This window comes from Neofelis nebulosa, chromosome 5 (genome assembly GCF_028018385.1).
Source record: "Neofelis nebulosa isolate mNeoNeb1 chromosome 5, mNeoNeb1.pri, whole genome shotgun sequence".
Lineage (NCBI taxonomy): Eukaryota > Metazoa > Chordata > Mammalia > Carnivora > Felidae > Neofelis > Neofelis nebulosa.
Window position 1 is genome coordinate 118,465,045 of NC_080786.1, and position 561,618 is coordinate 119,026,662.

Sequence of the window (561,618 nt, forward strand, 5' to 3'; positions counted from 1 at the left end):
CAGTCAGGTACCCCCAGTTGTGTCCAGTATTACTTTGGTTCCTGTTATTTGCAATATTCAGGTAGATTTTGTCAACTACCTCAAAATTATCATTTTTACACATTAAATCTATAAATGAATGATGTGAAGAGATTAAACAATCCATAGAGAAAAAACCTTGTATTTTCTTGTACAGGTCTTTAATACATGAAACAAATTATCATATTTTGGAAAATATTATGCATTATAACATATTATGCAAAATATATTATGCAATATTTCTAAATATTTCTAAACATATTTTATGCAAAAATATTAGCCAATATTTCTAAATATTTCTAAAAGTTCAGTGGAAGCATTTGGTTCTTACCATTCCTGTTTGGTCAAATATTATAGCTTTTGAATAGAAAAACTTAAGAGAAAAAAAAAAATGAATACATATTAAGCCAGTGCCTTTGCTAGATATGAAATCTGAAGTTTTGGGAATCTCCCCAGACTAAAACCTAGTAACAACTTATATTAAATTACCACAAAATAAATAATAGAAAATCACAGCATATTATAGGATAAGAACAGTTATATTGAAAAGGATCAGATGAAAATATAATTATCTCCCAGTGAACACACACATACACAAAAGAAATATAAGTCCATATCACCTGCCAGATCATTTTTCCTTTTTATGAAACAGGAAATTTAAAACACACAATTTATTCTACCTGTGGAAGTAATGTAAATGAAGGTGGGTTTAGCCCTATGATAACTGCATTCCTCTTTAGATGTACCCAGTGGAAGGTAGGCAACTATTGGGTTTATACTATCAAATAAAGTTGACATTCAATCAAAATCTTGTAAAATATCATGTGTCATAGGAAGAAAAACATAATGCAACAACTGTAACAGCTAAATAATGAATTATGAGAGTTGGAATGTTTTAGCTTTCCTGAAGTAGGAAGGAAATATATATGTAGTTTCAGTATTTGTGGCAAGGTATATGACTTAATCACTCTAAGAGTTAGTTTCTATATCTGTAAGATGGATTTATTAATATCATCTACATCGTAGGACTATTGTAAAGAAACAAAATAAAACTTATAAAAAACTTGGCTTAGTTACTAGAACTTAATATACATTTGCAAATGTTAATTGCTATTGTTTGATAAATTAGTTTGCTCAGGAACAAAGCCTGTTCTTTCTGCCCCACATCCAAGATCTTTTGTGGCTGCTATTGGTCAGGATAAAAATATATTAAAGATATATCTGATTCTGTTTTCTTTAAAATAAGTTAATAAAAAAGTAAGCCTGAGTCTAATTGGGGTATTTCCATTATCAGATCCATCTGGAATCAAAATAATCTGTCTTCTTCATTAATCCACACATTTTTTTTGTTATATTCACTCCCTATGCACTCTCCACTTATTGAAATATATAGAAGAGATTTAGAGTTAATAATCCAGTAGGACCTTGTCCTGTCTGAAGCAAATTTTAACAGGTATATTTGTCAGTTTAGTCCAAACAGCACTATTGAAAACCTACTGTCCACAAGCACTCTGTGAGGCATCACATGGCAACATTCCAAAGATCTGATAACACAGTCTGTTGGTGAGTGTGTGGGAAATAGGCCACCCTTATTCATTACTAAGGATAAATCTACATAAGCCCATGGAGGCCAATTTGACCAGATTCATGGAAAATTTAAATGAAAATACCCTTTGAAAGAAAAATCAGGATTTTTTTAATGCTATAGATACTGCAGGATTGTGACATTATTTGTACTAGCAGACATGGAACATACTAAACATATATCAGTAAGGAAGAAGATATCTAAATTATATTACAGCCGTGTAATTGAATATAATGCAGCTATAAAAAAAAGAAAGGTACACTGTAAGTAGTAATAGGAAAATCTCTCTAAGGAACAGACTCGTCACTAACTATTGTGAAAATAAATAAATAAAAACATATAAAAAGTCCACATTTGCATTTTCCAATAAATTCAAAAACTAAATTTTGAATAATATGCAAGATGTAAGAAGGAGGATATCAAATGAGAAGGGGAGTAGGAACTAGATTAATGAAAGATAGGCTTCTCACTGTAACTGGAATAGGGTCAATATTTTACCTTTTCAAAATAAATCTAAACAGCAACTGCTCAGGCTGCTTCTGGCTGCTGCTGGAGCATAAACTGTGAGAGAATAAAGCAGGAAGCACAGAGAGCAATTAGGATACTATTGCAATAGTCCAGATAACAGATGGTAGGGTTGATTCTGAATATATTGCAAAGAAAAAGCAGAAAGTGTTTGGTGATTACTGGATGTGAGTTTAAAAAGAGAAGAGTTAAGTAAGACATAATGGATGAGGGGCGCCTGGGTGGCTCAGTTAGTTAAGCATCCGACTCTCGATTTCAGCTCAGGTCATGATCTCATTCCCATGAGTTTGAGCCCCTCATTGGGCTCTGTGCTGACAGCCCAGAACCTGCTTGGGATTCTTTCTCACCCTTTCTCTCTATCCCTCCCCCACTTGCTCTCTCGCTCTCAAAATAAATAAATAAAACCTAAAAAAAATAGACATAATTGATGATATCACTGAAGACCACTGGAGAAACAAAATTGTAAGAAAAATTCCAAGACGTTTGTATTTTGTACATGTGATGCTAAGAATTAAAAAAAAAAAAAAATGAATTGAAGATAACACCAGTGTGTAGAAAGAATTATTTCAGAGACTAAACATAGAACAATTGAAGATTATTTTATTCAATTATTTATAATTATTGTACCCTTAATTAGACTGGCAGAAGTTGCAATGGAAAGGAAATAATTAAATGAAAGGAAAATACATTTCAAGATATTATAGAATTAACTGCTTAACTATCCATTTATATATTTATTTATTGTAATTTTTTGCTTACTTGTTGTCACATACTTTGAGGAAAGTATTAAATGCTTCCACAGTTTGAATTTGTCTCAGGGATGTTGTTTGTTGGCTGATTTGGAGTTTTAATATAGTAGAATAATTTGTAATAATTTTGATTCCCTTTGGGTAGGGAAGCACCCTTGAGTCCCCGGGGCCTTCCTTTTTTCATTTTCTTAGACAGCTTATGTTTGTACACAGATGTCCTCTCCATCTGTGAGGAATTTGCACTCTGCCTTTCCCCAAGGATTAGGAGATAGATATAGATATAGATATAGATATAGATATAGATATAGATATAGATATATAGATATATATAGAGAGAGATTTTTTGAGAAAGAGAGCGAAAGAGAGAGAGAGAGAGCATGAGTGGAGGAGAGGGGCAGAGGGACAGAGACATTGAGAGGGAGAAAGAGAGGGAGAATCCCAAGCAGGCTCCATGCAGAGCCAGACATGGGGCTAGATCCCACAACCCTGGGATCATGACCTGAGCTGAAAACAACAGTCTTACACTCAACTGTCTGAACCACCCAGGTGCCCCAAGGATTAGGACATCTTAGAAAGATAATACATACATACATACATACATACATACATACATACATACATTCTGTAATTTTAAAAAGATTAAGGAAAGTTAAAAGGGAAGAGTGGACATTTCTATGAGGTTTCATTCTGAGAATACATTCCATATGGCAGAATACAAATTTGGCTTTGAGCTTGCCAGTTACCAGTGTAGGAAAGAAATACATGATTCACAGTGCCCAGAGGATAAAACATTGCTATGGAAAAATTAATTAAGAAAAATAACCCAAGATATAAGGAAAGCAGCAGAAAAAAAAAAAAACAGTTTTTCTGAAAATAAGATAAATACCTAAATAGGTATTTCTCCAATGAGTCTTTATAAATATCATCAATAACATCTCTTCCATGAATGCAATAAAACATTTGGATGAGCATAGTTCTTAAGATATCTTTTAATATAGAGATGCTAAAATTCAATTTTCCAAATGAAATTATGTAAAGGCTCAGAATAATAGGTCATAATAAGCAGGTTTTGGTGTTTTAAATAAAACTGTGGACTAGAAAGTCTTCAGATATTCATCAATAGAAATTATTTATTAAAATTGCACTTCTATAAAGTTTTAGAATGCGAAATCTTTGAAAGGTGTCTGAAAATATTTATCTTCAGATTAAGGGCAGATTTAAGTTGATAGATTCCATGATAGATGAAAATTAAGTGCTGGAGATAAGAGAGAAACCTGTTCATAAAAGTACCAAAGTCCATGTCACCTCTGCAGGAAATGACTGGGGAAAATAATTAGAGTTTGCTTCAATTTACTGAAAAATCTAATGGGTAATTAAGGTTCCCAAACTCCAACTAATATAGCTGCATTACTCAAAATGTTGGCATGATATGATGCATTCCTATTAATTTTAAGGTATAATATAAGTAATTTGTTAAAATATAAAGTGCAAAAGCTTGTGAATACTTGATGAAAAGAGTGAATTTTTACATAATTTATGGATAAATTTAAGCTAACACTTCAGTAGAGTTTCCTAGCTCAAGTTTTCAAATGGCATATTTCCAATTCCCCATTCTACCCACAAATCCTATTGTTTCACTTGAAGCCAAGTCACTTGCCTTTTATTATAGTGGTTTAATTATTTTTTCTCTTAAAACAAGGAACTCTTGAGGTGCCTGGGTGGCTCAGCCAGTTAAGGGTTCAACTCCTTTTATAAAAATTTTTTTTGTTTAATGTTTATTTATTTTTGAGAGAGAGACAGAGACAGAGAGACAGAGTGTGAGTGGGGAGTGGGGGAAGAGCAGAGAGAGGGGGAAACAGAATTCAAAGCAGGCTCCAGGCTCTGGGTTCAGCACAGAGCCTGACACAGGGCCTGAACTCATAAGCTATGTACTGAAGGATCTTCACTCATTTGTATTGCCTACTTGGTTCCTACCAGCAACCGGTTACCCCCTTCCAGATAAGGGATAGAAGCAGCCAGAAAGAATGCCATGTGGCTAGACATTAAAGGTTAAGGGTGAGAGGTATCGAGAAGGCAAAAGGAAATGTAATCTCTGGCTTTTGAACCATAGTATTTGTTTACCAAAATATGCAACACAAATTAACTGTGACTGAAGATTACACAGGACTTCCAAAAAGGACTTCAGAAAGAAGGTACCCTGGATACTCCTTATAGAGCCTAAAGCTTTTGGTACATCCAGAATCAAAATGACCTCCAGGTGCTGAAGATTGGAGTAGCCAGTTAGCAGCTTGTATTAGTCACGGTCCTCTGGAGAAACAGAACCAATGGGATGCATAGTTATATACAGAAAAATATGTGTTTTAAGGCATTGACTCATTGGGTTATGGAGGCTGGCAAGTCCAAACTCTGCAGGGTGAGCCAACAAGCTGGAAACCTAGGATGAGCTGATGTTGCAATTGAAATCTGAAGCCTGGCTGCCAGGAGAATTTCCTTTTGCTTAGGGCAGGTCAGTCTGTTCTAGTTAGGCCTTCAATTGACTGGATGACACCTACCCACATTATGAAGCACAATCTGCTTTAAATGTCCAAAGTCCACTGATTTAAATGTTAATCTCATTCAAAAACATCTTCACAAAAAAATCCAGAATAATGTTTGACCACATATCTGGGCACCATAGTCCAGCCAAGTTGGCATATAAATTTAGGCATCACATCTTAGTGAATTCTCTATCAGCCAATAGTTATACTCTAATAAAAATTCCCACATTTTCTTTATGTAGAGTTCAGTTAATTTTTTTTTCTTTTATTCTGTGTTTTTTTTTTCTTCAGGAAATGTGAACAAAAACATTCAGCATAGAAAATTGTCAACCATCCAGAAATAGTTCATTTGGACCTCCCCTGAAAACTTGAAGAAATATAGACATTTGTTAATTTATTTAGCTGTTTCTGATTTGCAACGTTAAGAGCTTAGTGAACTTCAAAATAACAGTAACTTATGAATTTATTATTGCCAGTAATATTTACCTTTGTGAGAATGTCCAAGAGAATTAGTTATAAATTGTATCTGCATATCTAATTATAACAATAGTTATAGTATGTTTTCCTGGTCCCGCTACTAACGTGAAAGATTTTCCAGTGGTTTGAAATCAGCATCTATACAAACCAAATCAATTTTAATGTGTGTTTTTGTTTTGGAGATGTTAGCATTTCCATCAGTAGCAATTGTGTTTTAAAGCTTAATCATGCTTACAAATATCTACCTTATACAGTGTGGCAATCATTAGTTGTGATAACTTTAGACTATGTCACTTGAGCAAAACGGTTACTCTTTTATGTAGATCCAATTTTATTTGGATCTAGTGGACGACTTGCCTCCAATTTTCAGAAGTTTGGGATGTGCTGGCAAGAGTGAGTTTGTCTAGTTACTTTGGTATATAGTATGAAATGCTTCAAAACAACAATATTATTTAGAATGGCAATATTACTAAAAAGAATATCATTCTTTTCATTTTTAGAGATGACTGAGACTTCTTAAAGAATATTATATGTTAGATCTTATGGCAGATTCAGTTAATTTTGTATATAGAAAAAACACATTTTAAAAAATATTCAGTGAAGAAAGGATATATATTTTTTTTTTAATTTTTTTTTTTTTTTTTTTTTTTTTTTTTTTTTTTTTTTTTTTGGTACAGAGAGAGACAGAGCATGAACGGGGGAGGGGCAGAGAGAGAGGGAGACACAGAATCGGAAACAGGCTCCAGGCTCCGAGCCATCAGCCCAGAGCCTGACGCGGGGCTCGAACTCACGGACCGCGAGATCGTGACCTGGCTGAAGTCGGACGCTTAACCGACTGCGCCACCCAGGCGCCCCAAGAAAGGATATTAAGTGAGTAAATTTTACAACACACTAGTATAAAGGGGCTCTCCAAAAGTACTTTAAAGGGTTATTTAATATGCCCACCAGGATGTATAATTATTAGTAGTAGTTTCTACAAAGAGAAAGAGAGAGAGAGAGAAAGGGAAACTGCTATTGCCAATTGCTATTTTTGTATGGATGTATTCACATAAAAGGATTTTAAGACAGTAAATCACTTAACTATTTTCTAATATATTTTTCCATATGTTTGCCTCCTTTTAAGGTTGTCCTGCTATGAGCAATTTAATAGGATATTATGGATTTATGAGCATCACATAAAAATCTTTGGGAGCATGCTAATACAAGGTTTGAGTCTCCTGTGTATAACCTTTCTCACAAAGAGCTGCTGTCTTTAATATAATAATAAACTTTTCCCTCTAGTTTTTTATTTTAAAAATTAGATTTCTAATTAAATTAAAACAGTCCCTCTTTTATCTATTTAGCCCCCCATGTTAGAATACTTATGGAAATATTTTTATTAGCCAAGTTATCAATTCAGATTTTCATAATTATATAAATATTATGTGGTCTGAGCAAATACAGGAAGAAGTTAGAAGTATGTACTTATCCAATTTAGTTGGCTCTATTATATCCAAAAGGAATAAAAATGATACTTCACTAGAGAAATCTTATTTCTCTTGCTGGTGTGTGATTGATGTTTCATCCTATTATTCCTTTCAATCAATCAGTCATTCATAATTCAAACAATCACCATCCAAAGGCTGAATATCCAAAAATAAGACAAGAGGTTGGCTAGGTAAAAATGTCCTAAATATTTTCAAAGCTGAAGAAAAAATAATTGCTGTCTGTGAAAGTAATATTAAAACTCAACATATTGCAAAACAGGAATACTAACCAAATACTAACCAAGTGAACTTCAAATAAAAGTCATTTTCATATTTCATTGCTCAGCCCAGTGGGTATTTTAAACTGATTTTCAAAGTGCGTATGTATTTGCCTATTTGTCTCTTAGTATTAGACTTCTTTTCAGGTAAATTTTTCTTTGACTTAATTATTTAGCGCATAATTAAATTTTTGCATGTAACTATTTAAAGCAGTGATTTGATTAACATATTTGGATAGCTTTAATACCTGTCATCTTTTGTATCAATGAGCAGCCCAGTTTGTTCAGATTAATTAGTATGTAATTTTTCTCATAAAAACTGTATATAATAATTTTGTTTTTTAAGTTTACCAAGAATTTACTAGAAGCTTGCATTACAGAGATTCCAAATTTCTTTTAAAAAGTGACACTCCTGATGTCAAAATGCTCATTGCTTATAATACCTGAGCTCTGTCTAATTAAAGATTCCCCATGTGAATCATTCATGTTGTTGGTCTGATGAAGCCAGTGAGAACCAAATAATGACATGGAGATTAACAGTCTAGTGTATTTTGTCAGATGCACATTTTTAATTGAATGTTCAAGGTCATATGAATTACCAATTTGACTAATTTCTTTTATACAAGTATGGGGAAAATTAAATATGCATCAAATGTATATGGATGAAGTAACAATGCTCATTATAAAGCATGTTAAAATTCTTAAGTCATGACTTTTCCCATGAAAATGTACTTCCAAACATATGGAGAAGCCATTAGAAAATAGGAGTCAATATCGCAAACATTTTAAAGTATCTTTCATACGAAGTATCTTTATATGAAGCAAAACATAAAAATGTATTTATAGTGAAAAACATAATTTCACTTGATTCAAATTACATTTGATGTTTTCAAAAACCAAAAAATATGTTAATTAAAGAAAATAATAAAAGGTATGTGTGTGGGGGGACGGTGCATGATGAGCAAGTAAACAAGTAAAAAGATACATGGAGCAATATATGTTTCAGAAATATAATAAAAATACTCTAAAGATTGAAATTGAGATAAAGATGAATATTTCTGTATATTGACACAACTAAAACATTAACATTTAAAGACTGAAATGCTAAATAATACTTCATCATACCACCTCCTGACAAACAAAATAATAACAACACAATTTTATCAGAAAGTTTTACCAAACTTTAAATCAACAAATAATTCTTACTTTTATAATATTTTCACAGACAATAGCATTCATTGATGACAGGCTATTACAGACTTGGTACTGAAGTTTGATAAAGAAATTAAATAAATGAAAAATAATTTCATTTATAAACAAGGTTGCAAAATTTAAATATAGTCAACCAAATATTTTAATGTATTAAACTATAATTAATCTTGTCAAATAGAATTTATGTCAGAAATGAAAGAATGGTTTAAGATAATCAAAATAAATTAAAAATATTTATCTTATTTTGGGAAAAAAAAGAAAATTTGTATATAGAAATTAAATATGGAGACATTAGCTTTTTTGACTGTCTATACCTATGGATGATAAAATATTATAAAACATCAAAATGATACAGAACTCTCTTAGCCTGTAAATTCAATTTCATAAAAATGTACAGCAAATATACACTTAATATAATTCTTAATTTTAAAAGCATTTCTTTAATATTGGGACTATAACAAAAATATCTACCATATGTATGAGTATTTAACTTAGAACTAAAGGGCTGGCCAAGGTAATAACACATTAAGAAACAGGTAACAAAAATACTGGAAGAGAGAAGCAAAATCTTCATTATCATCTGATATACAATACTTTACAAGAATACACAAAGAAATGGTCAACTAGAAATAGTCAATTAGAAAATATAATAGAAAAGAAGATATCATTGGGTACAATTTATAATCACCACAGAAAATAAAATATACATAGGATCGACATAACCACACAAGCATGAAACTTATGTAGAACACTTTAAAATATTTTTATAAGGCACAAAAAAGATTTGCATAAATGACATATAACATTATTGGTTGATTGAAAACTGGAAGATTATAAATATATAATTAGGAAATCAATTAATAAATTTTATTTATTCTAATAAAAAGTTCCACACTATTTTTGTGTATTTGGATGGCATAGTTATAAAATATATACGAAAATCCTTAATAGCTAAGATCATTTTTGAAATATTAAAAAAATGTTGATTTGTGTGTCACTTTATCAATTTGAAAAGAAAATCAGCTTGATAGCAATAGATATAAGCAGAAAAACAGATAAACAGAGTCTTCAAACAGGCAATAGAACCTGTGATAATAGGATATGTGTGGATGGTATATGAAAGAAATAGTATCAAAAATCAGAATGAAATTTACTAAATGGGAGAAGCTATTTGCAAATGACATATCCAAAATATATAAAGACCTTATACAACTCAACACCCCAAAATGAATAATCCAATTAAAAAATAGGCAGAAAACATGAACAGACATTTCTCTAAAGAAGACATTCAGATGGACAACAGACACATGAAAAGAAGCTCACCATCACTCATCATCAAAGAAATGCATATCAAAACCAAAATAAGATTTCACCTCACACCTGTCAGAATGGCTAAAATCCAAAACACGACAAACAAGTATTGGCTAGGATGTGGAGAAAAAGGTAAACTTGTGCACTGTTGGTGGGAATGCAACTGGTAAAGCCACTGTACAAAACAGTTTTTCTGATTTGTAAGTTCCTTAAAAACTTAAAAATTGAACTACCTTATGATCCAGTAACCACACTACTGGGTATTTACCCTCAAAATACAGAAACACTGATTCAAAAGGATACATGCAGCCCTATGTTTATTGCAGCATTTTTTTACAAAATACTGTAATTTACATTATTTATAATAATAAAATTATTATATTTACACAATACATTATTAACAATAAGAAAATTATCATTTACAAAATACTATAAAATACATTATTTACAATAGCCAAAGTGTCCATCAATAGATGAAAGGATAAAGAAGATATGGTATGTGTGTGTGTGTGTGTGTAATGGAATATTATTTATCCATAAAGAAGAATGAAATCTTGCCATTTGCAACAACATGGATAGAGCTAGAGAATAAAATGCTAAGCAAAGTAAGTTAATCAAAGAAAACAAACACCAAATGAGTTCACTCATATGTAGAATTTAAGAAAGAAAACAAATGAACAAAGGAGAAAAAAGAGAGGCAGACCAAAAAACAGACTCTTAACTATAGAGAACGAATCGATGGTTACCAGAGGGGAGGTGAGTGTCTAAATTGGTTAAATAGGTGATAGAGATTAAAGAGTACACTTATTATAACGAGCACTGAGTAGTGTGTAGAATTTTTGAATCACTATATTGTATACCTGAAATTAATGTAATGGTATGTTAACTATACTAGAATTAAAATATAAACTTAAAAAAATCAGAATAGAAACAATAAATCATCTAATATAAAGTTGTAGAAAACTGGCTTGTTTTATGGGGAAAAAATAAAAGTATACCTAACATACAAAAAAAACTCTAGGTGGCTTAAACATCTACTTATAAAAGGCTATTTTTAAAAATTATTTGAGAAAATATGTGAACAAGTATTTATGGCATTTGTATAAAAACATTGTTTTTTAAAAAGAAGAAAAAATGAAATGGTAGGAAGAGACAGAGGGAGGGAGAGAAAAGAAGGGACAGAAGAAGAAGAAGAAGAAGAAGAAGAAGAAGAGGAAGATGGAGAAGGAGAAGGAGATGAAGGAGAAGAAAAGAAGGAGAGGGAGGAGGAGGAAAGAGGGGGAGAGAAGGAAGTAGTAAACAGAAGAGGAGGAGAAAAGATGGGAAGGAAGGAAGGAAGGAAGGAAGGAAGGAAGGAAGGAAGGAAGGAAGGAAGGAAGGATGAGCTAAGCCCAAAGTTAGTAGAAGGAAAAAAATAACAAAGATCAGAGTAGAAATATATGAAATAGAAAATAGAAAAATAGTAGAAAGGAACAACAAAACTAAGAGCTGACTTTTTTGAGATTAACAAAATTGACAAAGCTTTAACTAGACTAAGAAAAAAAAAACTCAAGTAAAATCAGAAATGAACTAGAAGATATTACAACTGATACCACAGAAAAACAAAGAATCATATGAGAATACTATGAACAATTATATACCAAAAAATGTGGTAACCTAGAAGAAATAAAGAAATTCCTAGAAACATATAACCCACAAAACTGAATCATGGAGAACTAGAAAATCTGAACAGACAAATAACTAGTAAGGAGAATGAATTAGTAATGAAAAATCTCTCAACAAGGAAAAGTCCAGGACCAGATGGCTCCACTGGTGAAGTCACCCAAACATTTAAAGAATTAATACCAATCCTTCTCAAATGCTTCCAAAACAAACTGAGGAGGAAGAAACACTTCCAATCTAATTTTATGAGGCCTGCATTATTCTGATACCAAAGCCAGACACAGAAACTACAAGAAAAGAAAATCACAGGCCAATATCCTTGATGAACAGAGATCCAAAAATATTTAACAAAATAGCAAATTAAATTCAAATGCACATTAGAAAAAATCACATGCCATTATTAAGTAGGATTTATCACTGGAATGCAAGGATAGTTGAACATATGCAAATCAATAAACAGGATTCATTCACCATATTAACAAAATGAAGGATAAAATCATTATCACATCAATAGATGCAGAAAAATCATTTGACAAAATTGACAATTTTTTCATGATAAAAACTCAACAAACTGGGTATAAAGGGAACATAACTTTACTTAAAAAGGCCATATGTGACCAACCCACAGCTGACAGCATATTCAATGATTAAAAGCTGAAAGCTTTTCCTCTAAGATCAAAAACAAAACAAGGATGTCCATTCACCATTTTTATCCAACATAGCACTGGAAGTCCTAAGCAGAAAACAGTTAATCAAGAAAAATAAAATAAAAGGCATTCCAACTGAAAAGGAAGAAGTAGAATCATTTCTGTTTGCTAATGACATGATCTTGTATATAGAAAATCCTAAGGACTCCACCAAAAACTATCAGACCTAATAAACAAATTAAAGAAAGTTTCCAGTTACAAAACCAATATACAAATATGGGTTGCATTTCTATACCCTAACAATGAATTACTGGAAAGAGAAATTAAGAGAAAAACAATCCCATTTACAATAGCATCAAAAAGAATAAAATACCAAGGAATAAATTTAACCATGGAGATAAAATACATGTATACTGAAAACCATAGACATTGATTAAGGAAACTGAAGAAAACACAAATGAATTAAAAAATATTCTGTTCACACATTGAGAAGAATTCCTGTTGTTAAAATGTTCATACTACCCAAAATAATCTACAGATTCACTGTAAAATAAACACTACAGCCCACTGATTCTGCTCCCACATTATACTTTAACATTTTTTTGTCTGCCTTGTTGAGTAGACAGAGAAAGAATGAGCTTTGCTGCATTATTTGAGTAGTGAAGAGCTGGGATTAGAACAGAGAAGTGTTTATATAAATGTGGGACTTGCATATATAAAAACTTGTAAGACAATAAAATAAGAATATATAAGAATAACTATTCATCAGTCTGGAGGAATTTGAAAAACCTAATAATGAAGGAAGAAGATACAGAATATTTAGAATTTATGTAAATTTTATTAGGGAGAGAGAAAAATGAGTCCAAAAGTAAAACAAAATAAAAACACAAAGGAGTAATGTATAGTTAACAGTGTTTCATATGCTAACAATCCTTCTAGAAATATATTGCTCATTAATCCTTCTAGAAATATATGGCTCAATATATCATCAGATGATATTTCATGTAATGTTTTGTGACCTTTTTTTTTGAGACATCTTATGGATAGCTTCCTCTAACTGAACATAGAGTACCATAGCATTTTTGGTGGGGAGGTATATTGTAATCAATTATATAGATGAATCAAAACTTATTTAATAAATCACCATAATGGTAGAAATTTAAATTATTTCAAATTTGTTCCTATTTAAAATAATTGTACTATGACTATTTTATATTTTTGCAAAATTATGAAACATAGTTATAATTTCCCTACTTATATAATTTTAACTGTAGAATCAATGCCTAAACACTGAATTACTGAGTTGAGGATTATGTGAATTTTAATTTTGGAAGACATTACCAAATTCTTCCTTTGGTTTTACATTAAACTCAGAAAGACCTTTCCATTTCAAATTTTTAAACAAAACACTCTATTTTTAACACATTTATAGTTTCTTTTTTATATTTAAATCTCTAAACCATCTGGAATTTATCCTAGCATAAAAAGAAAAGTAGCGATATAGTTTTACTCGGTTAACCAGTGGCTCCAATCCTAGGTACTAAAAGAAAAAAAAAAATCAACATTTTCCCACATTTACTATTAGCCATATCTTTCTTTTTTTAAGTTTATTTATTCATTTTGAGAGGGAGAGGCAGGGAGTCACGAGTGGGGGAGGGGCAGAGAAACAGGGGGAGGGAGAAAATCCCAAGCAGTGGGCTCTGCACTGAGCCCCATGCAGGGCTCAATCCCATGAATATGAGATCATGACCTAAGCCGAAATCAAGAGTTGGACGCTCAACTGACTGAGCCACCCAGGTGCACCCCACATCTTTCTCTGGATTTAAGTCTCTCATTGAACATCCTTTCTTTTCCCCTGACAACACAAAATTTACTACAGCTTTAAGCTGTGTTTTTAAATGTGATTGTTCTACTTCCCTCTCAAATATTATTTTGAGTAGTTTACCTTGATATTTTCTTATAGTGGTTTTTCTAGATGAATATAATGTAATTTTATCACATTTGAAAAAAAAATGTGTTATATGTTTCTGTGGATTACGTTCCACTAATCCATTACTATATGAAAAACTGAAACTCTAAAAATACTGAGTATTTTTGTATAAGAACAATACATATCCTAAATATAATAAGTCTTCTTTTACATCCAGGAACAGTTATAAAATTTCTTCATATAAATGTTTTAAATTTCTCATCAAGTTTATTATTATATCTTTTATCTATAAACTCCTTCAGTATATGACATTGTTCTAAAATATTACTGATTTTTTTTCATTGCAAAGCATAACCTCTTTGACATCAGCTGTAGCAACTTCTTCCTAGATTTGTCTCCTGAGGGAAGAGACACAAAAGCAAAAATAAACTACTGGGACTTCATCAAAATTAAAAGCTTCTGCACAGCAAAGGAAACTATCATCAAAACTAACAGGCAACCAATGGAATGGGAGAAGATATTTGCAAATGACATATCCAAAAAGGGGTTAGTATCCAAAATATATAAAGGACTTATAACACTCAACACCCAAAACACAAATAATCCAGTTAAGAAATGAGCAGAAGACATGAATAGGCATTTTTCCAAAAAAGACATACAGATGGCTAGTAGACACATGAAAAGATGCTCAACATCACTCATCATCAGGGAAATACAAATCAAAAGTCAAACGAGATATCACCTCACACCAGTCAGAATGGCTAAAATCAACATGGCAGGAAACAGCAGGTGTTGTTGAGGATGCAGAAAAAGAAGAACTCTCTTAAACTGTTGATGGGAATGCAAACTGGTGAAGCCACTCTGGAAAACAGTATGGAGGTTCCTCAAAAAGTTAAAAATCCAGTTACTGGATCATACCCTATGATCCAGTAATTGCACTACTAGGTATTTACCCAAAATATACAAAAAATATTAATCTGAAGGGATACATGCACCCCAATGTTTATAGAAGCATTATCAATAATAGCCAAATTATGAAAAGAGCCCAAATGCCCATTGATTGATGAATGGATAAAGAAGTGGTATATAGAAGATGGCGGCTTAGGAGGAAGCTGGGCTCACTGCATCCTGCTGATTGCTTAGATTCCACCCACATCTGCCTAAATAACCCAGAAAACTGCCAGAAGACTAGCAGAATGGACTCTCCAGAGCCAAGTGTAGACAAGACGTCCAGGGAAGAAGGTAGAAAGGGCAGAGAGGCAGTGTGCACTACATGGACTGGAGGAAGAGAGCCGGGGAGGTGGAGAAGAAGCACGTCAGGCAAGGCAGAACCCCCGAATCTGGCTTGCAAAAGTGGAGGGGCCAGACTGCATGAGTTCTGCCAGCCAGCAGGACTTACATCTGGAATCTTAAAAGTCAACAGCTTTGCTCTCGGAGAATGGGGAGGGCGAGAGGACACAGGGAGGGAGAGTTGTTGAGCCCCGGGAGACAGAGCTCAGCTTGGCAGGGGAACAAAGGCACTGGCAAGCGCCATCTCCCTCTCCCATCCCCCAGCTGAAATTCCAAAGAGAACCAGTTCCCCTCACCGAACGTGCTTGCACCACGCAAACACCCAACACGGTGCTTCTGTGGATCCATCCCTCTGATGTGTCTGCCTCCCTCCCAGTGCTGCAGGGCCCCTCATACAGGGGACCACTGCCGCCAAAGCGAGCTGAGCCTGCCCCTCCCCCTTTCCCCCCACCCCCCACCCCGTGCACCTTGTGGATCCACCCTGGCTAATAGGCCAGATCCCATTGAAGCAGCACCACAAGCCTAGCAGTGTGCAAATAGCCCAGACAGGGGCGACACCACTCCACAGTGTGTCCTGCCCCAGGGAGAGGGGAAGATAAGGTACACAACAGTCTGACTGTGGCCCCAGCAGCGGTGAGCTGGGGCAGACATCTGGTCTGACTGCAGCCCCACCCACCAACACAACTTACTCCTGACAGTACAGGGGAAGTGTCCTGCAGTTTGGAGCCACCCCAGGGAATACCCAAAATGACAAAATGGAAGAATTCTCTTCAAAAGAAACTCCAGGAAGTAGCAACAGCTAACGAATTGATCTAAAACGATTTAAGTAATATAATGGAACAAGAATTTAGAATAATATTCATGAAATTAATCACTGGGCTTGAAAAAAGTATAGAGGACAGCAGAGAATCTATTGCTACAGAGATCAAGGGACTAAAAAATAGTCATGAGGAGCTAAAAATGCTATAAATGAGGTGCAAAATAAAATGGAGTCAACCACAGCATGGATTGAAGATGCAGAGGAGAGAATAGGTGAGTTAGAAGATAAAATTTTGAAAAAGAAGAAGCTGAGAAAAAGATAAAAAAATTCAGGAGTATGAAGGGAGAATTAGAGAACTAAGTGATGCAACCAAACGGAACAATATCCGTATAATAGGAATTCCAGGAAAGGAAGACAGAGAGAAAGGGGCTGAAGGTGTCTTGAACAAATCATAGCTGAGAACTTCCCCAATCTGGGGAAGGAAACAGGCATTGAAATCCAAGAGGCACAGAGAACTCCCTTCATGCATGACATATCATAGTGAAACTGGCAAAATACAAGATAAAGAGAAAATTCTGAAAGCAGCGAGGGATAAACAGGTTCTAACTTACAAAGGGAGCCCATTAGACTAGTGGCAGACCTATCTACTGAAACTTGGCAGGCCAGAAAGGGATGGCAGGAAATCTTCAATGTGATGAACAGGAAAAATATGCAGCTGAGAATCCTTTATCCAGCAAGTCTGTCATTCAGAATAGAAGGAGAAATAAAGGTCTTCCCAAACAAACAAAAACTGAAGGAATTCATCACCACTAAACCAGCCCTACAAGAGATCGTAAAGGGGGTTCTGTGAGTGAAATGTTGCAAGGACCACAAAGTACCAGAGACATCACTATAAGCATGAAACCTACAGACATCACAATGACTCTAAACCCATACCTTTCAATAATAACACTAAATGTAAATGGACTCAGTGCTCCAACCAAAAGACATAGGGTATCAGAATGTATAAAAAAAACAAGACCCATCTATTTGCTGTCTACAAGAGACTCATTTTAGACCATAGGACACCTTCAGATTGAAAGTGAGGGGATGGTGAAATGTCTATCATGCTACTGGAAGTCAAAAGAAAGCTGGAGTAGCCATACTTATATCAAACAAATTAGACTTTAAATTAAAGGTTGTAACAAGAGATGAAGAAGGGCATTATATAATAATGACAGGGACTATCCATCAGGAAGAGCTAACAATTATAAATGTCTATGCGCCGAATACAGGAGCCCCCAAATATATGAAACAATTAATCACAAAAATAAGCAACCTTATTGATAAGAATGTGGTAATTGCAGGCGGCTTTAATACCCCACTTACAACAATAGATAGATCATCTAGACACAGGATCAATAAAGAAACAAAGGCCCCGAATGATACATTGGATCAGATGGACTTGACAGACATATTTAGAACTCTGCATCCCAAAGCAACAGAATATACTTTCTTCTCGAGTGCACATGGAACATTCTCCAAGATAGATCATATACTGGGTCACAAAACAGCCCTTCATAAGTTCACAAGAATTGAAATTATATCATGCATACTTTCAGACCACAATGCTATGAAGCTTGAAATCAACCACAGGAAAAAGTCTGGAACACCTCCAAAAGCATGGAGGTTAAAGAACACCCGACTAAAGAATGAATGGGTCAATCAGGCAATTAGAGAAGAAATTTGAAAATATACGGAAACAAATGAAGATGAAAATACAACAATCCAAATGCTTTGGGATGCAGTGAAGGCAGTCCTGAGAGGAAAATACATTGCAATCCAGGCCTATCTCAAGAAACAAGAAAGATCCCAAATACAAAATCTAACAGCACACCTAAAGGAAATAGAAGCAGAAAAGCAAAGACACCCCAAACCCATCAAAAGAGAAATAATAAAGATCAGAGCAGAAATAAACAATATAGAGTCTAAAAAAACTGTAGAGCAGATCAATGAAACCAAGAGTTGTTTTTTTTGAAAAAAATAAACAAAATTGATAAACCTCTAGCCAGGCTTCTCAAAAAGAAAAGGGAGATGACCCAAACAGATAAAATCATGATTGAAAATGGAATTATTACAACCAATCCCTCATAAATATAAACAATTATCATGAAATACTATAAAAAATTATATGCCAATAAACTGGACAACCTGGAAGGAATGGACAAATTCCTAAGCACCCATATACTTCCAAAACTCAAACAGGAAGAAATAGAAAACTTGAACAGACCCATATCCCGAGAGAAATTGAATCAGTTATCAAAAATCTCCCAACAAATAAGAGTCCAGGACCAGATGGCTTCCCTGGGGAATTCTACCAGACATTTAAAGCAGAGATAATACCTATCCTTCTCAAGCTGTTCCAAAAAATAGAAAGGGAAGTAAAACTTCCAGACTCATTCTATGAAGACAGCATTACTTTGATTCCTAAACCAGACAGAGACCCAGCAAAAAAAAGAGAACTACAGGTCAATATCCCTGATGAATATGGATGCAAAAATTCTCAACAAGATACTAGCAAATCGAATTCAACAGCATATAAAAAGAATTATTCACCATGATCAGGTGGGATTCATTCCTGGGCTGCAGGGTTGGTTCAATATTGACAAATGAATCAATGTGATACATCACATTAATAAAAGAAAAGATAAGAACCATATGATCCTGTCAATTGATGCAGAAAAAGCATTTGACAAAATTCAGCATCCTTTCTTAATAAAAATCCTCAAGAAGGTCGGGATAGAAGGAACATACTTAAACATCATAAAAGCCATTTATGAAAAGCCCATAGCTAATATCATCCTGAATGGGGAAACTGAAAGCTTTCCCCCTGAGATTAGGAACACAACAGGGATGTCCACTCTCACTGCTGTTGTTTAACATAGTGTTGGAAGTTCTAGCATCAGCAATCAGACAACAAAAGGAAATCAAAGGCATCAAAATTGGCAAAGATGAAGTCAAGCTTTCACTTTTTGCTGATGACATGGTATTATTCATGGAGAACCCAATAGACTCCACCAAGAGTCTACTAGAACTGATATGTGAATTCAGCAAAGTCGCTGGATACAAAATCAATGTACAGAAATCAGTTGCATTCTTATACACTAATAATGAATCAACAGAAAGACAAATAAAGAAACTGATCCCATTCACAATTGCACCAAGAAGCATAAAATACCTAGGAATAAACCTAACCAAAGATGTAAAAGATCTGTATGGTGAAAACTATAGAAAGCATATGAAGGAAATTGAAGAAGACACAAAGCAATGGAAAAGCATTCCATGCTCATGGATTGGAAGAATAAATATTGTTAAAATGTCAATACTACCCAATGCTATCTACACATTCAATGCAATCCCAATCAAAATTGCACCAGCATTCTTCTCGAAGCTAGAACAAGCAATGCCAGAATTTGTATGGAACCACAAAAGACTCTGAATAGCCAAAGCAATATTGAAGAAGACCAAAGTGGCAGGCATCACAATCCCAGACTTCAGCCTCTATTACAAAGCTGTCAGGGGCGCCTGGGTGGCGCAGTCGGTTAAGCGTCCGACTTCAGCCAGGTCACGATCTCACGGTCCGTGAGTTCGAGCCCCGCGTCGGGCTCTGGGCTGATGGCTCAGAGCCTGGAGCCTGTTTCCGCTTCTGTGTCTCCCTCTCTCCCTGCCCCTCCCCCGTTCATGCTCTGTCTCTCTCTGTCCCAAAAATAAATAAAAAACGTTGAAAAAAAAAAAATTCAAAGCTGTCATCATCAAGACAGCATGGTATTGGCACAAAAACAGACACATAGACCAATGGAATAGAGTAGAGACTCCAGAACTGGACCCACAAAAGTATGGTCAACTAGTCTTAGACAAAGCAGGAAAGAATATCCAATGGAAAAAAAGACAGTCTCTTTAACAAATGGTGCCGGGAGAACTGGACAGCAACATGAAGAAGAATGAAACTAGACCACTTTTTCACACCATTTACAAAAATAAACTCAAAATGGATAAAGGACCTGAATGTGAGACAGGAAACCATCAAAACCCTAGAGGAGAAAGCAGGAAAAGACCTCTCTGACCTCAGCTGCAGCAATTTCTTACTTGACACATCTCCAAAGCCAAGGGAATTAAAAGCAAAAATGAACTATTGGGACCTCATGAAGATAAAAAGCTTCTGCACTGAAAAGGAAATAATCAACAAAACTAAAAGGCAACCAACGGAATGGAAAAGATATTTGCAAATGACATATTGGACAAAGGGCTAATATCCAAAATCTATAAAGCACTCGCCAAACTCCACACCCAAAAAACAAATAATCCAGTGAGGAAATGGGCAGAAAACATGAATAGACACTTCTCTAAAGAAGACATCTGGATGGCCAACAGGCACATGAAAATATGCTCAACGTCGCTCCTTATCAGGAAAATACAAATCAAAACCACATTCAGATACCACCTCATGCCTGTCAGAGTGGCCAAAATGAACAAATCAGGAGACTATAGATGCTGGAGAGGATGTGGAGAAATGGGAACCCTCTTGCACTGTTGGTGGGAATGCAAACTGGTGCAGCCGCTCTGGAAAACAGTGTGGAGGTTCCTCAAAAAATTAAAAATAGACCTACCCTATGACCCAGCAGCAGCACTGCTAGGAATTGACCCAAGGGATACAGGAGTACTGATGCATAGGGGCACTTGTACCCCCAATGTTTATAGCAGCACTCTCAACAATAGCCAAATTATGGAAAGAGCCTAAATGTCCATCAACTGATGAATGGATAAAGAAATTGTGGTTTATATACACAATGGAATACCAGGTGGCAATGAGAAAGAATGAAACATGGCCTTTTGTAGCAACATGGATGGAACTGGAGAGTGTTATGCTAAGTGAAATAAGTCATACAGAGAAAGACAGACACCATATGGTTTCACTCTTATGTGGACCTGAGAAACTTAACAGAAGACCATGGGGGAGGGGAAGGAAAAAAAAAAGTTAGAGAGTGAGGGAGCCAAACCATAAAAGACTCTTAAAAACAGAACAATCTGAGGGTTGGTGGGGGGGGTGGGAGAGAGGGGAGGGTGAGTGATGGGTATTGAGGAGGGCACCTTTTGGGATGAGCACTGGGTGTTATATGGAAATCAATTTGACAATAAATTTCTTAAAAATAAATAAATAAAATATAAAACCTAAAAAAAAAAAAAGTGTGGTGTGGTACACACACACAATGGAATATTACTTAGCCATAAAAAATGAAATCTTGCCATTTGCAATGACGTAGGTCTACAGAGTATTATGCTAAGTAAAATAAGTCAGTCAAAGAAAGAGAAATACCATATGATTTCACTCATATGTGGAATTTAAGAAACAAAGCAAATGAACATGAGAGGGGGGGAAAAAGGAAGGCAAATCAAGAAACAGACTCTTAACCAAAGAGAACAATCTGAGGGTTACTGGAGGGGAGATGCGAGGGGGAGATGGGTTCAGTGGGTGATGGATATTAAGGAGGGCACTTGCTGTGATAGTACCAGGTGTTGTGTGTAACTGATGAATCACTAAATCTACACCTGAAACTAATATCACACTGTATTTTAAGTATCTCCAATTTAAATAAAAACTTAGAGAAGAAAAATGAAATAAAGCTAACACAAAGCTAACAAATTTTGTATATTAATTTTGAGAACAAGTAGCTTAGCACATACTTATCATTTCTCTTGAATTTCCCAATCACAAATTATACCATATTTAATAAGAATGATAATTGTGCATGCCCCTTCCCATTCTAATATGTATTCTTTCTGTTGACAATTTTTATTGGCAAGAATTTTTAAAACAATATTAAGTAATAATGCTGACCTGACGGTATTCCAGTTATTTGTTGCTATGTAACAGACCACCCCACACTTTAGTGACTTAAAAAAAAACACCATTTATTTTCTCTTACAGTTCTTCAGGTTTTCTGAACTTCCCTGGGAAGTTCTTCTGCTGGTCTTATTTGATGTTTCTCAGGCAGTAGCCCTCAGACACCAGCTGGAGTAAGAGTCATCTGTAAACCTGATTGGGACACTGTAACAGTGTGGCTTGTCTTGTTTTCATGTATTCTCAGATCTTCCAACATATTCTCTTCTGCATTATAATTATGCTTCTTAAATGCAAGTTCAGAGCTCCCCAAAAGTGCAGAAGTGAAAGAAATAAAGATCTGCTTAAGTCTTAAACCTGCAACTAGCTCAGAATTACTTGCCACCTGCTATTGCTTAAGCAGTCACAGAGACAACCCAGATTCAAGGGATAATGAAAATACTTCACTTCTCAATGGAGAAGTGAAGAATATGCTGTCATCATTAATTTCTCACAGCCTTCCTTTGGCCCTCAAACTATTTATACTCCTCTTCCATTTAAAGTACCCTAACACCCTTCCAGGACTCAAACAAATTTCATCCTAAGTTTTAAATTCAAGGAATCATCTAAATCAGGTCCAAATGTGGTTCAATTTTCTTAGGAGTAATACTTTTTAACTAAAAATCTTAGAATTAAGAAACAAGTTTTACTTGCACATACTCAGCATACAATGATAAGATAAAGTAACCTAAACCTATGCTTTCATTCATAAGATTGGGCAAAACAAAAGGCACATAACAGTCACTGATCCATAGTAATTCTGAAATGTAAGTAGGTGCATGTAACCAATCCCTTGATTACAGCCTAATCTTACTCCTTAGGTAGAAGTGGTTCTCTGTTACTAATAGTTCTAATATCAGGACTCTTGGCTTTATTCTAGAGTTTTCCTTTATTTTTACAAGAAATGGCCCAGGGTGTCAGTGGCTCAGTTGGTTAAGCATCTGACTTTGGCCCAGGTCATAATCTCATAGTTCGAGTTTGAATCCCACATCAGGGCTGTGCCTCTGACAGGACAGAGCCAGCTTGGGATTCTCTCCCTCTCTCTGCCACTCCTCTGTGCTTTCTCTTTCAAAATAAATAAGTAATCACAAAAAAAGAAAGAAAGAAAGAAAGAAAGAAAGAAAGAAAGAAAGAAAGAAAGAAAGAAAGAAAGAAAGAAAGAAAGGAAGGAAGAAAGAAAGAAAGAAGTGGCTCATGTAAGCAACTGGCTAGCTTAGTTTTTCAGTCTGCTTCCTGGTTGTAAGAAATTTTTGGTCCAAATGCCTCTTTTGTTTTTGTCCCCTTCAGAGCATACAATTAAAATTCCCTTAAAAACTATGCAGGTTTCCTGTGTATCAGTTAAAATCTACTCCAATAGATTAAAGTGACACCCACATATCTTTTCAATTCAGGCCCCTCTCTAGCCTTGGACTGAGAACCAAAGGACTATGCAACAATACATTTAAGAACCTTAGAATCCTATAGTCTAGCAAAGAGGGTCTAGGAGGCAACATCTTAAATCCATCTGACATCTTAACAGAGAATCTTATAGCTGTAAGTTTCGATATCTTGATCCTGAAGTCATATATACATGTTTTGCAGCATTGTGGATTCAATCTTTATCCTGAGACTATTCCTTACATCAAGAATCTTTTTGTGCCTAGAGAATCTGGGAATAAGAAACAATATTATTTTCCAAAAAGCAAACCCTAGGTTTAAAATATTTCTTTTAGGTCTGCCTAAAAACTATTTTTCTTTATTATACCTAGGTAAATGAATTAGTCACTACTGACATTCTATCTGGAAATCTCCTTATTCCAGCCCACAGATAGGTATGTACATATAAATCAATTTTCATTATTTGCAGTACTTATGTTCAATAAAGTGCCCATGAATACTGAATTAGCAAATACTGAATCATTGCCTCTAAAGGAAATACACGGTAGATTCCTATGAGCCTCTGGTCACATTTCCATCAGCAGATCAGTCCATAATTTTGATGTATGTATGTTTCTATTTAAGTACAATTTACTATACATTATAATGCATTAACGTTGAACTTGCAGCCAACAGTCCTATAACTCATGTCTGAACTAAGTTTATCTAATATACATTTTCCCCATAAAGCATACTGCACGCTGCTTCCACTTAAGGACACTAGGCAACGTGGGAATATAATGCTTCTGACCATTTTAAAATGGTAAAATCACCAACAAACAAGCAAAAAAATGTGAAAATAGTGGTACTAAATAGATGGCAAAAAGGACACCTGTTTACAATACGAGAGCTGAAACAAAAAGGCAGAATGTTGCTGTGTTCTAACTTCAGTTGGGACCATGTCTGTCCTGGGTGATTCAAAATTTGCACTACTCCGGGTAGGTTCACAAATGATTGCAAAACTGTCATGCTATTTTATATGTAATATATTAAAATACATGCCTAATTTTTCACATTACATTGGGAGATCCCAATGCCAAACTTTCCAGAACTCATATCACAGGTTGCCTTTTTCCCAGTTTCCAATGACAATTGTTTCTTTGTCCTTTCCAGCCTTTACTAACAGTCTCCTTGAGACCCTTCTGATTTCTGCTCATGACCAGGGCCCAAAGCCAATGCAACATGTGTTTTTTGTTACAAGAGCAACTTCTAAGTACCAATTGTTTGTCAGCTGTTTTTTGCTGAAAACAGTAGAAGCAGATTCTAACAATCTACTTCAAATCACAAAGGCTTAAAACAAAGACCATCTTCTATATCTTACGTATCTGTCAGTTGCCATGGATCAACTCAGCAGTTCATCTACTAGTTTTGCCAAGGGTCTCTCCTGTAATTGCAGTTAAGGTGGCAACAGTGGAGACTGTAGTCATTTGGAGTCTTACCTGGGATGCTGGGATAGTGCCTCCATGCAGTCTCAAAGACTTTCCTCCAAGTTTCTCCACTTAATCTCTTTATGTGATTTCTTCAGCAGGTTAGTCATATTCTCACAGGACTGCACTTCGCAGCCCAAAAAAGTACAAAACAGAAATTGCCAGACCTTTTTGAAGCCTTATAGTGGAACTAGCATACTGTCACCTCACAGTCTTCTATTAACTAAACAGTCACAGAGCTGGTCCAGAAAAAAAAGAAATAAGCTTTACCTCTTAATGGTGGAGTGAAGAAGAAAAAAAATGCAACAATCTTTAATCCAACAAAGAGCATATCCCTGCTTTATTTCTCACTTCAGTAGAAATCTGTTTTTTCAGTATTAAGCAGAATGTTTTCTTTGTTTTGAGTTAAAGAGGTTTTTTTTTTCTTTTAATCGTGTTAAGAATTATCCAAAGGGAATTATCACATTTAAAAAATAATATATATTTAAATAATATCTTTTCTCTTCTGATGTATTAGAATGGTAAATTTATAAATGGATGCCCTTAATCTGAACCATCCTTGCATTTCTAGAGTAAAACTCTTATGATTAATAAATAAAATTATTTGGGGTATTATGGATTTTAAAATTGCTTACTTAAGATTTCTAATCAATAATGAACATGAGGTCACTCTGTAGGTGTGCTGTGGACATGAGTGATCTTTCTCAAGTTTTGGTAGAACTGTTATTCTAGCTTTGTGCAAAGTATTTTGGAAAACTTCCTTATTTTTTCCCTCTGATCTCAAAGAATTTAAATTACATTCTGATTATTCCTTGGAATTGTGAAAGAGATCGTCTGTGAACCCATCTGGTCCTGCCTAGTATTTTTTACATACTTAACTGTCAAAAATTTCTCGTTTCATCCCATAGTTCTCTCTCTGACTGGTTTTTTTAATTTGCACTGGATCGATTTGCTCATTTTTATGAAAATATACATATAAACATTAAAAAGTTTATTAAAATGTTTATAGGACGGAGCAAAATTCTTCTAATCTCTCTGCCTTAATAAATTTACCCATTCTAAACTATAATTTTGTGTATTTTGGCAGTCTCCCAATTTTTATTAGATTAGGAAACAATTTATAGGAGAATCTCATCATTTGTGATTTTATAAGGTAAAAATCTGGAATAGGAAATTTTACCCTGGAAAAAGCTTTTGGGAATGTTTCACTGGAAGCCCAATATATCATTTCCCAATAAATACAAGAGATCAAATTTTCCTCAAGCATTGGAAGAAATTTCTTTTCTTTTTCTTTTTTTTTTTTTTTAGTACAAGATGAAATATTGGCTTATATTTAGAGGTCACGCAGTATGGAAAGTGCGTATGTTTAAATCCTAGAATCATAATTACATGTAGTGGACCAAGATGCTCACATTATAAAAGGTAGAAGAGAGGTGTGATTAAGTGAACAAAATTCTTCTAACCCATCCCATGCTCACATCAAGGCATATTCGTGGGCCAGAGTGGAGAAATGGAAACTGTAAACCTTCAAGGTTTTGGACTTACAAAAAAGTTTTAGCCTAAGATCCAACAGAAGACTGTTTATTCTGGATATTTTTTCTCATTTTGGCTCAAATTTCATGTACTTGGCACATACCCTTCATAGTTTAGGATCAGAGGTTATAGATACTTCTTTGTTTCATTGAAGACTACTCTGTTACTTTTATTTGTTTTCTACTGTTTTTTATGAGTTTTAGAAGACAAAAAATCAATTTAAAATGCTTTATTCCTTCACATTCAGTCAAGTTTATCATTCAATTTTATTTTTGTTTTAAGATTATCTAACATCTTATTTTATCATAAAGTATATTGTATTAGTAAATTCAACCTATTGAGTTATAACTCTAGCTCCCTACTGTTCTAATATTAATTTTCCAACTGTTCTTTTACATTTGAGTTTTAAAGTTTAATTTATATCAACTTTAGAATATCTGCAATTTAATGAAATTTTGGCTTTTAAAATGTTGGTATATCAAAATAATGAACAAAGTAAATTTCAACTTTACTGTTTTATTTCAAAAATATTAACAATATTTAAAGCATTTAATGCAATACTTGCTAAAACAAGCATGATGATTTAACTACATTAATTAAATTAGAAAAATATGAGAAACCCAGAGTTCAAATACATACATCTGTTCTCAAGTCTATAATCATGCCAAAATCTATTGCTGGTTTTATTTAAATTACTATGGTAGAAACTCTTCCTTCTGTCATATGCAGTCACCCTAACTTAGTTTTCCAATTAATTTCTACATTTACTCATGTTTGTAATGAGGACAAGGATTTGAATATAAAAGAGGAGGACTTATAAAAATACTTCCTTAAAGGTATGTTTATTTGTCATTTAACATTTTCCCTTAGTTTCTTAGAATACTTTTCATTTCTTTATTCATTCAGCTCTTTATGTGTAAATGAGAACTTAGCTTGCGCTAAAATCTGTGCTCATTTGCTGTAAATACAATGTAGAGCAAAATGAATACAGTCTGTCCCTGTGAGGAAATTAAAATATAGTAAGAAAGTTATAATAAGCTAAACTTAAAATTATAATGTAGTTTGATAAAGGGTGTAATACAGGAAGTACAGTTTCTAAGACATATAGAAAGAGCCTCTACCCAGAGTTGGGGAGTCAGAGACAATAAAAAATAAGGAATAGTTTATGAACAAATTATTTTTGCATAAGGAATTATTTTAGGTTTTTCTTTTCCATATAGTTCTAAGAATTTAGTGCAATTTCTGTCCTGCCTGCGCAAAGCTTATGCTTTAATTGTGAACCCTGATGAATTGCGAATTTACTGAGTAGTAAACTATTACTTTTATTCCCATTATTTTTGTACGTTAAAACAATTGTTTCCTCATAAAACAAAGTTAATGTAAGATATAAAGCATTAGAATCAGCCAAAGTTGAATGAAGAAACCACAACATTATTAAATATGAAATCACTGTTTCTCCAAATGGGATCCCAGTTTTAAGGTCCATGTCTGTACTCATGGGAATCCACTAGTTTTTTATTTTTTTAATATTGAAAAAAAAACCAATGCATGTTTTATTAATAAGACTTTATAGACTAACTCCAACATCAAATTTCTGGCTTTCCATTTCTGGACCTTTTGCAAAATTAGTGCTGGTGTTTTGTTTAATGGAAAAGGAGAACAGTAATTCAATTTAAAAAATCTAGGGAGAGGTAGTTTCAAAACACAAGGTTCTATGGTAAATAATAAATGGAATAATAAATAATAAAATAATAACTCTTAATTCATATTCTAATTCAGTTTAACAATCAGATTAATATTCTTAGACTTGCCTAAATTTGAAAAACAATAATCTCTATAGACATAGATATTAGAAATAAATGTAACATATTATTTTCTTTAAATCATACATTCTTTGTAAAAACAACTGTTTTCTAGTTCTCCATGAAGATGAACTTTTTTTTTTTTTTTGAGAGACAGAGAGGAGCAGAGGGAGAGAGAGAAATAATCTTTTTTTTTAAATTTTTTTAACATTTATTTATTTTTGAGAGACAGAGACAGAGCATGAACGGGGAGGGGCAGAGAGAGAAAGAGAGAAGGAGACACAAAATCTGAAGCAGGCTGCAGGCTCTGAGCAAGATGTCAGCACAGAGCCTGATACGGGGCTTGAACCCATAAACTGTGAGATCATGACCTGAGCCAAAGTCAGATGCTCAACCGACTGAGCCACTCAGGCACCTCATGGAGAGTGAGAGAATCTTAAGCAGGCTCCATGCTCAGCACGTTGCCCAATGTGGGGCACGATTCCACGACCCTGGAATCATGACCTGAGCCAAAATCAAGAGGTAGGCACTCAGCCAACTGAGCTACCCACGCATCCTGAGGATGAACAATTTAAAGTCAAGTTGCTTATCTCATATATGTGCAATAGGCTAGTTCAATTATTTGTGTCTTTTACATTTTCTAGATAACGTTTCTAGGTAAATAGTTTGTGCTACTAACATAATGTTGCTACTAAGTAAACAATTATGATTCTAAATGTCAGAAATCAAGTAGAATAGCATATATTCACCAACATGCTCACCATATCTCAAATATATCTCAAAAGGCTATGATAACAGTCTATGATAAAAACATGTTTTCTCGGGAAGAATTTGACATTTCACAACAGCATCACCAGCACAAAACTCTACTTAGTGCAGATAACTGGCCCAAAGACATCAAAACTAACCTTATTTTTTATTCTATATACCAACCTACTTTACTAGATTGTTTTGAAGATCAAATGAGAAGACATGTGTAACAGTATTTTTCAAAGCAAAAGTACATGGCAAGATAACTGGTTTATTAAAAAGTTTAAACTCATAATAATATACTAAATATTTTTCTAATTATTGATTTTCTTTTTTTAGCAGAGATACTCTCTTTTGTTTTTTGGGGTTTTTTTGTTTGTTTGTGTTGTTTTGTTTCAGGAGTAGAATTTAGTGATTCATCACTTACATATAACACCCAAGGCTTATCACAAGTGCCCTCCTTAAAGCCTTAGAGCCATCACCCATAGAACCTATGTCCCTACACCCCTCTCCTCCAGCAACCCTCACTTTGTTCTCCATAGTTAGGAGTCTTAAGGTTTGCCTCCCTCTCTGTTTTTGTTTTATTTTTCCTTCCCTTCCCCTATGTTCATCTGTTTTGTTTCTTAAATTCCACACATGAGTGAAATCATATGGTATTTATCTTTCTCTGACTTATTTTGCTTAGCATAATACAGTCTAGTTCCATCCATGTCATTACAAATGGCAAGATTTCATTCTTTTTTGTGGCTGAGTCATATTATATTCTCTCTCTCTCCTCTCTCTTTCTCTCTCTCTCTCTCCATATATATATATATATATATATATATATATATATATATATATATACCACCACTTCTTTATCTATTCTTCAGTTGATGAACATTTGGGCTCTTTCCATAATTTAGCTATTGTTGATAGCATTATCAACAAACATTGGGGTGCATGTGCCCCTTCGAGTCAGTATTTGTATATCCTTTAGATAAATGCCCACTAGTGTAATGGCTGGGTTGGTTGTAGGGTACTCCTATTTTTAACTTTCTGAGGAAACTTCACATTGTTTTCTAGAGTGGCTTCACAAGTTTGCATTCCCACCAACAGTGTAAGAGGGTTCACCTTTTTTCTGCATCCTCACCAACATTTGTTGTTTCCTGCATTGTTAACTTAAGCCATTCTGACAAGTGTGAGGTGGTATCTTGTTATGGTTTTGATTTGTATTTCCCTGATGATGAAGGATGTTGAGCATGTTTTCATGTGTCTGCTAGCCATTTGGAGGTCTTCTTTGGAGTAATGGATTATTTATTTTTTGGTTGTTGAGTCTCATAAGTTCTTTACAGATTTTGAATACTAGTCTTTTATCCAATGTGTCATTTGCAAATAAAAACTTCTCCCTTTCCATAGGTTGCCTTTAGGTTTTGTTGATTGTTTCTTTCACTGTGCAGAAGCTGTTTATCTTGATGAAGTCCCAATAGTTCACTTTTGCTTTTGTTTACCTTACCTCTGGAGAAGTGTCTAGTAAGAAGTTGCTACAGCTGAGGTCAAAGAGATTGCTGACTGTGTTCTCCTCTAGAATTTTAATGGTTTCCTCTTCACATTTAGGTCTTTCGTTCATTTTGAATTTATTTCTTGTATGATGTAAGAAAGTGGCTCAGTTTCTTTTTTCTGCATGACACTGTCCAGTTTTCCTAACACCATTTGTTGAAGACTATCTTTTTTCCATTGGATATTCTTTTCTGCTTTGTCAAAGATTAGTTGACCATATAGTTGTGAGTCCATTTTTGGGTTCTCTATCCTGTTCTATGGATCTATGTGTCTGTTTTTGTGCCAGTACCATACTGTCTTGATGATTACAACATTCTAATACAGCTTGAAGTCTGGCATTGTGATGCCTCCAGCTTTGGCTTTCTTTTTCAACATTACTTTGGGTATTTGAGGCCTTTTCTAGTTTCATACACATTTTAGAATCATTTGTTCTAGCTCTGTGGAGAATGTTGGTGTTATTTTGATAGAGATTGCTATGAATATGTAGATTGATTTGGGTAGTAGTGACATTTTAACAATATTTGCTCTTCCAATCCATGAGCATGGAATGTTTTTCCAATTCTTTGTATATTCTTCAATTTCATTCATAAGTGTTTTATAGTTTTCAGAGTATAGATCTTTTACCTCTTTGACTAGGTTTAGTCCTAGTTATCTCATCGTTTTTGGTGTAATGGTAAATGGAATTGATTCCTTAATTTCTCTTTCAGCTGCTTCATTATTGATGTATAGAAATGCCATAGATTTCTTTACATTGATTTCATATCTGTGACTTTGCTGTATTCATGAATCAGTTCTAGCAGTTTTTTGGTGGACTCTTTTAGGTTTTCCACATACAGTATCGTATCGTCTGTGAAGAGTGAAAGTTTGATCTCTTTCTTGCCAATTTGTATGCTTTTATTTCTTTTTGTTGTCTGATTGCTGAGGCTAGGACTTCCAGTATTATGTTGAACAACAGTTGTGACAGTGGACATCCTTGTCTTGTTCCTGACCTTAGGGGAAAACTCCAAGACTTTTCCCATTGAGGATGATATTTGCTGTGGGTCTTTCATATATGTCCATTATGATGTTGAGTCATGTTCCTTCTGTCCCTACTTTCTTGAGGGTTTTTTTTTCATCAAGAAAAGATGCTATATTTTGTCAAATTCTTCTCTGCATTTATTGAGAGGATCATATGGCTCTTACCCTTTCTTTTATTAATGCAGTGTATCACGTTGGTTGATTTGCAGATACTGAACTACCCCTGCATCCCAAGAATAAATCCCACTTGATCGTGGTGAATAATTCTTTTAATGTACTGTTGGATTCAGTTTGCTAGTATGTTGTTGAGAATTTGTGTATCCATGTTCATTAGGGATGTTACTCTGTAATTCTCCTTTTTAGTGGGATCTTTGGAATCTTTAGTGGGACCTTGGAATCAAGGTCATGCTGGCCTCATAGAATGGGTTTGGAAGTTTTCTTTACATTTCCATTTCCTCTGGAGCACGATTGGGATAAAAAACTCCAAATCTTAAAGGATCCAGCTAGGCACGGACCCACTCCTCTCCTCCAGAGGAGAGCCTTGCAGCACTGAGCCTGGCTCTATTCTGTCCCAGAAAAGGGATGGTCATGCAGGTGCCTAGAGTTTATGGTGAAGCATAGCGAAAAGCTCCACCCAAGTTATCCACCCTCTGCATACACCTCTGTCCCCTGCTGTTGAGAGGCTGCTCAGAGGCACCAGCCAGGTCTTTTGTCCTTGGATAAGCAATATACCCTCTTCCAAATGCACTCCAGGAAGGGGAATGTTCTTTCCCAGTGCAACCCAGGGGATCCCCAAATCACACTCTCCACGGTGTGCTCCCAGGGTCTCAGCCTCCTTCTCCCCAGGAACATCACTGCCTGTCTGGATTGACTCCTGCAAATGGCACTAACTTCCAAAACTTCAGAATTTGAGCTCCACTGTTTGCAAAAACTTGCAGTAGTCCATTCCTCCCAATTCCTCAGTCAGTGGTTTTGGGGGAATGCTTTTTGTGCAAACCTGACACAATACTCTCTCTCTTCATCTCTCCTCCTCTCCATGAAAGGGCTTTCTACCCTCCATAGCACTGCAGCTTTTCTGTCTCCCAATTCTCATCCCTGCATCTATCTGATATCTGCCAGATTCTCTCTCTCAAATTATGCAGGTTGCTCTCTTAATCCTCAGATTGATTTCCTAGGTGTTCAAAATGCTTTGATGTTGATCTAGCTGTATTCAAGAGATGAGACAAGCCCAGGGTCCCCTTACTACTCTGCCATCTTAATTCCTCCTTCCAATTATTGATTTTCAACTATGATTGACATTTTTTTCCTCATTTTTGTCATCTTGAAAATTGTCTACAATACTTTGAGTTCTTAAAGTTATTTAAATTTTAGTCCAGTTTAAAATTTCAATTTCAAACTCAGCTTAAGGCTTGCAATGACTCATAACTGCTTTGATATGGATAGAGTTATCATGATATCACTTGATTCTACCTTCTCCCTTTAAGACTATACTTCCCATAATAACAGGATTATTTTTACCTTCTGTGCTGGTCATTGCTGCTTCTTGAACTCTGACCTGCCCTCTAATACCCTTTGTGGATGTCAGACAACCAAAACAAGGTGGTTGTCCCATTTGTGAGTTATCTGTGAGCAACCCGAATGAGACTCAACCTCTTTGACTCCACTCAGTTGTATATTATCTGCTGGGTTCCCTTTACCCAAGAAGTAGTACTATATTGTGGGGTATAGTTATGGGGAGTCAAGTTGGATATCTTGGTTGTTGTTCCTTGATCCTGAGGGAAGTCTCACATGCTGGCCTCAACAAATGGTGAGGATGTGGGCTGCTCACATGTTTGTCTCTCAGCCCTGCCACCCTTCTCTAATTCTTTTCTCTCCTACTCACATAGCATAATATGATCTTCAGGCCTTTGCCTAAGCAGACATCCAACTGGAGCATGGATGCAAGTCTATAGTTTTGAAAGACATCCTCACCGCTTCTAGTAATTCTCTTGGAGTTTTCCTTTCATTTGGCAAGAGGAAGATTCTGAGTAGATGGGGAACAAATATGGATCTGATCATTGAAGCTACAGACATGGATTGCATTTCTCAAAGACAGCTAATTGATTTTTCATTTACCGAGTAACTCATCAAGGGTCAACTCTGGGTCAATAAAAATACCAGGATCTAAGGGTAAAATAAGTAAAATTAGACATGGTTGCTATCATAAACTCAATAGTATATGGGTGAGTGGATTGCAGATATTGACCAAATCATACAATAAAAGCAAAATTACACCTAGGTCATTTTATTTCTTCTAATGGTGAATTGAATGGCATCATTAAATAAAATAATTTTGTTATATCAACAAAAAGGATAAATGTAATAAACATAATTTTGAGAAAAAATAAAGCCAGACAGAAAAAAATATGAACATAGGGAAAACTACCTAAAGCATGAGAAGTAAGATGGTAATTTCCTTTGGGAGGAGAATAGATGGATTGAGAAGAAGCTAAGGGGGCATCTGAGATTCAGGGTAATGTTCTAATTTTCGGCAGGCTTTTGGTTTTCTGGATATACTTCTTTTATCATAGCATGTCAAATTGCCCTCTGCTTCATGCATTATTTAATATGTATGTTTGCATATGGAGAAGTGCTATGGACTAAACTCTGTCCCCTCCCCCCCAAATTCACATATTAAAACTCTAACTCCAATGGGACTATATTTGGAGGTAGGGCCTATAAGGAGGTAATTAAGGTTAAATGAGGCCATAAGGGTAGGGTCCTAACCTAATAGGATTAGTGGTATTATAAAAAGAGGAATAGGGAAAAAATTCTCTTTCTATGAGCACACAGTGAGATGGCAACCACCTATAAGGCAAAAAGAAAAGACCTCAGCATGAAATTTACCTTGATGGCACCTTGATCTTGGGCTTTCCAGCCTATAAAACTGTGAAAAATAAATTTCTGTTGTTTAAGCCACCCGATCTCTAGTATTTCAGTATAGCAAACAAAGCTGACTAAGATAGATGGTGATCATGAGTTTGGTTTTGCACATATTAAGTTTAGGCTGGCTTTAAACTAAGAAAAGTTGTCTAGTAGGAAGCTGAAGGTAGAACTCAGAGATGTTGATGTCTACAAATCTATTTAAAAATATATGTTTTTGAGTTAACTTTGACAAGGGAAGTAGTAGAAAGTGAGAAATTTACTAAGAAACAAGCCTCCTCAAGAAATGATAACATTTAAAGTTGCATAGAGGCTGAGACTAGAAAAGAGATGAAGAAGCACTTGCCAGAAAGTTCAGTAGACCAAGAAGCGCTAGTTATGTCAAGAAAGAGAAGATACATATGACCTAGTCAAAAGCCAATTTTTGTGCAGAGCAATAGCAAGGTGTCAGATTAGAATGGGCCAAGAAGTGGCTTGGAAGCAAGGAAATGGAGACACCACATAGAGACAAATATTTCTAGAAAAAAAATGTAATATTTAGGAGATTAGCAAGAAAGAGCTGAAGGGAAGAGCCCAATGTATTCTATACAATAAAAAGTGTAATCTTTTGGGGCGCCTGGGTGGCGCAGTCGGTTAAGCGTCTGACTTCAGCCAGGTCACGATCTTGCGGTCCGTGAGTTCGAGCCCCGCGTCGGGCTCTGGGCTGATGGCTCGGAGCCTGGAGCCTGTTTCCGATTCTGTGTCTCCCTCTCTCTCTGCCCCTCCCCCGTTCATGCTCTGTCTCTCTCTGTCCCAAAAATAAAAAAAATAAAAAACGTTAAAAAAAAAAAAAGAATTAAAAAGTGTAATCTTTTGTGTGAATTTCCTGCCTCAAAGTTAAGATGCCAAACACCAGTGGAAGCATCACTCTTAGATAAAAGGGGGACATTGCCTTGTCAGTAGCAGGAGGAAGCATAGGATACGGACAGACAAAAGTCATTTTCTAATGTTTATTATCATGACCTCTTTACAAATTCTCTTTTTTGCTGACTCATAAGGGAATCATAACCACTGGGCAGGGAAGATGGAAGGTCAGAAATTTGGGTAGAGTGGAAATGGTTTGAAAAGGGCATTGCTTAAATAGACAAATGTATGTTTTTCAAAGACATACAGCAAGATTTCTGAGCAGTGTTGAAGGACCCGCTAAAGGGCAGTGCCCATGAATTTACAGTGAAACCAGAAGACCCATTTGGATTAATTTCTTGCCATAGTGCATGACTAGCTGGCTTTAGGTGCAGAGATATTAGGTGTTTGGTTTCTTCCAGAACTGGGATTTTGCCAAATGAATGCAAGTAAAACAGAATCAAGAAAGTTGATGGTTCTGGAAAAATTATTTTTTGAATAATAACTAATTAATCTAAGCTAAATCACAATAAAATGAAAAAAGAGAAGGCCAATGTATTAGGGTAAAGAAGAAAAGTCAATGAACTAGCGTTTGACTGCAATAAAAGTTAATTAAATAATTTATTAAATAAATATTTAGATAAACTAAGTATGAGAGAACTTTGTGACCAGAGTGAAATGCTGAAGAAACTTGGAGAGGTAGATGGAGTAGGAGGTTGTAAGGGAATAAATGTGGATGACTCTGGAGATAAGAATGTCAAGAACTACGTATGATGATGGATAAATCACTTGAGTGCTGAAGTGACCTAGAAAGATGACAACTTCTGTTCTTTAGGAGGTCTGTTACATATATGTCAAATTCTTTGAAAGATCAGAAATAATGGTCTGGAAGCCATCAAATGACAACAGGAAGGGATTAAGTGATTTATACGAAAGACTTAAACAATTTTTTATATTTAGTTTTACAAAAAAGTTAATGATTATCTGGGTGGATGGAACAACAAGGAGTAGGAGTAACTCCAATCTTACCTAATGTACGTGACATTTGAAAAAGTTGTTACTTCTTGAAAATATCCTTCTAGACAAATGTTTTCATGAGAGAGGGAGCTTCACTTAAAACAAGGAAATTAAGAAAACACTCATAGAAGGGTTTGCAAAGTGAAGGGAGTTTACTAATTATGAAGCTTGATTCTAGTGGGTACAATAAAAGGATTTGAAGAGAGGGGCAGTAGGTTGGGTGTGGAGCTGTGTCAGATATGATAAAGATTTTAGGTTATGGTTTTTAAAGAATCTATGATGGAAGGATTAAATGTTTTTGCTGACTGATGAAGACAGAGATAGAGAAAATATATGAATTTAGTCTGGAAAGTTGCTTGACGGAGAGTGGACACTGAACCTAGAAGCTGGTGAACATGTCATCTGAAATGATTAGGAACACAGGAGCCACATTCCTGCCACCAGCACCCTTGCTGTTAGACCCAGAATTCAGATTCACATTCTAAGTGGACTGGATTGTCAATGGTGAATTCAAACACTATCAATGGCATCAGTATCCATAATATAACAATCATAAAAAAAGAATGAGATCTTGCTATTAGCAACAGCATGTATGGATCTAGAGGGTATTAGGCTAAGTGAAATAAATCAGACTGAGAAAGACAAATACCATATTGATACATGTGGAATCTAAAAAATATGGGGCACCTGGATGGCTCAGGCCGTTAAGCATAAGAATTCACCACAGGTCATGATCCTTCATGAGCCTGAATGTGCGAGACTTGAACCCACAAACCTGGAAGAGTATTTTTGTCCTCCCATCTGGCTCTTGCTACCAGCCTTCAATGCAGCCTAATGGCTAGAACTCTAGTGGCCACTTTAGATCAGAAGGTGGTCTTGAGGAACAACATGGAAAAATAGGATTCTAGATCCTCAATGGTATCCTGGAACTGCCATTATTTTAGTATTTTTCTATTAAATGCAGTTGATCATCACTTAAAGCCAAGAAAGCACGCTGTCCAGGGGCGCCTGGGTGGCTCAGTTGGTTAAGCATCCGACTTCCACTCAGGTCATGATCTCACGGGTTCGTGAGTTTGGGCTCCGCATCGGGCTCTGCATTGGGCTCCGTGCTGACAGCTCAGAGCCTGGAGCCTGCTTCCAATTCTGTGTCTCCCTCTCTCTCTGCCCCTCCCCCACACATGCTCTGTCTTTCTCTGCCTCTCAAAAATAAAGAAAACTAATAAAAAAAATTTAAGAAAGCATGCTGTCCAGAACCCAGTGAAAGAAACTATTTCACAAGTGAGGGAAATGTTAAGTACTTTCTTAGAGATGAAGTCAGTTGATAACTGAAATGTGTTTATTGCTTAAGCAAAGCAGGCCATTGATGAACTTAACAAAAGAAATTTCATGACCAATGGCACCTAAAGTAAAGATAATAGAAAATTGAAAAGAAATAGAAAATGAGAAAATGCAGACAATCTGAGTATATAATGTAGTAGAAGCGTGTCTCTGGAGAGGAGTATAACGTTAAGAACAACAAGTGGAGGGAGCATAGCACTCAAATGTGTCGATGTTTTTTGGTTTGTTGGTTTTGTTTTGTTGTAAGAGGGAAATAATTAGAAATGCTTAATTTACTTTATTCATTAAAATCTTGTGTATTTTCCAGAGAACAAACTGAGGGTTGCTGGAGGGGTGTTGCAGGGGGAAACAGGCTAAGTGGGTGATGGGTATTAGCAGGGCGCTTGTTGGGATGAGCACTGGTTGTTCTGTGTAAGTGATCAAACACTGAATCCTACTCTTGAAACCATTATTACACTATGTGTTAACTACCTTGGATTTAAATAAAGTTTTAAAACAAGAGATGAAAAAAAAATCTTAGTATTTTCTTTTGGCATGGGGGAATTTTTATCTGTCTGTCGATATCTATCTATCTATCTATCTATCATCTATCCATCCAGAGATAGAAGCATTTTTTTAAATGGTGTGAATTTTTACTTATGTGTGATGCCATAAGTGAAATTTCTAAATAAAGTAAATCAATTTAAGGCAGTTATAAAATAAATAGTCATGGGGATTTAATGTACAGCATGGGGAATATAATTAATAATATTGTAATAACATTGTGTGGTGACAGCTGGTAACTAGACTTACCGTGGGGATCATCTTGTAATGTATAAAAATATCAAATCACTATGATGTACACCTGAAACTAATAGGAAATTTTATGTCATTATCCTTCAATAAAACATTTAAGGATCTCTCAAATGAAATAAATAAACATAACAATTAAACAGAGACAAGTGCCACACTTTATGGCACAGAATATAAAATAAATTTACACCTGTATAGCCTTACTTTATAAACTATCGATAGTTATTGCTAATTGTATCAGAATATTTTTAACAATAAATATATTTAGCCTTATGATCAGACTCACTTTAAAGTTTCACTTGGAGTCCAGCTTTGAAATGAGAGTTATCCTAAGAGAATATTTTAGTAGTGAAATATCTGAAATTAAAACCGAGACCTTCATGGTGAATTTGAGAAGGAAGATTTCAGGAAGACTTCTATGGCAAATTGTTTATATGCCAATAAATTCTATAATAGACATTTTCACCAGTCTGCTAAAATTTCATCCAAGAAAAATAGTATAAGGAATGAATTTATCTCATGTTCTGTTCCCTCTCAAAACAGTAATTATATATATATATATATATATATATATATATATATATATATATATATTTAAAAACCTACAATTTATACCATATGCTTCCCAGAACATCTTTATACCTAAGACTCTGGATAAGTATAAAACCTTCATTGAGGAGAGACAAACAATCTACACATTAAGGTCTCTGCAGAATTAAATGTATGTATTTGTATTTTGAAATCATGTGAAAAATACATAAACCATTATATATTTACGCCCTAATGGGTATATCCAGAGGATGATAATAACCAGAAACATGATTTTCTATACTTGAAGATTATGACTAAAATGCTTTAAAGTATGAAATAGTTTGGGAGGAAACAAATCACTCTTCCTTATCACTGATTCTATCAACTTGCAAACAACAAAACCCTTCAAAAAAATTGCTGGAGGCCCCTCTAACACTGTAGTATTGTGCATGCGCATGAAGAGAGAATGTGAGACATCAGGCCTATTCTCTGTTATGGCCTTGTTAATGCTCATCCATCTATCCCATTAAATTCACTAAATAAAATAAAAATGGACGAAGAATACACCACAAACAGTGATTTCCAAATTTAGATACAATTTCAATTTTTCTGATATCCACATACATTTCCACTTTCAAAAAAGATTACTCCAAAAATAATGTTTCAGTATAAAGAAACATTTTATGTGAAATTTTGTGTCATGGATTTTTCCAAAAGGCATTTTCACCCACTCTAAAACTGTTCCATGAACGCAGATACTTCTCTTTTTTGTACATTATTAAAATTGTTAATATCTTAAAATTACACCCAATTATCACCAACACATAAGAGCTGAAGTCACATTAGATTTCTAACTAGATATGTATTTATATATTTATTTCAATAGATAATATATGTAATATGATTTCAAGGTAATAGAAATGTTGCAAATGAGACTGTAAGGAAAAGTCTATTTCTCATACCCCAGTCCTTGATTTTCTGAGAGACAATCACTGTTACTCGTTGGTTATCTTTCTATAGGTAATTTGTGAAAATATATATTAATCAAGATGGATATAGAACCTGATTTTTAATAAATGCAAGTAGCATATTTCTATGCAAGTTTCTAAAGATATAAATCTAAGACATATATTCTAGAATATCTTCTAGAATATTTAATTTAATATTTAAGTCTAAATATTAAGTTTAAATACTCTAGAATATTTAGAATATATAGTCATCTTACTGTGCTTAATCCAAATGTTATTCCAAAACTTTAGATAAAACATTTATGCCCACCCCACCTCCCCACTGTACCCTTCCACTCCCTGTCCCCTATCAAAGCAGCACCCATACCCATTTCTGGTCACTCTTTACTGAATTTTTCTGTTCTATCTTTTCTATAGAAATTCTCATTATTTGAGATTATCTTCTAAATTAATTGATTTATTTACATTTTTGTTGCTTATCTTCCACTATTAGAATGAAAGCTACTTGAAGGCAGGAACTCTTGCTTTTCAATATTTAAAATCCCTAGTACTGGGAACAGTGCACACCAGATAATAAGGCCTAATGCTTTTCTACCTTGTGCCCCTCACTAAACAATATCTCAAACATCATTCAGTCCCATAAAAAATACTTTTACTTTTACCACATGACATGTCATTGCACATATATACCACAGTTTACTTGACTAGCTACCTAATAATGGACACCTAGGTTGCTCACATTATTTTGATAAGACAAACAATTCTGCAGTGAATATACTGACTATATGTATATATTCATTTTTTTGTTCACATATGCAAGTATAACTGTTGGATCAATTTCTAGAGTAGATTTGCTAAATTGAAGGGCACACATATTTTTACATTGATGCATTTTGCCAAATTATACTCTCAAGAGATTGTTCCAATTTAAATTCTCTACAACAATGTATGAGAATGAGCACTTTCAAAAATTCTCATCAATACGGTGTGGTGTTATTTTAATTTTTTTTTTCTTATTATGACTGCGTTTGAGCATATTTTTGAGTATATTTTTACATATATAAAAATCAATGTATTTTCTATTGCTAAATTGTCCTCTACACATAATTTTTTCAGGAGTTTGTTGATTTATGGACTTTCATTAATATAAAAGTGAATAAAATAGCTCATGTTTTTTATTTGGACAGGATTTTAGTCTTTTTCTATACATCCACAATTTTAATTTTTGCACACTCCCATCAGTCACTTTTTTCTTTTGACTGTTAAGTTTACTTCTGTGTTTAGAGAACCACTTTAAGACCATAAAAAGTATCATATGTTTTCCATTATGTATTTTGTGGCTTCATATTTTTTTTACTATAATTGTGGGTCATCTGAAATTTATCTCCCTGTAAGAGAAGATGTTAGAATTCAAGTTTTTTTCCCTTACAGGTAGCCCATTATCCCAGTTCTATTTATTACATGATACTTCTTTTCCAATCAATGTGGAATGCCATTTTAATTCTGAACTGAACAATTAAGTTCAATACCTAAATTCTCTATTTTGTTCTATTTTTTTGTGTGTCTACATATGATAAGATGACCATGGTTACATAATATTTTTCAGTGTCTCATAAAGTTGATCCCCTCTATACTTTTTTAATATTTTCCTAATGATTTTTGTGATTTTGAAAGTAAGAAACAACTTGTCTGTATCCAAGAATATCTTATTGCTATTTAATTTGGATATATTTAAATATACAGATTAATTTCCATAATAAAGCAAATATTACAATAAAGCAAATGTCACAATAAGGGGAGTCAAATGAATTTCTTGGTTTCCCAGTGTATATAAAAGTTTTGTATATACTATACTGTAGTATATTAAGTGTGCAATATTATGTCTAAAAAAACAATGTAGATAATTTAATGTAAAAATACGTTATTGCTAAAAAATGCTAACCATCATCTGAGCTTTCAGTAAGTAAATCTTTTTGCTGGAGGAGGGTCTTGTGTCTGTGTTGATGGCTACTAACTGATCAGAGTGGTGGTTGCTGAAGGCCGCAGTGGCTGTGGCAATTTTTTAAGACAACAACGAAGTTTGCTGCATTGATTGATTTCCTTTCACCAACGATTTCTCTGTAGCCTGCCATGCAGTTTGACAGCACTTTACTTACAGTAGAACTTCTTGCATAATCGGAGTCAATCCTCTCAAACTCTGCCACTGCTTTATCAACTAAGTTTACATAATATTTTAAGTCCCCTGTTGTTATTTCAACAATCTTCGCAGCATCTTCACCAGGAGTAGATTCCATCTTAAGAAACCACTTTTCTTTGCTCATCCAAAAGAAGCAACTCCTCATCTGTTCCAGTTTATTGCAGAAATTCAGTCACCTCTTCAGGCTCCTCTTCTAATTCTCGTTCTCTTGTTGTTTCCACCACATCTGCAGTTACTTCTTCCACTAAAGCTGAAATCCTTCAAAGTCATCCATGAGGATTAGAATCAACTGTTTCCAACTGCTATTAAATTAGATGTTTTTACATCTTCCCATGAATTATGAATGTTCTTTCTGGCATCTAGGATGATGAACCATTTAAGGAGGGTGTTCAATTGACTTTGCCCAGATATCTGGGAGGAATCGCTATCTATGGTAGCCAAAGCCTTACAAAACATATTTCTTAACACAATAAAACTTGAAAGTCAAAATTACCCCTTGATCTATGGGCTGTGGAATGTATGTTGTGTCAATAAGCATGAAAACAACATTCATCTTGTATATTTCCATCAGAGCTCTTGGGTAACTGGGTGCATTGTCATTAAGCAGTAATATTTTGAAAGGAATCTTTTTTTTCTGAGCAGTAGGTCTCAAGAGTGGGCTTAAAATATTCAGTAAACCATGTTGCAAACAGATGCACTGTCATCTAGGATTGTAGAGCACAGAGTAGATTTAGCATAATTCTTAAAGACCCTAGGATTTTTTAAATGGTAAATGAACATTGGCTTCAAATGAAAGTCACCGACAGCATTAATCCTAAGAAGAAAGTGAACTTGTCCTTTGAATATTTGAAGCCAGCCATTGACTTCTCCCCACTAGCTATGAAAGTCCTAGCTAGTACCTCCTTCCAATATAAGGCTATTTTGTGTACACTTGAAATCTGTTTTTTAGCATAGCTGCCTTCATTAATGGTCTTAACTACATATTCTGGATAACCTGCTGCAGCTTCTACATAAGCATTTGCTGCCTCACTTTGCACTTTTACGTTATAGAGAAGGCTTCTTTCCTCAAACTTTAAGAGTCAACCTCTCCTAGCTTCAAACTTTTTTCCTGCAGCTTTTTCACTTCTCTCACCTTTCATAGCCTTAAAGAGAGTTAGGGCCTTGCTCTAAACTAGGCTTTAGTTTAAGAGAATGTTGTGGTTGGTCTGATCTTCTATCCAGACTATTTAACTTTTCTCCATCTCAGCAATAAGACTGTTTCACTTTCTTATTTTTTTTAAATGTTTATTTATTTTTGAGAGACAGAGAGACACAGAGTGTGAGCAGGGGAGGGGCAGAGAGAGAGTGAGACACAGAATCCGAAACAGGCTCCAGGTCCTGAGCTGTCAGCACAGAGCCCAACATGGGGCTTGAACCCACGAGCTGTGAGATCATGACCTGAGCCGAAGTCGGACACCCAACCGACTAAGCCACCCAGGCGCCCTGAGACTGCTTCACATTCTTATCATTTATGTGTTCACTGGAGTACCACTTCTAATTTCCTTCAACAACTTTTCCTTTGTATTCATAAGTTAGTTTAACTGTTTGACACAAAAAGCATAGCTTTCAGCCTATCTCAGATTTCAACATGCCTTCCTCCCTTAGGTTTACTCATTTCTAGCCTTTGATTTCAAGTGAGAGACATGAAACTTTTCGAGTTTCATTTGAACGCTTCGATGCCATTGTAGTGTTATTAACTGGCCTAATTTCAATATTACTGTTAAGTTCACTGTCTTATTCGGGTGCAGTTCATTGTGCCCCAAAACAATTACAATAGTAACATCAAAAAGCACCGATCACAGATCATCATAACAAATATAACAGTGATGAAAAAGTTTCAGACATTGTGAGAATTACCAAAATGTGACACAGAGACATTAAATGAGCAAATGTGTGGTTGGAAAAATGGCATCAATTGACTTGCTTGATGCAGGATTGCCATAAACTTTTCAATTTGTAAAAAAAAAAAAAAAATCTGCAAAGCACAAAAAAAGAGGTATGTTTGTATTTAACCAAATCCCTATTGAACACCGCTAGAGTTAATGGATTAATTCAATTAATACTTGACTCAATGTATGAATGCAGAAATTTTTATCTACTATTCTCCTGTTGTATATTTAGCTTTTTCTAATATTTTTCTGTTGCTTAAAAAATGTGTTAAATTCTATTAACAACTAGAATGGATTTTCAAAAATTAGATATGCCCCCATATTTTACTTTCTGTTTTCTTAAATTTTTCTTATATTCTTCACCTGTAATATCTGCAAAGCACAAGAAAGAACAGTAAAGAAAAAAAAAGGTATGCCTGTACATAACCAAAGATACAATATATGTTTATGATTATCATGATTCCATCCTAGTCCAGTATCCACTTGGACAGCCATTTTGGTAGAGTAAGGTAGACAAGAACTGCCTAAATATTTGCATTTATTAACCAAATATATATGCATTTTTGTGATTTTGATCTTATTATCTCTGCCTGGGGTTTGATCTGTAGCAGTTGAATACAAACTTTTATCAATTCCTTTTACCAAAGCTATATTTTTGCTCTCTGCTCAACCAATGACCTATGATATTGACACACGGTTTTGTTTTGGAAACTTGTTCAGGAAACACTTCATTATTCTGAACCTATAAAAATATTAGGTGGTATTTTCTTTAAAATTCAATGCTAATATCTTGCTTTTTATATTTTAGTATTTAATGACACTAGAATTATTTTGCATATTTATGACATAAGGCAGGAATCTAATTTTATTTTATTTTTCCCATCTGGAGAGCCAACTACATAGCAACATCTATTAACATGTTCATTACTTAAAAACTAATCTGTTTTGGCATCTCTATCATTTGCTAAGTTTTCATAAATATATGTATCTGTTCTTGTCTATAACCCTGCAACGATACTAAACAACATTACTAAATTAATAAACAGTAAATTAAACACAAATACTAAACCCAGCTAAGGTACTGTTCTTTAGAATTAACTTTAAATAAATATTGATACTTCATAAGTGATGCTGCTACAATTTCTTATTTTTCTTCAAAATTTTCATTTATTGTTGACCCTAATTCTTTGATATAAATTTATTAAGTTGATTGCTCCTATAAGTCCTCAAATTAAATTGAATTTCTAGATCCATGTCCTCAAAACTAATATCTGTATGAAGTGCTTCATTTTGTATGATGTTTTCTTAGATATCTTTTATGATATTAATGTCCCTTTAATTCTAGTTTGCTAAGGATACATATAAATTTCTGCATGATTTAAAAATTTTTTTTCATTAACCCTATTGGTTCTTATTTTAGTTCTGTATTTATTTATTCATTTATTTATTTATTAAATTCAAGTTAGTTAACATACAGTGTAGTATTGGTTTCAGGAGTAGAACCCAGTGATTTATCACTCACATCTAACACCCAGTGCTCATCCCAACAACTGCCCTCTTTAATGCCAATCACCCATTTAGCCCATCCCCCCCTCACCTCTCCTCCAGCAACCCTGTTTGTTCTCTTTATTTAAAAGTCTCTACGGTTTTGTATCCTATTTTTCCTTCCCTTATGTTCATCTGTTTTGTTTCTTAAATTTCACATATGAGTGAAATCATATGATATTTGTCTCTGATGGACTTATTTCACTTAGCATAATACTCTCTAGTTCCATCCATAATTCTGTATCTTTTCTTTCATGAATTCTTGTTCTATTTCATGGATGTTATTCCTTCAGTCACCACTTCAAACTCTAAACATTCTTATTCTAAAGATATTTTCAAGTTGCTCATTTTTTTAATCCTTTCTAGAGTGAAGTCATATTTTTATGATATGTTTTTACTCATTTTTAAATGATTCATTCTATTCCCATGCTTTAAAATTATATTGGCATACTCATCTTGAATAGCATAATTTTAGCTTTTCTCTGACATGGTTAAAATTGCATTTTGCTGTGAGGGACACCTGGGTGGCTCAGTCAGTTGAGTGTCTAACTCTTAATTTCAGCTCAGGTCACCATCTCAGTGTCATAGGATCAAACCCCACATCAGGCTCCGGGAATGAAACCTGCTTAAGATTCTCCCTCTCTCTCTCTCTCTCTCTCTCTCTCTCTCTCCCCCCACACCTTGCTCCCACCCCTGCTCACTCTTTTTCTCTCTAAAAAAGAAAAAAAGTAAAATAAATTGCATTTTGCTGTGAATGAAGAAGAAAACAACTGAAGGGGTTGTTTTTCTCACATAACAAGATGTATGGAGGCAACCACCTCTGGTTTTTAAACCACCACTGGTATAAAGCGCACGATGTCATCTAGAAAGCTGGTTCTATCCATCTTCATGCTCTGTCATCCATGATGTGTGGTTTCATCCTTATGGTTCCTAGACAACAACTGCACCTCCAGATAGCATGTTACTTTTTCAGGGAGAAATAATAGAATTGTCCCAATGATTTTCCTTTAACAAGATTGTTTGGGCCAAAAAGCATTCAGCCATAACTAACACTTCCACATCAATGACTAGAAAGGCATCATAATCTAGCTTTAAAGGAGTATGAAAATTCAAATATTCTTATATAAAATTATATAACTAGTAGAAAAGAAAGTTAAGGAGAAAAGGTTTAGAGTGGCTGTTAAAGAATTCAGCCTAGGGACGCCTGGATGGCACAGTTATTTAAGGATCTGACTCTTGATTTCAGCTCATTATCTCATGGTTCATGAGATCAAGCACAACATGGGGCTCCATGCTGACAGCATGGAGCCTGCTTGGAATTCAATCTCTCTCACTTTCTCTCTCTCTCTCTCTCTAATAAGTAAAATTTTTAAAAATAATCTTTTTATCTCTTTTCTCTGCTTCCTTATTTCACTGACTGGATTCATTGCCTTACTCATATGAAGCATTACTCTTTCCCATGACCCTGTGTTAGCCACCTAGACCTATTTCTAGACTCAGAGCTCAGTAGGCCTGTGGTTCAGCCCTCTTAACCACTTCTCTTTTCTAGCTTTGATCCAGGAGGAGATTTTTATATTTTGGGAGGTTGATGTTACAATTTGTGTAATTTTTATATTTTACCTCTCATTTCAATAGGCTTAGAGTGATGAGAACGGTTGTTGAATGTTCTTATTGTACCAGCTTAACTAGAAGCACACTGTGTTTTTTTGAGATAATTTAGTCATATATAATACATCCAAAAACAGTATGCCTTTTATCCAGCTTTTCCTTATGTTAATATTGTACAGGATCATAATTATCATCAATAATAAATTAGCCTTGAAGAAACACCATTAAACCATAGAATTTCTTTGAATTTCATCTTTTCCTCACTAATGTCCCTCTTCTGTTCCAAGATTCAAGATTTCACATTGCCTTCTTGTATCTCTTCAGTCTCTTTAAACTTTAACAGTTCTTCAGTCTTTCCCTGTCTTTGACAAGGATATTTGTCAGTTATTTTGTAGAATGGCTCTCAAATTGGGCTTGTCTGGTGTTTTCTTATTTTTAGACTGAAGTCATGTATTATCAGGAAAAATACCACAGAGGTGACGTGCTGTCTTCGGTGCACGATTTCTAGACATACAATGTCCATGGGCATTAGTGGTATTAGTGGTCATGTTAACCTTAATCACATGGTTAAAGTGGTATCTGCCAGAATTATTCCCTGTAAAGTAACTATTTTACCCGTACTGATTACTGAAGATTTAGGGAGAACTACTTCTAGACTATACAAATATCCTTTTTCTGTTTAACTCCTGCCCCCTAATTTTAACATCGGTCAATGGATCTCGTCTGCAGCTACTATGGTGTCTTAGTGGTGATTTTCTATTTCCCTCATTCTATCAACATTTTTGAATTGAAGTTCTCTATCAGGAAGAGCTATCTCTACTCCCCACTTGTTTATTCAGTTATTTATAAGTGTATTGATTCTTCTTCTTCTTTTTTTTTTTAATTTGAGGTTTAATTCAGGACAATAGTTATTCTGTTGCTCAAGTTGTTTCAGTTTTGGCCATTAAGAGCTCTTCCATATGGGATCCTGAACTCCCTTCTCTCTCTCTCTCTCTCTCTCTCTCTCTCTCTCTCTCTCTCACACACACACACACACACACACACACACACACACTGTCTCTCTCTGCCCCCCACCCCCCAGCACTTCTTTATTTTCTGGAGCCACGAAAAGCTCCAGTTACATCTTGCACTTTTCCTGTCTCAGTCCTGGGGTCCTTCTAGATCTCTAAGAAGCCTTGTGTACTTGCACTGGAGAAAGGTATTCAGAAACCAGGTTCTAGGTGCTAGAAATGCTAATCATTACTTGGGTGTCACTGCTTCTACTTCTTGTTAGTGGATAGAGCTAGAAAATATGTTTCTGTAGATTAATCCATCCACATGCTCACTCACACACACATGCACACATCTGCAGTTATCTCTGTATCTATTTGTATCTATAATTTTTAAAACAGTCTGTATTAATAGCTCTGACTCTAATCCAGCGCCATAGAGTTTTTAAATAGCCTTTCCCCTTATTTGAAATTTCTTTCTCAGACCATGAAAAACCTGGCTCTCATTATCTATTTGTTGGTTTAACCTTAGGATACAGTCAAAGCAGTTTCAGATTTGCCAACACATATCCCTGTGAGAAACAAATTTACCAATTAGAGTACATTATTTATGTATAATGTCCAGTAGCCTTAGAGAATTCACTGAAAACAATTACAAAGTCACTTAAGTCAGCTTCTTTCTTTCCCATTCCTTTCAGCGTGATTATGTAGTTCATTTCTAATACAGTTAGGTTCATTTGGGGCAGTTAGTATTTTACCACTCCTGTATCATCCTAGTTTGTCTCTTTTGAAATTTATTCAGCACAATCCACTCTTTATGATGTGAAGTTCTATAGAGTTTTGACAAATGCATAGAATTAAATATCTAAAACCACAGTTTCATACAGAACATTTCCAAACCTCCCCCAAACTCTTTTCCTTCATAGGAAATCACTGCCCCAACCCTCATCCCCTGGCAACCTTTTTCCTGTTTTCCAAGTCTACATTTCTGCCTCTTCCAGAGTGTCAGCTAAATGAAATCATAAAATATGTAGCCTGTGGGTTTGGCAAAATGCATTTAAGATTTATTCCCATTGTCGTATAAATCAGTGTTTTATTTCTTTATACTCTGAGTAGTATTCCATTCTATAGATGGAGCACAATTTCTTTACCCATACATCGATTGAATGACATCTGGATTATACCCAATTTGGGGAGTATGTAAGTAAAGGTATTATATTCATACATAGACTTCTGTGTGAACATAGCTTCTTATGTATCTTATGTATATATCCAGAAGTGGGATGGCTAGATATATGATAGATGTAGGTTTATATAAGAAACTGCCAAGCTATTTTTGCAAATAGCTATACCATTAGCTTCCCCTCCAACATAGCAGAGCGTTTTAGATTCTCCGTGTCTATCTTCTCCATATCTTAGCCAGTAATGAGTATTAAAAATAATTAATTAATTTATTTTCATTTAAATTAATTTAGTTTTCATTTTTGTTGTTTTTAGTTTTAGCGATGTCAAAAAATGTGCAGTCATATATGTATACCATGAGCTTGGACTTTGGTCTACTATTCCCTGGTGTTATGACCTTGAGCAGTTCATGTAGTCTATTTCAGTATCCTGACTGTCAAGAAGGATTAATAATAGCTCGTCCCTCATAGATTTTTGCAAATTAAACGAGATAATGAACATAAAGTCCTTAATATTGTCTGATACCTATGCCACAAAAAATTAATTCTTCCCCTTCCTTTCTCTTCTTAATGTCTTTACATTTACTCTCTAAGTCATCAAGTTTGCCAAACATTTAACATTGGACAAAAATAGCACTTTCAAGTAAATGAAATGATTTTTGTCTGTACTCATAGGTTTTTTAGGCTTTGTACACTTGAAATTGTTGGTTCCTTCTTGCTTACCATCACTATATTTGATATCACTAGATTTGATAGAATCTCTTGTCTTTTTCTAAAATATCTTTTTTTTTTTTTTTTTGCCTTTCACTCTAATTATAAGTTCCAAGTCCAACTCTACCTCTCCTATTCTGATATATTCCAAGCTTAGATTGTGCCTTTCTCTAAAATATTCTTATTTAGGATCAAAATTGATGGAAATCCTTTCAGAATCATCTTGAGAACCTTTTCAAAATAGATATGCTTACTCCTGATTTCTATTGTAGCCTCTGGTGATCAGTATAGAGATTTTTTTTCAATTAATTAATTTTTTTAATGTTTATTTATCTATTTTTGAAGGGGGGTGGGAAGAGAGAGAGAAAGACAGAGAATCCCAAGCAGGTTCAGAGCCCAGAATCTAACACGGGGCTTGAACTCCTGAACCACAAGATCATGACCTGAGCCAAAATCAAGAATCAGATGCTTAACCTACTGAGCCACACAGGCACTCCAAGATTTTTTTTTTAATTTTTGTTTTTGAGAGAGAAAGAGAGTGAGAGAAGGGGAGGGGCAGAGAGGGTGAGAGAGAATCCCAAGCAGGCTCCATGTTGTCAGCATAGAACCCAATGCAAGACTCAATTTCATAAACCACAAGATCATGACCTGAGCTGAAATCAAGAGTCAGACACTTAACCAACCAAGCCACCCAGACACCCCTAGAGATTTGTTTTTAAAATAACCAATTGACACAATGTCCCTTCCCTTACTTCCCTTTCAACCAACTCACAAACCATGATTTAGGATGTGAATGTCTTAATAAACACTATTGCATTCTAGTTCTTTTCATATCTAAACATAAAATGCAGTGACCTTTTTTCCTCAAGACTATTTTATGCTAGCTTTAGCAATTCTGGAAGATATATTTTCAAGCTGCTTTTTAAAATTCCTAAATGATCTGGAAATTATGACTTTCCATGTGAGTTTGAAATGTATTACTAGAGAGTTTGAAATATATTTCTGGTAGTCTCTAATTTATCTGACCCTGATAAAATTAAGGGGAAGGAAATGTTTACTATCCTATGTAATCTCTTGGAGCAACCCACAAAGCAACAAGATAATTTAAATTTTTTACTTTTTCTTTAAGAAAGATGTATTTAAGGACAAACAGGAGAGTAGGTCCCTTGATTGGACAGTTTTTCTAAGAAACTTGATTCACATAATTAAATCAACAGAAGTGCTTCTAAATTGTCAGCATGGGGCAACTGGGTGGCTCAGTCAGCTAAGCAGTTAAGCGTCTTAACTTCAGCTCAGATCATGATCTCGTGGTTCATGAGTTTGAACCCCTTGTCGGGCTCTGTGCTGACATGACAGCTCAGAGCCTGGAGCCTGCTTCTAATTCTGTGTCTCCCTCTCTCTCTCTGCCCCTCCCCCATTCATGCTCTGTCTCACTCTCTCTCTCTCTCTCTCTGTCTGTCTCAAAAATAAATAAAATAAACATTAAAAAATTAAAATAAATAGTCGACAAACAAAATTAGTCTTGACTAAAATTGTTTAAATAATCTTAAGAATAACCTTACACATCATGATTTGAATATAAAATTGGGAAGTTGCTAGCACTCCACAAATAATCTGGAAGAAGAGAGTTGCTCTTTACTGATATGGGGAAGATTTCTGAAGGAACAAGTTTGGGATTACAGCAGAGATGTAAGAACAGAGATAAGGAGTTTGGTTTGCAATCCATTAAGTTTTAAATGACTATTACCATTGAGTAAGTAGTTTGGAATTATGATATCTGGAATGGAGTTTCAAGTTCAGAATTATCACCTAATATGTAGTAATGAAAGCCTCTCTGTGAAAATGAGTGGAGAAAGAAAACAGATCCAAGGACTGAATTTGGGGGCACTATAGTATTTAGATCTAGGGTACTGATGTGGAAAGTAACAACTGCAATGAGAAGGAAAGGAAGAAAACCAGGAGCATTTGGTACTGTGAATTCAAATAAGAACATGTTTTAGGAGAGGCACCTGGGTGGTTCAGTCAGTTAAGTGTCCAACTCTTGATCTCAGCTTAGATCTTGCTCTCAGGGTCATGAGTTCAAGCCCCATGTTGGGTGTGAAGCCTACTTTAAAAAACGAGTTTGAGGGAATATAGGTTAATAAATTTATTAATGAAGTGCTATGGAAAATTCCACTTAAATGAAGATCAGGAATTCTATTTAGCAATATAAAGGGTTATAATTACCTAGACAGTAGTGATTCTCATATAGCAGGGTAAGTGAAACCATTAGAGTTGGTAAATTTAAAAAAAAAAAAAAAAAACTTAAAAGAAGTATTTAGAGCAATCATAACTTAAAAATTTTTTTTTAAATTTATTTATTTTTGAGACAGAGAGAGAGCATGAACAGGGGAGAGTCAGAGAAAGAGGGAGACACAGAATCTGAAACAGGCTCCAGGCTCTGAGCTGTCAGCACAGAGCCTGTTGCGGGGCTCGAACCCACGGACCACGAGATTATGACCTGAGCCGAAGTCGGACGCTTAACCCTCTGAGCCACCCAGGCACCCCAATCATAACTTTTTTTAAATGTGTGAATGGGTAAGTAAAATGGGCTGGAAATGGAGAAAAAAATTGTTTCCTTTTTTATGATAATAGAAAATACATTAGTTTGTTTGCTAATAGGACAAAAATTGAAAGTGGGAAGAATTGGTCATAGAAGGGACAATTGGTAGATAATTATCCCTTTGCAGCTAAAAGAAGGTAAAATTAAATGTATAAAGGGAAGAGGCCTTAGATCATGACACAGAAACCTGAGACAGAATGCAGTGCATTTGTTGAGAGTGAGAATGTCCAAGGAGAAGAAAAGGTATCAGTTATCCAGGAGAGGAGAAAAAATGATGGACTTTGGACAGCATTAAAGGCTCCTGTGGTGTTTAAAGTGAGACATATCAGCACATTCTCTAACCACATTCACCTGCAGAGATGCAAGTTTAGAGTAGGTAGAAAATTTAATTTAACAAGGATTGGAGTTTTGTCGGATAATTACAAGAAAATGAAGATGTGGCGAGAGATGAGGGTATATGTAATGATTTTTATAATGATAGATTATGAAATTTAAGCCAGCTTAGGAAGGCATCAAGGACAAAAAGACAATGAAATGTGTTTAAGAACATTTGATTGTGGTCCCAAAATACAGTTGGAGTGAAAGCACTAAATAATTAGTGGGGTGCTGGAACCTGAAGATTTTATGGAATGTAGTAACAGAAAGATCTAGATCCTGGACGTGCTTTTGAGAGGAAAAGGAGCAGGCACTATGGAGAAATCACAGAGATGAGAACCTCAGGATATTACAAGAGTTGTAACAGGAGTATTGAAGAAGATAAAAGTAAGCCAGAATCCAAAAGACACTGATGCCACATTCAGAAAATGACTAGAAAAAAAAAATGAGATATTGAGGATACAGCCATATGACATGGCATTTACACCTGGGATGAGGGGATGGGAATTAAAGAGAGAAAATGGTTGGAAATACCAATGGATATCAAAAGTGAAATTCCCCTATTTCAAAAGGAGTGATATAAAACATATTAAAGAACTTAATCAAGGGATGCAGCATCCTCAGAGGAACCTAGATTTCAACCATTTAGATTACTCGGAAGGAACTGATCAGACAAGAGCTAAATGTGGGTCTAGGAAATTGTTCTGAAGACTGACCATACTGTGGGGCTCAGAGGAAGGATTTTGATATTTGGGTAGGGGTGAGAAAGAGGGCTAAAACAGGAGGAGAGTGTTGGCCAAGGGTGATTATGACCAAAGTTATGGATTTTTCTCAATGACTGACTGAAAAAGCAATTGAGATGAATCCTTACAGCATCAAGGCAATAGCAGTGAGGTAATATGCCCATTATATGTACAATATAATCCCAAATATTTTTAAAACAAATACAACATGTCTGCATTTGCAAAGGCAAAATATGGAACAATATATTATAATCTTCTGTGAATTGTTTTTAAGAGGGAAACATAATGTTGGATTTCTACAGTATATGTTTGGTTATTTTCTAAATTTTTATAAGCATTCAAAACTATAATAGGAGCACATAACATCAAAGTATGTATATAGTGATGCCAGTTATGTTTTTAAAAATGTGGCAGAATTGGGGCACTTGGGTGGCTCAGTCGGTTAAGCATCTGTCACTTGATTTCTGCTCAGGTCGTGATCTCACAGTTGGTGGGTCTGAGACCCACGTTGGGCTCTGTGCTGACAGCTCAGAGTCTGGAGCCTGCTTCGGATTCTCAACCTCTCTGACTTATTTATATTCTAGACTATCACTGTCCAATAGAGATAAAAGTGAACCACATAGGTAATTTTAAATTTTCTAGTAGTAGTACTAAAAAGAGACTAGTAAAATTAGTATTAATAATGTTTTTATTATTTTAATAATATTTTTAACATCATCGATCCAAAATATTATAGTTTCAACATGTCATCAATATAGATACTATTGGAGTGCCTGGGTGGCTCAGTTGATTAACCATCCGACTCTTGATTTCAGTTCAGATCATAATCTCATGATTAGTGAGGTCAACCCTGCCTCGAGCTCTATGATGACAGTGTGGATGTCAATTTTAAAAAAAATCCTACCCATACTGCTTTAAATTTGACAAATTTTCTGTACTCTCAATTTATCTTTTTAATTATTTGAAAGAAATATCCTCAGTTCTATCCTTATTGTAGTTGTCCATAAAACTTTAATGTCATATATCTCCAAGGATATATCACAACATCTTTACTTTCCTTCTAAAAATTACAAAAATGTTAAAATACTTAAAGGGTATTAATTCCACTTTCCAGTCTTGATATTAATGGCCAATATTTTAAATTCACCTTACGTTAGTGCCTCCCAAGGTAGTCATCAGGATGTTTTTATTTGTTTTTTTTAATAAATTCTACACTGCTTTAGAAAGCAACTATTAAAAATAGTTTTTAAATGTTTCTTAGACATTCAACTCCACGTTCTGACAACTAATAGTGTTGACACTTTTTTGACTGTTGATAGAAAATGTACTTGCTGAAAACGTTTTCTAAAATTGTCCATTATATTCTATATTATTTTTAACACAATTAACAAATAAATTGTTGTGCTGCTCTCATGAAGCATACCGCAATTGCTGTTCATCATAAATTTTTGACAAGCCTGCAACTCTTTTTCCCATTATTTTAGACATAGTGCAAACTTCCACAACTCCATTTCATTCTGGACAGTAGTACGTTTTCATTTTAAATTTAAAATAGACCCATACTTATTTGTAAACTAAAAATGTTTTTTTTTAGTTTTTTTAATGTTTTATTTTTGAGAGAGAGAGAGAGAGAGAGAAACAGAGTGTGAGTGGGGGTGGTACATACAGAGAGAGAGAGACTGAGAGAGAGACACAGAATCTGAAGCCAGCTCCAGGCTCCGAGCTGTCAGCACTGAGCCCGATGCTGGGCTCGTACTCACAGACCATGAGATCATGACCTTAGCCCAAGTTGGACACTTAGCCGACTGAGCCACCCAGGTGCCCCTGTAAACTAAAAATGTTTTAATTGTACTGTAATCAAAACTTTCACAAGAATTCAATTATAAGTTACATACGCATTACTGTACCTCATGCTGCCCATATAAAATATTCAAGTAAACTCATTACAATATTACACCAGTATAAAGGAAATGTAGTCTTACCAAAACTATAACATTGTGTGTATTTTTAAAAACATTTTATACTGCTTCAGTGTCTAAATTTTAAAGTATGGTACAAACCTCATTTCAAGTGTTCATAGCTACATGTGGCTTAATGGGCACTAAGAGTGCATGCAGTTCTAGGCAGATGAAAAAACATTTCCTTGACCATTGTGTAAACTTTATTATTAAACTAAGCCCTTCTCTGGATTCCATTTCTCTTTCAGTACATTTGGGGTCATAATATGCTTCAAATTTCACAAGAATATTACAGAGCTCTAGGGAAGATGGCACATTGGGAGTGCTAATCAATAATAATGTTAGTTATCTTTTTAAATCTCCAAAGAACTAGAAATTCTTTAGATGATTTTTCATGTCCATGATAGTGATATGATCTACTCAGAATTATAAAATTTATAGTAAATATATCTAAGTATTTTACATGGGATCAATTTGAAAATACAAAATATAATCCCTCAAACAAGTAGGTTCTATTATTATAATTATTAATATTATTGAAAAGTTAAATACAATATTTTTTTCTCTAATGGACATTCAAAGAAATTGCAACTGCTAAGAGAGATGAAGGCTGATTTAAATTTTAGTAATTAATAAGAACATCAAGTACCATATACTATGATTCCACTTATATTACAGATTTCAATAGCCTTCTTTCTATTATGAATAATATGGTATGGTCTCAATCTTTAAAAAATCATTTCCAATGTATTACATATATCTATTACATGTTATACTTTTTGTTTGACTAAGGAGTAGTTATACTTTAATTCATTTTCATACTCTAAAGTACTGCAATTAACACTTCTTTACTGAAAGATTCTAACACTTCTGTGTTACCTTTTCAAACACTTCTCACTTTGTAGTGCAAGCCTGGCACAAATCCCAGAATGGGATTCTGACACACCATTTCCTCACCGTGGGAACAAGCTTTAGGCAACTCATTTTCTATAAGCCGCAAAAATAGCTCTATGCCCATCCCTCTATACCTCCTATCTAGAACCAAATAGTTATTCAAATATTTATTATCAAGGCATTTACTAGGGGCAAGATACTACACAATGTAAAGAAAAGAATGAAGAAAATATGCTGAAAGGGTTTAGACTTTCAGGCATTTGGCATCTCAAGGATGAATTGGAAATTGGAAATAAACTGAAAGGATCTATGTATCAATGTAATCAAAGAACATATGCCAGAGGCATAGGAAAGCAAAGAAAGAAAAAGTGGTTCACAGAGCAAGCAGGGGTGTTGATATATCGTTAACAGAGATGAGCTTACCTAGTGGATAGGATATTAAAATAGATGAGTGTGGATTTTGGATGTTCTAAATGACCCAAGGAGCATTGAGCAAGGTCTAAGAGACAGAACATATTGGGTATATTTGAGAAATTGTAAGAGAAAAAGATTACATGGAGTTGAAATGCATTATGGTTGTAATATGTTGTGAAAATAGTAGGTGATGAAAAAGAGATTCATACAGACAAAATAGTGGAAGGCTGAAGAGTGACAGGCTGAAGAGTTTGGATTTTGCTCAAGGAACAACAAGCAGCCTTGACCTGAGTGGAAATGGTTATAATGAAATACAGATTTAATTGACAAAAAAAAGGAACTGTTAAGGAGTACTGTAACTGATATTTTGAATATGGTTCTCAGGCCATTATTATCCTAAAGCATCAAAAATGCTTAAGTTCTGTTACCAACTATAATTATTAAAGTACAAAGTGGATGCATAAATGTGAAGGAGAAGGAGGAGGAGGAAAAGGAACAGAAGGAGGAGGAGGAGGAGGAGGGGGGAAGGGGAAGAGGAGGAAGGAGAAGAGAAGGAAAAGAAGAAGGAAGAGGAGGAAGAGGAAGGGGAGGAGGAGAAAGGAGGAGGAGGAGGGGGAAGAGGGGGAGGAAGAAAGGAAGAAAGAGAAGAAGAAAGAGGAGGAGAATTATTTCAAGATAATAAGAATAAAAGTAGGAATGATACTGTTCATTCAGGGTTACTGTGTGCCAGATGCTCACCATATATCGTCCCTCTTTGGTGACGGAACGTTTTCACAGTGATTGACTAACTTGCCAAAGCTGTGCAGTTAGTGACAGAGCCTGGATCTGGAAATGTCTGGGACCAAGAGTGTGGAATACATGATCTTTATCCCTGAGTGTTAAAGTGCTATTTTAGTTTTTCAACGTGGAGAGAAACACATACTTAGACCAGAGACATAATACAGTTCTATTTCTTTTTCTGGAAAGAATTTACAGCACAGAGAGTTTAGATGATGTTCCAGACGTTGTCATTTCCTTAGGAAATGACTTCTATAAAATGGACACTCGATGTTGTGCAAATGAATGGAAGAATGAGCCTAGTTCCACCTTCATTCTAATTTTTTCAGCATCTCACATTTCATGATTTTAAATAATATAAAAAAATAAATGGTGGCTTACATGGCTCTTGTTATACATACATAGGATCAATTAATGTGATGTGACAATCAATTAATTACATATTAATGTAACTATATAATTATTACAGGTGTTTGGAATCCTGTGAACAAAAACGAGATGAAAGGAAGTCTGGTACTAAGTGATTAAGTGAAGAACAGTTTAGATTAGATTTACCTATAATTTTGTATTGAAGAACATTATATGCAAGAATTTGGAAGAATTCTAGGAAACAGAAACTTTAACTCTTTTGCTTTATAGATGTATGAGAGGGGATTAATAGAGGCTAAATTACTTGCTGATGATCCTATAGTATGTTAATGTGAGAACCACATCCAGTCTCTTGCACAAGAAATTCAACAATTCACTAGTTCTTTCTGTGGCGTTGGAGGATAGGCAGAGGAAGAGGCAGTGGTAGGTGGGAAGGGACTGGAGAAGTCAATGCAATTTGACATTAAACTATAACAGAAAACAGATTGAGGAAAACAGAAGAAGACAATGAAAGAGCTTTAAAGAACTTTGTTTTTTCGTTTCCTTTTTTTTTTTTTTTTTTTAACGTTTATCTATTTTTGAGACAGAGAGAGACAGAGCATGAACGGGGGAGGGTCAGAGACAGAGGGAGACACAGAATCTGAAACAGGCTCCAGGCTCTGAGCAGTCAGCACAGAGCCCGACGCGGGGCTCGAACTCACGGACCGCGAGATCATGACCTGAGCCAAAGTCAGACGCTTAACCGACCCAGGCACCCCCCCTTTTTTTTTTTTAACTCTATTTGACAAAATATTTACATGGTTTGTTTCAGATTAGGAGAAAAAGAATGAGGGAGAGGAAAAGGAAGAGAGAGGATGTAAGAGGAGAAGGTGAAGGGGAGGATACTAAAAAGAAAACAGGAAAGAGAAAAACAGGAAAGAGAAAAAAATAATTTTATTATTTCAATAAAATTCAGTAACTTGAATATTGATTTTTGAAGAAGGATCGTCAACCCAGCTGGCATAGACTCAAAACTTAGCAGGCAGCACACGAAGGAGGAAAAGACAGGGAAAGGGAGAATCTGGTCCCAGCTCCATTCCACTCTCATGAAATGTTCTCCCTTCTTCCTTTCTTGAACCCCCCAGGCACCCAACTCTCCATCTTTTCCCTTAGTGATTAATTTTCTTCATCCATGTTAAGCTAAAAATAGGCAAAATGTCATTTTAAAAGTTAATAAAATGAATTTTATAACCATTTATAAATTAAAGAGTAGCATAGTTAAGAAAAAAATTCCTTCTTTAACCTACTGGTTTATCCTTTCAAATCTTCTTTAAAGCGACTGAAGATCAAAAGCACTCAAAACTAAGGCTGAACAACTATTACTACTGCACATATTGTAAATGGACGGGGAAAATCTATCAACGGTTTTCTTTACGATGTATCCTGTCTTTACTTAAGAGACAAATGTCTCTTGTCAGAAAAGCTTTCTCAAACCACCCTATCAAGAACAGGAGTCAGCAAACGATGCACCAGGGGCCAAATCTGATCTGCTACACGTTTTAATAAAGTTTTATTGGAACACAGATGAACCCATTTATTTACATATTGTCTATGGCTACTTTCATGCTACTGTGCATTGGAGGGCTATAGGGAAAAATGGTTATTAAGGTTTTAACATTATTGTGAAATTAATCTCAAGATATGTCATACCACTTTACATCAACTGATTTGCTGCATCAGCTCCTTTACCAGCCCCAACTCAGAGCTTAGTAATAAGCATCTGAGCTCACACAAAGGACAGATTGTTAGGTCAGCTTCAAATTATCAGAGACCTTGCCTAGTACCAAAGTTTACCCAAATATTTACAAACTACACTTTGTCAAGGGCATAAACAAAGTAGAAAGAAAATTTGGACATTCTAGAATGTACCTACGCTCTTCTTTTCTGCACCCCAATATATTATCTCTGTTATAGAATAACCTAGGAGGTTTGCAAGAGACATTTTTTAAGGTACCATATCTACATGTCAGACTTGTAGGAAGTCAAACCACTGTCTCTAGCAACAATCCGTACACAGTGAGGAGAATTTTAAGTTACAAAATATCACTGTCTTATATCCGGGAAATTGTATAGCTTATTTGGCATTCTCTAGTGAGTCTTGCATTATAATTTCATAGATTATTTACAGTAAGTAGTGATTAAACACAGATAGTTTTGCTAAAGGCATTCCACAAATGAGGACTATTCTTCATATCAAATGCCATTTATCTACTTAAAGGAAATTCCATTACATAAGGAGATAGGATTGAGTCACCTGACTTACTTTCTCCCCAGGCTTGGAAGGAGGTCTTCCCCAAGAAGGATAAATGGATCACAAATCTCAGGCAAGCTACTTTACATTCTTTTCCCCAGGCACTTAAAAGGAATACTTGGTGAATGAATGTATAAAAGGATGATAAGCAGAGTCTTTATAAATCCCCTCTAAGTTTGTCCCAGTTCTGAGACCCAAAGTATATATCAACTAGAAAAACAAACAGATGTTGCACTAATGTATTTTGATATAATTTTATATGGCTAGAGCATATCTACTACCACATATATACCTACAGAAAGCTACCATTGGAGGAGGAATGATAAGAACGGAAGCATGCAAGAAGAAAGCTTCTCTTATTAAAGAAAAATAGAAAAATAAAAAGTGTGGAGTCAGAAATGGGCCGGATCCTGGGCAGCTAGGTTCTCCAACACAGTGTGCAGAGAAAGGAAGAGATGTTCTAGAAATGCCTGTAATAGTGGTTTTCATGTATTTCAATTTTGAGACATGTCAAATAACTATAAATCTTGATATAAATATTTCATGTTCAAAAGTCTTAAAAAAGATTTCTAAATGGTTCTGTAAATACCCTGTAAAACATATGAAAGAAAAAAACATCAATCTAAAAACTGAGTGCCACTGAGAAATATATCTTGGTGATACTGATTTTTTTTCTTTTAATTAATGGGAGGAAACTAAAAAAATACAAAAGTAGAATTAAAATTCCAGAGGGAGCAGTCAGGAACACAAATGATAAGAGAGAATAACAGATGTGAAAAACTACTCAAAATAATATCCCAGAACTCAGAGAAGAAAAAAATAATGGTGCAATGAAATAAAAGATACTAAAAACAGAGAATAAAAATCCAACATATAATTAATGAGTGGTCACACACACACACACAAAAGATAACACAACAGATTACATAAAGCAATTTTCAAAGTTAGAGAAGACAGATTTAAAGAGTTTATGTGTACATATTGAAAAAGCATATCTAAAAGCACTTGCTGGCAACATTTTAAAATTAAAATGACGAACAAAAATTCCTTAAGAATCCAAGCAGAGAAAAACTGATCCAAAAAATGTCAAATATCAGTAATCTATTTTTTTAATTTTTTTAACATTTATTTATTTTAGAGAGAGACAGAGTGTGAGTGGGGGGAGCAGCAGAGAGAGAGGGAGACAGAGATCTGAAGCAGGCTCCAAGCTCTGAGCTGTCAGCACAGAGCCCAACATGAGGTTTGAACTCATGAGCCCTGAGATCATGACATGAGCTGAAGTCGAAGGTTTAACCAGCTGAGCCATCCAGGTGCCCCTAAATATCAGAGTAATCTAAATTACCAATTACCGAGAAATGTATCCAGAAATTTCTAAGAGTAGTGGAAGGACCAAACAAAAAATTATTGCCTTAAAAATATGGGATACATGGGGCGCCTGGGTGGCTCAGTTGGTTAAGTGGCCGACTTCGACTCAGGCCATGATCTCGTGGTCCGTGAGTTCGAGCCCCGCATCGGGCTCTGTGCTGACAGCTCGGAGCCTGGAGCCTGTTTCGGATTCTGTGTCTCCCTCTCTCTGACCCTCCCCCATTCATGCTCTGTCTCTGTGTCAAAAATAAATGAACGTTAAAAAAAAAATTAAAAAAAAATATGGGATACAAATTGTTTAAAACAGTGAAACTATAGGAAAATCTATTCAATTAATTTATAATTCTATAAAAAAACTATCAAGACTGTATAAGAAAAGGTTAGACAGATCACGCTGATAGACTGAATATACAATGATCATGTATAAACATGAACTCTAACCTATAACCTGCAACTAGCAGCCCAAGAAATCAACTCATGATCTGTAGTAACCATCCAAGGAAGCACACCTTCTATTACTATGTTAGGTTTGTAGAAAGTCAGACCATCATCTCTAGTAATGGTGCAGGAAGTCAAACAATAATACCTGAAACCATTCACCCAAAATGGCCAGGACATGATGAAATAAGTAACAGCTTCACTAAATTTTGTCCCTGCTTCCACTTCCAACTTAGAACCTCTCAGAGAAAGCCAAATGTGCACTATACCAACCAAGTAGGATGACCCTCTTCTAGTAAGTTTGCCCACAGCTTTGCTATGCCAACTGTTTCCATTTAGGGCATACCTGAATCCTCTTGTTTTCTCCTATAAAACTTTCCTATTATCCTGCCTGCTTTTAAATTTCTGCCAAATACAAGTAATGGTGGCTGACGCCCTCGCTATAACAAGCTTTGAATAAATAGCCTTTACTTGTTCTCATTTGGTTGGTCCTCATTTATTTCTACTTTTGAATATAGATGTATAATGATAGTCAGTTTTAGAAAACTGAATGTGGTAGGGTATAATCACAACATATGATGACCAAGTAGCATTTATTGATAGCACAAGGGTCATTTAGTATCAAGCTAAACCAAAGAGCATATGTGTGGAATACACATATACAGAATTGCTACAAAGGGGCGCCTGGGTGGCATCATCAGTTAAGCATCCAACTTTGGCTCAGGTCATAATCTCACAGTTTGTGAGTTCGAGCCCCACATCTGACAGTGCAGAGCCTGCCTAGGATTCTCTCTCTCGCTCTTTTTGCCCTCCCTCACTCTCTCTCAAATTAAATAAATAAACTTAAAAAAAAAAAAGATGTGTTCTCATGTCTATCCCTCTCAATTTAAGGAGAAAAGCATTAATGAGAGCAAACTTTTTCTATTACTTTTCAGATGATCTTTTCTTTTTAATGTGGTGATTTTTGAGTCCTTCTGGCTTTTGAAAATCTGGTCTCATCTATATAATATTTGGCAAAAATTTTTTGGCCCTTCTGGAATGACACATGTTTTTCCTCATTTTAAAATTCTATTGGTATCTCAATACAATCTGGGAGAGAGATACGGTTGGATAACCATTGCTTATGCATTTTCCCCATAAGTTTGATGCAATTTTATTTTCAAAGTACAAAACACTGGCTAAAGACTTCTTTTGAAAAAATTTTGAAAGTAGGCACTGTCATAATTAAGAAAATATAAATAACTGCCAATACACTGAAAAGTTAAGAACAACTAAATCAAAGTCCAAAAAAAAAAAAAAAAAGGAAAGAGTGAAAAGAAACTACAATGAGGTATAAAGTTTAGAAAACAAGCTAAGAGACAGAAAATTAAACATGTAAATTCTATCAATAAATAAAAATCAGTTGAGCTCCTTAGTTTGACTTAATTCCATAAATATTTATTGAGTATTTAATACGTGCCAGGTACCACTAAGCCCTGAAGAGTTAGTGGTAAACAAGATTAACGCGGGACCTCTACTCCTGAAGTTTAGTATACTGGAGAGAGTATTAAACAAGAAATGACAAAAGTGATGTGTGTCATCAAAAGAGAAGTTCAGGATGAATAAAACACCTGTCAAGTGTTTTCTAAAGTACTATCATGGTGAAGGCCATGAACACATTATCACATACATTAACTTTTTCTTCATCATCACTGATAAGCTATACATCAGCCAGCATCACATTTCATACTGAAATACTAGAAAGAAGCACTGTTAACATAAGAAATAAGACAAGGATGACTGCTGTCATCAATAACAGTTTTATACATGTTCTCACCAAGATAAAAGGTACAAAGAACAATTCAAACTTATGGGAAAGAAGCAAACTGATGAAATGTTACTTATTTCAAAGAACTAAAAGAAGATGAAGACTTTCAAAAGCATTAATTCAATATCAACACTATTTTAGGGCATGCACTCTATGCCAAGGACTAGGTTAAAAAAATAATAGCACAAGAAGTTTTCAGTATAGTAAGTGAAAACAGATAAGAAACAATTACTTTACGATGTGGTTAAGAGCAGTACAAAGAACTAACACAGTTTTATGATAATAGGGAAGCCAACTAACCCTTATGTAAGTGCATCAGGAAAAGGCTTTCCAGAAGACGTCAAGACAAAACAGAGCCCTGTAGGATAAAACTGCATGTATGGGAAGATCTTTCTGAACAGCAGAATTTTCTCTTTAAAAGTGTAGGATGTGAGGCCAGGGAAATAAAAGCAAAATAAACTGTTGGGACTATATCAAAATAAAAAGTTTATGCACAGCAAAAAAACAATCAACAAAACTAAAAGGCAACCTCCTGAATGGGAAAAGATATTTGCAAATGACATTTCTGATAAAGGGTTGATATCCACAATACATAAAGAACTGATACAACTCAAAACCCAAAAAGCAAATAATTCAATTGAAAACTCAGCAGAAAACACGAATAGAAATTTCTCCAAAGAAGGCATGTAAATGGCCAACAGACACATGAAAATGTTACTCATCAGCAGAGAATTTCAAATCAAAACTACCATGAGATATCACCTTACATGTCAGAATGACTAAAATAGAAAACACAAGAAACAACAATTGTTGGCAAGGATGTGGAGAAAAAGGAATCCTCCTGCACTGTTGGTAGGAATGTAAACTGGCACAACCATTGTAGAAAACAGTATGTACATTTCTCAAAAAATTAAAAATAGAACTACCCTGTGATCTAGTAATCTCACTACTGGGTATATACCCAAAAAATACAAAAACACTGATTCAAAGGAATATATGCACATCTGTGTTTATTAGAGCATTATTTGCAATAGCAAAATTATGGAAGCAGTCAAGGTGTCCATCAATGGATGAATGAATAAAGAAGAGTTGATATATATAATGAAATATTATTCAGCTATGAAAAGAAAGATTGAAATCTTGCCATTTGCAACAACATGTATGGAGCTAGACAGTATAATGTTAAGCAAAATAAGTTAGAGAAAGTCAAATATCATATGATCTCACTCATATGTGGAATTTAAGAGACAAAAAAAAAAAAAAGAACAAAAGAAAAAAAAAAAGAGACAGAGACAAACCAAGAAAAAGACTCTTAAATATAGAGAACAAACTGATGGTTACCAGAGGGGAGGGGAGTGGGGCAATGAAGGAAATAGGGGATGAAGAACTTAACATAATGAAAAATAAATTAAATGATTAAAAAAAAATCAGTTTAAAAACAGAGGCCTTGGTACATTCTGTGCATTTTAAAGCAATTAGTATGGCTGAATCATACTAGTTCAATCATAAAAGAAATTTAGACTTTCCCCAGAAAATACTGGCCAATGATGAAAGGACCCTAAGCAGTGGAGTGGCATTATCACATCTGTGTCTTACAACTGTGTTCAAAAGTTAGAAGTGCATATTTAGGAGTTATTGCAGTAATCCTGGTGACAAATGGCTGTGACCACCACTAGGATAGTGGCAATGCTGGAATGTAGGAATAATAAGGCCATAGAACTTATAGACGTAGAGAGGAGCAGGCAATGAGAAAAAGAGTTAAACATAATTCTGCGATGAATGGTGGTTTATCCCATTGAAATAGGAACACTGGGGGCAAAGGATTATAAATGTAATGACCCGAACTGTAAATGTAAAGATAATAAATTCTGGTGGGTCATGTTGAGTTTGGGATACCTGTGCAAAGTTCCAACTGGTAATTTCCAGTATACAGTCAGAAAGATGTTTGTGGATCAGCATTGTGAGTCATTAGTGCATGCAAATGATACTAAATTTAGCCCTGGGGATTGAGATGATCACTTAAGGTGAGTAGGTTAAGACACCTCCCTTTTCTCCCCACTACCAGTAGACCCAGTGGCACAAAACCATTTTTAAAACATTTTTATTAACCCATTTTGGATGTATAGATAGAAGTGATGAACGGGCTTTAGAACCTATAATTTAAATATTGGCCCAGACAATAGGTAAAGTTGTTTGTACCAGTTAGTTATTCTCTCCTGAGATTTGTTAACTAAGGTTGAACAGATCGCTGGATTTCAGAGTGTAGGATCTTAGCATAGAAGAATTTTCCCTAGGAACACATAACTAGAAAGAGATTATCATAACTAGAGAAAACATTCCTCTCCATATACATTCTTATCTATTGAACATGATCTGAATTTTCTTTAGAGATAGGGAAACAGATTAGCATGAATTGGCTCACGGATACTGTCATTAGCATATTCTATGAGGAAGGAGAATAACAATGAGCTAGATACTGTTCAGGGCAAGACAAATGAGGTCTTTCTGGTTTATGGCCAATTATGATTAATTCGTGTAACAATGATTATACAGTGGCTACTATAAGCCGGGCATTTGGTTAAAAACCTGGGATTCAGTTTTGTCTCCTAGGAGATCACAGTCTATTATTTAACTAGAAAATAGACTTAAGAGTATTAGTTCCCCTTAACTAGGTGCTTCGTCAGCTAAAATATACATCACACTTAATTATTACTAAGAATTTTAATAAGCATGATAAGAAATCAATCTCTAGTTTCAAAGAACTAAGAGGTCAATTGCTTTCAAAGAAACAAAAGTTAATTTAATCAATATTTCTCTCATTTTGAAACTTTGTCTGAAAAAATTTGAACAGCATCTTTGGTCCCTTTGGCCCTTTTACTGTGGTGCTATTCCACATAGGCCTTGTTCTGGGAGATGGTGATTGGCTTTGCCGTGGTTTCCCAGTAAGTGGCTGATGATTTTTACTACATATAAACTCAAGCCAGGAGACCCCTGGAGGCAATCGGTGGTAACTAAGCACCTTAGTGAACACACAACCTGAGAGAGTAGATGTGGTAGACTCTTTGGAAGGAGGGGGTAAAGAGGGCACAGTTGAAGAGGAAGAGGAGGAGGAAGATGATGAAGAGGAGGAGGAGGATGTAGAGGATGAAGAGGATGTAGGCAGGGACTGCGGCTCAAAATTATTACTTTTCTTCACATAAAGTAGCCAGTCAATAGCCTGGGGCTGTTGGCTTACAACTCTGTCTTCAGAGGCTGCTGTCAGCCCTTTGTTCTTCCTATTTAGCTCCTGGGTGATATCAGGTTCAGATGTAGAGAGAATTTGTATCTTTTCCATTCCTTCAGATTTGTCTTCAGGGATTTCATCAGGCTGATTTTCTTTCACCGAGGATGGAAGACCAGATGAGGGAGAAGTCTCTGGTATGGAGAGGAGAAAAACTAATTTCACTTCTATTCCCCTCTCAGAACTGAGCTCAGGTGTTGGGATGACAAATAGCGTTGCCCCATGAGGATCTTTCCTTCCCGTAAGATGGTTACATTGAGATTTTATGCAGGAAGCACAAGCTAAACATACCATATAATTTGATGAAAGTCGGGGACCAGGATGAGGATTTGGCCTTCCCCTCATTCTTCGAAAGAGAATATGCCTACAGAGATCCCTCTGGATTCTGGTCTTGGAGAGAGAATTGACAATTTTATTTACAACATCATCAGGGACACTTCCACCTTTAACAATGCAGGGATGAATATAATCTAAACTCCATGAAATTTCTTTATTTGATGCTGTCTTTGCACAAAGATCAAAGCTGCCTTTATTCTGGAATCGGGAGCCCAATGTTGAAGGAGCTATGCTCCTGATAAAGTGTTTAGAGCTTGATAATGATTGACCTGAGACATTTGGTTTATACTGGGGTGAAGATAAATCTGTGGCCCTGTATTTGTCATTTGGTGAAGAGGTATTCTGAAACTTGGAGTGACAAACCGGTGAGCTGAGGGTCCTGAAGTCCCGATTAAGTGTAAGCACTGTCTGAGATTTAGGTGGGAACAATGGCAAACTCTTAGTCTGGTGGACAGAATGTGCTAAAGGTGATTTCCTTGGTTTTGAATGGGACAATGGTAAGCTCAGAACAATGGAATTAGAGCTCAATGCAGCTGTTGTCTGAGGTCTGGAGTCAGATAATGGTGAGCTCAGAGCCATTTGATTGGATTCCAATGAACATGATGACTGAAGCAAGTCATGTATTTGAGATGTAGAGTTGAGTGATGGTGAGCTCAAAGATCTTCGATTGTGCTCTAATAAAGATGTCCAAAGGCCATCCAATGAAGATGTTTTCTGAGGCTTGGACTGTGGTAATGCTGCGCCAAGCACTCTTTGATTAGGTCCCAAAGAAGATGATTTCCAGAAGACATCTAGGGAAGGTGTTTCTTGATGTTTGGGGGGAAATAATGATGAACTTGAGACTCTTTGATTAGACTTCTGTGAAGGTGATGTCCAGCAAAAGTCTCGGGAAGATGTAGTCTGAGGTTTGGGGAGGGGTAATCGTGAGCTCAAGTTTGTTTGACTGGACTCCAGTGATGAAGATGTCTTATTAAGATCAAGTGAAGGTGTTGCCTGGGATTTATGGTGGATCAAAGGTGAGCTCAAGGCTCTCTGATTAGGCCACAGTGAAGTTCTCTGGTGGGGGTCTAGTGCAGGTGTGTCCTGATGTTTGGATTGGGATAATGGTGCTTTTGGAGCCTTGTTATAGAAACCCTGTGAAATTGTGTCCTGAGACTTGGCAGAGGGCAATACTGAGCAGCTCTGCACCAACTTCTTAGAGTTAACTGGAGGTGCTGCAAGGTGATTACTATGGGATTGCACTCTGACTACAGGCAGCTTATTGGGTTGATTTCGTTTTTCACCTGTGTATTGATGTGTCAATGAATTGGTTGTGGCTGGTTGGTAAGAGTATTCTAATGGCACAAATTGTTGATCATAATATGCCAAAGGCTCCATCTTGTGCTAGTGGTAGAGGTCTTTTTGAAAGCAGCTGGCTTGTGGGATATTTTAGTAACTGAGTCTTTTAGCTGGATTCCATGGACAAAGAATATTTTTAAACAAATAGTCTTTGGTAGTTTCCTACTTCTATCTTGTTTCCTCTCTGTTAATTCTCAAATATTACAGAGTGTCTCAAAATTGAGGTATAGATGAGGTTGAAAAAATTATCACCATTTGAGATTCTCCTCTATCTTCTCTTTCATTCCCTAGAGCTTTCTCTCTCTCTCTCTCTCTCTCTTTTGAGGAAATAATGCCTGTTAATAAAATAGTGAAGAGAGTTAAGAAGAGATCCTGATAGGGATATTAGTTTTCTCAAACAATTTGTTGTAGTGACTAGAGCTTGGGCTTTATGTTAAATCCAAGTCAGCTACTCTATGTGTAACTTTTGAATTAAACTTTCTAAACCCCATTCGTATATCCATAAAATAAATGGATATTTAATTTACTGAGCTAAAGACTAAATAAGATACAAAATGAATAGCATTGTCCAGGATATAATAGATGCTCAAATAAAAGGTAATAGCCATTTCTGGTACTCTTTTATTGATGGCTTAAGTAAAAAAAAAAAAATCCATGATAAGTTTGTTGCATGAAATAAGAAAATCTTAGAGAAAAGTGAAATCGAAGTGCTGAAATGTTGGTTTTCAATTTAGATTCAATTACCTGTTGTTATCACCTTTTAGCTTATTTCCAAAAGTCCATAATTCTAGTTGAAAGTTTACCTTTCATACTGTTCTTATTTTTCACCAATGTATCTTTTGAAACCATTGACTACTACCTTTTAAAACGAATGTCTTTGTTCATGTTTATTATTTTTTTTACTCTGGTGATCTCCATTCATTCTCTCATTTCTCTCCAGGCCTTCACTAAATTATTTTCTTTTCCTCTCACCTCAATATAGTGCTCAGTGTTTCATCACCAGGTCTCTTCCCTTTTTGTTTTATTCCTATGCAATCACACTAGTTGTTTTTATTTAAAAATGAACTATAGAAACTTCACAAAAAAACAGAAATATATAGCTAGCCGAAAGTGACGCAAGCTCAGAAAAGATAGATGTGTTGCTTTTTAAAAGATGACACATAATAGAACATGACACTATTTTAGTGCATTTTCATGGCCAAGGGTTTGTTCTTCAGGTTTTAAGGCTAAGACACATGATATGACAAAAAACTGATAGTGATTGTAACAGATCTTAGGATCATCCAATAAAGTCATTAGCCCTAAGGCCGTTGAAGATGGGAACTGTTCAACTTTGGTTTCATGATCCTTTCTTATGCTTCCATGACTTACCAACCCAATTTCTGATGGACAAATTTGTTCTTCATATATGCCACCTTATCCAATTAATTAACTATCAATTCTATTACTGCTAGAAGGTTTTCCCCTACATCAAGGTGTCTTTTCACTTAATTTTATGTACATCTATTTTAATATACTCTTATCTTATGTACTCTAATCTTATGTACATCTATTTTAAAATATGTCTTGTTGATATCATAATTCACTTGTTTTCAAGTCATGAGTCATTCCTTGTGGAATTCTCCAAGTACCAACAATGTTATTTACATGCCATTGACTTCCTAATCTTTTGTCTCTAGTGCTGGTTTCCTCTTTAGCTTCAAAACTATATTTTCAACTAATAATCAGACTTCTCTACCCCAAATTCCCAAAGACAGTTCAAACACAAAACACATAAAACTCAATAAAGTTACTTCTTCTTCTGGAGAAATCTTTTTCTATGTCTTCTATCTCAGTGTCTAAAGACTAGTTTTCTAATTCAGAATCCTTGAAATTATCCTGGACAGCTTCACATTCCAGAACAATTTACATACTAATATTGGCTGATCTTACCTCTTCCACATCTTAATTTACCTTTTCCTATCCAAAGCCACTATTTCAGTTTATACAATAGGCATATCTTGTGTAGACAAATTTATTACTAAATTAACTTCTATATATCTTTCCTCCATGACCTCACTCACTCTCTTCCATCTCTTCTTCCGGACACTCAAGAGGAAGTTTTTGGTATTGAAATACAGATCTTGCTCATCTGAGGATTTCCTTTGCTTTGCTTATATCTGTAGGAGTAATAAGCATTGAATTGAAGTTATTTGTGGTTGCTGGATTTTGTGTGGTGTGATTTGACACCCAGTTTTTTAAAGACAGCGAAAATGGTACATTCCACTGTGTGCTGTTTGGCACCCTAACATGCTTCTAATTGTTAATACAGAACAACTTCATGACCTTGAGGTATGCAAAGATTTCTTAAACAGAACACAAAAAGCAGTAACTATTAAAAATTGATAAATTAAAACTAAGAGCTCCCAATTATCAAAATACACCATATTTAGAAAGAGTAAACGCAAATCAAAGAATGTGAAAAATATTTATGATACATAATATCTGAAAAATAGGATATGGATATTATCATAGAATATTACATACACGATAACCTCTGCATGTTGCTAAGAAAAAAATACAGTTTGAATCATGTCAAAAACATGGCCAACCACTTCACAAATGAGGATATCCAAACACTAGTGCTAAAGCTCAGCCTCACTGGAGACCAGTGAAGTGCATACTTAAAACACAGAGAGGTACTACAACACATTATCAGACTAGGACTAAAGTAAAATAAAATGAAATAAAAACAGACAAAGTCAAGAATTTGTAACTATGTAGATTAATTAGTATTTATACACACACACACACACACACACACACAATTACATTTCATACCTAGGTATAATCCAATAAGCATATCATGAGTGAATATTTGCACCAAAATACATGCCATAGGATGTTCAGTGAACATTATTCAGAGTAGCTCAAAACTAGAATTAACTGTCAATCAGTAGCAGAATATATAAATAAGATATGATATATTCATTCAATGAAATACCAAACAACAATGAAAATTAGCAGAAAGTCTAGCACCATGCAACTACATGGATGAATTTCACTTACAAAATGTTGAATGAAAAGAATAATATGCACAAAAAATACCTTAAAATTTTACATATGAAAGTAAAAAATAAGGTCATACTAACTATGATCTTAAAAGCCAAGCTAATACATTTGGAGAGGTACAGATTAGGAGAGAACAAAACTTCTAGAGTGGTGGTAATATTCTGTTTCTTGACCTGGATGATGGTTGTATGGGTGAACTCATTTTGTGATAATTGAGCTCTAACACTTACACTATGTGTATTTTTGTATGTTTCTTAACTTCAATAAAAAGTTAAAAAATACATAAGTTGATGCTAATTTGAAAAGACACATCTGAAACAAAATTGCACTGAAAGGTGAAACATTAAAGGATGAACCAAGATCTGGCACCCAGATGTAATGAGAACTTGAAAAAAAAAAAGAAGTAGAAGAATGTGATGTGGAAATCCTGCTATCATATGTAGAGGAATAAAGAAATTCAAAACAAATGGAACTAACAAAAATCTATTTGAGACAAAAACCAGAGAAAAATAGCATTTCTGAATGTTTTCCACTTCACAGCACTAACACAGCAAATGGCACTCTCATTTTAAAGAATGTGTTTTTCTGTAACTATGGAAGAAAATGAATACCACTTAAGAAAAAATTAACCCACAAATAGTCTTTGTGCCCAAATTGTCTTTACAGTTGGGTTCTTTCAAACTTTCAGTGAAATGATTCACATAGTGTTATATAACCCTTTTCAGAATATAATAAATACTGAAATAGTCTAAGTTTGTTCTGTGAAATTGCTGTACATAATTCTAATATTAAACTGTGACAAAAAAATTCAAAGAGAAAAATAAAATGTCACTAATTTCATATGCAAAATTCCTAAATAGAATAAAAAATTTAATTTAACATTACAATAAAGTAACAATAAACTATCACCAACTGGATCTTATTCATACAGTGTAATGATTTATTAGTAAACATTATAATTCATCATGTTCATAATTCAAAATAAATACTAATAGATGCTCAAAAAGTCACTTTATAAAATCCAACCTCCCCTCCTCATAAAACCTAGTAAAGCTATTAAGAAAAAACTAGTTATTTAATGAAGACAAACTTCAATCTGAAAGCACAATTAAATCATTCAGTTGATATTGAACTATGAGCTAGTCCCACTATAGGCTGATAATAGACAAGCATATTAATCATGAAGTCACTATTACACTTTAACATTATTTGGGAAGATCTAGCCAATGTAATAAAGAAAAAAAAATAGGAAAAAATCTAACTATTGAAAAGGTGAAAATTATATTATCTATGTATATTATATGATTAAAAATTCTATTTAGAATAAAGAAAACCTGACTGAATCGATAATATATTAAAATTCAGAAAGTTCAATGAAATCAGTTTACTAAATCTGTATATATGAATCAAGAATTTTTCTAAATGTCAACACTTAACAGGATATATGATGACCATAGACACTTTATATATAATTTGTTCTAATAATTCAATAAAAATACAAATATCCTATTGCAAAAATGAGCAATTACTTGAAAATTTTATAGAGAAGAAATACAAATGCCTAGTAATCAAACAAAGCCAACAGTTTACTGCATCTGCTTCTTTTGTATCTTTCAATTCTTTTTCCAATGCACAGATGCTCCGTGCTCCTTCATTCTACTTCCTTTTTCAAAACATGTTTCGAATAAATAGAAAAATTACCATTGGAAATTTCAGTAACCTTTTCATTAATGGATAGAAACAAGCAGAAAATCAGTAAGATTTTGTATTTCAAGATTTGAAAAGACACTATCAATTAACTAGACCTAATTGATATTCATAGAACATTTCACTCCAAACATTCTTCTCAAGTGCACATGGAATATGCACCAAAACTTTGTAGACCATACAACAAATTTCAATAAATTCAAATGGGTTTAATCATACATAATATGTTCTTGAATTTGGCAATGAACGTAATTATAATCAATAACAAAGAATATATGAAAAAATAACCAGACATTTAGTATAAAAGAATATATTTCTAAATAACCCATGGGATAAAGAATTCAAAAAGGAAGTTAAGAATTATTTTGCAATAAATTAAAATAAAAATAGGCTATATAAAAATGTGTAGGATGCTGCTAAAGCAGAACTTATGAGGGGGATATATCTGTAGCATTAAATAACCATATTAGAAAAGAAGAAAGTTTTCAAACCAAGGACATTAGCTTGCTTGTTAAGCAAAGAGAAAAAAAGAATATTAAGCCAAAATTAAGTAGAAAAAAAATATTAGAAGATAAATTAATAATATAGAAACCAGGGGCGCCTGGGTGGCTCAGTCGGTTAAGCGGCCGACTTCAGCTCAGGTCACGATCTCACGGTCTGTGAGTCCATGAGTTCGAGCCCCGCGTCGGGCTCTGGGCTGATGGCTCAGACCCTGGAGCCTGCTTCCGATTCTGTGTCTCCCTCTCTCTCTGCCCCTCCCCCGTTCGTGCTCTGTCTCTCTCTCTCTCTGTCTCAAAAATAAATAAACGTTAAAAAAAAAAAATTAAAAAAAAATAATAATATAGAAACCAGAAAATCAAGGGTACCAAAAGCTGGTTGATTTCAATAAAACTGAAAACATTTAGTCAGACATGTCAGGAAGGAAAAAGGAGAGAGAAATAAGTTACAAATACCAGGAATGAGAGGTGATATTACTACCAACTGTACAATATTGAAAAGAATAATAATGTAATACTATGAATATTATGCCAATATATTAGACAAGTCAGATGAAAGAAACATACTCTTGAAAGACACAAACTGCCAACACTCACTCAAAAATAAATTCTAAAACTAAGGATCCCTATATTTATTAAAGACATTGAATTTCAGTTTAAAACCTTCCCACAAAGAAAACTTCAGACTCTGATGGCTTCATTGGTGCACTATAACAAACATTTAAGGAAGAAATAATTCCAATTCTGTACATACTCTTCTAGAAAATTAAAATGGAAAATTTTCTTCATAACTCATCCTATGAGTCAAGTACTACCCTGACACCAAAACCAAACAAAAGCATTACTAGACTAAAAAAAAAAACAAAAACAAAAAAACACTGTATACATATGTTATTGAGATAAATGCATAAATCCCAAACTTTTACCAAGTCAAATCCAACAACATAAAAAAGATAATCCACTTTCCCCAAATCCATGGTCCCAATCTTATCACAAGAAAACATCAAACAAGCCCAAATTAAGAAAAATTCTATAAGATATTTCACCAATACTCCTTAAAACTGTCAAAGTCATGAAAAAAAAGGGGGGTAAGATAGAGAAATTATTACATACTAAAAAAAAATCTAAACATAATAACTAAATGCAATGTGGTATCTTGGATTGGATCCTGGATCAGTAAAAAGACATTAATGGAAAAAATGGTGAAATTCTATTAAAATCTATAGTTCAATTAATAATATTGTACAAATGTTAATGTCTTTGTTTTGATAAATGTGCAATGGTGATGTAAGATGTTAACATTAGGAAAATCTGAGTGAAGAGTTAGAATGCAAAACAGCTAGAATAGACAAAACAGCTTTGAAAAAGAAGAAAATTGGAAGGCCAACATTACCTGACTTCAAAACTTATTCAAAAGCAACAACAGTTGGGGCGCCTGGGTGGCTCAGTCAGTGGGGTATCTGGCTTCCACTCAGGTCATGATCTCACGGTTTGTGGGTTTGAGCCCCACATCGGGCTCTGTGCTGACAGCTCAGAGCCTGGACCCTGCTTCGGATTCTGTGTCCCCTTCACTGTCTGCCCCTCCCCCACTCACACTCTGTTTCTCTCTCTCTCTCTCCCTCTTCCTCAAAAATAAATTTAAAATTTTTTTTTAAAAAAGCAACAACAGTCAAAATGGTCTCTATGGGCATAAAGGTAGACCAGATCAATGGAACATGAATAGGAAGTTCAGAAATACACCCACATATATATGGATAGATGATTTTTTTTAGAAGGTGTAAAAGCAATTCAGTGGAAAAGTATCCTTCCAAATGATGCTGTAATCATTGGATTTATATCTGCAAAATGTGTGTATGTGTGTGTGTATATATATACATATATACACACACACATACACACACACACACATATATATATATGAAATTCGACCCATACCTCAAATTATACATGAAAATCAATTCATAATGGGATTACAGATCTAACATAAAACCTCAATTTACAAACATTCTAGAAGAAAAGATAGGAGAAAACCTTTGTGACTTTGAATTGGGTACAGATTTTTAGATGTGACACCAAAAACAATGAATAAAAGAACAAATGAATAAATTGAACTCCACCAAAAATTAAAAACTTCTGCTCTTCATAAGGCCCCTTTGGGAAAATGAACAGGTAAGCTAAAAATGCAGGGAAACATGTGCAAAAATATCTGACAAAGCACATGTTATCAAGAGTATACAGAGAAATCTCAAAACACAAAAAGAAAGCAAGTGATCCAATTAAAAAAAAAATGGGCAAGATATTTGGACAGCTCTCCAAAGATGATATGTGAATGGGAAATAAACACATGAAAAGATACTCAACATCATTAGTCATTAGGAAATGCAAATTTAAACCACATGAGATACAACTAAATACCTATTAGAGCTGCTAATTTTTTTTAAGTTCACCTACTAAGTGTTGACAAGAATATGGAAGAAATGGAACTCTGATACACTGCTGGTGGGAATTTAAAATAGCCCAAGAGGTACCTGGGTGACTCAGTTGGTTAAGTGTTTGACTTCAGCTCAGGTCATGATCTCACCATTCATGGGTTCGAGCCCTGCATCAGGCTCTGTGCTGACATCCTAGATTCTCTGTCTCCCCCTCTCTCTGCCCCTCTCCAGCTTGTGTCCACTCTCTCAAAAATAAATAAACATTAAATAAATAAATAAGTAAATACATACATACACACATACATACATATATACATAAAACAGCCCAAGAAGTTTAGAAAATAGTTTAACCATTTCTTAGAAAGCTAAGTATTGCATGTATCATACCATCCAGCCATTCCACTCCTAGTATTTATCCAAGAGAAAAGAAAGTACACATCCATAAAAAGACCTGTAGAAATATGTTCGCTGAGCTTTAGTTTAAAAGTCCAAAACTGAAAATTATCCAATGTCTTTCAGCAGGTGAATTAATCAACAATTTACAGTAGCCTCATATAATGGAATACCACTACTTCTAATCTCAGGAATCCCATCTTCAGCTGAGAATTTAGGAGCAAAATTATTGCAAATTGATAGGCAAAAAAAAGTATATGAAACAAAAAGAGTACGACAAACCAACCTCATTTAATATCTCAAATGTAAGACCTCTGAACAAAGACAATTCAATGAGGTAAATGCTTTGTGTTCTCAATAAACCATCAAAATAGAAATATGTGTATGCTCCAAGTTTAAAAAAAATCAAAAAGGACTCCAGAAAACCCATACAATAAAAATATAAATGCATAGATTCCTTAAAAATTGGTAAAGATTGGTTTGGCATTTATAAATAGTATTCTTGGTGTACATATAGATTACTATTCCAGCAATTTCAAATTGAGTTAATAAAGCATGCAATAATTGTTTATTTTTTTAAAATTTTACTCTAGAGTAACCTAGCATTATTTGTTTTCATCTGTTTAATTGTTTGGTGTCTCCTGTCTGCCAAACTCTCAACATCTAAAATATCCTTAGGCCTATATCATTTTTATAACTCAGAAGATTTGAATTTAGAGAATTTCTTGGAAGTCAAGTCTTCAGCACTAGAGTCAAAGATTGATCGCTCAAAGAGGATAATCCTCTTTTGGGAGCCCACTGCATAAGATGCACTGGTTCAGGTATACAGAAGACTTCAGAAGAAATCTCTGTAATCCAAGGCTTATCTCTAGCCTGACATGTGTATTTGACATTAGTACCTGACATTTCTACTTTGAGCTCAGACATTCTGTTCTCATCTTTTTCCAAATATAAACCCACAAGAAATCTCTCAGATTCATACTCCAGGGCTATGTTCTCTGAACTCTGTTATACCTGCATATACATGCACAGTCATCTAGACATATTCCTGATTGTAAACAAGTCTCTCCCCCAAGAGAAGTTTCATGAAAACTAAAAATACAACTGTTTTAATGATTCTTAGAAAAGAAACTTGAGCTACTTTCATGCTAGACAATCTTGTAGGCTCTATACTATTTACATTCCCTGTGAGGAGAAGTAATACTGAAAGACTATGTTCTAATGCACAGAAAAATAAATATAATTCCTGGGCTACCATTTCCACAAAGAGCTCTACAACTCTCTATTCAAAGTAAGAGCTTTGAGAAAATTCTGCCATGTTTTACCTGAAATCAAGGTACTTTTTAGGATGAGCATTATACATAAGTGATGAATCACTGGGTTCTACTCCTGAAACCAATACTACGCTGTATGTTAACTGACTTGAATTTAAATAAATACATTTTTTTAAAAAGCTGTCACCCAAATACATGGAACTGTTAGTGGAGTGGACAGTAAGCCACTCTACCATGAGTTCTACAGAAATCTATCCATCACCATGCAGCTGTATTCAACATTGTCTATCCTCTCTGTCGTCATGTTCTGGAAAACTTCAAGAATTATGGGCTTGGTATGCAGAGTTGAGTCAGCCCAGTCTAGATATGTTTTAGATACTATGCTTTGTAAAAATCCATTAATTCTTATGCTTGTGATTTTTTTTTTGGTTTCAATTTCAGGAAAACTATTTAAATATTCTGAGGATAAAGGTAATACATATTTATTATAGAAAACTTAGAAAAGAATATGATCAAGAAAATAAAAATCATCCATAATCCCACCATCCAGAGTTATATCATTCCAATGTTTCTATGTATCTTCATTTTTACACAAATATAAGGTATTTATTTTCTTTTTTGTTTGGTTAGTGAAATACCACAGATATTTGTATATATTTAACTATTCTTCTCAAATATAATTTTAACTGATGTCCAAAAGTGCATCATTGTATTTCTACTATTTAAAAGCAAGGCTTTGAAGATCATTATTCCAGCCAATATTTTTGTACATCTCTGCTTCTTTTAGATTACTTTTTTAATGATAAAATTTTATATGTTAAGACTTTAAAATATTTTGATAAATTTTCCTCCAGTGAATTTGTAAAAAGTAAAAACAAAAATACATTCCCATCAGTAAGAGATAAGTGACATTTACTTACTTTGCAAATTCTGGATCTAGAATATTTCAGACATTTTTCTCTTTGCTGGCCTCTACCCCATGACCACTTATTTAAATATCCATATTTTAAATATCAGCTAAATTTTGACTACCTATATTTCTCTATTTGTTAAGTCCTTGGTCCTTTTATTTACCCATGGTTCAATAAGTGTGTTCATATGTTTGTTATTGAATGTAAGGGTTGTTTATATATTATGTCTACCTTTTGTCACAAATATTGCAAATACTTCCCCTACATAGTTTGCCTTAAAAAATTAATCATACCTGGGAGATAGGCTCTGATCCACCCAATATGATCATTTCATTCAAGATTTATATTTTTAGGAGTCTTTACTTGTGACGTATGTAAGAATTTAAACAAGAGCTCCAACAAGTTAGTATGTACAACAAATCCACAAGATGCCAAAGAAAGTGATGTCTTATAATGTCAAATTGATTAATTATAATAATCATCAAGCTGTTCAACATAAAGGCACAATTTAAAAGTTTTGAGGTTCTTTCCATGTTACCTTCAAGTAACAAAAGCCTGTGTGTGTGCGTATGTGGATGTGTGTATTGTCAAATCAAGAATGTTTTACACTTTCATAGTCATGGTTTTATGAAATGTGTGAACTTCTCTGTCCAGATGAGAAGTCCAGTAAAGCTTCAAAGAAGAAGAGAGAAATGAACTGGATTTTTGAATAATCATTTCACCATTGAAAATCAGGGGAAAAGCATCTTAAGAGAAGGCACAAAAGTATGAAAGAAACTAAAACATTCAGGGACAATGAGAAATTCACTATGGCAGTAACACGGGTTAGTGGAAGAGGGCAAGTGATGAATCTTGGAAAGAAGAGGATGGAAGCAGACGAAGAAGGGCTCTGTATGTAGTCCTAAAAACTACAGATCTTATCCTGGAGGTAACTGTTGAGTAGAGGAAACAATCAACTAGAGAGTGAGACCATTAAGATGAACGTGAATAATCAGACTGTAGACCCCCTAGGTAGGAACCAAGTAGCACAGTGTCTTGCTAATTGGCTTCTTGTTGCTAATACAAAGTTTATTGACGTCAGCGCGTTTTATCAGAAGTGTATATACTTTAAAAGTCAGTTGTGTAATTTGGTATCAAGGTCACAACATTATTGGCCTATCAGTTTTATTTTAAAATCAACATAGCCTTTGAGATTGAGGTTTAAGATATCTCTTCAAAGCCAATAAATCATCTGTAAGTCAATTGCCCTGTAACAATATTTCTAACAAATGATTGAATGGAAGTAGATGCTGGACTATGCTATGCTATACTCTCTGGGCTAAATTTACATAAACATCTCTTCTTTTTTAATGAAGTCACACTTTAACAGTATATTGGACAATCCAAATATCTTGACTACAGAAAAATTAAAACTATCAATGATAACGAAACAATGGATCGAGTTTTCATAAGATCAAACATTTGTACCAGCAACTTTCTTCTTGGAAATAGTCACTAGGTTTAAAATAGCAGTGACAATAATATAAGGGAAATGTGATATACAGGTCTCTAGAAAGCAGCTGTGCAAACAAAGAGAAGGACCTTATGGAAAACCATGACACATTAAGAGACCTGTTGATTACACTGCATGTCTAATTCAAGATATTTTGCTTATACAAAACCAAGAACATAGCCTCCAATGGATAATTTGGTAGATTACACATTGCCTTCATATTGCTTGATTTGTGTTTTTCACTTTACAGAACACCCCTTGCTGTCTGAATCTAAAATGATTAGATTTCAGTAATGCAGATTTTGTTCCAAATGCATTAAACTAGTTAATGCATATACATAACATTTCTATATGTTCATGTATTTGACAATAGCCTACTGCTAACCATTTTAAGATAAGAATGAAATAGGATATTTTAAAATATCATATTTGTCAAATAGCTAGCAATATTAATCTTTTCCAAGTTCAAGAGATTAGTTTTCTCATCATGACAACAAACCAAAATATTGTCATGATGGCAGGTAACATTTCTGAAATTTACTGCATATAAGCACTGCATAACCTTTTCCTTATTTTCATAAGCATAGAGGACTTTTGAAATAAGCTGCTATTAATGTCTTCACCTAAATTTTCACTAGTTTAGATCATTTTTTAAAAAGGCTTCCATGTAAAAGATGAATCTAATTCTTCTATGCCCTTGATTTTATGATGAAAAGATTTTCATCTGAGCTCCAGTGCTACTCTTTGTTCAGAATTTCTTCAGATAAGCTTATTATAAACAAATATAAATCAACTTTTGGTTTGTTCATTTACTTAGTTAATATCTTGTTTTAAGATGTACAAATTTTAAAATTCTTCCTATGAGTCTATCCTGCAATATTGTCTCTTGGAAGCATTATCTATAATATACTACAAAAGGAATTTTGTGTTATATATATATATATATATTAAACAGAACATCAAAAGTATGAACAAAAAAATGAAAATTTCTATTTAGACCTTTGATATCACAAATAAATCAAGATGGTTCCATTACTCCGTTACTATTTTTTTTTTTAATTTTTTTTTCAACGTTTTTTATTTATTTTTGGGACAGAGAGAGACAGAGCATGAACAGGGGAGGGGCAGAGAGAGAGGGAGACACAGAATCGGAAACAGGCTCCAGGCTCCGAGCCATCAGCCCAGAGCCTGACGCGGGGCTCGAACTCACAGACCGCGAGATCGTGACCTGGCTGAAGTCGGACGCTTAACCGACTGCGCCACCCAGGCGCCCCCTCCGTTACTATTTTCTATCCCTCTACTTCCCAAATATTTCTATTCATCGAAAACTGGAGAGTGGCAAATGAAGTCATATAGAAACTATTGTGGTGAAATTAATAATAGACAGCATTTCCCCATTTCTTGCTGTATGCATGAACTCTTTTACTCCTCTATAACAACCCTTTTCAGTAGGTATTGATAGTAACTCCTTTTTTATGAAGAACAGTGGCCTGGCCCTGTGGGCCACACACACTAGGTTTGACTTCATGATTTTTCTCTTCAAAGGTGGATAAGAAACATTCTTTCAGGTTCTCTCTGGATATAGAAGGACATTTGATTTCTGTTTCTCTATCTTTAAAAGATAAATAACCTTCAGAATCATGATCTCCTCTCTGCCTCTCCCTCGACTGCTGCCAGCATCTGTTTTTAGTCATGCTCTACATACCTTCCAAGGCTTTTCTCTTCATCTTCCTGACCTTTTCTCTCTGACCCGCATCTATGCACCTCTTTTCTCAATTTGCACAATTCCTACTCCTAAACCCTTCTTCTATTTCCTATCAAGCTCATTGTTTTTATATGCTTCCTCACTTATAATACTATCAAAAATTGCTATGTCAACAATTTTAAACATTTGAGGTAAAATCCAGATTTTATATTGAACAGCAGTGCCAAACACCAGAGATTTAACATAAACAATATGTTTACAAACCCACTTGTACTGAATAGAATATTTTTTAACTTATACAGCTAGCCAGAGTATTGAATGTGTATGAGACAACAATCATTAAAATCATTAAATCTGAAAAATAATGCGCTATATTATTTTCACAACTTCTTTAGGATGGATTTACCTGAGTCTGGAATTTGTATATTAGAATTATTTTTTGAAAAAGCAAACATATATATGTAGTTCTCATTTTACGCAACGTGAAAGATGTATTATGAAAGCAATTAGGTAGAAAAAAGTTTGTTTATAGTATAAAAAATTACAGTGAAAACATCTCAATTTTTAATTAATTAATCATAACATATGATTACTGATTGAATCCAGGTTTCAGTGTATTAAGAAATATAACAAGACTTTTTAAGAACTCATTGTAATCAGGAAAAAATATGCAACAGGGTTAAATAATTTTCATATTTTTCCTTTTTTAATGTTTGTTTATTTTGAGAGAGAGTGCATGCACCTGTGTGCTCACGCCATGAGCGGTTGGAGGGGCAGAGAGAAAGGGAGAGAGAATCCCAAGCAAAAGTTGCTAGGTCAACAATGTTAAGCATTTGAGGCAAAATCCAGACGTTTATATTGCACAGTAGTGCCAAACACCCGACATTTAACATAAACAGTATGTTTACAAACCCTGTGCTGATGGCACAATACAGGGCTTGAACTCACAAATCATGAGACCATGAGCTGAGCCAAAATCAAGAGCTGGACGCTTAACCGACTAAGCCACCCAGGTGCTCCAATAATTTTCATATTTGTGATAAGACAGTTTAAAGAAAATCTTGGTCACTTAGCATAATCTAGGTCCATCCATGTTGTCACAGACAAATACTATATGATTTCACTGATACGTGGAATCTAAAAACAAAACAAAAACCAAACACTCTTAAATCCAGAGAACAAACTGGTGGTTGCCAGAGGGGAGGTGGCCAGAGAAATAGGCAGAATAGGTGAAGGGGTTAAGAGGTACTAACTTTCAATTATAAAATAAATAAGTCACAGAGATGAAAAGTACAACATAGGGAATAAGGTCAATAATATTGTAATAACATATGGTGATAGATGGTGACTACACCTACCATGGTGAAGACTGAATAATGTATAGAATTGTTGTATAAATATGATGTAACCTAAAAACTAATATAATATTGTGTGTCAGTTATACTTCAATAAAATTGTTTTTAAGTCTAGGTCAAGTATATCAAAATTATAGCTCCAACTATGTTGTTTTATAGTTCTATGATCTTGGATAAATTATCTAAATTCTAGAAACCTTAGTTTTCTCATCTGTAAAATAAAAATAGTAGTGGTTATTTCATATTTGCTGTGAGGAATAAATGAGAAGATGTAGTTAAAATATCTGGTAGAATGTCTAGGAAAGCATATATGATTAATAAATTGTCATTTTATTATTACAAAATAATTACCACTGTCTCATTATATGGTGCAAACTTAAATTATGTAGATACCTCTCCCATACCCATTACAGTTGATTTGTATTTGAGTGTTCTTGCCTATGGGAACCCATGATGTTTCCATTAGCTCTGTAATTATAAGGAAATGAAATGCAGTGTTTTGAGATATATGTACGAATACCCAATAAAGATCTCAGAGGCCAAATGCAAATTAACAGGACCTGATTTGTGTGTATGGGTGTGTGCAATGTGTGTATCCTATATAGAGGAAATTTGTATATCCGAATATAGCATGCCAAGTGTACAAGAGATATATGGGTTTCAGCCGTCCAATTCTGGTGTTAGCTTTACTGTCTAGCTATTTTATTTTTAAATCTTCCCAAGAACTATGGAATTTTTTAAAAACTCACAAACTATTTAAAAAAAAAAGGTTTGCCTAACCCTTGTTTTCGGCTTTTAAGTAAGATGGTCTTTTTAAAACTGAGCTCACTACATTTTATAAAGATGATAAACAAGTAGCTAAACTCGGGTTGTAGAAAACTCGTGTAAAAACATAGCTACATCCCAGCATTTCACTCTGATCAGTGTACTTGAAGCATGCATTTGGATAAAAATATAAAGTCCACTTATACACAATCAGTTCACAATAAATGAGAAAGGAGGAAGTTATAACAAAATCAAAACTATTTTATGTAGATGTAGCATGAAAACTTCACACTAAGGATAAGACCATTCTTCTTAACTAAAGAGAAAAACTGTGTTCTCCATCTAAAGATTGCCTTCCAATTTATATCAGACTTTTAAAATGTATAGCAATGTTCAGCAAAATATCACACTATTGAAACTGAAGAATTTGACAAGAAACACTTCTACTGTTTAAGGATTTGACCCAGCTGATAATTAATCATGGAAATACACCATATAACTTTTTTACTGCTTTTTTTCTTCCTGGTACAACAGCTGAAGGAAGAAATAACCTCAAAATCAGTTAATGTAGGAAACCAAGAAACATATTCCATTTAATCCGTAAGTTTCTTTATATTTCTTCCCACAGTAATAAAATATCCCACTCTGCAGAAGTTAAATTATTTAAGTGGAAATGTGGACTAGGCAAGTTTCAGACACACCTAAGTCTTCCAAACCCAAACCATGAATAACAACAAACTTTAATCAGTTTCTTGGCAATAGATAAAAAATTAAGCAGGGATACTTTAAAAAAGAAAAATGGGTTTACATCTTTCTGATGCTGTGTGATTAGTTAATACATGTTATTTTTGCTAATAGAATGTACTGTTCTTTCCCTGAAGGGCTCATAAACTTCTCCAGGCAACACCTAGTTAAATTGGACATTTATTAAATTGTACTATCCTCTTAATTCACCTTTGAACTCTTGGAACAAGTTATTAAATGAAGCAGCCAAAGTTCCCTTTTGCACCTGCAAATAACAACTGAATCTACAATTAAGGATCATTTCCTCTTTTTTGAAATTCAAATAGTGGCATTAAAACAGAATGTAATATTTTTATCTGCATCTGGTCAGGCTATTTCCTGGCATTTGCGATGAGGTAACAGGATGACTATATAAAAATGCTACATAAAGATACGGAGATAATCTCTAGGTGACTTCAGAAAAGCAGGCAACTTCTAGACGTTAGAGTTTACAATATAAAAACAGACCACACACCTCTAAGGTCACTTTCGACATGAAAGACATAGTCTCTACGTGAAAACAAAACAAAAATAAAAATTAAATCAATACTAATATTTAAATTGGATCAAACACATTTTAAAAATATATTTTACTAGAACCCTTGGAATTGCTTACCTGGAAATATCTAAAATATTTATTTTTTACTTTATTTATTTTGAGAGTGTGTGTGTGTGCGCACGCGCACACACACACACTCACACACACACACACACACACAAGCAGGGGAGGGGCAAAGCGAGGGGTAGAGAGAGAGTCCCAGGCAGGCTCCATGCAGTCAGCGCAGAGGCATGGTTTGGTTTCACCCAACGAAGCATGAGATCATGACCTGAGCCAAAATCAGGAGTCTGATGCTTACCGGACTGAGCCACCCAGGTGTCCCAAAGATCTAAAATATTTAATGGAAACAGACGTATACCCTTTTGTCATGCCCACGGCCTACACACATATTTCTGTAGCAGTTCCTATGTCTTATCTACCAGAGTTATAGACATTTCAAAATCTTCTCCCATACAACTCCTCTTTGAAACCTGAAGATTATGCTTAATATCTGTATTAACTCTTTTTGAGTTAATCTGAAAAGCATATCATCCTTAACTCTAGCTAATCATTTTCTAAATTTGACCTTTTTATCAGAAGGGTTCTTTCCCTATCATTTCCTGTATTCACATTTTGCTGAGTTTCAAATCCAAAATGCAAAACACATGGTAAAGTATTAATAATATAACAGATTTGCAATACTGCTATAGATTCTATAGCATAATACACATTTTACAGCTTTCATAAATTTTAGAGATAAAAGAAATCTCAAATGTTTAGTTCAAACTTGTCATCCACAGATGAGGAAACTGAATCCAAATATATTAAGTGGCTTTCCTAAGATCATCTAGCTACTTAATGAAACCAGGATTTCCCAAGACTGTCCTAAATAATAGTTATCTCATTATCTCCCCAAACTGTCCCAGTTTGGAAGACAAATCATAAGGCCACGTTAGCAAATGTAAACTGGAGGTCAGCTTTTGGTTTAGAACTTTTTCTCCCCATCCCAAAGCAAAAAATTTTTAAAGCACTGAATCCTGGTGCACATGCAGTTATTGGTAGTGCCTAATTCTGATTTGTAAAAGCAACTAAACTAAAATGAAATTGACCTGTTACAATATAAAAACTATTACAGAGCAATGTGTATATCAAATTATTTTTTTTTATTTAACTCTAACTTTATACTGTAGGCCTCAAAAAAAAGTTCTATAAAAAATAAATCAGCATAGAAACATATGGAGCACTGTTCCGAAGTGTCTGCATTCAACTTATTGATAAGACATTATTCAACAGGTATACAGTAACAGTGGTTTCAAAGGGCAGTGGATAGAAAGTCAAAGACAACTGGGACATGTAAGATACTTAGGGACTGGAGGAGGTTGAAAGATAGAATGGATGGCTATTAGAAAAGATTTCACGGAGAGGACCCTGGGTGGCTCAGTCAGTTAAGCATTCAATTCTTGATCTCAGCTCAGGTCACCATCTTGCAGTTGCGAGATCAAGCCCCTCCTCTGGCTCTGCACAGACAGTGCAGTATGGAGCCTGTTTGGAATTCTCTCCCTCCCTCTCTCTCTCTGCCCCTCCCCTTCTCATGCACACACATGCACACAATCTCTCATCTCTCTCTCTGTCTCTCAAAACTAAATAAATAAACTAAAAAAAATTTTTTTTCATGGGATGATGCCATATTTGTACAAGGCCCTTAAGGGAACACAATTTCAATGACCAGAATGCTGGAGAGGGAGGCAGAGCATGGGAAAAGCATGAATATGCTTAGGGAATGTGAAGTAATTGAGGCAGATGGAGGAAGATATCAGGGGTATGGGCATGGTAAGACGGAAGTTTGGGGGCAATAAAAAGGAATGTGGATGTACAAACAATCATTTTATGTAAACCAGTAGCTAGCCAGAAGCTGGTAAAAGTTTCAGAGAAGTTGATGATAAATACATCTTTGTGATCATCTGATAGCAGTTTAAAGATTTAGAGTAGAAATTAGAAAGTTGTTGCTGAACGATCTAGCTGTGAAGTAGAGAGAGAAATGCTATGCCGGAATCAGTAAGAACATGAATTTGGAAATTGGGTCTGGGTTTGAAATAGTTTCTGCCATTCATTGAGTGTTTTGAATAATTTTCTTAGCCTTTATAAGTTTCTTTCCAGAAACCACCTTTGTAATCTAATAAAGATTAACAGGGAAGTTGCTTTTATTACAATGATAAATAAAATGTAACATATTTAGTTCAGGACATAGAAAATAATAAGAACTTAATAACTTCTCAATGTTATTAAAATTGATATTAAAGAAGCAAATAATGATGGTACCCCATTTTTAACACTGGTCTGAGATACATGAGTAATAAGTCAAACCTTTATAACAGTAATTGAACTTGATTTTGTTTTTATGTTAAGATTCTTAAAACATTGTAGCATTTCTGATATTGGCAATTTTTTTGACTTAGAAAAAATCACAAACTTATCATGTTTTCTAATACAATATATAGCCTATATACAATACGAAATAAGATTGATGGTGTTTAAGAAAAATTTTATAATAATATTATGATTGAAGAACTCCTTCTTGGCCCATAATGAAGGTATTGCACAATTTTCTAGTTCCTGGTAAACTCCAGTTGAACTTGAAATATAGTAGCTTCCATTTAACTGAGGGCAGAATGCCATGAATTCTGAAACATCTGCCACTAATTGAGCAAGACCATTAATGGGATTTGAATTTGTTCTGTTAATGGCCCTCCAATAAGATAAATTCTCAGGTACCCTCAAAGCAGGCTGTGATCTTAGAAGCGATAGACAGATAGCAGGCAGAGACTGGTACCATTAGCATTATATTACTTAGACACCATATAGAAAAATGGAAAATTAAACTAGTATGAAAAAACTAAACTTGGCCTTTACTTACAATTTTGAAAGAGAATAGTTATAGCTTGATGATATAAAGGCACCAATCATTTTTGGATCTAATTAATAGTACATTTATTGAATCAAGCGGCAAATTTCAAATAAATAAAGACTACTTAGTTTTACTTTCAAGCATATTGGACTTCATTCCAACCTGAAGTAAATTCTTCCTGATCATAAACAGTAAGAACTTTGCCTGGGAGACAGTGTTGCTCATGCTTTTCTATCAAAAATTCTGCACACACACACACAATTACAAACAGATTTGCTCCCAGATTTTAAATACTGACCATTTTATGAAGTCAAGATATTCCGTATAACAGCAGAATACCATGAACTCTAGTTTGTTTGTTTTCTTGCTGCTGCAATGTAGTATGTAACTACCCGGCAAACTGACACATCAAAATCCCATGTGCTGTCACCACCATAGAGGATTTTCCTTCTTCCTGAATGATCAGATAGCATTTGCAGTAGATATAGTTCATCAGCTTCAAACAGCCCAATGTTGCTTTAATTATTTTAATTGTGAACTTATGTAGTATTTCTTTCCTTGAAAAGTTTGTACATTTTTGTATTTTATAATTAAATTTAGATTTTGTTTAAATTTCATGAAAGGATTATGTTTAATGAAAAAGCCATCCTGTTACCATGATATAACTCAACCATCAGTTCGACAATGAAATGTGGCCAGAATTGCCTTTTAGAATCAAAGGAGGTTTTTTAAGGGGGGTGGGGGGGGTGGGCTCATTTATAACCTTTTTCCAGTCATATCAGCCTCTCTGAATCCTTAAGTGATCCTGGTGGTATGTCACTCGCCCTCTCTATTTTGTAATCTCCCTTAATGATCTTGACTTTTTAAATTCCATTTAATCTAGTATTTCAGTGCAGAATAACCGATTAACCTTTCATTCTCGCAAATGTTACCACTTAAAATTCACAAGATATTTGGCATCTGGTAATGCATATTATATAAAGTGATAAAGTGTTTACAAGGTTTAAATATAACATGTTCCACCTTGCTCTTTTTGGGTAAAGTGATTCAGATTTTAAGGAACATTGTGCTGTAAACATGATTGTCTTTCTTCTTTTCTCTTTAATTTCCTTCTTTTGATTCTCCCTCCTTCTCTCTTTCTCTTCACCCTTTCCTTGAGGTATACATAATATGGATACTAAAAATTTATCTTAAAAAATCTTCCATATTATAAGTTTGAAGATGTTCTCCTGATTTTGACCTACAATCTTTACGAACCAGATTTTTTTCATTTAGCAATTTGGGCAAGAGAATATCCACAATAAATTACTTTGAACCTTTGCCATATGACAATGAAATCTGAGCCATGTCTATATAATACTGTATGTGTTTGAGAATGCTCAGTTAGGATATTTCTTAAAGCTACAAGCAACAGAAAATCCCACTTGCCTCATTAACAAATGATGGAATATTTCACAGAGCATTAAATCCAGAGGGGTAATGGATTCTGAGTGAGGATAGCATCCATTTCTCCGTAAACCTATGAACTGGCTCTGCTTTTTCGCTGTTTTTGGCTTATTCTCAGTTTAGTGGCCGGATGATTTTATAGTAGATATTCTTAGCATCTCATCTTGGCACACATGAAAACAGTCAGAGACGGTCAAGAGAGTTTTTCTCCTCTGTCGCTTTCTTAGGAAACTTTAAGTCCCTCCAAAAGCACACCAGTGAACTTCGCATCTCATCTCACCAGCCAGAATCAAATCACTTGTCCATTCCTAAGTGAATTTCTGGCAAGAAAACTGGGGATTATCAAAGTAGAATTACATATTCAACTTCTAGCTCCTGAAGTTGAGAAAAAAGGTTGTAGCACTCGGCTGGAAAGAACAGGGATGGATACCTCACAATATTGGGAATGTTCAACAATATTCATTAAGAAGTAGGAAGTGAAGCAGAATGGATGCTACAGGCAAACAAAAGAACCTGCTTAGAATTCTGCTTTCTGAACCCTCCTCCCCATTAACCTCTATGGGCCCTGATCTCTGCTACGGCCACATCTAAGATGAGACTCAAGAGCTCTAACAGCCCTTTTCCTCCTAGGTGGAATTTGTTAACATAGAATTTGCCTTGAGGATTGAACTTTTGAGACTACCATCAGCCTTGGAGTTTCTTTGGCGATACAGAAATCCATAAATATCTTAGCAGTTTTTGGTCTTCCCCTAATTTCACGACCTGGTATCCGTGTTCAAAGTGATTGTTATCTAAATTTCTGTGCGTTGCCAGACCCGACTTTGCACAAGGGCCCCTCTCCCTGAATCTCTGCTTTGTAGGAATTGTAAAAATAACTCTGGGGAGAGATCCATCACCTGCCACCTGCTTTTACCTTACAACTGTTGTTTTGTTTTGTTTTTTCACAACAACCCTGACTGCTCTTTTGTCAAGAAAGAGAATGATTAAGAGAAGATGCTTGATAGAAATTTGAGAATTTAGGATTGTTTTTCCTTCAGCTAATGCTATCTCCTTGTCTTTACCTGCCCTAACTTTAGCTTGGAGAATTCAGCTTTCCTTCTGATAGATTAAGCTGTACTACAAAGAAAAAATTAAATTTAATTAAAAATTAAATCATAATTACTTTTATTAGTAAGATTTCAAGATAGTTTGTTTTACTTTACTGGTTATTGACCCAAATGAGTTTGTAGGTATTGTGAAAATTTTTATTCAGTTCTTTATCTATTAAATTTCAGAGAGATGATAGATAGGTTTCATATTTTCTATTTCCTCCTATATGTATTCTATATGTAATTTAATTAATTTGAGTTAAACAGAAATCAACTGACATATGAAATTAGATAAATTACTAAACCTTAGGTAAATATTTTTCTTGGTAATAAAAATCCTTTCCTAAAGCCTTCTTCTAAATTTGAAAATTGAAAAAATATTAAGTGGTTGGGGTCACTAGTGTGTAATTTCTTTAAGGCATATGCTTTGTAAATGAACATAGTTTTGTTTTTTGGCAAAAATAAGATAAAGTATATCATTAAAAATTAGAAGGCATCTCAATTGTGTAAAAGCATAATCTATTTTTAATAAAATACAAAAATTTTAGAGAAACTGTAAGATAAATGTTATAATTAAAATATCCTATAAAATAGCACGTTTTTAGAGGAAAATACAACACCACATCATGGAGAACAAATTAGAACCTTTATCTATTAAAACTATAAAGATATGTTACATGAATTATAGCATGTATTGTCTCTCCTGAATCATCTAATCAATACATAATTGCTTTATTTTTCTAAAAGCATGCCACATACTTGTTTGTTTCGCTTTGGGAATGTTTTCTAGAGCTTTTTATTTCCCAGAATGCCAATTAATTTTCATTTTTCTTATTAGAAGACACACACCTACAATCCATCAAGAATTTCTGGAATATATCTTGAAAATTGGTTTAAAGTGTCCTAACTTTACTCAAAAACTTCTAACTTCATATTATGAGTTGGACCAATTCATTATACATTTGCTGAATTTGCTGTTATCTTGGAATGTTATGAATCATATTCCTGAATAACTTCCACTAATTCCTTAAGCCCAATCATTTATTTTTCTCAACATTTTTTGGTAGAGTGCATCTCCAAATAATTTTTCTAAAATTTTGGAATCTTAGCTTTATTATCTCTTATTCAATATTGCTGAAATGAGGTCTAAACAGACTTCTAAATAAAGTCACTCCTCTATTTAGAAATAAAGATATTTTTTTCTGAGATCATTTAAACTTCCAAAAGTTTAAATGCTTTCTTGAATTTCTTGGAAGTCTGAATGTCACTGTTATATAGGTAAGGTGTGTGTATCGGGGGTAGGAGTATGATGTGTATGTGGGTGAGGTTTTTTTCCCACGTACTTTCGAATCATTGCTATTTAATTTGATCCTTTCCATTAGATTGGCTCTTCTAAAACTTGGAATATTTCTCTTATAATCAGTTTCCTCAATGGCTTTATTCTCTCCTTCTGAAATTCTTACTAGCCAGTATTGGGTCCTAATACTGGAGGCTCTGTATTTGTGTCTCTTGCCTATTCTCATTTTCTATATCTTTGTCTCTCCTCTGTATGCTGGTATATTTTCTCAAATTTATTAAGTTCTCTTCCTGATAACTAATAGATTTTTTTTGGCTTTCTACTGAATGTGACTCTTCAGGAATTTCCTTTTTTTTTTTTTTTTTTTTTTTTTACTTAATTTTTAGGAGCACACTCTTGTTATATGAGAGATTTTTTGTATACATGTATATGGCAGCCCTCTCTTGTTTGTAGATGCAATATCCTCTCAAATTTCTCTTACAGGAAGAGTTAACACTAGTTAGAGCATTCCTTGCTGAGCAATAAAGAGTCCCCCTAATCCTTCATTGCAAAATTAGCCTGGCATGTAAAATAGAATATCAAGATGTCAAACTGCCACCTGAAAATTTTTAGAAAATGCACCTACAAAGGCAAGAGTTTAGAGGATTAATTAAAAGATTGTCAAGTTCTATAGAATTTGGTGAATTGAAAAACCTTCAGTAAAGACCTACTAGAAAACGATAAGCTTTAGCCCAGCTATTCCATCCGAAACCAAAAGGGAAAGACAGAATCGTCTTGTTCAGAGAGCCAGATATTCAGCTAGACTGAATATCAGATAATTTGGAGGTTTGCAAATGATGAATTATCCGCCCTAGATTAAAGTTAGTATAAGCCAAGTCATAGTAATAAAAAGCACAGCAGGAAATAAGATTAGGAAAGGGAAAAGTCAGTAAAGTAGAGAAAGGAACCCTCACCTGGCATTTCCCAGCTACTTCCTATTGGATTCCTCAAACATGTCCTGGAGGGCACTGCCTGCCTAAGAAAGTAAATAACATCAATATGAAGACTCCCCTTCAAGGGCAGAGCTGAGAGGTATATCTCCCTGTCTCATTGTCCAGGCTCACTGTATAAAAAGGCCAAAGCTAAGAGACATGACAATAAGCAAAGTCAGCTCTGGTATTGGTTTTTAACCATCGGCCCATGGAAACAAAGAATGCAAATAAAGCATGAGCCTCCTGAGATTGTTAAAAGAAATGTGTAACGAATGGAACTCTAAATCTAAAATTCAGGGCCAGTATCTGCAAACCCTTAACAGGGGTACTGACCTAAGGGGAAGTAAGCTGTCCCACAGTTCCGACTTCAGAAGAGCTAATTATTTTATAAATTGCTTAGATACACACAAATATTACAGCAGTCCTCCCATTTTCTTATTTGTAGTTTTGCTTTCCACAATTTCAGTTACCTTCGGTCAACCATCATCTAGAAGCAAATGATCCTCTTCTGTCATATCCTTAGAAGGTCAACAGTAGCCTAATGTTATGTCACAACATCGGTGTTAATATCATTCACCTCACTCCATTTCATTGAGTAGGCATTTTATCGTCTCATATCACCACAAAAAGGAGAGTAAGTACAACACAATAAGACATTTTGAGGGAGAGACGACATTTATATAACTTTTATTACAGTATATTATTATAATTATTCTATTGTATTATTAGCTATTATTTTTAAACTCTTATTGTGACTACGTTATAAATTAAGCTTTATCATAGGTATGTATATATAGGAAAAATCATAGTATGTATGTATGTATGTGTATGTATATATATATGTATATATGTATGTGTGTGTATATGTGTGTGTATATATTATATATATATTATATATATAATATATATATAATATATATAGTATGTATAATATATATATTATATATACACACACATACATATATACATATACGTGTGTATGTGTGTAGATAAATATATATATACATATATATACACACATATATATATACATATATATATATATATATATATATATATACAGGAAGAGTTAACACTAGTTAGAGTTATATATATATATATATATATATGTATGTATATATATATGTGTGTATATATATGTATATATATAGGGTTTGGTACACATATATATGTGTGGTATACATATATATACACACATATATATATACATATATATATATATATATATATATATATATATATACAGGAAGAGTTAACACTAGAGTTATATATATATTATATATATATATATGTATATATATATGTGTGTATATATATGTATATATATAGGGTTTGGTACTATCTGTGGTTTCAGGCATCCAGTGGGGGTCTTGAAAGGTATTCCCCACAGATAAGGGGGAGTACTATATGCTTCTCTGAAGATGTTGTTAGTCAGTTATTATGTACCAATTAACTTAGAAAAATAAATGCAGATAGAGAAATGTAAATAAGCTAGGAACATCTAGTCTAATCATCTTGTCTTAGAGGTGAGGTTGCTAAGTCTCATCTAATTGCATTCTTTGCTATACATCACATAGCATTTTACTTGCATATGCAGCCTTCAAAACCTGCCTTTTAAAATTTTCAGTGTGGTTTTATACCATGCTATTTCCAATAAATCCTTGATCCTCCTTACCTATATGGACTAGTATATAGTGAACATAATAATGACATTGGGGTCTCACTACAATACAAATTCTGACTCACTAAGTCTGGAGTAGGGTCTGAGAATCTGCATTTTTATGTAGCCCTCATTTACTGTTGATGCTGTTGTCCATGGACCACTAATTAAGTAGCAAGACTATGGAGTATTCATTCTTCCTAGTACTTACACAGACACTTGACATATACACCTAGAAAGTTATTTTAACTCTGCTCACTAGGGCAACATTTAGTACATTTATGATATCTAACAAATATATGGTGATCTTAATTCAAACAAGGCATAAGCAAGTTTTTAAATATTCATTATTTTCTTAGTTCTGTAAAATATCAAGAAACATCTTAGAAATCATTTTGTGTTTTGTTTGTTTTTTAGGAAAGGACTACTTTCCCTTCAAAATAGGTGTCTGTTATGTGAAAATATTTTAGAATGTCTGTTTTGAAACGTCAGTTCATATATTCCTGGTCCCTTTGCAACTAGCAAGTTGCCCGCACAGTATTTGTGCAGAATAAATGAATATTTAATGAATGCATCACTTACTTCTCAAGATTTCAGCTTCTTTATGGGGTAAAATCAAGACTGTTAAACTTGCCTACTACCCTATTACACGTAGCGTAACAAGGGGAATGCAAGTCTCAAAGTTGGAAACTTTGGCTGGAGTTCTACCAAGTAATCTTGGTGGAAAAGCAAACTCTTTGCATCTCTAAACAATCCTCTGTCAAATGAAACTAATAATAATGATTTGAATATTAAATTTCCAAAAGAATATGTCAATGTATTATACAACTGAGAGTGTTATACAAATGCTTATTACATTACATTACTACTACTGCTTTTACTGTTAGTACTATTATCGGTACTAGTATTACCAGCATTTTGTTGCAATGAAGTAACTTTATGTCTGTCACCTAGAACACTCAACATAGGTAGCATTATTGTGGGAAGAATATATTTTCCACCGTCAAATTTGTATATTACTATACAAAGAATGAGAAAACTGAGTCCATGGAATACAGTCAGTTTCAGTTATTTAGGATATGATTAGCAGTGATATAAATGGACAAATCTAACTCCAAAAATAAAAATTTAAAAGTTCGAAGTATAACACATGAATTATATCTGTTTATGTTTATTGCTTATTTAGATTTGGTACCATCTTAACATTTGGAAAGAAAGAAGAGCGTTTCTTGGTTTACCTTTAATCCATCTTGATGCAAAAAAAAGAGAGAGAAGCAGAGATTAGTTGGAATATTAAATGCCACAGAGAGCTACTTACATTTGATTTAAATGGCATTTGCAGAGTATTTTTAAAAGTAAATCAGCATTATCACATATGTTTTTTTAAGTTTTATTTATTTATTTTGACAGAGACAGAGATAGTGTTAGTGGGGGAGGGGCAGAGAGCTAGGGAGACAGAGACACCCCTGTCATGTATGTTTTAATACAGTTATGGCTAGTCTCCAGAAAATGTGACTTTTTTATTATGTTTATGTAGTATCTAATTTTTGTCAGTTAATTACATACTACTTAAAACTATTCAGGTGAATGATTCTGTTACTAGAGTAACATCTCTGAAGTGAAATGTTAATGATGTGTCTCTGTGTATACAGATCTTCATAAAAAGTTTCTGCTGTAGTTTTAGATTGATTCTAAAAAGAAATTAAAACTATAACATGCATTTGAAACTCAACCACCTTCATTTATGTCTGCCTCTTTAGGTTCATTCCTTAAGCTCGAAACATTTTCAATTCTCCATCTCTTATATAAGAGCATATAAGAAACTTACATAAACTGTTCCATAAAAGTTACACAGTTACACGTCTTTAGGTTTATGTTATAGGATTTTCACATGCAGAAAAAAAAAGTTTTGTTAAAGATTGTGGCTGGAAATAAGTAATTCATGAAGGTATCACTTCTTGATACGCTAAATCCAGGAAGACCTGGTCCAATAATTGCATGTTCCTTAACTAATAAGAGTTAAAATATAGATATCAACACTTGATGAGTGACTTTTAAAGATGTAGGCATCTACCCATGTAAAAGCCAATGACAGAAATTTGCATACTTTGGGACAATGATATGAAATAAATAATAAAGTTCTTCCACAGATGGTCTAATACAACATTATATTTTTATTCTTTAAAACACTTATCACTAGTTAAAGTTGAAAGTTTTAGTCCTTTTTTAAAACTGTGTCCCTCAAGTACAATGCCCCTTTTGAGTTGCCCTCAGACACCTTTAGGAGGAGTAAAATAGTAACTTTGTATGAGATCATACTATACCACACAGTGAAGACACCTCCAGTACAGCAGCTTTTGACTCAGGTTCATCAACACTCTACAGAAAGCTCACCAAGTCTATTCCTATGGAATTTGCCACATGAACTCAGTCCAAAATGTTATGGCAATTTAAGATAGAAGAAAAAAATATTTCAGAGTACAACCTTCTTTCAAGAATTATGAACTCAGCAAACAGACATTCATTTAACTAAATATAATAGCCATTCCATAGGAAAAGTTAGGCCTGGAACGAGGTTTGAAAGTAGGGATAAGTAAGAGCTGAAATTCTCTGCATAACAGACGAGTAAGAATTTAAAGGAAGAGTTAAGTGAATACAACAGAGTTGAAATGAGAGAGGGACCATCACAGTGGTGACAGTAGCCAGGCCCATGTATCTTAACAAAGGCAATAAGAAGTCCCCTATATTAAATAGTCAAAAGGATGTCAACAACAAACATTCTAGTATATGATTTTAAGTTTCCTTATTTGTTTTTCACTTGAGAATTATGTGCATCATAATTTTCCCTGAGAAAGAATAAAATTTTTTACAATAAATAAAGTTCTATTACATGCGAAGATTCATTTTATAGTTAATTTGACCAAAGGAACAGTGGATAGACAGAATATAAACCATAAAGTAAAAATTCCAAGATAGTAGAAAAAACAAGAATTTAGTGGGGGTGGAAAATAAAAACCAATGACAAAGAGAACCCTTAAAAAGATCATGGGATGTTCCGCAGGGAATTGAAAATTCCTGGTAAGTTTATGTGTAACATAAGTGGTTTGCTTACCTAACTGAATTTTGAGTCCAACCCCCACTTCAAATTTTGACAAATAGCAAGTCCCTCCCAGAATTAATTTAATACTTTATTATGACAGAAAAAGTAAGAATCCACAAAAATAAATCGTCTCCAACACTGTCCATGTTGTAAATAAACAAAGAACTAAATAGCATCCATATTGCAAGGGAAAAGGAAAAACTGTCTTTATTCACCAAAGGTATAATCCTGTATATAGAAATCCCAAGGTGGCTCAGTATGTTAAACGTCTGACTTCAGCTCCGGTCATGATCTCAGGGTTCGTGAGTTCAAGGCCCTCATCAGGCTCTGTGCTGACAGCTCAGAGCCTGGAGCTTGCTTTGGATTCTGTGTCTCCCTCTCTCTCTCTGCTCCTTCCCTGATTGCACTCCATGTCTCTCTCTCTCTCAAAAAAAATATAAATATTAAAAACTAACTAAATAAATAAGAAATCCCAAGGGATTAACAACAAACTACCAGAACTACTAAGTTTAGTGAGTGCACAGGAAAAAAGATCAACATAAAAATCAAATGTGTTTCTATATTCTAGCAATGAACATCAGAAAATGAAATTAAGAAACAATCCCATTGGCAATAGCATCAAAAAAAATAAAACATGTAGAGATCAACAGGAAATGGTTAAGAATTGTACACTGAGAAGTACAAAACGTTGGAAAATTAAAGACCAAAATAAATCAAGACACGTTTTATGTTCATGGATTGAAAGATTCCATATCTGTTATTTTTAATTGGCAATTCCCTCCAATTGATCTATCAGTTCAGTGCAGTCCCTATAAAAAACAAAAAAACAAAAAACAAAAACAAAACAAAACAAAACAAAAGAAAACCCTCTTCCTTATTTCCCACACTGAAAATTAACATCAACACCTATAGAGTTTTTCTCCCCCATGTTTTTTTCTTCCCAGTTCTAGAGTCTCTCTCAATGGTGAAATCTGGGCTCCTCCTTTTGCGGCCTCCTCTCCTCAAAGGTAGATTATTCCAACAAAATTTTCTCATTTAACATGTCCAGAATATAAGGGGTCAAGTGGAAATATAAAAGTATTTTATTACTAGCTTCAAGAGCAGTTTCTCACAAAACTGAGAAAATATAAATACTCTAGAATAACACACCTCTCCTACGCGTGCTTAGGCACCCCTTTTGCACTATGATTTCTGAAGACAAGACAGCCTTCCCAGCACTGTTACCTATTACAATCTACAAGTATATCACCACGACTAGTCAGATAATAGAGCAGTTTAAAGTTCTCCAAGAGGAAGAGTGAGGGACAAAGATAGGAAGGAAGCAAGATTAACAGGAAAAAAAAAAAAGGAGAGAAAATTGTAAAACAATCTACTACAGTTTTACCAAGATGCTGGTAAGGTTAAAACTCACTTGAGAGAAATATCCCAGTAACAGGTTAATAGTGACACTACCTTTCTACATTCTGGGGAAAACATTCACCCTCTATGCAAGTAAACTGCCTCTTTTCTAAGAGTGACATGTAAAATATAATGTCTTTAGGGGACAGCCAACAAAGAGTAGCAGGTACAGGAAAGCACAGATACTGGCCAGGTTTTCTTCATAGCGTAGGTGCCTCAGAGCCTTACCTATAAAATGAGATTCTCCTGTGCTGTAAGGGCCCATTCTGCTGCTGAGGCGCATTTCATCTACTCTTTGCTGCTGAACATAGTTTCCTGATCTGCCACATAACTTCTAGTCCGTGCCATGAGATGAAAGAATCTTCTAATTTCCTGAAACCTAAATATTCCTGTGTTACAACTTGTAAGAGGCCAAAACAACAGGGAGTAGACAAAAGGGTACCTGTCAGTCTCTGTTTCTCCTGATCCTTAACATAGAGAGGCACTTTCTATATCCTGCCCATACAAATATCAATCGTTGTTTTTATGCTTATATTTTCTGTGAACATTACAGTATGTACTGCATAGGGACAATGAACGAAAAAAATAAATAAATGAAGGTGTTCATCAATCTATTAATCCATCAACTGTTTTGTTAAGATTGTTCAGCTTGTGGCACAAAAGCAGAAATCTAAACAGAACACATTAAAAAAAAAAAAAAAAAAACACTAATCGCTGGGATTTTTAAAACCTGTGAGTTGAAACCCCTACATGTATTCAATGTTAGAGAAGATCCCAGACACTCATCGAGACTCTTGACATGTTGGAAGAATGAGAAGTTAAATAGATTAGTTCACAATAAATATTTTCTTGTTTAATGGCTATTTTTTCAGAAAAGTAAAATGTTAGGGTGAAATCTCATCCTAATTTCTAGCACAAAAGAAATCAAGAGGGAAAATTTGATCTTAAAAGGAAAATATAAGAAATTAATCAATGTTTTTTAAAGGCAATAAAATTTATTTCTATAAAGGAGAAACTAAAGGAGGTGAGACAAGGAACCGCCACTCACCAGGGCTTCTTGTAATTTGATAAAGCATTTTGTTTTCCATATTATCTGAGACTTTTTCAAATTAATCAGACTATTCTGTCAGTAAAAGTGAGAACATAATTATATGTGCCTCCTCTTATCCCATATCATTTGTAATAAACTATATAAGACCCCACAATAGAAAACTAAGATCTTACCCACAATTATTTTAGACCACAAGGATTAGACTTGAGGTTAATTATCCAATTTCTAAGACTCTTCTGTGGTTGAGATCTTGATGATTAAACAGAAAATTGCTTTTTAAATGTTTGAATTTGTCCAACCACTAATTACTAAGTATCTACTTGAGTATAAGGCAATAAGTGCTAGACACAAATAGTAAGCGGTAAACCAGACAGACAAGGTCCCCTGCCCTCGTGGAGTTTACTGTCTAAACTGATTATCTGGTTCTACTATTCATAACTAAATCCAAAAATGTACATTTCTGTCCAAGTGGTTCAAAGATAGACGAAACTCGAGTTATATTGTTTTTTATTGTTTTGCTGTTTTCGAATTTACTTTCAAATGGCTATGTCATTATAAATGCTACTTATAAACAAAAAGGCCTAATAAAAGTTGTTTGTCAAAGCTTGCACAGATTGTCCGTGGCTTAAAATGGTTCAACTTACAACTTTGGACTTTGCAATGGTGCAAAATTGATATGCATACAATAGAATACTGAAAATACTTCAGATTTTGGTTTTTTTTTTTTAAATTTTTTTTCAACATTTTTTATTTTATTTTTGGGACAGAGAGAGACAGAGCATGAACGGGGGAGGGGCAGAGAGAGAGGGAGACACAGAATCGGAAACAGGCTCCAGGCTCCGAGCCATCAGCCCAGAGCCTGACGCGGGGCTCGAACTCACGGACCGCGAGATCGTGACCTGGCTGAAGTCGGACGCTTAACCGACTGCGCCACCCAGGCGCCCCAATACTTCAGATTTTGAATTTCGGTGTTTTCCCAGGCTAGTGATACACAGTAAGATACTCCCCACCATGATCTGGGTGCCCCACAGCTCCCAGTCAGCCACTCCATCGCAAGGGAGAACAACTGATACACTTAAAACCACGCTGCACCCAGACAACCATTCTGTTTTTCACTCTCTGGACAGTATTCAATAAGTTACATGAGATATTCAACATTTTATTATAAAATAGGCTTTGTGTTAATGGTTTTGCCCAAGTGAAGGCTAATATAATTGTTCTGAGCACCTTCAAAGCAGGCTAGACTAAGATGTTCAATAGGTTAGGTTTATTAAATACATTTTCAACTTACAATATTTTCACCGTACAATGGGTTTATTGGGACATAATGCCATCATAAGTCGGGGAAGATCTTGAATTTGAAAGGAACATAGGTCAGAAATGCTAACTTTTCTAATGTGTGTCTTATAAGACCGTCCAGGGGCTGCTAGCCTGCCAAGATGCCTTTCTTGCCTGCATTCATTCAACAACCATGGGAGAAGAAGAAAATAAAGGAGCAACAGTAGACCAAATATTTGTTGTGTCTTAGATATGTAAAAAAAAATTAATCTAAAATTTTTCCACATCAGAGTAACAATTGCTTTTTCTGGAAAGATACTTACTTTGTTCTTACTGATATAGTTGTTAAGCTAATACTATTTTTAGATGTTTCATTCCAGGGCTGTATTCATGTTTTGGTTTTGGTTTGATTTGTTTTATTTTGTTTTGTTTTTGTAGGATGGCTATTAGGTCATGGATGTGGAAAAATCTTTATTTTTCTCTCTCAGTAAAAAACAAAATAACAACAACAACAAAAACACCTCATTAAAGCCATAAAAGAAAAAGGCAACTAACTAAATTGACATTGTGTTGTAGGAGAGGAACAGAGAACTGGCTCTGTTTGTTTGTTTGCTTGTTTGTTTGTTTGTAGATAGATATAACCACCCAAAACACTCACATTTAGGTCTAAGAACAAAAATTTAAAGCTATTCAATTAGACAAATAAAGACACACAATAAGTAAAAAAGGAGGGGGAAAAGAATGAAATGAGGAAAGTGAAATAAAGGAAAAGTTAAACAGATGAACATACAGGAGGATAAAGAGAAAAACGAGTGCTCTGCCCATTGTAGACTACCCAGGTAGTCAAATGTGCAGACACACATAGATGACATAAAGTTCCTTATAAATATTTCACAAGCTCACCCAGGGAGAGCCATGTAGAAACAAAATAAACAGACATACAAAGACACGTACTCAAACATACAGAGAAATATTAACAAAAAACTCTAAGAAATACTAACAGACACACATATTGTCAGATACAGCAAAAGACAGACCAATTTTCTAATTAGGGAATTAAATAGCTCATGAATTCTTGCTACTGCTATGCTATTACATCTATGCTTTAAATTTTGTTGAAATAATTATTAAATTTTTTTCTAAGAAAAATATACAGATCCTTGGAGTAAATTTGTTTCTAAGATAGTTTCTTTTTTTATTTTTTTTATTTTTTTTAACATTTATTTTTGAGACAGAGAGAGACAGAGCATGAACAGGGGAGGGGCAGAGAGAGAGGGAGACACAGAATCTGAAACAGGCTCCAGGCTCTAAGCTGTCAGCACAGAGCCTGACGCAGGGCTCGAACTCACAGACCGTAAGATCGTGACCTGAGCCGAAGTCGGACGCTTAACCAACCAAGCCACCCAGGCGCCCCTAAGATAGTTTCTATTAAAAGTTGTCCTCATAAGCAAGCTCACAACATTGATAGGGGCAAATCCAGATGGCTTTTGGGGGTCATATATGCTGTTGGAGTTGTTTCTCAACAGGAGGAAAAGTGCTGTGTTTCTGTAAAATAAAAATAATTTTAAAGTACTGAAAATATAAAATAAAGTCACATTAATTCAAGAGAAGCTTTAAATGTAGCAAGACAGCTGTTGCTATATATGGAGGCCGTGCTGCCTTGTGGGCTGATAATATTAGACAAACTTACAGTGAGGCTCCCTACATACATGGTATCTTCAAGGTTGAAAGAAGAAACCAGGATATGGACACAATGACTTTGAGTACAATCATAAAAAGGGGGTTTTCTCACTTATTAAGGATATAAGTTATGGAGAAGTAAAGTATACAAACCAGGTGGATCCAATCCTCAGAAAGAAATTTAAAAAGGAGCTAAAACATCTCTCTTCCAAGATAAGAGGAGTAAAAAAGGATATGATGAATAAGTTCTACATGTACCCTGCACAAATTTCCCCTACATATATTCTCTTTAAATATATTCCCTAATGTTTAAATTTTAGTTTTAATAACAATTAAAAAAATTTTTTTAGTGTTTATTTATTTTTGAGACAGAGCACAAGCGGGGAAGGGGCAGAGAGAGAGAGGGAGACACAGAATCCGAAGCAGGCTCCAGGCTCTAAGCTGTCAGCACAGAGCCCCACACGGGGCTCGAACTCACAAACCCGTGAGATCAAGACCTGAGCTGAAGTTGGACACTTAACTGACTGAGCCACCCAGACGCCCAATAACAATTTTTATTTAAAATATTTTAACTTAGTGTCAGATGTTTTGCTTATGACTTTAGTCCTTTCCCCAGTTCCTATTATTATAAGATGGATCCTATACAAATAAACAAGAGACCATTTCAGATTGGACCAAACAAACATTTGTTTCACTGACGCCTACCAAGTCATTTTGTATTCTTGTTAACTCACCCTTTCCTATCTGTCATCAACATGTCATAACCCAAGTATATACATTTCCATACATAGCCCTTAGTCGGGCACCAAATGCAACTTAAATATCCAATCTTGTTTCTCCAGAATTTTGCACTTGACTCTCCCTCTAAATTCCCTTATGTCACCCTCATGAAAGAATCTACTCATGATTAAACATTTTTTACTGTAGAATTTTTTTAATGTTTATTTATTTATTTTTGAGAGAAAGAGCACAAGCAGGGGAGGGACAGAGAAGGAGATGAAGACACAGAATCTGAAGCAGGCTCCAGGCTCTGAGCTGTCAGCACAGAGCCCAATGCAGGGCTCGAACCCACAATCTGTGAGATCATGACCTGAGTGGAAGTTTGACGCTCAGTCGACTGAGCTACGCTTGGCTGTAGAATTTTATGACTGTTTATCCCCATTTGTTCATAATAAATAACAAAAATATAGCTTATTATTATACATACTGCAATCAGTGAACACTTAACTTTTATAAATCTCATTTCAAATATCTTCCCAAAGAAATGCCTGGTGCTCTAACTTTAGTGCAGAAGTGGTATATAGATAATACTACATAACAACTTTGACTTATCAGTCATGGCTGCCTTAAATGCAACATGGAGAAAGATTATGATGCTTTATGTAGGCTAAAGGGCAAGTGAGGACAATTAAAAATGCCCACCTTCGATGCAGGAATGGCAGAGTTGTAGCATAGGAAAGGCAGATTAGCCATTCAGTCTTACTCATAAGTGATAGCCAGACATAAGATAAATGGGTACAGTATTAAGTTAGTCATTTATTAACCAACAACCATATTTCTTGGATATAAATAAAGCATCACAACTAGTTAGAGACAGTGAGATGTATCTTCATGAAAGTGCCTAATTCAAGTGTGAACTCTGCAGGTAAAAATTTTTATGTTTATGATGTTCTAAAATAGACTAGTTGTTCCATTCCCTAGCTACACATTAGCATCACCTAGGGAGATATTAAAAAATACCAGTGCCCAAGCCCCATCTCAGACTAAAATAGAAATTTTCTGAGAGGGTCCTGGGCATGATCAGTACTTTTCAATATCTTCCCAAGTGATTCTGGTGAGGTGTGAGTGTAAGAGATAATGCATGATTTTTCTCCTTTGCCTTCATTCTGCATACTGCCTATAGAGCCTTCTGGACCTCAGAACATCCTTTCAACTGCTCTAAAAGGAACATCAAAGACTTAGCACTTAAAGCAAAAAACTTTTTGTTGGTGTTTGTTTTATTAAAGAGATTTATAAAAGTTCTCTTTGCCATTAAGTCTTCTTCATATTCAAGGGAAGAAATTTTAAAGCACAAAGAAACCATAATAATGAACCAAATGCCTAATTTCAAATAACACTAATCTTAGAATTCTCCTTTCCTTTCCCCTCACTTTCCCCTCGTTGACTATAGCTGGGTGTAACTAGTGAAATATGATTTTATGCCATACTAAATGTTGCTAAAAACTACAGGATAAAGATACACAAACGGGTACATGCACACACACACACACACACACACACACACACACACATGCACACACACACACAGACCTTTAGCTCCCTGTAGACATTTGGAAGTTGTCAGCAGTAGCATAATGACAATCCTAATTATTAAAATTACTCTTGTGTGGAGAGTGGTTTAGAATAAGACACCGACAGGCATGCAATATGTTAACTGCATCATGGTCTTTTTCCTTTCTTTTAAAAGGAAATTCTTAGGAATATTCCACTGGCTTTCATCAAAGCACCTCTCATCATCCCAGTGACATGCACCCTCTCACACATTCCAAAGGAATCACCGATGAATTCTAATTTCATAAGAATTCTAATGCTCTAAAAAATATATGCTTTATTATTCAGTTTGGTCAAGAGATTTCCTCACAAATGCATCTACAAAACCTACTATAGTCTCAATTTCTCACATTTTAAAAATATATAATCATATTTTTACTGATTCTCAAATTCTTTATGGTACCACAAAGATGCTGTGATAAAATATTGTAAATTTGAAAACTTTGCATGTATTTTCTTTCAGATCTCAAATAGAGCTAGTCCTTAACCTTTAAGAAAGAATTTCCTATCTTCTATTGTAATGCAAATGGGTAAATACATGATTGTTTTATTCAGTACAAGTCAAAATGTCACAGGGTCTAACATGGACCTTTGTGGATCATAGAAAGTGTCTAGTAGACAAGAGCTAGAGTATAGAAAATAACAAGGGCTCTTGTATGTTGCTTCAGGAAGAACCAGGACCAATGTGTAGCAGTTACATGGAAGCAAATTTGAGATCAATATAAAATGGAATGAACAATCAGATCTAACTGAAAAATGTGCCCCCTTGCCTATTGTAGTTGGTTCTTGGTATGTCCAATGTGGGAATTTCTCCATTAAAAAAAAGTTTTATTTATTTTTGAGAGAGAGAGAGAGAGAGAGAGAGAGAGAGAGAGAGAGATATCATGAAGGGGGAGGGGGGTGGGCAGAGAGGGAGAGGGAGAGAGAATCCTAAGCAAGCTTTGCAGTGTCAGCACAGAGCCTGATGTGGGACTTGATCTCACCAACCATGAGATCATGACCTGAGCCAAAATCAAGAGTCAGACACTTAACTGACTGAACCACCCAGGGACCCCAGGAATTGCCCATTTTTTAAAATAATAGGGCTACAATGGCTACAAATGGGAGGCAATGCAAAGCTGATAAGTTCTCGACTTTTTCTCTATCCCATAGAGGGAATGTCAAACATTCATTCTCAGACACAACCAAGCACCAGCCCAAGCAAAAGCACTCTTATTTCTCTGCACAACAGATTGTATTCTGAACAGGCCAGGAGAGGTAATTAAATATTTGGGTTTTTAAATGCCCACCCTTCCAGCTCCCAGGCAACCTTCTGTTGGGGCCAGATAACCAAGAATAAAGTACATGCTCAAATCTTTATCTCAGAGCACAGAGACAGTAAGAAAACAAACATTAAATACCAACAAATGCAGCTATTTATTGTGTAAATAAACTAAATTGCATCCCTATTTTTCTGTCATCCCATTTTCCCTGTGCTTCAATCAGTGAAGTATGTAAATTAAGGGCAGGTCTTTGTTAGTTTAAAAAACAAACAAAAAAGGTATTGTATAATCTGTGTCTAGTAATCTTAAATAATACCACTCAGTTTTGATCCAATTTGCAAGAAAAAAAAAATATTTGTTTGATATAAAGGACATTGAATAATTTATGTAATATTTAATAATGTAGTAAACTAGGGAGAATTCAGAAAGACACTCGTGGTGCTCTACATTATTTTCATGCCATACTGTTTCATATGAGCCCATACACTAAAGACTATTAGCATGGGCAATTAAAAAGGAGAAATCTTACCTAATTTGGTAATTAAGCCAACAAAAAAAATCTGCTTTTATTTTGAATGATAATATAACAGCTTTTTAATCAAGCAATTTGAATTGCCAAGAACTTCTCTTGAAAATAAATAAATTAATGCGTTAGGATTTACAGTTATGTTGTCTTAAGCTGACCATCGTTCCTTCTATACCCAGAAGCTGCCTATGAGAAGTAAATGTGTTAAGGGTGATAAATGTCTATGATTCAGTGATATGGAATAGTAAGAGTCTGGAGCTGCAAAGAAGGATAATAATTTCCATCCACCCTCGAAGCTGTAACAGTGTATTACTGATCTCTCTCTGTCTTAATTGTAAAGCTATCTTGATCTATTTATCTGAGGTTTCAGAATGCTACTGGGTTTTCTTATCTCAGCTATGCACTGAACTTAAGCCTGTGAATCTATAGGGAACAATCTGATTCACTAGAAAGATGCAAAACCTGTAAACAAAGTGCAAATGCAAGTGGCATTTTCTTGAATGCCTGAGTTCCAATCCTCTGTGGCTGGCTCAAGCCTCTGTTACCCTATTTCATCCAAGCCTCTGAAGAGCAACAAGGCTAAACTTGGCTTCTGTATTTCTGAATTTTGGCATAGATTCACATTAAGGCATCTCAATGAAACTTAAGGTCTAATGGGAAAATGTTACACTCCGAGGTCATCACACCTGCCAAGGCGGTTCACTTCAGGCTATAAGATAAAAGAAACATTATTCATCCAGGATCTGGAGTTAGGGCTTGTAAAGCAAGCTGTATACATTAGTGTGTCTCTTGAAGTCAGATGAATTTTGCAAGGAACTATGTCCAGAGCACCTCACTGGTTTGTGAAGATTAAGTGAGATTACGCATGTCAAGTGAATAGCTTAAAGTCTGGAATAGTTGACATTGGATACATGTTGGTTTCTTGCTACCCTTTCCTTTCCTTCCCCACTTTAATTATTTCCTTTAAAGATCATACTACTCTTATTTAGGGAATATTGCTCTCAGTTTACAAATGGAAAAATGGAAATTCAGAGGCGTTAAAATTTTCCCAAACTATACCATGAATGATGGACATCAGAATCAGTTTTTACCCAAGTCCATCTGATTCCACCACACCACTATTTTTCTAAGAAAATATAACACCATCCTAATTGTTTACTCTGTAGAATACCTCAAAAGAATAGGAAGATACCTCCCGTGATGCTAAACTCCTACTTTGTTGGTATCTTGAGCTAATCTTTCTTATTAGTTTTATCTTTTGAATCTAGACTAGGAAATAGAAATCATATTCCATTTTCAGAGATGAATGTTGTAATGCTGTTGCTGGGTTTGTCTACATCAGTAAATGAAATGATTGTGAAAAATTTAGAAAAAAAAAACACCACTGTTCATAATGCTATGAATAACAGCATTAAATAACTACTGTTAGTAATATTTTGTTATATATACTGCCTTTTATGCTTTTACATAGGTATAAATTCAAGGATTTATATACTTTTTAATAAAATTAAGATCATACTAAATACTTTTTTGGAGGCTACATGCTTTTTCTTTTGAAAACTCAACTAAAAATCTTTGAACACAATCTTAATAAATCCATTGTTTCCAGTTGTATAGAAATTACATAATTTATTTTCATAATCCCCTAATTGGGTATGTATTAGTTATTTCTATTTGAATACTGTACTAAGTACCATTTACTATGCATTTATCATCTTGTTTAATCCTCTTAATTTTACAGTTATAACTTCACCAAGAGGTAGGCATTTTAAATATTTCCCATTATAAAAATGAGGAAATAAAACACAGAATCTTTAATACTCTGCCTTTAAAAAATCCTGCTTTTAGGGGCATCTGGATAGCTCAATTGGTTAAGTGTCTGACTTTGGCTCACGTTATGATCTCACGGTTTGTGAGTTCAGGCCACATGTCGGGCTCTGTGCTGACAGCTCAGAGTCTGGAGCCTGCTTCAGATTTTGTGTCTACCTCTCTCTCTGCCCCTCCCCTGCTCACAGTCTGTCTCTCCATCTCTCAAAAATAAACAAACATTTAAAAAATCCTGCTTTTAAAAATCTTTGTAGATATTTTATGGATATTTCTGATTTTCTTAGGCTATGTTACTCAAATTTACAAATAGTTTTCTCAATATATTGTACCTTTTTTTTTAAGTTTATTTTGAGAGGGACAGAGACAATATGAGTGGGGTATGGGCAGAGAGAGGAGGAAAGAGAGAATCCCAAACACGCTCCATGCTGTCAGAACTGAGTCTGACATGGGGCTTGAACCCACGAAACTATGAAATCATGACCTGAGCTAAAACCAAGAGTCGGATGCTTAAGCAACTGAGCCACCCAGGTGTCCCAATATATTTTACTTTTACCAGCAGTTGAGAGTACCTGTTGCCTTGGACTATCTCATTATTTATAATCTTAAAATATTTTGTTAAATGAGAGACAAAATTTCTACTTCGGTATTATATTTAAGTTCCTGACTTTGATTATTAGTGATAAATATTTCATAAGGTACTGGCCATTTGTCTTTATTCCTCTGTTGATAACCTATTTATGCTAACCATTTTTCTATTAAAGAGGCTATCTTTTCATATTGATCATAAAATTTTCTTACAAATTAGTTCTATTAACCATTTGTCATATATTTGCAAATATTTGTCACTCCTGTGTGGGGAAGGGGGTTAGGATTATCAATTAATCACATTTATTACCCTCTATGCCACATCCATATAAAAATCTTATGTATCAATTTTTATTTTGAAAAATGTTATATCCACTGAAAGTATGTTTAAAAAGTTTGAAAATATAGTACCACCTGTTAACATTCTGCTAGACCTGTTTTATTTCGATCTATCTACATACACGAACACACACAGACACACACACACACACACACACACACACACACACACACTTGCAAACCTTCCAAAACAGGTTGCAGATATCATTTAAGTTTCAGCACTAAATACCTCACCATGCATCTTCCAAAGAGTGGAATACTATTTCCTATGAAACCACATGATTGCCACACCAAAAAAGTCAACAATAGTGTTATCCAATATCCATATACAAATAAATAGTCTCCATTTCCTTAGATATCTTTTCAAAACCCAGTGGTTCATAGCATTCGACTATTATGTCTCCTTAGTTCCCTCAATCCAGTAGAGACAAATGCTCCTTCCTTGGTCATTTGTGATATTAACTACTTGAATAGTCCAGGTCAGGCAACTTATAGAACATCCCACTTTCTAGATGTAGCTGTTTTCTCATCATTAAGTTTAGGTCAAACATATCTGACAAGAGCATGTATAGGAGTTTATTTTCCAGTGCATTATATCATTAGTTACTGCTTGCTAAATCAAAGTAAATTAAAGTCACACAGGCAAATTGGGATTAATGCACTAGCAGCTTTATTACTCAAAGGATTCCCCAGGAGAACTAGATTAAGAAATATATACCTGAAAGTTTTTAAGAGACTAGATCTTGAAGGTTCTCATCACAAAAAGGAAGTGGTAACTATTCAACATGTTGGAGGTGTTAGCTAACACTACAACGGTATTCATATTGTAATATAGAAGTGTATCAAATCAGTATGCTACATCTTAAACTTACACAATCATATGTTAATTATATTACAATAAGAAATAAATTTTAAAAATTTAAATTTTATTTTTTAAAAAGTATAGCTTGGAATTATGGTGGGGCCTCTCTGCAAGACTAGATATCAGGATCCCTAATCCTTCACCATCCGAACCGAGAGGGAATCAAATGGCAGGCAAAAAAGCTGAGAAGCCAGATGCTAAGGAGAAGAAACCTGAAGCCAAGAAGGCTGATGCTGGTGGCAAGGTTAAGAAGGGTAACCTCAAGGCTAAAACACCAAAGAAGGGGAAGCCCCACTGCAGCCGAAACCCTGTCCTAGTCAGAGGAATTGGCAGATATTCCCGATCGGCTATGTATTCGAGAAAGGCCATGCACAAGAGGAAGTATTCAGCAGCCAAATCCAGGATTGAAAAGAAAAAGAAGGAGAAGGTTCTTGCTATTGTCACAAAACCAGTTGGTGGCGACAATAATGGTGGTACCCGAGTGGTTAAACTTCGCAAAATGCTTAGGAAGGTGTTTGAAGATGAACCTCGGAAGCTGTTTGAGCCACGGCAAAAAAACCTTTCAGTCAGCATGTGAGGAAACTGCGAGCTAGCATCACTCCTGGGACCATTTTGGTCATCCTCACTGGGAGCCACAGAGGCAAGGGAGTGGTTTTCCTGAAGCAACTAAGCAGTGGCTTACTACTTGTGACTGGACCTCTGTCCCTTAAAATCGAGTTCCTCTGTGTAGAACACACCAGAAATTTGTCATTGCCACCTCCACCAAAATTGCTATCAGCAGTGTGAAAATCCCCAAACACCTCATTGATGCTTACTTTAAGAAGAAAAAGCTGCGTAAACCCAGACACCAGGAAGGTGAGATCTTCGACACGGAGAAAGAGAAATACGAGATTACAGAGCAGCGCAAGGTCGATCAGAAAGCTGTGGACTCGCAAATTCTGCCAAAAATCAAAGCCGTTCCTCAGCTTCAGGGCTACCTCCGCTCTGTGTTTGCTCTCACGAATGGAGTTTACCCTCACAAATTGGTGTTCTAAATTTCTTATAAAGAACCTAATTAAATAACGGATCCATCAAAAAAAAAAAAAAAAGTATAGCTTGAACCAAAAGTCAAAATAGGGATATCTACTTCTACCCATTGAAAATTACCAGTTTACTTCATCCATCTTACCATGGGTGGCTGACAAATGAAAAACCATGTATTCCCATCCCTGCTCTCAGCCATATAAATTTCATAAATTTACAATTGAAAAAGCAGATTTGCATGATGAAACTGTACTAAGCATACTTAAATAAAGCTTACCACAAAACAGAAATAAAGACAATATGCTCCTCCAAGTAGAGAAAGATAAAGACCGTGTCATAAAATGAGCAAACATTCTTCCTCCAATATTCAAATATTCTTCCTCCAATCATAAACATAAGGTGAGTCATTCCTCTAGGAGAAAAATAACCGTCCAGAAGGATAATCCAAATGCCATCCAATTCTAGGGAATGAGCAGGAAGCTTTCCCCCCTAAGGAAGGTAAAAACTGAGGTGCCTGGGTGGCTCAGTCGGTTAAGCATCCAACTTCGGCTCAGGTCACGATCTCATGGTCCCTGAGTTCGAGCCCCGCGTCGGGCTCTGTGCTGACAGCTCAGAGCCTGGAGCCTGCTTCGGATTCTGTGTCTCCCTCTCTCTCTCTCTCTCTCTACTCTTCCCCCGTTCATGCTCTGTCTCTCTCTGTCTCAAAAATAAATAAACATTAAAAAAAAAAGAAGGTAAAAACTGATTCCTCTAGTGAACTTTTTAATTTCATTCACAATGGATTCTTAAAATAGACACACACAGAAATCCAGACTATTTATTCTATATAGTCAAAATGATCAATACATTATTTATGATTTCTTCATTTTTCTTAATTCTGATAAAACCATTACTTATCCAAAAATAAAATGAGTATTTACCTAATTGTTTATGACTAATTTCTTTTTCATACCAAACTTTTTACTTCAAGTTTATTTTTTATATACAGAACACATTATGCTACTCTTTCTCTAGGGGTATTCTTCTAACAGTGTTGTCAAATAGAAATCTGTGCAAGCCATACATGTAAGTTCAAATTTTATAATCACCACATTAAAAAGCTTAACAGAAACATGTAAAAATGAGTTTAAAATTTTATTAAACCCAATCTTTCTAAAATATTGTCATTTCAACATTTAACCAATATGAAATTAATATTTAACAAAATATTTCATTCTTTTTTCACACTGTTGAAGTGTCCAGACTAGGTCTAAGATGGAGGTACTCATGCCAAGCTGCACATCAGCAAACTAAAACTAAATGTCTGTGATCAGCTCTCTCATGAAAGGATGGCCTACGTCTACCGATCAGCACTGGCTCGCTCAGCACAAATCACCTGACCAGCTTCAAAATTCCCTTTGCTCTATATAAGCACATGCCCAGTGTAACTTTCTTGTTTCTGCTCACTTTGCTCTATAAAACCCTCTCAGTTTGTACAACTCTCTGAAGCTCCTCTCTGTTTTCTAGACTGCCTGCTTCCCAATTCATGCATCACTAAATAAAAGTCAGCTAGATCTGAAATTTTCTTTTAACAATACCCAGTCTTTGAAATCTGGAATGTATTATATACTCACAAAACATCTCATTACAGACTCTATAGATTCATCTGCAATACTTAGCATGTAGTTAATTTTTTTTTAATGTTTAATTTTTTTAAAACAGAGTGCAAGATGCAGAGGGGCAGAGGGAGAGGGATACACAAAATCTGAAGCAGGCTCCAGGCTCTGAGCTGGATGAGGGACTCAAATCCACGAACTGTGAGATTATGACCTGAGCCAAAGTCGGACACTTAACTGACTGAGCCACCCTGGCTCCCCACTAGCATGTATTTAGATTTAATAAACCTACAATAAAAAAAGGACATTCATATACCTAAGTTTTCCAAAAAAACAAAAAATATTTCAATAAGTGCATCAAGTATCAGTTTTGAAATTAAAATTAAATTAAAATTAAAATAAATTAAAAATTCAGTTCTTTATTCATACAATACACATTCCAAGTTCTTAATAGTTACAAGGGGTGGGGCACCTGGGTGGCTCAGTTGGTTGAGCGACGGACTTCAGCTCAGGTCATGATCTCACCACTCGTGAGTTCAAGCCCCACATCGGGCTCTGCGCTGACAGCTTGGAGCCTGGAGCCTGCTTCGGATCCTGTGTCTCCCTCTCTCTCTGTCCCTAACCCACCCGCATTCTGTCTCTGTCTCTCTCAAAAATAAATAAACATTAAAAAAATCTTTTTTAAATAAAAAAAATAGTTACATGGGGTTAGTTGCTGTAGTATCAAACAAGGACGTCTAGAGAATCCATATCGACTTAGTGTCTGAGTAGAGATTCAGTGCTCACAATATACTTAGCTTTTTTTTTTTTTTTTTAGATTTTTTTTTTCAACGTTTATTTATTTTTGGGACAGAAAGAGACAGAGCATGAACGCGGGAAGGGGCAGAGAGAGAGGGAGACACAGAATCGGAAACAGGTTCCAGGCTCTGAGCCATCAGCCCAGAGCCTGACGTGGGGCTCGAACTCACGGACCGTGAGATCGTGACCTGGCTGAAGTCGGACGCTTAACCGACTGCGCCACCCAGGTGCCCCAATATACTTAGCTTAAGAAAACTCATAGTTGAGGCTGGTAAGAATTTGATTATTTAGGAGAGACAAAGTATAAGTGATGTTGATACATGATTAATAGATGATAGATAGATAGATAGATAGATAGATGATAGATAGAGTAAAATGTACAGTACATTTCATGTCACTTAAAACATCTGGAATTAGAGAAAGCATGATGGCTTGCTTTTGCTTCAGAACTAGGACTGTTTTGAGATTTGTTCTGAGCACCCCCCGCACACAAAAAGTTAACATTGAAAATTAAAACACATTTAATTAACGTTAAAACACATTTTTAATATGACTTCATTCTCTGTTTTCCTCATTGGTTTGAATAAAGAGAAAATTTTCATTCTTCTCATTCATTTAAAAATGAGTGATAATTTTAAATATAAAATATAAATATATTCAATTGCATCACATAATACACAAAATCTGAAGCAGGCTCCAGGCTCTGAGCTGGATGAGGGACTCAAATCCACGAACTGTGAAATTATGCCATAGATAATTTAAGGTAACAAAAACCTGTTTTCCAATACTATACCACAAACACTTCTGGGTTTTTTTATTTGTTGTTTTGTTTTGTTTTTTCCCTCCCCTCTACCACAAACATTTGTAATTTTGTAACATTAAATATGTCTTGCTTCATCAGCAGTGAAAATGGGAAATAGCTTCATTTTTGAAGACAACATGAACATTTTATTCCATTGCTATTTGTTTTGCTCCATCTCTCTGAACACAACAAAAGTATTTTATAGATGAGTAATCTTAGGCACCAAAGTCAAGCGTTTATCGCCACAGTTCATACAACAAGCCACCACTGTGCTAACAACTCATTGTGAAGTTGACTTCTTGTCCATAAAGCCAGGAAATAATCAACGGCAGCATTTGCCAATAATTAAATTCATACTTAGGTTTCACATGTTTCAATAATGAGATGGGAGACTAGGCATAACAATAAAATGAGTAAACTTATAGGAAACAATTTATATTGAACCTGAAAAGACAAGTTTAGAGGTAGTAAACAATATCTATAATCTCATGAACAGTCTTTCTGAAGATTTATTGAACAGGTTTTTTTTTCTTTCTGAGAATTTATTGTCAATCAGATAGCCACAAAAGACAAGTTCTTTAAAGGGCTTCAGTGGCAGGAGAGTTTCATGAATGGACCAATGGTTCATACTGCAACAAATCAAAGGGAAGGCCTGGGCTTCTGTAACTAGAGATCTTTATAAATGTCAGACTCCTGGTGATCGCAAGTATGGGTCTGATTTTCACACACCTCCATTGATTTCTACATGTGCTACAAAGGAACAGACCCTTTTCATTTATAGGAATAATTTGCTATATAAAAGAAAACCCTCCCAATTTTAGAAATATGCAGGGGTGGGTCATCTTCAGGATATTCTAAACATTGAAATTTGATTAAAGTTACTGCCCAAATGCAGTTTTCATGATTTCCATTTACAGAGCTTATTTTTTTTTAGATCAGTGAACCACATTTTCCCATGAAATAAAATGAACACCCATATGTTTTTAGTCATTTTGTGACAAAATTTGGATTCTTTCTCTTAAAGACTTTGGAGTTTGATTTATTGACCTAGGCTAGATAGGATTTCTTAACTACTGTTGGGTAAAAGGCTTCTTGTGACACACAATGGTCCTAATTCAGGCTCAGATAATGGCCCTAGGACAGCTAAAAATACATCACCCTGATGCATTTGTTACGGAAGTTGGATATTATCAATGCTTGTATAACTGTTCCTGTAGTAAAGGAAGATTTAAATTTTTATTGTTTCATGTTATAAGTGACCAATAAAATGAATAACATACATCCCATTATACAATTGGAGACAAGACCACTGACTTTTCTAGAAAATAGAACAAAAATAGAAATATGAAAAAAGAACCTAAAGGAAACAAAACAAAATGATCTTGTAACCAAGTAACTGCTCCTTCAATTATATTCAACTTCTGTGTAGCTTTGCACATGTGTGCTACAATTTGCCCTAGGAATAATTTTTATCACTCACATTCTGCTAAATAAGCTAGTTTTTTTTTTGTTTTTTGGGGGTTTTTTGGTTGTCGTTTTTTCTATTTGCCTCACTGTAGTGTAAATGCCTAACAATTAGTTTTGATTGTAATGTAAGGACATTAAACTGTTGATGCCCAGGCATTGACTTCAAAGCCATCCATCTCAAATAAACATATTGTCAGCTACTATGCAGTGAGAAAAAGAGGCAGGCAGTCCCACTTAGGAGGTTCCCCTTTTAGAAAGTTTTGGGTGACCTAGATAACTGACTGCCAGAGTGACCCTGCTTCTCCCTTCCCATGCTTTAATTCTTGCTCTTATGTTTTAAATTCACCAACAGCAAACCCAAAAAACCCCTAGGAATCCTGCCTTTGATCCCAATAAAGGCAGAATTCTAGATCCTTGAATGAGCACCCTGTCTCTACCTGAGGCCTTGCTGTGTGGCCATGAGCACATGGTGTACCCTGCAGGATTTTTGAGTAATAAGCCTCGTTTCATCAAAGTTCTCTGCCGATGGCTGCTGAGCTGCGTCTCGCAGTTAGGAGAATCACAAGAGCCAGTCCAGCCACAGCACTGGCGCCGGTCAGAGAAACATCTGTGGGGCTCACCACAAACTGTACGGGCCAAATGAGTGCTCCAGGCATTGCTAGCCAATAGCATCACTATTGATAGACTGAGACCGACACAAAACACTCACTTTTCTGTAATTTGGTGTTGAGAGCACTTAGAAAATACATTTTAATGTTTAGAGCAAAGTTTTCATTTGTACCTGGCTACCTAGACATTTTTTTGCCCCAATTCCTGAAATGACAGAAAGAAATCATTTTCACATGTAACAGAGAACCTACTTAGCAGAGAACAACATGCTGTTGCCTTAGCCAATCCTCATTCTGGGCAACTAATTTGAATAGCTAGTTAATTTCTGTAAGCAGCATCTTCTATTTTCTCAGAAAATGAGGGGAAGCCTGGGTTGGAAGAGGAGGAACGGGAGGGAAAGACAGGCAAATACAGAAATAGAGTGGATAACTGCTGAGGCATGGCTAATCAGAAAGGACACTCCATGCATATTATGGACCCATTGTGATAATAAAATTGGAATAAAATTGCCTACCCAAACCACTTGAGACACTCTGCATCTTTAATTTTTAAAGTTATGAAGACACTTGACACAGAAGGGGATCAATTATCATGAGTTTGCGTGCAAATACTTACTTAAGCAAGGCAGTAGGTCAGAGTCAGTAGGAAAATTGCAGGCTTGCAGCCACGTAATGGCAACTAATTACACTATTCCAGGGCCCCTTTCCAATGGTCTCAGTTGGCATTAATGGTTATGGCTGATTTATTCGGAATCACTTTCAGGGGTCTGAAGTTATGATAAATTTATGTATTTGCTAAAGAAAACTGCTTCTGATAATGAATCCACCAAAACAATAAAACAAAAAGGAGTCCTCCAGTTAACTTGTTAGGTGCTCAAATCTTTGAGATGAATAGTTTGGCACATTTTAATCATGGAACGGGGCGTCTGGCTTAGTATATAGGCAGCTCCCAGATCACAATAACCCCTCTTACAATGGGCAAACTTGAACATACACATTTTGGGAAATAAAAATTTAGACTGTCTCCCTGTATGGAACATTAATAGAGTGCTTTATTTCACGTAAAATAAAGTAAATAAGGAGCTTCTCTTTGTGGTAATAGTTTTAAGGGTCCGTTCAGACACTGACTTGGTTTCAGATTATCAAGATAAATTCAATTTTTTGTTGTTGTTATACTATGAGATTAATCAGCTGATTTAATAGAAAAGTCTTTACACTTCTTCTTTGTTCCATTGCCACAAAATCTGGAGAGATTACCATTTCTGTAAGGTCAAGTCTGAGAAAAAAAACAACAACAAATTGGTCTGGTAGACAAGAAAACTGAATTTCATTCCCAAGTCCATTAAATGAGCAGTCAGACATGCAGTGAACAGTAAAAATAAGCAATCTCCATTTACTGTCTTTATTCCTTTAAGGAAAAACTCACATCCCTCTAACCCTGTTGCCTATGCAAAAACTACCTAGCTAGATGCAACGTATTTTTCTCTTTCGGTCTGTTAGTAATATGCCCATTAAGAAGTGAATTTAGTACTGGTAAATAAATTGCTTTTTCTTTCTGTTCTATTGAATGTAATGTTTTAATGTGTATTTAAAATTAATCATTACATATAAAAGTAATTCCATTCCACGGTATTTCCCTGAATCTCTTCCAAAGTATATCACCTTTACAGTAAATAAGCTTTGCTTGTGGGGAAAAAAATCCTCTTAACCATTAAAAAGAAAAAAGTATATGTTCTCAGCCTACATGGCCACCTGTGTCACCACCTACACTGTGGGTGGACATGATATGCTGACCTCAATCAGATGCAGTAACCATGTCACCAAAAACAAGAAGAGATTACAGTGAATACTACACATGCCACCAAGAAGCTAATCAAATTTTAATGTCAGCTCCTCATTTTGCTAGCTTGAATCCTTAAAAACATAAAATATATATATTCCCATGTTTAGCATAATTAACTTTACATGAAATGCATAAATGTACATTCAGAGCCTCCCTTCCTTTTCCTACCTTTGCTGAAATGTCCACTTTATTTCTTCCTGAAATTTACAATCTATTTGAATTAGAAGAAGAGTGTTGGCACAATGCTGGGTAATACCTGGCTCGATGTTGAGTAAATGGGTCCACACTGGCATCCTTGAATGCACACACTTTGAAGAGGCAGGACTGAAAAACTACCCCCCTCTATTGATACGTGGATCAATATGGTTAGTAGATGTAGTAGTTTTTCCTTCTTCCATCCTCTTTGTGGTCTACTTGGGGGTGGGAGGCTATTAGCAGTGGAGTAGGAACTAACAGCATTACATGCTACAAAGAGCAATTGCCTGAGCAATTTTCCTAAGCCAGAGCCAAAGCAAAGCAATGTAATGCTCCCCCTCGCCTCTCTGTCAGCCACATGAGAGTGGAGCTGCACGGTGATCTCCACAGGGCAAATTCCGTGACAGAAACTGACTTCTGTGGCCAATTGCATGGCGGCATGGGTCTGTCTCAAGTAGGAATTTAAATATTGAATACTATGTACAGTTTTTTCTTTTCTTTTCTGGGGCTATCAAAAATAAAAACTTTAATAACACAGGTGTGTTTCCTTGACTTCTTTGGAAGAAAATACCTTCTAGCTAAAAAAAGATGCACAGTGTTATTTGAAAATATTAGTATTATCATTATCATTTGGTATTTTAATATCAAGTCCAGTGAGACAATGGCCAAAAGTTCCATTTTAAGATTGTTCAAACTTATATCTTTCAGCTAATATATGTACAAAATATTCCTTGAGATCTGACCATTCAATGTAGAGTGTCTCTTTCCCCCTTTTAGAATGTCACATATTTCAAAACACTGTCTCTTCACATCTAAAGAGATAAGAGGCAAATAAAATGGAAAAGTTCAACTGCCAGATAAACCTTCTGTAGGCAACATTTAAAGAATCTGTTCTTCCCATATCCCAGGCCTGAAAATATAAGTAGATAGTATTCATTCAATCTAAAGGTTCAAAGCGCATGTAATCAACGTTCATTAAACAAGTAACTACCTGTACTTAACTTTCTTCTTCCAGTTCTAGCTTTGGATAGAATTTTACTGTTTCAATTTCAAATTCAAAGCTATGCAATTGTGATAGCCATTTATTTTGTACTTTTATATTGGTATTTTAATACCTTATTTAGGCTTATTTTCTTCTATTTAAATTTTTACATGTAATATAAAAAGTGATGATTTTTTCAAAAAGAAACAGTCTTCAAATAAAGTCACAATAAGGCAAAGGCTACAGTTGAGCAATCAATGAGATTGAAACACTATTTATTGCTCATTTTATGAAATCATAGAATCATCAATTCAGGAGATAATCTTAGAGATCATCTAATATAGCTCTCCTCATTTTCTAGAAGAAAAAGAAAAAATAATAAAAAAGTAAGGTTCAGAGGAAATAGGTGATTTGCTTATGACCGCATGACTAGTAGATGGCCAAGATGACACCAGACTGCTTCATTCCTGAAATATTGTTACTCTACAAGCTCCCTGAGAGAATAAAGATTGAAATAGAGTAGTAATTACAAGATAAATAGATAAATAGGTATCTAGGACCAATTAAATCAGGAAGGTGTCAAATAAAGGAAAAGTGCCTGAAAATGGTTAGTTTGGTAAGAATCCCAACAGGAAACAGATGACACACTCAAATTGGGATAATTGGATAATAAATGAAGTATTTACCAAGCTGTGGGCCAGATACAAAAAAGTCATAAAAGCTAGGCCAGAGTCCAGGCTAGAAAATCTGAGCTATTCCTATTCCTAGACCAAAACTGAGGAAGAAAGTGTGGCTCCAGGAAGCCAAAGCAAGGGTCCTCTAAGGAGGGCTACCAGGACAGGAGCTCTGACCTGTGGTCAAAGGACAGAGCTAAGGAGAAGTGATCCTGCAGGGAGGGAAGCAGGGGATTGAACTCACTGATGTCTCTCCCCACCGTCTGATCTCTTGCAGCAGACTACTTGCAGTAAGTTACCAGAGGGGAAGAGGACCTCTTGATATATGGTCTATGTAGATCAGTCTCCCCGGACAGAGAGAAGAGTAGGAAGGGCAAAGTGAGGATCCAAAAAGGTACATTAAGGCATGCAGGTAAAATGTGAACAAAGAAAGAAATGACAGATAAAGAGCTTAAAAAAATCAATTGTAAAATTAAGAGCAAAAAAGTATTTACTCAAGCAAGGGGAGAATAGTGTAGAATGAGAAAGTTGTATGGGAGAATTAATAGACAGTAAGTTCAGGTTTTGGGAAAGAGGAAAAGAAGAGTTAATGGAGAGGAAGAGGGAAAGTTGAGGGCAAGAGAGAGAAGGTTGATGGTGCGATGGGTATAAACATATTAAAGTGTAAAGAAAAAAATCATTTTTTCGTGTAAACCTGTTCTAGCCTGGGCTAGAGAGAAGTTTCTTTTTTTAAGTTTATTTATTTATTTTGAGAGAGAGACAGCAAGCAGAGGAGGACAGAGAGAGAGGGAGAAAGAGAATCCCATGTAGGCTCTATGCTGTCAGCAGGGAGCCCGACACAGGACTTGATCCCATCAACTGTGAGATCATGACCGAAGTCAAAACCAAGAGTCGGACACTTAACCGACTGAGCAAACTGGGTGCCCCAGAGAGAAGTTTCTATCAGACTGTTCTGCTCTAACAATTATACAGTATTAAATATACAGGCTTTATGTGAATATTGAGAATTTCCAAATGACCTTAGCTGATGAAATATGTTCACTCCACCTAAAATCCTTTTCCTTTCCTTGCTTGGCATAAAAGACTCTTGCAGCATGTTGTTTGGTGTTAACTTTGCTCCCTTTCTAAGCATTCTCATTTGCCTGTGCTGCTTCTACCTACTACCAGCCCCCCATCCTTCCTGAACAGTCATCTCTGTGCATCTTCATCAAGACTGTCCCTTACAGATGCCGTCAATGTACTAAACCTATCCCTGGTCTACCATTTTCCTTCTGATACTGCTCTGTCTTGCTTCTGGTTATTTAGGATTTGATTTCTTCCACAGGAACCCTCAAGCTATACAGAAAACAAGAAAAATACACCAAGTATATGTGACTTATCTCCCAATATAATCAGGAAATAAAAGAATTTGCTTCCCGGGGCGCCTGGGTGGCGCAGTCAGTTAAGCCTCCAACTTCAGCCAGGTCACGATCTCGCGGTCCGTGAGTTCGAGCCCCGCGTCAGGCTCTGGGCTGATGGCTCGGAGCCTGGAGCCTGATCCCGATTCTGTGTCTCCCTCTCTCTCTGCCCCTCCCCCGTTCATGCTCTGTCTCTCTCTGTCCCAAAAATAAATAAAAAACGTTGAAAAAAAAAATTAAAAAAAAAAAAAAGAATTTGCTTCCCTTTGCTGGGAGTGTCCTTATGTTTCTTGGCCCCTACCACATATCCATAGCTTTTCTTTTTCTTTCACCCACAAGCATTATTTCCAACTTTTCTCCAGAATTCTTTGCCAATCAAAAGATAGACTTTCTTTGCTAAGACGTTTACCAACTTGGAATGAAATATTTTGTGCTTATAATTTAATTTAGGATTATGCTATCATTGACCTAGAGTTTTTATTTTCTTTTGAGATTTCATTGGCCTCTGGAAGTCTCAATCCCTGCATCTATAAAAGATAAATAATAATAGCTTCTTCCTCATAAGTTGTTAAAATGATATGAGATAATCCATGTAAAGTGCTGATTACAGCACAGCAAATAATAAAAGCTCTTTAAATGTTAACTGTTATTATTATTACTCCATAAATGGCTGTCCATGACGGGCAAATGATTTACTGCAAAGAATGGTAATGTAGCAGCTAAGGGGTCAAAACTCCTCTCCCAAGGATAAAGATGAAAGAAAAATGCCACCCCCATTAGAATCCCTTGGTATCAATGATTAAGATCACCTCTAATGACAAGCTAGTCTTTTTCTCAGAAATGGCACATATTTATCCCCATCAATCAGATTAGCCAGTCTAGAATAAAGTTACATTTTTTTCATGGTGACCTTATTTTTCCACAGCTTGTGTTTAATGAATCATATTTGGGGCATTCAACTTAATCTTGAAAAAACTAATAGAAATATTGCAGAGCATAGTTGTATAGACATTTTGAAAATCTTTGATAAATAGCTTTGTAAATGGATCCTCACATGCATGATAGTACTAGAAAGACCTCTGTGCTAGAAGAACACAATCTAAGGAAGAATATAGGCCAGCTGACTGAAATGAAAAATATGATCTGAGGCTGAAATAGAATTAATGGAACCATACAAAACCACCCAAATTAAAACCACCACCAGATTATTCCTGAGATGGTTAGTATATATGGTGAAATAATTAAATATGATCCTTTAGTTTTTAATTGGTTTATAATTGAAAAAAAGAAAAGTAACCTAACAAATACCTTGTACCCACTCTCAGATTTAATAAACATGTTTTCACATTTTCTTTAGGTAATTGTGGAAAGACATAAAACAGTAAAGGTTTGATCCAAGTTCTTCTTGTGTGTGCAGCCTAATTCATTCTATTCCATGCCATCCCCATTACATTCTAGACAAACTGAAATGTATACTTTCCAACCATGTTTTTACACTTTTTACACACAAACGTATAATATGTTGTGCGTGTCTATGTACAACATATATTATTCTTAATATTCAAATTTTTGAATAACAGGCCTTGTATTGTATGAGTTCTTAAGAGTTTGTCTTTTTCTCTCAACATTTTCCTGCTTATTTTCTTTATTCATTGTGACTGCTGAATATAAAATTATCCACTTCTAATAATGGATACTTTTTTAAATTTTTTTATATAAACAATGTCGCGTTGAATGCCCTTGTACATATTTTCTTGTGCACATATGCAACAGTTTTTCTGAAGTAAATACAGCACTTAGAAGTGGAACGCTGGATCCTGATCAACTTAACCAGATATTGCCAAATCATTCTGAAAACTTGCTGTATCAATTTATACAACCACTACCGAAATACAAGGGTCCCCTTTATTCCATATCCTCACCAGCGCATGGTATGGCCAAAATTTCTTAAATGTTTATTGTTCTGGTGAATGCAAAATCAATTTTTTGTTTAGATTTTATATAAAAGCCAAAATTAAAACAAATTTTAAAGTGAATGCCTTTTAAGCAGTAAATTCCAGGATTATGAATTTGAAGTATCTTACTAAATTTCCATGTAACCCATTTCGTATCTGTGTAGACTGTTACCATGTGTGACATCCACAGTGAATTGCGCAAAGAGTAAGTGAAACGGCAGATTCCCTTTCTTTCCAAAGCAAAGAACAAGGTTTGTTCCATCTCATTTTCCTCAGACTCAAAATTACCTAAACCCTTGAAAAAAAAAACTCACTCAACTATAAATGAGCCTTGAAAGTTAATTTACACTTTCTAGATAGGAACATTCTTAGAAATCCTGTTTTCTTCTCCTTCTTCTCCCCTTCTGTCCCACACCTTCTTCTTTTCCTTTTCCTCCTGTTTGACACTTTTTTCTTCCCTTAAGAAAAGCCTATTTAAATACACTCAGTTGTAAAGTTGGACTGGTTAGCCACTTCTTAAACGTGGCAAAGATTACAACTTCCCACAGAGGTTTTGCATTTGAGTATTTTCATTAATACAGCCAGCAGGATTTGAGGATTTCATTAACTCTTCATTAGGAGTTAGACAATTCTAATAAACCTATCTTTCTTCTATAAGGCTAACTTACCCAGTTGTTTTATTTCCATTACAGTAATGTTAAAATCTGTTCTCAATAAAATTTTCTGCAAAAAGTACCTTTGTTCCTAAAGTTAGTCTCTAGAAGATATTTATTTTTTTCTTAATGAAATGAAACTTTCTGCAAGATCCCACATACCAGCAAGAACTGTATAAACTAAGGGTTATTAACTAAGGGGTTACTACTTCATTGTTATTATTGATATTCAAGTATGTATATGGTCATATTTTTATTTAAATAATGACAGTTTGCTGGAGTCAGTCTTATTTTCAAAATTATAAAAAGAATTTAAGCTCTTGTGAAATAATCAAAATATAGCTTTTTAAATATACAGTCTATGTTACTTTATAAGACTCTATATCTGACTTTTATGACTGATATTTTAATGATTTGTTAAAAAGCAAATAGTATACTTGCGCCTGGGTGGCTCAGTCGGTTAAGCGTCCAACTTCAGCTCAGGTCATGATCTCGTGGTCTATGAGTTTGAGCCCCGCGTCAGGGTCTGTGCTGACAGCTCAGAGCCTGGAGCCTGCTTCAGATTCTGTGTCTCCTTTCTTTCTGCCCCTCCCCAACTCGTGTGTGTGTGTGTGTGTGTGTGTGTGTGTGTCTGTCTGTCTCTTTCTCTCAAAGATAAACATTAAAAAAAAACCTAAATAAATAAATAAAACTGTTTTGCCTAAATTTCAAGGCCATCAATAATTTAACCCAACCCATTTGTACTGATTGATCTTGTTATTTCTCTATCCACACTCTACACCTCCACCAAATTTCTTATCAATTTCTTATCTTTGTTCATCAAAAACATTTGATATGTTTTCCCTCTGCATCATGGACCTACTATAACTTTTACATGAACACTTTTACATTCATTTCCTATTGCTGATACAACAAAGTGCCACAAATTTAGCGTCTCAGAACAATACAAATGTCTTATCTCACAGTGTCATAGGTTAGAAGTCCAATGCAGGTCTCACGGGGCTAAAATCAAGGTGTCATGGGGCCTGTGTTCATTTTCCAGGTTTTAGAGGTCACCCTTATTCGCTGGCTTATGGCCTGCTTCTGTCATCTTCAAAGCCAGCAATGTTACATTTTTCTCACCATTCTTCCATAGTCCTATCTGCCCATCTCCTACCAGTGCTATGGTGGCATCTCCAATTTTAATGACTCATGTAATCAGTTTGACTTTACCCAGGGCAATCACCTCATCTCAAGGTCCTTAACTTATGCACAACTGCAAAGTCCCTTTTGCCATGTACGATGATACATTCATTGGTTCCGGGGATTAGCACACAGAAATCTTTGGGAACCATCATTCTGCCTGCCATAATTTTCATCTTTTCCTGCCACCTAACAAAGTTTACTTCTTTCCACAGAGAATAAGAGCATGCACTGAGTTGTTCAGACTGAAAAATTTCACTCAATTCAACTTCCTATTTTACAAGTGAGTCCAAGAGTCTCATTGCTGCCAAATGACAGATTATTAGCAAATATTTGTTAAATGCTAAATGAAGTAGGGGTGCCTGGGTGGCTTAGTGGGTTAAGCATCCAATTTCAGCTCAAGTCATGATTTCACGGTTTGTGGGTTCGAACCCTGCGTCACAGGGCAGAGCCTGGAGACTGCTTCAGATTCTGTGCCTCCCTCTCTCTCTCTGCTCCTCCCCCACTTTTGCTCTGTCTGTCTCTCAAAAATAAATAAACATAAAAAAAAAATTTTAGGGGCACCTGGGTGGCTCAGTCAAGCCTCCGACTACTGCGCTCAGGTCATGATCTCATGGTCAGTGAGTTCGAGTATCATGTTGGGCTCTGTGCTGACGATCAGGGCCTAGAGCCTGCTTTGGATTCTGTGTCTCCCTCTCTCTCTTCCCATCCCCCGCTCACACCCTGTCTGTCTGTCTGTCTCTCAAAAATAAATAAACATTAAAAAAAATTTTTTTAATGTTTAAGGCTAAATGAAGTTACTTGCCTTTCTAGGCCCAGTTCAAATAATAACACTGTTATGAAGCATCACGTAATTATGTCAGCTTAAATTAATTTCTCAACCAAACTTTCTCTAGCATTTATTATCTGACTACTAATTTGTATTCTATCATTTATTTTATACAAGGACAAAAAACAAATGTTACTTTTCTACTCTTAGAACTATATTTATGTTTCATTTTTAATTTCTATTATATGATCATGTTTTAGACTTTTCCCTTTATTTCATTTTTCAATTATTCATTCCACTGTGCATTCTCCATATTTTATGTGCCACATTTCATTAGCCTGGGTCAGTTCTGTGCCTAAAGGCAAGATCTGTTCCTTAGTTTATTTTCCTTCTCAACTCACCTTGGTAATTCTCCTTGCCAAAAAACGCACTAAGGCAGGGGGAAAGCATAGAGACAGATTTTCCATGCTTTCTCTACTTTTCCAGCATTTCTGACTGTAGCTGGTGTGGCAACTCAGCTTGGATTAGCACCCTGGGCCTAACTGTCTTGAATTTATGAAGAAGTATGAAGCCCCACATAAGTCTCAGGACTATGTGTCAGTTACTTTATTTTTTCTACCAGGAAGAATAAGTTTCACTCTTCACTGCCAGGCCAGTGTCCATAGCATTCCCTGCATATAGTAAGCACTTCATAAACATTTATCAAATGAATAATTGAAAGGATGAATGAAAGATTGACATAAAAATTAGACTCTGAGTTAGTGTGTCTAATTTTTCAATGCAGGAGCAGAGTAGGTAGGTAAATTTGGTTACCCTATTTTTTTCAACCCACTTTGGATACTTATTCCTGGAAATCCCATGCATGAGGGATAATATATTTTTTTAGGGTATACATGTGATTTTTTCAAATGTCAAAAGCCAATACATTGTCTTCTAAAAATGTTAAGGAAAAACCCAAGACAACCATTTTGGCTCAAGAATTAAGTAGTAAAGTCTTGTGTAACAGAATTCAAAGTAACAGAATTATTCCAGAAGTATTTCAAAAATGCTTTTAGTCCTTACGCTATTTTTAAAGAATGCCTCCTTCTAAAACGACTTTATTGAAAAACACCACATCTTATGAAGTTAGTATTTCATTACACTTTTTTGTATGTCTTTCTTCTCTCACAGATCTTGAACTCCTTGGTGTGTTTGACACATCTTTGTATCCTTAGAACCTAGGACAGTTTCTATTTCTTTTTTAAAAATGTAAATAAATGGATGAGTATGCATCCTACTTGGTATCCTTTTTTCCTCAGATATCTGTCAAACATTAATGTGTGCAGGAGGAGGAGCCAAGATGGTGGAACAGCATGGAAGTTTCTTTTGTGTCTCGTGTGCATGAAATACAGCCAGAACAACACTAAACCATCCTGCACACCTAGAAAACTGATCTGAGGATTAACACAACAATCTGCACAACCTGAACCACAGAACTCAGCAGGTACACAGCGCTAGAGGTGAACTTGGGGAGCGAGTAGCTGCAGAGGGCAGGGAGGGCAGAGAGAGGATGGAGATGGGGAGTGTGGGATACAGGAAAAGCATCCCCCCGAAAGCAGCTGGAGAGAAAGTGGAAAAGTGTAAACAGTCGCAGGGACTGAACTAAAAGGGGAGAAAGGAGAAAAGAGAAAAGAGAGGGTTTAAATTCCATTAAGACTGTAAACAAGGGCAGCGCAAAGGCTGTAACTCCGTAGCTTGATACCTGGTGGTGCTCTGGTGGGAAGGACAAATCCCCAGAAGCAGAGTAAAGTCCGGAGGTCTTTGGGCCACACAGGGAGAGCCAGTTCCCCTGCTGGGAGGACACCTGGTAGACGCTGTGTGACTCCCCCAAAGGCAAAGGCGCCAGTGGACCCGGGAGAACAACCACATTCACTGGTGCTAGAACAAGGTCGCTGGGGGTGAAGCCTGGTGCCAGATGCATGTTGAGATTTACCATAATCCCTGAAATGCTTTTTCTGGGACGGGCTGGCATCCAGCCACAGTCTCCCAGCGTTGGAAGCAGCACGGTCCAGCAAACATTCCTGGGTGTGGCCGGCACCCGGCCATTGTTCAGTGAGACCCTCCCGCAGAGGGGCAGAATGGGTCAAAGCCACAGTCCCTCAGAAATAAAGGGTCAGGAAAAACAGCCGCATGTGAGATAAAACTCAGGAGGGTGGTTCTGCCTAGAGCTTGGTCACAGTGTAAAAGCAGTGAGTGGACGGAAGCCGAAGACAAAGTGAGGGTGCACGATTGCTGATCGGAGAGAGCAGAGTTCTGATACTAGAGACTGGTAGCTGGGTGACGCCATTTTTACCGCTCCTGCGTGTGTGTGCACACACCTACAAGCACCAGAACAATCCACCCCAGTAGGCTAGAAGCGCCATCTAGTGGAGAAAGGAGCTGTTACGCTAAGCCCCGCCCAACTGAGCCAACCTCAGTCTTCAAGAACACAGGTCTCTCTGCCTGCTTAGTTTATGGACTATAAAGCACTTCATAGTTTGACTTCTAGGGGAAAACGAAGTGGTATCAGTCATACTTCAGTCTGTTCACTAGTCCATCTATTCAATTTCCTTTCTTTTTTTTTTTTCTTTTTTCTCTTTTCTTTTCTTTTTCTTGAATACAGAAAGAGAAAAAAAATTCATTTTTATTTTCAACTTTTAATAAAAATATTTTTCTTTAATTTTTTTCTACTATATTTTTTACTTTGGTGTAAATTATTTTACTTCCATCATTTCACTTTATTCTACTTCAGTGTTCTCATTTTTTCAAACTTTCAAACAATTTCCCTTTTTTTATCTTTCCCCCTTTTTCTCTAATCTATCAAGCCCCTTTCAACACCCAGACCAAAACACACCTAGGATTTAGCATCATTTGATTTTGTGTGTGTTTGTGTTTTTAATTTTTTAATTTTAATATTTTTCAATTTTAATTTTTTTACCTCATTAATTCCTTTTCTCCCTTCAAAATGATGAAATGAAGGAATTCACCCCAAAAGAAAGAGCAGAAAGATATGACAGCCAGGGACTTAACCAACACAGATACAAGCAAGATGTCTGAACCAGAATTTAGAATCACGATAATAAGAATACTAGCTGGAGTCAAAAACAGATTAGAATCCCTGTCTGCAGAGATAAAAGATGTAAAAGCTAGTCAGGTTGAAATACCAAATGCTATAACTGAGCTGCAATCTCAAATGAATGACATGGCAGCAAGGATGAGGCAGAACAGAGAATCAGTGAAATAGAGGACAGACTTATGGAGAATAATGAAGCAGAAAAAAAGAGGGAGATTAAGGCAAAAGAGCATGATTTAAGAATTAGAGAGATCAGTGACTCATTAAAAAGGAACAACATCAGAATCATAGGGGTCCCAGAGGAGGAAGAGAGAGAAATAGGGGTAGAAGGGTTATATGAGCAACTCATAGCATAAAACTTTTCTAACCTGGGAAAAGACACAGACATCAAAATCCAGGAAGCACAGAGGACTCCCATAAGATTCAACAAAAACCAACCATCAACAAGGCATGTCACAGTCAAATTCACAAAATACTCAAGCAAGGAATGAATCATGAAAGCAGCAAGGGAAAAAAAGTTCTTAACCTACAAGGGAAGGCAGATTAGGTTTGCAGTAGACCTATCCACAGAAACTTGGCAGGCCAGAAAGGAGTGGCAGGATGTATTCAGTGTGCTGAATCAGAAAAATATGCGGCCAAGAATTCTTTATCCTGCAAGGCTGTCATTCAAAATGGAAGGAGAGATCAAAAGTTTCCCAGACAAACAAAAATTAAAGGAGTTTGTGACCACTAAACCAGCCCTGCAGGAAATTTTAAGGGCGAAAGATGAAAAAGCAAACAAACAAATAAATAAATAAATTAATTAATTAATTAATACCAAAAGCAACAAAGACTAGAAAGGACCAGAGAACACCACCAGAAACTCCAACTCTACAAGCAACATAATGGCAATAAATTCATATCTTTTAGTACTCACCCTAAACGTCAATGCACTAAATGCTTCAATCAAAAGACACAGGGTAACAGAATGGATAAGAAAACAAGATCCATCTATATACTGTTTACAAGAGACCCACTTTAGACCTAAAGACACCTTCAGATTGAAAGTAAGGGGATGGAGAACCATCTATCATGCTAATGGTCAACAAAAGAAAGCCAGAGTAGCCATACTTATATCAGACAATCTAGACTTTAAAATAAAGACTGTATGAAGAAATGAAGAAGGACATTATATTATAATTAAGGAGTCTATCCACCACGAAGACCTAACAATTGTAAACATTTATGTGCCAAATGTGAGAGCACCTAAATATATAAATCAATTAATCACAAGCATAAAGAAACTGATTGATAATAATACCATAATAGTAGGGGACTTCAACCCCCACTTACAACAATGGATAGATCATCTAATCAAAAAATCAACAAGGAAACAATGGCTTTGAATGACACACTAGACCAGACGGACTTAACAGATATATTCAGAACATTTCATCCTAAAGTAGCAAAATATACATTCTTCTCCAGTGCACATGGAACATTCTCCAGAATACTGGGACACATACTAGGACACAAATCAGCCCTCAACAAGTACAAAAAGATTGAGATCATACCATGCATATTTTCAGACCACAACACTATGAAACTCGAAATTAACCACAAGAAAAAATGTGGAAAGGTAACAAATACTTGGAGACTAAAGAACATCCTACTAAAGAATGAGTGGGCTAACCAAGAGTTTAAAGAGGAAATTAAAAAGTCCATGGGAGCTGGGGTGCCTGGGTGGCTCAGTCAGTAAAGCGTCTGACTTTGGCTCAGGTCATGATCTTGCGGTATGTGAGTTCAAGTCCCGCGTCGGGCTCTGTGCTGACAGCTCAGCCTGGAGCCTGCTTCAGATTCTGTGTCCCACCCCCTCTCTGCCCCTCCCATGCTCATGCTCTATCTGTCTCTGTCTATCAATAATAAATAGATGTTGAAAAAAATTTTATAAAAAAAATAAAAAATAAAATAAAATAAAAAAGTTCATGGAAGCCAATGAATATGATAACACCACAACCCGAAACCTCTGGGACACAGGAAAGGCAGTCATAAGAGGAGAGTATATAGCAATCCAGGCCTTTCTAAAGAAGGAAGAAAGATCTCAGACTCACAACCTAAACTTACACCTTAAAGAGCTGGAAAAAGAACAGCAAATAAAACCCAAAACCAGAAGAAGGCAGGAAATAATAAAGATTAGAGCAGAAATTAATGCTATTGAAACCAAGAAAACAGTAGAACAGACCAATGAAACCAGAAGCTGGTTCTTTGAAAGAATTAACAAAATTGATAAACCACTAGCCAGTTTGATCAAAAAGAAAAAGGAAAGGACCCAAATAAATAAAATCAAGAATGAAAGAGGAGAGATCACAACCAACAGAGCAGAAATAAAAACAATAATAAGAGAATATTATGAACAATTATATGCCAATAAAATGGGCAATCTGGAAGAAATGGACAAATTCCTAGAAACATATACACTACCAAAACTGAAACAGGAAGAAATACAACATTTGAACAGACCCATAACTAGTAAAGAAATCAAATTAGTAATCAAAAATCTCCCAAAAAACAAGAGTCCAGGGCCAGATGGTTTTCCAGGGAAATTCTACCAAACATTTAAGAAAGAGTTAACACCTATGCTCTTGAAGCTGTTCCAAAAAATAGAAATGGAAGGAAAACTTCCAAACTCTTTCCATGAAGTCAGCATTACCCTGATTCCAAAACCTGACAGAGACCCCACTAAAAAGGAGAAATATAAACCAATTTCCCTGATGAACACGGATGCAAAAATCCTCAACAAGATATTAGCCAACCAGATCCAACAATACATTAAAAAAATTACTCACCACGACCAAGTGGGATTTATACCTGGGATGCAGGGCTGGTTCAATATCTGCAAAAAAAAAAAAAATGATGTGATTCATCACATCAATAAAAGAAAGGACAAGAACCATATGATCCTCTCAATAGATGCAGGGAAAGCATTTGACAAAATACAGCATCCTTCCTTGATAAAAACCCTCAAGAAAGTAGGGATAGAAGGGTCATACCTCAAGATCATAAAAGGCATATACAAAAGACCCAACTCTAATATCATCCTCAATGGGGAAAAACTGAGAGCTTCCCCACAAAGGTCAGGAACACAACAGGGATGTCCACTCTTGCCACTGTTATTCAACATAAGTATTGGAAGTCTTAGCCTCAGCAATCAGACAACACAAAGAAATAAAAGGCATCCAAATCAGCCAGGAGGAGGTCAAACTTTCACTCTTTGCAGATGACATGATACTCTGTATGAAAAGCCCAAAAGATTCCACCAAAAAACTGCTAGAACGGATTCATGAATTCAGCAAAGTTGCAGGATATAAAATCAATGCACAGAAATTGTTTGCATTCCTATACACTAACAATGAAGCAACAGAAAGAGAAATCAAGGAATCAATCCCATTTACAATTGCACCAAAACCCATAAAATACCTAGGAATAAATCTAACCAAAGAGCTGAAAAATCTATACACTGAAAACTATAGAAAGCTTATGAAAGAAGTTGAAGAAGACACAAAAAAATGGAAAAAGATTCAATGCTCCTGAATAGGAAGAACATATATTGTTAAAATGTCAATACCACCCAAAGCAATCTACATATTCAATGCAATTCCTATCAAAGTAACACCAGCATTCTTCACAGAGCTAGAACAAACAATCCTAAAATTTGTATGGAACCAGAAAAGACCCCAAATAGTCAAAGCAATCTTGAAAAAGAAAATCAAAGCAGGAGACATCACAATCCCGAACTTCAAGCTATACTACAAAGCTGTAATCATCAAGACAGTATGGTACTGGTACAAGAACAGATACTCAGATCAATGGAACAGAATAGAGAACCCAGAAATGGACCCACAAATGTATGGCCAACTAATCTTTGACAAAACAGGAAAGAATATCCAATGGAATAAAGGCAGTCTCTTCAGCAAGTGGTGCTGGGAAAACTGGACAATGACATTCAGAAGAATGAACCTGGACCACTTTCTTATACCATACACAAAAATAAACTCAAAATGGATGAAAGACCTAAATATAAGGAAGCCATCAAAATCCTCCAGGAGAAAGCAGGCAAAAACCTCTTTGATCTTGGCTGCAGCAACTTCTTACTCAACACCTCTCCAGAGGCAAGGGAAACAAACACAAAAATGAACTACTGAGACCTCATCAAAATAAAAAGCTTCTGCACAGTGAAGGAAACAATCAGCAAAACTAAAAGGCAACTGATGGAATGGGAGAAGATATTTGCAAATGACATATCAGATAAAGGGTTTGTATCCAAAATCTACAAAGAACTTATCAAACTCAACACCCAAAAAAACAAATAATCCAGTGAAGAAATGGGCAAAAGACATGAACAGACACTTCTCCAAAGAAGACATCCAGATGGCCAACCGGCACATGAAAAAATGCTCAACATCACTCATCATCAGGGAAATACAAATCAAAATTACAATGAGTTACCACCTCACACCTGTCAGAATGACTAACATTAACAACTCAGGCAACAACAGATGTTGGCGAGGATGCGGAGAAAGAGGTTCTCTTTTGCACTGCTGGTGAGAATGCAAACTGGTGCAGCCACTCTGGAAACAGTATGGAGGTTCCTCAAAAAATTAAAAATAGAACTACCCTACGACCCAGCAATTGCATTACTAGTTATTTATCCAAGGGATAGAGGTATGCTGTTTGAAGGGACACATGGACCCCAATGTTCATAGCAGCACTATCAACAATAGCCAAAGTATGGAAAGAGCCCAAATGTCCACTGATGGATGAATGAATAAAGAAGATGTGGTACATATACATACAATGGAATATTAGTCCGCAATCAAAAAGAATGAAATCTTGCTATTTGCAACTACATGGATGGAACTAGGGGGTATTATGCTAAGCGAAATTAGTCAGAGAAAGACAAGTATCATATGACTTCACTCATATGAGGACTTGAACACACAGAACAGATGAACATAAGGGAAGGGAAGCAAAAATAATAGAAAAACAGGGAGGGGGACGAAACATAAGAGACTCTTAAATATGGAGAACAAACAGGATGTTACTGGAGAGGTTGTGGGAGGGGAGATGGGCTAAATGGTTAAGAGGCATTAAGGAATCTACTCCTGAAATCATTGTTGCACTATATGCTAACTAATTTGGATGTAAATAAAAAATAAAATTTAAAATCAAACAAACAAAAAAACATTAATATGTGCAAAGGACTGAGAAAATGCATGTTTCCTGCCATCATGGAATAATAATGATAGCTCCAAATAAAGAATTATCTGTCTCCATATATAAGGCTCTTAGTTATAGACAAATCAAGATGTCCTTCCTAGTATCTCAAGACCTCATAATCAGATTAGCTTTCAATTTGCAATAATTAAATAAAGCCTCCTAGCCCTTGGATATGTTATCTATGGTTTCTCTTCATATTCAAAATGCTGCATTCCTCTATTCTTAACAGTAAGCCTAGCTAGGTGGAAAGTGTTGCATAAGGAAAAAAGAAACATATATTTTGGCACATATAGCATTTAAAAATGTTTATTCCCGTATACACCTAGTTTATTTTGGAAAAAATTATCTAATTGATGCTTGGATTTAAATAATTTTTTATGTCATTATATTTTTGCATTTATATCGGTAGGGTACACTAGCATTATTATTCTTTACAACTTTAAGAGTTCAAGAACAGAGAAAAAGTATACTTTTCATCCTAGTTCACTGATGATGAAACAGGAGCATGAGCCATTTAAGTACCTTATTCTAAGTCATATAATTAGTCCCGATTAAAATCACTGTTGGAAATCAAAGCTGTTTGTTCAATGGGTTCAACAATGAGCCATTCATTTTCCTTGGACTTTTGCATAAGTAATAGCAACTCAAGTTTAAGAACAATCCCAGTGGCCATAATATCTATATTCACTCCACATTAGAGGATTTAATTTTCTGTTTATGAATTCAGCATATTTCTCTGAATTGGATGAAGTTCAGTGTTTTATTATAGGAAATTGTATTTTTTCCTGTACGTTGTCAGGAAACAGTTACCCAATTTTACTAAGTTATAACAATGGTTCTTATCCAAAAAACTGTTAGAAGTCATGAAAATGAAATCAATTTACTGGCTCCACTCCCAGATTAAGGATTGCTTTATGAATAAATAATAGATGGCATCTAAAAGGGGAATGGAAAGTTTATATATTATCATACTACTTCTTACTTTTCATATTTAGTAATGAAATGGTTATTATTTGGAATTGAGATGCCTCAAGTTGTGGTGATACTTTACTAACAACAACAACGACGACGACAAAAACCTAGGTATCATCACCATCATTTTAAATAATTAGAAAGCTAATTTTGTAAAATATAGATCTTCCTCAACCTATGATGAGGTTATAGCCCAATAAACCCTTCATAAATTAAAAATATCAGAAGTTGAAAATGCATTTAACACACTGAACCTATCAAACATCATAGTTTAGCCTAGCTACCTTAAAGGGGGCTCAGAACACTTACATTAGCCTACTGTTGGCCAAAATTAACTAACACAAAGACTATTTTATCATAAAGTGTTGACTACCTCATGGAATTGACTGAATACTGTGCTGAGAGTGAAAACAAAATGGCGCTCTGGGTACAGAACTGTTCTAAATATATTGGTTGTTTACCCTCATGATCCCATGGCTGAGAAAGCTGCAGCTCGCTGCCTCATCCAGCATCACCAGAGAGCAGGGTACCCATATCACCAGCCCGGGAAAAAGTCCAAATGCAAAATTCAAAGTGTGGTTTCTACTAAATGTGTGTCACTTTCATACCAGCAGAAATTCCAAAAATCACAAGTCAAACACTGTCATAAGAAGGAAACATCTGTACTCATATCCACTGGCAATTTCAATATTTCATGAATATAGATACTATGACACATGTCTTTTACTTCATTCTCAATTTTTCTTCCCCAGCCTATTCACATTTTATCTTTCTATTGATCACCTACAAAGTAAATATGCCCACTCAGAGGTTTGCTCGACAAACCCCCATCATATGTGAATTTTGTAGCATTGCATGAGGAATTAGCATTTTGGCCAAGTATTTTCTATCCTTATTCTTATTATTCTGTAGAACTGGATAAAATTAACAAAAGATTAATAATGGTACAAATATAACGTCATAAGTAGACTGTTACAAATGCAAGACAAAACATAAGAAATCAAAGGAGAAAAACTGACAAAATTAGAGATTTTGATTGAAAAAAAGGAACAAAATGAACAGGATTATCTTGACACACTTATAGCTAAAACATATTGCATTAGAAAGAAGAACAGGAACTGAGTGTAGCCCTCCTCTCTTTTCATCCCATAATCCTTAGCTAAATAATTTTATCTTCACGTGAGACTTCAATTCAAAACTATACTCCTTTAGGCAATGAATATTTCTCTACTACAAAGACCTCTTTTCTAGTTCCAAACACACTTATCAATGATCTATTTCATGCCTCCTCTTGCTTGTCTTAAAAATGTCACTGCTATGCATTTGATACATTGATAACATCCCTAACCCTTCCCTCTCCTTTACCTGCCACATCCAATCCATCACTAATTTATTACTTGTTTTCTCTGAATTATTTCCTAAATTTATTCATTTATCTCCATTTACAATTCACCACCCTATTCCAAGCCACCATCTCTGACAATATCCACCTAACTTTTCTAATTCTACTATTTCTCTCCTTTAACCCATTATCCACATGGCAGCCACACTGACCTTTTAAAGTGTAATAATAATAATAATAATAATAATAATAATAATAATGTTATGTTCCTGCCTAAAATCTTTCAGGAAAAAGACAAACATGATTTCCAGATCATGATCAAGCCACTAAGATAGTTCTCAAACCAAATCTAACATCATGCTTCTCCTTGCTCTCTCCTATCATAATCATCTCTCAGTACACATCCTCACTTATACTTCTTCCCACCACAGAATCTCTTTGTTCATGCTCTTTCTTCTAGTTAGACTGTTCTTCACTCCCTTCTTCACCTCATCAGTTCTTGTTCATCCTTCAGAACTCAACCCTCTGCACTTTTATAGGTCAAATTACCCTCTTGGCAAGGTCAAATTGTCTGATCATATGTCCTAAAGATCTAGGCATGTCTCTTTTATTACACTTATTGTGTCACTGTTTTACCAATGTCTGTCTCCTTCAGTAGGCTGTGAACTTGAAAAGAACAAGAGGGCCTATGATTTTACTCATCATGATAATCCCAAGGTAAAGCGAGTGAATGCATATAGTAGATGTTCAAAAAATATTAGTTTAATATGACCACCAATTAAAAGTAATTAACTGCAATAAACAATTACAAAGGAAATTTTAAAGATAACACTACCTAAACAAAAACATGAAACACTTAGGGGTAAATTTAGCAAAGTAAGTGAAGAACCTATATACTAAAAACTAAAAAAAAAAAAAAAAAATTATGAGGCAAAGTAAAAATGAAAAAAAAGAAATGGAGACATGCCATTTTAATGGATTGGAAGATTCAGTATTGTTGAGGTGTTAATTCTCAAATTTATTTGTAGATTCAACTCAATCCCAATCAAAATTCCAATATACTTTTTTTTTAAAGAAATTGGCGAGCTGATTTTAACAGTATAGAAATGTAAAAGATTTAGAATAGCTAAAACAATTTTGAAAGAGAAAAAGTTGGGGGGTGGCTGGGTGGCTCAGTCAGTTAAGCGGCCAACTTCAGCTTAGGTCATGATCTTGGGGCTCATTAGTTCAAGCCCCGCATTGGACTCTCTACTGTCAATGCAGAGCCTACTTCATATCCTCTGTCTCCTCTCTGCTACTCCCCGGCTTGTGCTCTCTCTCAAAAATAAACAATAAAAAAATAAGAAAAAAAGAAAAAGTTGGAAGACTTACATTACCTATAAGTGTATCTAGACTAATGGAAAAGAAGAGATAAATTTTTACAAAGATGCCAAAGTATTAAATGAGGAAAGATAGTATTTTTCAACAAATGTTGTTAAACAACTAGAAATCCATGGTGGAAAGGGAAGGAGGGTGGACTTTGACATTTCACATACTTCTCAAAAATCAACTTAAAATAGATAATAGACTTAAATATAAATGCTAATATTATAAACTTTTAAAAGAAAAATAGAAGAAATTTTTCATTATATTAGGATAAGCAAAGATGTCTTAGATATGAAACAAAAGGCAAACCATAAAAAGCTGATAAATTAGAATTTACAAAAATTTAAAACCTACTCTGCAGAAGATACCATTAAGAAAATGAAAAGACAACTAAGAGAAAATTGTGTGTGTGTGTGTGTGTGTGTGTGTGTGTGTGTGTGTGTTTTAGTATGTGCATGTGTGAGCATAAGCATGTATGGCAAAGGACTCTTGTATCCATAACACATAAAGAACCATTACAACTCAATAATAAAAAAAAAAAATGGGGGGCACCTGGATGGCTCAATCGGTTAAGTGCCCAACTTCACTCAGGTCATGATCTCCCAGTTCATGTGTTTGAACCCCATGTCAGGCTTTGTGTTGAAAGCTCAGAGCCTGGAGCCTGCTTCAGATTCTGTGTCTCCCTCTCTTTGCCCTTACTCACTCATGGTCTGTCTCTCTCTCTCAAAAATAAACATTAAAAAAAATTATTTTTAAATTTTAATCACTATATTGTACATGTGAAACTAACATAACACTGTATTGTTAACTAACTGGAATTAAAATAAAAAGTTTTAAAAACCTTTTTTTAATTTTAAAAAATTTAAAAAATAAAAACTAAACAATAAAAAACTGGGCAAAAGACTTAAACAGAGCTTTCATAAAAGAAGGTATATGAATAGCCGGTAAATACGTAAGAAGATACTCAATATCATTAGCCAACACCACCAGCTACTAGTATGGCTAAAAGTTTCAAAATACTAAATATTATTGAGGATATGGATAAAATTAAACTTTTATAAATTTTTGGTAGTAATGTAAAATGGTACGTCCACTTTGGAACATAGTTTGGCGGTGTTTCTTATAAAGTAAACATACATATAAAGATAAACATACAATACCCAAGATAAATAAATGCCCGCACAAGTACTTACACTCAAATGTGCTACAGCACCTTTATTCATGGTAGCTCCAAATTGAACAAAACCGAAACTTACATCATGAGTGAATAGGTAAACAGATTTTGGTATATCCATACAAAAGAGTACTACTAATCTATAAAAAGGAATGAACTACCAATACATTAAAGGACGTGGATAAATCTCAAATGTTATATTGAATAAAAGAATTCGAATACAAACAGAGCACATATTCCAGGATTTCTTTTTTAGGAAGTTCTAAAAAAGGCAAAAGTCATGTATAGTGACAAATCTAGATTAGTTGTTGACTAGGGGAGTGAGTGGGTACATTGATAGCAAAGGGACACAGAACTTGTCTGGGTGAAGGACATATTCAATAACTTGAGTGTAGTGGTGGTAACATGGATGGGTACGTTTTTCAAACTCATCAAATTATACTTGACGAGGGTGAATTTCATGGATATGTAAATTATACTTCAACAAAATTAGTTGAAAAACTAAGTACTATGGGCTAAAAAATAAGTAAAAGATTACAAAGAAAAAATAATGCCTTAGCCAACACAACTGATACCACGTCTTATTTCAAAGTGAGTGAGAGTCCCACCTTCCTCAAGGAAATGAGAGGATTAGCAGTAATCATCTTATGTCCCTATTTTCTTTGGTAAACACCAAAAAAGAAGCCCCCCACAGTGTTTTATTCTCTCTCATATTTTTTTCCTTGATGATATTCTGTACTTCTTCCCCACCTAAAAATATTTGACCATTATTCCATGCAAAAACTTCAAGAGTAGTTCAGCTCACACATTCCTTGATTACCAATCTCCTATATATTGTTAAATTTTTCACTGAGTGTCCTCTACATCTCCTGACCTGACATGTCAGGACAATAACAGTAACTTTGTTATTCTCTGAGAACACCATATCCCTCATAATTTTGTCAAGTAAAGACCATACATTATCCCACACACCATATGCAATTAGACAGAGTTGTGTCAATGTGTCAGTGTCTTCCCTCCCCGTTCCCTCATACTACTTTCAGACTATTACCCTTGCTCGTTTGTGGCTTACATCATTTCAGTTCTTCAATCCTCAACCCTCTGTAGTAGCTAGCAATTTCTTGGTCATTTTTACTTCTGTTTTAAAAACTTTGGCACCCGGCTCAACATTGTTACTCTCTGGCCAAACTGTACTACTATTTTTGAATTCCACATTTTCAATATTACATCTGAAATTCTATTACATCTGAAATTACATCTGAATATTACTTCTGAAATAGCATTTTCCTCCATTTCATGTCAACCACACATTTCTATTACCACGGAATAAACCAAACAATCACATTAAACTACTTCAGAAATCTGTCTGACCACAATCTGCTAAAATTCTGTATATGTCACTGTGCTATTATAATTACACTTAAAAAAAAATATTGCTGAGTCTCAAACCACTGTCTTTTCTATTATTGTATCTACCTATCCTGTCTATCTATGTCTATCAAAATATTTATACTCCTCTCATCTATTTTGATTTTATCCTTGTTACCCACTATAGTCTTACCTAAAATGTCTTTATCCATACATAAATGCCAAATACCTAACTCCAGATGAATCCACTATGCACGTTCTCCATGCTATAATCTAGGTGGAAAAACATCCATTACACAGGTTGATAGAAAAAAATTTAATATTCCTCAGTTGGGCTTTCAAAATTTCCCATGACTGTTAGTAATAGTGTTTACTTAAATTTCTTTCTTCCCCATGTCCCTTAATGACTTTAAACCTTCTCCAGTATGCTTGAAGATAAAACCCTTTATCTTTTCTCATATCCTCTACAGATATGTGAGAGATTTCTTCCAACTTCTACCACCAAAGATGTAATCCAATGTACAACAGACACATACTCCCCTTCTCCTAATTCAAAGGAAAAAAGGCCCTTCATCCTTTTCAAGGCCAATCCTCTTATTTATTCTCTAGATTCCAGTTTGTTCTTCTTTCTCTGAACCTTGTATGGTTAATCTGTCTCTCCACTCTCATTTGTTTTTAACCTCCATCTCATCTGCTTTTAAGAATGCTCATATTGCCCCATCTTGAAAAATGTATAAGATAAAACAAAAGCATCTTTCCTTTGACCCACTAATCCAGCTAATATTCTATCTGCATTCCATCCAAACTGATAGGTATTGCCTGCACTTTTCTCCATTTTCACATTCCATTTTTAGCTTCTGGTCCATTCTAATCTGGTTTCAACATCCACAAATCCACTGAAACTGCTTTCATAAAAGTCACTGATGTCTTCTTTGCTCCAAAATTCAATCTATGGTGTTTGTTCTAACCTTGCTTAACTTTTTGGAAGAATTTGAACTGTTGGTTGATTCTTCTTTTTTGAACTCTCTCTCCTGAATTTTTCTGTCCCTGTAAGTCTCCTATTCTTTTTCTACTATTTCTCTGACTATTCCTCATTTTCCATTGTTTATTGTTCCTTTTCTGCCATTAAATTCCTCAAGATTTATCCTAAGCCTTCTCACTCAATACTCTAGCCCTGGGGCTATCTTATTCCTTCCATTGGGCTTTAATAACTATTTTGGGGTATAGCAACAGCTATCTTCAGTCCAAAATTCTCTCCTGAATTCTGAACCACATATCCATCTGCCTACTTGACATTAACACATTCACAATTCACGATGGGAAGCAACATCTTCTACTGTTCCAGGCTGCCCTGCACCACCTTCTCCTTTCCTAGTGTTTTAAATGGCACCCCAATCTTCTCAGGCAATCCACCCAGCAATCTGGAACTTGTTCTTGGCTATTCTTTCTCTGTCACTTCTTCCCATATCCAAATAATTACAAATTCCTTTGATCACACATATTAAAACATTTTTCGGTTTTATTCATTTTTCTCCTTTTAAACTATCATGAAGCCACCATCATCTCTTGAATGAACTGCTACAATGGTCTCCTTGTTGATCCCACTGTAACCACCCTCAGTTCCCTTCCTCACCCTCACTACGTGATTCTAGAGTAACCTTTTTTAAAATGTATATATGATCATGTTACTCTTGTTGTAAATCATCACAGTGTCTTCTCCTGGCTCTTATGGTACAACAGTAGGTCTCTAGCATGGCTTACAGAACTATACACAATTTCATCTTTTCGACTTCTACAACCTGATCTATGGAAGTCCCCCCTTACTGTTTATGCTCCAATGATGACGGATTTATTAGTTTCTTGAAAAACATCTTGCCTCTGACTCTTGGCCCCTGTTATTCTCTGTGCCTAGGATACTCTTCTTCCCCATTCTTCACCTGGATATCTCCCACATAACCATATGGTCTTGTCAAATATAATTTTAATAACAACAACAACAAAACTATTCTAGCTTACATTTGACCTGCTATATAAACCTTTATTTTTTAATGTTTATCTATTTTATTATTTATGTTATTTATTATTATCATTTTATTTATTTATTTAATGTTCATTTATTGAGCAGGGAGGATCACAGAGAGGGAAAGAGAGAATCCCAAGCAGGCTCCACGCTGTCAGCCCAGAGCCCAATGCTTGGCTTGATCCCACAAACTGTGAGATCATGACCTAACCAGCTCATGATCTAGTCCCCCGTGATCTGGCATGTCCCTCCCTCCACCCTCATCTTTCCCTTCTCTGCTCCACCCATGCCAGCTTTCAAGCTGCTCCTCTAGACAGCCTGACAAGTTCCAGTCTTAAGGCCTTCACACTGCTGTTCCCACACCTTCCTCCCAATAAGCACTGCCCTCATTTTCTCATGTACATGCAGTTTTTAATCAAATGTTCCCTTTTTAGTACCAGAGGCCTTTCCTGAGCACCGTGTTTGAAATGGTGTCTTTACCCTGGTACTGCCAATTGCCACTTGTTCTTTTCCTTCTTTTTTTTTCCCGCCTCTGTGGAACACAAGTTACCAACTAATATGCTCATATGATGTTTTTATTATATAACTCCCCACTAGAATGTAAGATGATGAGGGTGGAGTGTTTCAGTTTGTTTTTTTATTTGTTTCACTGATGTATGCTCAGCTCCTAGAACACCATAAGGGACACTAGAGATAATTAATAAATATCTGTTAAATGAATGAATCCTTCAATACTATTATTTGGTATTGAATTGGGCAGAAGGGAAAATAATTTTATATATACCCTGCATGGAAGACTCCTTCCATCACTAAACAAAACAACCTTAATTTGTCAGATATTCAGCTAACCAAAAATTAATAATGAAGACAACTTGACCAAATAGAAAATGTGTTTTGTCTCTATGAGGACATAAAGGTTTTCCAGAACAATAAAGGGCAATAAATAAGATAGCAACAAACTGAACAGCAAATCTTATATCTGGTTACTATTAATAAACCAACTTTTTCCACTTCCTGATTTGGATGCATTTATATTCTCTATCGTAGTACTGAATTACAGACTTGCATTTATTAGATAATAAATTCTGTACATTTACACTTCCTGTAAAATAAAGGACCATTATTTTGACCTTTTTAATTGACTTAATCTGCCAAGATTCTGACCAAAGCCTGTAACATTTTGACACTACTTTTTGCAAAAAGCTTTTATATATTGAAGCTTGATCAAATTGAATAATATATGTGCAGAGACTGGAAATATGTACTTTGCTCAATATACTCTAATTAACATAATTGGCCTAGCACCAAAATGACTAGAAGAGTTACATTTTTAAAAACAGATATTAAACAGACCACTCTTTCATGTAAGATACTAATAGTATGTGTGAGTTTGTGTGTGTGTGTGATTTAATCAGGAATTTGTATGGGGAAAAAAAGTAATCAGCAGAGAAATAATGGGAATTGTTGGAGCCTAAAATAGGAATGGCAAAAGAGGAAGTCTAATAATACAACTGCCTTCAGGGGAGAAAAAAGGATAAGTACTGTACTGAAATAAATAGGAAAGAGTTAATTAACCCAATCTTGAAAGGAGGATTTTAATAAGGCTTCTAGATTATCTCAAGGCTGTGCTATAGGTGGGAGAAAATGAAAAGAAATAAAATTTACATAGCAATATCATCCTATAGATGAAGTGTAGCAACAATGAGTTACACACAAAACTTCAATGAGCTCTCATGAAAAATAAAAATGGTTTAAGAGATAATGGGAGTCAAGGGGGCTACCGCCAGTACTTACAGTGGGATGCAAACAGGTTAGCCTATAAATAGAAGTTTAGTAAAAAGCATGTGTCTTCAGCCAATTATATTTAAAGGACAATAGTTGTTACAATGCTGACTTTTTTAAAAAAAAATTATGAAATTACTAGATTAAGAATAGAGTTTCCAATTTTCTTGCTCATTTTCATCTCCAAGTGACTTCTCACCTCTATTTATTGGTAGACAATTTTAGCCTCTGTTTCACTGTATTTCCATCCCAGATGTTCCATCCATCTCAGTGCTTGGCTTTATTATTGGTGATGTCATTATCCATGTGGATGACCAACCTAAGAACTGATGTCTATTCCTCATGTTTGACCCTTTTCTTTCCCCCCATATCAGCCACAGAGTCACACAGCCAAACCCTGGACTTCATCATCACCAAAAACTACACCACATTAAACATCTTGTTCGCTGACTCCATTCCATTTACAATTGTACCCGCACTGCAACATCCAATAACTGACTATGCTCAAGCCAGCTTGAGCTACAGATTCCAACTACTCTTATTTTCTCAAGGATTTTACTCTATTAGTTGTATTCCCTTGTCTGCCGTACAAATTACTCTCCCTTTTTAACTATTCTCAGTCAACCCACCAATATGTTCTAGTAGCATACATATTTTAAAAACCAACTTTCTTGATCCCACATTCCCTTCCAGGTACCATATCATTTTCAACCATTTAAATAAGAAAATAATGAAATTTTAACAGCTTATTTAATGTGTTGTTCACTACTGCTATCTCCAGTTTCTTGTATTCTAATTACCCCTCAACCTCCTTCAATACTATTTCTAACTGTCCAACATGATACATAGTCTTCCTCTTAAGTCACGAAAGACCTGTACATACCCAAAATCAGTGCAATCTCTCTATTATATTCTAATTATGGCTCACAACACTGAATATAGTTTCTCACTGCCTCTTTCTTAAACACCCCTCTCGTCTTGGCTTCTGTATCACTACACATTCTGGGTTTTCCTTCAGCCTCACCAGTGCTGCTTTTTTCCTTTGATAACTATTCCTCCTGTGTCCAGCATGAAATTATTGGATTGCCTTGGGATACCACCTCGAATCACCTTTTCTCTTTCTCTTTTACTTTCTCCCAAGATAATGTTATAGCATGAAATAACCTTATGCTATTTCCAAATATGCATTTCCATCTAACACTCTCTCCAGTTCCAAACCCCTGTTGCTAACTGCCTAAATTCTAAATTCTTATATGTAACTGTCCATTTTGTATCTCCAACTCAGATGGCTTATGCTAGGCTTCTCCAATTTATCTCATCTCAAAAAAAAGAAGTTTTACTTTTTCTCAAAAACTCTTCCCCAATCTTTCGCATCTCAGAAATCAACATAGCATCTTATTTCCTTAGAAGTCTGGCTCCATTCTTTCATTTTCCCCACTGCCTTCATCCAATCTACCACCATGTCACTTTGATTCTACCTAATTCATATATCTCAATCTGTCCGTTTCTCTCCACTTCTATTGTCTCCATCCTAGTTAAGTCGTCAGTATCTCCTCCACCTGAACAATTACTGTCTCACTATGATCTCCCTGCTTCCATTCTTATCCCACTATAGGCTGCAAAATGATTTACTTTTAAAATGTAAATTGGATCATCTCATTTCCTTGTATGAAATGGTTCCAGGAGTTCCTATTGCTCTTTGAGGGGGAAAAATGACTCTTGTCATATTAGCTTTATCTCATAATATATCACCCTATCCCTCTATGACATCTCAGTATGCAATAGCCACACAGGCTTTCTCTGCTTTCCTCATTCTTGCCAAGTTATTTCCAGCCTCTGAGTGTTTTACTTGCTAATCCCATGGCTTGCAATTCTCTTCCCCTGGCTCTTGACCTAGCTATTCTTTTTTTAAACTTCAGGTCTCAGTGAAAGATTGAGAGAGAAAGAGAGAGAGAGAGAGAGGCAGAAAGAAGAAAGAAAGATAGAAAGATAGAAAGAAAGAAAGACAGAAAGAAAGAAAGAAAGGGAGGGAGGAGGAAGGGAATGAAAAAGAAAAAAATTCTCTCAACACCCAATCAAAAATGGACCCTATTTCCAGTGATTTTAATTAAATATACTATTTCCATCTTACTATTTTTTTTCACAATCTGTAATTACTTATTCTATGTATTTGTTTCCTGTTTTGTTGTCCATCTCAGGTTACTAGAATGTAATTTTTGTAAGGAAGGGATTTTAACTATCTTACCCATTGTAGTATTCCCAGTCTGGAAAAGAGCACAAAATACCTCTTTGGTAAGTATTTCTGAACAAAATCAAGTAATGAATGAATATGAGCTATTACATAAAGGCTAATTTGGGAACGTTTTTTTTCTATTTCTGCACCAATACCTACAGTGTAAAAAACAAAGCTGTAGCATGAAAAGAAACATGTTTCCATGGTCTGTTCAAAATGATGAATAACTCCCAGGATAAAGCCTATGGCTAAGAAAGCACAAGAAATACCAGTTAGGCCATATGCTGGTGAGTAAACAGTAAAGTGGCTCCCTGAATGTCCATCTGGAAAGGGAGCAAACAATAATGGAGAATTAACTGTGTACCAAACATTGTGCTGAGTAGCTTTTCTGTATCACCCCCTTTAGTACAACACTCTGAAGTTTACACTGTCATCACCACTTTACAGATAAAAATTCTGACCTCAGAAAGATAAGAATTTATCTAACATTTCATAAATAGTGAATGATGGAATGATGGATCTCAGATTAGAGATTATGTCTGCCCAGTTCCAAAGCCTATATTCCTTCTACAATAACACATAACCTCTTTTGCTCTCTATTTCAATAAATTTAGAAGTTAGTATCCTCTGGGGGTACTGGAGTGGCTCAGTCAGTTAGGCATCCAACTCTTGATTTCAGCTCAGGTCATGGTCTAACAGTCTTGAGATCCAACCCCATGTCAGTCTCCATGCTGGGCATAGAGTCTGCTTAAGATTTTCTCTTTCCCTCTGCCCCTCCCCCACCTGTCTATGCATGTGCTGTCACCCTTTCACGCGCGCTTTCTCTCAAATAAATAGATAAACAAACAAACAAATAAATAAATAAACAAGTGTCCTCTGAATCTAAGAATAAAGGTATAGGCCCAAAAGAGACTTATAGGAGCCCTCTTTTTAATCTCCTGAGAGGAGCAAAGGGGGGAGAAGAAACACTTGAGACTAATTTTTGGTCCACAAAGGTAAGCTGTCTTGCAGTGGCACTAAGTTATTTAATGGGAAGTGTCAGAGTCGAAACTGGCTTCTAGACCTAATCCGGTGCTCTCAGGCAAATAACTCAGTAATATAAACTAGAAATATATAGCTAAATAATAATGTAAAAATACAAGATTAGGTTTTATTGGGCACAAGTGAACCAAATCAGCAATAGAATCTATTAGTGAAAAATAAATAAATAACTGATATCAGACCTCTTGGATATGAGCCTTCAAAAGCCAGAATTGCTTTAATCTTGGGGACAAAGATGCTCAGAGCATTGATGAATCCATGATCTGTTTCTCCCGAGTCTTCCATCTCTGGATCTTCACAGCTGAGCCCAATACCTCTCCTAACCAACTATGCATTCAGACTCATTCAGGAGTATTTTATCCATGAACAGCCTAAGAAGTTTCTAAAGGTTTCTGCAAGATAGAAGTCACAATGGCAGAAAGTGCAGTAAAAATAAATAAATAAATTTTCAAAAAGAATCTTGATAGGAAATATGAGAACTGTTTTAGACATATATTTTTGTAAATGTATTTTTCAGAGTAACATATTTTTTTACTGTTTTTAAATGTTTATTTAGTTTTGAAAGAGAACGAGAGAACAGAAGCATGGGAGGAGCAGAGAGAGGGAGATCCAGAATCCGAAGCCGGCTCCAGGCTCTGAGCTGTCACCACAGAGGCCAACGCGGGGCTCAAACTCACAAACCGTGAGAACATGACCTGAGCTGAAGTCAGACGCTTAACTGACTGAGCCACCCAGGCGCCCCAGAGTGATATGTTTTGATTACACATTCAGAAGTGCCATAATATTCTCAGTGCTCAGGGTCTCTAGGAGACTTATTGAAGCCCAATATATTGGCAGCTTCTGACTAGCCATCCCCAATCTGGTAGGGCTATAATAGTATCATCCTTCTGTATTTCTCTATTGCGAATTCATGGGAATCAAGTTACCCTTCAATTTTCCCTGACTACAAAGGATTGTACCAAGGATCAATTCCAATCTCAAAGGCAACCATCTTTCATGTAAGAAGCTAACTCTGATACTGCTTAGCACAAGAACCATATTCAGTAGAAATGTGTAATACTGAATAGTTACTGACTAAACAATTTAGATCGTCTCTCCTGAATGTTTGAATGAAAGGGATACAAACCGAGCCCCCATTTGGTAGGAAAACTGGGGGAAGAAGCAGATGGAAGGAAAAACAAAGAGGACAAGAATAAAGGACCTGTGACCACTTTTCTCAGAATGGGTGGAACAGGCATTCACAGTTCATCCTTGGCTAGTACATGTTATCTTTTTATTTCTAATTAATTGAATAATATTACTTCTATCATTATATCTGAGCTGTTATAGAGTACCATGTATAATTGAATCTCCTTTTACTTTTATAACTCGTTTGAGTCCCTATATACCTTATCAGAAGGAAGTCTGATTTCTTCCAACTATGACCCACTCTTGCCCAGGAACGCTAAGGGCTAAACCCAAAGAATGAAAGTCAGCCCTCCACTGCAGTCAGGTTTATAGGGAGATCACATTTGATCCTTCCATTACTGCCATGGCCACTCATTTTTTAAATTGTGCTACTGCTCAAGTTTTCTTTTTCATCTTATGGATGCTTATTCTCTGCCAATACAGCCACAGAGGGTCTCTGTGCCAGAGTCTGCCAGAGTCTGCCAGACTCTGAAGATACACCTCTCTTAAGAACAACTCACATATTCTAGCAATTGTTCCACACAGCCTAGGCTGAGCTTGTGAGACACTTCCTGCTCCAGCTCCATGTTGTATCCTAACCAGGGAAACCTCACCTCTCCGAAAACAACAAAAATGTTAGTTCATCGTATACCATCTAAAGAACCAGCTCATACTACTCTTTTCCTATAGGAAATTTTATTTCAGGGATCCCCTTGTCCCCCCCCCCTTCCCCCCACCACTAGATCTTGGCCAGGGCCATTCTGATCCATTCAATGTGGTGTCCTATACTAGGAGTTCCAAATAAGATTATTTAGAATATTAGTCAACTTCTTCCTTACCAGAAGGCCTGACGTCTTCATTTACAAACAGGTATGCCTTTCCTTCAAGGAACATCCTTCCTGACCAAGGAAATTTGAGAGTGGTAGCCTTGATAAACAACATTTCTGCCACACCCTAACTTGGTAGTGGCTGGATCCTAGCCTTACCTTGGCACACTTGCAGCACCACTGAGGTGTCTTTCTGTTTTTAAGGCTTTTTGTCTCCACCTGAACAAGCAAGAGCCTGTCATTTTAAGTATCTTCTTCCATGGGGAACCTATTTAATCTCTACTTTGACTGACACCCTGTTTACACATCTATAAAGGAGATACTTTAAGCCCAAACTTTCTAATATCTAAGCTCCTTGGCAGGAATAAATTAAACACTACCAGGAAGACATTAATTCTTAATAGCTCAACATGTGAGAGGAATAAAAATAAATCCGTGAATTCTTTGCCTTCTAAAAACTTTAGATAGTGAGTCTATACCATTCATTTTCTTTTCGTAGCATAGCTCTTATTTATTTTTCTTCTATTTCTTATAGTTATTATGCTCCTTTCTTGCCTTAATTCTGAATCTATTTTAGAAGTATTAACCTCTTCGCTCCCTTTTACATGAGCATTGCGTCAACAAAAATATAACTTGATAGCCTTATTTTTTAAGCAATGCTATTAAGAAATAGTCAATATTCTTCTAAAGTGGGTTTAGAATTTTTACTAGTGCTATTTAGTTTTCTAAATAGTGCTATTGTCCCTAATGATCTTAATAAGTGATATACAAATCAAATGCAATACTTAAGAAAGACTTAACATGTAGTTTGATGCCCTTGCTACCAGACTCTGTTTGTAAGCTACTAGTATCACTGACATAATAGAATATTCTTTTTGGCTAATTCTTTTGTCTCTTACAACATTGCAAACATTTTCTTTTTAGCATTACTAATTTAGTTGCCTTAACCTACTGTTTAATCTAAATACAATTGTTTACATTTTTTAAGTTGAAAATTATTTTTGCTTTCCTTTTTAAATACATTTTTCTAATCTCCCATTTATTTGCACTGTTTTCTCCCAATAAATATTAACATCACCTATAACATTTTTAATAATTTCAGTAGCAGTTTCAAAAGCACATATGTTTTTAAAATCCCTTTCACAAATTTATATCCTAAAAATATACTAATACATTTTAGTTTCATTTAAATGCTTTATAGACTAAAAGGAAATACTACAAATTTAATGTCTAAATAGTAGCTATAATAGATGAGTACCTAACATTAGGTTGGATAGTAAGAATCACTACTGAATATTAGATACCTACATGAGATAACCTTGGCATGCTAAAATAAAAAATAAAAATTAATAAGCCTCCCTAGAAAATAAAAAATCATAGTCTACATTTCTATCAATAACAACAAATACAACTAGATGCTGAGGAACTTTTTAATATGTACACACACACACACACACACACACACACACTTTCAAATGTTATTACTGTCAGCCTAACAATGCCAGGGACTGCCCTCATAAATTTAGGGACAATAATGAAGGTAATCTCAAATCTAACCCTTTTTCCCTATTCTCTTTGAACTGAGTTTACACACTATCATTTGTATGTTTCAATCACTATTAATTTACAGGACTGAAGGGGTGGGGGAAGACCTGACGGTGAACTTGAAGATGATCCAAATAATGCAAACACTACAAAGAAAAGTTTATCTGTCAATTTGAAAGAACTTTAAAGACATTGCGATATGAAGTCGAATTATCACTACTATTAATTGCACAGGCATATTAAAAGGACCCCAGCAAGTGACCTCCTCTAAAGCAGAGAATGTATGTAGAAAATATGTCTTAATCTTCTATTCTACACTTAGATAAATGTCAAGTATATCTACCACCTCAATTAACCATCAGAAAAGAGCTGTCAAAATCTAATTCTTTTTTTGACAAGGCGTTTATTCTGAAACCAGCAGAGGGAGAAGCAGGCACTTGCATTAGAAAGAGATGAGTGTCACAGGGGTCTGAGCCACATGGGGAGCTTTCCATGTGCAAAAGGCTGATTAGAACCATGGTGAATCTAGGCGGACATGTTCCAGGGTTTGTTGACTGAGCTATAGTAAATCTGGGGCTTTGCAGTCTGGTTGACCTTGAAATTGAGCTTGTTAACAAAATAGATGTTTTCATTTCTAGCAATGTCAGGCAAAAATAAGGATGAACTGATTAAATGAAAGCACTTTACATTAAAGAATCAAATAAGCAGTTGCAAAGATGAAGGCCAGTTGTTTATTATAAGCATTTATTTTACCTCTGTTATCTTGAAAAACTTAAATTATGAAACAGCTTTTGATAATCACTAATACTAACACAATTAAACAAAGTTAACAGATGGTCATCCATTCATTTAGTGACATAACAGCTATTTATTGTGTTCTTTTACATACAAAGAAATGTGCTAGATGCATTAGAATACACACACAAAAATAAAATGCAGATTCTTCCTTCCAGGAAACTATAAACAATAAGATAATACAGTTACATGCTACAGTAACATAAATTTTTTAAATATGTTGGTCATTCAGCAATACCAATGTATTGAATTGGCAGTTTAGAGCTGTACTATCTACTACAGAAGCCATTAGCCATCTGTGGCTTTTTAAATTTAAATTTAAATTACTTAAAATTAAATAAAACTAAAAACTTAATTCCTCAGTCTCACTAGCCATATTTCAAGTGCTCAATAACCATATGTGGTTATGGTTACTGTACTGAAAGTATATTTCCATCATTGTGAAGAGGCTGATTGGAGAGCACTGGTTTAGAATACAGAAATATCCTATCCAGCTTCAGGAATCTATTTAAACCACTTGAGTCTTCACAAGTGGAAAGAATGGACAAAATTTTGACATTCAGGGGAGGCTGCTTGACAGAAGAACATGCAACTCTTGATCTTGAGGTCTTGAGTTTGAGTCCCATATTAGATGTAGAGATTACTAAAAAAATATTAATAAGCTTTAAAAAACATTCAAAATTTCACTTAATAGAGAATTAAAGATAAGGAAATAGCATGAACACAAGTCAAGAAACCAGAAGTAGTGGATATATATAGGGAGGAAGAATTGCATTTATTCATGTACTTATTTTTACCTGTGGAAGAATAAAGGGTAGAAATGGGAAATAAAATTATATGCTTAAAGTAGAATTGTCATCATTAAGTAATCTGAGTGGCAGGGGTGCCTGGATGGCTCAGTCCAGTTGAGCGTCTGACTTCAGCTCAGATCAAGATCTCACAGTTCACGTGTTCGAGCCCCATGTCAGGCCCTGCCTGCTTCAGATTCTGTGTGTGTCTCTCTCTCTCTCTGCCCTTCCCCACTCACACTCTGTCTCTATCTCTCAAAAATAAAATAAAAACATAAAAAAATATTTTTTTAATCTGAGTGGCAAAAAATTTGCATAATAGGATAATGATTTCAACTTTGCTTTACAGATAGATATGTTCTAAAGTATGGCATGCAATATGATTTTAAGTGGTACCATTGATGGCATTTTTTATTTTAACAACTTTATATGTATTTTATGAGTATGTGAAAAAATTTATTAGCACATTAAATATGTTATATCACTCATAATATTAAGACAAGAGTGAATTCTTTTCAATTAAAATACTAAATTGAATCAAATTCACAGATGGTCACTGTGTAGATAATGAAGAATCTTCAAGGTTTATTGCATACTGTGCTAGCTAAAACCATCGGATTCTGCTTTAACACTCTGTGACCATGGGCATATTACTTTTTCCTGTGCTTCATGAAGTCTCCTCTTCTGAAGAAAGATATTATTAAGAGTGGAGATATTAAGAGTATCTGTGTTACAATATTTGTGTAAGGGCTAACTGAAAAGCATTTAAAGGAGTGCCTAGAAAGTAGTAAGCACTTAATAAGTGTTTGCTAATATTACTATTAATAGTGAAATTTCAACATTATTAGATCTGTGTTTTAAGAAAGTTAATCCATCAGCAAACTACAACATGGATGAGAGGAGACAATTTGGAGATAACAAAATACAGATTCGATCATTCAAAGGTCAAAGGAAGTGCTGTGCCTGAACAGAGTAGCAGCAATGAAAAGGTACAGGAGAGAAATTTATAGATATAACAGAGCTAGAATAAACAGGACTTGATAAGTAATTTAATAGGAAGATGAAGGAAAGAGAGAGGTCAAAGGAAATGCCAAAATTCCAAAGTCTAGGTAAAGGGGCACCAGTATATAGTGAGAAGCAGATGTTTGGGAAGAATGATGATAGGTTTCATTTCAGAAATATTGACTTTGAGGTTATGGCAAGAACTTCAGGTTGAAGTATCCAAAAAATCAGTGCAAATAAGGATCTGGATCTCCACAAAAACTCAAACTGCAGGTTTATAACCATCAGCACACTGTTAATTATTAAAACCATGACACAAAATGAGGTTGCCAGTGGAAAGAGGGTGGAGGAAAGGATCTCTAAAGAACATCTTTTCTTTTCAGGTTAAATGAGGAAACTAAGACAATGACTGAGATGGAGATAGAGAATTCAGAGATGTGGATGAAAACCAAAGTACAAAGAGTTACATAAAGGAAAGGAGAAATAAAAGTATTAAGTGCTGTAGACTGGTTGAGGATGGGGAATTGAGAGAGCTTATTGACTAGGAATTATTGATAAACTTAGAATAAAAACCTTGGTATAGGTCAGAATCAGTACTTGACCTTGATGTTAGGGTCAAATATTTGATAGTCTTTCAATAAGTTTAGCCACAAAAGCAATAAGGGAAAGTATGTTAGCTTGAGAAAATGTAAGAACAAGGTAAAGTCCTTGCTTTTGTTTTGAGTGTATCAGTATGCTGAAAAAAGTCATGAACATAAAGGGTGACTGAAAATGAAAACAGAGAATGCAATTCAAAGAGCTAGCACCTGGAGATAGTGAGATAGTGGATCAAGAAAACATCAAAAAAGCTCAGTCTTGGAGAAGGTGAAGAAACTTCTCATTGGGAAAAACAAAATAGATGAAGATAGGTAAGAATCTATGCAAAGTCAAACTGAAATTAGTCATTTTATGTAACTAAGATCAAAAGTCCTCAATATTCACTCACGTATTCAAAAACATGTGTACTGAGCACCTATCATGTGCCAGATAGATGCTGTTCTTGAAACTGGTGATACAGAAATCAACAACACAGGTAGTAACCTAAACTTATTGAATTAATATATTCTAGAGTGAGAAGAAATACAATGTAAAATAAAAGAAGGCTGAAGTCACATCCTGGAGAACACAAATATTTAGAAATGGAGGAAAATAAGAAAAAAAAGGAAATAAAATGCCAATCAATAATAAAAAAATTTTAAATAGTGAAATAGTTGTGAAGAAAATTAAATGAGACAATGGGATATAAAGTAATAGAGTAGCTTTTTGGTCAGCAAGGGAAGACAGGGAGGCCTCTCTGAGGATAACATGGCTAAATTCTGAATGCGATCAAACCTACTACATGAGGAGACCAGTAGAAGGAATGCTCCAGGAAGAGGAAATAGCTAATATAAAGACCCACAATGGGAATGATTTTAGCCTAGAGAGACAGGAAGAGCAAAGGGTGGCCATTGCATAGTCAAAGTGAAGAAAAAGGCATGGTGTCTTGAGTGAATATGGCTGTCAAGAGTAATTTTTGAGTGTGAAATAGAATTTGGGAAGAAATATAAATAAATGAAGAACACTGGATAGAGTCACACTATTTGTTGTCTTCTTTTGCTCACATCTGCTTCTAAAAGACTAGTGAACCTTAGCAATCTGTTCATAAGAATCTCTACACTTCCATCTACACTCATTGTCTAGATGATCTCATCCAGTTCCTTAACGAAATTTTCTAAATGCTGATGATTCCCAAATCTATGCCTTCATCCAGGATCTCTCCACTGAACACAAGATGGTTCTATCAATTGTTCACTTGAGAACTCAGAAGCATCTCTAACGCAACACATACAAACAAGAATTCTTTGTTATACCCTCACCCTCAAATACACTTCTTTCGCCTATCCCCTATTATAGTTAATAGCTCTCTCGTCCACTTAATTGCTTGGGACAAAGACTAAGAGGGCACATTGATTGTTCTTTCATATCCCACATCTGTCAAAACTCAGTAAGTTCTACCTTGTACCTCTCTGTTACAAAATATAAACCACTCTCACCAAGGCTACTGCTACAAGTCAAACTTAATTCATCATCAATTGTGCAATATTTAAACAAACTCTTACCAGTCTCCCTGTTTTAACTCTTGCTCCTCATTCTCCAGCAAGCAACGTATAAGGTAGTAATTTTCTAAAAGAATCTGTATAAGACTGGTATTATGTATGTCTCTAAATACTTGATAGAATTTGCCAGAGAAGCCATAAGGGCCTAAAATTCCTTAATGGAAAGATTTTAAATCACAAATTTCAGTGATCTATATTTATTGATATGAGGCTATTCAGGTTTCCTATTTTATCTTGAATCTTTTTTGGAATTTTTGGAATTTTTGTCTTTCAAGAATTTGTCCATTTCATTACATTTGTGAAATTCATTTGCATTAAGTTGTTTATAATAGTCTCATCTTTTTTTTTTTAAGTATGCTTCACACCCAGTGCAGAGCCCAACACAGAGCTTGAACTCATGACTCTGAGATCAAGACCTAAGCTGAGATCAAGAGTCAAATGCCAAACTGACTGAGACACCCAGGCACCCTCATTTTTTATTCTTGATATCAGCAATCTGTGTTTTCTAATTTTTGCTTGATTAGCTGAACTAGATATCAAATTTTCTCTCGTTTCAAAAATTTAACTTTTGGATTCATCACATTTCTCTATTTCATTCATTTTATCTCTATTTCACTCATTTTATTTCTATTTTCTATTTCCATTTTACTTTTTATTTTGATTTCTAAGTGTAATTTCCACTCTTACATTTACTACTTCCTTCGTTTTACTTACATTAGATGTAATTTCCTCTTCTGTTTTTGAGCCTCTTAAGGTGGAAACTCAATTAACTCTCATCCTGTCTTCTTTTGTAAGAAAAACATTTACTATTACATTTCCCTTCAAGCACCACTTTAGCTGCATCCCACAAATTCTGATATGTTGTATTTTAAATTTTATGCAGTTCAAGATATTTTCTCATTTCCTTTTATTTCTTTTTTAACTCATGGGTTCTTTAGAGATATATTATTTAATTTCCAAATATACGAGGATTTTCCAGACACCTTTAATATTGATTTCTAATTTAGTTATATTATGGTCAAAGGATGTACTTCCTGTGACTTTTAAATGTCCTTTGAAATGTATTGATACTGTATTTTATTGCCCAGAATATGGTCTACATGCTAAATGTTCCATTTAATTTCGAAAAGAAATATTCTTCTGTTGTTGGGTAGACTATTGTATAAATATCAATCAGGTCAAATTAAATGAGGGTATTTTTTAATTCTTTCACACCCATTCTGAATTCCTGTCAACTTATTCTATCAATTACTGAGTGGTAGTATAATCTTCAACTGTAATTGTTAATTTGCCTATTATTCTTCGCAGTTCTATAAAGTTTTTTTTTTTTTTTGGAATTCTGTTATTAAATGTATTCACGTTTATAATTCTTATATCTTCCGATTTTACTGACCCTTTTATCATTATGAAATCGCTACCTCTGTCTTTAATAATAATTTTTGTGTTAAGTTTATTTCATCTTCTATTAACATAGCCACTTCAGCTTTCATATGTTTACTCTTTGCATGTTACATTTTTTCTATTATTTTATTTTCAAACACACTTATATAAAAATATGAGGGTTCCTTCATTTTTTTTTCAATATATGAAATTTATTGTCAAATTGGTTTCCATACAACACCCAGTGCTCATCCCAAAAGGTGCCCTCCTCAATACCCATCACCCACTCTCCCCTCCCTCCCACCCCCCATCAACCCTCAGTTTGTTCTCAGTTTTTAAGTCTCTTATGAGGGTTCCTTCTTTATTTGGTGTGATAATATTTATTGATCAAAGTCCACTTACATTGAATGTAATTATCAATATGGTTGTATCTATTTCTGACATTTTGCTATTCTTCTTTTGTTTATCTCATTTCCTCAGTTCCTCCCTCCCACTTTCTTTTCTTCATTTTAATGTTTTTTCCTTAATTTAAATTTACTTTTATCTCTTTAGCTATAATTCTTTATATTTTTAAATGGATGCTATAGGAGTTAAAACATTAAACTTTAAATTATTTCAAACTACTTAAATATTGATGTTCTTTGATGATATATGGGAAATTTGCAACAGTGCAGTTTTCATTTAACACCCCTCAATCCTTTGTGCTATCATTGTTATGCAAAATACATCATCTAGGTTACAAGCCAAATAATACAGTGTTAAAAATTTCCTTTACATAGTCATAGGTATCTTAGAGAAATTAGGATATAAAACTATAAATATATATTTACATTATTTCTAATAAGAAGCCAGCTGGTAATTGTAAGATAACTGTGGATAATGAGCCATTTCTCTCTTGATGCCTTCAAGATTTTCTCTTTTATCTTTGATTTTCAACATCTTAAACATGACGTGTGTAGGTAGAGGTTTTCTTTTCCAGTTTAGGGTACTCAAATTTCAGATTCATTCTACTCATTTCTAAAAATATTTGTCCCTTTCTCTTTCTTTTTGACTGTTGATTCCAATTACACATATGTTGGACCACATGACACTCTCCACTGTTCTCTGCAGAAGCTTTGTTCATTTCTCTCTGATCTATTTTTATTTCTGCCCTTTGTAACGTGTAGTTTCTAGTGAACTATATTCAAGTTAACTGAGTCTTTCTTATGTATTTTGGTCTGCTTTTGAGCTCACCGAGGGAATTTTAATTTTTAGTTATTGTAATTTTCAGCTTCAGATTTTCCATTGGCTTCTTTTATAGTTTCCATTTGTCTGTTAAAAAACAATAATTCAATGTGTAATAACACCTTTTCTTATCTTACAACATATTTTTCTCTAATTCAAGAATAGAACAATTACTTTGAAGTTTGTGCTAATTTAACATCCTGACCCACTGACAATCAGTTTGTATTGATGGATTTTTTTCCCTGCATTTGAGTTATACGTTCTAATTTATTTCCATGGCTAGCATTTTTTTCTTTTTTTGCAAACTTGTAATGATAGATAATGCCATAACAAACTGCCATAACAAAATACTATAACTGGGTGCCTTAAACAACAGAAAATTATTTTCCAGTTCTCATAGGTCTGGAGGCTAGAAGTCCAAGATCAAGGTTCAGCTGATGAGGTTTCTCTTCCTGGCTTGCAGACAGCCATCTTCTCACTATGTCATCATATGGTCTTTCCTCAGTGTGTATGTCGAGAGAGAGAGAGAGACAGGCAGACAGAAAAAGAGAGAGTGTGTGCTGGTTCTCTAGTCTCTCTTATAAGAGCACCAAGCCTTTTGGATCAGTTCCCCACCCTTAAGACCACATTTAACCTTAATTACATCCTCAGAGACCCTATCTCCAAATACAGCTACACTGGCAGATGAGGTGTTAACATATGAATTTGGGAAAGAACATTCAGTCCATAACAGATAATATTTTGTAGAGACTCTGAAATCTCTTTTCTTCTTAGGATTATTGGCTTTTGGTTCCAGTAAACCACTAGCTTGCCTGGATCCAAACTAAAATTTGTCTTCCCCATGGTGTGGAGAAGATGATATGGCTGGCCAAGTTTTCTTGGCTTCCAGCTGCTGCTTTTTAGCCTAGCCTCCATGTTGCTCTCCTCTGTTCCTATTTAGTTTAGATGTCTGCCAAGAAATTTAGCTGAGTCAATTCTTAGATTTTGGGGGTTCACTCTTTTGGTGGTTTCTTGCCTCCAGGCCCCTCTAGTAAATTTCCAGTTGCTTTTCCATCCCAGAATTCTGTCTTCTGACATATCAATCATACGATTTCTTTTCTCTGCCACCCAAGCTCTCCGTGGACTAGGAAATATACTCAAAAAAAGGCCTAACAAACTACAATATTTCACCAGAGGCAAATTTGTCATTCAAGAGCAAACCCATATCTCTTTTCTCCCTGCTTTTTCACCAGCCTGTCTGGGGTCATATTTTATTGATCATCCAGGAATTTTCAAAATATTCTACTCAGACTTTTGGATTTCAGACCTTTTCTGGTGCTTCTGCTTCTAGAATTTTCCCTTAAATATCCAGTGATTTGGCTGTCTTGCAACTGAGTCATTTAGGCTGAGGTTTTCTTAAAAAGCCACAACACTGTACTTTCTATAAGACGCAGTACCAGTCTTTCAGTAGTAAACTCTTCTCAAGTTTCTACTTGCCTCTGGTCATTTTCCAGTATCTTCAAATTATTGTTTTTTTTTTTTATTATTTTCCAGTTACTGTAATTGTTTTCTGTGGGAAGAATTGCCTGAACTTGTCACACTCCCTATTATCAATGATCATTTTAATATACAAATCAGATCATATATATCACACACACACACACACACACACACACACACACACACACACACACACACGTTTAAAAATCTAGGAATTGTCCTTCCCATTAACTGGAATAGAATACAAACTCAATATCCTGTAAGTCTCTGCAGTATCTAACCTCTGCTTAAATTCCTGGCCTCATTCTTTTCCATCCTCCTTGCTCACTATAGCCATAATACCTGTATCAGATAATCTACAGTTTACCTAACCAACAGTTTGGCCCATCCATCCTCCTGGATTTTTTTTTTCATATTCTTCTTTCTTCTATGTAAGCTACCTATCTCGGAAATGTAAAGAGTACAGTGTTTCCCAGATTCCCAGACATATGCAGAGCTGGGTCTGATTTACCTAAGGGCAATTCTATTCCCCTCGCCAATGATTAATTCAGGATTGATCACTTGGAAGATTTGGGTAGCATTTGAGAAGAGGTTGACAGAGATTCTGAGAAAGTTTCTCTCCTCTCTTCTAAGAAATTTTCTTGTTCCCTGAACTTGAATGAGGAAGCTCTGATAGCTACTGACATCCATCCTCTAGTCACAAAGTGAACTGGCCTTCAAGGGGTACAGATCGAAGGTTAATGCAAACATATTGGGGAGGAAAACAAATTAAGGAAAAAACTAGGTTCTTGATGATGGGATCTATTGGGAAAAGCAGTCTCAATGCTTGCAGTCTTTCCACCACATCAGCTGCTTAAGGATGGGCCTTGGGCCTGAAATACTTCTCCACCAAGAGATCGAGTCCTCAGATCGAGTCTCTGCTGGGCTTATTTATTACCTTGTGTGGGAGTATCTTTCCCTGTCCTGCTTATCATAAAGCACCTGCATCATATGCATCATATGCATCATAGAGCACCTGAACAAACCCAGTGTTGTATCTGCCTCTTGCAGACTGCAGCACGAGAGGGTGTATGCACTCTCTGTCAGCTGCCAAAAGGGACCAATGAGGACCAATGTCACTAGAGAAACTGTCTTGCACTGTCTCTTCTCTAATAGTTAGTCCAGTACTTGACTGCATGATTTTCCCTGATGACTCCAATACCAAGATACGGTGCACGGAAATGTTTGAACTTCCATTCCTGATAAAATAGGCAACAGATGCTATATGGTTGACAGGATCAAACAATCTTGAAAACCACCTGACCTTTGCACTTCTGGTTATTTGAGACAAAAAGTGTCCTAATCATTTTTAACCATTGGATTTTTTTTCTCTTTCTTGTTAAAGCATACTGGCCTTTTTTCCACTCCACAAAAATGCCAAGCATGTTCCTCGCTTCACGTTACTTTAATTATTATTATTTCTTTTTAAGACCTTCCCCTAGATCTTAATTTACATGTATCCTTTTCATCATTCAGATTCCAATTCAAGTTCAAACTTTTCAGATAGTCTTTCTCCAACCAGTCTAGCTAAAGTAGCCTCTCAACTTTGCCAATGTCCCTATTTAATTTCTCCTTTAAACTTATCATGATTTGATATCATACCATTCATACTTTTCTTTTCATTACCTATTTTTTCTCAGTAAGTATATCAGTCTAGAAAAGCAAACATTTTCTTGTTCACTACTGCCTGTTTGGTGCCTAGAAGAGGATTTGGCAGCTATTGGACCCTCAACAAATGGTTATTAACCAAAAAAAAAAAAAAAAAAAAAAAAAAAAAAATAGCAGAAATGAGTGAATTTAGTTGGAAATAGTTTTAACAATGAAACTCATTCATTAGAATAGAAATCTTTCAAATGTATATTGTAAAATTGGTTTACTCATAAGAGAAAAATGTCAGTAATATCAGCTTAAGTCCATATGGTTTATCTCATAATTTTTTGCTTCCCATAATTCCTTAGAGATTTGTATTCTCCAAAATATTTGTATACTAATTTTCACAATGGAACAGTCTCTTCCACTTGAAAAATAGGCTTAAAGGTCATTTTTCCATTATTCAAATTCCTGGAAACAAATCTGTTTACTTGGGAGAAGAATCAAATACTATAATCTTACCATTAGTCAAAAGACTTGCATTGTTTTTATTAAATGTTATCCAAATGAGTTTTTTTTCAACCAGCCTTTGCAAATTAGCATTAGTTCACATGCCCAGAGATCAAAACAAATAATGTAGCTAACACTGAAATTCATTACTTTAATATTCAACAGCATCAAAAGAACTATGCATGGGTGTTAGAAAGGAAAGTGTGCATTTTGTTGGTGTGAAGGGTTTGCATTGACCTTTCCAGACTTAGGGATCTGTTCTCCAAAGCACTTATATGCAACAAAGTTAAGGTTTTAAAAACACAGAATATAACTGATAAGGAAATGTAAGTATTAAATGTGGAGTTCTCTTTGGAATTTTTTTTATCTTTATTAAAAATACTACGGGGTAACAATACATGAAAAATAAAGCTTAGCATGTCCTAAGCCATTGTGCTCAAACACTACCTTTAATGTATCCTTTCCTTACTACCTGTCTCTGTCCCTACCTGGCATTTTCTCTGCCTCAGTCTTAAATATCTAGTGTCCCATCACCGATTAAGACTAAACTCTGAGCACCACTTTCATAAATGAAGCCTCAGTGTACTCAGCAACTGTTTGGTTCTTATTTTTTCACTTTGGTTTCCTTTTTTATTCCCTCCCGTGAATTAGAAAGCTCCTCTTGAGGATAGCAAGAGGTCAGGCTGAGACACAAACTGTTTTTTGTTTTGTTTTGTTTGTTAAAGAACACTTTAACTTACAGTATTAATTGTGCCTGTTTAAGAAACATTCCCTTGTTCCTTGCATTGGCTCCAATTACACATTTCACTCTGACTTAGCCCCTCATGTTCCCTCTTCAATATAGCTACTACCTATTTCTCTTTTTTAATCCTAGAAAATAATGATCACTTTAACACTCTAATTAAAATTATCCTGTATGTGCCCATTCTCTATTAAAATATAAACGTGTTGCGGGACATAGAATTATTGCTTGAGGAAATCAAGTATTTTGTTTTCAACTTCCAGACTCATTTATAAACCAAACTTTAAGACTCGCTGACATGAAAACTTCAAATCTCTTTTAGCAAAACACATTTCTCTTTCCTAATTTGCCTTATAGTTTCATTTTATGTCTTCCCCGCCTCATTTGGTTTTTGGTCAACTCACTCTAGAACATGATGACAATGTGATACCCACATACATCTGTGGTTTAACCATTACACAAACTGCCTGCACTAGAATGCCAAAACTGCCTTGTCGCTGAGATGCTTTGAAGCATTTTCATCATCAAACTGGCCACAAATGGAAACCCATGACCCAGAACAGGTCTGTGGGTCCGTGGGACCTCAAAGTGCTAGAGTTTAAAATCCTCCACTGAGGACCAAATGCTGCATAGCAGGAAACCCACACTAAACAAAATCAGAAGAAGGAAAGTATTGCCAAAACGCAGTTACTTTTGGACTAATTTTCACATTATAGTCCTGTTAAGTACAGTATAGAATCCATGATGGTCTCCTTTCATAGGCCGAAATTGGCACCACCTTTTCCTTCAATCCCCACACAGAATTTATAGAAACAATAAGTCTCATAAAACAGTCTGTTGTAAAAATAACAGCAAAAATAATGTTATCTTAAAATAATACCATGAGTTAAGATGACATTGGAGAGCTGATATTCCATGAGATTACCTGACAAATATTAAATAAGCAGCCGCGAAAGTTAGAGATTCTTTAAGTTTTGGCCCTTTAATATATACTTATTCTGGTGAATTCCCCTATTACAGCTGGAAACTTCAGATGACCTTACTCCTAGTATGTGTTAGAATTCCTCTTTGGCAGTGATGAAGTACCTGACCAAGGAGCCCAAAAGGACCACAGCATAGAGATTAAGTCCCAAACAATGACATTAAGGCCCTTCCTTGGCAAAGGGCCACATGACTGAGACCCAGATAACTTCAGAAGTCATGATAAGTAGTGGACACCAAAAAAACCAAATATTCCTATTTATTAGATTGTCTGCTGGCAGGTTGAGGACCTGGGAACCTTTCCTGATTGATTAAATAAGGTCTGATGCTAGGGTTTCTCAACTTCCTGAATTTTTCCTAAAGGCCTAGAGAAAGCCAGTCAGTATGACAAAATAGGAAAATAAAATTTCATTAGTCTTACTTTCTACCTAAATTCAGCCAGTATCAAGGGTGATTTTAATATCCATGAACATGAATTCCCAAAACCCTGCCTAAACATTCTTAAATTACCTTAACTCTAATTACATTAACTTCAACTCTACTCCAGCCACCCACCTTAGATCCAACACCATCCAAAGTAACTCTGTGTTTGACATCTTTAATGTTAATATCCTGCTTTCTTACCACAACTCTCAATCCTTCCAGCTCTCCTGTGTATTTTAATCCATTTCCATTTTAACCTCATTGGCAATATAGTCAGTGGTTAAGTGTGTGGGCTCTTAAATCAGTCTACTTGGATCCACATCCTGGATCAGTTGCTTCCTAGTTATGCACACTTAGACAGGCTTCAATTTCCTCATCTAAAGAAAATGGAATTATGTTTAATCTAGCAGATACTCATGCCCATCTAATATAGTTTTTATGAAGATAAAATGAGAAAATCTGGAACATTAGCATAATGTAGGTAAGGAACATAGCAGATGATAAATAAATACTAGTTTCTTTTTAACCCATTTATTCCTAAGATCGTTAATTTTCATCTAATTTTTTCATATACAGCCAAAAATCTGTGCTTCATCATTTTCTTTTCCCCAAATAAGGAACAGGAAAATTTAGTCTACCAGATGTTCTACTCTACACCACGACTGCTAAAACTTGATGGGAAGATACATAACTTGGATTGAACCATCAAAACTGTAAGACCTCCAAAAGGAATCAGGCTATTGCTATGGTTCAGTAAGCCTTTTACATGTCAACAAACAACAATATTTCTAAATACTGACAGCATGTTTTAAAAAACACAGTCTTCAAATATCCTAGATTATTTATTTTCTACAAAAATTTTAGGAATATGGGAGCCTGTATGGATCAGTCGGTTGAGTGGCGGACTTCGGCACAGGTCATGATTCTGCAGTTCATGAGTCTGAGCCCCACGCTGGGCTCTGTACTGACAGCTCAGAGCCTGGAGCCTGCTTCAGATTCTGTGTCTCCCTCTCTCTGCCCTTCCGCTGTTCACACTCTGTCTCTCTCTCTCTCAAAAATAAATAAACATTAAAATTTTTTTTTTTAATTAAACAAAAAAATTTTAGGAATAGGAGTGCCTGGGTGTCTCAGTTGGTTAAGTGCCTGATGCTGGATCTCGGCTCAGGTCATGATCTCACAGTTCATGGAATCGAGCCCTATGTCAGGCTCTGCACTAACAGCATGGAGCTGGCTTGGGATTCTCTCTCCATCACTATATGCCCCTCCCCCTTCTCAAAATAAATAAACATTAAAAAAATATTTTAGGAATAATTCCTTTCCTTTTCAGACCTTGTTATTACATCAATTATCTCTCTTTTTTTTCTGTTTTAATATTTTAATTCCTCTTTTTTCCATTTTTTTTTTTCTATTTTAATTCCTTTCTTTTTCCCAGATCCACCATTATATTTGCTGAGGCCAGGGCAACAGTACAATTGGAGGCCCACATACAATATTTTTAAATATTTCAAAATTATGAATCAAGCTAAAAGAACCTTCTACTTCTACCCAAGATGAAGTAACAGCAACCAGATTTACTACCCCACCTAAAACAATCTCCCCTACAACAACCAAAAAAAACAGACAAAATATATAAAATGGTTTTTTAATCTACAAAACAGTTTTTTAAGACTTTGGACACCAGTCAAAAAATTATAGTGATCATGAAGAGACAGGGAACAAATCAGGTGAGCCCTACAATTTTTTTTTTTTTTAGTTTACTGTCTTGAGAGAGTTCTCAAGCCACAATATGGGGAGGGAGAAGCCAGCAGGACCCAAATGGACCCCTTGAATTGAGGAGACAGACAGGTGAGTACAGAAATAATAATGCTCTTATAGTTCACTGGACAGAGTACCAGAGAGGACAGAATTTTCACTGAGACAGAACCCTGGATGGCTATAGAGGATCCCCTCAACTATTCAGCAGAGAAATTATCAATGCATGCACATGAGGAAATTACTCAAAACTAGGGAGAAAAAAATATCAAAAACAATGCTTGGAACTAACACAGGGTCAGAAAGAGTCCTTTTCACATCACTGAGACTAAGAAACCTCATCATTTAGAGATAATGAGGTGGACCACTCAGGAAGGTCTTGCCTCAATGATAAGGAAAAATAATAACCCTAAATTAGCTCTAGCAAACAAATATAAAAAGGAAAACCAGAAAGCATCAAACTGTTCCAAAGTAACTTAACTGTATCCTGGAATGAAATTCAAGAATATTTACAGAAATACAAAAGATATCCAGCACTCAGAAAGTAACATTCACAATGTATGACCTTCAGTCAAAGATTACCAAGCTTGCAAACAAGCAGGAAGGCAGGACCCATAATGAGAAGTAGAATCAATAAAATGAATTGACCCAGAACTAATCCAGGTGTTAGAATTAGTAGAGAAGGATGATAAAATGGCTTTAATAACTATGTTCAATATGTAAAAACTAAATAGAAACATGAAAGATCTAAAAAGATCCATATCTACTTTCTAGAGATAAAAACTACAGCAAAAGTAGTTTGCTGAGATGAAAAATATACAGGATAGAATTAAGTAGAATAGGCAATAAAAAAAACAGACTAGTAAACTAGAGGGCATAATAGAACTATTGAAAACAAAACAGAGGAAAAAATAACATTAAAAAAATAAAGAGAATCAATTAACTGTGGAACAAGTTCAAGCAACCTAATATACAAACTTAAAAGATACAAACACTCCATTTAACATCAAAATCCAAATTCTTTTCAAGATCAAACAGACCATTTGCCAATAAAGACCATAGTTTAAGTCATAAAACAAGTCTCAATAAATTCAAAAGCATTCAATCCATAAAAATCTTCTCTGACCACAGTGGAATTAAAATCTGGAGTGCCTGGGTGGCTCAGTTGGTTAAGTGTCTGACTTTGGCTCAGGTCATGATCTCATGGTCTGTGAGTTCCAGCCCTGTGTTGGGCTCATTGCTGACAACTCAGAGCCTGGAGCCTGCTTCAGATCCTGTGTCTCCCTCTCTCTGTCTGCCCCTCCCCCACTCATGCTCTGTCTCTCTCTCTCAAAAATAAATAAACATTAAAATAAATTTGTAAAGTAATCAATAATAGAACAATCTCTAGAAATCATCACATATTTAAAAAATAAAAATACACTTCCAAATAACCCATGCATCAAAGAAGAAACTTGAAGAAAAATTAGAAAGTATTTTAAATTAATTTTTTGAAAAAATACCAGAAAGCAATACTAATGGGGAAATTTATAGCACTAAATGCTTATATTAGAAGTCATATCAATGACCTCAGTTTCCACCTTTAGAAACTAGAAAAAGAAAAGCAAATAAAGCCCAAAGCAAGTGGAAGGAATAATAAAGACCAATATTCCTCATTATAGGTACAAAAATTGTAAACAAAGTTTTAGAAAATAGAATCTTACATATGGATACAGATATATAGATATATGTAAAGATTCATGTATCTGACCAAATAGGGATTAATCCTAAAAAGGCAGATTGTTATAACATTTGAAAATCAATGTAATTCACCATATTAACAGAATTAAAAAAAATTATAATGTCAGTAGTAAAAACTTTTGACAAAATCCAATATTCATCTTATTCCTGATTTTTAAAAAATACAGCTAATATAAATCCTGCACAAAAACTAAATACTTTCTTTTTAAGTTCAGTAACAAAACAAGCATATTCACTCTTGCCACATCTATTCAACATTGTACTGACATTTCTTTTTTTTTTTTTTTTTTTTTTAATTTTTTTTTTTTTCAACGTTTTTTATTTATTTTTGGGACAGAGAGAGAGACAGAGCATGAACGGGGGAGGGGCAGAGAGAGAGGGAGACACAGAATCGGAAACAGGCTCCAGGCTCCGAGCCATCAGCCCAGAGCCTGACGCGGGGCTCGAACTCACGGACCGCGAGATCGTGACCTGGCTGAAGTCGGACGCTTAACCGACTGCGCCACCCAGGCGCCCCTGTACTGACATTTCTAGCTACTGTAATTATTCACCTGAGAAAGGCATTTTTATGTAAATAAAGAAATAAACCTGTCTATTTGCAGTTGATATTGTTGTCTGGAAGAGATTCTGATGGAATTTACCAAGAGCTGCTAGTCATGATAAATTACTTCTCAAAATTGCCAGATACAAGATCAATCTATAAAAATCAATTGTATTCCTAATTAGTAGTAATGGATAATAGAAAACTAATTTAAAAAAACTATTTACAATATTATCAAATGAAATTCTTAGGTATAAATTTGACAAAAGATGTGAAATGTACAATGAAAAAGCAAAATGATGGGGTGCCTGGGGGGCTCAGTCAGTTAAGCCTCTGACTTTGGCGGTTTGTGGTTCAAGCCCAGCGTCAGGCTTTGTGCTGACAGCTCAGAGCCTGGAGCCTGCTTCAGATTCTGCGTCTCCCTCTCTCTCTCTGCCCCTCCCTCACTCACGCTATGTCTCTCTCTCTCTGTCAAAAATGAATAAACGTTAAAGAAAAAATTTTTAAATAAAAAAAAGAAAACGAAAAATGTTGCTGAGTAAATTATTAAAAGATCTAAAGAAATGTAAAGATAAAAGTTGTTCATGGATCAGAAGATTGAATATTGTTAAGATACTAATTCTCCCCAAATTGATTTATAGATTCAACACAATCACAATCAAAATTCCATCAGGCATTTTAATAGAAATTAAAAGGCCAATTCTAAAATCTATATACAAATACAAAGGACCTAGAACATCCAAAACAATTTTGAAATGTAAAAATTAATTTGGAGAGCTAACACCACATGATCTCAAGACTTACAAAGATACAGTGTTCAAGATAAGGTAGTGCTGGCTTTAAGATAGCCTCACAGAACAATGAAATAGAATAGATCTCTACCAAAAAATAAAAGCAAACAAGCAAACAAACAAACAAACAAAAACACCTGATCTTCTTTGAGAAAAGTATAATAGCAATTCAATGGAAAAGGGCTGTCTTTTCAAGCAGAGACCAAAAATTTGATCCATTCCTTATACTGTATACATATTTATATTCATGTTTATATATAAACAAAACCTGAAAATGGGTCATAAACCTAAATGTGAAACATAAAACTATAAAATTTCTAAAAGTTTCTATAAAATGTATGACTTTGGGTTAGGTCAACATTTCTTAGACAAGGACATCGAAATCACCATTTCTAAAAGAAAAAATTAGGTTGAACTTTACTGAAATTAAAAAAACAAAAACAAAGACAAAACCCTTCTGCTCTTCAAATGACTGTTAGGAAGGTGAAAAGACATGCCACAGACTAGGACATGGGGCTCAAATTCACAAACTGAGAAATCATGCATGACCTGAGCCAAAATCAAGAGAGTTGGATGCTCAACCGACTGAGCCACCCAGGCACTCCTTTCCCCATTATTTACAGCCAAGCCTCTTGAATTATGGTCTACACTCACCCACTCTACTTTTATACCACCATCACCCAGCACTGTTGGATCAGTATCACCCATTCTATACCAAATACAGACTTAGAAAATGATGATAATATTAATTAATGATTATAGGAGCTACCTTTTACTGAGTTTTATACAAAAGTCTACATTTCAATACGGTATTGACTAAAAAGCAATACACTGTCTGAAGACCTGCCTAATTTTTAAAAAAAATTTTTTAAATGTTTATTTATTTTTGAGAGAGAGATAGAGTGCAAGCGGGGGAGGGGCAGAGAGAGAGAGGGAGACACAATCTGAAGTGGGTTCCAGTCTCTGAGTTGTTAACACAGAGCCCAATGCAGGGCTCAAACCCACAAACCCTGAGATCATGACCTGAGCCAAAGTCAGACACTGAACTGACTGAGCCATCCAGGAGCCCCCAAGACCTGCCTAATTTAAAGGCTCCCTGTAAATGACTATGGAACTTGAAAGGTCATGTATCCTCTTAGTCCTATTTCTTTATTTACTAAATAGAAGTATTAAGTCAGATAATCTATAAAATCACCTTCAGTCAATGTCTTTAAAAAAAAAAAAGTTTTGATTGTCTACTTGTAGAGCATAAGTTTTTATCAAGTGTTAAACACAAAAACCCTCAAACACATATTTTCTATATTTTCCCCTACCATCCCCTTTCCCATAACCTACATGCTCAAATATAAGGTAAATTTCTTTTCCTCAAAATGATCCCTCAAAAAAAAAAAATGAGTTAGCTTAAAATCAATATTTCCAAATGGTGCTTTCTTAATTTCTTTGTCTTGAATGGCATTTCAGGGCCCAGGAGAAGATATGAGCCCAAAATTGCCTTCATCAGTGTTAGTTTTACATGTGTATATATTTAGATAGATGATGATAGATGGACAGATGCATAGATAGATAGATAGATAGATATAAATAGAGAGATAGATATAGACAGGTAGTTAATAAGACTGAAATTTAAAATAATGGAATTGTAGAAAATTAACATATTATCGGATTCTGACCACACAATTCCAAGTGTTGGTATTGTGGTAAACAAGATCACTTTTAAAAGCGAAATGATAAATGATTATATTGTGGAGATTAACAAAAATACTATAAATCTTAATGTTATGTAAATGAATACTTATATCATGAGATAAAATTTCCAGTAAACATCATAAACAGATACCAAGTATAGATGATGGGCTCTAAAAAGCTGGTGACTCAAAAGAAAGTCTCCAATGATGAAAAATTAATGGCATTTCATGAAATATGAAATTTTTAAAAATTAGCAGTTTAAAATTAACTTAGTGTTTGCTAAAATATATGATTTTCAATGTCTTTGTAACTAAATAAATTGACCTTCTAATAAGGCAAATGGGAGCTACCTTACATTCAATGTTGCTTTAAATTAGGCATAAAAGCTCTAGTATAATATTATTCTGACATGAAAAAAGACTATATATTGTTAAGTATAAAGTTTTTTTAAACAGCATAAATGAGGTATCATTTTGTAATAAAAAAATGTCTATCTATACAAAACTACCTCTTGGTAAGATGTTATCGCTTGGTGGTAGATGAGTAAAGGTAAGCTTTTTATCTTCTGTTTTTCTCTCTGTACAAATTTTCTATAAGCATTGTAATCATTTTGATATTAGAAAAATGAAAGACAAGACATCAACATCTTTGAAGCCCTGTCCGCTTTGCCCCATTTATTTCATGCCATAAGCTGTTATTCATTTGTAGCATCTCACTTTGGTATATTACTTTTAATTTACTCCATACTTTTTAATATAACGGATACCCATGTTGCTTTAAATTGGTAATTGAAGGATAAGAAAAATCCTATACTGTATTATGTTCAAGTCATAAAAATACTCTTAGTGAACCAGAAGAAGCCAATGATCAACATTTCTTTGATTTCTAATATTAGATCATTAACTGAGTTTTAGTTCTTGTCTTATTTTTAATTCAACAGAGTTAAAGAGGTTCTGGGTCAATGTTCTGGGTGAATCAGAGAATCAAGCTTTGTTCCCTTCCTTGGATCCTGAAAATGTGAGTGTGCACATCTATTGCAGGAAGGGAGGGGAAAGCGAAGGGCAGAGACCAGCAGATCCCTATGGAGGCAGAAGGCCATAGAGCAGTAGCCTTGGATAATGAAGGGACAAACTGAGTGGCTCCCTGGGTGGGTCTTCTGTTTTGAAATCTATAGCTCTGCATTCTCACTTAATGTCCTCTATGGTTTCTTAATGTTTACTCTGGTTCTCTGTTGTAATTTGTCTCCTAGAGATGAAAGTTGAAGATGGCTAGTCTGGTGAGATCCTCTTTCAACATCTGGTGTTTACTACAGCTCTGTGAAGTTTACTTTTTTCCCCTCATCATTGCACTTAGTGTATGTGTTTCCTTAAGTCCAACAATTTTACAGACATTGTAAAAAATAAAATATTAGTGTCCCCAATTTTTTCTCTTACCCATCTCCTGTTTTTGCCCTCTGCCCACCCCAGTAAACACAAAGACAGTCTTAGCAATGAATCCCTCAAAGAAGGCATGTCAATTGATCAACCAATGTATACTTTTCACTGAGTCACTCTGTGAATTAGACCTTGGTTCACAAGACTAAGATATTTATGAAAACTCAAAGCTAGTTCAGAAAACAACTAAAGTATGAATCAAAACTGAACTGACAACTCAGGGACAGGGAAAAGTGCAAAAAAGAAAAAAACACATCATGATGAATCTGACCTTTCAAGAAAGGGAAAGTTTAATGAGGAAGCCAGCAGGGCATCGTAGGTTGGAGAAAGAGCGCAGAGGTGAAGTAAAGGTGTATACTTTGGTATGCAGTGAACAACCGTGCCTGGAATAGGCTGGGTTTTGTTACTGAAAGATGTGATGAAAGGAAGATTGTATCACCAGCTTTATTGAGGAGTAGTGAGAAGAAGGTGATTAGAGATTATGTATGATCCGGAAGACTAGACTTAAAAGTATGGCCTTGTACAATAGACAATTTATATCTACCACAATATTTTAGAAAACAATGCATCATAATAAAATTATTATTTTATACTAGATTGGCAATGAATTGAAGAAGAGAATGAAAAGGGGAGAGAAGGGTCAAGAAAATGTGTTAGAAAACTTTTGGAATAATTGGCATATGAGGTAATGGAACCTGGATTCCAGTGGTGGTTGATAATGAAGCAGAGGGAGTATGTAAAGAAAGAAAATAAAAAATAAAATTAATAATTGGTGACAGATTGGGTTATGGGAATGGAAAAAGTATAAGGGGTTGGAGATGTCCTGAAGCATTAAAGGATTATGGTACTAAAGACAGAAATGGAAACCTTGGAATGGGACTCATGTCACAGGAATTGTGCTATCCATATTCTTCTTGCTAATTTTTGGTTAAGTAGCTGCCAGCTAGTTCTAAAAAGGACTTCATGGTACTGACTTAGAAGTGATCCCCCCTCCAAAAAAAAAAAAAAGTCCTGGACACACATTTATAAGAGAGTATCTGCACAAAAGAATACAAAAGAGTTTTCAGAAAGCCTAAAAATTGCATTTTCCAATACAGAGTTGAATATTCCCATTATCTTTTAGATATACCTGTCATGCCAAATGTTACCTTGTTTGTCTTACTTACATGACATTAAAATTCATATGTTCCTAACAATTGTTTTCACTTAACTTGAAATAAAAAAAAAAATTAATGCACATTTTCTATAGTTTCTTCCGGTTCTACATGCAGAGCCTCTGAATTTTAACAGTCCTTTTGAAGTCTAACTGAAATAGGCAATACACTGTGTTCACCGATATCATTTTGAAACTGTCTGACCCATTATTACATAAAGATGAGCGTTTCGCTTAATAAAGCCTTAGAGTAACACAATTTGTTACACCATAATTAAAGATGGACACATCTGTTCCATTTTAATTCAAACCCCTTTGAACATAATTACATAAAGCTGCAAGAAGAGAAATTCTCAGTCTTAGAAATTTACTATCAAAAAAAATCATTCCTTCTACAGAAACTACATGGTCAAAGGACAATTTGTAAAATGAAGTCAAATAGATGTCTCTCACTCTGTATCAAAGCATGAAATAAAGCTAAGACCCCAGATTAAAGTACTGTCCCCATATGAAAGCCATAATTAGTTAAGGAAACCCAGGTGAAGGACAATCTTTATAGTAAGTCCTAGCATTCCATCCCCGTGGAGGGGTACTATCTTTTATTTTCTGAGCCCACAGATACATAACAAAGGAAGAAACAAATATGAAGGATAGTTAAAGGGGGGAAAACAGGAGATATTGAACATTTATGTGTCATCTTTAAGCCGCCTACTAAATTCTAAATTTTTAGTCATATTAGTCTCATAGACCTTTCTTAAAAAATAGTACATCCTTTTGATAAAGTCCTAGTCATTATATCCAAAATAGTTCTTAGGTTAATAATAATCAGATGTATAAATAAAGAAAGCAGAGGTAAAGGAAACCCTGTAATTTCAGAATGAATTCTGAGAATTTAATAACATGAGTTAAATGGTAAGCCATGCACACAAATATCCCTGAAATGTGGGCTGTTAGTCTGTTTTATTTATGTTTCTATATCCTGAAGATGGCTTAATGAGGAGATGCAATCAGGATTAGCTAAGCAGTGAGAACTTGGAGGGAACAGGGTGGCAGTAAGATTTATATAAATATTTGCAGAGACGAGCAGATGCTCACATAATCCAGACAATGTGTGTGCACTTCATTTTAAAATAAAATAAAACAGTTGAAAGCCAAAATATAATTAATCAGAGGAAATGCTTTAATCAACATCTTCCAATCCTTAAGCACTGCTAAAAAGATTAAAGAAACATAGAAGAAATTAAAATATGATATTCAAAAGGAAACCAGAATTAATCTATTCCTGACATTCTCCTTTTCTTTCAGATGTGGGATGGAGAATGCAATTAATATGCATTTTCAATTGCTGCCAACTAGGGAAATTTCCTAGGTGTTTAAGCTACTAAATAAATCACCTAAGACTTACTGTATAATTTACAATGTAGTAATGATAGCTCTCTCTTCATTATTAATTTATTAGGAGTAATGTGTATGCTTGCCCTTATATCCTGTAGTTCTAAACAGGGATCTTTCCAGTGGAATACAAGAGAGCAAATTTAAATGGGTGTCAGTTTGATATTCATAGGTAACCTACAAAGATAAAAAGAAGTTGCATATCAAGAAAGGAATTAGTATATCAAATCCATGTAGATACCCAAATTTGACATTTATCTAACTTTAAACTCAGTTTGGGGCTCAGTTCTTCCAAACTCAGAATCTCTCTTGCAAGTATTTCTGTTGTTTTCTGCCCAAGATTTGACAAGCTGCTCAATATGAACCTATGATTATTACTAAAGTTTGGAGAACATCTTTAAACAGAGAATTTTCAAACAATGTCTCAAGGAAATAAAAAGCACATGCCTTCATGGCAAGTTAAATATATATAAACATTTTAAGCTCAGAGCCTTTGCCCTTTCCACAAACAAAATTTTATTGGTGAGAGTAAATTATTTCATATGGACCTCCAGAATATTATAAACAGTTTTGAACACAAGATGGACCCCTACAGACAGTCATCAGTTTACTACTGTTAATTTCAAGAATATCTTTTCAATAGAACTTGAGCCTAGTTCCAGTTTCTAGCAGAAATATTATTAATATCTACTAAAATTCTACCAAAAAGTCTCTAGCATTTGGGCCTGCAAGTCATGAAATCTTAAAAATGTAATCCTGCGAAACACTGCCAAAATTATTCTTATTAAAATGTCAGAGATTGGAATTTCGTATTATGCGTCCTCCTATAAATAAATCTTAAAAATAATAGAGAAGAATGATTGACCTGAGAGATCCATTGTGAAATCTAGACTGGGAAAATGAAAACAACTATGTGACAATTTCTTCTGTGTTCCATCACAGTTAAGGTAACTTTAAAGTTCACACTGTAGTTATTTGCTTCTTAGATGCTAGCTGTTTGATATTCTATTCTAGCAAACGAACAACATACCAAACAGCTAGTATATAACTGAAAAGAAGAAAAAGATTCTTGTCTCTGTCTCTAGATGGCTTTGGACATTTATTTAGTAATTTATGTGCAATGGCCTTTTGACCCCCAAATTACTGACCCTGTGTACTTCATTGTAACATGAATTTGCTATTATTAAAATAGTCTATATTTTATTATCAGAAAATTCTGAAAAGTTGCCCTCTTTGATTTATATATCGATGTCATTCTTTATCAAATAGCATTATGTTATACTCAAATTAATGACTTTCACATAATGAATTCAACTAATGATTTGTAACCAAGTCCAGGGATAATGCTTATTAGGAATATGGCCATTTCTGTCAACGGACTCACTGGAAAGATAAGAAGCAGAGTCTAGTTATACAAATGTCCCCTTTATTCTGGCTCCTTTTTCTCATTTCTTATCAGTGCACCACAGGAAGGGAAATAGAGTTTAATTATTGTGGTTGTTGAAAATCATTATCATCATCTACCAAGTTTATCAATTGTCATAAGGAAGTCAGAAATTAAGTTCTGTTGGGGATTCTGAGACTGGGACACAATATCTGGAGATCTGAGTCTCATCTCTGCCATTATTTGCTTTGTAATCTTCTGCATGGGCCATGTCTTTAAGATGACAAGATTGGTTTAAGGGTAAGCCACCCCAAGGCACTTGTACTCTGGGCATTGTCAGCAGCAAGCCATGGCATAAACATAACCATATATGAAAATTCCTCATGAATCTGGAATTGTGCTGTCTGATAAGGCATCCCCTAGCCACATGTGGCTGTTTAAATGTACATATAAATAAACTAATACTAAATAAAATTTATAATTCTATTTCTCAGTCACACAAGCCAAACTTCAAATGTTCATAGTCCCATGTGGCTAACGGCTAACAGTAGAAAAGAAAATTTCACATAAATGGCTATCCCATATCCATCAATTCCTGAAACTGGGAATAATACACACCAAAATTATCAACCTGCAAAATTACCAACCTGTATCCAAGAATTAATGGATGTAACAGAGTCATTTATATACAGTTTTGTTTTGTTTTGTTTTAATCATAACTTACTCTTTTTTTTCTAATAATGGGGAAAGATGTATGCAAATGACTCAATTTCCTTTTTAATAAAATAAATTCTGAATATAATATAGTTTCTCCATACTAAAGGATTTCTTAGTAATCATGCAAAACCCTGAAATCATATATCTATAGAACACTGAAGCAAAGATTTATCCCAAAGATTTTTTACTATGGTATATTAGTTGCTGATGATCCCACAAAAAGACACACACATAAACACACACACACCCCACGTCTTTTTAAATAAAAACTATCAAACAAAACCAACACCAAAAATAACACATCTATGATAATACATAAGCAAACAATCTGAGAGTAATCTAAGTTTGGTGATTTAGATTTAATAGTACCTATTTAATGACTTATATGATTTTATATAACCTATATATTAAGGGGCAGAATAGAGTGAATAAAAATATGCAATATATAACTAATTATAGAACACCACCATTGTTTTCAAACATACAAAAATGTATACATTCAAATAAGTAGTATTCGCCTCAAGTAGTTACTTTTCAGAAAAATGAATTGCCTTTAGATTTTCTGAAACATTCTTATAAATAACATAAATGGTATCATATCTTAATACTTTGGGGACTTACTTTGTTTTTGAAAATAATTTAAGGTCATCTTAAGCCAAATCTGGATCATAACTTCTTGTTATAATCAAGGTGAAATTAAAAAGTAATAAGGCATTTCTTATGATAATGACAATAACAGTAAGAAGGATAATGATAAGGTAGCATTTATTGACTGTCCATAAATATCAAGAGGTGTTGAGTATTGGTAGTCTGCATAATTTTTTTTCCCCATCTTACAGATGAACAAACAGCTGTTCATAAAATGTCAAAGTTTGCCAAGTGTCACATGTCAGTCACAGCTAAGGTTAATTCTTAATGAGAAATTCCAAAAAATGTTTGTTTTTTTTTGTAATTCCTTTTTTCATTCCACATTTATGTTATAAAAATTTACATTATATCCCGATTCTGGTCAATATATACTGTACACTTTATGATATGATTTTCTTAAAGGAAAACAAGATATGAACCCAGTTATTCCTTGATATACATCTTGATGATTTTTAATGTAGAAAATCAATAAAACCCTTCAATGAAAATTAAAAGTCTTCAAATTATTGTTCATTATAATTAGATATTAGATCATTTGGTGTGGTTTTCGTAAATTTAACATGGTTATTTTTTATCTTAACTGAAATGTAAATATGCGACCAGAAAAATTTGCAATGTGAAAAAAAATAGGAAAAATCATTTGGGTGTATAAGTCTTAGTATATTTACAAAAGACTGACAAAATTTGATATGAACTACTAAATTTGCTGATCTAGCATACAAACTTTGATTCCAGTGTATTAATTTGTGAAGTTGGTGCATAGCTTTAAAATATAACTTAGAATGATTATCTCACGTACAATTCAATAAGACAAGGGCTCATATAAATATCATGTACCATTGAACACTATCAATTAAGTATATAAACCTAGGATAAAGCTGTTCATGTGGCATACTAGACAAAGTGGAATTATTACAGACAGTTTGTATCAATTAAGAAAGTTCAAGCAGTTATTTAAATACTTGAGGCTATCCATTAGCCTTCAAAGCTCAAAGAAATCACTAAAACGTAATTATATCCAGCCTGGTGATTTGGCACTTAAGTTTATAAGAGGTTATGAAAGCCTCACAGGTCATGATTGAACAAATAGCTCCTGATCACCGCACTAGTGATATCTTAGAAGAACAAGATTATAGAGAAGACATCCTGGCATTTAAAAATGTCTGTGCTGTTTTTCAAAAGGAAGATTTGAAACGGCAACCATTATGCTAGAAACAATGCCAATGAACCAGCATAAAATATATCATTTGTAAACAATTCAGTTTCTAACAATGTGTGCATAAACCATATGTAACTTTTCTTTTTTAAACGGGGGTATGCTATAAATCTCAAATTCAATCTCAGAAGCAGCATTAACCAGTACCTCCTCTCTTAGAAGTTTCCTTTCTAGATGTGTCTTAACCCATTTAATCATGCTCCTAAATACTACCTCCTGACAGGCAATTAAGACTCTGTAAGTATTCAGAATATACATCTGTGTACCCATTTCTTTTGAACCAAGAAAAGAAAATTACTTAGCTATAATTAGTCGTAATTACCATGACTTGAAACCTTTTGAGCTCAAGTGCTCTAGTGCATTTGAGATATATATATATAGATAGATAGATAGATAGATAGATAGATAGATATAGATATAGATATACACACTCCATCCAGCAAATTTCAAGTTATTTGGTGTCCTCACAAATAGGCAAATGCACCTCCAATTCTTAAAGTCCAAAGTATATCTAAAATTATCAGCTTTACATTTCAAGATAGGCATAAAACAGCTAATGGAGACAGTTATAATGATGACCCAGAGAAGATCAAGAAGAAAAGTGAAAAAACAGAAACAAAAACAAAATCAAAACAAACAAAAAAACCTTCAATAGTTCTCAAATAAAGTGTCTCTCCACTTAAGGACACAACCTTAAGTTTTCACCCCCATAATTGGGAACTGTTCTGAATAACAGTTCTTTTACCCAAGAATTATATGGTTTGTCAATGTTCAAAGATTTACAAAGAGTACTGAATCTATGCTGAAAATAATTTAACTGTGGGTGATTCAGAATTCCTTCAGGATTTTTTCTCTGCCTTTAGCATCATCATTGAACACATACATCATAATCATTGCACAATCTTGTAGGTGCAGAATACATAGGAAATGCAGTTTTCCCGTACATACATACATACATACATACATACATACATACTTTTCTGTACATATATGGGAATAAATCTGCTTTTAATTTACTTACTGAACATTTATCTCTTAATCATAAAATCAAAGATTGGTACAAAAGTTTATTCATTGGCACGTTTTACATGTTGGGTTTTCAGGTCAACAGGACTTCAGTATACACAGAAATAACAACACATGCATGTGTGCATACACACACACACACACACACACAAAGACTTTAACACACCCTTATATGTATATCATATAAACAGCCATGTAACCAAGAACTCACCAACACACTCTAGCTGCTGAAACTTCCTTCTCATCACTAATGTTGTAGTAACTCCTGAGTCTTCATTAATTTTCACTGGTGGGAAAATAAATGTCCAGGATCTCCATTACCCCATTGCTTCAATCCTTGGTGCCATGAGAACTTTGATGGCCTACCCTCATTGCTGGAAGATGAGGGTGGGGAGTATGACCAGGAGGCTGTGTTTCCACTCCCACCTGTAAGCCCACTTCACAATGGAAGATGTGTTCCAGAATCTTGGGTTAGAAATTAGAATAAATTTTTCCATAGAAATAAAAGTCTGAATAGCTGAGACTTCTCAGATAATGAGTGTTACAATTCAGTTACTTTACAGGATTTTGTGGACTGGTCAGGATAAACTACCTCATACAATATCAACGTTATTAGAAAAATGCTTTTGGACTGTTGACATCACTTAAAAAGCAATTTTTAAAACATGTATTGTTCATAATTTGGGACTGTCCATAACTGAAAACACAAAGAAATCAAAGTTACTATTCTATAAAATCATAGAATTTTATGGGGCGCCTGGGTGGCGCAGTCGGTTAAGCGTCCGACTTCAGCCAGGTCACGATCTCGCGGTCCGTGAGTTCGAGCCCCGCGTCAGGCTCTGGGCTGATGGCTCGGCTCGGAGCCTGGAGCCTGTTTCCGATTCTGTGTCTCCCTCTCTCTCTGCCCCTCCCCCGTTCATGCTCTGTCTCTCTCTGTCCCAAAAATAAATTAAAAAAAAAAAAAAAAGTTGAAAAAAAAATAATCATGTAGCGAAACAAGGGAAGATGAGAAAAATGCAATTAATCTTTCTCACAAGGTAGATTTCCACAGTAATGCTGAACTTACCCAGTGTTTTCATGAAACTAAGGATCATATATTAGCTCTGAGGTTTGATGAATTTAGAAAAAATTCAAATTGGATAAGAGTGTGAATGCTTGTCTGCCTGAGCCTAAATACGTTTAGAGATTCAGGACTCATAAGTAAAGAAAGAAAAAGAATGATCCTCCTTTGACATCAAGTATTGAGAAACAACCCGACAAAACATATTAGCATCAAATAAAGCCAAATCTAAATGAAGAAATTCTTAGCCTTAATGAAGGTCATATGTAAACATACAGAGAATTCCACACTAGCTTTAAAAGGAAACTTGGGAAATTAACTTCCACACCTGATTAACTTTGAGGTTTTTAGAGTAAAGTAACTGCCTATATCCCAAGTAATATTATTTAAAATTTAGTTTCTTTTATAATTAATGAAGCAATTGAAAGTGATTACCTTTTTCTTGAGAGGGAATAAAAATTTTTTTTAAGTTAAGTTCTCAGGATATTTGTACAGTCTTTTCCCCTCGCCAGGCACAACCTTCCCAGCCCAGTCTTTGCCTCAGCCAAAATAGCACTTCTACAGAGACCTTCCTGGATGTCCCATTTAACAAGGTCAATTCCTCTCATCTCTATTATTCACTAATTCTATAGTCTGTTCATATAATTTTGTAATTATATGCTTGTTTATGTATTTACTCCTTTATCACCTGCATTCTACGTCAGATTATAAATGCCACAAAACAATCTGTGTCTTAATTCCTGAAAGTATATCACTTAGCATACACTTAGTACAAAGCAGGTAATCAATTAAATATTTGCTAAATGCATAAAAGAAAAAAAAGCAACAAAGTTTGCAGTTAGCTAAGGATTTTTTTAAGTGATTCATAATTTTCTGGATGACAAATATGCTCTATGTCATTCAGTACTTATTAAAGGTAACGATCTTTCTGTTTTTATCTTCCCCCAAAACTCCATTGCTTCCCAAACTGTTACACAGTGCTGTTCTGGGAAATCCTTAACAACCTGCTCTCTGCATGAAAAGTAAGGCATATGTTTATACACATAACTGTATTTTAAACTTTACTAACATAAAAGATACATAGGATACAATTTACAAATAATAATAAAACACATAATATTCTTCATTGAAAATTCCATTTAGCCAATTGATTCTCATGGAAGGATCTTGTTGATATTTGCCAAACTCTAGTATCCACAGGCAATCTATATTTGAGATGGACAAATGAGTGCAATCCCAATGTGGATGTTGGTTGACATTTTGGTTAATGTTATTGACCACAACAAAAATGAAAAAACAGAGACATGTCCAAGCTTCACACATTTGTCAATGGTGTAAGCACCATTGCTGACTCAGACAACCATTTTCAAATACTAGAAGGATATCTTCTCAAATTCTTGTGGTCTTCATAATGTAACACCTGTACACACAACACAATTTTAAACGTAATCTGCATTATACAGATATTCTCCATCACTTTCTCATGAGTAGACCAGGAATAGAAAACATTCTCTGTAAGGGTCAGATACTAACTATTTTAGACTATTTGGGCTTTATATTCTCTATGATAATTACTCCTATTTGCTATTGGAACGCAGTCATAGACACTATGTAAACAAAAGGGTATGCCTGTATTCCAATAAAACTTAGACTATGTATACTAGTCCAACTATATACAAATAGTCTAGCTATGTATAAAAACCAGCAAAGGGCTGAATATGGCTTAAGGCACTTAAGTTGCCAATCCTTTGCCTACAGAATCAACAGACTATAAACTGGGCCTAAATTTTAGCACTTGCCATTTTCATGGTTAACATACTCCCTCATTGCTGATTTCAAGCTACTAGGTATCAATGCATGCTGAGTTGGGAACAGTTGAACAATAGAATATAACACAATTACACAGTATTTCCACCATGCAACTACATATTATATAGAGAGATAACCTAAGAAGGAGAAAGTGATAAATTGCATTTCTTAACTTTGCTCTTAACATATTTTGTTTAAATTGAGCTTATGTAATTTAATTTTTTTAATGTCTGTGTTTAAAAGTTATCCCATAAAATTCCCCTCCAAATTTCACAATCTATTCTCCTGCACTGATAGGAATAGGCTTTTGCACACCACACCTCTATCTCCTTCCTTGAAATTCTCTTTACTCTCTACATCTCCTACTTTAAGCTCGTTCTTGTTTTCTTCTTCGACTCTCTCTATTTATTCTCAGGTAGCTCCTTCTCCTAATCTCATTTCTAATTTATAGGGTTCAATATGACTCTGTTCCTCCATCTCAGCATGCTATCTTACCATAACTTCAACTACTCCTTCACTGCTGACTATGCTCAAAAGTATATTTTTTTGTTCTGCATTGTCATTCACATTTCTAAATAGACTGCTAAGTATTAAATATATTTAGATTTAATATAGATATTAAATTATATATATAATTCTATATGATATAGAATATAGATATATTATTATATAGAATTATATATGATATATGATAGGTATTATATATATGTGTATATGTGCATACACATATATATATGTGTATATGTGTATAAATGCATATATATATATATATATATATATATATATAGAGAGAGAGAGAGAGAGAGAGAGAGAGAGAGAGATTGATTTCCATGTGGGTGTTTTGGTTCCCTACAGTCACTTCAAATTTAATGAGCCTAAAACCAGTCATCAAATTTTCCAGTCCCTTCCCCCTCATGCCTTAGGTGTTCAATGTATTTTTGTCATACCAGCTTGAAATTTCTAATTCAACTTCTCCTTGGCCTATATCCTTTCTTATCAATATTTCCTGCTAGATATATTCTAGCACATCTCTCTCAATTCACATTTCCACCACACAGCTCACACAAGAATTATATTCTCTCAACTGACATCCCTGTCTTCAACCTTATCGTCCTTTTAGGGTTTCTTATAGTGCAATGAGGCTCATTTATTCTAAATCCTGAGTTTATCACACTTAAACCCTTGATTAAGACCTAAAATGTATTCAACTGCCTACCTCAATGATTTAAGCTTAAATTTCATACTTCTCAATGTCAAGGGCTTCATTATCTTCAAGCAAATTTATCTTTACTAAGCAATGCCATTATTCAGTATCTCCCCAAATAGACAAAATTCTTAGATACTGTAACTTGTATTTCATTTTCATGTGGGTAGGCAATAAACAACTTGTTGATTTATTTGTTATCTGTTAATGCAATTTGAAATGAGTGGAGTTGTATTAGGAAACTCAAAAGATATGCTTCATTGGAACAATAAAAACAATATATTAAAGATATAGATATTCTAAAGATATTTCATAAAGAAAAACTTACCATTCATATATATTCAACAGACTAAATAAATAGGCCAAGTCCTATGAACTGTGCTAAGTGCTAAGGACACTAGGATAAATAAGACACATTTTCTGACTTCAAAAAGCTACAATCTATTCAAATAACATTGTAATCACCATACTCTTAAAACATTGCCTCAGGAAGTTTGCAAGTTTGGTGAAAAGCTAAAAATCCATGTGTCATTTCAAGGACTAATTAAAGGGCTTATTGAAGAATATTCCTTTATTAGGTAAATGAGATAAACATTGAACAAGACATTTTTAAATTAATTTTTAAAATATATATATTGAATTCCAGGCAATATTAAATACTATGTGGATATTTGAAAATACTTCATCTCATTTTACATTTTAATAGAGATTTTATGGCCCAAACATTTAATTCATACTTTTATGAGAATTTTTACATTTTTGTAAATTTTTTGCTGCTTTGGAGAGCATGAGCAATTTTTGGTTATAATGTGTTCTACCTAGCAAATTAATAATGCTCTGTCCACAATAACATAGATGCTTATATGTGGCAAAAAAGAATCTTTTGTTAATGACCACATACTCCAGAGAAGGAAACTGAACATGTTTAAAAGCACTTCTTGGGGCACCTGGTTGGTTCAGACAGTAGAGCGGGCAACTCTTGATTTCAGCTCAGTCATGATTCCAGGGTCCTGAGATCGAGCCCCACATTGGACTCCTCACTGAGTGTAGAGATTGCTTGGGATTCTCTTTCTCTTTCTCTCTCTCTCTCTCTCTCTCTCTCTCTCTCTCTCTCCCCCCCCCCACTTGTTCTCTCTCTTTGACAAAAAAACAAAAAACAAAAACAAAAAACAAATAAAGAAAAAAAAATTTTAAAGCACTTAAGTTTCTTTTTAAAAATATTGATTTTAAACCATCTGTAATCTCTTTTTTTTAAAGTTTATTTATTTTGAGAGAGAGAGAGAGAGAGAGAGAGTGTGTGTGAGAGAGCAGAAGCAGGGAAGGAGCAGAGAGAGAGAGGGAGAGAGAAAATCTCAAGCAGGCTCCATGCTGTCAGCACAGAACCTGACTTGGGACTCGACCCCACAAACTGAGGCCATGACCTGAGCCAAAATCAAAAGTCAGAGGGACATGTAACCAACTGAGCCACCAAGGCACCCCTCCATCTGTCATCTCTTGAGCAATTATTAATATTACTTGGAATACTACAGATATAAAAAATATTATAACATTTAAAAATTATTATTTAGTTAGCATCTCAATAAAAGTACATGCTACTTGCTTCCTCATTAATAAAATAAGACAACTGTACAGTATAGAGGTTTTTTCCTAATGTAAATTCAGTAAAGAGTTCTTAGTCATAAGAAAATTAGAATTCCATTATAAACAACTTTCAAAATTTTAGAAGTGACTGTCCATTATAAAGATATGAAACAATACAAACATATTTAAGTCCGCTATCAAGAAGCATAAAACATGCAATATTTCTGCATCATAAAAATAATAATAATGAATAATGATTAAAATCCAGAGTATTTAAATCCTTGCTTATATTTTAAAGTGAAATTAAAACACACTAAAGAAAAGGTATAAATTTTTAAAGACATAATATAGATATTGTTTGTCCATCTGGATTTCATGAAATTCTTAATCTTCATTGTTATATGAAGCTTATAAATTAGCTTTCCTTGGTTCAGGGGGATTAAGTAGAAATCTGTCTTCACTGTTCCATTAGCTCTAGTGGTGGACATTAAATCTCCTTCTTGGAATTAAATGTCTTAAGAATGTGTAAAGAGGGAAAATGAATCTTTGTGGTGAACATTTGCTTGAATAACTTTGTGTTCCTAATGTGATAATCTGTATGTTATCTTTAAACCACACTTAAACCACTTTAAAAGTAACTTTGACCTGAGTAAGGAAGTTGGACAAAGATCTGTTTCAGCTATGATCTCACACTATAAGCCTTTTTTTAATTGCCTCAAGAGCTTATAACATTTTTTTCTGAAGTCAATGTAGATGTCATATCTTTTTATACATTAAGAATTTTTTAAATTACCCACTGGGGATCCAGTAGCAAGTGTCATGATAATTGTCAGTGACCAATCCAGTGTCCCATGTTAGACATGAATGATATGACAAGACATGAAATAAACCTCTTTTTCTCACATGGCACACGAACTGATTTTGAAAGAAAATGCCAAAAGGTGCTCTGAGTCTGTTTTTTGTAAAAAGTAATACTATTGGAATATCTGCACAAAGCTACTACTTTAGAAACAAAAGATACTAGTTTAAATCTGTAAATCACGTAAATCTGTCAAAAATCAATACCCCCTACTGGGGAAAGAAGGTAGAAAGAGAAGGATACAGGGAAAGAGAAAAGAGAGAAACCTGCATTCAAAAAGCAACTCTGGAACCCAATTGCCTTACCTTCAAAAATTATATACCTTTAAAAAAAATTACTCGCCTTTCAAGCATCATTGTTCTCCTCTGATTGCAATAAGAATGAGAAAGGACATGTAAAACAGTTATTGTATACTGAGTTCTTTTACCTTGAAACCAAAATGAAAGGTAATTTTCTATCAGTCCCCCTTTTTAATTGAAGTTTACTATATCCAGGTACCCTAAGTTTTTAAATTCTTTATAAGGAAGCTATACGACTCACTTGTTCAGAAGCAGGAACCCAGAAATGTGGTCATATACCCAGAGTGCAGGATACTTTCTGTGCTAGTTAATCACAAATCTATATTAAAGTGAGCCCAAAGGGGGGGAAAAAAAACTTCAGTATGAATACACTGGTTAAAAAGATACACAAAGTTTTTAGAAAAGCAGCAACTCTACAGCTTTGATTCTCTGCTTCTTGCTGTCTATGTCTCCCTGTGGGGCTTGCCCTTCCTGTCCTTCAAAATTCACCAAAGTGAGAATAAATGCCCCTTCTGGAGCAGTAAGATCACAGCACACAGAATTCTTCTAGTGACTTTGAAATAGATCAGTACTGAGGCATCTCAGGCCACACGGGCAACTGATCTGGTTTTCAGTCACCACAAATTTCTGCTAAGCTATCCACTGCTCCTGCTGTATGGCCCAGCCAGATCTGATGCCCCTGCTGCTTCTAAGCCATGCTTAGGGGCCACAGGAAACTTTGTTGAAGCTGTCCATGCCCATGATCCCTCCTGCCAAGACACCAACAAGTGAGATTATACCCTAGATCTCACAGTCTTACCAGCAATGCTGTTGGATATAAGGAGTGGCTGTTACTAATCTTAGGACCCAGACCTTGCCTTCTCAGCTTCTTCCCTAAACTCATAAAGCATGGAGAAATCTTGCTAGTCTAGAGAGGAAATATCACTCTCCAATACAATATGTTAGACAAAACATTTGTCTATGCCCATGGTAACTCTTCCTTTTAACTCCCCCATTATCCCTCCAAATTTTTCTAAGGACTACAGTTTTCAGAAAACTAAACCCAGACAGACTTGTAATCTCCTTTCCATTCTACCCATACCTGCTTTGATGACCATGATAGAGAAATAATAATACCTCCTTAATGGACAAAAGAGGGAAAAAACAGAATGAAGAAAAAATATACAGATTAACATCCCAAAATTTTATCAGTCTACAAGGGTATTACTTCACTTTTTTCAGTCTACAAGGGTATTACTTCACTTTTTTTCATTGAAATAATTTGAAGTATATATTGAAGGCTCTTAGGAAAACTCTATTGTCTTATCCAGATTTATTGCTTTTAAGGTTTTTTTTGTAAGTAATTCATTTAGAACTAACCATGGTATCTTTTATGGGGCAATGAAAGGGAGGCAGAGTCTGATAAAAATGGTCCTTTTTTCAGTTATTTTTATTTCCCCACCTTTCACATTATAGAAATCTTGGAAGAGAAGCAAGGAAGGTGGTAGATAAGGCCTACCACCTGCCTCAACTAGTCTTACCTGAAAACTGAATCCCAAAAGATGCTCAGACTATTCCCTACCTCAGAAATGGTACATCATCCTTACCCTTACTAGCCCATGGGTTTCATTGTTCATTTCCACACATCAGTGTGTCATTGGGTATTGTGACTGTCCAGTATCTTCAACCTCTCCCTGTCATCTAATTCCCTCTGGTTAGCATTTGAACAAGCTTAACTCTTTCAATCTTGAATATATAAGGCTTCCCTCCATTGATAAGCTCTCAATGAACTACCACCCCCAAATCCTTCTTCAACCATCAGAGCCAAATTTGATTACAATTATCTATAGTCAGTCTCCAACATCTCTCTGTCTATCTTTCCTCAAACCACACAATGACTAACATTTTATTGAAGCAGCTTTCAGCAAGGCTTTCTCCTCATTGCTATATCCAATAAGAACTTCTCAGTTTTTATTTCATTTCTGGTTTACTGTTTTCTGGTCTGTGTCCCCCATTCAACTGTCATCTCTATGAGGGTACCTATGTATAATGACTCGCACATAGTACCCACCCAAAAATCCATTGTCTAATGAACGAATAACAGAAAAGTACAGAAAGAGGCAGTTCTACCTAACTTATAATTTCCAGCAAGGAAAATATGTTCTCTTGAAGAATAAAGATTTAGGGGCACCTGGATGGTTCAGTCGGCTAAGAGTCCATCTCTTGATTTCAGCTCAGGTCATGATCTCGAGTTCATGAGAATGAGCCCCACATCCGATTCTGAACTGACAGCACAGAACCTACTTGGGATTCTCTCTCTCTCCCCCTCTCTCTCCTCAGCTCATGCTCTCTCAATAAACAAACAAACAAACTTTAAAAAAAAGAAAAAGAAAAAGAAAGATTTAGACTTCAGTCTGAAATAAATTCATATATGCCTTGGAATTTAGTTTTGTGTTGTCTTTGTTGCTCTGCTATTGCTATTGCTACTTGATTTTGCACTGGATCTTAGGGAGGATAATTTTTTAAAAGGTTCATTTATCTTTGAGAGAGAGAGAGAGAGAGACCACGAGTGGGAGAGGAGTGGGGATGGGGGGAGGACAGAGGATCTGAAACAGGCTCTGTGCTGACAGCAGACAGCCTGATTTGGGACTCGAACCCACAACCACAAGACCATGACCTGAGCCAAAGTCAGACACTCAACTGACTGAGCTACCCAGGCACCCCAGGATATTTTTTTTAATATTCTCTTCAAACTGATTTTCCATCCACAATATTCTTAGGACTCAGTTCTAAACTAAGAACAGAAGACCCTATCAAATACTTTAAAATATTTAGTTCTAATTAGTCTCTCGCAAGCCCATCATAAAACAAGTCTTCATATTATAAGATTTCAAGCTATTTTTACTTTGGTGATTATATTACTTTTACATTTACAGTACAGAATTTTCATGGTAAGGAAATTGTTGTATCTTATGTTACATTTTATAATACAAGTGTCTTATTTTTCCAATAATTCAATAGATACTATACAATTAATGGAACCAAACTAGCCTGTTTAAAGATAAACTTAAGAAAGTAATCTAAGAAGACAAAAATTAATTTTTTCTATTATCTATAAAATATTCCTCATGTATTTCTTTTGTGGTTGCCCTTTCCATAAATTAAACTTTTACCGTAGCATCATTAATTTGATAGCATTTCAAAAATCACTGAAAATAAAAATAATAGTGCATAGAATATTCAGAAAGAAGGAAGATAGTAAGTGGGGGAATTTAAAATTCTGAAGAAAATAATGCATTTTTACTTTCTTCTGGTTTGGTTTACTTCTGGTTTACTTTCTTTCTATCTTCCTAGATAGAAAGGTCTCCAAAAATGTATTTTAAAAAATAACATAGTAATATTAAACAAACTTTTACAAACAAATCCACTGCTCGGTTTTACTTTTCTAACTCCCATTAAACCACAATCACCTATTATCTCACAGGTGAGGGATAGAGTGGACAGGGAGTGAAAAGGTGTGGGAATTATCTACATCTGAATAATCACAACAGACCTTACAAAACGTGTTGGTAGAAAAAGAAAAAAAGTGGAGGAAGAAGGTCTGCCTAATTCATGAAACTGATACCATTTAAAATTGTACTTGAGGGGCGCCTGGGTGGCTCAGTTGGTTGAGCGCCGACTTCGGCTCAGGTCACGATCTCGCGGTCCGTGAGTTCGAGCCCCGCATCAGGCCCCTGTGCTGACAGCTCAGAGCCTGGAGCCTGTTTCGGATTCTGTGTCTCCCTCTCTCTGACCCTCCCCCATTCATGCTCTGTCTCTCTCTGTCTCAAAAATTAATAAACGTTAAAAAAAAAATTTAAAAAAAATTGTACTTGAACAATTCCTTTTGACAGTTTTCATCTACAAAAAAAAAATACAATTTTGATCATCCTACTTCTATCAAGAATATCTCCAACGTCTGTAAGAATATCACTAACGTCTCCATTGTCTTTTGGGACACTCAGCAGAGAGCACACAGCACAACGGGGTCTGGCTTCTAACTGCCTCTCCTGACATATCTCAGACTCTTTCACCATCCATATCCACTACAATAGCAGTAGTAAAACATTTGCCTACTTGCTTCGTGCTCTTTCACATTCCCCTGCTTTTCCAGGAGCTAGAAGCTATTCACGACCATTTAACATGCTAACATGGCCAGATTAGAGCCAAAATGGAGTCACTCATGCTCAGCCCTTACATCAGCAAATCAAAATTTAACCGCTGGGCTCTCCCAGAAAAGGAAGGCCTAGGTCAACCACTTGCCCACTGAGAACAAGTTACCTGACCAGCTCCAAGACAGTCCTTTGCTCCATAAATGGAAAGTAACCCTGCTTTACCCAATCAGCAAACGTCCAGTAGAACTTCCTTGTGCCTGCTCACTTCATTCTGTAAAAATCTGTCTCCTTGGACAACTCCTTGGAGCACCATTCTATGTACTAGATTGGATATTGCTTGACTTGCAAATTGCTGAATAAAGCCCATAGGACCTTAAAATTTACACAGGTGAATTTTTCTCTAATGAATGTTCACCTGTCCTAGGACGGCTTCTCTTGCCCCCACAAGCACTCCTTCTCTGCACCCTTTCCATACCTTTATTATCCTACTATCATGTCAGAAGGCAAATGTCTATTTCCTTCCCTTTTATTTCAGACTTCAGGAAAGTTTATTTTAATCATCTGTGTTTCCTTGTGATCAACTGCAGCATCCTATATATACCTCATAATATAAAGGGATGAATATAGCAAATTTATGATCCACCTCACTTCACAATTATACTGATATGATCTAAACATTTATTAATAATTGAACTGTCAGTATTTGATGACATAAATAACACCCAAATGTGAAGTGCAAATTATTAAAGGAGGCAGGTCAATGGTTGGGAGGGAAGTATGTTTCTCCTGACCTTGAGTCCTCTATCCACTGTGCTCTCCCATTTTTTTGTCTTCTCAGTTACCTCCCAGAACACTGGCAAACTATTTTCAAAAGTCCCTGAGCCCCCACTGGGCTGTCACTGGGCACTCTGTTAGAAGACTCTTCTTACACTGTCATTGCACTGCTCTGAATTCAACAGAGAAACAAAACCCTTGGCACCAAAGACATGAGAAATAAGCCAAAATACAACCTTTTGGCTGTATTCTGATATTGAAGAAACCAAAAAACCTAGAGTCTAGGAAAGTGGACCCAGGACTTGGAGACTTTCATCTCTAGACTTAGAGAAAACTATACTATCCCTGAGCTTGCATAGTATAGAATCTGATGAGCAGACTCATAATCTGGTTTTCCGTGCAGTAGAAGGACACAGCAGGGAGCCTCTATCTGGGAGCTTGATACCCTTTGGTTAACTCTGTCCTTTAAATCTTAACTGTAGGTGTAAAGCCAAAGGCCTTATATTGTACTCAGATACATATGTATCTACATGTTCTCTGACTGAATAAATTCTCTCAGTCTGGCCCCAAATACCCACCTCTCATTCTACCTACTCTTTACTATGTGATAGAAAAGATACAGCTTTACATGAAGTGCCGTGACAGCCTAGCCCTGAAAACCCCATGCACATATGCTTCTCTGAGAGTGTGGTCAAAGAGAATTTTAAAAGTTTGAATATCTCTGGGCTTCCACACCCCCCACGCATCAGTGACCAATCAAGGCCCTGCCATGTATATTCTAGACAACACACTCTGTAGCTCTCTCTTACCTTCTCTCATATGATCTCCGTAAAGTCTACACTGTCTTGGACTGTCATCTTTTCCTTTCTGTGTCTTCGCTGTCTTTTTCTACTGCATTTGGTTTTATCATTTCCATGTGCATTTAAGCAACTCCCAGGCTTCTCAATTCTCTGGAGGTGGAGGAGCATGGCCAATGTCTTCCATCACCACCAAAAGCATTCACATCACACCTTAAGGACTTAAAACACACCCCATTTACTCAATCACCCTCAATTGTCTGAGCTTAAGAAAAGTATAGGAGTGAAGGGAGGGTTTTCCTTTACATAGTTCTTTCTTTGTCCATTGTTTTCTGTTTGTTCTTATTTTATTTTATTTTTCTACTGTGGTAAATGTACATAACATAAAATTTACCATTTTAATTATTTTAAGTGTACAGTTCAGTGACATTAAGTACATTCACATTGTCATGCAATCATCACTATCACCCATTTCTAGAATTCTTAGCATCTTCCCCAACTAAAACTCCATAACTATGAAACAGTAATTCCCCATTCCCCTTCTTCCCAGCCCCTGACAGCCATCATTATACTTTATGTCTCTATGAATTTGACTACTCTAGGTACAACATGTAAATGGAGTCATACAGTATTTGTGTGATTATTTCACTTAGTCCAATATCTTCCAGTTTTATCAATGTTGTAGCATATGTCAGAATTTTCTTCCTTTTTAAGGCTGAATAATATTCCTTTGTGTGTGTGTGTATGTGTGTATACACCACATTTTTTTATCCATTCATCTGTCAATGGGCATATGGGTTATTTCTACCTTTTGACTATTGTGAATATGCTTCTATGAGTGACAAATATCTGTTTGAGCCCCTGTTTTCAATTCTTTTGAGGATATACCCAAAAGTGGAATTGTTGAGTCTTGCGGTGATTCTGTGTTTAATTTTTCGAGGACTCCCATAGTGTTCACATTAGTTCTTATATCCACCATACCCTAAAATGTTTTCTCCTTAGGTCAGATATATACATTTGAATGTAAACAATGAAGGAAGATGCATTAGTTATCCATTGCTGTTTATCTATTTACCCCTAAAACTTAGCAACACAAAACACCATATTTATTATCTTACCATTTCTGTAGGTCAGAAATCTGGGCACAGCTTAGCTGGATACCTTTGATTCAAGGTATCCTACAAGGCTACAACCAAGGTATTGGCAGGGACTGCAGTCAACTCGAGGCTCAACTGGAGAAGAATCTATTTCCAAGCTCAGTCTATTTGGGAAGTCTCAAAAATGCACTTCCAGCTTCACTCAGATGGCTGCTGTCATACCCCAGGTCCTCACTGGCTATCAGACAGAATTATCAGTTCCTTGTCACATGGGTCTCTCCATAGTGTAACTCACAATCTGGAAGACTGTTTTTCCTAGATGAGGTCCTGGAGAGAAAGACACAGAGAACACGAGAGTTTGAGCAAGACAGAGATCATAGCCTTTTGTAACCTAATCCTGGGAATGACATCCCATTACTTTTGCCGTATTTTGTTCACTACAAATGAATCATTAAATCTAGCAAACACTCAAGGAGGGAGTTATACAAGACTGTGAATACCAAGAGACTGAGATCATTGGGGGCCATTTAGAGGCTGCTTACCAACAGAGATTTGGTGTGGTTTGGTTTTCATTGCTATCACACAGAACAACTAGCATCAAGAAGATACTCAAAACATTTGTTCAATGAATGAGTGGATATTAGTGGAAATGGAACATCTGCCTTTTCACATGTTTATATGGTATTTGAAATCTGAGAAAATTTAACATAGTCTACCCTAAATTATGATTATTTTAACAATTAAAATATATTTTTCCTTCTATTTTATCATGTTACACTAAAAAATCAGAATCAAATTTAGCATCTCTCTCAAAGGCATCAGGAAAATGATACCACTTACTGACTCCTTTTGTATATTTCCTGGTATTCTGGTAGAAACTTAGTCATTTTATGACATATGGAAATAGATAATATGGTTCAAGATACATAATGTAGTCTATTTTAAGAATTTAACATCAGCTACTGAAAGGCTTTTATGCTTCAAGTTAAGGAAAGCAAATAATATTAAAATGAAGATACGCATGCTATTTATTCTTGGATTGTTTTTTTAATAGCATATTGATCTTCTAGAGGACTCTTGTTTAAATTACAACAGTAATAATAAGGAATATATATATATATATATATATATATATATATATATATATATATATATCTTTATTAATAATGGACCGGCTGCTACACTGGATACTAAAGATATATCTAAACATGCCCTCATCTTTTAATATCTTTAAATAAAGTTAATTGGTGTTACTTCTAGAAGTAGGTAAAGTATACTCAGAATTTCAGGATTGTTGATAATTTTTAGGCTTCCTGAAAATTATTAGATATACCACCTTCAAAGGTAAAAGATAAATTCTTGGATTTATTCAAAAGACATAGGCCAATTTAAGGAGAAAGCTGGAATATCTGGCACCAATATACTGGGCAATCCCAAAGAAAAAGTTATACAATAAATACATTGATAAATCTTTCCAACAACAACAAGAAGACATAACTCTTAGCCAGACAAGATCATAAGCTATCTGGAGGCAGTTGTACTATAGGGATAAAATGGTAAGTAATTTTCACCTATTAGCCAACTAAGATAAATAGGAAGTGACTATTTAATGAATGTGTTGTAAAGTATTTTGAGGCCTCTCTCAGGTTTTAATAGATGTATGCAGTTTTCAGTTAGTAATGACTGCCAGTGGTGAGGGAGAAGAGAGCAGTAGCAAAGTATTTATGTATCATGTTCTTTGTTGTGATTATAACAAAATGGTGTCATGTATTTCTTTTTTACTACATGGTGCCTAGCACAGGTATAATGAAAAGTATTTTTGAATTTTTTATGTCAATATTGAGAACTCTTAAACATTTGTTTATTGCACATAGTGGCCACCTACACTAATGTTATTTTAAGTATGTAGAAACATTTCTTTCATTTTGAACAATACAATGAGCTTATTGTATTTATTTTATAAATTCAAATTCTGAATTTGAATTTATTGAATCTTTGCTGCTTATGTTTCAAAATGATTTTGTAAACATATAAATGTTGTTTATCTTCTTACAAATTCCAAACTCAATAGGACTTTTTAAAAATCGATTAATTTTTTACACCATTCACTCTTCCAAATTAGAATTCCAAGTACATTATATTACAAAACTATGTTAATTGTTACTAGAATGTCTTTAGAACTTCCAGACTTTGTCATAAAAATGCATAAGTACACCTAGAAGAATCTAAATTCAGTTTGTTCTGTTCATAGCAAGTAAATTTTACCCCTGTTGTCTTAGAGGGTTAACAGCCAATATTTCAGTTGAAATGTTTCAATTTTTGCTTTAAATTTAGGATCATTAATTTAAAAGTGGAATTTTTTTTTTCACTTATAAGTGATTGAAGCTTAAAGGCTTCAAATAAAAACAGAAGTTTGTTAGAAATAGAATATTATAAAAGGAATAGAAAAGATACGGAGATATATATCTATATCTATATCTATATCTATCTATCTCTCTATATATATATATCTCCAAGTAAAAGCCACACTCTTCATTATTGTTTAAAATTTAAAATGATAAGCAGACTCATAGAGCAATGGATAGACCTTGTTATAATTCTTTAAAAAAAAAATTTTTTTTAATGTTTATTCATTTTTGAGAGACAGAGCATGAGCAGGGGAGGGGCAGTGAGAGAGAGAGAGAGAGGGAGACACAGAATCTAAAGCAGGCTCCAGGCTCTGAGCTGTCAGCACAGAGCCTGACGCGGGGCTCGAACCCACAAACTGCAAGATCATGACCCGAGCTGAAGTCGGACACTCAACCGACTGAGCCACCCAGGCACCCCACCTTGTTATAATTTCAAGGTCAAGAACTTCTTATTCTCACGCAGGGATTTTTCACATTCAACAAATTGTATGATAACACTGCAATTTCTAATTGTATAATGAAAATTCACTTGATCACTATTGGTTAACTTGCCAAAGAATAAGATTCCCCGTGAGTCTTCAAGACAAAAAAAAAAAAAAAAAAAAAAAAAAAAAATCCAAGTTTCTATCTCTCTTGCTTGTATACATGATAGGTGGCATTCTTTTAATACTGCAATTTTAAGTTAATGTTTAAAGCTCAATGAGGCACAGAAACCCTGGTTTTGGTCATGTTATGAATATCTACTAAGTTCTCTAGAATCTGGTAAGGTAGACCTGAAGTCCTTTTTCTGATCCTTAAGCTCCTTCATGACACATTTTCCATGTAAGACTTTCTTATTACCAATACTTGAAGAGAAAATAAGAAGTCCAAATTAAGATATTATTTTTCTATTCATTGAAAGAAACAACTATTAAAGTATCATCTATTTGTTGGAAAATGAATCATATTTTATTTTGTATCATTTTACAATAAAAGCTATCATTATAAAGCATAATGTGATTATAAACCTGGAAGAGGCATTATATTGGGGTTCTACACCTAATGTCCATGAAGTGTCTAAGCTTCAGCGCATCTGTGAAACTCCTGAAACTATGACACATTTTACGTTGATGAACACATTTTGCACTAGATGATCCAGGCAGAGAGAGATGGGAAGACAAGAGCGAAGGATGACTCAAAAGTCTGAGGCCCAAGAAACAGAAGGAATGGAACCATGTCATCAACCAGGAAAGGATGATTTCAAATGGACCTGGGAATTTCAAGCGGAGCTGAGACTGTGGGGGTCAAGTTTTCAGTTCTGTATGGGTTAACTCTGGGATGTCTATTAGGTATATATATTAAGCCAACCTGAACTAACTGGACACAGGATGGTAAGAAAAGTAAAACAAGCAAACAGAAAATGCAGCATTTAGGTAAGTAACACTGCTATAAGGATACACTACAAAAATCCTAGGACACATTTCTTTCTCCTGAGGGGCCATTTCCAGTTTTATGCACAAATCTAGTTTTCTTCCCAAGTGCATTTGAAGGCAAAGATATTAGTTTTGCCTTTAAGAAAGAAACCATTTTCTTCCCATATGTATTTTTTGTTGTTGTACCGTGATATATAGCTATTAAGTATGGTTATAAATATTCAAACTATTAATGGTTGTGTTACACATTATAAATAGCTTTATGAGCTCACCAAGCACTGTAAGTGATATACTCTAGTTCCCCAAGGAACCGTGGATAAAGTCACTGTCACGCTGGGGGACATAATATGCATTTACCAGTGACAAATGGGAGCCATGTCAGTAACAGATACTACACTGAATTTATTTTAGTCAGTAAAATTGGTGGCAAAGAAAGGATATTATGTAAACTGACCTCATCTAACTGATAGTACACTAAAACTGAAAGAAAAGTTCAAATTCTAATGGAATTAACTTTACACCAGAGTAACAAAATACCAGAGTTTTTCAAATCCTATAATTAATGTAAAGAATACATCAATGGCATTGGTTATTCAAGAACCCTACATACTGCATTTTGAATTTTTCTACTCTTATCTATTCCTTTCTCTTTTTTCTGCCCTCATTTTCCCATTCTCTTCTCTCTAGGGGCATTTCTCCTGCTTATATTTAGAATCATTGCTACAGGGTAAAATTAATGAGTCATCTAGGTAGACAGCTATAGCATAAGGTACAGAAGGGCAGATGGGCCAACTTGACAGAGGTCCAGCTCCCTGGGCACAAGCTGTGTGGCCTTTCCTGGGTTGATTGCTTAATTTCTAGGAGTCTTGATTGTGTTACACATATCCATTACTCTCTCTAAGCCTTAGCTTTCTCATATGTAAAACAGAAATAAAACACAACCTATCAGTTGTGGTGAAATTCAGTAAATAACTAGAGAGTTGCTGTGTGTAAGATGCTACATTAATATAATTATCGTAATAACTGAGATTTTCTAATGGACTATAAGCCAATTATATTATTTGACCCACAATTGCTGAGCTCCTGACTATAGGTCAGCGTCCTCACTGGGTACTTATGATGCATTATCTGTAATCTTACAGCAACCCTGAAAAGCAGCATCATTTCTCCATTTTATAAGGAACCGAAACTGATACTCAGAGAAGTGATGTGCTCAAAGTCACACGCATGGAAAGTGACAAAGCCACATGTTGGTCCCAGGCCTACTCTGCCTAATTCCAAAACCTGTACCCATTCCCTCACCCACAAAGACAGTGGAGAGGTGATCAGGCTGAGGGCACATGCAAATCCAGGGAATGTGTTTAAGCTCAGTGTTCTCATCCATAAAATGACCCCCCACACAAAAATAATAATTTCCCAGAAGGAGTCAAGATTCTGGGATCTGTATGTTTTTTAAAGTGTGGTTTGTTTTTGCAAAGTCAGCTACCTAATTAAACCTTTTGCTGTTCTCAGATTATTCTCACGCAAGTACTGACGTCAACACAGAAAAAGAATTTCCTTAGGTCTACAAAGGCAAGAGAAAGCTGTCTAAGAAACACAAACTCTGGGTTTGCGCTTTCATTTTGTTCACTGCGTGCCTTAAACCTCCACCCAAAAGAGTGAAATTATATACTTCAACAAAGAGTGCAATAGATTTTCAGGTACTTATATTATCTATTTCAGGTATTTTCGAAGAATAGTTCATTAACTATTTTGAATAACAAGAAATTATTTTCAACTGATCATTTGCTTATTTCTATATTCAATGTGGATAAATACACTTAGTTTAACTCCTCATTCCTGCACAAAGAACATGAATGTCCTCTGGGATTTAAGGAAATTGAAAAAAAAAATTACGTTTCTTACCTCTTTAATTATTCTGTATATCTGAGCTTGGGTCAATATATCTGGACGGAGTCAATATATCTGGACTATATCAAGCCTCTTTCAGCCAGTCTTAGACTATCCCTATTAGATAAAAAAGTTGTCTTATATTACTTCAAAGCCATATTACAAAATTATTGCCATCTTTTTAAATGCAAAGCCACTTATTTGATTTTATGAAGAAATAAGGATAAATTCATTAAAACTCCAGTTCTCAGATATTCTTAAAAAGAGATCAATAATACTTTTGGAAATGAAATACTGTATTCAGAATTGAGGATGGCTAACAAGACTCCAGCATAGATTATTTTATGAGTATTTTTAATATATAAAATTAAAATGGAAAGTTGAGATGAAAAATTTTAATTCTTTTTGATTAAAAATGAAAATTAATAATGGATACAAATTAAAACACTAAATAAATACAGCAATAAAATTCTCTGATCCCTGCTGTATCTTTATAATTTATAAAATTTCTGCCAATTTTTTGATATAGTTCTAATTTCATAAGAACTCTCACATTAACTAAATTAGTATTTGAAGTAACACATGAGATTCTGTACAATAAAACATTATACTGATTGATTGTGATACTTAACAGGGCTTAACACTTATTTAGCACTTTACATCCTCAAAGCACTTTACAAACATTAACTAATTAATCATCATGTCACTGTGATGTCAGGAAGGTGGTAGAATTCCCATTTCTGAGATGAAGAAATTAAACAAAGTGGCTTATGGCAATGAAAGACTTTAGAAAGTCTAAATATCAATACCTCAGGAAGGTTTCAACTAAATGACTAGAGCAGTGAATTGACTATGTGCATATGATATAAAGAAAGCTATGCAAGTTAATTTCATGTTACAATCCTAGCCACTTTGCAACTATGGGGCTTAGAAGACTAGATAGCCTTTGCCAACAATTTGTATTTCCTTACTAACATGTGATATCCCCAAAGAGCTATTATGTAATGAATTCTGCCTAGCATTTTACAATTTGAAAATATATTTTTTCATAATTAAAAATCCCTGTGAGCTAAATAAATAAATAAATAAATAAATAAATAAATAAATGTTTGGGGCGCCTGGGTGGCTCAGTCGGTTGAGTGTCTGACTTCGGCTCAGGTCATGATCTCGCTGGGTTTGTGAGTTCGAGCCCCGTGTCGGGCTCTGTGCTAACAGCTCAGAGTCTGGAGCCTCCTTCAGATTCTGTGTCTCCTCCTCTCTCTGCCCCTCCTATGCTCATGATCTGTCTCTCTTTAACGTCTATAAATAAACGTTAAAAGAAATTTTTTTTAAATGTTCAAGATTTTCAGTTTTTCATCATTATTCTTCTTTGAGAAAAAACATCAACTACTGGAATTTTTTTTTTTAATCACTTAAAGTCAACAATATTAACTAAGAAGTGTAAGTTATCCCCAAATTAGAATGATTCTTTTTTAAAATACTGATTTTCAAAAATACTATCAATAAAGGTTTTGCAGATTCTTGGAGAAATGTTATTCAGAAAGTGTCACTATTTCAAAACTTTACTGAAGATTTTTGTCACATGACACAGTACTATTGATCCTACTTTTACATTAAAATTCATGCCATGCAGACTTCAAAAGTATACAGATGTTTGGTTGAAGTATACCATAAATACAGAAAGGAATACAACTCATACAGTTCAACAAATTTTTACAAAGCGGCAACAACGGGGTAACCAACATGACTACCAAAGAACAGAGCTCCAGACATCCCTCCGTGTCCCCGCCCCAGTCACTGCCTTCCAAAAGTAATTTCTACCATGACTCCTATCACCATCAATATTTTGACTGCTTTTAATGTGTTAAATGCAATTATGCAGTATGTGCTATTTTTTACTATCTTGTACTGTTTTTTTTCCCCAATATTTTTGCAAGAATCATCCATGGCAGCAGGATTAATTCATTTTCATTGCCTTATAGTATTACATGAATGTGTATGCATGCGTGTCTGTATGTCTATACACACACCACAATTTATTGATTGATTCTGCAATACACATACCACACACAATTTACTGATTGCTAAATTTTGTTCCAGTTTACAGCTATTACATATAGTGCTACTACAAACATTTTTGTATGTGTGTTTTGGTGCATATATTCATAAATTTCTACTTAAATCTAGGAGCAGAATTTTTGGATTATAGACAATGCCAAATAAATTTTCAAAATTCTCATTCCATTTTATACTCCCACCAGTAGTATATGAGAATTCCCTTTCTCCACAGTCTCTCCAAACTTTTATGAATAAAACTTTATTAGAACATAAGCATAGACATTAGTTTACTATTATCTATGGCTGATTGCTGCAAAAACAGAGTTAAATAGTTATGACAGAGATCATATGGCCCATTTCGTGGCTGCCGTGACAAACTACCACAAACTGAATCACTTGAAAGAGCATAAATTTATTCTGCCATAGTTCTGGAAGCCAGAAGTCTGAAATCAAAATGTTGACAGAGCTGTACTCCCTCTGGAGGCTCTAGGGGAGAATTTTTGGCATTCCTTAACTTCCTTGGCTTGTGGGTACACATTTCAATCTCTGTGTCCTTCTCCTTTGTATGTGCATTCTCTGCTATGTTTCTCTTATAATACTTACTGTATTTAGATCACCTGGAGAATGCAGAGTGATCTCATTTTAAGATCCTTAATTATATCTGAAAAACATTATTTTTTGAGTGAGGTAATATTCACAAGTTTCAGAAATTTTATATGGCTACCTTTTGAGGGCACATTTTTCTGTTACCACAGCCCATAATATTTACTATCTGGCCTTTTACAGCAGAAATTTATGAATCCCTGTATTAATGTATCTTTTTTAATGTTTATTGGCCATTTGGATGGTCTGTTTTGTGAAGGTCCTGTTCAAGTCTTTTGCACATTTTTCTACACACACACACACACACACACACACACACACACACCCCGCAAAATTTTCTCTCATTTTGTGCCCAAGGCTTGCCTTTTTAATCTCTAATTCATGTATTTGGATAAACAGAAGTTATTTATTTTAATGTAGTCCAATTTATTGTCATTTATTTTATGGTTAGCATTTTTTATGTTTTGTCTAAGAAATATTTATCTACCTTGAAGTCAAGAAAGTGCTATTTTAGGGGTGCTGGGTGGTTCAGCCAATTAAGTGGCTGACTCTTGACTTTGGTTCAGATCATGACCTCACGGTTCCTGAGATGCAGCTCTGTGTCTGGCTCTGTGCTGTGAGGAGCCTGCTTGAGATTCTCTCCACCCTCTCTCTCTGCCCCTCCCTAGCTCTCTCTCTCTCTTTCCCTCTCTCTCTCCCTCAAAATAAATAAATAAACTTTTTTTGAGTGTTATTTTATGTGTTGTGGTTTTTTTTTCCAGAAAGCTTATTGGCTTACTTTTCATATTTAAAGTCAAAAAATATTTTTTGCGTGTGATGTGACTTAAGAATCATGTTCAATTTTTCATATATATATTCAATTAACCTAGCACTATTTATTTAAAAGAACACCTTTTCTCATACCACTGGAATAAACTTCATCAAATCAAGTGACCATGTGGTAAATGTTTGTTATGGACTCTGTTCTCTGCATCATTTATGTATTTGTCTTTGTGCAAGGTCAGACTTCCAAAATTACTGAAGCTCTGTAATGTATAATATATAATATACAACATACAATATGATTCTGGCAGTGAGTACAAATCTCCCAGGTTTATTCTTTTTTTTTTAATTTTTTTTTAACGTTTATTTATTTTTGAGACAGAGAAAGACAGAGCATGAACGGGGGAGGGTCAGAGAGAGGGAGACACAGAATCTGAAACAGGCTCCCGGCTCTGAGCTGTCAGCGCAGAGCCCGACGCGGGGCTCGAACTCACGGACCGTGAGATCATGACCTGAGCCGAAGTCGGCTGCTTAACCAACTGAGCCACCCAGGTGCCCCATAATTCAAGATTGCTTTGGTAATTCTTGGCACTTTGAATTTTCCATGAAACTTTTAGAATTAGTATGTCAATTTACACATACATGTACACATATGCACACAAACTTCTAGCTATTTTTAAATTAAAATTGTGTTGAACATATACATCAGCTTAAGAGTTGAAATTTTTGTTGTATAAAGTTTTTCAATTCATGACTATATCTCCATTTTGTATACTTATGTAGGTATTCTTTAATTTCTCCCAATAATATTTATAGTTTTCTATGTAAAGTTCTTGCCCATTTCTTGTTAGATTTATTCCCAGAATTTTTTTTTGTTTTGGTGTTTTGAAAATGATGTATTTATACTTCATTTTCTAATTGTTGCCAGTCTATAAAAATAAAATTTACTTTTGCATATTGACCTTGAAATCTGTCAACGTGCTTAAACAGATTCTCTCCTGAAATTACCACACATTTTGGGGGAAAAAAATCTACCTATAAATAGAGATATATACACATGCATCAATATACACACGTACATGCATATATACTGGTCCCCATCTAGATAACTACAATCCAAATGAGAACATTTCCGGGGCGCCTGGGTGGCTCAGTCGGTTAAGCGGCCGACTTTGGCTCAGGTCACGATCTCACAGTCCGTGAGTTTGAGCCCCGCGTCGGGCTCTGTGCTGACCGCTCGGAGCCTGGAGCCTGTTTCGGATTCTGTGTCTCCCTCTCTCTCTGACCCTCCCCTGTTCATGCTCTGTCGCTCTCTGTCTCAAAAATAAATACACGTTAAAAAAAATTTAAAAAAAAAAAAAAAAAAAAAAAGAACATTTCCAAGGGTAAGTTAAGATTTGAGTGACTGCTTTCTTGTGCAAACATTAAATAGTCCTAGTTTCTGGTCTTTCAATGAACTGTTAACTCAAGGTATCAGCTGGATGAACCCTAAGAGAGGTATTTAACCACCAGTACCACTGCATATTATATGTTGTCATCAACTCAGATGCAAGATTTTCTCAAATACCTTCTTATGTAGATTCATGGGTCAGATTACTAGTCAGCAGAACAAGAAGATAAAAGCAGTGTTAACAGAATTTGATTATTTTATGATACAACTAGAGAAACTGTCTGGACTCAAACATTCTAAATTGGGGAGGGGGTTCATAGTGACTACAAATTGGTTGCTTTTTTTAGGCTTGTATATGTTTGACACCTTAAGAAATAGGGAATTCAAGGAAGAGGAAATGCAAATGGAGCACATGCAAACATTTCAGAGTTGTTCTACCTTATTAGTATTTAAGGAAATTAAAAAATCACATTATCATAAGATTGACAGAAATTAAGAACGAGAATCAGGGATGATGAGAAAGTGGTCCCTATCACAAACTCTTTATGGAACTGAAAGAAGTCCAACAATTTTGGAAGTGATATAAACAAATAAGCAAACAAAAACAAAAAAGCAACAACCAGCACAGAAGCATCTGTCCTAGGATTCTCACTGAAGCATTGTGATGGGAAAAACAAAAAACAAACAAAAGCCTCTGATTTATATATCAATAAGGGAATAGTTGAATAAATTATGGTACCTTATTTTCTGATATGACTCCATTTTTTTAAACTGTATGTATACTTGTATATATGTATGTGTGTGAAGAAAAAAATTTTAAATAGGCACCAAAATAATATTAACTGTAGTTACCTCTAGGGATTAGGATTTTAAGAATAATAGTGAATAGATGAGGCTATTCTCTTACTATTTTATTTAGTTTTCAGTTTTAGAATTTATGGATAATTTTTATTTTTTTATTAAGTAATATTTTTTTATAAAGGAAAACATTTTAGGATAATCAGACATATTCCTCTATTCTACACCATTATCTTTGTAAGCTTGTTATTTGGTTAAAAAATTTCTAAATAATCAAACTGATTAATATTATCTTTTATAAATGATAAAGAAAAAACAATCTGATGGTTAACCAAAAATGTATAATTTGGGGAGCACCTGTGTCGCTCAATGAGTTAAGCATCCAACGTCAGCTTAGGTCATGATCTCGAGGTCTGTGAGTTCAAGCCCCACATCGGGCTCTGTGCAGAGGCTGGAGTCTGCTTTGGATTCTGTGTCTCCCTCTCTCTCTGCCCCTTCTCTGCTTGCATTCTCTCTCTCTCTCCTTCTCTCTCTCTCCCTCTCTCTCTCTCTCAAAAATAAATAAACATTAAAAAAAAATTTTAAGTATAATTTGGGAACCTAGAAGCTATCAGATACTTAGAAGCACCTAAAACTAAAATTTGTAGTGGGATGGGAAAACAGACCACTAGTCTACTCTTCTTACTATCGTATTTCCCACATAAACCACATTTTATTTTATTTTTTTTTTTAATTTTTTTTTTTCAATGTTTTTTATTTATTTTTGGGACAGAGAGACACAGAGCATGAACGGGGGAGGGGCAGAGAGAGAGGGAGACACAGAATTGGAAACAGGCTCCAGGCTCCGAGCTGTCAGCACAGAGCCCGACGCGGGGCTCGAACTCACAGACGTGAGATCGTGACCTGGCTGAAGTCGGCCGCTTAACCGACTGCGCCACCCAGGCGCCCCATAAACCACATTTTAAAGACCCATCCTGGTTTTATCTTAATTCCTAGCTTCCCACAATAATTTTTAATTGAATTTTAAGAGTATATCAATATGATGGTAAAGTGACAGGTTGCCATGGAGCAAATATAAGCCAGAAGACTAACTCTGAAAGGCAGAAAATGTTGACATAGCCTTGTGTCTGTGAATATATGTCTGTGTCAGCCCTAAATTTTGCACCATTAAGCTACAAAAGTCCTGTAAAAGCACTTTTTAAAAATCATTCATTTATTTAGTAGTTACATTAAAATTTGCCCCTTTGATTTTCCAAATACCAAATACCTTTTTCAGTACCAAGAATTTTGAGTGATTTTTGAAACTTTAATATTTGTTTTACGTTTTTAACTTTTTAAAAGTTTATTTATTTATTTAAAGTAATCTCTACATCCCAACATAGGGCGTGAACTCACAGCCCCAAGATCAAGAATTGCATGCTCTTCCAGCTGAGCCAGCCAGTCCCCCATCTCTTATTTGTTTTAAATGTAAATATGTTAAACATATATACTTGGGCATATTTCTTAACTGGGGAGGGGGGAAAATGGGGAGGGAGGGAGGAAGGGAGAGAAAATAGATAAATTCACTGGAGCATAGCTTATCTGAAAATTTTCAGCTTCTTTCTTTGTTTTCCTCCATCTTCAGATATAAAAGTGAGTTCTGAGATTTGAAATTTTTTTAATAAAAAAATAATTAATCTTTTCAAACCAGTGTTATGTTTTCTTTGCACCCCTAAAGAAAACATGTTTATTGTAGCAGTGTTTACAATAGCCAAGATATAGAAACAACCCAAGTGTTCATCAATAGGAAAATGGATATGGACACCTGCCTGGCTCTGTTGGTTGGGTGTCTGATTTCAGATCAGGTCATGATCTCTCAGTTTCTGAGTTTAAGCTCCACATCAGGCTTGCTGCTGTCAGCACAGAGCCCGCTTCAGACCTCTGTCCCCCTCTCTCTGCCCCTCCTCCGCGTGCACTCTCTCAAAAAATAAATAAAACATTTAAAAAATAGGAAAATGGGTAAAGAATATGTGATATGGATATATAGAGAGATATAGATGCAATGGAATATTACTAGCTATAAAAAAGAATGAGATCTTCTCATTTGCAACACTATAGATGGACCTAGAAAGTATTATGTTTGTTAAGTAAAATAAGTTAGAGAAAGACAAAAACCGTATGATTTTATTTATACACAGAATCTAAAAAAATAAATAGTAATAATAAACAAACAAACAAAAAGCAGAAAAAGACCCATAAATATAGAGAACAAACTGATGGTGGCAAGAGGGGAGTGGGGTAAGGGGGATGGGCAAAATGTGTGAAGGAGAGTAGGAGATAGAGGCTGCCAGTTATGGAATGAATAAGTCACGAAGATAAAAAAAAAATGCAGCTAGGGAATATAGTCAATAGCATTATAATAAAGTTCTTTGGTGACAGATAGTAGCTACATTTGTGGTGGGCAGAGCATAATGTATAGACCTTGTCAAATCACTATGCTGCTGTACACCTAAAACTAATATAACGTTGTGCATCTACTATAATTAATATAATAACTAATGTATACTCTAAATTCTGCTCAATAGCTATTCTTTATTATTAAAATTTAAGAGAAATTCTGAAAAAATTCTTATAAATGTGTTGGTATGAACAAAGTCCATAACTATAGAAAAATCAATAGATATTTTGAAGAAGAAAAATGGAAAGAGAAAGATTTTTTTTTTATGAAATGTCAGGAGGTTGTGTTTGTGTTAATGAGAAACATTATCTTACCAAAGAATCCCCGTATCCTCATTTCCATTTATATAGGAAATTGATTAATACTTAACTAATTGGCACATGCAAATGGGGATTAACTGAATTCACTTTTCTTCACAACTCAACGACTGTAATTTAGATCCTTACTTAGATTTAAATCTTTTATTATTTTTGAAGGTAATCATCTTCTTGTTGTTAGAAATAAAATATCAAAGCACCATGCTAATTATAGCTTATTTGTGTCTCACAAATTAGCTAATTAACATTACTGGAAAGTAAATGTACAGTGAGCAAAGTTGAAATTCCTGAATTGGAGTCAAGCCTTTTATACACTATAGTGATGAGATATATGCTATTGAATGCCATTGGGTCAGATATACTTTGGAACTAATAACTATAGCTATTCAGTTTTACTTCAAAAGAATAGCTTATTCTGATGTTTCAATGCAATTACATCTGTGAACTTTTTGCAATTAGCTCTCTGAGATAGATAAGAGATGTGAGGAGGTGGGAAACAGAAAGATGTGCATGGCTAGGAAAGCAATTTTTTAAGTAAAATCTCAGAAGGTTTATGGCGTGCATGATTTGCTTGGGGGAAATGCTATAAAATCAGTTTTGGCTTAACTGACTAGTCCATTTTGAAACCTAAGTTTTCTGACAATGATAATTTCTTAGGTTCAGGGCAAAAATTTAGTTTCACAGTTTATCTAGACAGAAATGGCTAAAAACCTATTACTTTCTGAAAGGCCTAACCCCAATTCATTCAGAAGCAAATTTAATGTAAGGTCCCTAAAACCAGAGGCATGTTTTGAGTTACAACCCTTAGTCAGCAGTGATATAAGCCTTATCAGAAGTATTAGGAACAGGACTTGCCCTTGGCTGCTTGCATATCAAATATTTGTTGAGAAGTTACTCTGTGTCAGGAACTGTCCTACAATCTCAATACAGACTAGTGAAAAAGAATGGCAAGACTATCATCTCAAAAAGAGCATACAGGTACAGGGGACAGAACAAATATATAAACAGAAGAAGAAGTTAATTGCATGTTGTGACAAGTACCATAAACAAACAAACAAAAACCCTGAGAGCTGGGATAGCACTAAAGTCAAAAGCTTGATAAGTAAAAAGATCTGGGCATGGAAGAAATATTGAAAAGGTCATTTCTGGCACATGTCCCAAGATGCAGAAGAGCCTCATGTGACCAAGGAGCTGAAAGAAGATGGCTATATCTGGAGCATAGTGAATAGTGAGCATGAGAGAGAATGTTAAAACGAAGTTCTGGAAACAGAGGCTGGACCAGGTTACACCAGGCCTTGTAGAACTGGGTAAGAGGCTGGTTTTGTTTTATTGTATTGTATTGTATTGTATTGTATTGTATTGTATTGTATTGTATTGTATTGTTTTGTTTTGTTTTAAAGCTGATTTTATTTTAGGGGCACCTGGGTGGCTCAGTCAGTTAAGCGTCCAACTTCGACTCAGGTCATGATCTCATGGTTTGTGAATTGAGCCCCACATCGGGCTCTTGGCTGTCAGCACAGAGCTCGCTTCAGATCCTCTATCTCCCTCTCTCTTTTTGCTCCTCCTCCACTTGTTCTCTCTCTCCCTCTCTCTATCTCTTTCTCTCTCTCAAAAATAAAAACATTTTTAAAAAGCTGATTTAATGTTCAACTCAACAGGAAGACATTAAAAACCTTTAATCTAAGGAATGATATGAACCTCAATCATTTTTAGGAAGGCCATTCTTGACTAGGTGAGAAATAAATTGTGGAAAAGTAAGAGTGGAAGTTGGCAGACATACAGAGTATTCTACAATGTAGGTAAAAGATGTCAATGTCCTGATCTCATGGCCATTGTGAAGACAGAGGAAAGAATGGATTCAAGAGGTAGAGGCAGTAGAAATCCCTAATGGAGTGGAAATACGGATGAGCTATAGGAAGTCTCATACATAAGTAGCATGAAAGCCTGGGTAAATCAGAGTGCTACCTGATAAGAAAGGAAAATCTGGGTCCTAGTCAGGGACACCAAAAAGCCTTCAGAGTGAAAGATCAAGGTAGTCTTGGCTAACCCATGAATATTACTTAATCCTAATTCCCATAGGCAGAAAGCTCAAGCTAATGTGGGGGGTACCAGAATACACCACACGATAATATGCCTCTTTGGCATATGGGTTATTTTAAGCTAAAGGGCAATGAGAACCAGCAGAGGCTGGAAAAACTCTAAAAATAGGGCACACGTTCTCCCTAGGTAAAGGAGATTTCCTTTTGTAAAGGTATCTCTCTCCAGCACCTGAAAGAGATAGACTTTTTTTCATGCTATTTAATTAGGTTCATATCATTTTTTAAAATTATTATTTAAATCCAAGTTAGTTAACATATAGTGTAATAATGGCTTCAGGAGTAGAATTTAGTGATTCTTCACTTACACGTTAACACCCAGTGTTTATCCCAACAAGTGCCCTCCTTGATGTCCATCACCCATTTAGCCCATCTTCCCACCCAACACCCAACCAGCAATCCTCAATTTCTTTTCTGTCTTTAAGAGTCTCTTATGGTTTGTCTCCCTCTCTGTTTTTATCTTATTTTTCCTTCCCTTGCCCTGTGTTCATCTGTTGTGTTTCTTAAATTCCTCATATGAGTGAAATCATATAATATTTGTCTTTCTCTGACTGACCTAATGCAGTTTAGTTCCATCCACGCTGTTGCAAATGGCAAGATTTCATTCTTTTTGATCGCTGAATAATATTCCATTATGTATCTCTACCACATCTTCTTTATCCATTTGTCAGTCGATGGACATTTGGGCTCTATCCATAATTTGACTATTGTTGATAGTGCTGCTATAAACATTGGGGTGCATGTGCCCCTTGGAATCAGCAATTTTGTATCCTTTGGGTGAAAACCTAGTAGTGCAATTGCTGGGTGGTAGGGCAGCTCTGTTTTCAATTTTTTGAGAAACCTTCCTACTGTTTTCCAGAGTGGCTGCACCAGTTTGCATTCCTACCAGCAGTGCAAAAATGCTCCCCTTTCTCTTCATCCTCACCAACATCTGTTGTTTCCTGAGTTATTAATTTTAGCCATTCTGACAGGTGTGAGGTGGTATCTCATTGTGGTTTTGATTTCTATTTCAAGAGGTAGACTTTTAATAACTCATATCAACGAAGAAGGCACTGACTTAAATCTACATACCGAACCTTGTTTTAAAAATCCTTGTTTACTATACTTTCCCTGGATATGTTCTCAAAACTTGTCTCCCTATGCCAGAAGCCCCAAACCCCTTTTCTTTTAGCCTAAAATGATATATAGGACTAAATCTAACCACCCCTTTGAGTTACTCATCGCTAGGTACTCCCAAGTGTATGAACATACACATGTTAACAAACTTGTGTTTATTTTTCTCTTGTTAATCTGTCTTTGGCCAGTCTAAATTTTTTTAATGTTTATTTATTTTTGAAAGAGAGAGAGACAGAGACAGAGACAGAGACAGAGAAAGAGAGAGAGATGAGCAGGGGAGGGGCAGAGCAAGAGGGAGACACAGAATCTGAAGGAGGCTCCAGGCTCTGAGCTGTCAGCACAGAGCCTGATGCAGGGCTTAAACCCAGGAACCACAAGATCATGACCTGAGCTGAAGTCGGACGCACAACTGACTGAGCCACCCAGGCGCCCCTTCCTTTGGCCAGTCTAATTTACAAGGACCCCACTGGAGAACCTAAGACTGGTGGAGGAAGAGATTTTTCCCTCCAGTTACTTTGCTCAGAAATAGAAGGAGGTAGAGCAAGAAATGAGGGCAGAGGTAAGGAGAGGTGGGGGACCTTCATGGAGGCACATGTGACAAGTGTTTGGAAAGGGGGAAAGCCGGCCATGCAAGGCAAAGGGCATATGCAACCATAAGTTCAGGACTATCCCCTAGCTCTACCATACTCCATCAGGAAGACAAAAGTCTGATATCTATCTTAGTGTACCATAGTCCAGGCTGTACCTAAAGGGTTCACACTTCGAAGATCCAGTCCTCCTGAAATTCTAAAGGGTGTTCTAGATTTCCTTTCGTGGGAATATGAAGGTCTTGAACTATTTAGGTTACGCCAACCTTGCGTGATGTAGCCCTATGCCACATCTGAACCCTCGGAATCCCTGAAGTAGCTCTCTCATAGGCCAGATGTCTTGACAGGTCAGACACAGCCTCGCTGTATGCGCCCCAGACAGGGTCTCGATCTAATCAGAGAACAGCACAGACAAAGTGGTCATGTGCGCAGTCTGTTTGGGGAGACCTCGTCTTTCACATCTGTCTTTCCTCACTCTCACAGGGCATGCACCTCGCTGCCTCCAGGAAATATCGTCTCCCTATTTTTTTATCATCCAACTGGATAATGCACCAAACTCTTCATTTAGCTTTGCTCTTTCCCCTATAAAAATGTACGCATCCTCCGTCCATCCCTTCATGGCCTTTCTAGATATAATAATCTGTGTATAAGCTCATCACGGCTTAAATCAGAGACCACGGTAGTCACAACATTCTACACAAGCCTGGTCTATCCAAAATGTTCAAAGCTAATGCCGGGAACAACAGCTCCTTGTAGTGGAAAGCAAGCCCTCTACAGCCTTAAAATTAGATCAAATAGAGGATTGCCTCACCCTGCTCTACAATGAAATTCAGGCCTTAGAAGTTGGCTTTCCAAATTATGGCATGCTTATTCTAAGAAAAAAGAATTGCCTCAAATAAAGAGAAGTATGTTAAATCATCATGTGAATAAGGAGGGGAAAAAATTGTTACTGGAAAGGGAGCAAAACCTTTCGTCTTTGACCCAGTGTCCCACAGAGTGGAAAACATTTACTTTGAGATTCCATACACAGGTCAATGTACCACAGAAGCCAAGAGTGGTTTTTAAAAACAATAACACTAACCATAAGCCACCCAAGAATCAGAGACACTTTTATATAGACCAGTTTCTTCCTTCACATACTCATTTTCAAGGCCACATGGGTTGAGGAAAAATTGTGCATCCTGCTTAAGTGGTTTTCAGTGTGTATGTGAATGTGTTTTAGTCCTGACATATTTTCCTATCAGCAAGGGTAAAAAAAAAAAAAGAAAAAAGAAAAAAGAAAAAAAAAAAGAAAAAAAGAATGTTAAGGAAAAGAAAAGGTTTATCTACTGCAATTTAAATGTATAAAGAAAAATTTCCACCACCTTCAAAACTTTAGATAGAATGCTTACAGAAAAGTTTTATTTTATTTGGGCTATTTGCACTTTAAATCCTACTAACTAACTGAAGGGTATATTGTTCAAAAACAAACAAACAAACAAACAAACAAACAAACAAACATAAAAGCAGTCTTTCCATAAAACATCCCAACATAAAAGATTAATTATGTACCCTACCTTTAATACTTGACTGCTTCTTGGCCAATGCATGCATTCATTTTTCTCGGACTTTTGACTCAAGTAAGACTTCCCTCAACCACCATAAGTCATTTGCTCTTGTTGCATTGCTCCAATTCTGCAGTCTTATTTTCTAGGTGTTTGATTCTTTAAAAAAAAAAAAATTATGTTTACTTATTTTTGAGAGAGAGAGAGAGAGACAGACAGAGAGAGAGAGAGAGAGAGAGAGCGCGCGTGCGCGCGCATGAGTGGGGGAGGGGCAGAAAGAGAGGGAGACACAGAACTTGAAGCAGGCTCCAGGCTCTGAGCTGTCAGCACAGAGTCCAATGCAGGGCTCAGACTCACAAACCATGAGGTCATGACCCGAGCTGAAGTCAGATGCTTAACTGCCTGAGCCACCCAGACACCTCTCTAGTAGTTTGATTCTTTACATGCCCCACATTAACCTCTCATTCAATCTTTTACTTCTTTTACATATTTTAATATGTAACATGAAAAAACCTAATGAATGAATGAGCACATGTATGAGTAAAAAATAGAATGAATAAGTAAATAAGTAAATGAACCAAGTCTGTTTACTTCCATAGATTCAGATAAATAGTTGTTTAGATAAATGTTATCCTTTGATTTAAGAACCATCTCAGTATGAAGATAGAAATAAAAAATCATAAGAAGAGTTAAGTGACAAAGTCAGTTTTTGATGGGATCATTAGTCAAATAACTCTCTTCTAGGTACATATTAAACCATTTGGAAAGGTTCTGGAGAGCAGTAAGGTACCATTTGGTACAATGACCTAGTTATTTACTAAATAATACCCTGTATGTGTGAAAAAGTAATGTAATTTGACTCTTTTATGATCAGAAGGCAATTAAGGCTTTGGAGAGTAAAAACTGCCTTTGAAAACTATGGTAATCAGCAAAGAGCTTCTTTTCCAATTTGCAGATTTGTGAAAGGATTGTCTTTTGTGAAAATACCAATAATGCCAAATGAACCTGTGTGGTTGGTACATTCAAGGAAGCCTCCTTATTCATTTTCATTTTAATAAAATGCTATCTTTGAAGGAGATTGTATCAACAATTCTATAATATTTTAAGTGATAGAAACTGAACTTAATAAATTCTATGCTGTCTCTCCCTCTCCCTCAAAAATAAATAAACATTAAAAAAACCTTTTTTTTAAAAGAGGTGCCTGGGTAGCTCAGTCAATTGAACATCTGACTTCGACTCAGGTCATGATCTCACGGCTCGTGAGTTTGAGCCCCGCACCAGGCTCTGTGCTGACAGCTCAGAGCCTGGAGCCTGCTTCGGATTGTGTCTCCCTCTTTCTCTGCCCTTCCCCTGCACACACTCTGTCTCTCTCTCTCTCCCTCAAAAATAAATAAATGTTAAAAATTTTTTAATAAATAAAAATAAGAAATGAATTCCAGAATATTATTAGTATCATTCTCTTCAAAAAAGCATTATCTAATTTAATTCCCACATAAACCTAATATGAAGGTATTATAATTATCCTTAACTTACACATGGGGAAAGTGAAGCATAGAGAGGAATAGTAACTTACCCAACATAAGTGAGGTTAGAGCTGAAATGTGAGCCCAATTCTGCCCTACTTTTGAACTCAAGCTTTTAGTCATTACAATATGTTCTTCTTCCTCATGTATAACCAAAGAATGTAAGCTCCAACAGGGCAGGTTTACTTATCTGTTTGGTGCACTGATATATCATAAGTGTTTAGTTCAATGCCTATCTCACAGAGCAGGATGAGACAATGGATGATTGATGATATAAATGATACATAGATAGATACACAGATAGATAACAGATTGATAATCACACACACACATAGATAAATAGATCTATAATATATAGATATATATAAATATCACAAATATATATAATTTAAATATATACATATATATTTATACATGTATGTATATATACACAATATATATGTATATATTTATATTATATATATAATATATATATAATATATATATATAATATATATATAATTAAAAACATTTAAAGTAAGAGAGGTACAAAAGATCCTTCTTGACCAGTTCAGCTATGACAGGAGGTCTGTTTTCACAAGCCTTGAAGAATGTGCTAGGTTTGAATGGACAGAAAACAGAAGAGAATTTTTATACAGGAGGAAAATTATTTTAAAATTTCAGAAGAAGAAAACAGATGAAATTGAGTAAGTACTGCTAAGAATATCGATAACTAATAGCAGGAGAAAAATAATATTAGGGTCATAAGGTACTGCTGATGAAAGAACCCCAAGGCCAAAGAGATGACTTAGCACTCTTTGAAATAAGCTTTAAGACACGTTAGGTGCTTAATTATGGGAACAGCAGGGTGAAAGGGATATTCATTTGTCAGCAGTATTCACTTCCATCTTTCCTCTCCATCTAATTTGTACCTTCTTTTCAAGGCAAAAACAAGACTACTTAGAGGTTATTTGCAAGAGTCCTTTTGAAGACAAAAATTTCCAAGAAACCAACTCCAGCCAATAAAAATCTGAATTTAATTATATGAGGAAAAATCAAAACTTGTGTAAAACAAAAATAAATGTTACAACTGGCACACAGTAATATAGAAAAACTCACTAATAAAAAAAGCACATTTTTTTGAGGCAATAAAACTTAGCCAATACTTATGTGGTGGAAAATCCCAACCTACATCCACTTTGCCAGTATTATTGGATAGTTTTAATTATCAAGACTCCAGAGACTTCCCTCATGTAAGGAAAATATTACTTAGAGATATAGGATATCAACTTTCACCTTATATATTATAATATATAGATGTTATTTTCATGGGTTTTCACCATGGGAGAAAATCCTTTCAAACAAATTACTTTCCAGTTTAGAATATTTTCCTGTACATCGGGGGCCAACTCAATAATTCTGAATGCTTTGAGAAGTAAAGCACAGGAAATTCTTTCATCTTTGAGTTGGCATGCTTCCTCTTCTACACCATAATATTGCACTTAGTATTGGTTGGATAAGCGCAAGCTGGCTGTCCCTCTGCCCTCCACAAACCACAACCATGATCATATTTATCTTATTTGAAGGGCCAAGTTCAAGTAAAAGGTTCTCAGATCAGGGTTAAAGGCACTAGCAGTTTGGCAAGATTGATTATGGTAAAACAGAAATGCCCTTTGTAAAATAACAAAGAAGCAAAAATGTCCATGTACTTTGTGTTTTGGTTTAAAAATAATTTCCTATGGTATACCAGTTCCTTATTAAATACCAATAGCACATTGTCACTAAATTCACCAAATCAAACATAATTTGAATCCCTTAACTGTTTTCCATATTTTATTTCATCACCAACTCAATAACCATTGCTTTATTGCATAGTCTCAGAATTTGAAAATCATATATTCTAAAAGTCTTTATGGACCTGAAGATGATTTTTGTCATAACTAATATTGAGCTGGGGTTATCCCTAGATGAAACATTTTTGTTCTACTGATTAGTAAAATATTAAAATCGACTTAGAGTTGCATGAGAGTACATAGCAGCTTGTACAAAAGCTTAGTAATTAAAGTACCAGAATGATACCATTAAAAAGCAAAAAGTTTTATATTACATCATAGAGAACTGTGCCTTCCTTCGTAGGATATAATTATTTATATATTTTTATATATATTATTTATTTTCAGGAATACTTATCTTTATTTCAGAAACATGAATAGAAATAGAAATTTCACTGTCCATGTTAAATGGATCAGTTATAAGTTCAGGATATATTAGAAACAAAAACATACAGACAAGTAAACAAGTTTGACCTATAATCTGTTGAACATTTTGGATTTTTTCTTACTCTAATGGAAATTTATAGTTAACAATCAAAGATTATTATAGAATGTCTTCTAAAAATAGACTTCCCAACTCAAAAATAATAATCCAGAAACACAAGTCCTCCTCACTTTGACAAAAGTGATTACATACATAACCCCATTTCACGTCCAAGTTAGCTACATATTTTATAGAAAGATTAACAAGTCTCCCTAGTATTTTGTGGGAGAATCATTAATAAATAAATCTCAGGCGCAGTTGCTAAATCACCCTGGCTACATTGGAGTTGCCCATTTGAAAAGCAGTTCATTTGCAAATTATTATCTGCAAATCAGGGCATCTGATTTTTTTCATTTTTCATTTAAGGCTCTGTTTATGCTGTGTCCATCATACCTCAACATAAGCCAGTCCCTTAAGATTTTTTGTAGTACTTCAGTTTTAGCTGCCTTTATAGATTATAAGTAACATACAAACTTCACAGACATATGCACATGAATCTTCTATTATGTGCCCTTGAAGAAATCCTGAGAAAATTGTAGTGAAAACTACTGGTTTAGCATCTTCAGTCATAACCATTTGAACTAACAGTACATTGAAAGCTGTGAAAGAATATTATTTCTACAAAAAGACCTCTAAACAGTGTAATATTGGCAAAGGAAATAGAAACATAATTTGTAGTTATTAAGAAACATCTAATACATTTAAAAATAAATAGGAGGACAAGGTTTTCCAGAGGATGGGGGTCTATAAAATTTTTCAACTGACAAGAATGGTTGAGTTAGATAAAGACATTTGGCGGGGGGGGGGGGGGTGTTAAATTTGCCACTGGGGACAGCATTAATGACTTGAAAGAAAAACATTAGCAAAGATTTTTAAAAGATAAAAATCATCAGATCTTTCCTCCTGTATATACACCAGCTACCAGTGAATCTATCTGCTAAGGAACCATTAGAAATTTGTAAGACAATATGAGTAAAAAATGTTTGGTGATAGAATCAATAGATCATCCCCTTACATTCCTTCTGAAACCATTAGATACCCAGTTATTGAAGCCAGATCCCCAGAATACATCCTAGAATCTTTCTCTCTCTCATCCTGTATATTTAAAAAATCATCATTTTTTTTTCTAAATCTCTTGCATCTATCTCATATCCCATACTCTCAAAGAATTCTCTGTTGCCAATTGCCTATATCACTAGTATTTCTCATTACCCCTTCTCCTTTTTCTCAATACATCTCATTTTTTCTCTAGAATTTAATATTTTTTAAATTTCATATAAGATCCTGTCTCTCAGAAATCCATATCCTGAGGTGCCTGGCTGGCTCTGTTGGAAGAACATGCAACTCTTGATCTTGGGGTCATGAGTTTGAGCCCCAATTTGGGTGCAGAGATTACTTAAATGAATAAACAAAAACTTTAAACAAAAAGAAATCCATATCCTATAGGATAAAGTCTTATCTCTTTACATTGGTGCCCTATGTAGTCTGTCCCTTTGCGTAAATCAATTTCACCCTCCATATCTCTGCTAAACACATTAAGCCTGCAGTGGACTCTCAAAGACAATATTCTTTTGTGACTTTGAAAAAAAAAACAAACTAAAAAAAGTTTTTTCTTCTTTCTTTTCTAATTGTCTAGTAAGTCCCTCCTAGTAAGTATGTAGCTCAATTGTCACCTCCTTTTTGAAGCCTTCTGACCGCACCTCACACCAGACTTCTTGCTCTTTCCTCTATCATAGCACATATCACGTTGTAATGGCCTGTCATGTGTTCTTGCTCACCAGAACCTGAATGCCGCAAGAGCAGAAATTATTTCTTACTCGGTTTTGTACATGAATCCACAATATCTGCAATAAGCATTCTAGAATTGAAGGAGTGAAATTAATGTTGTCCTAGATCCAGTTGCCTCAAGGCAGAGCCTGGAATTGGTTTCCATGCAAGGGATTCACTGGGGCAGTGCTCTTGGAGAAACCTGGTGGACACTGAAGAAACAGGCCAAGAAAGAAGCTGAGCAAAGGTGTGATTTTAACGGAGCCTGAGCCTCAGCCTGATCCCAGCAGGAGCTCTGGAGCACTGGCGGCATATCAGAGTTGTATCCCTTTGAGACAAGGGGGCAAAACTTTGGGACTTCTGTGTTAGCAATCGGTTGCACTCTGCCAAAGATTGGAGGGCAGTGATGGTGGGCATTATAAACTCCCTCTCCATCTCCAGGCAGCAACTAATGGCAGCCCAGGAGGTAAAAGGAAATAATGGTGAGCCTCTAGCAGCCAACACTTACTGCCTCTGAACCATGGGTACTTACACCTGGGAGGAATCTGGGTAAAACACCACCAGCTTCTACTACAAACATACCACAACTACACACATCAACACTATCACCTTTTCAGAAATTAGCTATCTAGAGATTTCCTTTTTATTTCATACCTGATTGCTCTCCTATTCCAGTGAATTCATAGCTCCACATCCTGAGGAAGTGGCTTCTTAACCAGACATATTGGGTTGCCTTCCATTACCTGAAATATACATAACTTTTAACTGTGCAAACACACCAAGGACATTAGTGAGCTATAGTGCAGTTATATAGTAGCAGTGGTGTGGTAGTTCTTCCAAAGGAGATTTCTAAGCAAATCAAATAGGAGAAAGCTGTGTTTCAACATCTAGGGCTAACTACAGATTAATATAATTAAAAAGGACACCAGATCCCCAGCAAACACTAAGAATATTTCTTTAGAAAATTTACTCTTTCCACTTACCATAGTTACCCTCTCTTTTATTCCCTTTTATTGGCGTGTGGAAATCTATGTGTTATATCTGAGATTTTTTTTCTCAATAACTTCACCATACATTAGAGTAAATAAATGATTGGCCATAGTACATGCTGAAGCCCTTCTTATAGGGCTGAGTCTGTGTGAGGCTTTATAATCTTTCCTAGACACTGGAAACTAAATAAATGGTATATCACTCATCATATGCTGAGCATGTATCTCAGGATAGAAGCATTTTAAAGGTTTGTAGCCCACAAAAACATTAATGTGAATAGACATTTATTAATATTCATGCAACATTTATACACACCAGCCCACACAAAGAAAAAAATGGAAATGATCTTTCCACTACATTTTAATATCTTTTCAGAATCACTGTATTATAGTAAACAACTATTCCAAATATTTTCTAAAATCAATGGTGTGGGGTATCAAAGAGCACTGGAGATAAAAGTAAGTCCCCAAAGGAAGTATTTCTTCTAGATTATAAATAAACAGAGGAATTAAAAATGAGACAGAAAATTCCTGCTAATACACATGCCAGTTTTAATCACGAGGAATGCAAAGATGCGTGTAGCAGTAAGAAGCTGCTGACCTTTTAAATGTTGATTTTGCGAATTTTTTGTTTACTGTACTGGATTCTGACCACACATTCCTATTAAGACCATCACATATTGATGAAAGAGAATTCTACTCACTTAAAGCTAATTTGAAGAAATATCTGTAAAAGTACAAGGGCATCTTGTGGCACATTAGCAATGGGTACAAAAGGTACCCGGCAAATGTCAATGGCAGTCATGTGTAACTGAGGGCAGAGAAGAGTGTGTGTTAATTCAGGAAAATCTGGCCCACTCCAAGGATTTTTACAATCCCTAGACTATTTTTAAGAAATTCTCAAAATTGAATCACACATTTAAAATGGAAAAAACAACTAACTGCATCCAATTCAGGTATGAAACTAAAGATAAGGAAATTCAGGCAGCCCTTGGCAGTGTGGTTGCAGCAGATAAAAATGGAAAATGTCCAAACCCTCTGACTGTAGAAAAGTCTCAACATTTGCATTTTGTTTCATTTTATTCTTCAGGCAGTATATTAACGCACAGGGATTACTATTATAATTCCCTCTGACGCTGAATGCTCCAGATTCCAGTTGAACACACAATGTATTATTGAAACCTTGATTTCTAATTTTTAACAATTGAGAAAGCAAGTGATTATATCCTTCTCCAGAACAATTTTTTAAATGACCTTCTATTAAACCAGCTAGACAGAAAAGAAGTACTTTAGTAATAAGAACCAAAATCAGGGTGTTTCTACCCAGACGAAATAAAATTAGTTGGCTAATTCAGACAAATAAATTTTGATATGAAGACAAATACAGTAGTGAGGTGGATAGAGCTTAGAAAAGCATTATTTGAATAAATTAAGTTTCAGACAAGTGAAGCTTTGATACTTTAAGTTCCGGAACTTTCACTTTAACCAGCTCATAAAAATAGTTCTAAACTATATTACATTATTCCTCATTATTGTATTTAAAGAAATCGAGTGTACTGATCTTTCCTAAGTAGGTTAGGATTATTTTACAGATGCCAAATATTTTCATGAATTAAGGGAATTTCTAAATTTGTCTCTAGACTGATCAAATACTGCTGTAGCATTTAAAAGTGGCAAAGAGGGGCGCCTGGGTGGCGCAGTCGGTTAAGCGTCCGACTTCAGCCAGGTCACGATCTCGCGGTCTGTGAGTTCGAGCCCCGCGTCAGGCTCTGGGCTGATGGCTCGGAGCCTGGAGTTTCCGATTCTGTGTCTCCCTCTCTCTCTGCCCCTCCCCCGTTCATGCTCTGTCTCTCTCTGTCCCAAAAATAAATAAAAAACGTTAAAAAAAAAAAATAAAAAAAAAAAAATAAAAGTGGCAAAGAGGGGCGCCTGGGTGGCGCAGTCGGTTAAGCGTCCGACTTCAGCCAGGTCACGATCTCGCGGTCCGTGAGTTCGAGCCCCGCGTCAGGCTCTGGGCTGATGGCTCGGAGCCTGGAGCCTGTTTCCGATTCTGTGTCTCCCTCTCTCTCTCTGCCCCTCCCCCGTTCATGCTCTGTCTCTCTCTGTCCCAAAAATAAATAAAAAACGTTGAAAAAAAAAAATTTAAAAAAATAAAAAATAAAAAATAAAAGTGGCAAAGAAACGTGCTCAAAATTACTGAAGTTAAGTATGAGATTTCTCTTTGGTGACACGTTCCCAGACCTTGAATTTTTTCTGGTTGATGTTCTTTCCTCCTTCAGACATGGGCCACTTTTGCATTCTTTGATACTTTTCACAGTGGCTCTCCTTGCTTCTTATCTCAGCTGCCATTCCTCTTGTCTGTCAGTTTCTTCCCTACTTTTACCCACATTTTTTTCTTTCTTATTTTCCTTTGTATTTCTTCAAAGTTCTCAGGTCTTCACTTTTGTCTCATAAAACTGATTTTGAAAACCAGCACCATACATGTGGATGCTGGTTATTTTTTCTCCTGTAGTTTTTGCATTGGTAACTTTTTTGGCAACTTTTGTTGATGTTACACGCAGTAGCCTTACTTTCAAATTATTTCTGAGTTTTGATTAAAACAGTTAAGAATGCCAAGCACCAGAGGGGCTCTGTCTGCAATGACTGATTCCCTACCTTTTATAATACCGTTAATATGTGCTTCCCTCCAAGGGCTTTAAAGGATTCCCAGCTTTTCCCCTAGATATTTAAGTTCCCTTTTTTTTTTTTTTTTATAAATGTTTCCATGACACTGATGTTCTGTATCAAAATATAAAAATACTTATAGAAAATTCCTTTCCCTTAATTATATTGCTTGTGGTAGGAGAAAGTTATTCTTTTTTTTTTTTTTTAATTTTTTTTTTTCAACGTTTTTTATTTATTTTTGGGACAGAGAGAGACAGAGCATGAACGGGGGAGGGGCAGAGAGAGAGGGAGACACAGAATCGGAAACAGGCTCCAGGCTCTGAGCCATCGGCCCAGAGCCTGACGCGGGGCTCGAACTCACGGACCGCGAGATCGTGACCTGGCTGAAGTCAGACGCTTAACCGACTGCGCCACCCAGGCGCCCCGAGAAAGTTATTCTTAAAAGACTTTTGCGGGGGTGTGAATAGATCAGAAATATCATTTAAATTAACAGGAATTTATTACACATCAGTCACATCCTCAGAACTAAACTGAATGTTGTTTAAAAGCAGGGAAACAAGAGCACCTCGGTGGCTCAATCAGTTAAGCGTCCGACTTCGGCTCAGATCACGAGCTCACAGTTCGTGAGTTGGAGCCCCATGTCAGGCTCTGGGCTGACAGCTCAGAGCAAGGAGCCTGCTTCGGATTCTGTGTCTCCCTCTCTTACTTGGTCCCTCCCCTGTTTATGCTCTTTTTCTCTCTCTCAAGAATAAATAAAACATTAAGAAAATTAAAAAACAAAAACAAAAACAAACACAAGGAAACGATCTAGAGCCATGTTAAAGATATTAAAAAATACCAAAATAAGATAATTTTCTTAGAAGCAGTTTTTTGCTCTAAAACAGTTATATTCCGGGGCACCTGGGTGGCTCATCAGTTGAGCATTCAACTCTTGATTTTGGTTCAGGTCAGTCTCATCGGTTCGTGGGATGGAGCCCTGAGTCGGGCTCTGTGCTGAGAGCGCAAAGCCTGCTTGGGATTCTCTCTTCCTCTCTCTACCCCTCCCCTACTCATGCTGTCTCTGTCTCTCTCAAAACTAAATAAAATTTACAAAAATAAATAAATAAAAATGAAAATTAAAAAGTTATATTCCATTGATTGATTTGGCTGATTAACTTATTGATTGAACTTCCAAAATGTTGTTAAAGACAGTCATTTCCCCTTAAAAGAAAATATAGCACTATACTCATATCATTGAGGCTAAAATAATTTAGAACCTATTTAGGAAGTATGAAAAGATGAACTGAGGCATATTAAAAATTGTAAGAGTTTATTTGAGCAAAAATTCATGGACATCGGGCAGCACCAAACCAGAAGTGGTTAGGAACATTCTGCCAACAGGCTCCAGGGAAAAGACTTACACAGAGAGAAGAGTAGAAGCAAAGAAAAAAAAAGAAAAAAAAATTGGACTGGCTACAGCTTAAAGTCTGGCTGGCTGTTTGTGACTGGTAGTCCTTGGTGTTTTGATTTTGTAACCTTGAGGCATTTACAGGCTTTGATTTTGGTTTGCTTATTTAGGCCAACACAGCACTACGGCCACCTCAGTCTACTGGCCTCCCTGTTCAATTAATGTAACAACACTTAAATATGTTGGTGGATTGTTTCATTTCAGCGGTTCATGCCGTAAAATCCAACCCTATTAACTAATTTAAAAGGCCCTTTGCAGCTGGTTTCTGCTTACCTGTCCTGGCTGACCTCTATCCCTATGCCCAGGATCGCTGTCAGTTACCTCACTCTGACATACTTATTATCACTTGATTTCTCTCTACGATCTTTTCCTTTATTTATGACCATTCTCCCACCTCCCACTCTCTTCTGCTAACTTTGGCTCTTTGGGTCAATTTAGATGTTAATTCTCCAAGAAACCTTCCAGAGGCCCTCCTCCCTGCAAGCCCAGGCCAGAGTATGCAGCATAGCCAGCTTTAGGACGGCATTATCTTGACTTTCTGTACAGTTTCTGCATTTCATAGCCTGCAAAACCAACCAAAATTGAGACCTTTCCTGAAAGGCACACTAATGACAATTCATTTAGGATGAGATTTGGTTTCCTTAAAGAAAAAGCCAGACTAATATTTATATAAACTTCTATTTTACTGTAAACATTAATGAAAAAAATAGATATGATTTTGAGCACAGGGCAGAAGCTAACATTTTTCAGTGAGGATCTTGCATGAATAGGTAATCAGCAAAAAAGAGAGTAGGGATGTTAAATGGGGAGGGGCAAGAGAGATACGAGGGAAATATTACTAACAAGGTGGCTTTTGCCACATTCTGACTAAATGTAGTGGGAATACATTTCATTTTCAACTGGATCATTTATATGTTAATAAGGTATCTAGAGCAGTGATGTGGCTACCAATGGAATTAATCACATGTTTTCTATTTAATCCAAAGACACTATGGGATATGCAAATATTCAAATGTAATATTAATTGAAGCAAAATAATATGACCTTGGAAAAGTGGTCGACCAGAAATTAATGTTTATATATCCTAAAACTCCATTGTTTGGAAAGAATATAGCAATGAGGGGAAAGGCAGAGACTTGATTCTATGACGCATTTGTGGATTACAATCTGAGATCTTCTGAAGAAATACCCTGAAAAATACAATAGTGTCAAAAATAAATGAAAAGTTGGAGCCTATAAAAGAGAAAAGTAAATATGGACTATGATTTCCTACTAATGACTTGTGAAATACGTAAATGAGGCTGACATGTATAGTGCATTCCACGGAAATAAATTACATGAATAAAGAATGAAATCTTCAGGGAGAAGGAGTTGTCACTTGTGTCTAGTGGACACCAATCTGAAAAATGAAAATTAATAGATAGATTTCTTTTAGAAATATCCTAGGATATTTTTATTTTTTTTATTTTTTATTTATTTTTTTTTAACGTTTATTTATTTTTCAGACAGAGAGAGACACAGCATGAACGGGGGAGGGGCAGAGAGAGAGGGAAACACAGAATCGGAAGCAGGCTCCAGGCTCTGAGCCATCAGCCCAGAGCCCGACGCGGGGCTCGAACCCGCGGACCGCGAGATCGTGACCTGAGCCGAAGTCGGAGGCTTAACCGACTGAGCCACCCAGGCGCCCCGGATATTTTTATTTTTATCTTAAAGTTTATTTTTCTATTTGAGAGAGAGAGACAGAGCAAGCAGGGGAGGAACAGAGAGAGGGAGACAGAATCCTAAGCAGGCTCCGTGCTGCCAGCACAGAGCCCAATGTAGGGCTCAAACTCACAAATTGTGAGATCATGACCTGAGCTGAAGTCAAGAATCGGATGTTTAACTGACTGAGCCCCACCCAGGAGCCCCTAGGATATTTTTAAACTTTGGATTAGGATCAGTGTGGCTATTTAATGGGGTGCATATATGTGTATTTGCCTATGTGTGAGTGTAGATAGATTGATAAAGACGGATAGATAGATGAATACATAGATATTTTCATACATGGCATGCCTCTTATACTTCCACAGATAACTTTTATTAGATATGGAGCAAACATCTCAAATCTCAACGAGATAGCAAATCTACTTCATGAGTACTCATGAAGTACTCATAAATTAACGTCTGTTCTGTGAACTCTTCATCCCAGTCATCTGTCTCGTTTGACTTCCAGAACTCACTAGTAGCCAGCAGTGTATCTCAGATTCTTTGCTCTATACCCCTCTTGTCAATGAACTAAACTAATAGGAAGCGCTCTTAGCCACAGTTCGGTTTTTTTAACCTCAATCTTTCTTCTAAACTGTTTCTAACATCTGTCACTATTAGTCCTTTGAAGGTAAAGTAATGGCTGAGAATATACTGCATGCCTGCCAATCTAAGGACAGTTTTGAAACGATAACAAGTGATTTATAACTACTTACTGACAGATGCAGTTTGGAATTCTTCCTTAAGAATCCAGTCCCAACAAATAAAAATGATGATGATAAAATTCAGCTATGACTTTTGATTTAATGATAAAACTCATAATCTCTAGCCTTAATATTTTCAGAATTTTATGTTAAATGTGAAGCCAATAAAACCTACGCAGCACGCAGGAGTACTGGGGGTTGGAGGAAAAGGAAGACAAGGCAGTGTGGGGAGGGGGGGAGGGGAGGAGGAAACTGCATAATAATGCATTTTGGGGAGTCTAAATTGAACTGTATCTTTGTGACAGTTATTTAGGAAGTTCCAAGTTTTTCATGGTTTCCTTAAGTATGGGGTCTGGCAATAAAAAAATAATCTGGCATTTATCTTGTGGAATTCAGGCAGCCACAGAAGTCCAAATAAATCTAATTTCCATGATTCCCGTGATTTTAATAGCCATTTGCAGCATGGAAACTGTGTGTTTGCTATTAAATTAAAACTATAAATATCAAACAATCTGTACACCATAAATATGTAATAATTCTGGAATGATCATGTGACTTCAATTGTTCCAAATATAATCAAGGCTATGCATTCTCACTAGATGGAGGAATCTAATTTCAGAGGCTTAAGGTCAAACGGGGCAAAAGGTAGTGATTTCCTTACAACCTTCTCTCAGCCCTCATCCACATGCTCTTTCAAGTCAGGTTAAAAAACATAAGAATGTAACAAAATGTCACTTTCGTTAACAACTTTAGGTTATGTTTCTATCTACATCTAATTTTTTAAAAGTTAGTGGACAGAAAGTCTTCCTGAGGTGGAAACATAGAGCACAAATCCTGAGATTCCCTCCACATGTAAAGCTCTAGAACTAACTTGTTACTCAGTATCATTTAAAACTTGCCTCCCAAATTCCTTACACATAAACCAAACACTGAATTCCTATGTCAGCAGGCATCATGTCCAGAGAAGAATCAGTACTTTCTATAGCAGTGCTGACAATATCCCTGAAGGGAAGAGAGAGGATGAGAAACCCTGCCCTGACTCACAAATTTTGGGATGCATACAGAGCTCTGTGCTGACAGGAGAAAACACAGGGATAGAAACAAGAGTCATCGATGTTTAGCATCATCAAGCAAAGAGAACTTCAACTTTCCTTATAAAAGGAACTATGTACCCTGTCCCCCTTACTTTATGTTCGATTCTAGCTCAGAAATTTATACATTGTTTTGAATCTTAATATTGAATTTTAATGTTTTAATGCTAGAAGAGATCTTGGGCATTGACTAGCCTAGAGCAACAGATTGTGAGTACATAGGTTTCCATCCTTTACACTGACTCCAAGCTCCTTTCTCTTCCCAGAATGCTACCTGCCACTTTAGTGTGATAAGACTCTGAGGAAGAGAAATGATATCACAGAAGGACCTTCATTCTTTCACTGATAGAAGTTCAGGAGGATTAACAAACGGCATTACCCAGAGGCCACAAAGTCAAATGTGAGTTAGGGAGGTTAAAAAAAAAGAGAGGGAGGGGGTGACTGACTGGCTCAGTTGGTGGAGTGTGCAATTCTTGATCTCCAGGTTGTGAGCTCGAGTCCTAAGTTGGGTGTAGAGATTACTTAAAAATAAAAAATCTAGGAGCTCCTGGTTGGCTCAGGGCTCTTGATTAAGCACCCAACTCCTGATTTTGGTTCAGGTCATGATCTCACAATTCATGAGTCCAAGCATCAGGCTTCGGCTGACAGTACAGAGTATACTTGGGATTCTCTGTCTCTCTTTCTCTCTCTCTCTGCTCCTCCACTCATGCTCTCTCTCTCTCTCTCTCTCAAAAATAAATAAATATTAAAAAATAAATAAATAATAATGGGGCGCCTGGGTGGCTCAGTGGGTTGAGTGTCCAACTTCGGCTCAGCCATAATCTCAGTTTGTGAGTTCGAGCCCCCCATCAGGCTCTGTGCTGGCAGTTCAGAGCCTGGAGCCTGCTTTGGATTCTGTGTCTCCTTCTCTCTCTGCCCTTCCCTTGCTCGTGCTCTGTCTCTCTCTCTCTCTCAAAAATAAAATGAAAACATTAAAAACATTTTAAATAAATAATAATAAATTAAAAAATCTATTTAAAAAAACGTTCTTAATACTCCTAAAACACTTCTGCTATGGTTTGAATGTTTGTGTCTTCCCCAAACTCTTTGTTAAATCCTAATGCTAGAGACCTTGACATAGATGTAAGGATTAGAGTTGTACACTACAAGTTGCATTAAACTATAAAATGAAGTTAATAACAGTTCTTTGTTCACCATCTTCAAAATCAAAATAGCATTTAGAGTTGTTTTTTTTTTTTTTTTTTTAAACAGGCCACAAGATTTTAGAGGGGAAAAGAAAAGTAGATCCTACACAGAGAAATATCAGAAAGTCCTGACATAACCTAACTCTCCAAATGAGGAAATACAGAAAGAGATTAAGTATTTTGCCCAAGGTCACAGTGTTAGTTAGTAACAGAGCAAGACCTAGAAGCCAGTCTTTCAGAAGTGAAAGCCTCATTTCCTAATCAAGTCTTCTAAATCTTATTTTATCTATAGTTCAGTGATCAATTTCCCAGTTGAAGTCCTACAGAAATAAATAAATAAATAAATAAATAAATACACACACACACACACACACACACACACACACACACACATATGTATGTGTGTATATGTGTGTGTGTGTGTGTATATATATATATAAATATTAATGATGCAACTTAATCAGATGATTTTCTTACCTTGACCACTGCACATAAAGCTATGAAAGGCAAGGTCAGAGTTGTCCTGGCTATAGGCTAAAGCGTAGTAATTTGCTGCCTGCTAATATTTATCTCCTATCTGACAACTCATATAAGGAGATATTAAAGCGATGATTCATACAGGTTTTCAGATTTCCTAAAAATCAGTTTCTGTAGAACATTCCATGTATCTTCATTGAATCCACCATCTACCTACTTTACAGTGGTAACTTTGAAAGTAACTTGCCTGCCTTCCTCCTTCCCACGGCCATGCCTGAGGATCTGAAATGTGCAAAGCGACCTCAGAGGACTGCTTCTAGCACACGCTGTTTTGTGAGCCCAGTGTAGAAACAAATACGTCTAGATAAGGCAGCTCATCCCTAAGCACATTTCTCTGGAGTTCTTGCCCAGATTTCAAGATCTAATTCACATGAAAACTATTTCATGAAATCTTTCCCAGCAAGCCTGACCACAGCGATTTTTCCCTACCAGGATGTTCTACAGGGTTCAGCTTAAGAACTACATGTTCAGCATTTTGTGTGCCCTGTCTTTAGTACAGAAACACCTCAAGAGTGTTCAGAGCCCCACCACTTCTTCCTACCACTGGTCTGCTGGGCAACTGGGACCCAAATTTAAGCAGGGAGAAGAGGGAGAAATCTTTTTATCCCATAATTCAGTTGGTATAATACTGAAACTTTCAAAATTCCAAAAGGGGCTCTCACAAAATGCCAGAGAAAAAACAAAATTGGAATAACAACAATATAGTAACAAAATTGAAGAAACAGTCCTTTTCATGGTGCACATTCTGTAACCATCAAACAAATTTAGTCCAACCACAGGCTGGCTTGGCTGGTTTAATTTCTGGGCATTTAGGCCCTAGGTTCTTGTCCTCACAACTCTGTCCACCCTAGATGCCATAAACTTAATTTGAGCAGTATTCACACTAGAGCCCTTGTGCTGGTCACCTCTCTGGGTAATGGGCCGCCAGTAAGCTCCCTTTGAGTTCAGACTGCCCTTTCATCTGGGCAACTACTCCCTCATAAAAACCCAAGTTCTGACTTTCTGTGCCTTGAGAAAAACCCTTTTACAAACTTTCGCCAAGGTATCATGACTCTGACAACTTCCTATCAACTTCCATCCCCGAAGTCAAACATACTCACTTACCAGATTCTAAGAGAAACCGAACACCTACACAGAGAATATTGCAAGCTCTATCCAGGCACTCACAGACCCTTGAAGGTCATGTTGAGAACCTATATTTTAGAGTCTAGTGATTTCATGGCCTCAGACAGGGACCACCGTTCCCCAGAAGTCTCTTTCCTTATGTGATTCCCCTGCCTCCCCTGTTCTGCACCCAACACCAACAGCAGCAGATTTCTTAAACTACCCACCCTCATCTGGCACTCTCACCGACTTCCCCTGTGGAAAGAATACTTTTAATTTTCTGTTAATTTGTAAAGCAGAGAAGATGGACACTCTCTAGCCCTTCTTTGATGAGGTTGACACTTTTTCCCCCTTCTCAGATCCTCCAAAAGGCCTCCTCCAGGGGCCTTACAAAAATCTACACTTTACAATTAGACAGTGTTAAAATGCACTTACAAACACACACACACACGCGCGCGCACACACACACACACACAAAGAGAAAGAAAAGGTCATTCTCTTATGCTTTCCATTGTTTTTTAGTTATTAACCAGATAAAGTTACTTAATATATTGACTTTTTTTCCTCAATATATTTCTCCTCTCTCTTCCCTCCATTTAAAGACAATGCAACCTCTGTGACTTGTTGCTTCAGGGGAGGCAGACTAAGAAGTATTTTGAATGTCTTCCTTACTTTGGAATTTCAGACCAAAACCCAATGGACAACTTAGAGAATTCAAGAACATAAACAGAATAGCTTTGAAGAAGCATGAAGGAAAAATGATTCACCCCAGACTGAGGATATATCCTGGATAAGGAGATCAAGGCAACATCCACAATTCTTCAGAGTACAGAGGTCCCTCAAGGCACCTGGCAAAAACTCTAGAACCTAGATAGTGTTTCCCATGTGGTAGAGGTCACAGATGGGCACGCAGCCTTGAAGAAGTTCCTCATGTCCCAAACATGACAAGGAAGCAGTGGACTGGCACAGGATGTGAGGAAGCCATGCAGGGTGGAACCCTGAATTTCCTGACATTAACGTATGACCTGATAACTGAATACCAGAGTCCACCCCAGATGAATATATACAGGCCCCCACAACTATATGTGGCACAACTCTGGAGAAGGATAGGAAAACTCTAAAGTAACTGAGATAAAATTTTTCATATTAAATTGCTTTTTAGAAAACAAGTCCTTATTTTTTGTACAGTTGAGTTGGTGGCATGGGATTTATACTTTTTACTTTACTCCTATACCTTGTTTTTCCAATTACTTTTATGGTACTTGAAGACAAAGATCCGTCTTAAACTCCGGTATCACTAGAATTTGTCAAGCGCCTTGAATTTGATTAGCACTCACTGTTAATAAATTCTGTTTGATTAACATTATCAAATCATAAAATCTTTTAACTGGATGCATTAGAAAATCTTTTATTCCAATCTCTTTATTTCACTGATAAGGAAACTAACCCCGAGGATTAAATTTTCCAGGTCATAAAGCTTCATGTTTGTTTTCCTTCTAGAATAACTTTTATCTTCTAAAGTTTGAGGGCTGTATTGTTGGCTATATTCTCGAAGACTGGGCCTCATTAACTGATACCGCAATAAAGCTAATGGATAGTGCACATTTGTCTACTCAAACCCTACCCTAGTGTTCAAACTCCTTTTAGAAATACGAAGGACATTGGTCCAGGCTCTCTTCTACACTTCCTATTGCTGTAAGAATGTCTTCTTTCTTGGAATGCTGGCTGATGAGCCACTGTGTGTGACTGCCTCTCCAAGCCTCCCCTCTATCTTCAGAAAAACATCAGGAGCCTCATTTTTGTCAGGGTGTATTCCACTCAGAGATGTCCTTAGGGGACAGTAAAACTAGAAGAAGATTGAGAAAGGTCCCAGGCCTTGAGGGAGAAGATGTAGCTTTGCCAGATGGTGCTAAATAAAAGCCTGAATTGTTATACAACCCCTTTGACAGAGATCAAGTGCATAGACTCATTCCATTTTTAACCAACATCACTTTGTCTTCTGAATGCTTGCTGTTTTTTCACATTTTCTTTTCTCAAGGCTGTGTCTGGCTTCATTTTAATTTCATTTAACCTATATGAAATATCTGCAGAGGTGAAAAACTAAAATGCCATAAACTGGGGACTCTATTCTCTCACCTTTTCCCTTCTCCCCTTTCCTCTTGGGCTTATTCCTACTATAAAAGCAAGTTTCCCCAAATCTTCGGTCTTCAACTATCTCCTTCTCCCTCTCCCTCTCCCTCTCCCTCTCCCTCTCCCTCTCCCTCTCCCTCTCCCCCTCCCCCTCCCCCTCCCCCTCCCCCTCCCCCTCCCCCTCCCCCTCCCCCTCCCCCTCCCTCTCCCTCTCCTTCTTCTTCTTCTTCTTCTTCTTCTTCTTCTTCTTCTTCTTCTTCTTCTTCTTCTTCCTCTTCTTTTTAATATCTGTATGAACTACCAAGAGCCCAGCACAGGGAGAAGGGGAAGAATGGATAGGTTGAGCACAGAGGACTTTCAGGACAGTGCATGTCCCTGTAGGATATTATAATGATGGATACATGCCATTATAATTTTGTCCAAACCCACCGAATGTACAACACTAAGAGTGAACCCTAAGATACACTGTGGACTTTGGGTGACTGTGATCTGTCGGCATAGGTTCATCCTTGGTAACAAATGCTCCACTGTGGTGGGGAATGCTGATCATGGGGAAGGGCCAGGCATGTACATAGGGTAGAGGGTGTATGAGAAATCTCTGTACCTGTCTCTCAATTTTGTTACAAACCTGAAACTGCTATCAAAAAAGTCTTTAAAAATATTAAAAATTACAATTGTAAGACCCTGAGCCCCATGAACCTACTACAGTAGAATACTCAGCATCTCTACAATATTCCTTAGACTACTGACTCCAGCTTCAAATTTTTAGGCCAGATTTAGGTCTTACCTCCTACCCCATTGTCGTGCACACTGTAGCTGCTGTCCTTGGTTCACGGCCCAAACAAAGATAGAGCTTCTGTTCATGCATTTCCATGAGCACTGTTAAGTCAAAGTTATTGTATCCACTTGACTAAAGGTATGGGAATAACTGAGGGAGATTATGGCCCAGGACCAAATAAGGAATTAAGAAGAATATTTAGACAGCATTTTTCTTTCAAAATTCCTTAATTTTCATCACCATGGGGAATTTCTCCAGTCACTTGTGTTTTCACCTTTGTCCAGCAAAATTTGCTGGGTCCCATTCCTATCTTCTATCCCAAAACCCGTCTCCTCTCTGCTATCTGCTTCTAGACCCCTTCAATCTATCAACCCTTCCAGAGACCATATTAGAATCCCCATCTTCCTCTTACTTAATCATGCAGCACAATTTATCTCACATTTGTTTTATTCTCTACTCCAGGCCAAGTTTAAGCCTACTTTCACATAACAAAAAGTCCTTGTCATGAAATTTCCTAAAGAAAAAAGCCACATAACCTGCTCCCAGGTTAATTATCATATCCCATTGTGATGGAGAAGCAGCAGCACCCATTTCTAACAGCAACTGCTGTTTCCAAATGTGAACACTTTGAGCCTCTGTGTGTCTGAGAAACAGTCATTCTAGGAGGATTTGCAAGTGGAAGTACCTTCCTCTGAGCCTTATATTTCTGCTTAGGAATGATCAAACCATTCTGAAGCATCTCCACTGTGGTCTACTTACAACTGTGCCTCCTACATCAAGTCTCGCATGGTAGGCATAGTTCAAAACAGATGCCTCAGATAACTTTAAAAGCCTTTAGTTTGAGGGGCGCCTGGGTGGCTCAGTCAGCTTAAGTGTCTGATTCTTGATTTCGACTCAGATCATAATCTCACAGTTCCAAAAATCAAGCCCCACATCAAGAGGGTTAGACTCTGCACTGACAGCACAGAGCCTGCTTGGGATACTCTCTCTCCCTCTCTCTCTCTGCCCCTCCCCTGCTTGCTTAGGCATTCTCTCTCTCTCTCTCTCTCTCTCTCTCTCTCTCAAAATAAATAAACATTTAAAAAATAAGTAAAAGCCATTATTTTGCATTAAAATTCTTTTCTATCTTAGAAGTTCTCAGATAAGTCTGAGGCAGCTTATCAAAACTCTACAAGATAACCTTTAAAAAAGGTGGCGTCATGCCAAAGTCTACAGTGGCAGGACAGTAGGCAGTGATTAGCATGAGCCAGGCAACACCAGCTGCCCCTGGGTAGCAAGCTCCTGACCTTACTGCATGGGAGGCAGGAAGAAGTTGCCCTAAAAAGTGGTTTTGTGTGATCAAAGGTGATGGTATCATTATACCCAAGGGCAGCCCCAGGCCTCACTAGTTCCCTGCAGCAATAATCCAAGGAAATCTTTGCATCAATGACACACAGCCAACTCCCAGGCAATTTTAACACTGTTCTGAGTGATCACAGACACGTGCATTCCAAGTCTGTTCTCACTTCCAGTACTTCTTGTTGCAAAGGAAATTATTTTCCCATTAAGTTCACCTCTTTTATGAAGTACCTTAGAGCACCGTATGCACCTGGAAACCAAATAAGAGAGAGTGGGATCGTCAAATGAGCTAGATCTAAGGGTGATGCTTCAATGCACATAGGCACTGACACTTGTGTCTCCTCCCTTATCTTTCCTCGGGTAGTTGGTGAAAGATTCTCTTCTTATTCCCTGGCACAATGTCTATCGCAGAGGAAGACTGGGTTTTCATCAACAGAATGACCTACTGGATTGGATTTTCTTACCAGTAGAACAATCACCAGGCAGCAGTTGTACTTGAGCTAGTTTACAGACCAAGTACCAGGTTAGTTATATAAAAGTTACATAACTTTTCTATGAAGAAAAGTTCTTTTGTAGTTTATTTAACTGTCTAAAAGGTGTATCCATCATGAAAGAAAATTTCAATTCAAAAGACTTATTATTTTCAATTTTCTTCTGTGATTTAAACTTACATCTCAATCAGAAAGGGGAACCCTTTTTGTTGATTGTTGTTGGGAATGCAAACTGGTGTAGCTACTCTGGAAAACAGTATAGAGTTTCCTCAAAAAGTTAAAAATAGAACTACCCTATGACCCAGCAATTATACTACCAGGTATTTACCCAAAAGATACAAAAATACTGATTTGAAGGGGCACATGCACCCCAATGTTTATAGCAGCACTATCAACAATAGCTAAAGTATGGAAAGAGCCCAAATATCCGTTGACTGATGAATGGATAAAGAAGATGTGGTGTGTATATATATATATATATATATATATATATATATATATATATACACACACACACACACTAGAATATTGCTTAGCCATCAAAAAGAATGAAATCTTGCCATTTGCAACAATATGGATGGAGCTAGAGTATATTATGCTAAGTGAAATAAGTCAGAGAAAGACAAATACTATATCATTTCATTCATATGTGGAATTTAAGAAACAAAACAGATGAACATAGGGGAAAGAAAAAAAAAGAGAGGGAGGCAAACCATAAAAGATACTCTTAACTACAGAGAACAAACTGAGGGCTGCTGGAAGGGTGTTGGGTGGGGGGACGGGCTAAATGTGTAATGGGCATTAGGGAGGGCATTTGTTGTGATGAGCCCTAAGTGATGAATCCATGAGTTCTATTCCTGAAACTAATATTACACTATATGTTAACTAACTAGAATCTAAATAAAAATGCAAAACATTTATTTTATTTTTTAATGCTTATTTATTTTTGAGAGAAAGGGAGACAGAGTGCAAGTGGGGGAGGGACCAAGAGACGGGGAGATACAGAATCTGAAGCAGGCTCCAGGCTCTGAGCTGTCAGCACAGAGCCCAATGTGGGGCTTGTACTCACGAGCTGTGAGATCATGACCTGAGACGCAGTTGGATGCCTAACCTACTGAACCACCCATGCGCCCCAAAACTTGAAACATTAAAAAAAATAAACATATCTAAATCAGTCATGAGTATCACCAAAACAGTGTTTGAAAGCAGATGATTTTTCTAAATCATAATTTACTAGAAGTTCCTTTATAATAGAAAGAAGGTGAAGAAGAAGAAAGAGGAGGAGGAGGAGAAGGAGGAGTTTTTCTTTTGATGTTAAAAAATCCTAACAGCTAACGGGTAACAAAGGCAGAAATCAATTCCAGGATCTCTGCTATGGTCTGTTGGGTACCTTTCATCCATTCATCTGTTCCTTCACACCTTTGATACTTACTGAGGTCCTGCTACAAACAGTGTATATAACAAAGTGATTATGACAACTGAGTAGAACAACGTACTTCTTCAGGGATTGGTCATAAGACTGCTCCTTCCAGGCTCCAAAAAAACAATTTTCTTTCCCAAATCTAAGTTTGAATGCATTAATTACACTGATGTAACTAGGGTCAGTTATTGAATCAGAGCAGCGGGAAACCAAAGAGAGAAGGGGAAAAATTTGTTGCTTGTACTGACCTTATTGATACAAAGTTAATAATGAAACTTATGAACATTGAGAGATTTCCTAATATTTTCATCTCACCTCCCAGTGAAAGCCTGAGGGACAATCTTTTTACTAGTTGTTTATTTTTTGCCTAAGCAAGTGGAAACCAACGTGGTGGCAAACTTACAAAACAATGTATCTTAGTTCACTGATTTACAGAAACCAGAGTTTAGAGAACATTATTCTAGAAGGGACACAGGGACTCGGGACAGAAAGGACCCAACATTAAAGTGATAAAAGCTAAAGCTTTCAAAGGAGAGTTTTCGCTGCTTCCGTTTGTGAGATAAAATCGCAATTTTTTTGAACACACTGGATATAAACACATGAGCAAAATTGCATAGTGAAGAAAGCTCACATCACTTACAAACCAGAACCGACTGTTTATACATTTGTGTGAAAACATGATTTGGCACTACTACCACTGAATGGCTTTACCCTAATCTGTAATTGAATTTAGACTGGGACATGTGGTATAAGCATCATGGTTAAATCAAGTTCTGCTTGAATTAATACTCAATACCTCAAGCCTGGATTGTCATAACCACCTGATCAACTTTCAGCCTCTCCACGACAATAGATGCTCAGACCACTGCCAGACCCATCTAACAAAAACAATGCTTACTCCAAAGTATGCCCAATGAATGGCTCCCCATTGTCTAATAAATAAAACAGGAAGTTTTCATCCTGGCATTTGAGGTTCTCCACAAAATGACACCGATCTAACTGCTTATCTGATATGTGAGCCTCCTGCTCCAGCTGCACTGGGTTTTTCACTGTTCCCCAAATAAACAATGCTGATTCCCTTCTCCATGACCTTGTTCTGCTGTGTTTCTCCAGATGTGACCACGTCAGGAGTTCATGGAAGAGCGCAGTTCCTTGATGAAACTTTTCTATCTTTCCTTCTCACAGTGGTTTTCCCTCTGAATTTCTAGAACCGCTTCTCAACCTCAACACTACTAATATTTTGGTCCATGTAAGTTTCGTGTGGGAGGCTGTCTTGTGCACAGCAGGTGGTATAGCAGAATTCTTGGCCTCCACTCTATTATTGGTGACTCTATCAATAGGAGGCACCACCCACCCGACCCCCCCCCCCGTAGGGATAAGTAAAATCGTCTCCAGACATGTCAAATGTCCCCGAGAGACAAAAGAGAGACAAAATCATTCCCAATTGTTCCAGATATTGTCCAGATATCATTCATATTGGCATATTTAAATATTTCATATGTTTCTTGCCTTCTAAACTAGATTATTTTTGTATAAGGATTGTGTCTTACCTTATTTAGAATTCCTAATAGAGCACTGTAGTGAATACTCAATAGATATTTAAAATTTGAATGTAGTACCTAAAAGTTAGAAGCAATATGAAAGATCATTTGACCTAACTATGGGTTTTTAAATGAGGAAAATGAAAACCAGAAAATAAATTTATTTTCTCAAAACGAATGTGTGTTGGTAGAACAGTGCTCCTCTTCCCATCAGTAGTACTAACACTATAGTATATCTTTTTTCTTTGAATCTGTAATGAAAGACTTAGGTAATTTCCTATCAGCATGAGCAAACTATTAGCTTTATTGAGGGTTCTTTATTTGACTCAGCTTTAATAATGTGTGTATGTTGTATTGATACCTTAATACTTTTGTATTTAATGAAAAAATTTCTGAGGTGTTAATGCTGTAAGAAGAGACCATAAATTGTGGCTGAAAGATTAGAGTTTAGCCTTTGCAGGTGTGTGATCTTCAGTGGAGTTTAGCCTCTGCAGGTGTGTGATCTTCAGTGAACCACTTAACTTCATTTTGTCTGCACATCTCATACTTTTTTTAAATGTTTATTCATTTTTGAGAGACAGAGACAGAGTATGAGCTGTGGGAGGGGCAGAGAGAGAGGGAGACACAGAATCCGAAGCAGGCTGCAGGCTCCATGCTCTGAACTGTCAGCACAGAGCCCGACAACGGGTCTCAAACCTGAGCTGACCTGAGCTGAGATCATGACCTGAGCTGATGTCGGATGCTCAACTGAGCCACTCAGGCACCTCTCCGCATCTCATCTTTAAAATTCTTACTCCACTAAAAATAAAACAAAATAAACTCTTTGACAGTGGGATTATTGTTTCTTTGTTAGCATATCCCCAGTACCCGGCATAAATTATAGCATTCACCAAATATTTGCTAAATGACTAACTGCTCAACTGGGGATATATTAAAGGTTTGTTTCAACTTAACCTGAGAATAAAATGAGGCAAAAAAAAAATTTTTTTTAATCATAAAAAATGTAAAGTGTTAAACAAATTCATTATATTACAGATTATGTGTCTCCCTTTCTCTCTGTACCTCCCCCATTCTCTCTCTCTCTCTCTCTCTCTCTCAAAAATAAATAAACATTAAAAAAAATTTTTTTAAAGAAATCCCTCAAAAAATGTAGGGGGTGTGAAAATGATGGAAATTAGGAAAAAGAGATACAAATAATAGAACAGGAATATGGGGATTCAACAAAGAGTAAAGGTTACAGAAAAAAGAAAAAAAAAAAAAACCTGATGAAATGAGATTTAAAAAAATGATTCAGCAAATTTCCCAAACTGGCAGATGTGAGGTAGAAATTGAAAGGGCTACCTAGTGATCAAACCAATGGGTGAAATAAAAGGCCAACACTTACAATTGTGGACTTTCATAATAGAAGGAGACAGTAATGGAAAGAATACATTTAACGTACTCGACCAAGTATTTATAACACAAGGTATCACACTAGGTACTTTCAGACATGCAAAAGCAAGCTAAAGGTCATTCCTATCTCCAAAGGTCAAAAAGAATTTGAATAATACAGGTGGGTGAAAATCTCATTATAATCATAGGACATCAACCACTACATTTTCCTCTTAATTTGGTTCCTATCTTCAGATTTTTTTTTTTTTGTTTTTAAACAAGAGCCACTTTGTTTCTTGGCTACATATTCAGCATGTGCACTGGGTGAGGAAAGCCAGCCCTTTTTTCTTCTGAGTCGTCTTCACTGGTACATACACACTTACACACAGACTCATGTACACGCATACCTGCTCACACTCATACACGCACATGCATACAGAGACATAGCACACATACTTCCACACCCTCATACTTTTGTGTACACACACACACACACACACACACACACACACACGGATGGCTTGGGTCCTGGCAAACAACGCCTTCAGGCAGTCAGAGACAAGGACATAGTTCACTGGCTTTCAGAGTAGAAGATGATCTGGCCACCTGAGATTAGAAATGAGGTATGCAATTCATACTCTTACTTCCTATCTCCTCCTATATTTTGCTAGAATTTCAAACGTTCACTGGATATTCTAATTGTTTTCACAAGCCGCCTCTTTGACAGTTTGCATCTTTTCCCCAGGGCTCCCACTGGTAGCTTTTCAGAAACCAGCCTGTCAGTGTTTATTGAGAAGGCAGCTGGGCTTTGTAGACAGAGGCCCCGATTTGGGTGTAAACAAGACTGGGTTCCAGGCCTGTCTTAGCTACTCGGCTGCTGATTATAAGCCTCAGTTTCCCCAGATGCATTTCCCTATCAACAAGAAACTGTATTATTCACTGACCTCTAAGATTCTGTCCCATCATGAAATTCAATAATTCTATACTCTGAACATAATATATATGTTATGACACCTCATATGTCTGACACCTCAGCCACCAAGAACAAGAATAAATATTGTATATTAAATGTCCACACAACATATCCACATATATAATTTCAAAAAAATGCAAATAATTTCAGCCAGTTAAATTTAGAAAGCTTCTATTAAAACCAATTCAACAATACGCTCTGGCATTATTCCCAGAACATTTTCATTTGATTGGGAATTGTTTAAATTTTAATCTGTTTTAAACCCTTCTCTCTCCCAATTGTGCTCCTCTTAGAATGTCACATTTGAGATACTGACTGCAATTGCACCAACTCTCTTATTAAATCATGTATCTCCGCAGTGTTAGTGCTACCCATTTGGATGTTTTTCAGGCCACATGAAGAACGGGTGGCCGGGTGGTGAGGATGCACTTATGTGATTATGTGTATGTTTCTGTGGATGTCCTTTTCCTTCCAAGAGCACCTGCCAGAGGCCCCGTTCCCTCCCGTATCAGTAATGATACCATCTACTACTGTGCTCTTATTTCTCTCGTCTTTCCCCTTTCCTTGTAAAACATTTAAGATCACAGCAAAACTGTTCTCTTACAACACTTCTGCCAGCACAAACTCTAGAAAAACAGACCCAGAGCCAAATCAAATTGTGAAGAGTCCCTAGTCAAACAAGTTCATCTCCCATGAATTCATAACTGCACTGCTTTTCCTCTCCTCACTAGTGCTTCACTGCTATCTCCAAATTTTATTCAGGCTGAACTGAAATCCTCATTGGCCTTTGGGAGAGAAAATGGAAATGAGGCAGTAGAGGGTAAGAGAAGGGGTTCGGGCAGGACCCTCGATGGATGACCAAGCCTCATCTTGAGTACAGAACCCTCCCGGGTCTTTACGTGGGGCTTTTACACTCTATACAACTCATCCTCTCCTTCCACCGAAACCAACCACTGCTGGAGACTGAGCCCCACCCTTTCATAAGAAGAGCTATCCTACTTCAAGAAACAACTAGGTATTAGGCACAGAGTTCCCATTTCATATAAATAGTATCACTTAATCCTTATACAATCTTACAAATCAGGAATTAGCTTGTTTTAAAAACTAAGGAATCAGAGGCTCAGAGAGGTTAAATAACTTGCACAGTATCCATAGACAGTAAGGAGGTGAACCTAGATATGTACCCAGCTCTGCCTCACTGCTTAAAATAGGTATTTGTTTAAAAAGAATCATAACCAGAAGGTAGTGTTGGATGAGCACAAACGTGATAAAGCTTATACAGGTATCCCCACTTTTCTGAAGTTGGCATTAGACCACTTTGCTTAATAGACCTACTAGTGTCTATTTTTGCTAACCACTAATTGGAAGAAATCTAGAGAAGATTTTCACTTTTATGAAAAAAGGCAAAAGCGTTTGTTTTGCAGCAAGCAGCCAGAGCGGCCCCACCAGGCTCCTTCCTTGGGAACCACACTCAGCATCTCAGCTGCCATAGCTTTGAACTGTGTCTGTGAACATCTGTGCTTTATCTCAGTTTATTTTGTGTACCCTCTAGCAAGACGTTCCTAAGGTATTTATTTTGGGTCTGGGAATGCTCAAAAATGTTCTATAAACATAAATTAATGGTAGTTGCTTCTTTGCTTCATGCCATTTTTGTCTTACAAAAGGTTTCACAGGTTTTGCTCTATTTTCAGAAACTAGAGGAAACCTGTACTGTGGTTTGATCAAAACTATAACATCTGTAAATGTGTAGGAAAGAATCAACCAATGACTTCCACGATCCCTTTATTCAGTGATTGGTAATGGCATTTAGTAGCATTAAGAAAAGCTTTTAGCCATAAGTAACAGTCAGCCCAACTTCTACTGGCCTAAACATCATTTTCTCACACACAAAAAAGTCTAGAGCAGTGCTGTCCAATAGAAATATAATGCAAAAGGGGGTGGCTCAGTCAGTTAGGCGTCCAAGTTCGGCTCAGGTCATGATCTCATGGTTCGTGGGTTTGAGCCCCGCGTCGGGCTCTGGGCTGACAGCTCAGAGCCTGGAGCCTGCTTTGGATTCTGTGTGTCCCTCTCTCTCTGTCTCTCCCCACTCGCACTCTATCTCTCTCAAAAATAAACATTAATTTTTTTTTTTTTTTTAAAAAGGACTATAATGCAAGAAACAAATTCAGGCCACATATGTAATAGCACAAGTTCTAGTAGCCACATTAAAAAAGTAAAAAGAAACAGGTAAGGTTCACTTTAATAACATGTTTTTTTTTTTAACCCAATATATTCAACACATCTCATCATGCAATAAATATTAAAAATATTAACTTAATTTTCTGGGGCACCTGCTGGCTCAATTGGTGTAGCATGAGATTTTTGATCTCAGGGCTGTAAGCTCTAGCCTCACAATGAGTGCACAGATTACTTAAAAATAAAATCTTCAGCAAAAAAATATATATACATATACATTGACTTAATTTCCTTTTTTCTTAATACTGTCTTTGAAATCCAATGTGCATTTTACACTAATAGTATATCTCAGTTTAGACTAGCCACATTTCAAGTGCTCATTACCCAGACACAGCTACTGTTAAACCACACAGGTAAGAAGAGTGGCTGCTGGGATTAGATTCCTAGTTCACAGGGCTTTTCTCTCGTATTTAACACCAGACATTATATCAGTACTGACAGCAAGAACAGGAAAAAGGCACCATCAGTAAAATCTTTCTCGGAATACCTCTACTTACATCTGTGAATTGAGTCCCAAAATGACCCTTTGTCACAAGAGGGGCTGGGAAAGAGAGAAATTAGGTTCTGATTTCCAGGGGAAATATAAGGAGGGGATTGGATATAGAAATCTATTTGCTGACTGGCTAGGTCAGCCACAGGTATTGATTTAAAAAAAAAAAAAACAGGAAAAACAAATTTAATTCAAAACTCAGGAAAGAATATATTATAAACCAATGAAAATTCCAGGAATCACAGGCACATGCCTTACTTAATTTTATAATATTTATATAATTTTAACTAAATGATAAATAGATTTTTCTTTCAGAATATTTATTTAGCTCACTCATGTCATTTGCCAGAAAACATATTTGGAAGGACAGAGGGCAACAGAACATCAGGAATGAAGATTCTGAGGAGAAACGTGGTCCTAAGACAAGGATCTCAACCTCACTTTCTCCCCAGATCTTTCCATGGTGAGCTCTCCATGATTATGTGAGTAAAATATACTGAAAACCAAAGATAACACTATTTTCTCAAATTCCTATTAAGCTAATATCAATGTTCATTTTTAATATATCACAAGGTCCATATATGCTTTATTTTGACCGTTTATAATTCTTCCTATCTCTTCCCAAAACTAAATTATAGCAATAAATAGATCTAAAATAATGCAACCTTATCAACAAAATTCTGTAGTTACCTTAATGGAAAGGGAAAACATTTTTAGCTTCAGATAAATGAGTAATAGGTAACTTTGACATAATAAACATTGAAATTCAATTAGCAAAATGGAAATAAATTATCTAATAATTTATACTGTAGATAGTTTGAATCCCTCTGTATGTACCCACACTAAATGTTATGGTGAACTTAAGTGTTATATTCTCAGGTATTTTTGTATCCTATCTTTGCTCACAAAAATCCTAAAACTATTTTCAATTATCTTAAACTATGATATAACATGGCATATTTTATTTAATAGCAGAAAATTAATCTATAATGCAGTCATTCTGTACAATGTAAAGTAAAGCTGGCATTTTGTTAACTCAGTTTTAAATAAGTGTACATACATGTATAGGCAGGCATTCATTTTTTTTTCTTTAATCTTTATTTTTGAGAGATTGAGAGACAGACTGTGAGCAGGGGAGGAACAGAGAGAGGGAGACACAGAATCTGAAGCAGGCTCCAGGCTCTGAGTTGCCAGAACAGGGCCCGACGCGGGGCTGGAACTCACCAACTGTGAGATCATAACCGGAGTCGAAGCCGGACGCTTAACCAACTAAGCCACCCAGGCGCCCCTTGGCAGACATTCATATAACTCATGCTGTAATTATTCAAACTGTCCCACAGGTCATTTACTGGGATTGTGTGAAGCAAAGTTGCCATGAACTAGAATACAGGGCACAGTGCATGAACTACAACTACAAGCATAAAATTTGTCAGATGAAAACATGAATGAATTTAAACTATCAGAGAAATTAGGTCAATAACAAAGTCTTTAACTATAATCTCCTGTGATTTGCATTTTGAAAAGGAGTAAAAATCCTTAGATTCTGCATGAGAAAGAGTAATCCCATTATAACTTCACTACACTGTAGTGATTGAGATGAACTTTGTACCACGTTCTATGAAGGCTACTTGTTGACCTCACCACAACTAAGCCCCAGTTTCAAGAGATTTTTTGATTGTTGCTTAATACATTAAAAACCAAATAAAAGAAGAGTGTGTGTGACTAATACTACCACTAATGCTGTTAATATAATTTGAAATTCTCTTTTCTTTTTAAATGCTTGATGGCATGTCAAATGGCCACATAGTCCCTATACGAATACGGATGCCTAACTTCTATATTCTATGACACAGAATAGGAATAGTGCACGCTATAAATCAGTTGATGACTCATTAGTGACATAAACTCAGTGCATGAATTGCCAATGGATCATACTTTCCTGTCAGTATAGCACAAGGTAAATATGCACTCAGGGCTGTTAATACCACTCTGGGCTCTGACACACACACCAACCACCAGGCGGGGTGCTAATGACCAGCTACATGAACACTATGTACAGATCTGCTATACTGCCACTGCCATGCATTTCTTAGAGACCTTAAAATGAGCTTGGGTCACTTGAAAATGACATAAGATCACAGTGTTCTGTTTGGGAATACTGTCAAACTGATGATTACTTCAAAACTTAAGAGGTAAAAAATGAGAATACTTTAACTTGAATTAATTAAAAAGAATGAGGGAACCAAATTAAATTCAAACAATAACTATGATTTCACCTCCAGCACCTCTCCTTGATTTATACACACAAGCAAAAGATCATGGGTGCTTCAGACTTTGACAAAAGCTTGGAGGAGAGCGAGAAGTTATACTCTGAGGCATCAAAAATTTTAAATTTGATATTAGATCTTTATTACTCAGTGCCCTTCATGTATCCCATCATGTGACTCAAACATATTCTCTATTGTCTGTTCTTTCCCCTTACCCTCTCTGCTCTTCCCTTCGCCCACCCTTTCAGAAGAATTCTATCTTCTTACAGAGTAATTCAGCCATTACCAACCCTGGATCCAAACTCAACAAAGCAATAACTTTTGCATATCCAAAGTCATATAAATGAGCTATGCTCACTTTCACTTTGTATGAATATTTGTTGTAATAAAAGTATAGTGATTTTATATCCTCACTGATACGATTTACAACATCATCTCTTGGAAAGCAGATGTTGATGGGGATTTTTTGTTTCAATGTATTTTTCTATTATAAATGGATCGAATTGTTAAACAATCTAAAATATGACTTTTTGTAATTTAGAGTTGTGTTCATTAAAGTATATACTGGTTTAAGTGTAAATCAAATATTGTGTCACTTAAAAACAAATCTAGGGGCTCCTGGGTGGCTCAGTCGGGTAAGCGTCCAACTTCGGCTCAGGCAGGTCATGATCTCAATCAAGGTTTGTGGGTTTGAGCCCCGCATGGGGCTTGGTGCTGACAGCTCAGAGCCTGGAGCCTGCTTCAGATTCTGTGTCTCCCTCTCTCTCTGCCACTCCCCCGCTGACACTGTCTCTGTTTCTCAAAATAAACGTTAATTTCTTTTTTAAATCTAAATGAGTATGAAGAATAAATATAAAGTCTATAATTTGAGATATTTTTACAAGTCAGAATTATTAGAGGAAAGCAACTGATTTCTATACATCAATCTTCAGAAAACAATTTACTCAGTTCTTCTCCCACAATTGGGATGTCAAACAGGAATAATACTTAGGAAACTATGAGGATCCTGGAGATCTATGGAAACTTCAAAACCTAAACTATGTAGAAGTAGATAATTTTATAACTAGCCCCACAGTCCAGACTACGAGAGAATTTAAAAGTTATTAGCCAAATGAATGCTTCAACACACATGTATTCCTATTGACTTCTAGCTTCTGTCTGTAAATGCCTTGTACTTTTGGATCCAAGAAATGTCCACAGGTTTAATATTTGCTTTATGAGAGAAATAAAAATAAATCACGTAATAGAATTTCACTTCCTCGGATTCCTAAAGTACTCAGAACTAAATTAATCACATGAGAAATAAGTCATTTTGGGGTAGGTGGTACTTACAGCAACCATTTGTGAATTAGTCAGTTTTCTGTAAAGATCTAGAAGGTATAAATAATATTATTTCATTTAAAATACACATTTATGTGACAAACAGAAGGAAATGTTGAAATCAAAAGAAGATGCAATATGGGTAAATTTGATAATCTGCAACAGATAAAATCCATTTACAAACAAAAAACTTCTATTCATAAAAGTGGCTAAATCTTATTGTTAAAAATTATGAGTAAACATTATACGCATCAGGAAACAATAAGTTATCTTGGGATTCAGAAATTATTGGGTCATTATCAATTAATACTTCAAACCGAGTTTAGCAAGCTACCTAAAATGGAGATTATTCTAGCAATCTAATAATGATATTGATTTCTTTTCAGAGTTTTAGAAACGTCAAATCACATAATTGCATCAAATTCTAATGTGTTCTACATAGTTTTAAAGACATAACTAGCAACCCGTAAAGACAATTATGCATATGTTACAAGCAATTGAACAATCCTATGAATCGAATTTTTCAGATACTTTTACATTGGAGTGCCTATTTTGAAAGTGGAAAGAATTTTACATTTACTTTTGTGACTTAAATGAAGGTAGGTTAAAATACATCTACCAACTAATGAAACTACAACAACAAAGTCAAGCATTAAAAGAGAGCCATTGAGGATAAATTCATAAATAGTGAAGTAAAAGTGTGTTCTTTATATATTACTAATTTTAGTTAAGAAATTTAGCAACTACTCTGTTATAGGCAACTACATATCATTTTATTTAATTATTAACATAGCCCCATATGTTAATTATCCTTATCTCCATGAGGTTACTGAAATTCAGAAAGTTTAGGCAAGTTTCCCACATTCATGTAGCAAGCCACAGTGGGAAGTCAGGAGATTGATTCCAATACTGATGTTCTTAGTCACCCTTCTAGAATCCTTCCCATAAGATTTTCAGAAATAGAATCTTAAAATAGTTGCTCTAAAGTAACAATTTCTGAATATATATATGCCACAATAGCAGTCCACACTCCCAGCAACTTCCTGTCACCCAAAGAAATGCATGCTATAATTTATGAATTGATAAACTAGATCAATCCGATATCTTTCACTCTACAACATAGGCTTTTAAGTTCCAGCATTTCCTGAATTTTCTCTTGTGATCAAAGTCAAAGAAAACCCAATTTCTAGGCAGAGTGTTTCACGAGTTTTTGAGAACTTATCCAGTAAAAGAGGCATCTATGCATCTGATTATTGTCTTGATGGCACAACTTGTGGTTCCATTTTAACTAAAATTTGCATTACTAATTCTGAGGTCCAATATCCCAAGAATATTTCATTTACATTAAAATGCAGCATTGAAATAAGAATTATCTCAGGTTCCTCACCTGTAAAAAGGTTTTAAGGCAGTTTTAATCAGATTGCTGTAAAGATTAAGTGTGAAGTCTCAGACAGGTGCTGAGCCTGTAATAGGCCCAATAAATGTTTGCCATCAACAACGTTAATTATGAAGAAGAAGAGGAGGATGCCGAAGAGCATGGAAAACAGCTGCAGGATGTAAACTTATGACAGAAGAGAAAGTATATTTCAACAGAGAAATAACCTATTTAATTTCTTGCATGACAATAACCGAGAGTTTTACAGGGCCTAGAAATGGGTGCTATTTCCACAGAAATAAAGTTGTTTCATACTGTCATTGCAACCTATCCAAAGATGTCACTTCAAACACATGTAGTTTAAAGTACAACTCACATCTTCTCCCCCTGAAGATCTCCCACTTGTTCCCTTTTTCTCAAAGAGCATGGTACCTACACATTCCCTGTGCTGTTACCACTCACAGTATACATCCACCTGAGAGTGTGACCTTATTGGAAAGAGAGACTTTGCAGATGTAACAAGTTAAGATGAGGCCATACTGGATTTGCAGGGGCCCTAAATCCAGTGAATGGTGCCTTTACAAGAGGAAAGGACACACAGAGGGACAGCAAAGAAGGTCATGTGAAGATGGACACAGAGGTTTGAGAGATGCAGCTACAAGCCAAGGAACACCAAAAAATGCCCGGAAAAGGCCACCAGAAGCTAGCAAAAGGCAAGGAAGGATTTCCCTACAGGCTTCAGAGGGAACATGACCCTGCCCACACCTTGATTTCAGACATTCGGCCTCCTTCACTGTGAAAGAATAAATTTCTGTTATTTTAAGCCACCAAGTCTGTGGCATTTTGTTATAGCATCGCTAGAAAACTAATATACCACCGCTGCATATTCACTCTCATTAGTAAGCTGCCTGAATATTCACTCTCTTTTGTCCCAGCTGATCTATCCAATTCCTCTTGGAATCACAGTGCAGACTTCACTGACTCCCCCCTGATCTCATCAGTCCTCTCTCTTCTCAGCAGTTCAAAATCTATGAATCCACACCTCACAGCTTAGCAACAAGCCATCAGATCTTTAAAGGTAGAACCATGGCTTTCATTTGTTTAGCCCCAGAGTGTCCAGCACTTAGTGAGATGCTCAACAGAAGTGCCTAAGTGACTAAGCCCAGGACACAGGCTCTCAATAATCTCTGGAACCAGTGAGAGTTCCGATCTCAGCTTTGCTGATTACAAGTCTAGAATGTTGAGCTACATTGTAGAGGCCCCTTTAAGAAAATAGGCTTGAGGGATCGAATATGGAAAGGGCCCAAAGCGACCACCTGGGTGAATACATGCAGGTCCATCAGGCAACCCACCTCAAAATACCCATAGGCCCTAACTAACCAATGGGCTACTTACAACCAGGTACAGTTACCAAAAAAGGGGAATTTCATATGTCGTCATACCTCCTCACCTTCCTTTTTTTTTTTTAAATTTTTTTTTTCAACGTTTTTTTATTTATTTTTGGACAGAGAGAGACAGAGCATGAACGGGGGAGGGGCAGAGAGAGAGGGAGACACAGAATCGGAAACAGGCTCCAGGCTCCGAGCCATCAGCCCAGAGCCTGACGCGGGGCTCGAACTCACGGACCGCGAGATCGTGACCTGGCTGAAGTCGGACGCTTAACCGACTGCGCCACCCAGGCGCCCCGTCACCTTCCTTTTAAAAACAGCCCCCACCCACTGCCTGGTGGCAGACAGCCTCTCCTCTACTGTCTTGCCCAGCACTCCCTAGCAGTGTATGCAATAAACTTCTGTCTTCTTTGTTCTGCTTCAGGTGAATCCTTTCACTGCCCCACATTTGGGGGCCCCCATCCCATCAGACAGACACCCCATTTAGACACCGCAAACATTCATGTATCTCTCTGTATAAAATGTACTTAGGTTGTAAGTTTGTTCTAAGAGAGTAAGTTAACAACTATAAAACATTTAGAACAGCTCCCAGCACCTAATGAGTTCTTGAAGCTGTTGTCACTTTTATTTTAATTATTACTATATCCAGAGAAAATACATATTAAAATACATCTGTTTAAGACTGAATACGGACAGATGGCTAGAAAGGAGCCCAAAATGAATAAAGAATTAGTCAAGTGTTTTCCTCTCCCAAACTCCCAATTATTTCCTGTGTAATAATCAGAAAAGGCATTGTTTTTGGAAGAATCAACTAAATATTTCTTTATTTAGCAGTTTGATGGTTAAATGCGGGTGTCAACTTGACAAGGTTAATTGGTTGCCCACATATCTGGTAAAACATTATTTTGGGGTGTGGCTGTAAGGGTGTTTTTGGAAAAGATTCGCATTTGAATTGGTAGACTGAGTAAAGATCTGCTCACTAATGAGGCTAAGTTTCATCCAGTTGAACAGCATTTGCTCTCTTCCCTTGAGGCAGGAGATCTGTCTTCCTCTGCCCACATCGGCGCTCCTGCTTCTTGGGCCTTGAGTTTGGGACCAGGATTTACGCCACGGGCACCCTGGTTCTTAGGGCTTTCAACTCAAACTGAATTACACCACCAGTGTTTCTGGTTTGTCAGCTTGCATACAGCAGATGGTGGTACTTCTCAGCCTCCATAATCACATGAAATAATCCCTAGAATAAATGTTCTGAAAGATAGATATATGGATAGATAATATGTAGATAGATAGATAGATAGATAGACAGACAGACAGACAGATAGATGCATGCTATTTGTTCTGTTCCTCTGGAGAACCCTGATTAATGTAAGGAATAAGCTTGCCTTTCTCAGAAGATAGCAGCCAAAATTCCAACTACCCTCAGATGGTTTATTAATCCCAAGGCCCCTTGTCTCCATCCAGAAATTTCCCTTTTCTACAGTATCTTCTCTTTTCCCCAGTGCAAATCCTACTCATTCTTTTCATCCCAAACTACCACCTGGGGCATGCTTACTGTGTCAGTTACTGAAGCCCATCCTAATCCTTTCTTCCTGCAAAGACCTTAATGCATCATAACACATAATTCAGCACACAAAGACTGATAACCTATTATTGTTCATACATTATCTTCCCACTAGACTGTAACTTTAACAGGAAAATCAGCAATTTTAGCAACATATTGATTCCAAAGTCCATTCTCTTGATTATACTAATATGTTTAAATCTGTATTTCTTACATAATTGTAAACGCTTTAACACAGTCAGAACATCCTAGATATTTTAATACCCCTCTTAGGCCATTTAAGTAAAACTTAACCAAAAAAAAAAAAAAAAAAAAAAAAAAAAGTGGAGGTATAATTTATCTGCTGTTTTGGGCCCAAATAAAATTGTTTTATAATTACACAGGGTGATATTTTGCTATTAGATTGTTACGTTTATAGAAAAGCAATGAGAGAGAGAAAATTGAGAGGAAAAGCCCAAAAGGAAAGTTTCAGAGAAATAAAATTAAATTATTTAGACTAAAAAAAGGAAGTCAGATGGATGAAATAAATGTTACAGTTGATGAAAACTTGAGCTTAGATTTCTGCAGAAAAGAGCCAGACGATACATAAGAAAAACATTTTACAAAGGTGTAAATTTTAAAACATAAAACCAACAGCAAAAGAAGCAAAGATTTTAAAACTGCTAAAGAGAATAACTATCTATCTGAACAAGATTGTTTCCTGTTCTGCCTAAAAGCCTGGCGATGGGTAAGAAGGTCTATTTCATAAATCATGAATCTGCTTAAAAGAAATATATATTAAACATGTTGGGTTTAAAAAAAAAAAAGGCTATCATCTGTAATTTTATTCCTGCTGCTTTTCCTCAGAGAGTGATGATTACAATCAGTTCTCTAGCCTTTTTAATTATAGGAAAATGGGCAGCTTACTTACACATCATGGGGTAAGTATAGTGGGAAAGCCGCTGCAGTGGTTGGAATTCAAGTAAAAGAGCAATAAAGACATTGTAAAAAACCAATATTCATCAAACCAAATAAATAAGCCAAAAGACATCAGACAAGTGGAAAAGGATAATATCATCTGTATTTGTCTAATTTGATACATTTTTTTTTAACGTTTATTTATTTTTGAGACAGAGAGAGGACAGAGTATGAACGGGGGAGGGTCAGAGAGAGGGAGACACAGAATCGGAAGTAGGCTCCAGGCTCTGAGCTGTCAGCACAGAGCCCGACGCGGGGCTCGAACTCACGGACCGTGAGATCATGACCTGAGCCGAAGTCGGCCGCTTAACCGACTGAGCCACCCAGGCACCCCTCTAATTTGATATTTTAATCAATTAACAAACTTAGGGACAGACTCAACATAATCTCAAAACCTGTCAACTAAATTTTGAATAGAATAATGCTTCATTTCACTAGAATACAAACTTTGGGACAGCAGAGATATTGCCAGGTTACCTGTTCTATCTTCATCCCTGGCACAGCCCTTGGAACTTTTGTTAAAACTAGAGTTGAGAAGAAAAGCCAATGAAAACAAGATAAAAGGGGCCAGCCAGATGTCTGAGGTTGGACACTCCCCTTGCATGCTTTTGGCTTCTGTGATCTTGCTTACCTCCTGTCCACCAACTGCCCACATTGCACCACTGATAAGTGCTCCCTCCCCTCTTTTCTTTTGTCTCTTAACCCCCTACCATCCCAGCCATAAAAGGAGGCTGAGGCCAAGGTTCAGGGCTCAGCCTGTAGAGGTGACTCTGCTGGGCAAGCACCAATGCGCAATAAACAGCCTTTTCCTGATTTCCGGAGTGCGTGTGGCTTGTGTCTTCCTGGGCTCTGAGTATTTGCTGTAATAAAGTGAATTCACATATATGGCAGCCACATCTAGCCTGAACCCAGAGAAGATGCATGGAAGCCTCAGTGCAGTGATATAGAGGTCAAGGAAACCACACTCTCAAATTCAGCCTTTTACTCATGGGACAGCTCTTAAGTCCATATCAACCAAGGAAAGAGTGGCATTCATTTATAACTGTTTATTGCAAACCCGTTATACACCAAGCACAGCACTAAGTACTAGGGATACACGGTGCACAAGGGGAAGAGCTGGCCTTAAGTAGGAGCACAAAGCATTCATCCATATTAACACCAGGGACAGCAGAGTTTATGGGCACAGACGTAAGAGGGCTGGTTGATTCGGTGGTGTAGAGATGAGGAATATCTCTTTAACTTGCCTCTATTTTCCCAGTGAAAGAGAAGGCAGACTCATCAGCTGGGAGAACGAGAGACACAATGTATGGAAAGTTTGAGGAAAGAGGAGAAAGGGTGAAATAGGCATCTCAGAGTGGGAGAGTCAATGCCAAGGGAAGGAAGTCTAGCTGCAGGCAGAGCGGAAGGCCTGCGTGGTTGGGAATTAATGAGAAATCACTGAGCATGGTACTTTCCTCCAGACACATTCAGTTGTTCAGGGCAGGCACAGAGAGCCAAACAGTCAGATTTCACCAGAATTTTGGTTTTACCAGGCAAGTACCACAGTTGGAGAGATGAGTAAGCAGTCTGTATAACAAAAGTGCCCCTGACATAGAAAGGGATAACTCTCAATTGTGTAAATCCGCTCAACAAATATTTAAAAATCAATTTATTTCTACTTTTATTTATTTTTTTTGGCTTATATTAATTTAGTATTATATATAGTTGGCAGTTGCCACCTGCTAGCATAGGAGGGAACTGTCTATACAAAAAGGGGGAAAAAGCCATTTGAGGAGGAAGGCAAGAACAGAAGAAATAAAGTACTCAGCTTGAAAATCAAATAGGAATTTGGAGACAAAGAAAAGAGCAGGGCTGAACTGAATGGCCGGAGGTTAAAGAAGCTACTGTTTCACAGAGATATTAAGAAAAATTTAGGCCCTGTGTGATCAAGGGGCACACATGTGGGAGGGCAAGTTGACCTCTCCTCAAAGTTAGCACAGGCAGGAAGTCAGGGCCAGAAGTGAATACGATAATTTACACAAACCTTGGGCTCACCAATGGTCTTTCTACAAAGAGTCAAATAGCAGTTTATGTTAATCTTATAGAAATCCTAACACCCGAGATGATATTCTTTTTCCCTGGAGTTACATGCTGAGCATTTATGAAACTGTTGTTTTTTTTTTTTTTTTGTTACCGCAAAATGGTTATTAAATGAGATATCTAGGTCCACATTCAGTTCTAACATTCTGTGAAACTAAGGTTATCCAGGAAAAAGCACATAAATTAACCCTTGCCCCCTTACCCTCAATGTAAAAGCAACAAACTGAATATAACCCAACTTGAGTTTATTGCTACATCCTTAACTGCTCCCTGTTCCCACTGGGATATAGGTCCTAATGGAGAAAGGGCAAGCCCCCATCTGTCCTCATAAGCTTGTTTAAAGTGATTATCACTGAGTGAAAGGGGCATCAGGAGGCAATTGCATGGATGGTGGCTCTCCAAATGACAGGGCTCACTACATAGTCACATGCCCATGTGAACACTACTCCCTGCTGGCCCTAACCAGTTATTTCTGCCTTATAAATATAATTTTCATGACTTGAGTAATTAAATGAATATGAACACTACATTCTAAAAGGTTAATTATATGGTACAGGAGTAAACATTATATCCCTGGGTCTTTGTTTATCTTGGAATTTTAACACCATTTCTTAAAAATGTAACGCTACATATTTTCCATTACTAATTAACAAAGAAGTTGATTAAGAGTTATGCTTTTCATCTACTAGATGCAGCATCTGGGTGAAGGATTTAAGAATTAAAATAGTTTCCAGGTGAAATAAAACAGATTCTTTAAGGGAAGGAATCTTATACAGCTACAATATTTACAACACTTTTATCAAGACATTAAAACAGAAGCAGATGCTTCTCTATAATTCTAAAATATTAGTTACACATGGGATAATGCATTGCAGAAAACATAATAATAATGGATGATAGAAGGACAGAGCAGTTTTCTTTTGGAGTTGGATACAGAACAGATCCCAAATATTTTTGAAGTTAAACTTAATACAGATGGGACAGTCCTAAATGTATTGCAAAGTAAATATCACACTAGAGAGATAAGAGAAAGTATCAATTCTTTTATAAATATCAATATTGAGGGTGATGGTATAACACATATTACTCATTCTTAATAAGTATGAATTATTTAAAGCATCAATCACATAACTCTGCTTAAAATATTCTTGGTGATATAATTATCGTGCTTACGCTTAGAAGCCTATCCTAAATCTGTTTTGTGGGTTCATGTAATGGAATAGCTTTATAGCTATGATCGGATTGAGTAAGAGTGAGCTCCATCATATTCTAAGCACTTGCCCCCAGTGCTTATTATCTGTGCAACACAAATTGAAAAGCTATTCTGTGCTGGGCACTGTGCTAAGTAAAAGGAATACAAACACACAATAAACTTTTGTCCTATACCTCTGGGTAACTCGGGAGAGAACATATGAGAGGGCAAGGTGATCTCTCATCAAGCTGAGAAATTGGGGCCAGAAATGAACTTGAGAATTTATAGAAATCTTGGCCACACCAACAGTCTTTCCACGAAAAATGAAATGGCAATTTGTGATATTAATTGTCTAGTGGAGAAAATAGCTGCAGATAAGAATAAGCACACAGTAATGTGATAAGGACCTTGTTTTAGGTAAGTGTAAGGCAGTGTGGGGGCAGAGACAAAGCAATTAAGTGCTACGGGAGCTAGATACAGCTTTACCAGGAAGGGAGTGACATTCAAAGTGTATCTGGAAGGTTGTAGAAGGACATCCTAGAAAAAGGGGACGGCATCATAAGTGAAAGCACAGACTAAAAGAGTAGGACATCATCTACGTCATAATACCTTCCAAAGCTATAACTACCCATCTAAAGCAAAGCAGCAAGAGAAAAAGGAAAAAACAGGCTTGGCATGCACATAGCATTTATAATACATATCAAATATCATGCAGAATTAACAAGAATATGTAAGATCGTTTCTTGATATTGCTATATCCTTGGAAAAAATCTGCCAATCTCAGCTTCTGCATGATTAAGTTTTATTCTAGAAAATGTAAATATCTTTGTTTTCTGACTCAGAAGACAAGAAACGGGGCTCCTGGGTGGCTCAGTTGGTTAAGCATCCGACTTTGGCTCAGGTCATGATCTCGCAGTGGTTCCTGGGATCGAGCTTTGTGTTGGGCCCTGAGCTGAAGCGTGGAGTTGCTTTGGATTCTCTGTCTCCTTCTCTGTCTGCCCCTCCCCTGCTTGCATGCGTGCATGCCCTCCCTCTCTCAAAAGTAAATAAATAAACATTAAAAAAAACCGAGAAACATTTTTGTAAAAAATATTCACGAGACACAGGAAAATATAAAGAAAATTAAATCTGACCTCCCAGAAACAAACACTATTTACATATTGGTATATAATGTTTTAATATTCTTGAGCATATGTGTGAATACATGAGCATGCTTGAGTATAGCCTCAAACTTGCACACAAAAATACTATTTAATCTATATTTGGGAAAAGGCAATCTCTTGAGTATAGTCTTGGACCCCACTGGTCCTCGTTAAGAATGGACGTTGGGCCTGGAACGCTTCCTTGCCAAGAAAGAGATAAAGAGCCCTCACAGCCTGTGCTGTGCTGATCACCTTGTGTGGACATAGCCTTCCCTACTGTGAGCTGGATGGATATATGCCCCTTTGTTCTGCTTCAGTGTCACATCATATTGCACGTGGCTAACCCCACTGGGAGGAGACAGGTCAAGAAGGGTGCGTGTAGGTAAACTGCCCACATCAGCTGCCTGGAGAGACCCATTGGCCTTGGGGGACTGATGTTCACCACTGAAGCTGATCTTGCTTCCTCTCTTCTCTCTGTAATTAAAGCGTTGTTCTAGCCAGTGCTCCACAGCATTGTATTTTCCATCAACTCCAATAGCAAGACGTAATGGGCAAAAGTGTTTGAACTTCTATTCCTGGTGGCTGGCACAGCGATTATCTTTGCTATCTTCTCTGTAGTTAGGAGTCCGCCCCTGGCAATGAAAACTGGTGCAGACAGCATTGTATGCTCAACACTATATACCACAGGTAGTGGTAGCTAATGCTTCCTTGCCCCCATAAGATCTAAACAACATTGCCTCAAACCTTAAATCCACACCCTGTAGATGAGCCTTTTACAGAACCCTCCCTGGAGTTCCCAGTTGTTCTCCTGAGTCCCTCTGCCTCCAGCCCCCAGCATTTATACATTCTTTTCCAGGACTCGTATTAAACTCAGACCATTCTTTGATTTCCACAAAATCAAAGGCCCACTTTACACAAGCATCTGGGAGTAGAGTAGACATTACTGAAGATTTAGCAAAAAGGCAAAAAAGAAAAAAAAAAGTTTACATCATAGTAATACCAACATTTAAATCACACATCAGACATCTAAGTTCCCAAATGGACCTTTGGTAAACCCGCTGCTGGGGAATTTGCACCAGCCCTAAATTGTGAGCAATCCCTTTCCCGCAACTCTCTGGACCCTGCGTCTTCCTCACTCCCTTCACTTTATCTACTCCTATGATGCCATGCAGGGGACATGAAATAGGTCTTGATTCCTCAGTTCTCTGCATTCATACCACCAGTTCTCATTTTCTAACCTAAATGTTCTCACACTTTCCAAACACGACAACTGATACGAATTATGAGTACATGTTAATTTCATATATAGGTTAGATTAATATCCCATCATGTCATAATTAGAGACCCACATATCATTTTCAATGACTGTAGTATTCCACAATTATTTATTTAACCAGTCACTTATAATAGCTGTATAATTTGTTTTCATAAATCCGTCCCTACTTCAATGAATGCCTTTGCAAAAATACTGCATGTATTCTCTTAGGTTATTTGGAAAGTAGATGAAAATTCTTACTTGGTAAATCCTTGTCCTAAAATAGAGTAGACAGAAGTTTATTCCTCGAAGTAAAATTATCCAGTCACTTCTGCACACTGATTTTAAAATGAACACCTTCCTCCTCCCTCTCCCCAATTTAAGTCTGTTTATTGAATCCCAAGGTCAGACCAACCAGCTGTGAAGTTATGACCAGACATCAAGTTTTTACCTGATGTAACAATACTACCTAAGACTACCAATATTTTCCTTGAAACATTGGTGATACATATTTCTACAACTCTTCAATTTATTTTTTTCTTTGAAAATGTGAAACTTTAATAATACAAACATTTAAATATCAACCATTAAATTTGTTCAAATGACATGGAACTGCTTCTACTCAGAATGACAATTAATCTTTAAATTCCAACTATTGTCAATCACTGTGTAATCTAGGCTTGGGTTTTCCAAGGTCTAAGCTGTAAACTTGTCTTTACCCTTTTTCAAAAACAGAACTTTCAGGGCCAAGCTTAGCATTTTTATTAAATAACCTGAATTAGTCAGAGTTCTCCAGAAAAGCGGAACCAATAGGAAATGGATGGATAGAAAGAAAGACAGAAAGAAAGAAAGAAAGAAAGAAAGAAAGAAAGAAAGAAAGAACATAGATAGATAGATAGATAGATAGATAGATAGATAGATAGATAAAATATATACAGGACCCTATGTGTATATGATAGATAGATAGATAGATAGATAAATACATAGATACATAGAATATATTAGTATATATATAGGACCCTATGTGTATATGATCTTAACTTCTTCAGAACTTGTTATAGATCCCATGTCCACTTCTCCATATCCATTTTTGTTATTTGATACGAGTGTTCACTTTTCACATTCCTCTTTAAATACAGAGTACAAATTTAAATTTAGTGAAAACTCATTATGGTTAATAAATACTGATTGTATGTCTCTTTAATTTCAATACAAAAACTTTAGAGAAAGCTAAAGTTTAGCAGGTTTAACAAAAGTTTGTTCCTTTCTTCTTCTACATTTTAGGTATCAGTTGAGTTTGACATTAATATTATCCCAGCCAGCCACCCAATTCTTTCTGATTTTGAAACATGCCAATTTCACAAAGATGCTTTGCAGGAAAGCATTGAATCTGTTTTAAATCTTTGCAATATTTGTAAACCAAATGTCTCAAAGAAGTTTGCTCAAAACTGTTTATGTAAATATGATTTTCCGAGTTACCACACCCCAAAAGTCAAAAGAAGCATCCTTTTGCCAATTACTCATAATTAGTTCCAGGATCCACAATAATCTCAAACCTAACATTGCTGAAATTGAATCAATCTCTCCCCTCCTCATCCCATGTTCCTTTGTCTATGAAATTTACCAGTACTTATGTTTGACCAAGACAGAAAACTAGAAATTTCCCTGGATTCCGCCTCTTCCTTATCACCATATTCAATCACACACCAATAAAATACTGATTATAAAAAGCTGGGGTCTGCATTATCTTTTGCCTGTTTTTTAACACTAGCCTCCATGCCTTTAATACTGAAGCACTTTACCCATCCCATTTCTTAACCAATCTCCACCCAGTAGCAAGGGGTATTTTTCAAATAAAAAAAAAAAAAAAATCAGAAAAAAAGAACAAATGATGCAGTCAGATCATGCAATTTTATTTAAAATTCTTGAATTGTTCTCCATTTTCCACAGAATCAAATCCAAGTTCCTCAGTAAGGTAACTCCCTTATAACGTAGCCACTATGACATCTTCAGTCACAACATTATAGGGAAATCTGTAATCAAAGATCAGAAATGACTCCTTTATCCTTTCAGACTCTAATATAGTCAACTGAGGGGCACCTAGGTGGGTCGATTAAGCAGCCAACTTCAGCTCAGGTCATGAGTTCCAGCCCAGCATCTGCTGTCAGGGCAGAGCCTACTTCAAATCCCTTCTCTCTCTCTCTGTCCCTCCCCCGCTCTCAAAAATAAAGAAACTTTTAGGGGCGTCTGGGTGGCTCAGTCAGTTAAACTTCCGATTCTTGGTTCAGCTCGGTCATGATCTTGTGAGTTGGAGTCTCACATCAGGCCCTGTGCTGACAGTGTGGAGCCTACATGGATTCTCCCTCTCCCACTCTCTCTCTGCCCCTCCCCTGCTCATGCTCTCTCCCTCTCCCTCTCTCTCAAAATAAATAAATAAACTTTAAAAATAAGCAAATAAACATTTAAGAAAAATAAGTCAATTGATCCCATTTATTTATAAAACCTTTAAATGTGTGTATCAGTATAACAATTTGCCAAGCAAGCCCCTTTTATTTTACATGCAAGATAGCCTTAAGCCATGGGTTTCATGTTACCGCTTTCTCAGCCTATTTACTCAGTAATGTTTCTTCCCTTAAATTATTTCAAAAATCAAAAGTGAAATTATTATCCCCTCTTGCATCATCTTCAAAGAGATGGACCAAGAATGTAGGTTCACAACTGCCGAGTTTCCCCGTGTGGGATCTGAAACTGGCCCTGCACAGAGAGGGCAAAGAGAGAATGAGGAAAGAGACAGGCTACTCCACTCTGGGAGGGGGTAGTTTAGCAAGCAAGGAAACTTACTTTCTAGGCTTCTCTTCAACAGCTACAGGACAAGTAGATATTCACACCTGCCCACCAGAATCTTAAAAGTTAACACACAGGCCTTAACTGGATTCAGTCCTGTCTACACGATGCAGATGTTCTCAACAGCATATGGCTCTCTGAAGCCTGAGTCCTTGCAAAGGGCACACACTACTGAAGTGGTAGGCAGACACAGAGTCCACGGACAGGGAGTGGGGAGCAGCCTCAGGTTGTCTGGATCCAGCTCCAATGGCTGCACTAATGCTTCCCTGAAACTCGATTTTAAACTAAGTAACCTTTTTCCTTGCCGCTTCTGCAAGCTCCCCTCCTTTCTTAGCCTTTTGTTTCAGGAACCTGTACCACCCTGAAGACACGACAAAGGAGGCTGGCAGCGTGTCCACAATTCCTGTCAAAACCAGCTAGGTCCTGTATTTCCCTATAACCCCCCCCACCCCCACCCCTTCCTCCAGGTGGGCTTGCAGTTTTGAAGGCCATAGCCTGCTGGGAGCTCCTCTGCCCAGCAAAGCAGTCAAGCTATTAATCTTCATTTTCCCAAGCTCTGTCTTTGTGTTATGTTTTGGCTCCGAAGCATGGAGGTCAGTTTTCAACAACAATTCTTCACCTGGGTATTGCCCTCCAAAACGTCTTAAATGATCTTCTCCCTGTGATTTTCCAATTCTCTTCAGCAGGTAGGTCTCCAATGAGAGAGTGTTGTGTGAATGGAGGTCTCTGTCCATGGATTCCCGAGAGATTTATGTGGGGATCCACACTCAGAATAAAGACACCCAGAAGGAAAGTAGCAAGCACAACACAGTTTATTAAAGCCAAAATACATTCTCCAGGTGGGAGAGCTGGCAGGTTCCCCCAGGGAACCAGCCCCTAGGTTGTTTTGCGGATTGGATATGATTGGGTCTCTCCAGGCTGGGAGGAGCAGTGACATACAGTGGCGTGGTCTCCAGTGGAGGCTGCTTTCAGTCACTTGGGTGACTCCCCCCTCACTTTGGGAGGGACACTTTTTGACTCTACAAGATTTACACCTACCCTTCAGGCAGGCTTTCTCTATGGCGGGGCTATCCCTACAATGCAAATGTATTCTAATGAGTCTAGGGGTTACCATGGAGGGAAGAGGTGGAGGAGGGAAGGGAGCCCAAGCTTCCCTCTTGTGGCTCTTGGTCTGTCAGCCCCAGAGTCTTGGAAGGCACAAGGTCAGGATGTTGAACTCCTGACCAGGAATAGGTTGGTCAGAAGACTTAAAATGTAGCTTTTTTTTTTTTTTTTTTTATTACCTTCTCACCTCCAGCTCAGGTTTTTATCATTCCCCGGCTCTGCCTCAGGGCGTTCCTTCCACTGCTTTGGTCTAGCTTCTACCTACCAGGCATGTGGCCCCAGAACTTGGGTGTAAAAAAACAATTTCTTTGAGGTTCTCTCAGGGAAGAATTATTAAATTAGAATTATTAAATCCTGTTTATAAAAACATTGAATTTACACTTGAGAATTAGAGAGAGAGAGAGAGAGAGAGAGAGAAATTGTTGATAATTGAGAAACTTTTATAGCAAGTTGATAGAGTATTTTATGCCTGTTGAACAAAATTTTTTAAGTGGAGGACTATATTTAAATTTTCTTCTAATTAATTTATATTGTATTTTACAAAAGTATCAGCCCATGACATTTTTTTTTAAAGGCCGGGGGAGTGTGTGGAGGGATGGGGGTAAAAGATCTGGACTTCACCAAAGACAGTTTGAGAAGCTCAGTTCTAGCATACACCAAACACCTAGTCTGGCTTTATGTCTACCCAATTGTCATTAGCATTTGTTTCAATCTACTGATAAACTTCTGCAGGTGAATGCAATCCCATTATACATCTTAGTAGGTGCTATGAATTGTAAATGGAATCCAATCCTGATCTCCAGGTATACAGCCCATCTCACAAGGGCTAATCAGTGTTGTTCAAGTTGTAACTCTAGCCCTGAGAAGCAATAGTCATCACAAATAACGGGATTAGGGGATCTATTCTTGAAAAGAAAAAAAAAAAAAAAAGTTAAAGTTCTTTTCATTCTAAATGACTGCTGAGCGATGTCAATCTCACCCACTCAACTATTTTTCCATGCTGCTACCGCCTTTTGTCTCTACTGCTCCCTTTTCTGGCTTTATTCTCAGGTAGCTAAACCTCTCAATTAGGGTAAAGACAATTTTTATTCTTACTAAATCTTTCAGGGGAGGCTTCCAAGATGGCAACATAGGAGGCCTCTGAATGTCCCTCCTTTCAGGGATACACCAGATACATTGCTACACAGGGATCAATTCCCTCCAGAGAAATCCAGAAACTAGTTGAGGGCTCGTACACATCAGGGACTGGGAAAATACATCAAAATCGGTAGGAAAGACTGAAATCCACGTTCACCACAAGCCCCTGACACAGTGCCTTACAGTCAGAAGAGAACCCCAACTCCCAGCTTGTCCCTAAGGAGCAAAGGGTTTGCACTCCACATACAGTGCCCTCAACTTTTAAGGTTATCTCTAAGACACAGGCTCCAAATCTTCTAACTCTGACAGTATTCGCAAGTTTCACGGGACCGGGACCGTAGTAACAAAGTAGCATTTGTGAAACAGGCCTGTGAGCAGTCACCCTGCTATCCCCCCAGACACAGGGAGGAGGGAGCAGACAAAACCTTCCTCTGCCACTTGTTCCCTGAAGGGATTTTGACCGAAGCATACCGAAGCAGCAGCTGCTGCAGGGCTGACTGCTGATTAGCCTGCACCTACGTGTGGACTAGGGGTCCTCTCTGAGGCCCAGAAGAGCAGGTGAGCACTTCCCCCATTTTCTTTCTGGCTCACTCCAAGGATAAAACCAAGTCACCAGCTTCATCCTAGAAGGAAAGAGCTTGCCCACACATCGAGAGCCCCAGCTTTGATAGCTGCCACCCTAGGGACGGGCCCCAACTGTGACAGCCAACAGGGCTTGCATTCATGAGTCCCACAGGACTACAGGACACAAAGAAGCAGTTGTTAGATATATGAGCATTCCTCCCAGCTACCTCTTCCAGCACAAAGAGAGCGGGCAAAAACACCCATCTCCCAGTTTTTCCCTGGAAAGGGTTTGACTACATATTCTCCCAGCGGCTGCTGGAGGGCCAGTGGGCACTAAGCTGCTTCCCTCTGCTCACTCCAACAGTAAAACCCAGTCTCCTGCTTCTCCCTGGAAGAAGATGGATGGAACGAACATTTATAAATGGAAAGAATTGGCGTGCCTGGGTGGCTCAGTTGGTCAAACATCTGACTTCAGCTCAGGTAATGATCTCCTGGTTCGTGAGTTTGAGTCCAACATGGGGTGAGCACCAGCCCTGCTTTGGGTGAGCACAAGCCCCACTTCAGGTAAAAACACTTCTCTCTCTCTGTCTGTCTCTCTCTGGCTCTCACTCTCGCTCTTGCTCTCGCTCTCTCTCTGCCCCTTGCTCACTTGCGCCCTCTCTCTCAAAAAAATTAAAAAAAATAAATGAAAATCATTACAAAATACATATTGGCTATACAACGTAACAGAATAATGAAATAATGTAGTTATAACAAATACATTGCTTTTGACTAAAAAAATAAAACTGTCTTTTTAAATGAATAGTATCAACATCTTGAAGTTCTATAGCGATCTGTTCCATGCCTTAATTTTAATTAAAAAAATGAATAGAATAATCGAAACAAAGAATCAACATTAATCTTTAAATCAAAAGGATTTACAATGAGATTATAATTAATTACATGCCAAAAAATATCTTATTGAATAGGGTGGTGACCTCAGTTACTTTGTTTAATCACTAGAACAATTCAATCTCCAAATAAGAATTTGGATTGATTCCAAATATATCCAATTAAGATTATCAATTCACTAAGAACAGTGACAATAAACCTCAAAAATAAACTCTTTAAAAACTTTTCTTTTTGATTAATGTATCTGCTCCAATTTTTATTAGTACTTAGGTCCTTGAGGAAAACCATCTTGGCAAGAGGACTCTGCTGTCCCCAGAATGCCTGGGGGCAAACATTTACATAAATAATTGTGTTGATTTTCTATTCTATTACTGAGTACATCAGTCGTCACCCATTAGACCCATTTACAACAGACCAAAGTAAAAAAATGCTGTTCTTGTTATATTGAATACATTCTGGAAAGTGACAGATTTTAACAGATTTTTCTCCTATGGATTTAGAAAAAGGATTTAGAACTTTTATATTTACCAACATGCATGGTTACATGTTTCTAATTCAGACAGTGTTTATCTCTCAGGTTCCACAACAAAACCATGAGTGGTCTAGACAATACTTGTATTGCCAACTGATTATAATTCCTTTCTCTGAATACCTACAGGACAATTACATAGAGATGATTCAGAACGTGAAATCGTTCCTGGTATCTTATATATGAAAATGTGTTTTCATTTACCACATTTAGCAACTTTCCACTTAACATTTTAGTGACCTTGAAACTATGCAAAGACATTTTATTTTCTCAAATGTCTATCTTTTTTCACATGAAATGACAAGTGCTTCCTTAGTATTCTAATTGCTACAAAATGCTGAATCCACTAAGAAGGTTTCCAAGGAACTCCTTTCAATGAACTTCAGGAGGAAAACTAAAACAAGCCTTCTCTAAACAAGACTGGGGGGAAGGAAGCCAGTTTATTCTCCTTATCTTTTGTGGATACATATTGTATACCTTTGGATATGCACCTGCTTTTTGTAAATCATAATGTCCATAACTAGTCAGAAAGTGAATATTTCTTGAGATCACCCCAATGCACAGCACCGTCTCAAGATGCACTGACATTCAGCTTCTCCCCAGAATTCTGCCAAAATCTTCTCTTTGACTTTAGCTTCAGCCTTGATCTTTGGACCATCATAGAGCTAAAGAACTACTGGCCTTCCTGAAGTTGTGCATAATCAATGACAGGTACTTGATAAGTTACCAACATATCTAATCAGTATAACGATGTCAGTAATATAAATAAGACGTGCCATTCAGATTTATCGTCATGCTCTGAAAATTTACATTCAAATATAGATAAAAGCATATTAGGTATAACCTGAACAAAAAAATTTTATGTGCCCTATGTGTTGAAATTCTGCCACTCAGCTGAACTACAATCCATTATTATTACCAAAATTAATTGCAGAAATAATAAGCAGTGTTAACAGATGATAAATTTGTTTTAAAGGGGTTAAGAAATATCCGATGGTTGAATAAAAATAAACTGAGAGGTACATCAGTATTAGGAGAGAGTCCCTTAATGAGATAAATTTAGGAAAAAGGCATTCTTTTAGAGACAAGATATGCTTATAATATATAAATAATAATAATACAAAGATCATTAGTAAAGATTAGAATAACATGGCGTTAGTCTGACTGATCATATAAAGGGAGTCACTATAAGAATATGAAAATAACGAGTGTGATACAGGAGCGATGGCTTATCTGAATCAAGTAGGAGCTGGGAAATAAAGGTCTACCAACATGAAGCCAAGAGATCAACAGCAGTTACTAACGAGGTCAGCCTGGAGCACGGGTGTATGGAGAAGCTGCAGCTTGCAGGGAATTTTGAGAAACCACTGTCACTGGGACCACAAGTGATAGCTCCTAACTCAGTCTACAAAGTCACCATGGCTTAACACCACGATTTCTCAAGAACGGGCTCCCCCTCACCTTCATCTTCCACACAAATTACTCTCAACAGGAAACTCTAACCAGAACCTTACAACAAAGAAGATTCGGAAAAGTTTGGTTCTCAGACTAAGGCGGGAGGGTCTTGGTTCCAGGGGAAGAACAGACAACCCACCACTATCACACTCCAATCACAGTAGAATCGGTTACAGTGTAAGCAGTTAAAACATGAAAGAAAATAACCTATAAGTTATATTTAGTTACCAGTTACCTAATCCCATAGAAGTTGTAAAACTTTCAAGACAAAGATTCTGCCAAGGAATTTTCATAGTTTATGAGGATAAATTAAAATCAGAATATCAATTTTGCCACACAGACATTTTACAAAGAGGAAAGTATCCCAAATCCTACATAACAACTCTCAGAATACATCATCTACCAGCTAGACATAATGAAGAATATAAGCATAAACAAAAGGAGAAAGGGTTAAAGAAAAATAGTTTTCCCAGGGCACATAGGTGGCTCAGTCAGTTGAGTGTCTGACTTTTGATTTCGGCTCAGGTCATGATCTCATGGGTTCATGAGATGGAGCCCTGCATCATGGAGCCTGCTTGGGATTCTCTCTCTCTGTCTCTTTCTGCCCCACCCTTGCTGGCTTTCTCTCTCTCTCTCAAAAATAAATAAATAAACATTAAAAAAAGAAAAATAGGTTTCCCAAATTACATTTTGTTCTCACTAATCAAAACTCAAAATCATAATTTTATAAGAATACTTTAAGATTTGTCTATGAGGTTAAAAATTAACCTAAAACTAATTCCAATGATTGTTATACACTTACTGAAGGAAAAGGCTATTTTAAGATTTGTCCCAAGTTCATTTTAAAAAATGTAACTAAAAACATTTTCCTGAGTTATATTCTGCTGAATATAAAATTACTAATGATATTACTAAATATGTCAGTTGAAAGCAACTATGCATTAAGCACCTCAAACATGTGGCCAGAGTGACTAAATGGGCATCCAGTAGCTGAGGAGTTGGAGAAATTACCATTCCAGATCCACAGTGTCAAACTCTTTTTTTTTTTTTTTTTCAAGATTCTATTCTTTAAGTAATCTCTACACCCAATGTGGGGCTTCAACTTAACAACTCTGAGATCAAAACTCTCATGCTCTACCCACTAAGTCAGCCAGGGACCCCCCACAATGTCAAATGTTTAATATTTGACTCCACAAAATTCTAATAATCATGATATAAAATAATTTTTAGATAAAATTTTAGATCTAGTCTTATATTTCATAAGTTCATTCTATTGTGGTGATATTTGCATTTGGCCTTGGCTTTGGGTAATTATTGATGTAATCACTCCATCATTGAGCATGTGACAAAAAAAAATTGCCTTTTACATTATATCTCTAAAATCATATCAACACAGCTCAATTAGATTTTTTTGGTGTTTTATGTAGATATAAATGTCCTACACTCTTTTTGAAACAGAATTATTTCTTTAAGGCCACTACCTTCATAACACCTTGCCCTTGATCACACAGCCAGAACTTCCTACTTTCTGAATTCTCTTTTGTTGTAATTATTTATGCCTATCATCTCATCTCTCCTACTAATCTGATGGTGATTCAATGGCAAGAACTTCTGCTTTTTTTCTTTTTTTCATCCCCAACAGGAGTCATGAATCAGCAACTTCCATGGCAAATTCACTCTGCAAATACATTTGGTGTGGTTGACACATTGCATTTGCGTGCATGCACACATATGTGTATGTGTGTTCGTGTTCCCCAAAGAGTTGTTCTTTATGTATATTCAAGGAATTGTGTAACCATCATCATGATCTAATTTTAGAAAATTTTCATCACACCAAAAAACAAAAAACCAAAACCCCACAAAAAACAAAAACAAAAAACTGCACCCATCAACAGATACTCTCCACCCCTGCTGTTTGCCGTAGGCAAACATCAATCTGTTTTCAATCTCTGTAGATTTGACTATGCTGGCTATTTCATAAAATGGAATTCTACCATACGGGTTTATCTGTTACTGACTTCTTTCATTGAGCATAATGTTTTCAAGATCCACCCATGTTGTATCATACTTCAGTACTTTACTATTTTATATTGCAAAATAATATTCTGCGTATTGATAGACCACATTTTATTTATATATTCATCAGTTAATGGACTTTTGGGCTATTTCCACCTTTTGGCTATTATCAATAATGTTGCTATGAACATCTGTATACAAATTCTTGTCTGGACGTAAGTTTTCATTTCTCTTGGATATGTACCTAAGAGTGAAACAGCTGAGTCATATGGTAAGTCTATCTTAACCTTTCGAGAAACTGCCAGACTGTTTTACAAAGTGATTGCACCATTTTACATTCCCACTACCAGTGTATGAGGGGTCCAATTTCTCCAAGTCTTCACCAACTTTTGCTATGTCTGACTTTTTTTTTTTTTTTGATTCTAGCTATCCTAGTAAGTGTGAAATGGTATCTCACTGTAATTTTGATTTTCGTCTCTCTAGTGATTAATAATGTTAAGCATGTTTGTGCTTATTAGCCATTTATGTATTTTCTTTGGAAAAAATGTCTATTCCAGTTCTTTGTCTGATTTTTAATTGGATTTTCTTTTTTTTTTTTTTTATTAACGTTTATTTATTTTTGAGACAGAGAGAGAGCATGAACAGGGGAGGGGCAGAGAGAGAGGGAGACACAGAATCGGAAGCAGGCTCGAGGCTCTGAGCCATCAGCCCAGAGCCCGACGCGGGGCTCGAACTCACAGACCGCGAGATCGTGACCTGAGCTGAAGTCGGATGCTTAACGGAGCCACCCAGGCGCCCCGGATTTTCTATCTTTTTTAATGCTAAGTTGTAACAATTCTGCATATATTTTGGATACCTGGTCCTTACTAGATACATGATTTGAAACTATTTTCTCCTATTCTGTGGGTTGTCCTTTAATTTTCTTGGTATTGTTGGCAACACATTTTTTTTTTTTTAATTTTGATGAGGTTCAATGTATCTAAGTTTTTCTTTTGTCATTTATGCTTTTGGTGTCATGCCTAAGAAAATATTGCCTAACCCAAGGCCACAAAGATTTACTCCCATATTTCCTCCTAAGGGTTTTAAAAGTTTTAACTCTTTCATTTAGGTCTATGATCCATTTAGAGTTAATTTTTGTGTATTATGTGAGACAGGAGTTTAATGTCCTTCTTTTGCATGTAAATATCCAGTTAGTTGTCCCCAGCTTCATTTGTTGAAAGATTACTCTTTCCCTATTGAATCGTCTTGGCACCTTTGTCAAAAATCAATTGACCAAAACGTGAGGGTTTATTTCTGTACTTATGCCAGAACGACACTGTCCTGAGTACATACCTTTGTAGTAGGTTTTGAAATCAGAAATGGGTGTCCTCAAACTTTGTCATACTTTTTCAAGATTGTTTGGGTTATTCTGGATACTTTGTATTAACACAGGAATTTTAAGATTAACTTGTCATATCTGCAGAGAAGTCAGCTGGAATCTGGGGAAGATTACCGTCTTAGAATATTAAATCTTCCAGTACATTAGCATGTGGTATCTTTGCATTCTTTAGGACTTCTTTTCTTCCTTTCAATGATGTTTTTTAGTTCTCCTGTGTAAGTCTTGAATTTCTTTTGTTAAATTTATTTATACACATTTATTCTTTCAGATGGTATTGTAAACAGAATCATTTTCTTAATTTCATTTTCAGATTGTCCATTACGAATGTATATAAATACAATTGATTTTTGTATATTGATTTGGCATTCTGTAACTTTTCTGGAGACTCATTTATTAGTCTTAATAGTTTTATTTTTAGTAGATTCCCTAGGACTTTCGATATAAAAGATTAGGGTAACATTTGCAAACAGAGATAGCTTTACTTCTTTCCAATCTGGCTGAGTTTTATTTCTTTTCCTTGCCTACTTACCCTGGCTCAAACCACCAATATAATGTTACCCCTCCCCAGTGCTCTTGTGTGCTTACACACACACACACTCTCTCTCTCTCTCTCTCTCTCTCTCTCTCTCAAAATAAGTAACAGTTGTACCTGTTAGAATAGTGCATTACCTCAAACGAGTGAAGAAAATGCCCAATAAGTGAAACGTATTTACAGGAGGGAAAAAAGAGAAATTTTCAGAAAGTAAAACAAGGGGTCCCTGGGTAGCTCAACTTGATTTTGGCTCAGGTCATGATCTCACAGTTCATGAGTTTAAGCCCCACATCCGGCTCTGCGTTGCTGGTGCAAAGCCTACTTGGGATTCTCTCTCCTTCTCTCTCTGTCCCTCCCTCATGCACTTGCTCTTTCTCTCTCTCTCTCAAAAATAAATAAACTTAAAAAAAAAAAGTAAAACAATCTAGCAGTCACTGAAAATTTTCTCCCTTCTTTAAAAAAAAGGAAAAATCCAAAACTTTGAAGGTAATTTTTCCCCCCTTTGGAAAAAGAAATCAGTTCCTAGCCCCTACCCCCCGCCTAAGGAAGTGAAGCTGCCACTACCTAACATTTCTATTGTTTCACTAAAAGGTAGATAAAAGTGTAATAAGGCTTCTATAAGAAGGTGGATTAGAGGTTGGAGAGAGACAGAGCTCACCCAGCTAATTCCCTAAGGACAAACATGGCCTGAGGGAGTCCAGAGGACCTGGCCCTTAGACTCTCAGGCAGAGTCCTGCTCCATCTCTTCTATATAGCCACTGTCCCCTTGAAAACTGACAAGGGGATACAGTGGAGGTGGGACATTTCAAAGATGGTCTTAGCTCTGCCCCCACCCCCACCCACCCCCACCCCGGGCTACCTGACTTTGTAGTTGAGTAGTGAGTTCTAGGCCAAACTCCAGATTTCACCTCCAGCCAACACCCTCTGGTAAAAGAAAAGAGGAAATTCCTTTCCTCACCCTTTGGTCCAACAAAGCCATAGTAGAAGAGAGAGGGCCAAGCCAGCTCGAAAGAAGGAAAGCGTGGAACCCTAGGGCAAGGAAGCCAGAAAGGGAGGACCTGAGGCACACCCAGCCCAACTAATATGAGTGGGGGATCCTGTCAGGACTGCCTAATCCCTACAGACAAACTTTTAGTGGCACAAGCCTTAATCATGTCTCCTCCAGGCTGGAATTCACACCTCCATGCAGGAGTTCCTGCCCTTGGTTCTAATCTTATTGTGAGGATTGAGGGAGTTAATCCATTTACACCAGGACCATCCATCCCCTGTGGTGATTCAAAACACAAGGCCCTGAAGGAGCTTCTAGCTATTTCATTAAAGGAGAGGAAAAAAAAAAATCTTTCTTTTCTTTTTTCCTGTGAGTCCAGATTCAACCGTATTAGGGTGCCAGAAATGGCTCCATCACCCTGTGCACCAAGTAGGTACAGAAGCTCAAGGACAACTGGGGCATTTGCCCTCAGTCTCTAAGTCTGTATTTAGCCATTACCCACTCCCTCTCCTGCACCTGGTCAGAGAAGCCTTATGCAACCAGAGGAAAGAAACTGAAGTCTTCAACTGATGTTCCTCTAAGTCTAAATATAAGAGGAATCTTTTGTATCTAAACCATCAAGATATTTGAAAGGGAAATTGCTTTTATGTCCCCTGGCATTGGTACAGATTTTATTTTTTTTTTTCAATCCTCCTATAATTACTGTGTCAGGCTGTGCTGTTTTCCTTCTACTAGTTTTCAACAAATAGGCAAACAGTTGCATAGTTTCAATGTCAAAGCTACTAGGATTTCCTCATAAACACTTCAGGGGAAAGAAGTGTTTCTTCAGGGGAAAGGAGATCCCCCACCCCTAGATGAGAGGTGGGAGGAGGAGACAGTTGACTCCAGGCCCCAGCTTCTTTTGTCAATCAGGAGGCTCAAGCTGTCCCTTTGGCGCTCTGTGAGGTGGTCAGAGAGCACTGCAGGATCCTACTTTTGGCAGGGGGTAATCTGGGGTGGGAGGAAGGGAAGGCACCCTTGAGAAGTATCCGATGCCTCTCCTCACCATTTTACCATTTGAGTAGACCCTTGCTGGTAAGATTTCAAGTGAATACAGTTTTCTTAAACAAGCTACTAGGACAATTCTCATATTGCCTTTACTGTTCAGTTTCCCAAACATGTGTTTGAAATTATCGTTTCATTCCTCAGGGACAGGACAAGTTGTTCACTGTAGATTAGATACTTGAAACACATTTGTTTTACCTGAGTCACATCTTTATGGAAATTTTCCCAGGACTGAATTTGCAAGAAACCATGACTGGCATTTATCATAGTTATTAAGCATAATGAAACCCAAACCGATATGAATTCATCTCCTACAACAGCCTCTGAAGGTCCAGGTTGTGAATACTGCTTAGAGCTGCAACCCAATTACTATCCAAGATTCCAGTTGAGGGAAGTGAGTTAAGTTTATCTCAAAGTCTTATAAGTTCAATTGGTCAGTTTCTGCTTCATTTAAGATATCTCCAAAACCATTTAATTTTAAGTCTTTAAAGATTTTACTTTCAAGAAAAGAAAATGATCAGTGCTATATTTAATGAAAAATATTGTCATTCCAAAACATGTTACAGAATTATATTTCAGATGGAGAACTGGATGAAAACGGTCAAAAGGTACAAACTTCCAGTTTTGTTTTTTTTTTAATGTGTATTTATTTTTGAGAGACAGAGAGACAGAGCGTGAGTTGGGAAGGGGCAGAGAGAGGGAGACACAGAATCCGAAGCAGGCTCCAGGCTCTGAGCTGTCAGCACAGAACCCAACGTGGGGCTCAAACTCACAAACCGCAAGATCATGACCTGAGCTGAAGTCAGACACTTAACTGAGCCACCCAGACGCCCCCAAACTTCCAGTTGTAAGACAAAGTACTAGATGTAATGTACGTGACGACTAGAATTACCACTACTTTATGATATATTTAAAAGTTGTTAGGAAGAGTACATCCTAAGAGTTCTCATCACAAGAGAAAAACCTCTTCTGTTTTGTAACTATAATGAAACAATGGATATTAACTGAACTTATTGTGGTAACCATTTCATAACATATGTAAGTGAAATCATTATGCTGTATACCTTAAACATATACAGTTCTGTATATCAAGTATATGTCAATAAAAATGGGGGATGTGGGGGAAGAATTATATTTCACTATTTAAGCAAAACCCTATAAAGGAATGGAAACCCCAAATTCTGACCCTAGCCAAAACTAGATACACTCTAAAGCAGGGTTTCTTCTTGACATTGCATTATTGACATTTGGGGCCAAATGATTCTGTGTTGTGAGGGGCTGCCTGTGCACCATAGATGGTTAGCAGCATCATGGCCTCTACCTAGGGATGCTAATTACATCCCCTGTCCAGTGTGACAATAAGAAATACCTCCAAACATTGGCAAATGCCCATGAAGGGTCAGAATCACCCACAATGGAGACCTCTGTCTAAAGAAAGAATAATACCAAGATTATCTCCAGGTAGAAGTCAGATCATATGTATGAATGATATTCCAGTTAAAAGGCCTAACCTGCAATAAATCCTACAGCAGGCACATCCAACAGAGATGGGTCATTTGTCGAGTCTGGACTGTCCCTCCCAAGTCTAACTTCATCTTCCATGAACTACCCCCAGGGTGGTACAAACTTAGGAAGAGGATGTCATTCCAGATCCTCTCCTCCAAGGGAATCAACAGACCTCAGGAAAGGTAGGGAATATTGACCAAGATAAGTACACTTGTTTCATCTGATGGATAAAAGCTCTTCTCCAGACCAGAGGTTGTTCTCACCCTTAGCGTTCGTGGGCAAAAAAAGTGCATATTCATTATGTGACCTAAAACTGGATACCCACACTTTGAATCTTTTTCATTCATCCTACAGATATAGTTATTCACAGTGGGGTTTTTTTTGTTTGTTTTTGTTTTGTTTTTTTTTAGGTATCCTACACTGTACAATGTGCTCACAGCCACAAGGTAAAACATCAAAAAATTGTCACTACCTGGAAGGAGCTAATGATCAACAGATGAACTAGTCTGGTTTCCTTTCAGCACCACAGAAGCTAACTTCCATCTTCCACGGCCCTTCTGTGGCAGATCCTGGCCTCACCCAGGGGAGCATATATATTCCCATGGCAGTTGTCTGTTTACTTGGAAAGGCGAAGTTTGTTTTTCCAACATCTAAGTCTTGCTTGAATTGACCCCACAGGTCCCTTAATCCCACTAAGCTATTCTGATCATGTGCTTATTTCAACTCTTGTCACTGCTAACGAGTGATTCCCTCCCTTCGCACCAATTTTTTGGTTCATGTTCTTGTGTAACAGTGAGCGTAGAGAGCTTAAGAAAAGTTATAAAAGGAAATGTTCATAATATTCAGAATTGAGTCTTAGATTGCAAATTCCCATTTTGAACAGTTAAATATTAGAAGTACTGTGTTGAAAAGGATTCTCTGATGGAATGAAACACGGGTTAGGTTTCTGACATGTACAGAACGCTATGGGAGCTCAGATGAAGGAGTTCTTATCTCTGCAGAAGACGTAAGGGACGGTCTTCTAAAAATACAACATTTCATAAAGTTCCAGTTCCCTATTTGTGACCGGAGAACATTCCAGGCAGGAGGAAATGCATTTGCAAAAAGTTCCAGCAAGTTCCAGCAGTAATTCAAGGCATGTGGGTTGGGTTTAGGGGCAGGCTGAAAATATTGTGGAAAATAGGGCTGGAAAGTTAGAAGTTAAAACAGAGATAATCCAGACTTTTTGTATGTGTCACTCTGGCAGCAAGCAGTGTCAAGAATAAACTGGAGAGATTTTTTTGTTTGTTTGTTTGTTTGTTTGTTTTCTTGTAATGACCATGTCACTCACCTTAAAGAGAGTAATGCCTTGGGAGAACATTGCAACAGACTCAGAAGCTAATCAGATTTCAACCCCATCTAAATTGATATAATTTCTCATTTACATAGAAAAGAGATAACTAAACAAAACCAGCTCTAATGGCAAGAACTGAGTGTGAGGGTGGTGCTAATTACGAACATGATGGAGATCACGGGTAAGATCTATTAGGACTCTCACTAGATGCCATCACTGACTCTCAGCACCTGACCTGGGCACTAGTGTCATCTCATCCTTGTGTGGCATACTGCAAAAAGACCACAAATTCCACCCATCCTTGAACTGTGTTCCTCTGTGATATGAATTTCCGCTCTTCCTATCAAGGGGTGGAGCCTATATCTCTACCCCTTCAATCTGGGCTTGACCGTGTGATTTGCTTTGGTCCAGAGCATTAGCAAACATGATGTGAGCGCAGCCTTGAAAACAGACCTGCTCTTTTTTGCTGCCCTGACAGCACCACGTGAGGAAGCACGAGTTAGCCTGTTGGACGGTGAGCCACACATTGCCCATCTGGCAGATGGTATCCACCCATCTGGCCAACCTGAGGTGAGGCCTCCCCAGACCAACTAGCCTGCCAACCACTGACGTGTAAATAAAACCACCCTAAACAACCCTTCGCTAGCCAGTCTCTCCAGATCAGAAAGATCTCTGAAGCCAATCCACAGGGTTATAGAAATAATAACTGTTTATTGTATTGAGTCACTATGTTTGGGTGGTTTGTTACATACCAAAAGCTTACTAACAGACCTCAGTGCGATCTTAGGAGATGGATACTAATATTATTTCCAAAATGGGGGGGGGGGGGGGAATGAGACATTTAAGACTTGTCCATAGTTACAGAGCTAATTGATAAAGATCAGGATTTGAACCCAGCTTCTAGATTGGTGCTTCTTTTTGGAGGGGCCGGGGTGTGTTTTGGTGTTTTGTCTGCTTAGCTAGAAGAATCTGCATAGTGTTTTTTTGATTAAGGAAACTAAGATTTTGCTAATACTTTAAAAGAAAATGAGGGTGGGGAAGACTTATGAGAACAAGAAATCCTGGGGAAAAAATAGTTTACCAGGTTTGTCATCAACGAATACACAGGTTAAAGAGAAGAATGATAATTGTATTTTGCAGTGATTGTCAAAAACAGTAACTCACAGCCTATCAGTCAGCTGGGAGACCAGTAGTCCACAGGGGTTTGTAGGTGGTCTACCTGCTGGCCCATAGACCTACTAACATGTATGATATTACAATCAGACATGGATGTACTTATTATATACCTCCATGAAATGTTATCAAAATGCCTCATGGTTTTTATTTCATTCATTCTTTCTTATTTGGTCGTGGCAGGTGAGAGGGATTTATTACCATGCTGCGGTCCCTAGACCCAAAATGTTTGAGACCCACTGCAATCAAGCACATGAAAAGCTCCCCCCAAAAAATCCCAACCTGGTGGAACAAGAAGGTAGAAGTTCGATGATAATTAAAAAGATAGCAGCAGGAATACTGTAACACATAGGCACCACATAGAATGCAGAGTTATACTGTAAAGGTAAAAGGGAGCAAATTTTGATTTATTGAGCTGTAATTCCATTGAGGGTTTCTGGTGACTCCGGCTTCACACTTGTGGTTGTAATATTCCCAGAACCCCTCAATGGAGTGATTTCCTGAAATGCACAGCTGCCTCTTATTTATTTTATTAACTTTACATAAAAACCATGGGAGCACAGCTTTTACGGTATTTGACTATGATTGGCCTTGTCTTTTCAAGTTTGGGATGGAAGGGGGAAAAACATAAAATGAAATGAGAACACCATTTAAAAACTAAAACTTTCAAAGGAGTGATAACTAGAAAGACTTTTTGCTTGGGGTTATAATTTAACAATGAAATTTCCTCAGACTAATATATGATAATTGATTATATTTCAAAACATCAAAATCCAGATTTGATACCATGAAGGATGGTTGTGTAATATGCAAACGCCAGTCCAAAAGACAGGAAAATTGCTAAACTTCTTGGTTATAACTTTTTTATTAATAAGATGTAAGGCAATGTAATTTGTTGTAGGATCCATTATGATCCATTCTTAAGTTTCTTCAAGTGTCTAGATCTAAAAAGTGTCTAGATCGAAAAAGATCCTTTGAAGGAATCACCGTTATTCAAAACTGTCCTTGCAAAAACTATTATCTTTAAAACATTAGCTATTAGAGTCTGATCCAAGACTCTAGAGCTAAAATAAGACATGAGAATGGAAAAATCAGTTCACTGAGAAAAAAATGTTTGTTTTTTTTTAATGTAAAAATATATAAGTTCACTAAACTAATGACACTTTTTTTTTTATGATTTGGGGATAGATTTTTTTTTTTTTCAACGTTTTTTATTTATTTTTGGGACAGAGAGAGACAGAGCATGAACGGGGGAGGGGCAGAGAGAGAGGGAGACGCAGAATCGGAAACAGGCTCCAGGCTCCGAGCCATCAGCCCAGAGCCTGACGCGGGGCTCGAACTCACGGACCGCGAGATCGTGACCTGGCTGAAGTCGGACGCTTAACCGACTGCGCCACCCAGGCGCCCCAGATTTTTTATTTTTTTAATACATTTCTAACAAAACTTTTTTGGATGAGTTATTTAGCCATCCAATATAACTTTAAAATATTAAGTGCAAATAAAGCACGACATAGTGTTAATGCCAAAGCATTTTCTTACTTAACTGAACAAGGGGATGATCAGAAATTCTTCAGAAAGTCCAACATATGGAGCTTATAGCTCTTCAATTATGTCAACATTTATTAGTTAAATAGAAATCACGAATCTTCTTTAAGGAAGTGAGCCCATATGCCTGCAATTAATATTTTTCAGCCCCATAAAAGATACCATAACTTAATTCCCAGTGTCTTTACTTTCAAGGGCTAAAGGCTCACAAATTATGTCACAAGAAACAGCAATGGCTAACCAGAGTTTTGTTGTAATGTATTTTTGTTAGCTGAAGCTAATTGGAGCCAAATGAGTAGAGCAATGTTGTAAAAGCATGTAGAGAAATCCTGAGTCTTTAGGAACTGAAATAAATGAGGATAATCACCAGTGTATGCAGAATACACTGCGTTCAATTAATATAAATAGGATAGCAGTCAGCTGGGAAGTGCCACAGATCATGATGGGTTCTGGTGGGCAGCATATGTCTTATTACACTGTATAAACACAAGCAACATGCCAGACTGAACCAGATCAAATAACAGGGAATCAGGGAACCAGGGAGCCAATTGGAGACCTTCGCAAATTTCTGTGGTGCAATTTTCTGGAGCACGGTCTGGTCTAGATTGTCAATTTGTGTGTGTTGGGTGGAAGGATGTAGGTATGATGCAGAGAAGTTCTCTTTGCAAAGACAAAAAATGTAGTTCAAGCAAGATAAAGCTACTACTGTATTTCAGCCAGAGCAACAATTATTTTTACCCACACTTTGGTTATAATAACCATAAAAATTATTTTACGTTTGTATCCGATTTTTATAATAAATTTTGATCTAAAATGTAACAATTGCTAAGAAGAATCTCTTGAAATATTGACATTCCATTCTTACAGGATAAAGGTTACAGCTTGAGTGGTGTTAGCATAGTACCTTCTGTCGGATTCTCTTTTCATAATAGACAGTTTTGATAAATTCCCCTTTCAAAATGAAATAACATTAAACTCACAATCTGAAGCTATTTTGAGTATAGCATGTTTCAATTTGTCACACATATCAGAATTATGACTTTTTCTTTCATTTTAAATATTCTAATTTAGAGATGGTAACTCTGTCATCATACTTATGCATGTGTGTTTTAGGTATGGATGTTTTCCAACAGCCACTAAAGTAAAACAAACAAATTTCAAACAAATTCATTTTGTCATCATAAAAGCCATTGTACAGTGAGAATCTTGGATTTACCACCAATTCTGTTACTTATTTTTTTTTAAACTTTTTTTCATGTTTATTTTTGAGAGAGAGAGAGCAAGAATGGGGAAGGCGCAGAGAGAGAGGGAGACAAAGAATCCGAAGCAGGCTTCACGCTGTCAGAGCAGAGCCCGATGTGGGGCTTGACCTCACAAACCGCGAGATCATGACCTGAGCCAAAATCAAGAGTCTGAGACTTAACAGACTGAGCTACCCAGGTGCCCTTGTGACTTCTTACGTTGCCTTGATTGTCAGCCTCTCTGGGTTTCAGTTTACTCCCCTTAAGATGAGGGACTGGTTTAGATACCGTTTTCTCTGGCTCTAAGAGCCTGTGTAAACTGAGAACCAGTCAAACTGTATGAAACCACTAATAATCCATACAGACTGACCTTTTGTATTATAATATTTACAGCTAAGAACATTTCTGAGGCTTTTGAAGTTCTAATCATGAGTCATTACGGGAAATTGTGTAGGAATAATAGAACAAGCCAAATTACATACAAATATAGAAAAAATACAAAATACAGGGAAGAAGAAAGAAGAAAATATAAACCAGCCATAATCATAACTCCAAGATAGTAACATCATTAAGATTTTAATGACTAGCAGAGGGAGGAAGTTAAAAGAGGGGTGCAGGCAATAGTGGGGGGAAGAAGAGGCAGAGGGTGAGGATGATAAAGGTCGTAAACGATGTAGCCGATATAGATCTGGATATATCTGGCACACGTAGACACAAATGACATAAGATGATACACATATAGCATAGCACTCTCATTTAGAACTTGACTGGACACTAAAGATATTTTTTTAAATGATCAAATATTTTTCAAAAGCAAAATGATTAAGGACCGGTAAATATATGTATGCTATATATAGTTTTATATACATACTTTTTTAAAGTTTATTTTTGAGAGAGAGAGAGAGAGAGTGCGAGCATGGGAGGGGCAGAGACAGAGGGAGAGAGGGAATCCCAAGCAGGCTCCACTCAGTCAGCGAATCATGAAATCGTGACCTGAACTGAAACCAAGAGTCAGAAGCTCAACTGACTGACCCATCCAGGCACCCCTCGACTTGTAATTTTATAATATATACCCTATAGGTAAAATTTTATATACATCCATAATCCTTAGGCTACATTCCTAGACATAAAAAAAATAGCATGGGAACACTATGCAAAAAATGTTAAGACTTGACAACAGTAAGTCAAGCATTAATTAATTAATACTTTATTAAGAACCTAAGGCACAATTAGGATACGGGTATGCTGTCCCTAGCACAAAGGGAAGTGGGAAGTGAGGAAGCCTCTATGTTCTTGTTCTGTCTTGACCTTGATTTTAAGACCAGAGGTCTGTCTGCTAAAAAGAGATTCGGGATTGGCCATGCTGACCTGCGAGAAGCGAAGATCTGTCATGTGTCCTGATGCCGGGCAACAGGAGCTGTCATTTAATTCATCACCATTCAGTTACAGATACAAGTGAGACAGGTCAAGTAGAACAGGGCCAGAGACCAATCGTCAATGTTATTTTAGGTGTCTTCGTTTCCCTCGAAAAAGGGAGCAACAAAGATAACCGAATCAAGGACTCTATAGGAAGGTAGACCAGCTTTCAATAAATGCACAAAAGGAAGCCACACTCTTCATTTTTAATTTTCAGGTCCCTCGCCCCCATTGTAAAATTAGTAGCTTCTCAAATCCAGCTCTTGAGTTTTGTGTTTCAGCTTTGGAAGTTTCTATGACTTTTCAAAAACAGACATTCACATGTATTTTTTCTGATTTTTTTAAAAATAAAATAGAATATCAAGACATTTTCTGATCAGAAGGTCATCAGTTATGATAATATTGCATCGCAGGGTCAAGAATGGAAATGTCAAGGACACCATTCACGTGCGGGTGGCTTGTTGAGGGTTCTGCTTTCTGGGGTTCACAACCTTATGCTGAGGGGCTCCCCCACTCACAACCCACCTTCATTTTCTCAGACTAACAGATATCCTTGAGGATTGCAAAGGAATGGCATTGAAGGTGAGTAGTAAGAGGAAGTCCAGTTGTTTCCTCCTACTCTTCTTCTGCCCCCAAACCTTATCTCAGTCCTGAATCCTATTTCTTTTGGAATGAACACCAGCGGTTAATTTCAGTCTGAGCCTTCCTTTCTTGTGATTAAGGCAGTGATGAACTTTAATAGTAGCCAGAGTGCCTAGGTAACTCCATGAGAAAGCATGTATGTTATTACTCACTAGGAGAGGTGTGCAAGTTGGAAGTATGTTCGTGAGGGCCACCAGGTCTGTCTGGAAAGGATTCACGAGTGCTGGGTCTCCCAAAGCCTAGAATAGAAGCAGCACTGTAAAGAAATGCCGGTGCACCACTTTGTGAAGAAAAGGAAGAGAGGAGCACTTGGGTGGCTCATTTGGTTAAACATCTGACTCTGGATTTCAGCTCAGGTCATTATCTCCCAGCTCGTGAGTTCGAGCCCCATGCTGGACTCGGCACTGACACACAGAGCCTGCTTGGGGTTCTCTCTCTCCTTCTGTGTCTCTGCCCCTCCCCTGCTCATGTGCTCTCTCTCTCTCTCTCTCTCTCTCAAAATAAATAAATAAATTAAAAAAAAAAAAAAAGGCAAAAAAGAAAAGGAAGAGAAAAAAAAGAACCAGCTCCTGGAGAAGATCTTGACATGAAAAGACAGCAGAGAAGCAATCCGATGCATTGTTGTATGCATAGGAGGGCGGGTGAGGAAGCAGACAGGTAGGGCGGGATGTGTGAATTATTTCAAGACCCTTTTACTTCCACAGAAAGAATTATAATCACTGGCTCCAACTGGGGGTGGGGGGAACTCGTGATACCTGGAGTGCTGGACATATTTCTGGCAGAAACCTCTGAGAAGTCACAGTAGGCAAAGGAAACTCCAGTAGCCACACGTTGAAAAAAAAAAAAAAAAAAGAGTAAAGTGGTAATACAAGGACTGGGTGATAAGCAAAGCACACTTACAGAGAGCCATGTGGTCAATTTCTTCCCTGAAGCCCACCCCACACTGAAAAGATTTCCTTTTTAAATGTTTATTTATTTTTTAAAAAGAGAATGAGTGGCAGAGGAGCAGACAGAGAGGGGACAGAGGATTGGAAGCAGGCTCTGCACTGACAGCAGAGAGCCTGATGCAGGGACAGGAACTCAGGAACTCATGACCTGAGCCAAAGTTGGACACTTAGCCGACTGAGCCACCCAGGGGCCCCTTCTAATCAAGGATGAAATTTGTATTACTCGCTGTGAGACCCAGGCAGTGTGAAAAGGAAGACTTCAGGGCTCTATTTTTTTCTTCTTCTACATGATTATTATCATTTCCAAATATAGGCTTATGTCAAAGCATTGCACCCAGTTGCATGTCTGTGGAGAAATTGGAAATCTGCTGAAGAGTCTCTTCTCCAGGAAAAGACCATTCTGGGTTTCTGACATTTAGGAGATGTTTCAGCCTCCAATAAAATAACACACAGGGACTCCACGCCAATGGCCTTTTTTTGCCATAAAAACTGATGGAAATTTAATGTAATCAGAAAGGAAAACTAAATTTTTCTAAATGCTGATATAATTTAATGTTATAAGGGACCTGACTATGTGTAGCAATGAAAAGGAAATCGCGGATGCTATGGATTATAACAGCGAGTTTGTTCCGCGAGACGGGTGACCCAGCCTCATGACCCAAGCAGCCCGTGTCAACCACCTAGGATTACTAAGAGACAGTGTGACTGCTTTAAAACACACACACAACACAAATCTTTAGAATAATGATGACTTTAAACTTTATACGTCTTTGTGCTGCAAATAATTGAAATCTCAACCAAAAGTAGCTTAAATGTGAGGGCATTTTTTTCTTTAACTTCACTTTATATAAGTCAGCAAGTCAGACCATACGAGGGTGCGTTAGCTCAACAGCACAGCTGATTTCATCAAAAATTCAGGATCTTGCCATTTGTCACTTTCCATTGGCCAAAAATGACCACTGAAGTTCCAGAGGTTACATGTATCAACATTCTGGGACAGAAAAATGCAGTGTAAACTCATTCATTGATTTTTATGATTTTTCTATCCCGGAATCCCCCCTCTAGCAGTCCGGATCTGATCAGGAAATAGAAATCCCACAGTAGTTTAAACAAGGGAGCGTCAATCAAAGAATTATTAGCCACAATAAAAAGAATTATTAGCTATAAGATATAAGGAAACTCTGCTATGCTAGGGCTAATGGAGAGCATATAAGGAAAGACAAACTTGGAAGCATTTCAGGCCTTGGAGAAGATGTGGTTCAGCCACCTGATAGCAAGGGGGTTGGCTTATTTAGCCAGAACTGTGGGGAGTCTGTAGTTGCTGGGCAAACCATAGGCAGCCCCCTACCCAGGGGAGGTGGGGGAACCGAGGGTCAGCTACCTTGGCGTGGGCGTCCAGTGGGAGTCTAGGCTCACTTTGGGATACGAGGCGGCAGTTGGGGGTGTGAGGGGTGTGGGGGCTGTGTGGCGGGTGGGGCTTCCGACCGGGAAGGTTGGCAGGGAGTGGCTTGGAGAAGGAGCTCTCTCTCCCTGCAGATCTCCCCCTCCCATGCCCTCACCCTTTTGGGTCTCAGCTGCATGCAGGCGGCCCAGGTTATCTCTAGGCTGAGGCTACAAGGTTACAAAGAGATCGCTTTCCGGGCCCGGCCCGAGGCAAGTTCCACCTGGTGTCCCCACACCCACAGCTCAGGCTGCAAATTGCCGGAAGCCTCTCCCTCTTGCAGTGTCTCTCTAGCGCCCTCTACTGAAAATCTTAACATCATACGTACTTACTTTAAAGGGAAATGGTTAAAGAAATTCCGTTGTTAGATACATCAGAGAGCATATGTGGAAAGGTGTGTTCAGAGCTCAGAGGTAATAAATTAAGAACTGACACAGCCCCGGATGACTTTCCTTCATCTCTCCTTGACCAGAAGTGCGTGACATCCACACGCCTAAATCAATAACTAGATGGAATTAATCACCATATTTGGTTTAAACTAATCAAGATTTACCCCAGGGCTGAAATGGAGCTCTTTCCAGGAGACACAGCCCACAAGGCTAACCAGGACTCTGCCATCAGGCAGAAGCCTGCGAACTAAGTGTGTGCTGTCCCATGTCTTCTGTTTCAATGATATGGGATATCCCATAGTCAAAAAAGTAATGGCAAACACGTACAGGCCGTTTTCTCCTAAAAAAAAAAAAATAATAATGGTTTCTGAAACAATCACTGCAGCAAAAGCATCTGAAAGCAGATAATACCAGAGACTAATTTACAGAAGACTGTAAATTTTTAATGCTATGAAACTTACTGTCTAGAAACTGCAGGCTTCTTTTAAGAAGTGAAAAGTTTAGGGGCGCCTGGGTGGCTCAGTCGGTTAAGCGGCCGACTTCGGCTCAGGTCATGATCTCACGGTCCGTGGGTTCCAGCCCCGCGTCGGGCCCTGTGCTGACAGCTCAGAGCCTGGAGCCTGTTTCAGATTCTGTGTCTCCCTCTCTCTGACCCTCCCCCGTTCATGCTCTGTCTCTCTCTGTCTCAAAAATAAATAAATGTTAAAAAAAAAAAAAAAAAAAAAAAAAAGAAGTGAAAAGTTTAATCTTTGCTTAGTATGAAAAGAGAGTGGGAGAAAACTTTAAATAACCACCAATAAAAATTTCTCTAATACTTAAAGAAGTTTCCAGATATGATTTCCTTACCTAACCACCCTCATCCTAGCTCTCTGATAGAACCTGGCTTTTCCTCTTACAACTTGCTCAGTTCCCTGCTCTGTTGCACTCTTGCCTACATGTCCATATTGGGTGGCCTCATCTTCCTCTCCATTGCCGTGCTCCCTCTCCATATGATAAACTCACATTTGCCACCATATACTTTTATAGCAATACTTTCTGTCCCCACAGAGAGTTACAAGACAGGTATACTTGATGATGAAGGGCTGTTGATCACAAACATTATTAAAGAAATTACATGTTTAATCTGAAATATTATTTGGTGAAGGAGTGCCCTCACCTGCAAAAATAAATAAATGTACGAAAGAACAGACATTATATCCTGCATACAATTTCATTTTTAAAAAGATATTTTAATTTCATATACTATCACTTTCAGTGGGATAAAGTCAACCTAAAATTAAAAATTGCAAGTTGCTTTTCCTGCTAAAGAATTATCACCTGCCAACTCAATCAGTAGTCACCTCTAACACACACTGCTTCTCCTGATGGGAATAATCCATTTAAAGAAAGTCACAAGAATTCACCACTGAGAGTCATATTTCTGGGTAACACATAACAAAGCTTTGGTAACACTCCAGTGTCATTTCCTTGAAGGTTGATGTCGGATATTGTTGCTGAGGAAGGTCAAAAGCTGCTAAGACCTTCCTAAAGAACATGATAGCACCTGTATGTCAGTGATTATGCCTACTTTGAAAGAAAAGGGGTTGCAATTATTAATTTGACTGTGAATACTGAGTATATGCAACGCTGCAAAACTTAACAATTAATTTCTATTTGGCTGTGTGATTTAACATTTAGACTTCATATAGCATAGCTAAAATGTATAGGAAACTAAGTGAAATTGGTCTCAGAGATTTTATATTGGAGCAGATGTGATATCTTATATTCGAACTGACTCAGGCTAAGAACATCAATCTTCCAGGGAACAGGATGAGGTGGGGTTGGACTAGGCTAAGATATAAAAGGGGAAGTTTCCTCGGTGGTTCATCCATCTGAGCAACAATGTCCTTCCCCTTAGGAGCTCATTATCATAACAGGTCTGGGAAGGGCTCCTAATTCTAGAATTTTCCTTCACTTTCTCCCATCTTGACATTCACACATTCCATTCAAGGTATTCTTTCTCAACCAGATGTCCAGAGGAAAGGACCCAAACAAAATGTGTTGGGTGGAGGAAGGGGAAGAGAGCAGGACTATAACCACCTTAAGGTCATCAGACAGCCTTTGTCATATAGCTAAGTAGTTTAAAATACAAGCTCTGGAACCTGTGACTGCCTGGACCCCAATCTGTGTTTGGTCAGGAATTAGCTGTACAACCTTGACAATATTACTGAACTTCTTTGTGCTTCAGATCACTCTTCTGTAAAATACAAATAAACATCATAAAAAATCATGGTTCTTAGGCTAAGTGGTTGGATACACAGAAAGCACTTAGAATAATGCCTGGGAGTGAGTGTGTATCAAGTCAATGCAGAACCTTTCTCAAAATTTGGGAATAAAAAAAACTCCTTGAAATATGCATGAAGTTTAGATAATTTGAGTATAAATCATTTATGAATATAAAAGTTTTCCCAAATGTTGACTAGTAGGGTGAATGCTCAATTAAATGACTGAAATGCCAAATTGTATATTGTATTAAGAAATTTTTAATTTGCACACAATTTTAATTAAACATGTCCTTCTGTAACTTTTTTAATACATTGAATTTCTGTGAATTGTACTATTAAATTAAATGAATATTTACTGAAGAGATGACTATGTGTTAGGTTATTCCAGTTATCTATTATGGTAGAAAAAGGGGAAAAAAAGCCTCCCCAACACTTAGTGACATAAAACAGTAGATATTTTATTATGCTCATTATATTGTGGATCAGGAATTTGGACAGGGCACAGTGGTAATGGCTGCCTCTGCTCCATAGTAACTGAGGTCTCAGCTGGGTTGAAATGGTTTGAGACAGCTTAACTGAGGCCATCTGCCTGGAGCCCCATTTAAGGATGTTGGAGGGGCTTCTTGATTCTTCTCTCCATTCCATCTTCTGGGGTGGCAATGTTCAAGATGGCTTCTTCACTCATGGCCTGTCGCCTGCAACGGGTGGCTGGAACAGATGGGGCCATCCAAGTAACTCTCTCTTCATGTACTCTCTCCGTGTGACTAGCTTAGGCTTCTTTAAAGCATGGCCTTCCCAGTTCTCAGACTTTTCATATGATGGCGCATGACTCCAAGAGCAAGTATCCCAAGAAACCCACTAGAAGGTGCAAAGTCTTTAGTAACTTATCCTCAGAAGCCCCAGAACATCACTTTTGCCATGTTCCATTGGTCAGAGGATCATTAACGTCAGCCCAAAATCAAGGGAAGGAAAATCAGAAACCAATTCTCAACTGGAGAAGAGGCAAATAATTTGTGTCCTTCCATCTACTTTTTAAGTCCGTTAAGTCATTGGCTTTATATCCCTTTCTAGCTACTGCCCTGGACAGTCAACCTTCTCAAAAGAATGGCCCACTCAGGCTGTGTTCACTGACTGCCTAACTGTCTCTCTAATCTGGCATTAGCTCTCCTTACTCCACTAAACTCCTCTTGCAAAAGCCATTAATGACTTCCACCTTGGCAAATATAATGGACAATTATTTATTTCTAAGTGATTTTTGACACCATTGAAAATTGTCCTTAAACACTCTCTCTCCCAGGCTTTTTGACACCGCACTCTAGTTTTTTCTTCTCTCTGCTTTTTTCTTCTTGGTCTTCTTTACTTCCTCCCATTTTCCCACCCATGTTCCTCTTCCTCATCGCCACCGCCATCCTCACACACCCGTATCAGTTGCCACCTCTGTTTGAACTAGTACTCGGTTTCATTCCCTTATCTTTATTTCTACTACTACTAACCTAGTCAAAGTCAAAACTCTCTCGTACCAGATTTCCCTCAGTAGCATCCTGATTGGTCTCCCTGCAAAGCCCTCTTTCCCCTTCTAATCTGTTTTTCAAATTATGCCCTGAAAATGATTTAAAGATTGAAAATCCTTGAATTCTCTTCCAATGAATCTCAAGTAAAACTTAAAATCTTACAAAGTCCTGCCTTACCCTATTTCATGCCAGACTTTCTTTCAGTTCCTCAATGTACCATGTTCCTTCCACCCGAAGACCTTTCTCCATAGTCATCTCTCCAGATGGAAAGTGCCGTCCCTCCTTTCTTTCCATTTGTGTCCTACTTAACTCCCACTCACCCAAGTCAAAGTCTCAGCTCAAATGCCATTGTCTCAGAGACAACCTCTCTCACCTCTCTACCTAAATTAGGCCTTCCCATAATTTTTTTTTAATCTATTTATTTTGAGAGAGAGAAACAGCATATGAGTGGGGTAGGGGCAGAGAGAGAAGAAGAAGAAGAGAGAGAAAATGCCAAGCAGACTTCACGCTGTCAGCATAGAGCCCTATGTGGGGCTTGAACTCACCAATCATGAGACCCTGACCCAAGTGGAAGTCAGACACTTAACCAACTGAGCCACACAGGTGCCCCACTCCCATAATTCTTTATATCATTTTTCTTCATAAAATATATATTACTAATTTTAATTGTATGTTTCCTTGTTATTTATTTAATGTCATCTCTAGTAAGTAAGATGTACCTGTATTGAGGGTAGGGATATAATTTTTTGTTTCACTGTTGTTAGTATATGGGTGATAATTTTTCCCTCTGGGGTCAAACTACCTGATGCATATTTTAGATCTAGAACTAGCTGTGAATTTGAACAAGTTATTTAACCACATATGCTTTAGTCCTCTTATCACAAATATGTAGGTAATAATAGTACCTATCTAATAGGGTTGTGGGAAGGACTTCATGTAATAATGCATATTAAGAGCTCAGCAAATGGCCCGGCAAACAGCAGCTACTCAATAAGAATTTTCTTTTCTTTTCTTTTCTTTTGTTAATGTTTACTTATTTTGAGAGAGAGAAACAACGCAAGTAGGGGAGGGGCAAAGAGAGAGAGGGAGAAAGAGAATCCCAAGCAGGTTCTGCAATGTCAGCACAGAGCCTGACAAAGGGCTCCATCTCACAAACACAAGATCATGACCTGAGCAGAAATCAAAAGTTAGACACTCAACCGACTGAGCCACCCAGGCACCCTTCAATAAGTATATTCTATTGGTATTTCTATTATTATTACCTCCTACACAGTGCCTGGAATATAGTTGGTGCTCAATAAATATTTCATATAGGATGAATGAATGATGAAAGTTAAACACTGCTTTAGCAAAAGGTTCTATATACCTATGTGCTGTTTTTTTTAATACATTTTATACATTTAATTTTTTTAATGTTTATTTATTTATTTTGAGAGAGAGAGAGAGAGCACAAGCAGGGGAGGGGCAGAGAGAGAGAGAGAGAGAGAGAGAGAGAGAGAGAAAGAATCCCAAGCAGGCTCCATGATGTCAGCGCAGAGCCCAATGTGGGGCTCAATCCTATGAACCATGATATCATGACCTAAGTCGAAATCAAGAGTCAGACGCTTAACTGACTGAGCCACTCAGGGGCCCCTACATTTTGTATATTTTAAAAGATATATTTTGAAAGATAAGATACATTATATGAAAAAAACTAAGGAAAAATTCTTTTTATATCAGGCTAAACATTTCCCTTGCTTCAATGCTTGTTCCATATAAAAATAAAATATGTCTTAATTACCTCTTTACAGATCATACAAAGGTTAATTCCAATTAGTCCAAGTTGAATATTTACACATTTTGAGTTAATGACATTCTGATTAATGAGTTTTTCTGTACTTAAGATTTTTTCTAAACTAGAAGTAAATTCTACATGCTGATAAATCATTAAATTTGATTCATAGAAGCATTTCTTAAATGAGGTAATTGAATAAAATTTCTCATGAATAAGAACATATTCATGGTATTATATACTATGATAAGAAAAAAATGTGAAATTAAAAGAAAAAAGTTATCTAAGAATGAAAAGGAGAAAGAAGGAAAAGGATTCTATTTCTCCCTGGCCTCATTAATGTTACCAATTTATAACATAATCTGGCTCTGGCTTTACTATTCTAGGAAAAGATTAATAGATAGTAAATTAGAATTGTTCAGACCAATATAATAACAATATTAAATTTCAAAAAATAGAAAGCACTAATCCTTTTATAATACTCCTTAAAATTAACAAATTGAATCTCATTAAACTTAACTTATTTTATATTACGGTCACATGTAATATCATTCAGATCATGATCTGAGCCGAAATCAAGAGTTGGTCACTTAACCAAATCACTCAGGTGCCCCCTGCCCCGCAACTATGAGTTTTAATAGCACTCATGAGAACACAAAGTATGGTGATGAGGAGGCAGTAATGTGTGTATATGTTGCTAAGAAAATCTTAGAAAAAACCCCACTAATTTTATTCCGAGAAAGAGAGATACCATATGTTTTCACTCATATGTGGATCCTGAGAAACTTAACAGAAGACCAGGGGAGAGTGGAAGGGGGGAAAAGAAAAGTTACAGAGATGGAGGGAGGCAAACCATAAGAGACTCTTAAATACTGAGAACAAACTAAGGGTTGATGGGGGGGGGGGGGGCGGTGAGAGGGGAGAGTGGGTGATGGGCATTGAGGAGGGCCCCTGTTGGGATGAGCACTGAGTGTTGTATGGAAACCACTTTGACAATAAATCATAAAGAAGTGTTTTCTTAACAAAGCAATATTTTCTAGCTCACAATTTCTTTTAACCCACAAAATATTATGGCAATCCAGGATTTCATTCTTATGCTTCTCCTTGAAAGTAGCTAAGAACAGTAAATTATTTTATCTCACTATAGTTCTTTGGCCATTATGTATACAATTTATTAGCATCCATGAGAATAGTTGCATAAAATGTTGGTGACTTCACTGTCTTCAAATTTGCCAAAAATGTGTCCATATTCACTTTGTTAAATGTCATCCTATATGAATTTTACATTAGTTCTTTGAAAATTATTAATTCCTATATTAACAACTCTCATTTAATCAGGGAATTCTGGTCTTAGAGTTTATTTTGCTTTTCTGCCGCAATTTGTTTTTTACTTAAATCAATGTAAAATTAAAAAAAAAAAATTTAATGTTTATTTGAGAGAGACAGAGCGCGCATGGGCGAGGCACAGAGAGAGAGGGAGACACAGAATCTGAAGCAGGCTCCAGGCTCTGAGCTGTCAGCCCAGATACTGATGTGGGGCTCAAATTCACAAACTATGAGATCATGACCTGAGCCAAAGTTAGATGCTGAACCGACTGAGCCACCCAGGTTTAAATCAATTTAAAACAAAACAAGGGTGCCTGGCTTGCTCAGTTGGAAGAACATGCAACACTTGATCTTGGGGTCATGAGTTCAAGCCCCACATTGGGTGTAGAGATTACTTAAATAAAAAAATAAAACAAAATGAGACAAGAGAGAATATACAGACCCGATAGGAAGAACAATTCCATCATTCTGTCTGCTGTTCTTACTGGACAGCACTGTGACCCACACCCTCACTATTCCATTGCTGACATCACTCAGGTATGAAAGGCAATTTCTAAAATCCACCCCCCTGCATAAAGAAGTCTTCCTCAACCACCAGAGTCTGTGAGTATCATCTCTGCGATTATGTTATGCTCTGTGGCATGGTGGACTTCAAGATGGGGGAGATTTTCCAGGTGGGCTTGGTTCTGATCACATGAGCCTTTAAAAGCAGAGACCTTTCTCCAGCTGATGACAGAAGAGGGAGTCAGAGCAACCTGAAGCATGAGAAGGACTCACTGCTAGGAGCATGGAAGGAGCCACTTAGGGTGGAACGCAGATGGGAAGACCAGCCGCCTACTGATGCCAGTAAGGAAATGGGGACCTCTCTACTACAACTGCAAAGAACTGAATTTTGCCAATAATAGGAATGATGAGGATTCCTGTTCTCATCTTGGCATCCAGGTAACAAAGCCAGCCAATACCCTGCATGCAGCCTTGTGAGACCCTGAGCAGAGAACCCAGCCATGTCATCCCAGACTTCTAATTTATGGAACTAATGAGTAATAAATGGGATTTTTAAAGCTGCTAAGTTTGTGACAGTTTGTTATACAGCAATGAAAACAAACACAATGGGATGATCCTAGTATCCTCTGAGCAACTCGCTGAACTTACATTATGGTGTAGATTTCACACAAAGTACTTAAATTTGTCCTAAGTTGATAACCAAGCCACTGAGCCACCATGCGTATTAATACAACTATAGATTGCAATAGTCTCTTAAGCTTCCTTTTCAGTAACAATAAAAACTTTACCATTACTTGAAAAAAAATTGAACAAATCCCCAACATTATATCCCCAAACTAAACAACTTACTAACAATACGTCTAAAGGTTACCAAAACATTGACTGAAGCTACTTTCTCAATTCATTTCCACCCCAGATAGATACATCTTTGGCATCATTTTTTACAGCTTGATAATTCTGCTTGTCATCAGCAGTATACATTCTTGTTCTAAAATGCACCCCTATCATCCAAAATATTATTCATGATCACCCACATATGCCTGCAACACATCTGTTTTTAGCTTTTCTATCCCTACTCCTGGATCTCACTCTAGTTTTCCAATGCATTGATTTCTTAAAATTTCATCAACCACAAATTAACTTCTCTGTCACCTCCACCTCCCGTTTCCAAATGATTATCCACACCTGAAGACTTTACAACTTCACAATATTCCTCCGCTTGCCTGGCATTTTTTAAAGACTATGTTCAATAATCCCAACATCTTAAAACAATTTTTAAAATGGATATGAATGTGAATGACCTACTAGCAGGAGAGTTGAAAGAAATTAACAGTTGATTTAATAAAGAAGATGAATAGCGGGGAAATTTTTTAAAAAACACCAAAATGTCAAGATTAGATGACTTGAGGAATATCAAGCCAGTAACAATAACAAAAAGAGAAATAAGGAGAAGGAAATCAGGATAGAAACGATGAGCTGATTTTAGACATATTGGGATATTCAAATACCAAAAAGAGAGATTTGTACCACAACATTCAAAACATAATCTTATTTTACAGCTTTATAGGAAATCCTAATCTCCTCTCCTGAATTTTGGACTCTTCAACGCTTCATTATTAAATAAATCTGTATTTTTTCTTTACACCTTGGAACTTATTTTCATTTGTACATAATAAACCATTCTTAAATTATTTTAATGTGAGTGTAAGTCCCTACTCTCATTTCTAAAAATCTTCTATTATTTTTCTCTTTGTAATTCCGGGAGTAACAATCTTCTTCAGAAGATATTCTTCCAAACTTTATAGCTAGTTTGCTATTGTAACCAAGCAAGGAAATTTCACTTCCAAAGGTAACCACAAACCCAGCTACTTTCCTCTGTAAACTATTGTTCCAACATACTTCAGCCTGAAATTTTCCAGCTGTGCCCAAGGGCTTCTTGCAACCACATGGAAACTATTTCTTGGGGCTTATTTTTAATTATAGCCTTTACTCTCCTTTGGTTCTTCAGATATTTCTGCTCCCAAGGTTACATGATGCTCCAGAGACATAACATGTGTGACACCACCACTGTATGATATCCTACAATAATGAATATCATAGGACAGATGGAAGCATTACCACAGAATTTGGATTTGTTTTTGTAGTTTACTCAGAAAGATGTCCATACTACCATTAATGTGTGTGCTTTGAACTCATCAGATGTTATTCATCCAGTTAGATGCCTATAAATATACCACACAACTAGGATCCCACAAGATGTCATGCTAAGCAAGATCCATACCCTTAATGACAGAAGTGGTAACATACATTACACATCCTTCCAGCAGGAAAATGCAGTAAAGAACGTTGTGTAACACGTCTATCTTGAGAAACAACCTCCTAATGACTGATGCATCTTACTGGCAAAAGCTTTCAAGCAAACTCTTTTTTTTTTTTTTTTTTTCTCAATGTTTTTTATTTATTTTTGGGACAGAGAGAGACAGAGCATGAACGGGGGAGGGGCAGAGAGTGAGGGAGACACAGAATCGGAAACAGGCTCCAGGCTCCGAGCCATCAGCCCAGAGCCTGACGCGGGGCTCGAACTCACGGACCACGAGATCGTGACCTGGCTGAAGTCAGACGCTTAACCGACTGCACTACCCAGGCGCCCCTCAAGCAAACTCTTAAGTGAAGTCATGTTCATTTCTCATAAATGATCAGAAGAAAACCAGATAGTCCAATAAGGTAGATCTAAATGTTTTCAGTTTAGTCTGAAATAATCATGATGGATATATTCATAATTCTGCATCAGAGTATTAAAATCTCAAAATGCTGGTTAATTCTAAAGTAAATCCAGATTTCATGTCTTCTAAGAAGGGGTTAAAGAGGTACAAGATGTAATCTATATGACCAGAACTCAAGGCCTACTGTACTTTTTAGGGACTATTCCAAAATTGACCAAGAAGATTAAAAAGATTATTATGCTTCAGTTTTCCTGATAAAGAGTCCTCCATGGACTATTGCCTTAATTGTTGAAAGTCATTTTAGAGTCCATACGCTATTGTCTTGTTTCCCGTGAAGTGTGTATGGGGAAAGAAGTGGAGTAAAAGTGGTGTTTATTATAGAAAATTAATTAACTGAAGTGTGTTACTTATGTAAAGCAGCTAATCATATATTATAATTCCCTTTCTACAGATGATGAATCAGAGATTCAGAGATACAAAATGGCTTTGTAGTAAGGGTCAGGCAAGAGCTGAACCAATGTTTTTTTTTGTTTGTTTGTTTGTTTTTGTTTTGTTTCATTTTTTTAATGTTTATTTTTGAGACACAGAGAAACAGAGACAGACAGTGAGCAGGGGAGGGGCAGAGAGAGAGGGAGACACAGAATGTGGAGCAGGTGTCAGGCTCTGAGCTGTCAGCACAGAGCCCGACGTGAGGCTAGAACCCACAAACCGTGAGATCATGACCTGAGCCGAAGTTGGACGCTTAACCGACTGAGCCAACCAGGTGCCTCTGTTTTGTTTTCATGTTAATTCCAGTTCCCACACTTCCTTCACTACACCACATGGTCATCTCAATTGTATTTGAGATATATATTTATCATATTATATATAAATGAAAGTAGTTGCTTTAAAAATTACTACTGCCATAGTTAAATGACGCAACTATGTCATAGACAGTGATTCTCAAGGCATGGTTCAGGGACTAACAGCAACTGTGTCAGCTGGGAAAGTGTAGGAAATGCACATCCTTAGGTCCTTGGCAGGCCTACCGAATCAAAGTCCCAGGGAGGGAGCTTTGACCATCTGTTTCAGCAGGGCCACCAGTCAATTCTGCCGCACGCTCACGTTTGAGCTCTAGAATAGCCGTTCCCGACACGTTGTGTGCATCATTGTCACCTGCACAACTTTGTGAACTCAGGGGTACTCCCTACACTTACATCTGTGTGACTTGCACTTGGCCAAAAAGTTGAATGACAACTGCTAAAAAATGTTCACAAGATCACTGGCATTTCAACTGCTGAAGAACTTCATTATTTTTACATATTTGGTCAGTCTAAGGGTGTATTATAGCAGTGGTTCTCAACTGGGGGCAAACTGTCTACAATATATGTCACAATATTTTCAGTGTGTGAGACTGAATTTTATTTGATAAGGATTTCATGTAGGATTCTAACTGAATATAATTTGCAGGTTTTGGGAGGCTGTGATTGGAATCACAGTATGACCTAATATATCTAGATTGACAAGGTAGGTAATATTCTACCTTCCAGATATATCTAGACTTCCTTCCTTCCTTCCTTCCTTCCTTCCTTCCTTCCTTCCTTCCTTCCTTCCTTCCTTCCTTCCTTCCTTCCTTCCTCTTTCTATCTTTCTTCCTTTCTATCATCTATCTATCCATCATCCTCCTATCTATCTTCTAGATAGATCTAGAAAGTAAGTCTGTTAATATTATAAATCATTTGTGAAAAAACTTACTCAAAAGTCTTTAATTTTATAAATGTCAATTAGAAGGACTTTCTGCTTCAGCTCACGAAGGAACAGCTTCTGTGAGATGTGACCTCCTGCCAGAAACAGGGAGAAAATTGTAAAAATATATAACTCTTTCCAGACATTGAACAATCGGCAGAAGAGAATTGTAAATCCTGAGAGAAGGGGAGCCAATGTGAGTCCTAGATCTCCATGAGCTTTCTGCCTTCAGGCAATCTCCAGGTGCAGCACACGGACGGGAAGCACGTAAGGTGTTAGTCTCACTGAGGTGAGAAAATACAGACTAGAGTTCAAATAAAATAAGAAAGCTAGAATTTATAGGGAAGAGGATGAAACAGAAGAAGGAGCTCCAGAAATCTGCACAGGGGTTTCCTAAGGTCTTTGAATAAAGAGCAATACGACCATTGCAAGGTGAAACCCCACAAAGCTACCCCCCTGGAAAAAAAAAACTGAAGGAAAAAAATAATTACGGGGTATTCATAAGACAAAGACGTTTTGACAGCTCATACAAGGCTAAGTATTATTCATTCAAGTTCCCACCAGACAGAGTAGAGAAACCTTATTGAAGAGGCTGGGCATTATGGACTGGATTGTTTCCCCCTAACGTTAATATGTTCGAGCCCTAAACCACAGTGTGACTGCATGTAGAGATATGACATTTAAGGAGGTAATTAAGATTAAATAAGACCATAATGGCGGGGCTCTAATCCAATAGGCCTGGTGTCTTCCATATAAGAAGAGGAAGAGACACCAGCGACTTAATGTCTCTCAGCTCAACTATAGAGAAAAGGCCACATGAGGACACAGTGAAGAGTGTTCATCTGTAAACCAAGAAGAGAGGTCTCTCCAGAAACCAACTCTGCCAGCACCTTGATCTTAAACTTCTAAGCTCTAGAACTGTGAGAAAATAAATCTCTGGTATTTAAGCCACCTAGTTTGTGGTATTCTGTTATGACAGCCCAGCAGGTTAATATACTTGGTGTCTGCAGAGTCCCCAGAAAAGACTACCCTATACAGGATGAACTAGTCTTAGAGAATGGGTACACTTACCCACCCAAAAATGGCTTAAAAGCAAGCCTTGAATGGACCACCCTTATTTGCAAGTAATGTAAATGCCTTCTAGACAAACTGTAGAACGTATTAAAGGAATGCAACAAAATCCAGACCCAACAATGAGAAATTTACAATGTCTGGCACCCAATCCAAACTTACCAGATGTGCCAAGAAGCAGGAAAATATAAACCTTAACATGGAAAAATATCAATTAATATAAACGGACCAAGGAATGACAGAGATAATGGAATTAGTGAACAAAGACTATAAAATAGCTACAATAAATATTGAAAATATGCTCAGATTTTAAAGGAAATGATAACTATAATGAAGATATAAAACAGGGTGCCTGGGTGGCTCAGTCAGCTAAGCGTCCTGCTTCAACTCAGGTCATGATCTCAAGGTTCATGAGTTCAAACCCTGCATCGGGCTCTCTGCTGTCAGCACAGAGCCTGTTTCAGGTCCTCTGTCCCCCTTCTCTGTCCCTCCACCGCTTGCTCTCACTCTCTCAAAAATAAATGAACATTTAAATAAATAAATAATAATCCAATGAAAGTTCCACAAATGAAAAAAATCATTACCTGTTGTGAAAATTTCACTGGGTGTGGTTGGTAGCAAATTAAACACTTGAGAAGTGAGAAAAGATATAAACTGGAAGACACAAAAATAGAAACTGTAAACTGTCCAATATCATAGAAAAATTAAATTAAACTAAATTAACAGAGCCTCATTGTCCTGTAGGACAATATCAAGCAGCCTAACATATATGTCTTGTGGAGTCTTGAGTAGGAAAAAAAAGGTGGGAGGGAAAGGTAGAATAGAAAAAAAATCTTTGAAGAAATGACAAGAGAAATTTTTCGGATTTGATAAAAAATATAAACTCACAGACTCCAAAACCTTAACAAGTCCTAAGCAAGATAAAAAGAAAATTTTAAAAAAGCTACCCTGAGAATGTCATAATTAAATTTCTGCAAACAAGTGATAAAGAGGAAGTTTTAAAAACGGCCAGAGAGGGGAGAAGGGGTAAAGATACATTCTGTATGGAGGGCAAAGATAAGAATGACTTCAGGCTTCTCATTGTCAGAAATAAGGGAACAGGACCATATCTTTAAAATGCAGACAGAAAACAAAAGGTCAGCCTAGAATTCTGTACCCAGAAGAATTCTAGGTTGAAGAAATTCTCAAAAAAAGCTGAGAAAATTCATAGCAGACCTGGACTAGGAAAAAAAAAAAAAAGATAAAGGAAGTTCTACAGGCCAAAGAAAAATGACACCAGATGAAACCTTGAATCTACACAAGAGAAAGAACATCAACAATGGTATGTGGGCAAATATAAAAGAACTTCATTCCCAGTTTAAGTTCTTTGAAATGTCACTTTAAAAAGCATTAAGGAGATGAATTCCACCAAACCTGTGTATTCTTCACACATGTATCTATTTCTGTAAATATTCCTTCTATCCTGAGTGTGGATTACAAGTGGATTTCAACTTGAGCAAACACTGTATCTTAATTTCATCCTTATAATTAATATTCACTCCTTATCATTCTATTGCTTTTTCCATTATGTTGCAGCTTTGCAGCTGGTGGGTGTGGACAATATTTAACTTATTAAAGAACTTTTTGGGGTGCCTGGGTAGCTCAGCCGATTAAATGTCTGACTCTTGGTTTCTGTTCAGGTCATGATGTCACAGTTCATGAGATGGAGCCCCAAGTTGTGCTCTGTGCAGACAGGGCAGAGCCTGCTTGGGAATCTCTCTCCCTCTTTCTCTGCCTCTCCCTTGCTCAGGCTGTCTTTCTCAAAATAAATAAATAAACTTAAAAAAAAAAAAACTCGTAGCCAATTCTGATACACCTTCAGTCACTTCAGCATGTACAATCACTCTCCGAGACACACTGTGTGGAAATTCTCAGAGAGTGCAAAAGAATGCTTAATAGTTTGCACAGAGTGACAAAGCAAATTCATTTAACAGAGACGAACATGGCTTCCTTACTGCCTGCCAAAAGATACTCAGCTCAACTTAAAGGATCTACATTCCTTCAAATTATGTATTGTACTCAATCTTTGGAATTCTTCTTCTACTTCTTCCTTTTTTTTTTTTTTCCCTTTGGCTCTTTTTTCCCGTGAATAATAAATACATTGCTAAAATATAGTTTAGTAATTTAATGACCCAGTTTTTTTCAAGGTAAACTCCTTTACTCCTTTCAGCTATCAAATTACCCAAACCCATTGCAGACTGGAGAATTATGTTGCAATGGAAAAGTAGGATATTGTCAGCAAAATCAAAAGATATTTTCAAAGGAATATATATATTTTTTTATGCAAAAAACTTAGATTTTAAACTTCAAGCATCTCCTGTCTAAAGTATTTTCTGCAAAAAGAAATATAAAATTGAAGAAAAAAGAAAGCTAGTAAAATATCCTTAAAATTCTTAACATTTAGTGTTGGAATTTACATAGCATGGCAGGAAGCAAAAAGCAAAATTTTATTACTCTCTTACAATTCCTCCAAAGACTTCCCACAGAGCTTGAAATAAAATGTAACAGTCCTTGTCATTTCACTCACCTTAATGTTCTGGCCCCTGACTTGGCAGGTCACCTCCTGCCATTCTAGTCCCACCGTCTTCAACAAGCTCAAGCCCTAGTAACCTGGTAACATTCTTCTAGTTTGTTAACCTTGCCAAACTACACCCCCCCCCAACCATGACCTCACCAAACGCTGTTCCCTCTTCCTGGGAACACTTTCACCTGCCTACCCATCACCTCCCTCCTTCCTTTCTTCCATCTGAATTAGCTTATAATACTTCATTATATTCTTTATTTTCCCTTCAGTACATTTATCTTGCACGATAATATGTACTTGCATATCCTTTTAATGTCACTCTATTCCAGTAAGTGGGTATCAAGTCATTTTGTCTCTCTCCCCTTATCCAGGAAAGGTGCCTGGTACAGAGTGGGCACTCCGTGTTTATGGAATGAAGGAATAGCTAGATTCGCACATGAATCCATGAATGCTTTTTACAACAAATTCCATTCTTAGATGAAACCTACAAACTGTGGTGGTATTTGCTATTATTTCACATGCGCTAGTGGGTTTTTCAAGAGCACTACATACATTGAAATTGGTTCGCTTAGCATTATGTGGATTCCTAAGTGGTAGTATGGGGGACCAGTTAAAAGCATCTTATTGCATGTGAACACTTAAGGGTACCAGATGCTCAGAAATTCTAATGTTCCCTCCAAAAAAGTGTGCCACACATACTTACGAACTTATACTGGAAAATGGAAGCACTTGTATAAGATGTTACAAAATGAAAAGGAAAATTCATTCAGGCAGTGGAAATCCAAGTTCCAATACGAGAACTCAGCATTCCTCTGTAATGGCAAGGTGATTCTGTGTTGCAACATCTCCACACCGTGGCCAGATCTAGAATAGCTTACTACTCTGTGGGAATGCATACTTTTCAGGTCTTAAGTAAGGGTAATGTACCCAAGCATGTATTCAACGCTAAATGGAACTAATTTGAATAGTTTCCTGAAAATTAATCTTAGTCCAAAATTTTATTAGTATCCCTTAGTCATTATGGCTTAATGTCACGTTGGCACAGTTTACTGTGGTTACTTTTCTAATGGTTCACTCTTCCCTTTCCTGCTACACATGTCTCAAATCAATTAAAAAAAAAAAACTCAAATATATGATTTAGAAGGAAAAACTAGAGAGAAGTACACTATAAATTTCTCTATTTTAGCAGTAAATTCTTTTATTAACCATTACCTCCTTCCCCAAAATGTATCTAATCTATGACAACCTGAAGTGCTAACCTGAGTTAAGCTTAAATTTTATAATTTTTTCAAAAGTTTGTACCACTGGATTATTTAAGATCTACTGTTTTCATATCTACTCTTCAAAGGGCCTTGGTGCACCACCCCCTTTCTAGTATTGAATGAGAAGTACAAATACTTCCTAAATGAAGGAAAAAGGGAGAAAAATCTAGCTAAATTTCCCAATCCTCCTTGGTCAAGCCTTTTTGACAACAATTTTTTTTTTTTTTTTGGTTGAGTGAACCCTCAAAGCATCTGGTCCATGATAATGGGTCTGACAGCTTTGTTAAAAAAATATTAATCTAGGGCCACCTGGGTAGCTCAGTCGGTTAAGTGTTCGACTTTAGCTCAGGTCATGATCTCACGGTTTGTGGGTTCAAGCCCCGTGTCCATCTCTGTGCTGACAGCTCAGAGCCTAGAGCCTGTTTCGGATTCTGCGTCTCCCTCTCTCTCTGCCCCTCCCCCACTCGCTTTCACTCTCTCTCTCAAAAATAAACATTAAAATTTTTTTTTAATATAGTAAAAAATATTAATCTATAAAATGCCTTGATTGGCTTGACAGTAATTTTACCATGGAATGGAGAAAAGGCATTTTGTTAACTAAAATCATTCATTTGTTTTTCCTTCATCCAACACTGACAACTTTCGTTATTAAATCTGCAGATCACACAGCAAAGATTTTTACCAAGTATGTACCTCCTAGAAGAAAGGAACAATGTTACCACCTCCTTTTGTTTTCTCATCAGCTCTTAATACAGTTTGACGTCCATGGGGGATGGCTAGTAATATTTAGAATGTCCAACATATGCAAGTCATTTTTTAATCATTTTATTATATGCTGGTCCTTGTAACTATGTAATTCTGAATCGCATATGATGTGTTAACACACCATGTGACTTTTATGTTGTCCTCTAATCTTTCTGGGCTCTTCATTCCTCAAGTGTCAAATGATGCAGGTTAATTTTCTATAAGGCCTCTTCCAGATTTAAGAATCTATGATCATTTTGCATTTGGAAATAATAGTTGAACAAATACAAATTTTTTAAACCATATGCCAAATACTTAGGATTTATAATGACTTTTTTTTTTAGAGAAATACCTTAAGGAGAAAACAATTGTTGCATCTGTAAAGATATGAATTAGATCATACAAATATTCTAGATAACAGACAAGTACATGGAATGTCAAAATTACATTGTCATATCTAAGGTTACGGGGTATGTCATGTACTGCCAGATTGATGACCACAGTTAAAAAGAAAAACTAATTCCATTGATTCAATGGATGTAGCTAAAATAGGTGAACATAAGAGCATTATTGCTAAAATCACTACAGCGAGGTCATTTTTAAAACTTCAGGGCTTTGGAAGGTGCCTCCGTCAATGGGAAAAATGAACTGAGACTGTTTCACTACACTTCATTTGTCCTGTAACTATTTCTGGAAACTATTGTTTTGGTAAATGCTCTGAAGATGAGAAAATCCCTGTAAGAGTGATAAATAGGAAGGGAAGTAAGAAATCATCGGTCAAATAATTGGAACCAAATGTCAAAATCAATTAAAATAGCATTAGAAATATTATGTGCTTAAAAACTGAGTTACAATGAGAACTTTATTAAAGTTTTCTTCAGTACATAAATTTCCTTTTGTATTGAAGTACAGTTGACATACCAGGTTGTATTAGTTCCAAGTGTACAACATAGTGATTTTGACATTTGACATTATACAATGCTCACCATGATAAGTGTAGTTACCATCTGTCACCATACAAAGTTATTACAATATTACTGACTACATTCCTTATGCTGTACTTGTAATCCCTGTGACTTGTTCATTTTATAACTGGAAATTTGTACCTCTTAATCTTCTTCACCTATTTTAGGTATCCCCCACCACTCCTCCCCTCTGGCAACTACTGGTTTGTTCTCTATATTTATGAGTATGTTTCTGTTTTTGTTTGGTTTCTTTTAGATTCCACATGTAAGTGAAATCATATGGTATATCTGTGACTTATTTCACTTAGCATAATATCTTATATGTCCAACCATGGTGTTGTTAATGGCAAGATTTCATTGCTTTTTAATGGCTAGGTAATATTCCATTATATATATATATGGCATATGCATGTATGTATGTATATGTATGTGTGTGTGTATATATATATATTTTTTCCCCATATATATATCTTCTTTATTCATTCATTTATCATTGGACACTTAGGTTGCCTCAATATCTTGGCTATTGTAAATAATGCTGCAACAAACACAGGGCTGCCTGTATCTTTTTGAATTAATGTTTTCATTTTCTTTGGGTAAATAGTCAGCAGTGGATTTACTGGATCATATAGTATTTCTATTTTTAATTTTTTGAGGAAATTCCATACTGCTTTGGCTACACCAATTTGCATTCCTACCAAAAGTTCACGAGGTTTCCCTTTTCTTTGCATCCTCACCAATACTTGTTATTTCTTGTCTTTTTGATACAAGCCATTCTGACAGGTGTGAGGTGATATCTCATTGCAGTTTTGATTTGCACTGACGATTAGTCATGTTGAATACCTTTTCATGTGTCTATCGGCCATCTTCATGTCTTCTTCAGACAAATGGCTATTCAGTTCCTCTGCCTATTTTTAATCAGATTATTTGGGGATTTTATCATGTGGAGTTGCATGAGGTCTTTACATATTTTGGATGTTAACTGCTTATCACATATATCATTCACAATATCATCTCCCATTCAGTAGGTTGCCTTTTCACTTTGTTGATGGTTTCCTTCACTGTGCAAAAGCTTTATAGTTTGATGTGGTCCTAACAGTTTATTTTTTCTTTTGTGTTTCCCTTGTCTGAGTAAACATATGTAGAAAAAAAGGTCAACTTCCAAGAGATCACTGCCTATATTTTCTTTTAGGAGCTTTATGTTTTCAGATCTTATATTTAGATCTTTAAGCCATTTTATTTTTGTATGTGCTCTAAGAAAATAGTCCAGTTTAATTTCATTTGCACATAGCTGTCCAGTATTCCCAACATCATTTATGAAAGAAAACTGTCTTTCCTCCATTGTATATTCTTACCTCCTTTGTCATAGATTAATTGGTCATATAAGCACGGGTTTATCTGGACTCTCGATTCTGTTTCATTGATCTATGTGTCTATTTTTGTGCCAGTACTGTACTGTTTTGATTATTATAGCTTTGTAGCATAGCTTGAAATCTGGGATTGTGAGACCTCCAGCTTTGTTATTCTTTTCTCAAGACTGCTTTAGCCATTTGGTGTCTTTTGTGGTTCTATACAAATTTTAGGACTATTTGTTTTAGTTCTGTTAAAAATACTATTGGTATTTTGATAGAATTTGAACTGAATATGTAGATTTCTTTGGGTGGTATGAACACTTTAACAACATTAATTCTTCCTATCCATGAACATGGTATATCTATTTCTTTTTGTTTTCAATTTCTTCAATGTCTTACAGGTTTTAGAGTACATATCTTTCACCTTGGTTAAACTTCTTTTTGAGTATTTTATTATTTTTCTTTTTGGTACTTTCTTTTTAATGGAATTATAGATGGGATTGCTTTCTTAATTTCTCCTTCTGCTACTTTGTCATTAGTGTATAAAAACAGGACAGATTACTATATATTAATTTTGTATCCTGTAACCTCACTGAGTTCATTTGTTAGTTCTTTTTTGGTGGAATCCTTAGGGTTTTCTATATAAGTTATCATTTCATCTGCAAATAATGACAGTTTTACCTCTTCCTTACCAATTTGGATGCTTTTTATTTTATTTTTCTTGTCTGACTGCTGTGATAAGGACTGCCAGTACTATACTGAATAAAGGTGGTGAGAGTGGACATCATTGTCTTGTTCCTGATCTTAGAGGAAAAGCTTTCAGGTTTTCACCATTTATTTCTAAGCAATGTTTAAGCAAATTGTTTTTAAACAATACACAACATTTTTAGTCATTATTTTTAAGGTATTTTCTCAATAGACACAGGCAACCTATGAATCATCTAATTCAGTTCTAGTTCTCTCCCCTTAGTTCAGCATGATGCTATGACAATGGACTTAGTTCCTTTTTAGCTACTGATTACACAACTCTTTCTGGTTCTCTCCTAGCATCCTAAAAATAGTCATTCCAGAACTCATTCCAGAATATTGTTTCTACCAATATTTTCTTTGTTGTCTTTGGGTGGAATCATAATTACCTGTCTTCTAATATCACCATGGAACAGATACAAGGTACTTAGCTGCCTTCTCAGTATCTCTATAAAGAATATGTAAAATTCAATGTATTTAAAACTGAACTTTATTTTCAAAACCAGTACATTCTACTATATTTCTATTTCTATTAATGGCATAACAATAATTTCACCTAGCCTCAAAAGGTTGCAGTTATCTGTGAATCATCCATGTCATCCCCACACCCAATGCTCCATCAGACTCTGAATCTTTTAATTCTCATCTCTGTGTTCTTTATCCTGCCCATGTTTTCTTTCCCACTTCAAGTGCCACTGTCATAGCTACAGGTACTTCATCATCTCTTGCCTGGAATATTGCAGTGGTCTCTCAAGTATGCTTCACATATCAGATTCATCATTTTTACATTCTCAGTCTTGATTTATTCTGTGCCATTTTAGTCTTTCTAAAGCACACACAAAATCTTATAATTCTTTGTTAAAAATCCCTAAATATCTTCTCATTGTATATGAAAAAAACAGAAACCCTAATAAACAAAGATTTTTCGTGAAGCATTCTATATTATATTTCCTTCTGGTCTCTATCTCCATGTTCAACTGGAACCAAGCCATCCTTAGTTCTCTGAGTTTGCTCCCAGTTTCAGGGCAGTAGCTCTTGGTGTTATCCCTCCTTGTGGTGCCCTCTTCACTTCATCTCTACCTTTCATCCCTTTGCTTCTTTGGCTAGTTTGTTACTTCCCTTGATTGCTTCCGAAATTGATCTCTCTACTTTCTCCCAATTCTTAGTCCTTTAAAAACCACGTATTTTTAAAATATTTCAAATACAAAAGAAGGTATAGACAGGAATGTAAGTAACAAATAAAAAATTAAAAACATAGTTGAAGATCTCGGTTTACCCTTCCCCAAGGGAGTTTTCCCTCTTTCATAGAGGTAATCATGACCATAATTTTGGTATTTTTCACTCACACGCAATCTTTATAATTTTGCTATATGTGTATGTAAAAAAATTTTTTTAACATTCATTTTTGAGATACAGAGAGAGACAGAATGTAAGTGGGGGAGGGGCAGAGAGAGAGAGGGAGACACAGGATCCAAAGTAGGCTCCAGGCTCTGAGATGTCAGCACAGAGCCCAACATGGGGCTTGAACCCACCAACTGCGAGATCATGACCTGAGCTGAAGTCAGACGCTTAACTGACTGAGCTACCCAGGCACCCCTGTAAGTATGTATTTATAAATAATATATAGTTTTCATTTTACAAAATGTACTAAAATAATGTCATGCTGTATATCTTATCCTATGACTTAGAAGATTTTGGATGGGGCATTTATAATAACGTAGATGGAGCTAAAGAGTATAATGCCAAGTGAAATAAGTCATAGAAAGACAAATACCATAGGAGTTCACTCAAATGTGGAATTTAAGAAACAAAACAAACAAGCAAAAGGAAAAAGAGAGAGAGAGAGAGAGAGAGAGAGAGAGAGAGAGATCAAGAAACAGACTCTTAATTATATAGAGAACTGATAGTTACCAGAGGGGAGGGGAATGAGATATGGGCTAAATAGGTGATGAGGATTAAAGAGTACACTTGTATAAGTATAGAGTGATGTATGGAATTGATGAATCACTATAATGGACACCTGAAACTAGTATAACACTTGGAATTAAAATAAAAACTTTTTAAAAAAATAGAGTATTTGGATGAGGGTGCTCAATATTTAGCTTTGCTGATACATGTAATCCAAATTTATGTCTACTCATTAGAATATTCCATTATAATATACAATTTTTAATCTAATCTCTATGTTGACAGACATTTAAATTGCTTCTCCTTCTTTATACTATTACAAATAATGTTGCTAAAACCACTTCCTTACCCATATATTCCAGAGTTTTTTCTGAGTTTATATATCTAGAAGTTAAATTACCAAGTTGTAGAATCTGTTCCAATATTTACTTTCAGCACTGTTCTCATTGCTCCACATTCTCACTGAAATTTGGTATTTTCAGGGCTTTTTCATTTTTGGTTAATGTGAGAGATATGACTTGTTTCGCATTGTAGTTTTAATTTATACTCTCCAGATTATATATGAACTTAAACAAGCTTATTAGTCACTTATCTTTCTTCTCCTAAAAATTTCCTATTCATCTATTTTACCAACTTTTCAATTAAGTTGTCTTTTTCTCACATATATATTAGTACTTTTTAAAAATTCTATATGCTAGGGACGCCTGGGTGGCTCAATCAGTTAAGCATCCGACCTCGTCTCAGGTCATGATCTCGTGGCTCATGAGTTTGAGCCCTGCATCAGGCTCTATGCTGACAGCTCAGAGCCTGGAACCTGCTTCACATTCTGTGTCTCCCTCTCTCTCTGCCCCTCCCCCACTCATGCTCTGTCTCTCTGTTTCTCTCTCTCTCTCTCAAAAACAAATAAACATTAAAAATTCTGTATGCCAAAAACATTCCGTGCTCATGGATTGGAAGAATAAATATTGTTAAAATGTCAATACTACCCGAAGCAATCTACACATTCAATGCAATCCCAATCAAAATTGCACTGGCATTCTTCTCAAAGCTAGAACAAACAATCCTAAAATTTGTATGGAACCACAAAAGACCCAGATTAGCCAAAGTAATATTGAAGAAGAAAACCAAAGTGGGAGGCATTACAATCCCAGAGTTTAGTCTCTACTACAAAGCTGTAATCATCAAGACAGTATGGTATTGGCACAAAAACAGACACATAGACCAATGGAATAGACTAGAGAACCCAAATGTATGTCCAACTAATCTTTGACAAAGCAGGAAAGAGCATCCAATGGAAAAAAGACAGTCTCTTTAGCAAATGGTGCTAGGAGAACTGGACAGCAACATGCAGAAGAATGAAACTAGACCACTTTATTACACCATACACAAAAATAAACTCAAAATGGCTGAAAGACCTAAATGTGAAACATGAAACCATCAAAACCCTAGAAAAGAAAGCAGGCAACAACCTCTTTGACCTCAGCCTCAGCAATTTCTTGCTCAACACAAGAAATCAACAAAACTAACAATCAACAAAACTAAAAGGCAACCGATGGAAGGGAAAAGATATTTGCAAATGACATATCAGATAAAGGGTTAGTATCCAAAATCTATAAAGAATTTACCAAACTCAACACCTGAAAAAAAAATAATCCAGTGAAGAAATTGGCAGAAGACATGAATAGCTACTTTTCAAAAGAAGACATCCAGATGGGCAACAGACACATGAAAAGATGTTCAAGATCACTCATCATCAGGGAAATACAAATCAAAACCACACTGAGATACCACCTCACATTGGTCAGAGTGGCTAAAATGAACATATCAGGAAACTACAGATGCTGGCAAGGATGTGGAGAAACAGGAACCCTCTTGCACTGTTGGTGGGAATGTAAACTGGTACAGCCGCTCTGGAAAACAGGGTGGAAGTTCCTCAAAAAATTGAAAATAGAACTACCCTACGACCCAGCAATAGCACTACTGGGAATTTATCCAAGGGATACAGGAGTGCTGATTCATAGGGGCACATGTACCCCAATGTTTATAGCAGCACTTTCAACAATAGTCAAATTATGGAAAGAGCCTAAATGTCCATCAACTGATGAATGGATAAAGAAGATGTGGTTTATATATACAATGGAATACTACTTGGCAATGAGAAAGAATGAAATCATGCCATTTGCAGCAACATGGATGGAACTGGAAGGTATTAGGCTGAGTGAAATAAGTCAGTCAGAGAAGGACAGATATATGTTTTCAATCATATGTGGATCTTGAGAAACTTAACAGAAGATGATAGGGGAAGAGAATGGGAAAAAATAGTTACAGAGAGGGAGTGAGGCAAACCATAAGAGACCCTTAAATACAGAGAACTGAGGGTTGATGGGGGTGTGGGAGAGAGGGGAAAATGGGTGATGGGCATTGAGGAAGGCACTTGTTGGGATGAGCACTGGGTGTTGTATGTAAGCGATGAACCACAGGATTCTACCTCATAAACCAAGAGCACACTTTATACACTGTATGTTAGCCAATTTGACAATAAATTATATTTTTAAAAATTCTGTATGCTATATTGTATCACTCATATTTTCAAATATCTTTGCTCAATTTTGGCTTATCTTTCAAGTTTTTTTTTATGTTTTAATTAGATAAATAGAATTTTAAAAATAATGCTACTATAGCTTACAATGAGTGTCCAATAATGCTTCACACAAATGAAATAATTTTATGCATATGAAGTCGACTTAACCATCTTCCTCACATATTTTGTACTATGATGCCTCATCTAAGAAATATTTCTTTATCTTTCAGTCATTACATGTTCTCCTTTATTTTTTTCTGAGACTGAAAATTTTGCTTCTCTCATTTTGTATATTAAACCATATTAAAGTGACTTCTGCAGGAGGTAGAATGATGATTTGTTTCCATATGGATCATTAGTAGTACTAAGAATTAAAAAAATTTTATCAAGTTTCACCATCTTTTTCTTTTAACTGGCAATTTAATCCATTTACATTTATTATGGCTACTAATATATTTGAACTTATTCCTAACATTTTAATTTTCTAATTGTCCTACTTTTAAAATGAATTTTAACTTCATTTTCTGTTAACTTCATGTTTCCCCTTCATTTTACTTCCTAAAAATTGTTAACACTGATTTTAGTGGTCACCTTTAAACTTCTAACATATATGATTCCATAAATTCTAAAGTTAATGTTTCTACCATCCTCCTAAATAATTATTATTTTTTTAGTGTTTGTTTATTTTTGAGAGACAGCGAGCAAACAGAGGAGAGGCAGAGAGAGAGGGAGACAGAATCCCAACCAGGCTCCATGCTGTCAGCACAGAGCCCAATGTGGGGCTCAAACTCACAGAACTGTGAGATCATGACCTGGTTGAAATCAAGAGTCAGACGCTTAACCAACAGAGCTACCCAGGTGCCCCACTAAATAATTATTTTAAATGTCTTGTTGTCCATATTTCCAGAAAAGACTCTCCAAATAGTACTTACTACTTCTTTTATAGCTTGTACCTTAACCTTCTTAATAGTATATTAATCTGATTATATTGTACCCAGTAGATTGTAAATTCCTTCAGAATATACATACATCTTCCTCATTTTCCCCCCACAGTGCCTTTGAAGAATGCTTGCATAAAGAAAACGTCCATAATACACTGCTATTGAAGATTTATGGCTGACTGGCCTAACTTCTCCTGGAGGACACCAAATCTGTGAAGCTCCAAGCTTTGGGCAATATGAAATAAAAAGGGATTAAACACATTAGGTTTCTGTCACTTACTTACTTTAGTTACCTAGAGTAAAAGAAGCAGAAAACTAGGATGTCATGGATTTCAAGGGAATAAAAAGTTTCAAGGAAATGTACCAACTCTATTAAGTTAGCAAAAAGATCTAGTAAAAACCTCTAAACTTTTTTTTTAATCTCCAGTTAAAATGGTCACTGATGACCTTGTGAGAGGAATTTTTGGTGGAAGAGTTGAGCAGAAGACAATTTGCAGTAGGTTGTGAAGTAGAAAAGAAGAGGAGAAAAGGGAGAAAAGGAAACAGATACAGAGTAGTTTCTAGAAGCTTAGAAATAGGAGGTAGAATTGACAATATCAAATAGCTTTATTTTCAGATGTTGAACACATTAAGTAATCAGCATATTTTGTAGAATTCTCTGATCACAAGATAATTTGAAGTTAATTATATATGTATTATATCTGGCTTACTGTTACCATGAAAGCAAGATTCATGTCTTTTCATCTTTGTGGACTCCATAGATCTAACATCCATAATACTCAGTATGTATTTGATGAGGTAACTTATCTAGAAAGACAGTGACCTCCCTCTTACCAAACATATTTTGAGAAATTTGAGTAACTACCTGTAATGAAATACTGTAGAAGTTAATTTCTGCATTACTTTTTAGGGTGGAATAGATAATTTCTAAGGTCTCTCTAAACTCTAAACCATGTAATTATATGATGAAAGGCATTATTTATATTCAATGGAATTTTAATTAAAGATATTTTAGTTACCAAGATAAATTTCTCACTGAAATCACAAGTAATAGAAAAATATAAACAAATATGTATTCATATGTAAATGCTAGACATAAAATAATGTCATTAACTAAAGTCTATTTATAAATTAGTATATTAGAAATAGTTTTCAAATTATTAAACCAAATCTTATATATAATCACTATTATCACCACAAAGAATTTACTGCACAAATAATCATCTCTCAATATCAAAAGCATTATATAAATATACCTGCATTACAAACTATTGAAAAATATATCCCACATTCATGGAACACAATAAAATTCATAGTCAAAACGTAAAATAAATGTTACTGAATAAATCGGCAATATTTACAAATGTCCACAAATGTGATTCTCTTTAAAGAACATAACAAGGATACTGTATTTCCTATGAAACACAGAAAACATCTAGACCTGAGATGATGGTTGGATTTTACCTGTTTTTCTTATGCCAATTGATTAGGAATGGTGCCTGGAAAAATGTATTCAAGAATGTGTGACCTCCTTTGAGCTCAGTGGGAAAGAATGAGAAGATTGATTACTGGTGTCTGCTATGGTTTGGTGGGTGAAGGACGGAGGAGGAGCTTGGAACCAAGCATTTGCCAATCCTTTTTAGACCATTAAACATTTACATTCTGCAAACTTTCTCCCTCCACTTCCACCACCTTGACAAGCTATAAAAATCTCTCCTCATTCATATTTAAATTGTTAGCCATTCTTCCAGAATACACCCTCTTCCAGCAAAGTAATGCTTATTTTTGGTGAACAAAATCACTTTTGTTTAGATTTGCGAAAGACAGAGTGGCATTCCAGAATTTCCTTTCACAGATAGCCATTATCCATCATCAGTATAATATTAATGAAGAGGGAATGCAAGGTCAACCCAGAAGACATTAATTTGGAAATGAGAAACCAGAATGACGTGGGTAACAACAGTACCAAAAGAGAGAGAAAGAGTGAGAAAGAAAGAAAGAAAGAAAGAAAGAAAGAAAGAAAGAAAGAAAGAAAGAAAAAGGGAAGGGAAGGGAAGGGAAGGGAAGGGAAGGGAAGGGAAGGGAAGGGAAGGAAAGGAAAGGAAAGGAAAGGAAAGGAAAGGAAAGGAAAGGAAAGGAAAGGAAAGGAAAGGAAAGGAAAAAAGAAAAAAGAAATGCTGATTCAGTATCCGTTCCCTGTCTCGGTCCAATGCTGCCCTCCTGAGTAGTGGTTAAAATTCTCCTTGCTGCAGCCATCAGCACAGCTGCTAACTACCACTGTTGGCACCTGCCCCCATACCCACTAGTCCTTGAACACCCTCCCCCCCCACTGCTGGCATAGATGATCTCCTCATCACGATCATAGTTGTTCCTTGTGGCGGTTCTATCAGTCAAAAGAGAACATGAGAAATCTGATTCAGAAAGACATGGTACTTTATGGAAAGATTTACCACTGTGCTTCTTTAAATAAATAGATTCCTCTAGTGCACTAGACATCTTATTTACTAGTTATACACAATTACCAGGAACTCACATTGATAAATGAGAAATCAGACTATAAGGCGATTCTTATATAATTGTAAAAGCAAGGCCAAAGCTCTCCCAAATTAAGGTGACTGATCCCTCAAGGCCAGTGAAGCTTTTTGCACTTAGGTAAACAGAATATCTTTTTCTGTAAATGTCTCATTGGGTCTCTGCTATGAATGTTCTATCCTAACCTTCTTGTTCATTGTCTAACTTGAGGATTTTGCTTTCTCTGCAGCTTCCTCAAATAGAAGCTACTTCTTCTCACACTTCTCTTATCAGTGGACATGAAGGTGATCATCTTCCTCACTCCTTCCTAAAAACACTCAGCTCTGAATTTCATGTCATCAGACTATACCAAACAACACCTTCCTTGTTGCAATTATCGACAGATCCTAGGTCACCCCCTTTCGTTAAGGATTTTAAATCCTAGGTCACAGTTACTTTCACTAACACCGCTCCTATGATTTCATAGATGATCACTCCAATAACCAATAGCCACTCAGTTCCTTTTTCTCCTCTACTCCGATGATTGGATCCCACTCTCTGTCTTCATCTTCTATGGGCTGAAGTGTGTCCCCCCACAAATTTATATGCTGAAGCACTACTCCCAATGTGATGATACTTGGAGATGAGGCCTTTAGGTTATAAGGTTGAGATGAGGTCATGAGGGTACAGACCTCATGATGGGATTAGTACTTTTATAAGAAGACACCAGAAATCTTGCTTCCTCTCTTTCTCCACCCACATGCACCAAGAAAAGGCCGTGTGAGGACACATGAAGAAGGTTACCATCTTCCCTGCCTCTGCTAGTGCTTGGGTCTTGGATGTCCAGTTTCCAGAACTATGAGAAATAAACTCCTGTAGTTGAAGCCCCCCCCGCCCCCCAGTCTGTAGTATTTTGTTAAGGCAGCCCAAGCTAAGACTTCATCCACTCCCATTGGCATACCTTACACCTTATTACCTAGGACTACATCCCCTGCTTGATAACTATTTCAGTATTGCATTTTCCAACTACTGTCTCTTATATTTCCAACTCACTCCCTTCAATGCTGTGATTCCAGAAATCCTTAGGCCTACAGTTATTAATCCTATGATCTTTTCACTGTCAAGTTTGGTTTTTAGTCCCTTCTTTAGTTTAGTTTTTATCTCCTTCTTTGCAACCAGCAAAGGTCCATTGTCAATTGCTATATAATCACTCTCTTGAGTACATCCATCAAGTCTCTTACCTTTCCTTAATTTTACTCTTCTGGCAAAACCCCAACCCCAGTTAAATTCAACTTTATGCACACTCCTCATCTGGACTCAAGAAGAAGAACATAGAAGGAGTAAAGTTTAACCATCTCTCACTTTGAATTTATCTTCACAAAACTTCAAGTGGGCATAAAATGTTACCAAAAAATTCTACTACATTTTCCTAACCCAGGTACATTTCTGCTCTCCCACACAACTATTTCACACCTCTCCTTCCCTCTTTTCAACGTTTTTTTTTTTTTTTTTTTGGGACAGAGAGAGACAGAGCATGAACGGGGGAGGGGCAGAGAAAGAGGGAGACACAGAATCCAAAACAGGCTCCAGGCTCCGAGCCATCAGCCCAGAGCCTGACGCGGGGCTCGAACTCACGGACCGCGAGATCGTGACCTGGCTGAAGTCGGACGCTTAACCGACTGCGCCACCCAGGCGCCCCCCCTTCCCTCTTTTCAAAGATCTAACACTTATTTCTCTCCTCGGTCCCAACAAATGACCTATTTTGCTTCCTATTTTAGTAAAAGATAAGTAAATGAATAAAAGCAATCAGAAGAGAGTACCTTCATTCTCCCACCACATCCCCCTTGCTGTCTGCACCTACACACCTGTACCTTTCTTCCTCTTGCTATGATAACAATAACCGGCATCTACAGAGCCCTGACTGTTCACTAGAAATCATTCTAAGCACTTTTCATAAGCCAGCTAACTTAATCTCCATGACAGCCCTATAAGCCAGGGACCATTTTTACTGTCGTTTCACAAATGAGACCAGAGGCATAGAGAGGTAAAGTAACTTGGCTCCTGGACACACAACTGTGTCGGAGAAAGCTTGTTCACTATGTTGACTCCTGCTGTGCTGCATTTATATGAATGAACTGTCTGTGCGCCTAAGACCAATCCTGCTACTGTGCCTTAGATACCATCCACACCTGCCTATTCTGGGATATCACACCAGTAGTTAACCCCAATCTCCTGATCTCTCCTGGGTCATTACCATAAGGATAGCATTTTCTCTCATCCTTGAAAACCCTCCCATGACTTCATTTCTCTGCTCCCTTTTAGATCATAACTCTTGTAAAAGAGTGCTCATTACCCCAGTATCTTCCATTCTGTCTTGAACTCCTATAATTCAGTCTCCTATCCTCTGTCACTTAAGTGGCCCTTGTCAATGACTTACCATTTAAACATTTGCTCACTTCTTCCTCCTGGAAATATTTTCTCAAGGGGCTTTTAGAACACCACCCTCCTTTGGTTTTCCTTGGCTTTAACTAGCCACTGTTCATCTATTTCTCTTACCAACTCCTCATTTCCCTGACGTCTTAACTTTGGAGGCATCCAGAAGTCAATCCTCAGACTTCCTCAGTACCTAAATTCATACCTTGCTGGTCTCAGCCATTATCATGGTACTAGATAACATCTTTATGCTAATGATTTCCAAATTTATACCTTTGGTTGGAGTCTGCTCTCCAAACACACACTTTAGGCCTTCTTGACAGGTTTCAGACACTGCTTGAGAAAATCAAGGGGTATCATTATTTCACTGTCAACTGCAAACTTGATCATCTCCACTTAGCCGTGTAGTAAACGTCTCAAATTAGCACAAACAAAAACAAACTCCTAGTCTTTCTCCACATCTCTCCTACCCCAGCTGGTCTCTCCTGCAGATGCTTGCATCTTCATTCATTGCAACTGCATCCTTCCAGGTGCTCAGGCCAGAAACTCTGGAGGCCTCATTCCCTCTTCTCTTTGTCTTGCCAGCAGGAGATTCTGTCAGCTCTCCCAACAATATCTTGAGTCTGACTAATTCTCACAACCTTCACTGCCACTGCCATGGTCTAAGCTATCCATCTCTCACCTGATTTACTGCAAATAGTTTCTTAATTGGCCTCACTGCTTCCATCCAGCCTTGTGTCCTCACTTTCTTATTTCAAGGATCCTTTCAAAAAATCAGATCATACTACTCTGTTCAGAATCATCCAGTGGCTTCACATTGTGATTAGGGTGTGAACCACAATTCTCATCATAAACTTTAGGCGCTGGCTTTGTGCCCCCTCGGTACCTCTAATTTCCCACTACTCTGCCTCTTGCTCGCTGATTCACTCTAGCTATACTGGTCTTCCTGATGTTCCTCAAATCTGCTCAAGAGTTTCCTACTTGCTGTTCTACTTGGATAGCCACATCGGTCGCTCCTGTACCACTTTGTACTCTGCTTAAATGTTGCCTTCTTAGAGAAGTTTTCCCCACCATTCCATATAAAAAATAACTTACTTTTTAATAAGCTCTCCCCTTTATAACTTAACTCTCTTGCCTATTTTCTACCAGTAGGACATGTCACCATCTAACCTTGTTATATTTTACATGTTTCTTTACTTTCCTACTAGAATGTAAGCTCCATGAGGACTGAAATGTTTTTCTCTTTTGTTCACTGTTCTTTCATTCACCAAGAACAGTGCTTAGAGGGGTGCCTGGGTGGCTCAGTTAGTTAAGCGTCTGACTCATGGTTTCGGCTCAGGTCATGATGTCATGGTTTCGTGAGTTCGAGCCCCTTATTGGGCTCTGTGAAGCTGGCAGCTCAGAGCCTGCTTGGGATTCTTTCTCTCTCCCTCTTTCTCTGCCCTGCTACTCATGCTGTCTCTGTCTCTCTCAAAATAAATAAACTTTAAAAAAAATTAGTGCTTAGAAAATAGTAGGCACAGGATAAATTTTTAATGAATAAATGACTTAATAGAGGAGTGAGTTAACATCGCATTCAAGAGGGGATTTTGTGATTGGTTGCTATTAGGCACAAGGTTCTGTATAACATTTTCAGGTCAAATCATGTTTACTAATCCTGGAATAAAGCTCAGATTAAGAGATCTTTTTAAAGTCCTATTGGTATTAATTATTATTAAATATTAGAGTTGGTGTTTTTTCTTTTCATTCCTAAATCATTGCTGAACTAGATGCATGTTGCGTCGTATATTTACCATTGCTATCATCTTCTAACTTGCTTCTCTACCTGAGTTATGCATATTGTATTCTAATCTATTTTACTAATGGCTCCCAAATTAACCTTTCTAGAGAGCACTCTAACAATTACTCCCTGGCTCAGAAGACGGCTGTGGCATCTCAGTGTCTAATGTAAAATCTCTCAAACTGGCCCTATCCCACCTCTCCTTACTTTTCTACTACTTCTACTTCATCACCCTGCACTCCCACCACTGAGCCTTTGTGGACATCAGCAGTCCTGCCTGTAAAGCTGCTCCTTTAGCTCAGAGACAGGCACACATTTTGTGTTAAAGATCGGGTCACAAATATTTTAGGCTTTGCAAGTATAGAGGAGGAAAACTCTTCCCTTCTTTCATTCTGGGAACTTTTGGCTGGTCTATTAATCAAATGAAATAGATAAACAGGAGAAAAGCAAACTGGATTATGTATATATGAGAGCGCCATAAGAGTAGGAGGCCCACGGGCAGTCAGCCAATTGAGGCTTATATGCCATCCCGAGCTTAGGAGCAGTAGGTAGATGTCCCTAAAACTTCAAAGGGGAAGAGCAAATGTTTGTTAACCGTCTTCCCTGCTAGACAGAGACAATGGGACACAGAGAGGAAGCTGATCGCCAGACCCTGCAGAGCTTCCCCCCCGCCCCTCCCCCGCACCCCCAGCTTACCACACCTAGCCCAGATTCTTTGTAGTTATCTCTAGTGATAGTTCTCTTCCAGGACCAGGACTCATGAGGTAGGGAGGGCTTCTGAGATTTGAAGGACTCCATACAAATCTGTTTTTTGCTCCTTTTCCTGCTTCTTTTCTCCTTGGACCTGCACTCCCATCTTACACACGCCTTGTAGTTATGTCTTACTTGTGAGAGTCAAGGGGTTCATGATTTCTTTAGAGGTTTCCAGCATACTAGATAACATCTAAGGAAGAACCGGGCAAGAACGACCAGAGGAGGCCACCCTGTGGGTATGCCAGACCAGCAGTGCTAGACATCTCAACACCAAGACCCCTGGCTCCAAGGAACTGGTGACTTACGAAGGACACGTGGACACTTGTCCTTGTTCTGCCTGATTTCTGGATACCTGACAGGACATGCACACCAGACCATTATCCTCAGTGAAAAACCCAGGCTCCAAGCAAAGACAAGACTCTCTCTCCTTTCCTTTCTGATTCTCCCAGACACTCTATCTGTATCTGCACTCTCTCTATACCTTAAATAAACTCTGGTCTCACTTCCTGCTAGCTTGCATTTGATTTCTATCTTGCATATAGCCCAGGGCTCTCTTGGCTGGTCTCGTGGGGCCCCCTTTAGGTCCCCAGACCTGGCATGCCTACATCACTTCTAAGTTCCTTCAGGTGTTAAGAGGAACTTAAAATCTCTTCCTGAGTCTTTTGGGCCTTGGTTCACTTCAGCTCAATGGAATCTACATGCTAACGTGGCACATTCCAGGGTGGCTTGTTCTGAACCCCTTCACAAACCATATGGTCTCTGTCACAACTACTCAACTCTGCCTTATAGAGCAAAACCAGCTCTCTGTTTTACATGGGTCTAAGTCCTGCTCTTCGTTTACAGTTCAATCTGTTCTGTGATCCATGAATGTTTCCATATTGTTAGAATAAACTGTGCTGTCTTCTCTTAAATTTTCTTCACATAAAAAAAAAAAAAATTGGCCATATTCTATACTTCTGTGTAACCTCAGTGCCCAGCATGACATCATGCCAATAATACTCAGCAATTGTTGTGTGCTTTCACTAATCATATTAACATTGACGAAGGTTATTCACATCACGTTAAACATTGCCACATAAAAATAAAACATTTAAACCTGCTATTTGACAACCTGTTGTGTGTATGCAGCTTATTTCTTTAATCTTGAAACACTTCCTCTTCCTCTTCCGCCACCCACCCACCCACCCACACACACACACACACACACTCTTATTTTAACATTTCTGACATTGGTTTTCTTACCTCTCTACATCCATTGAAAGTGATGCTAATTTTTAGCACCAAAAAGGTAATTGAATAAATGGTGCAGCCTACAACCAATGGAATCTTACAATGAGATAAACACAGAACATTTCAATTCTAATCAGAAAAAGAAAAAAATTTCTCCTAGGAGTTTTGTTTTGATTTTTTGTATATGGTTTTGCTTTGAAATACCTTTTTTTTTTTTTAATGTTTATTTATTGAGAGACAGAGAGACAGAGAGAGAAAGAATGCGTGCAGGCAAGTAAGTATAGGAGGGGCAGAGAGGGAGGGAGAGAGGGAGAATCCCAAGCAAGCTCCTTGTTGACATCAGGGCTCGATCCCACAAACTGTGAGATCATGACCTGAGCCAAAATCAAGAGTCGACGCTTAACCAACTGAGCCACCCAGGGACCCCTTGATTTTAAATACTCTATACAGTACTCAGACTTTGTCCTAATATTTATTGTAGAAAATGTTAGCACATATCTAAAGCACAAATAAAAAGTGATTTTCCTCCCAAACATCTATCTGGGTCATGGAACTGAAGGCCAAGTTAGATGATATAAAGTCCTGCTTTTTAAATGTATTTGCTTGCATATTCCCTAAAAGAATGTTCACAAACATTAACCCTTCACAAATGCTGAGTCAACAACTGAAATATTTTACTATGTTATTAAATAGTTGAAATGAAGCAATCGCCATTATTTAAAATAAAATGTTAAATAATTCTTTAAAATGTATCCAACTTCATAGAATTCTATACCCACCAATATCTATTTACATATTTACAAACAAGCTCCTGTTTATAGTTAGAGGTTTTACTTGTACTCCTCTAGTTTGTACTTTTTTAGTTTGTACTTTTATTCCAGTTGTCTCACAAAAATTTATCCCAATGGGATGTACTGCTTAAAAGACTTTTTGATCACTGTACACTTCTAGGCAACAAAAATATGATCATAAATGTTTTAAAATTTCCCTACGATGTTTTAAGTGCTAACATTTCTATTAGATTGAATTGTCACAATTTTTAGTATTATGAAATTGATCAAACAACACAACTAGTTCACACATTTTACTGGAGACACATAACTTAATGAGATAGGTTTACTGCTTGTAGAAGTCAGCGTCTGCGCTCAATTCTATTTTTTTATTTTTTATTTTTGCATATAAGCATGAGAAATCATGAATATATTAAGTAGTGAGAAATGAAATTATATCAGCCAATATTTTGAACATATTCCTACGTAAGATTTGTACATTTTAATGTATGTAAATTTTACATCAGAAGGAAAAAAAATCAGATAGTGATTTATTGCCAACATGATTTTTACTGAATGACCAGATAAAAACTTAATTCAGTTTTTCTTTAATTTTATTGAAACCAAATAATTTTAAAGAAAGCTTATCAGGGGCACTTGCGTGGTTCCATCGGTTGTGTTGGACCCTTGATTTCAGCTCAGGTAACGATCTCACAGTTGTGAGATGGAGCCCCATGTCGGGCTCTATGCTGACAGCACAGAGCCTGCTTGGGATTCTCTCTCTCCCTCTCTCTCTCTGCCCCTCCCCTGCTTGCGCTCTGTCTCTCTCTCTCTCTCTCTCAAAATAAACAAACATAAAAAAAAGTTTTAGTGAAAAAAAGAAAATGAAACTGTAATTCATAGAATGTGAACAAAAGAAAGTTTCAAGTTTTTTCACTCCAGTACCAAAAAAGTTTCAAACTCAGTCTTATTTGGGTAGAAGGTAAAAGGAAATAATGAAATGATCTCTAACAAATTACCAGAATACAGGGACTACGAAAGGACAGAAAATAAGGGCATTGAATGGTTGATAAAAAAAAAGTAAGGTGGGGCGCCTGGGTGGCGCAGTCGGTTAAGCGTCCGACTTCAGCCAGGTCACGATCTCATGGTCCGTGAGTTCGAGCCCCGCGTCAGGCTCTGGGCTGATGGCTCGGAGCCTGGAGCCTGTTTCCGATTCTGTGTCTCCCTCTCTCTCTGCCCCTCCCCCGTTCATGCTCTGTCTCTCTCTGTCCCAAAAATAAAAAAAATAAAAAAATAAAAAAAACGTTGAAAAAAGTAAGGTGATGATTTCAGTTAAATTGCTGGGTGAAAAGGTGATTACTGCTTTACAAAAGAAACAAAAAACAAAAAACAAAAAACAAAAATCAACCACTGAGGAGCCTGGGTGGCTCAGTCAGTTAAGCATGGGACTCTAAGGTCATGATCTCATGATTTGTGAGTTGAAGCCCCACATCCAGCTCTGTGCTGACAGTGCACAGGCTGCTTGAGGCTCTCACTCTCCTTTCTCTCTGCCCCTACCCCACTTGCATGCTCACTCTCTCTCAAATTTAAAGATAAATAAATAATTAAAAAAAAAAAACAGAATAAAGTCCAATCAGCACAAACTTTTAGTGTACAAATTGTTAAACCTCTGTTAAGAATGATCTATATTCTAGCAGTTTTATTTTTTTCCCACAATTCTGTTCTACATTCTTATGGTCACAGAGAAAGAGGAAGCTTGTCACTATTTTAGTATTCTAAAAATAGGTATGTAATTTACAAAACTTCTGGTTTTTCTTCTTGATCCACACATAAATTTTTTTTTTAGTCATATACTTTCTATCACAATAATCTTCTTACCTAGAGTCACCAGAAGAAAAATCTACCTCAGACAATGTTAAAGGGGTTTCCAACCTGTGCTTTGCATTCAGCTCCAGAAAGTATCCTTTCATGTTATGTTGCAGTATTTGGATGTGGTTTTAAGTATGCCTCCAAACATATTATGTTTCTGTAGTAAACCAAGAAAATAATATTGGGGTGGGGATGGAGATTAAGCTCCGAAGAACTGAGCCATTTGCACAAGTTGTGCAATCCTAACACAACCTGATCTTGCCATTACAATTCATATTATTAATCTACAGAGATGTCTCTTCAAGACAATGGATAGACTGGCTGATATGCCACTTAAGCAAGGTACCTAAAGTCTAAGAAATGCCCTTTATGACGTTAACAATGTCTCAGAGAAAGGTTTTTAGGTTTTTTTTAAATATTTTTAAAAAAATGTTTGTTTATTTTTGAGAAAGACAGAGGGAGACCCAGAATTGGAAGCAGGCTCCAGGCTCACAGCTGTCAGCACAGAGCTGAGAAGGGGCTTAAACTCACCAACTGTGAGATCATGACCTGAGCAGAAGTTGGACACTTAAGGGACTGAGCCAGCCAGGCACCCCTAGTTTCTCTTCTTATCTCAAAACCTCAGAATACCTTTCCTCCAAGTAGGAAGTATCAGAGGAAAAAAGTTTTGCAACTTTCTACTCAGTTTTTCATACAGCATTATCAAAACCAGTATAGTCTCGTGATAAAATCTGACTGTATTTTATACTCCCTTCAACACTTAACTAACATATTGATGGTTTATTATTGATAACTGCTCTGTTAAGAAAGGGATGAGCTAATTGGCTTTTTAAATAACCCTTTTATTTACCTAACAACCACCTTCCCTGCTGTCCAAATAGCTGGTATACACTCCGTCGTTAAAGATTGTGAGGCATCCTTGTCTAGTCCTCACCAAAACATTTCCCAGTGTAATCTTGTTTTCTATATTCATGGGTTTTCAGGGATGAATAGAACAACCAGTTGCTAGGGACTTCTCACTCATATAATACACATAATGCCAAATGATTCAGACACTGCACATCAGTGGTTCTGTCTGCAAAATATCCTCTGGAATACATGACAGTAATTGTTCTTCCATGTCGTTGGTCACTGAATGCTAGTTTTCTTTCTAACAGAACTTTTCCACTAGCTTGTTTTGTAATCTCTGATGATATCTATTAAATGTTGAGGCTGTTTTTACGGGCTACTCAGCAATGATGCCTGTTTTTAAATTATTACTTTCTGTTACAGATTTGATATTTGAACTGAGTCTTTTAAGTTTAGACCCACATGTAAGGTTTGCTTTATGGTTTTCAGAGGGTAGTGTGCATTATTCCTGAGGATAATATCCGACAACATGATTCAGAAAACAAATTTAAAAACGGACATAATCATTAAGGCAAGAGATGTTAGGGGTGCCTGAGTGGCTCAGTCGGTTAAGCCTCTGACTTCAGCTCAGGTCATGATCTCGCAATCTGTGAGTTCCAGCCCCGCACAGGGCTCCGTGCTGACAGCTCAGAGCCTGGAGCCTGTTTCAGATTCTGTGTCTCCCTCTCTCTCTGCCCCTCCCCTGCTCGTGCTCAATTTCTCTCTCTCTCTCAAAACAAACAAACAAACAAACAAACAAACAAAAAGATGAGATGTTAAAACATGGTTTAGTGTCTAAGTGACAGATCTAAGGCAAGGCCCTACTAAGGGAGGAACTCTGGTGACAACCCAAAGTGAGGTGGCTTCCTGCCATCAAGCACTGAGTGGGCTGTGCCAGGTGTCTGAGAAAGACACTTGGTTTCATTTCAAGAGATGCAACTCTGAATGATACTTCTGTAATTCTGAATTCTTCATCTTGCATGATAAATTTTAAACTGGGATGTATTATTTTACACTTGTTCAGGAAAAACAGAATTACCCAAATTCATTTACCAGAGAAACCAATGTGCTTCAAAAATGAGGTGCAGCCGTTGATGGCGACATGTGAATATCTGACAGGCCATGTGCTCTTAACCAGTGGTGAATGGACTACCGGTCAAAAGTTCAGATATTCATCACCATCCTTCCTTATATGATTCAGCTGAAGTTTTAAAAACATCATACTCACAGAATCTCTTGCACAACACATAGATTCTAATTCTGCATTCACATGATGACATGATAGTATTTGTTATGATTTTGATCACTTTTCAATGAGTCATTTTGTGAACTGGGGATAAGAGTATAAACCATAAAATGCAAATTTAGCCAGCATTAAAATTAATAGGGAAGTACATCAGGGAAAATAAACACGGTTGACTTCATGCTGGTTGTGATAAACTGACCAACACAGTTCTTGTCATCACATAGACATCTAATGATTGCACACTAACATAACACTATTAAAACTAAGATTTTAATTTACCTAGAAAACTTGGTAAATATGTGAGTTATGTGCATAAAATTTCCAAAATCGGTGTTATATGGAAAAAAAAAAGTCTCAGTGCTTTTTTGTCTCTCTGAAACTGCCAACTAGTCACTGAGGATCACCATCGTTTTAGCGGCATTGCTCTAATCCAAAGGTCAGGGCTTCAAAAGATGACAATGGTTACAGTAATAAGAAGGGATCAATGAGAGAGCAGAGAAAGCAATTTTCAGTAAAATAAATTATTTTATTAAACACTAAACGTTACTCAATGTGAGTTAAACAAAGTAATAAAAGTGTAAGAAACTAGAACAAATACTTAAGTACCAAGTGTCTTCTGTTAAGATACCTGGTACGTAGTAAGTGCTTGATAAATGGTTTACCAAATTGAAAGAAGACTGTTTAAGAGAAAAAAAAAAAAAAAAACACTGATACATTATTTAAAATCAACTTTTTTCTTAGTCCTAAACTCTTGCTCTAGCTGAAGGCTGCTTGTAGAATTCAAATTATGACTTACTCTGCAATTCTCTTAGTTCCTATGAGTTCAATTTTATGATTGTTCTACTACGAGTTCCAGAATTAAAGTTCCTGACATGCTTACCTTTTCTATTGCTATCTTGTTTCTGTACTCTAAGCTCATTCTATTGTAACCCTATACTAACTACTCCAATCAGCACAGTCCATACAGTAAAACCTCCTGTCTTTGCTCAACAATATTTTCCATTAAACTTCCTAGAATAACTTTTAATAACATTCTGAGCAGCACCCCTCCAGGGCCATGCTTCCTACAGAAAAATCCTATCCCAAATCTGCCACTCCTCTCCAGTGTCACTCTTACATGTTTGCCAATTCCTATTACTCAGTCTCTTTGAAGGAATCATCTATATAGTATTTGATTATTTTATCAACATCCACATTTCTACTAGAGGTTATTGGGAGTCTATAATTTGGTCTTCTGTCAACCACTTTGCACTTTTCAACTAAAACATGGAAATATATTTTGAACATATGTAACAGCAAAAAAGATTCGCACAACAGTAGTTCAAACAACCTCAGCATTTCTAGTGATTAGAAAATAGGAAACTATTTTAAAGGCTTCATACTTTTTTCCTTTTCTATTCTAGATATGATGTGTAATACTTTCATCCTTTTGTTTTTCCCTCTGTAAATAGAAATACACCCACAATACACATATACTTACAAATGTGTATTTGTTAGGAAAAAATAGAAAGTGTTTTCTCAGTAAGATTTATGAGCAAGAAAAATAAAGAATTTCTCCAACTTCAATGAACTACAAATTCCTTTAAAAGCAATATTATTTAGTTGCTAGGAAGGCATACATTCACAAAACCATGTAACTTCAAAATAGCAGTTTAGATACATCTAATCTAACTGTTCATTTTTACATGTGAAGAAATTGAGATTGAGTTTAAATTCTTTCAAAATAAGGTAGTAGCAATAGTCAGACTAGAAATAAAGTGCAAGAAAAAGCACAGACTTTTTAGTTTAAAAATTAAACATACACACACACACACACACACACACACACACACCGGGGGGGGGGGAACCCACAACAGAACTATGGACATTACTTAACTTATGGGGACTCCGTTTCATCTTTTACAAAAGCACATAGAACTTTAATAATCCTATCTAACAGAGTATTATTGATTGTATTAGAGTTCACATATCATTATTCAGAAAGATAACCTAGTAAACAAATATTTACTGAGCATCTAATACATATGTTAGGCATTGTCGTCAGCAGACAGGCAAAGGACCAGGAATACATGAGGCTCTGAGAAAGTATCACTTTTTCCTTTATATCTTTAATAAATATCAATTGAATACCCCATCTCTGTGCAAAGCAATGGAAATAAAATGAAAGTCAAACAGCTACAGTCCCTGCTCTCAGTTTAAAACCCAGCTGGGGAGATTAACAAGTTAGTAAATTAATATTTAAAGTGCTAAGACTGAAATAAACAAGGTGCTCCGATAAATATTAACAACAGGGCCCACTTAGAAGAAAACATTTAAGACAAATCCTCAAAGATAAAAATTAAGCAATCATGCAAAAAGCTAGAGAAAAATTGTTCTAGATAATGTATACAAAACACCTAAAGAGAAAAAATGCTTAAGAAATTTCCAGTTTTTAAATTATTCCAATCATAGCCCTTTTAATTCTATATTATCAGACTGCAACAACAAAAAAATTAAACTCCCAAGTATTTTGTATACAGACCTACCTCGACTTACGATGAGGTTATGGCCCAAGAAACATAAGTTGAATATACCATTAAGTTCAAATGTATTTAATAGGTTAGGAACTACTAAACATCTTATCTTTGCCTAGCCTAACTTAAACGGGCTCAGAATGCTTATATTAGCCTACAGTAGGGCAAAATCATCTAACACAAAGCCTATTTTATGATAAGGTGTTGAATATCTCATGTAATTTATTGGATACTCTATGAACATAAAAAACAATGACCATATGGATACAGAATGATTTGAAGTATATTGGTTGCTTACCCTTGTGATTGCATGGCTAACTGGAGGTGCAGTTCCCTGCTGCCACCCAGCACCTATTGTCCCCCATATCTCCAGCCTGTGAGAAGAACAAAATTCAAACTTCAAAGTACGGTTTCTACTGGGGTGCTTGGCTGGCTCAATCAAAGGAGCATGCGACTCTTGATCTTTGGATTGTGAGTTCAAGCCCCACATGGGATGAAGAGATTAAATAAAACTTAAAAAAAACGTATCATTTTTACTGAATACATTTTAATTTCATGCCTTCGTGCAGATGAAAAATCCTCCATCAAACTACTGTAAGTACTGTCTACTTGCCAATAAAAGCAAAGGGCTAAGTAAATACAGGACAAATACTAAGACTACTTAATAGCATCTGTTGGCTGGACCAAACAATCCATGAAAAATGAGTGAAACCAAACGTAGATGGTGATAAGAACCAAATTATAAAATCTGGATTTTATTTTGAAGGTAATGCAACACTACTGAAAATCTGAGCATTGAAGAGAGGACAAAAGCTGCACTTTAAGGAAATTTTAATGTTATAAATATGTAAAAAATATTAAAGCAAAGAAATAAATTAAGTCAATATCTATGTAAAGAAACTCTACAGCAGCAGCTGAAATGGATCATTTCATGACTAACATGACTCAGGAGTTTATGGTATAGTGTTTGGGGGTACATTGTATCTCACAGTAAATATAATACTTCATTTTATTAACTTTACTTTTGAAAGCGAGTGGGATAGGGGCAGAGAGGGAGAGAGAGAATCCCAAACAAGTTCCACGCCATCAGCGGAGAGCCTGACACGGGGCTTGATTTCATGAACTGTGAGATGATGATGTGAGCTGAGATCAAGAGTCGGACACTCAACAGACTGAGCCACCCAGGTGCCTCTAATACTCCATTTTAATATTGTTTTACTAAAGGACTACTGGAAAGGTTCAAACTAGAAAAAAATAAAGCTAAAAAGATTCAGTGCATTTTAAATATTTTTCTTCCAACCCTAAGTGGTCTGTCAAAATATCCTATATTCTGCGTTGATATAATCAATATGATATAGCTAGGACCATAGAGCTATCTAAAATTTAAGCTGAGTGTTTTTTCCTGAACCATACAAGAGGATATAACCACACCCTTCTGAAAAGGGCCTCAAGTAGTTCTCACCTTAAGATATTTAAACCCAGAGGGGCGCATGGGTGGCTCAATGGGTTAAGCGTCCAACTCTTGGTTTCAGTTTAGGTCATGATCTCACCGTTTGTGAGTTTGAGCCCCATGCCAGGCTCTGCACTGGCAGCACAGAGCCTGCTTGGGATTCTCTCCCTCTCTCTCTGCCCCTCCCCTGTTCACACACTCTGTCTCTCTCAAAATAAATAAACTTAAAAAATGGGGGAAAAAACGATATTTAAACCAAGAAACTGAAATTTAACGTGCAAAGTTTAAATAAATAATCTATTATTATTTTATCTTCTGCTTGATTCAGGGATTTATAAATTGTAGATGCTCCATAAATATATGCCAAATAAACTTGAAGAGAACCCAAATGCAGAAAGTCTTATTTCCCAGCACTTGCAGTTGTGCTATCTGCATTCAAAGTGAGTATATACGAAGATTATAAATAGGGTGGGGTGAGGGGAGGTGAGAGGGAATGGTGTAAGGTGAGACCACATATACAAGCCCTTTGGAGGAAATGATCCTATTTTTTAAATCCTTCATCAAAATTGGCAGTATACAATCATTACTAAATAAACATCTTAGGACAACTTTTTATAAAGATCTAGAGAATTTTTTTAATACTTTTCACATTTTTCTCTCACAATTTCTCTGATGTTCATTAAATTTATCTTGCCAAAATAAAATGAATTTTGAATATTTTTGTTTCAATTGACAGTAATTCAGTGGGTTTTGTCTTAATATCTGACATTTTTTGAAAAACAAAATCCACAAATTAACAATTATCATATACTATCAGATTTCCTAGAGATTATCCTTTCATTCAAAAAGAAGATTTAGTCCTCCAGCTTAGGGACTCTGGCAAAGGGCACAAAATTTTCTAAAAATAATTTTAGTATCCAAGAATAACCTGAGAGAATATAACTATTATTAGCAGGATTTCAACTTGAAGTTATAAGGATCCCTATAGGATTCACAGATGTGCTTTGGGGAAACCCAAAAACTCACTGAAATAATGCAAAAATTGTGATATATATGCAAACACATCTTTTTCTGGGGAGAAAGAACATACAGTTCTCATTTTTCAAAACTTGATGGCCACTAGCCACAGCCCAAATTAAGAACTAGTGAAGAAAATGGCACCTAAATTTGTGAATACAGATGCTAATAAAAATGTTATAGTTTTCATTCACTTTTATCATCTAGCCATAAAAGCTGTTTTGTTAAAACACAATATTGCTGATTATGTTTTTAATTAAGCCATTTCTTTAAAAACTTTTAAATGTTTCTTTGAGAAAGAGAGAGCAAGAGCAAACAGAGAGGGGCAGAGAAAGAGGGAGACAGAGAATCTGAAGCAGACTCTGAGGCACAGAGCAGGCACAGAGCCCTATGTGGGGCTCAAACCTATGAATTGTGATATCATGACCTAAGCCAAAGTCAGATGCTTAACTGAGCCACCCAGGCACCCCCAAGCCACTATTCTTTAAATCTTTTTCTGGTGTATTACAATTTCTTACAGGCACTGGGTAACTAGCCTTTCTTTAGCATAAGAATACTACCTTTCCGAAAATATAGGAACATTTCTTATGTTGGCCATTTGAAGTTAATTTCATAAAACAGAGATGGCTTAAATTATTTGGTATTTTAGTTAATAAGACTCATGTAATTTTTTTTTTTTTTTGGCATTCTAGATAGTAATAAAAAATCCCAACGTAAATTACTTTAAGCTATATTAACAAGAACAGGTACTTGATGTATGCCCTATTATTAGGCTATGGCAAATCAGTCTACAGTAAATAAAGCCCAGTGGCCCCCCTGGCTTGACTATTCAATTACTATGAAATATGTGTAGAGTGTTGTATTCTTTACTACTTCACTCCAACAACTTTCACACTCCAGCTGAGGGTGAAATGAAGCAAAAAAGACCAAAAGCTGGGGTCTCTGCCATTCCCTAACATAAACAAAACAAATGGATGGTAGCAAAAATAGAGTTCAATCTGCACTGTGCTTTGGGACTTTCTCCAAGACCTGACCAAACTTTAAACTTCATGAATAAATTTCAAGAATCTCCAGGTCTTCTTTCTCTGAACAGAAAAGTATACACTTCACCTATAATGGTTAGGGCCTTTCAGTTTATCCCATTCTGACCCCTGGGCTTTTAAATTGAGTAAATTTTAAAAGGTTAAAATTTCCCCCAAATCTGAGTTAGCTTGGATCCTCAAAGTTTCAGTGTATCCATGTATGAAATTCAAACAGATGAAATGATCAAAACACCACCAGTGATAAGAACCAAAGACAAAATCTAGATGCAGAAAAGTCTTCTACACAGTATGTAAGCTTGGCTTGCTCATTCCTTTACCCATTCAGTTAAACATTAGGTCCTACTGTGTTGCCCAGCTGTGGGGATTCACAGAAAATAAATCATAATTCCAATCCTCAAGTGAGAGAGTCTGTCAGGAAGATTTCAAATTTCCAAGATTGATTAAAAGAACATACAGGAAAAAAAAAAAAAAAAAAAAAAAAAGGACATACAGAGACTGCAACCTTACTTGAGCATTACACGAATTCAAAAAAGTAAATACTGAAGGTAGCTAGAGGCAACTTCGGCCCATCCTGAGCATCTATAGTAGTATTTCTGCAGTACTCGACATTACGCCACAAAGAAAACAGATGGGAATATTTTTTAATTTTATCCTTTACTTAGGAAATTTATTGAGTACATGTTATAACGATACTCTATACTTAAAGGAGAAAACCATAACCTGTCTTTAAACAATACACTATTCTTAGAGCAGACCAGGGATTTGCCTCCTTTATTAAGTTCTTATTTTAAGACATATCAATTTGTACTCCTCATAAAGGCATGGCATTAAAAAAAAAAAAAAAAAAAAAAAAAAAGATGAGTTTGTTCCTCTTGCTTCCAAAATTTCTTATTACCCTAGGTGATCATCAGAAGAGTTAAAGGTAAAAATTTACCATGTACAGCACATCATCACAAAAATGCCCAGCTCAATTTTTTCCATATGGAAATTTTGTAAATTAAAATTACTAACTAAATCCAAGATCAGCAAATAGTTGCCAGGTGATGAAGAATTTAAGCCCTAAAGCAACTAAGTAATTAATCTGGCAACTTAATCTTGTAATTCAAACCTTGTATTAACAATTTGTGGGTGAAAAATCCTAATAATTTTAATTTATGATGTGGGAGTCTATATATGTATATAATAGATATCCCACATTATAAATTTATGTATGTGTGTTTTGTGTTTTATGTTTTTGTCACCTCTTCCAAGATCAAGCAAGAGGAAAACAGTAAAGGAATTGGGCACACCTCTTTAAAAATCTCAACAGTATGTTTCCTCTATACGGTACTACAATAAATGCTGTATAAAACTGTTAGCTGAAGGCTTAGATCAGCTTGGACTACTATAGGTAACTTTTGAAAAATGTTCCTCAAATTTTAAAAAGGGAAAGTAATTTTTTATCTACCTGCTAAATTATTGGACTTTTTCTGAGAATGTTATTCAAGTTTCCTAAAATGATAACTTTTGAGTTTACATTAAATCTCTCTCATATGAAAAGTACAGATATTAGAATACTCACTAAGTAAAATGAAAGTATTACCTGGTTTCTAAGGCACACCGTTAGTTATACCATCTAAAGTGGGATTTATTTGATGAACTGCATTAAGCTTTCAGAACATTGGCTGCAACTCAGGTAGAAAGAGGCAAGTATTCACATAATATATTAGTCTGTAGTCAAGAAAGATATTTCAACTAAAATATGTCAATCCTCCCATCTGAAATCACTTAAACATTACTGATGTGATATTTGGAAGAGTTTCTGTATTTTTTAGACTGACATACAGTCCTCAGTTGGGTAAACTCAGTTCTCTTTTGTTCAACAATGCCTCATCTCCACTGCATAAAGCTTGGTCTCCAGTTCCACTATCCAATGCCTGCCTTACATCAACTTGTATTTCGTTGGTACCACATGAAGTAATTACGTTATAAAAGCTCTCTAGATCACCAGGTTCGAATGTAATAGCTGGTTTCATTAATGTTCCAGGAGCAAGAGAACCCTCTCCAATAATTCTCAGGTTGATAAATTTGATTTTCCAAGTATTTTCCACAAAAGGGCAGCGTATGAGTCCAAATATTTGTTCAAAAATGCCCAAACAAGTGTTCCCTCGGTGGACAGTCCCAGCAACTCCAACCATAACTAGACCATGGGGAGAAGAAGCACATTTCAGTCCACTGGCATCTAGATTGGGACTGAGAAAAAGATACTCTTCTTTCACTAGTGACAGCAGACGAAGGCTTACAATTTCTGCTCCACAGTAGTCTATCACATTTTGTTCAGAGGTGTTGTAATAAAACCTAAGCTTGACATCGTGCCAGAAGTGCTGTGGCCCCCATTCATCTTGAGGCGGTCCCAGGAAAGGATTCTGAGAATTAAGAAGTTCAAAGAACCAGTGACAGAATTCTTCTCCTAATCGACGAAAATCAACTTTTTCAGCTTTCTTATCTTCTTTTTCCGGCTGATTAAGATAAATAAAATATAAAATAAAACAAAGGTTAGTTCTCGTATTTTTTTCTATCTGGCCCATTTTAGAGGTAAGTTTGAGTATACGGAGTACAGCAGAAGCTAAAGGAACTACAGGTGAACCCAACTGAAACCATCACACAAAAAGTCAAGTGTTTTTCCAAAAAGGGGAAAAATCATTTTACAATTTCCCAGCTTAAACATATGAAAATTCAGCTAAGAAATTAAGGTTAATAAACACTCTCAAAATATCAGCATGAACAGTCAATAATGATTTATGTAAGCATTTTCTCTTATATGTGGCAGCGGTTTCACAAATGTCTGTCAAAACCTTCGAACTGTATGCTTTAAATGCATACACTGTTGCATTTAAACTGTACTACAATATCGTAGATAATAAATGAGCATTTTCACTATCTTTAAACAGACAAATCTAATATGATTGAAATACATTACTTTTTAGGATCGGGATTAATTTTATATTTTTATTTCTCTTTTTTTCAAAGAAAATGTTATTGCAAAAAACATACCTGAGAGACTAGATTTTATTCATCTATGTGTTCCAGAGTATAGTAACTCATTTTGATGGTAAGAGATCTTGTATTGACAGAGCATCTTTGATTGAATATATTAGGCTCTGTGCTTGGCACTTATATTCTATTTCCTTCTATCTTCATGAACCTTGTGACATAGAAACTATCATATGTGGGCTTTATAGATAAAGTAAACAGGGCTCAGAAAGGTCAAGTTACTTGCTGAAGTTCACACCTAGCATATGGCACACCCTATTTTTTAGTCACATCCGTACGATTTCAGAGTTGGCATCCTTTCTAAGCACATTAAAAAAGCTTAGATTCTTTCCTAATATGAAAGCAAATACCTCTCACTGTAAAACTTCACTGATTCAAAGTTTGTAGTTTAAACTTTATAAATTACCTAGCATTCATACAATCAGCATTTAAATATTCACACAGTATCTAAAACACACAGTGGAGATACAAAGAAATACAAACAGCCAATGTGAGCTGAAGGAAATTATTACAAGAGGATTTTTCCTAGCTAAAAAAAAAAAAAAAAAAATCAAATTTAAAAAATATTTAAGTTTTTCTCATGGAATTTACAATCTAATATCAATTTAATATCAAAGAAAGTCTTCAAAATGAGAAAGGGCTATAATAGCATTCTTTTAAAGCGAACAAAAACATTAGAGAATCAGAAGCTAAATTAAAATTAAATGGAAACTGCAGTTTATCCACTCTCTTTACAAATCCAATAGTCTTCATTTGATAAAGTGATAAAAGCATTTTCCCTCATAAATCAATACAATCTTTTATGTATATTACTAAATGTCAAAAATATTTCCTTTTTTAGGTGCTTTACTTATCTTCCTCTAGGATGCAAAGGATATGGAGTAAAGCTAAAATTATAAAAAACAAAATAGTATTAGCCATGTTCCCAGTGATCTAGGATTATCTACAGAGTTTAGACAGAACTATGACTTAGGGTATAACTGTAAGATCTATTTTACCTGTTGAAAGAGTCTCATGTCCTCTGTCTTAACTGGCTCTGGTGTTTCCTTCAATTTTGGCTGTAACTGCCTTTTCCAGTAATCCTTTGCATGCTGAATAAGATTGTGTTTTTCAGTAGCTGGAGGTATAATAACCCCCTGTGTTGCCAAGTACTTAAATATGACTTCCCGGTGGACTTTCTTACGCCTCAAAAGCTCTTCTACACTTTGACTGTACACTAATATTGCACGAATGGCATCTGGAAGGAAATAATAAAAATTAGTAGAAAACCCTAAGTCATGTAAATCGGTCCAAGGTCAGCAGACACCCTATCAAATAATATTTATAAATTCTTGTCATGGCATTGCTTTGGCATGAGATGGTTATTTTAACAAAACCAAGAAGTGGGGGCGCCTGGGTCAGTCAGTTAAGCATCTAACTCTTGGGTTTCAGCTCAGGTCATGATCTCAAGGTTCATGGGTTCAAGACCCATGTCTGGCTCTAAGCTGACAGCGCAGAGCCTGTTGGATTCTCTCCTCTCTCCCTGCCCCTCCTCTGCTCACACTCTCTTTCTCTCTCAAAATAAATAAATCAACTTAAAAAAAAAAAACAGGAAGTGGGTTATCAAGTTTGGGGTTTTAAAAATAATTTTCTTGGGGCGCCTGGGTGGCTCAGTCAGTTAAGCGTCTGACTTCAGCTCAGGTCATGATCTCGTGGTTCGTGGGTTTGAGCCCCACCTTGGGCTCTGTGCTGACAGCTCAGAGCCTGAAGCCTGCTTCAGATTCTGTGTCTCCCTCTCTTTCTTCCCTTCCCCTGCTGGTTCTGTCTCTCAACAATAAATAAATGTTGAAAATAAATAAATTTAAAAAATTTCTTTATGCTTTAAACTTCCCTACCTTATTTACCTCTTCCTTTCACTTCTCGTAAGATAGTAAAATTTTTGCATCTTCTTTTAAGTGACATGGTTTAAGAAAAAAATGGAGCCAGAGAAAATGTTTTTTTTTCTAAGAAGGCCAATGGACCTAAATTCATTTATAATCTCTAATATAGGTAAAATTACAGTATTTTAGATATGCAATGACTTTTAATCTCCTCACTCTACAAATAATGAAAGCTGAGGATATATGAGGTATCAACAATCATGCTTCCAAGAAGTGGCAGAACTAAGACTTGGGGCAAGCAGCATGAGCATCATCTGGGAGCTTGTCAGAAATGCTGAATTTCTGGGGCCATCCCGAAACTACTGAATCAGAGTTTGCATTTTCACAAGATCCCTGAGGGACTGAGTCACAGGCACAGTAGTTTGAGAAGCTCAGGTGCAGAATATGAGCCCAGAATTAAGCAAATCTTCCATTTTTGGAGATACTGTTAAACCTGTTTTCCAAACTTCTATTTTCTTCCTCTCTAACAAGTATCGTTTCAAATCATTTAACATCTCTTTTCCTTATTTACTTTTAGACCCACCATCAATTAAATCCAGCATTTTTATCTATCAATTTTAAATTCACACTCACCCTGTTTAGGTGTGAGTAGCATGTGAAATATTTAAATGCTGAAGAACTACATATAAGTCTAAAACTATGTGCAGTCTAAAGTCTTAGGAATTTCTTCTTTTAATGTTCATGGTTCGAAGTTTCAAGTGAATGATTTCTTTAAACGGAAATGTAAATCCGACTTAAAAGCAGAGCAACACAGTTTTAAAAAGCATAACCTTTTGTAAATATTGAAGTCATACTAACATAGCAGTCTGGAATTTTCACATTTTAAAGTAAAATTCAGCAAATTTAAAATAAAGCTCTCCAGTTGATATACCAAGCGAAATAAACACTTAAGCTTCTTGATTACATTTTTATGTGGAGTAGTTACAAATCAGGCTTAATATTAATAACGCTTAAATCTACCGAAATGTTTGTTTGGCTCTGAAAATAATGTATTCCTATTGCTCAAAATCATCTCAGAAAAAAAAAAAAAAAAAAAAACTAGATCCAAAAAGAGACACGGATTCAAACGATCTGCTCTTTTATTACAGCAGCTGTTTTACCTAGGAAACTGAAAGTGTTTAAGATCTCCTCCCGCAAGCTCGGAGAGACAAACACGAGCAGCAGCTGACTCCTTGGCTCACCAGCTAACACTCCCCAGCTGAATCGAGACGCAAAATGGAAAACACGCTGGCTCCCCGGAAATTTTGAAAAAAAAAAAACGACTATTCACGTACACTTCAATTCTCGAAAAAAATAAACATATGCCCCTAACACCCAACACATAAAACCTGAAAGCTGCGCCGTTTCCAGTGCCATCACCTCCCCCAGGGAGCTGGCGGGTCAGTGCCACCTGAAGGTGCGCGGAGGTTCCCCGGCCGCGGAGCAGCGGCGGTGGCTGAGACTCTCGAGAGTTCCGCCTCAGCCCGGTCCGGGCCCCGTCGCGGGGCAAGGTCTCGCACCTTCTCTATTCTCAGGCTCCCGCCACCTGGGGTCTGGACGAGGCCTCGGGAGGGGCGTCCGCTCTCGCGGAGAAGTCAGCACTTACCTTGGCGGTCCTCAGGCTGCACCAGGCGGTTGGTGATGGTGTCGCACAGGGCCATGATATCATCGTTGTCTAGTAGGCCGAGCAGGTTACGACAGCCCTCCATCTCTGGGTGGCTGAGCCCCGACATCTCGGCCCCCAAAAATGGGGGGGGGGGGGTAGGGGACGACCCAGCAACGTCGTCCCTTCAGGCCCAGCAGGCCGGCGCCTAGGCAACAACACCGGAAGTGCCTTGCCTGTTGTTCGCCGCCAAAGGGCCTCGGGTGTTCCAAACGCCTGGGCGGAAGTGATTGCCAACAAGGTCAGTTCAGGAAATGTGGTGTTCCGACTTGTCGTTCCGGGCTGGACAGGACGGAGGGGACTTCAACGGATCTCACTTTAGGGAAGTACTGCGTTTGCACGGAGAACAGCGATCTTCCCTGAGGGATCTGGTTGCACAAAGAGAAGCCCTGAGCTCTTCAGGAGTCCATCCTCCAAAAAAGCGGCTGGGAGGGCTGCGCAGGTGCAGGTGCGTGGAAAGCGGGTGGCGGTCCCCGCGCACGGTGAGCTCCCGTGATGCCGCGGGGCCGGCCAATGGAGGAGCCTGCTGCCCGCCCCTGGGTCTGACCCCCGGGAGCGCTTGAACGTCTTCTGCGGCCAATTCTGAGTTGGGTGCACCTGTAGTTGATATTCTTAACTTACATAGTACAGTGTTAAAATAATTCGCTTTTGTTTCGCATTATACTGTGAATAGTTAAAATCACCTATCCTATGTCAAGCCCTCTTGATTTCCTAACAATCTGCGATCGGCTCTTGCTTCCATTCCGGTCCTCGCCGGCTTGGTTTTAGGCGATGCTGTATCGCGAGCAGTTTTAAGGTTGAGGATTCTGGAAGTCAGGTTACCAGGGTTTTACTCCGCCATTCACTAACTGTGACCTCGGACGCGCTTCTTGGCTTCTTCGTCCCTCAGTTTCCTATCTCGAAACGGACCTAGTAGAGTTAGCTACCTCGAAGGTTTGGGGGAGGGGGGAGGGGTGAAGGACGGTGCCTGGCACCTAGAAAGAACTCAGTATATAATAGCTGTTTATTACTGTTTGGCAGCAACTCGCATTCACTCGAGGAAAACATGTTCTGCTAGACCGAGCCCGATGAGGAATCAGACTTAACACCTTGGCTCTATCTCCTTCCATATTTTAGGCATATTTTAGATTTGTTAATATTTTATTAGAGTATTGCCATTTAGTAGGTGAAATACACATATCTTCAGATACACGTGAGCAAATTTAACCTTTTAAAAAATATCAGTTATATATCACTTGTAAAATATACCATAAATGTAGTGTAGGCATTCAGAGCATGGCTAATTTGCTAGTGGGTGTTATTTGGGGTATCATTTACTCAACAGATAAAAATTCTTCATTTTTCATTAAGTATTAAAGAGTGCCTACTATGCTACTATTTGAAGATTCAGAGAAATGTCAGAGTCCCTTCTTTTAAGGAGGTTTTGGGAGTGTTGCAAGTAGATGACATTCTAGCTGGAGGAAGTAGACAGTAAACATGTAAGAAACTATATTCTGTGCCAGGACCTGCTATGAAGAAAAATATATCTAAAGGAGGGGGATGGAGAGAATGTTGCTATTTTATACAGGCTGTCAAGAAAGGCTTCTCTAAGTAGTATTGAAAGAAAGATCTGAGGAACTTGAGTGGACCACAGAAGAGTGTCGTAGGAAGAAACAACATTAGAGGTTCCAAGGAAGAAGCAGAATGCTTGGCGTGTAGGAAGGAGGCCAGAGCAGCTTATACAAGGAGGAGGTGGTGAGGTTAGAGTTGCAGACGAGATTGATCTAGAGCAAGGTTTCTCAATCAAGGCACTAGTACCATTTTGGGCAGGATAATTCTTTGTTGTGGGGGCTGTTCTATGCATTGTAGAACGCTTAACAGTGTCCCTTGCCTCCACCCACTAGATGCCAGTGGCATCTCCTCCCCTCAGCTGTGGCTACCAAAAATATCTCCAATTTGCCAAATGTACCCTGGAGGACAAATCACCACCCCCAGTTGAGAACCACTGATAGAGACCACCTGTCCAAAAATACTTTGAGATAATGATGAGATAACATCCAGAATGAGATGTTCTGGATCTGTGTTGTTCAGTACACTACCCATCAGCCACGTGTGGCTGTTGAGTGGTTGTAATGTGGCTGGTACAACCGAGGCACTGAATTTTCAGTTTTATTTGAATTTTGATAGCCACATGTGGCTAGTGGATACTGTATTGGGATACTGCAGATCGAGAGCCTTGCAGGCCAATGTGAAGACTTTGGCTCTTATCTTTTACCTCTGTCTTCATTTTCTGTTATTCTCTCAATCTCTCACTCCACACTAGTCACAGTGGTCCCCTTGCTGTTTGTTCCTTAAACTTGCCTTATAGGGACTTGCCTCAGAGCCTTTGCTCTTGCTGTTCTTCCTGGCAGATTTTTCCCTGAGATACCTGAATGGCTTTCTTTCTCTTAACTTCATTCAGGTCCCTGCTCCAAAGTTGCCTTATCAAAATAAGATAAAAACAGAGAGGGAGGCAAACCATAAGAGACTCTTATATACAGAGAACAAGCTGAGGGTTGCTGGAAGGGTGTTTGGTGGGGCGATGGGCATAAAGATGGCACTTGCTGGGATGAGCACTGGGTGTTCTATGTAAGTGATCAATCACTAAATAATACTCCTAAAATCATTACTACACTATATGTTAACTAACTTGGATTTAGATAAAATTTAAACGTTAAAAAAATTTAATAAAAAAATAAAATAAAAATTAAAAATAGCAATAAGAAAATCAGCTTATTAAATAAGCCTTCCTTTATCATCCTGTTTAAAATCATCATCAACAATGTCATGCTTACTTCTATTTTCCCTATCCACTTAAGTTTTCTCCATAGCGCTTATAACACACTATATGTTGCCCTCCAGTAGAATGTGAGTTCTGTGAGCCAGGGATTTTTATTTATTTATTTTTTTATTGCCTATTACAGAACCTGGCACATAGTAGGTATGCAATAAATATTTGTTGAATAAATGAATGAGTTGTAAAGGCTTTGGAGAATTTTAAACTGACGAATGGCATCATCTGACTTGCTTTGACAGGATCTTTTTGGCTACTGGTGTGAAGAACAGACTGAAGAAAGGCAAAGGTAGAGGCAGGGAGCCCAATTAGGAGACGGTAGTCCAGGTGAGAGATGCTGGTGGCTGGAGGTAGAGTGGAAAACTTGATAATGGGTTCGGGATAACTGCAAGATTTGGTTTGGGTAATGAGCTGCCATTTGCTGAGAGGAGGAAGTCTGGGAGAAGGAGGTTTTAATTGGGAAATGAGTTACCAAGAGAGATCCGGCTTTCTGGAGAAAGTGGTGATGCCTAAGAAGATAAGGCAAAGAATGAGGGGTGGGACAGAAAGAGGGTGAAGGATTACAGGTGAGGGGAGCAGTAGTGAAAAATGCACGGATAAAACAGCACGGCTATTTTTGTCTAGAGCCGAAGCCAGTACAAGAACCATGACCTGAAGAGAAATTTAGTAAAACTGTTAACAGTTAAGGGCTCAGCACTGGGCCCTTCACCTACTTAATTCTTACAACCTTGCAAGAATAGCTCTCCTCTTTTGACATATGTGGGAGTCTGAGCTCAGTGGGATGCACTTAATTGCTTAAGGCTCCACAACCAGAAACTATCATGCTGGAATTTGAATACAGTTGGTCCCCACATCTCTTTGAGCTGCTTCCAATAAATCACATTCTGGTAGTTTTCACTTACTGAATACTTTTTGAGAAAAAAAATAAGAAGGTTTTCTAGATTAGAGTGGCTTGGGGGGGGGGGTGAGATCTTAGTATTACAATATCTATTTCACCCAACAGTAGTTATTTAAGTACCTATTAATAGGGGAACTTCTTTAAATGTCCTGGACATCAAGAGTTTCTAAGAATGCTCTATGAATTTAAGGGGGAATAGTTTACCTTCTGGGGAAATATGAAGCAGCTTGATGCCTTAGATCTGTGGTTTTTAAACCTTAGCATCATTAGAGTCACCCAGAGGACTTGTTAAACGACAGACTGGTCCCTCAACTGACCAAAATTTAGCATTTGTAACAAGTTCTTAGATGATGCTGATTTTGGTGCTCCCAGGACCAAACTGTAAGAATAAGAATCACTGCTAGTAGAAGAAAATGAAACCTCGGCCACCTGCCCCTACCAGATTTCATCCTTTGTCTCTGAAATCACTGATCCTGAGGAAAGTCTAATCCTCTCTTTGGATATATTAGATCCACCCATATTTGTGGAGAAAACTGCATGGCATTATGGTTTTAGGAGGACACCTCTGATTTTTCAATCCCACCTGTCCTGTGGCTTCAGTCAAGTTAGTTAATATATCTGAGGTTTGGTTTCTAAAATGCAGAGTTCATATCTAGGAGTTGTTTTAACAATTAGAGATAACATATAAAATAGCTAGTATAATTTGGTAACACAGAAGACATTTCTTCTTCTTTGTGTAGCACTCATAAATTAAGGCATGGACCTCCCTCTCATTTTTAGTTTTTACTCCATGTAATATTGGATTGCCTCCATTTGACGTCTTGATATGTAGCCCAAACTTCTGACTCTTTTATCAGTTCGCTCTTGAAATTGGTATGGAATTTATATTATGCACTGAAAGGCAACCTCATTTGTTTATCGTGGAAGCACACTTAGTAATATTTGACTGCTTCCCAAAATTCCTCAAGTCTCAAAAAAGAAAAATTAGATAACCCCAATATTTTTTATCTAAATACTTCCTCAATGCATTTAGTAGTCTAAAATCATGATCGGAAAGCATAGGCTGAGAATTCTAGATCTCAGGTCTAGAGTGCTTCCATAGCTTTGTCAGTGTTTTTCCAAGCATGTTTGTAATATGTACAAACCACTGTATTTGACACTGTCCTTTCATTTGCATTGGTATCTCATCGCATCAAACAGGTGCTTTTTCTACTTCAGCTCTCATTCTTTTCCTGTTGCAAGTTATAGCTGAGTGTAGGGGGTTTTGCTTTGTTAGTCAACCAGAAAAGTAGGAGCCCTCACACTCACGGACCTCACTTTTAGATACAGATTAATTGGTTTACACATTGTCCCACTGAAATGCTTTTTAGGAAGTAATTTTCATCATATTTACATCTTATTTCAAAGTGACTTCCCAGTGTTTGGTTTTTTGTTTGGAATCCCACCAGAGGCTCTTCGTCTTTGAAGATTTACCAACATAGATAAATCCATCCACTGTCTTTCATTTGAAGAGTTCTGATAATTTGTCCACCTACTAAGTTTGCAAAGGGTACCTGAAATAACTTGAGGAACCAGCATTCTATCAACTTGTAATTCCTGCATGTAGACATTAGTTAAAATAATGTCTAAAAAGGTTTTATGTAAACTTTTAGACTTCTATTTTAATTTTTTTTTAATTAATCATCTGAATACGGTAATATTAACTAAGTTACTCTCTTAGGAGACCTAATAGAAATTTCTTACTGAATATATACCTTAAGCCTAATTCCTTTTGAAGCAATGTGCTACATAAAACTGAACACTTCATTACCAACAAGGACAATGTTTTATTGAACAAGTCTATGTACAGTACAAAAAATTTCTTGAAATGAGACGCTATTGTTGAATTATTGCAGTTCAATGGCTCAGTTTTAATTTGTACTCTTATAAAATGCAAAGTAAAATAATTTAATGTTCAACAAGGAAGCACAAATTTCCTTTCTTGCTGAATCTGTAATATCTTTCACATATTAACAATTCCAAAATGCATATGCAGCATTTAGGCATTCTGAAAAGGTGTTTTACAGTACCAAATAAATTAAAAGATAAACACTATCATCCCTTTTAGGTTTTTCATCCATACAACAGTTTAAACCAAACATGAAAGGAGTACGGCTGAACCTTCAAGTGTGATTTGAAAAGAATCACAAGTTCAGTGTTATAAGTTATCTACTCATATAATCGGTGGTTTAAAAAAATGGATATGGCTAGAGCCCAAAGTACCAGTGTCCTTGTCCACGGAGATCCCTCTTTTCTGTAATATCTGAGCAGCAAAAATTCAGATTTGCTATTTTCTTGACCTTACTGAAACAGCAGAAAGTTAATGTTTAATGTTTTGAAGGAAATTTTTATTAAAAAAAAAAAAAGATTGAAACTTGGTCCATGTAAGATAAACACATCCTCAAAATAGAAGAAGTAGAAAAGTAAAAGAGAAGAACTGAGGAATAAGAAAGCTTCCTTTTCTTCCAAATCCCCAATGAGAACTGTTGGAAGTTTATGCACCCCACAAAAGCAAAATGATGTAAGTTTATGCTTTATAAGACATACATGATGAAATGTACACATTCTTTCAATAGCAATTATTTGAGGATTATATAAAGAGGTTTAGAACAGCATAGCCAAATAGATTTTTATAAAACATTCCTTGATTTAATTATTTATAGGCCAATTTGATCTCAATGTTTCAGAAATAGTTTTCCCTTAGCAACACAAAAGTAGAAATAAAACCTCAAATTAAAGATAAAATTAACAAGTGGAATATGTTTAAAACCTCTTGATATGAACTGCATAATGAATAAAAATAACAATTTTCAGACATGGATTTATGTCAATAGTCACAACTTATAAAAAGTGAAAGTTAAAAGATGTGATAAAATGCTAAATTGTAATTTTAAACTTCTGGAAAATATACAAAGCAGAAATTATATTTAAAAAAAAAAACCTCACTGTCCAAATAGTGTCCAAACAGACTTTTTATTACATGATGTACTTTATATTGAACTGAAATAGAACTCAAGTATATTTTTAGCTTCAGGAAATATGGAAAACATTTTTTTTTTTAGTTGACCTTAACGGATTTAAAAATCTGATTGAGTTGCATTTACTTATGTGTCATTTAAATGTAAATCCCACAGCCTAATGTAGGCTACACAACAAAACAAAAACTTAAATTTGATTGGAATGGATTTGTGACTATCACTTGCATAGTAGTGAATGAATAAATAATAAAATTGGGAATTTTTTTAAATCCTCATGGCCTGGAAATCCCAACTTGATAAAGTCTAGATGCTACCTTGAAGAAATGCCCCTTCCTTAGTGACTTCATTAAAGAAGCTATAATATTAAGGTCTGACAAGATTATCTGCTTTGAACAAAAATGTGTCTGTTTGAATAACTGGAATATTTGTTGACGATGGCACATTAGTAGCTCCATTTTTTAAGAATTTGCCTTTGTATTTTTGTTTATTTTATCCCTGCTATAGATTAACACACTACTAGGTAAAAGATCACTAAATTTCCTCTTTTAGAGAATGTACAAGTGGAACATATCTGAGAGGGTATTTTAAAAAGCATTTTGTGTTTGAACAATTCATTGACTAGTAAGTTAAAATCTTCCTTAGGAAAATTACTGGTCATCAAGGAAAATAAAAGCATCAATATATCTTAACTGTGTTCTTGCTGTGCAAATTTTTGTGTACATATTTCCTTTTATATATAAAAATTACTATTCAGACCAAATTCATCACTAATAAATAAGAAAGCATGAGTAGTATGGCTTATTTTAGAATTAATTCTCCTAACTGAATAAAACCAATGAATTCTTGACCTGATTTTAGCTGACATTTTTTTTACAGCCAGTTATTTTTATAGGACTGTACTTAGATAACTCACATTAATGTCTAAAAGGACCTTACTATGAATCATCAAGCAATGTCCTAACACTACTCTATATACAAATAGAAATATCCCAGTGTGCTTATACCATTATTCACATTGAGTTATTTGCAATTCAGTGTTTTCCTTCAATTAGATAGCCTTTAATGGTCTTAGATTCCTCCCATCTCTCCTCAAAGTTACTGATGGTTCTTTTTCTATTTAAGATTGACACTGCTGCCTTTAAATACAACTCATTGGTATTACCAAAATGGAAAGTGGAGCTTATTAGCAAAGTGTTTTGTTTTCTTTTGTTTAATTTTCAGTGCTGGCATGCCATTCATTGAACTCTATCCTGTCTAATCAATCATCTGGAAACAAGTTACAATCTTTTATGGATAGCATAGTGATAAATCAAATTTTATTTTCATGTATCAGTTTTTAAATTATAATAAACCAAATACCAATAGTTCTTTAAACCGTGTTTGACGAGAAGGGGAGGACATAATCTGATTATGCATGACAAGAAAACAAATTTCTTTTGTAGAATACTTTAAGCTGTTTATTGTAAACCACCCCCACTTCCCCCCCCCTTTTTTTTAATAACTGGTTAACTTTTCCCTTTCTGTAAGGCCATAGCTGGTTTTCCTTTCTGACTAGTTGCCCAAACATGTTTCTCACATAGGTAAAACTGAACATGCTGCATTAATAGTCATCAACTTTTTAAAAAATGTGGTTTTCTGGATAACTGGTACTTTGGGAGTTTTTTAATAACCCTTTTGGAGTCTAAACCAGCACATCTCCTCTCTGAGTTCATTCTAGAAAATGTGCTTTGTCTTTATCTTTAGTAAATCCAAGACCGCTTGAAAATTAAGGCCATCAGGAAAATAGCAAACTGATGATGCAATTTCTTGCAGTGCTTTTTTCACACTACTGCTTGATCGACAGATCATTCTGAAACATTTTTATCAGGCACCTGTAAAACAGAACATGTCTGTTAATTCAAATTTTATAGTTCAACTGGAATTCTAAGTTAGATTCCTATTTTACCCCTTACTCATTCAAAAAATATTGTTATTAGTAGAAAAGCAAGCTTTTCTTTTGCTCAATTTTTTTCAGTTATTTTCTGGTTCTTTTTCACTTCTGTTTCTATAATAGAAGCTCAGCTTCACTTGGTTTATATTCTGGCATGCAGATGAAAAACATTTCCATCATAATTACTTCATTTCTAAAATTTTTATTACATGAAATCTGCAATGAAGAAAATGTCTTGGACACACAGTGAAGAGTATGATCAAAGAACATGAAAAACCATGTACAAGTTCTGGCTTCCACAAGTTCATAGGCTGTACCTATGCAAATTACTCACTTGTGAGCTTCAGTTGCTTGATCTATGAAACAGGAATAGTAATATCACCTTCATAGTAGTGGAATGGATTGAAAGAAATAACATATGGGGTGGTGCTTTATAATCTGCACTATGCAAATGTTAACTTTCTTAACCTCATAAAGATCTATGGCATTTTCTGTTTCTACAGATAACACCTACTAAGAAGATAGAAGACTTACTTTCATCATCTGAATCAAATCCAAAGAGTGTCTGACATTTCTTTTGTGCAAGGTGAGCCTCAAGTGCTTCTGCATTACAGTAGGTGGTCAGGCATTTGCCACATCTTAATCTTTTCACGGATTTTTTACAAACGTTATCTTGATCAGAACAGGCATCTACTCTATCAGTCAGAAATTTTCTGCGTTTTGGCATACTAAGGTACCGTTCATCAAGGTAACTGGGAGGCAGTGGTCTGACATACGGCTTTGTTAAAATTAAGCCATATGAAGTATGTTCACTCGTCAGATTTGGTTTGGAAGGTGCCTGAGATACTGGCAGGGTATTATGTTCTTGTGGTACAACACTGGGTAAAATGGAACCATTTTCTGTCCTGATTCTGTTTGTATCAGTTTTCAAAGCAGGCTCTGACGAAACTAAAGGTGTCTGCTCTGTTCCACTGTGTCCATTGACTAAATCACTAATACTATAATTACTTTCAGAATTTGGCTCTATGTCAGGCATCTTTTGGTCTATCAAGCTTATATCAGAAACAGTGTCGTCAGAATGTTCATTTCCATTCTGAACTAAACCATCTGTTTTCTTCTCCATACTTTCTGTACACGTCTTTGGTTCTGTGGAATCTTTCCTTGATTTGCTAGTAGAAACTGGCAGAGTGAGAGTTTGTTTCTCATTACTAGATGAGTCTTTTTCCTGATGATTAGGATTTGAGTCTGTAAGAACATCCCAAAGAATTGTTTCACTTGGTTGTGCGGAGGATTCTGGTGTTTTACTCAAATAGTGCTGAGCTTCATGTTCATAGAGCAGAGGAAGATCTTCAAAAAGCTCGTGACATTCTGGAAAACTACACTGAGCTTGAAATATCCTGTGACTTTTTGTGTGCTGAGCAAGCTGGAATGGCAACTTAAATGACTCGTTGCAATTAAAATGCAAACAGAAGTACACATTTGGGTAGCTGTGTCTATTAAGGTGATCTATAAAATGTTGAGAATCTTCAAATTGTCTTTGACAGAATTTGCATTTTCCTTTGCTCCACTTCATTACCGTTTGCCGCACATTTAAATCAGTTGGATGTACAGTCCTTGCATGTTTATTTAGAAATCCGATTCTTTTAAATATCCTGACACAACCAAGAGCAGGGCACTTAAAGTTCCCTTCTTGATCTGTAGCATATATCTCTTTTGGATGGCACACAGTTCCATTGATTTTATGAAGTACGGAAGTTTCTTGATTCAGGTCATAATCGTCTTCTTCATAATCACCTTCTTCATCCTCTTCCTCCTCATAGTCATCCTCACATACAGGCAAAGGTTCTGAGACATTATTTAAAGAAGTATCAGGATTCCCATTTTCAATCATGTTCTCAATTACATCTTCGGATACACTTATGGGAATTTCAATGAATTCAGCCACATGTGCAGGGATGACCTCTTTGTTTCCATCACTGGAAGCAGTAATTGTGTCTGCTTCCAAATCCTTACTATCAGAATTCCCATTCTCAAATGAAATGAAAGCATCGGAACAATTTATTTCTTCCACAGTGGGGATTTCTTGATCCTCCTGTTGAGCTGCAGCAATTTGCTGTCTTTGTATTTTCTTAACATGATTCTTTAAATGCTTCTGCATAAGTCCTTTGTTTCTAAATTTCCTACCACATATCACACATGAAAAACTGCCCTTTTTCTGATGAGCCTGGGCATGCCTTACAATGTGACCGCCTAGAAATTCCTTGTTACATAACATACACCGATGCCTTGGGACATTGTGATCTACTTTGGAAACATTAAGAGCCATAAGATTTTTCTTTGTATTAATGTGACCCTTAGGTTGCACTCTAGACAAATCATCAGGATCAGGCTCTCCAGTGCTCTGATCGGTAAGAGAGTCAAGCCCTTCATCTAAACCTTGCTGTTCCACTGCCTTTTTCAGATTACCTGTAGAATTTTCCAGTGTACTTTCATTTAGAAATCTAACTGCTGATTTATCACTCAATAATGCTACACAGTTTTTCTTAATCATTACGAAGTTCCAGAATTCAGGATCAAAAAACAATCCCTTTTTCAAAATCGGAAGTAATTCAAAACGAACTCGATTTTGAACACTACTTGTGCCTTCGTTATATTCCTCATCTGGACGTTTGTAAAGCTCTTCAACAGTATGGTAAGCTTCCAGGGAGCGCTCAAGAAAAAATATTGAGAGTGCACAAATCCTGAGGATCTCCAAATCATTTGGCAAAAAATGTGCAATTGTTTTATATATTAAACATTTAGTTTTGGGATCATCATGAAGATCTAGTTGTAGGGCACAACCACATATTTCGACACAGATTTGTAAGCCATCTTCTTCAACCTGTAAGAGGAAAAATATTACTAAATACCTTTGTAAAAAACATTTTTACATTGTTTTATTTTTTTAAATATAACTCTGAAATGAGAGCTAAATAAACACATTATGCTACATGTGCAGTTTCCCTCATCAGGTAGCCTTATTTTAATTCTTCTTTAATATAGAAGTAAATCTTTCTTCTTTAACTTGACAATAATCTGGAGGAGATAGCATTTTAGCTTCCAATATAATTAGTTTTTAAGTTTGACAAACCCTACTAATCGATAAAAAATGCTTCATAACCTTATGGTGATTAAGGTTTCTTACAAATCTAGCCCCCCATTTATTTTAGGTACCAATCTTACATTCTAAGGTAGAAGGGTTAAATTGAATAATGCTTAAATTAAATAAATGTTTAAAGCATTTATCAATTTTGATGTTTAAAAAGAGCTAGATTAAAAAAAAAAAAAGCTGCTTACAGACATTCATAAACCTGCACTAAAAACATTACTTATCTTATTAAATAATATTATTTATCCAAGTAAGAGGAAAAGTGGGGCCCACATGAACAGGGCAATTACAGTCTTTCCAAATCTAATAAAAATCAAAATAATGAACCTACTTGGAAGTTATCTGAAAATTATCAAGCTTTGAAACTTTTACTGATGACTCAAAGGTAACTGAACTTGGGAATTTGTTATGTGTCCACCTTAACTCAAATTATAAATGATGCCTCTAGTGATCAGAAATGATCTAAATGCTTGTTTGAATAGAAAAAAGATACAATGATAATATGTCTTTAAGATTGTGCGTGTGTGTGTGTGTGTGTGTGTGTGCGTGTGTGCTCACATGCACATGCGCTGCCTGCATATGTAGATGACAGGGAGGAACACTACCTTGCCAGCCTCATGTCTTCTTAGTCCTTTATGTGCTTTGTAGTCCTGCTTGACTACTTACTTACATTTCCACAGGCAGACCTTAACTTTGCATGTTATAATCCCATGTTATCTAGGTAGTAAATTTCTACCCGTTTCCTGTTCATTTTTTGAGAGTCAGTTTTACTCTGGAAGTTTTTCTCCCCATTCATATTCTGGCTCCAGCCCTGGAGTAGAGTTAAACATCCCTCTTCTTCTTTCCACTGAGAATAGTTTATACTGATTTATAAAAAGTACATATATATTGTTTTGTAACTGTATATGCCCCTACACCCTGACTTTGGATTCTTAAATCACAGGGACAGTATCTCATTTTTTATATCCTCCTGTTGTTAACATAGAAGTTGGCATAATACATTGACCTTTAAATAAATGTTTGCAAATATGAATGGGATTGGATCTATTCTACTGACGTTAGCTTTCTCCTATGTAAATCCATCATTTCAGCTTGGAATCTTTTTCTGAACTCAATTTTTTTATTTCTTCGTATCTATCACAATTAGATATTTCCACCTAGATTTTCCAGATATAGTAAATTAAAAATTCACTGCTTCAAAACAGAATTCCTTCTCTCTCTCCTAAGTTCTATCTAAATCCTCTGTCTTAACTCATGAAATTATCATGTATCCAGGTGCCCAATTCTAAAATTTTTAAGATCATAGGGCACCTGAGTGGCTTAGTTGAGTATCCAACTTCAGCTCAGGTAATGATCTCATGTTCATAAGTTCGAGTCCCATATCAGGCTTGCTGCTGTCAGCGCAGAACCCTCTTCGGATCCTCTGTCCCCCTTTCTTTGTCCCTCCCCAGTTTGTGCTCACTCACTCTCTTAAAAATAAACATTTAAAAAAATTAAAAAGAATAAAACTTTAAAAAAAAAATTCAAAATCATCACAAAATGCAACAGGATACTTCCTTACCTGAAATCCTTCAACAATCGCAATATATTTATGGACTGAGTTCCAACTTTCAGTGCGGCATGCAAGTCCCTTAAGTATTTCCAACAACCACCACCCACCTGCCCTACAACTTCAGGCAGTCTCTGACTAGTTTCATCTCCCACACACTTCCTCACGTTTTTCTCCTACCACATTAATGCTAATGGACACTTGTGAGAAAAACAATTGATGTAGTGAGGCAAAAGTGCTCTGTAAACTGCAAAATCCTTTACATGTTAGTATTCTCCTCCTCTGTCATTTTAAAACCCAGCTTAAAGCATCTTCCTCTGTGAGCCTTTTCAGATAAGCCATTTGTAAGGTCTCATTCTTCTGAATTCACATGGCATTCTTTTTGCTTCTTCTCAGAGCGCTAAAGCACGTATGTGATTTATTCCATCATTAAAGATGTTTTTAGTAGAGTATACACAGTTAAGCACATTTTCAATATGTATTTCATCTTTGAATTTTTCCTCTTATATTCTCATGTTGAGTAGACATGTGAAAATAAGAAAGCTTTATGACAACTGGCTGAACATCACCTATATTGTAAACTTTGCATAACAAAACTCAACTTTTGGTGCAAATAAGAATCCTATGTATATATATGGATACATTTTTATTTTTTAAAAAGTTTTACTGGGGCGCCTGGGTGGCTCAGTCGGTTGAGCATCCAACTTTGGCTCAGGTCATGATCTCACGGTTTGTGAGTTCGAGCCCCGCGTCAGGCTCTGTGCTGACAGCTCAGAGCCTGGAGCCTGCTTCGGATTCTGTGTCTCCCTCTCTCTCTGCCCCTAACCCACTCACATTCTGTCTCTCTCTCAAAAATAAATAAACATTAAAAAAAAAATTAACAAAAAAAGTTTTACTGGTGATTCTGGTGCAATTTAAATATTGAGAAGGAGGGTGCCTGGGTGGCTCAGTCAGTTAAGTGTCCAACTTCAGCTCAGGTCATGATCTCACAGTTCGTGGGTCAAGGCCCGCATTGAGCTCTGTGCTGACAGCTCAGAGCCTGGAGCCTGCTTCAGACTCTGTTGTCTACCTCTCTCTCTGCCCCTCCTGTGTTCACACTCTGTCTCTCTCTCTCAAAAAAAATTTTTTTAAATAAATAAAAATAAAAATAAAAAAATATTGGAAGGATTCTAAAACATAGCTTGTTTGGTTTTCTTTCCCTTTTTGATGGGGGTAGAGATTAACTTTGACAATGCATTTTTTTTTAAATGTTTATTTTTGAGAGAGGTGGAGAGAGAGGGCGAGTGGGGGAGGGGCAGAGAGAGAGGGTGACGCAGAATCTGAAGCAGGCTCCAGGCTCTGAGCTCTGAACTGTCAGCACAGAACCTGATATGGGGCTTAAACTCATGAACAGCGAAATCAGGACCTGAGCCAAAGCTGGATGCCTAACAGACTGAGCCACCCAGGTGCCCCAACAATGCATTTGAATGACATTTCACTGTTTAATAATGAAGCTATGAATGCAGTTAGTAAAATAAAATCGGAAATTTACAAAGCTCTCTGAATATAATGCTGCTAACTTTATATCATGGGAATATAATCACTACACGGTCATACATCTAATGAATGACATGATAATTAGTGTGAAAAATGGATAAATTTATAAGAAATATTAAAATACATTATTTATTGGAGGTTCCTTATATATTTAAAAATAACCCACATATAGATTCAGCCAAATGGAGCTACCTAAAATGTAGGGTAGCTTTATCTTTCCTATCTTGGTATTCAAGGTTCTGTTAATATTTGAGGGGAAAAAGTTAAAGCGTTTGCAGGATCCAGTTTCATGCCTATGTAAGAGTCTTACACAGAACTGTATTCACTTTTAAGTGACCATGAAAAACTTACTTCAGAACTATTTTTAAAAACAGGTAATGAATTTTACTGTTACTTCAAATAAATACTTTAAAAATTTGTCAGATTTCAAAAATGCTTCAGAATTCATTGTTCCTTTTCACCTTAACACCAGACTTAAAATTATGAACTATATTTTTCTGTGAAAGTGACCTATGTATATACAAAGTTCATTTGCAAATAAGTTAAGATTCTACAAACAGGATTTAGGATAATGTTAAAAGTGACACTTTTAAAGAAAAGAGATAATTACTTCTTATCGAAGCAGTTGTTCCCATATTAAATTTTAAGTAACAGTAAATTGGCAGTTTTTCGGTCTTTTTTCAGTTATTTTCACTTATGTAAATGCTTAGTACCAAGTTGGGAGATTGCAGTTGGTGAAAGGGAAGGATATGATATGTGGCCTTTGAATCCTCCTTCTTTTCAGAAACATTTTATCATAAAAGATTCAAGTTTCGGTGAACTGTCATTTACATTTCATTTAAAATTAAGGGATAAATATATCCTATTTACCTCATCTTTAATGATTTTCATGAAAGGAAATATGACTCTCACATTAGTTGCTGTTCTTAAAAGCTGGTAGCATTGATCTACAAAAACTTGCTTTGAAGGGTTAGACTTAAGCTGAAGTTTACTCCATATGAAAATCAACTCCCTGTAAATGAGAAAAAAGAAGAGAAATATTAAAAATAGAGTTTATTCAAATACAGGCATTAGCTATCTTTTGCTGATTCTATAGTACCCTGGCTGCGATGGATACAAAATGGGCATAAATGGATGTTATGTTAACCTCCAGCTACTTCTGCTACCTGTATGGGACAAAAAGATCAGAAATTGTAATCTTCAGTGATAAGGAATGAATTCCAATCATATGCTGACAAACCCAAGGCACCTCTAGTACATGATAACAAATTCTAATCCCGGTGTACCTATATCAATGATATTACTTTAAAAAGATAAACTTTGACCTTTAATTAATACTTTACTTGTAAATTTAGAAATCAATTTTGTATACTTCCTATAAAGATATGTCCATGTTTTTCATTTTCAATCTATTAAGATACCTGTTGTGGTATAGGTTTAAAGTGTAAGACACTGTAGTACTGATTCTGAAATTTTATGTTTAAGATCATCTATTCTTCCTTAAGATGTAGTATTTTTAAACAGAAAAGTTATGGGCCATTTAAAGCATTTCACAGGTAGATTGGTTTCTAAGATGTGACCAAGGTTATTAGATGGACAAAGGAGGAGCAGTGGGTCTTGAGGCAAAGGAAATCAACACATAATTGATATGTTTAGGTATCCCATTCTAGTAAATTAGAATTCTTTAAAGTGTGTCAAGTTACATAAAGCATCATAATCTAAAAAGTATTAAGATAATTGATGAAAATGGTTTTGTTTGTTTGTTTGTTTTTTAAGTGATTTACTGAGCATGTACTTTGAGCCCAGCACATGCAGCTATTAAGTCTAAGGATAGCTTGACTACTATCGTGAAGGTGTACATAGTCTACTTAGAGAGACAATACAGAAAGCACAAAACAGAAAATAATGGCAAGCAACACAGAAGTAGTAAAACCAAAATTCTGATTCCATCTTCTTCTAGCTGTATGGGTGTTAATAAGTTTCAGTTCACAACCCCACTTTTTTTGCATATAAAAGCTCACCAGGTTTCACACTTTGCTCCCAAATCTGTAGCTCTGACTTCTTTCCCAATTTCCATTTCTGGATATTTCAATTTAGATTGCTTTCTATCACCATAACCCACTTAGAATGAATAATACTCCTACAAAATTGATTATCTTTTGCTAGGTCAGTCAATGACACTAAACATTCCTCGAACCTGTTTGGTTCTCATCTGTTTATTTTCCACAGCCTTTGTATTCTAATTATATTTTTGCCCATAGCCATACCATTCTTTCTCAGTGCTACCACCTTAGGCCCTCTAATTTTACATATGCACTTCTACAGCTGCTAAACTGCTCTGTTTCCAGACTTTCAAATAATTTCATCCAGTGCTTATTCCGTATGTCACATAGTATTAACAGCAACAGAAACGTGGGTTTTGGAGTCGGGATAGGATTATAGTCCTGGGCACTCTTCAAGGTTAGTTAATGTGCTTTGTTTATTCTCATTTTTTTTTTATGCTAATTGCTGTACTCAGAAAGTACCTCATTTCTAAGATGAGCTTATCTTTCAGAGTCCATTATCAAATACCCCTTCTTCGTGAATGCCTTCACAAATACCCCAATCTAAAGTGATAACTACCTCGGAATAGATCTATCCCTCTTGTTGGTTTCATGCCTTTCATGTATTTCCTTGTTGACATTTTATGGGGCCTGTTCCCCCAACTGTTGTTAATCCCCGTTGTTAATCTCAGTGACACATTGTATAGTGGAGGTAGTGGCAAAAACATGAGACTGGGAATAAGAGATTTCTCATTAGGGCATTCTATACTAAACGGTATGATATTACCCAGTTCACAGTGAGCCATCTTTTTCTGGAAATAACCTACTACACAAGGTTGGAACCCCAGTAACCATTTGAACTATGTGACCGTCCTCACCCTCCTTACGATATTAATTATAGTAAACTGACCCCAGTCAGGCCGGTCAGAGTCCCTGGAATGTTCTCAACTCTAAACTATGAAGGCTGGAGACTGTTGACATTCCTTCCGGTCTGCAACAGGAGAGAATGAAGTCAACTGGCAGAAAAATCAGTGTCCCTGGAAGCAGTTATCTTTGGGGACCTATTCTATCCTTCCCCTTTTTTTGTCATGACCCAGTATTTTTTCCATGTGCACTAACTTTTTCCTAAACTAATTAGACATAGGATGCTATCACTTGCAAATTGACTAGTATAAATTCTAACTCCATTTTATTACCAGCTAGGTGGCTTTTATCTCTTTTATCCAGTTTTCTTAGACATAAAAATAATGGACAGTTAAGTGAAAACACCTAGGTGAAATGTCTGGTATGTATTGATGTTTCATAAATCACTAACTTCCTTTATTCTTTCCTTATCTTTATAATCTTAATAGTACCAACCAGTGAGATTTATCAGCAAATATTTGCTAGTAATAAAGTGGTAAAAAAAAAAAAATGTCTTCCTAAATGTTAAGAGCATTTAGAGGGAGCCTCTTGAGGAAATCTATTAAGGAAAATTGCAGACCCAGAATGATGTATAAGATGATGGTGGACATTCTAAATAGGGGTATTTTATAAACAAAGGGATGAGATAAAAGGCAAGCAGATTACTGTGTTTAAGAAGACCTGGCAGATCTCTGCAACAGATTTAAAGACAAAAAATAAAAAATGATAGTTGGAAATTAGGGGAGAGTATTCATTGCACTCATTATTACACAGATCAATGTTTAACATATTAGAAATGTATATATTCTCCAACTTGCTCCAAAAAATAAATTGAGACTCCTAATAGACATCCTTAGGGTACACTATTATTATTTTTCTTTTTTGAAGAGAGACATCTCATTTCCCTTTGTTTCTGTTAATTCAGGATGAAACTTGAACAAAATGTAATCCCAAGATTCTAATAAATTTGCCAGGAAAGGGCTGCCAGAATGGATTTTAGCTTTCTAAAAGTAGGCAAAGCAGAAATCTCAGGATATGATTATGAAGCTCCATTTTGACTGAATTTATAAAAGGGGTATCAGGTTTTACTTGTACTTTAGATTTTAAAGGAAAACAAAATGCTCTGAAAACCCACAATAGTCTTCTTTGCTCATGAGCAAACAGTGTTGATGAAGCTTACATTTTCTTCTCAAATAGAAGTCCTTTAGAAAACATAGCTCCTATATGGTACACAAACACATTTCCTGGGTAGCTAGCTACTAATAAAATCATCAAGTAACAGGCTGCAGAGAATGTAGGCTATAACAGGGTCTACAGCCCCCTTTACAACATACATTTTTTTTATGTTTGATCTATTTATAGTAAGTAATATTTAATAGAGGCTGTGAGTCAGGCTGCCTGGGTTTGAATCTTAGCTTCATTATTTACTTCATTACTTCATTATTTACATGGCATTATTTACATGGGAATGTATATATGAAATACAGACTATAGGAAGCACTCAGAAGATATTAGTAGCTGCTGTTATTATTACTACTACTTGTTATTGTTAGCAATGGCAGAGAAATGGGGTTGGTTGCTTGCTCTACTGGCTTCAGATAGACCAAAACTGGACTATGGATCAGGTTCTGTCCGCAGAGACGGGGGAGATGAGTGAGGTAAGCTGGTTCATAGGGAAAGCCAAAATGAAACAGACAACACAGACCTTGGAGGCATGAAAGAATCCTGCTCTTCAAGTTATGGTGAAAATCAACTTTTAGAAGTAAGAGAAAAGGACCCCAGCATTCAGAAATATTGAGGAGAGGTAGAAGAAATAAGAGAGCAGGTAATCAGTACCCCGCCCACTCAGAAGGACGGACAAAGGAACAGGCTGAAGATTCCTTTCCAGTTAGGCAGCTGGGAGTCACACACCCAACTTCTATTCTTAGAAGGTGCCAGTGGGTGGGGGCAGGAAAGATAGGCACTCTTCTATTTTTAAGATCCCTCCCTAAATAGTAAAATGGTTAGCCAAAAGAAGAAAGCATTTTTTTGTTTGTTTGTTTGTTTGTTTGTTTGTACTTGGGATTTCAGTTTACTTATGAGTATATTAAAATGAAGAGGCTAAAGATATTCTGTTGGTTTAATATAGTCAAAGTCAGAACATTCCTTTACGCATAGGAAAAGATCTACTTTAACAGTCATGATTATATTTCAGAATAACTACATATCAAGAAATGATAACTCTTTAAAAACTATTTAAAATTGTCTTACCACTGCCTCCTGATCCCCTCCTCTCTTTGAAATTCCAATTTACATGGTAAACTTTTTAATACAAATTTGCATCATCTAAATAAAAATATACTTCCCTGGAAGATAAGTCCACTAATTTCTAGACCCAGCTCTGCTACTAATTAGCTATTTGACTCTGTCTCTGAGTCTGAAGATTTTAATCTATAAAATAATAATATTAAATGAGTTTATCATTAAATTCATCTTCTAGGTATTCTTTTAAATATTTTTAAGAATTTAGGTCCAAGATGGCGACGTAGGCAGACCCTGAACTCACCTCCTCCAGGGACACAACAAATCTGTACCTACACAGACAGCAATTCCTCCTGAAGAACTGAGGACTGACTGAACAGCTGAACAACAAAAGTAAGAGCGACCACATAGAGAATGGCAAGAAAGACGGAGACATGGTAATAGGGAATCCCCACTCTCACCCCTGTAAACTGCAGTGGGGAGGGGCAGTAATAAGGGACTATGAGCAGATTCATCTGCTCTGAGGTACAGAAAAAAAAGTTGCAGTTTAAAAGGGCAACTAGAATATAAAGGATCTAGCCCTAGAACTCTGCCAAATGGCAGGGAGACTGCTGGAACTTTCTCTAGGTCAGTGGGGCTGTCAAGCACCACAGTTTACACATTCCCCATCCACCTTGACAGCATGGACAGGAGCATGGTCCAGACACCCTACCACCTCAATGAGCCCTGGTCCTCTACCCATACCAGCCCCAACTGTCTCACTAAGGAGGCCCAGTACAGTGCATACCGGGTCACCCTTGTCAGTGTACACTGTAGCTCAAGACTACTTGACAAGGTAACACAGGCACAAAGCACCCTGGAACGCTCCAGACCCACACCACTTCAGCTCCAGACAACTTGCCAGGACACTGTGGTCCACACCTGCTTCTGCTCCAGCTGCCCGAAAAGGGCACCCCACACAGAATGCCCCAGGATGCCTCAGCCTGCACCCACTTTAGCTTCTGCTATCACCCACAACACAAGAGAGCCCTGAGACCACCCTGTACCCACTTCAGCTTCAGCTGTCCTGCCGGTGTGCCCTCTGTACAGAAAACCCCAGGAGCAGCCCAGCCTACACCTAGTTCAGCTCTGGCCGTCCCACCAGCATGGCCCCAGCACAGGGAGTCCCAGGACATTCAGCCTATGACAGCTACAGCTCTAGCCAGCTAGCCAAAGTCATCAGGCACACACAATCCACACAGGGGATAACCATTCACAGGATCATTCCTTCAAGTTTAGGAGAAGTAGCTGTTCCACCTAATTCACAGAAATAAACACAGAAAGTCAAGCAAATGGGGACAGAGGAATATGCTCCAAATGAAAGAACAAGACAAAGCCTCAGAAAAAGAACTAAATAGAACAGGGATAAGCGATCTACCTGATAAAGAGTTCAAAGTAACGGTCATAAACTCAGGACTTCAACAAAGAAAGAGAAAAAATAAAAATTAATTAATTAATTAATTAAAATTTTTTTAAAAATGAGTATGGCTTAAGGGCTATCTTGGATAACACTGAGTAAACAAACATTTACATTACAGGGGTCCCAAAAGAATGAAGAAATAATACCTTAAAACTTTCCCAACCTGGGGAAGGAAAGAGACATCCAGGCTCAGGAGCAAAGAGAATTTGGATCAAGATGAACCCAAGGAGATCCATACCACTACACATAATAATTAAAATGTCAAAGAGGAAAGATTTTAAAAAGTATAGTTCCTTACCCAGCACTATGAAATTAAAAGCTCTGAGAATAGGCATGAAAACCTGCATTAAATAACAAGCTTTCTGTGTGACCTTATGCTTACTAAAGTTTTTAAAGAATTACTTGATATCAGAATGACAGATTTTAAATTCCTTAAGATTGCTTAATGTGTGTACCAGTTTATAATTATGTGTGTATATGGTGGGGTTAGGGGGTGATGCATGGGACAGAAGAGTGCTAAAGTTTGACAGACCTGATAGTCTGGGAACTGGTTATGAAAATGACAGTTTTCTTGAGAGTGGAGAGTGTGGCAATCGGGACAACAGAGAGAAAGTACATGAATAAACACTGATGACTGAAATGTCTTACGTTTATGGTGCCTGATAGCTGTGGTCCGTGCTGTAAATCGCTCTGTGAAATCGTGTTATGGTGATAGTTTTCAAAAACTATTATGAGAAATAAACTAGATAGACGGAAACATATCATGTAAAACATGTATTTAAATTTGACCGATTCCAGGGAGTGTGGGTGTGACTCAGTCAGTTAAGCATCTGACTCTTGTTTTCGGCTCAGGTCATGATCCTGCAGTTTGTGAGATTGAGCCCCATGTCAGGCTCTGCACTGACAGCTCAGAGCCTGCTTGGGATTCTCTCCTCCCCTGCCCCACCCTCCCCTGCTGTGTGGGTGCACACACGCACACTTTCTCTCTCAAAATAAACATAAGATTTTTTTTCACTGATTCCTAAGAGATAAATATTGGTGTTCTTAGGAATGTGGTATCCTTTGAAAGCCCAAATATCTCATGACTCACTATTTTGGATAATTTTTCTCACTACCACTCTCAAACCAATATATAACTTTAATTTAACATGCTGTAACCACCAGGATGAACAATTCAAATAACCTAGCAGTTTATCTTATTTCTTAACTTTCTTATCTTCAGTGACATCAGTCCTGGAACTTCTTTCTTAAGAAAAATAAACAAACTTTAAATAGAGACAATATATACTGAAGGCTTTCTACTCTATTAAAATTTGCCACTAATGTTAAGCTGATCTATTAAAGAGAATGTTTGTGAAAAATAAATATGTATTTGAGAATTTAAAATTCAAAAGTATTGGTTTAAAAATGCCTTATATAAGCCCATATCATTTTAGATTATTATGTTGGGCAAATGAAACCTAGTTATCCTTTAAGAATTAGTGAATGTTGGGGTGCCTGGGTGGCTCAGTTGGTTAAGTGTCCAATTCTTGATTTCTTGAGATCATCTGTCACATGATCTCATGGTTCATGAGATTAATCCCCACATCTGGCTCTGCACTGATAGGGCAGAGCCTGCTTGGGATTCTCTCTCTCCCTCTCTCTGCCCTTCCCTCCCTCACATGTGTGCACATGCTCTAAGTAAATAAATAAACTTAAAAAAAAAAAAATTAGTAAAATGTCCAAGTGGTAGGATGTGTGTGTCTGTGTGTGTGTGTGTGTGTGTGTGTGTGTGTGTGTGTGCACGCACGCATGAGAACTGGGAAAAGGAAGGCAGAAGTTATTAGAATCTTTTAGAATTATTCATGATTTCACCTAAAAGGATTTGAAGATATGTACTAAAAACATTCTAATACCGCATTCTGAATTACATTATTTCTTGGTAAACCTGATGTTTCATATATCCTACTAATCATTTTTAAGTAGCTTTAAAAATGTTTTCACAAACTGGGGCGCCTGGGCGGCTCAGTCAGTTAAGCATCTGACTTCAGCTCAGGTCATGATCTCTCGGTTCATGAGTTCAAGCCCCACGTCGGGCTCTGTGCTGACACCCGAATCCTGGAGCCTGCTTTAGATTCTGTGTCTCCCCCTCTCTCTGCTCCTCTCATGCTCTGCCTCTCAATAATAAATAAACATTAACATTTTTTTTAAATGTTTTCACAAACTAATATACAATACCATTTATATTAGCATCCCAAGAATGAAATACTTAGGCATAAATCTAACCAAATAATTATAAGGTCTACATGAGGAAAATTATAAAACTAATGAATGAATCAAAAAACTAAAATGGGAGAGATATTCCATATTCATGAATAGGAAAACTCAATATTGTCATGATGTCAATATCTTGATCTACAAATTGAATTAAATCCCAATCAAAACCCAGCAGGTTATTTTATGGGTATCAACAAATTGATACTAAAGTTTATATGCAGAGGAAAAGACCCAGAATAGCCAATACAATATTGAAGAAAAAAGGTGGAAGACTAACGCTAATGAGGACATTGTTGTATTGGTGAAAGAAAAGACAAATACATCAAGAGAACAGAACAGAAAAGAGCCCAGAAACAGACCCCCATAAATATAGTCAACTGGTCTTTGACAAAGGAGCAAAGGCAATAATACAGTCGAGTGGAGATAGTCTCATCAACAAATGGTGCTGGAATAACTGGACATCCACATGCAAAAAAAAAAAAAAAAAAAATCTAGACACATGCTTTATACCTTTCACAAAGATTAACTCAAAGTGGATCACAGACATAAACAGAAAATGCAGAACTATAAAACTCCTAGTAAATAAGCTTCTGGGTATGGTGATGCCTTTTTACAATACTATAGTCAGAGCCATGAAAGAAATAATTGATAAGCTCGTCTTTGTTAAAATTAAAAACTGTGCTCTGTGAAAGACAATATCAAGAAAATTAAAAGATAAGCCACAGATTGGAAGAAAATATTTGTAAAAGACACATCTGATAAAGGACTATTACCCAAAATCTACAAAGACCTTTTAAAATTCAACAAAAAGAAAACTAATAATCTAATTTAAAAATGGGCCAAAAATCTTAACAGACACCTCACCAAAGAAGATATGCAGATAAAAAAACAAGCATATGAAAAGATGGTCCCCACCATACGTCATCAGGGAAATACAAATTAAAACAAGATACCACTATACTCCTATTAGAATGGCCCAATTTTGTAACACTGACAACAGCAAATGCTGGTGAGGATAAGCAACAGGAACTCTTATACATTGCTGGTGGGGATACAAAACAGTACACCCACTTTGGAAGACAGTTGGGTAGTTTCCTTCAAAACTAAACACTCTTATCATACATTTCAGCAGGTGTGCTCCTCAGTATTTACCCAAAGGAGTTGAAATTTATGTCCACACGGAAACCTGCACACGGATATTTACAGCAGCTTTATTCATGATTGCCAAAACTTGAAACCAACCAAGATGTCCTTCATTAGGTGAATGGATAAATAAACTGGTAATCCAGGCAATGGAATATTATTCAGCACTAAAACGAAATGAGCTATAAAGCTATGAAAAGACATGGTGGAACCTTAAATGTACATTACTGAGTGAAAAAAGCCAATCTGAAAAGGCCACACACTGTATAATTCCAACTATACAATATGGTGGAGAAGGTAAAACTATGACAATAGTAAAAACATCAGTGGTTTCCAGAGGTGAGGGTTGGGAGACGGAGAGAAGAAATGAACAAGTGGGGAGCACAGAGGACTTTTAGGGCAGTGAAAATACCCTGTGTGATACTATATTTATCCAAACCCATAGATTATATATAACACCAGTAGTGAACCCTAAGAGAAACTGGACTTTGGGTGGTTATGATGTGCCACTATGGGTTCATCCTTGGTTAAAAAAAAAAAAAGTACTCTTCTGGTGAGTAATTTTTTTTTGTTTTTTTTTTGTTTTTTTTTTTTCTGAGAATGTTGATAATGGAGAAGGTTATGTATATATGGGGATCGGGATATAATGGGAAATGTCTGTACCTCCCTCTCAATTTTACTGTAAACCTAAAACTGCTCTAAAAAATAAAGTCTTAAAAAACTAAGTTCCACATTTAATTTAAAATATAATTGTTTCATTATAATACATACTTTAAACATTTATACTGTCAGTTACTGGCACATGGTCATTGTCTTTTAATTTTTAGATCTTACAACTTACTGTTGTTTCTTGCACAGTAAATTTTTTAAATGTGGCTTAACATTTTCACAGAACTTTTTTTAAAACATAAAGTCCAGATTCTGCCAACCAGTTCTCCTTTTGTTCCCCATCTTACCATTTCAATTTCCATATTAGGAACACTTACCAGATACAGTACATATCCCCATTCTGGAGCTGTGGAATAAGAAAGGATTCACAGAGTTGCAAAGCTAACATAGTCTTGCCTTCTTTTTCAGTGTTACAGATGATATCAATTCCACTCTTACAATCAGTTTTCAATAAATGCTATAAGAGGAAAAGAAAAATCAGTTCATATCATTAAAAATACCTAAAAAGCTAGTTGCATTAAATGTCTAGATTAAACATTCAGGAAAAAATTTAAATTTCTGGTTTTCTTCTACAAAAACAATGATGAATTATACAGAAATATTCATGGTTTCATAGTTTTACTATCTAGCACCTGCAATTTATAACTACTTTTAATCTCATTAATGTCCACAACTTGTAAGTGAATAGGTTCTATGTTAGGAAAAGATTCTTTCATCTTAAAAAAAAAACAAACAAAAAAACGAAAACAACAAACATGAGCATTTAACTTCTTAGTATTTTATTAAAAGGCAAAATACTTTATAAAAGTATTTACAAAACAAGTGCTGAATAATTAATTTAAATTTTTATTTAAAATGCTTCCTATTTTTATTTAACCTCTTCTGTCACACAATAAGCTCAACATGTATAATGCTTATTGATGAATGCTTTGTTAATTTCATCAGTTGTCAATCTCAGATTGTCTAATTCAATGCGAGCTTAAAGAATAGTGTCAAAGAGAACACATCTAAATAATGTAATCCTAAAAGCTTTGGTGTTACTGTAAAAGGAATTTTACAAGAATGGGCTACTTTTTTTTTATTTTTGATAAGGTTAAAATAGTAAAAGGCAAACATAATCTCAAACAATACCTCCCGGAATAGTTGATCTTCTACAGGTGACATAAACAGACATGTGAAGAGTGCTTGATGGAAGTACAAGTCTTTGCTGATTTCTGGGTGATTTATACAAGATTTGATAAGAGCCATTGCTTCAGGTATGCGTTCACAAGCAATTAGGTATCTGGCACGTAGTTCAAAGAACAGTGGATTTTCAGAACTTAAATATTTGTTCACTATATTAAAAAGAAAACAAACTCTTATTACTCTCAAGAAAAGATTCTCAAACTTTGTTGTTTGAAACTCTACCACTAACATGTGGCATCTGGTTAGATTAAGTGGTTATTTAACTAAATAGCATATTCCTTAGTAGGAGTTTATTTATGAAAATAATATTCAGTCATATGATTGGAAAAATGGAAATAAGAGTAACACCAAAACTGCTCAAGAAGTATCTTTTGATTTCTTTTCAGTCTAAAAATTGAAAAAAATTTAACAAAAAATGAAATACTCTTTTCAGTTCACTAATATGTTAAAATATGTTTCAGATAACATGGGGTCTGGAATTTCTAGTCTATTTATGTACTTTATATTTTGTTGCCTAATATTATCATTCACATAAGGTTAAAAGGCTGAATCCTATTTTGTCATTAAAACCACATTGATTTAGGGGCGCCTGGGTGGCACAGTCGGTTAAGCGTCCGACTTCAGCCAGGTCACGATCTCGCGGTCTGTGAGTTCGAGCCCCGCGTCAGGCTCTGGGCTGATGGCTCGGAGCCTGGAGCCTGTTTCCGATTCTGTGTCTCCCTCTCTCTCTGCCCCTCCCCCGTTCATGCTCTGTCTCTCTCTGTCCCAAAAATAAATAAAAAACGTTGAAAAAAAAATTAAAAAAAAAAACCACATTGATTTAGATTTATAGAAAAAAGTAACATGAATTAATGAAAATGTTTTATTACTTCTTATCAAAAATTAAGCCAAAAGTAGTACCAAAGAATAATTACTAATTAATATACTTTACACAACTTAAAAACATATAAACACCTTTATCTACCTAAGTTTATTTAGACCTAACAACAACCTATGACAGGTATCATAATACTTCTTTCACAGATCACAAAACTGAGACTCAGAGAGGTCAAATGACTTGCCCAAGGACAAAGAATAAGTGGCAGAGCAGGAACAGGGATCCACATTTCATGATTTCAGATCAAAATGTTTTCATTACTTGTGTATGTTTAATCAGTAGCTTCTAAAATGCCTATGAGTGATGTTTTATTTGGGCTTCAACATGTGCCTTGCAATTCCGTTTACAGCATATGATAAGCAGACAATGATTTATAGAGTTAATGCAAAGATAAACTTCAGACTGGTCTTTATCTTAATGGTCACCAACTAGAGGAGAGTCATCCATATTAATGAGGCTCTAGAGCAGCTTTTCCCAAAGTGAGGTATGCTAGTGGAAGTATGAAAGGAATATATACGTAAGGAGGAGAGAGAGGGAGAGTGAGAGAGAGAGAGAGACATACCGTCAGCCCTTACACCAACCAACAGATTTGTTCTAGCTCCTAGTCAGAGAAGACTAAAAGCCCCCGAAAAGCCCAAGTTTTCTTCTCTATTCTCACTCCTTTTGAAGCTCCTCATCTAGCTTCTGTGCCATCTGACCACATTCCCCAGGCTCCTCATAGTTTTCTTCAGTCTGTCACCCTTGCCTTCCCTATATTGACTCTATATACTTTTCCTCGATGGTACAACTCTTCCTCCTCAGTTCCAACTGCCTCCCTCTTCACTTTTTTACTCCTTTCTGAAACCCTCACATCAAGTTCCAGTCTCCTTTGTATGCCCTGGGTATTTACCACTCTAACACTATGATATATATTGTAGCTCTTTCCTCTAGTCTTATTCTACCTCCTATCTCAGCCCACCACTTTTAACTACTTCTCCTGATCTTCTCTCTTTCGTCATCTTCTCTCCTATCTCTGTCACAGTCCTCCACACTTGTATCTGGAGTTGACTTGCTCTTAAGCTGGAGAAGCATAGCCCCTTCTCCACTCAACTCTACTCAAAACCTACCCCCAACCCTTATGAACCTGAGGCAAATGGAAAGATCCTAACCTGCTCAGCACAATATGTGGTGTGAAGTATCCTCACCAGAACAAGGGTGGGAAGTCTTGTCTTTTCTTTCTGGCCATCTTATAATTGCACTCCATGGGCTCTCTCCATGCTTTCAAATGTTTTCCATGCTTTTTCTGCTTACACTACTGCTGAGTTTACATTCTAAGTTCTGATGATCCAAAATGTTCTGGGGCTCAGGAACAATATGGCAAACAGTTTTTAAAAAGAATTACCTAGAAGTAATTGACAGAGCCTCTTGCCTCAAAAGGAAATTTTGGCCCACAGGAAACACAGTGGATCTATGCTGGAAAGGAGGTGATATCAAAGCATGCAGGTCGTTCAGGGATGAGATAAAACTCAACTTCTACTAATGGATGAAGTTTGGGAAATACTGCTCCAGAGTACTTGGAATTCATTCAACTCGTCACTGATTCACTTACACATTCCTCAGATGGTCACTTGGTTCAGTTAACAAATACTTATATTGAGTACCTACTCTGTACCAGGCACTGGGCTGGGTATAGGATATGCAGTAGTGGTGACAAAAACTGACAAAGAGTTCCAACCCTCAGAGTTTCCTGTATAAGGGAGATTCCATGTGCTTAAGCAGGGTGTTGTTGTTGTTGTTGTTTTTAAGGGTGTTTGTTCCTACTTAACTAGATTTTTAAAATATAACAAATGATGAAAACAAACTCTCTATAAGTAACATCTGGACAGTAAGTGTATTACACTGAATTCCCATTAGAATAAATGGAAAATTACTATACATAAAGGTACCTAGTCTGGTGTCAAAAATCATTCTTGGGCCAGGTTAGTATAACAATTTAAACACACTTCATGTGAAAATACATTACTCTTATTCAGTATTAGAAGATAAAGAAAAATCACTATTACTGCTCTAGTTAGAAATGAAAATTGCGCTTGCTTCTCACAAATGTTGGTTTTGATTTTGAGTCTCCTGAAGTACCTATCTCCTGAGATGCTGGCTGGGCTTTAAGAACAGCTTGCAACACTGGATCTTCCCATGGGCCACCATCTCTAATGATTCGAGTCACCAGTTCCAGATTCACATTTCCATATCTGCGGAGGTGATTCTGGCATTCCTAGGAGAGAAAAATCATTTTGGCTTTGTGAATTTAAAGGGGTTAAAAACTAAACTTGATCATCCTTGTCAATAAAATGACTGATGGTCAATGAGTCAGCTATTAAATTATAAAAGAGAAAGGGTTGCTATAGTAACCTAAGTAGGGTGTCAAAACCCCATCAGTACACAAATAGGCTTTAATGCCAAAGGTTACAGAGTTTCTACATAATTGGACTTAGAAAATCCAATTATAATAGGGATTAAGTGTAACCCAAGGGAAAAACTTAAGGGATGCATCATTTCTAGGAAAAGAACCAGGTTTTAAAACCTAAGGGAAAAACTTACAGGATGCATCATTTCTAGGAAAAGAACCAGGTTGCAAAAATGTAAAACTTAAATGTTCAGTTTATGTGAGGGCTCATAAAGCTTCTGTTAACAATGGCAAGCAAGAACCTGACTATAAGAAAGAGGTAGAAGGGTCCCTGTCCAATGCAGACTGTGGTTGGCAGACACACAGGTCCCCTGCCCTGATCCCAAATGTATATGCCTAGTTGTGATGGAAGGCTAGAAGATGGAAATTCTATTGCATTATTATTCTATTAGCAGATTTGTAGTCTTGGGATAAAGAAATGGCAGGCTGAAGGAATGAATCCAACCTATAATACGAAGACTTTACATTAGTTTTAAGATAAAGATGTACTGATAGGTTGGGCATTAACTGATAATTTGTCTATGTATTTTCTGGGATTTTTTTTAAAGATGTTTGAAATATTTTTAGAGAATCTTTTATCTTAGACTTGTGATTATAATATGAATTATGTAACAAGTTTGTAAACAAAGCTTAATATTTAGGAGAACTTGGTTGACTGAATTTATAAATTTGATTTCTTAGATTTAGGTTTACGAGATTTAATTATTTGATTATGCTTTTTTGATTCATTACATACCTTGGTATTGTTTCTAAAATGTTTCAGGGAATTTAATTTGATAATTAAAAGATTAACTGAAGGCCTAGTGAGGGTATAAATAGATACATTATTTTTTAATGCATACATCGAGCTTACAGCCTTAAGGAAAAAACTAGGCATTGAAATTGGCAATGTTAAAAATTTGAATAAATGGCACATCAATTAAAACACAATAATTGCCAAAATTTATTTCTGTGCTCAAAATATCCTTCAGACATTAAAAACTTAGTAAGTTATAAGCAAAGCTTAAACAATACACCATTACAAATTTTACTTATGATATAAATCATCAGGCTACATGTTCAAAGTGGCAGTAAACACTTTGCTTTTATTTGTCATGTTCTTTCATCATTTGAATGTTCCAAAGTAGTATCTATATGCCACTTTTTATTCCTTGTTAAGATACACAAAAAGAGGTTTTATTTGTTTCATGAAAGAACAAGGCAGTAGAAGAATCAAGTTTCAAGATAATCATTTAGTCAAAGAAGTCAACAGATAATTAAGTCATAACATGAAAATAGGTGTCTTCTAGAAGTTATTTAGAATATTCCCAAATTAAAATGAGCAAGCAAGCAAGCAAGCAAACAAAACTGTATAAATAATGGGCAAGTTACTTAACCTCTCTGTGCTCCTTCAGTTAACTCATCTGCAGAATGGTTACTAAAAACACCTACTTCATAGGATTGTTGTGAGGTTTAAATATACAGTATTGAAAGTGCTTACTTAGTACAGTGCCTGGCACATAGTAAGCACTTAATAAATGTTAGCTATTATATCTTCTAGTATTTTTTAACATTTTGGATAACTATTTTATCTTTGCACACCCAAATGCCTTAGCAGAAAATTAATTTCTACATTTCCATGTGTCAGCATGTTTATATAGCATTCATAAAAACAAGATATAAAGTTTTTTGATCAGCCATGATTTGTTTTAAACACATGGAACATAGTAAAAATCTGTGATAACAGCTTTAAAACAATCATTGACTTCAAACCTAAAGGTGAATTAACTCCTATATTAATCTAGACACACATACTGCTACCCCTAAAATTCAACTACTGTAAGCTGGCTTTGGTTCAATAAAAGTACAAGACATAAGGTGAGCTGGATGCTAGTCCCTGAACCACTGATGAGCTTTAGCTCTGCTGCTGAGCTCTTGGACCACCCATCTTTCTAGCTGTCTCACAATAGGTGAGGTACCAATCACACAGCCCTTAGCATTGTGAGACCCAGAATTGGACTTCGTGAAATCGGTCTATTGCTAATCTCCTAAACATGGCTGAAAAATAAATACTTGGAGGTCTTGTTAAAAAACAGATTCCCAAGCACCAGTTCAAATATACTAAATCAAAATTTCTAGAGGAAAGCGCTGATAAACTGTATATTTAACAACCCCCACCCCAGAGTCAACTCTGACATACTTTCTGATTATACTTTCTACATTGAGTGTGTACTTTTAAATGTTTATGCTAGAAAGTATATACTTGTACTCCTATCAATCCTTCTATTAAAAATTAGTCAATTAGCTTAAGTTCATTTTTCTAAGATAAAAATTGTATGGGAGAGTTTTGTTTTGTGTGTGTGTGTGTGTGTGCACTTATTGAGGCAAATGCACCTTATTTTAGAGACCATTTTCTATGGGAAATGGCTCTGGACAGGAAATAGAGATGTAATGAAGATTTCATTTGGTTTATTTAAAAAGACATGGGATGGAAAAAAAAAAGACATGGGATGAGAGAACAAGTGAGTTTGTAAGTATATTTTGGCTCCTCCTTCCTTAGATAGTATGGTGGCTTTTGTGGATGATACGCAATTCAAAAGCCTCCAAAGCGAAAAAGGAAGCACTTAAGTCACTATAGAATTCACAACTATCTTTCCTATATATGCATATTATATATATTTTTACAATGTTTACTTAATTAAAAATTTGGACCTGTACATTAACCTAATCCTTTATTAAGTCATCTGTCTACTATCATTGATACCCATCACACTGTGCTAAATGTTCCCTCAGAAACTTCCATTCAACCTTGTGTTTTTGCCAAAGGTAGAAAACAAAACCCTCTCCCTCACTTTTCTTTCAGAATCTATTGTGGTGCAAACTTAATGTTTTGTTCCAGAAGAATTTTCTTCCCTGAACTTGTTACCTCATTAGAATTGCCCCCCCCCCAACATGTCTGCAAAGCTGTATATTCAGTGTTCTTGATCTGAACTCCTTAGCAGCTCATCATGAAATGAAATTCTTTTTTTTTTTCCAGAGGATGAAATTCTTAATGACTGAACTTCATATTTAAGGATCTCTGCACTTACCTACCTAACTCATTCAGCTATTCAACATCATGAATCCTCCAGCCTGGTCTCCTCCATGTCTCAAATTCATCATGTACTTTCTTGCTTATGCTTTTCTCATATCACTCACTCTTTTTCTCCTACAACTTCCTACAAACCTATTGAAACCTTCCAGTAAACCAATCTAAATACTTTCCTATCTTTCCATAATCCTGCTTTTCCCTGAGAAGCCTGTACTAGCTACCTCAATCCATAATAAAGTTAATTCCTTCTCCTGCAGTACTGAAAATCAGTACCAGTCAACTCTTCTGATATTTATCATGTAAGAGGGAGCCTTGTGTTATTAAGGGTTGACATCTTACTTCTTAGGTAGTTAAAAGCATGTTCAAACAGAGCCAAGAAAGGAAAGGTATACCAGAAAAGATAAATTCTCAATAATAACTTTTTAATCAGAATTGAGTTTTATGGAAATCCATGTAATCAGAAACATTATGCAGTATTTGTCTTATTTTGAATGCAGCTTCCAGAGCAAAACTGTAGAATACCATATCAAATTCACTCATAAAGCAAGCTATTGTAGCAAATCAAAGCAAAAAATTTTTAAAAGGTCTTCAATGTGGTTAATGTTATAAAAACAGAGCCTTTAAAATACAGTAAAATCTTTACAATACTTTATAGTAAGAGAATGATCATAACTTTTATTATTACACTTCCATTGGTTATCTCATGGCAAAGCATTTCAAAAAGTTGTAAAATTTAAAGTTGTTACGTAGTTTTCTTTTTCAAAAAGATAACATTACACATTTCCTGTTCTTTTCTGTGGTAAGTTCCTAAGGAATATTTACCTAATGTTTTTAAAAAATAAACATTCTGAGTTTGCCCATATAAAGAGGACAGTATAACAATGAAAAAGTTACTGCTTTTCAAAAGAAAGTTATGGAGAAAATCATTTAAAATGAATATTTGGAAGTGTTTACATTCTTGCAGGTTTGCTGTTGCCAAAATCAGTATGTCACTTACAATGTTTGTATTAAAAAACTTAAACTAGAATTTTTTTGTTGAAAAACCTTTCAACTGGAGCATTTTAATGGGCTTTCAGAGTCATATGTTAAAAATGGTTAGTATCAAAACATTGATGTCAGTAACAATAGAAATTTAGTAGTCAAGTTTCAACAACTCTTTGTAATTTGGGTGGAAGGAATTTAAACTCAGTATCACAGTTGAGAAAATTTTTCACCTATGACAACTATTAAAACCAAGTATCAAAGTAAACACCTTAAAATCAGACTATATGACCAAGTGTTAGAATTTTTCAAAAATAAAGCATATTAACTCATACTGCTATCATTAGTTTTTACACTGTTAAAACATTGTTTTACTTTCATTTTTTTAAATGTTTTTTATGTTTCATAATGTATATAGTATTAGCACATATCCATAAATAATACATATATATGTACTGAGAATATTCTTTTTTTAAAAAAAACCTAGATGGTTGTGCTATCAGAAGTCTGGACATTCCTGATTTTAGGTATTATTTGTTTTTACATTTGTGTTTGGAATCAAATATAAAACTGTCTCCTTTTTTTTTTTTTTTTTAACTCACTGGCTTCTACTGATCCTAATATCATGTCAGTTTTCTTTCTTATGTGATGTGTTTCTGCCTGTTATTTTTACTGTTTACACTCTAGTCTAGGCCTTCATCTGCTATCACTTAGATAACCACATTAGTTTCTTCTTTCTGTCTCTGCTATGCAAGTCTTTAGGAGGTCTCAGAATGTTAGATAACAAAGCATTTAGATAGTAGTGTAAGGGCTCCTAGTTGGCTCAGTTGGTGGAGCTGCAGCTCTTGTATCTCAGGGTTGTGAGTTTGAGCCCCATGTTGGGTGTAAAGATTACTTAAAAATAAAATGTTTAAAAAAAAAACAAAACAGAAAGTTTATACATAAACATTTCTTTAGGGGCTCCTGGCTCTCAGTTGGTGGACCATATAACTCTGGATCTTGGGGTCGTGAGGTCAGGACCCACATTGGGTAGAAAGATTACTTTAATAAATAAAACCTAAAAAAAAAAAAAAATTTAGGGGCACCTGGGTGGCTCAGTCAGTTAAGCAGCCGACTTCAGCTCAGGTCATATCTCACGGCTGGTGAGTTTGAGCTCCACATCAGGCTCTGTGCTGACGGCTCAGGGCCTGGTGCCTGGTTCTGATTCTGTGTCTCCCTCTCTCTGCCCCTCCCCCATTCTCTCTCTCTCTCTCTCTCTCTCTCTCTCTCTCTCTCTCTGTCTCTCTCTCTCTCTCCTTCAAAAATAAATAAACATTAAAAAAAAATATTAGGGGTGCCTGGGTGGCTGAATTGGTTAAGCGTCTGACTTCAGCTCAGGTCATGATCTCACCATTTGTTGAGTTCGAGCCCCATCAGGCTCTGTGCTATCAGTACAGAGCCCACTTCAGATCCCCTGCGCCCATTCTCTACTTCTTCTCCACTCACATTCTATCTCTTGAAAATAAACATTAAAATTTTTTTTTAACTTCAGACTATTGTTTTGACATATACATTACTGCAAACACATGATTATATCTATTCATACTGGTTGAGAGTAATACTTAGGCCCTTGTTCTACTTCTATAAACCTCGACTCCACAGGAGCTTAATTTTCTGACCTGTAAAATAAGGGATTATTGGATCAACAATTTCCAGGGTGGCTCCCAATCTCAAAATTATAAAAATGCATTAATGCCTATAAATTACATATATTTGATTTTTAAAAATAACTACAATCATGTACTTAGTGAACTATTTAAGATATCCCATTTGGGACTTTGGAAAAAAAATGAATATTTAAGTGTAAGTAATTGTTCCCTGTTTAACAGACATGATTACATTTTTATACATTTAAAAAATCTTAAGTAATGAATATAAATGTGACTTAAATTAGCAATCAAAGTTTTAGCCGAAGTGGAAGCCAATCATAAGTACAGAAAACCATCAACTGCGGCATAACCAAATTTCAGAATTGGTAATTGCCAAGTTAATGAAAGCATGACCCTATTATTAACATTTTTAAATCATAAATGAAATAATATGGCCAACAGAGAAGTACTATTGTTACTGTTTTACCCTGTAAGACAGAGACCCTGAAGCAGAATTAAGGTGTATGCAAGGTTTACTGGAGTATAGGTTCCCACATAAAGAAATAAATATAAAATCTGATATAGCAGAGAGAACAAAGAGTTAGTCAAGAGAACAGGTCACAGTACCAGCAATACTACAAATTGAGCGAGTTAATCTCCAATAAATATTATTGAATAGATGAATGAATGTATCTCTCTGGTCCTCTCTGGTCCTTAATGACCTTCATAGTTTTTCTTTACAACTAAATTTTCTATGATCTAATATTTTATCTGGGAAAACAAACTACTTCAAGCATTAAGATGCTGATAATTCTAGTTATTATGTATTAAGACACTACAGAATCATCTTTCAGTGATAAGTGAATGCCTCAATGACCCTGATGTGCTTTTAGAGATACTTTCAAAGTGTTAATCTTACTGATTTTGAAGGCACTTACATGCCTGGTCCTGAAAACACAAAATTGCAAAGATGCTCGAATATAAGATCTTTGTTAGAGCTGGATACTATGGTGTGAACAACTATCACTGAACAATGTTTAGTACCCACTTTTTGAGATGACTGTTGGTTCAGTGTGTCAGGGTAAACTGGCCTTTCCTGACATATGATGCTGACAGCCCTATCTTTTGGAGGCTTGCTTTTGGTCCCCTGAGCTTAACTGTCTCATTTATTTATTATATATTTTATGCCTGAAATAACTCTGGGTCTTGTATCTATGCAAAGTGATTATAGAACTTCAATAGTTGAGGTAAAGTGTTTCCTTCTCAGATTATTAAAAACAAAAAATACACAGAGAAAGTGAAATATTTCTGAGGTGGTAATATACAAGATTTATTAATCTTAGTAGTAACAGTTTCAAAAATATAATGAAAAACTATCAAAGCTTTACCCATTTAAACACAAGGTTAATCTAAGGAATATAATTTTTAAAAATTATTTCAAAATCTGAAACTTTAATTTTAATATCAATCTCTTTCATTCCAGTGCTAAGTATGTGGCATACTTGTCAAGTATGTTTCTTTCATAGACAGTGAAATCTTTCCCCCATCCCTTTCAATTCTCTTTTTTCTACACATTGTCAAAATAGAATCAACAAGTAAATATTTGATGGTTTCATCCCATGAATGCATTTGTTGATCTGTTCCCCATATCACTGTATATTAGTAACCAATGGACCAGGAGGTAAATTTCAGAAAATACACTTCATTGTTCCTTGTTTTTAGAGCTCAGCAATGATGATACATCTCTAATAGGGATTCTTTTTTTTTTTTTTTTTTTTTTTTTTTTTTTTTTAACGTTTATTTTTGAGACAAAGAGAGACAGAGCATGAACGGGGGAGGGTCAGAGAGAGGGAGACACAGAACCTGAAACAGGCTCCAGGCTCTGAGCTGTCAGCACAGCTGACAGCTCGAACTCATGGACTGTGAGATCATGACCTGAGCCGAAGTCGGCTGCTTAACTGACTGAGCCACCCAGGCGCCCCTCTAAGAGGGATTCTTTAAAAAAAAAAAAAGGAAAAAAGAAAAAAAAATTGTCTATGGACTTATTTAGCCTTCATTTGTGTTGGCACACATATCAGTACTAGGGTCTAGTAACTACTAAGTGTTGGAGACACAAGACTGAAAGTAGTCTCTGCCTACGAGATCTAACAGCCTAGCTGGAGAGGCAGATAGAATTCAGAGGTACTGGTGTTTCGGTACACAGTGAAAAAGCTGGTGGGGGGTGGGAGGTGGGCAGGGAGTCCTATGTAGTCAAAATGTAGTTGAACAGAGACAGGAGAGGAATTCTATTAGAAAAGAAAAAAATAAGGACACACAATTTTGAAACTGCCCCTCAAAATGTCTTGCTCTTAAGTTGACATGATCATAGTCTTTAAAGCCTCTTAACCAGCACTACAAAGGTGGTTTTGAATACTAAGATTAGTACTTTGCCAAATTAAGTCTTTGGGCAACTTATTCCAAGTAGTCTAGGAAGGGAATATAGTCCAAAAGGTTTTAGGACAAAGTCAGTGGTTGGTTCTAAACTTCATAGTAGCTAAAAATAAAACCTGGGAGCTATGCTGGTTTATAATGCCAACGAATATACATACTCTGACTTCTTAGGAGAGATCAACACTTGCCCCAATGAAACAGGATAGACATAACTCCTCTCTAGTGGCTGGTGCTTTTACTTTTGATTCTTATTGTTCTTCTCTTTCAACACTATTGCAGTAAGATAGCTTTGGGCCTCTTCTTGTTTGGGAGGTTGTATCCCCTACCTCCTCCCATCTGCTTCCCCTAGTTACCCAAAGAAGGACAAGTAAATTAAAAATGGGTAGAGTCTCAGGAAAGAAAGCTTAACTAAGGCTCACTTCTATTCTGAACAAAAAAAGATCTTTATGACTTATACATTGACCCCAAGGGATGAGGATAGTTTTCACTGAGGTCAGGTCAGCCTTACTAAAACACATGCCGAGCTCTAGAAGTAGGGCTTTTATTGGTCGGCATTTGCTGATTACTCCAGGGTCTTTTTTTTTTTTTTTTTTTCCCCTAAATTGGGGCGGGGGGAGCTTTATAACATCTATTTTTCTCTTGATTTATAAAAGTAATACATACTTTTTAAAATATTTTTTTAAGTTTATTTTTATTTGAGAGAGAGATAGAGAACAAGCAGGGGTGGGGCAGAGAGACAGAATCCCAAGCAGGCTCTGCACTGCCAGCACAGAGCCTGATGTGGGGCTCGAACCAACAAACAAACTGCAAGATCGTAACATGAGCAGAAGTCAACTGTCAGATGCTTAATGTAGTGAGCCACCCAGGCACCCCAAAGTAATACATATTCTTGGTTAAAAAAAATATATGTAGACCCACCAATCTAACCATCATTGGGCATTAGTACTTGGATATTCCAAAGATATTTGAAACTCTGTCTAGAATGGAACTTATCTTCTTTCTATATCCTGTTCTTCTGCCTATAACCACTGCCCACTTAGTGAATGGCACTACTCTATGTGGTTAGTTCAGCTTAGATGCCCAAGAATATACCTGATTCTTCTCTAGCTTCTTTACCTCCATCCAATCAATACCATAATCCGAGATTTTTGTTCCAGATCATTGTATCTGTGCTTTTATTTTCTTTTTCCAGAATCATTTCTAACATTAATAGAATTTTCATTATAGCCACATTAGCAAGTCTACTAATTTTTACTTGTTTCCTCACGTCAGTCCTATTTTTCAATTTTATAACAACTCTATTTGTAAGTTCTTTATTTTGACCATTTCTAAATCAGTGGCATACTTTTTTTTTTTTTTTTTTTTTTTTTAAGACTTGTATTTGTTTTGTTCTGCAAGCATTTGGACTATTTCTTTCTGTTGCTCTCTCTCATAAACTATAGAGCTTGGCAGGTGTATTATTAAATAGTATTTTTTACCTTGAAAAACTCCAGAGACATTATTTATTCTGGTATTTGTTACAGTGGAGAAATTCATTGCTGGCCTGTTTTTTGGGTTTTTTTTTTTTTCCTTTGTGGGAATCCTGTTTTACATGAGTCCTGCATTTGTAGGAACTTCCCTTTATCCTAAAAATTGAAGACTATAATAAGATATGGCTGCATGTAACTATGAATTGGAAATACATTTTTAGAGATCTGTTTCTTTCACTGATTTGTTTTTTTTCTGGGGCTAATCTGTTGCTGATCACCTTCACTATACTTTTAATTTAGTAGTTTCATCTCCATACAATATCTTACCTCCATACATTCTCTAGGATGGTCCCTTCTTTACAATTTCACTTCCAGTTTCATGGATGATACCCTGAACTTAACCAAAGAAAGAACAAAACTGATCTCTTCTTTTTTTTAAACTGTCTTATCTTAACCATGTAATTGACGGTAACTGGTATTAACCTTTTTATTCATCTTTACCTAGAATATCTAGAACAAAGAGCTGTTTTACTAATGGGTAAATAGGTCTCTGTTGAATCCTTCAAGTTCAACCAAGAGAGAAGTTTAATTTGTTAGATCAATGACCCATGAAGCAGTAAAGAGAAGCTACAGGTACCACACCCCTTTTCAAAAATTTCTAACTTCTGGATATTGGGGCAGGTTCCATTTAGTTTGGGTCGTCTCTTCATTTTTTCAGTGGAAGGAATGCTTTCATGAAGAGCCATACATCCCATTTTTAATATTGGTAGCATAGTCACATCAGTATTCCTGTTTTGTGGGCTCTGCTGCACATGTGGTACACTTTCCAGAAGCACCATCAAAAATGAGATCGGCCCCACACCTAAGCCCCACCATCTGGTATTTCTTACAGTCCTCACTGTTATAAGCTGATGGAGGCAGGGGACAGATAACATTTGGAAGGTCTCCCCCTTTCCAGGTCTCTCTCCCCTATTTAATCACATTCAGGTAACCAGGCATTGTTTGGTTCATTGCTCCAGATGGATTCATCCCTGAGTACTTGATATAGAGCCTCATCCTAGTTTCCAACATTCACAAGGAATTTTGTTCTCATATTATTTTTGTCATTTCACTGGGAATCTAATTTTAATTACATTAATGGGTTTTGGAGATCTAGTAGATGAATTCAATTACTAGGCTATGGAAAGCTCATCAGCGAACAGATTCAAAATAATAATGATGAAGTAGGAGCATCATATAAGAAATGTGTCACCTTTTTGTTTTGAGGTAAAGAAGAATTATTGGAAGCCAAAAGTTAAGAAAGAAAACTTTTAGAAAAAGGCAAATGGAACATCTGGCTCTAAGAATGAATTTCCTCTTGGAATAAGGTAGAAAGAAAATTATAGTCAGTCGATAAGAAGATTTACAATTTCTACTTGAGCAGCTCAGGTTTTACGAGATCAGAAATTCATGGAAGAACAGAATAAATTTAAGAGCCAGGTTTTGGTCTTACTGTGAGAACAGAAATCCAGGTAGTATGACTTCAGAGCCCACACCCTGACAGAAAGGATAATTAACTCAAATCCAGCAAAGAATGTTAATCTCTTGCTAATTCAGAGTGTGGTCCAGGGACCAGCTCCTTGGCATCACTTCTGAGCTTGACAGAAATACAGACTCTCAGGCCCCACCCCAGAACTACTGAATCAATATCTGCATTTTAACAAGATTCTCAGGTATCTTAAAGTATGAGCAGCATTATGTTTGCCATACTTATGGTAGAGGAGAATGAACAAGAACTTAAGCTGGTATGAATCTTTATGAAAGGTGGACAGTAATGAACCACTTGGGGAAATAGAGTTTGCATTAGCAGAAAATCTAAAAACATTTCAAAAGCTGACACTGGGATTATCACTAGACTGTGAGATATGTCGAAGCCTGGGAAATTTACAAAGTTTAGCAAACACAAGGGTTTTGGGGAGTACACATGATGGACATGTCACAAGGGTGGACATGATGTCGGCCCTTCTTGGGTCCTAAGGGCACAAGGGCACAGGCATGGAAGCACCAAACAGCAGCAGCTCAGTTCAGAAAATGGAGGACAAAATGGGAACAAAAGGTGAAATCTCCTGGGAGGCAGGAGTTACAGGCTCAAGAAAATTCAGAGTAGGAAGGAAGAAAGAAGTAGGAAGAAGCAACAGCAACAGAAGTAGCAGAACGGGCCTAGAGGTTTTAAAAACAAAAGGGAACAAAAGGAGGGGTAGCCTTTAGAATTTAAGCAGGAGCTAGAAAAGGATATAAAACCAAGAACTCTTGGAAACCCTGCTCAAAAGAAAAAAAAAAAATTATCCCTTCAGAGATGTTATGATTTCACACATTTAAAGCATAATTCAAACACTGTGACTCATTTACTCTATAAACACTTCAGCAGTTTCCATTATCAGTGCTCATTTAATACCTCCTTGAGGCATTTCCTAACTACCTGATTTACAACTGAAATCTTCTTCCCCAATAACACCATGCCAGCACTCCATCTCCCTGGTCTGTTTCATTTTTCTTTTAGTCATTTGTTGCTTTCTAAAATAATCTGAAATGGGGACGCCTGGGTGGCTCATTCCGTTAAGCATCTGACTTCGGCCATCGGGTCATGATCTCATGGTTCGTGAGTCTGAGCCCCGCATCGGGCTCTGTGTTACAAATTCTGTGTCTCCTTCTCTCTCTGCCCCTCCCCTGCTCACGTTCTATCCCACCCCCACCTCTCTCTCTCTCTCTCAAAAATAGACAAACATTAAAAAAATTTTTTAATAAAATAAAATACTCTGAAATTTACAAAGATTTGATTTATTGTCTTTCTGTCTCTATACCAAAATTAAACTTCACAATAGGACAGTTTTTCTGGTTTTGCTTACTGCTGTTTTTCCCAGAGCCTAGTGCCTAACATATACAGAAGACTCAATACATATCTGCGTAGTAAAAAATTCAAAAATGGATTGCCAAAAACACAGGTATCAAAGGAAAAATGGACTAGAAAATTACAAAGTTTTAAATACTGAATACAAACTTTAATTAGAGTGTAAGCTCCACGATGGGACACCTGGCTGGCTCAGTTGGAAAAGCATGAGGCTCTTTTTTTCTTTTTTTAAGTTTATTTATTTTAGTAATCTCTGCACCCAACATGGGGCTCAAACTCATGACCCCGAGATCAAAATAATATAAGCTCCATGGAAATAGGTAGTTTTACTTCTTTTGCTGATTGTAAGAATGAATAAAGTAGAATATGTAATATACCTAGTTTCATTGATTCTAAGATGCATTTTTTTTTCTTTTTTTGTATTTCTACAACTGTAAAATCAGAATATGTTTTATAGCCAATGCTATCTTAGAATCCAAGTCAGCCTGGTGATGGTCATGCTGTGGTTGTCATTCTGCATCCATGGACATTTAAAGAGCATGAAAACTTATGACTGAGAATAAAATCCACGAGACTAGCAGAGCACTCTTTTTACTTGTGAAGCAAATGGTATGGGGAGGGTGTAGAGCAGTCAATGTAATTTAACAACACTCTGAAGCAGGAGTCAACGCTGGCTGGTTAAACAGAACCATAAAATCAACTTAAGCTTTTAAAACCCCAGTGCCCATGGCTCTTAGTTCTTTTATCAATTATTTTAGGAAATGCTACTTCATCAACACTTTTGATGCCGCTGAAGACAAAAGGGTGTAGAAAAACAGACAGTGAAGACTTGGTGGAAAAACAAATCTAGAGTCAGATTCTGAATGTGAGGAAGTTTTAGATATATGTTAGCCAACTAAGTCTGCTCCTAATTTTCCTATTTTTATGTATGCATTGGAGTGAGAAATCATAAAAATCTATTTTAATTCAGTCTACAAGATCTCTTTCAATAAATATAAAATAAAAATTCTAGGTGAGAGAAAGTATTGCACGACTTTTCTGTTATTAAGCTGACCTCCTTCCCAAAGATGGACAGCCTTTCTTATTAACACACAATAGAAATAAATGTGAGATATGACATCTGAACACCTTACCCCTAGAGGGAGCTCAAAGTACATCTTCCTTTATTCTACCCAGAGAATAATGATGAGATAATGCCAAGGACACATTAGTGAGCCACAATACTAGGAACTGCTTCTTAAGTAAATGGTAAAAAGATCAAATGTTCTTGTGTCTACAGTTGAGGTCTTGGATCTTTGGCATTCCCTTCTGGATTTACTCCCTCCTCTCTTGTAGCATGTGCCAAAAACAAACAAACAAATGAATAAACAAACAAACAAATTACATATCTTGCGAAGGCTATTAAGAAAATAAATGAGAAAATTAGGGTATAGCCAAGGGGAAAAAATGACATGAGACAGCCTGCTTTTAGGCTAGGCAAGAAGAGTCATTTTTTTTCTTACTAGGGCTGAGTTCTAGATTGGATATGAAACCAAAGTCTTTATCAATAAAAAGTGTGAGTGTATGTGCAGGATGTGCTTAGGAACCCACAAGGGTGGTAGCAGCAGGCTCTGGTCTAGCAAATATAGAATTGGAAACTTAATTTGAACTGTTTTTAGAAATAGAGCTAAAAGTTAATTTTAAGAACCTTCTTTTTCTGCTGGTATAAGAGGATCCTAAGCATTGCCATCTTAGTAAATATAAAAACTTACAAGCAACAAATAACCAATATACCATTTTTAGGGGGAGAATCAGGCATGTGTTAAATGTAGACAAAATGTGAAGGAGTAAACTGTTTTACCTGGAATGATCCAAGAATATCCTTTAGTGGCTCTTCATAAAACTCATCTCTTCCAAAGAACAGCAGCAACTCAAAGAAGCTCCTAGAAAGATTAAGTAAATGATAATGTTCATTGCTTCTTTAACTGTTTTGCCCCAATTTAAAAGATAAAAGCTATGTAATATCAGTTAGTTTTAAAATAACCAGTTTTGAAAAATTATATTGATATTTAAAACTCATGTTGGGTTTTCAATAAAATTTTAATAGAAGTGTCTTCAAAGAAAATATAAAGAAATATACTTAAGTTCTAGAATTATAGAATGAACAATTTACTCGTGCCCACAGAGTTCACAATGCCAAAAAAAGAGAAAAATAAATGCAATGATATATAACTACCAGGTGGCAAAAATGCTGCTACACCTGCCAAGATGATTTAAACTGGGGACATAGTCCAGCTTCATCCTAGTACAATGAGCCCCAGAGAAAATTCAAAATCTAATTTTTTTCAGATGGATATAAGGGATGGATAAAATTGACACAAAAATATAAGAAAATTAGAAGGTCACTGTGAATACTCTCAGCCAACATTTATATTATAGCAATGCCACCAATTAGGTATCTAATAAATGACACGTGGGTTCTCAAACTCTGGGCTTACCTTGACTATCCCACTCCTGACAGACTGCCCCAAATCTGTGGTTCATCTTTTTTAAATAATTGTCTTTGGAAAATACTGTGTCTTTAACAATTCATAATTTCATACAGGAGGAAATATGACTTATTTCCTAATCAATGAGCTGAAAAACTATAAAAATTATTTAGTATTACTCAGCAGTCCTAAAGTAGTACAAATGACAAGCATGTCAAAATCTTTAGATTTTAATTCACCTAGAAGATCCTCAACTAGGAATACCTATAGTTGCATTTTTTAAACACTTTTTGCCTTTAATACAAATTAATCGCTAATAAAGAATGAAGTTTTTAAGATGCAAACTATGAGATAATACACTTTTAAAAATTATATAAAATACTCAAGTATTACACAATATTACAAAGACTCTTCTAAATAACATAATAACCATGCCCCATAAAATTATATTTTATAAAAATTTGATTACTTAAAATTTTTAAATGTCAGCAGACCAAAAACATAAAAACAATCAAAGCAAAATGATACACTGAGAAAGATTCTTTGCTGATTTCCCTTAATTAAAAAGCTTAAACAAGTAATTTTTAAAAAGTTAACAACTGGGTAAGAGAGGGCTACCTCACAGGAAAGAAACACAAGTGGATTTTGTTTTCAAATATGAAAAGATACTCTACTTAATTAAGTAAAAATTTATAAAGATGAAATACCTTTTCTATCATATTTACAAAAGTGAAAATGTTGGTATATTCTATGATAGTTCTGATGTAGAGAAATCGGTTCTGATATCTTGGAGGGATGGTAGGAGGTACTACCTCTTTTAAGGGCAACAGTTATAATCATCAGAAAAATTACAATGTACACATTATCATTTGACTTAGCCAATTCCACCTATAGGAACTAAATCAGGCAAACATACACACATTAGCTTAAAGACATATATAAGGATATGCATCCGTAGATTATTTGTAACAGCATAAGAAGAGAAACATTATGTCTACCACAGGGGGCTGGGTAAATGAATTCTAATACACCCATACAATGAAATATAATGCAAATTTTAATGAGAATTTTAGTGAGAATACACTTATATCTGTATGAATAGATAAGAAAAAAATTCCAAGATATATTGTTAAGGAAAGATGCAGAAATATATTAATTATATTATCATTTGTGTGAAGGGGGGGGGAGGGTAGAGGGCACATGAATACCAATGCATATTGTCAAAAGTATCCAGAAGGATATGCAACAAACTGGTAAAATCAAATGAGTCCACATAAGTAAAACAGAATTTAGGTGTCAGGAATAAAAATAATTATGTGTCATTATTAACTCTTTTGTAATTCTTAATTTAATATCAATGAATATGGAAAAAGCTCCAACAGTCTACATTTGGACTCCTCTCTATCCCTATTAACAAAGCATTAATTCACATCTATCTCATCTTTAAACTTCTAACAGGTCCTTCCTATCTTCAGTCTTGCTATTATTCCACACTTACTTAAAATCCATGTTCAATATAGCTGCCATTGTTATCGTCCTAAAACACAGAATGATTTGACTACTTTAACAGACTTTACAAATTGCTGTTTGGACTGTACCATTTAAGCAAAGACCTTCAGCTGACACATTTGTTTTGTATGAGTAATTTTTTTTTTTTATTTAGTCAGTTGCTAATATTTAAAAACTGTGCTACTTCAGATTAAATCTAAATTTCTGTGAGCTCTTAAAAAACTAAGAGCCCCAATAACACAGGGTTTGCATCCTTCTATGAGATGGGCATCTACTCTACTGCCTTTAGACAAACCATGAACCTCCTTTCCAACTGGCCAGTCTCCATTCGCCTCTCTTATTTCTCCAACATACTAGCTGCTTGACTTACTTATTACTATCATTCCCTTCCTATTCTATATAGGTATTTGAGATCATTAACCTAGAGCAGGAAATACAAATTCCTTACCACAGTGTAAGAACTTTTATGTCTGACTCAAAACTACACTTAACACACATAGCTTTTATCACAAATGTCATGCTCTCCAATCACAGCAAACTTCTCCCCATTCCCTTAACTCCTATGCTTTTAAGGTCTTTGGATTTGTTGCCTCCTCAAGACCTATTTACACAATTTCACCTAGGAATTTGGTCTAAACCACCCTTCCTTCTCTGTAGCTGATTCTGTGCTATTGTAGTATTGTACCTTACACATGTCTCTATTATAACATGTTGAAAGATGGAGGAGGCGTTAGATTTGCACTAGGTAGAAGGGTGAGGGACTGCATCATTATGTTGGGTAGATAGTATTGACTGTTAGGGCAATTAATTGTATTGAAAGAGGGAGAGATAACAAAGATTCTTAGTGGAAATAAAATGTGCTCTAGATAGGAATATACAGATGCACATGACCTTGTAGAGAATTCAACAAAATATGCAGAATTATATAATGTCTGAATTATGTGAACAAGAAAGAGGAGCCACCATGACAAAAGAGAGATCTACGCATGCCTCACTATCAGCTACCTCAATAACAAGGCCCAACTCCTTGATAATGATATTAAAATGATAAAAACTACATGCAGAGTAATTAAAGAGTAAAAAAAGACAGAACAACATGATCTACCTAGCTCTGCCTTAGATTAAGATTCAGGGAAGTCAACAAGTATTTATGCACTTGCGCAATCACCAGGGGAAAAAATATCTAGATTATATGTGGAAGGAGAAACTTCAGGTTTCAATCCTGTTGTACTTCCTGCTGATCAGTGTAAAGGATCAACAAAAGGTGTAGAGATCAAGTTGTCTAGCCCTCATGGAAGACAACTCTATATGGTAGAGGGTAAATGAGTCCAAAAAAAGAACAAAGCAGAACCCCAAAATATATGTAGCAGTCTAGAGCAGGGCTGGCAAACTACTGTCCACAGGCTAAATCTGGCTCAATGATGGCCTGCTGAATAATGCACGATAAGAATAGTTAGCCATATTTAAATTGTTAAAAAAAAAAAAAAAAGCTGCAATAACATTTTGTGACAGTTTAAAATTACATGAAATTCAAATATCCTGTCAATAAAAGGTATTATTAGAAAACAGTCATACTCATCTATTTACATATTGGCTATGGCTGCTTTCACACTACAATGACAGAATTGAGTAGTGGCAACGGAGACCTTATGAGCTAAGCCTGAAATATTTACTTTCTGGCCCTTTACTCACCCATGGTCTAGAACCACAGTGTTTCGGTTTCAATCTCAGCTACACTATTTTCTTTTCTTTTCTTTTTTTAAGTTTATTTATTTATTTTGAGAAAGAGCGTGAGTGGGGGAGAGGCAGAAAGAGAGGGAGACAGAATCCCAAGCAGACTCCACATTCAGTGCAGAACCCAACACAGGGCTCAAACTCACGAAACTGTGAAATCGTGACCTGAGCTGAAACCAAGAATCGGACGCATAACCGATGGAGCCACCCAGGCGCCCCTACACTATTTTCTTAATATGTAACCCTGGGGAAGTCACTTAATATCTCTATGCCTCCGTTTATTTAAAATAGAACAGGGGCACCTGGGTGGCGCAGTCGGTTAAGCGTCCGACTTCAGCCAGGTCACGATCTCGCGGTCAGTGAGTTCGAGCCCCGCGTCAGGCTCTGGGCTGATGGCTCGGAGCCTGGAGCCTGTTTCCGATTCTGTGTCTCCCTCTCTCTCTGCCCCTCCCCTGTTCATGCTCTGTCTCTCTCTGTCCCAAAAATAAATTAAAAACGTTGAAAAAAAAAAAAATTTAAAAAAAAAATAAAATAAAATAAAATAGAACAGTAATAATAACTACCTCTTGTAAAGCACTTAGAACAATCCCTGGTAGTGCTATAGATGCTTGCTAAAAATACAGTACTATTAATTTTTATTATTAACATTGCCATCAAAATTCCTTCAATAATCTAAAAGGAAACACAAGATCTTCATAGATTTGTTTTTCTCTGCTGTGTACTATGGCAATTGTGTTGAAATATGAGACATCAACTTTTCTTCACTTAAATTATGAAGATTTTTAAGATTTTCTTCACTTAAATTATGAAGATTTTTTTCTTCACTTAAATTATGAAGATTTTCAAAACATTTCTTTCTTGGGGCACCTGAGTGGCTCAGTTGGTTAAGCATCTAACTCTTGGTTTCAGCTCAGGTCGTGATCTCATGGTTTGTGAATTTGAGCCCTGCATCAGGCTCCGCGCTGACAATGCAGAGCCTGCTTGGGATTCCTTCTCTAAATAAACAAATAAATAAGCAAACTTTTAAAAAAAAGGAAAAAAAGAGGTTTCTTTCTAAAAATTTATTATTGTATAATGTTTATACTAATTTTGAGTATGTTTAATATCATGTTTAATGTTTGTATAATACATATTTAATATTAACAGTCTATATACTAATCGATGTATAATTAACCCTAGTCCAAGTTATGAGTTACCTAAAGTTCATTTATGTAAATTAAGTTATTCAAAATAGAATTACTTGAACAAAATGATTTATATAAAATATAAATTATTTATAGTGAAACAAATACATGATAAATAACATGCCTTTGAAGTAAAAAAAAATATGCCATATATAATCATACTTATGGGACTTCCACCATTCATCATAGCTTATGAGCTACACAAGCTTGCACAACAAGAGTACTGCTGCAGTCCCTATTTATGAAACAAACTATATTATGTCATTGGAATGCTTGTAAATGAGACCATAATTTCTCATCTATTACAAATGGAAATAAGGTACCACACTTCCTTAAAATAAGACACACATAGTAGATCGTTTGGTAGTTATAACTAGAATCACTAATCTTTTTTGGGTCTCTGTAGCATATAAGTAATTTTCATACTAAAATATAAGAATGTGGATTTTTGTATTTATCCACCATAAGAAAATTCCAATCAAGTATGATGCTTAACCAACCAAATGCAAGAAATCCACTTACTAAATTAGAGTACAATGTAGAGAGAGAAATGAAAAACACAAGCAAGAACTGGAGATACAGGTAATGGAGTATACCTGTCTAACATGTCTAACTGTTATTTGCACAAAAAGAGAGAGAAAGGGGGAGGGAGGGAGGGAGGGAGAGAGAAATGAGGCAAAGACAAAAACAAGGAAGACTTTTTCATAATTGATGAAAAAATACCAACCTCAGATCCAGTAAGCCCAAGAAATCCCATAAGGATTAATAAAAATTAAGTCTACACCTAGCTAATCACAGTAAACTATAAAATATCAAATACCAAAAGCAAGGTATAAACAACCACAGAAAAATAAAAACTGTTTTCAAACACATAGGAGATCACATTAGCAAGAAGGATCTACGATGAGAATTAGTGAATATACAGGCTACAAATTTTGACAGCATGAAGAAATAATCTCATTTGGGCTTTATTATTATTATTTAAAAAAAAATATATATATATATAGTTTGTTTTGTTTTATTTATTTAAGTAATCTCTACACCCAACAGGGGCTCAAACTTATGACCCCAAGATGAAGAGGTGCTCATTCTTCTGACTGAGCCAGCCAGGTGCCCCTCATCTGGGCTTTAAAATATAGTAAAAATACATGACATAAATAGCATTTAAGTTGGAAGGAGAAATTTTAGCATTACTGAAGCACCTGGGTGGCTCAGTCAGTTGAGTGTCTGACTCAATTTCAGCTCAGGTCATGATCCCAGGGTTGTGGATCAAGCCCCACGCAGACTCTGAGATTTTCCTTCCCTCTTTCTCTCCCCCCCCTACCCGACTCCCCTACTCTCTCTCCTCTCTCTCTCTCTCAAATTAACAACAACAACAAAATAGCATTATTATTCCAGTGTCCTTGGATTAGAAGAATGTAAAGAACATATAAAGTACATACTTCAATAAGTTAAGCACTCAATTCTCCTTAAGTAATTAAAAATTTTACATACAGTAAAAGCACTTTCAAGTTTTTCTGGAGGTAGACAAGTTGATTTACAAAGTCGAATATCTAAGAAAAACCATGAAACAGCAAGAGCAATGAAAAGGAACTAGCCAACATTAAAACATTTTGAACCTACATTGAACCAACATTCTATATTGAACCAACATTCTATATTGAACCAATATATTCTATATTGAACCAGCATTATACTGGCAGATGAGCAAATAGCCTAATGAAAGGAAAAATCCAGAAATAGACCAACTGCATGTGAAAAGTGTGTATACAACAAAAGCAACATCTCAAATCAGTAGGGGCAAAGTTGACTTCTTCATATTGCATAGCCAAATGTTATATAAAGACAAAATTGATTCACTCCAGCTTCCAAACAAGAAAAAATTCAAAATAGATAAAAAACTTAAATGTAAAAAATTAAGCATTACAAATATCAGGAAAAAAATCCCATATAACTTGGCTATAGATAAATCATTTTTCTTTAGATCATTCTTAACTATAATTCAAGATTCCAAAGCAATAGGGGCACCTGGGTGGCTCATTTGGTTAAGCTTCTGACTTCGGTCAGGTCATGATCTCATGGTTTACGAGTTCGAGCCCTGCATTCGGGTCCGTGCTGACAGCTGAGCCTGGAACCTGCTTCCGATTCTGTGTCCCCCTCTCTCTCTGCCCCTACCCGCTCATTCTCTCTCTCTCTAAGATAAACATTGAAAAAAAGTTTAAAAAAAGGTTCTGAAGCAAGAGAGAAATACTGACAAATTTTAATTACATTTTTACAATGTCTAAAAAACATAAGCAAAATCAAAAGATAAATGAAAAAATAATGGTTTGTAATGATATGCAGAAAAATGTTAAACTTCATTCACAATAAAAAAAAATACATATTAAAACTACACTGAAATGCCATTTCTCTTTAGCAGAAAAATCAAGTTTGATTATACTCAGTTGGTGAGGTCGAAGGTAAACAAGGCCTAATTTTGTGGGTGACAATGTAAAAGGTGACAAGCTATTATACAGAGAACTGTGGACTACTTAGCAAATTACATATCTATTCATTCTTTGACAGACTCTAGGAAAGCACCCCAAAATCTACTGGTAAAAATGTAAACAAAAAAATTGTATGCAAAAGGATATTAATTATAGTACTATTTAGAATATGAAAATAATGTAAGCAATCCAAATATCTATCATTAGAAGATATGACTGAATAAATTATGGTACATCTGCACAATAGAATACTATGAGATATAAGCAGGAGCTTAAACTAAATCTGTATCACTATGGAGGAATCTCTAAGATATAATACTAAGTTTAAAAAAAAAGTAAAGTATGTATCTGTTCACATAAAAAAGGACATAGGGGTATGGATATATATACCTGTTAGCGGATCTTGTTTTTTCTATCCAACCAACCATTGTTTTTAATAGGCTTAGATTATTTACATGTAATATAATTTTTGATGTGCTTAGATTAGGACCTATTCTCTTAATAGTTGTGGTTTTTTTTTTTCTTTTTTTTTTTTTTTTTTTTTTTTGAGAGAGAGACAAAGAGACAAAATCCCAAACGGGCTCTGTGCTGTCAGCTCAGAGTCTGACACGGGGCTCAATCTCACAATCCACGGATCGTGACCTGAGCTGAAATCAAGAGTGGGATGCTTAAACAACTGAGCCACCCAGGTGCCCCTTAATAAACTGTTTTCTATTGTTCTCTCTGGTTCATTGTTGCCCTTGACCTCTTCTTCCACCTGTTTTTGGACTGAATAATTTTATGATTCTATTTTATCTCTACTTAGGCTTAATATGGCCAGCTCTATATTCAATGTTTTTGGTGGTTACCCTAGGATTTACAATATATATCTTTAAGAAGTCCCAGCATACCTTCAAATATTATGCTGCTTTAGGTTTACTATAATAATCTTTGTGGTATTCTTGTCATTCATTTTCACTTTAAACCAACGTTTCACTACAATATAGTAAAAGCTTGGATTGCAAGTAACTTGTTCTGTGAGTGTTCTACAAGACAAGCAAACATTTCTAATAAATTTTAACTTGATAAATGAGCGATGTCTTGCAATACGAGTAGTACGAGTAGTACATGACGCTGAATGTCACACAATAAGCCAATGATTCTTCTCTCTCTCGCTGTGGGATTGTGGGTGATTGCCTCCCATGCTCAGATGCTTAGTCTCAGGCTGTGGTGTCTGGCAGAAATCTGATTTTTCAGAACACTGGAAGGTGCCCACAACTGGCGCTAGTGTATTTTTTGTCACTTTGAAGTACCTATGGACAGTCCTTTGCTTTTCCATACATGAGTAAGCTTAGGAATGCTTTGCTTCATTCTAGGTCAGGCTGCCTGCAGATATAGACCCTTTCCTCTGCTGCCTTATTGCCACTTACATTAAATACAGTATATGACAAGAGTTTATTAATACTGTACCATAGTCAACATCCATGTGAGTGTACCCAATGGCCCCCAGGCAGAAAAAGATTCCACTGAGCCAATAAATAGCAGTGATTCCATTAGTGATAGTGAAAGTCGTCCTACACAATAAGCCTCCTCTCTGTCTCCCTCACACCAGCCACGAAGGCTTTCGAAGGTAAATACAGGTTAATTTATTTTTCTTTATATTTTGTATTTTCTTTATTGTTTTATATTACAGTATTATAATCATTTTTATATGAATATTTTGGGGTTGTGGAATGAATCATCTGAGTTTCCATTATTATGGGGAAATTTGCTTTGATATACAAGTGCTTTGGATTACAAGCATGTTTCCAGAACAAATTATGCCCACAAGCTAAGGTTTTACTGTACTTGCTTTAGTCTCGGCATTTGGAAAATACGGCCCAAAGGCTGGCTGCCAGTTTTTGTAAAAGTCTTATTGAGACACAGCCACATGCAGTTATTTATGTATTGTCTATGGCTACCTCAGTGCTACAAGAGCACAGTTGCATAGTTAAACCACTCTATAGCCTGTAGGTCTAAAACTACCTGGCCCTTTAGAACAGTGTTTGCCAACCTCTGCTTTAGACAGTTATGTTTCACAGTGATTAAAAATAAGAAAAATTCAATTTTATATTTATCTTCAGTTTTTATCATTTCCAGCTCTCTTCGTTTCTTTGGGTAGATTTTCTGTCTGGCATCCTATTTGTACTATACCTTTTGTAGTTCAGGTCTTCTGAGAATGAATTCTTTCAGCTTTTGTTTCCCTGAAAACATCTTTATTTTTTAATGTTTATTTGTAGAGAAAGAGAGAGTGAGCACAAGCAGGGGAGGGGCAGAAAGGGAGAGACAGAATCCCTAGCAGGCTCTGAGCTGTCAGCACATAGCTCGATGCAGAACTCCATCTCAAGAACTGTGAGATCATGACCTGAGCTGAAATCAAGAGTCAGATGCTTAACAGACTGAGCCATCCAGGAGCCCCCCTGAAAACATTTTTAATTTTCCTTCTTGATTAGAGAGGGTTTATTTTGTTTTGTTTTCTTTAAGCACTTTAAAAATGTCACTTCACTGTGTTCTGACAGGCTTAGTTTCTGAGATTTCTGCTCTATTTCTTATCTTTAGTCTTCTAATTTAGGTTAATGCCTTTTGACTCTGGTAGCCTTCAAAATTTCCTCTCTGATTTTCAGAGTTTGAATGTGATACATCTAGGTGATCTAGATGGCAGGTCAGTGTGTAAGTGCAAGTGTTGAAATTATCCTACTTGTTGTTCTCTGAGTTTCCTGGATCTCTGGTTGGATGTCTTTCATTAGATTTGAAAATTCATGGCTGTCACTTTATCAGTATTTCTTCAGCCTCAGTTTTCTTCTCCTGGGATTCTAGTAGACATATATTATACAGTTTCACATTTCCCCAAAGGTCTTAAATGCTCTGTTTTCGTGTATTTTTCTCTTTTGCTTTTAGTCTGGGTAACTTCTACTGACTTATATTCAAGTTCATTCATTCTTTCCTCAACTGTGTCAACTCTACTTATTTGCCCAACAAAGGCATTCTTCATCTAGTACTATGTTTTTTTAATTTCCAACATTTCCATTCAATCTTCTTAAAGTGTCCCATCTCTCTGCTGAAATTCTCAATATGTTTAACCATGTTACCCACCTTTTCCACTACAACTTTTATATATGAATTTTGTTCTTCTAATTGATTTGTCTTTTGATAGTACATTTTTTCCTTGCTTTTTTTTTTTAACGTGTCTATAATTTTCAGCTAAAAGCTGGACTTCATGATATACAACAGCAAAGACTGATGTTAATAGTATTTATGCCTGGGATAGCCATGCCTTTTCTTCTGTTACGCCTTTACTAGGGAAATTTAAGTAAATCTAGTCATCAATTAAGTGGGTTTGTGTTATGTTGTTGCTATCATGACCTTCAGTGCACCACCAGCTTTAAATTCCTCTACTGTTAGATTATGATTAGGTTGGAGGCTGGGTTACCAGATACTATTTTAGGTTTGGGAGGCCACATAAGATCTCTGTCACATTTTTAACACCACTATTTAAAAATGCATACTATTCTTAGCTTGGAAGCCATATTTAAAAGGGGGGTGGGGAGGAGCAGCATTTGACCCATAGGCCATAGTTTGCCAACTTCTAAGGTAAAGAATAACCATATCAAGTTAAAAAAGTATATAAAAGACCCAAATTGGGGTTCCTGGGTGACTCGGTTGGTTAGGCGCCTGACTCTTGATCTCAACTCAGGTCTTCATTTCAGGATTGTGAGTTCACTGGGCTCTGTGCTGGGCGTGTAGTCTACTTAAAAAAAAAAAAAAAAAAAAAGACCCAAATAAAACTTTTATAGATCAAAAACTGCAGTATGTGAGATGAAAAAATGAACCATCAGTAAACAGTGGGTCCACTGTGGATTCTCTTCAAATGTCATCCCTTAAGAAAACATAATGGTGGTTTCTGAAATAATTTTTGAGGGGCACCTGGCTGGCTAAGTTAGTAAAGCATGCAACTTTTGATCTTGGGGTTGTGAGTTCAAGCCTCATATTGGGTATAGAGATTACTTAAAAATAAAAATCTTTGAAAACATAAAATAATTTTTTAAGGAATTTCCCAATTTTGGTTAAAATTATAAACCCAGGGGTGCCTGAGTGGCTCAGTTGGATAAGCGTCCAACTTTGGCTCAGGTCATGATCTCCCAGTTCGTGGGTTGGAGCCCTGCATCAGGCTCTGTGCTGACAGCTCAGAGCCTGGAGCCTGCTTTGGATTCTTTGTCTCCCTCTCTCTCTCTGCCCCTCCCCCGCTCATGCTCTGTCTCTTTTTGTGAAAAATAAACATTAAAAAATTTTTTAAAAACTATAAACCCAAAGATCCAAGAAGCATAAGATCAAGAAACATGAGGGGCTTCTGGGTGGCTCAGTCAGTTGAGTGTCCGACTTCCACTCAGTTCATGATCTCCTGGTTTATGGGTTTGAGCCCCATGTCAGGCTCTGTGCTGACAACTGAGAGCCTGGAGCCTGATTCAGTTTCTATATCTTCCTCTCTCTCTCTGCCCCTCCCCTGCTTATGTGTGTGTGTGCATGTTCTCTCTCTCTCTCTCAAAAATAAATTAAAAAACATTAAAAAAAAAAAAAAGAAACATGAGGGAAACTACACAAAGCAAATTACAATCAAATTTCTTAAAACCAGGAATAAACTTCAAAAGATACCAATAAGAAAATGGAAAGACAGGCCACAGAATGGGAGGAAGTATTTACTAATCACTTATCTGATAAAGAATGTATAAACAGAATATATAAAAAAGTCTTACAACTGAATAAGGCAAACAAACCAACTAACAAGTGGGCAGAAGATTTAAAGACTAGACACTTTGCCAAAGAAGATATCCAATAGCAAGTAAGTACACAAAAAGATGGCTGCCATCAACAGCACTGAGGAAATGCAAATTAAAACCAAACTGAGATACCACCATACAGTTACTAGAATGGTTATTATGAAAAATAAAATAGTAATGAAAACAAATACTAAATAATAATCTTAATGAAGATGTGGAGCAGCGGAAAGCCCCTTAGACACTTGTCAGAATTTCAAATGGTAGAGTCACTTTGGACACAGTTCAGCAGTTCTAGGTTAAAAAATGTTAACTATAACTTATAACATCTAGCAATTCCATTCCTAGGTAGCTACTCAAGAGAAATAAAAACATCTGCCCACACAAGATTTATACACAAATATTCATGGCCCAAAACTGGAAACAGTCTAAATATCCATCAATTGCCGAACACATAAACAAAATGTACTCTATACCCATACAATGGAATACTATTCAGGATAAAAAGGAATGAGCTACTCATAAGTGCCACAACATGGATGAACCCCAAAAACATTACTCTACATGAAAGAAATCATATGTAAAAGTTTACACATTGTGTCATATTGTTTGTATGAAATGTCCAGAAATAACAACTCTATTGAGATACAAAATAGATCAGGGGTTGCCTTGGGCTGAGGAGGGACTGGGAATTGACCGAAAATGAACACGGGGAGTGGGGGGAAGCTTTCTGGTACGATGATAATGTAAAACTAGGCTGTGATGACAGATGCACAACTCTAAATTTACTAAACGTTATCAATTAAACACTTACAAAGCATGAATTTAATAATATGAAAATTATACCCCAATAAAGCTATTGATTAAAAAAAAGAGAACTAGGGCACCTGGGTGTCTCAATCAGTTAAGCACCCAACTCTGGATTTTGGCTCAGGCCATGATCTCACGGTTTGTGAGATCGAGCCCTATGTTAGGCTCTGCATTGACAGCACAGATCCTGTTTGAGATTGTGTCTCTCCCTCTCTCTCTGCCCCACCCCTGCTCATGCTCTCTCTCTCAAAATAAATGAACATTTAAATGCCCCTCCCCCACTCGCACAGGGTGCTCTCTCTCAAAAAACTAAACAATAATAAATTTCTAAAAAGAGAACTAGAAATGGATAAGGAGTGAGGATGTATAGACAAAACAAGATTGATGATATGTTGATAATTATTGGAGCTGATGATAGGTAAGGGCAGTTCATTATAATATTCCTTCTACTTTTGAATAGGTTTGAAAATTGTCATAAATTTTTTTAAAAAACACAAGTATTGACAAAGGTGTAGGCAAACAGGTACTCTTACACTGCTGGCAGTATTGTAAATTGGATCAACCTTTACCGAAGAAACTTATCTACCAAAATAACAAATGTCAAATTCATTTATCTAGCAATTCTCCTAAGATACATCTACAGTATACTAATATCCTTGTACAAGGTTGCTGGGTGGCTCGGTTTGTTAAGTGTCTGTTGATTTTAGCTCAGATCATGATCTCATGGTTCCTGAGTTCAAGCCCTGAGTTGAGCTCTGCACTGACAAGTGTGGAGCCTGCTTGGGAGTCGCTCTCTGCCCCTCCCCCACTTGTTCTCTCTAAATAAATAAATAAATAAATAAATAAGCCAACAAACCTACATTAAAAATATGTATGTATATCCTTGTACATATTCCGAGGACCACTCATACATGGCGTTTCATTAAAGTGTTGTTGATAACGGTAATAGATTGGAACAAAAAGTAAATACCCATTGTAGAGTATTGGTTAATTAAATTAAATTTTTATATATCCGTAAGACTGAAATGCTCTGCAGCCACTTTAATGGCTGATGAAGCCCTTTCTATATTAATGGGGAAAGATATCCAAGTGAAAAAAGGAAGTACAGAACAGTGTATGTACTATACTAAATTTTTTGTAAAATGGAGGAAAAGGTAATCAATTTTTTTCTTGTATATGCATAAAATATCTTTTGTAAGGCAACCCAAAAAAATAATTACATTGATTGCCTATAGAAATGGAAACACAAATTGCAAAATATATCACCATACTTTTTGTATATCCACCATACTTTTTGAATTTTGAACCATAAACATGTATTACCTAGTCAAAACTTAAATTACAAAAAAAGGGGGCAAAAAGGTGATAAAAGGAAATTCTTTTTTTTTTTTTAACTGTTGATTCATTTTTTGGGAGAGAGAGCATAGGCAGGGGAGGGGCAGAAAGAGATGGGGACAGAGGATCCGAAGCGGGCCCAAACCAGGGTTTGAACTCAAACCATGAGATCATGGCCTGAGCCGAAGTGGGATGCCCAACCTACTGAGCCACTCAGGTACCCCAATAAAAGGAAATTCTTAAAGGCAGCCTCCCAAAAGGGCACATTAGATACAGGGCCACAAAAATAAGATCAGGGGTGGGGAGGGAGCAAACCAAAAAACAGGGGATGGACATCTTTAAAGTACTGAGGAGGGGGAAAAAACCCTGTTAACCTAGAATTCAATAATCAGGTTTTTTTGTTTTTGTTTTTGATTTTTTTTTTTTTTCAAAAACAGGTCTCTGTCACTTACACAGAAGCTAATTAGCTTCTAATTAGCTAATTGGCTTCTGGTTAGGTTTGGCCAAAGAGGGGAAATGGTGACAAAATGAAAGACAGGTGAAAGGCAACATTGAGAAGTCTTTATCCCCTGCCCTTCTTCTTCTGGGTCATTTCAGCAGTAATTACATCTCTTCCAAGGTCCCCTCTCATACAGGTCAGTGGTTCTTCCCCTTATCAACCATCTTTAGTCTCTGGACTCTAATAATACCTCCTTCTTCCCTTGTCCTTCCATTTCTAGGGCTAATAGCAACCTGGGTTGCTATAACCAAGTTTGGGTTCACCATCCTCTCCTCATCTATTCCTCAGATCTTCTAAAAACATTTTAAGTGGTACTAGAAGTTACATTCCTTCTACTAAATTATCTAGCATGACTTACATTTCCCTAACTCGATCTTGATTGAAACGACCTATATTATACTAATCAAAAAGAAGGTAAAAAAAAAAAAAAAAGTAAAAAAAGGAAACAAATATGCATTTGAGGACTATTCCCTACAAGATGAGCAAGAAATTATTTTCTATCCCCCTAACCCCGTTACAGAATTAGAATGGAAAACTTATTCAGTATATCGTAGCTTGAGAAAACTATAATAGCCTAGAGCCAATAGAAGTCACATATTTACAATATTATTAAATATTAAAAAATATATATTTGTCTTGGTAACTGGATCCTGGGGAAAGTTTTGCTATTGAGATATAATTGACATATAACATTGCCTTAGTTTCAGGTGTACAATATAATATGATATTTGTATATATTACAAAATGACCACCACCACAAGTCTAATTAACATTCATAACCACACATGGTCACAATTTTTTTTCTTGTGAACATTCAAGGTGTACACTCTTAGTAACTTTCAAATATACATTATTAATTACAGTCACCATGCTGTACATTACATTCCAATGATCTATTTATATAAAAAAAATTTTTTTAGTGTTTTATTTTGGAGACAGAGAGAGACAGAGCATGAGTGGGGGGAGGGGCAGAGAGAGAAAGGGAGATACAGAATCCAAAGCAGGCTCCAGGCTCTGAGCTGTCAGCACAGTTTGTACCTTTTGACCATCTTCATCAACTTGGCCCAACCCCCAATGCCCACCTATGACAACCACCAACCTGTTCTCTGTATCTATGGGTTAGGATTTGTTTTGTTTTAAATTCCACATATAAATGAGATCATATGATATTTGTCTTTTTCTAACTTCTTTCACTTAAACATAATGCTTTCAAGGTCCATCCATGTTGTCACAAATAACACGACACCTTCTGTTTTGTGGTACATTTATATATGTATATATCTCACATTTTCTTTACCCATCCATCCATTAATGGGCACTGAGGTTCCTTCTTGGCTACTGTAAATATACTACAATGAATATAGGGGTACCAATCTTTTCAAGTTAGTAGGTTTGTTTTCTTTGGATAAATACTCAGAAGAATTATTGAATCATACAGTAGTTCTACTTTTAATTCTTTGAGAGTGATCCACACTGTTTTGCATTGTGGCTATAACAATTAACATTCCCACCAACAAAGCACCAGGGTTTTCTCACATCCTTGCCAACACTTTATCTCTTGTATTTTTGATAATAGCCACTCTGACAGGTGTGAGGTGATAACTCACTGTCATTTGATTTGCATTTCCCTGAGGATTAGTGATGTTGAGCATCTTTTCAAGTACCTGTTAGCCAACTGTAGGTCTTCTTTGGGAAAATGTCTATGCAGATCCTCTGCCCATTTTTTAATTAGACTGTTTTTTTCCTGTTGAGTTATAGGAGTTCTTTTTATATTTGGGATATTAACCCTCTCATCAGCTACATGATTTGCAAATATTTTCTCCTATCTGATAGGCTGCTTTTCATCTTGTTGATGGCTTCTTTTGCTGTGCAGAAGCTTTTTAGTCTGATGTAGTGCCCCTTGTTTATTGTGCTTTTGTTGCCTTTGCTTTTGGTGTCAAAGACTGATGTCATGGAGCTTATCATCTAGGTTTTCTTCTAGGAGTTTTTGGTTTTAGGTCTTATTGTTCAAGTTTTCATGTTTTGATTTTTGTGTACGGTGTAAGACAGTGGTCCAGTTCCATTCCTTTGCATGTGGCTGTCCAGTTTTCCCAGCACCATTTATTGAAGAGACTATCCATTCCCCAATATATATTCTTGGCTCCAGTAAATTAACTGACCATATATGTATGGATTTATTTCTGGGCTCTCTATTCTCTATTAATCTATGTGTCTGTTTTTATGCCAATGCCATATTGTTTTGATTACTACAGCTTTGTAATATAGTTTGAAATCAGGTCACATGATGCCTCCAGCTTTGTTCTTCCTTGTCAAGATTGCCTTAGCTATTTGGAATCTTTCATGGTTCCACTGAAATCTTATGAATTATTTTGTTCTATTTCTGGGAAAAAATGCTATTGGATTTTTGATAGAGATTGCACTGAATCTGCAGATTGCTTTGGGTGGTATAGGTATTTTAACATTAATTCTTCTAAACCATGAGCGTTGAATATCTTTCCATTTATTTGTGTCTTCTTCAATTTCTTTCAATAATGCCATATAGTTTTCAGAGTACAGGTCTTTCACCTCCTCGGTGAAATTTATTTCTAGATATTTTATTCTTTTTGATACAGTTGTAAATAGAACTGCTTTCTTAATTTCTCTGACAGTTCATTATTAGCATAAAGAAATGCAACATTTTTGTACATTGATTTTGTATCTGGCAACTTTATTGACTTTTTAAGTTAGTTCTAATAGCTTCTTGGTGGAATCTTTATAGTTTCCTATACGTAATATCATGTCATCTGCCAGTAGAGAGAGTTTTACTTCTTTTCTGATTGGGAGGACTTTTCTTCTCTTCTTTTCCTTTTTTTCTCCCCATGATTGCTCTAGCTAGGACTTCCACTACTATGTGAATAAAAGTGGCAAGAATGGGAATCCTTGTCTTATTCCTGCTCTTAGAGGGAAAGCTTTCAGCTTTTCACCACTGAGTATGAGTTAGCTATGGGTTTGTCATATATGGCCTTTATGATGTTGATATACATTCCCTCTATATCTACTTTGTTGAGAGGTGTTTTTTTTATCGTAAATGGATGTTAAATTTTCTTAAATGATTTTCTCCATCTATTGAGAGAATCATATGATTTTTATCCTTTGTTAATGCAGTGTATCACATTGATTGATTTGTGAATGCTGAACCATCCTTGCATCCCTGGAAAAAAATCCCACTTGATTAGTGTAAGATCCTTTCAATATGCTGTTGTATTTAGTTTGCTAATATTTTGTTGAGTATTTTTGCATCTATGCTCCTCAGAGATACTGACCTTTAGTTTTTCTTTTGTTCTTCTTGTAATTGATTTCTATTTTCATACCACCGTGGTCAGAAAAGATGGTTAATAGTATTTCAATCTTCTTAAATTTATTAACATTTTTTTGTGGCATAATAAATGATCTATCCTGTGCACTTGACAAGAATGTACTTTTGGATGGAATACTCTATATCTCTGGTTAGTCCATCAGGTCTAATGTGTTGTTTAAGGCCAGTGTTTCCTTATTTTTTTGTCTGCATGATCTAACCATTGATGAAAATGGGGTATTAAATTCCCTACTATTCCTATATTGCTGTCTATTTATCTCTTTAGGCTTCTTAACATTTGCTTTATGTAAGTTAGGTCCATGTAAGGAAATATTTTTTAAGATTTCTGTATAAGGAGCAATGAGCAAAATTTTGTCACCTTTTTAACAATTTCAGAAGCATTTCATTTTGTTTTTGTTTTTTTCTTTTTCTTGTTTTATTCCACAATGAAAGCTGACAGTATGGCATTGTGGTCCAGTTTTATGAACCAAAGCTACTGGGAGGAAGGAAGGAGAAGTTACGAGGTTCAGATCTGTAGTTTTCAGGAATCTGGCTTAGCACAAAATTATGACATTAAAATTCAGAAAAATTCAAACATGTATTTACACCATAATGACTATACACATCTTCTTCTAAAGAATAATCTTCCTAATAGCAGTGGAAATAATAACAGCTTTTAGTCTACTGCTTTTTCTCTAGTTTCTGTATATCTACACTGACCAAGAGAATTATCAAGCTTTCCTTCATTTATAATAAAAAAGCAAGGAAATACTATTTTATAAAACTATGCATGTATATACGTCTAGATTCTGATATTTACTAACATGGATGGGCATAGAGTATGTCATCACCTGATCACATTTCATCTCTGCCAACACAAATGTATCAGTTAATAATCTCTATCTCTTTGCCAATAAAATGACTATTTAATGCCAATAAAATGCAGTCTCAACTGCTTCACCTCGAAATTAACAAATGGAGCAATAAAGACCAAATTTATAAGAAAAAAGATTCGAGTCACTACGAGCATAAGCACCCAATCAAATGCTGAGTTTCTAAACATGGCCAATATAAACAAATGCATGCAGGTCTGTCTAATGTTGACAACAAATCCTGAAAATAAAATATTCCAATGTAATGGTAAAGAAAAACAAAGCAGTGTTCAGGGAATTTGGCATGGGATTTATTTTAAGACCACCAATTTCCTTGAAAAGGAAGCCATTTCCTTTTTTTTTTTTTTTAATTAACTTTTTTAAGCAGGCTCCATGCCCAATGTGGGACTTGAACTCACAACCTTGAGATCAAGGGTCACATACTCTACCAAATGGGCCAGTCAGGAGCCCTGGGAATCATTTTTTTTTTTTTTTTTTTTTAACAGAGAGGAAACAAAGAAATAGGCTAGACAGCCTAGATTTCTCTATAAAATAAATGAAATTAACTGCCACAAATGATTAAGGTTTTGAATAAGTAATGATCAAAATAATTAAAAAGCCAAGAAGCAATGAAAGTGCTATATGCTGCAGAGAAAGGATACATGGATTGGGGCCTTTAAGACAAACACCTTTTGTGGGACCTGGCCCTGCCCAAAAAATGGCCCTTTATAATTATCCTTTCTTCCTTTAATTTCTAGGCTATTTCCTAAGTTAGTTGAAGCCTAGACCTAAGTTATAAATACAATCAAATAAAACTTGGCTGAATAGAGACCGAAATTAGGCACAAATTCTGTGATTGAAAGACAGTCCGTTATGGCAACATAAACAAAAAGGGTTACTGATCTATCATTACATGTGTGGCCTAACACATGAATGTCTAGCCACTCTAAATAAAATGCTGATTATACCCACTTAATTCCATCAAAGAAAAGGCCTTTTGGTCTTCTCTCCCAGGCAACTTGGCGTATTAGGGTATACATTTGTAGTGTTTGCCACTACACATAATAAATGCTACCAGCTGAACTACTTCCCTCTCCAGAGAACCATACGGATCTTTGTGGACCTAATGGCTGCCAGGCAAATACATACTGTCCATCACTGAACCCTGCATGGAATGCTAAAGTCTATGAACATTTACTTTCTGTTGGGGTAAAAGGAGGCTGGGAAGGCAGCATTAAAGTCTGCTTTTATTTTATATGAAACGGGTAAAGTGTTCTCTGCCTGAAGATCCACTTAGTTTCAGTGTTTTGGGCTTTGTTCTACCTGTAAAACAGGAATGAGTGTTTAACCAATCTAAAACAGTAAAACAAGAGGAAAAAATAGCAAGTCACCTCGGCTTCTCAGGCCTCAGTTTTCTTACCTATAAAAGAGATTTTATCTGAGGTCCTTTTTAGTGCAAATATATACATATACACGCAGCAAAACCATTTCTTTAGAAAATGCAGCTTACAAAAGGAATCAACCTAGGTAAAATCATAGTCAGTCAATTTAAGACAATTCTCTATAGGACTATATTCATTTCCACAAAATTAAAAAAAAAAAAACAACAACAACAAAAAACCTCAGGTATGAATAAAAACAGAATCCACTTTCCTTCCTGTAAAGAACACCTTCACAAAACTAGTTTTTAGAGTCTCCCAGTCTATAGAAGGCACATCTTCACAAAGTGGAACAGATTTTTATGAGGGTGGACATATAGACCAGAGAGCACAGACACAGAATATAGTAACTTATATGTTTAACATATATTTCATATATATGTATGTGTGTGTGCCTCACACACACATAAAATAAAATCTTGTAGATATTACTTGTTAATTTTTTAGCTTGTCTATAATTTTTTAGTGTGTCTAGTGGATACAAAATTTTAAATACATGATATATATCATAAATAAGAATTCAACAAACAGATATGAATTATAATGAAATCCATTAAACATCCTGATATCCTGTCCAGTCACCTTGAACATTCTATTTGCCATCCCTGGGAGGCTCTTCTGCTCCGTTGTCTAATTTATTACTATCATTTGTTCAGAGCTCAGCTCAAGTGTTAGTTCACCCAGCAAACTTTCCCTGGCTTCTCAGACCAAGTCAAGTCCCCTGTTATAATCTCTCACTGTACCCTGTAATCCTTTCATAATTATTGTGTAATAATATTATGACTGCTTGTTTAAGATTTTTTTAGTTCCAGGGGTGCCTGGGTGGCTCAGTCGGTTAAGCATCCGACTTCGGCTCAGGTCATGATCTCACGGTTTGTGAGTTCGAGCCCCACATTGGGCTCTGTGCTGACAGCTTGGAGCCTGGAGCCTGCTTCAGATTCTCTGTCTCCCTCTCTCTGGCCTTCCCCTGCTCACACTCTGTCTCCATATCAAAAATAAATAAACATTAAAAAAACTTAAAAAGTATATATTTTTTTCTTTTTTTTTTTTTTTTCAGTTCTGTAAGGTCTTTGAGATCAAGGACTTATCTTATTTTCTATTTTAGCCTAGAACCAAGCACAGAGATTTACAGAACGAATAAATGAATAATTATGGAATAATTATTAGAAGAATTTTCTGGTTTACATATTTCTTTAAAAAAAATAGAGAGGCACCTGGGTGGCTCAGTTGGTTAAGCATCCAACTTCGGCTCAGGCCATGATCTCTCAGCGTGCGAGCTGGAGCCCCACTCTGACAGCTCAGAGCCTGGAACCTGATTCAGATTCTGTCTCCCTCTCTCTCTGCCCCTCCCCACTCATGCTCTGTCTCTCTCTCTCTCAAAAATAAATAAAACATTAAAAAAAAAAAAGAACACTGTTACAGACTTGCTATTCTCTTAATAGTCACCATGTTGTTATTTCCTCATTTTTCTTCTGTTATTAAAAATACAATTAACTTTTCTGTTAAATTCAAATAATGCAGGAAGTTTTCCTTATAAGGAACATTACTCTTTGACAATTTGTTAAGATAGTTTGCTTTCTTTTACCTAGCACTGTCCATCTAAGATTTGCTTCTGCTTATTAATATTTTTTTCATTAGCAGTAATAAAAAAGCTAGAAAGCAATGAAACAGAAGCTAACAAATGAGTTAAATTTAAAAAAATAATAATGTACTTCTGAAAACCTTAAAAGCATTTCCCATTACAACACTAATGTTAACACACATTATATAGGTAAAGGAGGGGAAAAATCCAAATAGGCACTGAAACAAGAAAAACACCTCTTACAAATAATGTATTTCTTTTAATACTTATTTTATTTTCCTCAGAAATCAGAAAAGAATAACTAAAACCGTTTTGGTAGTTTTTAAAACGACACTCTTTGTAGCAGACATCTGTTATGTTTGTTTACCTAGCCAGCTCTCCTTCACACTGCCTCGATTCACTTCTTGCTCATCCCTCCAACATTTCTATGGTTCTGATCAGGTTGTCAATGTAGCATTCTCACTCCTCACTGTCCTAAACACAGCAATTAGTCCAAGCAGTGGGCACATCACCTTGGCTGAGCTCAAGCTCCCAAAAATTATTCTGAGAATTACAAACAGGGGGAGGGGGTTTCTTCTCTCTTGCTTAATCAACTATGCCTAATCCCAGAACTGTCAGCAGCCCAAGTGAATGAAAACAAAAGAGGGAAGACAGAAAGGAAAAGAATAGTTCTAGATGACATTTTACCCTCTGGATTCAGAAAATCCTGAGACTAGTTCTAGTCCTTGCTTTTCCATGGTTTTGTCATCTACTAAATCCCTCCACGACCTTCTTTTTTTTGCTTAAACTAGCTTAAGTTTGTCAACTATAATCAAAAAGTCCTAATACATCTCCCATATTCATTTGGGCATCATAAAATAAATATAAAAATAATATATTTTCTTAAGTGTTTGTTTATTTTGAGAGAGAGAGAAAGAGCAAGCACACGAGCAGGGTAGGGGCAGAGAGAGAGAGGGAGAGAGAGAATCCTAAGCAGGCTCCGCGCTGTCAGCACAGAGACTGACATAGGGCTCAATCTCACAAAACTGTGAGATCATGACCTGAGCGGAAATCAAGAGTCTTGACACTTTACCAATTGAGCCACCCAGGTGCCCCTATATTTTTTAATAATATAATTTTCTTGACACTGCATTGCTCTTAAAATCTATACAAGGTTATCTATATAAATCTAACTCTTTCTCCCCAAAATTTTTTCAGCTTTACTGGGGTGTAATTGACAAACAGAAATTGTATGTATTTAAGTGTGCAACTTGATGTTTTGATATACATATAGACAGTGAATTATCACTGTAATCAAGCTGGTTAACATATTCATCACCTCACATCATTCCCACCTCCAAATTTAAATATATACAAATAAACTTTTAAAGAAACACAATGTACATGCATTCTTTTAAATTTTATATATACATATATAAAGCAAAAAAAAAAAAAAAACATATAGCTAATATATATAAAATTAGTACACCTACAAGATTTAAAAATGTTAAGTGTACAGAAAGAGTTAAGTCCTCTCACTAGTCCAATGCTCCAGAATCAACAACTTGCAAAATTTTTAATTGCTGTTAATAATAAGATAATAACAATGATGACAATAAGATTTGTCAGTATTTCCTACTAGTTGTAAATATTATTTCTTGACTTCCTGCTGTGGAAGAAAATTTAACTCCTTACACAACCAATTCTACATTCCCATTAGTTATTATTATTTCCTCTATTATTGATCTTTGTAACTACTTAACATTTATTTATGGTTTCATGTGCTACTGACACTCTGTTTTGTAAAATGAGAATTAAAGGAAGGGTATTTTTTAGTGCTCTTATTCTTCACTTCAACTCACAACTTGCATCAAATATTCTTATATTGAAAGCTGAATAATTTCCTTCTGTTCTGCAACTTTAATTATTTTTGTACTTTATCTAAAAGTTCAAAGTCAGTAAGCATTACTTACATTAAGGAAACTAAATAACACTCGGTACATTATCTAAGTAGTTTGTTATGATTCTGTATTCTTTCTGTTCAGATTATTTTTAATTTTCCTGGAGTGTCTAGTTCCCTTTTTATGTTCTTTGCCTTTTGCCACTACCTTAAATGGTACTAAATTCTCAAAGTTATTCTCAAATCTCCATTTTTACTGAAGGTCTTACATCTATAAGACCTACTACTCAATACTCCTATACCCCTCTATCTCAAGTAAAAACCATTATTTTTTAGATCCACTGTCATTTTTCTGGAGCACATCTTCTAATAACTTCTTAATAAAGGGTATGTAGACAAGTCAATCTTCTACATCCTTACAAGCCTGGAAATGTTCTCTCTAACTCTCACACTTCACTGACAGTTTGGATGAGTACAAAATTCTACATTGAAAATAATTTCTCCTCAAATCTTTCAAGACACTGATTCATTATATTCTACCACCCACTGTTAGTTAATGAAGACCAATACCAAGTTGATGTTTGTTCCTTTGCATGTGACCTAGTTTTTCCTCTACAAGGTGTTCAAATCTGTTTTTTCATTCTTGGTATTCTGAAATCACAAAATGATGTATTTGGTGGAGAATTTTTTATATTCACTGTGTGAGCACTTCTTGAGTTCTTTCAGTCTAGAAGTTCATGACTTTCAGTTCTGGGAAATTCTTTTAGTTTGTCTTTAAATTTTTCCTCCAATGTATCTTCTGTAAGTTCTTTTTCTCAAACTCCAACTAGTTATGATAATAAACCTCCAACATAAAGGTGCCATATCATTTTTTTTTCCTCTGACACATTCCTTCTCTTTGACTCTATTTTACAATCTGGATTATTTCTTCCAACATTACTTTCCAAATTTCCTACAGAACTTTACATTTTAGCCATCATCATATTTTCTTAATTTCCAAAAACTCATTTTTGGTTTCTCATTATTCCATTCTCACAGCATGATGTGTTGATGTTTTAACGTTACACATATCATCTCAACTCTCTCTGAAAATACACATTACAGATTTTATATTTCTCTTAATTTTTTGTTTTTACATTAACACTATTTCTTCCAAATTTTTTTAAAGTTTTTCATTGTATTTTTTTTCATGTTAAAGGCATTCCTCAACCATCTGATGACTCCTGAATACCCATCAATTTTTAAGAATAAGGCCATATGCAGATTAATTGGGAGCTCTATAAGCATGTCTAGACTTTGATGACTGATGAGTTTTTCTTTAGGGTAATTAAGTGACTAGCTAGCTGCCTCAAAGAGGAAACTTTAGCTGCCAGAATGCAAAGATCATTGGTCCAAAGTCATTTAATTTCTTTAGAGAAAAGAAAAAAATAGCAACTCTTTCCCCACCCCAACTTGGCCCTAAGGCCTGGTGACTGGCCTAAATGGAAAAACTTCAATTAACTCCTTTATCTACACTCTCCCCAAGTATCCCATTCCCTACTCTCTATTTCATGCCTAGCATATTCAAATTCTACACCTCTCTAGGATTCAGGGAGGAGGCAGGCAAGACAAACTAGACCTCCTATCTTATAAAGCAGAGTATATTTCTGTTTCAACTGCTACCCACAGTTTTTAAAAATGTTTTACAAATAATCAAGTATACATAGATTAAAATATAAAACAACAAGAATTCCACTAAACGATACTTATCCTACAAGACATCTGATATTTTCTATTTTATTTATAATGTTGATAAATGATTTCATAACACATTGTGATGTGTGATTTGAGGCGCACGTACACATGCGCAAAACAAAAAGCAAGTTACGTTGTGACTTGCTCTGTCATGTTTCAATGACCATTCACTCTTCTGTTTTCTCTCCCCAAGAAAATTTTTGAAATCTTTCATTCACTGATGGCTCTTCTCTACTTTCTTTTCACTGTATTTCTCTCTTTTACATCTTTACTATAATTTTAGTAGGATCTAGAAGGGCAAAAAGAATAAACGTAAGTGCTCAGTTTGTGATCTTTAACTTGAATTCCTCTACAAGTATTTTTAAAAACCAGAAGCTTCCTAACCTCTTTCTGACCTGATTTAAGGTCCCTCTGCTAAGTATGATGGCCTCAATTGCTGTATTCTTGGACTTACCATTAGAGCTAGGGAATTAAAAAGGAAAGAGATGGTAGTGACCATAAGAATGTATGAAACAATTCCAACTAGCTCTAAAACTAAAAGTAAAATTGTGGTTAAATGTTCAATATTAAACCTAAATACTTAAATGAAGAAATAGAATTTTTTGTTGTTGTTGTTATAGTCCAAGATTTTAGAAATTTCTTTTTGAGGGAAGACTTTAGGAAAGGCTCCTTCCACAGAGAAAATAATCAAAACCCAATTCCCAAATATGTCAAGAAAAATAATACTTCCATAAGATGCAAAGAGTACTTACAAAGCAAGGCTACTCAAAACATACTGTACGTGCTCACATTCATCTGGGAATGATGCACTGGCTGATGTGAAACAGCAAAGTGCAGTCTGAAGAACCTGAAGCTGTGGCAAAGGGACCTGCCATCTTCCAGCATAATCTTCAACCACCTGACAGGGAAGCAATCCAAAAAGTACATTATTATAGAAAATGCTCGCGACATCTCGAGTTTAAAAATTTTGATACTACTAGATAAATTAAAAATTTAGTTCAGCATTAATACAAGTGACTTAAGGACAAAACATTATTTTCATAATGTATATCTGAAAATGAAATAACTATTATCTTTGAAAATGTGGAAAAGAAATATAGAATATGAATAATTACACTGTCTAACTGCCATATCTTTAACAAATTGTAACAAACATAACAAAGACCTTCACCTCCCATATCCAGCCTTTATCAAAACATCAATTATCAAATATTAAAGTAGCTAGACAATACAATACGGTAATAAAAAATTAGAAATGAGCATAATTATTATCATTACGATTTATTAAAGACTAAACTCTAGGGGTGTCTGGGTGGCTCTGTCAGTTGATTCTAACTCTTGATTCTGGCTCAGGTCAAAATCTCAAGAGTCATGGGATCAATCCATGCGTTGGGCTCCATGTGGAGTATTGAGCCTGCTTAAGATTCTCTCTCTCTCTCCCTCTGCCCCTCTGCCCTGCTCATGCTCTCTCTCTAAAATAAAAAATTAATCAATTATTTAAAATTAAATAAAAAAAATAATAAAGACTAAACTCTAAACATTTTGGCACTAATGAGTATTAAAGATATAGTGGCATGACACTCTGATTCCGAAAGTTTAAGGTGTACGTACAAGAGCTTTATGAATTTAGACAGGTCATTTCCTTCTCTATGCATTAGTTTCCTCACCATAAAATAGAGATAATAATGCTTATCTTGCAGATTAGAATAATTTATGAGAAAGCATTTTAGAACTATCAATTGCTATGAAATGTTAATTATGATTTCTCATATGCAAGACTACTATATTAAAACAATATATTATATTTTAAAAATTCATCATATAAACCAGGTTGGCAAACTATGGCTTACAGGCCAAATATGACCTGCCACCTATTTTTGTATGACCCACAGCTAAGAATGAGATGTTACATTTTCAAATGGTTGAAAAAATATTTTGTGATTTCTGAAAATCAAATGAAATTCAAATTTTAATGTCCACAGAGCTTTACTGGAACATAACCAGATTCATCCATTTACATACTATCTATGGCTGCTTTCCTGCTATAACAACCAGTTATGTAGTTATGACAGAAATCATATGGTTCACAAAGCCTAAAATATTTAATTTCTGCCCCACTACAGAGAAAGTTTGCCAACTCCTGGTTTAAAAGCTGGAAAAAATAGAACAGAGTACAAAAGCCAAGAGAACACTCAGAGCTCAAAGACTTTTCACACTCATCACTTCCTGTTGGGAGATAATTTTCCATGGGTCTTTTGTATTTCCACAGTTTTTTTTGTTTTTTTTGTTTTAAAAAAAAAACTGGGGTGCCTGGGTGGCTCAGTCGGTTAAACGTTGAACTTCAGCTCAGGTCATGATCTCATAGTCCATGAGTTTGAGCCCTGCATCAGGCTCTGTGCTGACAGCTCAGAGCCTGGAGCCTGCTACCAATTCTGTGTCTCCCTCTCTCTGCCCCTTCCCCGCTCACACTCTGTCTCTCTGTCTCTGTCTCTCTCTCAAAAATAAATAAACATTAAAAAGACTTTTTTAAAAAATTTAAAAAGGCTCAACTGCCTTCATCTTTTCAAAGATATTCATAGGCAATAGCCTTGAAAAACAGAGATGATGTCTCCCTCCAGAGCCTGTTTACTATTTAGCATAATCATGATGTTCTCTCCCTCTGGAGCAAGGGCCAGGCAGATACACTTGTAGACCACTATAAAAGATTAGGGTTCCCTAAGCTTGGGTTTCCTCAACTATGATGAAAACCCACTGTGAGTGCAGGATCCACCTTTGTCACTTACCTTCATGAGACTTGAGGGTCAAGGGGAACCAACCTGAGCATGAAGCTCATGCAGCTTGCTGTACCATGAATAATCAAGTCCATTATCTCTGACCCAGGCTTTTCATGTTTTCTGCCAGCATCTGTGAAACTGCGACACACTAAACCTAGATAAAATTTTAGACCCTTCGTGGTTGACTGACAATTCCAAATTGCAATACGAGAAAGTTAGCTGGGAAGTAAAAACTATTACTAACTATGATGACCCCAAATAGGACACTTTTCTAAACCACTACAGGCCAAAAAAAAAAAAAAAAAAAAAAAAAAGGTGGATAGACTGTCATTCCCTGCCTCCAAAATTTCTCTTCACTAGCATATTTGACCAGCTTTATAAACTCTTTTTGGCCACCATAACACCATTCTTTTTTTTTTTAATGTTTATTTTCGAGTGATAGAGTGTAAGCAGGGAAGGGGCAGAGAGAGAGGGAAACAGAATCCGAAGCAGGCTTCAGGCTCTGAGCTGTCTGCACAGAGCCTGATGTGGGGTTCGAATTCACAAGCCGTGAGATCATGACCTGAGCTGAAGTCGGAAACTCAACCGACTGAGCCACCCAGTTGCCTCTGACCAGCATAACACCATTCTGATACCACGTAAAATATAGGCACCTGACAGTCTCATGTTTTCCTGTCCTCCATCCCAAACAGTTTGCCCTAATCCATATCTACTTATAACCATATGAGGTAAGTTTATCTCCTTAGAAGATTTCTATTTTGTCAGCTTCTATTCTTATTATAGCTTCCCTTGTTTACCAATATTCAGCTACTGATATCTAATATACTGCCTGATCTAGCTGAGCCCAAACCTAACACAATAAAAAAGCCCAAACGTAACACATCAAACCTACTAGAAGTGTTGCCATAATATGTTTGAAGGGATATAAACAAAATAACTGAAATCTACATATCTTCTTACACTGTTTAATATCATGCCAGATGCTACTAATACAGTATAACATTAACATAACACTTTAAGACACACTATCACACTATTTCTCTTTTAAATATTTCCTTAAAATATGTGAAACCATACATTACATAGCCCTTTTATTTGAAATTTTTCTCCTGTGCTATCATAAGCACTCAACTAATGAGACCAGATACCATGACATCATAATCTGAATGTGTTCTACCAGGTTGAAATGTAGCAAGCAACACATCTTCTATTTTTCTTTTTCTTTTGCATTCTAATAAGTAACACTCTTAACATAACGGCCACAATTATGTTGCAGTTGCTGCAAACAAAGTAAAATTTACCTGAATTACTAACATCAACATCTGCTATAGTTCTAAATTCTTCAAGAAAATGGTCTAAGGATCGAGATCAATAGTCCATTAGGGATTGGTAAACCCTCCCCCTTTTTTTTCTTTCATTTTGAAGGGCATAACAAACTTACTGCAATGCAATTTACTATAATTTATAGAAACTATATGAACATTGCTGAAAGAAGTTACAGCGAAGGCCAAAAGCATGCTGTGATATAAGGGGAGTTGAAGAGAAGGGCAGAACTACTGCCAAAGAAAGATGCTGGAATAGTGCAATGATCCCACAGCACTTTGTCAGCATTCCCATTTACAGCAGCATATACCCTGATCTAAAAGGGATATAGTATATATTATCATTAATTAATAATATTATAATAATTAACCAAGGCAAATTATTGTGAGAATGAGCACAGAGAGCACAGATTCTTTCTCTAGCAAAACTGTCAAAACACAGATTTATTGTAAACCTATTAAGTTAAATTACATTAATTATTTAAGAACTTTAAGATACATCATCCAAATTGCTACAGACTGACATATGTCCCCCTAAAATTCATATGCAATATATGCATTGAATAAATTTGCTAATTTTATAAATACCTAAACATTATAATAGACATTAAGTTAGTCTTTTCTCCACCCCTTTCAATATAATTATGTTGTTCATGTTATAATAACTACTACATATGTATAAATATCTCCTAGCTCTCTCTGCCCACTGAGAGAGCATAGGAGAAGTAACACCCCAGGAGCAATATATATATACTTAAGGCACAAATCTTGGTTTCTAAACACTATTCTCCAATAAAAGAAACTTGGACTTCTCGAGGCCTCCCCCAGTAGGCCTGGAGCAGAGAAAACACAAGATGAGACTAGAACATTTTGTGGTGCCAGAAAGTAAGGAAAGACTGCAAAAATGATGGGGTATAAGAACACAGGAGCCAACCTGAAGGAGCTCTTAACCGCTAAAGCTGGAACAATTTAAGCAACAAAATAAATGATAGTACTGACTTTAGTCCAGGGAACAAGATAAATATCCAGGAGTCCACAGTGATACAAATAACCAAATAAATAAATGTTAGAGATGAGACAGCTCTTCCTCGCCATAAAATCCCAATTACTAAACACAGAAGAAAAGAGAGACATAGAGGATCAGCATTAGGCAAATACACAGTAATGGATGCTACAGACAAGATCCATGGATCAATGCTAATATTCGTGAGTAAAAGTTTAAGGAGATGCAGGATTTGCGGTCTCAAATTATCTCCCCCAAGACATTTACAAACTAAAAATAGAAAGACTGTAACTTAAGGGTACAGAAACCCCACACACACTTAACCAAATCATCAAAGTAAATATCATCAGTAACTAATACAACATATCATTATCATAAATCTCTTAATATGGCACATCAAGAAAGACACAATGGCATTTTTGTAGTACTTTTGTCAAAAATGCCTAACCTCGTTCCATTCATGAAAAATCATCAGACAAACCCAAATTGAGGGATGCTTTACATAAAACTAATCAGTACTCTTCAAAAGTGTTAAGGTCATGAAAGACAAGGGAAAGCTGAAGAACTAGTTATTATTCACTGGAAGAGATTAAGGTAAATAACAACTAAATACAACGTGAGATCCAGAAATAACATTCTGGAACAGAAAAATCATTAGTGGAAAAACTGGTAAATTTCTAAAAAGGTCTGTAATTTAGTGATTATTACACTAGTGTTGCTTTCCTGTTCTTGATAATTGTACCATATTTTCAATAAGTACAAAAGTAGTTCAATTTTTAAAACTTGAAAAAGGTTTTTTTTGTTCTCACCTCTTACTTCAAATTTTGGTGTTTTCATTTATTTTCTGGGGGCTATTTTATAACATAAGCACAATTCTACATTTACTTTCCCTACTTTGTTACCTAGCTACACATCAAGATTTACCCTTGCCTATGGGTATTTTTTTAGGGTCAGATGGAAAAATAAATCAAGTAGATTAGCAGCAGTGTGGAAAGAGTATAGGTTTTAGAATTAGACAGACCTGGCTTTGTCACTTAGTAGTTATATAAACTTAGCAAAGTTATTATACTTCTCTAAGTTTCCTATAAAATGAATTTAATATCACCTAAATCACAGAGTGATTGGAGAAGAGAATATATTAAAATCTAGGATAATTCCTGGCACATACCAGTCCACTTTAAGAAAATGGCAATGGTATACTTTTTGACTGTTTCATTGCATCAGCATGAGCTGGTTAATTATTTGTTTCCCAGTATAATTAATTAAAACAAACTTTATGCACTTTTAGCAAGCAGATAGGCCACTTCCAAATATCTATTCAAAAGCTACTGCTGAGTTTCAACTATTTAGTTCAATACCCCTTGACAAATGAAGCATATCCTAGATACAGCAATACAAATAAAATGTTTCATCATGCCTGAACAGATACCTGAGGATTCTTCTTCTTCTTCTTCTTCTTCTTCTTCTTCTTTTTTTTTTTTTTTTAACAGTTTTCCAGTGAGAATAAAGAAGATAAAGAAAAGCTCTGTTCAAAACAAGAGTCACTGTCATTTGACTTTTTCTGTCAGGATAATCATGTCAAGAAAATCTAAAATTAAAGTCATATTTTAAAAACCCACCAAAATGGTTTAGAAATAGATCCTAATAAGCTAAAAGTTGTTTGGAATCTACAAAGGACATAATCTTCAGTAATAGACAACCTAAGACCCAGTTCTTTTGGGGGCTCAATTAAGCGTATCGTTTGTTCAGCTCACTACTCCTTAAACAGATATTTCTGCAACATTAAAGTCTATAATAGGTTCTGTGAATGTAATAAGACTCAACCTTTTACAAAATGGAAAATGGAGTAAACATCTCTAAATCTTAATATTCCATACAATCTTACTATTAAAAGGAATCTTCATGATTATCTAGTCAAAGCTACAAACCAAAGCAGGAATATCCATTACAATATCACTCCCAGAAGGCTCTCTTCTCCTTGAGTTTTCTGCATCCATATGATGTGAGACAAGCCAGGGCCCTCCATGTGGTTGCCAAAGTATCTACTTAAAGACCCGCCTTTCTTCTTAAGTTAACCCAAAGAAGATAAGAAGTAGGCTCATTTTAAATGTTTTAGACAAATTTTGATCCCTGTCAATTTTTCATTTGATCGCAAACTCACTATGGAGAATGATATATTACATGGTTCCCTGATTAATATTAAAATTGGCACATAAAACAAGGGACCCCCAAAATACAAGCAAAAGGAAACGTATTTGAACATCAAATCAGAATGTAGGGTGAACAAACCTCTGTGTGTGCCAGCAGGAAGTGGTATACATAGATGTGTGTGCCCATGATAATGACTTAACTAGCTTGGGCTAAGCAGAATTCTGCATCTGACTTCAATTTAGCATGGCCTCGCAAGAAATGGTATTGCAGGTATGGCTGAGGCACTGATTTTATTAAATTTTTTAATGTTTATTTCTTTATTTTGAGAGTGTGCACACGTGAGCAGGAGAAAGACAGTGAGGAGACAGAGAATCCCAAACAGGCTCTATGCTCTTGAGGAGCCCAACACAGGGCTCGATCCCATGGCCCTGGGATCATGACCTGAGCCAAAACCAAGAGTCATATGCTCAAACGACTGAGCTATCCCTTTGTTATTGATTTTTTTAAAATTTCCTTTAGTCATATAGGGGTTTTAGATACTAATAAAATTTATGTTCTTTTCTTATGGAAAAATTTTGTTTTTTCTGTCTGGTTTCTCAATCATACCTATAAGCCAGAGGATTAAACTGAAAAGTTGGCTGAATTCCACACATGTCTTAATACACTAGTGTGTGAATGCCCAGCCTTTAAATTGTTAGTGCTATGGAGTATTATTCAGACATAAAGGGGGAATTTTGGAGGGATGGGTTAAATAGGGGGTAGGGATTAAGGCATGCACTTTTTATGATAGTATGGAATTGTCAATTCACCTGTATTGTACAACTGAAACTAATACAACACTGTATGTTAAAAAAATAATAAAATTTCTAAATATGATATAAACTAGAATATAAAGATAAATAAATAGTCCTAGATCAGTTGACCTAACTCTGTCCCTCTCCCTCTTAATTTTGTTCTCAAAGAGAAGTTCTTAGATTCATGCGACTTACCCAAAGTCTTTTCCTTTTTAAATGTTTCTTTATTTTTGAGAGAGAGAGAGAGAGAGAGAGAGAGAGAGAGCGAGCACGCAGGGGCAGAGGAGGGGCAAAGAGAGGGAGACACAGAACTCGAAGAGGGCTCCAGGCTCTGCATGGTCAGCACAGATCCTGACGCGGGGCTCGAATTGAGGAATTGTGAAATCATGACCTGAGCTGAAGTCAGACACTTAACTGACTGAGCCACCCAGGCACCCCTTGTCCAAAGTCTTCTAAAGTCACTGTCATAGTATGGTCTCCAGTAGCCTCTGGAATTAAGTACATAAATCTAATCAAGGATATAGAAGTGAAGATTTTATCTGAGTTCAACGAAGATAGCCAGTAGATTGTATCAAGTAAATAAATGAAGAGTCAGATTCCTTATTATATAGGGCATAAGTCACATTCTTAGACTGAAGCTGAAGGAAAATTCAATGGAATTATTACAAATTCAAAGGCAAAAAGAGAAATTTAAAAGGTTTATGCATCAAATACTAACTTTAGGTACCATGTTTGCTCAGTCTCAAGAACTAAATTTGTTTAAAAATGATATACTTTAACGAGGCACTTGGGTGGTTCAATAGGTTAAGCCTCTGACTTTTGATTTTGGCTCAGGTCATGATTTCACAGTTTGTGAGATCGAGCCCCACAACAGGTTCTGCACTGGAGGCATAGAGCCTGCTTGGGATTCTTTCTCTGCCTTTCCCGTGCTCGCATGAACTCTCTTGCTCCCTCTCCCTCTCTCTCTCAAAATAAATAAATAAACACTTAGAAAAAAAGATACACTTACAATTAAAATAACAGTGAGAGGGTTAAAAAATAAATAAAAGGAGGTCATATTGATAAAGATGGGAGAGAGGTACTACCTTAATAATAAGGTCACTATCAGAATCAAGACTAGATATATATACAGCAAAAAGCAACAGAAAGAGAGATCAAGGAATCAACCCCATTTACAATTCCACCAAAAACCATAAAATACCTAGGAATAAACCTAACCAAAGAGGTGAAAAATCTATACACTGAAAACTATAGAAAGCTTATGAAAGAAATTGAAGACAACACACACACACACACACACACACACACACACACACAAGTGGAAAAATATTCCATGCTCCTGGATTGGAAGAACAAATATTGTTAAAGTGTCAATACTACCCAAAGTAATCTGCATATTCAATGCAATCCCTATCAAAATAACACCAGCATTCTCCACAGAGCTAGAACAATCCTAAAATTTGTATGGAACCACAAAAGACCCAGAATAGACAAAGCAATCTTGAAAAAGAAAACCAAAGCTCGAGGCAACACAATCCTGGAATTCAAGATGTATTACAAAGCTGTAATCATCAAGACAGTATGGTACTGGCACAAAAACAGACACTCAAATCAATGGAACAGAACAGAGAACCCAGAAATGAACCCACAAACGTATGGCCAACTAATCTTTAACAAAGCAGAAAAGAATATCCAATAGAATAAAAACAGTCTCTCAGCAAGTGGTGCCTGGAAAACTGGACAACAACATGCAGAAAAATAAACCTGGACCACTTTCTTACACCATACACAAAAATAAACTCAAAATGGATAAAAGACCTAAATGTCAGATAGGAAGCCATCAAAATCCTCGAGGAGAAAGCAGGCAAAAACCTCTTTGACTTTGGCCGCAGCAAGTTCTTCTTACTCAACACGTCTCTGGGGGCAGGGGAAACAAAAACAAAAATGAACTATTGGGACCTCATCAAGATAGAAAGCTTCTGCAGAGAAGGAAACAATCAACAAAATGCAACCAGATGGGAGAAGATATTTGCAAATGACATATCAGATAAGGGGTTACAGCTATAAAGAACTGATCAAACTAAATACCCCAAAAAACAAATAATCCAGTGAAGAAATGGGCACAAGATGTGAATAGACACTTCTCCAAAGAAGACATCCAGATGGCCAACCGGCATATGAAAAAAAGGCTCAACATCACTTATCATCAGGGAAGTACACATTAAAAACACAATGAAATACCACCTCACACCAGTCAGAATGGCCAAAGTTAACAACTCAGGCAAGAACAGATGTTGGTGAGGATGTGGAGAAAGAGGATCTCTTGCACTGCTGGTGGGAATGCAAATTGGTGCAGCCACTCTGGAAAACAGTATGGAAGTTCCTCAAAAAATTAAAAATAGAACCACCCTGCAACGCAGCAATTGCACTACTAGGTATTTATCTAAGGGATACAGGTATGCTGTTTTGAAGGGGCACATGCACACCAATGTTTATAGCAGCACTACCTTCAATAGCCAAAGTATAGAAAGAGCCCAAATGTCCATCGATGGATGAATGGATAAAGAAAATGTGGTATATATATATACAATGGAGTAATACTCAGCAATCAAAAAGAATGAAATCTTCCCATTTGCAACAATATGGATGGAACTGGAGGGTATTATGCTAAGCGAAATTAGTCAGAGAAAGACAAATATCATATGACTTCACTCATATGTGGAATTTAAGATACAAAATAGATGAACATAAGGGAAGGGAAGAAAAATAATATAAAAACAGGGAGGGGGACAAAACATAAGAGACTTTTATTAAATTTTTTTTTTTTAACATTTATTTATTTTTGAGACAGAGAGAGACAGAGCATGAACGGGGGAGGGGCAGAGAGAGAGGGAGACACAGAATTGGAAGTAGGCTCCAGGCTCTGGGCCATCCCAGAGCCTGACGCGGGGCTCGAACTCACGGACCGCAAGATCGTGACCTGAGCTGAAGTCGGACGCTCAACCGACTGAGCCACCCAGGCGCCCCATATAAGAGACTTTTAAATACAGAGAACAAACTGAGGGTTGTTGGAGGGGTTGTGGGTGGGGGATGGGCTACATGGGTAAGGGGGCATTAAAAAGACACTTTGTTGGGATGAGTCCTGGGTGTTATACATGACTCACTGGAATCTCTAACCCTGAAATCATTATTGCACTATATGCTAACGAACCTGGATGTAAATAAATAAATAAACAAACAAACAACAACAAAAAAGAATCAAGACTAGGTAGGAAAAAATAAAAAGGAAATACATATTTACCAGAACTATGTACTCTTAAAGGTGGAATTAAGGGGGGAAAGGATATTTTAGTTGTTCCTCATTAGAAAGAAAGGGTGACTAGTTCCAAAGGTATGCAACAGAGGGATAGAAGGTAACTTTGGATGGAAATCTCACAGTGGACCAGACTGGAAACCCAACCAGGGCAAGATACTCTTTTAAAGAAATTGAAAGTCCATAATAAGAGCAAGTGGAAAACACACCTTGAAAATTATTATATAAGTAACATAAAATCTGTACAGATTTGAAGATTAAAAAAAAAAAAAAAAAAAAAAAGCTGGGAGATTACCTGAAAATACCTGAAGCATTTAATGGGCATTTCAATTTTTTTTTTTTTTAACATTTATTTATTTTTGAGACAGAGAGAAACAAAGCATGAACGGGGGAGGGGCAGAGAGAGAGGGAGACACAGAATCCGAAACAGGCTCCAGGCTCTGAGCAGTCAGCACAGAGCCTGATGCGGGGCTTGAACCCACGGACCGCGAGATCATGACCTGAGCTGAAGTCGGCCACTTAACCGACTGAGCCACCCAGGCGCCCCTTAATGGGCATTTCAAATTACTAGTTATTATGAAAGGTAATATATAGTATGACATGGTGGCACAAAAGAAAGTGCCCCAGGAACTTAAAGTTAGGCATGAGGAAGTAAATAAGGAAAAGCAACACTGAAGAAAAACAAAGAGGTCAGTCCTAGGTCTGAGGTTGAGCTAATACAATTTTCTTAAGTCAGGGAGATGAGAGGGGGCAAAATCTGTTTGATAATGAATGCTTTTTAATGAACTCAGAATTCCTTGACTTTTCATCTGTTACATTATGGGAGACCTTACAAGAGGTAACTGCAGAATATTAATACCTGGGCCCAAAGGCAAAGAGAAAGGAAAAGGAAGACAAGAGAGACTGACATAAGAATAGGCTAAAATGTAAACAAAAACAAAAAACAGCTGTTTATCTAAAATGGTGTAACATACTATTGCTGAAAGGAATGTGACAAAAGAGAATGTTTACACTGCCAGTGAAGTAGAACAAATTATACAAGGCCCAGAACAGTTAAAAAGCAGAGTAGGGCGCCTGGGTGGCGCAGTCGGTTAAGCGTCCGACTTCAGCCAGGTCACGATCTCGCGGTCCGTGAGTTCGAGCCCCGCGTCAGGCTCTGGGCTGATGGCTCGGAGCCTGGAGCCTGTTTCCGATTCTGTGTCTCCCTCTCTCTCTGCCCCTCCCCCGTTCATGCTCTGTCTCTCTCTGTCCCAAAAATAAATAAAAAATGTTGAAAAAAAAAAATTTAAAAAAAAAAAAAAAAGCAGAGTAAAGAAAAGGTCTAGAGGAGCAAGTGGCAAAAAAGACAGTATCTTCACTGGGCTCCTACGAGCACAGCCATCAGAAACATCAAAGCAGCTTCATTTCAGGTACCTGTTTATGATTATCATCCAAATAATACAAATATGGGGCACAATAGGAACGCTTTTACGGTTTTAGCTCAAGAAGCCTAAGAATTTCAGGGAAAATGGCAACAGCCAAGGTAGCACAGGACTAAAAATGTCTTGGCACAAGGTTGGGGACAAAGAAATCCAGACACAAGGATAGAACTCTGGGGCTCTGGAGATTGCAGGGCTGGGGCTTTGTGGAGATGGTGCTTTGAACTTTGCACACAAGTAAGTGACACACTATTTACAAGACAGTATAGAAGCTGTGTCACCAAACAGAACGCACACTGATTACAGCACAGGAGTACCACGACTACACAGAAGTAATGGAAATTAAAAGCTTTTAATATGAAAAAAATATAAAGGAGGAAACTTTAAGTACAACCTAGTGCCCAATGCTGCTATCCACAGAATTTGCAAACTTTGCAAGGCAGGAAGTAGAAATGTTTAGATTAAGTCTCTCACTGCCACCCAAAATATGGTAAACGTACAGCGGCACTATTACCACTTGATGAATTTTCCTAGTAAAACTTAGGTACAAATAGACTCTGGCAGTTGGCAGAACTAACTGGCACCCTAGTGATTTGAAACCAAAATTGACTTGATACCCTGTTTTCTGTGTACCCATCTTCCCTGTGATAGCACCAAAGCCTACTGGCAAAAGTAACGTGAGTCAACTGGACTATGTTCTAAGTTAAAAGAATAACTGTTGTAAATGTAATGGGTGTTAGATTGGGTAGAGTATGCCCTACTGACCTTCTGGATTCTTTAAAAAGTTAATACACAAGAGAAATTGGGAGGTGTGAAAAAAGCCACTCGCAATCAAAGGAAGACAATCCAAGCTGTAGCTCCTGAAAACCGCCCCAGTTCTAACCATAGAGACCCACTTGCTCTGATTAAGCAATACTCTGGGAAAGGAAGATTTTGGGATCCTACCCTCTTTGGACTCTAGAATTTAATTTCTCTTTGTGAACTTGATAATTGGAGACAATTCATTTGATCAATTTGATACATTATTATTTTTGTTGACATTAAAACCTGAAATTTTAAACTTAAAAACATACATAGGTAAGTTAACTCTCAAATACATAAGTCTCCTCTATTAAAAAACCTCTATTCCAAGTACTGAAGTATTGCTAAAAAGAGAAAAGAAATTATGAGTTCTGTATCATCTGTATCATTGGTTACCTAAAAATGCATTGTTTTTAAATGGGAATGTGTATCCTGAACATTAATAAAAATGTCCATTGTGACTAGTGATTAACAATTTCTGTTCCTTTTTTTTAGAATGCACTATCTCTTCAAACCCAAAACTCAAACTTCACTGTTCATTTAGATCCCTTAATTGCTCCTCTACCATTTACTGTTAGTATTACCATCATATTCCTTTCATTCCTTTCATTCATCATATTCCAGACGTTTCAACTAGAAACCCAATGCAAATTCATAAAATTCTTTGTTCCCGTCTCCACATTTAACCACATGCTAAATTCTTTATTTCCGTATTTTCTGAAACTGTTCTGTCTCTCCATTTTCACTGCCACTATCCAGTCGGGCACTTAATTACTCCTTTTCCGAAATACTCCACTAGCTTCCTTTTGTCTAGGCTTTGATTCATTACCTTTGCGAGTGTTTTAAAACAGTATTTTAAGGTTAATAATGTACTGCTTTGCCCTTAAACCTACAGATCTTCCTACAAAATTCAAATTCCTAAACCAAGATCTAGACCAATCCATTTTTCCAACATTAATATGTATCAATACTTTTCTGAATGTCATGTTCTGGTCCAGTGGTTCTCAAACTTTAGTATGCATCAGAATCATCTGGAAGGCTTGTGAAAAACACAGACTGCTGCACTCCAGCCCAAATTTCAAGAATCTATAGGTCTGGGTGGGGCCGAGAATTTGCATTGCTAATAGTGTTCACATTCCTGTTGGTCTGAGAAATCACACTTTTAAGAACCACAGCTCTACACATAATTAACTACCCCATTCATAAATCTACTTTTCACAAATTATCTGCTCTACTTATAATTTCTCCTACTCATACCACTTCCTTTTTCGTGTCTACATTTAATACTAACAATTCTTTTTATTTATTTTTATTTTTTATTCTTTTTTTTTTTTTTATTTTGGAAAGAGAGAGAGTGCACCAGCAGGGGAAAGGGGAAGAGGATGGGAGACAATCTTTTTTTTTTTTTTTTTAATGTTTATTTTTGACAGAGAGAGAGACAGAGAGAGAGTGCAAGCGGGGGGAAGAGCAGAGAGAGAGGGTGCTAGTCAATTTGAAGCAGGCCCCAGGCTCTGAGCTGTCAGCACAGAGCTGACACAGGGTTCGAACTGTCAGACAGTAAGATCATGACCTGAGTCAAAGTCAGGCGCTAAACCAACTGAGCCACCCAGGTGCCCGGGGAGAGACAGAGACTCTTAAGCAGACTCACGTTCGGCTCGCAGCCCAATTTGGGGCTCAATCACACGACCCTGGGATCATGACCTGAGCCAAAACCAAGAGTCAGATGCTCAACCGAGCCACCCAGGCACCTGATACTAACAATTTTCAGTACTGAGACTCAGTTCAAATGTTACTCACTAAAACTTTCCCAAAGGATGACTATTAGAAGTCATTTCTCCACATGAACTTGTAGAGGACTTAACATACATAGTGTTCATTGCACTAACCACCATTTCCCTGTTTCAGGTTTATTTTTATTTACTCATTCATTTATTCTAAACTTACTGAATGCCTACTGTGTACCATGTATCCTAATACTCTCATTTTTAGTGGAAGGAAAATTGGTAAACAAATGTATGTTAGATAGTGTTAAATTCCCTGGAAAATAAAACACAAAGTAAAGGAAAAAGAATGCCAGAAGTGGGATGCTACTTTACACTTTATCTGGGGTGTTCAGGGAAGGCCTCCATCTCTCTTATAAAGGACACTGAACAGGGTCTTAGAGAAAACCATATTCATATCCAAATAAAAAGTGTCTCTGGCCAATGAAACAAAAGCTAAATGCAAAGGCCAAGGGCAGGAGCATACTTATTCAAGCTGAAGGAAGGGCAAAAATGCTAGTGTAGCTGAAGGTAACTAGTGGAGGCAAAGAGTCTTAGGAGACTAGTCAAAGAGCTAGACAAGGGCCTGATCATGAAGCACTATAGTCCACGGTAAGAATTTGGGGTTTGATTCTGAGATAGAAAAGCACGGAAAGTTTAGAAGAGATCTCACTCTCACATCTTGAAAAGGATCACTTTGGCTGTGTGGAGAACAAACAGAAAAAGTAGAAGCAGGGAGATAAAATAATCCAGGGAAAAGATGACTGTGGTTTGAATCAAGGTCATAACAGTACATGCAGTAGTCAGATACGTCTTTTCTCCCTTACCAGATGATTCAGTTCCTTGAAGGCAGGGGTTATGACCTTTTCCTCCCTAAATCCCCTAAAATCAGTAGGATGAAGCTTTTCACAGTCACAGCCAATTTTTTCTTTTAGGAATACTTTCTACAACACTTTCATGGCACTTTACATATCTAGATCTATGCCTAAAATAAAAAGAATTCAATTAACTGATATAAAGAAAAAGTAAGTTACATACTATTGGACAGACACGTTATGCATTTTATAAGCACCTATTAAGTTATAAGTACTCAGCAGTTGAAGGTAACTTCAGAATATAAGAGAGAACAAAGTATATCAAGACTTTAAGAACAAAATAACTTTAGTTAATACAGAAAATTAAGAAACTAAAACCAAGAATTTATTTTTTTTCATAAAATCAAGAAGAATTAAGAAGGGGCTGCATAGTAAGAGTTAAGTGCCTAGAAGGGAAGCAAAAATTGCATATCCACTCTAAGTATACAAACACTGGATGACACATAGGAAATCAAAGTAATGAAAAAGAATGAGTTTTAAGATTCTTATAACTTAGTTCTACCTAATTTCTTTTTTAGAACTTTCTCCCCTCTTGATTATAAGTTATGTATGCTCACTATAGTAAATTTGGATAATATACGAAAACATCATCCATCATTGTACTGCCCACATATAACCACTGTTAACATCTTGGTATATTTCCCTTCAAGCTGTGTGACTTGGGGTTAGTTGCTTAACCTCTCTGAGTCTCAGCTGCACTATTCATAAAATGAAGACAAAAATAGTACCTATCTCACAGGGTTGTTGCAAAGAATAAATGAGAATCTAGGACAGGGGCTGACATAGTTTTTCTTAAAGAGCCAAAAAGCAGCTTATGGACCATATACATTCTCTAATCCCAACCAGTCAATCCTGCTGTTGTATCATAAAAGTAGTCACAGAAAATGTAGAAATGAAGGCACATACTCCAATAAAGTTTTATTTATAAAAACAGGCAACACTGCATGTGTCACAATGGCTTACAGCAAAAGTTCATAACCTTTCAGCATGTTTGGATTGTTGTTGGGTTTTTTTGCTTTTTTTAGCAAGTTTTTGAAATTCTTAAGAGAATCTGGATAAAAAAAAAAGAAATTTAGACCTGCTACCAAAGAAATGGCAAATACAACTTTTTGCAAATAATTTCAGAGTTCATAGACATTCTGGAGTATATGAATGGCTCATATATATGATCATCAAAAAAAATTCTATTTCTAATGAAGCAGCTCATGTGATTTATCTTCACCACACTTTCCTTCTCTACAATCCACATGTGAGCACAGTGAAGACTGCACCAGCCTACATTCAAACTGTGTAATCCTGATGCCAATTTTTCCACCTAGTTTTTATTGTATCTTCCTAAGTCATTACATAATCATCAAACACATCATTTATTAAGCCTGAATAATATTTTAGTTTACAAAGGTTTGAAAAGTTTTCAATGATTTTAAATGTTCTGCTTGCTTTTCCATTTTCAATTCATTCCTTTCTTTAATTATAATTAATGCTATGATGAATAGCTTTACATCCAAATTTATATTTCCTCAAAAATGAATGTATTAAGGAAAATTACTAAGCCAAAAAGTAAAAGTTATTTTTAATGTTTGTAATATATTTTGATGAGAATGGTTGTGATGATATTTACTCCCACCAGCTGAAAATGTTATCTGTTCCACTACTCCTTCATGAGCATGGAATCTAAATTTCAGACTTTACTTTTACCTGAGAAACCTTTGGGCAAGTTTCAAATCATGGTAAAAGGATAGATAACAAAATCTGAAAACGAATATCCACTGTACCCTGGATTAGTAAGATTTCCACATACTTAAGGTTCTATGTAAGTAATATGGAGAGTAAGAAACCTTAAAATTTAATCATTTATGGGGCACCTGGGTGGCTCAGTGGGTTGAGCGTCCGACTTTAGTTCAGGTCATGATCTCACAGTTGGTTTCGGGAGTTTGAGCCCTGCATGGGTTTGCTGCTGTCAGCCTATCAGCGTAGAGCCTGCTTCGGATCCTCTGTCCCCTTCTCTCTGCCCCTCCCCCCTAAATACATACTTTTTAAAAATTAATCATTTAAGATAAATATCTAAAACATATTCCATACTCTCCTGCCTTCAAAACACAGTAACACAAAATAACTTCTACTGGTTTGTAATCACCATAACTTGCATTTTAAGAATAAACACTGCTCACTGCATGAGCCACTGCTTCTAAGAGAGGTATATCCCATTTAGGTGGGCTGGGAGGAAAATCTAAAAAGGTTGAGAATCACTTTTATTTTTTTCAGTTTATTTATTTATTTTGAGAGAGACAGAGTGTGACCAGGGGAGGCACAGAGAAAAGAGGGAGAATCCCAAGAAGGCTCCATGCTGTCAGCACAGAGCCCCATGTGGGGCTGGATTTCATGAAAATGTAAGATCATAACCTGGGCTGAAGTCAAGAGCTTAACCAATTGAGCCTCCAAGAATCACTTCTTAAAGAAAGCTTCTGATAGCTTAAGTTTAATTTTTTTTTCCTCTCTTTTACATTCATGAACATCTTTAGTTTCTGCTGCCTTGAGTCTTTTTGAATCACTATTTCTACTCAGTCCATAACTGCTTTACCAAATACATATGCTACAATAAATACCAAATGCATATTCCTAGGTACAATATAATGTATGTGTATACTGAAATAACAAAGTACACAGGCTCTTGACAGGCTGGCCAGATTCGAATCCAATGACCACATACTAGTTATACACAGTGACTTAGTCAAGCCATTTAATATCTCTTGGTCTTAGTTTCCTGATCTGTAAAAGGAACAATGGCAAATAATCTGTAGGGTAGTGGATTAAGTGATTTAAAAAAAAAAAAAAAAAACAAGTAAAATGACTTATCACAGTATCTAATACTTGGAAAACACTCAATATATGACTTATGTATACATATAGAGAGCATTCCAATAAAATAAATCATTCAGATATTAAAAATACACACACATCAGTGATGATAGTGATTAATGAGTATTTAGAACGTTTCAACTTTAAAATAGACAATGGTTAATTTTAGTAAACTCTAGTTATAGAAATATATATTAATAAACCGTGTAAGGTAGTACCTGGGTGACTCAGTCAGTTAAGCCTCTGACTCTTGCTATCATTTCAGGTCCTGATCTCACAGGCATGAGACGGAACCCCACATTGGGCTCTGCGCTGACAACTTGGAGCCTGCTTGACATTCTCCTTCCCTCCCTCTCTCCTTCTCTCTCTTGCTCACTCACTCTGCCCCTCCCCTGCTCACTCTCACACTCTCACTCTCTCTCTCCCTAAACAAACAAACAAATTATGTAGGGGCACCTGGTGACTCATTCAGTTGAGGTTCTGACTCTTGATTTCAGCTCAAGTCATGATCCCAGGGTCATGGGATGGAGCCCCATGCTGGGCTGTGCATTGAGCATGGAGCCTGCTTAAGATTCTCTTTCTCCCCACCTCTGCCCTCTCCCCTGCTCACACTCTCTCTCTAAAATAAAATATTTTTTAAAATATATTTTAAAAAATAAAAATAAGGGGCTCCTAGGTGGCTCAGTCAGCTAAGCGTCTGACTCTTGGCTTCAGCTCCAGTCATGATCTCATGGTTGCTGAGATTGTGCCCCATGTTGGACTCTGTGCTGTGAGAGGGGAGCCTGCTTGGGATTCTCTCTCTCCCTCTTTCTCTGTTCCTCCTTCATGCATGCACACACCCATCCTCTCTCTCAAACTAAATAAACTTAAAAATAATAATAAATTTTAAAAATAAATAAAAATTTAAAAACTGTGTACACATTTCATAGGGACATTATATATATATATATATATATATATATATATATATATATATATATATATATCCACACAAATTTTTGTGGTATATACAGCAACACTGTGCATCTATTCATATCTACAGTAGTCCCCCCACCTTATCCTTGGGAGATACATTCCAAGATCCCCAGTAGATACTTGAAACCACATATAGTACAACAAACCCTATAAATACTATGTTTCTTCCTATACATAAATATCTATGATAAAGTTTTTTATTTTTAATGTTTATTTATTTTTGAAAAAGAGAGAGAGACAGAGCATGAGCCAGGGAGGGGCAGGAGAGGGAGACACAGAATCAGAAGCAGGCTGCAGGCTCCAAGCTGTCAGCACAGAGCCCGATGCAGGGCTCCAACTCACAAACCGTGAGATCATGATCGGAGCTTAAGTCGGAGGCTTAACCAACTGGGCCACCCAGGCTCCCCTCTTAAGATAAAGTTTAATTCATAGTTAGGCACAGTAAGACATTAACAACAATAACTAATTATAATGTAGAACAATTATAACAATTCCCTGTAACAAAAGTTATGAGAATGTGATCTCTCGTTCTCTCAAAAATACCTTATTGTAGTGTGCTCACCCTTCTAATGATGATGTGAAATGATAAAATGCCTACATCATGAGATGAAGTGAGGTAAATGACATAAGCAACGTGACATAGTGTTAGGCTACTAATGACCTTTTGACAGTATATCAAAAGAAGGAGCATCTGCTTCGGGACCACAACTAACCTCAGGTAACTGAAATCGCAAAACAAAACTGCAGATAAAGGGGGCTACTGTACAGACATAACTACTTCTCTTCCCTCTCTCTCTCCTCTTTTCACGTCTCTGTACCATGTTTTACCACAAATGGAGCCAGAAAATGAGCCTGTCTCCCGCTTTCTCAAAGTTAATTAACTGATCAATTATAAAAGATCACTTAACCCTGAATGAATATAACTAATCATGTTCTCCATGCCTTCACCTACACAGGTAAGCAATGCTGAACAAAAGTACAGACTAGTGGTTACTCTACATTCATAATCAGCAAACTCAAATGGTTCTGTAGGTCAGTAAATTCTACCCACATCTCTAAGAAGCTACCGTTTTAGAACTCCATTCACATTAAATCTCCAACCAGCGCCACGTACTCTAAACAGATGAACTCTCCTGCTACCCCAAAACTCCTATATAAAGCAACCCCTACATTTGTGTTTTGAATCTTATCAATTTCCTTCTCTTTTTGGAATCTTATTTTATAGATTATCCCTTCTTTCTTTTGTAGATTTACCTCTTCCTTTCAAATTAATCATTTTTATCAGATTTTAAACATGCCAGATTCTCACCAGTTTATTTTTTTTAAATCCTCAGCTTTAATCTATAAGCTCTCCACCTTCTACCTATCTTTCCTTCTCCTTTAAAAGTTATCTATACTTACTGTCTCTCTTTCTTTGCCTCTCACTCCTCAAACTACTCCAGTCTGATTCCTACTTCCATCACTACATCAAAACAGCTCTGCTTAAAGTCACCAAAGACCTCCATGTTAACTCAATGGTTGGATCTCAATGGTTTTCAATGTCAAGCACCATTCACTCTATCCTGAAACATTCTCTACCCTTGATTTCTGTGATACCATAGTTACTTGGTTTTCTCCAACCTCTTTACTCTTTCTCAGACTTCATTTGAAGACTCAATCTTTTCTACCAGGCAACTGTACTGTGTAGTCACTGAAGATTCATTTCTAAGTCCCCTTCTTTTCCCACTCCATATTATCTCCTTATGTTAGCTTATACATACACATGGCTTCAAATGCCATCCATTAACACTGCTAAGATGACCAGACCTCATTTTTGCACTCTGGATTCTGTAAATCCAGGTATCTTTAAGATCTCTCATTGGATGAGAAAAGGCATTTTAAATTCAACATGTTCAAACTAAACAAAACAAAGAATCTCAGCGGACTTCAACTTGCCCAAGAATCCAAAAATAGGCAAGTCTCTTGTAGGCCTCTGCTTTATAGTATTGAATACCTGTACTTCATAGAACTTATCAAAGTGATAACTGTACACAAAAACATGGACAATGACTGTTTGCTTACTACTATATATCCAGTGCCTTCTATAACTGACAAGCTTCGACTATAGTATCAATGACTCTTTTCCCTACAGCCTAAAAGGAAAGCCTTTTAGCTATTTTCATATTCACCACTATTTGGAGAGTTGAGTGTCCTGAGTGCTTGCACAGGGTGTCACTGTACTGGACTTTAAGGTCTTGTGTAACGAATTATACAGACTGACCTCCTCTCATGTTTAGTTTGCCACCAGTATTCCACCATGGCTCTAACCAGGTGACACTGATTGGGTCTCATACTAGGGAACAGATCCATACTGAATAGAGTACACTGGTGAAACAATGAACTGACCTGTCAGAGAAATAGGGAGCTCAGGAATCAATGTGATACATATTACATGAAAGCTAAAGGTTACCTATGTAGTACCAGATTTATTAGAAATTACGGACCTTAAAAATACTCTCCAGTGTAGAGTAGGTACTACCATAAGTGATTTATAACATAAGTAGGATCTGTATTTAGTCAAATAAATAACCTCAGATTTCAAATGTCCTAATATCCTTACCATTACATATTAGTATACATTTAAAATGGTATACCAATTCACCATATTTTACTGATCACATTGGTTTTTTCATATAACTTTCCAGACACAGATTTTGCCATAGCTTTATTAAATTTAATTTAATATTCTTTTTGCTTTTGTTTGTAATTGCTAAGGTATAGTTTAACACTTTTTGGCAGGAAAACAAAGATTCAGTGCCAACAATAATAGTACAACTGGTACCTCACTTCTGTTTGGCAGAACTGCAAAATGATGGTATCATTAAAAAACTTAACAGCAATAAACTTCATTTAAAAATATTTTCTTCTACCATTTTATCTACAAAATTAAAATGGAGATCAATTTTTTGAAGCCAGTATGACTGATGATGGTTATTAGAAAGCAGTATGGACATACTTTTAGTGTAAGACTGTGTATAAAGAAGTTATTTAAATTTAGGGTCTCGTTGGTTTACCTAAAATGACCTTCATTAAGTTCACTTAACCAATTCATTTTTTTAAAAAATGCACATACTTTTAGGAACCAAGGAGTTGAATTTCCTTATACTTAATTAATCTGGCATTTAGTGCATTTATTTACAGAAAATAAGATACAGAGGTAGAAAGAGAAAAAAATAAAATGTGGACTTTTTAATGTTCATTTATTTATTTCGGGAGAGAGCGAGAGCATGAGCAGAGGAGGGGCAGAGACAGAGGGAGAGAGAGAATTCCAAGCAGGCTCCACACTCAGCACAGCGCCCAATGTAAGGCTTGATCTCACAAACTGTGAGAACACGACCTAAACTGAAATCAAGAGTCGGAGAGTAATGGAGTCATCCAGGAGCCCCAAAATGTGTTTTTTATACTTTATTTTTCCTCTGATTATAAAGGTAGTTGGTTTAACTAAGAAAATATAAAAAATAAATAAGTGTAAAGAAAATAATCAAATTCAGCTATAAACTTATCACTAAGAAATTATCCACCATTAACAATTTGATATATTTCTTTTTCAGTCTTTTTTGTATACAGAAGTGACATTACCTGCTTCCTGTGTTTTTTTCAGTAGTTATTATACAACGAACAGTTTTCATATGAATAAATATTCTTTAAAAACATGACTGTTGGGAGGACATAGGATTCTACTATATGTAACAACTCCCCTAACTGCTCATTAAGGTTATTTTCAATATTGTAATGTTAAGGAAAAATTAGTACCATTCAATTCGGAAAACCAACCTAAAACACATTAAACAACAACAGCAACAACAACTAACTGAGATCAACTAATCAACTAACCTATAACCCTAAGTTATAAATTATAATAAGTTATAATTATACTAATGTAATATAATGTATGTAATGTAATATATTAATATAATACTAATTATAATAAATTAATGTGTTTCTATGGGATTCACCCTTTATGAACACTGGAAATATCCCAAATGTGTCAAATTTTGAAAACTATCTTTGAAAAGCTAAAATTTTAATTTGCAATTTAGTAATAAAAAAATTATTTTGCCAAAAGGAACAAAGTAAATTTGTGTGATGAAATTTTTTCTAGCTCTGAATATTCACTACAGAGTATATCACGAAGTAGGATACTCTTTTTCAAAAGTAAATAAATCACTATGAATTAGTTTCAGTTCTTTTCCTTTCTATCATGTCTATTATTCTTTGCTGAGCTGAAAAACTAATTTGAGACTTCTAGTTAAATGTGGCAGATTGAACACACATTTATTTCTGCTCCCATTTGAAAACTCCACTGAAATAACAGTAAAAATATTTTTGTTTCAAAAGAGCTTAACTCACAAGGAAAAAAACAATGAAAAGGGAGAGATGACAAGATTTAGATAGCTATTATTTAGAAAGGGGGAAGGGAATTTGGGAACAAGCTAATTTGTACTGAAGAACACCAGAAAATCTCAGGAATGTCAAACACCACATATCTCTAAAAGTGGAGGTGAAAGTAGAATGAAAAACAGACCCATGGAGTCTCCCCAAGATCCCTTCCTCTACTAAATCAATGTAAACTCCAGATTCTCTGGAAAGGCTAAACTATAAAAGACTTAGAAGTAATAGGGCAGAGGAGGAAGGGGTTAGAGGGTAGGGAAGTGGATATAGAGAAAAGGGGAGGAGTGGTAAATTCAAAGTGTACAAACTGAACAGTGAGATGGTAAGGTATTCCCCATCTCCTCCATCAAGTAGGCTGGCTAACTGATCATATCTACAACTAGGAAAAAAAAAATATTTATAAACATGGAGGTATAGATCATAAGAGCTATAAAAGAGTTGCAACTGATTGCCTTTGGGAAATGTGTGGGTTAAGAAAGGGACAGTATATGCTGCTTTTTATGATAAACCGGGGGGGGGGGGGGGGGGGGGACTGGTTGCCTCTCTAATACCTATTCTTGTTTTCATTCTTGCTAACAAAATCACAGACCTGTGTTTATCAGGAAAAATGATACAAAAAAAAAAAAAAAAAAGAAAAGAAAAGAAAAGAAAATTCCTAGCATTTTTTCCAGATGGAGATACCTAACAAGATGAAAATGAAAGTCACTGAGTAGGATTTGGGCAATATATGTTTGGTTTACCCCTGTTCCTGCTACTTAGAACCCAGATGTGATGACTGGGACTCCAGCAACTATCTTGGGTCATGAAGCAAATGTGAGATAAGACAAGGACGACCGATAAGAAAGAGCAAATGATGGTACAATGATCATAAAGCTACTATATCATTCCTATACTACCCATTCAAGACTTTTCACGTAAAAAAAAAAAAGAAATGTATACAACTGTTTAAGGTATTCAAGTCAAGTCTCTATTATCAGCAAAATGCAATTCCTGATATTCAAGTCCTGTATGATGTTTTAAAATAAATACATATAAAACACTTATAAAAATTAAAAGTAAATTAAAAATAATTCCAATTAATAGCAAGAATTGTTAATAATGCATTCTTACACCCTAAGAAACTACTAAAGAACTATAAATACTATGTAAATTCTATATTAAGACTAAGAAATCAAGATTATGTTTTCCAAATACAATTAAATTTTTAATTTCTCTAAAGTAACAATGTTTAAACCATGAGGCAAATCCTTTTTATCTGTTACATTGTCTCTTGGGTACCTATTCAAGTGCCCAGTACACAGTAGTTGTTAAAATTTTCTTAAGGATCACTGAATACTTTTTTGCCATTTGTATCAGTAATACAGATGTAAAGTATCCAGTGAGTTCCAAAGTAAAGGTATAGTGGGGTTTCTCAATTTAGGCACTACTGATATTTTGAGCCAGATAATTCTTTGTTGCTGGGCTGCTCTGTGCATTTTAAGATGTTCAACACCCTCCCTGGCCTCTACCCACAATACACCAGTAGCAACCCCCCAATTAAGATAATCAAAAATATTGTCTTTGCCAAATGTCCGCTGAAGGAAACAAAATCTCTGAGAAAATGCTGTTGTTTTTGCACATCATTTAATATTTCATCAGGATCTTCTAGTTAAATAACAGAATTTTAGAACTGTAACATTCCCAAATTTTCTCTAAATTTTATTGTGGGATATAAACTATAAGTGACTTACAGATTAGATTATCTCTAATGTCCCTCTTAAACCTTCAGAGGATTTTGCAGGAGAGAAATATTAATAGCTTCTATCTATTTAATCTTAACTATGTGCTAGGTATAGTAGTGAGGACTTCAGGTTCATTCACTCCTTTTATACTCATGACATCCTCATGGGATGGCTATTAACTCTACTGTAGTAAAAAACAATTTAAAAGTCTATGTTAGTCAACATATCAATGTGTTTCCAGAAATACTTCTTTATCACTCACTATATTCATTCTGGCACTAAACTAAGAAAGTTCTTAACTTGTTAGTATACAGTTTTCGATGAAAACATTTCAATATATCTAGCCAACAAGGTAAGCTGAATTATTACAACCTTCAGGCATTGGAGAAATAGTTCACAATAGCAAACAAGTCAGAGAAATAATTATCTGACTGTTTCTTGAAGTATTTTTTATACTGTGACACTAAAGAGGACTTTTACAACTTTTCACCCATGATTCCCAGAGTACTTCCGGTAACTACTTTTCCCCTTTGCACAACTTGCCAAAAAAAAAAAAAAAAAAAAAAAAATCATTTTATAATTATTTGAAGATTTATTTGTGATTTCAATAGAAATTGAAGGCTGGGTTCAAATCCCAATTCACCCTCCTACTAGAACTGAAAATAAGTTAACTTGTTCAAGCCTCAATTTCAACTATGTAACTTGTGTAATAAAACCAATATGAAGGCCTTAAGAATTAGCAGGCCCTCAATAAAAATTATTCTCCCCCTCCTTTCATCCTAAAAGCAAATTAAATATCAGTTACAAGCCAATTCTATTTAAGCATTTGCTCAGGGTCTACTAATAAGAGCCAAGGGAGGATGTGATAGGGGCAGTTAGTCCAACACTACACCAGGTAACTATTTGGAAACCAACACTTTCAATCTCTCAAATCTATCACCTCAAAAACTAGCTGAAAGCTGAGGGACTATTCCCTTAATCTGAGATTTTACAATTACTTGTATTGTTTCTCAAACAGAAAAGTATATCATCAACTGCACTGAGTGTAGGCATAATTATCACCACTTTATATCACCTCTGTCTTCTGTTTTACTTCTCCCTATGGTAAAAGATACAAGAACCTCTCTTGAAGTGTTCCTTCCTCTCCCTTCACCCACACAACTAACTGCCAAGAAATTTTGATTCATGTTTCTCTCTAAAAGGAGGAAGATAAATTGAAGCCTTTCTTTTCAATGCCAGAACCGTCTGTGTATAATTCATATATTTTTTAAATTATTTTTTAATGCTTATTTATTTTTGAGAGAGAGAGAGAGGGAGAGAGCACGTGCACAAGAGGAGGAGGGGCAGACGCAGACACACACACACACACACACAAACACACACACACACACAGAATCCAAAGCAGGCTTCAAGCTTGAGTTGTCCCTGCAGAGCCTGATATGGGGCTCGAACCCACAAACCATGAGATCATGACCTGAGCGGAAGCTGGACACCCAACCAACTGAACCACCCAGGTGTCCCTAATTCATGTATGTTAACCAACACCTACCCAAGTGCATATTATGCATTTTGCAGATTACCCATGATTAAGTAATCTAATGAATATAAATTACTTCATATTATCCTTAGTGAATATTAGAAAACCAAATGCTTAAAAAGAAAATCTTTGGGAATTAGATTATATGATCCACTGTTTCCTTTACTGGCAAATGAAACAGAACTACTATACTAGATTATATTAATCAATGGATAAAATTCAACTTAAGACAGATAATCTTTTATTCCATCTTAAAGTTTTAATGTAAAAAAGACTTTACAAAGCTCACCTGGAAGGTGGAAATAGGACAAGAACCCAGGAACAAATCTATTGGTAATCTAGAGTACTATAAAATATGTAATGAGGTTTCAGGTAAAAGTTGGTAACATGAAAGTATGTCAGTTTAACTTAACTCATAATTTAGCAATATAAAATAAAGGTTCGTTAAGTACTTCCTGTTTAATTTACTTTCCTGGATATTTAGAAGGCAGCGAACTTTTATAGAACCATCAACTTCATTTGTTCTTAAAATAATTTACTGTCACTGTTCGGATGCTGTATTTCCCAGGCCAAATTTATTCATTTGTTCTTAAAACCGATTTCAAGATACAGAAGAAGAATAGTTAAAAGTTCTACAAAAATGTTCTGGCCCTCAAAATTTTAAGTGCTACAGCAATTAACAATTATCTGATCAAGTAAATCGACAAAGCTAAATGTAACCAAAACCAAGTCGCTCATTAAAAATATAAAAAGCAAAACATAGAAAAAAAATGAAAAAAACCCTTTCTGCCCGTGAATGTATTTAAAAAATCAACTGTAACCTAATTTTTGGAAGTTTAAAATTCCCATAGATGCAAAGTATACTGATAACATGGTTTCTACATGTAAAATATACAATAAGAAGATATGTGCTGTAAAGACACTGAGCCTCTAAATCCAGTGAATGCCAATACCAAAACATATGCAAACATATACTTCCAAGAAAGTCACCAGAGAGCAATGTCAAAGAAAACTGACACACTTCATCCCAAGACAATTTCCACCTTCAAACCAATTTATCTATAGAGGTGGGAGGAGGGAGTCGAAAACAATTTAAAGCATTAAAAACTTAACTGAAAAGGTCAATCCATCCGTTTTCTTTCAATGCCTGGAAAGGCATAACATCAAATTTCAGCAAATACAATGCCCACCGCTGGTTAACTCCATTCCTATTTGTTACCAAGATGAAATTAATAGCTACCTTCAATTAACATGTTAAAGATCCAAATCCTTTACATATTCACCCATTTAATTACTCTTTCTATTTGACTGAAGAGGAAACTAAGGCACAGAGAGATTAAGTAACCCGTAGGTTACTTAGGTTACAAGGTAACAAGACTAGGAAGTGGTGGAGCCATGATTCAAACCCTATACTGTAAGATAATAAACAAATAAAACAAGGGAATGGAGTGTTAAAGGAATAAAAAAAAAAAATCCAATTCGCAAGAGTATGGTGAATGAGAACGAAATATTTAAAGTATAAATACACGTAGATGTGAGTGTAAATTACACAAATTTTACCCCTAGACAAGTACTTTCTTGCTATAATATTTGATTACAGTCAAACACTTTCAACTACATCAAATCGTAGTGGCAGATGACCAAGTAAATAATTTACCGTCACTGTTTAGACACTGTATTTTACAGGCTACATAAAATACATTGTAATTTAAAACATGATGGGGGTGGTGAGGTAATCGGAGCAATAGTTTAAGGAAAACTACTTTCTCTATCAACAGCTCATTAAAAAACAAACTACGTGTGTCGGGGAACCGGGGTAAGAAAAGAAAAGATGACAATCACACTGCCTTAACCCCACCTCCCAAAAAAGTAACTAACAGTGGGTCAGCGCCTAAAACCAACTGGAGAAACGGCCCAGTGGGATCTCGTGAGGGGATGACAGGAGACCCTAGCAGAGGGGGAGGGGTGGCGATGACAGGAGAGGGGGCGGTAGAGAGATGGCACGCCTCCCATCTCCGAAAAAGGGGAGAATACGGGGGGCAAGGGGCGGAGAAGGGAAGGCAGGAAATGTTGCCAGAGATTCCAAATGAGGTGAGAAGGAACAGGGTAGGAAACCCAAGAAGGCGGGACCCTCGGGCAGAAAGGGGTCTGTTTGGAGCAGAGGAGGCATGTCAGTACACAGTTTTCCTGCCAGCTGACCCCCCTTCTCTCCAGCCCTTCCAACCCCTGACAAACTCACTTTCTCAGCAACCCTAAACCCGCGGGTCATCCCAGTCCCGCTCCCTGCCCCCCACCCCAAGCCGGATAGGTGGAGGAGGGAGCTTCACTCTCTCTCCTTGTTGGGCTGGTAGAGCGGACACCGGACACAGCCCTGATTCGAGAACGAAAAGGCCAGGAAAAGCAGGGAGGCCCAGGACCCGGGTGACAAGTCCGGGCGGCCGACGGGCGCCTCACCTGACAGAAGCGTCGGCAGTAATCCCGACTGCTGATCCCAAAGCCGCCGACACCGCAGCTGCCGCTGCCAGCGCCACCTCTGCCGTCACCCGCAGCTCTGAGCCCAACAGGGCCTGGCGGGGACTCCACAATGGCCACGAGCTCTTCTCCGAGGCGTTCGGCCTCTTGATCGCTCTCTTCCTCCGCCATGAGGCTCTCGCCGCCCAGCGCGTACCAGCCCCTACGCCGCCGCCGCTGTAGCTGCCTCGGCTAACCTCCTCCTCCTCTAGTTCCCTCCCCCTTCCCTCCGCCCGAGCCGGACAGGGGCCTCTCGGCTGGCTCTACTTCCGGCTCCGCCCACCCACGCCCCCAGTTTTCATTGGATATATGAAGTTGCCAATCACACACATGCCCACCCTTCCACTCCCATTGGCCGAATCAGCCGTCTGTTTGATAGACTTGCGGTCCGTTGGTCAATGCTCCTCGGCGGTTGCTGGGGACCGCCTACGAGCTTTGCCGTAGGCGGCGCAAGAGGACGGGGCGCGGCGGGGGACACGGCGGCCGCCGCGGGGCTCGATCGGGCAACGGCGACGACGACGGCGGCGGCGGGTTTTCCTCCTCCTTCACCCCCTGGCTCCTTTTTTCCTTCTTCCTCCTTTCCTTTCCGGCCGGGTCTCGTCCACTTCCCCTATCGGCGGCCCCGATCCTACGGTACCGAGGAACTAGGGAGGCCGAGGGTGGGCCCGGCCGTTGGTGCGGGCTTTGGGCCCGGGGCCTTCCGTCCTGAAGCGGGAGCCGGGGGCGGGGCCGGGGCGCCGTTGTCGGCGGGAGGAAGAGGGAGGAGACGGGAAGCCTGACAGCGGACGCCTCCGCCAGGCGCCCGCCGCCTCCTCCCCTGAGACTGCCGCCAACTCTGCTGTCGAGTTCCCGGGCCCACGGCCGGCGGCTGGGTCTCGGCCCTGCCCAGCTAGCGGGGCAAGGGTTGTGGGGCGCCAGCGTGCTGAGCTTGGCGCGGGAGGAGGGAGTCTAGACGCCGGGAACGTCCCGCGCCCCGCCTTTCCCTCCCCCTCCCGAACCCTCGGGCCTGGGGCGCGCGAGGAGGTGCAAAGCGGGGCAGACAACTGAGAAAGGACTCGGTTGAGGAGTGTGGAGGTGTTGAGGTAAACGTTGGGATCCGGATTTGGGTGAAGTTACCTAAAGGGAGCGATTTCAAAGACACCTGCGTGGTGGCTGTGTTGTTCGTCTTTTTATCTACCCTTCTTCCCTCCCCCTCCCCCATTTTTTCTTTCCATTTGTTTTTCATGTTTTACAGTAAAGGCATGACTTCCCGGCACCGCAGGGAAAATAGGGTGCAAGCCCAGAAACTATTTCCCCATCACCACTTGTTGAAAAACTGATTTGAAAGCATCTCCGGGTTTGAACAAACGAAAGTTCCAGGATTTCCATCGTCTCTGGTTTTGCTCTGGAGACCATTCACTGCTAAGTATCAAGACGAAAAAACTGGAAACTGACCGGGTAAACATTTAAACTTGAAAACTTACGAGTTTTATTTCGATCTAGTAAATAATTTGCTTCTCTTTTATTGGCTAACTTTTTAACTTCCTCGTTTAAAATATCTTTACCTTTTGTTGAAAACACTTGTTATTCAGGTCTGTAAAGTCGAGCATCCTCTACTGGGTGGATATTTGCCTCTGCAGTAACACAAACAGACTTTTTGAAAGTTACAAGTCTTTGGAATGTATAGGCCTTTAACATTAGCACAAATGATGGAGCATTTTATGCTTCAAAGAATAATGAACATGTTTATTGTTTTAAAGTTTGAAATCCAAATATTTAAAGACAGAGGACTTTTCTCATTGAAAAATTTAAGCATTCCCGGGCACAGATACTTAATGTTTTTCATTACTAGCCTAGAACCATTAATCATATTTGGGACTGATTTGCTATAAGAGTAAAAACACTACCATTGGGGCGCCTGGTTGGCTCAGTCAGTTGAACATCGAACTCTTGATCTCAGGGTGGTGAGTTCAAGCGCTGTGTTGGGCTGCGAGCAGGATGTGAAGCCTACTTAAGAGGGGGGAAAAAAAAGAAAAGAAAAAAGAAAGAAACTAATAGTTTAATACTTTTAATACTTTAATAAAGTACAAAAATGTGTAATAGTAATTCACTACTATTTTGTGGGGCAGGAATCATATCTGTCTTGTATGCCATTAAAAACCTGTAGTCTAACAAAATTTGACACGAGAGTCCAGCATTAAACAATTTTTTTAATGGAAAGAAAACAAATCTATTAACATCTAAACTTTATCATATTTTCCAGAATTTCTGTGAAATGTTACCTTTCTGAATTTATGTCCACAGGTGTCATAAATAACACATATATTAGCAATTTAGAGGTCTTTTGAGAGAGATTTCATATAACCCAGCTATGAATTCTCTAGTATGGGTTAAGGGAATAACTTCATTATTGCTGATTTTTTAATTTGTTATATATAGGTTAATGTAAGAGCTTAGTCCGAAGGAATAGCTCCAGAGAACAAATGGTTGTCACTGAAAACATTTGTTTGGTATCTCAATTTTTCAGTGTCCATAGAAGTAACGTCATGATTTTGGTAATAATCATAAAAATTTGTTATTAGGATAAATTAATAAATTATCATGCCACTCCTGAGTTAAAGATTCAGAAAAATAACAAAGATAATCATTTACTTTCCATCGAATTGTGATTGAGCACCTGTCATATACTAGGCACTATGTTAACTTTTTAGATTTGTGCTAACTTACTAGTTAATAGGTAAAATAAATAATTAACAAAGGTATTTTTAATGGTAAAAAGAGGAAACAAGTATTAGAAAAATCATTTGCATATCTTGATCATCACCTTTATAAAACTCAGTGGAGGTATATTTGCATTAAAATATGACTGGGGCACCTGGGTGGCTCAGTCAGTTGAGTGTCTGACTCTTGATTTCAACTCAGGTCATGATCTTGCCATTCAAGGGATTGAGCCCCATGTTGGGGTCCGTGCTGACAGCCCAGAGCCTGCTTGAGATTCTCGCTCTCCCACTCTCTCTGCCCCTCCCCCACTCGTGCTCGGTCTCTCTCAAATAAATAAACTTTTTAAAACATGACTTACTTTGAGCTCTGTATTTTGGCTTTAAAATTTAATGTCCTTGTTGCTGCTATTAATTGCAGCTGGTCTGTGTTCTTTCTTGGTTTTTACTTTTTGTTTTTTCCGAACAGTTTTGGACATTACATCCATATTCATATAGAAATAAGCCAGTTTAGTGGCCCACCTGTTTGAACAGACTTTGTACATAATTCCCTACAATTGTGTTCCTAAAATCAGTTGCCCCAAAACTGTGATGGGAAAAGAAGCTCTTTTATACACATCTAAGTTGAATGAGAGTAATATAATTGATACCCTAAATATTGGCATCAGATCAGGTTTTCCTAAAAGATAGTGACATCTGGAATAGTTGGAAGTTCTTTTTTCATAATTCTAATTTATTTGAATTTCATCAAATTCAAGGAATGGACCTGATTGTTACTAGTAATTTGCTCTGGTTTTGCCTTCCCTTACATATTTTCAGGTAAGTTAAGAGTTAATAGACACAGTCTATTAATTTGAATTAAGTTTTCTGAAATCTTTAAATCTTAAAATACTCATACCTGTCTTTTGTTTGTTAATTACTTCCTGAATGAATTGTTGTTATAACACTTATCTTTGTTTCTCTTGTCTCTGAAGAACCTTATTCAGAGTCAGAATGGAAAGATTTGTAGTGACAGCACCACCTGCCCGAAACCGTTCTAAGACTGCTTTGTATGTGACTCCCCTGGATCGAGTCACTGAGTTTGGAGGTGAGCTGCACGAAGATGGAGGAAAACTCTTCTGCACTTCTTGCAATGTGGTTCTGAATCATGTTCGCAAGTCTGCCATTAGTGACCACCTTAAGTCAAAGACTCATACCAAGAGGAAGGCCGAATTTGAAGAGCAGAACGTGAGAAAGAAGCAGAGGCCCCTAACTGCATCCCTTCAGTGCAACAGTACTGCGCAAACAGAGAAAGTCAGTGTTATCCAGGACTTTGTGAAAATGTGCCTGGAAGCCAACATCCCACTCGAGAAAGCTGATCACCCAGCAGTCCGTGCTTTCCTGTCTCGCCATGTGAAGAATGGAGGCTCCATACCTAAGTCAGACCAGCTGAGGAGAGCATACCTGCCTGATGGATATGAGAATGAGAATCAGCTCCTCAACTCCCAAGATTGTTGACAAGGAGGTTACCACCATTGTGATCAAGATAAATGTGGAGTATTAAAGTTATGTGTTGATTGTGTGGTTCATTTTTATATTTATTTCATTTAAAATCATGTGATGCAGAATAGTTTTGCAATGTGTATATAGTTGCAGGCAAAAAACAAAAAACAAAAAAAAAAAAACCTCACTGCAAAACTTACTGTTAATTTTAGTCACCAATGGTGTAAAGCAAAACTTAGGGTTTAGAGTGTGCTAGGATACCTGAAACCTGATGGTTATCTTTAAAATTGATGGTTTTTCTCCTGAAATGTTTGTGCATGGAAGAACTGCCCTGCTTTTTTACCCTGTTGCCATATATGATTATTCCTTGTGAAATTACTTAATTACTTGGATTGAACACTAGCCTAGGAAATTGAAGCTGCTGCCAGGCAACACCACTCACAGTAACTTAAAGGAATTATTTCTGATTAGAGGATCCTCTTCAAAAAGGAAGGGATGGTGGGAAACTGTTCTTCTATCTTCAGATCCCTCGCAGAAATGACTGTCTTTATTTCAAACTATGCTTGTATATGATGTAGTTACCTTATCTATCCTTCAGTTCCTCACTGTCTTTTTTTCACCCTTTTGAAAGGCTTATTGTATTAGTAGCAGCTTCAAGTGACCAAAAGACTAAAATCGTTCTTTTAATGTCAGTGCCAAAAGCCATGGGGAATTTTGCAGTGACATGATTTTAGTCTCTTACTATAAACAAGTTTTTTTAACCATAGCTTTCATTTCAAGCATCATCTTGAACTTGCAAGCTTTTTTTTTTTTCCAATGTCTTGATGTTAAAAGATTTAAAGATTGGCATTTTTATTTAAACAGACATTTTATGATTGAGTTTCCTGTTTTTACAGAAGACTAGTAATTAGCTTTTGGCTGACAGATCAGATAATAAGGAAATTACTTTCTATACATTAATGTTTCCATATGATTTATAAGACTTTAGGTAAATAGAACCGAGTTAACTTACTTTCACTTTTATGCGCTTTTGCCTCTGGTGGTGCAAGGTTTTTAAACATGGATGGTAAACAATTGTCTAGAAAGACTGGCAAGATTTTTGTAGTGGGAGATCTGGCAGTATCCTGCATAACTGTTTGGGTGAGGAAATAATCAGTCCTGTTAAAGGTCAACCATGTTCAGGAAATGATCTCTGCGAACCTCACTTATCCTGTAAGTTATATCCTCTCCATTGGAGACCCAAATTATATTTTTTAAAAACTAAACAGCTGAAGACTTGGACTAGAGCTTTAAAAAAACAAACTTAAATTTCTTGAAAGCGTTTAAGTTTAAAATACTCATGAAATATATTTCTATTACAAAGCACTAACATGAATGCCCTATGTGACTTGGAGTTATCTTTGAGGTCATTTTGCCACAAATCTTCATTTGAAAAAAAAAAAAAAACCAAAGTGAGTAAGAAGGTTATGTTTTTCAGAAACAGCTTTCCATGTCTTAAGTTTCTTTTACAGACTTAAGTTCCTAGTTCGGGTTGTCAAAGTGCCCATCTGATTTTTAGATTTTTTGTTAGTTTTTGTGTTGTTTTCATTTTAAAATAAGCCTGCCACCAAGAAAAAAAAATTGCTTGGCAAAATTTGAGTTTTTCTCACGTTTAGTTATGTAAAGTAGCACAATTAATGCCTGGAGTAGTGCTGTCATTGCTAAAGCACATACATGAGGAGACCAGCAGCAAAACATAACCAAAATATACTTTGCTTTTACTTCCCCTAGTAAAGAATTTGCAGGCAACCATGTTTCTTTTGAATTAACTAAGATGGTAGAATATCTAAGAAGCTAGGAAAATAATTGAGTTTTATAGCATTTTCAGAATACAAAAATAAGGTTAGATATACAATCATTCTAATTTTTCAAAATTCCATGTGATTCAGACTGCTCCCTATTTTAATATTAATTTGCACTAACAGCAAACACATAGTGGCAGAACAGTTTTGAGTAGTCCTAAGCAGTAAACTGGATGATGTTGCACAAGAAAAACCAATAATTCACATTTGAGTTTCTAGTAGTTATTATTGATTTGATGATCGTTTAGGTCCCATATGTGTTCATGTATTTCTCCAGGCTCCTAACTATTCCCACATATATATCTAGGGGCATAATTCTTCCTCCTATTAGGATCATATCATGTCCTTAGAAGCATTTTCCATCCTGTTGTGGAGGTTTAATATGTTTGTTTACTGATTATGAAACTTTTTGTTCCCTGAAACTGGTTAACTTTGTCTCATAGTTCAATAGGTAAGGCAGAATGATTGCTTTAGCCTGCTCAAACTGGTACAAATCCGTGAAGCCATGGTTGGCATATGTTGGATAACAAACGAAAATGTCTAAGGTGTATGCTGCCATGAAGGTCTAATGGACATGTGTACAGAAGCTTTCAATCTTAACTATATAGTGTTAGTGTGATGCTATACTATTGGAAAAATAGCAGTTTTTTTTCTATTTTATAAGTTGTATGCATAAACATAAGATTTGTAATGTTTCATTTATAAACTGCCTTCTTCAACACATGCTTACCTGTTAATAGTGTTTTCTTGAAGTATGGTAGTATGTCTTCCAGAATTTCACTATATGCTTACAGTAAATAGTTACTAGCTTGTTGAAATGTTAAATTCCTTGTTGTTGTTGTTTTGTTTTGTTTTGTTTTAATTCTGTGGGGCATATAGCAAGCCTGAAAGACATTGTAATTATTTCCTACAGGGTGAAAATTTAGAAAGATTGTGTATGAGAGCCTAAATAGTTATTTTATTCATTATCATCTTTAAAACTTTTTTTTTTTTTTTAAACAAATGCTACTTCCAGTTAATGCATTTGGCCCTACTGATTTTGGGGGACCAGAAAACTTTAAAGAAAAAGCTCTGCATCTTACAATTGTAACCAATTAAGTATCAGCTTGGGATTTTTCTGAAGTATTCATTGCTTAAAAACTGTTGTAAGTAAAAGTTGGCAAGATCTCCAAGCAGAAAGTTCCATGTTAAAACTTTTGCCTGAAAGAATTTGTATGTGAATGTTAATGGAAAACACATTTAAACAAAATAAAATTTAAAGTGGCCCAAAACGAAAGCCACAAACATTTCGTCATTTGGTGCTTAGTCTTTGTGAGGGCTCTCTGTGGTTTGACTTGCCCCAACTGACTTTAAATGAGTACAGATCACCTTAAAACATATTCATTAAATAGAAGATTCATCCTATAATTTGATTGAAAATCTTAGCCTGAAATAAATTGCTTTAGTTTCTGGTCAGCACTGATTAACTTGTGAATAGTGAAGTGACTGTCCTAAACCTTCATTTATCTCAATCCATACTATCATAGACTTCTAAGGTAAATACAGTTCTTACCTAGTGGTATTCTACTTGTATCCAAGATACTGTATTCATTAAAAGTTTACTATGTTTATTTTTGTATTCCCATGCTTATTTTTTTTTTTTTTTTTTGCTCACGCATGTATCCTTAGTATAATGTGTCACTTTTAAATTTTGTCTCTGTGACTTTTAGAAATAAATTTCAAAAAAATTGTTTCAGAAGTTTTTGAAAGTACATTTTGTGAGTCAGTAACATATATTTTTTTAATTAATTGTTCATTTAGTCTCTACACCTAATGTGTGGCTGAAACTCGAGACCCCAACACCAAGAGTCACATGCTCTATCAACCGAGCCAGCCAAGCATCCTGTATTTCATTTTTTTAAGTAACATTTTATTGTTCCAAAATAACAGAATTTTACTAATTGAGTTTTTTCTACTAGTTACATCTCTATAGGATTATTAGCCTGTGTCTAATGTAACAGCATATATTCTGTCAAATCAGATTCACATCATAGCTACAGATAGCTCTTTTCCTTAAAAATCACATAGGTAAGTTAAAATAACCTAATCAGTGCTTTTAATTGGAAACATTTTCATTTTCTACCTACAGAAATATTAATCATGAAAGACGAGGGCCTAATTTGCACTTTATACATTTTATTGGGTTTTTCAAAGATTTGCTATATTATTCACCACTGGGGGTTAAAAAATGCATAGAAGTTGCAAATTGTCTTGCCTTTTAGTAGTTTTATGTAGTTTTGAGGGCATATATTTCTCCTGTCTGACAAAAAAATTAATGAATTTATAAAGTAATTAACTATTTTTTCCTGCAATCAAAATGGTAGAAAGGAACTTAAAAAAAAAACCGTCAATACTTCTGCTTGCAGTTTAATATAAACCCATTAACCCATCAATGATCTTTTTAGGAAAAGTCTTTACTTTTCCTAAAGAATATCATCATAACCTTTATTAAATGTAAACCAATTGAATATATGTGTCTCTAGGTCTCATTACCAGTTCCCATTTTTTTCTATGTGTAAACTGAGTTGTATTATGTACCTGTAACACCGTATGTCATGATGCAAAGATGCTTCTGGGTTCAGGCTAGCTAACCTAGCCCTAAGAAAGTTAAAAGTAGGTGGTAGAATAGAAGTACTTGTGATCTGATGTATTTGATAATGTATGGTATGATTTCCATCTGACTACTCTTCAATATGTTACTTAATTTTGGTTGTTTTATATGCATACTATGTGGAGTGCATATTTCTTAGATCTCTCTTGTTTAAGTGTTAGAATCAGATCATTTAAAAGCCCATGTCTTCAAGTTCTTAGTTGAATTTGAATAATACGCAATTAGTATTTATTGAGTCCCTATCCTGTACCTAATACTACTCTAGCCCCTGGGGACACATCAGAGAAAATAAAAAAATTCCTGCCTTCAAGGAGTATACATTCTAGTGATAATATAGTCCTTGTCATAATACAGTGATGGGGGCTGAGGAGGACATATCATTTCTTGTCTTTTCTAGGCAGCTCCTTTAAGCACTCGTCATAAGACTAGTTACTTAGCCAAATACTTGTCACTGGTTTTGTTTTGATTCTCAAAGTCTTATTTTGTATAAGAAGAGCAGTAAAAATTGAAAATTTGTGGATTAAATGGTCTGCATATCCTTTGAAAATATGGTAGTTTTTATAATCCACAAAATATGTATTTTCACATTAAAATCTATTAAGCAATGGAATTGACCAATTTAAATACCTGTAAAGTACAAACCTGTCATACATTTCAATGCAATGCCCATGGTAAATCAAGAGCTCCATTGAATACTGGATATCAAGGTAGTCACAGGTGTACCACATTAACTAATGATTATACAGAAACCAATGCCCTGAGCTGATGTTTATTAGATGACAGATTCTACAAACTTTTCTTTTCAAGCATCAAATGAATCAATGTGTAATGGAAAACATTGTTTTTATATGCCTTTTTCCTATCTTGAATTTATTTCTTTAAAAAAAAAATTTTTTTTTAATGTTATTTAGCGGGGGAGGGACAGAGAGAAAGGGAGACATAGAATCCGAAGCAGGTTTTGGGCTCTGCACTGTCAGCACAGAGCCCAACGTGGAACTTGAACTCCCAAGCTGCGAGATCATGATCTGAGCCAAAGTCAGATGCTTAACTAACTGAGCCACCCAGGCACCCTTTTATGTATTCTTTTTCATCTAGCAAATTTCACTTTTATGAATATATCCTATGGAACAAAACAGTCATCATGTAAAGATATATGTAAAAGAAAGTTTATTTTAATATTGTAATAGTAAACAATTGCAAATTCTATAAATGTCCAGCAATAGGGGAATGGTCCAAAAATTATGACACATCCATATTACAGAGTATTCAAGTGATCTGAAAGTAAGAATCAGAGGCACCTGGTGACTCTTGATTCTGGCTCAGGTCAAGATCCCAGGATTTGGAATGGAGTCCCAAGTTGGGCTCTGCGTTGAGCGTGGAGCCTGCTTAAGATTCTCTCTCTCTCTCTCTCTCTCTCTCTCTCTCTCTCTCTGTCTCTCTCTCTCTCTCTCTCTTGCTCTCGCTCTCTCTCGCTCTCTCTCCCTTTGCCCCTCCCTCCCACTCATGCATGTTCTCTCTCTCTCAAAACAAAACAAATAAATAAATACAATTTAAAAATAAAAGTATGGATCAGAAAAGGTATCTACAATATTAACTAAGTTAAAAAATTACAAAATATTTTCTCACTTTTTGAGAAAAGAAAACAATGCTATATAAATGTACTACACATAAGGTGGTCGATATATACCATATGTTAAGATTACTGACGTGATATTGAATGGGGTGGGAGGGAATACTTGCTTTTTTTACATCCCTGTGTATTGACATTTACAACAAGCACAGGTTATCTTTGTCACACAAAATATGAAGTAGACCTTTACTGATACCTGCTAACAATAGTTATATCCAACTGCAAAGAACAGCAATAGCACATGATTCACCTATACCATTAATGAGAATATTCAGAATTTGCTGAACAAATATTTAAAAACCTCTTTTTTTGAATACTTTAAAATTTACTTTTATAAAATCTAGTTGCATATCTACAAAGTTAAGTCTTCTTTCTTTTTCCCAAGTTATTCATTACTAAGTATGTAATGGGGAAGTAATTTCAAACTACAGCTTTAATATTCCTGTGTTTTCTTCTATAAGTAGCCTACACTTTCTAGTTGTTCACAGTAGTTGTACACATTACACCCTATGTTTCAAGAATGCTTATAATAAACACAAATTTAATCACTGCTAAAACCCCATCAACATGTTTCAAAATCTGTCAGTTAATGGGAATAAGAGGGATGTCATAATATATCATCAGGGAGTTCTTTATAACTTACAATGTCTATGAAACACTTCAATTTTCTATTTTAGAAAACCAGCATTAAATCAGGATTGAAACTCCTTTCTGGTAATTATTCGTCATTTAACTCTATTCCTCTCCATGAAGATAGCTATTTTGGAATTCACAGTCTTTTGAAACTTTTTCTAGCGAGGATTGCCTAGCATCCTCACACTTACGGGCACAACAGTTATTTCTTTACAATTCAGTATCACAGTGACATAGAACAATCAAGATACAATGTTTCCCTATACCAATGGCCATTTGTTCTTCATCTTTCTTTTCCTGTCTGATTTCCTTTTTTCTCCTCTAATGCTTCATCTCTTCCTCTTATAGATTCTTTTTTTTTTTTTTTTTAAGTTTACTTATTTATTTTGAGAGAGACAGAGAAGGCCTGAGTGGGAGAAGGTCAGACAGAGAGGAGACAGAGAATCCCTAGCAGGGTCCCCGCTGCCAGCACCAAGCCCGCTGCGGGGCTGGAACCCACAAAACCATGAGATAATGATCTGAGGCAAAACCAAGAGTCAGATGCTTCACAGACCAAGCCACCCAAGCTCCCCTTCCTCTTGTAGATTCTTAAGGCTTCACCTTTAGCTGACACAAAATATTATCAACTCACTGACATCACAAGAGTTGTAAGTAGCAAATTCATGTCTACAATCCATATAGTTATTAATGCACATTTTTATGTATGCCCATAAAATGTGGCAGATGCAACCAGTATCTTCACGCAGTTGTACATACACATGGCCAGATTCTACATCTCTATACGTTTTGCAGTAAAACTCTGCCACTGCAATTAACCTTAAACTCATTAGGTGTATGTTAATGTGCCCATCACGTTGACTTTTGTGTTTGTTAACTTGTATCAACAATGAAGCTAATAATATAAACATCTGATCAGCTTAACTGTTTTCTTAAGGCTATAGGTAGAGTACCAATTGTCATACTACATCGAGGAAACAAATAACATTTATGAATGTTCTCAAATGATAGGCAGCATATTTTGGTATTTTATTTGCTTCTGCATTTAAAAAAATTTATTTTTTTATTAAAAAAATGTTTTTTAACATTTATTTATTTATGAGAGACAGAAAGAGGCAGAGTAGGAGCAGAGGAGGGGCAGAGAGAGGGAGACACAGAATACAAAGCAGGCTGCAGGCTCTGAGCTGTCAGCACAGAGCCTGACGCAGGGCCCGAACTCACAAACTGCAAGATCATGACCAGAGCCGAAGTCGGGGAGGCTCAACTGACTGAGCCACCCAGGCATCCCCCCAAAATTTATTATTTTTAAACTAAATATAGGGGCACATCTGGTGGCTCAGTTGGTTAAGCCTCCGACTTTGGCTCAGGTAATGATCTCACCGTCTGTGAGTTTGAGCCCTGTGTCAGGTTCTGTGCTGACAGCTTGGAGCCTGTTTCAGATTCTGTCTCCCTCTCTCTCTGTCCTTCCCCCACTCGTACTCTGTCTCTCTCTCAAAAATAAACAAACATTTAAAAGAAAAAGAAATTTAAAAAAATAAACTAAAAATAGAACAACACTACCATCCAGGAATTGCACTACTAGGTATTTACCCAGTGGATACAAAAATACTGATTGAAAGGTGTACATGCACCCCAATGTTTATAGCACCATTATCAACAATAGCCAAACTAGGGAGAGAGCTCAAATGTCCATCGGCTGATGAACGGATAAAGAAGATGTGGGATACTTATAGAATGGAATATTACTCAGCCATCGACAAGAATGAAATCTTGCCATTTGCAATCATGTGTTTGGAGCTAGAATGTATTACATTAAATGAAATAAGTCAATCAGAGAAAGACAAATACCATATGATTTCATTCATGTGGAATTTAAGAAACAAAACAGATAAACATATGGGAAGAGGGGCACAAAAAGAGAAGAGAGGGAAACAAACCATAAGTGACTCTTAATGATAGAGAACAAACTGAGGGTTGATGGAGGGAGGTGGGAGGGGCATGGGCTAGACGGGTGATGGGTATTAAGGAGGGCACTTGTTGTGATGATCATCATGAATTCTACTCCTGAAACTAATATTGCATTGTATGTTAACTAAAATTTAAATTAAAATAAAAAGTAAAAATTAAGGGGCTCCTGAGTGGCTCAGTTGTTAAGCATCTGACTTCAGCTCAGGTCATGATCTGACAGTGTGTGGGTTCCAGCCCCACGTCCAGCTCTGTACTGACAGTTCAGAGCCTGGAGCCTGCTTCAGATTCTGTCTCTGTCTTTCTCTGCCCCTCTCCTGCTCTTTCTTTCTCTTTCTCTTTCCCTCTCTCTCTCTCTCTCTAGTACAAATGACACTAAAAAAATAAAAAGTAAATAAATAAAATTACAAACATAAAAAATAAGGGGCGCCTGGGTGGCTCAGTCTTTTGAGTGGCCGACTTAGGCTCAGGTCATGATCTCGTGGTCTGTGGGTTCGAGCCCCATGTGGGGCTCTGTGCTGACAGCTCGGAGCCTGGAGCCTGCTTCGGATTCTGTGTCTCCCTCTCTCTCTGTCCCTGCCCCCATTTGTGCTCTGTCTCTCTCTGCCTTTCAAAAATGAATAAATGCTAAAAAAAAAAAAAGTTTATAAAAACAAAAATAAAAAATAAAAATAAAGAATAAAATAAAATTTGATATTTTTGTCAAAATAATGCATGCATATAGTTTTAAAAGTCTGATAATATAAATGATTTATAATCAGTAATTATCATGCCAGCAATCCCAGCCTCACCCTCTCACCCGTCCCTTTTCTTCAATTCCTTCATCTCCCACCTCAACTCTTTTACCTGTTTCTTCTTCTACTTTCATATTTTGGCATAACATGCTTATGCTACAATTTCGATTCATCGATTTTACTTTTTTTTTAATATTCATTTTTAAGAGTGAGTGAGAGAGCGTGAGCGGGGGAGGGGCAGAGAGAGAGGGAGAGAGAGGATACACGAAGGCTTCACACTGTCAGCCCAGAGCCCAATGTGGGGCTCGAATTCACAAACTGGTAAATCATGACTTGAGTCACAGTAGGTTGCTTAGCTGACTGAGTCACCCAGGTGCTCCTGATTCATCAGTTTTAGACATGATACTTCAAAATGAAGACTTTGTTGTTTTCCACTAACATCATCCCACACTTTACCTCACCATAGGATTTTTATGTAGTTAATTGTCTCCATTTTTATGGCCATGTAAATGGTTGTTCGCCCCTGAACAACGTAGTGTACAAGGATTATTTCCTTTCTCAATTTTTTGATTTTTTAAAAAAGTCTTATCATTTTATATCATTTTTCTTTTGCTTATATTTCCTTTTTCCCAAATGCATCAAAAGATACAGCAAATACCCATACACCTATATATAGCAGATACCATTGTAATGCAAAAATATGCCAAATAGAGTATTAATTCTATTTTTTTTCCCAGAGACCTTTCTTCTCAGCCTTGTGTCCTCCAGCTCAAATTTGAATGTGCTTTTCCTCAGGTACAAAACAGTGGTCATTCTGGGATGTCTCTTTGTTTTGCTGTGTTTTTAGCTAGATCCTTTCTTTCTTGTAGTCCACAACCTATGCTTTGCATAATCCATTGCTTGACTTAAGCATGTCATCCATAAACTTCCCAGGAAAGAATGTATGGAAGATTTCTTTCTTCCTTTTTTATTTTTATTTTTTGAGAGCGAGACAGACAGAGCACGAACCAGGGAGGGTCAGAGAGGAAGACACAGAATCTGAAGCAAGCTCCAGGCTCTGACCTGTCAGCACAGAGCCCGATGCGGGGCTCAAACCCATGAACTGTGATATCATGACCCTGAGCTGAAGTCAGATGGTTAATGGACTGAGCCACCCAGAAGTCCCTGGAAGATTTATTTCTTGATATGTTGTGTGACTGAAAATAATTTCATCATACCCTCATAATTAATCAAAATTTTGGCTAAGAGGATTGAAAGTAATTTTCTTCGATAATATGAAGTCATTGCTCCATGGTCTTTCAGCATCTATTGTTAATATTAAGAAGTATAGAGCTTTTCTCAATATTGTTTCTTAGTTTATAAGGTGGATTTATATTATTTTTAGATTGTATTTATAATATAAATATTTACTGCCAGAAAAACAGCAAAGCAAAAATACATCTGGAGATTACTGAGTTGGACCTAGAGAAAAACAGGTTGAGAGTAGAGCAAGAGGAAAGATGGCTGGGAAGGAAGATCTCCACAGAAATAAGTGGAATATATATATGTATTATATATATATGAAACATATGTTTCACATATAATTCATATATATTTTCATATATATTTCCTATTATATTTATATTATTTCTTTAATAATCTACTTTCCTTCATTTATTCTACCCTGGTTTTGATTTCTTAAGACCTCTTTCTTTTTTTTGTAAACATTTTCTTTTCATAGCATCCTATTCATAAATTGATGATTGCAGGGCATAATCAGGTGGCTTGGTCAATTAAGCATCTGATTCGTGGTTTCAGCTCAGGCGATGACATTGTATTTCATGAGTTCAAGTCCCACGTCAGGCTCTTTACTAATGACGCTTAGCCTGCTTTGATTCTCTCTCTCCCTGTCTCTCCGCCCCTCCCCCAGGCGTGCTCTCTCCCTCTCTCCCTCAAAAATAAATAAACACTAAAAAATAAAAATAAATTAAATTTATGATTGCAGGGGCTCCTGGCTGGTTCAGTCAGTAGAGTATATGACTCTTGATCTCAGGGTCATGAGTTTGAGCTCCACATTGAGAGTAAAGTTTACTGGAAAAAAAAAAAAAAGATAAATTTATGGTTGCAGTATTTTATCTTTCTGTGATTATTAATGATCATTTTTTAAAAAGCTGTATGCTCCTGCATTCTGTCTGTCTCTCCTAGGCCTATTTCTGACTGTTTCAGTCTGTCTCTTCATATTGGAAATATTATTTGGGTATCTAGTATTCATGGATGCTCATTCATATTTAAGAACTAAGAAACTGGGGACGCTTGGGTGGCTCAGTTGGTTAAATGTTAGAATTTTGATTTCCACTCAGGTCATGACCTCAGGGTGATGGGATAGAGCCTCGTGCTCAGGGTGGAGCCTGCCTAAGATTGATTCTGTCTCTCCCTCTCTTTCTGCCCTTCCACTGCTTGTGCTTCTCTCTCTCTTGCTCTCTCTCTCAAATAATAAAATAAATAATGAATAAGTAAATAAATAAAACTAAGGAGCTGACTGGAACCTCTGTATGCATGGGTGAGACTTAACAACAGGTAGAATAATCAAAAGCAAACACGACCTTTGAAGAACTCCACATGTCCATTTTTTAAAAATCTTTTATCTAAGTGGTTTCAATTTTTGCAAACACACAGGGAGAGGGATGACAAAGATGTGTATAGAACACCCAATTACTGGAATTCTGAGAATAGAATGAGTAAGGAAACTATTATGGATTGAATTCTGTACCCCCAAATTCAAATGTTGAGACCTAACCCTAGTACCTCAGAACACAACCTTATTCAGAAGGGTCATTGCAGATGTAACTAGTTAAGATAACGTCATACTGCAATATAATGAGCCCCCAATTCACTATAATGGTCCCTTGTAAAAGGGGGAAATTTGAACACAGACATGCACTCACAGGAAGAATGCCACTTAAAGAAAAAAGCAGAGACTGGAGTGACGCAGAAGAAGCCAAAGAACATCCAAAATTGCCAGCAAACCACCAGGGGATAGAAGAGAGACAACAGATTCTCCCTCACAGTGTTTGGAAGGAACGAATCCTGCCTCCAGTTTGATCTTGGACTTTTAGAGCTATGAAACAATACATTTCTGTTATTGAAACCATTGAGTTGTGGTCTGTGGTATTTTGTTACAGCAACAGTGGGAAACTAGGAGTTTATGGTTCAATATATAATAATTCTCTCTCTTTTTTTTTAAGTTTGTTTATTTTGGGGAGGGAGGGAGAGAGAGAATCCCAAGCAGGCTCTGCACTGCCAGTGCAGAGCCCGATACTGGGCTTGAACTCACAAACTGTAAGATCATGACCCAAGCCGAAATCAAGAGTCAGATGCTTAACCAACTGAGCTATCCAGGTGCCCCTAATTCACCATTTTTAACCAGAAGTTCTTTGTTTCTCATCTCAATAAGTTGCACTTGAACATCAAAGCCAGAGAGTGGATAGATATAACAAGCCAAACACATGTATTTGCTTCCCTTTATGCCTCAAATCCCTTAAAATCTGAGAAGAAATTCATATAGCATTATAAAATAAGAAAGGGTTCCATGAACAGATAAGACATCTTGAGGAATTTCTGAATAATTGGAAGATTGATTATATTGGACGATTCACAGTATGGATGATTAAAAGTGGACTGTATTAGATTGATTGAGTAGTGAGAAAGTGAGAAAAAACAAAGCCCAAATGCTTTGAAGAAAACCACATCCTAAAGAAAACCACTTCGGAATTCAGAACAGATCCAGAAAAATGGCAGGCTCAAAATGAACAAACAGGAAGTGCAGGAGGTGTTGTCTCTGAGTAATCAGCAGAGTAAATGCTTAATAAGGCTAGCTAGATAACAATACCTTACAGGGTTGGGGAAAGGTTCTCCAGAAGGCTGTACATACCCTGAATCAGCATCCAATACATGGGACTGTTTCTCCCACAGTCAGTGCAGGAATCAAGGGGTGGAAATGGGAGTGGCGTTACTCACTATTACCCCTGGTAACCCACTAGGAAAATATTCGCTTCCTGTTCTCACAACTTCATGCCCTGCTGGCCTTGAGGTCTTATTTCCAAAGGGAGGAATGCTTCCACCAGGAGACACAACTATGATGTAAGTTAAGACAACAGCCCAGCCACTTTGGGCTCCTTACATCCCTGCATTTACAGGCAAAGAAGGAAGTTACAGTGCTGGTTGGGGTAACTGAGCCTGACTACCAAGGGGAGATTGGACCACTGCTCCACAATGGAGATAAGGAAGAATATGTGTGGAATATGGAGATCCTTTAGGGTGTATCTTAGTGTTACCTTGCCCTGTGATTAAGGTCAATGGAAAACTTGACAACTTAATCCAGGCAGGGCTACTAATGGCCCAGACCCTTCATAAATGAAGGTTTAGGTCTCCCAATCAGGTAAAGAACCATGACCAGCTCAGATTTTTACTGAAGGCAAAGAGAACACAGAGTGGGCAGAGTGGAAGAATATGTAAATACCCGCTGTGACCACATAACCAATTACAGAAATGAAGACTGTAATTGTCACTATTTCCACTTTATTTCACTACAAATACATTTGTGTGTTTATATATCTAGATCTATTTCTTTGTTTTCTTCTCCTATTCCCTTATCATGATACATAAATGTATTGACTTCATATCATAGTATTTACGTATTGTTAATTTTACATCATAGAATTTAAGTGAAAGGATATCAAAGCGAAGAGTAAACCTCACTCAAATACTTAAACTCTTCTTCTAAGGAAGGGTAGTGTGTTTTCTGTTGTACACAAGATAGTTGTGTCATGTTAGGTGGAATTATAACCCTATTATTTTCTTTATTGGAAGATTAAGTATGGTTTAATGAGATGTGTATGGGTGCCAAGTTGACCAGGGGTGAATTTGTGAAGGTCAATTTAATGTGTCAACTGGACTGGGCCATGGAATGCCCAGATATTTAGTGAAACATTACTCTGGATGTGTCCGTGAGGGTGTTTTTGGAGGAGATTAACTTTTGAATCAGTAGACAGACTATAAGAGATTGTCCTTTCATCCAACCAGTTGAAGGCCTGAATAGAACAAAAGAGTTAACACTCCCACGAGTGAGGGGAAACTTCTTCTTGCCTGACTGCTTTGAACTAGGGCATTAGCTTTTCCTGGGTCTCAAGCCTGTGGGTATTCACATTGGAACTACAACATTGACACTCGGTCTATGAACTGCAGTTCTTGGGACTTGTCAGCCTCCGTAACCATATGAGCCAATTCCTTGCAATAAATCTCTTCATATATATGAAAACAGAAGTATATTCTCTCACAGTTTTGGAGGCTACACATTTGAAATCAAGTCTGTCAGCCAGGACATACTCCCTCTGAAACCTATAGGGGGGAATCCTTTCTTGCCTCTTCCTAACTTGCAGCGGCCACTTTTGACTTACAGCTGCAGCATTTCAATCTCTGCCTCTGTTGTCACATTCTGGCATTCTCCCAGTGTGCCTGTACCTCAATTTCCCTCTTGTAAGGACACCACTCTTATTGGATTAGAGCCTATGCTAGTGAGCTCCTCTCAAACAGATTATATCTCCAAAGACCCTATTTCCAAATAAAGTCAGCATTCACAGGTGCTGGGATTAAGGCTTCAATGTGTCTTTTTGGAGGACACAATTCAAACCATAATACCAACTGAACTCATTAACTTAGTGCATCAGTCAAAAAGTTTACCAGGTATTTATTTGATAAAACCAAAGGCATTAAACACTGACTATGATGACCCATCAAATGATTCAAAACACCAAAAGAGGACATTTAAAAATTGAACTAACTATCTTCAGATAGGATATCATATAAGAGAACACTGTATCCACAAAACTAGAATAGGCTGCAACAAAAAGATTGCAATCAGAGGAAAACATGGTTCCTACAAATAGCAAAATAAAATTTAAATAAGTGGGCAATCAATACTAAATGATTGATTTGGGAGATAAATCACAATTGAAGAGCAAAGGCAAAGAGAGAAGTGCCTTGAGAAAGTAAAGTCAGAAACATGAAGAAGTAGGTGAGCATGTATGTCGTCTATCAAATGAAAGTTCTAGACAGAAAAAGAGAAGATGACGGGGACAAATAATAAAATATGCAACTAAAGAAAATTTTCCATGATGCCCCAAACCACAAAACTTGAGATCTACAAGAGTGCTCCAAATATTTGTTTTCTTGTTTTCTCAAATGTTAACACAATAAAAATCTTTGCCGTAGACAATTACTTATGAAACTTCAGAACTCTTAGGACTCAGAAGAATTGCTAAAAGCTCTCCAAAAGAAAAAATAAACATTATCCAAACAGGAACTGATGCATTGCAAACTCTAGGGGAAACATGAGGTTCCCAGGATTGTGTCCCAAGGTCAGAAAATGCCTCCAGGAGCTGGACAGTACTTTAGTACTGAATAATATTAAATACTAGGTAAAAGAAGTCAATAGATCAATACTGTGGTATAGTTAAGAAATATATTTGGTCTTTATCCCTGGTTCATAGCATGGAGCTCCTAATACTCCTATAATTTCCAAAAAGATAGGAGTGTCTTTCGTTATTCATGGCTAATCCTTTTGAACACACCTGAGTTTATGCTAATGAGGTAACTTAGGGTGGGGCCAATAGTAGTCTTAGGGTGGGACTGGTCACCATAAAGACCAAGTGATTAGAAGGCTGGAAAGGGGAAGAAGGGTGCTGCAAGTTAAGCTCCACAAGAGATTTGATGAGCTTCCATATTGGTGAAGGCACCCACAGGCTGGGAGGGTGTTGCATCCCAGTTCCTTGGGGCAGATGCTCCTGGCCCTTAAGACCTCTCTGGACCTCGCCTATGTCCCTCTTCATCAATCTCCTTTATAATATCCTTTATAATAAGCTGAGAAACCTAAGTAAATGTTTCTCTGAGTTTTGTGAGCTGTTCTAGCAAATTGACAGAACTGAGGAGAGGGTTGTGCAAACCTCCCATTTATAACGTCTGTCAGAAGCACAAGTGACAACTTGGACTTGTGAATCGCATCTGACGTGAGGTCAGTCTTGTAGGACTGAGTCCTGAACTGTTGGGATCTAATGCTATCCTCCAAATAGTGTCAGAACTGAGTTACATTGGTAGGACACTCCATCAGTGTCCACTGAGAATTGGAGAATTGCTTGGTGGTTGTTGGAAAATACTCCAGAAATACCTTCCAAATGCTGAGTATAAATTATTCTGAAAACACAAGCATATATCTATCCAAACTAGAACTGATGTATTTAAAGTAATCATGGGGCTTGAACTCACAACCTTGAGATCAAGAATCACATGCCCCACTGACTGAGCCAGCCAGGCACTCCTATCCAAACTAGAATTTAAATGCCAGATCAAAATGAACATTCTAACCTGCAAAGATTCCAAAAGTTAACACCCACAGAACTTCTCTGAAATAATTACATGATAATACATAATAAAAATTTTTAAATGACTATGACAGAAGGTATGATATACAAGAACAACACACAAATACACAGTTAAATTTTAATATTGTTAATGTATAATGCTTAAAAACAGTAAAAAATATGGTCATAAAATTCTTGATGACAACATTTAGAGACTGGGATGAAGGAACAGAGTAAAAACCAAAGCAAATAGCAAATAAAACCTAAAACCATGCTAAGGTTAATCCTAGTTATTGCTAAAATTATAACTTTTAGATGTTGCTATAATTGACTATAGATACTGCTAAAAATCTAAATTTGTGTATGTGTGTGTATGTGTGTGTTTTAAGTGAGAGAGCATGAGTGGGGGGAGAAGGACAGAAAGAGAGGGAAACTCTCAGACTCCATGCTCATGACCTGACTGAAATCAAGAGTCAGATGCTCAACTGACTGAGCCACCCAGGCACCCCTAAATGTGTATATTAATGAAAAAACAGTAACTGAATGTCTAACTCCTAGTACCATTAATGAAAATGAAATTTAGAAAAAGAAAACCATTCAAACAAACCATGAGAGGAATAAAACAAGAAAGCAGTACAAAAGACAAAGCATGAGGTAGCAGAAATGAGTACAAATGTATCTGTTGTTATCATATATAAAAGTTTGCTATGGAAAGAGTATTGAAGGGGTGCCTGGCTGGCTCAGTCAGAAAAGCATGTAACTCTTGATCTCAGGTTCGTGAGTTCAAAGTTGGGTAGAGATTACTTAAAAATAGAATCTTAAAAAAAAAAAAAAAAAGAAAGAATATTGAATTTTTTAAAAAAGTATGTATGAATGAAAAGAATTGTACTTAAGGGGCGCCTGGCTGGCTCAGTCAGTAGAGTATGCAACTCTTGATCTCAGCGTTGTGAGTTCAAGCCCCATGTTGGGTGTACAGATTACTTCAATCAATCAATCAATCAATCTTTTTTTTTTTTTTAAGAATTGTACTTAAACTGCACCAAAGGTTTTAAAATGGTATATTAATGAGAGTCTAAAAAAAACAAGAACATTTTTGACAATATTACAATTAAGAACAAATAGAATTCACAATATAAAATGGAAAAGAATACTTTTTTGATACTGATAAAATATACACTGTGCCTCTTTCTAGCCCTCAAATTGCCCTTTTCATCAAAGAAAGAGCCAACCTCAGCTCAGAGCCTTGGAATTTATTTATTATTTATTTTTTCCCACACTGTCAGCATGGAGTCCAAAGCAGGGCTCATGCTCACCCTAAGCAAGACCCGAACTCACAAACCCTGAGACCATGACCTGAGCCGAAGTTGGATGCTTAACCAACAGAGCCACCCAGGCGCCCCAGAGACTTAGAACTTATAACATTGTTTTGTTTTTAGTACATTAGTTTCTATAGTTAAGTTCTATTTATGGATATTTCACTTTGGTTTTCTAATTGCAGTTTCGATAGTTTTATTCTACAATAAATCTTGAAGTATAAAAAGCGAGTGAATGTAAAACATACCAAATAAATAATAGCACGTATTAATACCATGTATGGTATTAGCATGGTAATAATACTATGTATGAGACTTGGGTAGAAATAGTCAAAGGCACCAGGTGATGCTACACAGATATGACAAAACACAAAAGGTCATGTGGCACAGAATGGGTTGTTGCTCCCCAAACTTGCACATAGCTAGACTGCATTTCCCAGCCTCCTTCTCCAGGTCATGGAGCGCTGGCCAGCAGAATGTGAGTGGAAGTCAAATTTTAACTATAGAGGTTGTTTTTAGGTAACAGGCTTGAGCAGTGGAATGTAGAAAGGGCCCACAGTGACCCCAATCCCCTGGCTGAATACAGACAGGCTATCAGGCAACCTACTTCAAAATGTCCATAAGCCCTAGCTGACCATTTTTTAAAAATAATTTATTATTTTTTTTTAATTTACATCCAAGTTAGTTAGCATATAGTGCACCAATGATTTTCAGGAGTAGACTCCTTAATGCCCCTTACCCATTTAGCCCATCCCCCCTCCCACTACCCCTTCAGTAACCCTCTGTTTGTTCTCCATATTTAAGAGTCTCTTATGTTTTGTCCCCCTCCCTGTATATTATTTTTGCTTCCCTTCCCTTATGTTCATCTGTTTTGTATCTTAAAGTCCTCATATGAGTGAAGTCATATATTTGTCTTTCTCTAATTTCGCTTAGCATAATACCCTCTAGTTCCATCCATGTAGTTGCAAATGGCAAGCTTTCATTCTTTTTGATTGCCGAGTAATACTCCATTATATATATATATATATATATATTATATATATATATATATATATATATATATATATATATATATATATATATAATATATATATACTACATCTTCTTTATCCATTCATCTATCGATGGACATTTGGGCTCTTTCCATACTTTGGCTATTGTCAATAGCACTGCTATAAACATTGGGGTGCATGTGCCCCTTCGAAACAGCATACCTGTATCCCTTAGATAAATACCTAGTAGTGCAATTGCTGGGTCATAAGGTAGTTCTATTTTTAATTTTTTAAGGAACCTCCATACTGTTTTCCAGAGTGGCTGCACCAGTTTGCATTTCCACCAGCAGTGCAAAAGAGATCCTCTTTCTCCGCATCCTCACCAACATCTGTTGTTGCCTGAGTTGTTAATGTTAGCCATTCTGACAGGGGTGAGGTGGTATCTCGTGGTTTTGATTTGTATTTCCCTGATGATGAGTGACGTTGAGCATTTTTTCATGTGTCGGTTGGCCATCTGGATGTCTTCTTTAGAGAAGTGTCTATTCATGTCTTTTGCCCATTTCTTCACTGTATTATTTGTTTTTTGGGTGTTGAGTTTGATAAGTTCTTTATAGATTTTGGATACAAACCCTTTATCTGATATGTCATTTGCAAATATCTTCTCCCATTCCATCAGTTGACTTTTAGTCATGCTGATTGTTTCCTTTGCTGTGCAGAAGATTTTAGTTTGATTATGACCAACGTGTTTCTTACACCCAGACACAGTTATCAAAAAAGGAAAATTCCATATGTTCCCATACTTCCTCACCTTTCCCCCTTTTAAATACAGCCCCCACCCACTGCCTTGTGGCAGACAATCTCTGCTTTGCTGTCCCGCCCGCCACTGTATTGTGGTGTAGCCAATACACTTCTATCTCCTTTGTTCTGCCTTGGGTGAATTCTTTCACTGCCAGAACCTCCGGCTTTCACCCCACATTTGGGGGCCCCTATCCATTCGGGAGAGATACCACATTAATCTCTTTCATTCTCCTTCCCCTCTGCTGACTGAACCCCAGGCTCTAATGGAAGAACTGACAAAACAAAAGGAGCCTGAGGTGGTTGAACAGTGTTCCGATAGAGGTAACATCAAATGCTGACACTGCCTTGTCATCAAGGAAGATTACCCTCTAGGAGGTCGTCAGAACAGTGAACTTTTTCTTTCCTTCAACTGGGTTGTAGCATGGTGGAGACACACACACAGCTACACACCAACTCACCCCACACAGTCATACCTTGTGTGCTGCTGGTTTGCATTATATTTCTTCATCTAACTGAGGTTTTTAGTATTATATATGATTACTATGTTTTTTTCTTTTATCAGCATTTTCAATAATCTACAGAACTCATCATATTACTTGAGAATACACTTTTTTTGAGGTTTTAGCAATGAATTTAATATACGCAAGGGAAAGCTCTAATTATATATGTATCTCATCTGTTCATTGCAGCAGGCCCATAAATAGGCTTAGACAGGAATTTAGAACCTCCGACTTCAAGTTTTGGGGTATATTCATATACTAGTAAAACCACATTTAAAAATTCTAGTTAAGGGTTTTAACTACATTAGAAGGATATTTTGCCTATTAGTCTCATAGATAGTTCTTCCATTATACTTATGAGAGAATGAATTTCTTCTCAATATTGTATATTTATGTGTGAATTGTTCTGTTGTATATTTGTGTATGTGTGTGTGTAACCAATTCCTAATTATGAGTGACCCTTGCTCACTATCGAGTTTCTGATCTAATTTTTTCTGATGTTACCTTCATTTATTCAACAAACATTATTGGATTGGGTACAAACTCTGGGCTGGGCGTTGTGACAGATGCTCTTTACTGTAGACCTGAGGAACACAAAATTAACTTGATAGAAAGTTCAAGAAGTTCTAATAGGGGAAAGAATTGAGGGTGAAAAAATCCTAGCATAGCATAATAATTTCACTTTACTCAAATAAATGAAAACTAAAATATCAGATCACTTTTTTTTTTTTGGCTAGTAAATGTGACCATTATTTTCTGTTATCAGTGTATAGGAAAGATGGATATCTCATATAATGCTAACAGGATAAAAATCGGTAGATTCTGGATACAACTGGAGAATATGCAGTAAAAGTCTTAAAATGTGCAAACCTTTTGATCCAAAGATTCTGTATAAAGAAATAGCCAGGAATGTATGCAATGAATATGCTTCTAGGATATTCATGACAGCATTTTTTAATAGCAAAGAAGTGGAATTACTGTAAATGACCAATAATTACTACATTTTTACGAACCAGTAATAGGGTAGAAAGCCATAGTTCTCAGAACAAGATGCTGTGGAAGACAATTTAGACATGAAAGAATTTTCACATAATAATAATAAATCCATCTTTAGATATTTACATTTATCTTTGGGTGTTAGAATCTCAGGAATTTTTATTTTTTTGTACATGCATATTCATGATTTCTAACCTGAAAAGGTGAGGCAGTTAATGTCCCTGGAGCAGTTGACCAGTGGGAAATGGGAGCCCATCAAATTTATTACAAAGATACTCAGTTATGTGCTTTTTTTTTTTAACTTTATTTATTTTGAGAGAGAGAGAGCACAAAGAGAGCAGAAGAGGAGCAGAGAGAGAGCGAGGGAGAGAGAGAGAGAGAGAGAGAGAGAGAGAGAGAGAGAATCCCAAGCAGGCTCCACACTGTCAGCGCAGAGCCTGACATGGGGCTGGAACTCACGAACTGAGAGATCATGACCTGAGCTGAAATCGAGTCAGAGGCTTAACCGATTGAGCCACCCAGGCACTCTGTAGGTGCTGTTTTAATGGCTGTGAGTGGGCCTCAAGATATGTTGGTTATATTAATTTAGAATTAAAGTCTCTAGGATCTGTATGGCAGGCAATTTAATTATAGGCCGGATACTCTAAAACTCAGGATATACAACATTCTGGTATCCTCCCTCTTAACCCAAATACTCCTACAAATGGTGCTTACTAGCCCCAGCAAGTAGAGTAGTGTGTCTATTGATTTATTTAAAGAATTGTGTCTAATGGCTCGGAGCCTGGAGCCTGTTTCCGATTCTGTGTCTCCCTCTCTCTCTGCCCCTCCCCCGTTCATGCTCTGTCTCTCTCTGTCCCAAAAATAAATTAAAAACGTTGAAAAAAAAAAAATTTAAAGAATTGTGTCTATACTTTCAGCATTACAACAGCTAGAGCTTATCTTCAGAGTGATCCTATAAAGTAAGTGTTATTTCTTCAGTGGGGAGACTAGGCTATAGGAAAAGTACAGTACAAAAACTTTCAACTTAGCTTGTATGGTTTGAGAAAGTTGATTGTCATCTTGACTGAAGGAGATTTATAATTTCCTTGGAGTAAGATTTTATACAATGAATGAATTTATTCTAGTTATTTGTAAAATCAATAAATATATGCATTAATTACAAATGTTGGTATTATAATTTTATTACTTGTGTGTTATTTATCACCTATATTCTCAATACCAGGCAAGCAGTCTGAGAAAGTTCAAGAAAACTATGTTTGCCAATAGGTTAAGGTGGAATCTGAAGTTAATTTACCTTTTATAGGTTTTCTACTGGATATCTGAGATACGGACTAAATATGTAAGCACATTCCTGTGGAAGGAAAATACATTATGTTTTTTCTAAAAATTTTTTTAATGTTTATTTTTGAGACAGAGAGAAACAGAGCACGAGTGGGGGGGGGGGGGGAGAGAGAGGGAGACACAGAATCCAAAGCAGGCTCCAGGCTTTGAGCCGTCAGCACAGAGCCTACGTGGGGCTCGAACTCACAAACTACGAGATTATGACCTGAGCCAAAGTCGGATGCCCAACTGACTGAGCCACCCAGGAATCCCCATTATGTTTTCTATAAGAAATTATCTTGAAAACAATGAAGAGCCAGTGTTCCCATTTGGCTAAAGTGACCAGAACTCTCTTGGAGACAGGAAAGACTTAAGAAGTAACCCGAAGAAGGACAAAGGGTTGGAAAGATGCCTTTGGAGGAGACAGGGAAAGTTAATTGAGAGACAGAGAGAGAGACATGAATACCATAAATACCATTTAGACTGAGCCCTGTGACACCTATTAACTAATAGTTTTAAGTGTGTCTGTCTTTTTAACCACAATCATTTTTTTTAATTAATTAATTAATTAATTAATTTATTTATTTATTTTGAGAGAGAGAGAACATGGCATGTGCACATGCACCAGCATGGAAGCAGGGGAGGGGCAAAGAGAGAGGGAGAGAGAGAATCCCAAGCAGGCTCCACACTGTCAGTGCAGAGCCTTTGCGGGGCTTAATCTCACAAACTTCATAAACTGTGAGGTCATGACCTGAGCCGAAATCAAGAGTCAGACACTTAACTGACTGAGCCACCCAGGCACCCCTTAAGTGTTTTGTTTTGTTTTGCTTTGCTTTGTTTTTAAATCTGCCTTCAGGAAATTTACTAGTTTCTATGGTTTGGTATTCCATCTGATTAAATTGGCATTTAAAAAATTGTTTCTCCTTTTTAGTTTCCAAATGAAATTCCTTTTGAAAAAATACCAACACAGGGGCGCCTGGGTGGCGCAGTCAGTTAAGCGTCCGACTTCAGCCAGGTCACGATCTCGCGGTCCGTGAGTTCGAGCCCCGCGTCGGGCTCTGGGCTGATGGCTCGGAGCCTGGAGCCTGTTTCCGATTCTGTGTCTCCCTCTCTCTCTGCCCCTCCCCCGTTCATGCTCTGTCTCTCTCTGTCCCAAAAATAAATTAAAAATGTTGAAAAAAAAAAAAAGAAAGAAAAAATACCAACACAATATACCTATACCATCAGTACAACTGAAGAGGGCCCATGTTAGTTCTAGCTGACCTATAGATTATGTGCATGATTTGGACAAGTTCCTATAAAGTTCTCTGAATCTTACTTTTTACTTCTGTACGATGTTAAGTCTGGTCTATACAGTCCCCAAAATGCTTTTGGGCTTTACATTTTACTGTTCAATGATAATGAAAAAAATTCTGTGCACACTCAGATGTTGGCAATGACAGCACATTCAACCTACTCTTAGAAGAGCAGAGTCTGGGGATGCCTGGCTGGCTCAGTAGGTTAAGCATCTAACTTTGGCTCAGGTTATGATCTTACGGTTCATGAGTTTGAGCCCGCATCAGGCTCTGTGCTCCCAGTGCAGAGCCTGCTTTGGATCCTCTGCCTCCCCCTCTCTCTGCCCCTTCCCTGCTCATGCACTCTCCCTCTTTCTCTCTCAAAAGTAAACAAAAACATTAAAGAAGAAGAAGAAGAAGAAGAAGAAGAAGAAGAAGAAGAAGAAGAAGAAGAAGAAGAAGAAGAAGAAGAGCAGAGTCTGGAAATATTAAACAGTTGGAGGCAAAGAAGAAAAGAGTGGGAATAATAAGCATTATGAAATTCTTGTCTGAACTGTCCAGTCATATTGGTATATAAACAACTTGGGGCCATAAATGTAAAAATATTTCAGTATCAACTTTAGAAGTGGTGATAACATATATATAACATAAGTTAGAATACGATATGGGAGTAGTAATCTGAGAACAGAAAGGAACAAAAAGGTTTCTTTCTTTTTGGATCTGAAAAAAAAAAGTATTGAACGATTTTATTTACTTATCTATTTATTTAAGATTTTATTTTTAAGTAATCTCTACAGCCAATGTGGGGCACGCAATGTGGGGCTTGAACTCACAATCCTGAGATCAAGCATCACATGCTCTATGAACTGAGCCAGCCAGGTGCTCCCAAAGGATATAATTTATAAGCAAGAATTACTGAAAATTAATTGGGCTGTGTAGTGGATTAAAAATGGCCCCAAATTCTTTGACATTCTTGTCATCCAGAAGTGAGAGTCTATGTCCCCTTACCTTAAATCAGTGTAGGTTCTATGCTTGCTTTGACCAACAGATTACAGCAGAAACAACACTGTTCCAGTTAAGAAACTGGCAGCTTCCATTTCCTGTTTCTTGAAAAACTCTTTCTGGAAGCCCTGGGATGTCATGAAAGATATCTGACTACCTTGCAACTGTCATGCTAGAAAGGCCATAAACAGGTGCTCTGGGCAACAGTTAACAGCTGAACTCAGCCTTCTAGATTTTCCCACCAAGGTATCAGTTATGCAGGGGAAATGTTTTGGACCTCCCAGACCATCCCATCCACCAATTTATATAATCCAGTGATCTCAATCAATTTCATGTGGAGCAGAAATGTCTCTCAGTTGAGACCTGCTCAACTTCCTTACCCACAAAACCATGAGATACAGCGAAATTACTGCTTGACGCTGCTAAATATTGGGGTAACTTGTTATGCAGCAATAGGTAACAAACAATCTCATAGACAATTGTTAGAAGTAGGTCTTTTTTTCCCCCTTAAGTTTTATTTGGTATACTAGGAAGACAGTTTACAAAATCAGACCTTCTAATCTTGGGTCTTTTTTTTTTTTTTTTAATGTTTATTTACTTATTTTTTATTTTTTTTTGTTTATTTATTTTTCATAGAGAGAGAGAGAGAGAGACAGAGCATGAGCAGTGGAGGGGCAGAGAGAGAGGGAGACACAGAATCTGAAGCAGGCTTGAGGCTCCAAGCTGTCAGCACAGAGCCCGACGTGGGGCTCAAACTCATGGACTGTGAGATCATGACCTGAGCCAAAGTCAGACACTCAACTGACTGAGCCACCCACGTGCCCCTCTTGGGTCTTTTTTGATGGCTTCTTGAATGCTACATCTAGATTAAAAAATTGCATTAATTCTATACTACTTTTGCTCCTCCTTTCTGTTTTTGGATGATCACATGCCAATTAGAGAACCAGAATTCCCTTAGGTCTGTCAACTGGTAATCCAAACTCCATTTGTTAAGATCCTGCTTGTTTTAAACAGGCAATTTCCCCTCAAATATTCCTGCCTTCCATGGTTGGCACCATGTTGGGAATGGCAGAATTCCATATCTATTTTCTATCAGCTGGAATTAGATAAAAGAGCTGTAATTTTTGAAAGAGTTGTTTTTACTACTTATACGAATCCTGTTTCACCTTCGGCAAGTTACTCAAACTCTGAGTACTAGATTTGCTGTTTTCTGTTTTGTTTTTAATAAAATGAGGGTAATAATTCCTACTTTGTTGTGAAGTTGGTGGCTATATATATCTACCATAAAGCAACTTGGTCATATATAGGACATATAGTATAGAATGAAGTTGATGTTTAAATAAGTTTCTTCCAGATTCAGGTCCCAAGTCCGCTTTCTGTTGATTTCAATAATTACTGAGTACCTGCCACAATTAGGGCTCTGATCTTGATACTGGATATACAAAGATGGGGAAGTCACAGCTTCTGCCCTTGAGGAGCTCAGAGATCAAGGAGGAATTTGGAAATTAAATCAGATATGTAAAACCTCATAGCTTACATCTGAAGAGTTGTAAGGGTTCACTTATATATCATAGCAGCTATAATAACAGAACACAAAATCCAGCAAAGTTATTAAGATACTGAGTGACTAATGTGAAACTCAGCAGGAGAGATTCTCTACAAGCACCAAGTGAGGCAAGGGACAACTCATGTTCTTAAAATCAGAGTACAAGTTGAGAACAAGAAAAACATTGTTAAACAAAGTCTGGGCAAGAAAAACCCAAGTGAATTAAATATGCAGATTAACATAAGTCTCTAAATGGCATTTTATAAAAAGTTTCATGTAGGTTGCTATTTGTTACAGAGGTTTAAAGGAAGGTAAGGTTAAACCGTTGATGGTGCCCTAGTACAATACACATTGCCAAACTGAACCGTTACACCGTGAGAAATTGAAAGTGAAACTAATCAGAATAAATTCTCAGTAGCCTACTTACTAACATCAATGCATACATATGTATATTTGCATCTGATCTACAGCAGCACTGAAAGTCACAAAGTCTGTACTCTCAAGGACATCAGCACCTCCTGATACATATTCAGCCAGAGGCCTATTATAGGTAACACGAGAGCATTAGAAAACATTTCAGAAGTGCAGACAAAACTTTCACTCAGCCTCAACTGCACTACCCTCAAGGCCCTATGTCCTGCTTCCTGAACATTCCTATTAAAAGTGTTCAATGAAGGGTATTTAAAAAGAAACGATATGCTGTGATAATATGTGTTGGAACTTCATTCATTCAAAAGTATTAATTGAATACCAGCTATATTTCCAGTATCCTAAATAATGTAAATTTTATTTTCAACACAAGTGATTCTTTTAAACATGGTTTTCATAAACTATATTAAGGCCTCTTCCAGCCTTAACTGTGGAGCCAAGCTTTCTTTGGATTATTTTTGCCCAGAGGACAATTTTATTCTATCTCTATTCCAAAACTGATCATCAAACTTAAATATGTCCGTCTTTGTATAAAACCATATTTGGCATAGGGCAAAGCTATTATCAGTATTAAAAACATTGGAAAATACATGAATTTGGTTATTATGTTCTAAAAGTGTCCAAAACATAGATAAAATGATATCTTTGTGAAGGATCTTATAGTTATAAAATGTATATTTTAAAATGTATAAAATGTATATTTTATAACACAAGTAAATTAATGACCTAAAAATGTCTTCAGGTAATCAACTTTAAAAATCATTAAAATCTTTTAAGGTTAAAAAAAGAGAATTGAAATTTTAAAAATGTAGATCTGAAACTAAGATTTTAGAACCAGATAATGCAACTTATTACTTTTAGAATATTTTAAAATTTGATTAACTATATATTTTTCCACGATTTCCAACTTTCCTATTCATATGTGAAAAAAAAATTTAAAGGATAAAATTGATTCTGATGCTATTTAGGGAATGTTTTATTCTTTTAAGTACCTATTTTTAGAGTTTTATTTTTATATTTACTAGAACAATGTTTTTTCTCAGATTATGTGAATAAATGTTGATATGAAATATAGAAAGTTCTGTCTAGAACATTTGATACATAGGAAGAAAGACATTTGTTTAGTTATCTTTAAGTAACATTTTCTGAGTTTTCGATTTATGAGTCATACTATTGACCTTTTTTCACTGAATATTATTTATTATTTTAATTAACTCATCTTCAATGATAAAATTCTATCAAGTTTTAAGTTGGATAAACACTCGCTTCCTTAGGGATTGAGAAAATTATAGCCAAAGGTTGCTCACAGAAAAAGCGTAATAAAACCCAGGGGAAACCTGAATCAGAAATCAAATCTGGTGGCTATTTATTTGGCTCGAAAGAATGTGATCTCTACATTATAAAATAAAATTTTTCATGATGTAATTAGTAGCTACTAGTAGCATACAATTTCTTTTTTAACTTCAGGTGCAAATAGTTGCCAGTCTCACATTTTGGTTCATGGTACACTATCCTTATTAGCACAGCTTTCTCTTCTTTGATTTTGTCTTATTTAATTGTATTATATTTTCTCTTCAGATCTTATTCCAACTCATATCTGCTTCCCTAACCCCAGGGTTTATGCTAATGTGTTTTATGTCCTAGAAAATTTTTGTATCCTTAAAATATGTAGTGTTTCTTTTGTATTCATGTGTTTTTAATTTACACAAATGACATTGTATTATGTATTTTTTTTCATTTCTCATGTTTTCAAGATTATCCATGTGGCTTAGATTATTTCTAGTTCATTACTCCTGACTACTTCATAGCATTCTATAATATGCATCATCACATTTTATCTATCCATTGTCTCAGTGATGGATAACTAAGATTCCTTCAAATGCTCACTTTCACAAATAATGCTGAGATAAACTATCTTGTATCTGTTCTTTTAGGGATTAGTGCAAGATTGTCTCTGGGCACATTACCAGGACTGGGGTTTCTGAGTCATCGGTTATATTCATATTCATTTATCTATCTTATTTGATTTCCCGAAGTACAGCTCTTGGTTTCATTAATCTCTCCTTTTCACTTTATTATTTATTTATATTTTTGTCATTTTCTACTTTATTGATTCTTCCTCTCTTTATTGTGTTCTTCTTCCTTCTCCCCTCCCCCCTCGTTTTTAGTCGGTTGTTCCCTCTCTATTCTTTGGATCGAACTGCTAGTTCATTTGTTTTTAATTGTTCTAGTTTTCTGATAAATACATTCAAAATTATGTTTCCATTAAGCACTGCTTTAGTAATGTTCCTTAGACTTGATACAAAGTACATTGTTTTTTAGTTCTAAGTATTTAACAAGTTTCTCTTATTTTTCTCTCTTTAACCAGAGATCATTTAGTAGAGTGCTATTTAAAATCTCCAAATAATAATAATAATAATAATAATAATAATAAAGAAATGAATAAAAAATAAAATAAAATAAAATCTCCAAACACAATTTTTGCATTTTTTTAAGGCATTCTTTTATGCCAGGGTCTATGTATGAGTTGGCTCAAATTGTTGGAATGAGCTAAAAACGAACCACCGCTACACTCTGGACCTATCAGATATGGCATTGAAAGACAATGATGAAGGGAAATCCTCCCAGAGGACAGAGCTTCAAGTAGCACACTAGGTCACCACCTTTGCCTGGACAGAAGTCCGTCCAGTAGTCTGTCCAGTAGTAGTTCTTTCGGACAGTAGTCTGAAAGAAGACTATACATAAGATCTTGAGACATGCCAGGTAGGTTGGCTGGTGGGTCAGGAACCTAGAAAGAGCAAGATTGAAAGATCCAAATCAAGGAAGACTGAGCAACAGACAAGTGGATAAATTTTTGGAATGAGCATAAAATGGAAGAGGAGGTAATGAATGACCAAGTGTACCGGATAATGAATCCATGGAAGTTAGCCTAGCTGCTGTTCTCGGCCAGTGCTCACAACATGCTTATTGAGGGTAGTGATGGTGGAAGAGATGGAGGTTGTACACGGGCTCATCAGCATAGCTTCCTCTTACCAATGCTAACTACTACTACTAGTTACTACTACTAGTAGTAACTACTACTACTATTGAATGTCAGATCTGCAGAGATTGATGCTGAGTCCCAAAAGAGTACTGTCATTCAAGGAGAGAAATCAACAACAATTGTCACTCAAGGAGGCAAAAATGACCAGGTGGCAGGTTGGTTGTTTTGGACCTCTTTACCAGCAAAGGAGGCATGACAATATGCATGAACCAGTCCTACTATATATTACACTACCCAAATTTGCCAGTGTGATAGAATGCTGAAATAACCTCATAATAGGTACAAACCTAGTCATTATCTTGTGGATGACATTGTGTGGTGCCGGAGTGCTGTCCTTCAGGGTGTGATATATACTTTGTACTTGATCTTAGCCAAAAGGCCAAGAAGCAATCATACTTTGAACCAATGGTTATTATATGTGCTATGACTGTAACAACCAGGCACATGAATCTGGGAATCAAAGGACAGAAGTAGGAGTGGCTCTTAACACTCACACTGGACCGCTTTGGATGTTTGTACTTTTATCTGCAAAACCTGGTTTATGCTGGATAATAACTATGTGTGATAACATTTCTAGATTATACTAGACTACAGGGGACTAGTAAAGTTCTACTAAATCTGAAGCTATGGCTGCCACCCAGGCTTTTTGGCTCCTCAAGCCAAGGAAAAATATGTCTGGAACTTAGGGGATTCACTAGGTTCTTCTTGGTGCTACTATGGCTAATGATAACAGTGAAAAGGCAATTGCAACAACCATGGACTGGTTAGAAAACAGTAAAAAGAGGATCAGAGTCCTCAAGAATGAGGGTCTGAGTTTCATTAAAATGAAGCCAGCTAGACTACCAGAAATGCCAGCCAAGGGTGAGTGAAATATAAAATGGCTGCTAAAGAACAAAGACAATGAATAGCAAAGATTGCAGTTGGTCCCATTAGCTTCCTATTGTTAGTATTTCATCTTATTTTAAAATTGTGACTGCATTAAAAAAAAATTAAAAGCAAAAGCCGGGGGGGGGGGGTTGTGCCTGGGTGGCTGTCTGTTAAGCATCTGACTTTGGCTCAGGTCATGATCTCAAGGTGGGTTTGAGCCCCATGTGGGGTTCTCTGTTGACAGCTCAGAGCCTGGAGCCTGCTTTGGGTTCTGTGTCTCCCTTTCTCTCTCTCTGCCCTCCCCTGCTTGCACTCTGTCTCTCTCTCTCAAAAATGAATAAGCATTAAACATTTTTTTAAAAATAATGACTGGCCACTGAATTGAGGAACAATGGCAAGACAGAAGGAATTTAATGTGGGACATAAGTAGATCTGTGCAGGCAGTGGCAGACTGCAGAAGTTGCTGTTGGTGTCCATGCCATGTCCCCTATGCTATTATGTTTCCCATACATGCCAATAGCTTCTTATTTCAAGAACTGTGACCCATAGCCAGAAGTTTCCTGGGCTTCACCAGGGTGTTTGGCCATATAGGGGGCAGAATGGAATCTCCAGGGAGCTAATGCTCATGGGAACAGCCCTTAGCCAATGACAGATAGGAGCTGGTGGGTCAACACCCATTTTTTTTTTTTTTTTTTTTTTTTTTTTTTGCTCTTTGAATGGGACAAATCTGAGGCCTGGTCTACATCTCCCAGAAGTCCCCAGTGAGATTTAGTTTCATTGTCCAAAGTGAAAACCTGCTCCCTAACATGTCTTGTATTGGCTTTCTTCCCTTCCCTGTCTCCCCTCTGCATTTCCCTATTGGTGCTTTTTAGGGGTCACCACCAAAATAAAATATTTTCACTCAAATCTTCGGCTCAGGATGTGATCCTGGGAAAATCCAGCCTAAAACAAGATTGATATGTTCCCTTCAAAGAAGATCAGTATCTTAGCCCTATATCCAATCCCACTATTCTTGATAGCACCCTTCAAGAGTGTTGACATTGTGATTAATTTATTGCAGAATCCTTATTGATGTATCTTTTTTCTTTTTTTCCCCTTTTTGTTACTTTCTTTTTTTAGTGGTGATCATATAAAACACAGTAAATGTTATGGGGCGGCTGGGTGGCTCACTTGGTTAAGCGTCCGACTTCAGCTCAGGTCATGATCTTACGGTTCGTGGGTTTGAGCCCCGCATCGGCTCTGTGCTGACAGCTCAGAGCCTGGAGCCTGCTTTCGATTCTGCATCTTCCTCTCACTCTCTGCCCCTCCCCCACTCATACTCTATCTCTCAAAAAATAAACATTAAAAAAAATTTAAAAAACAGTAAATGTTATTGTTAATTTCTCCTATTTCTGGAATGCTTATTCTGTGTTGTTTTTTTTTTTTAATTTTTTTGAGAGAGAGAGTAGGAGAGAGGGGAAGAGGGAGAGAGAGTGAGAGAGAGAGAAAGAGAATCTCAAGCAGGCTCCAGGCTCAGTGTAGAGCCCCATATGGAGCTTGATCCTACAACCCTGAGATCATGACCTGAGCCGAAATCAAGAGTCGGACGCTCAACTGACTGAGCCACCCAGGTACCCCTGCCCCTGCTTATTCTGTGTTTTTGATAAAGTTTCTGAGTCTTCTATGCTTGAGAACGTCTTCATCTTACCCTCACATTACCTGCTAAAACTCTAATTCAAAATTGGTTCAGCACTTCCAAATGAGTACTCCTTGCTCCTATTTTTTTTTTTAACAGATTTCCATTTTTAAGTAACCTCTACACCCAATGTGGGGCTCAAACTTAACAACCCTGTGATCAAGAGTCACATGTTCCACCGATTGAGCCAGCCAGGTGCCCCTCTATTGTTGCTCTTGAAAAGCCTGGTGTCATTTTATTTTTTACTTATTTTTTTAAATGTTTATTTTTGAGAGAGAACGAGAGGAAGCGAGTAGGGGAGGGGCAGGGAGAGAGGGAGACAGAGAATCCCAAGCAGGTTCCATGCCACCAGCGTAGAGCCGGACGCATGAGCCCAAATCAAGAGTCGACACTTATCCGACTGAGTCACCCATGTGCCCCGGCCTGATGTCATTTTAAATCTTGTTCCACTGTAGACTTCCTTGCATCTCTCTGAAACATTCTATTTTTCCCTGATACATATTTTATTTTCATAATAACTGAAAGAAGAGTCCATATGACATTGTTAATATAGTACACATTGTATCTGGCATTTAAAAACTATTTATCCTGTCATTAAAGAGAAAGGAAGCTTCATGGTTCACTATAATTTAAATGGGAAATGCAGTAGCTGTGAAGGTGTGCCACTTAGATCTCCCCTTAAGGGAGAAGCTGCAATGAGCTGACAGCCTCCAACTGCAGTGCCTTGAGAATCTGCCCCGTGTTCAAATCAAGGCCAAGCTCTCCCCAAACAGCTCCCTGGAGAGACTAAGCACAACAGGGATACTAGAGCATGGCAATTTCCTCCCAATTTGAAACTCTACTATAGGAAATCTTTGCACCACTGCTCCCCATTGGGCTGACTGAGACTTTCTCAGAACTACACCATAGTCTGAGGCTTTTTGCCAATCTTTCATTCTTCTCCTTTTATGTTCACAGGTGTCAGACTTGCATTGTGGACTGTAGGCTTTCTCTGCCCACTTTTCCTCCCTCTGCTCTTTGACTTTCACAGGTGTTACCTCCACCATAGCTCTTGTATTTCTAACTTCATTTTGGTGTCTGCTTCCGGGACACTCAGACTGAAAGGAAAAAATGACTGTGTGTGTTATTTATCTTAGAAAGTCCAGCCCAGAAGACTTGAAATTTGATTATTTTCTGTATGCTGCCATGGGAGTTGGATTTCTCTTACCCAGCATGTTCTGCTTTTCCTATTCCTCATCCCATCAAGTTCTGCAATGAAATGAATTTTGAGCTATCAAAAATAGATACACTTTTATTATAGATCAATAGACTCTTTTCATGATAGCCTTCTCTGGCTTGCCATGACATATTTTATATTTATAGTATAAAGAGAATGCAAATGTTTACCATTATCTCTCTAACCCATTCATGGTTTACCAGAGTCATTTTGCCACAATAGATCACAACTTGGATACTGGTTTGGCAGTACTTGTTAGGTCATTCCTGTTTACTTTTCTGGCTGTAAGAAATCTGTGAGTGGTTTCTGACTTATTCAGAATTAATATCTTCCATCTTCAGTGTGTTGCTACTTTATAAAATGCTAAAACCTAAGAAATCAGACACCAAAAACTCAGAATATCGTTGTAGGCTGTAAGGCAAGTTCATAAAGACAAACGAATGCATATTTACAGTATAAAGATGAGAATTATTTTTAAAAACTTGATGTATTCTGGAAACACTTTTTACAAATATAATTTCAATATGATATTTTTATATTAAAGCACATTTATTTAATGAAAAGTAAAGGACCTCCCTAGCTACATTCTTAGTTTGGCTGTAGCAATTTGGATTTGTTAAAACTTCAAAAAATTTAGAGCTACTCCTCTATCTCAATCAATTCAAATCACTAAAGTTTATAGTGGAAAGATTATATTTCTTCAGCCTGAAGGCTTTCTCCAATTACAGGTACTCAGCCTGCCAATAAGAAAATTGGAAACATTTTATGAAAAACATGTGGTTTGTAGTGGTGTGATTATGATTACTTACATTTCAATTTTTACCATGTATTAGTCTGCATACTGACTTTTTCACTCTGTGGTTAGCATCAAATGTTTGGCACCAGCATATTTGTATAGAATAGACTATTGTGGTTATAGTTTTTTGAGTTCACTACTTATTTTTTGTGTCCACAAAAACCACAGAGCTACTAGATGTCACATAACAGCTGCATTGCAGCAAATTTTTGCTTAAAGCCACATTTACTTTTGCCCTAGTGTGATGGATCCTTACTATATGTATTCTAAGACTTGTCCCTGCAAGAAAAATGGCTGGCACCATGGGCACTTTTCTGAACACATTTTTTTTAAATTATAAACATTGAATTTAATTTTAGTATAATAAAGACAAAAGAAACAACAACTAACTTGTCACCTCGCATAATAATTTTAACATAAAAGGTTTATACTTATTTATTTTATAAACGTTTTCTTCACTGCATATAGCCATAAGAAGAAAAAAGACAGAAATCTGTGGGCCATATTTTATAAATAAACAAAGGTAAGAACACAATGTTTTAAATTTCCATTGGAGGAATTCTGCATTAAAGTGGTTCAAGCTATTAGTGATAAAACAGAAATTATAAGAAATCCCTTGATGAGAGTAAGAAAACAAAATTATTTAGTAGCTGGAAATGTGCTAAGGATATGATGGTAAACGAAGCAAAGTCCTTGTTCTCATTAGATTTATCTTCTCAAGTAGGAGACAGACAATGAGCAAATTTAATGTCAGATAGTGATAGAAACTATTATTAATAAATTGTGTACTCAGGCAGAGAGGAACTAATCCAAGTGGCTTAAAACAAACAAACAAACAAACAAACAAACAAACAAAGATATCCCTCAAGAAATGGCTGATTCTAAATCTTGAGCAGTAATAGTACAAAGTAAACTTCGAGTATCTTCTTATACCAGGAAGTATGTGAATTATCAAAGACTACACAATGTTATGTCAAAAGGACTCAGGAACCAACCTGAAGAAACTCTTTACCAGCCCAGATTCAAACAAGAGTCACCACAACTATTATGGGAATAAAAGGGATTACTATAAGAATTTGAATTTACAGGAGCGTAGAAAAGCTGGGAAAGAAACCACAAAATCACACCACTATTGTTTTCAGCCTGAAGCTTGGAGTTTGGTTTGAAAGGTAAGAATTCTAGAGAAGTTTGAGAAGCTGTCAGTTTACCTAGTATGTCTCGGAAGTAGGAGTTCATAGACAGGTCTGTGAAAAGATTGAATCTGGTCGCAGCAAACTCCTGAGAATACTAGCTTCCACTTTCAACTTTCAACTTTTTCCCAAGTTCCTGTCATTGACATGATTTTGTCACACAGGAAAGGTGATTCTGGGAAATGTGGTTTCCAGACTCAGAGGATGTGGCAAGCCGTTCCAAATATATGCTGGCTCTCAGTGCCAGTATTATCCTAATATGGAAAATTTGACTATCAATAAGGATAACTGTAATTGATTAAAATACATCAAATAGGACTGAATCCATAAGTCAATAATAATTCTTGGAGTGATTACAAAAACAACCTCAATTATTCCCTTTCTTATATCTCTGCTCCTTATAACTGTGACTGCAGCTCTTCTCTTCAAGAGGTAGGATATTTTCCCCATCTCTTGAATCTGTTTTTTTCTTTTCTTCAAATTTTTAATTAAATTCTAGTTAGTTAACATACAGTGGAATACTAGTTTCAGAAGCAGTTCATTCAGTGGTTCATCACTTACATACTACATCAGTGCTCATCATAGCAAGCACCCTCCTTAATACCCATCACCCATCTGGCCAATCCCCTGCCCACTTTCATCCATCAACCCTCAGTTTGTTCTCTATCCTTAAGAGTCTCTAGGGGCACCTGGGTGGCTCAGTAGGTTAAGTGTCCAACTTTTGATTTTGGCTCAGGTCAGGATATCACCATTTGCGGTGTCGAGTCCTGTATTGGGCTGTGCCAATAGTGCAGAGCCTGCTTGGGATTCTCTCTCCCCCTCTCTCTCCCTCTCTCTCCCGCTCATGCATGTGCTCTCTCTCAAGATAAATAAATAAACCTAAAAAAAAAAAAAAGAGTCTCTTAGGTTTGTTTCCTTCTCTCTCTTTTTTCCCCCTTCCCTTTCCCTATGTTCATCTGTTTTGTTTCTTAAATTCCACATATGAGTGAAATCATTGGTATTTGTTTTTCTCTGACTGACTTATTTCGCTTAGCATAATACACCCTAGCTCTATCCACCTTGTTGCAAATGGCAAGATTTCATTCTTTTTGATGGCTGAGTAATATTCCATTATATATATGTATAAACCACATCTTCTATATTCATTCATCAGTTGATGGACATTTAGATTCGTTCCATAATTTGGCTATTGTTGATAATGCTGCTATAAACATTGGGGTGAATGTACCCCTCCAGATCAGTATTTTTGCATCCTTTGGATAAATACCTGGTAGTACAATTGCCAGATCGTAGGGTAGTTCTATTTTTAACTTTTTGAGGAACCTCTATACTGTTCTCCAGAGTGGCTGCACCAGTTTGCATTCCCACCAATAGTTTGAAGTGTAATAAACATGTAATAAACTGCACATACTTAACATGCATAACTTGATAAGTTTTGGCATATGTGTACACACATGAAACCATAATCATGATGATTTGACAGATATATCCATCATCCCGATTTAATTCTATTGTGATCAGAGAAGATACATTGTAGGACTTTAATCCTTTTGAATTAATAGAGACATATTTTATTGTCTCAGAATATGTCCTTCTTGTTAAGTGTTCCATATGCCCTTGAAAAGAATGTGTATTTTGCTTTGTTGAATAAAGTATTCTATAAATGTCTATTAGGTCAAAGTGGTTGTACTTTTCTTGTATGTCATGTGTTAGCAAACTTTTCTTTAAAGGGAAAGATAGTAAATATTTTAGGCTTTGCAGCCCATAGCATCTCTGTCACAATTATGCTGCTCTTCAGGTGGAAATTGAAGGCATTTATTTGAGATTGTTTTTTCTTTTCTTATATTGGCATTTAGTGCTATAAATTTCTAAGTAATGCTTTAGTGGTGCTTTACAGAGTTTGTTATGTTGGTTTTTATTTTCATTCTGTACCAAATATTGGCACCTAGTGCTATAAATTTCCCCCTAAATACTACTCTTCGGCTACACAATGTGAAAGCAGACATATATATCTTCTGTTGTAATGTGAAAGCAACCACAGACAATACATAAATGTATGAGCTTGTCTCTAGCCCAATAAAATATAATTTATAAAAACAGATGAGGCAGGGAGATGAATGGATTTAGGTGTCAGGCCATAGATTGCTGACCTCTGGGAACAGAGGTCATTACTGATTTTCCATCTACTTGTTCCATCAATTATTGAGAAAATGATATTGAACTCTCTGAATGTACTTGTGATTTGCCTATTTCTCCTTACAGTTCTATAAATTTTTGCTTCATGTATTTTGAAGATGTGTTAGGCAAATAAACATTTAGGAATGTTTTGTCCTCTTGATAAATTGAGTTTTATCATTGTGAAATGACATTCCTTACTGTCATAAAATTCTTTCCTCTGAAATCTACTTTGTATGGTGTTGATACACCATTATAGCTTTCTTTGATAAGTAATAGCAGGATATATCTCTTTCCATTCTCTTACTTTCAGCCTATTTGTATCTTCATATTTGAAGTGTGTTTTTTGTAGGTACCACAGAGTTGAGCATTGATTTATTAATACAATATGACAATTTCCTCATTTATTTTTATTATTTTATTTTTTTAAATATTTATTTTGAGAGAGAGAGAGAGCAAGCATGCATGAGTGGAGGAGGGGCAGAGAGAGAGAAATTTAAACAGGCTCCGCACTGTCAGCACAGAGCCCAAAGACACCGGCTTGATCTCACTAGCGGTGAGATCATGACCTGAGCCAAAATCAAGAGTCCGATGCTTAACCCACTGAGCCATCAAGGCACCCCCCTCCCCAGACAATTTATATTTAATGTCATTATAAGTATGGATAGGCTTAAATATATCATTTTATTATTTGTTTTCTATTTTATTCATGTGATCTTTGCTTCCCTTTCCATCTGCTTCTTCATTTGGCTTAACTAAATATTTTGTGTGATTTCATTTTATTTCCACTGTTTCCTTATTGCCTACAACTTATTGTTTTATTTTAGTAGTTGCTTTAGGTTTTATAGTATACACCTTTACTTTATCAGAGTCTACCTTCAAATACAGCAGAAGAACTATACAATAGTATACCCACCTTTCTCCCCTGCTGACCTTTGTGCTATTATGGTCACACGTGATACTTTTATATATGTCATAAACTCCACACTATCTTGTTACTATTTTTGTTTTAACAATCAATTATATTCTAAAGTATTTAAATAATAAAAACCTACTCATATAAATGAATTTACCATTCCTGGAGCTCTGCATTCCTTGGTATAGATCATGTTCTCATCATTGTTCTTCTAACTGAAGGATTTCCTTTTTTTTTTTTTTTTTCTTTTTCTTTTAGAGAACGAGAGAGAGCATGTGAGTGGGGGAGAGGGGCAGAGGGAGGGAGAATTTTTTATCTTTATTTTAGAAAGTTCAGTGGGGGAGACTGGGAGAGGCGAAGATGGATAGCAGCACTCTCAACAATAGCCAAATTATGGAAAGAGCCTAAATGTCCATCAACTGATGAATGGATAAAGAAATTGTGGTTTATATACACAATGTATATACACAATGGAGAGACAGAGAATCTTAAGCAGTCTCTACCCTCAGCATGGAGCCCAATGTGGGGCTCCATCACACGACCGTGGGATCATGACCTGAGCTGGAATCAAGAGTTGGACACTCAACCAACTGAGCCACCCTTTGTGCTCCCCAAAGGATTTCTCCCCTGAAGGATTTCTTTTAATACCTCTTAAGGTGTGGTATGTTGGAGATCTTTCAGCTTTTGGACATCTGAAGATGTCTTTATTTCACCTTCATTTTTGAAACATTTTACAGGGTGTAGACCTGACAATTTTTTTTTCGTTCACAACTTTAAAATTGTTGCTCCACTGTCTTCTTGCTTGCATCGTTTCTGACAAGAAATCTGCTGATACCTGATTTTTTCTTTCTGTACATATTGTCTGCTTTTGTTGTTGTTGTCTTTTTGTTTTGTTTTGTTTTCTGTTTTTTGTTTTGTTTTTGTTTTTGTTTTTTATCTGGTTGCTTTTAAAATTATCCTGGTTTTGAGCAGTTTGATTATGATGTGTCTTGGTGTCTTCATCGTTTTTGTGCTTGAGGTTTGTTGAGCTTTCTGGATCTGTGGCTCTATTCTTTTCATCACATTTGGGAACATTTCAGCTGTATTTCTTCAGATAACTTTTCTGTCCCTTTCTCTCTACTCTCTTTTGGGAACTATAAGTATGTGTCGATTAGTCTGTTCCAATTGTGTCACAACTCAGGGTTTTATCATTTTACTAAAATTTCCTGTTCTCTGTGTTTTATTTTAGATGGTTCTGCTGTATCTTTCAGTTTACTTAATTTTCTAATCTATGTTTCTGAAATGTCTAATCTTCCATTAATCACATTTGATATTTATTTCACACATTGTAGTTTTGATCTCTAAAAGTTTGGTTTGGATCTTTTTAACATGTTTTATGTCTACTTTTATTGAATGAAATAGTTATAATAATTTTTTTTAACATTCTGGCTTGCCAATTCTAACCTATGTCAAATCTGAATGAGTTTTGATTAAGCGGTTTCTTTCCTTATTATAGGATTTATTTTCCTTCTTCTTCCATGCCTATTAATTTTTTATTGGATTCCAGAGAACGTGAATTTTACCTTTTTGGGTGTTATAATTTTTACATTCCTAAAAGGATTCTTGAGCTTTGTTTTGGGTTATAATTATATTACCTCAAAACAGTTTGATCTTTGACTCTTTAAGATTCTTTTTTTTTTTAATATTTTATTTTTGAGAGAGTGCAAATGTGGGAGGGGCTGAGAGAGGGGGACAGAGGATCTGAAGTGAGCTCTTTGCTGACAGACTGATAGCAGTGAGCCCAATGTGGGACTTGAACTCAGGAACTGCGAGATCATGACCTGAGCCAAAGTTGGATGTTCAACTGACTGAGCCACCCAGGTGCCCTTAAATTTAAGATTCTTAGGTGAAACCAACTCAGTGCTTAGTCCAGTACTAATTAATCCCTACTGTGAAGATAAGACCCCTCCATGTACTATTCCCAATGCTTAATGAATAATAGGGTTTTCCAGACTGGTTGGTGGGGGCAAGCACTATTTCTGGCTCTATGTGAATGGCAGACACTATTGTGTCTAATCCTTTCAGATGGTTCTTCCTCCAATCTTAGGTAGTTGTTGATCAGTACTCAGCTAATATTGAGGAAGTACCTCCGCCTATCTCTAGAGCTCTCTCTAAGAACAATTCTCTCCATTTTTGGTACTCTGTCCTGTGAACTCTAATTTCTTTGTACCCCCTAGAATCTCTACTATATATGCTGAACTCAGGGAGTACTCTGGGATCTGCCTCAATTCTCTCTCCCTGTGTCATGGCCTATAAATTCCCTCAAGTCAGTATGGTAGGGCAGACAGTGAGCTTACCTTGTTTGTTTTCCACCTCTCAAGGATAACTGCCCTTTGTTGCCTAATGTCCACTGTCTTGCAAACAGTTGTTTCATATATTTTGTATATTAAAAAAAAATTTTTTAGGCAGGAGGGTAATATGTGCCTTATTTCTCCATCTTGGCCAGAAGCAAAGTGCTTCATTGTTTTAAGCAATTGAGTTTGTAGGGGTGAGAGATGGAAAGGTTTTTTTTACCTAATGATAGCTAACTGACACAAATAACAACACTGATTGATAACTGTTGCAAAATGCTAGTGAATCCATTATTTTGCAATAACTTTTTAATAAAAGGAACCAATCAAGCATTTATCCTATCTTTCATATATGAACCCTATTACTCAGTAAACAAGCCATTGATGAGGGGGTTTCTCTTTATAGAAATACTCCAGTTAATGAATTAAGATGGAACAATAGAATTGGAATTTATCATTTTGCAACTCCTAATGCATTAATGGATCTAGGCAATGCCCACCAATGTTTGTCTACATGACAAAAGCAGACAGTGTACTTTTTGTTAGAACACCACACCCACTAGGAAGCAGTTTCATCAAGAAAATGTCATATGATCTAGCAACCACTGCACAGGAAATATGAAAGACAAGGGAACATAGTAAAGAAACTCATCAGCAAAATCCAGACTTTAGGAAATGTTACAAGACAAATTATTAGTTTTTTTTTTAAGTTTACTTATTTATTTTGAGATAGAGAGAGCATGTGTGAGGGAAGGGCAGAGAGAGAGGAAGAGAGAGAATCCCATGCAGGCTCTGCACTGTTAGCATAGAGCCTGATGTAGGGCTTGAACCCACAAACTGTGAGATCATGACCCAAGATGAAACCAAGAGCTGGATGCTTAACTGACTGAGCCACCCAGGCACCCTTGTTTGTTTGTTTTTTTTAATAAAGAGATTGCAGGAGAAAAGCGGGGTGGGGGGGGGGGGAGAGAGAGAAAGAACCTATAGAGTAAAAGAGACAAGAAACTTTACCAATCACAATTCTATATCTTATTTAAATATTGATTCAAATTAGGGAAAAATGGGTGCACCTGGGTGGCTCAGTCAGCAATGCATCCGACTCTTGATTTCTGTTCAGGTAATGATGTTATGGTTCATGGGATTGAGCCCCATGTTGGGCTCTGCACAGACAGCATGGAGCCTGCTTGGGATTCTCTCTCCCCCTCTCTCTGCCCTTCCCCCATAGGCACGCACACACACTCTATCTTTCTCAAAATAAATAAATGAATAAATATAAAAAAAATTAGCTGGGGTGCCTGGGTGGCTCAGTTGGTTAAGTGTCAGACTTCAGCTCGGGTCATGATCTCGTGGTTTGTGGGTTCAAGCCCCACATCAGGCTCTGTGCTGAAAGCTCAGAGCTTGGAGCCTGCTTCAGATTCTGTGACTCCCTCTCTCTCTGCCCCTCCCCCACTCATGCTCTGTCTCTCTGTCTCTCTCAAAAATAAACAAACATTAAAAAAATAAAAAAAAAAACAAATTAGGGAAAAATGACATTCATGAGTAATTTGATAATTTCAACACTGGATATTTGATATATTATAGATTTTCTGTCTTGTTTTCAGTTGTGATATGGTATTGTGGTTGTTTAACAAAAAGATACATATGTAGAGACATGAAATATTTCTGGATAAAAAGACAGGATGTCTGGGAATTACTTCAAAACAGTATGTGAGGGGAAAGTGATTTGCATCTGTATAAAACAAGTTTGCCCATGAGTTTGGTAACTGTTGAAGCTATTGTATCCACTTTCCTATATTTAAACTTTTCTATAAGAAAAATAAAAAGGGGAAAACATGGGGGAAAGCAACTATGTGATATTAGGGAGATTAGGGGAGGAGTCTCTTAGGAAGAGACTTGAGAAATTTGTTGGAAATGAAGTAGCAAATGAGGATGAAAACAAGTCTATAGGATTTTTTCAGTTACGAAGCCACTGATGACCTTTACCAGTTTTAGCTAAGTGTGGAGAATGAGTATACTGGCTGAAAATGAGAGATGGCAGATAGCATTATTCTTTCCCATAGCTTACTGTAAAGGGAAGAGGAGAGGCAGTAGTTTCTTCCTGGAGCAGAAGAGGACACTATGCTGATCAGAAACAATACACAATTTGCCATGTCTCTGCTTGGAATTACCACCTGTTAGCTCACTTTCTGGAGCCAATATTTCTGATCCTGTTTCCTTTTGTCTTTGGGTATTCCCCCCACTGTCTAGCTGTCCTCTTTGGCCTTGCACAATTCCTTTGGGAGCTGACAAGTCCCATGTCATATACCAGGTACCCCATAGAGAGGACTGCCAGAATTCTTGTGCTGTCGGAGGCTTTTATTTCTTCACCTTTGGCTAAATTGATTCTTCAATTGCTTCCTCCTTCTGTCTGTCCCCCAATCCTGACTTCTGACTTCATTGCTCACTTTGCATTTTCAACTTTGCCTTGACTTTTAGACTAAATTTTCAGCATTGTTTTCTCATCCATAATCGTGTCTCCTTGTTTACCAAGAATGAGGTCCTTTCTATACCCTTCCTTGGGGTGTTTATCTCACCCAGCCCCAGGGGTCAGTGCTGTTTACCGAAGATATAGCAGTGAAACCACACATTAGGTTGTTAACCTACAGTTCTGGATCACCTCCTTAGTAAAGCCATGGTCATTTCATGACCAAATTAAAGTCTTCTATGGCTAGCCAACCTGGCACTAGAGAGTACGACATTACTCTAAGTAACTGGAATCTCTGGGCTCATTAACCATTAACAGAGACCAGGGCAGAAATGCTGGTTCAGCATTCTGAGGTCCAGCGCCACCCCCCCCCCCGCCCCCCCCCGTTTCTCAAGCCCTCAGAATTCACTGGTTTACTCCAAAGCACTTGTTAAAGCATTTTCCCAGTGGTTTACACCTGTTCCTTTCTAATGTCCTGTGTGAGGACATGGGAAGTGTGCACAAGGCAATTTGCTGAAATAATGAAGTATTATGATGGATATCTTAGGAAAGCCTTTGGGGTCTAGTTTTAACTGCAACCTGAATTAGCTGCTATTTTTCATGGAACACCATTTTTACTTCAAAGGGTGATTGGCAGACAAACCACGGTCATTCAGACGTGGGCATCTGGCAGATATTTTCTTAAAAATAAATGAAATGGGGAACACCTCGGTGACTCAGTTGGTTGAGCAACTGACCTGTTGGTTTTGGCTCAGGTCATGATCTCACAGTTCATGGGTTCTAGACTCGAGTCAGGCTCGGTGCTGACTACATGGAGCCTGCTTGGGATTCTCTCTCCCTCTTTCTCTGCCCTTCTTCCACTCTATCTTTCTCTCTCTCAAAATAAATAAACTTGAAAAAGAAAAAGAAAGAAAGAAAGAAAGAAAGAAAGAAAGAAAGAAAGAAAGAAAGAAAGAAAGAAAGAAAGAAAGAAAGATTGATTGTCACTTCAGAGAAATCAACTAAGAGTATTTGTTGCCAGTGATAACTTTTAAGTTTTCAAGCATGGGAGAACAATTTATACATACAGGGTTTTCCTTTAGTATTTTTCTTACTTTTCTCTACAGTTATCCATATTGAAGGCCAGAAAACTGCCTTTAGTGAAGTGACTTTCTCCATATGGGGTTAGTTTTTGAGATGATTCACTTATAAAATTTTTGTTGTAGTAAAGGAGCTATTTCCTGTAAAATAGGACTTCAGTGCCAAGAACTACACTTTTAAAATGTAATTTAGCAATTTTATTATCTTACCAGTAAGGGGCAGCAGACAACACTGTTTGAAATACCTTTAGTTATTGGACCTGTCCTTGCATTCTTTTGCTTCCTGAATGCATTTCTGACCCCTTCCCTCTCCTCCTAGTGATGCTGAGCCAGAGAGACTAAGAATGGCAGGGACATCCAAAAGGGAAAAGAAGTTACATTTAAAACACCATTCTAAGAAAAGGATAACATTCTGCCAGTCCTGGGTGTTGACAAATGGTGAATCGCTTATTATTTCTAAGTTGGGTTCTAAGTAACTGCCACATACCAAGTTAAGTATCCACAGAAATTATATATAGTCCATTAATGAGAAAGAAAGGGTGTAAGTAATATCTTGATTTTTTTTCTGCATACTTACAAAAGACTTGTTTCTCCTCTAAGCTTTAGTCATCTAGTTTTTTTTTTCATTATTTCATTTTAATAAGTATTTTTAAAATTTTTTTTATGTTTAGTTTTGAGAGAGAGAGCATGTGCATGCATGCATGAGGGGGGAGGGGGAGGGGCAGAAACAAGGGGAGAGAGAGGAGAGAAAGAGGAGAGAGAGAGGATGCCAAGCAGGCTCTTCACTGTCAGCACAAGCCCAATGCAGGGCTCGAACTCACGATCTATGAGATCATGACCTGAGTTGAAGTCGGATACTCAACTGACTGAGCCACCCAGGCGCCCCTTTAGCGAGTATTTGTTGAGCATGTACCATAAGCCAGAGCCATTTTAGGTACTGAAGACACATGAGACACATGATAAATAAACCCAACACCCCATCCGTTGTCCTGGTGCTTTCTTTTTAGTTAGGGACAGTGAACCAAACTATGAAAGGGACCAGTAGAACAGAAGAGGAAAAATTCTGAACACCAAGTGTGAACAGAGAGGAAGATGCTAGCAAAGGAGTGGACAAATGCCAAACTCTAGTACTGGTGAGATTTCTTCAGAAGCCTCCTGAATCCTTCACTGGTGTTTCTGTTTGGTTGGTTGGTTGGTTGATTGGTTTTTCCTATCTTAAGACCCTCATCTGTCTGAAGGATAAAGCCTAATTATTTGCAAGTAAATTCAATTGCTCTATGGGTATCTATTTCACACTTTGCTCAAATTCAGAATCTGCCCTCTGCCACGTTCTTTCTTCCCAGGCTTGGGAAAGTACATTTACTTCTCTTGTTTGATCTGTCTCAATGCTGTGTTGTATAATCTCTGCAATGTAGAGGTACTCTACATTTTATATACATTTTATATGGTACTCACACATCCTCTCTCCATGCTGACACCATTTTCAAGATGTGACCTAAGTGCCCCTAAGTGTCCCTACAGGCCAGCTGGCTGGCTCCTTCTCTTCTGAGACCTAGCTCCTATCTTGGACCTTTGCAGAGTACTGTCATGTTACACTGGCAACAGGATGCTCACTGGGCCTGCATCAGTCTCTTTTCTACCCCTATACCCTATGCAACTATATCAAAGATATTCCCACTAGATCCTTCTAGAATGGAAAATTATCTGGAAGCTATTAGCTGCTGAGACTCTCATTCCAAAAGCTCAGAAATTCTTTACTTTCAGAATATCCGGAATAAATTCTGGGTTTTCTATTACCCATCTCCATACTTTGTAATTCAGTCACTGGTGGGACTGAATTAGACCAACATCTTTTTTTTTTTTTAATGTTTTTATTTATTTTTGAGACAGAGAGAGAGAGACAGAGCATGAGCAGGGGAGGGGCAGAGACAGGGGGAGACACAGAATCTGAAGTGGGCTCCAGGCTCTGAGCTGTCAGCACAGAGCCCGATGTGGGGTCTGAACTCAAAGAATGTGAGATCATGACCTGAGCTGAAGTTGGACAATCAACTGACTGAGCCACCCAGGCGCCCTAGACCAACATCTTTTAAAATTTCTTCTATGTTATACTTGTATCAGGGCTTCTGAACTTGAAGGCCAGCATTTATTCCAGAGAAACTGCCTTGAATGAGAATCAACTAATGAAAGGAAAATTCAGGAGAAAAAATATAACAAGTAATGTTTTACATATTGATCCATATGTTCTACTACCTGTTATTTAAGAATCAAAACCAAGGGGCATCTGGGTGGCTCAGTCGGTTAAGTTTCTGACTCTTGATTTCTGCTCAGGTTATGATCTCATGGTTCATGAGGTTGAGCCCCATGTTGGGCTCTGCACTCACATCACGGAGCCTGCTTGGGATTCTCTTCCTCCTCTCTCTCTGTCCATCCCTGCTTGTGCTCTCTCTGTCTCTGTGTGTGTCAAAATAAATAAATAAACTTAAAAAAAAGGAGTCAAAACCAAACAGATGCGTAACTTCTATCCCAAGCACATTTCTCTTTTCCTTTACTACTACACTCAAAAGAGAAGTCTCCATTTCTCAATCATGTAACAAGTAACAGTTCCCAGTCATCTGGCTTCCATGCAACAGAAATAAAATTTTGAGATTTTATGAGCATTCTTGTTTCAAGCTTACCAATGTACACCTAGACTGGAATATGGGGGAGTGGATTTTTTTCCAGACTTCCAATATATCTGTGAGGCTAAAATTAGCCTGCAGAGGGCACCAGATAGTAGTGAAAAATGCCTGTGCTTTAAACCTCCTCCTTGTAGTAGCAGTTGAATTACGAATAAAGAATCAATGTTAGTTCACGTTATTTAAAATCAGTACATAAAAATTTTCTTGACATAAGGAAGGCTTTTGTGACTACTTAAAAAAAGATAGGTGACAGGCTGGTTGTTAGTGAAAACGAAGTAGTCAAACTTTTTTTGGTAGTTTTTTATTCCTATGGTACTTCTAGATCCTTTTTCCAGACAAGCAGTACCTATTCACTGCACCTAGATACACTGGCTCTCCAAGTGGTCTATCATACAAGTCCAGCACCCAGAATTACACCCCCTCCAACAACAACAAAAAATTATCTTGTCATTCCTACTTGTGTTTTCTTCTATGGGTAGTGATAACGTATAAAGAATAACTACTCTTGTTATATGCACATTATCCTTCACAGATAAATATTACTGAAACCTAATTATCTAAAATTAAACTACTCATAAAAAGGAATGATTTTTTTTATTTTAGGGTTTTTTTGTTTTTTTTTTTTTTTAAATTTTTATTTTAGAGAGAGACAGTGAGCAGGGGAGAGGGGCAGAGGGAGAGAGAGAATCCCAAGCAGGCTCCACGTTCAGCATGGAGCCTGACATGGGACTTGATCCCACAACGTTGGGATTATGACCTGAGCCAAAATCAAGAGTGGGACACTTATCTGACTGAGGTGCCCCATGCAGGTGCCCCAGAATGGAATTTTAAAGTAAGTTTTACTTGGTTTAAGGACAGTGGAAGTGTAGCAAGATTCCCCAATACATGTCAATGGTCAAATGATTTCAAAATCTTACAAAAGGGGGTGGTGGTAAGATCTATCATCAGCAACAAAACAAATAATAGGTCACAACCTAGTACCATAAATGAAAATAAATGGGGTCAAAAGAAGAAACAGAAAATATTGTCATATTATGTTAGGTCTCCTAAACCTGCCATTCAACTTCTCAGAATTAGTGGGAAAATGAGTCCAAGTATCCTGAAAATTCTCACTAACGTCACCTAATTTGGAAATATTTAGAGACGAGTTAAACTGCCCTAACAAAAATGAAGGCGAGATCTGCAAAAATTTAATTGGCACTACATCCTTGAGAATTCATCAGAGACTAGAAGGGCCGATAAACTTACACTTTTTAAAAATGCTTATTTATTTTTGGGAGAGAGAGACAGAGTGTGAGTGGGGGAGCGGTAGAGAGAGAGGGAGACACAGAGACCGAAGTAGGCTTCAGGCTCTGAGGTGTCAGCAAGAGCCCGACGCGGGGCTGGAACCCACGAACCAGGAGATCATGACCTGAGCCGAAGTCGGAAGCTTAACCAACTGAGCCACCCAGACGCCCCGAGGCCTACAATTTTTAATGAACTGTGTGACATTGTAATGGCAGCCAATCCACAAATCCACTCATGACTACATCTCAGAAAAGAACTCAGATGCCAGACATCTAGCAAGCATAACACTCCTCTACAACAGGGTTCCACCTGTCACCCTTGCAGACTCAGCCCGCACCCTCCATCCCTGCATACTCAAAAAGCCTGAAGGATAGATCTAGCTGGTTTTAGAGTAGATGCCAAGTGATTCAAGGAAAATGATCTATTCTGTTTTGAACTGGGCAGTAGTACCTGTGATCAAGGTAAGAATAAATCACATGGCAATTATGAAACCACAGAATAAAGAAGAAAAAACTGGAAGGAAGGAAGGAAAGAAAAATAGAAGGAATGAAGAAAGGGAGGGAGGAAACAAGGAAGGAAAAGACTTATGGTTTATATTATGCAAATGTCTAGAAGCATAACTCAGACTACAGAGCAGAATCCCCAGAGTGTTTTATGTTATGCAATAGCATAATAAAATATAATCCAATAAAAGAAGAGCTAAAAACCAAGATGATTAGTTAATGGGTTAAACAGAGATTTCAGAGATAAGAAAACAATCTGAGAACTGACTCATAATTGTCGATCTTACAAATAAATCATAGTATCAGAAACAGCAAGGAAGAAAATGATAATAAAATGGAGTAAAGGCGTGAGATACTTTTAATGAATGCAGAAGAAAAACCATGTATAAAACAATTTTGCCTGCATGGTAACAGGGTAAACTGAGTACCTGAACTGATCCTATTGTTGAAAACTACTAAAACTGCTCAGCAAAAATATTTCTTAAAATTTCACTGTGTGCAAATGCTGGCAAAATGGATAAATTCCACTCAGGCCCAAAACAAGTTTAAAGCAGGAACTCTGAGACATAAGTAAAGCAGTAAGGTTGGCTTTTTCCCTTAACGGCATTTGCTGAGCTCAGAGGATCTCAAAAGTTCTCAAGGATGTGAGACAAAGCCTATACCTCACCCAAGTTAGGGATTATATTAGGGGACCTCTTTTAAAATAAAACTGGAACCCCAAAGTGTTATTCCACTTTAAAAATGAACTAAAACATACACTCTGACACCAGTATGGAATTGACCAAAACAAAAACAAAAAAACAAACAAACAACCACTGCTCATCTTGAAAGTTGAACACTGAACCTTGATTCTGATTGGAGGTAGAAAAGGATTTCTCCTAAAGATTCATAATCACCATCTGGCTTCCATTTAAGTTTGTATCCTGAACTCACACCATCTGGTGTTATGAAAAACACACACACAAGTAAAAACTTCAAGTCTATAATTTAGTATAACTGAAACAGCACTGATAATGCCTGTGAATGCCTAACAGAAGCAAATACTAATCCTCCCAGGAAGAAATCCACCTCTTCCCAGGCCACACAGGATTTCCACTGAGAAAGTTCAACTGAAAATGAGGGCTCAAAGGGGAAAAAAACAAAAAACAGTAAATATAGGAAAATAAGGCACCATGAATGAGAGCAAACATAAACAAGGTAAAGAAAGTTTCAGAAGTTTTCAGATACAGGAATTATCAGATGGAAAAAATAAATATAAATTTGTTTAAAATGTTTCAAAAACTGGGGCGCCTGGGTGGCGCAGTCGGTTAAGCGTCCGACTTTAGCCAGGTCACGATCTCGCGGTCCGTGAGTTCGAGCCCCGACGGGCTCTGAGCTGATGATGGCTCAGGGCCTGGAGCCTGCTTCCGATTCTGTGTCTCCTTCTCTCTCTGTCCCTCCCCCGTTCATGCTCTGTCTCTCTCTGTCCCAAAAATAAATAAACGTTGAAAAAAAATAAATAAAATGTTTCAAAAACTAAAGTATGAAATCACAGATGTGTAAAAAACCCAATGCTTCCAGAAAAAAAAAAAAATAGCAGAAATTTTAAACTCAATAGACGGTTTATACCAAAGTGTCTACGTACAATTGAAGCCCAGGGATACAGGGAAGTAGACCATATGACGAGACATTAAGGACAGAATAAGATGGTCTAACAAATATCTAATTGGAATTCTACAAGGAGAAGGGGGGCTGCGCGATACAGTAGGGGGCTATATTTGAAAATAGTGACTGAGAAGTTTTCTCAAACTTCTGAAAGAAAAGCATTAGAACCAATGCCAATGTATTCCAATGAAGCCCAAGGAGGAGAACTTAAAATACATCCAAATTTAAGATCCACCATAGTTAAATTGCAGGTCACTTAAAGAAAGGAAAAGGGAAAAGAATCTTTAAAGTTCTATGGTAATTTCTTCAGAGGAAGAAATTTAATCAACTCTAATTTCCTTGCCATGTTTCCAAGTCTGCTAAATCTTACTCCTGTAGAGGTTTGGGTTTTTTTTGTTTTGTTTTGTTTTGTTTGTTTTTTTCCCCCTGATTGGAAAGGTTCTATTTTAGTTGGCACATGATGTAAGATTCTTTTCGGACCAATGTCAAGGCGTGATATGAGCATCTGTATCTTCAAACAGGCAAATGTGGTATTTCAGTTGTGCTAGTATCACGAAGTTATCACGAAGTTAAATTCAGCTGAGTTAAACTGACAAACTACAAACATACGGTTTGCTCTTAAGACTCAACAAAGAAATCCACGGTGTGGTAAAACGGTTACCTCAAGCTGAGTGGTGGGAAATAATCACCCCGGTCACTGTACAGTCAGTCAAGTTAGTTCTGCACCAACACTGCCGTTCACGAATCGCTCAAGTCAGCGTACTCAGAGGCCCGGAGAAGCTGTGATTGCGCATGCGCGCCAAGCTCCAAGCCCGCGGTCTGTTCGAATCGCGCCAACCCCCAAAACGAACGCAAGGGGGCAGATGTGGTCGTGGCATGCATTTCTGCAGAGGAAGGACAAACCTATGGCTTCAGATCCCGTTTAACACCTCAGCGATCAAATTGCAGAAACTCTCGAAACCTCCACTATCTAAATCGCAGGTGTGTACACCAAATTGATACCGTAATAGAAAGAAGAAGGAAGGGAGGGGGAGAGGAGAGGAAAAAGAAACAAAGACCAAAGGAAAAAAAAAAAAAAAAAAAAAAAAAAAAAACAACCCCAACCAAGCAAACCCACACCTCTCTGGAACTACAATTACCCATTCACAAATATTTTGAAATGGGTGCAATTTTTTTTTCCTCTTGTTTCCTTCTGATATAGTTTCCTTAATAATTAATGGAGATATATCCTTCTCTGTGGAATATGTGCAAATATTTTTCTTTAACTGGCGGTATAACCTTTTCTTCTTTAAGTCCTCTGTAAGTGCCAACATTTCTTTCATTTCGTCTCCATCGAGATTTATTTTGAGAGGGAAAAGTTGAAAGAAGCTGTTTCTCAAAATATGATACATAATTCAACATGATTTCACTCAAAACTGTTCTTGAAATATTGGAACTCAAAATAAAATACAATGCAGAGATGAAAAAAATTCCCATCCTTTTCCATTTGGACTTGACTGTTATTTAGTAACAGTATTTCAATAACTACTTTTTACTGATTTTTTTTTTTAATTCAGGAAAGTAAAAGGAATTGTCTTTGTTCTAAATGGAGTTTAAAAAATGAGAATGTTAATTCTTTGAGTGATGTGAAGTGAAGGACCAGAAGGGAAAAATTGTAGGTTATATGGTCAAATAAGAGAGATTCATTTTATAACTCAGACTTTCAAAAACACTATGAAAAAACATTTGGACATTTAAAAACTCCATGTCTTCTGCATAGTTTTTATTTTTCCTTTGTAGTTTTTAAAATAGAATGCTATTGCGTATTTGAAACGATAAAGTGAAAACCAACACTCATGATTTGAAGAATATGGTTTATTTCATATTTTACTATATTTTTAGGCTAAGCAACATCAAATTCCAGCGTACATTTATTTTTGTTACCCTCTTAACAGCAATAAACTGAGTAAACTTTGATATTTCATAGATTATTAAAATTCATGTTTGAACATTTCCTATAGTTTGGGTAATTGCTATTAAACCTTAAAATAAACAACTTATTTTTCATATCTTATTTTTCTTTTTTTACCAAAGATAACTACTATATATTATTTTTCATCAATGGGAAGATTTGGGGGAAAGAAAACACATTTAAAGTTTTGGCTCAGGTTTAATAGTGTACATATACAACTCTAGCTCAGCCATTACTCAATGGAAAATACAAACATAAGAAGTCAATTACCCAACTTGAGCCTCCAGATACTTTGTTTGTGACATACTGTGAGAACAGGAAAATGACAGAAAATTCCTAATGTACGCATGCATTTACAATTAGAGTTATTTTTGGATAAGTATGGCTAGTAAAATAGATAGTATTTAAACTTTTAAATTGATTGGAAGATAAAAAAGAAAAGAAAATCAAGCCCCAAAGTCATCGGTGTATTCAGGTTTTGTATTTTGAGACATCTGCATAAATGAAAACACAGAGATACAAATATAAACTTGTAATTCACCTTTTATTCTCTTTTTTTTAGAAGTATGTAATTAAAACCAGAGTTTGTGAATGAAAGGACAACCGTGACAGATATAGGATGGTGAAGTAGGTGTGGGCCTCAATTACTCACTACCTCTTTTAAGATGCTTGAGCTAAGTGAAACTTAAGAAATGTTTCTCCAGGGGTGCCTGGGTGGCTCAGTTGTTTGAGTGCCTGACTCTTGATTTCAGCTCAGGTCATGATCTCAAAGTTTGTGAGATCAAGCCCCGACTCAGGCTCTATGCTGGCAGTGCAGAGGCTGCTTCGGATTCTCTCTCCCTCTCTCTCTGCCCCTCCCCCACTCATGCTCACTCATTCTCTCTCTCTCTCTCTCTCTCTCTCTCTCTCTCTCTCTCCCTGTCTCTCAAAATAGACAAACACTTAGAAATATTTTGTTTAAAAAAGAAATGTTTCTCCAGTTTTAAAAATATACAGAATGATTTCTGGAATTCTCCAGGAAGTAAGAACGGTTCTGTTTGAGCTGAAGAACATGTTGCATTTCCTACTTTACTACAGAGATATTTCCTCTTCTAAAATACTATCCTCTTTTCATCCACATTCAAATCGTGGAGCAGAGTGGAGCTGGGGCCAGGGAGGGTGTATGAAGAGGAGTGATTTCACGTCAGGTGCACTGGAAGCCAATAGCTGAACTTTAATATGACCAAGCATATTTATTTGTATGTGTTTTAGAATAGCTATGGAAATATTGTTTTGGAAAGAGGTAATTTAAAGCATTTTTATATAGTGCGTATTTGATTTATAATATATCATTACCAAACAGCTTATTAAAATTTATTGTTATGCATAGATAATTCAAAAAAAAATAGCGTCTATGCATTTCATGCATTTCATTATTTAACTGTCAGTTATATACTCCCAATAATCAAAAAATAAGGACTAGTTTTTTATTTTTAGCAAAACACATTACTTCTCTATTTCCTTTCTGATAAAAATCCATTCGGATTTCTTTTCATTAAATTTAGGAATAAAGATAAATTCACTGTTTAAATTTTAGTTACTGACACACGGTGAAATAGACCATATTTACTTAGAGAAGAAGATTGGCATTTAAAAATATTTGAAACAACTATAGAAGGAATATAAAGAATTACACATATGTCCTTTAAGTAACTTACTATGTTTAGTTGATGTAAAAACCAAGCAAACACTCATGAAGAAATTAGTGATATTAACAACAAGTAAGGAATATTGTGTCTTTATAGTATTGAAACTGAATCTAAATTCAGTGTAAAGAGGAAGTGGAATTAAACTGTCCTTTGAATGATAAGTTGCTTAAACAACAAGGAAGTAAAGGGCACTTCAGGTTTGAGGAGAAAAAAAAGCTGAAAGAGCAATGGAGGCAAGAATGAGTACACACATTGTGAGGATAGTGACGAGATGGACAGGATTAAAGAAGAGAGCATTTGTTGGGGGTACATAGGATGATGGGAAATAAGATTTTCTAGAGAGGATCTTTGTTATTAATATTAAGGCCTTAAAAGCAAACAAGGGAGTCTAGATACAGTGTAATAAACCATAGGGAGCCATTATTGAGTAGTTTCTTTAAATTTTAGTATTCTTCTATGAATTAGTAATTTTTTCTTACACCCAGTAGAACCCAAAATTAAGCCTCCAGTCTTGATTTCATCAACTTAGAATTCTTGATTCAAATTAAAGCTTCTCTTTCACTGTTTAAACGATTAAAATGAAACCTTAATCCTGAAACATAGGGGAAATCACCTCTGAATCTATTGATAGAAGAAATTAATGCTGGAATCATTGTAGCTGTGATTTTCATAGGGTAGAATGATTGCATTGTATCCTTCTAGAAAGCTAAACACGTTTTGTGGATGCCCGAGTTTTGCTAAGAGGAATGCCTGGACAGAGCAGGGAAAGAGACTGTTGAGTACCCTGCAGGGGGGCATCGCTATAGCTGCTGATGGGGCTATTAGGAATTAATGCTCTACCACAGTTTGAGCTTCCGGGGAGAGCCAAGAGCAGAAGGCCGTCTAGTACTTGCTTCTCTCCAGATTCAGAAAAAGGCAGTGCACAATGTAGAACACCAGGTTCCACATCAAGCAGGCTCTGACCTATTCCAGACCATATTCCAGACCATATTCCATAGCAAAGAAGAATGCTAATTTGCATTAAAAAAATTTTTTTTAATGTTTATTTATTTTTGAGAGAGAGAGAGAGAGAGAGAGCACACTAGCAGGGGAGAGGCACACAGAGAGGGAGGCACAAAATCCAAAGCAGGCTCCAGGCTCTGAGCTGTCAGCACAGAGCCTGATGTGAGCTTGAACTCAGGAACACTGAGATCATCACCTGAGCTGAAGTCAGACGTTTAACTGACTGAGACATCCAGGTGCCCCTCTAATTTACATTTTGTAGTCCCTTAGCATTTTTCAAGAGTGTTGGCTTTATTTCACTCTATTTCCTTAGCCTTTAATTCCTGTGTGAGGCAAGAAGGATAGATGAAACTTGCTCAGCATCAAGATCATAATTAGCAAGATCAGAACTCCCATTGGAGCCTTTTCTTCTTTCAAATCTAGAGAGTTTTCTACTCTTCTAAATTGCTCCTTCATATATGATGAAAAGCTTGTATTCTTTGCCCTAGCAAGATTTAAGTAACTTACTGATTGAAAATAGATTTTAGGGGCACCTGCATGGCTCAGTTGCTTAAGCGTCTGACTCTTGGTTTCGGCTCAGGTCATGATCTCACGGCTTTGTGAGTTCAAGGCCTGCATTGGGCTCTGTGCTGGCAGCACGGAGCCTGCTTGGGATTCTCTCTCTCCCTCTCTCTCTGCCACTCCCCTACTTGCACTATCTCGGTCTCTCTCAAAATCAATAAATAAACTTAAAAAAAAAAAAAGAAAAGAAAATAGATTTTAATGGGTTTTTTTTTTCTAACTGAATGTTTCATAATACATTCAGCAATGTTGATGTGATTTTTACTTCTGTTCAGTTTTCTATTAGGCACTTCTCATGTAGTAGCAAAGTAGTTTTCTGGATTCTGATGGGTACTCTTCTAGTGAAATGGAGGTAAAATTTCATGGAAGGTTACTAACTCTGTCCCAGAAAGCACTTAACTAGTTGGGAGCTTTCAAGCAGTGGTCTCTAGGAGAGGTCCATGCACCACCTTTGTTAGACTAAGTGGAGAATCTCTTTTTTTTTTTTTTTTTTTTTAGTGTTTATTTACTTTTAAGACAGAGAGAAAGAGCATCAATGAGGGAGGGGTAGAGAGAGAGGGAGACAGAATCTGAAGCAGCGACTAAGTGGAGAATCTTGCTGAAGACTCAGATTTTGGGGGCTCCACTCTGGACTCACATACTTAGAATCTTTGGTCTCTGCCACCAGCATCTCAGGTGATTGTTATGCACAGTGGTTTTAAAAATCTAATATTTTAAATTAGATTTAAATCTAATATTTTAAATTAGGCAACTGGGTGGCTCAGTCAGTTGAGCATCTGACTCTTGATTTCGGCTCAGGTCATGATCCTACTGTTGGGAGGTGAAGCCCTGAGCCTCCTGCTAAGCAGGGAGTCTGCTTAAGTTTCTCTCTCTCTCCCTCTTCCTCTCCCCCTGTCCCACTCACACTCTCTCCCTCTCTCTCAAAAAAAAAAAAAAATCTGATAGATTTACTCTTCTGCCTTTCTGTTAAAAAAGTCCTCCCCCCCCTTCTTCTTCTTTCTCCTTTATCTTCAAGTTCAACATGTGTGTGCTAAGGAGAACATTTTTTTCTCCAGTTTAGTCCTTCTTAACACCTGCAAAATCTCTCTTTCTCTCTTTCACACATACACACACGCACACACACACACACTCTACTAGGATCACAGATCCGGTTGAATCCTGGCCAAGACATCGAACACAAGGAGGACACTGTTTCTGTTTTTGTTTTGTTTTGTTTTTTAAGTTTATTTATTTATTTTGAGAGAGAGACTGGTAGTGTGAGTGGGGGAAGGGTAGAGAGATAGGGAGAGAGAGAGAATCCCAAGCTGGCTCTGCATGGTCAGCACAGAGCCTGACTTGGGGCTCGAACTCATGAATCGTGAGATCATGACCTAAGCTGAAATCAAGAGTCAGGTGCTCAACCGACTGAGCCACCAAGGCACCTCAAAGAGGAAATTGTTGATATGTATGTGTGTGGAGGAAGAAGTGGGGATGAGTAAAATTTTTCTTTATTAAGTGGGTTGGGGTAGGAAATTCCAAGACAGCAGACCCAGCAATATAATATAGTTGTAATAATTAATGATGATTGAATATAAAAATATGATGATATAATAAGTACAACTTTTTAGGAGTGAATACCAATTACATATAATTTAGGAATATTAATAGAACATAATGAAAAGGATATTGGGGAGCATAGGAAGGAAGACATAGCAAGCTTTGTTGTGCAGACATAAATCAGTAAGGTCATTTTGTTGCCCTTGCGGAGGTGGAAACTTTCCAAGTAGAAATCAGACCCATGACAGAACACCAGCTTTACTGAAAGGCTGCTTTGACGAGCCCTTGTTGTTACCATTGATGAAGACAATGTTATACTTTTTTTTTCTCAGAATTTTTATGATTTCTGACCTAACCAGAGAGTATGAATTCTTTGAAAAATTTTTATCCTTCCCAGGTGGGTTTCAACTACTACTATCCTGTTTTATACAGAGAAGGCATTCTATATCAATTACTACACATTCATTATAATGTTGGAAAATCTTTCTCTCAACAATAACTTCATTTTAAATAATGGAGAAAGCATATCGATTCATATGACCAAGAAAAATTACCACAATGTCAAAAGAAAATGTTTATTCATGACAGAAATATTAACTTGCCTTTAAAATATTTTCTGGCAGGGGCGCCTGGGTGGCGCAGTCGGTTAAGCGTCCGACTTCAGCCAGTTTACGATCTTGCAGTCCGTGAGTTTGAGCCCCGCGTCAGGCTCTGAGCTGATGGCTCGGAGCCTGGAGCCTGTTTCCGATTCTGTGTCTCCCTCTCTCTCTGCCCCTCCCCCGTTCATGCTCTGTCTCTCTCTGTCCCAAAAATAAATAAAAAATGTTAAAAAAAAAAATAAAAAAAAAATAAAATATTTTCTGGCAAATAAAGGTCTGAATATAACCATCTGGGTTATTAGAAGGATATTAGAAACACATATTTTCTGAAACAAATTAATGTGGACACATTCTGAATTGAACAGGATTATTTTTGAAGGTCTTTAGAATATAATAAGGAAAAATCCTTCAATCCTCTCTACTGCAATGCAGCAAACCTAATTCTCTGACTATAAGTCAAAAAAGCTCTTGTCAAAATTCATGAGGAAGCCATTCATTCCTTGATGTAGAGCAAAGCATGTCAGCAAGAAGCATAGAAGCACCCCTACTTTCCTGATATTTCTTGGAGCAAGTCAACACATTTTCTAGTAATTGGCTTCCAATTAATTTTCCATTTTTGTTTTGTCTTTCTGACATAAAACTCTTGGGTACAGAGAGACAAGTTTAGGATTGAGCCAATGAATGTGAGGATTATGCTCTACTAAATTTTTAATTTTGGAACGAACATAACTGATATAGGCAAGAATTTGGAAGTGGGTTCCCAAGAAATTTGTCTTCACTTGCAAGCAGTAAACATGTAGGCTGTAGAGCACAGGAGTGGGGAGATGCAGGGAAATTGGGTTCTCCGGAGAAGGGCAAGGAAGATTGGTTTTAGAGATGCAAAATGGAAATTGGTCCCACATAAAGATTGACCCATCAACTGCCAGTAGCTGGATAAGCTGTTTATGCTGTGAATTTGACCTTGTGGGCCTATTGTGAGACAAAACAACCGAAAAACTATTAAGGTAGGCAATCCATATTCCTATACCAGTATGATAAAGACTGTATTTCATAAGCAGGAGTGGATTTTCAAACACGATTTGTACATAGCTATGTATTGAACTGAATTTAGTATACAGTAGTTTGACTTCCTATCTTCCTTTGCTGTTTTGTCCTTTGCCTTTTATATAGAATTCTTTATTTGAAAATATTTAGAAAAAGCCGAGGAAATATTAAATCTCCATTTACTTCTCTGGTGCTGGCGTATTTGAAATTGTAGCAGGATTTGAAATATTTGAAATATTTCTTACACAATTCTTACACAATTAAAATTGTACAATTTGAAATATTTCTTATCTAATATTTAACAACTTTCTATGATATTTATGTTTTCTTTCTGTACCTTATCAGTTAAGTATGTGCATTATTATATTGTTACATTTGCCATGGATGTGAAAAAATATTCTTTTTTTTTGTGAAAATCTTCAGCTTTTAGTTACTTGGGAAATTTTCATTGAGAGAATAAATCCTATATATTCAGGGAAGTATATCATGTTTTGTGTAATCTGTTCTTCATAAATTTTAGAGAAAGTGCTGTTAAAGAACAAAAATTCAGAGCGCCTGGGTGGGTTAGTCGGTTAAGCGTCTGGCTCCTGGTTTCAGCTCACACCATGATCTGATGGTTTGTGAGTTCGAGGCCTGCATTGGGTTCCATGCTGACAGCATGGAACCTGCTTGGGATTCTCTCTCTCCCTCTCTTTCTCTGCCCCTCCCCCCCACTCTCTCTCTGTCTCTCAAAATAAATGAATAAACTTAAAAAAAAAAACAGAACAAAAATTTAACTGAGTATATCTGAAGATCCAATTGGCTTTACTAAGTGATTCATGATTCTGGAACTGTGATGATTTGTACAAATGGAAGTTTTCCATAGGAAGAAGGGTGGGGAAAGGAAGTTATTAGTAAAACAAAAGGATTGTTTCAGGCAAGGTCATTTTCCCTGAGGGGAAGAGCAGGGGGTCTCATCAAGCAGATGACCTCATCTTCCTTTGGAGGACAGAGAGGGCCCATGTGATAGATTACCTCATTGGTGTTTATCAGAAAATTCCTGACTGAATTGTTAAAACTGACATTTCTGATGGAGGCTTAAACTCCAAATAGGTTAGATATTACACCTCAGATGACTTGGCCTAAGTGATACTATTTGGAGCCTTTGGTTTTCTTTTTTATGTAAAAATAGCAGATTATTAGCTGCAACATTACCTAACATTTAAAGATCAAAGAGAAGTCACTTGTTCATGAGGGATGGCATTATCTGTACCTTCAACATGTGAGGGAAATATAAAGATGAAGTGATAAGTGCTGTAATATGTTATGGTGCCTTTGGTTTAAAGCCTATTTCATACTCATAGAAATAATAAACTTGGTTCTCCCTGAGCTCTGAAGGCAGATTTAACTTGTCTGTCATTTGATAGCATTATTTCCCTGGATTTGAGCTTAATCCCAACTCTGAGTAGAGGGTGGTATGTGTATTTGGGTGGGCCTCACCCTGCGTGAGATTTGTTCCTTTGGGTTGATGGGCTGTGTCTCTTAGAGGTCTCCAATATAACTAAATAAATTTCTGAGATGGGTGTAAATAAATTAATGCAACATATTATTTCCACGTTAGCAAGATCTTTGAATGAATAAATCATAGAATCAAATTTTAGTGAGAGAGAGAAAGAAGAACAAGCAGAGAATGACAGGGACTAGAGTAGGCTTTCGACTGTCAGCCCAGCAATAGGGGTCCTGGGGGATAAAGAGAAGAGAGGAGGACAAAAGAGGCGGCCGGGAGTCTTATATAAACCTGTCATTTTCACTTGGGCCAGACATGCTCAGCAGGGCCTATGAGGTCTCATGCATGTGTCTTTGAGTGTTTGACATGCCCCCAAACAGAAATCATCATTCCACTAACAGGCCCCTTCTCTTGAGTTCATTTCAGTTGAGAGCAGGTTATCTCAGTGTCTCTCCATCTGTCTGCTTATTAACCTATTTGCTGTATCCTATAGCTTCTGTTTCCATACTATCTCTCTTCTGTTTTCTCCTTCACATTCCCATTGCCAAAATCAAGTTCAGAACTTCACCTCTTGCCTGGATTATTGATTTGCTTTCTAACAAGAAGTCAGTATGACCAGTACCCTCTCTGTTCAAATCTAGCCAGATACACACACACACACACACACATTAGAATTACTCTGAACTTGTAATATTTCTTTTTTTTTTTTTTTTTTTTAAACGTTTTTTTAATTTATTTTTGGGACAGAGAGAGACAGAGCATGAACGGGGGAGGGGCAGAGAGAGAGGGAGACACAGAATCGGAAACAGGCTCCAGGCTCCGAGCCGTCAGCCCAGAGCCTGACGCGGGGCTCGAACTCACGGACCGCGAGATCGTGACCTGGCTGAAGTCGGACGCTTAACCGACTGCGCCACCCAGGCGCCCCGAACTTGTAATATTTCTACTAAGAAGCATCAGTGACCACTCGTTGACAGACTACAACCAAATGGACTGTAAACGTCTTTTTCTGGCATTTAAAGTCAGCCACAATAATGGCCAAATTCTCTTGTAATTTTTTCTTCTATTGTCCTAATTAGCTGCCAAATTCATTGCTATTTCATGAACAAGACCCATGAAATACTGACAGAATTCACTCTGAATTCCTGATGTTGCCGCCACCTGGAGGATGCTTTTCTATTTCTCTTACCCAACGGTTGCTTATTTAATATCTATTTTAAATACATTCTTTATGAAATTTTGCTGATTTTTCTCAATCAGGTGTGATCAACTTTTCCTTTGAATCATCAAAATTATGCAAACAACTTCCATGCCAGATCTTTGTTTTTTCTTTTCAATTACAGTGTTCATTTGTTTCTTTGTTTCACCTTTTTTTTATTTTTTAAGTAAGCTCCATGCCCAGCGGTGGGGTTTGAACTCATGACCCCAAAATCAAGAGTCACATGCTCTACTGACTGAGCCACCCAAGTGCCCCATTTTGTTTCACCTTTTAAATTGTAAATGTGTTAAGAAGAGAAACTGTATGTCATTATTTCCTGTATCTTCCATATGGTATATCTCAGTGCCTTATACAGAATGAGAACTCTGTAAATATTTGTTAGATTGAGAGTAATCTGCCATAGATACGTAAAAAATCAATGTAATGTATTCTTCAGTACCTGAACAGGAAAAAATATTGAAAATACACATAAAAGTGTGGCTTAAAAAAAAGGAATGTATTATTTTTCAAATGGTCTTGTTTGATGGTATGCCTTCCAAAAGGCAGTCTATCAACTTGCAGGTTCAAATGAAATGAAATCTTCTCAGAAGCATGGTTATTTTATTTTAAAATCCGTCTATAAATCAGGAAGAGAAACTTAATGGAATTGCTTTGGCTTACTGAACTAGTGAAGTGACTGGGAGATATATAAAAAATATAATATATTTATAATTAGCATAATATGAATCTTTTTACCTGTTGATTTCTACCAGTTGAAAAACCAGAGATGTTTTTAAAGTCAGTGGAAAGTTCTAAGAATTCCTATCACATTCTCTCTAACAAAAGGGATATAATGTATAAATTGAAGGTATGGAACTGCTGAAGTGCAAAATACCACTGACATTTTAGTGAGCAAATGAGCTTGCTAACATTAACAGAAATGACGTTTAGTTTAGATTTCAAAAAAGGCATTAGGAATACAATAACTATGGTGAGTAACCTAGGGTACTTAGTGCCTTAAATTTGAGTCCTAAATCAACATGGGGGCAATTAGAACACCTCCCCTGAACCCTCTCCTGAGTTACTGTTACTAGGGTAAGGTTTTGATTTCAAATATTGAGAATACATGGTTAAGAAAATATCCTTCTAGGAATTCATATTGAACAAAAAGAAAATGTTAAATATGCACAAGTTCAGTATTCAGAATTATTTTACAATGCCTAACTCACTTTATGATTACTCTTTACTATCTAAATACAAAGATCGTATCAATCTCCTGGCTGACATTTCCTCCAGTCATATTAGGAATCATTGTTGGCTGCTTCCTCCTCCCATTTTTCCCAGGATAAGGTGAAGGTGGCACAAGAGTGGTTAGGTAGGAGAAATGGGTGCATTGTGGTGAATTTTCTTTTCTCTAAAATGGCAGAATTTAATAACAAAACCATAGCATTATATAGAAATTACAGATGTGGTTAAATAAATACTCTTCTGTAATTGTCGTAAGCCATAAACCTGGAAAATCACTGTTATTAATAATAATTACTCTAATACGTATTTTCAGCTAGCCTGTTAGGGACATTGCATAGGCAAAATGTTGTTTATAAGCAGTAAATTTTCTTCGCGTTTTGAATACTCTAGAATGATGGTCAAAAGAAACATCTTTTACTCAAGAGGTTTATGTTCATGTTGCTATTAAAATATAAATTATATTCTTGTAAGTTTAGCAGTTTTAATGTATTTCCTCTAAAAGTTTAACTGTTTTGTTATTCATCATTCATTTAGTTACTTCACCTCAAGAAATCCCCAACCTTCTAATGATAAACTTTCTTTAAACTAACATCGACATCGTACAAGTTTTTGGAAGGCTTTCTTGAAGTCTTCATTAAAGATTGTATAAATCAGTGGATTTATAAGGGAGTTGAGATATCCAAGCCATGTCAAAAAATTTGACATTTCTTCAGAAATTTTACACTTTTCACAGACATTAACAACCAATTCTTTTACAAAGAAAGGAAGCCAACATATTACAAATGCACCCAAGATTAACCCCAGCGTAGTGGCTGCTTTGCGTTCTCTTGTGCCTGAGATCTTTTGCCTTCTCCAAGATTTCTCATGCTTGAAATCAGACCTGGAGCTTTTCACTGTGCTGTGAATTTTATCAAAGTCTGTTGATGGATCAGATAAAGATTTTTCTAGCATGTAGGGTGTGGAGACTAGTCTGGTGCTTTTCTCACTACTCCCCAAAAGGACTTGGCCATTCACCTCCTCCTTGGCAATCCTACTTGCTTGTCTCTTGTGGTATAACATTTTCGCTGCTTTATATATTTTGTAGTAGAGGATCAAAATCAATGTTAATGGGATGTAGAAAGCTCCGAATGTTGAGTAAATAGTCGAGACGATGTGGTCGTGTTTGATGATGCACTCATCATCGCGGCTAGTTCCTTGGTGCCTCCAGAATAAAGGAGGCATAGAGATAAAAATAGATATAATCCAAACTATTGTAATTGTAATGCCAGCATGCTTGGGAGTCCTTTTCCTGGAGTACTCCACAGCATCTGTGATTGCCCGATACCGATCCAGAGCTATAGCAGAGAGATGCAAGATGGAGCACGTGCAGCACGTAATGTCAACGCTCAGCCAGATGTCACAGACCACCTGCCCCATAATCCAGCTCTCTCTCACAATGTACACGATGCTGAAAGGCATCACCAGGACAGCTACAAGAAAATCTGTGACGGCAAGGGAGCAAATTAAATAGTTGGCTGGGTGGTGCAGCTTCCGGGTGACAATAATTGCAGCAATCACAAGGGAGTTGATGGTTGTTGTCATCAGTGCCAGCCCGGAGAGAGTGAGGGACACCAGAATTTTAGACGGCATTCTGTTTAATAGTTCTTCTGAAGTCAAGTTTTGATCAGATGAGTTTAAGGAATCCATTTTGTTTGTTTTAAAAGATTAATATAGCTGCAAAAATGGATACCTGTAACAAAGGAGGAGAAAAACAGTTCAGAGAAGTCTTCAAAAATTTTTCTCTCCCTTTCAGAATGAATTTTGAAAAAGTGTATGTGTGTGTTTTCCCAGAATATTCCATGGATTTTAAAAAAATGGGAATTTAGATTATAGATTTTCTTTTTCTTTTCATTTAATTTAAAAATTCCAACGAAAACAGTAACAAACAATAACTTTCAAAACATTTCTGAAAATACAGCTCACGTAAAACAATTTTTATGAGTAAACTAACCTATTACTCGGTAAAATCTCTACCATTGTAGAATTGCATTTAAAAACTATATTAATCCGAGCTATGTTTTTCTCTTCATCTATGCAGTAAAAGTTTAATAGCACATGTCATTAATACATATTTATGCATTATATAACCCAATATAAGAAAATATCATATTACAGGCAGTATTCAAAATCATAAACAATTTTGTACTTAATTCAAAGTTACATTGAGAGCATTATCATTGAACTCATGGAGTCTAAAGGAACTTCTAAGTATTTCATGTCAGGATATAAGTATTATAAAAAGGGAAATAAATAAAAATAAAATATTTTTAGTACATTCCTAGCATTCTATGATCATTTTATGAAATGAGGAAAATGTCAGAGTGTTTAGTAGTCTTTGTGGACATAAGTAGCGAATTTGGTCTAAAAAGATGAAATAGAATTAGTGGGAGTGAAACAGCCATAAAACACTGACCATTATTACAATGACATATATGACAAAATAACTCACTTAACAAGGTGAACTTGCCAGCAAGGAGAGCTCATAATGGCACTCACTCTGAAATGGAAATTATTCTTCTTTACAAGTAACCATTGTAAGGACCCTGTAACCTTATGTCTGAAAGAGGACACTCCAAATAGGGCTTATAATTTTTGCTTTAGTCAATGCTATTGTTTAATTGTAAGCCAAATAAGAGCAATTAGAGTCTAATGAAATAGGATTAATCTTTTTTATATGATAGTATTTTTTCTTTTTCTTTTTTTTTGCATCAGCCCTTCTCTCTTTTTTAATAATTCTATAGCAGCCACCTATATCTTAGGAAAAGACAGAGAGAAGATGGAAATCTGAAGCTTTATTCTTGGTTGTAACTATTATTGTACCTCTATAGTCCTTAAATTATTTTTACTTTAAAGTCATTATGTCTTGGGGCGCCTGGGTGGCCCAGTCCGTTAAGGCTCTGACTTCAGCTCAGGTCATGATCTCACAGTTCGTGTGTTCGAGCTCTGCGTGGGGCTCTGTGCAGACAGCTGGGAGCCTGAAGCCTGCTTCAGATTCTGTGTGTGTCTCTCTCTCTGCCCCTCCCCCACTTATGCTCTCCCTCTTTCTCCCTCTCAAAAATAAATAAACATTAAAAAAATTTAAAGTGGTTATATCTTATTTGTTGGAACTGATAAAACAAATACTTAGTATTATTGTATCAAGTGTTGTGTGTGTGTATAATAAAACTTTGAGGTAAGCACATCTAGTATTTTACTTGTGTTTGGTTATCAGTAGTAAATTTAATTTTTATTTTCTGATATTCATTGAAGGCAGGTGCTGATGGCTTGCTCCTAAGCAAATTGAGGGGCACAAGAAATTTGAGGGTTAAATTTGAGTGGCTCAGTCGGTTAAGTATCTAACACTTGATTTCAGCTCAGGTCATGATCTCACAGTTCATGGGATGGAACCTGGTGTCAGGCTCCTCGTGTTCACAGCACAGAGCCTGCTTGCGATTCTCTCTCTCCCTCTCTCTGCCCCTCCCCCACTTGTGCTGTCTCTCTCTCTTTCTCAAAATATATAAATAAACATTAAAAAAAAGAAATTTGAATACCTGTTACCCAGAAAATGAGTAGTTGTCCTGTGTATAATTGAGAAGCTATAAATCTACGTTATTTATATCAACACTTACCCCTTTTAAAGGGTAACTAGGATAGCACCAGATAAAGAATGGAAGCTAAAGTTTCCCTAGAAATTCTAAACCATTGGATGGGGCGCCTGGGTGGCTCAGTTGGTTAAGCATCTGACTTCAGCTCAGGTCATGATCTCACAGTTGGTGAGTTTGAGCCCTGCATCGAGGTCTGTGCTGATATCTCAGAGCCTGTAGCCTGTTGCGAATCCTGTGTCTTCTCTCTCTGCCTCTCCCATGCTCATGTTCTGTCTCTCTCAAAAAAAATAAACGTTAAAAAAATGTGTTAATGTTTATTTATTTTTTTTTTGAGAGAGAGAGAGAGAGAGAGAGAGAGAGAGACAGAGACAGAGACAGAGTGTGAGTGGGGGAGGGTCAGAAAGAGGGAGACATAGAATCAGAAGTAGGCTCCAGGCTCTGAGCTGTCAGCACAGAGCCTGACACGGGGCTCGAACTCACGGACCATGAGATCACGACCTGAGCTGAAGTCGGATGCCCAACTGACTGAGCCACCCAGGTGCCCCAACATTAAAAAAAATTTTAAGAAAAAGAAATCCTAAACCGCTGGAGTGCCTGGGTGGCTCAGTCGGGTAAGTATCTGACTTCAACTCAGGTCATGATCTCATGGTTCATAGGTTTGAGCACCAAGTAGGGCTCTGGGCTGACAGCTCAGCCTGGAGCTTGCTTTGGATTCTGTGTCTCCCTCTCCGTCTGCCCCTCCTCAGTTCCCACTCCATCTCTCTCTGTCTCTCAAAAAATAAAATGAAATGTTAAAAAAACAAAAAAAGAAATTCTAAACCTGTGGTTTTCCGATTTAGCTTGCCTCAGAACCATCAGTAGACTGTTAAAACACAAGTTATTGGGTCCCACCCTTTGGAGTTAGAGATTCAGTAACACTGGGGTGGGGCCCTCAAACTTGCATTTCTAACAAGTTCCCCGGTGTTGCTGCTGCTGTTGGCCCAGGGAGTTAGGGGTTTGGGGAGAACCCAACAGGGCTGTTACTCAGCTGTTTGTCTAAGCCTTTTGCTGCTACAGCATCAATGACTTCTTGGTTGAGAGCAGCTCTGACATTTCTGTTGTACAACTTTCTCAGCATCTCTCTTTCTCACATTCTTAAATTATTTCTTGGAATTTCCCAAATAAATAATCTTACTCTAGCTTTTCTTCTGCTGTTTCCCTGGCTATTTTTATTGCTGACTTTTTACAGTACGGCTTAGACCTCCTGCTCTAGGGCTATTATTTCCTTCCCCCACATCATTTCCACTCTTTCCAGCCTGTGGTGAGAGTTATGTCATATGACCGACCATATTTTCTAAACCAAATACTGGATCGCAGGGCCTGAGGCTTAATGGCATGGTCATCTGCACCATCAGGATTATCATGAAAATCCTTGATATGTGCTTTCAAGATCAGTGGACCTCACAGTTTTTAGCTAATTTCCCTGGAAATATCTTTAGGCAGTTAATGGTCACAGGTGAAATGCTTACTCCAAGCCAATTAGACATATTAGAAACACAGTAGATTAATTAGTTTCTACCTTCCTCCTAATCCCCCCCCCCCATTCTCTCATCATAAAACTTGTACCAAATATTCAATTAAAAAATTAAATATTTCTTGATTGGTTAATTATTTATTTATTTAGTGTTTAATTAATTATTATTGAGTGTTATGTGAATTTATCTACTGCTTATTTAGTGTTATAGGAGTTGATTTAATAGCGATGACATTTTCTGTATTATAAACAAAAAGAACTTCCTGCTTAAATTTGCCTGATAAACAGTTTTGACATAAGAGTCTCTTCAAGAGGCAATTCTGAAATTACATTTTGAATAGAATATTGAATAAGAGAAACTATTTGGAGATAGTTATGTGTGTTTTCATAATAAAAGTGAATTCTGTTGTTAAGTGGACCAGCTTAATATTAGTGGCTGAATTATTTGATAATTCAGCTGAATCCTCTAAGAATCACATTGTAGCATTTAAATTAGGCTCAATAAAATGGTAGTTAGTGCTAAGGAAAAAATCAAAATGAGTCATATAAATTTGATTGCAGTTTCTAAGAAATCGTCCCATTATTAAATTTAGAAAACTAATCTTCTGATAGTTGTATTTATTGTACAAAGAAAATGGAAAACAAATGTAACCAATCACAATTGAGTTTCTTTTCCTTTTTGTTTTATTTTCCTTGCCACTTCCAATTAGAATTTCAATAAATCGGGGTGCCTGGGTGGTTCAGTCAGTTGAGCGTCTGACTTCGGCTCAGGTAAATGATCTCGAGGTTTGCGGTTCATGGGTTTGAGCCCCACATTGGGCTCTGTGCTGACAGCTCAGAGCCCGGAGCCTGCTTCGGATTCTGTGTCTCCCTCTCTCTCTGCCCTTCCCTAGCTCATGCTGTGTCTCTTTTTCTCTCTGTATCAAAAATGAATAAACATTACAAAAAAGAATTTCAATAAATCATCTACCTTCATTAATTCATGCATGGCCTCCAATCAGATTCTTTCCTGTTCCTTTACATCTTAAGGTCGCATTGTGAGTCCTCACAGTGCTAGGGACTGCTAGGGACCACCTCTAGGATACTGGACATAGACTAGGTCACACGTCTCTCCTACTCTTAGAACATAGATGGCAGTCTATATTTTGAATGGGAAATAGGATTACTTGTTAAGCAGAGCTGGAAGTCTCATAAATTATATGTAGCCTTCTTGATAATAACAAAGAGAGAAAAATTTCCCCAGGCTTTCCTGAGAATTAATATTTGCCAATTTATTGATCTAGCCACCATATATTTACTCTACTTGCACAGTTGTTTTTATTACGTTCAGCTGTTGGTTTGATCTTAATGTCCAAGTATATTTCATTCATATTAAACTATAAGTTCATCGAGTCATAGTTTGGTTTACTTTATACTATAAATAATGAGGGGGAGGGGGAGGTTGAGGTCATACAAAAGCAGGTTTGTTTTTGTTTTTGTTTTTTTGAGAGAGAGAGAGAGAGAGAGAGAGAGAGAGAGAGAGAGAGAAGGAGAAGGAGAGAACCTACACACATGTGTGCACAGGTGCATGAGCGAGGGAGGGGTAGAAGGAGAGGGAGAGAGGGAATACTAAGCAGCTTCTATGCCCAGTGTGGGCTTGATGTGGGGCTTGAATCTCACAAACTGTGAGATCATGACTTGAGCCAAAATCAAGAGTCGGATGCTTAGCGGACTGAGCTACCTAGGCGCCCCGAGGTAGGTACAGTTATTATCTCCCATTTCATAGATAAGAAAACTGACGTACTGAAGTTTAATAACCTTCTCTACAATGACAACATAACAAACAATTGGTAGAACAAACTCATTCTCTTAATCATCATGTTCCTGTCAGTGAAAAATTTAGTACTTTACATAATAACTCTCTTCTAGTCATGAGATCTACGAAGTAACTATTTTGTAAAGTAACTATTTGTAAAGATTTTGTTATAGAGTAAGAAGTAGTTTCAAGGGGAGGCAAATACCCAGTAGAATGAACCACTGAAACACAAGACATATTTTAGACAGCCATGACTTGGAGCTCTGCTTAAGCAGAAGCTGGTCTTCCAGGCTGCTGGTTATTAACTACAGGCTATTAACTACATTAGGAAGAAAAGCTTACTTTTAAACTTGGGTAAGATAGGCCGTAATTGACTGGAACATGTTTAGCTTAAATATACACTGGATTTATGTAAATGTATAGTATAAAGTAGCCACGATGTTAAATAAGATGGGGATCTTTGTATTTTCATTTTATTCAGTTGGCTTTACAGAACGCTGTGGAATATAATATCTTGTATTTCTCCGTTTGACACAGTAAATTATCCTAACATGCCAAGATACAAATTGAAGCACAGGGTTAAGATAGTAACATCTTGAGACTCAATCCCAAGATAATTATGAGAAATCTGTCCATATCTGAATAACAAGAAAGGAGAACTCCTTTCATATATTTTCACTTAGCTGTTTTTCCTATCTGAAAGCATTGAAATTGCTAGCAAGTAGTTTTTCTCTTCTTCAAGATTTTAAGGCTAGTTTTTTATAATTTAAAATATAGGTTCTCATTCAGTAACTTCAATTATTTCTACCCATTTTTTTACTTTGATTACTATGATAGTAGTGGCTATTATTGTCTGTAGATTAAAACTATTTTAATGAATGTACTTGGAATTGATATTAGTAGTCATGCATTGTAGAGAAAATTATAAACAAATTGTAAAGAATTTGTTGGCTATTTCAGACATGACATGGTTAAATGATGATAATTTTATATTACCTAGCTATGACTTAGCATAGGACAAATCTGAACTGTCATCTGGACAGAATGACAAAATATCAGAGCACACAATGGTTGAACCTCCTGATTTGTTTCCTAAGTTTTGAGCACCAATCAATAAAATTTATTAAGCAATGCAATGTGTGTTAGGTTCTACATGTGATGCATATGCATAAAAGATGCAGCCCATGCCATTAAGGAGTATATTGTTTGTTTATCAGTAGTTCAGGAAAAAAGGCATATACCTATTCATCAAACATTAATTTAGTTTCAGCTTTGTAGCTGGCACTCTGGATATAAACATGAATGTGTCACTAAACATTTTCTCAAAGAGCTCATTAGCAGGCTTTACAGATCACTGCACTATGACGAGGTAAGTGCATTATGGGAGTCATTTGAAAAAGTTTCCAGGCATCTACACCTTGCATTTCTTATAATAGTAGGGATGTTACCAGCCGTACTTATTGGGTATTCAATATTAAGAATGTTGATATTGAGGGGTGCCTGGGTGGCTCAGTTGGTTAAGTGTTCCACTTTGGCTCAGGTCAAGATCTCACGGTTGGTGAGTTCGAGTCCTGAGTGGGCTCTGCACTGACAGTGCGGGGTCTGCTTCAGATTCTCTGTCTCCCTCCTTCTTTGCCCCTCCCCCACTCTCTCTCTCTCTCTCAAAAATAAACATTAAAATAAATAAATAAAATTAAAAAAAGAATATTGATATTGAAATGGTTGTCTACCAGTTGGCAACTAAAGTGTTAAAAATTATAATAAGTGGTGTATCTAAAAATATACATTCTAAAATAAGTGTTTTAGTTCAAGTCAATCAAGGCAACTATTGAAAATTGTTCTCTGATCTTACTGAGAATTGATAATAGAAATACTGAATATGGAAAACTCTCAGGCAGGATTTTGAATATAATTGCTGTTAGTTTAGCAGAAGTTGAGGGAGGTTTCAGCATGATGAACAATATTTTTGCTATTAAAAAACCTTCCTAACTTCTTGAGACCACAAGTTCTGCGAAGATGTTGCCCACTGGGCCACTGAGGTGGGTAACAGGCCATGGATGTGGTTTCTACATGGCAGTGAACTTCCCTGGGCGGCTGCCGAGCAGACTGAAGCAGCGGCTGGGGCAGGAATCATTGCTCCCTGCTGCTCTACAGCCATCCAGCATGCTAAGGTGACACTGGTGAGATTGTTGTCGTTGGGACGTGTTTCTGGACCCAGGTCATGTGGGAATCTGACATCGAGGTTCCTCACTGGCCACGATGCACAGACAGGGTGCCTATCGGTATTGATTATGGTTCCAGGCCACACCACATCTTTGTAATTAGTCCCTTTGTATATAAATTCTTTTTGAATTATCCTAATTTGAGTTTGTCATCTACTTCCTGTTGGGACCCTGACTGATAATAAAAATTGTAACTCCTTGGGAATGAGTGTAACTAACAGTGACTAGTTTGGTAGTGAGCATGTATCCAAAGACAAGTGAATCTTAGTAATTTTGTATGTTTCCCAGGAAAAGGGGAATTTTTTTCCCCCTCACTGGACATTCAGCCTTTATTTCAGTTTAGATTTCTTGAAATGCTTATACCACCACATGAAGCCTAAGAATGAAGCCAGTACTTATAACCTGAAATGTACCATGTGATACATGCATTGGTAAATATGTAAAACAGAAGTCATGATCATTCATAGGAGATTGTAGCCATCCTGCCTGGGAAGACCAGAAAAGATCTCACATTGGAATTTAACCTTAAACTAAGACTTGAATGAGTGTCAATAGATTTTGGGGTGTGTGTGTGTGTTGGGGGGGGATAGGATGCAGTGAAGGCCTTTGAGAGAGGAAACAGTTTGCAAAGGTACAATATCAGGAGGAGTATGGTAGGAGAATAATTTGAGTGGGTATGGCAGTTGAGGCTGAAAAATTGGACAGGAGGCAAGAGTTTTATATACCGCAAAGCTGGAGGCCATCCAGAGCCACTGGAAAACGTGAAGCAGAATTAGGTAAAGGTTAGAGGCTCTGATAGAAGATTATTAAATAGGCTAGGTGAGAGTGAATCTCCAGCCAAGGAATGAAATAAGGGGATGAGGACAGAAAATAATTTTAAGCCCCTTTCTAGTGTATGACAGGATTTGACAGTTAACTTAATTTGGGAGATGATGAAGCTTGAGGTAAATGGAAGATCCTAGAACAACTCCTATGTTCCATTGTGGGCAATCAATTGGGAGATGATATCATATACATGAAGGGAACATAGGAAAAGGAGGTTTCATGGGGAGGGGAAAGGGTCATTTTAAAAGTAATAGTTTCAAATACACGGAGACTATCATAGGAGACAGCCTGTATGGAATTATCTAGAAGGAAGATCTGGATTGGAAATTTAATTCATACATTAGTAGCTGAATCCCTGCATATCTATAAAATCAATAGGGATTGGTGACAGCAGTGCCCTGAAGAATGAATGGGAGATGAAGAATTAGAGGAAGTATGAAGCATTTCTTTAAGAGGTTTGACTACTAATGAAAAACTTAAAATTTAGAAACTTCAAAAGCTAAAAACACAGAAACTCTGAGTTTAGAGATTTGAGTTTTTAAATTTTTTTTAATGTTTATTTTATTTTTGAGAGAGAGAGAGAGAGAGAGACAGAGTGCCTACGGGAGAAGGGCAGAGAGAGAGGGAGACACAGAATCTGAAGCAGGCTCCGGGCTCCGAGCTGTCAGAACAGAGCCAGACGTGGGGCTTGAACCCATGAACAGTGAGATCATGACCTGGACCCAAGTCGGTGCTCAACTGACTGAGCCACCCGGGTGCACCGAGATTTGATTTTTTTTTTTTTTAAACACAAACATAACTTGGTGTATTTATGCAGCATGGGAACCAAAGCTCTCAGGCGAAGTAAAAAGTTAAATTATAAACTTAACTGCCATTTCTTTATTTCTTTATTACATCTTCCCTCATTAGGATACAAGTTCTTTAAGAGCAGAAATTTTAATTCCTGGGTCTAGCACAAAATTTGGTTCATAACAGTCACTTAAAATATATTTGCTGAATGATAAATAATGAATGAAAAATACACTGTGTTGATTCAGAGTGAGGGAAGCATGTATTCTTACAACATGGCTGACATAAACTGGTACAATCCCACGGACACAATGTGGCAAAGACCTTTGATACAGTCATTCTATTTCTAAGAATCTATCCTATAAGTATATTTCCATGTATGAGAAATGAATATGTCCAGCAATATGTACAAATTATTGTGCTTACTTATAATGAACAAGAAAACTCTATATTTTGATATGAAAAGACTTCCAAAACACATTTTAAAGTGAAAAATCAGAGTGTAAAAAAGTATGTATAGCATGTTACTATTTGTGTAACATAAAGGATATGTATGAATATAGTTGCTTTGTTTATACATAGAATATCTCTGGAAAAATACACAAGAAGCTGGTAACTGTGGTTGTCTCTGGGGGATAGAAATAGGGAAAAGTGTTTGGAAAGAGTATCTAAAATTTTATACTCATTATGCATTTATCTATTTCTTAAAAGTAATAAACTAACAAAGCAAAAAAGCCGCCACGAATAAATGTAAATGAGCCCAGTAGTTTGTGTCAAACACTTTCCTAAATGCTTTGTCTGTATGGTCTTATTTGAGACCAGGGGAAAAAAGATAAGTGGAGGAAGTAAATTTGTAGCTTGTAAACTCGTGTGCACATATGTATTGGGGGAGGGTGGAAAATGGAAGGAATGTGGAGGTTTTTATGTGTCGTAGACAGCGTTTTCTTTTTGAATAGGCGACGTTATCATATGTTGAGGGGGAGGAGGCAGGGATCAAGAAGGGTAAGAAGAACATTTGGCACCCTTGCTAGAGAGTAGGAAGGGAATGATCAAAGGCAGAAAAAAGAATGCTGTGTATTGCTTAATGCTGTTTGGGCATTGTTCTTTACTACAAGTGCAACTTTAGTTTGGAAATGCTCAGTAGCCCTAGCATAAGAGTGGAAAATAAATGTTGTCAGATCATATACCTTTCTGTGGGAGAAGCACAATGAGGACATTTGCAGAGAAGTAGCTGAAGTCAAATGATAAAGATACCAATTGGGAAATTAGATTATAACTGGAGGAGGTAGCATCTTAACGGAAGGGGTGAATTTCATGAGGTAAGTGAGAATTATTTCTAGGCTGAGCAATTATCTTGTCCAATTGGCCACAGAAATTCTCCCTTAGCCCGTGGTTTTCTATTGCCCAGTCCAGTCTCAGAAGGTAGCCCACCGGGGTAAAATTCTTTCAGAATGGCTCCAGCTAGCTCTTCTCTGAGCAGTCCTCACAGGGAAGCATCTGAACTCATCTGGCACATTACCACCTGGGGGGCTTTCCTCTAGCTCAAGGATTCTCAAAGTGTAGTTCCTGGAGAGCAGCATCAACATCAGGTGAGAACTTCTAGAAATACAAATTCTTGTCCCCTTCCCTGCGACTGAATCAGAAACTTTGGGAGTGTGTTAGAGCCTCTAGAGCTTAAGTTAGAAACAACCACTCTAGCTGTTCCCTCTTACCTGAGATTACCACTTGGCTAATTAACTCCATAACCTCCTTTAAGTCTTTGCTTTAAATTCCCAGAACTCTGTGTAACATTTCAACCCACCTTAACCTTTATTCCTTCTCCTGATACCCCCTTCCCTTCATCTTCCTCATCAGCTTTATTTTTCTTTAGCACTTATCATTTCCTGTACTATATAATTACTTCATGGTTTTTGTCTAATTGATTTCAATACAGGGATATTTTCTGTGTTGATATTGATATATTTTAAGTTCCCAGAACAGTGCCTGATGTATAATAGGAGCTCAATCAATATTTGTAAAATGATTACTTGTCCATGGTCTCAATAAAGAGCCATTTCCAAAGCAGTCACCTTTCCTGGGTTTGTGACAAAGCAGCTGGCCAGCAACAGTCTCCCAACCTTAGGCTTTTCCAGGTATGGGTCTCTCACCAACCCCAGCTTTCCAGACTGTAGGAACCATGAATCATGCTCTTTGGGCAGTCTCCTTGGAGTTCCTCTCTCTCAGTTTGAGATGAGACCTCCACTGTCATCCCCAAACCACCCTTTACCTCCAAACACATTTCCTTATAGAAAGGGTGGGGGGAGGGAGCAAATTCTCAGAAAATCTATGACTTTCTCCAAACATCATCCTCACCCTCTTTTCCAATTCTTACCTCTTCAATTTAACACTGTAATAATCTTGAGGTATTGAAGGCTCACTTTTCCTCACTGCTTTCTCAGTTCTGAATAGGGCATAGTTTAGTATAACATCTTGTATTAGAATATGATATAGTTGATATCCATTTTCTTAGGGTGTCAGCCCAAACTAGAATGTTTAATTTTTATTTATGCTACATTCTCTTCTTGGCTTTTAGAGTCCATTCTTTATATTTTAGGCTTTTAGAGTCCATTCTTTATATTTTAGTCCACTCTTTATATTTTTATATATTTTATATAAAGCAAGTTTGTTTTTTTGTTTTGTTTTGTTTTGTTATGAGAGAGAGAGAGTAGGGGAGGAACAGATGGAGACAGAGAGAATCTTAACCAAACTCCACACCCAGCACGGAGCCCAGCTTGGGGCTATATCTCATGACTGTGAGATCATGACCCGAACTGAAATCAAGAGTTGGATGCTTAACTGAGCCGCCTAAGCACCCCAAAGTGAATCTTTTTAAAACATGACTTTTCTGTCCTTCAAAATTGCCAATGACCTCCCATTGCACTTAGAATAAAGTCTAGATCTTTAACCATGCCCTCAAGGCCCTTATGAATTGGTGCTTGCTTACATTTTCAGTCTTCTATGGTATCAATTCCCGTATGCTCCTTACTATTCTTGAGGCCACACAGGCCTTCACAGGTTTTTTTTTTTTTTTTTTTTTAAGATTTTATTTTTAAGTAATCTCTACACTGAACGCAGGGCTCTAACCCACAGCTCCGAGATCAAAAGTCTCACGCTTCACTGACTGAGCCAGCCAGGCACCCCGAGCCTTCTTAGTTTTGCTACTTGATGAAATCAAGCTCTTTCTTAGGTTGTGGCCTTTTAACTTCCTGTTCCCTCTGCTTGGAAATCTCTTTCCTAGATAACTGGTTCTTTCTTATTAAAGTTTCAGACATTCTCATATTACATTATGTTTCATCATAGTATTTATCCCTCTCTAAAATTCTTAGTTTTTTACTTGTGCATTATCTGTTTCCCTTGTTAGAATATAAAATTCATGAAAACAAGGATCTAGAATTTTGGTCAATGCTGAAGTCAATGCTGTGACTTCAATGTCAAGAACCTAGTATGTAAGATTTCAATAAACACTTGACAAAGATTTTATTGTATGCCTCCTAGATGCTAGGCTCTATACTATAACACAATTTTGATTAAAAACATTTTTTAGCCCCTGCCCTTAAGAAACTTTCAGTTAGAGTATGAAAGAAACAAGAAAAGAGCTTACTTTTCTTGTGGTATGGTAAGTGTTAGATAAGACCAAAGTGTGAGGGTTTCTATGGGAGCTGAGAACGAATCTGGAATCTGGTGTGGCAGTGAGGACAAGGGAGTCAGCAGGAGTAAGGTGGGATTTCAAAATGCAGAGACTGCTTCCTGACTGTTCACGTAGAGCTAAGTGAAGAACGGAAAGAACTAGGAGCAGAGGGGGAAGGAAATGGTTGGGTAACGGAGATGGGTGACCTTTTCTTTCATTGCTGGTGCCTCTACATTCTCGGAAGGACTTGATGTTGGTACGGGAGCCCACTCAGACTCGTCTTCCAGGCTCTAGCCACTTCTGTCACTGCTTACTTTGTATAGATCTACACATCCAAAGTACAACAGGTTTTCTAAAACAAAATTTAGTCTTTTTTCCATTGGATATTTTTTCCTGCTTTGTCAAAGATTAGTTGGCCATACGTTTGTGGGTCTAATTCTGGAGTCTCTATTCTATTCCACTGGTCTATGTGTCTGTTTTTGTGCCAATACCATGCTGTCTTGATGATGACAGCTTTGTAGTAGAGGCTGAAGTCTGGGATTGTGATGCCTTCTGCTTTGGTCTTCTTCTTCAAAATTACTTTGGCTATTCGGGGCCTTTTGTGGTTCCATATGAATTTTAGGATTGCTTGTTTTAGCTTCAAGAAGAATGCTGGTGCAATTTTGGTTGGGATTGCATTGAATGTGTAGATAGCTTTGGGTAGTATTGACATTTTAACAATATTCATTTTTCCAATCCATGAGCACGGAATGTTTTTCCATTTCTTTATATCTTCTTCAATTTCCTCCATAAGCTTTCTATAGTTTTCAGCATACAGATCTTTTACATCGTTGGTTAGGTTTGTTCCTAGGTATTTTATTATTCTTGGTGCAATTGTGAATGGAATCAGTTTCTTTGTCTTTCTGTTGCTTCATTATTAGTGTATAAGAAAGCAACTGATTTCTGTACATTGATTTTGTATCCTGCGACTTTGCTGAATTCACGTATCAGTTCCAGTAGACTCTTGGTGGAGTCTATTGGGTTCTCCATGTATAATACCATGTCATCTGCAAAAAGTGAAAGCTTGACTTCATCTTTGCCAATTTCGATGCCTTTGATTTCCTTTTGTTGTCTGATTGCTGATGCTAGAACTTCCAACACTATGTTAAACAACAGCGGTGAGAGTGGACATCCCTGTCGTGTTCCTGATCTCAGGGTGAAAGCTCTCAGTTTTTCCCCATCAGGGATGATGTTAGCTGTGGGCTTTTCATAAATGGCTTTTATGATCTTTAAGTATGTTCCTTCTATCCCGACTTTCTTGAGAATTAGACCCACAAAAGTATGGCCAACTAATCTTTGGCAAAGTGGGAAAGAATATACAATGGAAAAAAGACAGTCTCTTTAACAAATTGTACTGGGAGAACTGGACAGCAACATGCAGAAGAATGAAACTAGACCACTTTTTTACACCATTCACAAAAATAAACTCAAAATGGATAAACGACCTGAATGTGAGACAGGAAACCATCAAAACCCTAGAAGAAAAAGCAGGATAAAACCTCTCTGACCTCAGCCGCAGCAATTTCTTACTTGACACATCCCCAAAGGCAAGGGAATTAAAAGCAAAAATGAACTATTTGGACCTCATGAAGATAAAAAGCTTCTGCACTGCAAATGAAACAATCAACAAAACTAAAAGGCAACCAATGGAATGGGAAAAGATATTTGCAAATGACATATCAGACAAAGGCCGAGTATACAAAATCTATAAAGAACTCACCAAACTCCACACCCAAAAAACAAATAATCCAGTGAGGAAATGGGCAGAAAACATGAATAGACATCCAGATGGCCAACAGGCACATGAAATGATGCTCAATGTCGCTTCTCATCAGGGAAATACAAATCAAACCCACACTGAGATACCACCTCACACCAGTCAGAGTGGCTAAAATGAAAAAATCAGGAGACTATAGATGCTGGAGAGGATGTGGAGAAATGGGAACCCTCTTGCACTGTTGGTGGGAATGCAAACTGGTGTAGCTGCTCTGGAAACCAGTGTGGAGGTTCCTTAAAACAATAAATACATACATACATACATACATACATACATACATACATACATAAAAATAGATCTACCCTATGACCCAGCAATAGCACTGCTAGGAATTTACCCAAGGGATACAGGAGTGCTGATGCATAGGGGCACTTGTACCCCAATGTTTATAGCAGCACTTTCAACAATAGCCAAATTATGGAAAGAGCCTAAATGTCCATCAACTGATGAATGGATAAAGAAATTGTGGTTTAGGGGCACCTGGGTGACTCAATCGGTTGAGCATCAACTCTGACTCAGGTCATGATCTTGCAGTTCGTGAGTTCGAGCCCCGTGTTGGGCTCTGTGCTGACAGCTTGGAGCCTGGAGCCTGCTTCAGATTCTGTGTCTCCCTCTCTCTCTGCCCCTTCCCTGCTCATGCTCTGTCTCTCTCTGTCTCTCAAAAGTGAATAAACATTAAAAAAATAAAAAAAAAAAGGAATTATGGTTTATATACATAATGGAATACTATGTGGCAATGAAAAAGAACGAACTATGGCCTTTTGTAGCAACGTGGATGGAACTGGAGAGTGTTATGCTAAGTGAAATAAATCATATAGAGAAAGACAGATACCATATGTTTTCACTCTTATGTGGGTCCTGAGAAACTTAACAGAAGACCATGGGGGAGGGGAAGGGAAAAAAAAAAAGTTAGAGAGGGAGCCAAACCATAAGAGACTCTTAACAACTGAGAATAAACTGAGGGTTGATGGGAAGTGGGAGGGAGGGGAAAGTGGGTGATGGGCATTGAGGAGGGAATCTGTTGGGATGAACACTGGGTGTTGTATGGAAACAAATTTGACAATAAATTTCATATTAAAAAAATTTAGTGGTATCATGTCACAATGGTATTCTAGCATGGTAGAATGTCTATAATAATACTCAGGACACTAAATATAACTAAAATTTCTATTTATTTCTTAGACACTCATTTCCAGCATACTTGACTATTGAAATATTGATCTTTTTGCTCAAAAAGGGCTTAAAAACCATAAACATGAGAGCTTTAAACAAACATGATCTAACCCATTTCTATTTAAAATTTATTACTGCTAGAATAGACTTAGGTTAATAGTTTAATGATCTATACTGTAGCAGGAGTTTTAAAAGTCAACAAATCATGTGCATAATTCTAGAAGCAAACCCCATTTGAAGATTCTGCAATCTAAAAAACTAATTAAGAGTATATGAGTTTGGGGTGCATGGGTGGCTCAGTTGGTTAAGCATCAGAGTTTGGCTCAGGTCATGATCTTGGGGTTTGTGAGTTTGAGCCCAACATTGGGCTGTCTACTGTCAGAATAGAGTCCGTTTCTGATCCTCGATCCCTTTCTCTCTCTGCCCCTCCCCTGTGCACGCATGCACTCTCTCTCTTTCAAAAATAAATAAACATTTTTAAAAAAGTATATGAGTTAATGTATTTGAAAGATTTTCTAAGCCCTGTGAAAGGAGAGCTATCTTTTATCTTGAGTTTTAAAAAAGTATGTAGAATAATCTAATTCATCAACAAATATTTATTTTTAATTCTTATCTCACTAATGAAGCGGAGGGTTTTTGTTTTGTTTTGATTTGTCTTGTTTTTTGGGTTGTCATCAACTTAAAATTTAGCTCATTTACCATTTTATGTCAGATGTCAATTGTCATAAAATGAGAAGAAATCATAATGCAACAAATGTCCATGTGACAGACCATTATTTTTCTATCAAAGCTGAAGTTTAACATATAATAGGAATAAAATGCCATATTTAGCAATCAATTTTCTCCTTTGAATAGAAAAAAGCTCACAAAAGTGGGAGAAAAAATGATTCAAAAGCTAATTATGTAACATTCTCTTGATGTCCTATTCTGTCTAAGAAGAGGAGGAAATAATACGAAGTCCCTAAAGGACTTCATAGATAATCCAAAAGGTTTCTGAGATGCAGGGTAGCTAAAGGAAAGTAGAGTGTTAGCAGTTTCAGCTGATGTGGCTCTAACCTGAGCAGGTCTAGCCTTAGTCAATAACCTATTGGCATTGACTTGAAGAATGCTTCATGGGTACATAGGTATTCCTTGCCTTGATCTCTCCTGGCTAAATTTTCTATTTGTACAGGCTATCTAAAATTAGTGTTTTGTGGGTATAACATTTGGCATTTGTGTTAATTCTGTTTGTTTAGTATCCTCAAAATGTCTTTCAAAACTCATACGTTATGTTGCCAGTTATCTCCTAAAGACATTATCATTAGCTATTGTCCTTGGAATACATATCCTTCCATATATGTATGGAAGGTCCAGAATGAAATGGCATCTTCTCACACATCTTGCTTTGGTTTTGTATGGTCCAGTTCAATTGTACAATTTCCATTCTCCTATTTCACAATTTGACATTAGCTACCTCCTTTTGACTGAAGTTTACTTTTGTAATATATATGAAAAAGTAAGTGAATAGTGTGAAAAATATAGGAAACATTTATTAAACAGTTTTTGAAACATCTTTTTAGAGATTATATAATGTAGCATATTACTCACCTAAAAACGTAGGTCACTAATTTAAGTTTTGATAACTTCATGTTATTAACTGAATTAATATATATTATTAATTGAAGTAAAATGGATCTATGAAGGACATGACTTCTTATTAAAAAAGAAAAAGAAATCCAATCAAGCCAGCTTAAGAAAAGGGGGTCATTAGAAAAAGTGACTGTATCACACCTGGTCAGGAAATAAAGTATAATTGGCCACATTCAGGGGACTGAAAAGGAATCATCATATTTTTTTTCCAGATTCAAGTCTCTCTCATCTATATTTGCCTTTGCTTTTTTCTTTACTAACTTTCTCTGTTTGCTTTTCAATCAACATGAAGTCCTGGCTCCAGGACTCCAGTGTTGTATAATTTTTCCATTCAACTAGCCTGCTTCATCTAGCAGTTAATTGACTCAGTATCTCTCTGCCCTACTGGCAATTTCTGAGGTGAAAGCTTGAACTGGTATTAAAGTAAGGTGGTATTAGATGTTGCCAGTGGAGTGGATTTGGGGGCTATGGTGGGGTGGGGTAGATGGCCAAAGGAATTTCAGGGAAAGTACAATTACCCCAAACTATGTCAACAAAATCTAAATAATAGATAGTGTTGAAGAATTAAATTATTTATTACTCCATGTTGATAATTTTTATTGGTGTGTTTGTAACCAGGGTACATAAGTGACATCAGAACCTTAGCACTGACTTACTTTAGCCTAATGCTTACTCGGCTGAAGAGAAGAGTCAGAGCAAAAATCTGGGCTACACCACATTTTTAATCTAATATTTGTGGACAATTTTATAGCATTTTATTTTATTTTATTTTATTTTATTTTATTTTATTTTATTTTATTGAGCTTGTTTATTCTGAAGGAAAGAGAGAGAGCATGAACAAGGGACAGGCAGAGAGACAGCAAGAGAGAGAGAGAATCCCAAGCAGGCTCTATCTACACAGTCAGCATGGAGTCCAACGTGGGGCTCCAACTCACCAACTGTGAGATCATGACCTGAGCTGAAATCAAGAGTTGGATGCTTAACCAAATGAGCCACCCAGGCACCCCTTGTAGCATTTTAATGCATACTGGCCATTAGAAGATCCCTGAAAGAGGTTGAATACGTTGGTGTTCTTTCAAGGCAGGGAGAAAATCAGATCAGAAAATCTGATGACCATGATATTTTGGGCAATTGGCACAGATGGTAACCCAATCTCTTTGAAATGTGTTTAATTCTTCCTTTCCAGGTCACTTTGTATTTGTAGGACTATATCAAGGCAGTCCCAGAGGAAGTTACTCTAATTAAACTGCTCTTTATAGTGCCAGCCTTTTTGCATGCCCTCCCTCCCTTGGTCTTGCTTCTTTGAGAAGAGTTAATCTAAATCTTTAAGTAGGAGAAATAAATAAGTAGAGAGCTGTGATCATTGTGTTCTGCTATGAAATCAATTTTAGGGGAAAATAACTTCATAGGGCTTCTGTGGGTATTGGGGAAAAAGAAAATGGTTTGAATTCCTGGATCCTGCTTCAAGGAGGGAGAGAAAGCCCAGAAAACCAGCCTGGACTGGTGAGAGGTCCTGGTGCTAAACAGAAGAAAGATGTGTTTAATTTCTAAGTCTTAGTCTCTGAATGTTTAATGAACTCCTACCACGTGTGAAGTCAGTGCTCTGGGGAAATTTCAAAGGGTTTACCATCCAGCCAGAATCCAGCACACATATTTCTAGATAGGCTTAGATAAGATACACCCTGAATTTAGAGGAAGTTAAGCTCTCTGGCCTGGAGGCAATAGTATAAATGTTCTCTCTGGAATGCTTTAAATTCTGTGGAGTTTGTGGAGTCCCAAACCCACAGCTCTTAGTTCTGAAGTATAAAGTCATGGATTTCCTGCACAGGAACCAATGCTGTAGGTAACATCCTGAGGCCAACAAGAATGTCAAAAGTGAGGGTTGCACCCTGGCCAGTGGAAGGTGTTAGTTTAGTGTTACCGTGTAGTGTAGAACACGTGACAGAAGGTTCATTTTCTTCTTGCAGCTTTCACTTTAAGGACAAATAAGATAACTAGAATTCAAAGTAAAATAATAATAATAAAAAAGAACAAACAAGATTTAGTAGGGTAACTCTGGGTTTCTGTAATTCTTCACACTTAGGCAATTAGGCAGATCAGGACAACTCATCACCTCCTTCCTACCTAATATTTGAATACATTATAAGAAGCTTTTCTAGAGTAGTGGCAGGAACTGTTTTTCCATAATGCAAAACTTTGTCAGAAATAGTATAAATGTTTGTGATTAATGTACAAAAGCAATCCTTATTGAGGAGCTACTACATGTGCTAAACACATTTGAAACATGAAAATGTTCTCAGGTTAAATTTAGCTTATTCATTAAATAATCAACTATGAAAAGCAAATCAAGAAAACAAAAATGGTTCAATGAATAAGAAAGCCAATACTTGGGGTGTCTGCGTGGCTCAATTGGTTAAATGTCTAACTCTTGATTTCAGCTTAAGTCATGTTCTCAGGATTCATGAGTTGGAGCCCCATGTCAGCTCAGTGCTGATAGCATGGAGTCTGCTTGAGATTCTCTTGCCCCTTCTCTCTGCCCCTGTGCCTTTCTCTTTCTCAAAATAAATAAATTCTCTCTCTTTCTCAAAAAAAAAAAAAAAGGCCAATAAGTCACATTTGGTAGATTTATGTGGTTAGAAAGGTTAAATGTATCACTTAAAATCACTTAAAATATTATCAGAGTATAAGATCAGTATTTTATTCATTGTTTTGTCTGTTTGTTTGTTTTTAGTAGGCTCTACACCCAGTGTGGAGCCCAATGTGGGGCTTGAACTCATGACTGAGATCAAGACCTGAGCTGAGATCAAGAGTTAGATGCTTATACTGACTGAGCCACCTAGGTCCCCTAAAATCAGCATTTTTTAAATTAAAAAATTTTTTTTAAATGTTTATTTATTTTTGTGAGAGAGAGAGAGAGAGAGAGCAGGGGAGGGGCAGAGAGAGAAGGAGACACAGAATCTGAAGCAGGCTCCAGGCTCTGAGCTGTCAGCACAGAGCCCAACGCAGGTATTGAACCTGTGAACCACAAAGTCATGACCTGAGCCGAAGTTGGACACTCAGACACAGGCACCCCTAAAATCAGTATTTTAATTAATTTTAACCAAACTACTGAAAAAAATGAAATCACAATTATTTGATCTATCAGGAACTTATGAAAAAAGTAAAAAAAAAGAAACAACTTTTGATGTTATTATGGCAATATTTATTTTACATAAAGATCATTAGGTTTAACCATGGAACCAAAGAAAATATTTGATGGTGGTGGTGGTGGTGGCAATGTGTGTGAAGGGGTGTTGTCTGAATCTGCTTAAGAGCTGTTAAGAAACAATTTAATTTTGGTTGTTAAAAAACGATCTTTTCTAACAAGGGCAAAGCAAACTGTCAGTTATATTCTTTGTTTCTGTTTTTCCCATTAGTTAGCTACTATACACATCCTGTTCATATGAATCTGAGGAGTCTAAATATTGAGATAAAATGAAAATCAATGCAATTAATATAATTTCGTTTTCAAAAAAATTCTGATTACTTCATATCTTGCTAATTTAAATATAAAGGAAAAATCTATTATGTTTATAATAAATTATAATGCAGATATATATATTTAGCTCTCTATCTATCTATCTATCTATCTATCTATCTATCATCTATCTATCTAAATAGATAGAGGACAGGCAGAGGGAGAGGGAGAAGGACTCTTAAGCAAGCTCCTTGCTTAGCACGGAGCCCAATGCCGGGCTTGATCTCATGACTGTGAGATCATGACCTGAGCCAAAATCAAGAATCAGATACTTAACTGACTGAGCCACCAGGCGCCCCTTCTTTTTTATTTTTATTACAAAAAAATTTTTTTAATGTTTATTTACTTTGAGAGAGAGAGAGAGAGCAAGCATGAGCAGGGGAGGGGCAGAGAGGTAGACATAGAATCTGAAGCAGGCTCCAGGCTCTGAGCTGTCAGCACAGAGCCCAACATGGAGCTCAAACCCATGAACTGTGAGATCATGACCTGAGCTGAAGTCAGAGGCTTAACCGACTGGGCCACCCAGGTGTCCCTCTTCTTTTTTATTTTTAAAAACAGCTGACAATACAATTCTCAAATGTTGACTCAACTATAATGAAGTTCATGTTTTCTTTTTGCATGTGAATGTCTCCCTTGGTTTATCTTTAGTTTTATGCTCAAGGAATTTTACATTGGTTCAAATAAAAGCTGTTTATAGGTTTAGGACTTTAAAAAATGCAATTTTGAATAGATTTTATAGCAGTTTCTCACACTATTAATCTCTGTTTCCTGAAACTGTTTCTGTAAAATTTAATTGATTTACTTATTACTTATCCATTTTTGCCCTTAAATATCGCTGTCCTAAGTCATTGCCAAATAAACCATTCTGAATTTTTAGATAGATCCTAATGTGTATCATCTATTTGAAAAAAAATCAAAGTTGCCTCATTCTCTTTTCCTTTCTCTTTTTAATTGTGGCATGTCAATATTTGAAAGCTAAAATATTATCTATTTTCACTGCTTGTATCCTATGTATGTCATTTTCAATGCAATTTAGATATTTAGCACATTCAGATTGCCAGATTTAACAAATAAAAAAAGTAGAGAATGCCTATTTAAATCTGAATTTCAGATAAACAATGAATACTTTTTAAGTATGTCTAGAATGCTTATTATGACAAAAATATTCATTGTTTGTCTAAAATTCAAATTTTAGTTGGTGTCCTGCATTATATCTGCCAACTCTAACACATTTTATCATATTTGATAGGATGTGTAAACATTCTACTCCTTTTTAGATCTCCTCTCTTTTATACTGTCTTCCTTATTTATTTTTAGATTACAGAATGAGAAAACAGTGAATTCAGTTGCATAATTTTTGCCATACAGAGCAGATGTCTTGCTGGTTAACATATTAGATACTATATTTACAGGTAATATTTTAAAGTTATAAGAAAAATTCAACAGCACACATAGCCATAATCCTGAATACACTTTAAACTACAATCTGTACTTTAACATTTCACTTCAAAACTTACTTTAAAACTTCCCCCACAGCTTTTAGGCTTTGTCCTTTCATTGAAGTTGGCTGGGATGGGCCATTCTCTAATGACAAGGGTGAGCAAGTTAAAATGAGTTTTCTGGCTTTTGACTAGTCATCAATAATATTATTCAGCAGAATTTCTCAAGCTGTGCTCCTTGGACTTAGCCCACTAAAGCTGTTAATTGGTGCCTTGGGGAGAGGGTGGTCACTTAAAATTAGGATATTATGGGTTAAAGGCATATCTTTACTGTAGAACTTTTCTGAAGTTCAGTATGCTATTTTTTGCTGGGCATCTGTAAGAGAGGACTACTGCTTTCCCCTAGGTTTTTTTCCTATAAACATTTTTGGCGTGTGGCACAGCATGTACATTTTGTAAGACACTAGAGTTTTACGAAACACAATTTGGGAATTCTGAAGAAAGTTCCAGGCTTGTTTTCATGATTTCCAGATCATAGATGGCTTGAGGACTAGAGTTGTGTGATAGTCATCAGGAACCAGTCTACCAAAGTATCAGTCAGGCTGTGTCTAAGGGACAGAAATCAAATGGTCCAATTTGATCATTGATGGATTAATTTAAATTGAATAAGCTCAATTAACAAGTAACAGGAAATAGAGAAAAGAGAAGGCACAGGGATAGGATACAAGAAAAATTGGAAATAACCTTTGTTGAGTATCCACTATAGTACTAGAAATCACACAAAATGGATTGTATGGCATATTTATATGATTTTCCTAATACCCCCGTAACAAAAGCATTATACTTTTTTATAGATGAAGAAATTGAGGCTCAGAGAAACCTAGTGGTTTGCTTATTGTCATATTTCTAGTTAAGTTGTCACAATTGGGATTTGGTACAGGTACTTAGTCATCAAACACGTTTTCTTTCCCTACTCATAGTAATTCACTTAAGCTCGATTTCTTTTGTCTTTTTCTATCCCAGGAACCTACCAGACTACTTCAGTTTTGAGAATTACCACTTTAGAACAGCAAATATTCTTTTTCTTCCTTCCTTCCTTCCTTCCTTCCTTCCTTCCTTCCTTCCTTCCTTCCTTCCTTCCTTCCTTCCTTCCTTCTTTCCTCTTTCTCTTTCTTTCTTTCTTTCTTTCTTTCTTTCTTTCTTTCTTTCTTTCTTTCTTTCTCTCTCTCTCTCTCTTTCTCTTCCTTCCTTCCTTTCTTTCTTTCTTTCTTTCTTTCTTTCTTTCTTTCTTTCTTTCTTTCTTTCTTTCTTTCTTTCTTTCTATTAATCACCTGGACAGCTACTGTTTTCTGGTAACTTACAATGACGACTTCTTTTTGTGATACATGTAAGATGGTTTCCAAATTGCAGATGAGTAATTACTCACAGGGGTGAAAGAAGTCTCATCAAGTACTGAAAATGCAGCTGTTCTCAATTTGCTGGCTGCCATATTGAAATCATCTGGGGACTTTTAAAAATGCTGATGCCTAGGTCTCTGTCCCAAAAATCCTGATTTAATTGATTTGGGTATGGCACTGGGATTTTAAAACACTACCTAGGTGATTGTAATGTGCAGAAAGGCTGAGAATCACTATTTTTAAGTGATTGAGATGAGCTTATAAGTATTTTCATAAAGAAGTAAAGGAAATGTGTTAATGTTACTTTTTATTTAACAAACTCCATTGTTTCTTTTTTTAAATAGCTGCTCAGTCACTTTTTTCAGATGGAAAATGAGCAAGTTGCAACTTGGTATCTTTTCCTATTTAAATGATATTTGTATTCAGTTGGGGTACTGTGGTGTAAAATATGTACTTATTTCATTAGTTAGGCTACTGAGTCATTTCTATTTAATCTGTGAAACTCATAATCCTCCCTAAACCATGGTGGTCTCACATCACATCTCAGTGTAAATTTAATTATTGCACTAAGAAAATCACATTATCAAAACAGCATGAAATATTCCCATTGCAATGTCTTAAATCCTTTTACTAATGCACTTTTTACATCTCATATTTGTCTCTCTCATACTAATATTGTCTGAAGTCTCATAAAGTGAACTTAGGCAAACTACCACTTGCTGTAACTAAAACATTTTTCAAATTATTCTTTAATTTTGGATGTTAATTTGTTTTTTTTCTTATTCGCAAAAATAAAGAAAATTGAAGGAGACCTTAATAGATTGTTCTAATATAGTATAAATAAAAAAAAATTTAACATTTATTTATTTTTGAGACAGAGAGAGACAGAGCATGAACGGGGGAGGGTCAGAGAGAGAGAGAGGGAGACACAGAATCTGAAACAGGCTCCAGGCTCTGAGCTGTCAGCACAGAGCCCGACGTGGGGCTTGAACTCATGAACCGCGAGATCATGACCTGAGCCAAAGTTGGACGCTTAACCGACTGAGCCACCCAGGCGCCCAGTAGTATAGTATAATTTTAATTTTAAAAGAAAATGCTAAAGTAATAGTAATGACTGGGACCAGCATCAGCTCACATCCCAGAACTGATAACAGGCAGAAGCAAAGAAGGTTCTTCTACAGGGGCCCAAGATCAATTAAATCCCTTTAAAAAGGGGAAGATTTTTGCAGTAAGCTGTCAGACTCTTCAGACTTGACTTCTCTGTGTCCGACCATTTACGAAAGGCAACTGCCACCAGACTCTGCCTGATTGATCTCCAGACAGAACTGAGGTCCTTCCCTGCTTGAACACAATGAGTAGCAAGTGCCAAGAGGTGACCTGGACTGGACGGAGGCCTTCTATCAACTCTGCGCCCACAGACTGACTTCACATTTGGTTCTTTAACTTCCTACCTCCGTCTGCTATCTTGTTGGTTTTGTGATTTGTCTTATGTTCTGCTCGGTGTGCTGTGTAAGAAGCCAAGTTTAATCACATGGTGAAATGTCATTGAGTTTGGAATCCGGAGACTGCTTTATCATTGTGATTAACTTTGCTTTATGATTGCATAAAGCTGACACTGTGGAAAGATAGAATTTGTGTGTGTGTGCCCTCATAGTGTGCTCATGGCAAATAGTATTTATTGAAAGGACAGGTTGTGGCACTGAATGGGTGTAGGAAGCATGGAAAAATTCAAAGATAATAAGGCTGGCAAAAATCTATAGTGTACTAATTGCATCATAGTCATGAGCTCAGTTAACTCTCACAACAACACTAAGATTTAGGTACTATTACTATCTCAATTATATAGAGGGGGTAACTGAATTTAGGGAGAAGTTTCAAGCTCAGAGAATCTGGCTCTAGAGCCTATAGTCTTAATCACTATATGTTCTTGCCTTCCTCAACTTGAGTGACTGAGAGGTTGGTCATATCAAACAACATAGATCTATAATTCAAGTCAATAAATAGTTTCAGGCAGTTGTCAAGGTGATGAGTTTGTACTTAGACACATGTCATTTGGGGTGTTGGAATTTTACCTTGAGGTCATACTCATCAAGCAGTTAACAATGTGGATCTGAAATTCAGGAGAAAGTTCAGAGCTGGAGATAAAGATGTGGGTACTATATGCACAGAGGTGGTGGTTGAGATAAAATAACCAAGGGAAGAAGTTTAAACAAGAAGAGGTTTTTTTTTTAATGTTTATTTATTTATTTTGAGAGAGAGAGTGAGAGCAAGCATGGAAGAGGGGGCAGAGAGAGAATCCCAAGCAGGCCCTGTGCTGCTGGTGCAGAGCCTGACATGGGGCTTGATCCCACAAACCTCAAGATCATGACCTGAACCAAAATCAAGATTCAGATGCCTAGCTGACTAAGCCACGCAGATACCCCTAAAATGAGAAGAGTTTTTAACACTGGATCCTGTGAGGAAACAGCTTTAATTGTGAAGCAGATAGGGCACAAGTGGATTAGGGAGAGAGATGACAATAAATAGGATATACATCACCAAAAACAAGGGAAGAGATTTTAAGAAAGAAATGATGATCAGCAGTGTCAAATGCAGCAAAAATGTTCTAGGATAAGGTACAGGTACAAGGACCCAGGATTTGACTATTAGCAAATTATTAGCAATCTTCTAAGGAATGATTTTAATATCCTTATAAGGCTGGAATAGAAACTGTTAGCTTATTGAATAAATAAAGAGTGTTAGTTTAGAAGTAGCTAATATTTCCGGAATGCTTCCTATGGGTCATGAAGGGTTTTACATGTTTTTAAATGAGTTAACAATCCTACTTGGGGATTCTGTGTGCTTCAGGGCACATACAATGAAAGGATTAAAGAAAAATAGACAACATAGTGGAAGTGTTAAAAAAACCCAAAAACTTCTCTCAGCAAATGATAAAACATTGGATGCAAAAAAGAAAGAAAAGGGTTAAGAACAGAGAGGATTTAAACAACACAATTTTCTACCATGGTCTAACATATTTATAGAACACTTGACAACTGTAAAATATACTTAAGATGTTTAGTAAAAACCCTAAGTATTTGGAAATTGAACACCTTTATAAATAATCCATGAGTCAAATAAGAAAATACAAGAGAAATATAAAATATTTTGAAATGAATGATAATAAAAATACTAGACATTAAAATTTCTGGAGACAATTAAATAGTTCTTAGAGGAAAATTTAGAGCGTATTGCCCGTGCCTGTATTAGAAATCAATGACTTAAGACTCCAACTCTAATTCCACATATGTGTGAAATCATATGGTATTTGTCTTTCTCTGACTTATTTCACTTAGCATAAGGGGAATAAAAGAGAGAGAGGTGCAAACCAGAAAACAGACTCTTAACTATAGTGAACACACTGAGGGTTGCTGGAGGGAAGGTGGGAGGGAGATGGGATAAATGGGTGATGGGTATTAAGGAGGGCACTTATGATGAGCACTGGGTGTTGTAAGTGATGAATCACTAAATCCCATGCCTGAAACTAATATTATACTGTATGTTAAATAACTGCAATTTAAATAAAAACTTGGAAGGAAAACAAAAAAGACTCCAATGTAATAAACTAGAAAAAGAAGAGCAAACAAAATCCTAGTAGAAAAAAGGAAATAATAAAGAGCAGAGATCAATGACATAAAAATAGACAAAAATAAAGAAAACTAACAGTCAAAAAATGGCTTTTTGAAAAGACAATGTGATGAAATTCTAGATTAATCAAGCAAAATAAGATTAAAACTAAATTAGCAATATTGGAACAGAAAGCAGAGGTTTCCATACAAGTCATGCAGATTTAATAAGAGAATATTAGTAATAATAATGTGAACACTTTAGACAATTTTGATAAAACAGACAAATTCATTGAAGGACACTGTGAGATAATAGAGAATATTTATATTTGTGTCTGACCCAGTTCCTGACACAGGGCTTCTAAAACCCTTGTGAATTCCTAAGCCTTTTTCTTTTTTTTTTAATGTTTATTTATTTTTGACAGAGAGAGAGAGAGAGCATGAGTGGGTGAGGCGCAGAGAGAGAGGGGGACAGAGAATCCAAAGCAGGCTTTGCACTGACAGTGCATGGGGCTCGAACCCAGGACCATGAGATCATAACCTGAGCCGAAGTCAGATGCTCAACTGACTGAGCCACCCAGGCGCCCCTAAATTCTTAAGAGCAGTAGGAGCAACTTTTATTCTATTAAGGTGACTCTGGGTGAGCTCCTGGATGAGGGCTGGTCACCAGAAAGACCAAACCATGATTAGGAGCCTGGAAGTTTCAGTCCTGCTCCTCAGAGGGGAGAGGGCTAGAAACAAAGTTAATAATTAATCATGCCTATGTGAGGAAGCCTCCATAAAAATACCAATAGTATAGGGTCTGGTGTGCTTCCAGGCTGGTGAACACACACACACCGGGAGGTGGCATACCCCAACTCCCTGGGGACAGGAGCTCCTGAGCTGGGACTTTCCTAGACCTTGCCTAGGGTATTTCTTCATCTGGATCCTTTATAATATTTTTTAATAAACTGGTAAAGGTAAGCAAGCATTTTCCTAAGTTCTGAGAGCTCCTCTGTAAGCAGATTTAGGGGTAGTCAGAAAAAGAAAGATGAGACATAGCTTTCAGGACACAAGAAAAGCCATTTTTAGGCCCCTAGCTATTTTTGTGATCTATGCCCAACTGGTTCTACTTGCCCAAGAAACTTCTTGCAGAACTTCCTAGAAGGTGTTGGAATTATTACAGAAATGCAAAAACTTCAGTAGTTAGGGATTTTAAGGAAGCAAAAGGAATGTAAAACCTTAAGTCCCTACCAGGCCAAAAGATAGTGTAACTGCACCAGTGGTAAAACTGTGCTGTTTCAAAAGCAAAGATTGACCTACCACATATTCTTGAGTCATTTTTGCAGGATTCAAACCTGTTTGAGCACTTGAACACCAGACTAACTGGAGCCAGAGAACTGCTACTGACTCCTGCTGGCCCTCCGGACATCAGTCAGCTAGGACTTGGGTTCTGTGAATTTAGGATAACGTTTGCCCCAATTCTACACTGAATTCTCCTTTGCCAACCCTCTTTATGTATATGCATGTGTCCTTAGCTTAAAACTTCCTAATTTTATTGTTTGGGGAGATGTTGGGAAATATCCCCAGTGTTCTCCTTATTTGTTGCAAGTAAAATCCTTTCTTTTTCATTCTTTGCCTTGGTTGTGTCTTTTGGCTTAATGTCCACTAAGAGGTGAACATTTCAGATTACAGCTCTACCAAATTGAAATCAAGGAGGAGGTCATTAGAACCTAGATCTATAGCTAGTCAGTCAAAAGCACAGGGGATAACCTAGGTTTTCTGAACTGGGGGTGGGAAGTACTCATGTAGAACTGAACTTGTGACATCTGATGCTATCTACAAAGAGATAGTGTCTGGATTATAAGTAACTGTAGGTAATTTTCAAAAAATATTTATTTATTTATTTTATTTTGAGAGATAGAGAGAGGAAGAGAGAACATGAGCAGGGAAGGGGCAGAGAGAGAGAGAGAGAGACAGAGAGAGAGAGAATCCCAAGCAGGCTCTTCACTGTCAGCACAGAGCCCAACACAGGGCTTGATCTTATGAACTATGAGATCATGACCCGAGCTGAAATCAACAGTTGTATGCTTAACCGACTGAGCCACCTAGGCACCCCAGTAATTGTAGATAATTTTTGTCATGAGTTACCAAAGCTCACTCAAGAGAAAAACAGATAATCTGAAGAGCCCTATTTGGTAAAAGAGATTGAACTGGTCATTAAATACCTTCCCATCAGGAAAATTCCACATGGTTCCAGTGGTGAATTCTACCAAATATCTAAAGAAGAAATTAGATAAATTTAATAAAAATTTAATAAAAAAAATAGAAAAGGAGGGAACATTTAAAATTTAACCTTTTAACAAAACCAGAGAAAGACATTAAAAACAAAAATAAAAACAAAAACACCCAATAGCCCCATTAATTTAGGTGTTAAAAACTCTAACAAAATGCTTGCAGCTGAATCCTGCAGTCTTTAAAAAGAATAATACATCATGATCAAGTGGGATTTATCTCAGGAATGCAAAGTTACATTAATATTAATAAAATCAATCAGTATATTTTGACATATTAACAGAATAAAGGAGAAAGATCATGCTATTGTTTCAGTAGAAGCAGAAAAATTTTCTGATAGAATTCACCATCTATTCATGGTAAAACAAAACAAAACAAACCCCGAAACAAAAATACTTTCAGAAAACTAGGAATAGATGGGAACTATTAGAAATCTATACCTAACATACTTCCTTGAGTAAGTCGGAATGCTACTCTCCAAAACCTGAGAACAGGCAAAGAGGCTTGCTCTCACAGCTTCTATTCAACATTGTATACTTGGACATGGCAAAAAAGACAAGACAATATTCATCAGAAAGAAAGAGGTAAAGTTTCTCTACTTGCAGGTGACACATCTATTTTACTTAGAAAATGTACAGGAATCTAAAAACCAATTATTAGAATAAGTGAATTTTTCCAAGTTGCAGGACACAAGGTTAATAAAATCAATTGGAGTTTTATACACTGGTAAATGAAATTTTAGAAAGCCATTTCCAAGAACACTAAAAACGCAAAGTATTGGGGAATTGATTTTATGAAATTAATTGCAAACCATCTGTTCTGAAAATAACAGAACATGGTTGAGATAAATTTATATTTATCTATTTATTTATTATTTATTTATTTGAGACAAATTTAAGAAAACCTAAATAAAAGGAAAGACATGGATTTGAAGACTCTACGAAGATCATTATTTATCTATTTTATCTATTGATTTAGTACCACAAGTCCAGACAAAATTCAAGTAGGCTCACTTTTAGAAATTGGCAAGCTATATCTAAAATTAAATAAAAACTTAAACTTATTTTTCAAAAAAAAGAACATAGTTTAAGGATGTACAGTTCCTGATTTCAAGGCATATTCTAAAGTTATTATAATAAAGACAGTGTAGTATTGGTGAAAAGGTGGATGTATAAATCATGGGAACACTTTAAAGTCTAAAAACAATAGAACAAACAATTCTAAAATTTGTATGGAACCACTAAAGACCCTGAAGAGCCAAAGTAATCTTGAAAAACAAAAGCAAAGCTGGAGGCATCACAATTCCAGACTTCAAGTTATATTACAAAGCTGTAGCGATCAAGACAGTATGGTACTGGCACATAAATGGACACATAGATCCATGGAACAAAATAGAGAACCCAGAAATGGACCCACAAACTTATGGCCAATTAATATTTGACAAAGCAGGAAAGAATATCCAATGGGAAAAAAGGACAGTCTCTTCAACGAATGTGTTGGAAAAACTGGACAGCAACATGCAATAGGAAGAAATTGGACCACTTTATTACACCATACACAAAAACAAATTCAAAATGTATTAAAGACCTAAATGTGAGATCTGAAACCATAAAAATCCTAGAAGAGAACGCAGGCACAACTCCAAAGAGCTATCACCTCACACCTGTCAGAATGGCTAAAATAATAACACAAGAAACAACAGGTGCTGGTGAGTCTGTGAAGAAAAAGGAACACTCATGCACTATTGGTGGGAATGCAATCTGGTGCAGCCACTCTGGAAAATAGTATGGAGCTTCCTCAAAAAATTAAAAATAGATCTACCCTATGATCCAGCAATTGTATTAGTCGGTATATACCCAAAAAGTACAAGAACACTAATTTAAAGGGATACATACACCCCTACATTTGTTTATAGCAGCATTATCTACAATAGCCAAGATCTGGAAGCAGCCCAGTGTCCATCAGTTGATGAATGGTTAAAGAAGAAGTGATACACACACACACACACACACACACACACACACACACACACACACAGGAATATTATTCAACCATAAATTATTGCTACCATTTGCAGCAACGCAGATGGAGCTAAAGTATAATGCTAAGCGAAATAAGTCAAAGAAAGACAAATACCATGCGATTTTACTCACATGTGGAATTTAATAAACAAAACAAATAAGAAAAAAGAAAAAATGAGAGGGACAGAGAGAAATCAGGGAACAGACTCTTAATTATAGAGAACATATTGGTGGTTACCAGAGGTGAAGATGGGGGGGTGATGGGTTAAATAGGTGATGAGTATTAAGGAATGCACTTGTGATGAGCACTGGGTGATGTATGAAATTGTTCAACTACTATTATATACACCTGAAACTAATATAACACTGTATTTTAACTAGTTGGAATTAAAATAGAAACTTAAAAAGCCAAAAAAAAGTGTGGAAACAGACCCATACATATATGGCCAATGTTTTTTGAAGAAGGTGCCAAGCTAATTCATTTGGGAAAAGTAAAGTCTTTTCAATAAATAAATCATGCTGAGATACCTGGTTGTCCATATGGAAAAAAAATGAATATTGATTCTTCACAGATGCACAAAATATAATTTGAAATGAATCATAGACATAAATGTAAAAGCCAAAACTTTAAAACTTTTAAGATAAAACATAGGAGAATATCTTAGTCACTTTAGATGAGGCAAAGTTTTCTTAGGTAGGATAAATAATATAAACCATAGTGAAAGAAAATCATTAAATTAGACTTTATCAATGTTTTAACCTTTCCAGTTCTGAAAAGCATTCTTAAGAAATAAAAAGTGTAGCCACAGAATTGGAGACATTATCCATTTGACATATAAATGACAAAATGTTTGGGGGTGCTTGGGTGGGTCAGTTGGTTAAGCGTCCAACTTTGGTTCAGGTCATGATCTCACAGTTCGTGTGTGTTCGAACCCCGCGTCGGGCTCTGTGCTGACAGCTCAGAGCCTGGGGCCTGCTTGGGGTTCTGTGTCTTCCTCTCTCTGCCCTTCCCCCACTCATGCTCTGTCTCTCTCTCTCTCTCTCTCAAATATAAATAAACAGGGGCGCCTGGGTGGCTCGGTCGGTTAAGCATCTGACTTCGGCTCAGGTCATGATCTCACAGTCCGTGAGTTCGAGCCCCGCGTCGGGCTCTGTATTGACAGCTCAGAGCCTGGATCCTGCTTCAGATTCTGTGTCTCCTCTCTCTCTGCCCCTCCCCTGTTCATGCTCTGTCTCTCTCTGTCTCAAAAATAAATAACGTTAAAAAAAAATTAAAAAAAATCAAATATAAATAAACATTAAATTTAAAAAAAATTTAAAGAGTGACAAAATGTTTGTATCTAGAATATATAAAGATCTCTTACAACTTGATAATGAGACAAATAACTCATTTTAAAAAGTGGACATGGTTGAAAGACACTTCACAAAACAAGACATTTGAATAGCCCAAATCTCATGGAATATGGTCAACATTAGTCATCAGGGAAATTTAATTTAAAATAATAATGAAATTGTCACTAGAATGGCTAATACTAAAAAGATGGAAAACACCAGTTGCTGGTGAGGATATGAAGCAAGTGGAATTCTCATGCACTATGAATGGGAATATAAAATAATACAACTACTCTGGAAAACTGCATTAAAAAAAAAAAGTTAAATATACATATGTCATATGGCCCAGCCACTCCATTGCTAGGTATTTACTTGTGAGAAATGAAAAAATATGTTCACAAAAAGCCTTGCACATGAATGTTCAATCTACTTTATTCATTTCAATCTCAGACTAGAAGCAACCCAAATGTCCACCAAGGTGAATGGTTAAACAAGAATGGTCATTCGTACCATTGAATGCTACTCATTAGAATAAAACAACAAACTGCTGTGAAATACATGGATGAGTCTCAAAATTGTGCTGAGTTAAAGAAGCCAAGCCAAAAAGGGGACATTTTATATTATAACACATATAAAATGTAACTAATGTAGGTACCCAAAAGCAGATCAGTGGTTGCTAGGTACAGGGACAAAGAGAGGGAAGGACTATAAAGAGGTACAGGAATCTTTTGAAAGTAGTTTAAATGTGTAACTTGATAATGGTGGTAGTTTCAGGGTATATGCAACCATTAAAATTAATAGAATTTTGCATTTTAAATTGATATAATTTATCTTATGCAAATTATCCCTCAATAAAATAGGCAAAAATAAAATAAAACAAAAAATAGATGGGGCATAATAGTCTGAGGTCCCAAAGCAGATGTAGCCACCGCCAAGAATATCCACCCAGCAGAATAAAGCATCGAGTATAAGCAGTTTACCTTGGAGAACCTGTAAAGAGTTGATGATCTACAAACACAAGGGATGATATAGGATGGGAGTAAGATGAGGTGGAGAAGACAGGAAAATGAATTGAAAGTTTAATAACCTTCTCCCACTACTTTTTAAAAACTCAGATAAGAAAAAATGTATTGATTTTTTGCTAATAGACTGTGATTTGGTTTATTTACTATGTTACCAAAACTTCTATACTCCATCCCTCCTACAAAATTATATCTGTATTTAAAATATCTTCACTGGTTATTTTGTGAATTTTAGAAACATCCTATCAACTTTCCCTTTGCTTTCATTAACAAAAAATATTTTTTGACTCTCAATTATGTGAATGAGGGTATTTACTTCTTGTTGATCCCTTACATTTCTTTTTGCCTCGGACCTTACAACTTATACTTTTATAGGAAGTTCATAACATTTCAGTTCAATTTTATCATTATTAAGTTCACAGAGCTTAGAATAAGTTGGAAATCAAATACATAACTGTGGCAGTGTATTTAATTTACATATATTACATATAATATGCAAATATTATTTATCACAGAACCAATGACTACTAGTATTACATGTCTTTTTCACTTCAGTCTTTGGTTTTCCTGAAGTTTCTGGTTTCCCTATTTTTTTCTTGCACTATTTGCTGCATGATAACCTCATTTTTCCTGGACTTAAACATGCAATCAAATTTAATATATAGTTATTTTTATATATAGTTATTTTTTGCCTTCACAGATAACTTTCTAGAGACTCTGTCGCTTCTTGCTCCAGGATAGTATGTTTGTTCTCTAATCTTGCTACAAATTGTTATTGTGGACCTTCCAGTAACTGCTTTCAAGGGTTGGTTCTGGGAACTCATATCTTCATGTTTCTTAGTTACTGCCTATTTTGGTGGAGAACATACTCAAGTGATTTTTAAGAAAACATACGTAAGAGGTAATTTTTCTGTGTCCTTAAGTGGCTGAAAATAGTGTAGCTGCCAGGAAAAAAAGAAGCTAAAAGAGGCATAAAAGCAATTGGGACTGAGAAGAGAATGGTGGAGACCACTACTGTTTACCATCCTAGAGTATGTATTATATTGATTACAAAAAAAAAAAAAAAAAAAGACTGGTTCCTGGTAACTATCTCTGTTATATGCATTACTCATTTTTTGACTTTCATCAGAAAGTGAATATGTAAATCTCAAAATATACAAAAGAAGTTGAGAAACAAATTTAAAAATTTCTACTTGAAGGTATTGTTTCCTTTATCAGGTTCAGGGCTGATTGTTTCTTACTCTTTCCAGCAATGTTTTAGCACTTGTAAGCTCCCACCATGTCATTTTCTCCTGACAGCCGTCTTATGAGGAAGATACTATTTTTAATCCCGATTTTACTGATGAGGAAACTGAGGCTCAGAGCAGTTTCCTGAAGTTTGCTTGTTTCCATATCAATATCTCTACTGAATTAATGGATTCTGAAATGCTGGTAGTTTTAGTTGTCCTTTGGGGCTGCACTAAATTACAGAATAAAAGATCAGGTATAAAAACTGGTAAACATTGAATGATTAATTATAGCTTTGTCAAAAAATAAGATAAAAATAAAATTTTGTTGTTACATCTTAGTAAAATATAAACGTTTTATTCAAATATTATCTATTTGCTATTTGAGCCCGTTTAGAATGTGACCTTGTATCCTACAAGTAATTCATTGATTTATTGACATCAGGACTCTAACCTGATATGAATCAATGCTTCCCCCCCACCCTCTTGGTAAAAAATTCTCAACTAAGATGTTATTCACAAGCTGAATGGATATACAGACTGTGGTACATTCAAACAATGGAATATTATATTCAGTGCTGAAAAGAAATGAGCTATCAAGCAATGAAAAGACTTGGAGGAAACTTTAATGCATATTACTAAGAAAAAGAAGCCAATATGAAAAGCCTATACGCTGTACAATTCCAACTACATGACATTCTAGAAAAGGCAAAACCATGGAGACAGTAAAAAGATCAGTGGTTTCCAGGAGTTAGGGGGTGAGGAGGGGTGAATAGGTAAAGGCAGTAACACTATTCTGCATAATTCTATAAGGGTGGATACATGTTATAAATTTGTCTAAACCCATAGAATGCACTATGCCAAGGGTGAACCCTAATGTAAATTAAGGTCTCTGGGGTATAATGATGTGTCAATGTAGGTTCATCAATTGTAACAAATGAACCACTCTATAAGGGATTTGATAATGGAGGAGACTATGATAGTGACAATGGAGGAGGCAGAGGTATGTAAGGGAAATCTTTGTACCCTTCACTCAATTTTACCGTGAACCAAAACTACAAAATAAAGTGTGTTTTTAAAAAAAGTCTGTGGTAAAGTAACAATATACATCAGTTAGTTTCTTTAGCAAGTACTCACTGAATGGCGTTGACTTCCTCTGATTATTTCTACCCTGATGATAGTAATAGTATCTGCCTCCTAGGGCTGTTAGGAGGATTCACTAAATGCTGCATCAAAGTATAGAGTGCCTAACGCATAGTGAACTTTAACATATTATTGTTGTCATTACAGGTAATATAATGGTCCAGGCACTAAATGGATATCTTTGATAAGGTGGTATGTAAAAGCTTATGGTCTGAAATCATAGTGATCATTATATAACTGACTCCACTTGCACTCAGCACTGCTGGAGTAGGAGTAGAAGCAGTTGATAGGGCTTCCCAGGTTTTGGAGGCTGGCCACTAGTCAGGGGAATTTGAGGCCGTGGGGGCTTGTGAGGGCATCGATCCAGAGGTCCACAGTAAACTGAGAAGAACATGAAACCAGGGGCATACTGATGAACTGAAAGACCAGAAGAAATTAAGAGTTTGTGATGAATGAATGAAGAAGTATGAAAGAAGGAAAGATAGTCTTAGAATACCAGATTTTGGAACTAGAAGTTTCTCCAATGGACTAGGTTGGAGTTAACAGAAGTCCAATTTCTGAACATACTTGCAAGAGGAACAAATAGAATATGTGTAAAAATTGTTTAAACTGGGAACTATGAGGCTACAGAGTCTTATGTGTGTGTGTGTGTGTGTGTGTGTGTGTGTGTGTGTGTGTGTGTTTTACATTTATTTTGAGAAAGAGAGAGAGAGAGAGTGGGGGAGAGGCAGAGAGAGAAGGAGAGAGAGAATATCTAGCAGACTCCAGCCATAAGTGCAGAGCCTCTCATGGGGCTTGAACTCACCAACTGTGAGATCATGACCTGAGCCGAAATCAAGTCAGATGCTTAACCCCACTGAATCACCCAGGCACCCCTGGTCTTGGGCTTTGAATTCCCAAGGATCCTGATACGGAATGGGAGAAAAACTAGACTTACATAAATCAAACTCCAAAAACCTCTGACCTCTGACCTTTGGGTTGGTAGATGGCAATAGTGAGGTTACAGGAAGAGTGATAAAAAGAAGATGGTGTGGACTTCAAGAGGGAGGGGATTTTAGACTCCAGTGAGACAGTAAAGGTATGGAAGTTGGCAATAAGAAACAAGAAAAAGGCCAGCTTGTTCTTCTTTTTCCATGAGACAGAAGAAAGATGTTAGTGGCTTTCATTTGAAGTTTACTATCTGCCATCAAACTATTTACTTTTCTCAATGCCACTTCTTTCCCTCAACACACACTTCAGACTTGAAGGAATTTGGCAGTTCTTTACAATAGCCAACCTTCCAGAAGGCGTTGTCCTGGGGCAAAAGAGGCACAGATCTACATCCTAAAATGAACTTTCCTTGAGATGTAGATTCATACATTCAAGCTCCTGCTATTCTTGCTAGCTGACTAATCTGTTGGTAGTGGAGGCACTTAAGTAATGAATCATTTCCTAAGTATGTAGAATGGAGTTATTTGTAAGGCAGTGTTAGGAACTATGCCACTAAGAATCTCCAGTCGACTTGGCAATACAATGAACTTCTTCTACTGGGTATGGGTGGGTCTGTGTGGACACAAACTCTTTTGGCTCTGAAGAACAAATTTACACAAACATGTCAGCAAATTGGGAGTCTGGTTTGAGAGTAGTCTTTAAAAACTGTCATTTCTAAAAACTAAGCTAAGGTAAATAAACACTGAATCTAGAGATACAAAATTTTGTTTAAAACAGAATAGTTTATCTAACTATTTATCTGAAAATAAGCTACTTCTTTCATAAACCTTAGTAAGTAAGCTCAGAGTAAGGTTTTAGTTTTTAACAACATTGAGCGTGTTATTATGGTTTAGTAAGTACCTCAAAAGCAGGGTTCTATAATATGGCTATGAGTTCTATTGTCAAAAAGCAAACATAATATTAAAAATTAAAGTCTTTATAGAATAGTCCTGAAATGATGACATTAAAAGAGCAGTATATAAAAAGGATACCACCTGGCAGGAGAACTGAAATGTGATTTTCCCTAAGTCCTCATCTTACTTGGGACTTAGAATGTGTGCATAAATGGATTTAATGAAGAGGTAATTTAATAGGACAAAGATGTGCATTTTTAGACACAGTACAATATCCTGGAGGCTTTTTATTCTAGTGACCTCCATTTTTAAGTAAGGGTAGCTGCCTTTTGGTCTTTCAAATCCATCTAGCTCACAGAAAATATTATAATAATTAACTAGGCTGCTCTGAAAATTGGGGGCAGCCCAGCCAGAATGAATGAAGCAGTGAACATAGTCAACTTGAAACTCAGAACTTTTAAAATTAAAGGTCAACTATATTTACTTTTCTTTATTCCTCTAGGATGTTAGGATAAGCCTTAATGTTTTGTAATATTTTTCTGAATGTCATTTTTTTTCAATGAAGCAAGGATCTAAGAAGATTAGTGTTACTAGATAAGAATCTTTGTTTCATTCTTTGACAAAACCATACCTATGAGTGGTTTAATAAATTTTAAAACATAGCAGAAGATTTGATCCTGACAATTTCAAACTTTGATTTTACAATAATAAACCAAATTTAAACTAACATATCAACATTATTTTGGCCGGGCATATTAAAGACACGATTTCATTAATCAAGCTCAATGGTCACTATCCTTGTTCATAATGAACATAATAATTATAATAAGAAGCATAAAGATGACTATTTTTTGAACAATTACTTTGTGCCAAGCATTTGAGTTTTCACATACATTATCTCCGCTTCATCAAATTCCTGGGTGGTTATGTGTTATTATCCTATTTTACAGATGAAGTATATAAGGCTTAGAAGGTTTAAATAATTGCCCCAAGGGCTTGCAGTAGGAAGTGGCTTTGTTGGCCTTTTGGACTCCAGAACGCAAGCTTCTACAATATTTTCTGTACCTTTGCCATTTGTGGTTACAGCTAACAAAAATATTTCCAATTTTCTAAATGTTATTACGCTATGTATTAACTGCATGTGAAAATAGTTCTGCTAAAGTTCATTGAACAAAAAAGAAAAGTATCCATAACTTCCTCTTAGACTTGTAATATAAGATGCTGAGAGGATGAACTTATTTTTGTTAATTATAAGAGAAAACTGTTCTAGCATTTCACATCTATTCATGCTATGTGAAGCTATCTCCTCAACCACTTTTCTCCTATGCTTTAACATCTAATTTAAAGATATTTTGAAAGCAAAAGACCTCCATCTAGCATAACCTTTCCAGCAATGAAAATTTCAAATTACTCTAAATGAACAACAAAGAAAAATTGGTGTGATGGCAATAATGTTACTGCGAGGTCAAAAATAATTGTATCAAATAATACCGTAAATTGCTGATTTTGAAATACAGTTTTGATCTTTAAAGGGGTTAAAAGATATTCATTGAAAGAAATGCTTTGAGAGGAAGGTCAAATGGGTTCCCAGACTCAAAATATCCATGGCCATTTTCAACACTGCCATTCCATTAGAAAATTAACAATTCAGAATATTTAGGGGTAGAACTTTATTGTGCCTTTTCTTTTTACTCCTTCCCTGGACTTATTAGTACGTATATGAATTATCTATATCCTTTTATTCATATTTATTAGAAACATTAAACTTTCTTTATGTGTAAATAAACATTAGATTTTAGAAAAGTTAGAAAAATTGTATTCGTTTTATACTTACAAATAACAACTACATTCAACTATTATAGAATGCTTATTCTTTGGGTGGCAAGATTTACAAGCCCTTTTATTTGATTATATTTCTGTAGTAGTTTTCAAATTTTCTCTTAGAACCCAAATTAAGAATAATAAATCAAGGGGTTAGGAAAAACAAATTACGAATGGGCATTAGAGTTTTAGCTTTATCTTTTTTAACTTTCTGTATCTACAGAAAAATATGATAATTGATTTTTAGAATGATAACTTTGAGACTTTTCAAAATTCTAAGTGGAACATTAGAACAGAAGGGGCTCTTGGGTGGCTCAGTTAGTTGGGGGTCTGACTTTGGCTCATGTCATGATCTCATAGTTCATGAGTTCAAGCCCTGCACTGGGCTCTGTGCTGACAGCTCAGAGCCTGGAGCCTGCTTCGGATTCTGTGTCTCCCTTTCTCTCTGCTTGTGTTCTATCCCTCTCTCTTTCAAACATGAATAAACATTAAAAAAAAAAACATTAGAACAGAAGAGTTATTATGTAAGATCAAGTATAATCCTTTGAATGCCACTGGTACTAATGTTCAATATTTTCAAGTTATATTTCCTCATTTCTTATTCAAATACTATCCAATTGCCTATATATATATATATATATATATATATATATATATATATATATATACATAGTTTCTATTGAACTAATATATGCCAATATTTCCCAAAATATGAATAAATTAAGATTCCATTAACTTTGTGAATCAATCACAGTGTACATTTTTTAGAAGTATTTCTTCTTGTTATTTAAGACACTTTTATTATAAAAATTATGGAGACCATAGATGAGAGGAAAGAAGAAATAAATTTCTCATAATCAGCATTACAATTTCAAGATAAAATGAGTGTCTCAAACAAGTTGATTTATGTATTTACGTTCCATAGTGTATCATAAAACAGGCTTGTTATTAAGAGCATCGGCTACTCTGAACCCTCCCCAAAAAACTTATTTTAGTTATGTTCCATATTTCATATACAAAATCCCCTTTAAATTATATATTTTGTGCTTTGAAATTCACTCTAGCTCTTGTTTATGTTTTATAACTTAATATTTTACTGCATCATTTGTTCAGAAACATCACAGATTTTGCCTCCATTCTGTTGTCAGTCTCACTGGAGTGTTATAAAAAAGAGAAATTATGAATTTTTTTCCAAGTCACTCATTTATTTTAAAATGGTAAATAATTATTACCTTTAGTCCAATAGAATCAATGACTTAGTAATGAATTAAAAAAAAAAATCTAAGCTTAAATTCAAGCAGGCATGGAGACTCAGATTCCAGAAGGAGAAAGAAATTATAAATCTTTCAGTCAAAATGCAGTGTATTCTAGAGTGTTATTTATAATTGTTTACTTCTATTTGATCAATTTTATATATTACAAAGTTATAACAGAAGACAGAGCATTTAATTTTAGATACCGAATGCACAAATGTATTCTTTAAAAAATTTTTCCATTGGGACACCTGGGATGCTCAGTCGTTTAAGCAGCTGACTTCAGCCCAGGTCATGATCTCACTGCTCATGAGTTTGAGCTCCGTGTTCGGCTCTATGCTGACAGCTCGGAGCCTGGAGCCTGGTTTGGATTGTGTCTCCCTCTCTATCTCTCTCTGCCCCTCTCTTGCTCACGCTCTGTATCTTTCTCTCAAAAATAAATAAACATTAAAAAAAAAAAAGAAAGAAAGAGCATTTGAAGATCTGAGGGGACCCAGGTGGAGGACCAACAGTTTCTGCTACAACTTGACACAGAATTGATTGGCAAGTGTTAAATTCTCAATATGTATGAGCTTTTATTGTTACACTCCTCACATTATCTCAACCTCTCATTCATTTGTTTGTTACTGTTACTTTACCATTTGTACATTTTGGATATGAATATTTTGCCATTTATGTGTTTTGTGGGTTGTCTACCATTCTGTGGCTTGTCATTTTACTAGGTAACCACAATACCATGATCACAGCTGGAGAAAATTAACAATATATTTATATTTTCATCTAATATGCACAGCATAGTCAACTCTCTCGAGTTGTCAAATAAATGCTATTTGTACTTTTGTTTTTTAGTGCTCCACAATCCAATGAGTTCAGACACTGCATTTAGCTGTATTAGAAGATTTTTTTTTCCTTGAAAGGGACTCTTCCTTTTTTGAATCTACTTTCTATTTTCCACTCAAAAGAGTTCTTGTGTAGCGTTCACTACCTGTGGATTAACTCAAGTTAATTAGAAAAACTCAAGTCTGGAATTTTTAGATTGGAGAATGCAATTGTGGTAATTTCTACTAATTTTGATATTTTCATTTGCAGAAGCCCTTCTGCTGTCATTAAACACGTGAACTGATTTCTGTGGACACCAAAAATAGTGACTCAGCACATAAAATTAACTCAATCTACCAGATGGATACAGAAGTACAAAGTCAATTTAAGGTAATATTGTAAAGTAAAAGGACTTTCAATAATTGATATTAGTATAACTTTAGAGTGTACAGTGTTCCTTCATATGTTATCTCATTGAATCCCTTTTAGAGGATTTTAGAAATCCCTGTGATGTTCAAGAGAGTTAAAAGAATTATGTAAGGTCTTACAGTTAATTGGTGCAATGTCCTTGGCTTATAATGAACATATAATAATAATATCTGTTAATAACATATAATATAATCTGTTGAATATCTTAATAAAAGTGGGAAAATACAATAAATTTTCTCACTTCAAATCCTTACTGTACTATGACATTTGGTTTCATTTTTGGAAAATAACCTCTCACTAGAATTATTGACTTATTTATTCATTCATTCATTCACTACTTAAAAATTTTTTTTTTTAATCTTTTTATTTATTTTTGAGAGAGAGAGAGACAAAGAAGCCAGGGAGAGGCAGAGAGAGAGAGGGAGACACAGAATCTGAAGCAGGCTCCAGGCTCTGAGCTGTCAGCACAGAGCCTGACATGGGGCTTGAACCCACAAACTGCAAGATCATGACCTGAGTTGAAGCTGGAAGTCCAACCAACTGAACCACCCAGGTGCCCCTCATTCACTACTTTATTTTCAAGACCCAGTCTTTGGTATATACTAGTAAGACCTTTTAATCCCTTTGGAAGAAGAGTCTCTAATTTTTTTTTTTTTTTTTTTTGAGCCTCTAACTTCTTATGCCACGTGTAATCCTATTCATGTTATCTGAAGATTATGGCTCATTTGAAATTTCAGATCAGAGGCTGCAAGGTCTGTGTAGGGCACATCTACTGGAAACTGGCCACTCTTTCTAAAATGACTTATCATTTTATCTCAGCAGCTATATTTGCAATACCCAATCTCCTCCCTATCTTATTAGCTGACTAGCCTAGAGACAAACCTGTGACCAAAGCTGGACCAATCAGACACTCTTCCCCAAGACACTTGAATATTTGAAATGAGAGATACAGAGACCAGAACAGGTTGGTAGGTGAGTAGTGTAGAGAGTAGATTTAAGAGGACTGTAAAGTTGACCTAATTTCTGATGTGGTCATTCTTTCTTGGTTCTGTGAGAAACCCCAATATCCAAATATCTCTTTGGGTCAAATAGCTATAATTAGATTCTGTTAATTGAAACTCAAAGAACCTTAAACAATAGAATATTGTAGAAAGGGCATTGGGTGAACAGAATATCTGGGTTTGAGTGTAGAGTAACACTCAGCATTTGAAAGACCTTAAGATCTGGGAAAGGCCAACTAAAATGGCAACCAGGGATACTCTCCCTTGTCGTTCAAGACACCAAGTTTTCACTGATATCTCAAAGTCAGGGATGGATGTGAGGGCGATCTGGCTGCGACATCTGTCACCCCATTGATCGCCAGGGTTGATTCGGCTGATCTGGCTGGCTAGGCGGGTGTCCCCTTCCTCCCTCACCGCTCCATGTGCGTCCCTCCCGAAGCTGTGCGCTCGGTCGAAGAGGACGACCTTCCCCGATAGAGGAGGACCGTTCTTCGGTCAAGGGTATACGAGTAGCTGCGCTCCCCTGCTAGAACCTCCAAACAAGCTCTCAAAGTCAGGGAAAGTTCTACTCTGACACAGAAGTCAGTCACTGGTTTGCTGAGGATCCCCGGACTCTGCCAGTACAGTGCCAGGTGTCATGGACTCTAAATGACCACTGGTTACTGTTGAGCTCATTGCAGCTACCAACATGGGCTGAGTGGGAAATACCTTAACTACTGAACCTCACTTCCAGACATAGCTGATTTCTCTTAGCCTCAAGTTCTCACTGCTCAAATCTAAATCCATTAAGCTTCATATCCCTGTTTACCTCTGGTTGACAAGGTAATATAAAAAGACGACTCATTTTTCGGAACTCACACATTGCATTCTTACAATAAAAATGTATGTGCTTTCACTACATTATCCCCAATACAGCTGCTCTGAAGAGCTGTTAGACCAGGATGGTTCTTTTTCTTTTTAAAATTTTTAAAATATTTATTTATTTATTTTTGAGGGAAAGACAGAGTGTGAGTGGGAGAGGGGCAGAGAGAGAGAGGGACACAGAATTGGAAGCAGGCTCCAGGCTCTGAGCTGTCAGCACAGAGCCCGACATGGGGCTTGAACCCATGAACTGTGAGATCATGACCTGAGCCCAAGTTGGACCCTCAACCGACTGAGCCACCCCGGTGCCCCAGAATGGTTCTTTTTCATTGACAGCTTTCTTGGTGCCTGGAACTGATAATAAGTTGTACCTTCACACACAGAATGTGTATTTCCTTCTCCCTCTTTATAAGTCGGTGTTTTCTGATTCTTCTCCTGATGAATAGTGGTCTTGCCTAGTTTCTGTGCTCATTATCTCACAGGAGGAAAAGTTAGCTGATAAAAGACAATGAGCATATGAAGACTTTTGAAAAGGCTGAAGCCAAAGCATAAATTAGGTGAGGAGAGTCCACACCTGTGGGAGGCAGTTCACGTCAGCAGAGTTCCTAGTGCAGAGCAAGACTGCATATGCACCCTGGCAAACAGCAAGATTTGTTTCCAGTACATGAGCTGACTCTGTATAAGTGGGTTATATCTGTCCAAGTGAAAAATACTCATTTTCAGGGATACAGGAAATCATATTTAATCATGAAATTTTAAAAGGTATATAAACAAATGATCCAAAATCATCTAAAATTATGACTTAGAATGTTAGAGTCATCTAAATAAAGAATATTCAGTTCAGAAATTTCACCATACAGCTGAAGAAAGCATTTGTGAGTTTTTCAGTTAGAAGTAAATAAAGATCAGCTAACCTACAGGTGTTTGTATACACAACTGAAGGCACAGAAAATGATTATACAGAATAATTTATTAAGGTCTACAGGAAGTTATTTACACATTTCATGATTACCTCTGATACAAAATTTTAAAAAATGCTCTAAAATTAATTCACTGTAGAATTACCACATGTAAAATCAACGGCAATGTGTATTCAAGTCACTGAGGGCTTATTTGCTCTCCGCTATTCCCTGTCTTATTTACTTTTGTATCTCTGATGTCACTATGCTTTGCATAGGTAGATATCAATCAATATCTGTTGCATAATAAATGAATAAATGCAATAATTCAGTTGAGGTATTTGCAAATCCTGATTAGTATGTGTACAAATAGAACAAATAATTAGAAGGAAAATCAAAATAAATTTGCACCATAAAGGCTCATATTCATTTTTTTCCTTCCTTATTTGAAGAACAAATAGTTTTATAAAATGTAGTATTTGAGATTTCCAAATAGAATATACCATTTGGGGTTCTAAACTGTCTAGATTACAAAGCTTAGTGATCAGTGTTTCATCGCAAGAGGGGACATGTAAATATATGAGTGTTCTGATAGACAAAACTATGTGTGCTATAGGAGCACATAGAAAAGGCACAAAGCTGACATCGTGCTGACAAGTGGAAGACAGGAAAGAGATTGTTCCAAGAAGAGTCTTGTCTATATACATATCCTACTTTGATCTACTATCTAAGTTTAAAGTAATCTGGTTTGGGGCGCCTGGGTGGCTCAGTTGGTTAAGCGGCTGACTTCGGCTCAGGTCATGATCTCTCGGTCCGTGAGTTCGAGCCCCGCGTCGGGCTCTGTGCTGACAGCTCAGAGCCTGGAGCCTGTTTCAGGTTCTGTGTCTCCTTCTCTCTGACCCTTCCCTGTTCATGCTCTGTCTCTCTGTGTCTCAAAAATAAATAAAACGTTTAAAAAAAAATTAAAAAAAATAAAGTAATCTGTTTTATCTGAAGTCCTTGTTAAACTTGAGAGTCCCCAGTGAGTGACTTGCAGAGTACCTTTTAAGGGACTCACTGGCATAAACTCCAAGGGTTAACTTCATGTCAAGAATCTATCAATATCAACTTTGTCCACTTAGATACTCTCATTTCAGTAATGCCAAAGAAATGTGAATATGTGAATATGATTATATTGCTGTGAAATGGACTTATATAAGCTCATGCCTTAAAATGTGAAATGAATGTATCTGCTTTTTCAAAAAGCGAAGAGTAAATATTTCTTAAGTTAAAATGTTCATGACCTTGTGGAATTTGTGTTGCACATAAATTAAACAAATAGTACTTAATATATTGCTTTGAGGCAAATTCCAACGAAAACATAATTCTTAAGATAAATGATAATCTCCGCACATGAAAGAGTATAAGGTAAATCCAATCAATATACTTAAACAGTAGGTGCTCTGTCATTTTCTATTTTGTTACATAGGCTGTTATTACAACAAACAGAATCATGTTCTGATATGCCATATTGTATTTTTCTTAATTTTAATGATTGAACACTCAGCAGTAAATGTCTTCTGTTGGTGAGTCTTCAAACATGACAGATAAGCTTACCTTGTCAGTGATAAGGAAAAGATCAGTTGTTTATACATGTAGAATTATATCAAAGATCAAGTATTGAGCTATGGAGCATACCATGTGAAATAGCAAATTAAAACACAAGGAAAAGAATAATCAAAAAGGGAAGAGGAGAAGCAGGAGAGAGTAGTGTCATTTCAATTTGTAAGAGTTTCAAGTTGTAATAGGTGATTTGGAATCAAAAAGGATCATTTAATTTGTCAAGAATAGAGAAAAAGGCATAATACTTAAGAGAGTGATGTCATTATGTATATGCAGGAGGAGTAGGGATAGTAGTTAGATTTTATTTTATTTTTTAATTTTTTTTTAACGTTTATTTATTTTTGAGACAGAGAGAGACAGAGCATGAACGAGGGGAGGATCAGAGAGAGAGGGAGACACAGAATCGGAAGCAGGCTCCAGGCTCTGGGCCATCATCAGCCTAGAGCCCGACGCGGGGCTCGAACTCACGGATCGTGAGATCGTGACCTGAGCTGAAGTCGGACGCTTAACCGACTGAGCCTCCCAGGCACCCCGATAGTAGTTGGATTTTAAGGAGTTAAAAGAAAATTTATATAGGAAGTTATTGTAGCCCACATAGGATAGATTCCTTGGCAAGGAGCGTGGTCCAGATTATAGTTGTGGTTTAATATCCATCCCCCTTTTAATTCTGGCTAAATGACTATACTTCCAAGTCACGTTTGCAGGTCAGTGAGTTTATGTGACCCAGTTCTGGCCAATGAGATGTAAAAGGAAGGGTTACAAAGAATTTTCAGGAAGAATCACGAAGGCTGCTTAAAGAAAGTTGGATAGGGCACTCTTCTGTCATCTTCCTCTTTCTCCTACAGCAGGCCTGGAGGTTAGTGCAATAGTTGGAGTTGTGGTAGCTATCTTTGAGGGGTAACCTTGAAGATAAAACCATGAACTGAGAAGGTGGAACAGAAAAATAGGAACTTGGATTTATGGAGACACTGTGGATCTACCATATGAGCCCTAGATTTCGATCCGGCTTCTTTTACATAAAAGACAAATAAACTATTATGTTTAAGAAAATATTTTTTTAAATTTTTGTTTTATACCTGAACTTAATCTTTCTCACAGAGACTGATGCTGTACCTTCGGGGCTCTTGAATTTCTACGAAGTATTTACCGGTCACGGGCTTCTAAAGTGAAAGAGAAAGGGAAACTATACTTTGATGATTTGAATCGTTTAAACACATAGCACTGACTTGTTCTACTTTTAAATCAAGGAGATAAGGCATATTGCGAACACTAATCTATGTTTATTTCACTGTTAATGAATGCATGTGTGGTCTTGAAGAAAGACCGTGTATGGAGACAGACAGACAAGTGATACTCTGAAGCATATGAGCTAGGTTATACTGTGGCAACGAACTCAACAAACGTGGTGGCAACATTTCAGTGACTTGAAATTTCTTGCTTGCTGTACATGTTCAACATGGGTTGGTTCTGGGCTCTTTTCCATGTGGTCACACCACATCATATGATATCTGCTTCGCACAGAAGGGGAAGAATGCGCTAGATAGTAGAGCACCAGTATTTACTGCTGGTGACACATACCTTGCCTCACATTTCATTTGTCAGAACTACTTATAAGACTATGACTGACTTTAAGAGGTAGGAAAATGTAGTCTCCCTCATACCCAGAATCAGAAGAAAAGAGGATACTGGGAAACATTAGCAATATCTACTACCCTACTAAAATGTGAGAGTCTATGTGGAAGCATTTAATGCACAATGATGATGTTTTTATCTTTTGGTTACAACATTTCACTATTATTACAGCAGTGCCTCCTTATCTCCAGTTTTATTTTTCACAGTTTCGGTTACCCATGACTGACTACAGTCCTGAAGCAGATGATCCTCCTTCTGATGTATCACCAGAAGATCAATCAATAGTGGTCTAAGGCTACCTTAACCTCACAATGCCTTCGTCATTCACCTCACTTCACCTCACCATGTAGGCATTTTGTCGTCTCGCATCAGCACAGGAAGAAGGGTGAGTACAGTACAATAAGATATTTTGAGAGAGAGAAACCACATTCATGTAACTTTTATTACAGTATATTGTTATAATTTTTCTATTTTATTATTAGTTATTGCTATTAACTTCTTACTGTGCCTAATTTACAAGTTAAACTTTATCATAGGTGTGTATGCATAGGAAAAAGATTGCATATTTGATATGATTCATGTTTTCTGGTATCTACTGTGGTTCTTGAAATGTATCCCACACAGATATGAGGGATTGCTGTAAATTAATTTTTTTAAGAAAGGTTTTCCTCCAGAAAGAAAAAGATAAAAGATTTCCAAATAAGAATGCCTACAAAGTTAATCTCTTTTTAGCAGGTGTGAGGGAATTTGAGAAATAACAATTCTCTTTGCTTGAGAAGATGAGCATTAAATTCTAAAGATTCATGGGGCGCCTGGGTGGCTTGGTCAGTTAAGCATCCGACTTCGGCTCAGGTCATGATCTCACTGTCCGTGAGTTTGAGCTCTGTGTCGGGCTCTGTGCTGACAGCTCAGAGCCTGGAGCCTGTTTCAGATTCTGTATCTCCCTCGCTCTCTGCTCCTCCCCTGTTCATGCTCTGTCTCTCTCTGTCTCAAAAATAAATAAATGTTAAAAAAAAATTAAAAAAAAAATCCTAAAGATTCACAAGCACCTACATGTTTTGTTTTTCCATTCGTTTAGCAGATAGAGATTGGTCATCTCTTAAGTACAGTTTAGATAAGACCTACTGAAACCAGAGCATAGGGGAAAGGATATGAGAAGGGAAATGGACATAACTCTAAATATTTCTAGAATTCTCCATCAAAACATAATTTTATTCAGAAAACAACAACTACATTATAGCCTCCAAATGCATTTAAGTTATCAGATAGTTCTTGGAAACTAATTATATTATCATGATTAGAATACTGCAGTGACTTATATCCCAGATGAGGGATTTTTAAAATAATATCTAAGTAAACAAATAAGATTTCTTTTTGGATAAGATTTTGAGAAGACTTTCCTTACCAGCTGATGCTAGCTAGCTACATAAACATTTCAAACATTTCCTAGCAATAACATAACAATGTGGCTATTTTTCACAAAATACAAGATTCACTGGCATTTTATTTATTTTATTTAAGTTTATTTATTTATTTTGAGAAAGAGAGAGAAAGAATGGGAGCAGAGGAGGGGCAGAGAGAGAGGGGGGGGAGAGAGAGAGAATCCCAAGCAGGCTCTGCACTGTCAGCACGCCCAACGCAGGGCTTGAAATGGGGTTCCATCAGGGTTCCACATGGGGCTAGAACTTACGAACCAGGAGACCATGACCTGAGCTGAAATCAAGAGCAGGATGCTTAACTGACTGAGCTCCCCGATGCCCCCAAGATCCACTGAGTTTTAATTCAAGAGTCATCAATCTCATTTTGTTTCCTTAAAATGGTATTTACTGAGCTGCTCTAAAGTATCACTGTACCAGAATCTCTTATGACAGACTCATTGCAATATAAGGCAACTTTTTAAATAATAAATTGGGAAAAACCTATCATGGGAAATATATTATTAAAGAAATTGCCAATTATGCTCTAAATGTTTTACAAATATTTGAAAAAGTATTTTTCCCAGTTCTTTTTATTTCTTTAGGATAGATGACTTGAAATGGAAATATTAATTCAAAGTGTACAAGCACAAATTTAAAAGAACAAATTCAATACATGAAATTGCTTTCAGAAACTTATACTAATTTATACTCCAACATATAGTCAGTGTATTGATACCTCTTTATTTTGGTTTAAAAATCATACCAAAAGTTATTCTATTTCTTTGCTATTTCTTCTACCAATTTTAGGCTAAAACGCCCCTTCCTATTGAGAAACCACATTATTATGTACCTATATTTAATGCTAGTATAATGGTTTGTTTTATTCTCTTGCTTCCAATCTAGTTATTTAATATTTACTTTACTTATTCCTTCTTTCCTTCATACCCTTTAACCCAGAATAGTGTATTCTCATGGTGGATGTGAAATAAATGTTTCTAGATTAAATGATCACTATGGTTATTTTTACCTTTAAAGCATCTGCTGAATTTTCTGTGGCTTAACAAGATCTTGCAAATCAATTTTGTTTTTGACAGCTCATTATTTTTTTATTATGAAAACATAGCTACTTAAATTTCATGTTCAAATCATTTGATTAAAAATGTCATTAACTCTTCATTCCTACTAATTAAAACTATAACAGTTCAGTTCAGCAAACAACATTATCAGTAGACTGTCAACAGAAAAGTTTTGAAAAAAAACTTAATGCAAGAACACAATTTTGGCACAGCAGTCCTGTTCAATTGCTATTATTTCTAGTTACCTATGTGATTGCTTTTTTACAAAATGTATATTTTGATATCAATACAGCTAGAGAAGGATAGGTAAGCTTCATGAGACCCTATAAGTAAATTTTTATAGCACTTATTTCTTTGTGACAGCTACACAAAATTTTTGCCACAACCAATGATCTCAACCTATATACCCGTGAGAGAAAAGAAAATAGGCATCTTTTAAAAATCAAGAGACAGTGCAGAAAAAAAGAGAGAAAAGTCAAGTTTTGAGTAGAGAATACTATATAAGTCTAGGCCAGCACCTAATTTAAGTGGCACCAATTTCTTTTTCTTTGTGTTTTGGACAAATATTTTTATTAAAGAATAAAACAATATGGAAAAGTGAACAGATCATCAGCTTTATGAATTTTATAAAGTGAAAATATAAAAAACCACCTCTCAGATCAGGCTGTAGAAGAACCCTATAAGAACCTAAGAAGGTTCTTAGGTGTCTCCTCCCAGACATTATTGTTCCCACCTTTATAAAATGTAACCACTATTCTCAATTCCATCACCATAATAGCTTGTTGGTATTTGCATTTTATATAAATGGAAACATGTGATATGTATGTATTCTATTGCGCTTGGTTTTTTTTTTGCTCAATATTGTAATTGTGATATTCATATGGTTGCATGCAATGGTTGTTAATTTTTTTTACTGCTATTTATTATTTTATTGTATGACTACACCACGATTTATCCATTCTACTGTTGATTGACATTTGGTTGTTTTCAGTTTTTGATCTATTACAAATAAAGGTGTTGGGACCCTCTTCTATTTGTCCTTTGGAGAATATATAGATGTATATATTGGATACACCTGTTGAAGAAATAGCTAGGAATGAAATTTGCTTAGTAAAAAAGTATGGTATAAGTTGTATGAGCTTTAATTTTCATTAACATCAAACTAGGTCCTTTGTAAATTAACAGGTATCCATTTTATTAAAAATAAAACAAAAATGAATGAACAGGCTACCAAGAATATATAAATGTGAAACATTTTAAAAAGCTGTATTAATGAAAGAATTCTGCTTGTATTTATTGTGGTCAAAGGTAAGTGCACCTAAAATATATCATGGTATATTAACAATGCTGATGACATAAAAATACTTAGGGCATTTTCTCCTTTGTGTCTGAGACTGAGAAAATAAGCTGATTTGGTTTTCTTAATATATTATTTGGCTTGGCTTGCATTGTCAAAAGGCAATGCTTACTTGTGTTATTTATATTAATTTTGATAAATGAAAAATTCATAAAGCTAAAAGTGGACCATAAAAGATAAAAATTAGCTCTGTCACGGAAAATTTAATGCCAGTGTTTACTTCCTGAAGATATTAAGTATATTTTATGTTTTGTTTCTCACAGCAAAATCTGGTTACAATTTCAGAACAAAAAGGGAAATAGTTCCTTTGTAAAGAGACTGATATTTCTTGGGGAGAGAAAACACACATAGTAAACCAATGTTTTGCCTCAGAAATAACTGCTAAATCAGTCCTTCAAATATCCATACATCTATTTTTAAAGTATAATTTGAATTTCTCTGAGTTATTAATAAACAACATGTTTATAAGAAGAATTTCAGCAGGCAAATAATTATAATTCAAAGGAATGAACAAAAATATAATATTTATGCAAATTAAAAAGTATTAAAAATAGGTAAAATAAAATACAGTGCCCCCAAGAAAAAAAGAAGGTGGTCAACTACCATATCTCAGTGGTTATGTCAGCCAGCCTAGAACATGGTAGGTTCCTAAATTTTTAAAAACTAGAATGTTAGAGAACTGAATCATATTGCAATAAGATATTACCTTAATCTTACTAGTAGTTAACCTCCTGAGACCTACATTATGATTTAGCTTTATGACATATGCCAGTTTATTCTTACCCATTCTCTCTGGGCCTATAGGAAAAACATCAGCATGAGGCGAAACCTATAAAGGCTAAGTGACCTACCCAAGGCCTGAAGTGATTTAATATTTCTGGGCCTCATTTCTAGATCTTAAAATGAAAGAAAGGCTAGGACCAGAAAACTGAACATTATTCCTGGGCTGTACTATTCCACAATCTAACCACACAATTAACCTACCTGATAGAGATTTGTATTGATCTCTTTTGAAGAAGTCTTATTACACTGGATTGTAATTCAGGCTTTTCACTCATTATTTCATTTTTAGCCCATCTTGTTTCCTGCCAAGAATTTAAAACAGCTATTTTGTCTAAATTCTCCTTGAAACTGAGCATGTGGTAGGTAAGAACCACGTCTGACACATTTGGGTTTCCAGTGCTCGACGCCCTACCTGTTACATAGGAGGTATTAGTCAATATCCCACAGTAGTATCAGTGTTGGTTACTCTCCTAAATTTTTATGTTTTTTTGTTTGTTTGTCTTTTGCCTTAAGCATACAAAGCACCATTACAAAATCCTATTTTACTAGATATTTTAGGGAAGATTTCAATACTGCCAGGTGCAGGGTAACAATGGGAGTATGATAAATGCAGTCTTCTGGTATGTTGAAGTCTTTGGATTAGGTATAGTTACTAATTCTAGAAATGCAAGTACCCCATTTAGGATATGAGGCATGGGTCGTATTCATAGATAATAAAATAATAATAGTAATAATAATAATAATAATGTGTGATATAAAATATACATAATGGAAATTATAAGTGGTTGGACACACAGGCATGTTGTTTTTAATTCTAGCAAAATGTTCATCTAACACATATTTAATGATATATATAATCATTTATTCTCAAATGATAATTAGATACAAGTGTAAGCAATTCATATAAAGTACTATAATTAGAACATTTTTTTTCTTCTTTAAAAAAGTTTTTTTAAACTTAAAATTAGTATCAGTGTTGACTATTTATTTATTTATTCATTTATTTATTTATTTGAAGTGTGGTGACATACAATATCATATTAATTTCAGGTGTACAACATAGCACACCTTCCATATTTATACATTACAAAGTAATCATGATAAATCTAGCTACCACCTGTCACCATACAAAGTTGTTACATATTATTAACTATATTCCTTATGTGGTACATTTATTTTTTTTTTAATTTTTTTATTTAAAAAAATTTTTTTCAACGTTTTTTATTTATTTTTGGGACAGAGAGAGACAGAGCATGAACGGGGGAGGGGCAGAGAGAGAGGGAGACACAGAATCGGAAACAGGCTCCAGGCTCCGAGCCATCAGCCCAGAGCCCGACGCGGGGCTCGAACTCACGGACCGCGAGATCGTGAGCTGGCTGAAGTCGGACGCTTAACCGACTGCGCCACTCAAGCGCCCTCCTTATGTGGTACATTTAATCCCTGTGTCTTATTTATTTTATAACTGGAAGTTTGTACCCTTGAATACTCTTCCCCTATTTCTTCTCCACCCATAACCCGCCCCTCTGGCAACCATCAGATTGTTCTCTGTGTCTGTGAGTCTGTTTCTGTTTTGTTTGGTCATTTTTTTTTTTTTTAGATTCCACGTATAAGTGAACTAGTATGCTATTTGTTATTTCTCTGACCTATTCCACTTAGCATAATACCCTCTAAGTCCATCAATGTTGTTGCAAATGGCAAGATTTCATTCTTTTTATGGCTGAGTAATATTCCCCCATATAAATATATATCATATATTCTTTATCTATTCACCTATTAATGGA

The 561,618-nt window shown here is 36.3% G+C and overlaps 5 protein-coding genes, 5 long non-coding RNA genes and 1 pseudogene across 26 annotated transcripts; 6 read left to right on the plus strand and 5 right to left on the minus strand.

Moving 5' to 3' along the window:
- Positions 1-66,574: 66,574 nt before the first annotated feature.
- On the minus strand, positions 66,575-329,329 carry CSNKA2IP (casein kinase 2 subunit alpha' interacting protein). Of its 5 annotated transcripts, XM_058731695.1 has the most exons (8): positions 327,392-329,329; positions 214,689-214,835; positions 200,984-201,085; positions 195,280-195,585; positions 194,174-194,382; positions 133,812-133,858; positions 71,507-71,602; positions 66,575-69,778 (listed from the first exon to the last, which is right to left on the minus strand). In XM_058731695.1, the coding sequence occupies exon 8, from the start codon at positions 69,480-69,482 to the stop codon at positions 67,290-67,292; it is 2,193 nt and encodes a 730-aa protein (XP_058587678.1). In that variant the 5' UTR covers positions 69,483-69,778; positions 71,507-71,602; positions 133,812-133,858; positions 194,174-194,382; positions 195,280-195,585; positions 200,984-201,085; positions 214,689-214,835; positions 327,392-329,329; the 3' UTR covers positions 66,575-67,289. The 5 variants fall into 5 exon arrangements, with proteins under 5 accessions (XP_058587678.1, XP_058587681.1, XP_058587680.1 ...); XM_058731698.1 differs by lacking the exons at positions 194,174-194,382; positions 195,280-195,585; positions 200,984-201,085; positions 214,689-214,835; positions 327,392-329,329 and adding an exon at positions 181,857-182,128; XM_058731697.1 differs by lacking the exons at positions 133,812-133,858; positions 194,174-194,382; positions 195,280-195,585; ... (1 more) ...; positions 214,689-214,835; positions 327,392-329,329 and adding an exon at positions 181,857-182,128.
- Positions 112,103-113,040, plus strand: LOC131512671 (large ribosomal subunit protein eL6-like; annotated as a pseudogene).
- Positions 264,484-276,281, plus strand: LOC131512676 (uncharacterized). Its single transcript, XR_009262239.1, has 3 exons — positions 264,484-264,670; positions 265,041-265,156; positions 275,426-276,281. It is a non-coding gene; the product is annotated as an uncharacterized LOC131512676 (long non-coding RNA).
- LOC131512674 (uncharacterized) lies at positions 292,538-293,083 on the plus strand. 2 transcript variants are annotated; one of them, XR_009262237.1, is made up of 2 exons: positions 292,538-292,617; positions 292,741-293,083. It is a non-coding gene; the product is annotated as an uncharacterized LOC131512674 (long non-coding RNA). The 2 variants fall into 2 exon arrangements; XR_009262238.1 differs by having other exon boundaries at positions 292,545-292,617; positions 292,724-293,083.
- On the plus strand, positions 299,270-311,361 carry LOC131512677 (uncharacterized). Its single transcript, XR_009262240.1, has 2 exons — positions 299,270-299,358; positions 311,213-311,361. It is a non-coding gene; the product is annotated as an uncharacterized LOC131512677 (long non-coding RNA).
- On the minus strand, positions 325,086-337,278 carry C5H3orf38 (chromosome 5 C3orf38 homolog). 2 transcript variants are annotated; one of them, XR_009262230.1, is made up of 4 exons: positions 337,141-337,278; positions 334,635-334,873; positions 332,186-333,101; positions 325,086-327,467 (listed from the first exon to the last, which is right to left on the minus strand). XR_009262230.1 is itself a non-coding variant. In XM_058731700.1 (3 exons), the coding sequence occupies exons 1-3, from the start codon at positions 337,265-337,267 to the stop codon at positions 332,433-332,435; spliced, it is 1,035 nt and encodes a 344-aa protein (XP_058587683.1). In that variant the 5' UTR covers positions 337,268-337,278; the 3' UTR covers positions 331,224-332,432. The 2 variants fall into 2 exon arrangements, 1 of the variants encoding a protein (XP_058587683.1); XM_058731700.1 differs by lacking the exon at positions 325,086-327,467 and having other exon boundaries at positions 331,224-333,101.
- A 245-nt stretch (positions 337,279-337,523) lies between these two features.
- LOC131512673 (uncharacterized) lies at positions 337,524-359,491 on the plus strand. Of its 4 annotated transcripts, none has more exons than XR_009262235.1 (5): positions 337,524-337,645; positions 340,252-340,336; positions 346,358-346,440; positions 357,512-357,710; positions 358,851-359,491. It is a non-coding gene; the product is annotated as an uncharacterized LOC131512673 (long non-coding RNA). The 4 variants fall into 4 exon arrangements; XR_009262233.1 differs by having other exon boundaries at positions 357,512-357,666; XR_009262234.1 differs by having other exon boundaries at positions 357,535-357,666.
- ZNF654 (zinc finger protein 654) lies at positions 342,714-438,030 on the minus strand. Of its 7 annotated transcripts, XM_058731689.1 has the most exons (9): positions 437,614-438,030; positions 408,178-408,323; positions 381,611-381,692; positions 366,978-367,113; positions 363,932-364,134; positions 363,118-363,257; positions 352,958-353,099; positions 346,389-348,735; positions 342,714-345,795 (listed from the first exon to the last, which is right to left on the minus strand). In XM_058731689.1, exons 1-9 carry the CDS (start codon positions 437,800-437,802, stop codon positions 345,788-345,790), a joined length of 3,393 nt encoding a protein of 1,130 aa, XP_058587672.1. In that variant the 5' UTR covers positions 437,803-438,030; the 3' UTR covers positions 342,714-345,787. The 7 variants fall into 7 exon arrangements, with proteins under 7 accessions (XP_058587672.1, XP_058587670.1, XP_058587673.1 ...); XM_058731687.1 differs by lacking the exon at positions 342,714-345,795 and having other exon boundaries at positions 346,041-348,735; XM_058731690.1 differs by lacking the exons at positions 342,714-345,795; positions 437,614-438,030 and having other exon boundaries at positions 346,041-348,735; positions 408,215-408,233.
- On the minus strand, positions 386,019-386,568 carry LOC131512678 (uncharacterized). Its single transcript, XR_009262241.1, has 2 exons — positions 386,307-386,568; positions 386,019-386,273 (listed from the first exon to the last, which is right to left on the minus strand). It is a non-coding gene; the product is annotated as an uncharacterized LOC131512678 (long non-coding RNA).
- A 118-nt stretch (positions 438,031-438,148) lies between the features above and the next one.
- Positions 438,149-444,978, plus strand: CGGBP1 (CGG triplet repeat binding protein 1). 2 transcript variants are annotated; one of them, XM_058731701.1, is made up of 3 exons: positions 438,149-438,303; positions 438,905-439,107; positions 441,341-444,978. In XM_058731701.1, exon 3 carries the CDS (start codon positions 441,360-441,362, stop codon positions 441,861-441,863), a length of 504 nt encoding a protein of 167 aa, XP_058587684.1. In that variant the 5' UTR covers positions 438,149-438,303; positions 438,905-439,107; positions 441,341-441,359; the 3' UTR covers positions 441,864-444,978. The 2 variants fall into 2 exon arrangements, with proteins under 2 accessions (XP_058587684.1, XP_058587685.1); XM_058731702.1 differs by lacking the exon at positions 438,149-438,303 and adding an exon at positions 438,600-438,752.
- A 59,735-nt stretch (positions 444,979-504,713) lies between these two features.
- On the minus strand, positions 504,714-506,781 carry HTR1F (5-hydroxytryptamine receptor 1F). The gene has a single exon (XM_058731703.1). It carries the CDS (start codon positions 506,719-506,721, stop codon positions 505,621-505,623), a length of 1,101 nt encoding a protein of 366 aa, XP_058587686.1. The 5' UTR covers positions 506,722-506,781; the 3' UTR covers positions 504,714-505,620.
- Positions 506,782-561,618: the final 54,837 nt, after the last annotated feature.

What these genes read in the sequence shown, in the direction of transcription:
- CSNKA2IP (XM_058731695.1), bottom strand. Translation starts at nt 69,482, where the DNA reads ATGGAGCCTTTGGCATATTATGATCAACAATTTGTGCCATTAGAATAC.
- C5H3orf38 (XM_058731700.1), bottom strand. Translation starts at nt 337,267, where the DNA reads ATGTCGGGGCTCAGCCACCCAGAGATGGAGGGCTGTCGTAACCTGCTC. An exon ending in GCAGCCTGAGGACCGCCAAG is followed by an intron (nt 334,874 to 337,140) that starts GTAAGTGCTGAC and finishes ATTTCCTTCCAG; the next exon opens with ATGCCATTCGTGCAATATTA. An exon ending in ACATGAGACTCTTTCAACAG is followed by an intron (nt 333,102 to 334,634) that starts GTAAAATAGATC and finishes TATCTTAATCAG; the next exon opens with CCGGAAAAAGAAGATAAGAA.
- ZNF654 (XM_058731687.1), bottom strand. Translation starts at nt 437,802, where the DNA reads ATGGCGGAGGAAGAGAGCGATCAAGAGGCCGAACGCCTCGGAGAAGAG. An exon ending in ACTGCCGACGCTTCTGTCAG is followed by an intron (nt 408,324 to 437,613) that starts GTGAGGCGCCCG and finishes CTTCCCTGTCAG; the next exon opens with GTGGTTGAAGATTATGCTGG. An exon ending in ATATTCTTGGATCATTCCAG is followed by an intron (nt 367,114 to 381,610) that starts GTAAAACAGTTT and finishes TTTCTCTCCTAG; the next exon opens with GAATGCCAGAATCACCTCCG.
- CGGBP1 (XM_058731701.1), top strand. Translation starts at nt 441,360, where the DNA reads ATGGAAAGATTTGTAGTGACAGCACCACCTGCCCGAAACCGTTCTAAG.
- HTR1F (XM_058731703.1), bottom strand. Translation starts at nt 506,721, where the DNA reads ATGGATTCCTTAAACTCATCTGATCAAAACTTGACTTCAGAAGAACTA.